Source organism: Balaenoptera ricei (genome assembly GCF_028023285.1).
Source record: "Balaenoptera ricei isolate mBalRic1 chromosome 4 unlocalized genomic scaffold, mBalRic1.hap2 SUPER_4_unloc_14, whole genome shotgun sequence".
NCBI lineage: Eukaryota > Metazoa > Chordata > Mammalia > Artiodactyla > Balaenopteridae > Balaenoptera > Balaenoptera ricei.
In genome coordinates, this window is record NW_026777426.1 from 138,793 (window position 1) to 646,774 (window position 507,982).

At 44.3% G+C, this 507,982-nt stretch overlaps 1 long non-coding RNA gene across 2 annotated transcripts; it reads left to right on the forward strand.

Annotated features, from left to right (window-relative positions):
• Nucleotides 1-30,382: 30,382 nt before the first annotated feature.
• LOC132358180 (uncharacterized) lies at nucleotides 30,383-487,347 on the forward strand. 2 transcript variants are annotated; one of them, XR_009500469.1, is made up of 3 exons: nucleotides 30,383-30,415; nucleotides 485,480-485,594; nucleotides 487,239-487,347. It is a non-coding gene; the product is annotated as an uncharacterized LOC132358180 (long non-coding RNA). The 2 variants fall into 2 exon arrangements; XR_009500470.1 differs by lacking the exon at nucleotides 30,383-30,415 and adding an exon at nucleotides 335,239-335,298.
• The last annotated feature ends 20,635 nt before the right edge of the window (nucleotides 487,348-507,982 follow it).

Here is a 507,982-nt window from a genome sequence, read left to right on the forward strand (position 1 = left end):
CACCAGGAGCTAGTCTCTCATTGGTTCCAAGTCTTCCCGTTCATCCTCAGGACAAATTGCAACCTGTACGGAACAGGAAGTTAAAGGTGCTGATGCTCCAAGTAGGGAGATTGCTAGTAAAGTGGGTGGAATGTCGACCCCGAGCACAAGGAGATGAGAAATGCGGTGCGTTTTAGAAACCTTTCCCCATCACACGGTGTACCATCTTCTGGGTTTCTCATGCATGTTTTCGATGTAGCAAGATGCCCTTGAACCTGGAGATTTGGAACCCATGCGATGGGTACCACGCAGTATTACTTTAATGGGTCTGCGTTTGCTCACCCAACCTCACCAAACCTCTCAGCCCCAAGAGTGTCCACCCTTATGTCTCATCCAGCTGTGGGTCTAGATATGGTCAATCCAGGTTGCATCACAGCCCGTGAACGCATTGTGTAAAATTTCGCTCTCTTTCACTGTCTTTGTTTCATGGGTTTTTCAAAGTAATTTATTTTTATAATGGGGTTTAGCTGCTTTTCAGTGCTGTGTTTATGCCGCTTTACACCCACTTGACACACTAACAGAGAGATATCAATACATAGGTTTTAAGATTATTACTAGTCAGATATATTCTTGTGCGGTGAATAGGGCGTGTTGAGTCCAGTTCTCTGAGCAAGGAGTAGGTCTTGTCTATTACATATTGGGTTTATGGAACGGTATCTGAGCTAATTTGAAACCCTTGTTTTATGTATCACCCCACCTCACCTTTCCCGTTAAGCAGCCATAGTGTGTTTTCTGCATGTGTGACTCCGTTCTGTTTTGTAATTCAGTTCAAGTGTAACGGTTTTTACATTCCCTGTATCAGTGATACCTTATGAGAAGTGTCCTTTTCTGTGTGACTTATTTCACTTAGAATCGTCGTACCTAAATCCACTCATCATGCTGCTACTAGCCTTATGCCATTGATTTCATGGCTGAGTGATATTCCATTGTACATAAGGACCACAACTTCTTTATCCATTTTTCTCTTTCCTGGGATGTTGAAGGTGGAATTAAGTGGAGGTCCTTCTCAAGAGAGCAGCCCTAAACTTTGGGGTGCTTGTGTCTTGCTGATTTTTCATTTTCCCAATTTATACCCCCATGAGTGGAAGTGCCCTATGCTCTCTAAGCTGTGTTTTTTAGATATTTCAGGACACACCGTAGTCTTCTCCACAGTGGCTGTTGGCAATTTACATCCCGCCCATCAGTGTAGCAAGGCTCCCATTTCTCCATGGCCTGTCCTGCATTTCTGGTTTTGAGACTTTTTTCAGCATGGCCCTTTTAACCGATGGGAAGCGAGTCTTCTTTGTAGCGCTGATTTGCCTTTCCAGGTTGCTTGGTTGGCCAAAAAGGGCGTATGCGTTTTTTCCTGAATATATTCAGGAAAAAACGCATACGCCCTTTTTGGCCAAGGGCATCATTGTCAACGTTTTGCCGCTTTTCATGTGCTTTAAAGGCGATTCGAATCTACCTCCTGAAATCTGTTTCCTGCAATTCTGCCTTGATTTCAAATCCTCTTCTTTGCCTTCCCTCAATATATTTGTGGACGAGAGTTATCATTTATAACTCTGCAGGTTTGTGAATTGCAGTGCCCTGAAGCTCCATTTTACAACTCGCTTTTTAGGGAGCTGGCCGCCAAAGCGCAGGATGGCTTCAGGCCCTGTTCTGGTTCCGGGGGGCAGGCTGAGCCTGTGGTTAATTCTTCTTCCTGATGGGAAAATAGAGTGACCTGTGCCTGTCCCTACACCAAGAGCTAGTCTCTCATTGGTTCCAAGTCTTCCCGTTCATCCTCAGGACAAATTGCAACCTGTACGGAACAGGAGGTTAAAGGTGCTGATGCTCCAAGTAGGGAGATTGCTAGTAAAGTGGCTGGAATGGCGAACCCGAGCACAAGGAGATGAGAAATGAGGTGCGTTTTAGAAACCTTTCCCCATCACACGGTGTACCATCTTCAGGGTTTCTCATGCATGTTTTTGATGTAGGAAGATGCCCTTGAACCTGGAGATTTGGGACCCATGCGATGGGTACCACGCAGTATTACTTTAAAGGGTCTGCGTTTGCTCACCCAACCTCACCAAACCTCTCAGCCCCAAGAGTGTCCACCCTTATGTCTCATCCAGCTGTGGGTCTAGATATGGTCAATCCAGGTTGCATCACAGCCCCTTAATGCATTGTGTAAGAATTTCGCTCTCTTTCACTGTCTTTGTTTCATGGGTTTTTCAAAGTAATTTATTTTTATACTGGGGTTTAGCTGCTTTTCACTGCTGTGTTTATGCCGCTTTACACCCAATTGACACACTAACAGAGAGATATCAATACATAGGTTTTAAGATTATTACTAGTCAGATATATTCTTGTGCGGTGAATAGGGCGTGTTGAGTCCAGTTCTCTGAGCAAGGAGTAGATATGTCTATTATATATTGGGTTTATGGAACGGTATCTGAGCTAATTTGAAACCCTTGTTTTATGTATCACCCCACCTCACCTTTCCCGTTAAGCAGCCATAGTGTGTTTTCTGCATGTGTGACTCCATTCTGTTTTGTAATTCAGTTCAAGTGTAACGGTTTTTACATTCCCTCTATCAGTGATACCTTATGAGAAGTGTCCTTTTCTGTGTGACTTATTTCACTTAGAATCTTCGTACCTAAATCCACTCATCATGCTGCTACTAGCCTTATGACATTGATTTCATGGCTGAGTGATATTCCATTCTATATAAGGACCACAACTTCTTTATCCATTTTTCTCTTTCCTGGGATATTGAAGGTGGAATGAAGTGGAGGTCCTTGTCAAGAGAGCAGCCCTAAACTTTGGGGTGCTTGTGTCTTGCTGATTTTTAATTTTCCCAATGTATACCCCCATGAGTGGAAGTGCCCTATGCTCTCTAAGCTTTGCTTTTTAGATGTTTCAGGACACACCGTACTCTTCTCCAGTGTGGCTGTTGGCAATTTACATCCCGCCCATCAGTGTAGCAAGGCTCCCATTTCTCCATGGCCTGTCCTGCATTTCTGGTTTTGACACTTTTTTCAGCATGGCCCTTTTGACCGATGGGAAGCGAGACTTCTTTGTAGCACTGATTTGCCTTTCCAGGTTGCTTGGTTGGCCAAAAAGGGCGTATGCGTTTTTTCCTGAATATATTCAGGAAAAAACGCATACGCCCTTTTTAGCCAAGGGCATCATTGTCAACGTTTTGCCGCTTTTCATGTGCTTTAAAGGCAATTCGAATCTACCTCCTGAAATCTGTTTCCTGCAATTCTGCCTTGATTTCAAATCCTCTTCTTTGCCTTCCCTCAATATATTTGTGGACGAGAGTTATCATTTATAACTCTGCAGGTTTGTGAATTGCAGTGCCCTGAACCTCCATTTTACAACTCGCCTTTTTGCGAGATGGCCGCAAAAGCGCAGGGTGGCTTCAGGCCCTGTTTTGGTTCCGGGGGGCAGGATGAGCCTGTGGTTAATTCTTCTTCCTGATGGGAAAATAGAGTGACCTCTGCATGTCCCAACACCAAGAGCTAGTCTCTCATTGGTTCCATGTCTTCCCGTTCATCCTCAGGACAAATTGCAACCTGTACGGAACAGGATGTTAAAGGTGCTGATGCTCCAAGTAGGGAGATTGCTAGTAAAGTGGGTGGAATGTCGACCCCGAGCACAAGGAGATGAGAAATGCGGTGCGTTTTAGAAACCTTTCCCCATCACATGGTGTACCATCTTCTGGGTTTCTCATGCATGTTTTCGATGTAGCAAGATGCCCTTGAACCTGGAGATTTGGGACCCATGCGATGGGTACCACGCAGTATTACTTTAATGGGTCTGCGTTTGCTCACCCAACCTCACCAAACCTCTCAGCCCCAAGAGTGTCCACCCTTATGTCTCATCCAGCTGTGGGTCTAGATATGGTCAATCCAGGTTGCATCACAGCCCCTGAACGCATTGTGTAAGAATTTCGCTCTCTTTCACTGTCTTTGTCTCATGGGTTTTTCAAAGTAATTTATTTTTATAATGGGGTTTAGCTGCTTTTCATTGCTGTGTTTATGCCGCTTAACACCCACTTGACACACTAACAGAGAGATATCAATACATAGGTTTTAAGATTATTACTAGTCAGATATATTCTTGTGCGGTGAATAGGGCGTGTTGAGTCCAGTTCTCTGAGCAAGGAGTAGGTCTTGTCTATTATATATTGGGTTTATGGAACGGTATCTGAGCTAATTTGAAACCCTTGTTTTATGTATCACCCCACCTCACCTTTCCCGTTAAGCAGCCATAGTGTGTTTTCTGCATGTGTGACTCCGTTCTGTTTTGTAATTCAGTTCAAGTGTAACGGTTTTTACATTCCCTCTATCAGTGATACATTATGAGAAGTGTCCTTTTCTGTGTGACTTATTTCACTTAGAATCGTCGTACCTAAATCCACTCATCATGCTGCTACTAGCCTTATGACATTGATTTCATGGCTGAGTGATATTCCATTGTACATAAGGACCACAACTTCTTTATCCATTTTTCTCTTTCCTGGGATATTGAAGGTGGAATGAAGTGGAGGTCCTTGTCAACAGAGCAGCCCTAATCTTTGGGGTGCTTGTGTCTTGCTGATTTTTCATTTTCCCAATTTATACCCCCATGAGTGGAAGTGCCCTATGCTCTCTAAGCTGTGTTTTTTAGATATTTCAGGACACACCGTAGTCTTCTCCAGAGTGGCTGTTGGCAATTTACATCCCGCCCATCAGTGTAGCAAGGCTCCCATTTCTCCATGGCCTGTCCTGCATTTCTGGTTTTGACACTTTTTTCAGCATGGCCCTTTTAACCGATGGGAAGCGAGTCTTCTTTGTATCGCTGATTTGCCTTTCCAGGTTGCTTGGTTGGCCAAAAAGGGCGTATGCGTTTTTTCCTGAATATATTCAGGAAAAAACGCATACGCCCTTTTTGGCCAAGGGCATCATTGTCAACGTTTTGCCGCTTTTCATGTGCTTTAAAGGCGATTCGAATCTACCTCCTGAAATCTGTTTCCTGCAATTCTGCCTTGATTTCAAATCCTCTTCTTTGCCTTCCCTCAATATATTTGTGGACGAGAGTTATCATTTATAACTCTGCAGGTTTGTGAATTGCAGTGCCCTGAAGCTCCATTTTACAACTCGCTTTTTAGGGAGCTGGCCGCCAAAGCGCAGGATGGCTTCAGGCCCTGTTCTGGTTCCGGGGGGCAGGCTGAGCCTGTGGTTAATTCTTCTTCCTGATGGGAAAATAGAGTGACCTGTGCCTGTCCCTACACCAAGAGCTAGTCTCTCATTGGTTCCAAGTCTTCCCGTTCATCCTCAGGACAAATTGCAACCTGTACGGAACAGGAGGTTAAAGGTGCTGATGCTCCAAGTAGGGAGATTGCTAGTAAAGTGGCTGGAATGGCGAACCCGAGCACAAGGAGATGAGAAATGAGGTGCGTTTTAGAAACCTTTCCCCATCACACGGTGTACCATCTTCAGGGTTTCTCATGCATGTTTTCGATGTAGGAAGATGCCCTTGAACCTGGAGATTTGGGACCCATGCGATGGGTACCACGCAGTATTACTTTAAAGGGTCTGCGTTTGCTCACCCAACCTCACCAAACCTCTCAGCCCCAAGAGTGTCCACCCTTATGTCTCATCCAGCTGTGGGTCTAGATATGGTCAATCCAGGTTGCATCACAGCCCCTGAATGCATTGTGTAAGAATTTCGCTCTCTTTCACTGTCTTTGTTTCATGGGTTTTTCAAAGTAATTTATTTTTATAGTGGGGTTTAGCTGCTTTTCACTGCTGTGTTTATGCCGCTTTACACCCAATTGACACACTAACAGAGAGATATCAATACATAGGTTTTAAGATTATTACTAGTCAGATATATTCTTGTGCGGTGAATAGGGCGTGTTGAGTCCAGTTCTCTGAGCAAGGAGTAGATCTTGTCTATTATATATTGGGTTTATGGAACGGTATCTGAGCTAATTTGAAACCCTTGTTTTATGTATCACCCCACCTCACCTTTCCCGTTAAGCAGCCATAGTGTGTTTTCTGCATGTGTGACTCCGTTCTGTTTTGTAATTCAGTTCAAGTGTAACGGTTTTTACATTCCCTCTATCAGTGATACCTTATGAGAAGTGTCCTTTTCTGTGTGACTTATTTCACTTAGAATCGTCATACCTAAATCCACTCATCATGCTGCTACTAGCCTTATGACATTGATTTCATGGCTGAGTGATATTCCATTGTATATAAGGACCACAACTCCTTTATCCATTTTTCTCTTTCCTGGGATATTGAAGGTGGAATGAAGTGGAGGTCCTTGTCAACAGGGCAGCCCTAAACTTTGGGGTGTTTGTGTCTTGCTGATTTTTAATTTTCCCAATTTATACCCCCATGAGTGGAAGTGCCCTATGCTCACTAAGCTGTGTTGTTTAGATGTTTCAGGACACACCGTAGTCTTCTCCAGAGTGGCTGTTGGCAATTTACATCCCGCCCATCAGTGTAGCAAGGCTCCCATTTCTCCATGGCCTGTCCTGCATTTCTGGTTTTGACACTTTTTTCAGCATGGCCCTTTTGACCGATGGGAAGCGAGTCTTCTTTGTAGCGCTGATTTGCCTTTCCAGGTTGCTTGGTTGGCCAAAAAGGGCGTATGCGTTTTTTCCTGAATATATTCAGGAAAAAACGCATACGCCCTTTTTGGCCAAGGGCATCATTGTCAACGTTTTGCCGCTTTTCATGTGCTTTAAAGGCGATTCGAATCTACCTCCTGAAATCTGTTTCCTGCAATTCTGCCTTGATTTCAAATCCTCTTCTTTGCCTTCCCTCAATATATTTGTGGACGAGAGTTATCATTTATAACTCTGCAGGTTTGTGAATTGCAGTGCCCTGAAGCTCCATTTTACAACTCGATTTTTAGGGAGCTGGCTGCCAAAGCGCAGGATGGCTTCAGGCCCTGTTCTGGTTCCGGGGGGCAGGCTGAGCCTGTGGTTAATTCTTCTTCCTGATGGGAAAATAGAGTGACCTGTGCCTGTCCCTACACCAAGAGCTAGTCTCTCATTGGTTCCAAGTCTTCCCGTTCATCCTCAGGACAAATTGCAATCTGTACGGAACAGGAGGTTAAAGGTGCTGATGCTCCAAGTAGGGAGATTGCTAGTAAAGTGGCTGGAATGGCGAACCCGAGCACAAGGAGATGAGAAATGAGGTGCGTTTTAGAAACCTTTCCCCATCACACGGTGTACCATCTTCTGGGTTTCTCATGCATGTTTTCGATGTAGCAAGATGCCCTTGAACCTGGAGATTTGGGACCCATGCGATGGGTACCACGCAGTATTACTTTAAAGGGTCTGCATTTGCTCACCCAACCTCACCAAACCTCTCAGCCACAAGAGTGTCCACCCTTATGTCTCATCCAGCTGTGGGTCTAGATATGGTCAATCCAGGTTGCATCACAGCCCCTGAACGCATTGTGTAAGAATTTCGCTCTCTTTCACTGTCTTTGTTTCATGGGTTTTTCGAAGTAATTTATTTTTATAATGGGGTTTAGCTGCTTTTCACTGCTGTGTTTATGCCACTTTACACCCACTTGACACACTAACAGAGAGATATCAATACATAGGTTTTAAGATTATTACTAGTCAGATATATTCTTGTGCGGTGAATAGGGCGTGTTGAGTCCAGTTCTCTGAGCAAGGAGTAGGTCTTGTCTATTACATATTGGTTTTATGGAACTGTATCTGAGCTAATTTGAAACCCTTGTTTTATGTATCACCCCACCTCACCTTTCCCGTTAAGCAGCCATAGTGTGTTTTCTGCATGTGTGACTCTGTTCTGTTTTGTAATTCAGTTCAAGTGTAACGGTTTTTACATTCCCTCTATAAGTGATACATTATGAGAAGTGTCCTTTTCTGTGTGACTTATTTCACTTAGAATCGTCATACCTAAATCCACTCATCATGCTGCTACTAGCCTTATGACATTGATTTCATGGCTGAGTGATATTCCATTGTATATAAGGACCACAACTTCTTTATCCATTTTTCTCTTTCCTGGGATATTGAAGGTGGAATGAAGTGGAGGTCCTTGTCAAGAGAGCAGCCCTAAACTTTGGGGTGCTTGTGTCTTGCTGATTTTTAATTTTCCCAATGTATACCCCCATGAGTGGAAGTGCCCTATGCTCTCTAAGCTTTGCTTTTTAGACGTTTCAGGACTCACCGTACACTTCTCCAGAGTGGCTGTTGGCAATTTACATCCCACCCATCAGTGTAGCACGGCTCCCATTTCTCCATGGCCTGTCCTGCATTTCTGGTTTTGACACTTTTTTCAGCATGGCCCTTTTAACCGATGGGAAGCGAGACTTCTTTGTAGCGCTGATTTGCCTTTCCAGGTTGCTTGGTTGGCCAAAAAGGGCGTATGCGTTTTTTCCTGAATATATTCAGGAAAAAACGCATACGCCCTTTTTGGCCAAGGGCATCATTGTCAACGTTTTGCCGCTTTTCATGTGCTTTAAAGGCGATTCGAATCTACCTCCTGAAATCTGTTTCCTGCAATTCTGCCTTGATTTCAAATCCTCTTCTTTGCCTTCCCTCAATATATTTGTGGACGAGAGTTATCATTTATAACTCTGCAGGTTTGTGAATTTCAGTGCCCTGAAGCTCCATTTTACAACTCGCTTTTTAGGGAGCTGGCCGCAAAAGCGCAGGATGGCTTCAGGCCCTGTTTTGGTTCCGGGGGGCAGGCTGAGCCTGTGGTTAATTCTTCTTCCTGATGGGAAAATAGAGTGACCTGTGCCTGTCCCTACACCAGGAGCTAGTCTCTCATTGGTTCCAAGTCTTCCCGTTCATCCTCAGGACAAATTGCAACCTGTACGGAACAGGAGGTTAAAGGTGCTGATGCTCCAAGTAGGGAGATTGCTAGTAAAGTGGCTGGAATGGCGAACCCGAGCACAAGGAGATGAGAAATGAGGTGCGTTTTAGAAACCTTTCCCCATCACACGGTGTACCATCTTCTGGGTTTCTCATGCATGTTTTCGATGTAGCAAGATGCCCTTGAACCTGGAGATTTGGGACCCATGCGATGGGTACCACGCAGTATTACTTTAAAGGGTCTGCGTTTGCTCACCCAACCTCACCAAACCTCTCAGCCCCAAGAGTGTCCACCCTTATGTCTCATCCAGCTGTGGGTCTAGATATGGTCAATCCAGGTTGCATCACAGCCCCTGAACGCATTGTGTAAGAATTTCGCTCTCTTTCACTGTCTTTGTTTCATGGGTTTTTCAAAGTAATTTATTTTTATAATGGGGTTTAGCTGCTTTTCATTGCTGTGTTTATGCCGCTTAACACCCACTTGGCACACTAACAGAGAGATATCAATACATAGGTTTTAAGATTATTACTAGTCAGATATATTCTTGTGCGGTGAATAGGGCGTGTTGAGTCCAGTTCTCTGAGCAAGGAGTAGGTCTTGTCTATTACATATTGGGTTTATGGAACGGTATCTGAGCTAATTTGAAACCCTTGTTTTATGTATCACCCCACCTCACCTTTCCCGTTAAGCAGCCATAGTGTGTTTTCTGCATGTGTGACTCCGTTCTGTTTTGTAATTCAGTTCAAGTGTAACGGTTTTTACATTCCCTCTATCAGTGATACCTTATGAGAAGTGTCCTTTTCTGTGTGACTTATTTCACTTAGAATCGTCGTACCTAAATCCACTCATCATGCTGCTACTAGCCTTATGACATTGATTTCATGGCTGAGTGATATTCCATTGTACATAAGGACCACAACTCCTTTATCCATTTTTCTCTTTCCTGGGATATTGAAGGTGGAATGAAGTGGAGGTCCTTGTCAACAGAGCAGCCCTAAACTTTGGGGTGCTTGTGTCTTGCTGATTTTTCATTTTCCCAATTTATACCCCCATGAGTGGAAGTGCCCTATGCTCTCTAAGCTGTGTTGTTTAGATATTTCAGGACACACCGTAGTCTTCTCCAGAGTGGCTGTTGGCAATTTACATCCCGCCCATCAGTGTAGCAAGGCTCCCATTTCTCCATGGCCTGTCCTGCATTTCTGGTTTTGACACTTTTTTCAGCATGGCCCTTTTAACCGATGGGAAGCGAGTCTTCTTTGTAGCGCTGATTTGCCTTTCCAGGTTGCTTGGTTGGCCAAAAAGGGCGTATGCGTTTTTTCCTGAATATATTCAGGAAAAAACGCATACGCCCTTTTTGGCCAAGGGCATCATTGTCAACGTTTTGCCGCTTTTCATGTGCTTTAAAGGCGATTCGAATCTACCTCCTGAAATCTGTTTCCTGCAATTCTGCCTTGATTTCATATCCTCTTCTTTGCCTTCCCTCAATATATTTGTGGACGAGAGTTATCATTTATAACTCTGCAGGTTTGTGAATTGCAGTGCCCTGAAGCTCCATTTTACAACTCGCTTTTTAGGGAGCTGGCCGCCAAAGCGCAGGATGGCTTCAGGCCCTGTTCTGGTTCCGGGGGGCAGGCTGAGCCTGTGGTTAATTCTTCTTCCTGATGGGAAAATAGAGTGACCTGTGCCTGTCCCTACACCAAGAGCTAGTCTCTCATTGGTTCCAAGTCTTCCCGTTCATCCTCAGGACAAATTGCAACCTGTACGGAACAGGAGGTTAAAGGTGCTGATGCTCCAAGTAGGGAGATTGCTAGTAAAGTGGCTGGAATGGCGAACCCGAGCACAAGGAGATGAGAAATGAGGTGCGTTTTAGAAACCTTTCCCCATCACACGGTGTACCATCTTCAGGGTTTCTCATGCATGTTTTCGATGTAGGAAGATGCCCTTGAACCTGGAGATTTGGGACCCATGCGATGGGTACCACGCAGTATTACTTTAAAGGGTCTGCGTTTGCTCACCCAACCTCACCAAACCTCTCAGCCCCAAGAGTGTCCACCCTTATGTCTCATCCAGCTGTGGGTCTAGATATGGTCAATCCAGGTTGCATCACAGCCCCTGAATGCATTGTGTAAGAATTTCGCTCTCTTTCACTGTCTTTGTTTCATGGGTTTTTCAAAGTAATTTATTTTTATACTGGGGTTTAGCTGCTTTTCACTGCTGTGTTTATGCCGCTTTACACCCAATTGACACACTAACAGAGAGATATCAATACATAGGTTTTAAAATTATTACTAGTCAGATATATTCTTGTGCGGTGAATAGGGCGTGTTGAGTCCAGTTCTCTGAGCAAGGAGTAGATCTTGTCTATTACATATTGGGTTTATGGAACGGTATCTGAGCTAATTTGAAACCCTTGTTTTATGTATCACCCCACCTCACCTTTCCCGTTAAGCAGCCATAGTGTGTTTTCTGCATGTGTGACTCCGTTCTGTTTTGTAATTCAGTTCAAGTGTAACGGTTTTTACATTCCCTCTATCAGTGATACCTTATGAGAAGTGTCCTTTTCTGTGTGACTTATTTCACTTAGAATCGTCGTACCTAAATCCACTCATCATGCTGCTACTAGCCTTATGACATTGATTTCATGGCTGAGTGATATTCCATTGTACATAAGGACCACAACTTCTTTATCCATTTTTCTCTTTCCTGGGATATTGAAGGTGGAATGAAGTGGAGGTCCTTGTCAGCAGAGCAGCCCTAATCTTTGGGGTGCTTGTGTCTTGCTGATTTTTCATTTTCCCAATTTATACCCCCATGAGTGGAAGTGCCCTATGCTCTCTAAGCTGTGTTTTTTAGATATTTCAGGACACACCGTAGTCTTCTCCAGAGTGGCTGTTGGCAATTTACATCCCGCCCATCAGTGTAGCAAGGCTCCCATTTCTCCATGGCCTGTCCTGCATTTCTGGTTTTGACACTTTTTTCAGCATGGCCCTTTTGACCGATGGGAAGCGAGTCTTCTTTGTAGCACTGATTTGCCTTTCCAGGTTGCTTGGTTGGCCAAAAAGGGCGTATGCGTTTTTTCCTGAATATATTCAGGAAAAAACGCATACGCCCTTTTTGGCCAAGGGCATCATTGTCAACGTTTTGCCGCTTTTCATGTGCTTTAAAGGCGATTCGAATCTACCTCCTGAAATCTGTTTCCTGCAATTCTGCCTTGATTTCAAATCGTCTTCTTTGCCTTCCCTCAATATATTTGTGGACGAGAGTTATCATTTATAACTCTGCAGGTTTGTGAATTGCAGTGCCCTGAAGCTCCATTTTACAACTCGCTTTTTTGGGAGCTGGCCGCAAAAGCGCAGGATGGCTTCAGGCCCTCTTCTGGTTCCGGGGGGCAGGCTGAGCCTGTGGTTAATTCTTCTTCCTGATGGGAAAATAGAGTGACCTGTGCCTGTCCCAACACCAAGAGCTAGTCTCTCATTGGTTCCACGTCTTCCCGTTCATCCTCAGGACAAATTGCAACCTGTACGGAACAGGAGGTTAAAGGTGCTGATGCTCCAAGTAGGGAGATTGCTAGTAAAGTGGCTGGAATGGCGAACCCGAGCACAAGGAGATGAGAAATGAGGTGCGTTTTAGAAACCTTTCCCCATCACACGGTGTACCATCTTCAGGGTTTCTCATGCATGTTTTCGATGTAGGAAGATGCCCTTGAACCTGGAGATTTGGGACCCATGCGATGGGTACCACGCAGTATTACTTTAAAGGGTCTGCGTTTGCTCACCCAACCTCACCAAACCTCTCAGCCCCAAGAGTGTCCACCCTTATGTCTCATCCAGCTGTGGGTCTAGATATGGTCAATCCAGGTTGCATCACAGCCCCTGAATGCATTGTGTAAGAATTTCGCTCTCTTTCACTGTCTTTGTTTCATGGGTTTTTCAAAGTAATTTATTTTTATACTGGGGTTTAGCTGCTTTTCACTGCTGTGTTTATGCCGCTTTACACCCAATTGACACACTAACAGAGAGATATCAATACATAGGTTTTAAAATTATTACTAGTCAGATATATTCTTGTGCGGTGAATAGGGCGTGTTGAGTCCAGTTCTCTGAGCAAGGAGTAGATCTTGTCTATTACATATTGGGTTTATGGAACGGTATCTGAGCTAATTTGAAACCCTTGTTTTATGTATCACCCCACCTCACCTTTCCCGTTAAGCAGCCATAGTGTGTTTTCTGCATGTGTGACTCCGTTCTGTTTTGTAATTCAGTTCAAGTGTAACGGTTTTTACATTCCCTCTATCAGTGATACCTTATGAGAAGTGTCCTTTTCTGTGTGACTTATTTCACTTAGAATCGTCGTACCTAAATCCACTCATCATGCTGCTACTAGCCTTATGACATTGATTTCATGGCTGAGTGATATTCCATTGTACATAAGGACCACAACTTCTTTATCCATTTTTCTCTTTCCTGGGATATTGAAGGTGGAATGAAGTGGAGGTCCTTGTCAGCAGAGCAGCCCTAATCTTTGGGGTGCTTGTGTCTTGCTGATTTTTCATTTTCCCAATTTATACCCCCATGAGTGGAAGTGCCCTATGCTCTCTAAGCTGTGTTTTTTAGATATTTCAGGACACACCGTAGTCTTCTCCAGAGTGGCTGTTGGCAATTTACATCCCGCCCATCAGTGTAGCAAGGCTCCCATTTCTCCATGGCCTGTCCTGCATTTCTGGTTTTGACACTTTTTTCAGCATGGCCCTTTTGACCGATGGGAAGCGAGTCTTCTTTGTAGCACTGATTTGCCTTTCCAGGTTGCTTGGTTGGCCAAAAAGGGCGTATGCGTTTTTTCCTGAATATATTCAGGAAAAAACGCATACGCCCTTTTTGGCCAAGGGCATCATTGTCAACGTTTTGCCGCTTTTCATGTGCTTTAAAGGCGATTCGAATCTACCTCCTGAAATCTGTTTCCTGCAATTCTGCCTTGATTTCAAATCGTCTTCTTTGCCTTCCCTCAATATATTTGTGGACGAGAGTTATCATTTATAACTCTGCAGGTTTGTGAATTGCAGTGCCCTGAAGCTCCATTTTACAACTCGCTTTTTTGGGAGCTGGCCGCAAAAGCGCAGGATGGCTTCAGGCCCTCTTCTGGTTCCGGGGGGCAGGCTGAGCCTGTGGTTAATTCTTCTTCCTGATGGGAAAATAGAGTGACCTGTGCCTGTCCCAACACCAAGAGCTAGTCTCTCATTGGTTCCACGTCTTCCCGTTCATCCTCAGGACAAATTGCAACCTGTACGGAACAGGAGGTTAAAGGTGCTGATGCTCCAAGTAGGGAGATTGCTAGTAAAGTGGCTGGAATGGCGAACCCGAGCACAAGGAGATGAGAAATGAGGTGCGTTTTAGAAACCTTTCCCGATCACACGGTGTACCACCTTCTGGGTTTCTCATGCATGTTTTCGAGGTAGGAAGATGCCCTTGAACCTGGAGATTTGGGACCCATGGGATGGGTAACAGGCAGTATTACTTTAAAGGCTCTGCGTTTGCTCCCCCAACCTCACCAAACCTCTCAGCCCCGAGAATGTCCACCCTTATGTCTCCTCCAGCTGTGGGTCTAGATATGGTCAATCCAGGTTGCATCACAGCCCCTGAACGCCTTGTGTAAGAATTTCGCTCTCTTTCACTGTCTTTGTTTCATGGGTTTTTCGAAGTAATTTATTTTTATAATGGGGTTTAGCTGCTTTTCATTGCTGTGTTTATGCCGCTTTACACCCACTTGACACACTAAGAGAGAGATATCAATACATAGGTTTTAAGATTATTACTAGTCAGATATATTCTTGTGCGGTGAATAGGGCGTGTTGAGTCCAGTTCTCTGAGCAAGGAGTAGGTCTTGTCTATTACATATTGGGTTTATGGAACGGTATCTGAGCTAATTTGAAACCCTTGTTTTATGTATCACCCCACCTCACCTTTCCCGTTAAGCAGCCATAGTGTGTTTTCTGCATGTGTGACTCTGTTCTGTTTTGTAATTCAGTTCAAGTGTAACGGTTTTTACATTCCCTCTATAAGTGATACATTATGAGAAGTGTCCTTTTCTGTGTGACTTATTTCACTTAGAATCGTCATACCTAAATCCACTCATCATGCTGCTACTAGCCTTATGACATTGATTTCATGGCTGAGTGATATTCCATTGTATATAAGGACCACAACTTCTTTATCCATTTTTCTCTTTCCTGGGATATTGAAGGTGGAATGAAGTGGAGGTCCTTGTCAAGAGAGCAGCCCTAAACTTTGGGGTGCTTGTGTCTTGCTGATTTTTAATTTTCCCAATGTATACCCCCATGAGTGGAAGTGCCCTATGCTCTCTAAGCTTTGCTTTTTAGACGTTTCAGGACTCACCGTACACTTCTCCAGAGTGGCTGTTGGCAATTTACATCCCACCCATCAGTGTAGCACGGCTCCCATTTCTCCATGGCCTTTCCTGTATTTCTGGTTTTGACACTTTTTTCAGCATGGCCCTTTTAACCGATGGGAAGCGAGACTTCTTTGTAGCGCTGATTTGCCTTTCCAGGTTGCTTGGTTGGCCAAAAAGGGCGTATGCGTTTTTTCCTGAATATATTCAGGAAAAAACGCATACGCCCTTTTTGGCCAAGGGCATCATTGTCAACGTTTTGCCGCTTTTCATGTGCTTTAAAGGCGATTCGAATCTACCTCCTGAAATCTGTTTCCTGCAATTCTGCCTTGATTTCAAATCCTCTTCTTTGCCTTCCCTCAATATATTTGTGGACGAGAGTTATCATTTATAACTCTGCAGGTTTGTGAATTTCAGTGCCCTGAAGCTCCATTTTACAACTCGCTTTTTAGGGAGCTGGCCGCAAAAGCGCAGGATGGCTTCAGGCCCTGTTTTGGTTCCGGGGGGCAGGCTGAGCCTGTGGTTAATTCTTCTTCCTGATGGGAAAATAGAGTGACCTGTGCCTGTCCCTACACCAGGAGCTAGTCTCTCATTGGTTCCAAGTCTTCCCGTTCATCCTCAGGACAAATTGCAACCTGTACGGAACAGGAGGTTAAAGGTGCTGATGCTCCAAGTAGGGAGATTGCTAGTAAAGTGGCTGGAATGGCGAACCCGAGCACAAGGAGATGAGAAATGAGGTGCGTTTTAGAAACCTTTCCCCATCACACGGTGTACCATCTTCTGGGTTTCTCATGCATGTTTTCGATGTAGCAAGATGCCCTAGAACCTGGAGATTTGGGACCCATGCGATGGGTACCACGCAGTATTACTTTAAAGGGTCTGCGTTTGCTCACCCAACCTCACCAAACCTCTCAGCCCCAAGAGTGTCCACCCTTATGTCTCATCCAGCTGTGGGTCTAGATATGGTCAATCCAGGTTGCATCACAGCCCCTGAACGCATTGTGTAAGAATTTCGCTCTCTTTCACTGTCTTTGTTTCATGGGTTTTTCAAAGTAATTTATTTTTATAATGGGGTTTAGCTGCTTTTCATTGCTGTGTTTATGCCGCTTAACACCCACTTGGCACACTAACAGAGAGATATCAATACATAGGTTTTAAGATTATTACTAGTCAGATATATTCTTGTGCGGTGAATAGGGCGTGTTGAGTCCAGTTCTCTGAGCAAGGAGTAGGTCTTGTCTATTACATATTGGGTTTATGGAACGGTATCTGAGCTAATTTGAAACCCTTGTTTTATGTATCACCCCACCTCACCTTTCCCGTTAAGCAGCCATAGTGTGTTTTCTGCATGTGTGACTCCGTTCTGTTTTGTAATTCAGTTCAAGTGTAACGGTTTTTACATTCCCTCTATCAGTGATACCTTATGAGAAGTGTCCTTTTCTGTGTGACTTATTTCACTTAGAATCGTCGTACCTAAATCCACTTATCATGCTGCTACTAGCCTTATGACATTGATTTCATGGCTGAGTGATATTCCATTGTACATAAGGACCACAACTCCTTTATCCATTTTTCTCTTTCCTGGGATATTGAAGGTGGAATGAAGTGGAGGTCCTTGTCAACAGAGCAGCCCTAAACTTTGGGGTGCTTGTGTCTTGCTGATTTTTCATTTTCCCAATTTATACCCCCATGAGTGGAAGTGCCCTATGCTCTCTAAGCTGTGTTGTTTAGATATTTCAGGACACACCGTAGTCTTCTCCAGAGTGGCTGTTGGCAATTTACATCCCGCCCATCAGTGTAGCAAGGCTCCCATTTCTCCATGGCCTGTCCTGCATTTCTGGTTTTGACACTTTTTTCAGCATGGCCCTTTTAACCGATGGGAAGCGAGTCTTCTTTGTAGCGCTGATTTGCCTTTCCAGGTTGCTTGGTTGGCCAAAAAGGGCGTATGCGTTTTTTCCTGAATATATTCAGGAAAAAACGCATACGCCCTTTTTGGCCAAGGGCATCATTGTCAACGTTTTGCCGCTTTTCATGTGCTTTAAAGGCGATTCGAATCTACCTCCTGAAATCTGTTTCCTGCAATTCTGCCTTGATTTCATATCCTCTTCTTTGCCTTCCCTCAATATATTTGTGGACGAGAGTTATCATTTATAACTCTGCAGGTTTGTGAATTGCAGTGCCCTGAAGCTCCATTTTACAACTCGCTTTTTAGGGAGCTGGCCGCCAAAGCGCAGGATGGCTTCAGGCCCTGTTCTGGTTCCGGGGGGCAGGCTGAGCCTGTGGTTAATTCTTCTTCCTGATGGGAAAATAGAGTGACCTGTGCCTGTCCCTACACCAAGAGCTAGTCTCTCATTGGTTCCAAGTCTTCCCGTTCATCCTCAGGACAAATTGCAACCTGTACGGAACAGGAGGTTAAAGGTGCTGATGCTCCAAGTAGGGAGATTGCTAGTAAAGTGGCTGGAATGGCGAACCCGAGCACAAGGAGATGAGAAATGAGGTGCGTTTTAGAAACCTTTCCCCATCACACGGTGTACCATCTTCAGGGTTTCTCATGCATGTTTTCGATGTAGGAAGATGCCCTTGAACCTGGAGATTTGGGACCCATGCGATGGGTACCACGCAGTATTACTTTAAAGGGTCTGCGTTTGCTCACCCAACCTCACCAAACCTCTCAGCCCCAAGAGTGTCCACCCTTATGTCTCATCCAGCTGTGGGTCTAGATATGGTCAATCCAGGTTGCATCACAGCCCCTGAATGCATTGTGTAAGAATTTCGCTCTCTTTCACTGTCTTTGTTTCATGGGTTTTTCAAAGTAATTTATTTTTATACTGGGGTTTAGCTGCTTTTCACTGCTGTGTTTATGCCGCTTTACACCCAATTGACACACTAACAGAGAGATATCAATACATAGGTTTTAAAATTATTACTAGTCAGATATATTCTTGTGCGGTGAATAGGGCGTGTTGAGTCCAGTTCTCTGAGCAAGGAGTAGATCTTGTCTATTACATATTGGGTTTATGGAACGGTATCTGAGCTAATTTGAAACCCTTGTTTTATGTATCACCCCACCTCACCTTTCCCGTTAAGCAGCCATAGTGTGTTTTCTGCATGTGTGACTCCGTTCTGTTTTGTAATTCAGTTCAAGTGTAACGGTTTTTACATTCCCTCTATCAGTGATACCTTATGAGAAGTGTCCTTTTCTGTGTGACTTATTTCACTTAGAATCGTCGTACCTAAATCCACTCATCATGCTGCTACTAGCCTTATGACATTGATTTCATGGCTGAGTGATATTCCATTGTACATAAGGACCACAACTTCTTTATCCATTTTTCTCTTTCCTGGGATATTGAAGGTGGAATGAAGTGGAGGTCCTTGTCAGCAGAGCAGCCCTAATCTTTGGGGTGCTTGTGTCTTGCTGATTTTTCATTTTCCCAATTTATACCCCCATGAGTGGAAGTGCCCTATGCTCTCTAAGCTGTGTTTTTTAGATATTTCAGGACACACCGTAGTCTTCTCCAGAGTGGCTGTTGGCAATTTACATCCCGCCCATCAGTGTAGCAAGGCTCCCATTTCTCCATGGCCTGTCCTGCATTTCTGGTTTTGACACTTTTTTCAGCATGGCCCTTTTGACCGATGGGAAGCGAGTCTTCTTTGTAGCACTGATTTGCCTTTCCAGGTTGCTTGGTTGGCCAAAAAGGGCGTATGCGTTTTTTCCTGAATATATTCAGGAAAAAACGCATACGCCCTTTTTGGCCAAGGGCATCATTGTCAACGTTTTGCCGCTTTTCATGTGCTTTAAAGGCGATTCGAATCTACCTCCTGAAATCTGTTTCCTGCAATTCTGCCTTGATTTCAAATCGTCTTCTTTGCCTTCCCTCAATATATTTGTGGACGAGAGTTATCATTTATAACTCTGCAGGTTTGTGAATTGCAGTGCCCTGAAGCTCCATTTTACAACTCGCTTTTTTGGGAGCTGGCCGCAAAAGCGCAGGATGGCTTCAGGCCCTCTTCTGGTTCCGGGGGGCAGGCTGAGCCTGTGGTTAATTCTTCTTCCTGATGGGAAAATAGAGTGACCTGTGCCTGTCCCAACACCAAGAGCTAGTCTCTCATTGGTTCCACGTCTTCCCGTTCATCCTCAGGACAAATTGCAACCTGTACGGAACAGGAGGTTAAAGGTGCTGATGCTCCAAGTAGGGAGATTGCTAGTAAAGTGGCTGGAATGGCGAACCCGAGCACAAGGAGATGAGAAATGAGGTGCGTTTTAGAAACCTTTCCCGATCACACGGTGTACCACCTTCTGGGTTTCTCATGCATGTTTTCGAGGTAGGAAGATGCCCTTGAACCTGGAGATTTGGGACCCATGGGATGGGTAACAGGCAGTATTACTTTAAAGGCTCTGCGTTTGCTCCCCCAACCTCACCAAACCTCTCAGCCCCGAGAATGTCCACCCTTATGTCTCCTCCAGCTGTGGGTCTAGATATGGTCAATCCAGGTTGCATCACAGCCCCTGAACGCCTTGTGTAAGAATTTCGCTCTCTTTCACTGTCTTTGTTTCATGGGTTTTTCGAAGTAATTTATTTTTATAATGGGGTTTAGCTGCTTTTCATTGCTGTGTTTATGCCGCTTTACACCCACTTGACACACTAAGAGAGAGATATCAATACATAGGTTTTAAGATTATTACTAGTCAGATATATTCTTGTGCGGTGAATAGGGCGTGTTGAGTCCAGTTCTCTGAGCAAGGAGTAGGTCTTGTCTATTACATATTGGGTTTATGGAACGGTATCTGAGCTAATTTGAAACCCTTGTTTTATGTATCACCCCACCTCACCTTTCCCGTTAAGCAGCCATAGTGTGTTTTCTGCATGTGTGACTCCGTTCTGTTTTGTAATTCAGTTCAAGTGTAACGGTTTTTACATTCCCTCTATCAGTGATACCTTATGAGAAGTGTCCTTTTCTGTGTGACTTATTTCACTTAGAATCGTCGTACCTAAATCCACTCATCATGCTGCTACTAGCCTTATGACATTGATTTCATGGCTGAGTGATATTCCATTGTACATAAGGACCACAACTCCTTTATCCATTTTTCTCTTTCCTGGGATATTGAAGGTGGAATGAAGTGGAGGTCCTTGTCAACAGAGCAGCCCTAAACTTTGGGGTGCTTGTGTCTTGCTGATTTTTCATTTTCCCAATTTATACCCCCATGAGTGGAAGTGCCCTATGCTCTCTAAGCTGTGTTGTTTAGATATTTCAGGACACACCGTAGTCTTCTCCAGAGTGGCTGTTGGCAATTTACATCCCGCCCATCAGTGTAGCAAGGCTCCCATTTCTCCATGGCCTGTCCTGCATTTCTGGTTTTGACACTTTTTTCAGCATGGCCCTTTTAACCGATGGGAAGCGAGTCTTCTTTGTAGCGCTGATTTGCCTTTCCAGGTTGCTTGGTTGGCCAAAAAGGGCGTATGCGTTTTTTCCTGAATATATTCAGGAAAAAACGCATACGCCCTTTTTGGCCAAGGGCATCATTGTCAACGTTTTGCCGCTTTTCATGTGCTTTAAAGGCGATTCGAATCTACCTCCTGAAATCTGTTTCCTGCAATTCTGCCTTGATTTCATATCCTCTTCTTTGCCTTCCCTCAATATATTTGTGGACGAGAGTTATCATTTATAACTCTGCAGGTTTGTGAATTTCAGTGCCCTGAAGCTCCATTTTACAACTCGCTTTTTAGGGAGCTGGCCGCCAAAGCGCAGGATGGCTTCAGGCCCTGTTCTGGTTCCGGGGGGCAGGCTGAGCCTGTGGTTAATTCTTCTTCCTGATGGGAAAATAGAGTGACCTGTGCCTGTCCCTACACCAAGAGCTAGTCTCTCATTGGTTCCAAGTCTTCCCGTTCATCCTCAGGACAAATTGCAACCTGTACGGAACAGGAGGTTAAAGGTGCTGATGCTCCAAGTAGGGAGATTGCTAGTAAAGTGGCTGGAATGGCGAACCCGAGCACAAGGAGATGAGAAATGAGGTGCGTTTTAGAAACCTTTCCCCATCACACGGTGTACCATCTTCAGGGTTTCTCATGCATGTTTTCGATGTAGGAAGATGCCCTTGAACCTGGAGATTTGGGACCCATGCGATGGGTACCACGCAGTATTACTTTAAAGGGTCTGCGTTTGCTCACCCAACCTCACCAAACCTCTCAGCCCCAAGAGTGTCCACCCTTATGTCTCATCCAGCTGTGGGTCTAGATATGGTCAATCCAGGTTGCATCACAGCCCCTGAATGCATTGTGTAAGAATTTCGCTCTCTTTCACTGTCTTTGTTTCATGGGTTTTTCAAAGTAATTTATTTTTATACTGGGGTTTAGCTGCTTTTCACTGCTGTGTTTATGCCGCTTTACACCCAATTGACACACTAACAGAGAGATATCAATACATAGGTTTTAAGATTATTACTAGTCACATATATTCTTGTGCGGTGAATAGGGCGTGTTGAGTCCAGTTCTCTGAGCAAGGAGTAGATCTTGTCTATTACATATTGGGTTTATGGAACGGTATCTGAGCTAATTTGAAACCCTTGTTTTATGTATCACCCCACCTCACCTTTCCCGTTAAGCAGCCATAGTGTGTTTTCTGCATGTGTGACTCCGTTCTGTTTTGTAATTCAGTTCAAGTGTAACGGTTTTTACATTCCCTCTATCAGTGATACCTTATGAGAAGTGTCCTTTTCTGTGTGACTTATTTCACTTAGAATCGTCGTACCTAAATCCACTTATCATGCTGCTACTAGCCTTATGACATTGATTTCATGGCTGAGTGATATTCCATTGTACATAAGGACCACAACTCCTTTATCCATTTTTCTCTTTCCTGGGATATTGAAGGTGGAATGAAGTGGAGGTCCTTGTCAACAGAGCAGCCCTAAACTTTCGGGTGCTTGTGTCTTGCTGATTTTTAATTTTCCCAATGTATACCCCCATGAGTGGAAGTGCCCTATGCTCTCTAAGCTGTGTTTTTTAGATGTTTCAGGACACACCGTACTCTTCTCCAGAGTGGCTGTTGGCAATTTACATCCCGCCCATCAGTGTAGCAAGGCTCCCATTTCTCCATGGCCTGTCCTGCATTTCTGGTTTTGACACTTTTTTCAGCATGGCCCTTTTAACCGATTGGAAGCGAGACTTCTTTGTAGCGCTGATTTGCCTTTCCAGGTTGCTTGGTTGGCCAAAAAGGGCGTATGCGTTTTTTCTTGAATATATTCAGGAAAAAACGCATACGCCCTTTTTGGCCAAGGGCATCATTGTCAACGTTTTGCCGCTTTTCATGTGCTTTAAAGGCGATTCGAATCTACCTCCTGAAATTTGTTTCCTGCAATTCTGCCTTGATTTCAAATCCTCTTCTTTGCCTTCCCTTAATATATTTGTGGACGAGAGTTATCATTTATAACTCTGCAGGTTTGTGAATTGCAGTGCCCTGAACCTCCATTTTACAACTCGCCTTTTTGGGAGATGGCCGCAAACCGCAGGGTGGCTTCAGGCCCTGTTCTGGTTCCGGGGGGCAGGATGAGCCTGTGGTTAATTCTTCTTCCTGATGGGAAAATAGAGTGACCTCTGCATGTCCCAACACCAAGAGCTAGTCTCTCATTGGTTCCAAGTCTTCCCGTTCATCCTCAGGACAAATTGCAACCTGTACGGAACAGGAGGTTAAAGGTGCTGATGCTCCAAGTAGGGAGATTGCTAGTAAAGTGGCTGGAATGGCGAACCTGAGCACAAGGAGATGAGAAATGAGGTGCGTTTTAGAAACCTTTCCCCATCACACGGTGTACCATCTTCTGGGTTTCTCATGCATGTTTTCGAGGTAGGAAGATGCCCTTGAACCTGGAGATTTGGGACCCATGGGATGGGTAACAGGCAGTATTACTTTAAAGGCTCTGCGTTTGCTCCCCCAACCTCACCAAACCTCTCAGCCCCGAGAATGTCCACCCTTATGTCTCCTCCAGCTGTGGGTCTAGATATGGTCAATCCAGGTTGCATCACAGCCCCTGAACGCCTTGTGTAAGAATTTCGCTCTCTTTCACTGTCTTTGTTTCATGGGTTTTTCGAAGTAATTTATTTTTATAATGGGGTTTAGCTGCTTTTCATTGCTGTGTTTATGCCGCTTTACACCCACTTGACACACTAAGAGAGAGATATCAATACATAGGTTTTAAGATTATTACTAGTCAGATATATTCTTGTGCGGTGAATAGGGCGTGTTGAGTCCAGTTCTCTGAGCAAGGAGTAGGTCTTGTCTATTACATATTGGGTTTATGGAACGGTATCTGAGCTAATTTGAAACCCTTGTTTTATGTATCACCCCACCTCACCTTTCCCGTTAAGCAGCCATAGTGTGTTTTCTGCATGTGTGACTCCGTTCTGTTTTGTAATTCAGTTCAAGTGTAACGGTTTTTACATTCCCTCTATCAGTGATACCTTATGAGAAGTGTCCTTTTCTGTGTGACTTATTTCACTTAGAATCGTCGTACCTAAATCCACTCATCATGCTGCTACTAGCCTTATGACATTGATTTCATGGCTGAGTGATATTCCATTGTACATAAGGACCACAACTCCTTTATCCATTTTTCTCTTTCCTGGGATATTGAAGGTGGAATGAAGTGGAGGTCCTTGTCAACAGAGCAGCCCTAAACTTTGGGGTGCTTGTGTCTTGCTGATTTTTCATTTTCCCAATTTATACCCCCATGAGTGGAAGTGCCCTATGCTCTCTAAGCTGTGTTGTTTAGATATTTCAGGACACACCGTAGTCTTCTCCAGAGTGGCTGTTGGCAATTTACATCCCGCCCATCAGTGTAGCAAGGCTCCCATTTCTCCATGGCCTGTCCTGCATTTCTGGTTTTGACACTTTTTTCAGCATGGCCCTTTTAACCGATGGGAAGCGAGTCTTCTTTGTAGCGCTGATTTGCCTTTCCAGGTTGCTTGGTTGGCCAAAAAGGGCGTATGCGTTTTTTCCTGAATATATTCAGGAAAAAACGCATACGCCCTTTTTGGCCAAGGGCATCATTGTCAACGTTTTGCCGCTTTTCATGTGCTTTAAAGGCGATTCGAATCTACCTCCTGAAATTTGTTTCCTGCAATTCTGCCTTGATTTCTTTTTTTTTTTTTTTTTTTTTTTTTTTTTTTTTTTTTTAAATTTTATTTATTTATTTTTAGCTGTGTTGGGTCTTCGCTTCTGTGGGAGGGCCTCCTCTAGTTGCAGAGAGCGGGGGCCACTCCTCATCGCGGTGCACGGGCCTCTCACTATCGCGGCCTCTCTTGTTGTGGAGCACAGGCTCCAGACGCGCAGGCTCAGTAGTTGTGGCTCACGGGCCCAGCTGCTCCGCGGCATGTGGGATCTTCCCAGACCAGGGCTCGAACCCGTGTCCCCGGCATTGGCAGGCAGATTCTCAACCACTGCGCCACCAGGGAAGCCCCTGCCTTGATTTCAAATCCTCTTCTTTGCCTTCCCTCAATATATTTGTGGACGAGAGTTATCATTTATAACTCTGCAGGTTTGTGAATTGCAGTGCCCTGAAGCTCCATTTTACAACTCGCTTTTTAGGGAGCTGGCCGCCAAAGCGCAGGATGGCTTCAGGCCCTGTTCTGGTTCCGGGGGGCAGGCTGAGCCTGTGGTTAATTCTTCTTCCTGATGGGAAAATAGAGTGACCTGTGCCTGTCCCTACACCAAGAGCTAGTCTCTCATTGGTTCCAAGTCTTCCCGTTCATCCTCAGGACAAATTGCAACCTGTACGGAACAGGAGGTTAAAGGTGCTGATGCTCCAAGTAGGGAGATTGCTAGTAAAGTGGCTGGAATGGCGAACCCGAGCACAAGGAGATGAGAAATGAGGTGCGTTTTAGAAACCTTTCCCCATCACACGGTGTACCATCTTCTGGGTTTCTCATGCATGTTTTCGATGTAGCAAGATGCCCTTGAACCTGGAGATTTGGGACCCATGCGATGGGTACCACGCAGTATTACTTTAAAGGGTCTGCGTTTGCTCACCCAACCTCACCAAACCTCTCAGCCCCAAGAGTGTCCACCCTTATGTCTCATCCAGCTGTGGGTCTAGATATGGTCAATCCAGGTTGCATCACAGCCCCTGAATGCATTGTGTAAGAATTTCGCTCTCTTTCACTGTCTTTGTTTCATGGGTTTTTCAAAGTAATTTATTTTTATACTGGGGTTTAGCTGCTTTTCACTGCTGTGTTTATGCCGCTTTACACCCAATTGACACACTAACAGAGAGATATCAATACATAGGTTTTAAGATTATTACTAGTCACATATATTCTTGTGCGGTGAATAGGGCGTGTTGAGTCCAGTTCTCTGAGCAAGGAGTAGATCTTGTCTATTACATATTGGGTTTATGGAACGGTATCTGAGCTAATTTGAAACCCTTGTTTTATGTATCACCCCACCTCACCTTTCCCGTTAAGCAGCCATAGTGTGTTTTCTGCATGTGTGACTCCGTTCTGTTTTGTAATTCAGTTCAAGTGTAACGGTTTTTACATTCCCTCTATCAGTGATACCTTATGAGAAGTGTCCTTTTCTGTGTGACTTATTTCACTTAGAATCGTCGTACCTAAATCCACGTATCATGCTGCTACTAGCCTTATGACATTGATTTCATGGCTGAGTGATATTCCATTGTACATAAGGACCACAACTCCTTTATCCATTTTTCTCTTTCCTGGGATATTGAAGGTGGAATGAAGTGGAGGTCCTTGTCAACAGAGCAGCCCTAAACTTTCGGGTGCTTGTGTCTTGCTGATTTTTAATTTTCCCAATGTATACCCCCATGAGTGGAAGTGCCCTATGCTCTCTAAGCTGTGTTTTTTAGATGTTTCAGGACACACCGTACTCTTCTCCAGAGTGGCTGTTGGCAATTTACATCCCGCCCATCAGTGTAGCAAGGCTCCCATTTCTCCATGGCCTGTCCTGCATTTCTGGTTTTGACACTTTTTTCAGCATGGCCCTTTTAACCGATTGGAAGCGAGACTTCTTTGTAGCGCTGATTTGCCTTTCCAGGTTGCTTGGTTGGCCAAAAAGGGCGTATGCGTTTTTTCCTGAATATATTCAGGAAAAAACGCATACGCCCTTTTTGGCCAAGGGCATCATTGTCAACGTTTTGCCGCTTTTCATGTGCTTTAAAGGCGATTCGAATCTACCTCCTGAAATTTGTTTCCTGCAATTCTGCCTTGATTTCAAATCCTCTTCTTTGCCTTCCCTCAATATATTTGTGGACGAGAGTTATCATTTATAACTCTGCAGGTTTGTGAATTGCAGTGCCCTGAACCTCCATTTTACAACTCGTCTTTTTGGGAGATGGCCGCAAACCGCAGGGTGGCTTCAGGCCCTGTTCTGGTTCCGGGGGGCAGGATGAGCCTGTGGTTAATTCTTCTTCCTGATGGGAAAATAGAGTGACCTCTGCATGTCCCAACACCAAGAGCTAGTCTCTCATTGGTTCCATGTCTTCCCGTTCATCCTCAGGACAAATTGCAACCTGTACGGAACAGGAGGTTAAAGGTGCTGATGCTCCAAGTAGGGAGATTGCTAGTAAAGTGGCTGGAATGGCGAACCCGAGCACAAGGAGATGAGAAATGAGGTGCGTTTTAGAAACCTTTCCCCATCACACGGTGTACCATCTTCAGGGTTTCTCATGCATGTTTTCGATGTAGGAAGATGCCCTTGAACCTGGAGATTTGGGACCCATGCGATGGGTACCACGCAGTATTACTTTAAAGGGTCTGCGTTTGCTCACCCAAACTCACCAAACCTCTCAGCCCCAAGAGTGTCCACCCTTATGTCTCATCCAGCTGTGGGTCTAGATATGGTCAATCCAGGTTGCATCACAGCCCCTGAATGCATTGTGTAAGAATTTCGCTCTCTTTCACTGTCTTTGTTTCATGGGTTTTTCAAAGTAATTTATTTTTATACTGGGGTTTAGCTGCTTTTCACTGCTGTGTTTATGCCGTTTTACACCCAATTGACACACTAACAGAGAGATATCAATACATAGGTTTTAAAATTATTACTAGTCAGATATATTCTTGTGCGGTGAATAGGGCGTGTTGAGTCCAGTTCTCTGAGCAAGGAGTAGATCTTGTCTATTACATATTGGGTTTATGGAACGGTATCTGAGCTAATTTGAAACCCTTGTTTTATGTATCACCCCACCTCACCTTTCCCGTTAAGCAGCCATAGTGTGTTTTCTGCATGTGTGACTCCGTTCTGTTTTGTAATTCAGTTCAAGTGTAACGGTTTTTACATTCCCTCTATCAGTGATACCTTATGAGAAGTGTCCTTTTCTGTGTGACTTATTTCACTTAGAATCGTCGTACCTAAATCCACTCATCATGCTGCTACTAGCCTTATGACATTGATTTCATGGCTGAGTGATATTCCATTGTACATAAGGACCACAACTTCTTTATCCATTTTTCTCTTTCCTGGGATATTGAAGGTGGAATGAAGTGGAGGTCCTTGTCAGCAGAGCAGCCCTAATCTTTGGGGTGCTTGTGTCTTGCTGATTTTTAATTTTCCCAATTTATACCCCCATGAGTGGAAGTGCCCTATGCTCTCTAAGCTGTGTTTTTTAGATATTTCAGGACACACCGTAGTCTTCTCCAGAGTGGCTGTTGGCAATTTACATCCCGCCCATCAGTGTAGCAAGGCTCCCATTTCTCCATGGCCTGTCCTGCATTTCTGGTTTTGACACTTTTTTCAGCATGGCCCTTTTAACCGATGGGAAGCGAGTCTTCTTTGTAGCGCTGATTTGCCTTTCCAGGTTGCTTGGTTGGCCAAAAAGGGCGTATGCGTTTTTTCCTGAATATATTCAGGAAAAAACGCATACGCCCTTTTTGGCCAAGGGCATCATTGTCAACGTTTTGCCGCTTTTCATGTGCTTTAAAGGCGATTCGAATCTACCTCCTGAAATCTGTTTCCTGCAATTCTGCCTTGATTTCAAATCCTCTTCTTTGCCTTCCCTCAATATATTTGTGGACGAGAGTTATCATTTATAACTCTGCAGGTTTGTGAATTGCAGTGCCCTGAAGCTCCATTTTACAACTCGCTTTTTAGGGAGCTGGCCGCCAAAGTGCAGGATGGCTTCAGGCCCTGTTCTGGTTCCGGGGGGCAGGCTGAGCCTGTGGTTAATTCTTCTTCCTGATGGGAAAATAGAGTGACCTGTGCCTGTCCCTACACCAAGAGCTAGTCTCTCATTGGTTCCAAGTCTTCCCGTTCATCCTCAGGACAAATTGCAACCTGTACGGAACAGGAGGTTAAAGGTGCTGATGCTCCAAGTAGGGAGATTGCTAGTAAAGTGGCTGGAATGGCGAACCCGAGCACAAGGAGATGAGAAATGAGGTGCGTTTTAGAAACCTTTCCCCATCACACGGTGTACCATCTTCTGGGTTTCTCATGCATGTTTTCGATGTAGCAAGATGCCCTTGAACCTGGAAATTTGGGACCTATGCGATGGGTACCACGCAGTATTACTTTAAAGGGTCTGCGTTTGCTCACCCAACCTCACCAAACCTCTCAGCCCCAAGAGTGTCCACCCTTATGTCTCATCCAGCTGTGGGTCTAGATATGGCCAATCCAGTTTGCATCACAGCCCCTGAACCCATTGTGTAAGGATTTCGCTCTCTTTCACTGTCTTTGTTTCATGGGTTTTTCGAAGTAATTTATTTTTATAATGGGGTTTAGCTGCTTTTCACTGCTGTGTTTATGCCACTTTACACCCACTTGACCCACTAACAGAGAGATATCAATACATAGGTTTTAAGATTATTACTAGTCAGATATATTCTTGTGCGGTGAATAGGGCGTGTTGAGTCCAGTTCTCTGAGCAAGGAGTAGGTCTTGTCTATTACATATTGGGTTTATGGAACGGTATCTGAGCTAATTTGAAACCCTTGTTTTATGTATCACCCCACCTCACCTTTCCCGTTAAGCAGCCATAGTGTGTTTTCTGCATGTGTGACTCTGTTCTGTTTTGTAATTCAGTTCAAGTGTAACGGTTTTTACATTCCCTCTATAAGTGATACATTATGAGAAGTGTCCTTTTCTGTGTGACTTATTTCACTTAGAATCGTCATACCTACATCCACTCATCATGCTGCTAGTAGCCTTATGACATTGATTTCATGGCTGAGTGATATTCCATTGTATATAAGGACCACAACTTCTTTATCCATTTTTCTCTTTCCTGGGATATTGAAGGTGGAATGAAGTGGAGGTCCTTGTCAAGAGAGCAGCCCTAAACTTTGGGGTGCTTGTGTCTTGCTGATTTTTAATTTTCCCAATGTATACCCCCATGAGTGGAAGTGCCCTATGCTCTCTAAGCTTTGCTTTTTAGACGTTTCAGGACTCACCGTACACTTCTCCAGAGTGGCTGTTGGCAATTTACATCACACCCATCAGTGTAGCACGGCTCCCATTTCTCCATGGCCTTTCCTGTATTTCTGGTTTTGACACTTTTTTCAGCATGGCCCTTTTAACCGATTGGAAGCGAGACTTCTTTGTAGCGCTGATTTGCCTTTCCAGGTTGCTTGGTTGGCCAAAAAGGGCGTATGCGTTTTTTCCTGAATATATTCAGGAAAAAACGCATACGCCCTTTTTGGCCAAGGGCATCATTGTCAACGTTTTGCCGCTTTTCATGTGCTTTAAAGGCGATTCGAATCTACCTCCTGAAATCTGTTTCCTGCAATTCTGCCTTGATTTCAAATCCTCTTCTTTGCCTTCCCTCAATATATTTGTGGACGAGAGTTATCATTTATAACTCTGCAGGTTTGTGAATTTCAGTGCCCTGAAGCTCCATTTTACAACTCGCTTTTTAGGGAGCTGGCCGCAAAAGCGCAGGATGGCTTCAGGCCCTGTTTTGGTTCCGGGGGGCAGGCTGAGCCTGTGGTTAATTCTTCTTCCTGATGGGAAAATAGAGTGACCTGTGCCTGTCCCTACACCAGGAGCTAGTCTCTCATTGGTTCCAAGTCTTCCCGTTCATCCTCAGGACAAATTGCAACCTGTACGGAACAGGAGGTTAAAGGTGCTGATGCTCCAAGTAGGGAGATTGCTAGTAAAGTGGCTGGAATAGCGAACCCGAGCACAAGGAGATGAGAAATGAGGTGCGTTTTAGAAACCTTTCCCCATCACACGGTGTACCATCTTCTGGGTTTCTCATGCATGTTTTCGATGTAGCAAGATGCCCTTGAACCTGGAGATTTGGGACCCATGCGATGGGTACCACGCAGTATTACTTTAATGGGTCTGCGTTTGCTCACCCAACCTCACCAAACCTCTCAGCCCCAAGAGTGTCCACCCTTATGTCTCATCCAGCTGTGGGTCTAGATATGGTCAATCCAGGTTGCATCACAGCCCCTGAACGCATTGTGTAAGAATTTCGCTCTCTTTCACTGTCTTTGTTTCATGGGTTTTTCGAAGTAATTTATTTTTATAATGGGGTTTAGCTGCTTTTCACTGCTGTGTTTATGCCACTTTACACCCACTTGACACACTAACAGAGAGATATCAATACATAGGTTTTAAGATTATTACTAGTCAGATATATTCTTGTGCAGTGAATAGGGCGTGTTGAGTCCAGTTCTCTGAGCAAGGAGTAGGTCTTGTCTATTACATATTGGGTTTATGGAACGGTATCTGAGCTAATTTGAAACCCTTGTTTTATGTATCACCCCACCTCACCTTTCCCGTTAAGCAGCCATAGTGTGTTTTCTGCATGTGTGACTCTGTTCTGTTTTGTAATTCAGTTCAAGTGTAACGGTTTTTACATTCCCTCTATAAGTGATACATTATGAGAAGTGTCCTTTTCTGTGTGACTTATTTCACTTAGAATCGTCGTACCTAAATCCACTCATCATGCTGCTACTAGCCTTATGACATTGATTTCATGGCTGAGTGATATTCCATTGTATATAAGGACCACAACTTCTTTATCCATTTTTCTCTTTCCTGGGATATTGAAGGTGGAATGAAGTGGAGGTCCTTGTCAAGAGAGCAGCCCTAAACTTTGGGGTGCTTGTGTCTTGCTGATTTTTAATTTTCCCAATGTATACCCCCATGAGTGGAAGTGCACTATGCTCTCTAAGCTGTGTTTTTTAGATATTTCAGGACACACCGTAGTCTTCTCCAGAGTGGCTGTTGGCAATTTACATCCCGCCCATCAGTGTAGCAAGGCTCCCATTTCTCCATGGCCTGTCCTGCATTTCTGGTTTTGACACTTTTTTCAGCATGGCCCTTTTAACCGATGGGAAGCGAGTCTTCTTTGTAGCGCTGATTTGCCTTTCCAGGTTGCTTGGTTGGCCAAAAAGGGCGTATGCGTTTTTTCCTGAATATATTCAGGAAAAAACGCATACGCCCTTTTTGGCCAAGGGCATCATTGTCAACGTTTTGCCGCTTTTCATGTGCTTTAAAGGCGATTCGAATCTACCTCCTGAAATCTGTTTCCTGCAATTCTGCCTTGATTTCAAATCCTCTTCTTTGCCTTCCCTCAATATATTTGTGGACGAGAGTTATCATTTATAACTCTGCAGGTTTGTGAATTGCAGTGCCCTGAAGCTCCATTTTACAACTCGCTTTTTAGGGAGCTGGCCGCCAAAGTGCAGGATGGCTTCAGGCCCTGTTCTGGTTCCGGGGGGCAGGCTGAGCCTGTGGTTAATTCTTCTTCCTGATGGGAAAATAGAGTGACCTGTGCCTGTCCCTACACCAAGAGCTAGTCTCTCATTGGTTCCAAGTCTTCCCGTTCATCCTCAGGACAAATTGCAACCTGTACGGAACAGGAGGTTAAAGGTGCTGATGCTCCAAGTAGGGAGATTGCTAGTAAAGTGGCTGGAATGGCGAACCCGAGCACAAGGAGATGAGAAATGAGGTGCGTTTTAGAAACCTTTCCCCATCACACGGTGTACCATCTTCAGGGTTTCTCATGCATGTTTTCGATGTAGGAAGATGCCCTTGAACCTGGAGATTTGGGACCCATGCGATGGGTACCACGCAGTATTACTTTAAAGGGTCTGCGTTTGCTCACCCAACATCACCAAACCTCTCAGCCCCAAGAGTGTCCACCCTTATGTCTCATCCAGCTGTGGGTCTAGATATGGTCAATCCAGGTTGCATCACAGCCCCTGAATGCATTGTGTAAGAATTTCGCTCTCTTTCACTGTCTTTGTTTCATGGGTTTTTCAAAGTAATTTATTTTTATAGTGGGGTTTAGCTGCTTTTCACTGCTGTGTTTATGCCGCTTTACACCCAATTGACACACTAACAGAGAGATATCAATACATAGGTTTTAAGATTATTACTAATCAGATATATTCTTGTGCGGTGAATAGGGCGTGTTGAGTCCAGTTCTCTGAGCAAGGAGTAGATCTTGTCTATTATATATTGGGTTTATGGAACGGTATCTGAGCTAATTTGAAACCCTTGTTTTATGTATCACCCCACCTCACCTTTCCCGTTAAGCAGCCATAGTGTGTTTTCTACATGTGTGACTCCGTTCTGTTTTGTAATTCAGTTCAAGTGTAACGGTTTTTACATTCCCTCTATCAGTGATACCTTATGAGAAGTGTCCTTTTCTGTGTGACTTATTTCACTTAGAATCGTCGTACCTAAATCCACTCATCATGCTGCTACTAGCCTTATGACATTGATTTCATGGCTGAGTGATATTCCATTGTATATAAGGACCACAACTCCTTTATCCATTTTTCTCTTTCCTGGGATATTGAAGGTGGAATGAAGTGGAGGTTCTTGTCAACAGAGCAGCCCTAAACTTTGGGGTGTTTGTGTCTTGCTGATTTTTAATTTTCCCAATTTATACCCCCATGAGTGGAAGTGCCCTATGCTCACTAAGCTGTGTTGTTTAGATGTTTCAGGACACACCGTACACTTCTCCAGAGTGGCTGTTGGCAATTTACATCCCGCCCATCAGTTTAGCAAGGCTCCCATTTCTCCATGGCCTGTCCTGCATTTCTGGTTTTGACACTTTTTTCAGCATGGCCCTTTTGACCGATGGGAAGCGAGTCTTCTTTGTAGCGCTGATTTGCCTTTCCAGGTTGCTTGGTTGGCCAAAAAGGGCGTATGCGTTTTTTCCTGAATATATTCAGGAAAAAACGCATACGCCCTTTTTGGCCAAGGGCATCATTGTCAACGTTTTGCCGCTTTTCATGTGCTTTAAAGGCGATTCGAATCTACCTCCTGAAATCTGTTTCCTGCAATTCTGCCTTGATTTCAAATCCTCTTCTTTGCCTTCCCTCAATATATTTGTGGACGAGAGTTATCATTTATAACTCTGCAGGTTTGTGAATTGCAGTGCCCTGAAGCTCCATTTTACAACTCGCTTTTTAGGGAGCTGGCCGCCAAAGCGCAGGATGGCTTCAGGCCCTGTTCTGGTTCCGGGGGGCAGGCTGAGCCTGTGGTTAATTCTTCTTCCTGATGGGAAAATAGAGTGACCTGTGCCTGTCCCTACACCAAGAGCTAGTCTCTCATTGGTTCCAAGTCTTCCCGTTCATCCTCAGGACAAATTGCAACCTGTACGGAACAGGAGGTTAAAGGTGCTGATGCTCCAAGTAGGGAGATTGCTAGTAAAGTGGCTGGAATGGCGAACCCGAGCACAAGGAGATGAGAAATGAGGTGCGTTTTAGAAACCTTTCCCCATCACACGGTGTACCATCTTCTGGGTTTCTCATGCATGTTTTCGATGTAGCAAGATGCCCTTGAACCTGGAAATTTGGGACCTATGCGATGGGTACCACGCAGTATTACTTTAAAGGGTCTGCGTTTGCTCACCCAACCTCACCAAACCTCTCAGCCCCAAGAGTGTCCACCCTTATGTCTCATCCAGCTGTGGGTCTAGATATGGCCAATCCAGTTTGCATCACAGCCCCTGAACCCATTGTGTAAGGATTTCGCTCTCTTTCACTGTCTTTGTTTCATGGGTTTTTCGAAGTAATTTATTTTTATAATGGGGTTTAGCTGCTTTTCACTGCTGTGTTTATGCCACTTTACACCCACTTGACCCACTAACAGAGAGATATCAATACATAGGTTTTAAGATTATTACTAGTCAGATATATTCTTGTGCGGTGAATAGGGCGTGTTGAGTCCAGTTCTCTGAGCAAGGAGTAGGTCTTGTCTATTACATATTGGGTTTATGGAACGGTATCTGAGCTAATTTGAAACCCTTGTTTTATGTATCACCCCACCTCACCTTTCCCGTTAAGCAGCCATAGTGTGTTTTCTGCATGTGTGACTCTGTTCTGTTTTGTAATTCAGTTCAAGTGTAACGGTTTTTACATTCCCTCTATAAGTGATACATTATGAGAAGTGTCCTTTTCTGTGTGACTTATTTCACTTAGAATCGTCATACCTACATCCACTCATCATGCTGCTAGTAGCCTTATGACATTGATTTCATGGCTGAGTGATATTCCATTGTATATAAGGACCACAACTTCTTTATCCATTTTTCTCTTTCCTGGGATATTGAAGGTGGAATGAAGTGGAGGTCCTTGTCAAGAGAGCAGCCCTAAACTTTGGGGTGCTTGTGTCTTGCTGATTTTTAATTTTCCCAATGTATACCCCCATGAGTGGAAGTGCCCTATGCTCTCTAAGCTTTGCTTTTTAGACGTTTCAGGACTCACCGTACACTTCTCCAGAGTGGCTGTTGGCAATTTACATCACACCCATCAGTGTAGCACGGCTCCCATTTCTCCATGGCCTTTCCTGTATTTCTGGTTTTGACACTTTTTTCAGCATGGCCCTTTTAACCGATTGGAAGCGAGACTTCTTTGTAGCGCTGATTTGCCTTTCCAGGTTGCTTGGTTGGCCAAAAAGGGCGTATGCGTTTTTTCCTGAATATATTCAGGAAAAAACGCATACGCCCTTTTTGGCCAAGGGCATCATTGTCAACGTTTTGCCGCTTTTCATGTGCTTTAAAGGCGATTCGAATCTACCTCCTGAAATCTGTTTCCTGCAATTCTGCCTTGATTTCAAATCCTCTTCTTTGCCTTCCCTCAATATATTTGTGGACGAGAGTTATCATTTATAACTCTGCAGGTTTGTGAATTTCAGTGCCCTGAAGCTCCATTTTACAACTCGCTTTTTAGGGAGCTGGCCGCAAAAGCGCAGGATGGCTTCAGGCCCTGTTTTGGTTCCGGGGGGCAGGCTGAGCCTGTGGTTAATTCTTCTTCCTGATGGGAAAATAGAGTGACCTGTGCCTGTCCCTACACCAGGAGCTAGTCTCTCATTGGTTCCAAGTCTTCCCGTTCATCCTCAGGACAAATTGCAACCTGTACGGAACAGGAGGTTAAAGGTGCTGATGCTCCAAGTAGGGAGATTGCTAGTAAAGTGGCTGGAATGGCGAACCCGAGCACAAGGAGATGAGAAATGAGGTGCGTTTTAGAAACCTTTCCCCATCACACGGTGTACCATCTTCAAGGTTTCTCATGCATGTTTTCGATGTAGGAAGATGCCCTTGAACCTGGAGATTTGGGACCCATGCGATGGGTACCACGCAGTATTACTTTAAAGGGTCTGCGTTTGCTCACCCAACCTCACCAAACCTCTCAGCCCCAAGAGTGTCCACCCTTATGTCTCATCCAGCTGTGGGTCTAGATATGGTCAATCCAGGTTGCATCACAGCCCCTGAACGCATTGTGTAATAATTTTGCTCTCTTTCACTGTCTTTGTTTCATGGGTTTTTCAAAGTAATTTATTTTTATAATGGGGTTTAGCTGCTTTTCACTGCTGTGTTTATGCTGCTTTACACCCACTTGACACACTAACAGAGAGATATCAATACATAGGTTTTAAGATTATTACTAGTCAGATATATTCTTGTGCGGTGAATAGGGCGTGTTGAGTCCAGTTCTCTGAGCAAGGAGTAGGTCTTGTCTATTACATATTGGGTTTATGGAACGGTATCTGAGCTAATTTGAAACCCTTGTTTTATGTATCACCCCACCTCACCTTTCCCGTTAAGCAGCCATAGTGTGTTTTCTGCATGTGTGACTCTGTTCTGTTTTGTAATTCAGTTCAAGTGTAACGGTTTTTACATTCCCTCTATCAGTGATACCTTATGAGAAGTGTCCTTTTCTGTGTGACTTATTTCACTTAGAATCGTCGTACCTAAATCCACTCATCATGCTGCTACTAGCCTTATGACATTGATTTCATGGCTGAGTGATATTCCATTGTAAATAAGGACCACAACTCCTTTATCCATTTTTCTCTTTCCTGGGATATTGAAGGTGGAATGAAGTGGAGGTCCTTGTCAACAGGGCAGCCCTAAACTTTGGGGTGCTTGTGTCTTGCTGATTTTTCATTTTCCCAATTTATACCCCCATGAGTGGAAGTGCCCTATGCTCACTAAGCTGTGTTGTTTAGATGTTTAAGGACACACCGTACACTTCTCCAGAGTGGCTGTTGGCAATTTACATCCCGCCCATCAGTGTAGCAAGGCTCCCATTTCTCCATGGCCTGTCCTGCATTTCTGGTTTTGACACTTTTTTCAGCATGGCCCTTTTGACCGATGGGAAGCGAGTCTTCTTTGTAGCGCTGATTTGCCTTTCCAGGTTGCTTGGTTGGCCAAAAAGGGCGTATGCGTTTTTTCCTGAATATATTCAGGAAAAAACGCATACGCCCTTTTTGGCCAAGGGCATCATTGTCAACGTTTTGCCGCTTTTCATGTGCTTTAAAGGCGATTCGAATCTACCTCCTGAAATCTGTTTCCTGCAATTCTGCCTTGATTTCAAATCCTCTTCTTTGCCTTCCCTCAATATATTTGTGGACGAGAGTTATCATTTATAACTCTGCAGGTTTGTGAATTGCAGTGCCCTGAAGCTCCATTTTACAACTCGCTTTTTAGGGAGCTGGCCGCCAAAGCGCAGGATGGCTTCAGGCCCTGTTCTGGTTCCGGGGGGCAGGCTGAGCCTGTGGTTAATTCTTCTTCCTGATGGGAAAATAGAGTGACCTGTGCCTGTCCCTACACCAAGAGCTAGTCTCTCATTGGTTCCAAGTCTTCCCGTTCATCCTCAGGACAAATTGCAACCTGTACGGAACAGGAGGTTAAAGGTGCTGATGCTCCAAGTAGGGAGATTGCTAGTAAAGTGGCTGGAATGGCGAACCCGAGCACAAGGAGATGAGAAATGAGGTGCGTTTTAGAAACCTTTCCCCATCACACGGTGTACCATCTTCTGTGTTTCTCATGCATGTTTTCGATGTAGCAAGATGACCTTGAACCTGGAAATTTGGGACCCATGCGATGGGTACCACGCAGTATTACTTTCAAGGGTCTGCGTTTGCTCACCCAACCTCACCAAACCTCTCAGCCCCAAGAGTGTCCACCCTTATGTCTCATCCAGCTGTGGGTCTAGATATGGTCAATCCAGGTTGCATCACAGCCCCTGAACGCATTGTGTAAGAATTTCGCTCTCTTTCACTGTCTTTGTTTCATGGGTTTTTCGAAGTAATTTATTTTTATAATGGGGTTTAGCTGCTTTTCACTGCTGTGTTTATGCCACTTTACACCCACTTGACACACTAACAGAGAGATATCAATACATAGGTTTTAAGATTATTACTAGTCAGATATATTCTTGTGCAGTGAATAGGGCGTGTTGAGTCCAGTTCTCTGAGCAAGGAGTAGGTCTTGTCTATTACATATTGGGTTTATGGAACGGTATCTGAGCTAATTTGAAACCCTTGTTTTATGTATCACCCCACCTCACCTTTCCCGTTAAGCAGCCATAGTGTGTTTTCTGCATGTGTGACTCTGTTCTGTTTTGTAATTCAGTTCAAGTGTAACGGTTTTTACATTCCCTCTATAAGTGATACATTATGAGAAGTGTCCTTTTCTGTGTGACTTATTTCACTTAGAATCGTCGTACCTAAATCCACTCATCATGCTGCTACTAGCCTTATGACATTGATTTCATGGCTGAGTGATATTCCATTGTATATAAGGACCACAACTTCTTTATCCATTTTTCTCTTTCCTGGGATATTGAAGGTGGAATGAAGTGGAGGTCCTTGTCAAGAGAGCAGCCCTAAACTTTGGGGTGCTTGTGTCTTGCTGATTTTTAATTTTCCCAATGTATACCCCCATGAGTGGAAGTGCACTATGCTCTCTAAGCTTTGCTTTTTAGACGTTTCAGGACTCACAGTACACTTCTCCAGAGTGGCTGTTGGCAATTTACATCCCACCCATCAGTGTAGCAGGGCTCCCATTTCTCCATGGCCTTTCCTGTATTTCTGGTTTTGACACTTTTTTCAGCATGGCCCTTTTGACCGATGGGAAGCGAGTCTTCTTTGTAGCGCTGATTTGCCTTTCCAGGTTGCTTGGTTGGCCAAAAAGGGCGTATGCGTTTTTTCCTGAATATATTCAGGAAAAAACGCATACGTCCTTTTTGGCCAAGGGCATCATTGTCAACGTTTTGCCGCTTTTCATGTGCTTTAAAGGCGATTCGAATCTACCTCCTGAAATCTGTTTCCTGCAATTCTGCCTTGATTTCAAATCCTCTTCTTTGCCTTCCCTCAATATATTTGTGGACGAGAGTTATCATTTATAACTCTGCAGGTTTGTGAATTGCAGTGCCCTGAACCTCCATTTTACAACTCGCCTTTTTGGGAGATGGCCGCAAACCGCAGGGTGGCTTCAGGCCCTGTTCTGGTTCCGGGGGGCAGGATGAGCCTGTGGTTAATTCTTCTTCCTGATGGGAAAATAGAGTGACCTCTGCATGTCCCAACACCAAGAGCTAGTCTCTCATTGGTTCCATGTCTTCCCGTTCATCCTCAGGACAAATTGCAACCTGTACGGAACAGGAGGTTAAAGGTGCTGATGCTCCAAGTAGGGAGATTGCTAGTAAAGTGGCTGGAATGGCGAACCCGAGCACAAGGAGATGAGAAATGAGGTGCGTTTTAGAAACCTTTCCCCATCACACGGTGTACCATCTTCTGTGTTTCTCATGCATGTTTTCGATGTAGCAAGATGACCTTGAACCTGGAAATTTGGGACCCATGCGATGGGTACCACGCAGTATTACTTTCAAGGGTCTGCGTTTGCTCACCCAACCTCACCAAACCTCTCAGCCCCAAGAGTGTCCACCCTTATGTCTCATCCAGCTGTGGGTCTAGATATGGTCAATCCAGGTTGCATCACAGCCCCTGAACGCATTGTGTAAGAATTTCGCTCTCTTTCACTGTCTTTGTTTCATGGGTTTTTCGAAGTAATTTATTTTTATAATGGGGTTTAGCTGCTTTTCACTGCTGTGTTTATGCCACTTTACACCCACTTGACACACTAACAGAGAGATATCAATACATAGGTTTTAAGATTATTACTAGTCAGATATATTCTTGTGCAGTGAATAGGGCGTGTTGAGTCCAGTTCTCTGAGCAAGGAGTAGGTCTTGTCTATTACATATTGGGTTTATGGAACGGTATCTGAGCTAATTTGAAACCCTTGTTTTATGTATCACCCCACCTCACCTTTCCCGTTAAGCAGCCATAGTGTGTTTTCTGCATGTGTGACTCTGTTCTGTTTTGTAATTCAGTTCAAGTGTAACGGTTTTTACATTCCCTCTATAAGTGATACATTATGAGAAGTGTCCTTTTCTGTGTGACTTATTTCACTTAGAATCGTCATACCTACATCCACTCATCATGCTGCTAGTAGCCTTATGACATTGATTTCATGGCTGAGTGATATTCCATTGTATATAAGGACCACAACTTCTTTATCCATTTTTCTCTTTCCTGGGATATTGAAGGTGGAATGAAGTGGAGGTCCTTGTCAAGAGAGCAGCCCTAAACTTTGGGGTGCTTGTGTCTTGCTGATTTTTAATTTTCCCAATGTATACCCCCATGAGTGGAAGTGCCCTATGCTCTCTAAGCTTTGCTTTTTAGACGTTTCAGGACTCACCGTACACTTCTCCAGAGTGGCTGTTGGCAATTTACATCACACCCATCAGTGTAGCACGGCTCCCATTTCTCCATGGCCTTTCCTGTATTTCTGGTTTTGACACTTTTTTCAGCATGGCCCTTTTAACCGATTGGAAGCGAGACTTCTTTGTAGCGCTGATTTGCCTTTCCAGGTTGCTTGGTTGGCCAAAAAGGGCGTATGCGTTTTTTCCTGAATATATTCAGGAAAAAACGCATACGCCCTTTTTGGCCAAGGGCATCATTGTCAACGTTTTGCCGCTTTTCATGTGCTTTAAAGGCGATTCGAATCTACCTCCTGAAATCTGTTTCCTGCAATTCTGCCTTGATTTCAAATCCTCTTCTTTGCCTTCCCTCAATATATTTGTGGACGAGAGTTATCATTTATAACTCTGCAGGTTTGTGAATTTCAGTGCCCTGAAGCTCCATTTTACAACTCGCTTTTTAGGGAGCTGGCCGCAAAAGCGCAGGATGGCTTCAGGCCCTGTTTTGGTTCCGGGGGGCAGGCTGAGCCTGTGGTTAATTCTTCTTCCTGATGGGAAAATAGAGTGACCTGTGCCTGTCCCTACACCAGGAGCTAGTCTCTCATTGGTTCCAAGTCTTCCCGTTCATCCTCAGGACAAATTGCAACCTGTACGGAACAGGAGGTTAAAGGTGCTGATGCTCCAAGTAGGGAGATTGCTAGTAAAGTGGCTGGAATGGCGAACCCGAGCACAAGGAGATGAGAAATGAGGTGCGTTTTAGAAACCTTTCCCCATCACACGGTGTACCATCTTCAAGGTTTCTCATGCATGTTTTCGATGTAGGAAGATGCCCTTGAACCTGGAGATTTGGGACCCATGCGATGGGTACCACGCAGTATTACTTTAAAGGGTCTGCGTTTGCTCACCCAACCTCACCAAACCTCTCAGCCCCAAGAGTGTCCACCCTTATGTCTCATCCAGCTGTGGGTCTAGATATGGTCAATCCAGGTTGCATCACAGCCCCTGAACGCATTGTGTAATAATTTTGCTCTCTTTCACTGTCTTTGTTTCATGGGTTTTTCAAAGTAATTTATTTTTATAATGGGGTTTAGCTGCTTTTCACTGCTGTGTTTATGCTGCTTTACACCCACTTGACACACTAACAGAGAGATATCAATACATAGGTTTTAAGATTATTACTAGTCAGATATATTCTTGTGCGGTGAATAGGGCGTGTTGAGTCCAGTTCTCTGAGCAAGGAGTAGGTCTTGTCTATTACATATTGGGTTTATGGAACGGTATCTGAGCTAATTTGAAACCCTTGTTTTATGTATCACCCCACCTCACCTTTCCCGTTAAGCAGCCATAGTGTGTTTTCTGCATGTGTGACTCTGTTCTGTTTTGTAATTCAGTTCAAGTGTAACGGTTTTTACATTCCCTCTATCAGTGATACCTTATGAGAAGTGTCCTTTTCTGTGTGACTTATTTCACTTAGAATCGTCGTACCTAAATCCACTCATCATGCTGCTACTAGCCTTATGACATTGATTTCATGGCTGAGTGATATTCCATTGTAAATAAGGACCACAACTCCTTTATCCATTTTTCTCTTTCCTGGGATATTGAAGGTGGAATGAAGTGGAGGTCCTTGTCAACAGGGCAGCCCTAAACTTTGGGGTGCTTGTGTCTTGCTGATTTTTAATTTTCCCAATTTATACCCCCATGAGTGGAAGTGCCCTATGCTCACTAAGCTGTGTTGTTTAGATGTTTAAGGACACACCGTACACTTCTCCAGAGTGGCTGTTGGCAATTTACATCCCGCCCATCAGTGTAGCAAGGCTCCCATTTCTCCATGGCCTGTCCTGCATTTCTGGTTTTGACACTTTTTTCAGCATGGCCCTTTTGACCGATGGGAAGCGAGTCTTCTTTGTAGCGCTGATTTGCCTTTCCAGGTTGCTTGGTTGGCCAAAAAGGGCGTATGCGTTTTTTCCTGAATATATTCAGGAAAAAACGCATACGCCCTTTTTGGCCAAGGGCATCATTGTCAACGTTTTGCCGCTTTTCATGTGCTTTAAAGGCGATTCGAATCTACCTCCTGAAATCTGTTTCCTGCAATTCTGCCTTGATTTCAAATCCTCTTCTTTGCCTTCCCTCAATATATTTGTGGACGAGAGTTATCATTTATAACTCTGCAGGTTTGTGAATTGCAGTGCCCTGAAGCTCCATTTTACAACTCGCTTTTTAGGGAGCTGGCCGCCAAAGCGCAGGATGGCTTCAGGCCCTGTTCTGGTTCCGGGGGGCAGGCTGAGCCTGTGGTTAATTCTTCTTCCTGATGGGAAAATAGAGTGACCTGTGCCTGTCCCTACACCAAGAGCTAGTCTCTCATTGGTTCCAAGTCTTCCCGTTCATCCTCAGGACAAATTGCAACCTGTACGGAACAGGAGGTTAAAGGTGCTGATGCTCCAAGTAGGGAGATTGCTAGTAAAGTGGCTGGAATGGCGAACCCGAGCACAAGGAGATGAGAAATGAGGTGCGTTTTAGAAACCTTTCCCCATCACACGGTGTACCATCTTCTGTGTTTCTCATGCATGTTTTCGATGTAGCAAGATGACCTTGAACCTGGAAATTTGGGACCCATGCGATGGGTACCACGCAGTATTACTTTCAAGGGTCTGCGTTTGCTCACCCAACCTCACCAAACCTCTCAGCCCCAAGAGTGTCCACCCTTATGTCTCATCCAGCTGTGGGTCTAGATATGGTCAATCCAGGTTGCATCACAGCCCCTGAACGCATTGTGTAAGAATTTCGCTCTCTTTCACTGTCTTTGTTTCATGGGTTTTTCGAAGTAATTTATTTTTATAATGGGGTTTAGCTGCTTTTCACTGCTGTGTTTATGCCACTTTACACCCACTTGACACACTAACAGAGAGATATCAATACATAGGTTTTAAGATTATTACTAGTCAGATATATTCTTGTGCAGTGAATAGGGCGTGTTGAGTCCAGTTCTCTGAGCAAGGAGTAGGTCTTGTCTATTACATATTGGGTTTATGGAACGGTATCTGAGCTAATTTGAAACCCTTGTTTTATGTATCACCCCACCTCACCTTTCCCGTTAAGCAGCCATAGTGTGTTTTCTGCATGTGTGACTCTGTTCTGTTTTGTAATTCAGTTCAAGTGTAACGGTTTTTACATTCCCTCTATAAGTGATACATTATGAGAAGTGTCCTTTTCTGTGTGACTTATTTCACTTAGAATCGTCGTACCTAAATCCACTCATCATGCTGCTACTAGCCTTATGACATTGATTTCATGGCTGAGTGATATTCCATTGTATATAAGGACCACAACTTCTTTATCCATTTTTCTCTTTCCTGGGATATTGAAGGTGGAATGAAGTGGAGGTCCTTGTCAAGAGAGCAGCCCTAAACTTTGGGGTGCTTGTGTCTTGCTGATTTTTAATTTTCCCAATGTATACCCCCATGAGTGGAAGTGCACTATGCTCTCTAAGCTTTGCTTTTTAGACGTTTCAGGACTCACAGTACACTTCTCCAGAGTGGCTGTTGGCAATTTACATCCCACCCATCAGTGTAGCAGGGCTCCCATTTCTCCATGGCCTTTCCTGTATTTCTGGTTTTGACACTTTTTTCAGCATGGCCCTTTTGACCGATGGGAAGCGAGTCTTCTTTGTAGCGCTGATTTGCCTTTCCAGGTTGCTTGGTTGGCCAAAAAGGGCGTATGCGTTTTTTCCTGAATATATTCAGGAAAAAACGCATACGTCCTTTTTGGCCAAGGGCATCATTGTCAACGTTTTGCCGCTTTTCATGTGCTTTAAAGGCGATTCGAATCTACCTCCTGAAATCTGTTTCCTGCAATTCTGCCTTGATTTCAAATCCTCTTCTTTGCCTTCCCTCAATATATTTGTGGACGAGAGTTATCATTTATAACTCTGCAGGTTTGTGAATTGCAGTGCCCTGAACCTCCATTTTACAACTCGCCTTTTTGGGAGATGGCCGCAAACCGCAGGGTGGCTTCAGGCCCTGTTCTGGTTCCGGGGGGCAGGATGAGCCTGTGGTTAATTCTTCTTCCTGATGGGAAAATAGAGTGACCTCTGCATGTCCCAACACCAAGAGCTAGTCTCTCATTGGTTCCATGTCTTCCCGTTCATCCTCAGGACAAATTGCAACCTGTACGGAACAGGAGGTTAAAGGTGCTGATGCTCCAAGTAGGGAGATTGCTAGTAAAGTGGCTGGAATGGCGAACCCGAGCACAAGGAGATGAGAAATGAGGTGCGTTTTAGAAACCTTTCCCCATCACACGGTGTACCATCTTCTGTGTTTCTCATGCATGTTTTCGATGTAGCAAGATGACCTTGAACCTGGAAATTTGGGACCCATGCGATGGGTACCACGCAGTATTACTTTCAAGGGTCTGCGTTTGCTCACCCAACCTCACCAAACCTCTCAGCCCCAAGAGTGTCCACCCTTATGTCTCATCCAGCTGTGGGTCTAGATATGGTCAATCCAGGTTGCATCACAGCCCCTGAACGCATTGTGTAAGAATTTCGCTCTCTTTCACTGTCTTTGTTTCATGGGTTTTTCGAAGTAATTTATTTTTATAATGGGGTTTAGCTGCTTTTCACTGCTGTGTTTATGCCACTTTACACCCACTTGACACACTAACAGAGAGATATCAATACATAGGTTTTAAGATTATTACTAGTCAGATATATTCTTGTGCAGTGAATAGGGCGTGTTGAGTCCAGTTCTCTGAGCAAGGAGTAGGTCTTGTCTATTACATATTGGGTTTATGGAACGGTATCTGAGCTAATTTGAAACCCTTGTTTTATGTATCACCCCACCTCACCTTTCCCGTTAAGCAGCCATAGTGTGTTTTCTGCATGTGTGACTCTGTTCTGTTTTGTAATTCAGTTCAAGTGTAACGGTTTTTACATTCCCTCTATAAGTGATACATTATGAGAAGTGTCCTTTTCTGTGTGACTTATTTCACTTAGAATCGTCGTACCTAAATCCACTCATCATGCTGCTACTAGCCTTATGACATTGATTTCATGGCTGAGTGATATTCCATTGTATATAAGGACCACAACTTCTTTATCCATTTTTCTCTTTCCTGGGATATTGAAGGTGGAATGAAGTGGAGGTCCTTGTCAAGAGAGCAGCCCTAAACTTTGGGGTGCTTGTGTCTTGCTGATTTTTAATTTTCCCAATGTATACCCCCATGAGTGGAAGTGCACTATGCTCTCTAAGCTTTGCTTTTTAGACGTTTCAGGACTCACAGTACACTTCTCCAGAGTGGCTGTTGGCAATTTACATCCCACCCATCAGTGTAGCAGGGCTCCCATTTCTCCATGGCCTTTCCTGTATTTCTGGTTTTGACACTTTTTTCAGCATGGCCCTTTTGACCGATGGGAAGCGAGTCTTCTTTGTAGCGCTGATTTGCCTTTCCAGGTTGCTTGGTTGGCCAAAAAGGGCGTATGCGTTTTTTCCTGAATATATTCAGGAAAAAACGCATACGTCCTTTTTGGCCAAGGGCATCATTGTCAACGTTTTGCCGCTTTTCATGTGCTTTAAAGGCGATTCGAATCTACCTCCTGAAATCTGTTTCCTGCAATTCTGCCTTGATTTCAAATCCTCTTCTTTGCCTTCCCTCAATATATTTGTGGACGAGAGTTATCATTTATAACTCTGCAGGTTTGTGAATTGCAGTGCCCTGAAGCTCCATTTTACAACTCGCTTTTTTGGGAGCTGGCCGCAAAAGCACTAGATGGCTTCAGGCCCTGTTCTGGTTCCGGGGGGCAGGATGAGCCTGTGGTTAATTCTTCTTCCTGATGGGAAAATAGAGTGACCTCTGCATGTCCCAACACCAAGAGCTAGTCTCTCATTGGTTCCATGTCTTCCCGTTCATCCTCAGGACAAATTGCAACCTGTACGGAACAGGAGGTTAAAGGTGCTGATGCTCCAAGTAGGGAGATTGCTAGTAAAGTGGCTGGAATGGCGAACCCGAGCACAAGGAGATGAGAAATGAGGTGCGTTTTAGAAACCTTTCCCCATCACACGGTGTACCATCTTCAAGGTTTCTCATGCATGTTTTCGATGTAGGAAGATGCCCTTGAACCTGGAGATTTGGGACCCATGCGATGGGTACCACGCAGTATTACTTTAAAGGGTCTGCGTTTGCTCACCCAACCTCACCAAACCTCTCAGCCCCAAGAGTGTCCACCCTTATGTCTCCTCCAGCTGTGGGTCTAGATATGGTCAATCCAGGTTGCATCACAGCCCCTGAACGCCTTGTGTAAGAATTTCGCTCTCTTTCACTGTCTTTGTTTCATGGGTTTTTCGAAGTAATTTATTTTTATAATGGGGTTTAGCTGCTTTTCATTGCTGTGTTTATGCCGCTTTACACCCACTTGACACACTAAGAGAGAGATATCAATACATAGGTTTTAAGATTATTACTAGTCAGATATATTCTTGTGCGGTGAATAGGGCGTGTTGAGTCCAGTTCTCTGAGCAAGGAGTAGGTCTTGTCTATTACATATTGGGTTTATGGAACGGTATCTGAGCTAATTTGAAACCCTTGTTTTATGTATCACCCCACCTCACCTTTCCCGTTAAGCAGCCATAGTGTGTTTTCTGCATGTGTGACTCCGTTCTGTTTTGTAATTCAGTTCAAGTGTAACGGTTTTTACATTCCCTCTATCAGTGATACCTTATGAGAAGTGTCCTTTTCTGTGTGACTTATTTCACTTAGAATCGTCGTACCTAAATCCACTCATCATGCTGCTACTAGCCTTATGACATTGATTTCATGGCTGAGTGATATTCCATTGTACATAAGGACCACAACTCCTTTATCCATTTTTCTCTTTCCTGGGATATTGAAGGTGGAATGAAGTTGAGGTCCTTGTCAACAGAGCAGCCCTAAACTTTGGGGTGCTTGTGTCTTGCTGATTTTTCATTTTCCCAATTTATACCCCCATGAGTGGAAGTGCCCTATGCTCTCTAAGCTGTGTTGTTTAGATATTTCAGGACACACCGTAGTCTTCTCCAGAGTGGCTGTTGGCAATTTACATCCCGCCCATCAGTGTAGCAAGGCTCCCATTTCTCCATGGCCTGTCCTGCATTTCTGGTTTTGACACTTTTTTCAGCATGGCCCTTTTAACCGATGGGAAGCGAGTCTTCTTTATAGCGCTGATTTGCCTTTCCAGGTTGCTTGGTTGGCCAAAAAGGGCGTATGCGTTTTTTCCTGAATATATTCAGGAAAAAACGCATACGCCCTTTTTGGCCAAGGGCATCATTGTCAACGTTTTGCAGCTTTTCATGTGCTTTAAAGGCGATTCGAATCTACCTCCTGAAATCTGTTTCCTGCAATTCTGCCTTGATTTCATATCCTCTTCTTTGCCTTCCCTCAATATATTTGTGGACGAGAGTTATCATTTATAACTCTGCAGGTTTGTGAATTGCAGTGCCCTGAAGCTCCATTTTACAACTCGCTTTTTAGGGAGCTGGCCGCCAAAGCGCAGGATGGCTTCAGGCCCTGTTCTGGTTCCGGGGGGCAGGCTGAGCCTGTGGTTAATTCTTCTTCCTGATGGGAAAATAGAGTGACCTGTGCCTGTCCCTACACCAAGAGCTAGTCTCTCATTGGTTCCAAGTCTTCCCGTTCATCCTCAGGACAAATTGCAACCTGTACGGAACAGGAGGTTAAAGGTGCTGATGCTCCAAGTAGGGAGATTGCTAGTAAAGTGGCTGGAATGGCGAACCCGAGCACAAGGAGATGAGAAATGAGGTGCGTTTTAGAAACCTTTCCCCATCACACGGTGTACCATCTTCAGGGTTTCTCATGCATGTTTTCGATGTAGGAAGATGCCCTTGAACCTGGAGATTTGGGACCCATGCGATGGGTACCACGCAGTATTACTTTAAAGGGTCTGCGTTTGCTCACCCAACCTCACCAAACCTCTCAGCCCCAAGAGTGTCCACCCTTATGTCTCATCCAGCTGTGGGTCTAGATATGGTCAATCCAGGTTGCATCACAGCCCCTGAATGCATTGTGTAAGAATTTCGCTCTCTTTCACTGTCTTTGTTTCATGGGTTTTTCAAAGTAATTTATTTTTATACTGGGGTTTAGCTGCTTTTCACTGCTGTGTTTATGCCGCTTTACACCCAATTGACACACTAACAGAGAGATATCAATACATAGGTTTTAAGATTATTACTAGTCACATATATTCTTGTGCGGTGAATAGGGCGTGTTGAGTCCAGTTCTCTGAGCAAGGAGTAGATCTTGTCTATTACATATTGGGTTTATGGAACGGTATCTGATCTAATTTGAAACCCTTGTTTTATGTATCACCCCACCTCACCTTTCCCGTTAAGCAGCCATAGTGTGTTTTCTGCATGTGTGACTCCGTTCTGTTTTGTAATTCAGTTCAAGTGTAACGGTTTTTACATTCCCTCTATCAGTGATACCTTATGAGAAGTGTCCTTTTCTGTGTGACTTATTTCACTTAGAATCGTCGTACCTAAATCCACTTATCATGCTGCTACTAGCCTTATGACATTGATTTCATGGCTGAGTGATATTCCATTGTACATAAGGACCACAACTCCTTTATCCATTTTTCTCTTTCCTGGGATATTGAAGGTGGAATGAAGTGGAGGTCCTTGTCAACAGAGCAGCCCTAAACTTTCGGGTGCTTGTGTCTTGCTGATTTTTAATTTTCCCAATGTATACCCCCATGAGTGGAAGTGCCCTATGCTCTCTAAGCTGTGTTTTTTAGATGTTTCAGGACACACCGTACTCTTCTCCAGAGTGGCTGTTGGCAATTTACATCCCGCCCATCAGTGTAGCAAGGCTCCCATTTCTCCATGGCCTGTCCTGCATTTCTGGTTTTGACACTTTTTTCAGCATGGCCCTTTTAACCGATTGGAAGCGAGACTTCTTTGTAGCGCTGATTTGCCTTTCCAGGTTGCTTGGTTGGCCAAAAAGGGCGTATGCGTTTTTTCTTGAAAATATTCAGGAAAAAAGGCATACGCCCTTTTTGGCCAAGGGCATCATTGTCAACGTTTTGCCGCTTTTCATGTGCTTTAAAGGCGATTCGAATCTACCTCCTGAAATTTGTTTCCTGCAATTCTGCCTTGATTTCAAATCCTCTTCTTTGCCTTCCCTTAATATATTTGTGGACGAGAGTTATCATTTATAACTCTGCAGGTTTGTGAATTGCAGTGCCCTGAACCTCCATTTTACAACTCGCCTTTTTGGGAGATGGCCGCAAACCGCAGGGTGGCTTCAGGCCCTGTTCTGGTTCCGGGGGGCAGGATGAGCCTGTGGTTAATTCTTCTTCCTGATGGGAAAATAGAGTGACCTCTGCATGTCCCAACACCAAGAGCTAGTCTCTCATTGGTTCCAAGTCTTCCCGTTCATCCTCAGGACAAATTGCAACCTGTACGGAACAGGAGGTTAAAGGTGCTGATGCTCCAAGTAGGGAGATTGCTAGTAAAGTGGCTGGAATGGCGAACCCGAGCACAAGGAGATGAGAAATGAGGTGCGTTTTAGAAACCTTTCCCCATCACACGGTGTACCATCTTCTGGGTTTCTCATGCATGTTTTCGATGTAGCAAGATGCCCTTGAACCTGGAGATTTGGGACCCATGCGATGGGTACCACGCAGTATTACTTTAATGGGTCTGCGTTTGCTCACCCAACCTCACCAAACCTCTCAGCCCCAAGAGTGTCCACCCATATGTCTCATCCAGCTGTGGGTCTAGATATGGTCAATCCAGGTTGCATCACAGCCCCTGAACGCATTGTGTAAGAATTTCGCTCTCTTTCACTGTCTTTGTTTCATGGGTTTTTCAAAGTAATTTATTTTTATAATGGGGTTTAGCTGCTTTTCATTGCTGTGTTTATGCCGCTTAACACCCACTTGACACACTAACAGAGAGATATCAATACATAGGTTTTAAGATTATTACTAGTCAGATATATTCTTGTGCGGTGAATAGGGCGTGTTGAGTCCAGTTCTCTGAGCAAGGAGTAGGTCTTGTCTATTACATATTGGGTTTATGGAACGGTATCTGAGCTAATTTGAAACCCTTGTTTTATGTATCACCCCACCTCACCTTTCCCGTTAAGCAGCCATAGTGTGTTTTCTGCATGTGTGACTCCGTTCTGTTTTGTAATTCAGTTCAAGTGTAACGGTTTTTACATTCCCTCTATCAGTGATACCTTATGAGAAGTGTCCTTTTCTGTGTGACTTATTTCACTTAGAATCGTCGTACCTAAATCCACTCATCATGCTGCTACTAGCCTTATGACATTGATTTCATGGCTGAGTGATATTCCATTGTACATAAGGACCACAACTCCTTTATCCATTTTTCTCTTTCCTGGGATATTGAAGGTGGAATGAAGTGGAGGTCCTTGTCAACAGAGCAGCCCTAAACTTTGGGGTGCTTGTGTCTTGCTGATTTTTCATTTTCCCAATTTATACCCCCATGAGTGGAAGTGCCCTATGCTCTCTAAGCTGTGTTGTTTAGATATTTCAGGACACACCGTAGTCTTCTCCAGAGTGGCTGTTGGCAATTTACATCCCGCCCATCAGTGTAGCAAGGCTCCCATTTCTCCATGGCCTGTCCTGCATTTCTGGTTTTGACACTTTTTTCAGCATGGCCCTTTTAACCGATGGGAAGCGAGTCTTCTTTGTAGCGCTGATTTGCCTTTCCAGGTTGCTTGGTTGGCCAAAAAGGGCGTATGCGTTTTTTCCTGAATATATTCAGGAAAAAACGCATACGCCCTTTTTGGCCAAGGGCATCATTGTCAACGTTTTGCCGCTTTTCATGTGCTTTAAAGGCGATTCGAATCTACCTCCTGAAATTTGTTTCCTGCAATTCTGCCTTGATTTCTTTTTTTTTTTTTTTTTTTTTTTTTTTTTTTTTTTTTTTTTAAATTTTATTTATTTATTTTTAGCTGTGTTGGGTCTTCGCTTCTGTGGGAGGGCCTCCTCTAGTTGCAGAGAGCGGGGGCCACTCCTCATCGCGGTGCACGGGCCTCTCACTATCGCGGCCTCTCTTGTTGTGGAGCACAGGCTCCAGACGCGCAGGCTCAGTAGTTGTGGCTCACGGGCCCAGCTGCTCCGCGGCATGTGGGATCTTCCCAGACCAGGGCTCGAACCCGTGTCCCCTGCATTGGCAGGCAGATTCTCAACCACTGCGCCACCAGGGAAGCCCCTGCCTTGATTTCAAATCCTCTTCTTTGCCTTCCCTCAATATATTTGTGGACGAGAGTTATCATTTATAACTCTGCAGGTTTGTGAATTGCAGTGCCCTGAAGCTCCATTTTACAACTCGCTTTTTAGGGAGCTGGCCGCCAAAGCGCAGGATGGCTTCAGGCCCTGTTCTGGTTCCGGGGGGCAGGCTGAGCCTGTGGTTAATTCTTCTTCCTGATGGGAAAATAGAGTGACCTGTGCCTGTCCCTACACCAAGAGCTAGTCTCTCATTGGTTCCAAGTCTTCCCGTTCATCCTCAGGACAAATTGCAACCTGTACGGAACAGGAGGTTAAAGGTGCTGATGCTCCAAGTAGGGAGATTGCTAGTAAAGTGGCTGGAATGGCGAACCCGAGCACAAGGAGATGAGAAATGAGGTGCGTTTTAGAAACCTTTCCCCATCACACGGTGTACCATCTTCAGGGTTTCTCATGCATGTTTTCGATGTAGGAAGATGCCCTTGAACCTGGAGATTTGGGACCCATGCGATGGGTACCACGCAGTATTACTTTAAAGGGTCTGCGTTTGCTCACCCAACCTCACCAAACCTCTCAGCCCCAAGAGTGTCCACCCTTATGTCTCATCCAGCTGTGGGTCTAGATATGGTCAATCCAGGTTGCATCACAGCCCCTGAATGCATTGTGTAAGAATTTCGCTCTCTTTCACTGTCTTTGTTTCATGGGTTTTTCAAAGTAATTTATTTTTATACTGGGGTTTAGCTGCTTTTCACTGCTGTGTTTATGCCGCTTTACACCCAATTGACACACTAACAGAGAGATATCAATACATAGGTTTTAAGATTATTACTAGTCACATATATTCTTGTGCGGTGAATAGGGCGTGTTGAGTCCAGTTCTCTGAGCAAGGAGTAGGTCTTGTCTATTACATATTGGGTTTATGGAACGGTATCTGAGCTAATTTGAAACCCTTGTTTTATGTATCACCCCACCTCACCTTTCCCGTTAAGCAGCCATAGTGTGTTTTCTGCATGTGTGACTCCGTTCTGTTTTGTAATTCAGTTCAAGTGTAACGGTTTTTACATTCCCTCTATCAGTGATACCTTATGAGAAGTGTCCTTTTCTGTGTGACTTATTTCACTTAGAATCGTCGTACCTAAATCCACTTATCATGCTGCTACTAGCCTTATGACATTGATTTCATGGCTGAGTGATATTCCATTGTACATAAGGACCACAACTCCTTTATCCATTTTTCTCTTTCCTGGGATATTGAAGGTGGAATGAAGTGGAGGTCCTTGTCAACAGAGCAGCCCTAAACTTTCGGGTGCTTGTGTCTTGCTGATTTTTAATTTTCCCAATGTATACCCCCATGAGTGGAAGTGCCCTATGCTCTCTAAGCTGTGTTTTTTAGATGTTTCAGGACACACCGTACTCTTCTCCAGAGTGGCTGTTGGCAATTTACATCCCGCCCATCAGTGTAGCAAGGCTCCCATTTCTCCATGGCCTGTCCTGCATTTCTGGTTTTGACACTTTTTTCAGCATGGCCCTTTTAACCGATTGGAAGCGAGACTTCTTTGTAGCGCTGATTTGCCTTTCCAGGTTGCTTGGTTGGCCAAAAAGGGCGTATGCGTTTTTTCCTGAATATATTCAGGAAAAAACGCATACGCCCTTTTTGGCCAAGGGCATCATTGTCAACGTTTTGCCGCTTTTCATGTGCTTTAAAGGCGATTCGAATCTACCTCCTGAAATTTGTTTCCTGCAATTCTGCCTTGATTTCAAATCCTCTTCTTTGCCTTCCCTCAATATATTTGTGGACGAGAGTTATCATTTATAACTCTGCAGGTTTGTGAATTGCAGTGCCCTGAACCTCCATTTTACAACTCGTCTTTTTGGGAGATGGCCGCAAACCGCAGGGTGGCTTCAGGCCCTGTTCTGGTTCCGGGGGGCAGGATGAGCCTGTGGTTAATTCTTCTTCCTGATGGGAAAATAGAGTGACCTCTGCATGTCCCAACACCAAGAGCTAGTCTCTCATTGGTTCCATGTCTTCCCGTTCATCCTCAGGACAAATTGCAACCTGTACGGAACAGGAGGTTAAAGGTGCTGATGCTCCAAGTAGGGAGATTGCTAGTAAAGTGGCTGGAATGGCGAACCCGAGCACAAGGAGATGAGAAATGAGGTGCGTTTTAGAAACCTTTCCCCATCACACGGTGTACCATCTTCAGGGTTTCTCATGCATGTTTTCGATGTAGGAAGATGCCCTTGAACCTGGAGATTTGGGACCCATGCGATGGGTACCACGCAGTATTACTTTAAAGGGTCTGCGTTTGCTCACCCAAACTCACCAAACCTCTCAGCCCCAAGAGTGTCCACCCTTATGTCTCATCCAGCTGTGGGTCTAGATATGGTCAATCCAGGTTGCATCACAGCCCCTGAATGCATTGTGTAAGAATTTCGCTCTCTTTCACTGTCTTTGTTTCATGGGTTTTTCAAAGTAATTTATTTTTATACTGGGGTTTAGCTGCTTTTCACTGCTGTGTTTATGCCGTTTTACACCCAATTGACACACTAACAGAGAGATATCAATACATAGGTTTTAAAATTATTACTAGTCAGATATATTCTTGTGCGGTGAATAGGGCGTGTTGAGTCCAGTTCTCTGAGCAAGGAGTAGATCTTGTCTATTACATATTGGGTTTATGGAACGGTATCTGAGCTAATTTGAAACCCTTGTTTTATGTATCACCCCACCTCACCTTTCCCGTTAAGCAGCCATAGTGTGTTTTCTGCATGTGTGACTCCGTTCTGTTTTGTAATTCAGTTCAAGTGTAACGGTTTTTACATTCCCTCTATCAGTGATACCTTATGAGAAGTGTCCTTTTCTGTGTGACTTATTTCACTTAGAATCGTCGTACCTAAATCCACTCATCATGCTGCTACTAGCCTTATGACATTGATTTCATGGCTGAGTGATATTCCATTGTACATAAGGACCACAACTTCTTTATCCATTTTTCTCTTTCCTGGGATATTGAAGGTGGAATGAAGTGGAGGTCCTTGTCAGCAGAGCAGCCCTAATCTTTGGGGTGCTTGTGTCTTGCTGATTTTTCATTTTCCCAATTTATACCCCCATGAGTGGAAGTGCCCTATGCTCTGTAAGCTGTGTTTTTTAGATATTTCAGGACACACCGTAGTCTTCTCCAGAGTGGCTGTTGGCAATTTACATCCCGCCCATCAGTGTAGCAAGGCTCCCATTTCTCCATGGCCTGTCCTGCATTTCTGGTTTTGACACTTTTTTCAGCATGGCCCTTTTAACCGATGGGAAGCGAGTCTTCTTTGTAGCGCTGATTTGCCTTTCCAGGTTGCTTGGTTGGCCAAAAAGGGCGTATGCGTTTTTTCCTGAATATATTCAGGAAAAAACGCATACGCCCTTTTTGGCCAAGGGCATCATTGTCAACGTTTTGCCGCTTTTCATGTGCTTTAAAGGCGATTCGAATCTACCTCCTGAAATCTGTTTCCTGCAATTCTGCCTTGATTTCAAATCCTCTTCTTTGCCTTCCCTCAATATATTTGTGGACGAGAGTTATCATTTATAACTCTGCAGGTTTGTGAATTGCAGTGCCCTGAAGCTCCATTTTACAACTCGCTTTTTAGGGAGCTGGCCGCCAAAGTGCAGGATGGCTTCAGGCCCTGTTCTGGTTCCGGGGGGCAGGCTGAGCCTGTGGTTAATTCTTCTTCCTGATGGGAAAATAGAGTGACCTGTGCCTGTCCCTACACCAAGAGCTAGTCTCTCATTGGTTCCAAGTCTTCCCGTTCATCCTCAGGACAAATTGCAACCTGTACGGAACAGGAGGTTAAAGGTGCTGATGCTCCAAGTAGGGAGATTGCTAGTAAAGTGGCTGGAATGGCGAACCCGAGCACAAGGAGATGAGAAATGAGGTGCGTTTTAGAAACCTTTCCCCATCACACGGTGTACCATCTTCAGGGTTTCTCATGCATGTTTTCGATGTAGGAAGATGCCCTTGAACCTGGAGATTTGGGACCCATGCGATGGGTACCACGCAGTATTACTTTAAAGGGTCTGCGTTTGCTCACCCAACATCACCAAACCTCTCAGCCCCAAGAGTGTCCACCCTTATGTCTCATCCAGCTGTGGGTCTAGATATGGTCAATCCAGGTTGCATCACAGCCCCTGAATGCATTGTGTAAGAATTTCGCTCTCTTTCACTGTCTTTGTTTCATGGGTTTTTCAAAGTAATTTATTTTTATAGTGGGGTTTAGCTGCTTTTCACTGCTGTGTTTATGCCGCTTTACACCCAATTGACACACTAACAGAGAGATATCAATACATAGGTTTTAAGATTATTACTAATCAGATATATTCTTGTGCGGTGAATAGGGCGTGTTGAGTCCAGTTCTCTGAGCAAGGAGTAGATCTTGTCTATTATAAATTGGGTTTATGGAACGGTATCTGAGCTAATTTGAAACCCTTGTTTTATGTATCACCCCACCTCACCTTTCCCGTTAAGCAGCCATAGTGTGTTTTCTGCATGTGTGACTCCGTTCTGTTTTGTAATTCAGTTCAAGTGTAACGGTTTTTACATTCCCTCTATCAGTGATACCTTATGAGAAGTGTCCTTTTCTGTGTGACTTATTTCACTTAGAATCGTCGTACCTAAATCCACTCATCATGCTGCTACTAGCCTTATGACATTGATTTCATGGCTGAGTGATATTCCATTGTATATAAGGACCACAACTCCTTTATCCATTTTTCTCTTTCCTGGGATATTGAAGGTGGAATGAAGTGGAGGTTCTTGTCAACAGAGCAGCCCTAAACTTTGGGGTGTTTGTGTCTTGCTGATTTTTAATTTTCCCAATTTATACCCCCATGAGTGGAAGTGCCCTATGCTCACTAAGCTGTGTTGTTTAGATGTTTCAGGACACACCGTACACTTCTCCAGAGTGGCTGTTGGCAATTTACATCCCGCCCATCAGTTTAGCAAGGCTCCCATTTCTCCATGGCCTGTCCTGCATTTCTGGTTTTGACACTTTTTTCAGCATGGCCCTTTTGACCGATGGGAAGCGAGTCTTCTTTGTAGCGCTGATTTGCCTTTCCAGGTTGCTTGGTTGGCCAAAAAGGGCGTATGCGTTTTTTCCTGAATATATTCAGGAAAAAACGCATACGCCCTTTTTGGCCAAGGGCATCATTGTCAACGTTTTGCCGCTTTTCATGTGCTTTAAAGGCGATTCGAATCTACCTCCTGAAATCTGTTTCCTGCAATTCTGCCTTGATTTCAAATCCTCTTCTTTGCCTTCCCTCAATATATTTGTGGACGAGAGTTATCATTTATAACTCTGCAGGTTTGTGAATTGCAGTGCCCTGAAGCTCCATTTTACAACTCGCTTTTTAGGGAGCTGGCCGCCAAAGCGCAGGATGGCTTCAGGCCCTGTTCTGGTTCCGGGGGGCAGGCTGAGCCTGTGGTTAATTCTTCTTCCTGATGGGAAAATAGAGTGACCTGTGCCTGTCCCTACACAAAGAGCTAGTCTCTCATTGGTTCCAAGTCTTCCCGTTCATCCTCAGGACAAATTGCAACCTGTACGGAACAGGAGGTTAAAGGTGCTGATGCTCCAAGTAGGGAGATTGCTAGTAAAGTGGCTGGAATGGCGAACCCGAGCACAAGGAGATGAGAAATGAGGTGCGTTTTAGAAACCTTTCCCCATCACACGGTGTACCATCTTCTGGGTTTCTCATGCATGTTTTCGATGTAGCAAGATGCCCTTGAACCTGGAAATTTGGGACCTATGCGATGGGTACCACGCACTATTACTTTAAAGGGTCTGCGTTTGCTCACCCAACCTCACCAAACCTCTCAGCCCCAAGAGTGTCCACCCTTATGTCTCATCCAGCTGTGGGTCTAGATATGGTCAATCCAGTTTGCATCACAGCCCCTGAACCCATTGTGTAAGGATTTCGCTCTCTTTCACTGTCTTTGTTTCATGGGTTTTTCGAAGTAATTTATTTTTATAATGGGGTTTAGCTGCTTTTCACTGCTGTGTTTATGCCACTTTACACCCACTTGACCCACTAACAGAGAGATATCAATACATAGGTTTTAAGATTATTACTAGTCAGATATATTCTTGTGCGGTGAATAGGGCGTGTTGAGTCCAGTTCTCTGAGCAAGGAGTAGGTCTTGTCTATTACATATTGGGTTTATGGAACGGTATCTGAGCTAATTTGAAACCCTTGTTTTATGTATCACCCCACCTCACCTTTCCCGTTAAGCAGCCATAGTGTGTTTTCTGCATGTGTGACTCTGTTCTGTTTTGTAATTCAGTTCAAGTGTAACGGTTTTTACATTCCCTCTATAAGTGATACATTATGAGAAGTGTCCTTTTCTGTGTGACTTATTTCACTTAGAATCGTCATACCTACATCCACTCATCATGCTGCTAGTAGCCTTATGACATTGATTTCATGGCTGAGTGATATTCCATTGTATATAAGGACCACAACTTCTTTATCCATTTTTCTCTTTCCTGGGATATTGAAGGTGGAATGAAGTGGAGGTCCTTGTCAAGAGAGCAGCCCTAAACTTTGGGGTGCTTGTGTCTTGCTGATTTTTAATTTTCCCAATGTATACCCCCATGAGTGGAAGTGCCCTATGCTCTCTAAGCTTTGCTTTTTAGACGTTTCAGGACTCACCGTACACTTCTCCAGAGTGGCTGTTGGCAATTTACATCACACCCATCAGTGTAGCACGGCTCCCATTTCTCCATGGCCTTTCCTGTATTTCTGGTTTTGACACTTTTTTCAGCATGGCCCTTTTAACCGATTGGAAGCGAGACTTCTTTGTAGCGCTGATTTGCCTTTCCAGGTTGCTTGGTTGGCTAAAAAGGGCGTATGCGTTTTTTCCTGAATATATTCAGGAAAAAACGCATACGCCCTTTTTGGCCAAGGGCATCATTGTCAACGTTTTGCCGCTTTTCATGTGCTTTAAAGGCGATTCGAATCTACCTCCTGAAATCTGTTTCCTGCAATTCTGCCTTGATTTCAAATCCTCTTCTTTGCCTTCCCTCCATATATTTGTGGACGAGAGTTATCATTTATAACTCTGCAGGTTTGTGAATTTCAGTGCCCTGAAGCTCCATTTTACAACTCGCTTTTTAGGGAGCTGGCCGCAAAAGCGCAGGATGGCTTCAGGCCCTGTTTTGGTTCCGGGGGGCAGGCTGAGCCTGTGGTTAATTCTTCTTCCTGATGGGAAAATAGAGTGACCTGTGCCTGTCCCTACACCAGGAGCTAGTCTCTCATTGGTTCCAAGTCTTCCCGTTCATCCTCAGGACAAATTGCAACCTGTACGGAACAGGAGGTTAAAGGTGCTGATGCTCCAAGTAGGGAGATTGCTAGTAAAGTGGCTGGAATGGCGAACCCGAGCACAAGGAGATGAGAAATGAGGTGCGTTTTAGAAACCTTTCCCCATCACACGGTGTACCATCTTCTGGGTTTCTCATGCATGTTTTCGATGTAGCAAGATGCCCTTGAACCTGGAGATTTGGGACCCATGCGATGGGTACCACGCAGTATTACTTTAATGGGTCTGCGTTTGCTCACCCAACCTCACCAAACCTCTCAGCCCCAAGAGTGTCCACCCTTATGTCTCATCCAGCTGTGGGTCTAGATATGGTCAATCCAGGTTGCATCACAGCCCCTGAACGCATTGTGTAAGAATTTCGCTCTCTTTCACTGTCTTTGTTTCATGGGTTTTTCAAAGTAATTTATTTTTATAATGGGGTTTAGCTGCTTTTCATTGCTGTGTTTATGCCGCTTAACACCCACTTGACACACTAACAGAGAGATATCAATACATAGGTTTTAAGATTATTACTAGTCAGATATATTCTTGTGCGGTGAATAGGGCGTGTTGAGTCCAGTTCTCTGAGCAAGGAGTAGGTCTTGTCTATTACATATTGGGTTTATGGAACGGTATCTGAGCTAATTTGAAACCCTTGTTTTATGTATCACCCCACCTCACCTTTCCCGTTAAGCAGCCATAGTGTGTTTTCTGCATGTGTGACTCCGTTCTGTTTTGTAATTCAGTTCAAGTGTAACGGTTTTTACATTCCCTCTATCAGTGATACCTTATGAGAAGTGTCCTTTTCTGTGTGACTTATTTCACTTAGAATCGTCGTACCTAAATCCACTCATCATGCTCCTACTAGCCTTATGCCATTGATTTCATGGCTGAGTGATATTCCATTGTACATAAGGACCACAACTCCTTTATCCATTTTTCTCTTTCCTGGGATATTGAAGGTGGAATGAAGTGGAGGTCCTTGTCAACAGAGCAGCCCTAAACTTTGGGGTGCTTGTGTCTTGCTGATTTTTCATTTTCCCAATTTATACCCCCATGAGTGGAAGTGCCCTATGCTCTCTAAGCTGTGTTGTTTAGATATTTCAGGACACACCGTAGTCTTCTCCAGAGTGGCTGTTGGCAATTTACATCCCGCCCATCAGTGTAGCAAGGCTCCCATTTCTCCATGGCCTGTCCTGCATTTCTGGTTTTGACACTTTTTTCAGCATGGCCCTTTTAACCGATTGGAAGCGAGACTTCTTTGTAGCGCTGATTTGCCTTTCCAGGTTGCTTGGTTGGCCAAAAAGGGCGTATGCGTTTTTTCTTGAATATATTCAGGAAAAAACGCATACGCCCTTTTTGGCCAAGGGCATCATTGTCAACGTTTTGCCGCTTTTCATGTGCTTTAAAGGCGATTCGAATCTACCTCCTGAAATTTGTTTCCTGCAATTCTGCCTTGATTTCAAATCCTCTTCTTTGCCTTCCCTCAATATATTTGTGGACGAGAGTTATCATTTATAACTCTGCAGGTTTGTGAATTGCAGTGCCCTGAACCTCCATTTTACAACTCGCCTTTTTGGGAGATGGCCGCAAACCGCAGGATGGCTTCAGGCCCTGTTCTGGTTCCGGGGGGCAGGATGAGCCTGTGGTTAATTCTTCTTACTGATGGGAAAATAGAGTGACCTCTGCATGTCCCAACACCAAGAGCTAGTCTCTCATTGGTTCCATGTCTTCCCGTTCATCCTCAGGACAAATTGCAACCTGTACGGAACAGGAGGTTAAAGGTGCTGATGCTCCAAGTAGGGAGATTGCTAGTAAAGTGGCTGGAATGGCGAACCCGAGCACAAGGAGATGAGAAATGAGGTGCGTTTTAGAAACCTTTCCCCATCACACGGTGTACCATCTTCAAGGTTTCTCATGCATGTTTTCGATGTAGGAAGATGCCCTTGAACCTGGAGATTTGGGACCCATGCGATGGGTACCACGCAGTATTACTTTAAAGGGTCTGCGTTTGCTCACCCAACCTCACCAAACCTCTCAGCCCCAAGAGTGTCCACCCTTATGTCTCATCCAGCTGTGGGTCTAGATATGGTCAATCCAGGTTGCATCACAGCCCCTGAACGCATTGTGTAATAATTTCGCTCTCTTTCACTGTCTTTGTTTCATGGGTTTTTCAAAGTAATTTATTTTTATAATGGGGTTTAGCTGCTTTTCACTGCTGTGTTTATGCTGCTTTACACCCACTTGACACACTAACAGAGAGATATCAATACATAGGTTTTAAGATTATTACTAGTCAGATATATTCTTGTGCGGTGAATAGGGCGTGTTGAGTCCAGTTCTCTGAGCAAGGAGTAGGTCTTGTCTATTACATATTGGGTTTATGGAACGGTATCTGAGCTAATTTGAAACCCTTGTTTTATGTATCACCCCACCTCACCTTTCCCGTTAAGCAGCCATAGTGTGTTTTCTGCATGTGTGACTCCGTTCTGTTTTGTAATTCAGTTCAAGTGTAACGGTTTTTACATTCCCTCTATCAGTGATACCTTATGAGAAGTGTCCTTTTCTGTGTGACTTATTTCACTTAGAATCGTCGTACCTAAATCCACTCATCATGCTGCTACTAGCCTTATGACATTGATTTCATGGCTGAGTGATATTCCATTGTAAATAAGGACCACAACTCCTTTATCCATTTTTCTCTTTCCTGGGATATTGAAGGTGGAATGAAGTGGAGGTCCTTGTCAACAGGGCAGCCCTAAACTTTGGGGTGCTTGTGTCTTGCTGATTTTTAATTTTCCCAATTTATACCCCCATGAGTGGAAGTGCCCTATGCTCACTAAGCTGTGTTGTTTAGATGTTTAAGGACACACCGTACACTTCTCCAGAGTGGCTGTTGGCAATTTACATCCCGCCCATCAGTGTAGCAAGGCTCCCATTTCTCCATGGCCTGTCCTGCATTTCTGGTTTTGACACTTTTTTCAGCATGGCCCTTTTGACCGATGGGAAGCGAGTCTTCTTTGTAGCGCTGATTTGCCTTTCCAGGTTGCTTGGTTGGCCAAAAAGGGCGTATGCGTTTTTTCCTGAATATATTCAGGAAAAAACGCATACGCCCTTTTTGGCCAAGGGCATCATTGTCAACGTTTTGCCGCTTTTCATGTGCTTTAAAGGCGATTCGAATCTACCTCCTGAAATCTGTTTCCTGCAATTCTGCCTTGATTTCAAATCCTCTTCTTTGCCTTCCCTCAATATATTTGTGGACGAGAGTTATCATTTATAACTCTGCAGGTTTGTGAATTGCAGTGCCCTGAAGCTCCATTTTACAACTCGCTTTTTAGGGAGCTGGCCGCCAAAGCGCAGGATGGCTTCAGGCCCTGTTCTGGTTCCGGGGGGCAGGCTGAGCCTGTGGTTAATTCTTCTTCCTGATGGGAAAATAGAGTGACCTGTGCCTGTCCCTACACCAAGAGCTAGTCTCTCATTGGTTCCAAGTCTTCCCGTTCATCCTCAGGACAAATTGCAACCTGTACGGAACAGGAGGTTAAAGGTGCTGATGCTCCAAGTAGGGAGATTGCTAGTAAAGTGGCTGGAATGGCGAACCCGAGCACAAGGAGATGAGAAATGAGGTGCGTTTTAGAAACCTTTCCCCATCACACGGTGTACCATCTTCTGTGTTTCTCATGCATGTTTTCGATGTAGCAAGATGACCTTGAACCTGGAAATTTGGGACCCATGCGATGGGTACCACGCAGTATTACTTTCAAGGGTCTGCGTTTGCTCACCCAACCTCACCAAACCTCTCAGCCCCAAGAGTGTCCACCCTTATGTCTCATCCAGCTGTGGGTCTAGATATGGTCAATCCAGGTTGCATCACAGCCCCTGAACGCATTGTGTAAGAATTTCGCTCTCTTTCACTGTCTTTGTTTCATGGGTTTTTCGAAGTAATTTATTTTTATAATGGGGTTTAGCTGCTTTTCACTGCTGTGTTTATGCCACTTTACACCCACTTGACACACTAACAGAGAGATATCAATACATAGGTTTTAAGATTATTACTAGTCAGATATATTCTTGTGCAGTGAATAGGGCGTGTTGAGTCCAGTTCTCTGAGCAAGGAGTAGGTCTTGTCTATTACATATTGGGTTTATGGAACGGTATCTGAGCTAATTTGAAACCCTTGTTTTATGTATCACCCCACCTCACCTTTCCCGTTAAGCAGCCATAGTGTGTTTTCTGCATGTGTGACTCTGTTCTGTTTTGTAATTCAGTTCAAGTGTAACGGTTTTTACATTCCCTCTATAAGTGATACATTATGAGAAGTGTCCTTTTCTGTGTGACTTATTTCACTTAGAATCGTCGTACCTAAATCCACTCATCATGCTGCTACTAGCCTTATGACATTGATTTCATGGCTGAGTGATATTCCATTGTATATAAGGACCACAACTTCTTTATCCATTTTTCTCTTTCCTGGGATATTGAAGGTGGAATGAAGTGGAGGTCCTTGTCAAGAGAGCAGCCCTAAACTTTGGGGTGCTTGTGTCTTGCTGATTTTTAATTTTCCCAATGTATACCCCCATGAGTGGAAGTGCACTATGCTCTCTAAGCTTTGCTTTTTAGACGTTTCAGGACTCACAGTACACTTCTCCAGAGTGGCTGTTGGCAATTTACATCCCACCCATCAGTGTAGCAGGGCTCCCATTTCTCCATGGCCTTTCCTGTATTTCTGGTTTTGACACTTTTTTCAGCATGGCCCTTTTGACCGATGGGAAGCGAGTCTTCTTTGTAGCGCTGATTTGCCTTTCCAGGTTGCTTGGTTGGCCAAAAAGGGCGTATGCGTTTTTTCCTGAATATATTCAGGAAAAAACGCATACGCCCTTTTTGGCCAAGGGCATCATTGTCAACGTTTTGCCGCTTTTCATGTGCTTTAAAGGCGATTCGAATCTACCTCCTGAAATCTGTTTCCTGCAATTCTGCCTTGATTTCAAATCCTCTTCTTTGCCTTCCCTCAATATATTTGTGGACGAGAGTTATCATTTATAACTCTGCAGGTTTGTGAATTGCAGTGCCCTGAACCTCCATTTTACAACTCGCCTTTTTGGGAGATGGCCGCAAACCGCAGGGTGGCTTCAGGCCCTGTTCTGGTTCCGGGGGGCAGGATGAGCCTGTGGTTAATTCTTCTTCCTGATGGGAAAATAGAGTGACCTCTGCATGTCCCAACACCAAGAGCTAGTCTCTCATTGGTTCCATGTCTTCCCGTTCATCCTCAGGACAAATTGCAACCTGTACGGAACAGGAGGTTAAAGGTGCTGATGCTCCAAGTAGGGAGATTGCTAGTAAAGTGGCTGGAATGGCGAACCCGAGCACAAGGAGATGAGAAATGAGGTGCGTTTTAGAAACCTTTCCCCATCACACGGTGTACCATCTTCAAGGTTTCTCATGCATGTTTTCGATGTAGGAAGATGCCCTTGAACCTGGAGATTTGGGACCCATGCGATGGGTACCACGCAGTATTACTTTAAAGGGTCTGCGTTTGCTCACCCAACCTCACCAAACCTCTCAGCCCCAAGAGTGTCCACCCTTATGTCTCATCCAGCTGTGGGTCTAGATATGGTCAATCCAGGTTGCATCACAGCCCCTGAACGCATTGTGTAATAATTTCGCTCTCTTTCACTGTCTTTGTTTCATGGGTTTTTCAAAGTAATTTATTTTTATAATGGGGTTTAGCTGCTTTTCACTGCTGTGTTTATGCTGCTTTACACCCACTTGACACACTAACAGAGAGATATCAATACATAGGTTTTAAGATTATTACTAGTCAGATATATTCTTGTGCGGTGAATAGGGCGTGTTGAGTCCAGTTCTCTGAGCAAGGAGTAGGTCTTGTCTATTACATATTGGGTTTATGGAACGGTATCTGAGCTAATTTGAAACCCTTGTTTTATGTATCACCCCACCTCACCTTTCCCGTTAAGCAGCCATAGTGTGTTTTCTGCATGTGTGACTCCGTTCTGTTTTGTAATTCAGTTCAAGTGTAACGGTTTTTACATTCCCTCTATCAGTGATACCTTATGAGAAGTGTCCTTTTCTGTGTGACTTATTTCACTTAGAATCGTCGTACCTAAATCCACTCATCATGCTGCTACTAGCCTTATGACATTGATTTCATGGCTGAGTGATATTCCATTGTAAATAAGGACCACAACTCCTTTATCCATTTTTCTCTTTCCTGGGATATTGAAGGTGGAATGAAGTGGAGGTCCTTGTCAACAGGGCAGCCCTAAACTTTGGGGTGCTTGTGTCTTGCTGATTTTTAATTTTCCCAATTTATACCCCCATGAGTGGAAGTGCCCTATGCTCACTAAGCTGTGTTGTTTAGATGTTTAAGGACACACCGTACACTTCTCCAGAGTGGCTGTTGGCAATTTACATCCCGCCCATCAGTGTAGCAAGGCTCCCATTTCTCCATGGCCTGTCCTGCATTTCTGGTTTTGACACTTTTTTCAGCATGGCCCTTTTGACCGATGGGAAGCGAGTCTTCTTTGTAGCACTGATTTGCCTTTCCAGGTTGCTTGGTTGGCCAAAAAGGGCGTATGCGTTTTTTCCTGAATATATTCAGGAAAAAACGCATACGCCCTTTTTGGCCAAGGGCATCATTGTCAACGTTTTGCCGCTTTTCATGTGCTTTAAAGGCGATTCGAATCTACCTCCTGAAATCTGTTTCCTGCAATTCTGCCTTGATTTCAAATCCTCTTCTTTGCCTTCCCTCAATATATTTGTGGACGAGAGTTATCATTTATAACTCTGCAGGTTTGTGAATTGCAGTGCCCTGAAGCTCCATTTTACAACTCGCTTTTTAGGGAGCTAGCCGCCAAAGCGCAGGATGGCTTCAGGCCCTGTTCTGCTTCCGGGGGGCAGGCTGAGCCTGTGGTTAATTCTTCTTCCTGATGGGAAAATAGAGTGACCTGTGCCTGTCCCTACACCAAGAGCTAGTCTCTCATTGGTTCCAAGTCTTCCCGTTCATCCTCAGGACAAATTGCAACCTGTACGGAACAGGAGGTTAAAGGTGCTGATGCTCCAAGTAGGGAGATTGCTAGTAAAGTGGCTGGAATGGCGAACCCGAGCACAAGGAGATGAGAAATGAGGTGCGTTTTAGAAACCTTTCCCCATCACACGGTGTACCATCTTCTGTGTTTCTCATGCATGTTTTCGATGTAGCAAGATGACCTTGAACCTGGAAATTTGGGACCCATGCGATGGGTACCACGCAGTATTACTTTCAAGGGTCTGCGTTTGCTCACCCAACCTCACCAAACCTCTCAGCCCCAAGAGTGTCCACCCTTATGTCTCATCCAGCTGTGGGTCTAGATATGGTCAATCCAGGTTGCATCACAGCCCCTGAACGCATTGTGTAAGAATTTCGCTCTCTTTCACTGTCTTTGTTTCATGGGTTTTTCGAAGTAATTTATTTTTATAATGGGGTTTAGCTGCTTTTCACTGCTGTGTTTATGCCACTTTACACCCACTTGACACACTAACAGAGAGATATCAATACATAGGTTTTAAGATTATTACTAGTCAGATATATTCTTGTGCGGTGAATAGGGCGTGTTGAGTCCAGTTCTCTGAGCAAGGAGTAGGTCTTGTCTATTACATATTGGGTTTATGGAACGGTATCTGAGCTAATTTGAAACCCTTGTTTTATGTATCACCCCACCTCACCTTTCCCGTTAAGCAGCCATAGTGTGTTTTCTGCATGTGTGACTCCGTTCTGTTTTGTAATTCAGTTCAAGTGTAACGGTTTTTACATTCCCTCTATCAGTGATACCTTATGAGAAGTGTCCTTTTCTGTGTGACTTATTTCACTTAGAATCGTCGTACCTAAATCCACTCATCATGCTCCTACTAGCCTTATGACATTGATTTCATGGCTGAGTGATATTCCATTGTACATAAGGACCACAACTCCTTTATCCATTTTTCTCTTTCCTGGGATATTGAAGGTGGAATGAAGTGGAGGTCCTTGTCAACAGAGCAGCCCTAAACTTTGGGGTGCTTGTGTCTTGCTGATTTTTCATTTTCCCAATTTATACCCCCATGAGTGGAAGTGCCCTATGCTCTCTAAGCTGTGTTGTTTAGATATTTCAGGACACACCGTAGTCTTCTCCAGAGTGGCTGTTGGCAATTTACATCCCGCCCATCAGTGTAGCAAGGCTCCCATTTCTCCATGGCCTGTCCTGCATTTCTGGTTTTGACACTTTTTTCAGCATGGCCCTTTTAACCGATTGGAAGCGAGACTTCTTTGTAGCGCTGATTTGCCTTTCCAGGTTGCTTGGTTGGCCAAAAAGGGCGTATGCGTTTTTTCTTGAATATATTCAGGAAAAAACGCATACGCCCTTTTTGGCCAAGGGCATCATTGTCAACGTTTTGCCGCTTTTCATGTGCTTTAAAGGCGATTCGAATCTACCTCCTGAAATTTGTTTCCTGCAATTCTGCCTTGATTTCAAATCCTCTTCTTTGCCTTCCCTCAATATATTTGTGGACGAGAGTTATCATTTATAACTCTGCAGGTTTGTGAATTGCAGTGCCCTGAACCTCCATTTTACAACTCGCCTTTTTGGGAGATGGCCGCAAACCGCAGGGTGGCTTCAGGCCCTGTTCTGGTTCCGGGGGGCAGGATGAGCCTGTGGTTAATTCTTCTTCCTGATGGGAAAATAGAGTGACCTCTGCATGTCCCAACACCAAGAGCTAGTCTCTCATTGGTTCCATGTCTTCCCGTTCATCCTCAGGACAAATTGCAACCTGTACGGAACAGGAGGTTAAAGGTGCTGATGCTCCAAGTAGGGAGATTGCTAGTAAAGTGGCTGGAATGGCGAACCCGAGCACAAGGAGATGAGAAATGAGGTGCGTTTTAGAAACCTTTCCCCATCACACGGTGTACCATCTTCAAGGTTTCTCATGCATGTTTTCGATGTAGGAAGATGCCCTTGAACCTGGAGATTTGGGACCCATGCGATGGGTACCACGCAGTATTACTTTAAAGGGTCTGCGTTTGCTCACCCAACCTCACCAAACCTCTCAGCCACAAGAGTGTCCACCCTTATGTCTCATCCAGCTGTGGGTCTAGATATGGTCAATCCAGGTTGCCTCACAGCCCCTGAACGCATTGTGTAAGAATTTCGCTCTCTTTCACTGTCTTTGTTTCATGGGTTTTTCGAAGTAATTTATTTTTATAATGGGGTTTAGCTGCTTTTCACTGCTGTGTTTATGCCACTTTACACCCACTTGACACACTAACAGAGAGATATCAATACATAGGTTTTAAGATTATTACTAGTCAGATATATTCTTGTGCAGTGAATAGGGCGTGTTGAGTCCAGTTCTCTGAGCAAGGAGTAGGTCTTGTCTATTACATATTGGGTTTATGGAACGGTATCTGAGCTAATTTGAAACCCTTGTTTTATGTATCACCCCACCTCACCTTTCCCGTTAAGCAGCCATAGTGTGTTTTCTGCATGTGTGACTCTGTTCTGTTTTGTAATTCAGTTCAAGTGTAACGGTTTTTACATTCCCTCTATAAGTGATACATTATGAGAAGTGTCCTTTTCTGTGTGACTTATTTCACTTAGAATCGTCGTACCTAAATCCACTCATCATGCTGCTACTAGCCTTATGACATTGATTTCATGGCTGAGTGATATTCCATTGTATATAAGGACCACAACTTCTTTATCCATTTTTCTCTTTCCTGGGATATTGAAGGTGGAATGAAGTGGAGGTCCTTGTCAAGAGAGCAGCCCTAAACTTTGGGGTGCTTGTGTCTTGCTGATTTTTAATTTTCCCAATGTATACCCCCATGAGTGGAAGTGCACTATGCTCTCTAAGCTTTGCTTTTTAGACGTTTCAGGACTCACAGTACACTTCTCCAGAGTGGCTGTTGGCAATTTACATCCCACCCATCAGTGTAGCAGGGCTCCCATTTCTCCATGGCCTTTCCTGTATTTCTGGTTTTGACACTTTTTTCAGCATGGCCCTTTTGACCGATGGGAAGCGAGTCTTCTTTGTAGCGCTGATTTGCCTTTCCAGGTTGCTTGGTTGGCCAAAAAGGGCGTATGCGTTTTTTCCTGAATATATTCAGGAAAAAACGCATACGCCCTTTTTGGCCAAGGGCATCATTGTCAACGTTTTGCCGCTTTTCATGTGCTTTAAAGGCGATTCGAATCTACCTCCTGAAATCTGTTTCCTGCAATTCTGCCTTGATTTCAAATCCTCTTCTTTGCCTTCCCTCAATATATTTGTGGACGAGAGTTATCATTTATAACTCTGCAGGTTTGTGAATTTCAGTGCCCTGAAGCTCCATTTTACAACTCGCTTTTTAGGGAGCTGGCCGCAAAAGCGCAGGATGGCTTCAGGCCCTGTTTTGGTTCCGGGGGGCAGGCTGAGCCTGTGGTTAATTCTTCTTCCTGATGGGAAAATAGAGTGACCTGTGCCTGTCCCTACACCAGGAGCTAGTCTCTCATTGGTTCCAAATCTTCCCGTTCATCCTCAGGACAAATTGCAACCTGTACGGAACAGGAGGTTAAAGGTGCTGATGCTCCAAGTAGGGAGATTGCTAGTAAAGTGGCTGGAATGGCGAACGCGAGCACAAGAAGATGAGAAATGAGGTGCGTTTTAGAAACCTTTCCCCATCACACGGTGTACCATCTTCTGGGTTTCTCATGCATGTTTTCGATGTAGCAAGATGCCCTTGAACCTGGAGATTTGGGACCCATGCGATGGGTACCACGCAGTATTACTTTAATGGGTCTGCGTTTGCTCACCCAACCTCACCAAACCTCTCAGCCCCAAGAGTGTCCACCCTTATGTCTCATCCAGCTGTGGGTCTAGATATGGTCAATCCAGGTTGCATCACAGCCCCTGAACGCATTGTGTAAGAATTTCGCTCTCTTTCACTGTCTTTGTTTCATGGGTTTTTCAAAGTAATTTATTTTTATAATGGGGTTTAGCTGCTTTTCACTGCTGTGTTTATGCCGCTTTACACCCACTTGACACACTAACAGAGAGATATCAATACATAGGTTTTAAGATTATTACTAGTCAGATATATTCTTGTGCGGTGAATAGGGCGTGTTGAGTCCAGTTCTCTGAGCAAGGAGTAGGTCTTGTCTATTACATATTGGGTTTATGGAACGGTATCTGAGCTAATTTGAAACCCTTGTTTTATGTATCACCCCACCTCACCTTTCCCGTTAAGCAGCCATAGTGTGTTTTCTGCATGTGTGACTCCGTTCTGTTTTGTAATTCAGTTCAAGTGTAACGGTTTTTACATTCCCTCTATCAGTGATACCTTATGAGAAGTGTCCTTTTCTGTGTGACTTATTTCACTTAGAATCGTCGTACCTAAATCCACTCATCATGCTCCTACTAGCTTTATGACATTGATTTCATGGCTGAGTGATATTCCATTGTACATAAGGACCACAACTCCTTTATCCATTTTTCTCTTTCCTGGGATATTGAAGGTGGAATGAAGTGGAGGTCCTTGTCAACAGAGCAGCCCTAAACTTTGGGGTGCTTGTGTCTTGCTGATTTTTCATTTTCCCAATTTATACCCCCATGAGTGGAAGTGCCCTATGCTCTCTAAGCTGTGTTGTTTAGATATTTCAGGACACACCGTAGTCTTCTCCAGAGTGGCTGTTGGCAATTTACATCCCGCCCATCAGTGTAGCAAGGCTCCCATTTCTCCATGGCCTGTCCTGCATTTCTGGTTTTGACACTTTTTTCAGCATGGCCCTTTTAACCGATTGGAAGCGAGACTTCTTTGTAGCGCTGATTTGCCTTTCCAGGTTGCTTGGTTGGCCAAAAAGGGCGTATGCGTTTTTTCTTGAATATATTCAGGAAAAAACGCATACGCCCTTTTTGGCCAAGGGCATCATTGTCAACGTTTTGCCGCTTTTCATGTGCTTTAAAGGCGATTCGAATCTACCTCCTGAAATTTGTTTCCTGCAATTCTGCCTTGATTTCAAATCCTCTTCTTTGCCTTCCCTCAATATAGTTGTGGACGAGAGTTATCATTTATAACTCTGCAGGTTTGTGAATTGCAGTGCCCTGAACCTCCATTTTACAACTCGCCTTTTTGGGAGATGGCCGCAAACCGCAGGGTGGCTTCAGGCCCTGTTCTGGTTCCGGGGGGCAGGATGAGCCTGTGGTTAATTCTTCTTCCTGATGGGAAAATAGAGTGACCTCTGCATGTCCCAACACCAAGAGCTAGTCTCTCATTGGTTCCATGTCTTCCCGTTCATCCTCAGGACAAATTGCAACCTGTACGGAACAGGAGGTTAAAGGTGCTGATGCTCCAAGTAGGGAGATTGCTAGTAAAGTGGCTGGAATGGCGAACCCGAGCACAAGGAGATGAGAAATGAGGTGCGTTTTAGAAACCTTTCCCCATCACACGGTGTACCATCTTCAAGGTTTCTCATGCATGTTTTCGATGTAGGAAGATGCCCTTGAACCTGGAGATTTGGGACCCATGCGATGGGTACCACGCAGTATTACTTTAAAGGGTCTGCGTTTGCTCACCCAACCTCACCAAACCTCTCAGCCCCAAGAGTGTCCACCCTTATGTCTCATCCAGCTGTGGGTCTAGATATGGTCAATCCAGGTTGCATCACAGCCCCTGAACGCATTGTGTAAGAATTTCGCTCTCTTTCACTGTCTTTGTTTCATGGGTTTTTCAAAGTAATTTATTTTTATAATGGGGTTTAGCTGCTTTTCACTGCTGTGTTTATGCCACTTTACACCCACTTGACACACTAACAGAGAGATATCAATACATAGGTTTTAAGATTATTACTAGTCAGATATATTCTTGTGCGGTGAATAGGGCGTGTTGAGTCCAGTTCTCTGAGCAAGGAGTAGATCTTGTCTATTACATATTGGGTTTATGGAACGGTATCTGAGCTAATTTGAAACCCTTGTTTTATGTATCACCCCACCTCACCTTTCCCGTTAAGCAGCCATAGTGTGTTTTCTGCATGTGTGACTCCGTTCTGTTTTGTAATTCAGTTCAAGTGTAACGGTTTTTACATTCCCTCTATCAGTGATACCTTATGAGAAGTGTCCTTTTCTGTGTGACTTATTTCACTTAGAATCGTCGTACCTAAATCCACTCATCATGCTCCTACTAGCCTTATGACATTGATTTCATGGCTGAGTGATATTCCATTGTACATAAGGACCACAACTCCTTTATCCATTTTTCTCTTTCCTGGGATATTGAAGGTGGAATGAAGTGGAGGTCCTTGTCAACAGAGCAGCCCTAAACTTTGGGGTGCTTGTGTCTTGCTGATTTTTCATTTTCCCAATTTATACCCCCATGAGTGGAAGTGCCCTATGCTCTCTAAGCTGTGTTGTTTAGATATTTCAGGACACACCGTAGTCTTCTCCAGAGTGGCTGTTGGCAATTTACATCCCGCCCATCAGTGTAGCAAGGCTCCCATTTCTCCATGGCCTGTCCTGCATTTTTGGTTTTGACACTTTTTTCAGCATGGCTCTTTTAACCGATTGGAAGCGAGACTTCTTTGTAGCGCTGATTTGCCTTTCCAGGTTGCTTGGTTGGCCAAAAAGGGCGTATGCGTTTTTTCTTGAATATATTCAGGAAAAAACGCATACGCCCTTTTTGGCCAAGGGCATCATTGTCAACGTTTTGCCGCTTTTCATGTGCTTTAAAGGCGATTCGAATCTACCTCCTGAAATTTGTTTCCTGCAATTCTGCCTTGATTTCAAATCCTCTTCTTTGCCTTCCCTCAATATATTTGTGGACGAGAGTTATCATTTATAACTCTGCAGGTTTGTGAATTGCAGTGCCCTGAACCTCCATTTTACAACTCGCCTTTTTGGGAGATGGCCGCAAACCGCAGGGTGGCTTCAGGCCCTGTTCTGGTTCCGGGGGGCAGGATGAGCCTGTGGTTAATTCTTCTTCCTGATGGGAAAATAGAGTGACCTCTGCATGTCCCAACACCAAGAGCTAGTCTCTCATTGGTTCCATGTCTTCCCGTTCATCCTCAGGACAAATTGCAACCTGTACGGAACAGGAGGTTAAAGGTGCTGATGCTCCAAGTAGGGAGATTGCTAGTAAAGTGGCTGGAATGGCGAACCCGAGCACAAGGAGATGAGAAATGAGGTGCGTTTTAGAAACCTTTCCCCATCACACGGTGTACCATCTTCAAGGTTTCTCATGCATGTTTTCGATGTAGGAAGATGCCCTTGAACCTGGAGATTTGGGACCCATGCGATGGGTACCACGCAGTATTACTTTAAAGGGTCTGCGTTTGCTCACCCAACCTCACCAAACCTCTCAGCCCCAAGAGTGTCCACCCTTATGTCTCATCCAGCTGTGGGTCTAGATATGGTCAATCCAGGTTGCATCACAGCCCCTGAACGCATTGTGTAATAATTTCGCTCTCTTTCACTGTCTTTGTTTCATGGGTTTTTCAAAGTAATTTATTTTTATAATGGGGTTTAGCTGCTTTTCACTGCTGTGTTTATGCTGCTTTACACCCACTTGACACAGTAACAGAGAGATATCAATACATAGGTTTTAAGATTATTACTAGTCAGATATATTCTTGTGCGGTGAATAGGGCGTGTTGAGTCCAGTTCTCTGAGCAAGGAGTAGGTCTTGTCTATTACATATTGGGTTTATGGAACGGTATCTGAGCTAATTTGAAACCCTTGTTTTATGTATCACCCCACCTCACCTTTCCCGTTAAGCAGCCATAGTGTGTTTTCTGCATGTGTGACTCCGTTCTGTTTTGTAATTCAGTTCAAGTGTAACGGTTTTTACATTCCCTCTATCAGTGATACCTTATGAGAAGTGTCCTTTTCTGTGTGACTTATTTCACTTAGAATCGTCGTACCTAAATCCACTCATCATGCTGCTACTAGCCTTATGACATTGATTTCATGGCTGAGTGATATTCCATTGTAAATAAGGACCACAACTCCTTTATCCATTTTTCTCTTTCCTGGGATATTGAAGGTGGAATGAAGTGGAGGTCCTTGTCAACAGGGCAGCCCTAAACTTTGGGGTGCTTGTGTCTTGCTGATTTTTAATTTTCCCAATTTATACCCCCATGAGTGGAAGTGCCCTATGCTCACTAAGCTGTGTTGTTTAGATGTTTAAGGACACACCGTACACTTCTCCAGAGTGGCTGTTGGCAATTTACATCCCGCCCATCAGTGTAGCAAGGCTCCCATTTCTCCTTGGCCTGTCCTGCATTTCTGGTTTTGACACTTTTTTCAGCATGGCCCTTTTGACCGATGGGAAGCGAGTCTTCTTTGTAGCGCTGATTTGCCTTTCCAGGTTGCTTGGTTGGCCAAAAAGGGCGTATGCGTTTTTTCCTGAATATATTCAGGAAAAAACGCATACGCCCTTTTTGGCCAAGGGCATCATTGTCAACGTTTTGCCGCTTTTCATGTGCTTTAAAGGCGATTCGAATCTACCTCCTGAAATCTGTTTCCTGCAATTCTGCCTTGATTTCAAATCCTCTTCTTTGCCTTCCCTCAATATATTTGTGGACGAGAGTTATCATTTATAACTCTGCAGGTTTGTGAATTGCAGTGCCCTGAAGCTCCATTTTACAACTCGCTTTTTAGGGAGCTAGCCGCCAAAGCGCAGGATGGCTTCAGGCCCTGTTCTGGTTCCGGGGGGCAGGCTGAGCCTGTGGTTAATTCTTCTTCCTGATGGGAAAATAGAGTGACCTGTGCCTGTCCCTACACCAAGAGCTAGTCTCTCATTGGTTCCAAGTCTTCCCGTTCATCCTCAGGACAAATTGCAACCTGTACGGAACAGGAGGTTAAAGGTGCTGATGCTCCAAGTAGGGAGATTGCTAGTAAAGTGGCTGGAATGGCGAATCCGAGCACAAGGAGATGAGAAATGAGGTGCGTTTTAGAAACCTTTCCCCATCACACGGTGTACCATCTTCTGTGTTTCTCATGCATGTTTTCGATGTAGCAAGATGACCTTGAACCTGGAAATTTGGGACCCATGCGATGGGTACCACGCAGTATTACTTTCAAGGGTCTGCGTTTGCTCACCCAACCTCACCAAACCTCTCAGCCACAAGAGTGTCCACCCTTATGTCTCATCCAGCTGTGGGTCTAGATATGGTCAATCCAGGTTGCCTCACAGCCCCTGAACGCATTGTGTAAGAATTTCGCTCTCTTTCACTGTCTTTGTTTCATGGGTTTTTCGAAGTAATTTATTTTTATAATGGGGTTTAGCTGCTTTTCACTGCTGTGTTTATGCCACTTTACACCCACTTGACACACTAACAGAGAGATATCAATACATAGGTTTTAAGATTATTACTAGTCAGATATATTCTTGTGCAGTGAATAGGGCGTGTTGAGTCCAGTTCTCTGAGCAAGGAGTAGGTCTTGTCTATTACATATTGGGTTTATGGAACGGTATCTGAGCTAATTTGAAACCCTTGTTTTATGTATCACCCCACCTCACCTTTCCCGTTAAGCAGCCATAGTGTGTTTTCTGCATGTGTGACTCTGTTCTGTTTTGTAATTCAGTTCAAGTGTAACGGTTTTTACATTCCCTCTATAAGTGATACATTATGAGAAGTGTCCTTTTCTGTGTGACTTATTTCACTTAGAATCGTCGTACCTAAATCCACTCATCATGCTGCTACTAGCCTTATGACATTGATTTCATGGCTGAGTGATATTCCATTGTATATAAGGACCACAACTTCTTTATCCATTTTTCTCTTTCCTGGGATATTGAAGGTGGAATGAAGTGGACGTCCTTGTCAAGAGAGCAGCCCTAAACTTTGGGGTGCTTGTGTCTTGCTGATTTTTAATTTTCCCAATGTATACCCCCATGAGTGGAAGTGCACTATGCTCTCTAAGCTTTGCTTTTTAGACGTTTCAGGACTCACAGTACACTTCTCCAGAGTGGCTGTTGGCAATTTACATCCCACCCATCAGTGTAGCAGGGCTCCCATTTCTCCATGGCCTTTCCTGTATTTCTGGTTTTGACACTTTTTTCAGCATGGCCCTTTTGACCGATGGGAAGCGAGTCTTCTTTGTAGCGCTGATTTGCCTTTCCAGGTTGCTTGGTTGGCCAAAAAGGGCGTATGCGTTTTTTCCTGAATATATTCAGGAAAAAACGCATACGCCCTTTTTGGCCAAGGGCATCATTGTCAACGTTTTGCCGCTTTTCATGTGCTTTAAAGGCGATTCGAATCTACCTCCTGAAATCTGTTTCCTGCAATTCTGCCTTGATTTCAAATCCTCTTCTTTGCCTTCCCTCAATATATTTGTGGACGAGAGTTATCATTTATAACTCTGCAGGTTTGTGAATTTCAGTGCCCTGAAGCTCCATTTTACAACTCGCTTTTTAGGGAGCTGGCCGCAAAAGCGCAGGATGGCTTCAGGCCCTGTTTTGGTTCCGGGGGGCAGGCTGAGCCTGTGGTTAATTCTTCTTCCTGATGGGAAAATAGAGTGACCTGTGCCTGTCCCTACACCAGGAGCTAGTCTCTCATTGGTTCCAAATCTTCCCGTTCATCCTCAGGACAAATTGCAACCTGTACGGAACAGGAGGTTAAAGGTGCTGATGCTCCAAGTAGGGAGATTGCTAGTAAAGTGGCTGGAATGGCGAACGCGAGCACAAGAAGATGAGAAATGAGGTGCGTTTTAGAAACCTTTCCCCATCACACGGTGTACCATCTTCTGGGTTTCTCATGCATGTTTTCGATGTAGCAAGATGCCCTTGAACCTGGAGATTTGGGACCCATGCGATGGGTACCACGCAGTATTACTTTAATGGGTCTGCGTTTGCTCACCCAACCTCACCAAACCTCTCAGCCCCAAGAGTGTCCACCCTTATGTCTCATCCAGCTGTGGGTCTAGATATGGTCAATCCAGGTTGCATCACAGCCCCTGAACGCATTGTGTAAGAATTTCGCTCTCTTTCACTGTCTTTGTTTCATGGGTTTTTCAAAGTAATTTATTTTTATAATGGGGTTTAGCTGCTTTTCACTGCTGTGTTTATGCCGCTTTACACCCAGTTGACACACATACAGAGAGATATCAATACATAGGTTTTAAGATTATTACTAGTCAGATATATTCTTGTGCGGTGAATAGGGTGTGTTGAGTCCAGTTCTCTGAGCAAGGAGTAGGTCTTGTCTATTACATATTGGGTTTATGGAACGGTATCTGAGCTAATTTGAAACCCTTGTTTTATGTATCACCCCACCTCACCTTTCCCGTTAAGCAGCCATAGTGTGTTTTCTGCATGTGTGACTCTGTTCTGTTTTGTAATTCAGTTCAAGTGTAACGGTTTTTACATTCCCTCTATCAGTGATACCTTATGAGAAGTGTCCTTTTCTGTGTGACTTATTTCACTTAGAATCGTCGTACCTAAATCCACTCATCATGCTCCTACTACCCTTATGACATTGATTTCATGGCTGAGTGATATTCCATTGTACATAAGGACCACAACTCCTTTATCCATTTTTCTCTTTCCTGGGATATTGAAGGTGGAATGAAGTGGAGGTCCTTGTCAACAGAGCAGCCCTAAACTTTGGGGTGCTTGTGTCTTGCTGATTTTTCATTTTCCCAATTTATACCCCCATGAGTGGAAGTGCCCTATGCTCTCTAAGCTGTGTTGTTTAGATATTTCAGGACACACCGTAGTCTTCTCCAGAGTGGCTGTTGGCAATTTACATCCCGCCCATCAGTGTAGCAAGGCTCCCATTTCTCCATGGCCTGTCCTGCATTTCTGGTTTTGACACTTTTTTCAGCATGGCCCTTTTAACCGATTGGAAGCGAGACTTCTTTGTAGCGCTGATTTGCCTTTCCAGGTTGCTTGGTTGGCCAAAAAGGGCGTATGCGTTTTTTCTTGAATATATTCAGGAAAAAACGCATACGCCCTTTTTGGCCAAGGGCATCATTGTCAACGTTTTGCCGCTTTTCATGTGCTTTAAAGGCGATTCGAATCTACCTCCTGAAATTTGTTTCCTGCAATTCTGCCTTGATTTCAAATCCTCTTCTTTGCCTTCCCTCAATATATTTGTGGACGAGAGTTATCATTTATAACTCTGCAGGTTTGTGAATTGCAGTGCCCTGAACCTCCATTTTACAACTCGCCTTTTTGGGAGATGGCCGCAAACCGCAGGGTGGCTTCAGGCCCTGTTCTGGTTCCGGGGGGCAGGCTGAGCCTGTGGTTAATTCTTCTTCCTGATGGGAAAATAGAGTGACCTGTGCCTGTCCCTACACCAAGAGCTAGTCTCTCATTGGTTCCAAGTCTTCCCGTTCATCCTCAGGACAAATTGCAACCTGTACGGAACAGGAGGTTAAAGGTGCTGATGCTCCAAGTAGGGAGATTGCTAGTAAAGTGGCTGGAATGGCGAACCCGAGCACAAGGAGATGAGAAATGAGGTGCGTTTTAGAAACCTTTCCCCATCACACGGTGTACCATCTTCTGTGTTTCTCAAGCATGTTTTCGATGTAGCAAGATGACCTTGAACCTGGAAATTTGGGACCCATGCGATGGGTACCACGCAGTATTACTTTCAAGGGTCTGCGTTTGCTCACCCAACCTCACCAAACCTCTCAGCCCCAAGAGTGTCCACCCTTATGTCTCATCCAGCTGTGGGTCTAGATATGGTCAATCCAGGTTGCATCACAGCCCCTGAACGCATTGTGTAAGAATTTCGCTCTCTTTCACTGTCTTTGTTTCATGGGTTTTTCAAAGTAATTTATTTTTATAATGGGGTTTAGCTGCTTTTCACTGCTGTGTTTATGCCGCTTTACACCCACTTGACACACTAACAGAGAGATATCAATACATAGGTTTTAAGATTATTACTAGTCAGATATATTCTTGTGCGGTGAATAGGGCGTGTTGAGTCCAGTTCTCTGAGCAAGGAGTAGGTCTTGTCTATTACATATTGGGTTTATGGAACGGTATCTGAGCTAATTTGAAACCCTTGTTTTATGTATCACCCCACCTCACCTTTCCCGTTAAGCAGCCATAGTGTGTTTTCTGCATGTGTGACTCCGTTCTGTTTTGTAATTCAGTTCAAGTGTAACGGTTTTTACATTCCCTCTATCAGTGATACCTTATGAGAAGTGTCCTTTTCTGTGTGACTTATTTCACTTAGAATCGTCGTACCTAAATCCACTCATCATACTGCTACTAGCCTTATGACATTGATTTCATGGCTGAGTGATATTCCATTGTATATAAGGACCACAACTCCTTTATCCATTTTTCTCTTTCCTGGGATATTGAAGGTGGAATGAAGTGGAGGTCCTTGTCAACAGGGCAGCCCTAAACTTTGGGGTGCTTGTGTCTTGCTGATTTTTAATTTTCCCAATTTATACCCCCATGAGTGGAAGTGCCCTATGCTCACTAAGCTGTGTTGTTTAGATGTTTAAGGACACACTGTACACTTCTCCAGAGTGGCTGTTGGCAATTTACATCCCGCCCATCAGTGTAGCAAGGCTCCCATTTCTCCATGGCCTGTCCTGCATTTCTGGTTTTGACACTTTTTTCAGCATGGCCCTTTTGACCGATGGGAAGTGAAACTTCTTTTTAGCGCTGATTTGCCTTTCCAGGTTGCTTGGTTGGCCAAAAAGGGCGTATGCGTTTTTTCCTGAATATATTCAGGAAAAAACGCATACGCCCTTTTTGGCCAAGGGCATCATTGTCAACGTTTTGCCGCTTTTCATGTGCTTTAAAGGCGATTCGAATCTACCTCCTGAAATCTGTTTCCTGCAATTCTGCCTTGATTTCAAATCCTCTTCTTTGCCTTCCCTCAATATATTTGTGGACGAGAGTTATCATTTATAACTCTGCAGGTTTGTGAATTGCAGTGCCCTGAAGCTCCATTTTACAACTCGCTTTTTAGGGAGCTGGCCGCCAAAGCGCATGTTGGCTTCAGGCCCTGTTCTGGTTCCGGGGGGCAGGCTGAGCCTGTGGTTAATTCTTCTTCCTGATGGGAAAATAGAGTGACCTGTGCCTGTCCCTACACCAAGATCTAGTCTCTAATTGGTTCCACGTCTTCCCGTTCACCCTCAGGAGAAATTGCAACCTGTACGGAACAGGAGGTTAAAGGTGCTGATGCTCCAAGTAGGGAGATTGCTAGTAAAGTGGCTGGAATAGCGAACCCGGGCACAAGGAGATGAGAAATGAGGTGCGTTTAAGAAACCTTTCCCCATCACACGGTGTACCATCTTCTGGGTTTCTCATGCATGTTTTCGATGTAGGAAGATGCCCTTGAACCTGGAGATTTGGGGCCCATTGGATGGCCACCACTCACTATTATTTTAAAGGGTCTGCGTTTGCTCACCCAACCTCACCAAACCTCTCAGCCACAAGAGTGTCCACCCTTATGTCTCATCCAGCTGTGGGTTTAGATATGGTCAATCCAGGTTGCATCACAGCCCCTGAACGCATTGTGTAAGAATTTCGCTCTCTTTCACTGTCTTTGTTTCATGGGTTTTTCAAAGTAATTTATTTTTATAATGGGGTTTAGCTGCTTTTCACTGCTGTGTTTATGCCGCTTTACACCCACTTGACACACTAACAGAGAGATATCAATACATAGGTTTTAAGATTATTACTAGTCAGATATATTCTTGTGCGGTGAATAGGGCGTGTTGAGTCCAGTTCTCTGAGCAAGGAGTAGGTCTTGTCTATTACATATTGGGTTTATGGAACGGTATCTGAGCTAATTTGAAACCCTTGTTTTATGTATCACCCCACCTCACCTTTCCCGTTAAGCAGCCATAGTGTGTTTTCTGCATGTGTGACTCTGTTCTGTTTTGTAATTCAGTTCAAGTGTAACGGTTTTTACATTCCCTCTATAAGTGATACATTATGAGAAGTGTCCTTTTCTGTGTGACTTATTTCACTTAGAATCGTCGTACCTAAATCCACTCATCATGCTGCTACTAGCCTTATGACATTGATTTCATGGCTGAGTGATATTCCATTGTATATAAGGACCACAAATTCTTTATCCATTTTTCTCTTTCCTGGGATATTGAAGGTGGAATGAAGTGGAGGTCCTTGTAAAGAGAGCAGCCCTAAACTTTGCGGTGCTTGTGTCTTGCTGATTTTTAATTTTCCCAATGTATACCCCCATGAGTGGAAGTGCCCTATGCTCACTAAGCTTTGCTTTTTAGACGTTTCAGGACTCTCCGTACACTTCTCCAGAGTGGCTGTTGGCAATTTACATCCCGCCCATCAGTGTAGCACGGCTCCCATTTCTCCATGGCCTTTCCTGCATTTCTGGTTTTGAGACTTTTTTCAGCATGGCCATTTTGACCAATGGGTAGCGAGATTTCTTTTTAGCGGTGATTTGCCTTTCCAGGTTGCTTGGTTGGCCAAAAAGGGCGTATGCGTTTTTTCCTGAATATATTCAGGAAAAAACGCATACGCCCTTTTTGGCCAATGGCATCATTGTCAACGTTTTGCCGCTTTTCATGTGCTTTAAAGGCGATTCGAATCTACCTCCTGAAATCTGTTTCCTGCAATTCTGCCTTGATTTCAAATCCTCTTCTTTGCCTTCCCTCAATATATTTGTGGACGAGAGTTATCATTTATAACTCTGCAGGTTTGTGAATTGCAGTGCCCTGAACCTCCATTTTACAACTCGCCTTTTTGGGAGATGGCCGCCAAAGCGCAGGGTGGCTTCAGGCCCTGTTCTGGTTCCGGGGGGCAGGATGAGCCTGTGGTTAATTCTTCTTCCTGATGGGAAAATAGAGTGACCTCTGCATGTCCCAACACCGAGAGCTAGTCTCTCATTGGTTCCATGTCTTCCCATTCATCCTCAGGACAAATTGCAACCTGTACGGAACAGGAGGTTAAAGGTGCTGATGCTCCAATTAGGGAGATTGCTAGTAAAGTGGCTGGAATGGCGAACCCGAGCACAAGGAGATGAGAAATGAGGTGCGTTTTAGAAACCTTTCCCCATCACACGGTGTACCATCTTCTGGGTTTCTCATGCATGTTTTCGATGTAGCAAGATGCCCTTGAACCTGGAGATTTGGGACCCATGCGATGGGTACCACGCAGTATTACTTTAAAGGGTCTGCGTTTGCTCACCCAACCTCACCAAACCTCTCAGCCCCAAGAGTGTCCACCCTTATGTCTCATCCAGCTGTGGGTCTAGATATGGTCAATCCAGGTTGCATCACAGCCCCTGAACGCATTGTGTAAGAATTTCGCTCTCTTTCACGGTCTTTGTTTCATGGGTTTGTAAAAGTAATTTATTTTTATAATGGGGTTTAGCTGCTTTTCACTGCTGTGTTTATGCCGCTTTACACCCACTTGACACACTGACAGAGAGATATCAATACATAGGTTTTAAGATTATTACTAGTCAGATATATTCTTGTGCGGTGAATAGGGCGTGTTGAGTCCAGTTCTCTGAGCAAGGAGTAGGTCTTGTCTATTACATATTGGGTTTATGGAACGGTATCTGAGCTAATTTGAAACCCTTGTTTTATGTATCACCCCACCTCACCTTTCCCGTTAAGCAGCCATAGTGTGTTTTCTGCATGTGTGACTCCGTTCTGTTTTGTAATTCAGTTCAAGTGTAACGGTTTTTACATTCCCTCTATCAGTGATACCTTATGAGAAGTGTCCTTTTCTGTGTGACTTATTTCACTTAGAATCGTCGTACCTAAATCCACTCATCATGCTGCTACTAGCCTTATGACATTGATTTCATGGCTGAGTGATATTCCATTGTACATAAGGACCACAACTCCTTTATCCATTTTTCTCTTTCCTGGGATATTGAAGGTGGAATGAAGTGGAGGTCCTTGTCAACAGGGCAGCCCTAAACTTTGGGGTGCTTGTGTCTTGCTGATTTTTAATTTTCCCAATTTATACCCCCATGAGTGGAAGTGCCCTATGCTCACTAAGCTGTGTTGTTTAGATGTTTAAGGACACACCGTACACTTCTCCAGAGTGGCTGTTGGCAATTTACATCCCGCCCATCAGTGTAGCAAGGCTCCCATTTCTCCATGGCCTGTCCTGCATTTCTGGTTTTGACACTTTTTTCAGCATGGCCCTTTTGACCGATGGGAAGCGAGTCTTCTTTGTAGCGCTGATTTGCCTTTCCAGGTTGCTTGGTTGGCCAAAAAGGGCGTATGCGTTTTTTCCTGAATATATTCAGGAAAAAACGCATACGCCCTTTTTGGCCAAGGGCATCATTGTCAACGTTTTGCCGCTTTTCATGTGCTTTAAAGGCGATTCGAATCTACCTCCTGAAATCTGTTTCCTGCAATTCTGCCTTGATTTCAAATCCTCTTCTTTGCCTTCCCTCAATATATTTGTGGACGAGAGTTATCATTTATAACTCTGCAGGTTTTTGAATTGCAGTGCCCTGAAGCTCCATTTTACAACTCGCTTTTTAGGGAGCTGGCCGCCAAAGCGCAGGATGGCTTCAGGCCCTTTTCTGGTTCCGGGGGGCAGGCTGAGCCTGTGGTTAATTCTTCTTCCTGATGGGAAAATAGAGTGACCTGTGCCTGTCCCTACACCAAGATCTAGTCTCTCATTGGTTCCACGTCTTCCCGTTCACCCTCAGGACAAATTGCAACCTGTACGGAACAGGAGGTTAAAGGTGCTGATGCTCCAAGTAGGGAGATTGCTAGTAAAGCGGCTGGAATAGTGAACCCGGGCACAAGGAGATGAGAAATGAGGTGCGTTTTAGAAACCTTTCCCCATCACACGGTGTACCATTTCTGGGTTTCTCATGCATGTTTTCGATGTAGGAAGATGCCCTTGAACCTGGAGATTTGGGGCCCATTGGATGGCCACCACTCACTATTATTTTAAAGGGTCTGCGTTTGCTCACCCAACCTCACCAAACCTCTCAGCCCCAAGAGTGTCCACCCTTATGTCTCATCCAGCTGTGGGTCTAGATATGGTCAATCCAGGTTGCATCACAGCCCCTGAACGCATTGTGTAAGAATTTCGCTCTCTTTCACTGTCTTTGTTTCATGGGTTTTTCAAAGTAATTTATTTTTATAGTGGGGTTTAGCTGCTTTTCACTGCTGTGTTTATGCCGCTTTACACCCACTTGACACACTAACAGAGAGATATCAACACATAGGTTTTAAGATTATTACTAGTCAGATATATTCTTGTGCGGTGAATAGGGCGTGTTGAGTCCAGTTCTCTGAGCAAGGAGTAGGTCTTGTCTATTACATATTGGGTTTATGGAACGGTATCTGAGCTAATTTGAAACCCTTGTTTTATGTATCACCCCACCTCACCTTTCCCGTTAAGCAGCCATAGTGTGTTTTCTGCATGTGTGACTCTGTTCTGTTTTGTAATTCAGTTCAAGTGTAACGGTTTTTACATTCCCTCTATAAGTGATACATTATGAGAAGTGTCCTTTTCTGTGTGACTTATTTCACTTAGAATCGTCGTACCTAAATCCACTCATCATGCTGCTACTAGCCTTATGACATTGATTTCATGGCTGAGTGATATTCCATTGTATATAAGGACCACAACTTCTTTATCCATTTTTCTCTATCCTGGGATATTGAAGGTGGAATGAAGTGGAGGTCCTTGTCAAGAGAGCAGCACTAATCTTTGCGGTGCTTGTGTCTTGCTGATTTTTCATTTTCCCAATTTATACCCCCATGAGTGGAAGTGCCCTATGCTCTCTAAGCTGTGTTTTTTAGATGTTTCAGGACACACTGTACACTTCTCCAGAGTGGCTGTTGGCAATTTACATCCCGCCCATCAGTGTAGAAAGGCTCCCATTTCTCCATGGCCTGTCCTGCATTTCTGGTTTTGAGACTTTTTTCAGCATGGCCCTTTTGACCGATGGGTAGCGAGTCTTCTTTGTAGCGCTGATTTGCCTTTCCAGGTTGCTTGGTTGGCCAAAAAGGGCGTATGCGTTTTTTCCTGAATATATTCAGGAAAAAACGCATACGCCCTTTTTGGCCAAGGGCATCATTGTCAACGTTTTGCCGCTTTTCATGTGCTTTAAAGGCGATTCTAATCTACCTCCTGAAATCTGTTTCCTGCAATTCTGCCTTGATTTCAAATCCTCTTCTTTGCCTTCCCTCAATATATTTGTGGACGAGAGTTATCATTTATAACTCTGCAGGTTTGTGAATTGCAGTGCCCTGAACCTCCATTTTACAACTCGCCTTTTTGGGAGATGGCCGCAAAAGCGCAGGGTGGCTTCAGGCCCTGTTCTGGTTCCGGGTGGCAGGATGAGCCTGTGGTTAATTCTTCTTCCTGATGGGAAAATAGAGTGACCTCTGCATGTCCCAACACCAAGAGCTAGTCTCTCATTGGTTCCATGTCTTCCCGTTCATCCTCAGGACAAATTGCAACCTGTACGGAACAGGAGGTTAAAGGTGCTGATGCTCCAAGTAGGGAGATTGCTAGTAAAGTGGCTGGAATGGCGAACCCGAGCACAAGGAGATGAGAAATGAGGTGCGTTTTAGAAACCTTTCCCCATCACACGGTGTACCATCTTCAGGGTTTCTCATGCATGTTTTCGATGTAGGAAGATGCCCTTGAACCTGGAGATTTGGGACCCATGCGATGGGTACCACGCAGTATTACTTTAAAGTGTCTGCGTTTGCTCACCCAACCTCACCAAACCTCTCAGCCCCAAGAGTGTCCACCCTTATGTCTCATCCAGCTGTGGGTCTAGATATGGTCAATCCAGGTTGCATCACAGCCCCTGAACGCATTGTATAAGAATTTCTCTCTCTTTCATTGTCTTTGTTTCATGGGTTTGTAAAAGTAATTTATTTTTATAAAGGGGTTTAGCTGCTTTTCACTGCTGTGTTTATGCCGCTTTACACCCACTTGACACACTAACAGAGAGATATCAATACATAGGTTTTAAGATTATTACTAGTCAGATATATTCTTGTGCGGTGAATAGGGCGTGTTGAGTCCAGTTCTCTGAGCAAGGAGTAGGTCTTGTCTATTACATATTGGGTTTATGGAACGGTATCTGAGCTAATTTGAAACCCTTGTTTTATGTATCACCCCACCTCACCTTTCCCGTTAAGCAGCCATAGTGTGTTTTCTGCATGTGTGACTCTGTTCTGTTTTGTAATTCAGTTCAAGTGTAACGGTTTTTACATTCCCTCTATAAGTGATACCTTATGAGAAGTGTCCTTTTCTGTGTGACTTATTTCACTTAGAATCGTCGTACCTAAATCCACTCATCATGCTGCTACTAGCCTTATGCCATTGATTTCATGGCTGAGTGATATTCCATTGTACATAAGGACCACAACTTCTTTATCCATTTTTCTCTTTCCTGGGATGTTGAAGGTGGAATTAAGTGGAGGTCCTTCTCAAGAGAGCAGCCCTAAACTTTGGGGTGCTTGTGTCTTGCTGATTTTTAATTTTCCCAATGTATACCCCCATGAGTGGAAGTGCCCTATGCTCTCTAAGCTTTGCTTTTTAGACGTTTCAGGACTCACCGTACACTTCTCCAGAGTGGCTGTTGGCAATTTACATCCCGCCCATCAGTGTAGCACGGCTCCCATTTCTCCATGGCCTTTCCTGCATTTCTGGTTTTGAGACTTTTTTCAGCATGGCCATTTTGACCAATGGGTAGCGAGACTTCTTTGTAGCGCTGATTTGCCTTTCCAGGTTGCTTGGTTGGCCAAAAAGGGCGTATGCGTTTTTTCCTGAATATATTCAGGAAAAAACGCATACGCCCTTTTTGGCCAATGGCATCATTGTCAACGTTTTGCCGCATTTCATGTGCTTTAAAGGCGATTCGAATCTACCTCCTGAAATCTGTTTCCTGCAATTCTGCCTTGATTTCAAATCCTCTTCTTTGCCTTCCCTCAATATATTTGTGGACGAGAGTTATCATTTATAACTCTGCAGGTTTGTGAATTGCAGTGCCCTGAAGCTCCATTTTACAACTCGCTTTTTAGGGAGCTGGCCGCCAAAGCGCAGGATGGCTTCAGGCCCTGTTCTGGTTCCGGGGGGCAGGCTGGGCCTGTTGTTAATTCTTCTTCCTGATGGGAAAATAGAGTGACCTGTGCCTGTCCCTACACCAAGAGCTAGTCTCTCATTGGTTCCACGTCTTCCCGTTCATCCTCAGGACAAATTGCAACCTGTACGGAACAGGAGGTTAAACGTGCTGATGCTCCAAGGAGGGAGATTGCTAGTAAAGCGGCTGGAATGGCGAACCCGGGCACAAGGAGATGAGAAATGAGGTGCGTTTTAGAAATCTTTCCCCATCACACGGTGTACCATCTTCTGTGTTTCTCATGCATGTTTTCGATGTAGGAAGATGACATTGAACCTGGAGATTTGGGACCCATGCGATGGGTACCACGCAGTATTACTTTAAACGGTCTGCGTTTGCTCACCCAACCTCACCAAACCTCTCAGCCCCAAGAGTGTCCACCCTTATGTCTCATCCAGCTGTGGGTCTAGATATGGTCAATCCAGGTTGCATCACAGCCCCTGAACGCATTGTGTAAGAATTTCTCTCTCTTTCACTGTCTTTGTTTCATGGGTTTTTCAAAGTAATTTATTTTTATAATGGGGTTTAGCTGCTTTTCACTGCTGTGTTTATGCCGCTTTACACCCACTTGACACACTAACAGAGAGATATCAATACATAGGTTTTAAGATTATTACTAGTCAGATATATTCTTGTGCGGTGAATAGGGCGTGTTGAGTCCAGTTCTCTGAGCAAGGAGTAGGTCTTGTCTATTACATATTGGGTTTATGGAACGGTATCTGAGCTAATTTGAAACCCTTGTTTTATGTATCACCCCACCTCACCTTTCCCGTTAAGCAGCCATAGTGTGTTTTCTGCATGTGTGACTCTGTTCTGTTTTGTAATTCAGTTCAAGTGTAACGGTTTTTACATTCCCTCTATCAGTGATACCTTATGAGAAGTGTCCTTTTCTGTGTGACTTATTTCACTTAGAATCGTCGTACCTAAATCCACTCATCATGCTGCTACTAGCCTTATGACATTGATTTCATGGCTGAGTGATATTCCATTGTACATAAGGACCACAACTTCTTTATCCATTTTTCTCTTTCCTGGGATATTGAAGATGGAATGAAGTGGAGGTCCTTGTCAACAGAGCAGCCCTAAACTTTGGGGTGCTTGTGTCTTGCAGATTTTTCATTTTGCCAATTTATACCCCCATGAGTGGAAGTGCCCTATGCTCTCTAAGCTGTGTTTTTTAGATGTTTCAGGACACACCGTACACTTCTCCAGAGTGGCTGTTGGCAATTTACATCCCGCCCATCAGTGTAGCACGGCTCCCATTTCTCCATGGCCTGTCCTGCATTTCTGGTTTTGAGACTTTTTTCAGCATGGCCCTTTTGACCGATGGGTAGCGAGTCTTCTTCGTAGCGCTGATTTGCCTTTCCAGGTTGCTTGGTTGGCCAAATAGGGCGTATGCGTTTTTTCCTGAATATATTCAGGAAAAAACGCATACGCCCTTTTTGGCCAAGGGCATCATTGTCAACGTTTTGCCGCTTTTCATGTGCTTTAAAGGCGATTCGAATCTACCTCCTGAAATCTGTTTCCTGCAATTCTGCCTTGATTTCAAATCCTCTTCTTTGCCTTCCCTCAATATATTTGTGGACGAGAGTTATCATTTATAACTCTGCAGGTTTGTGAATTGCAGTGCCCTGAAGCTCCATTTTATAACTCGCTTTTTTGGGAGCTGGCCGCAAAAGCGCAGGATGGCTTCAGGCCCTGTTCTGGTTCCGGGGGGGAGGATGAGCCTGTGGTTAATTCTTCTTCCTGATCGGAAAATAGAGTGACCTGTGCCTGTCCCAACACCAAGAGCTAGTCCCTCACTGGTTCCCCGTCTGCCCGTTCATCCTCAGGACAAATTGCAACCTGTACAGAACAGGAGGTTAAAGGTGCTGATGCTCCAAGTAGGGAGATTGTTAGTAAAGCGGCTGGAATGGCGAATCCGGGCACAAGGAGATGAGAAATGAGGTGCGTTTTAGAAACCTTTCCCCATCACATGGTGTACCATCGTTTTGTTTTCTCATGCATGTTTTCGATGTAGGAAGATGCCCTTAAACCTGGAGATTTGGGACCCATGCGATGGGTACCACGCAGTATTACTTTAAAGGGTCTGCGTTTGCTCACCCAACCTCACCAAACCTCTCAGCCCCAAGAGTGTCCACCCTTATGTCTCATCCAGCTGTGGGTCTAGATATGGTCAATCCAGGTTGCATCACAGCCCCTGAACGCATTGTGTAAGAATTTCTCTCTCTTCCACTGTCTATGTTTCATGGGTTTGTAAAAGTAATTTATTTTTATAATGGGGTTTAGCTGCTTTTCACTGCTGTGTTTATGCCGCTTTACACCCACTTGACACACTAACAGAGAGATATCAATACATAGGTTTTAAGATTATTACTAGTCAGATATATTCTTGTGCGGTGAATAGGGCGTGTTGAGTCCAGTTCTCTGAGCAAGGAGTAGGTCGTGTCTATTACATATTGGGTTTATGGAACGGTATCTGAGCTAATTTGAAACCCTTGTTTTATGTATCACCCCACCTCACCTTTCCCGTTAAGCAGCCATAGTGTGTTTTCTGCATGTGTGACTCTGTTCTGTTTTGTAATTCAGTTCAAGTGTAACGGTTTTTACATTCCCTCTATCAGTGATACCTTATGAGAAGTGTCCTTTTCTGTGTGACTTATTTCACTTAGAATCGTCGTACCTAAATCCACTCATCATGCTGCTACTAGCCTTATGACATTGATTTCATGGCTGAGTGATATTCCATTGTACATAAGGACCACAACTTCTTTATCCATTTTTCTCTTTCCTGGGATATTGAAGGTGGAATGAAGTGGAGGTCCTTGTCAACAGAGCAGCTCTAAACTTTGGGGTGCTTGTGTCTTGCTGATTTTTCATTTTCCCAATTTATACCCCCATGAGTGGAAGTGCCCTATGCTCTCTAAGCTGTGTTTTTTAGATGTTTCAGGACACACCGTACACTTCTCCAGAGTGGCTGTTGGCAATTTACATCCCGCCCATCAGTGTAGCCAGGCTCCCATTTCTCCATGGCCTGTCCTGCATTTCTGGTTTTGAGACTTTTTTCAGCATGGCCCTTTTGACCGATGGGTAGCGAGTCTTCTTTGTAGCCCTGATTTGCCTTTCCAGGTTGCTTGGTTGGCCAAAAAGGGCGTATGCGTTTTTTCCTGAATATATTCAGGAAAAAACGCATACGCCCTTTTTGGCCAAGGGCATCATTGTCAACGTTTTGCCGCTTTTCATGTGCTTTAAAGGCGATTCGAATCTACCTCCTGAAATCTGTTTCCTGCAATTCTGCCTTGATTTCAAATCCTCTTCTTTGCCTTCCCTCAATATATTTGTGGACGAGAGTTATCATTTATGAATCTGCAGGTTTGTGAATTGCAGTGCCCTGAAGCTCCATTTTACAACTCGCTTTTTTGGGAGCTGGCCGCAAAAGCACTAGATGGCTTCAGGCCCTGATCTGGTTCCGGGGGGGAGGATGAGCCTGTGGATAATTCTTCTTCCTGATGGGAAAATAGAGTGACCTGTGCCTGTCCCAACACCAAGAGCTAGTCTCTCACTGGTTCCCCGTCTTCCCGTTCATCCTCAGGACAAATTGCCACCTGTACGGAACAGGAGGTTAAAGGTGCTGATGCTCCAAGTAGGGAGATTGTTAGTAAAGCGGCTGGAATGGCGAACCCGGGCACAAGGAGAAGAGAAATGAGGTGCGTTTTAGAAACCTTTCCCCATCACATGGTGTACCATCTTTTTGTTTGCTCATGCATGTTTTCGATGTAGGAATATGCCCTTGAACCTGGAGATTTGGGACCCATGCAATGGGTACCACGCAGTATTACTTTAAAGGGTCTGCGTTTGCTCACCCAACCTCACCAAACCTCTCAGCCCCAAGAGTGTCCACCCTTATGTCTCATCCAGCTGTGGGTCTAGATATGGTCAATCCAGGTTGCATCACAGTCCCTGAACGCATTGTGTAAGAATTTCTCTCTCTTCCACTGTCTTTGTTTCATGGGTTTGTAAAAGTAATTTATTTTTATAATGGGGTTTAGCTGCTTTTCACTGCTTTGTTTATGCCGCTTTACACCCACTTGACACACTAACAGAGAGATATCAATACATAGGTTTTAAGATTATTACTAGTCAGATATATTCTTGTGCGGTGAATAGGGCGTGTTGAGTCCAGTTCTCTGAGCAAGGAGTAGGTCTTGTCTATTACATATTGGGTTTATGGAACGGTATCTGAGCTAATTTGAAACCCTTGTTTTATGTATCACCCCACCTCACCTTTCCCGTTAAGCAGCCATAGTGTGTTTTCTGCATGTGTGACTCTGTTCTGTTTTGTAATTCAGTTCAAGTGTAACGGTTTTTACATTCCCTCTATCAGTGATACCTTATGAGAAGTGTCCTTTTCTGTGTGACTTATTTCACTTAGAATCGTCGTACCTAAATCCACTCATCATGCTGCTACTAGCCTTATGACATTGATTTCATGGCTGAGTGATATTCCATTGTACATAAGGACCACAACTTCTTTATCCATTTTTCTCTTTCCTGGGATATTGAAGGTGGAATGAAGTGGAGGTCCTTGTCAACAGAGCAGCCCTAAACTTTGGGGTGCTTGTGTCTTGCAGATTTTTCATTTTGCCAATTTATACCCCCATGAGTGGAAGTGCCCTATGCTCTCTAAGCTGTGTTTTTTAGATGTTTCAGGACACACCGTACACTTCTCCAGAGTGGCTGTTGGCAATTTACATCCCGCCCATCAGTGTAGCACGGCTCCCATTTCTCCATGGCCTGTCCTGCATTTCTGGTTTTGAGACTTTTTTCAGCATGGCCCTTTTGACCGATGGGTAGCGAGTCTTCTTCGTAGCGCTGATTTGCCTTTCCAGGTTGCTTGGTTGGCCAAATAGGGCGTATGCGTTTTTTCCTGAATATATTCAGGAAAAAACGCATACGCCCTTTTTGGCCAAGGGCATCATTGTCAACGTTTTGCCGCTTTTCATGTGCTTTAAAGGCGATTCGAATCTACCTCCTGAAATCTGTTTCCTGCAATTCTGCCTTGATTTCAAATCCTCTTCTTTGCCTTCCCTCAATATATTTGTGGACGAGAGTTATCATTTATAACTCTGCAGGTTTGTGAATGGCAGTGCCCTGAAGCTCCATTTTATAACTCGCTTTTTTGGGAGCTGGCCGCAAAAGCGCAGGATGGCTTCAGGCCCTGTTCTGGTTCCGGGGGGGAGGATGAGCCTGTGGTTAATTCTTCTTCCTGATCGGAAAATAGAGTGACCTGTGCCTGTCCCAACACCAAGAGCTAGTCCCTCACTGGTTCCCCGTCTGCCCGTTCATCCTCAGGACAAATTGCAACCTGTACAGAACAGGAGGTTAAAGGTGCTGATGCTCCAAGTAGGGAGATTGTTAGTAAAGCGGCTGGAATGGCGAATCCGGGCACAAGGAGATGAGAAATGAGGTGCGTTTTAGAAACCTTTCCCCATCACATGGTGTACCATCGTTTTGTTTTCTCATGCATGTTTTCGATGTAGGAAGATGCCCTTAAACCTGGAGATTTGGGACCCATGCGATGGGTACCACGCAGTATTACTTTAAAGGGTCTGCGTTTGCTCACCCAACCTCACCAAACCTCTCAGCCCCAAGAGTGTCCACCCTTATGTCTCATCCAGCTGTGGGTCTAGATATGGTCAATCCAGGTTGCATCACAGCCCCTGAACGCATTGTGTAAGAATTTCTCTCTCTTCCACTGTCTATGTTTCATGGGTTTGTAAAAGTAATTTATTTTTATAATGGGGTTTAGCTGCTTTTCACTGCTGTGTTTATGCCGCTTTACACCCACTTGACACACTAACAGAGAGATATCAATACATAGGTTTTAAGATTATTACTAGTCAGATATATTCTTGTGCGGTGAATAGGGCGTGTTGAGTCCAGTTCTCTGAGCAAGGAGTAGGTCGTGTCTATTACATATTGGGTTTATGGAACGGTATCTGAGCTAATTTGAAACCCTTGTTTTATGTATCACCCCACCTCACCTTTCCCGTTAAGCAGCCATAGTGTGTTTTCTGCATGTGTGACTCTGTTCTGTTTTGTAATTCAGTTCAAGTGTAACGGTTTTTACATTCCCTCTATCAGTGATACCTTATGAGAAGTGTCCTTTTCTGTGTGACTTATTTCACTTAGAATCGTCGTACCTAAATCCACTCATCATGCTGCTACTAGCCTTATGACATTGATTTCATGGCTGAGTGATATTCCATTGTACATAAGGACCACAACTTCTTTATCCATTTTTCTCTTTCCTGGGATATTGAAGGTGGAATGAAGTGGAGGTCCTTGTCAACAGAGCAGCTCTAAACTTTGGGGTGCTTGTGTCTTGCTGATTTTTCATTTTCCCAATTTATACCCCCATGAGTGGAAGTGCCCTATGCTCTCTAAGCTGTGTTTTTTAGATGTTTCAGGACACACCGTACACTTCTCCAGAGTGGCTGTTGGCAATTTACATCCCGCCCATCAGTGTAGCCAGGCTCCCATTTCTCCATGGCCTGTCCTGCATTTCTGGTTTTGAGACTTTTTTCAGCATGGCCCTTTTGACCGATGGGTAGCGAGTCTTCTTTGTAGCCCTGATTTGCCTTTCCAGGTTGCTTGGTTGGCCAAAAAGGGCGTATGCGTTTTTTCCTGAATATATTCAGGAAAAAACGCATACGCCCTTTTTGGCCAAGGGCATCATTGTCAACGTTTTGCCGCTTTTCATGTGCTTTAAAGGCGATTCGAATCTACCTCCTGAAATCTGTTTCCTGCAATTCTGCCTTGATTTCAAATCCTCTTCTTTGCCTTCCCTCAATATATTTGTGGACGAGAGTTATCATTTATGAATCTGCAGGTTTGTGAATTGCAGTGCCCTGAAGCTCCATTTTACAACTCGCTTTTTTGGGAGCTGGCCGCAAAAGCACTAGATGGCTTCAGGCCCTGATCTGGTTCCGGGGGGGAGGATGAGCCTGTGGATAATTCTTCTTCCTGATGGGAAAATAGAGTGACCTGTGCCTGTCCCAACACCAAGAGCTAGTCTCTCACTGGTTCCCCGTCTTCCCGTTCATCCTCAGGACAAATTGCCACCTGTACGGAACAGGAGGTTAAAGGTGCTGATGCTCCAAGTAGGGAGATTGTTAGTAAAGCGGCTGGAATGGCGAACCCGGGCACAAGGAGAAGAGAAATGAGGTGCGTTTTAGAAACCTTTCCCCATCACATGGTGTACCATCTTTTTGTTTGCTCATGCATGTTTTCGATGTAGGAATATGCCCTTGAACCTGGAGATTTGGGACCCATGCAATGGGTACCACGCAGTATTACTTTAAAGGGTCTGCGTTTGCTCACCCAACCTCACCAAACCTCTCAGCCCCAAGAGTGTCCACCCTTATGTCTCATCCAGCTGTGGGTCTAGATATGGTCAATCCAGGTTGCATCACAGTCCCTGAACGCATTGTGTAAGAATTTCTCTCTCTTCCACTGTCTTTGTTTCATGGGTTTGTAAAAGTAATTTATTTTTATAATGGGGTTTAGCTGCTTTTCACTGCTTTGTTTATGCCGCTTTACACCCACTTGACACACTAACAGAGAGATATCAATACATAGGTTTTAAGATTATTACTAGTCAGATATATTCTTGTGCGGTGAATAGGGCGTGTTGAGTCCAGTTCTCTGAGCAAGGAGTAGGTCTTGTCTATTACATATTGGGTTTATGGAACGGTATCTGAGCTAATTTGAAACCCTTGTTTTATGTATCACCCCACCTCACCTTTCCCGTTAAGCAGCCATAGTGTGTTTTCTGCATGTGTGACTCTGTTCTGTTTTGTAATTCAGTTCAAGTGTAACGGTTTTTACATTCCCTCTATCAGTGATACCTTATGAGAAGTGTCCTTTTCTGTGTGACTTATTTCACTTAGAATCGTCGTACCTAAATCCACTCATCATGCTGCTACTAGCCTTATGACATTGATTTCATGGCTGAGTGATATTCCATTGTACATAAGGACCACAACTTCTTTATCCATTTTTCTCTTTCCTGGGATATTGAAGGTGGAATGAAGTGGAGGTCCTTGTCAACAGAGCAGCCCTAAACTTTGGGGTGCTTGTGTCTTGCAGATTTTTCATTTTGCCAATTTATACCCCCATGAGTGGAAGTGCCCTATGCTCTCTAAGCTGTGTTTTTTAGATGTTTCAGGACACACCGTACACTTCTCCAGAGTGGCTGTTGGCAATTTACATCCCGCCCATCAGTGTAGCACGGCTCCCATTTCTCCATGGCCTGTCCTGCATTTCTGGTTTTGAGACTTTTTTCAGCATGGCCCTTTTGACCGATGGGTAGCGAGTCTTCTTCGTAGCGCTGATTTGCCTTTCCAGGTTGCTTGGTTGGCCAAATAGGGCGTATGCGTTTTTTCCTGAATATATTCAGGAAAAAACGCATACGCCCTTTTTGGCCAAGGGCATCATTGTCAACGTTTTGCCGCTTTTCATGTGCTTTAAAGGCGATTCGAATCTACCTCCTGAAATCTGTTTCCTGCAATTCTGCCTTGATTTCAAATCCTCTTCTTTGCCTTCCCTCAATATATTTGTGGACGAGAGTTATCATTTATAACTCTGCAGGTTTGTGAATTGCAGTGCCCTGAAGCTCCATTTTATAACTCGCTTTTTTGGGAGCTGGCCGCAAAAGCGCAGGATGGCTTCAGGCCCTGTTCTGGTTCCGGGGGGGAGGATGAGCCTGTGGTTAATTCTTCTTCCTGATCGGAAAATAGAGTGACCTGTGCCTGTCCCAACACCAAGAGCTAGTCCCTCACTGGTTCCCCGTCTGCCCGTTCATCCTCAGGACAAATTGCAACCTGTACAGAACAGGAGGTTAAAGGTGCTGATGCTCCAAGTAGGGAGATTGTTAGTAAAGCGGCTGGAATGGCGAATCCGGGCACAAGGAGATGAGAAATGAGGTGCGTTTTAGAAACCTTTCCCCATCACATGGTGTACCATCGTTTTGTTTTCTCATGCATGTTTTCGATGTAGGAAGATGCCCTTAAACCTGGAGATTTGGGACCCATGCGATGGGTACCACGCAGTATTACTTTAAAGGGTCTGCGTTTGCTCACCCAACCTCACCAAACCTCTCAGCCCCAAGAGTGTCCACCCTTATGTCTCATCCAGCTGTGGGTCTAGATATGGTCAATCCAGGTTGCATCACAGCCCCTGAACGCATTGTGTAAGAATTTCTCTCTCTTCCACTGTCTATGTTTCATGGGTTTGTAAAAGTAATTTATTTTTATAATGGGGTTTAGCTGCTTTTCACTGCTGTGTTTATGCCGCTTTACACCCACTTGACACACTAACAGAGAGATATCAATACATAGGTTTTAAGATTATTACTAGTCAGATATATTCTTGTGCGGTGAATAGGGCGTGTTGAGTCCAGTTCTCTGAGCAAGGAGTAGGTCGTGTCTATTACATATTGGGTTTATGGAACGGTATCTGAGCTAATTTGAAACCCTTGTTTTATGTATCACCCCACCTCACCTTTCCCGTTAAGCAGCCATAGTGTGTTTTCTGCATGTGTGACTCTGTTCTGTTTTGTAATTCAGTTCAAGTGTAACGGTTTTTACATTCCCTCTATCAGTGATACCTTATGAGAAGTGTCCTTTTCTGTGTGACTTATTTCACTTAGAATCGTCGTACCTAAATCCACTCATCATGCTGCTACTAGCCTTATGACATTGATTTCATGGCTGAGTGATATTCCATTGTACATAAGGACCACAACTTCTTTATCCATTTTTCTCTTTCCTGGGATATTGAAGGTGGAATGAAGTGGAGGTCCTTGTCAACAGAGCAGCTCTAAACTTTGGGGTGCTTGTGTCTTGCTGATTTTTCATTTTCCCAATTTATACCCCCATGAGTGGAAGTGCCCTATGCTCTCTAAGCTGTGTTTTTTAGATGTTTCAGGACACACCGTACACTTCTCCAGAGTGGCTGTTGGCAATTTACATCCCGCCCATCAGTGTAGCCAGGCTCCCATTTCTCCATGGCCTGTCCTGCATTTCTGGTTTTGAGACTTTTTTCAGCATGGCCCTTTTGACCGATGGGTAGCGAGTCTTCTTTGTAGCCCTGATTTGCCTTTCCAGGTTGCTTGGTTGGCCAAAAAGGGCGTATGCGTTTTTTCCTGAATATATTCAGGAAAAAACGCATACGCCCTTTTTGGCCAAGGGCATCATTGTCAACGTTTTGCCGCTTTTCATGTGCTTTAAAGGCGATTCGAATCTACCTCCTGAAATCTGTTTCCTGCAATTCTGCCTTGATTTCAAATCCTCTTCTTTGCCTTCCCTCAATATATTTGTGGACGAGAGTTATCATTTATGAATCTGCAGGTTTGTGAATTGCAGTGCCCTGAAGCTCCATTTTACAACTCGCTTTTTTGGGAGCTGGCCGCAAAAGCACTAGATGGCTTCAGGCCCTGATCTGGTTCCGGGGGGGAGGATGAGCCTGTGGATAATTCTTCTTCCTGATGGGAAAATAGAGTGACCTGTGCCTGTCCCAACACCAAGAGCTAGTCTCTCACTGGTTCCCCGTCTTCCCGTTCATCCTCAGGACAAATTGCCACCTGTACGGAACAGGAGGTTAAAGGTGCTGATGCTCCAAGTAGGGAGATTGTTAGTAAAGCGGCTGGAATGGCGAACCCGGGCACAAGGAGAAGAGAAATGAGGTGCGTTTTAGAAACCTTTCCCCATCACATGGTGTACCATCTTTTTGTTTGCTCATGCATGTTTTCGATGTAGGAATATGCCCTTGAACCTGGAGATTTGGGACCCATGCAATGGGTACCATGCAGTATTACTTTAAAGGGTCTGCGTTTGCTCACCCAACCTCACCAAACCTCTCAGCCCCAAGAGTGTCCACCCTTATGTCTCATCCAGCTGTGGGTCTAGATATGGTCAATCCAGGTTGCATCACAGCCCCTGAACGCATTGTGTAAGAATTTCTCTCTCTTCCACTGTCTTTGTTTCATGGGTTTGTAAAAGTAATTTATTTTTATAATGGGGTTTAGCTGCTTTTCACTGCTTTGTTTATGCCGCTTTACACCCACTTGACACACTAACAGAGAGATATCAATACATAGGTTTTAAGATTATTACTAGTCAGATATATTCTTGTGCGGTGAATAGGGCGTGTTGAGTCCAGTTCTCTGAGCAAGGAGTAGGTCTTGTCTATTACATATTGGGTTTATGGAACGGTATCTGAGCTAATTTGAAACCCTTGTTTTATGTATCACCCCACCTCACCTTTCCCGTTAAGCAGCCATAGTGTGTTTTCTGCATGTGTGACTCTGTTCTGTTTTGTAATTCAGTTCAAGTGTAACGGTTTTTACATTCCCTCTATCAGTGATACCTTATGAGAAGTGTCCTTTTCTGTGTGACTTATTTCACTTAGAATCGTCGTACCTAAATCCACTCATCATGCTGCTACTAGCCTTATGACATTGATTTCATGGCTGAGTGATATTCCATTGTACATAAGGACCACAACTTCTTTATCCATTTTTCTCTTTCCTGGGATATTGAAGGTGGAATGAAGTGGAGGTCCTTGTCAACAGAGCAGCCCTAAACTTTGGGGTGCTTGTGTCTTGCAGATTTTTCATTTTGCCAATTTATACCCCCATGAGTGGAAGTGCCCTATGCTCTCTAAGCTGTGTTTTTTAGATGTTTCAGGACACACCGTACACTTCTCCAGAGTGGCTGTTGGCAATTTACATCCCGCCCATCAGTGTAGCACGGCTCCCATTTCTCCATGGCCTGTCCTGCATTTCTGGTTTTGAGACTTTTTTCAGCATGGCCCTTTTGACCGATGGGTAGCGAGTCTTCTTCGTAGCGCTGATTTGCCTTTCCAGGTTGCTTGGTTGGCCAAATAGGGCGTATGCGTTTTTTCCTGAATATATTCAGGAAAAAACGCATACGCCCTTTTTGGCCAAGGGCATCATTGTGAACGTTTTGCCGCTTTTCATGTGCTTTAAAGGCGATTCGAATCTACCTCCTGAAATCTGTTTCCTGCAATTCTGCCTTGATTTCAAATCCTCTTCTTTGCCTTCCCTCAATATATTTGTGGACGAGAGTTATCATTTATAACTCTGCAGGTTTGTGAATTGCAGTGCCCTGAAGCTCCATTTTATAACTCGCTTTTTTGGGAGCTGGCCGCAAAAGCGCAGGATGGCTTCAGGCCCTGTTCTGGTTCCGGGGGGGAGGATGAGCCTGTGGTTAATTCTTCTTCCTGATCGGAAAATAGAGTGACCTGTGCCTGTCCCAACACCAAGAGCTAGTCCCTCACTGGTTCCCCGTCTGCCCGTTCATCCTCAGGACAAATTGCAACCTGTACAGAACAGGAGGTTAAAGGTGCTGATGCTCCAAGTAGGGAGATTGTTAGTAAAGCGGCTGGAATGGCGAATCCGGGCACAAGGAGATGAGAAATGAGGTGCGTTTTAGAAACCTTTCCCCATCACATGGTGTACCATCGTTTTGTTTTCTCATGCATGTTTTCGATGTAGGAAGATGCCCTTAAACCTGGAGATTTGGGACCCATGCGATGGGTACCACGCAGTATTACTTTAAAGGGTCTGCGTTTGCTCACCCAACCTCACCAAACCTCTCAGCCCCAAGAGTGTCCACCCTTATGTCTCATCCAGCTGTGGGTCTAGATATGGTCAATCCAGGTTGCATCACAGCCCCTGAACGCATTGTGTAAGAATTTCTCTCTCTTCCACTGTCTATGTTTCATGGGTTTGTAAAAGTAATTTATTTTTATAATGGGGTTTAGCTGCTTTTCACTGCTGTGTTTATGCCGCTTTACACCCACTTGACACACTAACAGAGAGATATCAATACATAGGTTTTAAGATTATTACTAGTCAGATATATTCTTGTGCGGTGAATAGGGCGTGTTGAGTCCAGTTCTCTGAGCAAGGAGTAGGTCGTGTCTATTACATATTGGGTTTATGGAACGGTATCTGAGCTAATTTGAAACCCTTGTTTTATGTATCACCCCACCTCACCTTTCCCGTTAAGCAGCCATAGTGTGTTTTCTGCATGTGTGACTCTGTTCTGTTTTGTAATTCAGTTCAAGTGTAACGGTTTTTACATTCCCTCTATCAGTGATACCTTATGAGAAGTGTCCTTTTCTGTGTGACTTATTTCACTTAGAATCGTCGTACCTAAATCCACTCATCATGCTGCTACTAGCCTTATGACATTGATTTCATGGCTGAGTGATATTCCATTGTACATAAGGACCACAACTTCTTTATCCATTTTTCTCTTTCCTGGGATATTGAAGGTGGAATGAAGTGGAGGTCCTTGTCAACAGAGCAGCTCTAAACTTTGGGGTGCTTGTGTCTTGCTGATTTTTCATTTTCCCAATTTATACCCCCATGAGTGGAAGTGCCCTATGCTCTCTAAGCTGTGTTTTTTAGATGTTTCAGGACACACCGTACACTTCTCCAGAGTGGCTGTTGGCAATTTACATCCCGCCCATCAGTGTAGCCAGGCTCCCATTTCTCCATGGCCTGTCCTGCATTTCTGGTTTTGAGACTTTTTTCAGCATGGCCCTTTTGACCGATGGGTAGCGAGTCTTCTTTGTAGCCCTGATTTGCCTTTCCAGGTTGCTTGGTTGGCCAAAAAGGGCGTATGCGTTTTTTCCTGAATATATTCAGGAAAAAACGCATACGCCCTTTTTGGCCAAGGGCATCATTGTCAACGTTTTGCCGCTTTTCATGTGCTTTAAAGGCGATTCGAATCTACCTCCTGAAATCTGTTTCCTGCAATTCTGCCTTGATTTCAAATCCTCTTCTTTGCCTTCCCTCAATATATTTGTGGACGAGAGTTATCATTTATGAATCTGCAGGTTTGTGAATTGCAGTGCCCTGAAGCTCCATTTTACAAATCGCTTTTTTGGGAGCTGGCCGCAAAAGCACTAGATGGCTTCAGGCCCTGATCTGGTTCCGGGGGGGAGGATGAGCCTGTGGATAATTCTTCTTCCTGATGGGAAAATAGAGTGACCTGTGCCTGTCCCAACACCAAGAGCTAGTCTCTCACTGGTTCCCCGTCTTCCCGTTCATCCTCAGGACAAATTGCAACCTGTACGGAACAGGAGGTTAAACGTGCTGATGCTCCAAGGAGGGAGATTGCTAGTAAAGCGGCTGGAATGGCGAACCCGGGCACAAGGAGATGAGAAATGAGGTGCGTTTTAGAAATCTTTCCCCATCACACGGTGTACCATCTTCTGTGTTTCTCATGCATGTTTTCGATGTAGGAAGATGACATTGAACCTGGCGATTTGGGACCCATGCGATGGGTACCACGCAGTATTACTTTAAACGGTCTGCGTTTGCTCACCCAACCTCACCAAACCTCTCAGCCCCAAGAGTGTCCACCCTTATGTCTCATCCAGCTGTGGGTCTAGATATGGTCAATCCAGGTTGCATCACAGCCCCTGAACGCATTGTGTAAGAATTTCTCTCTCTTTCACTGTCTTTGTTTTATGGGTTTTTCAAAGTAATTTATTTTTATAATGGGGTTTAGCTGCTTTTCACTGCTGTGTTTATGCCGCTTTACACCCACTTGACACACTAACAGAGAGATATCAATACATAGGTTTTAAGATTATTACTAGTCAGATATATTCTTGTGCGGTGAATAGGGCGTGTTGAGTCCAGTTCTCTGAGCAAGGAGTAGGTCTTGTCTATTACATATTGGGTTTATGGAACGGTATCTGAGCTAATTTGAAACCCTTGTTTTATGTATCACCCCACCTCACCTTTCCCGTTAAGCAGCCATAGTGTGTTTTCTGCATGTGTGACTCTGTTCTGTTTTGTAATTCAGTTCAAGTGTAACGGTTTTTACATTCCCTCTATAAATGATACCTTATGAGAAGTGTCCTTTTCTGTGTGACTTATTTCACTTAGAATCGTCGTACCTAAATCCACTCATCATGCTGCTACTAGCCTTATGACATTGATTTCATGGCTGAGTGATATTCCATTGTACATAAGGACCACAACTCCTTTATCCATTTTTCTCTTTCCTGGGATATTGAAGGTGGAATGAAGTGGAGGTCCTTGTCAACAGAGCAGCCCTAAACTTTGGGGTGCTTGTGTCTTGCTGATTTTTAATTTTCCCCATGTATACCCCCATGAGTGGAAGTGCCGTATGCTCTCTAAGCTGTGTTTTTTAGATGTTTCAGGACACACCGTACTCTTCTCCAGAGTGGCTGTTGGCAATTTACATCCCGCCCATCAGTGTAGCAAGGCTCCCATTTCTCCATGGCCTGTCCTGCATTTCTGGTTTTGACACTTTTTTCAGCATGGCCCTTTTGACCGATGGGTAGCGAGTCTTCTTTGTAGCGCTGATTTGCCTTTCCAGGTTGCTTGGTTGGCCAAAAAGGGCGTATGCGTTTTTTCCTGAATATATTCAGGAAAAAACGCATACGCCCTTTTTGGCCAAGGGCATCATTGTCAACGTTTTGCCGCTTTTCATGTGCTTTAAAGGCGATTCGAATCTACCTCCTGAAATCTGTTTCCTGCAATTCTGCCTTGATTTCAAATCCTCTTCTTTGCCTTCCCTCAATATATTTGTGGACGAGAGTTATCATTTATAACTCTGCAGGTTTGTGAATTGCAGTGCCCTGAACCTCCATTTTACAACTCGCCTTTTTGGGAGATGGCCGCAAAAGCGCAGGGTGGCTTCAGGCCCTGTTCTGGTTCCGGGGGGCAGGATGAGCCTGTGGTTAATTCTTCTTCCTGATGGGAAAATAGAGTGACCTCTGCATGTCCCAACACCAAGAGATAGTCTCTCATTGGTTCCATGTCTTCCCGTTCATCCTCAGGACAAATTGCAACCTGTACGGAACAGGAGGTTAAAGGTGCTGATGCTCCAAGTAGGGAGATTGCTAGTAAAGTGGCTGGAATGGCGAACCCGAGCACAAGGAGAAGAGAAATGAGGTGCGTTTTAGAAACCTTTCCCCATCACACGGTGTACCATCTTCTGGGTTTCTCATGCATGTTTTCGATGTAGCAAGATGCCCTTGAACCTGGAGATTTGGGGCCCATTGGATGGCCACCACTCACTATTATTTTAAAGGGTCTGCGTTTGCTCACCCAACCTCACCAAACCTCTCAGCCACAAGAGTGTCCACCCTTATGTCTCATCCAGCTGTGGGTTTAGATATGGTCAATCCAGGTTGCATCACAGCCCCTGAACGCATTGTGTAAGAATTTCGCTCTCTTTCACTGTCTTTGTTTCATGGGTTTTTCAAAGTAATTTAATTTTATAATGGGGTTTAGCTGCTTTTCACTGCTGTGTTTATGCCGCTTTACACCCACTTGACACACTAACAGAGAGATATCAATACATAGGTTTTAAGATTATTACTAGTCAGATATATTCTTGTGCGGTGAATAGGGCGTGTTGAGTCCAGTTCTCTGAGCAAGGAGTAGGTCTTGTCTATTACATATTGGGTTTATGGAACGGTATCTGAGCTAATTTGAAACCCTTGTTTTATGTATCACCCCACCTCACCTTTCCCGTTAAGCAGCCATAGTGTGTTTTCTGCATGTGTGACTCTGTTCTGTTTTGTAATTCAGTTCAAGTGTAACGGTTTTTACATTCCCTCTATAAGTGATACATTATGAGAAGTGTCCTTTTCTGTGTGACTTATTTCACTTAGAATCGTCGTACCTAAATCCACTCATCATGCTGCTACTAGCCTTATGACATTGATTTCATGGCTGAGTGATATTCCATTGTATATAAGGACCACAAATTCTTTATACATTTTTCTCTTTCCTGGGATATTGAAGGTGGAATGAAGTGGAGGTCCTTGTAAAGAGAGCAGCCCTAAACTTTGCGGTGCTTGTGTCTTGCTGATTTTTAATTTTCCCAATGTATACCCCCATGAGTGGAAGTGCCCTATGCTCTCTAAGCTTTGCTTTTTAGACGTTTCAGGACTCTCCGTACACTTCTCCAGAGTGGCTGTTGGCAATTTACATCCCGCCCATCAGTGTAGCACGGCTCCCATTTCTCCATGGCCTTTCCTGCATTTCTGGTTTTGAGACTTTTTTCAGCATGGCCATTTTGACCAATGGGTAGCGAGATTTCTTTTTAGCGGTGATTTGCCTTTCCAGGTTGCTTGGTTGGCCAAAAAGGGCGTATGCGTTTTTTCCTGAATATATTCAGGAAAAAACGCATACGCCCTTTTTGGCCAATGGCATCATTGTCAACGTTTTGCCGCTTTTCATGTGCTTTAAAGGCGATTCGAATCTACCTCCTGAAATCTGTTTCCTGCAATTCTGCCTTGATTTCAAATCCTCTTCTTTGCCTTCCCTCAATATATTTGTGGACGAGAGTTATCATTTAAAACTCTGCAGGTTTGTGAATTGCAGTGCCCTGAAGCTCCATTTTACAACTCGCTTTTTAGGGAGCTGGCCGCAAAAGCGCAGGATGGCTTCAGGCCCTGTTCTGGTTCCGGGGGGCAGGCTGAGCCTGTTGTTAATTCTTCTTCCTGATGGGAAAATAGGGTGACCTGTGCCTGTCCCCACACCAAGAGCTAGTCTCTCATTGGTTCCACGTCTTCCCGTTCATCCTCAGGACAAATTGCAACCTGTACGGAACAGGAGGTTAAACGTGCTGATGCTCTAAGGAGGGAGATTGCTAGTAAAGCGGCTGGAATGGCGAACCCGGGCACAAGGAGATGAGAAATGAGGTGCGTTTTAGAAACCTTTCCCCATCACACGGTGTACCATCTTCTGTGTTTCTCATGCATGTTTTCGATGTAGCAAGATGACCTTGAACCTGGAGATTTGGGACCCATGCGATGGGTACCACGCAGTATTACTTTAAAGGGTCTGCGTTTGCTCACCCAACCTCACCAAACCTCTCAGCCCCAAGAGTGTCCAACCTTTTGTCTCATCCAGCTGTGGGTCTAGATATGGTCAATCCAGGTTGCATCACAGCCCCTGAACGCATTGTGTAAGAATTTCGCTCTCTTTCACTGTCTTTGTTTCATGGGTTTTTCAAAGTAATTTATTTTTATAATGGGGTTTAGCTGCTTTTCACTGCTGTGTTTATGCCGCTTTACACCCACTTGACACACTAACAGAGAGATATCAATACATAGGTTTTAAGATTATTACTAGTCAGATATATTCTTGTGCGGTGAATAGGGCGTGTTGAGTCCAGTTCTCTGAGCAAGGAGTAGGTCTTGTCTATTACATATTGGGTTTATGGAACGGTATCTGAGCTAATTTGAAACCCTTGTTTTATGTATCACCCCACCTCACCTTTCCCGTTAAGCAGCCATAGTGTGTTTTCTGCATGTGTGACTCCGTTCTGTTTTGTAATTCAGTTCAAGTGTAACGGTTTTTACATTCCCTCTATCAGTGATACCTTATGAGAAGTGTCCTTTTCTGTGTGACTTATTTCACTTAGAATCGTCGTACCTAAATCCACTCATCATGCTGCTACTAGCCTTATGACATTGATTTCATGGCTGAGTGATATTCCATTGTACATAAGGACCACAACTCCTTTATCCATTTTTCTCTTTCCTGGGATATTGAAGGTGGAATGAAGTGGAGGTCCTTGTCAACAGAGCAGCCCTAAACTTTGGGGTGCTTGTGTCTTGCTGATTTTTAATTTTCCCAATGTATACCCCCATGAGTGGAAGTGCCGTATGCTCTCTAAGCTGTGTTTTTTAGATGTTTCAGGACACACCGTACTCTTCTCCAGAGTGGCTGTTGGCAATTTACATCCCGCCCATCAGTGTAGCAAGGCTCCCATTTCTCCATGGCCTGTCCTGCATTTCTGGTTTTGACACTTTTTTCAGCATGGCCCTTTTGACCGATGGGAAGCGAGACTTCTTTGTAGCACTGATTTGCCTTTCCAGGTTGCTTGGTTGGCCAAAAAGGGCGTATGCGTTTTTTCCTGAATATATTCAGGAAAAAACGCATACGCCCTTTTTGGCCAAGGGCATCATTGTCAACGTTTTGCCGCTTTTCATGTGCTTTAAAGGCGATTCGAATCTACCTCCTGAAATCTGTTTCCTGCAATTCTGCCTTGATTTCAAATCCTCTTCTTTGCCTTCCCTCAATATATTTGTGGACGAGAGTTATCATTTATAACTCTGCAGGTTTGTGAATTGCAGTGCCCTGAACCTCCATTTTACAACTCGCCTTTTTGGGAGATGGCCGCCAAAGCGCAGGGTGGCTTCAGGCCCTGTTCTGGTTCCGGGGGGCAGGATGAGCCTGTGGTTAATTCTTCTTCCTGATGGGAAAATAGAGTGACCTCTGCATGTCCCAACACCAAGAGCTAGTCTCTCATTGGTTCCATGTCTTCCCATTCATCCTCAGGACAAATTGCAACCTGTACGGAACAGGAGGTTAAAGGTGCTGATGCTCCAATTAGGGAGATTGCTAGTAAAGTGGCTGGAATGGCGAACCCGAGCACAAGGAGATGAGAAATGAGGTGCGTTTTAGAAACCTTTCCCCATCACACGGTGTACCATCTTCTGGGTTTCTCATGCATGTTTTCGATGTAGCAAGATGCCCTTGAACCTGGAGATTTGGGACCCATGCGATGGGTACCACGCAGTATTACTTTAAAGGGTCTGCGTTTGCTCACCCAACCTCACCAAACCTCTCAGCCCCAAGAGTGTCCACCCTTATGTCTCATCCAGCTGTGGGTCTAGATATGGTCAATCCAGGTTGCATCACAGCCCCTGAACGCATTGTGTAAGAATTTCGCTCTCTTTCACGGTCTTTGTTTCATGGGTTTGTAAAAGTAATTTATTTTTATAATGGGGTTTAGCTGCTTTTCACTGCTGTGTTTATGCCGCTTTACACCCACTTGACACACTAACAGAGATATATCAATACATAGGTTTTAAGATTATTACTAGTCAGATATATTCTTGTGCGGTGAATAGGGCGTGTTGAGTCCAGTTCTCTGAGCAAGGAGTAGGTCTTGTCTATTACATATTGGGTTTATGGAACGGTATCTGAGCTAATTTGAAACCCTTGTTTTATGTATCACCCCACCTCACCTTTCCCGTTAAGCAGCCATAGTGTGTTTTCTGCATGTGTGACTCCGTTCTGTTTTGTAATTCAGTTCAAGTGTAACGGTTTTTACATTCCCTCTATCAGTGATACCTTATGAGAAGTGTCCTTTTCTGTGTGACTTATTTCACTTAGAATCGTCGTACCTAAATCCACTCATCATGCTGCTACTAGCCTTATGACATTGATTTCATGGCTGAGTGATATTCCATTGTACATAAGGACCACAACTCCTTTATCCATTTTTCTCTATCCTGGGATATTGAAGGTGGAATGAAGTGGAGGTCCTTGTCAAGAGAGCAGCACTAATCTTTGCGGTGCTTGTGTCTTGCTGATTTTTCATTTTCCCAATTTATACCCCCATGAGTGGAAGTGCCCTATGCTCTCTAAGCTGTGTTTTTTAGATGTTTCAGGACACACTGTACACTTCTCCAGAGTGGCTGTTGGCAATTTACATCCCGCCCATCAGTGTAGCAAGGCTCCCATTTCTCCATGGCCTGTCCTGCATTTCTGGTTTTGAGACTTTTTTCAGCATGGCCCTTTTGACCGATGGGTAGCGAGTCTTCTTTGTAGCGCTGATTTGCCTTTCCAGGTTGCTTGGTTGGCCAAAAAGGGCGTATGTGTTTTTTCCTGAATATATTCAGGAAAAAACGCGTACGCCCTTTTTGGCCAAGGGCATCATTGTCAACGTTTTGCCGCTTTTCATGTGCTTTAAAGGCGATTCTAATCTACCTCCTGAAATCTGTTTCCTGCAATTCTGCCTTGATTTCAAATCCTCTTCTTTGCCTTCCCTCAATATATTTGTGGACGAGAGTTATCATTTATAACTCTGCAGGTTTGTGAATTGCAGTGCCCTGAACCTCCATTTTACAACTCGCCTTTTTGGGAGATGGCCGCCAAAGCGCAGGGTGGCTTCAGGCCCTGTTCTGGTTCCGGGTGGCAGGATGAGCCTGTGGTTAATTCTTCTTCCTGATGGGAAAATAGAGTGACCTCTGCATGTCCCAACACCAAGAGCTAGTCTCTCATTGGTTCCATGTCTTCCCGTTCATCCTCAGGACAAATTGCAACCTGTACGGAACAGGAGGTTAAAGGTGCTGATGCTCCAAGTAGGGAGATTGCTAGTAAAGTGGCTGGAATGGCGAACCCGAGCACAAGGAGATGAGAAATGAGGTGCGTTTTAGAAACCTTTCCCCATCACACGGTGTACCATCTTCAGGGTTTCTCATGCATGTTTTCGATGTAGGAAGATGCCCTTGAACCTGGAGATTTGGGACCCATGCGATGGGTACCACGCAGTATTACTTTAAAGTGTCTGCGTTTGCTCACCCAACCTCACCAAACCTCTCAGCCCCAAGAGTGTCCACCCTTATGTCTCATCCAGCTGTGGGTCTAGATATGGTCAATCCAGGTTGCATCACAGCCCCTGAACGCATTGTGTAAGAATTTCTCTCTCTTTCATTGTCTTTGTTTCATGGGTTTTTCAAAGTAATTTATTTTTATAGTGGGGTTTAGCTGCTTTTCACTGCTGTGTTTATGCCGCTTTACACCCACTTGACACACTAACAGAGAGATATCAATACATAGGTTTTAAGATTATTACTAGTCAGATATATTCTTGTGCGGTGAATAGGGCGTGTTGAGTCCAGTTCTCTGAGCAAGGAGTAGGTCTTGTCTATTACATATTGGGTTTATGGAACGGTATCTGAGCTAATTTGAAACCCTTGTTTTATGTATCACCCCACCTCACCTTTCCCGTTAAGCAGACATAGTGTGTTTTCTGCATGTGTGACTCTGTTCTGTTTTGTAATTCAGTTCAAGTGTAACGGTTTTTACATTCCCTCTATAAGTGATACCTTATGAGAAGTGTCCTTTTCTGTGTGACTTATTTCACTTAGAATCGTCGTACCTAAATCCACTCATCATGCTGCTACTAGCCTTATGCCATTGATTTCATGGCTGATTGATATTCCATTGTACATAAGGACCACAACTTCTTTATCCATTTTTCTCTTTCCTGGGATGTTGAAGGTGGAATTAAGTGGAGGTCCTTCTCAAGAGAGCAGCCCTAAACTTTGGGGTGCTTGTGTCTTGCTGATTTTTAATTTTCCCAATGTATACCCCCATGAGTGGAAGTGCCCTATGCTCTCTAAGCTTTGCTTTTTAGACGTTTCAGGACTCACCGTACACTTCTCCAGAGTGGCTGTTGGCAATTTACATCCCGCCCATCAGTGTAGCACTGCTCCCATTTCTCCATGGCCTTTCCTGCATTTTTGGTTTTGAGACTTTTTTCAGCATGGCCATTTTGACCAATGGGTAGCGAGACTTCTTTGTAGCGCTGATTTGCCTTTCCAGGTTGCTTGGTTGGCCAAAAAGGGCGTATGCGTTTTTTCCTGAATATATTCAGGAAAAAACGCATACGCCCTTTTTGGCCAATGGCATCATTGTCAACGTTTTGCCGCTTTTCATGTGCTTTAAAGGCGATTCGAATCTACCTCCTGAAATCTGTTTCCTGCAATTCTGCCTTGATTTCAAATCCTCTTCTTTGCCTTCCCTCAATATATTTGTGGACGAGAGTTATCATTTATAACTCTGCAGGTTTGTGAATTGCAGTGCCCTGAAGCTCCATTTTACAACTCGCTTTTTAGGGAGCTGGCCGCCAAAGCGCAGGATGGCTTCAGGCCCTGTTCTGGTTCCGGGGGGCAGGCTGGGCCTGTTGTTAATTCTTCTTCCTGATGGGAAAATAGAGTGACCTGTGCCTGTCCCTACACCAAGAGCTAGTCTCTCATTGGTTCCACGTCTTCCCGTTCATCCTCAGGACAAATTGCAACCTGTACGGAACAGGAGGTTAAACGTGCTGATGCTCCAAGGAGGGAGATTGCTAGTAAAGCGGCTGGAATGGCGAACCCGGGCACAAGGAGATGAGAAATGAGGTGCGTTTTAGAAATCTTTCCCCATCACACGGTGTACCATCTTCTGTGTTTCTCATGCATGTTTTCGATGTAGGAAGATGACATTGAACCTGGAGATTTGGGACCCATGCGATGGGTACCACGCAGTATTACTTTAAACGGTCTGCGTTTGCTCACCCAACCTCACCAAACCTCTCAGCCCCAAGAGTGTCCACCCTTATGTCTCATCCAGCTGTGGGTCTAGATATGGTCAATCCAGGTTGCATCACAGCCCCTGAACGCATTGTGTAAGAATTTCTCTCTCTTTCACTGTCTTTGTTTCATGGGTTTTTCAAAGTAATTTATTTTTATAATGGGGTTTAGCTGCTTTTCACTGCTGTGTTTATGCCGCTTTACACCCACTTGACACACTAACAGAGAGATATCAATACATAGGTTTTAAGATTATTACTAGTCAGATATATTCTTGTGCGGTGAATAGGGCGTGTTGAGTCCAGTTCTCTGAGCAAGGAGTAGGTCTTGTCTATTACATATTGGGTTTATGGAACGGTATCTGAGCTAATTTGAAACCCTTGTTTTATGTATCACCCCACCTCACCTTTCCCGTTAAGCAGCCATAGTGTGTTTTCTGCATGTGTGACTCTGTTCTGTTTTGTAATTCAGTTCAAGTGTAACGGTTTTTACATTCCCTCTATCAGTGATACCTTATGAGAAGTGTCCTTTTCTGTGTGACTTATTTCACTTAGAATCGTCGTACCTAAATCCACTCATCATGCTGCTACTAGCCTTATGACATTGATTTCATGGCTGAGTGATATTCCATTGTACATAAGGACCACAACTTCTTTATCCATTTTTCTCTTTCCTGGGATATTGAAGGTGGAATGAAGTGGAGGTCCTTGTCAACAGAGCAGCCCTAAACTTTGGGGTGCTTGTGTCTTGCAGATTTTTCATTTTGCCAATTTATACCCCCATGAGTGGAAGTGCCCTATGCTCTCTAAGCTGTGTTTTTTAGATGTTTCAGGACACACCGTACACTTCTCCAGAGTGGCTGTTGGCAATTTACATCCCGCCCATCAGTGTAGCACGGCTCCCATTTCTCCATGGCCTGTCCTGCATTTCTGGTTTTGAGACTTTTTTCAGCATGGCCCTTTTGACCGATGGGTAGCGAGTCTTCTTCGTAGCGCTGATTTGCCTTTCCAGGTTGCTTGGTTGGCCAAATAGGGCGTATGCGTTTTTTCCTGAATATATTCAGGAAAAAACGCATACGCCCTTTTTGGCCAAGGGCATCATTGTCAACGTTTTGCCGCTTTTCATGTGCTTTAAAGGCGATTCGAATCTACCTCCTGAAATCTGTTTCCTGCAATTCTGCCTTGATTTCAAATCCTCTTCTTTGCCTTCCCTCAATATATTTGTGGACGAGAGTTATCATTTATAACTCTGCAGGTTTGTGAATTGCAGTGCCCTGAAGCTCCATTTTATAACTCGCTTTTTTGGGAGCTGGCCGCAAAAGCGCAGGATGGCTTCAGGCCCTGTTCTGGTTCCGGGGGGGAGGATGAGCCTGTGGTTAATTCTTCTTCCTGATCGGAAAATAGAGTGACCTGTGCCTGTCCCAACACCAAGAGCTAGTCCCTCACTGGTTCCCCGTCTGCCCGTTCATCCTCAGGACAAATTGCAACCTGTACAGAACAGGAGGTTAAAGGTGCTGATGCTCCAAGTAGGGAGATTGTTAGTAAAGCGGCTGGAATGGCGAATCCGGGCACAAGGAGATGAGAAATGAGGTGCGTTTTAGAAACCTTTCCCCATCACATGGTGTACCATCGTTTTGTTTTCTCATGCATGTTTTCGATGTAGGAAGATGCCCTTAAACCTGGAGATTTGGGACCCATGCGATGGGTACCACGCAGTATTACTTTAAAGGGTCTGCGTTTGCTCACCCAACCTCACCAAACCTCTCAGCCCCAAGAGTGTCCACCCTTATGTCTCATCCAGCTGTGGGTCTAGATATGGTCAATCCAGGTTGCATCACAGCCCCTGAACGCATTGTGTAAGAATTTCTCTCTCTTCCACTGTCTATGTTTCATGGGTTTGTAAAAGTAATTTATTTTTATAATGGGGTTTAGCTGCTTTTCACTGCTGTGTTTATGCCGCTTTACACCCACTTGACACACTAACAGAGAGATATCAATACATAGGTTTTAAGATTATTACTAGTCAGATATATTCTTGTGCGGTGAATAGGGCGTGTTGAGTCCAGTTCTCTGAGCAAGGAGTAGGTCGTGTCTATTACATATTGGGTTTATGGAACGGTATCTGAGCTAATTTGAAACCCTTGTTTTATGTATCACCCCACCTCACCTTTCCCGTTAAGCAGCCATAGTGTGTTTTCTGCATGTGTGACTCTGTTCTGTTTTGTAATTCAGTTCAAGTGTAACGGTTTTTACATTCCCTCTATCAGTGATACCTTATGAGAAGTGTCCTTTTCTGTGTGACTTATTTCACTTAGAATCGTCGTACCTAAATCCACTCATCATGCTGCTACTAGCCTTATGACATTGATTTCATGGCTGAGTGATATTCCATTGTACATAAGGACCACAACTTCTTTATCCATTTTTCTCTTTCCTGGGATATTGAAGGTGGAATGAAGTGGAGGTCCTTGTCAACAGAGCAGCTCTAAACTTTGGGGTGCTTGTGTCTTGCTGATTTTTCATTTTCCCAATTTATACCCCCATGAGTGGAAGTGCCCTATGCTCTCTAAGCTGTGTTTTTTAGATGTTTCAGGACACACCGTACACTTCTCCAGAGTGGCTGTTGGCAATTTACATCCCGCCCATCAGTGTAGCCAGGCTCCCATTTCTCCATGGCCTGTCCTGCATTTCTGGTTTTGAGACTTTTTTCAGCATGGCCCTTTTGACCGATGGGTAGCGAGTCTTCTTTGTAGCCCTGATTTGCCTTTCCAGGTTGCTTGGTTGGCCAAAAAGGGCGTATGCGTTTTTTCCTGAATATATTCAGGAAAAAACGCATACGCCCTTTTTGGCCAAGGGCATCATTGTCAACGTTTTGCCGCTTTTCATGTGCTTTAAAGGCGATTCGAATCTACCTCCTGAAATCTGTTTCCTGCAATTCTGCCTTGATTTCAAATCCTCTTCTTTGCCTTCCCTCAATATATTTGTGGACGAGAGTTATCATTTATGAATCTGCAGGTTTGTGAATTGCAGTGCCCTGAAGCTCCATTTTACAACTCGCTTTTTTGGGAGCTGGCCGCAAAAGCACTAGATGGCTTCAGGCCCTGATCTGGTTCCGGGGGGGAGGATGAGCCTGTGGATAATTCTTCTTCCTGATGGGAAAATAGAGTGACCTGTGCCTGTCCCAACACCAAGAGCTAGTCTCTCACTGGTTCCCCGTCTTCCCGTTCATCCTCAGGACAAATTGCCACCTGTACGGAACAGGAGGTTAAAGGTGCTGATGCTCCAAGTAGGGAGATTGTTAGTAAAGCGGCTGGAATGGCGAACCCGGGCACAAGGAGAAGAGAAATGAGGTGCGTTTTAGAAACCTTTCCCCATCACATGGTGTACCATCTTTTTGTTTGCTCATGCATGTTTTCGATGTAGGAATATGCCCTTGAACCTGGAGATTTGGGACCCATGCAATGGGTACCACGCAGTATTACTTTAAAGGGTCTGCGTTTGCTCACCCAACCTCACCAAACCTCTCAGCCCCAAGAGTGTCCACCCTTATGTCTCATCCAGCTGTGGGTCTAGATATGGTCAATCCAGGTTGCATCACAGCCCCTGAACGCATTGTGTAAGAATTTCTCTCTCTTCCACTGTCTTTGTTTCATGGGTTTGTAAAAGTAATTTATTTTTATAATGGGGTTTAGCTGCTTTTCACTGCTTTGTTTATGCCGCTTTACACCCACTTGACACACTAACAGAGAGATATCAATACATAGGTTTTAAGATTATTACTAGTCAGATATATTCTTGTGCGGTGAATAGGGCGTGTTGAGTCCAGTTCTCTGAGCAAGGAGTAGGTCTTGTCTATTACATATTGGGTTTATGGAACGGTATCTGAGCTAATTTGAAACCCTTGTTTTATGTATCACCCCACCTCACCTTTCCCGTTAAGCAGCCATAGTGTGTTTTCTGCATGTGTGACTCTGTTCTGTTTTGTAATTCAGTTCAAGTGTAACGGTTTTTACATTCCCTCTATCAGTGATACCTTATGAGAAGTGTCCTTTTCTGTGTGACTTATTTCACTTAGAATCGTCGTACCTAAATCCACTCATCATGCTGCTACTAGCCTTATGACATTGATTTCATGGCTGAGTGATATTCCATTGTACATAAGGACCACAACTTCTTTATCCATTTTTCTCTTTCCTGGGATATTGAAGGTGGAATGAAGTGGAGGTCCTTGTCAACAGAGCAGCCCTAAACTTTGGGGTGCTTGTGTCTTGCAGATTTTTCATTTTGCCAATTTATACCCCCATGAGTGGAAGTGCCCTATGCTCTCTAAGCTGTGTTTTTTAGATGTTTCAGGACACACCGTACACTTCTCCAGAGTGGCTGTTGGCAATTTACATCCCGCCCATCAGTGTAGCACGGCTCCCATTTCTCCATGGCCTGTCCTGCATTTCTGGTTTTGAGACTTTTTTCAGCATGGCCCTTTTGACCGATGGGTAGCGAGTCTTCTTCGTAGCGCTGATTTGCCTTTCCAGGTTGCTTGGTTGGCCAAATAGGGCGTATGCGTTTTTTCCTGAATATATTCAGGAAAAAACGCATACGCCCTTTTTGGCCAAGGGCATCATTGTCAACGTTTTGCCGCTTTTCATGTGCTTTAAAGGCGATTCGAATCTACCTCCTGAAATCTGTTTCCTGCAATTCTGCCTTGATTTCAAATCCTCTTCTTTGCCTTCCCTCAATATATTTGTGGACGAGAGTTATCATTTATAACTCTGCAGGTTTGTGAATTGCAGTGCCCTGAAGCTCCATTTTATAACTCGCTTTTTTGGGAGCTGGCCGCAAAAGCGCAGGATGGCTTCAGGCCCTGTTCTGGTTCCGGGGGGGAGGATGAGCCTGTGGTTAATTCTTCTTCCTGATCGGAAAATAGAGTGACCTGTGCCTGTCCCAACACCAAGAGCTAGTCCCTCACTGGTTCCCCGTCTGCCCGTTCATCCTCAGGACAAATTGCAACCTGTACAGAACAGGAGGTTAAAGGTGCTGATGCTCCAAGTAGGGAGATTGTTAGTAAAGCGGCTGGAATGGCGAATCCGGGCACAAGGAGATGAGAAATGAGGTGCGTTTTAGAAACCTTTCCCCATCACATGGTGTACCATCGTTTTGTTTTCTCATGCATGTTTTCGATGTAGGAAGATGCCCTTAAACCTGGAGATTTGGGACCCATGCGATGGGTACCACGCAGTATTACTTTAAAGGGTCTGCGTTTGCTCACCCAACCTCACCAAACCTCTCAGCCCCAAGAGTGTCCACCCTTATGTCTCATCCAGCTGTGGGTCTAGATATGGTCAATCCAGGTTGCATCACAGCCCCTGAACGCATTGTGTAAGAATTTCTCTCTCTTCCACTGTCTATGTTTCATGGGTTTGTAAAAGTAATTTATTTTTATAATGGGGTTTAGCTGCTTTTCACTGCTGTGTTTATGCCGCTTTACACCCACTTGACACACTAACAGAGAGATATCAATACATAGGTTTTAAGATTATTACTAGTCAGATATATTCTTGTGCGGTGAATAGGGCGTGTTGAGTCCAGTTCTCTGAGCAAGGAGTAGGTCGTGTCTATTACATATTGGGTTTATGGAACGGTATCTGAGCTAATTTGAAACCCTTGTTTTATGTATCACCCCACCTCACCTTTCCCGTTAAGCAGCCATAGTGTGTTTTCTGCATGTGTGACTCTGTTCTGTTTTGTAATTCAGTTCAAGTGTAACGGTTTTTACATTCCCTCTATCAGTGATACCTTATGAGAAGTGTCCTTTTCTGTGTGACTTATTTCACTTAGAATCGTCGTACCTAAATCCACTCATCATGCTGCTACTAGCCTTATGACATTGATTTCATGGCTGAGTGATATTCCATTGTACATAAGGACCACAACTTCTTTATCCATTTTTCTCTTTCCTGGGATATTGAAGGTGGAATGAAGTGGAGGTCCTTGTCAACAGAGCAGCTCTAAACTTTGGGGTGCTTGTGTCTTGCTGATTTTTCATTTTCCCAATTTATACCCCCATGAGTGGAAGTGCCCTATGCTCTCTAAGCTGTGTTTTTTAGATGTTTCAGGACACACCGTACACTTCTCCAGAGTGGCTGTTGGCAATTTACATCCCGCCCATCAGTGTAGCCAGGCTCCCATTTCTCCATGGCCTGTCCTGCATTTCTGGTTTTGAGACTTTTTTCAGCATGGCCCTTTTGACCGATGGGTAGCGAGTCTTCTTTGTAGCCCTGATTTGCCTTTCCAGGTTGCTTGGTTGGCCAAAAAGGGCGTATGCGTTTTTTCCTGAATATATTCAGGAGAAAACGCATACGCCCTTTTTGGCCAAGGGCATCATTGTCAACGTTTTGCCGCTTTTCATGTGCTTTAAAGGCGATTCGAATCTACCTCCTGAAATCTGTTTCCTGCAATTCTGCCTTGATTTCAAATCCTCTTCTTTGCCTTCCCTCAATATATTTGTGGACGAGAGTTATCATTTATGAATCTGCAGGTTTGTGAATTGCAGTGCCCTGAAGCTCCATTTTACAACTCGCTTTTTTGGGAGCTGGCCGCAAAAGCACTAGATGGCTTCAGGCCCTGATCTGGTTCCGGGGGGGAGGATGAGCCTGTGGATAATTCTTCTTCCTGATGGGAAAATAGAGTGACCTGTGCCTGTCCCAACACCAAGAGCTAGTCTCTCACTGGTTCCCCGTCTTCCCGTTCATCCTCAGGACAAATTGCCACCTGTACGGAACAGGAGGTTAAAGGTGCTGATGCTCCAAGTAGGGAGATTGTTAGTAAAGCGGCTGGAATGGCGAACCCGGGCACAAGGAGAAGAGAAATGAGGTGCGTTTTAGAAACCTTTCCCCATCACATGGTGTACCATCTTTTTGTTTGCTCATGCATGTTTTCGATGTAGGAATATGCCCTTGAACCTGGAGATTTGGGACCCATGCAATGGGTACCACGCAGTATTACTTTAAAGGGTCTGCGTTTGCTCACCCAACCTCACCAAACCTCTCAGCCCCAAGAGTGTCCACCCTTATGTCTCATCCAGCTGTGGGTCTAGATATGGTCAATCCAGGTTGCATCACAGCCCCTGAACGCATTGTGTAAGAATTTCTCTCTCTTTCACTGTCTTTGTTTCATGGGTTTTTCAAAGTAATTTATTTTTATAATGGGGTTTAGCTGCTTTTCACTGCTGTGTTTATGCCGCTTTACACCCACTTGACACACTAACAGAGAGATATCAATACATAGGTTTTAAGATTATTACTAGTCAGATATATTCTTGTGCGGTGAATAGGGCGTGTTGAGTCCAGTTCTCTGAGCAAGGAGTAGGTCTTGTCTATTACATATTGGGTTTATGGAACGGTATCTGAGCTAATTTGAAACCCTTGTTTTATGTATCACCCCACCTCACCTTTCCCGTTAAGCAGCCATAGTGTGTTTTCTGCATGTGTGACTCTGTTCTGTTTTGTAATTCAGTTCAAGTGTAACGGTTTTTACATTCCCTCTATAAATGATACCTTATGAGAAGTGTCCTTTTCTGTGTGACTTATTTCACTTAGAATCGTCGTACCTAAATCCACTCATCATGCTGCTACTAGCCTTATGACATTGATTTCATGGCTGAGTGATATTCCATTGTACATAAGGACCACAACTTCTTTATCCATTTTTCTCTTTCCTGGGATATTGAAGGTGGAATGAAGTGGAGGTCCTTGTCAACAGAGCAGCCCTAAACTTTGGGGTGCTTGTGTCTTGCAGATTTTTCATTTTGCCAATTTATACCCCCATGAGTGGAAGTGCCCTATGCTCTCTAAGCTGTGTTTTTTAGATGTTTCAGGACACACCGTACACTTCTCCAGAGTGGCTGTTGGCAATTTACATCCCGCCCATCAGTGTAGCACGGCTCCCATTTCTCCATGGCCTGTCCTGCATTTCTGGTTTTGAGACTTTTTTCAGCATGGCCCTTTTGACCGATGGGTAGCGAGTCTTCTTCGTAGCGCTGATTTGCCTTTCCAGGTTGCTTGGTTGGCCAAATAGGGCGTATGCGTTTTTTCCTGAATATATTCAGGAAAAAACGCATACGCCCTTTTTGGCCAAGGGCATCATTGTCAACGTTTTGCCGCTTTTCATGTGCTTTAAAGGCGATTCGAATCTACCTCCTGAAATCTGTTTCCTGCAATTCTGCCTTGATTTCAAATCCTCTTCTTTGCCTTCCCTCAATATATTTGTGGACGAGAGTTATCATTTATAACTCTGCAGGTTTGTGAATTGCAGTGCCCTGAAGCTCCATTTTATAACTCGCTTTTTTGGGAGCTGGCCGCAAAAGCGCAGGATGGCTTCAGGCCCTGTTCTGGTTCCGGGGGGGAGGATGAGCCTGTGGTTAATTCTTCTTCCTGATCGGAAAATAGAGTGACCTGTGCCTGTCCCAACACCAAGAGCTAGTCCCTCACTGGTTCCCCGTCTGCCCGTTCATCCTCAGGACAAATTGCAACCTGTACAGAACAGGAGGTTAAAGGTGCTGATGCTCCAAGTAGGGAGATTGTTAGTAAAGCGGCTGGAATGGCGAATCCGGGCACAAGGAGATGAGAAATGAGGTGCGTTTTAGAAACCTTTCCCCATCACATGGTGTACCATCGTTTTGTTTTCTCATGCATGTTTTCGATGTAGGAAGATGCCCTTAAACCTGGAGATTTGGGACCCATGCGATGGGTACCACGCAGTATTACTTTAAAGGGTCTGCGTTTGCTCACCCAACCTCACCAAACCTCTCAGCCCCAAGAGTGTCCACCCTTATGTCTCATCCAGCTGTGGGTCTAGATATGGTCAATCCAGGTTGCATCACATCCCCTGAACGCATTGTGTAAGAATTTCTCTCTCTTCCACTGTCTATGTTTCATGGGTTTGTAAAAGTAATTTATTTTTATAATGGGGTTTAGCTGCTTTTCACTGCTGTGTTTATGCCGCTTTACACCCACTTGACACACTAACAGAGAGATATCAATACATAGGTTTTAAGATTATTACTAGTCAGATATATTCTTGTGCGGTGAATAGGGCGTGTTGAGTCCAGTTCTCTGAGCAAGGAGTAGGTCGTGTCTATTACATATTGGGTTTATGGAACGGTATCTGAGCTAATTTGAAACCCTTGTTTTATGTATCACCCCACCTCACCTTTCCCGTTAAGCAGCCATAGTGTGTTTTCTGCATGTGTGACTCTGTTCTGTTTTGTAATTCAGTTCAAGTGTAACGGTTTTTACATTCCCTCTATCAGTGATACCTTATGAGAAGTGTCCTTTTCTGTGTGACTTATTTCACTTAGAATCGTCGTACCTAAATCCACTCATCATGCTGCTACTAGCCTTATGACATTGATTTCATGGCTGAGTGATATTCCATTGTACATAAGGACCACAACTTCTTTATCCATTTTTCTCTTTCCTGGGATATTGAAGGTGGAATGAAGTGGAGGTCCTTGTCAACAGAGCAGCTCTAAACTTTGGGGTGCTTGTGTCTTGCTGATTTTTCATTTTCCCAATTTATACCCCCATGAGTGGAAGTGCCCTATGCTCTCTAAGCTGTGTTTTTTAGATGTTTCAGGACACACCGTACACTTCTCCAGAGTGGCTGTTGGCAATTTACATCCCGCCCATCAGTGTAGCCAGGCTCCCATTTCTCCATGGCCTGTCCTGCATTTCTGGTTTTGAGACTTTTTTCAGCATGGCCCTTTTGACCGATGGGTAGCGAGTCTTCTTTGTAGCCCTGATTTGCCTTTCCAGGTTGCTTGGTTGGCCAAAAAGGGCGTATGCGTTTTTTCCTGAATATATTCAGGAAAAAACGCATACGCCCTCTTTGGCCAAGGGCATCATTGTCAACGTTTTGCCGCTTTTCATGTGCTTTAAAGGCGATTCGAATCTACCTCCTGAAATCTGTTTCCTGCAATTCTGCCTTGATTTCAAATCCTCTTCTTTGCCTTCCCTCAATATATTTGTGGACGAGAGTTATCATTTATGAATCTGCAGGTTTGTGAATTGCAGTGCCCTGAAGCTCCATTTTACAACTCGCTTTTTTGGGAGCTGGCCGCAAAAGCACTAGATGGCTTCAGGCCCTGATCTGGTTCCGGGGGGGAGGATGAGCCTGTGGATAATTCTTCTTCCTGATGGGAAAATAGAGTGACCTGTGCCTGTCCCAACACCAAGAGCTAGTCTCTCACTGGTTCCCCGTCTTCCCGTTCATCCTCAGGACAAATTGCCACCTGTACGGAACAGGAGGTTAAAGGTGCTGATGCTCCAAGTAGGGAGATTGTTAGTAAAGCGGCTGGAATGGCGAACCCGGGCACAAGGAGAAGAGAAATGAGGTGCGTTTTAGAAACCTTTCCCCATCACATGGTGTACCATCTTTTTGTTTGCTCATGCATGTTTTCGATGTAGGAATATGCCCTTGAACCTGGAGATTTGGGACCCATGCAATGGGTACCACGCAGTATTACTTTAAAGGGTCTGCGTTTGCTCACCCAACCTCACCAAACCTCTCAGCCCCAAGAGTGTCCACCCTTATGTCTCATCCAGCTGTGGGTCTAGATATGGTCAATCCAGGTTGCATCACAGCCCCTGAACGCATTGTGTAAGAATTTCTCTCTCTTCCACTGTCTTTGTTTCATGGGTTTGTAAAAGTAATTTATTTTTATAATGGGGTTTAGCTGCTTTTCACTGCTTTGTTTATGCCGCTTTACACCCACTTGACACACTAACAGAGAGATATCAATACATAGGTTTTAAGATTATTACTAGTCAGATATATTCTTGTGCGGTGAATAGGGCGTGTTGAGTCCAGTTCTCTGAGCAAGGAGTAGGTCTTGTCTATTACATATTGGGTTTATGGAACGGTATCTGAGCTAATTTGAAACCCTTGTTTTATGTATCACCCCACCTCACCTTTCCCGTTAAGCAGCCATAGTGTGTTTTCTGCATGTGTGACTCTGTTCTGTTTTGTAATTCAGTTCAAGTGTAACGGTTTTTACATTCCCTCTATCAGTGATACCTTATGAGAAGTGTCCTTTTCTGTGTGACTTATTTCACTTAGAATCGTCGTACCTAAATCCACTCATCATGCTGCTACTAGCCTTATGACATTGATTTCATGGCTGAGTGATATTCCATTGTACATAAGGACCACAACTTCTTTATCCATTTTTCTCTTTCCTGGGATATTGAAGGTGGAATGAAGTGGAGGTCCTTGTCAACAGAGCAGCCCTAAACTTTGGGGTGCTTGTGTCTTGCAGATTTTTCATTTTGCCAATTTATACCCCCATGAGTGGAAGTGCCCTATGCTCTCTAAGCTGTGTTTTTTAGATGTTTCAGGACACACCGTACACTTCTCCAGAGTGGCTGTTGGCAATTTACATCCCGCCCATCAGTGTAGCACGGCTCCCATTTCTCCATGGCCTGTCCTGCATTTCTGGTTTTGAGACTTTTTTCAGCATGGCCCTTTTGACCGATGGGTAGCGAGTCTTCTTCGTAGCGCTGATTTGCCTTTCCAGGTTGCTTGGTTGGCCAAATAGGGCGTATGCGTTTTTTCCTGAATATATTCAGGAAAAAACGCATACGCCCTTTTTGGCCAAGGGCATCATTGTCAACGTTTTGCCGCTTTTCATGTGCTTTAAAGGCGATTCGAATCTACCTCCTGAAATCTGTTTCCTGCAATTCTGCCTTGATTTCAAATCCTCTTCTTTGCCTTCCCTCAATATATTTGTGGACGAGAGTTATCATTTATAACTCTGCAGGTTTGTGAATTGCAGTGCCCTGAAGCTCCATTTTATAACTCGCTTTTTTGGGAGCTGGCCGCAAAAGCACAGGATGGCTTCAGGCCCTGTTCTGGTTCCGGGGGGGAGGATGAGCCTGTGGTTAATTCTTCTTCCTGATCGGAAAATAGAGTGACCTGTGCCTGTCCCAACACCAAGAGCTAGTCCCTCACTGGTTCCCCGTCTGCCCGTTCATCCTCAGGACAAATTGCAACCTGTACAGAACAGGAGGTTAAAGGTGCTGATGCTCCAAGTAGGGAGATTGTTAGTAAAGCGGCTGGAATGGCGAACCCGAGCACAAGGAGATGAGAAATGAGGTGCGTTTTAGAAACCTTTCCCCATCACATGGTGTACCATCGTTTTGTTTTCTCATGCATGTTTTCGATGTAGGAAGATGCCCTTAAACCTGGAGATTTGGGACCCATGCGATGGGTACCACGCAGTATTACTTTAAAGGGTCTGCGTTTGCTCACCCAACCTCACCAAACCTCTCAGCCCCAAGAGTGTCCACCCTTATGTCTCATCCAGCTGTGGGTCTAGATATGGTCAATCCAGGTTGCATCACAGCCCCTGAACGCATTGTGTAAGAATTTCTCTCTCTTCCACTGTCTATGTTTCATGGGTTTGTAAAAGTAATTTATTTTTATAATGGGGTTTAGCTGCTTTTCACTGCTGTGTTTATGCCGCTTTACACCCACTTGACACACTAACAGAGAGATATCAATACATAGGTTTTAAGATTATTACTAGTCAGATATATTCTTGTGCAGTGAATAGGGCGTGTTGAGTCCAGTTCTCTGAGCAAGGAGTAGGTCGTGTCTATTACATATTGGGTTTATGGAACGGTATCTGAGCTAATTTGAAACCCTTGTTTTATGTATCACCCCACCTCACCTTTCCCGTTAAGCAGCCATAGTGTGTTTTCTGCATGTGTGACTCTGTTCTGTTTTGTAATTCAGTTCAAGTGTAACGGTTTTTACATTCCCTCTATCAGTGATACCTTATGAGAAGTGTCCTTTTCTGTGTGACTTATTTCACTTAGAATCGTCGTACCTAAATCCACTCATCATGCTGCTACTAGCCTTATGACATTGATTTCATGGCTGAGTGATATTCCATTGTACATAAGGACCACAACTTCTTTATCCATTTTTCTCTTTCCTGGGATATTGAAGGTGGAATGAAGTGGAGGTCCTTGTCAACAGAGCAGCTCTAAACTTTGGGGTGCTTGTGTCTTGCTGATTTTTCATTTTCCCAATTTATACCCCCATGAGTGGAAGTGCCCTATGCTCTCTAAGCTGTGTTTTTTAGATGTTTCAGGACACACCGTACACTTCTCCAGAGTGGCTGTTGGCAATTTACATCCCGCCCATCAGTGTAGCCAGGCTCCCATTTCTCCATGGCCTGTCCTGCATTTCTGGTTTTGAGACTTTTTTCAGCATGGCCCTTTTGACCGATGGGTAGCGAGTCTTCTTTGTAGCCCTGATTTGCCTTTCCAGGTTGCTTGGTTGGCCAAAAAGGGCGTATGCGTTTTTTCCTGAATATATTCAGGAGAAAACGCATACGCCCTTTTTGGCCAAGGGCATCATTGTCAACGTTTTGCCGCTTTTCATGTGCTTTAAAGGCGATTCGAATCTACCTCCTGAAATCTGTTTCCTGCAATTCTGCCTTGATTTCAAATCCTCTTCTTTGCCTTCCCTCAATATATTTGTGGACGAGAGTTATCATTTATGAATCTGCAGGTTTGTGAATTGCAGTGCCCTGAAGCTCCATTTTACAACTCGCTTTTTTGGGAGCTGGCCGCAAAAGCACTAGATGGCTTCAGGCCCTGATCTGGTTCCGGGGGGGAGGATGAGCCTGTGGATAATTCTTCTTCCTGATGGGAAAATAGAGTGACCTGTGCCTGTCCCAACACCAAGAGCTAGTCTCTCACTGGTTCCCCGTCTTCCCGTTCATCCTCAGGACAAATTGCCACCTGTACGGAACAGGAGGTTAAAGGTGCTGATGCTCCAAGTAGGGAGATTGTTAGTAAAGCGGCTGGAATGGCGAACCCGGGCACAAGGAGAAGAGAAATGAGGTGCGTTTTAGAAACCTTTCCCCATCACATGGTGTACCATCTTTTTGTTTGCTCATGCATGTTTTCGATGTAGGAATATGCCCTTGAACCTGGAGATTTGGGACCCATGCGATGGGTACCACGCAGTATTACTTTAAAGGGTCTGCGTTTGCTCACCCAACCTCACCAAACCTCTCAGCCCCAAGAGTGTCCACCCTTATGTCTCATCCAGCTGTGGGTCTAGATATGGTCAATCCAGGTTGCATCACAGCCCCTGAACGCATTGTGTAAGAATTTCTCTCTCTTCCACTGTCTTTGTTTCATGGGTTTGTAAAAGTAATTTATTTTTATAATGGGGTTTAGCTGCTTTTCACTGCTTTGTTTATGCCGCTTTACACCCACTTGACACACTAACAGAGAGATATCAATACATAGGTTTTAAGATTATTACTAGTCAGATATATTCTTGTGCGGTGAATAGGGCGTGTTGAGTCCAGTTCTCTGAGCAAGGAGTAGGTCTTGTCTATTACATATTGGGTTTATGGAACGGTATCTGAGCTAATTTGAAACCCTTGTTTTATGTATCACCCCACCTCACCTTTCCCGTTAAGCAGCCATAGTGTGTTTTCTGCATGTGTGACTCTGTTCTGTTTTGTAATTCAGTTCAAGTGTAACGGTTTTTACATTCCCTCTATCAGTGATACCTTATGAGAAGTGTCCTTTTCTGTGTGACTTATTTCACTTAGAATCGTCGTACCTAAATCCACTCATCATGCTGCTACTAGCCTTATGACATTGATTTCATGGCTGAGTGATATTCCGTTGTACATAAGGACCACAACTTCTTTATCCATTTTTCTCTTTCCTGGGATATTGAAGGTGGAATGAAGTGGAGGTCCTTGTCAACAGAGCAGCTCTAAACTTTGGGGTGCTTGTGTCTTGCTGATTTTTCATTTTCCCAATTTATACCCCCATGAGTGGAAGTGCCCTATGCTCTCTAAGCTGTGTTTTTTAGATGTTTCAGGACACACCGTACACTTCTCCAGAGTGGCTGTTGGCAATTTACATCCCGCCCATCAGTGTAGCAAGGCTCCCATTTCTCCATGGCCTGTCCTGCATTTCTGGTTTTGAGACTTTTTTCAGCATGGCCCTTTTGACCGATGGGTAGCGAGTCTTCTTTGTAGCGCTGATTTGCCTTTCCAGGTTGCTTGGTTGGCCAAAAAGGGAATCATTGTCAACGTTTTGCCGCTTTTCATGTGCTTTAAAGGCGATTCGAATCTACCTCCTGAAATCTGTTTCCTGGAATTCTGCCTTGATTTCAAATCCTCTTCTTTGCCTTCCCTCAATATATTTGTGGACGAGAGTTATCATTTATAACTCTGCAGGTTTGTGAATTGCAGTGCCCTGAAGCTCCATTTTACAACTCGCTTTTTTGGGAGCTTGCCGCAAAAGCGCAGGATGGCTTCAGGCCCTGTTCTGGTTCCGGAGGGGAGGATGAGCCTGTGGTTAATTCTTCTTCCTGATGGGAAAATAGAGTGATCTGTGCCTGTCCCAACACCAATAGCTAGTCTCTCACTGGTTCCCCGTCTACCCGTTCATCCTCAGGACAAATTGCAACCTGTACAGAACAGGAGGTTAAAGGTGCTGATGCTCCAAGTAGGGAGATTGCTAGTAAAGTGGCTGGAATGGCGAACCCGAGCACAAGGAGATGAGAAATGAGGTGCGTTTTAGAAACCTTTCCCCATCACATGGTGTACCATCTTTTTGTTTGCTCATGTATGTTTTCGATGTAGGAAGATGCCCTTGAACCTGGAGATTTGCGACCCATGCGATGGGTACCACGCAGTATTCCTTTAAAGGGTCTGCTTTTGCTCACCCAACCTCACCAAACCTCTCAGCCCCAAGAGTGTCCACCCTTATGTCTCATCCAGCTGTGGGTCTAGATATGGTCAATCCAGGTTGCATCACAGCCCCTGAACGCATTGTGTAAGAATTTCTGTCTCTTCCACTGTCTTTGTTTCATGGGTTTGTAAAAGTAATTTATTTTTATAATGGGGTTTAGCTGCTTTTCACTGCTGTGTTTATGCCGCTTTACACCCACTTGACACACTAAGAGAGAGATATCAATACATAGGTTTTAAGATTATTACTAGTCAGATATATTCTTGTGCGGTGAATAGGGCGTGTTGAGTCCAGTTCTCTGAGCAAGGAGTAGGTCGTGTCTATTACATATTGGGTTTATGGAACGGTATCTGAGCTAATTTGAAACCCTTGTTTTATGTATCACCCCACCTCACCTTTCCCGTTAAGCAGCCATAGTGTGTTTTCTGCATGTGTGACTCTGTTCTGTTTTGTAATTCAGTTCAAGTGTAACGGTTTTTACATTCCCTCTATCAGTGATACCTTATGAGAAGTGTCCTTTTCTGTGTGACTTATTTCACTTAGAATCGTCGTACCTAAATCCACTCATCATGCTGCTACTAGCCTTATGACATTGATTTCATGGCTGAGTGATATTCCATTGTACATAAGGACCACAACTTCTTTATCCATTTTTCTCTTTCCTGGGATATTGAAGGTGGAATGAAGTGGAGGTCCTTGTCAACAGAGCAGCTCTAAACTTTGGGGTGCTTGTGTCTTGCTGATTTTTCATTTTCCCAATTTATACCCCCATGAGTGGAAGTGCCCTATGCTCTCTAAGCTGTGTTTTTTAGATGTTTCAGGACACACCGTACACTTCTCCAGAGTGGCTGTTGGCAATTTACATCCCGCCCATCAGTGTAGCCAGGCTCCCATTTCTCCATGGCCTGTCCTGCATTTCTGGTTTTGAGACTTTTTTCAGCATGGCCCTTTTGACCGATGGGTAGCGAGTCTTCTTTGTAGCCCTGATTTGCCTTTCCAGGTTGCTTGGTTGGCCAAAAAGGGCGTATGCGTTTTTTCCTGAATATATTCAGGAAAAAACGCATACGCCCTTTTTGGCCAAGGGCATCATTGTCAACGTTTTGCCGCTTTTCATGTGCTTTAAAGGCGATTCGAATCTACCTCCTGAAATCTGTTTCCTGCAATTCTGCCTTGATTTCAAATCCTCTTCTTTGCCTTCCCTCAATATATTTGTGGACGAGAGTTATCATTTATGAATCTGCAGGTTTGTGAATTGCAGTGCCCTGAAGCTCCATTTTACAACTCGCTTTTTTGGGAGCTGGCCGCAAAAGCACTAGATGGCTTCAGGCCCTGATCTGGTTCCGGGGGGGAGGATGAGCCTGTGGATAATTCTTCTTCCTGATGGGAAAATAGAGTGACCTGTGCCTGTCCCAACACCAAGAGCTAGTCTCTCACTGGTTCCCCGTCTTCCCGTTCATCCTCAGGACAAATTGCCACCTGTACGGAACAGGAGGTTAAAGGTGCTGATGCTCCAAGTAGGGAGATTGTTAGTAAAGCGGCTGGAATGGCGAACCCGGGCACAAGGAGAAGAGAAATGAGGTGCGTTTTAGAAACCTTTCCCCATCACATGGTGTACCATCGTTTTGTTTGCTCATGCATGTTTTCGATGTAGGAATATGCCCTTGAACCTGGAGATTTGGGACCCATGCAATGGGTACCACGCAGTATTACTTTAAAGGGTCTGCGTTTGCTCACCCAACCTCACCAAACCTCTCAGCCCCAAGAGTGTCCACCCTTATGTCTCATCCAGCTGTGGGTCTAGATATGGTCAATCCAGGTTGCATCACAGCCCCTGAACGCATTGTGTAAGAATTTCTCTCTCTTCCACTGTCTTTGTTTCATGGGTTTGTAAAAGTAATTTATTTTTATAATGGGGTTTAGCTGCTTTTCACTGCTTTGTTTATGCCGCTTTACACCCACTTGACACACTAACAGAGAGATATCAATACATAGGTTTTAAGATTATTACTAGTCAGATATATTCTTGTGCGGTGAATAGGGCGTGTTGAGTCCAGTTCTCTGAGCAAGGAGTAGGTCTTGTCTATTACATATTGGGTTTATGGAACGGTATCTGAGCTAATTTGAAACCCTTGTTTTATGTATCACCCCACCTCACCTTTCCCGTTAAGCAGCCATAGTGTGTTTTCTGCATGTGTGACTCTGTTCTGTTTTGTAATTCAGTTCAAGTGTAACGGTTTTTACATTCCCTCTATCAGTGATACCTTATGAGAAGTGTCCTTTTCTGTGTGACTTATTTCACTTAGAATCGTCGTACCTAAATCCACTCATCATGCTGCTACTAGCCTTATGACATTGATTTCATGGCTGAGTGATATTCCATTGTACATAAGGACCACAACTTCTTTATCCATTTTTCTCTTTCCTGGGATATTGAAGGTGGAATGAAGTGGAGGTCCTTGTCAACAGAGCAGCCCTAAACTTTGGGGTGCTTGTGTCTTGCAGATTTTTCATTTTGCCAATTTATACCCCCATGAGTGGAAGTGCCCTATGCTCTCTAAGCTGTGTTTTTTAGATGTTTCAGGACACACCGTACACTTCTCCAGAGTGGCTGTTGGCAATTTACATCCCGCCCATCAGTGTAGCACGGCTCCCATTTCTCCATGGCCTGTCCTGCATTTCTGGTTTTGAGACTTTTTTCAGCATGGCCCTTTTGACCGATGGGTAGCGAGTCTTCTTCGTAGCGCTGATTTGCCTTTCCAGGTTGCTTGGTTGGCCAAATAGGGCGTATGCGTTTTTTCCTGAATATATTCAGGAAAAAACGCATACGCCCTTTTTGGCCAAGGGCATCATTGTCAACGTTTTGCCGCTTTTCATGTGCTTTAAAGGCGATTCGAATCTACCTCCTGAAATCTGTTTCCTGCAATTCTGCCTTGATTTCAAATCCTCTTCTTTGCCTTCCCTCAATATATTTGTGGACGAGAGTTATCATTTATAACTCTGCAGGTTTGTGAATGGCAGTGCCCTGAAGCTCCATTTTATAACTCGCTTTTTTGGGAGCTGGCCGCAAAAGCGCAGGATGGCTTCAGGCCCTGTTCTGGTTCCGGGGGGGAGGATGAGCCTGTGGTTAATTCTTCTTCCTGATCGGAAAATAGAGTGACCTGTGCCTGTCCCAACACCAAGAGCTAGTCCCTCACTGGTTCCCCGTCTGCCCGTTCATCCTCAGGACAAATTGCAACCTGTACAGAACAGGAGGTTAAAGGTGCTGATGCTCCAAGTAGGGAGATTGTTAGTAAAGCGGCTGGAATGGCGAATCCGGGCACAAGGAGATGAGAAATGAGGTGCGTTTTAGAAACCTTTCCCCATCACATGGTGTACCATCGTTTTGTTTTCTCATGCATGTTTTCGATGTAGGAAGATGCCCTTAAACCTGGAGATTTGGGACCCATGCGATGGGTACCACGCAGTATTACTTTAAAGGGTCTGCGTTTGCTCACCCAACCTCACCAAACCTCTCAGCCCCAAGAGTGTCCACCCTTATGTCTCATCCAGCTGTGGGTCTAGATATGGTCAATCCAGGTTGCATCACAGCCCCTGAACGCATTGTGTAAGAATTTCTCTCTCTTCCACTGTCTATGTTTCATGGGTTTGTAAAAGTAATTTATTTTTATAATGGGGTTTAGCTGCTTTTCACTGCTGTGTTTATGCCGCTTTACACCCACTTGACACACTAACAGAGAGATATCAATACATAGGTTTTAAGATTATTACTAGTCAGATATATTCTTGTGCGGTGAATAGGGCGTGTTGAGTCCAGTTCTCTGAGCAAGGAGTAGGTCGTGTCTATTACATATTGGGTTTATGGAACGGTATCTGAGCTAATTTGAAACCCTTGTTTTATGTATCACCCCACCTCACCTTTCCCGTTAAGCAGCCATAGTGTGTTTTCTGCATGTGTGACTCTGTTCTGTTTTGTAATTCAGTTCAAGTGTAACGGTTTTTACATTCCCTCTATCAGTGATACCTTATGAGAAGTGTCCTTTTCTGTGTGACTTATTTCACTTAGAATCGTCGTACCTAAATCCACTCATCATGCTGCTACTAGCCTTATGACATTGATTTCATGGCTGAGTGATATTCCATTGTACATAAGGACCACAACTTCTTTATCCATTTTTCTCTTTCCTGGGATATTGAAGGTGGAATGAAGTGGAGGTCCTTGTCAACAGAGCAGCTCTAAACTTTGGGGTGCTTGTGTCTTGCTGATTTTTCATTTTCCCAATTTATACCCCCATGAGTGGAAGTGCCCTATGCTCTCTAAGCTGTGTTTTTTAGATGTTTCAGGACACACCGTACACTTCTCCAGAGTGGCTGTTGGCAATTTACATCCCGCCCATCAGTGTAGCCAGGCTCCCATTTCTCCATGGCCTGTCCTGCATTTCTGGTTTTGAGACTTTTTTCAGCATGGCCCTTTTGACCGATGGGTAGCGAGTCTTCTTTGTAGCCCTGATTTGCCTTTCCAGGTTGCTTGGTTGGCCAAAAAGGGCGTATGCGTTTTTTCCTGAATATATTCAGGAAAAAACGCATACGCCCTTTTTGGCCAAGGGCATCATTGTCAACGTTTTGCCGCTTTTCATGTGCTTTAAAGGCGATTCGAATCTACCTCCTGAAATCTGTTTCCTGCAATTCTGCCTTGATTTCAAATCCTCTTCTTTGCCTTCCCTCAATATATTTGTGGACGAGAGTTATTATTTATGAATCTGCAGGTTTGTGAATTGCAGTGCCCTGAAGCTCCATTTTACAACTCGCTTTTTTGGGAGCTGGCCGCAAAAGCACTAGATGGCTTCAGGCCCTGATCTGGTTCCGGGGGGGAGGATGAGCCTGTGGATAATTCTTCTTCCTGATGGGAAAATAGAGTGACCTGTGCCTGTCCCAACACCAAGAGCTAGTCTCTCACTGGTTCCCCGTCTTCCCGTTCATCCTCAGGACAAATTGCCACCTGTACGGAACAGGAGGTTAAAGGTGCTGATGCTCCAAGTAGGGAGATTGTTAGTAAAGCGGCTGGAATGGCGAACCCGGGCACAAGGAGAAGAGAAATGAGGTGCGTTTTAGAAACCTTTCCCCATCACATGGTGTACCATCGTTTTGTTTGCTCATGCATGTTTTCGATGTAGGAATATGCCCTTGAACCTGGAGATTTGGGACCCATGCAATGGGTACCACGCAGTATTACTTTAAAGGGTCTGCGTTTGCTCACCCAACCTCACCAAACCTCTCAGCCCCAAGAGTGTCCACCCTTATGTCTCATCCAGCTGTGGGTCTAGATATGGTCAATCCAGGTTGCATCACAGTCCCTGAACGCATTGTGTAAGAATTTCTCTCTCTTCCACTGTCTTTGTTTCATGGGTTTGTAAAAGTAATTTATTTTTATAATGGGGTTTAGCTGCTTTTCACTGCTTTGTTTATGCCGCTTTACACCCACTTGACACACTAACAGAGAGATATCAATACATAGGTTTTAAGATTATTACTAGTCAGATATATTCTTGTGCGGTGAATAGGGCGTGTTGAGTCCAGTTCTCTGAGCAAGGAGTAGGTCTTGTCTATTACATATTGGGTTTATGGAACGGTATCTGAGCTAATTTGAAACCCTTGTTTTATGTATCACCCCACCTCACCTTTCCCGTTAAGCAGCCATAGTGTGTTTTCTGCATGTGTGACTCTGTTCTGTTTTGTAATTCAGTTCAAGTGTAACGGTTTTTACATTCCCTCTATCAGTGATACCTTATGAGAAGTGTCCTTTTCTGTGTGACTTATTTCACTTAGAATCGTCGTACCTAAATCCACTCATCATGCTGCTACTAGCCTTATGACATTGATTTCATGGCTGAGTGATATTCCATTGTACATAAGGACCACAACTTCTTTATCCATTTTTCTCTTTCCTGGGATATTGAAGGTGGAATGAAGTGGAGGTCCTTGTCAACAGAGCAGCCCTAAACTTTGGGGTGCTTGTGTCTTGCAGATTTTTCATTTTGCCAATTTATACCCCCATGAGTGGAAGTGCCCTATGCTCTCTAAGCTGTGTTTTTTAGATGTTTCAGGACACACCGTACACTTCTCCAGAGTGGCTGTTGGCAATTTACATCCCGCCCATCAGTGTAGCACGGCTCCCATTTCTCCATGGCCTGTCCTGCATTTCTGGTTTTGAGACTTTTTTCAGCATGGCCCTTTTGACCGATGGGTAGCGAGTCTTCTTCGTAGCGCTGATTTGCCTTTCCAGGTTGCTTGGTTGGCCAAATAGGGCGTATGCGTTTTTTCCTGAATATATTCAGGAAAAAACGCATACGCCCTTTTTGGCCAAGGGCATCATTGTCAACGTTTTGCCGCTTTTCATGTGCTTTAAAGGCGATTCGAATCTACCTCCTGAAATCTGTTTCCTGCAATTCTGCCTTGATTTCAAATCCTCTTCTTTGCCTTCCCTCAATATATTTGTGGACGAGAGTTATCATTTATAACTCTGCAGGTTTGTGAATTGCAGTGCCCTGAAGCTCCATTTTATAACTCGCTTTTTTGGGAGCTGGCCGCAAAAGCGCAGGATGGCTTCAGGCCCTGTTCTGGTTCCGGGGGGGAGGATGAGCCTGTGGTTAATTCTTCTTCCTGATCGGAAAATAGAGTGACCTGTGCCTGTCCCAACACCAAGAGCTAGTCCCTCACTGGTTCCCCGTCTGCCCGTTCATCCTCAGGACAAATTGCAACCTGTACAGAACAGGAGGTTAAAGGTGCTGATGCTCCAAGTAGGGAGATTGTTAGTAAAGCGGCTGGAATGGCGAATCCGGGCACAAGGAGATGAGAAATGAGGTGCGTTTTAGAAACCTTTCCCCATCACATGGTGTACCATCGTTTTGTTTTCTCATGCATGTTTTCGATGTAGGAAGATGCCCTTAAACCTGGAGATTTGGGACCCATGCGATGGGTACCACGCAGTATTACTTTAAAGGGTCTGCGTTTGCTCACCCAACCTCACCAAACCTCTCAGCCCCAAGAGTGTCCACCCTTATGTCTCATCCAGCTGTGGGTCTAGATATGGTCAATCCAGGTTGCATCACAGCCCCTGAACGCATTGTGTAAGAATTTCTCTCTCTTCCACTGTCTATGTTTCATGGGTTTGTAAAAGTAATTTATTTTTATAATGGGGTTTAGCTGCTTTTCACTGCTGTGTTTATGCCGCTTTACACCCACTTGACACACTAACAGAGAGATATCAATACATAGGTTTTAAGATTATTACTAGTCAGATATATTCTTGTGCGGTGAATAGGGCGTGTTGAGTCCAGTTCTCTGAGCAAGGAGTAGGTCGTGTCTATTACATATTGGGTTTATGGAACGGTATCTGAGCTAATTTGAAACCCTTGTTTTATGTATCACCCCACCTCACCTTTCCCGTTAAGCAGCCATAGTGTGTTTTCTGCATGTGTGACTCTGTTCTGTTTTGTAATTCAGTTCAAGTGTAACGGTTTTTACATTCCCTCTATCAGTGATACCTTATGAGAAGTGTCCTTTTCTGTGTGACTTATTTCACTTAGAATCGTCGTACCTAAATCCACTCATCATGCTGCTACTAGCCTTATGACATTGATTTCATGGCTGAGTGATATTCCATTGTACATAAGGACCACAACTTCTTTATCCATTTTTCTCTTTCCTGGGATATTGAAGGTGGAATGAAGTGGAGGTCCTTGTCAACAGAGCAGATCTAAACTTTGGGGTGCTTGTGTCTTGCTGATTTTTCATTTTCCCAATTTATACCCCCATGAGTGGAAGTGCCCTATGCTCTCTAAGCTGTGTTTTTTAGATGTTTCAGGACACACCGTACACTTCTCCAGAGTGGCTGTTGGCAATTTACATCCCGCCCATCAGTGTAGCCAGGCTCCCATTTCTCCATGGCCTGTCCTGCATTTCTGGTTTTGAGACTTTTTTCAGCATGGCCCTTTTGACCGATGGGTAGCGAGTCTTCTTTGTAGCCCTGATTTGCCTTTCCAGGTTGCTTGGTTGGCCAAAAAGGGCGTATGCGTTTTTTCCTGAATATATTCAGGAAAAAACGCATACGCCCTTTTTGGCCAAGGGCATCATTGTCAACGTTTTGCCGCTTTTCATGTGCTTTAAAGGCGATTCGAATCTACCTCCTGAAATCTGTTTCCTGCAATTCTGCCTTGATTTCAAATCCTCTTCTTTGCCTTCCCTCAATATATTTGTGGACGAGAGTTATCATTTATGAATCTGCAGGTTTGTGAATTGCAGTGCCCTGAAGCTCCATTTTACAACTCGCTTTTTTGGGAGCTGGCCGCAAAAGCACTAGATGGCTTCAGGCCCTGATCTGGTTCCGGGGGGGAGGATGAGCCTGTGGATAATTCTTCTTCCTGATGGGAAAATAGAGTGACCTGTGCCTGTCCCAACACCAAGAGCTAGTCTCTCACTGGTTCCCCGTCTTCCCGTTCATCCTCAGGACAAATTGCCACCTGTACGGAACAGGAGGTTAAAGGTGCTGATGCTCCAAGTAGGGAGATTGTTAGTAAAGCGGCTGGAATGGCGAACCCGGGCACAAGGAGAAGAGAAATGAGGTGCGTTTTAGAAACCTTTCCCCATCACATGGTGTACCATCTTTTTGTTTGCTCATGCATGTTTTCGATGTAGGAATATGCCCTTGAACCTGGAGATTTGGGACCCATGCAATGGGTACCATGCAGTATTACTTTAAAGGGTCTGCGTTTGCTCACCCAACCTCACCAAACCTCTCAGCCCCAAGAGTGTCCACCCTTATGTCTCATCCAGCTGTGGGTCTAGATATGGTCAATCCAGGTTGCATCACAGCCCCTGAACGCATTGTGTAAGAATTTCTCTCTCTTCCACTGTCTTTGTTTCATGGGTTTGTAAAAGTAATTTATTTTTATAATGGGGTTTAGCTGCTTTTCACTGCTTTGTTTATGCCGCTTTACACCCACTTGACACACTAACAGAGAGATATCAATACATAGGTTTTAAGATTATTACTAGTCAGATATATTCTTGTGCGGTGAATAGGGCGTGTTGAGTCCAGTTCTCTGAGCAAGGAGTAGGTCGTGTCTATTACATATTGGGTTTATGGAACGGTATCTGAGCTAATTTGAAACCCTTGTTTTATGTATCACCCCACCTCACCTTTCCCGTTAAGCAGCCATAGTGTGTTTTCTGCATGTGTGACTCTGTTCTGTTTTGTAATTCAGTTCAAGTGTAACGGTTTTTACATTCCCTCTATCAGTGATACCTTATGAGAAGTGTCCTTTTCTGTGTGACTTATTTCACTTAGAATCGTCGTACCTAAATCCACTCATCATGCTGCTACTAGCCTTATGACATTGATTTCATGGCTGAGTGATATTCCATTGTACATAAGGACCACAACTTCTTTATCCATTTTTCTCTTTCCTGGGATATTGAAGGTGGAATGAAGTGGAGGTCCTTGTCAACAGAGCAGCTCTAAACTTTGGGGTGCTTGTGTCTTGCTGATTTTTCATTTTCCCAATTTATACCCCCATGAGTGGAAGTGCCCTATGCTCTCTAAGCTGTGTTTTTTAGATGTTTCAGGACACACCGTACACTTCTCCAGAGTGGCTGTTGGCAATTTACATCCCGCCCATCAGTGTAGCCAGGCTCCCATTTCTCCATGGCCTGTCCTGCATTTCTGGTTTTGAGACTTTTTTCAGCATGGCCCTTTTGACCGATGGGTAGCGAGTCTTCTTTGTAGCCCTGATTTGCCTTTCCAGGTTGCTTGGTTGGCCAAAAAGGGCGTATGCGTTTTTTCCTGAATATATTCAGGAAAAAACGCATACGCCCTTTTTGGCCAAGGGCATCATTGTCAACGTTTTGCCGCTTTTCATGTGCTTTAAAGGCGATTCGAATCTACCTCCTGAAATCTGTTTCCTGCAATTCTGCCTTGATTTCAAATCCTCTTCTTTGCCTTCCCTCAATATATTTGTGGACGAGAGTTATCATTTATGAATCTGCAGGTTTGTGAATTGCAGTGCCCTGAAGCTCCATTTTACAACTCGCTTTTTTGGGAGCTGGCCGCAAAAGCACTAGATGGCTTCAGGCCCTGATCTGGTTCCGGGGGGGAGGATGAGCCTGTGGATAATTCTTCTTCCTGATGGGAAAATAGAGTGACCTGTGCCTGTCCCAACACCAAGAGCTAGTCTCTCACTGGTTCCCCGTCTTCCCGTTCATCCTCAGGACAAATTGCCACCTGTACGGAACAGGAGGTTAAAGGTGCTGATGCTCCAAGTAGGGAGATTGTTAGTAAAGCGGCTGGAATGGCGAACCCGGGCACAAGGAGAAGAGAAATGAGGTGCGTTTTAGAAACCTTTCCCCATCACATGGTGTACCATCTTTTTGTTTGCTCATGCATGTTTTCGATGTAGGAATATGCCCTTGAACCTGGAGATTTGGGACCCATGCAATGGGTACCACGCAGTATTACTTTAAAGGGTCTGCGTTTGCTCACCCAACCTCACCAAACCTCTCAGCCCCAAGAGTGTCCACCCTTATGTCTCATCCAGCTGTGGGTCTAGATATGGTCAATCCAGGTTGCATCACAGCCCCTGAACGCATTGTGTAAGAATTTCTCTCTCTTCCACTGTCTTTGTTTCATGGGTTTGTAAAAGTAATTTATTTTTATAATGGGGTTTAGCTGCTTTTCACTGCTTTGTTTATGCCGCTTTACACCCACTTGACACACTAACAGAGAGATATCAATACATAGGTTTTAAGATTATTACTAGTCAGATATATTCTTGTGCGGTGAATAGGGCGTGTTGAGTCCAGTTCTCTGAGCAAGGAGTAGGTCTTGTCTATTACATATTGGGTTTATGGAACGGTATCTGAGCTAATTTGAAACCCTTGTTTTATGTATCACCCCACCTCACCTTTCCCGTTAAGCAGCCATAGTGTGTTTTCTGCATGTGTGACTCTGTTCTGTTTTGTAATTCAGTTCAAGTGTAACGGTTTTTACATTCCCTCTATCAGTGATACCTTATGAGAAGTGTCCTTTTCTGTGTGACTTATTTCACTTAGAATCGTCGTACCTAAATCCACTCATCATGCTGCTACTAGCCTTATGACATTGATTTCATGGCTGAGTGATATTCCATTGTACATAAGGACCACAACTTCTTTATCCATTTTTGTCTTTCCTGGGATATTGAAGGTGGAATGAAGTGGAGGTCCTTGTCAACAGAGCAGCTCTAAACTTTGGGGTGCTTGTGTGTTGCTGATTTTTCATTTTCCCAATTTATACCCCCATGAGTGGAAGTGCCCTATGCTCTCTAAGCTGTGTTTTTTAGATGTTTCAGGACACACCGTACACTTCTCCAGAGTGGCTGTTGGCAATTTACATCCCGCCCATCAGTGTAGCAAGGCTCCCATTTCTCCATGGCCTGTCCTGCATTTCTGGTTTTGAGACTTTTTTCAGCATGGCCCTTTTGACCGATGGGTAGCGAGTCTTCTTTGTAGCGCTGATTTGCCTTTCCAGGTTGCTTGGTTGGCCAAAAAGGGAATCATTGTCAACGTTTTGCCGCTTTTCATGTGCTTTAAAGGCGATTCGAATCTACCTCCTGAAATCTGTTTCCTGGAATTCTGCCTTGATTTCAAATCCTCTTCTTTGCCTTCCCTCAATATATTTGTGGACGAGAGTTATCATTTATAACTCTGCAGGTTTGTGAATTGCAGTGCCCTGAAGCTCCATTTTACAACTCGCTTTTTTGGGAGCTGGCCGCAAAAGCGCAGGATGGCTTCAGGCCCTGTTCTGGTTCCGGAGGGGAGGATGAGCCTGTGGTTAATTCTTCTTCCTGATGGGAAAATAGAGTGACCTCTGCATGTCCCAACACCAAGAGCTAGTCTCTCATTGGTTCCATGTCTTCCCGTTCATCCTCAGGACAAATTGCAACCTGTACGGAACAGGAGGTTAAAGGTGCTGATGCTCCAAGTAAGGAGATTGCTAGTAAAGTGGCTGGAATGGCGAACCCGAGCACAAGGAGATGAGAAATGAGGTGCGTTTTAGAAACCTTTCCCCATCACACGGTGTACCATCTTCAGGGTTTCTCATGCATGTTTTCGATGTAGGAAGATGCCCTTGAACCTGGAGATTTGGGACCCATGCGATGGGTACCACGCAGTATTACTTTAAAGGGTCTGCGTTTGCTCACCCAACCTCACCAAACCTCTCAGCCCCAAGAGTGTCCACCCTTATGTCTCATCCAGCTGTGGGTCTAGATATGGTCAATCCAGGTTGCATCACAGCCCATGAACGCATTGTATAAGAATTTCTCTCTCTTTCATTGTCTTTGTTTCATGGGTTTGTAAAAGTAATTTATTTTTATAAAGGGGTTTAGCTGCTTTTCACTGCTGTGTTTATGCCGCTTTACACCCACTTGACACACTAACAGAGAGATATCAATACATAGGTTTTAAGATTATTACTAGTCAGATATATTCTTGTGCGGTGAATAGGGCGTGTTGAGTCCAGTTCTCTGAGCAAGGAGTAGGTCTTGTCTATTACATATTGGGTTTATGGAACGGTATCTGTTCTAATTTGAAACCCTTGTTTTATGTATCACCCCACCTCACCTTTCCCGTTAAGCAGCCATAGTGTGTTTTCTGCATGTGTGACTCTGTTCTGTTTTGTAATTCAGTTCAAGTGTAACGGTTTTTACATTCCCTCTATAAGTGATACCTTATGAGAAGTGTCCTTTTCTGTGTGACTTATTTCACTTAGAATCGCCGTACCTAAATCCACTCATCATGCTGCTACTAGCCTTATGACATTGATTTCATGGCTGAGTGATATTCCGTTGTACATAAGGACCACAACTTCTTTATCCATTTTTCTCTTTCCTGGGATATTGAAGGTGGAATGAAGTGGAGGTCCTTGTCAACAGAGCAGCTCTAAACTTTGGGGTGCTTGTGTCTTGCTGATTTTTCATTTTCCCAATTTATACCCCCATGAGTGGAAGTGCCCTATGCTCTCTAAGCTGTGTTTTTTAGATGTTTCAGGACACACCGTACACTTCTCCAGAGTGGCTGTTGGCAATTTACATCCCGCCCATCAGTGTAGCAAGGCTCCCATTTCTCCATGGCCTGTCCTGCATTTCTGGTTTTGAGACTTTTTTCAGCATGGCCCTTTTGACCGATGGGTAGCGAGTCTTCTTTGTAGCGCTGATTTGCCTTTCCAGGTTGCTTGGTTGGCCAAAAAGGGAATCATTGTCAACGTTTTGCCGCTTTTCATGTGCTTTAAAGGCGATTCGAATCTACCTCCTGAAATCTGTTTCCTGGAATTCTGCCTTGATTTCAAATCCTCTTCTTTGCCTTCCCTCAATATATTTGTGGACGAGAGTTATCATTTATAACTCTGCAGGTTTGTGAATTGCAGTGCCCTGAAGCTCCATTTTACAACTCGCTTTTTTGGGAGCTTGCCGCAAAAGCGCAGGATGGCTTCAGGCCCTGTTCTGGTTCCGGAGGGGAGGATGAGCCTGTGGTTAATTCTTCTTCCTGATGGGAAAATAGAGTGATCTGTGCCTGTCCCAACACCAATAGCTAGTCTCTCACTGGTTCCCCGTCTACCCGTTCATCCTCAGGACAAATTGCAACCTGTACAGAACAGGAGGTTAAAGGTGCTGATGCTCCAAGTAGGGAGATTGCTAGTAAAGTGGCTGGAATGGCGAACCCGAGCACAAGGAGATGAGAAATGAGGTGCGTTTTAGAAACCTTTCCCCATCACATGGTGTACCATCTTTTTGTTTGCTCATGTATGTTTTCGATGTAGGAAGATGCCCTTGAACCTGGAGATTTGCGACCCATGCGATGGGTACCACGCAGTATTCCTTTAAAGGGTCTGCTTTTGCTCACCCAACCTCACCAAACCTCTCAGCCCCAAGAGTGTCCACCCTTATGTCTCATCCAGCTGTGGGTCTAGATATGGTCAATCCAGGTTGCATCACAGCCCCTGAACGCATTGTGTAAGAATTTCTGTCTCTTCCACTGTCTTTGTTTCATGGGTTTGTAAAAGTAATTTATTTTTATAATGGGGTTTAGCTGCTTTTCACTGCTGTGTTTATGCCGCTTTACACCCACTTGACACACTAAGAGAGAGATATCAATACATAGGTTTTAAGATTATTACTAGTCAGATATATTCTTGTGCGGTGAATAGGGCGTGTTGAGTCCAGTTCTCTGAGCAAGGAGTAGGTCGTGTCTATTACATATTGGGTTTATGGAACGGTATCTGAGCTAATTTGAAACCCTTGTTTTATGTATCACCCCACCTCACCTTTCCCGTTAAGCAGCCATAGTGTGTTTTCTGCATGTGTGACTCTGTTCTGTTTTGTAATTCAGTTCAAGTGTAACGGTTTTTACATTCCCTCTATCAGTGATACCTTATGAGAAGTGTCCTTTTCTGTGTGACTTATTTCACTTAGAATCGTCGTACCTAAATCCACTCATCATGCTGCTACTAGCCTTATGACATTGATTTCATGGCTGAGTGATATTCCATTGTACATAAGGACCACAACTTCTTTATCCATTTTTCTCTTTCCTGGGATATTGAAGGTGGAATGAAGTGGAGGTCCTTGTCAACAGAGCAGCTCTAAACTTTGGGGTGCTTGTGTCTTGCTGATTTTTCATTTTCCCAATTTATACCCCCATGAGTGGAAGTGCCCTATGCTCTCTAAGCTGTGTTTTTTAGATGTTTCAGGACACACCGTACACTTCTCCAGAGTGGCTGTTGGCAATTTACATCCCGCCCATCAGTGTAGCCAGGCTCCCATTTCTCCATGGCCTGTCCTGCATTTCTGGTTTTGAGACTTTTTTCAGCATGGCCCTTTTGACCGATGGGTAGCGAGTCTTCTTTGTAGCCCTGATTTGCCTTTCCAGGTTGCTTGGTTGGCCAAAAAGGGCGTATGCGTTTTTTCCTGAATATATTCAGGAAAAAACGCATACGCCCTTTTTGGCCAAGGGCATCATTGTCAACGTTTTGCCGCTTTTCATGTGCTTTAAAGGCGATTCGAATCTACCTCCTGAAATCTGTTTCCTGCAATTCTGCCTTGATTTCAAATCCTCTTCTTTGCCTTCCCTCAATATATTTGTGGACGAGAGTTATCATTTATGAATCTGCAGGTTTGTGAATTGCAGTGCCCTGAAGCTCCATTTTACAACTCGCTTTTTTGGGAGCTGGCCGCAAAAGCACTAGATGGCTTCAGGCCCTGATCTGGTTCCGGGGGGGAGGATGAGCCTGTGGATAATTCTTCTTCCTGATGGGAAAATAGAGTGACCTGTGCCTGTCCCAACACCAAGAGCTAGTCTCTCACTGGTTCCCCGTCTTCCCGTTCATCCTCAGGACAAATTGCCACCTGTACGGAACAGGAGGTTAAAGGTGCTGATGCTCCAAGTAGGGAGATTGTTAGTAAAGCGGCTGGAATGGCGAACCCGGGCACAAGGAGAAGAGAAATGAGGTGCGTTTTAGAAACCTTTCCCCATCACATGGTGTACCATCGTTTTGTTTGCTCATGCATGTTTTCGATGTAGGAATATGCCCTTGAACCTGGAGATTTGGGACCCATGCAATGGGTACCACGCAGTATTACTTTAAAGGGTCTGCGTTTGCTCACCCAACCTCACCAAACCTCTCAGCCCCAAGAGTGTCCACCCTTATGTCTCATCCAGCTGTGGGTCTAGATATGGTCAATCCAGGTTGCATCACAGCCCCTGAACGCATTGTGTAAGAATTTCTCTCTCTTCCACTGTCTTTGTTTCATGGGTTTGTAAAAGTAATTTATTTTTATAATGGGGTTTAGCTGCTTTTCACTGCTTTGTTTATGCCGCTTTACACCCACTTGACACACTAACAGAGAGATATCAATACATAGGTTTTAAGATTATTACTAGTCAGATATATTCTTGTGCGGTGAATAGGGCGTGTTGAGTCCAGTTCTCTGAGCAAGGAGTAGGTCTTGTCTATTACATATTGGGTTTATGGAACGGTATCTGAGCTAATTTGAAACCCTTGTTTTATGTATCACCCCACCTCACCTTTCCCGTTAAGCAGCCATAGTGTGTTTTCTGCATGTGTGACTCTGTTCTGTTTTGTAATTCAGTTCAAGTGTAACGGTTTTTACATTCCCTCTATCAGTGATACCTTATGAGAAGTGTCCTTTTCTGTGTGACTTATTTCACTTAGAATCGTCGTACCTAAATCCACTCATCATGCTGCTACTAGCCTTATGACATTGATTTCATGGCTGAGTGATATTCCATTGTACATAAGGACCACAACTTCTTTATCCATTTTTCTCTTTCCTGGGATATTGAAGGTGGAATGAAGTGGAGGTCCTTGTCAACAGAGCAGCCCTAAACTTTGGGGTGCTTGTGTCTTGCAGATTTTTCATTTTGCCAATTTATACCCCCATGAGTGGAAGTGCCCTATGCTCTCTAAGCTGTGTTTTTTAGATGTTTCAGGACACACCGTACACTTCTCCAGAGTGGCTGTTGGCAATTTACATCCCGCCCATCAGTGTAGCACGGCTCCCATTTCTCCATGGCCTGTCCTGCATTTCTGGTTTTGAGACTTTTTTCAGCATGGCCCTTTTGACCGATGGGTAGCGAGTCTTCTTCGTAGCGCTGATTTGCCTTTCCAGGTTGCTTGGTTGGCCAAATAGGGCGTATGCGTTTTTTCCTGAATATATTCAGGAAAAAACGCATAAGCCCTTTTTGGCCAAGGGCATCATTGTCAACGTTTTGCCGCTTTTCATGTGCTTTAAAGGCGATTCGAATCTACCTCCTGAAATCTGTTTCCTGCAATTCTGCCTTGATTTCAAATCCTCTTCTTTGCCTTCCCTCAATATATTTGTGGACGAGAGTTATCATTTATAACTCTGCAGGTTTGTGAATTGCAGTGCCCTGAAGCTCCATTTTATAACTCGCTTTTTTGGGAGCTGGCCGCAAAAGCGCAGGATGGCTTCAGGCCCTGTTCTGGTTCCGGGGGGGAGGATGAGCCTGTGGTTAATTCTTCTTCCTGATCGGAAAATTGAGTGACCTGTGCCTGTCCCAACACCAAGAGCTAGTCCCTCACTGGTTCCCCGTCTGCCCGTTCATCCTCAGGACAAATTGCAACCTGTACAGAACAGGAGGTTAAAGGTGCTGATGCTCCAAGTAGGGAGATTGTTAGTAAAGCGGCTGGAATGGCGAATCCGGGCACAAGGAGATGAGAAATGAGGTGCGTTTTAGAAACCTTTCCCCATCACATGGTGTACCATCGTTTTGTTTTCTCATGCATGTTTTCGATGTAGGAAGATGCCCTTAAACCTGGAGATTTGGGACCCATGCGATGGGTACCACGCAGTATTACTTTAAAGGGTCTGCGTTTGCTCACCCAACCTCACCAAACCTCTCAGCCCCAAGAGTGTCCACCCTTATGTCTCATCCAGCTGTGGGTCTAGATATGGTCAATCCAGGTTGCATCACAGCCCCTGAACGCATTGTGTAAGAATTTCTCTCTCTTCCACTGTCTATGTTTCATGGGTTTGTAAAAGTAATTTATTTTTATAATGGGGTTTAGCTGCTTTTCACTGCTGTGTTTATGCCGCTTTACACCCACTTGACACACTAACAGAGAGATATCAATACATAGGTTTTAAGATTATTACTAGTCAGATATATTCTTGTGCGGTGAATAGGGCGTGTTGAGTCCAGTTCTCTGAGCAAGGAGTAGGTCGTGTCTATTACATATTGGGTTTATGGAACGGTATCTGAGCTAATTTGAAACCCTTGTTTTATGTATCACCCCACCTCACCTTTCCCGTTAAGCAGCCATAGTGTGTTTTCTGCATGTGTGACTCTGTTCTGTTTTGTAATTCAGTTCAAGTGTAACGGTTTTTACATTCCCTCTATCAGTGATACCTTATGAGAAGTGTCCTTTTCTGTGTGACTTATTTCACTTAGAATCGTCGTACCTAAATCCACTCATCATGCTGCTACTAGCCTTATGACATTGATTTCATGGCTGAGTGATATTCCATTGTACATAAGGACCACAACTTCTTTATCCATTTTTCTCTTTCCTGGGATATTGAAGGTGGAATGAAGTGGAGGTCCTTGTCAACAGAGCAGCTCTAAACTTTGGGGTGCTTGTGTCTTGCTGATTTTTCATTTTCCCAATTTATACCCCCATGAGTGGAAGTGCCCTATGCTCTCTAAGCTGTGTTTTTTAGATGTTTCAGGACACACCGTACACTTCTCCAGAGTGGCTGTTGGCAATTTACATCCCGCCCATCAGTGTAGCCAGGCTCCCATTTCTCCATGGCCTGTCCTGCATTTCTGGTTTTGAGACTTTTTTCAGCATGGCCCTTTTGACCGATGGGTAGCGAGTCTTCTTTGTAGCCCTGATTTGCCTTTCCAGGTTGCTTGGTTGGCCAAAAAGGGCGTATGCGTTTTTTTCCTGAATATATTCAGGAAAAAACGCATACGCCCTTTTTGGCCAAGGGCATCATTGTCAACGTTTTGCCGCTTTTCATGTGCTTTAAAGGCGATTCGAATCTACCTCCTGAAATCTGTTTCCTGCAATTCTGCCTTGATTTCAAATCCTCTTCTTTGCCTTCCCTCAATATATTTGTGGACGAGAGTTATCATTTATGAATCTGCAGGTTTGTGAATTGCAGTGCCCTGAAGCTCCATTTTACAACTCGCTTTTTTGGGAGCTGGCCGCAAAAGCACTAGATGGCTTCAGGCCCTGATCTGGTTCCGGGGGGGAGGATGAGCCTGTGGATAATTCTTCTTCCTGATGGGAAAATAGAGTGACCTGTGCCTGTCCCAACACCAAGAGCTAGTCTCTCACTGGTTCCCCGTCTTCCCGTTCATCCTCAGGACAAATTCCCACCTGTACGGAACAGGAGGTTAAAGGTGCTGATGCTCCAAGTAGGGAGATTGTTAGTAAAGCGGCTGGAATGGCGAACCCGGGCACAAGGAGAAGAGAAATGAGGTGCGTTTTAGAAACCTTTCCCCATCACATGGTGTACCATCTTTTTGTTTGCTCATGCATGTTTTCGATGTAGGAATATGCCCTTGAACCTGGAGATTTGGGACCCATGCAATGGGTACCACGCAGTATTACTTTAAAGGGTCTGCGTTTGCTCACCCAACCTCACCAAACCTCTCAGCCCCAAGAGTGTCCACCCTTATGTCTCATCCAGCTGTGGGTCTAGATATGGTCAATCCAGGTTGCATCACAGCCCCTGAACGCATTGTGTAAGAATTTCTCTCTCTTCCACTGTCTTTGTTTCATGGGTTTGTAAAAGTAATTTATTTTTATAATGGGGTTTAGCTGCTTTTCACTGCTTTGTTTATGCCGCTTTACACCCACTTGACACACTAACAGAGAGATATCAATACATAGGTTTTAAGATTATTACTAGTCAGATATATTCTTGTGCGGTGAATAGGGCGTGTTGAGTCCAGTTCTCTGAGCAAGGAGTAGGTCTTGTCTATTACATATTGGGTTTATGGAACGGTATCTGAGCTAATTTGAAACCCTTGTTTTATGTATCACCCCACCTCACCTTTCCCGTTAAGCAGCCATAGTGTGTTTTCTGCATGTGTGACTCTGTTCTGTTTTGTAATTCAGTTCAAGTGTAACGGTTTTTACATTCCCTCTATCAGTGATACCTTATGAGAAGTGTCCTTTTCTGTGTGACTTATTTCACTTAGAATCGTCGTACCTAAATCCACTCATCATGCTGCTACTAGCCTTATGACATTGATTTCATGGCTGAGTGATATTCCATTGTACATAAGGACCACAACTTCTTTATCCATTTTTCTCTTTCCTGGGATATTGAAGGTGGAATGAAGTGGAGGTCCTTGTCAACAGAGCAGCCCTAAACTTTGGGGTGCTTGTGTCTTGCAGATTTTTCATTTTGCCAATTTATACCCCCATGAGTGGAAGTGCCCTATGCTCTCTAAGCTGTGTTTTTTAGATGTTTCAGGACACACCGTACACTTCTCCAGAGTGGCTGTTGGCAATTTACATCCCGCCCATCAGTGTAGCACGGCTCCCATTTCTCCATGGCCTGTCCTGCATTTCTGGTTTTGAGACTTTTTTCAGCATGGCCCTTTTGACCGATGGGTAGCGAGTCTTCTTCGTAGCGCTGATTTGCCTTTCCAGGTTGCTTGGTTGGCCAAATAGGGCGTATGCGTTTTTTCCTGAATATATTCAGGAAAAAACGCATAAGCCCTTTTTGGCCAAGGGCATCATTGTCAACGTTTTGCCGCTTTTCATGTGCTTTAAAGGCGATTCGAATCTACCTCCTGAAATCTGTTTCCTGCAATTCTGCCTTGATTTCAAATCCTCTTCTTTGCCTTCCCTCAATATATTTGTGGACGAGAGTTATCATTTATAACTCTGCAGGTTTGTGAATTGCAGTGCCCTGAAGCTCCATTTTATAACTCGCTTTTTTGGGAGCTGGCCGCAAAAGCGCAGGATGGCTTCAGGCCCTGTTCTGGTTCCGGGGGGGAGGATGAGCCTGTGGTTAATTCTTCTTCCTGATCGGAAAATAGAGTGACCTGTGCCTGTCCCAACACCAAGAGCTAGTCCCTCACTGGTTCCCCGTCTGCCCGTTCATCCTCAGGACAAATTGCAACCTGTACAGAACAGGAGGTTAAAGGTGCTGATGCTCCAAGTAGGGAGATTGTTAGTAAAGCGGCTGGAATGGCGAATCCGGGCACAAGGAGATGAGAAATGAGGTGCGTTTTAGAAACCTTTCCCCATCACATGGTGTACCATCGTTTTGTTTTCTCATGCATGTTTTCGATGTAGGAAGATGCCCTTAAACCTGGAGATTTGGGACCCATGCGATGGGTACCACGCAGTATTACTTTAAAGGGTCTGCGTTTGCTCACCCAACCTCACCAAACCTCTCAGCCCCAAGAGTGTCCACCCTTATGTCTCATCCAGCTGTGGGTCTAGATATGGTCAATCCAGGTTGCATCACAGCCCCTGAACGCATTGTGTAAGAATTTCTCTCTCTTCCACTGTCTATGTTTCATGGGTTTGTAAAAGTAATTTATTTTTATAATGGGGTTTAGCTGCTTTTCACTGCTGTGTTTATGCCGCTTTACACCCACTTGACACACTAACAGAGAGATATCAATACATAGGTTTTAAGATTATTACTAGTCAGATATATTCTTGTGCGGTGAATAGGGCGTGTTGAGTCCAGTTCTCTGAGCAAGGAGTAGGTCGTGTCTATTACATATTGGGTTTATGGAACGGTATCTGAGCTAATTTGAAACCCTTGTTTTATGTATCACCCCACCTCACCTTTCCCGTTAAGCAGCCATAGTGTGTTTTCTGCATGTGTGACTCTGTTCTGTTTTGTAATTCAGTTCAAGTGTAACGGTTTTTACATTCCCTCTATCAGTGATACCTTATGAGAAGTGTCCTTTTCTGTGTGACTTATTTCACTTAGAATCGTCGTACCTAAATCCACTCATCATGCTGCTACTAGCCTTATGACATTGATTTCATGGCTGAGTGATATTCCATTGTACATAAGGACCACAACTTCTTTATCCATTTTTCTCTTTCCTGGGATATTGAAGGTGGAATGAAGTGGAGGTCCTTGTAAACAGAGCAGCTCTAAACTTTGGGGTGCTTGTGTCTTGCTGATTTTGCATTTTCCCAATTTATACCCCCATGAGTGGAAGTGCCCTATGCTCTCTAAGCTGTGTTTTTTAGATGTTTCAGGACACACCGTACACTTCTCCAGAGTGGCTGTTGGCAATTTACATCCCGCCCATCAGTGTAGCCAGGCTCCCATTTCTCCATGGCCTGTCCTGCATTTCTGGTTTTGAGACTTTTTTCAGCATGGCCCTTTTGACCGATGGGTAGCGAGTCTTCTTTGTAGCCCTGATTTGCCTTTCCAGGTTGCTTGGTTGGCCAAAAAGGGCGTATGCGTTTTTTCCTGAATATATTCAGGAAAAAACGCATACGCCCTTTTTGGCCAAGGGCATCATTGTCAACGTTTTGCCGCTTTTCATGTGCTTTAAAGGCGATTCGAATCTACCTCCTGAAATCTGTTTCCTGCAATTCTGCCTTGATTTCAAATCCTCTTCTTTGCCTTCCCTCAATATATTTGTGGACGAGAGTTATCATTTATGAATCTGCAGGTTTGTGAATTGCAGTGCCCTGAAGCTCCATTTTACAACTCGCTTTTTTGGGAGCTGGCCGCAAAAGCACTAGATGGCTTCAGGCCCTGATCTGGTTCCGGGGGGGAGGATGAGCCTGTGGATAATTCTTCTTCCTGATGGGAAAATAGAGTGACCTGTGCCTGTCCCAACACCAAGAGCTAGTCTCTCACTGGTTCCCCGTCTTCCCGTTCATCCTCAGGACAAATTGCCACCTGTACGGAACAGGAGGTTAAAGGTGCTGATGCTCCAAGTAGGGAGATTGTTAGTAAAGCGGCTGGAATGGCGAACCCGGGCACAAGGAGAAGAGAAATGAGGTGCGTTTTAGAAACCTTTCCCCATCACATGGTGTACCATCTTTTTGTTTGCTCATGCATGTTTTCGATGTAGGAATATGCCCTTGAACCTGGAGATTTGGGACCCATGCAATGGGTACCACGCAGTATTACTTTAAAGGGTCTGCGTTTGCTCACCCAACCTCACCAAACCTCTCAGCCCCAAGAGTGTCCACCCTTATGTCTCATCCAGCTGTGGGTCTAGATATGGTGAATCCAGGTTGCATCACAGCCCCTGAACGCATTGTGTAAGAATTTCTCTCTCTTCCACTGTCTTTGTTTCATGGGTTTGTAAAAGTAATTTATTTTTATAATGGGGTTTAGCTGCTTTTCACTGCTTTGTTTATGCCGCTTTACACCCACTTGACACACTAACAGAGAGATATCAATACATAGGTTTTAAGATTATTACTAGTCAGATATATTCTTGTGCGGTGAATAGGGCGTGTTGAGTCCAGTTCTCTGAGCAAGGAGTAGGTCTTGTCTATTACATATTGGGTTTATGGAACGGTATCTGAGCTAATTTGAAACCCTTGTTTTATGTATCACCCCACCTCACCTTTCCCGTTAAGCAGCCATAGTGTGTTTTCTGCATGTGTGACTCTGTTCTGTTTTGTAATTCAGTTCAAGTGTAACGGTTTTTACATTCCCTCTATCAGTGATACCTTATGAGAAGTGTCCTTTTCTGTGTGACTTATTTCACTTAGAATCGTCGTACCTAAATCCACTCATCATGCTGCTACTAGCCTTATGACATTGATTTCATGGCTGAGTGATATTCCATTGTACATAAGGACCACAACTTCTTTATCCATTTTTGTCTTTCCTGGGATATTGAAGGTGGAATGAAGTGGAGGTCCTTGTCAACAGAGCAGCTCTAAACTTTGGGGTGCTTGTGTGTTGCTGATTTTTCATTTTCCCAATTTATACCCCCATGAGTGGAAGTGCCCTATGCTCTCTAAGCTGTGTTTTTTAGATGTTTCAGGACACACCGTACACTTCTCCAGAGTGGCTGTTGGCAATTTACATCCCGCCCATCAGTGTAGCAAGGCTCCCATTTCTCCATGGCCTGTTCTGCATTTCTGGTTTTGAGACTTTTTTCAGCATGGCCCTTTTGACCGATGGGTAGCGAGTCTTCTTTGTAGCGCTGATTTGCCTTTCCAGGTTGCTTGGTTGGCCAAAAAGGGAATCATTGTCAACGTTTTGCCGCTTTTCATGTGCTTTAAAGGCGATTCGAATCTACCTCCTGAAATCTGTTTCCTGGAATTCTGCCTTGATTTCAAATCCTCTTCTTTGCCTTCCCTCAATATATTTGTGGACGAGAGTTATCATTTATAACTCTGCAGGTTTGTGAATTGCAGTGCCCTGAAGCTCCATTTTACAACTCGCTTTTTTGGGAGCTGGCCGCAAAAGCGCAGGATGGCTTCAGGCCCTGTTCTGGTTCCGGAGGGGAGGATGAGCCTGTGGTTAATTCTTCTTCCTGATGGGAAAATAGAGTGACCTCTGCATGTCCCAACACCAAGAGCTAGTCTCTCATTGGTTCCATGTCTTCCCGTTCATCCTCAGGACAAATTGCAACCTGTACGGAACAGGAGGTTAAAGGTGCTGATGCTCCAAGTAAGGAGATTGCTAGTAAAGTGGCTGGAATGGCGAACCCGAGCACAAGGAGATGAGAAATGAGGTGCGTTTTAGAAACCTTTCCCCATCACACGGTGTACCATCTTCAGGGTTTCTCATGCATGTTTTCGATGTAGGAAGATGCCCTTGAACCTGGAGATTTGGGACCCATGCGATGGGTACCACGCAGTATTACTTTAAAGGGTCTGCGTTTGCTCACCCAACCTCACCAAACCTCTCAGCCCCAAGAGTGTCCACCCTTATGTCTCATCCAGCTGTGGGTCTAGATATGGTCAATCCAGGTTGCATCACAGCCCATGAACGCATTGTATAAGAATTTCTCTCTCTTTCATTGTCTTTGTTTCATGGGTTTGTAAAAGTAATTTATTTTTATAAAGGGGTTTAGCTGCTTTTCACTGCTGTGTTTATGCCGCTTTACACCCACTTGACACACTAACAGAGAGATATCAATACATAGGTTTTAAGATTATTACTAGTCAGATATATTCTTGTGCGGTGAATAGGGCGTGTTGAGTCCAGTTCTCTGAGCAAGGAGTAGGTCTTGTCTATTACATATTGGGTTTATGGAACGGTATCTGAGCTAATTTGAAACCCTTGTTTTATGTATCACCCCACCTCACCTTTCCCGTTAAGCAGCCATAGTGTGTTTTCTGCATGTGTGACTCTGTTCTGTTTTGTAATTCAGTTCAAGTGTAACGGTTTTTACATTCCCTCTATAAGTGATACCTTATGAGAAGTGTCCTTTTCTGTGTGACTTATTTCACTTAGAATCGTCGTACCTAAATCCACTCATCATGCTGCTACTAGCCTTATGACATTGATTTCATGGCTGAGTGATATTCCATTGTATATAAGGACCACAACTTCTTTATCCATTTTTCTCTTTCCTGGGATATTGAAGGTGGAATGAAGTGGAGGTCCTTGTCAAGAGAGCAGCCCTAAACTTTGGGGTGCTTGTGTCTTGCTGATTTTTCATTTTCCCAATGTATACCCCCATGAGTGGAAGTGCCCTATGCTCTCTAAGCTTTGATTTTTAGACGTTTCAGGACTCACCGTACACTTCTCCAGAGTGGCTGTTGGCAATTTACATCCCGGCCATCAGTGTAGCACGGCTCCCATTTCTCCATGGCCTTTCCTGCATTTCTGGTTTTGAGACTTTTTTCAGCATGGCCATTTTGACCAATGGGTAGCGAGACTTCTTTTTAGCGCTGATTTGCCTTTCCAGGTTGCTTGGTTGGCCAAAAAGGGCGTATGCGTTTTTTCCTGAATATATTCAGGAAAAAACGCATACGCCCTTTTTGGCCAATGGCATCATTGTCAACGTTTTGCCGCATTTCATGTGCTTTAAAGGCGATTCGAATCTACCTCCTGAAATCTGTTTCCTGCAATTCTGCCTTGATTTCAAATCCTCTTCTTTGCCTTCCCTCAATATATTTGTGGACGAGAGTTATCATTTATAACTCTGCAGGTTTGTGAATTGCAGTGCCCTGAAGCTCCATTTTACAACTCGCTTTTTAGGGAGCTTGCCGCCAAAGCGCAGGATGGCTTCAGGCCCTCTTCTGGTTCCGGGGGTAGGCTGGGCCTGTTGTTAATTCTTCTTCCTGATGGGAAAATAGAGTGACCTGTGCCTGTCCCTACACCAAGAGCTAGTCTCTCATTGGTTCCACGTCTTCCCGTTCATCCTCAGGACAAATTGCAACCTGTACGGAACAGGAGGTTAAAGGTGCTGATGCTCCAAGGAGGGAGATTGCTAGTAAAGCGGCTGGAATGGCGAACCCGGGCACAAGGAGATGAGAAATGAGGTGCGTTTTAGAAACCTTTCCCCATCACACGGTGTACCATCTTCTGTGTTTCTCATGCATGTTTTCGATGTAGGAAGATGACATTGAACCTGGAGATTTGGGACCCATGCGATGGGTACCACGCAGTATTACTTTAAAGGGTCTGCGTTTGCTCACCCAACCTCACCAAACCTCTCAGCCCCAAGAGTGTCCACCCTTATGTCTCATCCAGCTGTGGGTCTAGATATGGTCAATCCAGGTTGCATCACAGCCCCTGAACGCATTGTGTAAGAATTTCTCTCTCTTTCACTGTCTTTGTTTCATGGGTTTTTCAAAGTAATTTATTTTTATAATGGGGTTTAGCTGCTTTTCACTGCTGTGTTTATGCCGCTTTACACCCACTTGACACACTAACAGAGAGATATCAATACATAGGTTTTAAGATTATTACTAGTCAGATATATTCTTGTGCGGTGCATAGGGCGTGTTGAGTCCAGTTCTCTGAGCAAGGAGTAGGTCTTGTCTATTACATATTGGGTTTATGGAACGGTATCTGAGCTAATTTGAAACCCTTGTTTTATGTATCACCCCACCTCACCTTTCCCGTTAAGCAGCCATAGTGTGTTTTCTGCATGTGTGACTCTGTTCTGTTTTGTAATTCAGTTCAAGTGTAACGGTTTTGACATTCCCTCTATAAGTGATACCTTATGAGAAGTGTCCTTTTCTGTGTGACTTATTTCACTTAGAATCGTCGTACCTAAATCCACTCATCATGCTGCTACTAGCCTTATGACATTGATTTCATGGCTGAGTGATATTCCATTGTACATAAGGACCACAACTTCTTTATCCATTTTTCTCTTTCCTGGGATATTGAAGGTGGAATGAAGTGGAGGTCCTTGTCAACAGAGCAGCCCTAAACTTTGGGGTGCTTGTGTCTTGCTGATTTTTCATTTTCCCAATTTATACCCCCATGAGTGGAAGTGCCCTATGCTCTCTAAGCTGTGTTTTTTAGATGTTTCAGGACACACCGTACACTTCTCCAGAGTGGCTGTTGGCAATTTACATCCCGCCCATCAGTGTAGCAAGGCTCCCATTTCTCCATGGCCTGTCCTGCATTTCTGGTTTTGAGACTTTTTTCAGCATGGCCCTTTTGACCGATGGGTAGCGAGTCTTCTTTGTAGCGCTGATTTGCATTTCCAGGTTGCTTGGTTGGCCAAAAAGGGCGTATGCGTTTTTTCCTGAATATATTCAGGAAAAAACGCATACGCCCTTTTTGGCCAAGGGCATCATTGTCAACGTTTTGCCACTTTTCATGTGCTTTAAAGGCGATTCGAATCTACCTCCTGAAATCTGTTTCCTGCAATTCTGCCTTGATTTCAAATCCTCTTCTTTGCCTTCCCTCAATATATTTGTGGACGAGAGTTATCATTTATAACTCTGCAGGTTTGTGAATTGCAGTGCCCTGAACCTCCATTTTACAACTCGCCTTTTTGGGAGATGGCCGCAAAAGCGCAGGGTGGCTTCAGGCCCTGTTCTGGTTCCGGGGGGCAGGATGAGCCTGTGGTTAATTCTTCTTCCTGATGGGAAAATAGAGTGACCTCTGCATGTCCCAACACCAAGAGCTAGTCTCTCATTGGTTCCATGTCTTCCCGTTCATCCTCAGGACAAATTGCAACCTGTACGGAACAGGAGGTTAAAGGTGCTGATGCTCCAAGCAGGGAGATTGCTAGTAAAGTGGCTGGAATGGCGAATCCGAGCACAAGGAGATGAGAAATGAGGTGCGTTTTAGAAACCTTTCCCCATCACATGGTGTACCATCTTCAGGGTTTCTCATGCATGTTTTCGATGTAGGAAGATGCCCTTGAACCTGGAGATTTGGGACCCATGCGATGGGTACCACGCAGTATTACTTTAAAGGGTCTGCGTTTGCTCACCCAACCTCACCAAACCTCTCAGCCCCAAGAGTGTCCACCCTTATGTCTCATCCAGCTGTGGGTCTAGATATGGTCAATCCAGGTTGCATCACAGCCCCTGAACGCATTGTATAAGAATTTCTCTCTCTTTCATTGTCTTTGTTTCATGGGTTTGTAAAAGTTATTTATTTTTATAATGGGGTTTAGCTGCTTTTCACTGCTGTGTTTATGCCGCTTTACACCCACTTGACACACTAACAGAGAGATATCAATACATAGGTTTTAAGATTATTACTAGTCAGATATATTCTTGTGCGGTGAATAGGGCGTGTTGAGTCCAGTTCTCTGAGCAAGGAGTAGGTCTTGTCTATTACATATTGGGTTTATGGAATGGTATCTGAGCTAATTTGAAACCCTTGTTTTATGTATCACCCCACCTCACCTTTCCCGTTAAGCAGCCATAGTGTGTTTTCTGCATGTGTGACTCTGTTCTGTTTTGTAATTCAGTTCAAGTGTAACGGTTTTTACATTCCCTCTATAAGTGATACCTTATGAGAAGTGTCCTTTTCTGTGTGACTTATTTCACTTAGAATCGTCGTACCTAAATCCACTCATCATGCTGCTACTAGCCTTATGACATTGATTTCATGACTGAGTGATATTCCATTGTATATAAGGACCACAACTTCTTTATCCATTTTTCTCTTTCCTGGGATATTGAAGGTGGAATGAAGTGGAGGTCCTTGTCAAGAGAGCAGCCCTAAACTTTGGGGTGCTTGTGTCTTGCTGATTTTTAATTTTCCCAATGTATACCCCCATGAGTGGAAGTGCCATATGCTCTCTAAGCTTTGCTTTTTAGACGTTTCAGGACTCACCGTACACATCTCCAGAGTGGCTGTTGGCAATTTACATCCCGCCCATCAGTGTAGCCAGGCTCCCATTTCTCCATGGCCTGTCCTGAATTTCTGGTTTTGAGACTTTTTTCAGCATGGCCCTTTTGACCGATGGGTAGCGAGTCTTCTTTGTAGCACTGATTTGCCTTTCCAGGTTGCTTGGTTGACCAAAAAGGGAATCATTGTCAACGTTTTGCCGCTTTTCATGTGCTTTAAAGGCGATTCGAATCTACCTCCTGAAATCTGTTTCCTGCAATTCTGCCTTGATTTCAAATCCTCTTCTTTGCCTTCCCTCAATATATTTGTGGACGAGAGTTATCATTTATAACTCTGCAGGATTGTGAATTGCAGTGCCCTGAAGCTCGATTTTACAACTCGCTTTTTTGGGAGCTGGCCGCAAAAGCACTGGATGGCTTCAGGCCCTGTTCTGGTTCCGGGGGGGAGGATGAGCCTGTGGTAAATTCTTCTTCCTGATGGGAAAATAGAGTGACCTGTGCCTGTTCCAACAACAAGAGCTAGTCTCTCACTGGTTCCCCGTCTTCCCGTTCATCCTCAGGACAAATTGCAACCTGTACGGAACAGGAGGTTAAAGGTGCTGTTGCTCCAGGTAGGGAGATTGCTAGGAAAGCAGCTGGAATGGCGACCCCGGGCACAAAGAGAAGAGAAATGAGGTGCGTTTTAGAAACCTTTCCCCATCACATGGTGTACCATCGTTTTGTTTTCTCATGCATGTTTTCGATGTAGGAAGATGCCGTTAAACCTGGAGATTTGGGACCCATGCGATGGGTTCCACGCAGTATTACTTTAAAGGGTCTGCGTTTGCTCACCCAACCTCACCACACCTCTCAGCCCCAAGAGTGTCCACCCTTATGTCTCCTCCAGCTGTGGGTCTAGATATGGTCAATCCAGGTTGCATCACAGCCCCTGAACGCATTGTGTAAGAATTTCGCTCTCTTTCACTGTCTTTGTTTCATGGGTTTTTCAAAGTAATTTATTTTTATAATGGGGTTTAGCTGCTTTTCACTGCTGTGTTTATGCCGCTTTACACCCACTTGACACACTAACAGAGAGATATCAATACATAGGTTTTAAGATTATTACTAGTCAGATATATTCTTGGCAGTGAATAGTGCGTGTCGAGACCAGTTCTCTGAGCAAGGAGTAGGTCTTGTCTATTACATATTGGGTTTATGGAACGGTATCTGAGCTAATTTGAAACCCTTCTTTTATGTATCACCCCACCTCACCTTTCCCGTTAAGCAGCCATAGTGTGATTTCTGCATGTGTGACTCTGTTCTGTTTTGTAATTCAGTTCAAGTGTAACGGTTTTTACATTCCCTCTGTAAGTGATACCTAATGAGAAGTGTCCTTTTCTCTGTGACTTATTTCACTTAGAATCGTTGTACCTAAATCCACTCAACATGCTGCTACTAGCCTTATGACATTGATTTCATGGCTGAGTGATATTCCATTGTACATAAGGACCACAACTTCTTTATCCATTTTTCTCTTTCCTGGGATATTGAAGGTGGAATGAAGTGGAGGTCCTTGTCAACAGAGCAGCCCTAAACTTTGGGGTGCTTGTGTCTTGCTGATTTTTCATTGTGCCAATTTATACCCCCATGAGTGGAAGTGCCCTATGCTCTCTAAGCTGTGTTTTTTAGATGTTTCAGGACACACCGTACACTTCTCCAGAGTGGCTGTTGGCAATTTACATCCCGCCCATCAGTGTAGCAAGGCTCCCATTTCTCCATGGCCTGTCCTGCATTTCTGGTTTTGAGACTTTTTTCAGCATGGCCCTTTTGACCGATGGGTAGCGAGTCTTCTTTGTATCCCTGATTTGCCTTTCCAGGTTGCTTGGTTGGCCAAAAACGGCGTATGCGTTTTTTCCTGAATATATTCAGGAAAAAACGCATACGCCCTTTTTGGCCAAGGGCCTCATTGTCAACGTTTTGCCGCTTTTCATGTGCTTTAAAGGCGATTCGAATCTACCTCCTGAAATCTGTTTCCTGCAATTCTGCCTTGATTTCAAATCCTCTTCTTTGCCTTCCCTCAATATATTTGTGGACGAGAGTTATCATTTATAAATCTGCAGGTTTGTGAATTGCAGTGCCCTGAAGCTCCATTTTACAACTCGCTTTTTTGGGAGCTGGCCGCAAAAGCACTAGATGGCTTCAGGCCCTGATCTTGTTCCGGGGGGGAGGATGAGCATGTGGATAATTCTTCTTCCTGATGGGAAAATAGAGTGACCTGTGCCTGTCCCAACACCAAGAGCTAGTCTCTCACTGGTTCCCCGTCTTCCCGTTCATCCTCAGGACAAATTGCAACCTGTACGGAACAGGAGGTTAAAGGTGCTGATGCTCCAAGTAGGGAGATTGTTAGTAAAGCGGCTGGAATGGCGAACCCGGGCACAAGGAGAAGAGAAATGAGGTGCGTTTTAGAAACCTTTCCCCATCACATGGTGTACCATCTTTTTGTTTGCTCATGCATGTTTTCGATGTAGGAAGATGCCCTTGAACCTGGAGATTTGCGACCCATGCAATGGGTACCACGCAGTATTACTTTAAAGGGTCTGCGTTTGCTCACCCAACCTCACCAAACCTCTCAGCCCCAAGAGTGTCCACCCTTATGTCTCATCCAGCTGTGGGTCTAGATATGGTCAATCCAGGTTGCATCACAGCCCCTGAACGCATTGTGTAAGAATTTCTCTCTCTTCCACTGTCTTTGTTTCATGGGTTTGTAAAAGTAATTTATTTTTATAATGGGGTTTAGCTGCTTTTCACTGCTGTGTTTATGCCGCTTTACACCCACTTGACACACTAACAGAGAGATATCAATACATAGGTTTTAAGATTATTACTAGTCAGATATATTCTTGTGCGGTGAATAGGGCGTGTTGAGTCCAGTTCTCTGAGCAAGGAGTAGGTCTTGTCTATTACATATTGGGTTTATGGAACGGTATCTGAGCTAATTTGAAACCCTTGTTTTATGTATCACCCCACCTCACCTTTCCCGTTAAGCAGCCATAGTGTGTTTTCTGCATGTGTGACTCTGTTCTGTTTTGTAATTCAGTTCAACTGTAACGGTTTTTACATTCCCTCTATCAGTGATACCTTATGAGAAGTGTCCTTTTCTGTGTGACTTATTTCACTTAGAATCGTCGTACCTAAATCCACTCATCATGCTGCTACTAGCCTTATGACATTGATTTCATGGCTGAGTGATATTCCATTGTACATAAGGACCACAACTTCTTTATCCATTTTTCTCTTTCCTGGGATATTGAAGGTGGAATGAAGTGGAGGTCCTTGTCAACAGAGCAGCTCTAAACTTTGGGGTGCTTGTGTCTTGCTGATTTTTCATTTTCCCAATTTATACCCCCATGAGTGGAAGTGCCCTATGCTCTCTAAGCTGTGTTTTTTAGATGTTTCAGGACACACCGTACACTTCTCCAGAGTGGCTGTTGGCAATTTACATCCCGCCCATCAGTGTAGCAAGGCTCCCATTTCTCCATAGCCTGTCCTGCATTTCTCGTTTTGAGACTTTTTTCAGCATGGCCCTTTTGACCGATGGGTAGCGAGTCTTCTTTGTAGCACTGATTTGCCTTTCCAGGTTGCTTGGTTGGCCAAAAAGGGAATCATTGTCAACGTTTTGCCGCTTTTCATGTGCTTTAAAGGTGATTCGAATCTACCTCCTGAAATCTGTTTCCTGCAATTCTGCCTTGATTTCAAATCCTCTTCTTTGCCTTCCCTCAATATATTTGTGGACGAGAGTTATCATTTATAACTCTGCAGGTTTGTGAATTGCAGTGCCCTGAAGCTCCATTTTACAACTCGCTTTTTTGGGAGCTGGCCACAAAAGCACTGGATGGCTTCAGGCCCTGTTCTGGTTCCGGGGGGGAGGATGAGCCTGTGGTTAATTCTTCTTCCTGATGGGAAAATAGAGTGACCTGCGCCTGTTCCAACAACAAGAGCTAGTCTCTCACTGGTTCCCCGTCTTCCCGTTCATCCTCAGGACAAATTGCAACCTGTACGGAACAGGAGGTTAAAGGTGCTGTTGCTCCAAGTAGGGAGATTGCTAGGAAAGCACCTGGAATGGCGACCCCGGGCACAAAGAGAAGAGAAATGAGGTGCGTTTTAGAAACCTTTCCCCATCACATGGTGTACCATCTTTTTGTTTGCTCATGCATGTTTTCGATGTAGGAATATGCCCTTGAACCTGGAGATTTGGGACCCATGCGATGGGTACCACGCAGTATTCCTTTAAAGGGTCTGCGTTTGCTCACCCAACCTCACCACACCTCTCAGCCCCAAGAGTGTCCACCCTTATGTCTCATCCAGCTGTGGGTCTAGATATGGTCAATCCAGGTTGCATCACAGCCCCTGAACGCATTGTGTAAGAATTTCGCTCTCTTTCACTGTCTTTGTTTCATGGGTTTGTAAAAGTAATTTATTTTTATAAAGGGGTTTAGCTGCTTTTCACTGCTGTGTTTATGCCGCTTTACACCCACTTGACACACTAACAGAGAGATATCAATACATAGGTTTTAAGATTATTACTAGTCAGATATATTCTTGTGCGGTGAATAGGGCGTGTTGAGTCCAGTTCTCTGAGCAAGGAGTAGGTCTTGTCTATTACATATTGGGTTTATGGAACGGTATCTGAGCTAATTTGAAACCCTTGTTTTATGTATCACCCCACCTCACCTTTCCCGTTAAGCAGCCATAGTGTGTTTTCTGCATGTGTGACTCTGTTCTGTTTTGTAATTCAGTTCAAGTGTAACGGTTTTTACATTCCCTCTATAAGTGATACCTTATGAGAAGTGTCCTTTTCTGTGTGACTTATTTCACTTAGAATTGTCGTACCTAAATCCACTCATCATGCTGCTACTAGCCTTATGACATTGATTTCATGGCTGAGTGATATTCCATTGTACATAAGGACCACAACTTCTTTATCCATTTTTCTCTTTCCTGGGATATTGAAGGTGGAATGAAGTGGAGGTCCTTGTCAACAGAGCAGCCCTAAACTTTGGGGTGCTTGTGTCTTGTTGATTTTTCATTTTCCCAATTTATACCCCCATGAGTGGAAGTGCCCTATGCTCTCTAAGCTGTGTTTTTTAGATGTTTCAGGACACACCGTACACTTCTCCAGAGTGGCTGTTGGCAATTTACATCCCGCCCATCAGTGTAGCAAGGCTCCCATTTCTCCATGGCCTGTCCTGCATTTCTGGTTTTGAGACTTTTTTCAGCATGGCCCTTTTGACCGATGGGTAGCGAGTCTTCTTTGTAGCACTGATTTGACTTTCCAGGTTGCTTGGTTGGCCAAAAAGGGAATCATTGTCAACGTTTTGCCGCTTTTCATGTGCTTTAAAGGCGATTCGAATCTACCTCCTGAAATCTGTTTCCTGCAATTCTGCCTTGATTTCAAATCCTCTTCTTTGCCTTCCCTCAATATATTTGTGGACGAGAGTTATCATTTATAACTCTGCAGGTTTGTGAATTGCAGTGCCCTGAACCTCCATTTTACAACTCGCCTTTTTGGGAGATGGCCGCAAAAGCGCAGGGTGGCTTCAGGCCCTGTTCTGGTTCCGGGGGGCAGGATGAGCCTGTGGTTAATTCTTCTTCCTGATGGGAAAATAGAGTGACCTCTGCATGTCCCAACACCAAGAGCTAGTCTCTCATTGGTTCCATGTCTTCCCGTTCATCCTCAGGACAAATTGCAACCTGTACGGAACAGGAGGTTAAAGGTGCTGATGCTCCAAGTAAGGAGATTGCTAGTAAAGTGGCTGGAATGGCGAACCCGAGCACAAGGAGATGAGAAATGAGGTGCGTTTTAGAAACCTTTCCCCATCACACGGTGTACCATCTTCAGGGTTTCTCATGCATGTTTTCGATGTAGGAAGATGCCCTTGAACCTGGAGATTTGGGACCCATGCGATGGGTACCACGCAGTATTACTTTAAAGGGTCTGCGTTTGCTCACCCAACCTCACCAAACCTCTCAGCCCCAAGAGTGTCCACCCTTATGTCTCATCCAGCTGTGGGTCTAGATATGGTCAATCCAGGTTGCATCACAGCCCATGAACGCATTGTATAAGAATTTCTCTCTCTTTCATTGTATTTGTTTCATGGGTTTGTAAAAGTAATTTATTTTTATAAAGGGGTTTAGCTGCTTTTCACTGCTGTGTTTATGCCGCTTTACACCCACTTGACACACTAACAGAGAGATATCAATACATAGGTTTTAAGATTATTACTAGTCAGATATATTCTTGTGCGGTGAATAGGGCGTGTTGAGTCCAGTTCTCTGAGCAAGGAGTAGGTCTTGTCTATTACATATTGGGTTTATGGAACGGTATCTGAGCTAATTTGAAACCCTTGTTTTATGTATCACCCCACCTCACCTTTCCCGTTAAGCAGCCATAGTGTGTTTTCTGCATGTGTGACTCTGTTCTGTTTTGTAATTCAGTTCAAGTGTAACGGTTTTTACATTCCCTCTATAAGTGATACCTTATGAGAAGTGTCCTTTTCTGTGTGACTTATTTCAGTTAGAATCGTCGTACCTAAATCCACTCATCATGCTGCTACTAGCCTTATGACATTGATTTCATGGCTGAGTGATATTCCATTGTACATAAGGACCACAACTTCTTTATCCATTTTTCTCTTTCCTGGGATATTGAAGGTGGAATGAAGTGGAGGTCCTTGTCAACAGAGCAGCCCTAAACTTTGGGGTGCTTGTGTCTTGCTGATTTTTCATTTTCCCAATTTATACCCCCATGAGTGGAAGTGCCCTATGCTCTCTAAGCTGTGTTTTTTAGATGTTTCAGGACACACCGTACACTTCTCCAGAGTGGCTGTTGGCAATTTACATCCCGCCCATCAGTGTAGCAAGGCTCCCATTTCTCCATGGCCTGTCCTGCATTTCTGGTTTTGAGACTTTTTTCAGCATGGCCCTTTTGACCGATGGGTAGCGAGTCTTCTTTGTAGCACTGATTTGACTTTCCAGGTTGCTTGGTTGGCCAAAAAGGGAATCATTGTCAACGTTTTGCCGCTTTTCATGTGCTTTAAAGGCGATTCGAATCTACCTCCTGAAATCTGTTTCCTGCAATTCTGCCTTGATTTCAAATCCTCTTCTTTGCCTTCCCTCAATATATTTGTGGACGAGAGTTATCATTTATAACTCTGCAGGTTTGTGAATTGCAGTGCCCTGAACCTCCATTTTACAACTCGCCTTTTTGGGAGATGGCCGCAAAAGCGCAGGGTGGCTTCAGGCCCTGTTCTGGTTCCGGGGGGCAGGATGAGCCTGTGGTTAATTCTTCTTCCTGATGGGAAAATAGAGTGACCTCTGCATGTCCCAACACCAAGAGCTAGTCTCTCATTGGTTCCATGTCTTCCCGTTCATCCTCAGGACAAATTGCAACCTGTACGGAACAGGAGGTTAAAGGTGCTGATGCTCCAAGTAAGGAGATTGCTAGTAAAGTGGCTGGAATGGCGAACCCGAGCACAAGGAGATGAGAAATGAGGTGCGTTTTAGAAACCTTTCCCCATCACACGGTGTACCATCTTCAGGGTTTCTCATGCATGTTTTCGATGTAGGAAGATGCCCTTGAACCTGGAGATTTGGGACCCATGCGATGGGTACCACGCAGTATTACTTTAAAGGGTCTGCGTTTGCTCACCCAACCTCACCAAACCTCTCAGCCCCAAGAGTGTCCACCCTTATGTCTCATCCAGCTGTGGGTCTAGATATGGTCAATCCAGGTTGCATCACAGCCCATGAACGCATTGTATAAGAATTTCTCTCTCTTTCATTGTCTTTGTTTCATGGGTTTGTAAAAGTAATTTATTTTTATAAAGGGGTTTAGCTGCTTTTCACTGCTGTGTTTATGCCGCTTTACACCCACTTGACACACTAACAGAGAGATATCAATACATAGGTTTTAAGATTATTACTAGTCAGATATATTCTTGTGCGGTGAATAGGGCGTGTTGAGTCCAGTTCTCTGAGCAAGGAGTAGGTCTTGTCTATTACATATTGGGTTTATGGAACGGTATCTGAGCTAATTTGAAACCCTTGTTTTATGTATCACCCCACCTCACCTTTCCCGTTAAGCAGCCATAGTGTGTTTTCTGCATGTGTGACTCTGTTCTGTTTTGTAATTCAGTTCAAGTGTAACGGTTTTGACATTCCCTCTATAAGTGATACCTTATGAGAAGTGTCCTTTTCTGTGTGACTTATTTCACTTAGAATCGTCGTACCTAAATCCACTCATCATGCTGCTACTAGCCTTATGACATTGATTTCATGGCTGAGTGATATTCCATTGTACATAAGGACCACAACTTCTTTATCCATTTTTCTCTTTCCTGGGATATTGAAGGTGGAATGAAGTGGAGGTCCTTGTCAACAGAGCAGCCCTAAACTTTGGGGTGCTTGTGTCTTGCAGATTTTTCATTTTGCCAATTTATACCCCCATGAGTGGAAGTGCCCTATGCTCTCTAAGCTGTGTTTTTTAGATGTTTCAGGACACACCGTACACTTCTCCAGAGTGGCTGTTGGCAATTTACATCCCGCCCATCAGTGTAGCAAGGCTCCCATTTCTCCATGGCCTGTCCTGCATTTCTGGTTTTGAGACTTTTTTCAGCATGGCCCTTTTGACCGATGGGTAGTGAGTCTTCTTTGTAGCGCTGATTTGCATTTCCAGGTTGCTTGGTTGGCCAAAAAGGGCGTATGCGTTTTTTCCTGAATATATTCAGGAAAAAACGCATACGCCCTTTTTGGCCAAGGGCATCATTGTCAACGTTTTGCCACTTTTCATGTGCTTTAAAGGCGATTCGAATCTACCTCCTGAAATCTGTTTCCTGCAATTCTGCCTTGATTTCAAATCCTCTTCTTTGCCTTCCCTCAATATATTTGTGGACGAGAGTTATCATTTATAACTCTGCAGGTTTGTGAATTGCAGTGCCCTGAACCTCCATTTTACAACTCGCCTTTTTGGGAGATGGCCGCAAAAGCGCAGGGTGGCTTCAGGCCCTGTTCTGGTTCCGGGGGGCAGGATGAGCCTGTGGTTAATTCTTCTTCCTGATGGGAAAATAGAGTGACCTCTGCATGTCCCAACACCAAGAGCTAGTCTCTCATTGGTTCCATGTCTTCCCGTTCATCCTCAGGACAAATTGCAACCTGTACGGAACAGGAGGTTAAAGGTGCTGATGCTCCAAGCAGGGAGATTGCTAGTAAAGTGGCTGGAATGGCGAACCCGAGCACAAGGAGATGAGAAATGAGGTGCGTTTTAGAAACCTTTCCCCATCACATGGTGTACCATCTTCAGGGTTTCTCATGCATGTTTTCGATGTAGGAAGATGCCCTTGAACCTGGAGATTTGGGACCCATGCGATGGGTACCACGCAGTATTACTTTAAAGGGTCTGCGTTTGCTCACCCAACCTCACCAAACCTCTCAGCCCCAAGAGTGTCCACCCTTATGTCTCATCCAGCTGTGGGTCTAGATATGGTCAATCCAGGTTGCATCACAGCCCCTGAACGCATTGTATAAGAATTTCTCTCTCTTTCATTGTCTTTGTTTCATGGGTTTGTAAAAGTAATTTATTTTTATAAAGGGGTTTAGCTGCTTTTCACTGCTGTGTTTATGCCGCTTTACACCCACTTGACACACTAACAGAGAGATATCAATACATAGGTTTTAAGATTATTACTAGTCAGATATATTCTTGTGCGGTGAATAGGGCGTGTTGAGTCCAGTTCTCTGAGCAAGGAGTAGGTCTTGTCTATTACATATTGGGTTTATGGAACGGTATCTGAGCTAATTTGAAACCCTTGTTTTATGTATCACCCCACCTCACCTTTCCCGTTAAGCAGCCATAGTGTGTTTTCTGCATGTGTGACTCTGTTCTGTTTTGTAATTCAGTTCAAGTGTAACGGTTTTGACATTCCCTCTATAAGTGATACCTTATGAGAAGTGTCCTTTTCTGTGTGACTTATTTCACTTAGAATCGTCGTACCTAAATCCACTCATCATGCTGCTACTAGCCTTATGACATTGATTTCATGGCTGAGTGATATTCCATTGTACATAAGGACCACAACTTCTTTATCCATTTTTCTCTTTCCTGGGATATTGAAGGTGGAATGAAGTGGAGGTCCTTGTCAACAGAGCAGCCCTAAACTTTGGGGTGCTTGTGTCTTGCTGATTTTTCATTTTCCCAATTTATACCCCCATGAGTGGAAGTGCCCTATGCTCTCTAAGCTGTGTTTTTTAGATGTTTCAGGACACACCGTACACTTCTCCAGAGTGGCTGTTGGCAATTTACATCCCGCCCATCAGTGTAGCAAGGCTCCCATTTCTCCATGGCCTGTCCTGCATTTCTGGTTTTGAGACTTTTTTCAGCATGGCCCTTTTGACCGATGGGTAGTGAGTCTTCTTTGTAGCGCTGATTTGCATTTCCAGGTTGCTTGGTTGGCCAAAAAGGGCGTATGCGTTTTTTCCTGAATATATTCAGGAAAAAACGCATACGCCCTTTTTGGCCAAGGGCATCATTGTCAACGTTTTGCCACTTTTCATGTGCTTTAAAGGCGATTCGAATCTACCTCCTGAAATCTGTTTCCTGCAATTCTGCCTTGATTTCAAATCCTCTTCTTTGCCTTCCCTCAATATATTTGTGGACGAGAGTTATCATTTATAACTCTGCAGGTTTGTGAATTGCAGTGCCCTGAACCTCCATTTTACAACTCGCCTTTTTGGGAGATGGCCGCAAAAGCGCAGGGTGGCTTCAGGCCCTGTTCTGGTTCCGGGGGGCAGGATGAGCCTGTGGTTAATTCTTCTTCCTGATGGGAAAATAGAGTGACCTCTGCATGTCCCAACACCAAGAGCTAGTCTCTCATTGGTTCCATGTCTTCCCGTTCATCCTCAGGACAAATTGCAACCTGTACGGAACAGGAGGTTAAAGGTGCTGATGCTCCAAGCAGGGAGATTGCTAGTAAAGTGGCTGGAATGGCGAACCCGAGCACAAGGAGATGAGAAATGAGGTGCGTTTTAGAAACCTTTCCCCATCACATGGTGTACCATCTTCAGGGTTTCTCATGCATGTTTTCGATGTAGGAAGATGCCCTTGAACCTGGAGATTTGGGACCCATGCGATGGGTACCACGCAGTATTACTTTAAAGGGTCTGCGTTTGCTCACCCAACCTCACCAAACCTCTCAGCCCCAAGAGTGTCCACCCTTATGTCTCATCCAGCTGTGGGTCTAGATATGGTCAATCCAGGTTGCATCACAGCCCCTGAACGCATTGTATAAGAATTTCTCTCTCTTTCATTGTCTTTGTTTCATGGGTTTGTAAAAGTTATTTATTTTTATAATGGGGTTTAGCTGCTTTTCACTGCTGTGTTTATGCCGCTTTACACCCACTTGACACACTAACAGAGAGATATCAATACATAGGTTTTAAGATTATTACTAGTCAGATATATTCTTGTGCGGTGAATAGGGCGTGTTGAGTCCAGTTCTCTGAGCAAGGAGTAGGTCTTGTCTATTACATATTGGGTTTATGGAATGGTATCTGAGCTAATTTGAAACCCTTGTTTTATGTATCACCCCACCTCACCTTTCCCGTTAAGCAGCCATAGTGTGTTTTCTGCATGTGTGACTCTGTTCTGTTTTGTAATTCAGTTCAAGTGTAACGGTTTTTACATTCCCTCTATAAGTGATACCTTATGAGAAGTGTCCTTTTCTGTGTGACTTATTTCACTTAGAATCGTCGTACCTAAATCCACTCATCATGCTGCTACTAGCCTTATGACATTGATTTCATGACTGAGTGATATTCCATTGTATATAAGGACCACAACTTCTTTATCCATTTTTCTCTTTCCTGGGATATTGAAGGTGGAATGAAGTGGAGGTCCTTGTCAAGAGAGCAGCCCTAAACTTTGGGGTGCTTGTGTCTTGCTGATTTTTAATTTTCCCAATGTATACCCCCATGAGTGGAAGTGCCATATGCTCTCTAAGCTTTGCTTTTTAGACGTTTCAGGACTCACCGTACACATCTCCAGAGTGGCTGTTGGCAATTTACATCCCGCCCATCAGTGTAGCCAGGCTCCCATTTCTCCATGGCCTGTCCTGCATTTCTGGTTTTGAGACTTTTTTCAGCATGGCCCTTTTGACCGATGGGTAGCGAGTCTTCTTTGTAGCACTGATTTGCCTTTCCAGGTTGCTTGGTTGACCAAAAAGGGAATCATTGTCAACGTTTTGCCGCTTTTCATGTGCTTTAAAGGCGATTCGAATCTACCTCCTGAAATCTGTTTCCTGCAATTCTGCCTTGATTTCAAATCCTCTTCTTTGCCTTCCCTCAATATATTTGTGGACGAGAGTTATCATTTATAACTCTGCAGGATTGTGAATTGCAGTGCCCTGAAGCTCGATTTTACAACTCGCTTTTTTGGGAGCTGGCCGCAAAAGCACTGGATGGCTTCAGGCCCTGTTCTGGTTCCGGGGGGGAGGATGAGCCTGTGGTAAATTCTTCTTCCTGATGGGAAAATAGAGTGACCTGTGCCTGTTCCAACAACAAGAGCTAGTCTCTCACTGGTTCCCCGTCTTCCCGTTCATCCTCAGGACAAATTGCAACCTGTACGGAACAGGAGGTTAAAGGTGCTGTTGCTCCAGGTAGGGAGATTGCTAGGAAAGCAGCTGGAATGGCGACCCCGGGCACAAAGAGAAGAGAAATGAGGTGCGTTTTAGAAACCTTTCCCCATCACATGGTGTACCATCGTTTTGTTTTCTCATGCATGTTTTCGATGTAGGAAGATGCCGTTAAACCTGGAGATTTGGGACCCATGCGATGGGTTCCACGCAGTATTACTTTAAAGGGTCTGCGTTTGCTCACCCAACCTCACCACACCTCTCAGCCCCAAGAGTGTCCACCCTTATGTCTCATCCAGCTGTGGGTCTAGATATGGTCAATCCAGGTTGCATCACAGCCCCTGAACGCATTGTGTAAGAATTTCGCTCTCTTTCACTGTCTTTGTTTCATGGGTTTTTCAAAGTAATTTATTTTTATAATGGGGTTTAGCTGCTTTTCACTGCTGTGTTTATGCCGCTTTACACCCACTTGACACACTAACAGAGAGATATCAATACATAGGTTTTAAGATTATTACTAGTCAGATATATTCTTGGCAGTGAATAGTGCGTGTCGAGACCAGTTCTCTGAGCAAGGAGTAGGTCTTGTCTATTACATATTGGGTTTATGGAACGGTATCTGAGCTAATTTGAAACCCTTCTTTTATGTATCACCCCACCTCACCTTTCCCGTTAAGCAGCCATAGTGTGATTTCTGCATGTGTGACTCTGTTCTGTTTTGTAATTCAGTTCAAGTGTAACGGTTTTTACATTCCCTCTGTAAGTGATACCTAATGAGAAGTGTCCTTTTCTCTGTGACTTATTTCACTTAGAATCGTTGTACCTAAATCCATTCATCATGCTGCTACTAGCCTTATGACATTGATTTCATGGCTGAGTGATATTCCATTGTACATAAGGACCACAACTTCTTTATCCATTTTTCTCTTTCCTGGGATATTGAAGGTGGAATGAAGTGGAGGTCCTTGTCAACAGAGCAGCCCTAAACTTTGGGGTGCTTGTGTCTTGCTGATTTTTCATTGTGCCAATTTATACCCCCATGAGTGGAAGTGCCCTATGCTCTCTAAGCTGTGTTTTTTAGATGTTTCAGGACACACCGTACACTTCTCCAGAGTGGCTGTTGGCAATTTACATCCCGCCCATCAGTGTAGCAAGGCTCCCATTTCTCCATGGCCTGTCCTGCATTTCTGGTTTTGAGACTTTTTTCAGCATGGCCCTTTTGACCGATGGGTAGCGAGTCTTCTTTGTATCCCTGATTTGCCTTTCCAGGTTGCTTGGTTGGCCAAAAACGGCGTATGCGTTTTTTCCTGAATATATTCAGGAAAAAACACATACGCCCTTTTTGGCCAAGGGCCTCATTGTCAACGTTTTGCCGCTTTTCATGTGCTTTAAAGGCGATTCGAATCTACCTCCTGAAATCTGTTTCCTGCAATTCTGCCTTGATTTCAAATCCTCTTCTTTGCCTTCCCTCAATATATTTGTGGACGAGAGTTATCATTTATAAATCTGCAGGTTTGTGAATTGCAGTGCCCTGAAGCTCCATTTTACAACTCGCTTTTTTGGGAGCTGGCCGCAAAAGCACTAGATGGCTTCAGGCCCTGATCTTGTTCCGGGGGGGAGGATGAGCATGTGGATAATTCTTCTTCCTGATGGGAAAATAGAGTGACCTGTGCCTGTCCCAACACCAAGAGCTAGTCTCTCACTGGTTCCCCGTCTTCCCGTTCATCCTCAGGACAAATTGCAACCTGTACGGAACAGGAGGTTAAAGGTGCTGATGCTCCAAGTAGGGAGATTGTTAGTAAAGCGGCTGGAATGGCGAACCCGGGCACAAGGAGAAGAGAAATGAGGTGCGTTTTAGAAACCTTTCCCCATCACATGGTGTACCATCTTTTTGTTTGCTCATGCATGTTTTCGATGTAGGAATATGCCCTTGAACCTGGAGATTTGGGACCCATGCAATGGGTACCACGCAGTATTACTTTAAAGGGTCTGCGTTTGCTCACCCAACCTCACCAAACCTCTCAGCCCCAAGAGTGTCCACCCTTATGTCTCATCCAGCTGTGGGTCTAGATATGGTCAATCCAGGTTGCATCACAGCCCCTGAACGCATTGTGTAAGAATTTCTCTCTCTTCCACTGTCTTTGTTTCATGGGTTTGTAAAAGTAATTTATTTTTATAATGGGGTTTAGCTGCTTTTCACTGCTGTGTTTATGCCGCTTTACACCCACTTGACACACTAACAGATAGATATCAATACATAGGTTTTAAGATTATTACTAGTCAGATATATTCTTGTGCGGTGAATAGGGCGTGTTGAGTCCAGTTCTCTGAGCAAGGAGTAGGTCTTGTCTATTACATATTGGGTTTATGGAACGGTATCTGAGCTAATTTGAAACCCTTGTTTTATGTATCACCCCACCTCACCTTTCCCATTAAGCAGCCATAGTGTGTTTTCTGCATGTGTGACTCTGTTCTGTTTTGTAATTCAGTTCAACTGTAACGGTTTTTACATTCCCTCTATCAGTGATACCTTATGAGAAGTGTCCTTTTCTGTGTGACTTATTTCACTTAGAATCGTCGTACCTAAATCCACTCATCATGCTGCTACTAGCCTTATGACATTGATTTCATGGCTGAGTGATATTCCATTGTACATAAGGACCACAACTTCTTTATCCATTTTTCTCTTTCCTGGGATATTGAAGGTGGAATGAAGTGGAGGTCCTTGTCAACAGAGCAGCTCTAAACTTTGGGGTGCTTGTGTCTTGCTGATTTTTCATTTTCCCAATTTATACCCCCATGAGTGGAAGTGCCCTATGCTCTCTAAGCTGTGTTTTTTAGATGTTTCAGGACACACCGTACACTTCTCCAGAGTGGCTGTTGGCAATTTACATCCCGCCCATCAGTGTAGCAAGGCTCCCATTTCTCCATGGCCTGTCCTGCATTTCTCGTTTTGAGACTTTTTTCAGCATGGCCCTTTTGACCGATGGGTAGCGAGTCTTCTTTGTAGCACTGATTTGCCTTTCCAGGTTGCTTGGTTGGCCAAAAAGGGAATCATTGTCAACGTTTTGCCGCTTTTCATGTGCTTTAAAGGTGATTCGAATCTACCTCCTGAAATCTGTTTCCTGCAATTCTGCCTTGATTTCAAATCCTCTTCTTTGCCTTCCCTCAATATATTTGTGGACGAGAGTTATCATTTATAACTCTGCAGGTTTGTGAATTGCAGTGCCCTGAAGCTCCATTTTACAACTCGCTTTTTTGGGAGCTGGCCACAAAAGCACTGGATGGCTTCAGGCCCTGTTCTGGTTCCGGGGGGGAGGATGAGCCTGTGGTTAATTCTTCTTCCTGATGGGAAAATAGAGTGACCTGCGCCTGTTCCAACAACAAGAGCTAGTCTCTCACTGGTTCCCCGTCTTCCCGTTCATCCTCAGGACAAATTGCAACCTGTACGGAACAGGAGGTTAAAGGTGCTGTTGCTCCAAGTAGGGAGATTGCTAGGAAAGCACCTGGAATGGCGACCCCGGGCACAAAGAGAAGAGAAATGAGGTGCGTTTTAGAAACCTTTCCCCATCACATGGTGTACCATCTTTTTGTTTGCTCATGCATGTTTTCGATGTAGGAATATGCCCTTGAACCTGGAGATTTGGGACCCATGCGATGGGTACCACGCAGTATTCCTTTAAAGGGTCTGCGTTTGCTCACCCAACCTCACCACACCTCTCAGCCCCAAGAGTGTCCACCCTTATGTCTCATCCAGCTGTGGGTCTAGATATGGTCAATCCAGGTTGCATCACAGCCCCTGAACGCATTGTGTAAGAATTTCGCTCTCTTTCACTGTCTTTGTTTCATGGGTTTTTCAAAGTAATTTATTTTTATAATGGGGTTTAGCTGCTTTTCACTGCTGTGTTTATGCCGCTTTACACCCACTTGACACACTGACAGAGAGATATCAATACATAGGTTTTAAGATTATTACTAGTCAGATATATTCTTGGCGGTGAATAGGGCGTGTCGAGACCAGTTCTCTGAGCAAGGAGTAGGTCTTGTCTATTACATATTGGGTTTATGGAACGGTATCTGAGCTAATTTGAAACCCTTGTTTTATGTATCACCCCACCTCACCTTTCCCGTTAAGCAGCCATAGTGTGTTTTCTGCATGTGTGACTCTGTTCTGTTTTGTAATTCAGTTCAAGTGTAACGGTTTTTACATTCCCTCTATAAGTGATACCTTATGAGAAGTGTCCTTTTCTGTGTGACTTATTTCACTTAGAATCGTTGTACCTAAATCCACTCATCATGCTGCTACTAGCCTTATGACATTGATTTCATGGCTGAGTGATATTCCATTGTACATAAGGACCACAACTTCTTTATCCATTTTTCTCTTTCCTGGGATATTGAAGGTGGAATGAAGTGGAGGTCCTTGTCAACAGAGCAGCCCTAAACTTTGGGGTGCTTGTGTCTTGCTGATTTTTCATTTTCCCAATTTATACCCCCATGAGTGGAAGTGCCCTATGCTCTCTAAGCTGTGTTTTTTAGATGTTTCAGGACACACCGTACACTTCTCCAGAGTGGCTGTTGGCAATTTACATCCCGCCCATCAGTGTAGCAAGGCTCCCATTTCTCCATGGCCTGTCCTGCATTTCTGGTTTTGAGACTTTTTTCAGCATGGCCCTTTTGACCGATGGGTAGCGAGTCTTCTTTGTAGCCCTGATTTGCCTTTCCAGGTTGCTTGGTTGGCCAAAAAGGGCGTATGCGTTTTTTCCTGAATATATTCAGGAAAAAACGCATACGCCCTTTTTGGCCAAGGGCATCATTGTCAACGTTTTGCCGCTTTTCATGTGCTTTAAAGGCGATTCGAATCTACCTCCTGAAATCTGTTTCCTGCAATTCTGCCTTGATTTCAAATCCTCTTCTTTGCCTTCCCTCAATATATTTGTGGATGAGAGTTATCATTTATAAATCTGCAGGTTTGTGAATTGCAGTGCCCTGAAGCTCCATTTTACAACTCGCTTTTTTGGGAGCTGGCCGCAAAAGCACTAGATGGCTTCAGGCCCTGATCTGGTTCCGGGGGGGAGGATGGGCCTGTGGATAATTCTTCTTTCTGATGGGAAAATAGAGTGACCTGTGCCTGTCCCAACACCAAGAGCTAGTCTCTCACTGGTTCCCCGTCTTCCCGTTCATCCTCAGGACAAATTGCAACCTGTACGGAACAGGAGGTTAAAGGTGCTGATGCTCCAAGTAGGGAGATTGTTAGTAAAGCGGCTGGAATGGCGAACCCGGGCACAAGGAGAAGAGAAATGAGGTGCGTTTTAGAAACCTTTCCCCATCACATGGTGTACAATCTTTTTGTTTGCTCATGCATGTTTTCGATGTAGGAAGATGCCCTTGAACCTGGAGATTTGCGACCCATGCGATGGGTACCACGCAGTATTCCTTTAAAGGGTCTGTGTTTGCTCACCCAACCTCACCAAACCTCTCAGCCCCAAGAGTGTCCACCCTTATGTCTCATCCAGCTGTGGGTCTAGATATGGACAATCCAGGTTGCATCACAGCCCCTGAACGCATTGTGTAAGAATTTCGCTCTCTTTCACTGTCTTTGTTTCATGGGTTTTTCAAAGTAATTTATTTTTATAATGGGGTTTAGCTGCTTTTCACTGCTGTGTTTATGCCGCTTTACACCCACTTGACACACTAAGAGAGAGATATCAATACATAGGTTTTAAGATTATTACTAGTCAGATATATTCTTGTGCGGTGAATAGGGCGTGTTGAGTCCAGTTCTCTGAGCAAGGAGTAGGTCTTGTCTATTACATATTGGGTTTATGGAACGGTATCTGAGCTAATTTGAAACCCTTGTTTTATGTATCACCCCACCTCACCTTTCCCGTTAAGCAGCCATAGTGTGTTTTCTGCATGTGTGACTCTGTTCTGTTTTGTAATTCAGTTCAAGTGTAACGGTTTTTACATTCCCTCTATCAGTGATACCTTATGAGAAGTGTCCTTTTCTGTGTGACTTATTTCACTTAGAATCGTCGTACCTAAATCCACTCATCATGCTGCTACTAGCCTTATGACATTGATTTCATGGCTGAGTGATATTCCATTGTACATAAGGACCACAACTTCTTTATCCATTTTTCTCTTTCCTGGGATATTGAAGGTGGAATGAAGTGGAGGTCCTTGTCAACAGAGCAGCTCTAAACTTTGGGCTGCTTGTGTCTTGCTGATTTTTCATTTTCCCAATTTATACCCCCATGAGTGGAAGTGCCCTATGCTCTCTAAGCTGTGTTTTTTAGATGTTTCAGGACACACCGTACACTTCTCCAGAGTGGCTGTTGGCAATTTACATCCCGCCCATCAGTGTAGCAAGGCTCCCATTTCTCCATGGCCTGTCCTGCATTTCTGGTTTTGAGACTTTTTTCAGCATGGCCCTTTTGACCGATGGGTAGCGAGTCTTCTTTGTAGCATTGATTTGCCATTCCAGGTTGCTTGGTTGGCCAAAAAGGGAATCATTGTCAACGTTTTGCCGCTTTTCATGTGCTTTAAAGGCGATTCGAATCTACCTCCTGAAATCTGTTTCCTGCAATTCTGCCTTGATTTCAAATCCTCTTCTTTGCCTTCCCTCAATATATTTGTGGACGAGAGTTATCATTTATAACTCTGCAGGTTTGTGAATTGCAGTGCCCTGAAGCTCCATTTTACAACTCGCTTTTTTGGGAGCTGGCCGCAAAAGCACTGGATGGCTTCAGGCCCTGTTCTGGTTCCGGGGGGGAGGATGAGCCTGTGGTTAATTCTTCTTCCTGATGGGAAAATAGAGTGACCTGTGCCTGTTCCAACAACAAGAGCTAGTCTCTCACTGGTTCCCCGTCTTCCCGTTCATCCTCAGGACAAATTGCAACCTGTACGGAACAGGAGGTTAAAGGTGCTGTTGCTCAAAGTAGGGAGATTGCTAGGAAAGCAGCTGGAATGGCGACCCCGGGCACAAAGAGAAGAGAAATGAGGTGCGTTTTAGAAACCTTTCCCCATCACATGGTGTACCATCTTTTAGTTTTCTCATGCATGTTTTCGATGTAGGAATATGCCCTTGAACCTGGAGATTTGGGACCCATGCGATGGGTACCACGCAGTATTCCTTTAAAGGGTCTGCGTTTGCTCACCCAACCTCACCACACCTCTCAGCCCCAAGAGTGTCCACCCTTATGTCTCATCCAGCTGTGGGTCTAGATATGGTCAATCCAGGTTGCATCACAGCCCCTGAACGCATTGTGTAAGAATTTCGCTCTCTTTCACTGTCTTTGTTTCATGGGTTTTTCAAAGTAATTTATTTTTATAATGGGGTTTAGCTGCTTTTCACTGCTGTGTTTATGCCGCTTTACACCCACTTGACACACTGACAGAGAGATATCAATACATAGGTTTTAAGATTATTACTAGTCAGATATATTCTTGGCGGTGAATAGGGCGTGTCGAGACCAGTTCTCTGAGCAAGGAGTAGGTCTTGTCTATTACATATTGGGTTTATGGAACGGTATCTGAGCTAATTTGAAACCCTTGTTTTATGTATCACCCCACCTCACCTTTCCCGTTAAGCAGCCATAGTGTGTTTTCTGCATGTGTGACTCTGTTCTGTTTTGTAATTCAGTTCAAGTGTAACGGTTTTTACATTCCCTCTATAAGTGATACCTTATGAGAAGTGTCCTTTTCTGTGTGACTTATTTCACTTAGAATCGTTGTACCTAAATCCACTCATCATGCTGCTACTAGCCTTATGACATTGATTTCATGGCTGAGTGATATTCCATTGTACATAAGGACCACAACTTCTTTATCCATTTTTCTCTTTCCTGGGATATTGAAGGTGGAATGAAGTGGAGGTCCTTGTCAACAGAGCAGCCCTAAACTTTGGGGTGCTTGTGTCTTGCTGATTTTTCATTTTCCCAATTTATACCCCCATGAGTGGAAGTGCCCTATGCTCTCTAAGCTGTGTTTTTTAGATGTTTCAGGACACACCGTACACTTCTCCAGAGTGGCTGTTGGCAATTTACATCCTGCCCATCAGTGTAGCAAGGCTCCCATTTCTCCATGGCCTGTCCTGCATTTCTGGTTTTGAGACTTTTTTCAGCATGGCCCTTTTGACCGATGGGTAGAGAGTCTTCTTTGTAGCCCTGATTTGCCTTTCCAGGTTGCTTGGTTGGCCAAAAAGGGCGTATGCGTTTTTTCCTGAATATATTCAGGAAAAAACGCATACTCCCTTTTTGGCCAAGGGCATCATTGTCAACGTTTTGCCGCTTTTCATGTGCTTTAAAGGCGATTCGAATCTACCTCCTGAAATCTGTTTCCTGCAATTCTGCCTTGATTTCAAATCCTCTTCTTTGCCTTCCCTCAATATATTTGTGGACGAGAGTTATCATTTATAAATCTGCAGGTTTGTGAATTGCAGTGCCCTGAAGCTCCATTTTACAACTCGCTTTTTTGGGAGCTGGCCGCAAAAGCACTAGATGGCTTCAGGCCCTGATCTGGTTCCGGGGGGGAGGATGAGCCTGTGGATAATTCTTCTTCCTGATGGGAAAATAGAGTGACCTGTGCCTGTCCCAACACCAAGAGCTAGTCTCTCACTGGTTCCCCGTCTTCCCGTTCATCCTCAGGACAAATTGCAACCTGTACGGAACAGGAGGTTAAAGGTGCTGATGCTCCAAGTAGGGAGATTATTAGTAAAGCAGCTGGAATGGCGAATCCGGGCACAAGGAGAAGAGAAATGAGGTGCGTTTTAGAAACCTTTCCCCATCACATGGTGTACCATCTTTTTGTTTGCTCATGCATGTTTTCGATGTAGGAAGATGCCCTTGAACCTGGAGATTTGCGACCCATGCGATGGGTACCACGCAGTATTCCTTTAAAGGGTCTGCGTTTGCTCACCCAACCTCACCAAACCTCTCAGCCACAAGAGTGTCCACCCTTATGTCTCATCCAGCTGTTGGTCTAGATATGGTCAATCCAGGTTGCATCACAGCCCCTGAACGCATTGTGTAAGAATTTCTCTCTCTTCCACTGTCTTTGTTTCATGGGTTTGTAAAAGTAATTTATTTTTATAATGGGGTTTAGCTGCTTTTCACTGCTGTGTTTATGCCGCTTTTCACCCACTTGACACACTAAGAGAGAGATATCAATACATAGGTTTTAAGATTATTACTAGTCAGATATATTCTTGTGCGGTGAATAGGGCGTGTTGAGTCCAGTTCTCTGAGCAAGGAGTAGGTCTTGTCTATTACATATTGGGTTTATGGAACGGTATCTGAGCTAATTTGAAACCCTTGTTTTATGTATCACCCCACCTCACCTTTCCCGTTAAGCAGCCATAGTGTGTTTTCTGCATGTGTGACTCTGTTCTGTTTTGTAATTCAGTTCAAGTGTAACGGTTTTTACATTCCCTCTATCAGTGATACATTATGAGAAGTGTCCTTTTCTGTGTGACTTATTTCACTTAGAATCGTCGTACCTAAATCCACTCATCATGCTGCTACTAGCCTTATGACATTGATTTCATGGCTGAGTGATATTCCATTGTATATAAGGACCACAACTTCTTTATCCATTTTTCTCTTTCCTGGGATATTGAAGGTGGAATGAAGTGGAGGTCCTTGTCAAGAGAGCAGCCCTAAACTTTGGGGTGCTTGTGTCTTGCTGATTTTTAATTTTCCCAATGTATACCCCCATGAGTGGAAGTGCCCTATGCTCTCTAAGCTTTGCTTTTTAGACGTTTCAGGACTCACCGTACACTTCTCCAGAGTGGCTGTTGGCAATTTACATCCCGCCCATCAGTGTAGCACGGCTCCCATTTCTCCATGGCCTTTCCTGTATTTCTGGTTTTGACACTTTTTTCAGCATGGCCCTTTTGACCGATGGGAAGCGAGCCTTCTTTGTAGCGCTGATTTGCCTTTCCAGGTTGCTTGGTTGGCCAAAAAGGGCGTATGCGTTTTTTCCTGAATATATTCAGGAAAAAACGCATACGCCCTTTTTGGCCAAGGGCCTCATTGTCAACGTTTTGCCGCTTTTCATGTGCTTTAAAGGCGATTCGAATCTACCTCCTGAAATCTGTTTCCTGCAATTCTGCCTTGATTTCAAATCCTCTTCTTTGCCTTCCCTCAATATATTTGTGGACGAGAGTTATCATTTATAAATCTGCAGGTTTGTGAATTGCAGTGCCCTGAAGCTCCATTTTACAACTCGCTTTTTTGGGAGCTGGCCGCAAAAGCACTAGATGGCTTCAGGCCCTGATCTTGTTCCGGGGGGGAGGATGAGCATGTGGATAATTCTTCTTCCTGATGGGAAAATAGAGTGACCTGTGCCTGTCCCAACACCAAGAGCTAGTCTCTCACTGGTTCCCCGTCTTCCCGTTCATCCTCAGGACAAATTGCAACCTGTACGGAACAGGAGGTTAAAGGTGCTGATGCTCCAAGTAGGGAGATTGTTAGTAAAGCGGCTGGAATGGCGAACCCGGGCACAAGGAGAAGAGAAATGAGGTGCGTTTTAGAAACCTTTCCCCATCACATGGTGTACCATCTTTTTGTTTGCTCATGCATGTTTTCGATGTAGGAATATGCCCTTGAACCTGGAGATTTGGGACCCGTGCAATGGGTACCACGCAGTATTACTTTAAAGGGTCTGCGTTTGCTCACCCAACCTCACCAAACCTCTCAGCCCCAAGAGTGTCCACCCTTATGTCTCATCCAGCTGTGGGTCTAGATATGGTCAATCCAGGTTGCATCACAGCCCCTGAACGCATTGTGTAAGAATTTCTCTCTCTTCCACTGTCTTTGTTTCATGGGTTTGTAAAAGTAATTTATTTTTATAATGGGGTTTAGCTGCTTTTCACTGCTGTGTTTATGCCGCTTTACACCCACTTGACACACTAACAGAGAGATATCAATACATAGGTTTTAAGATTATTACTAGTCAGATATATTCTTGTGCGGTGAATAGGGCGTGTTGAGTCCAGTTCTCTGAGCAAGGAGTAGGTCTTGTCTATTACATATTGGGTTTATGGAACGGTATCTGAGCTAATTTGAAACCCTTGTTTTATGTATCACCCCACCTCACCTTTCCCGTTAAGCAGCCATAGTGTGTTTTCTGCATGTGTGACTCTGTTCTGTTTTGTAATTCAGTTCAAGTGTAACGGTTTTTACATTCCCTCTATCAGTGATACCTTATGAGAAGTGTCCTTTTCTGTGTGACTTATTTCACTTAGAATCGTCGTACCTAAATCCACTCATCATGCTGCTACTAGCCTTATGACATTGATTTCATGGCTGAGTGATATTCCATTGTACATAAGGACCACAACTTCTTTATCCATTTTTCTCTTTCCTGGGATATTGAAGGTGGAATGAAGTGGAGGTCCTTGTCCACAGAGCAGCTCTAAACTTTGGGCTGCTTGTGTCTTGCTGATTTTTCATTTTCCCAATTTATACCCCCATGAGTGGAAGTGCCCTATGCTCTCTAAGCTGTGTTTTTTAGATGTTTCAGGACACACCGTACACTTCTCCAGAGTGGCTGTTGGCAATTTACATCCCGCCCATCAGTGTAGCAAGGCTCCCATTTCTCCATGGCCTGTCCTGCATTTCTGGTTTTGAGACTTTTTTCAGCATGGCCCTTTTGACCGATGGGTAGCGAGTCTTCTTTGTAGCACTGATTTGCCTTTCCAGGTTGCTTGGTTGGCCAAAAAGGGAATCATTGTCAACGTTTTGCCGCTTTTCATGTGCTTTAAAGGTGATTCGAATCTACCTCCTGAAATCTGTTTCCTGCAATTCTGCCTTGATTTCAAATCCTCTTCTTTGCCTTCCCTCAATATATTTGTGGACGAGAGTTATCATTTATAACTCTGCAGGTTTGTGAATTGCAGTGCCCTGAAGCTCCATTTTACAACTCGCTTTTTTGGGAGCTGGCCACAAAAGCACTGGATGGCTTCAGGCCCTGTTCTGGTTCCGGGGGGGAGGATGAGCCTGTGGTTAATTCTTCTTCCTGATGGGAAAATAGAGTGACCTGCGCCTGTTCCAACAACAAGAGCTAGTCTCTCACTGGTTCCCCGTCTTCCCGTTCATCCTCAGGACAAATTGCAACCTGTACGGAACAGGAGGTTAAAGGTGCTGTTGCTCCAAGTAGGGAGATTGCTAGGAAAGCACCTGGAATGGCGACCCCGGGCACAAAGAGAAGAGAAATGAGGTGCGTTTTAGAAACCTTTCCCCATCACATGGTGTACCATCTTTTTGTTTGCTCATGCATGTTTTCGATGTAGGAATATGCCCTTGAACCTGGAGATTTGGGACCCATGCGATGGGTACCACGCAGTATTCCTTTAAAGGGTCTGCGTTTGCTCACCCAACCTCACCACACCTCTCAGCCCCAAGAGTGTCCACCCTTATGTCTCATCCAGCTGTGGGTCTAGATATGGTCAATCCAGGTTGCATCACAGCCCCTGAACGCATTGTGTAAGAATTTCGCTCTCTTTCACTGTCTTTGTTTCATGGGTTTTTCAAAGTAATTTATTTTTATAATGGGGTTTAGCTGCTTTTCACTGCTGTGTTTATGCCGCTTTACACCCACTTGACACACTGACAGAGAGATATCAATACATAGGTTTTAAGATTATTACTAGTCAGATATATTCTTGGCGGTGAATAGGGCGTGTCGAGACCAGTTCTCTGAGCAAGGAGTAGGTCTTGTCTATTACATATTGGGTTTATGGAACGGTATCTGAGCTAATTTGAAACCCTTGTTTTATGTATCACCCCACCTCACCTTTCCCGTTAAGCAGCCATAGTGTGTTTTCTGCATGTGTGACTCTGTTCTGTTTTGTAATTCAGTTCAAGTGTAACGGTTTTTACATTCCCTCTATAAGTGATACCTTATGAGAAGTGTCCTTTTCTGTGTGACTTATTTCACTTAGAATCGTTGTACCTAAATCCACTCATCATGCTGCTACTAGCCTTATGACATTGATTTCATGGCTGAGTGATATTCCATTGTACATAAGGACCACAACTTCTTTATCCATTTTTCTCTTTCCTGGGATATTGAAGGTGGAATGAAGTGGAGGTCCTTGTCAACAGAGCAGCCCTAAACTTTGGGGTGCTTGTGTCTTGCTGATTTTTCATTTTCCCAATTTATACCCCCATGAGTGGAAGTGCCCTATGCTCTCTAAGCTGTGTTTTTTAGATGTTTCAGGACACACCGTACACTTCTCCAGAGTGGCTGTTGGCAATTTACATCCCGCCCATCAGTGTAGCAAGGCTCCCATTTCTCCATGGCCTGTCCTGCATTTCTGGTTTTGAGACTTTTTTCAGCATGGCCCTTTTGACCGATGGGTAGCGAGTCTTCTTTGTAGCCCTGATTTGCCTTTCCAGGTTGCTTGGTTGACCAAAAAGGGCGTATGCGTTTTTTCCTGAATATATTCAGGAAAAAACGCATACGCCCTTTTTGGCCAAGGGCATCATTGTCAACGTTTTGCCGCTTTTCATGTGCTTTAAAGGCGATTCGAATCTACCTCCTGAAATCTGTTTCCTGCAATTCTGCCTTGATTTCAAATCCTCTTCTTTGCCTTCCCTCAATATATTTGTGGATGAGAGTTATCATTTATAAATCTGCAGGTTTGTGAATTGCAGTGCCCTGAAGCTCCATTTTACAACTCGCTTTTTTGGGAGCTGGCCGCAAAAGCACTAGATGGCTTCAGGCCCTGATCTGGTTCCGGGGGGGAGAATGGGCCTGTGGATAATTCTTCTTTCTGATGGGAAAATAGAGTGACCTGTGCCTGTCCCAACACCAAGAGCTAGTCTCTCACTGGTTCCCCGTCTTCCCGTTCATCCTCAGGACAAATTGCAACCTGTACGGAACAGGAGGTTAAAGGTGCTGATGCTCCAAGTAGGGAGATTATTAGTAAAGCGGCTGGAATGGCGAATCCGGGCACAAGGAGAAGAGAAATGAGGTGCGTTTTAGAAACCTTTCCCCATCACATGGTGTACAATCTTTTTGTTTGCTCATGCATGTTTTCGATGTAGGAAGATGCCCTTGAACCTGGAGATTTGCGACCCATGCGATGGGTACCACGCAGTATTCCTTTAAAGGGTCTGTGTTTGCTCACCCAACCTCACCAAACCTCTCAGCCCCAAGAGTGTCCACCCTTATGTCTCATCCAGCTGTGGGTCTAGATATGGACAATCCAGGTTGCATCACAGCCCCTGAACGCATTGTGTAAGAATTTCGCTCTCTTTCACTGTCTTTGTTTCATGGGTTTTTCAAAGTAATTTATTTTTATAATGGGGTTTAGCTGCTTTTCACTGCTGTGTTTATGCCGCTTTACACCCACTTGACACACTAAGAGAGAGATATCAATACATAGGTTTTAAGATTATTACTAGTCAGATATATTCTTGTGCGGTGAATAGGGCGTGTTGAGTCCAGTTCTCTGAGCAAGGAGTAGGTCTTGTCTATTACATATTGGGTTTATGGAACGGTATCTGAGCTAATTTGAAACCCTTGTTTTATGTATCACCCCACCTCACCTTTCCCGTTAAGCAGCCATAGTGTGTTTTCTGCATGTGTGACTCTGTTCTGTTTTGTAATTCAGTTCAAGTGTAACGGTTTTTACATTCCCTCTATCAGTGATACCTTATGAGAAGTGTCCTTTTCTGTGTGACTTATTTCACTTAGAATCGTCGTACCTAAATCCACTCATCATGCTGCTACTAGCCTTATGACATTGATTTCATGGCTGAGTGATATTCCATTGTACATAAGGACCACAACTTCTTTATCCATTTTTCTCTTTCCTGGGATATTGAAGGTGGAATGAAGTGGAGGTCCTTGTCAACAGAGCAGCTCTAAACTTTGGGCTGCTTGTGTCTTGCTGATTTTTCATTTTCCCAATTTATACCCCCATGAGTGGAAGTGCCCTATGCTCTCTAAGCTGTGTTTTTTAGATGTTTCAGGACACACCGTACACTTCTCCAGAGTGGCTGTTGGCAATTTACATCCCGCCCATCAGTGTAGCAAGGCTCCCATTTCTCCATGGCCTGTCCTGCATTTCTGGTTTTGAGACTTTTTTCAGCATGGCCCTTTTGACCGATGGGTAGCGAGTCTTCTTTGTAGCATTGATTTGCCATTCCAGGTTGCTTGGTTGGCCAAAAAGGGAATCATTGTCAACGTTTTGCCGCTTTTCATGTGCTTTAAAGGCGATTCAAATCTACCTCCTGAAATCTGTTTCCTGCAATTCTGCCTTGATTTCAAATCCTCTTCTTTGCCTTCCCTCAATATATTTGTGGACGAGAGTTATCATTTATAACTCTGCAGGTTTGTGAATTGCAGCGCCCTGAAGCTCCATTTTACAACTCGCTTTTTTGGGAGCTGGCCGCAAAAGCACTGGATGGCTTCAGGCCCTGTTCTGGTTCCGGGGGGGAGGATGAGCCTGTGGTTAATTCTTCTTCCTGATGGGAAAATAGAGTGACCTGTGCCTGTTCCAACAACAAGAGCTAGTCTCTCACTGGTTCCCCGTCTTCCCGTTCATCCTCAGGACAAATTGCAACCTGTACGGAACAGGAGGTTAAAGGTGCTGTTGCTCAAAGTAGGGAGATTGCTAGGAAAGCAGCTGGAATGGCGACCCCGGGCACAAAGAGAAGAGAAATGAGGTGCGTTTTAGAAACCTTTCCCCATCACATGGTGTACCATCTTTTTGTTTTCTCATGCATGTTTTCGATGTAGGAATATGCCCTTGAACCTGGAGATTTGGGACCCATGCGATGGGTACCACGCAGTATTCCTTTAAAGGGTCTGCGTTTGCTCACCCAACCTCACCACACCTCTCAGCCCCAAGAGTGTCCACCCTTATGTCTCATCCAGCTGTGGGTCTAGATATGGTCAATCCAGGTTGCATCACAGCCCCTGAACGCATTGTGTAAGAATTTCGCTCTCTTTCACTGTCTTTGTTTCATGGGTTTTTCAAAGTAATTTATTTTTATAATGGGGTTTAGCTGCTTTTCACTGCTGTGTTTATGCCGCTTTACACCCACTTGACACACTGACAGAGAGATATCAATACATAGGTTTTAAGATTATTACTAGTCAGATATATTCTTGGCGGTGAATAGGGCGTGTCGAGACCAGTTCTCTGAGCAAGGAGTAGGCCTTGTCTATTACATATTGGGTTTATGGAACGGTATCTGAGCTAATTTGAAACCCTTGTTTTATGTATCACCCCACCTCACCTTTCCCGTTAAGCAGCCATAGTGTGTTTTCTGCATGTGTGACTCTGTTCTGTTTTGTAATTCAGTTCAAGTGTAACGGTTTTTACATTCCCTCTATAAGTGATACCTTATGAGAAGTGTCCTTTTCTGTGTGACTTATTTCACTTAGAATCGTTGTACCTAAATCCACTCATCATGCTGCTACTAGCCTTATGACATTGATTTCATGGCTGAGTGATATTCCATTGTACATAAGGACCACAACTTCTTTATCCATTTTTCTCTTTCCTGGGATATTGAAGGTGGAATGAAGTGGAGGTCCTTGTCAACAGAGCAGCCCTAAACTTTTGGGTGCTTGTGTCTTGCTGATTTTTCATTTTCCCAATTTATACCCCCATGAGTGGAAGTGCCCTATGCTCTCTAAGCTGTGTTTTTTAGATGTTTCAGGACACACCGTACACTTCTCCAGAGTGGCTGTTGGCAATTTACATCCTGCCCATCAGTGTAGCAAGGCTCCCATTTCTCCATGGCCTGTCCTGCATTTCTGGTTTTGAGAATTTTTTCAGCATGGCCCTTTTGACCGATGGGTAGCGAGTCTTCTTCGTAGAGCTGATTTGCCTTTCCAGGTTGCTTGGTTGGCCAAAAAGGGCGTATGCGTTTTTTCCTGAATATATTCAGGAAAAAACGCATACTCCCTTTTTGGCCAAGGGCATCATTGTCAACGTTTTGCCGCTTTTCATGTGCTTTAAAGGCGATTCGAATCTACCTCCTGAAATCTGTTTCCTGCAATTCTGCCTTGATTTCAAATCCTCTTCTTTGCCTTCCCTCAATATATTTGTGGACGAGAGTTATCATTTATAAATCTGCAGGTTTGTGAATTGCAGTGCCCTGAAGCTCCATTTTACAACTCGCTTTTTTGGGAGCTGGCCGCAAAAGCACTAGATGGCTTCAGGCCCTGATCTGGTTCCGGGGGGGAGGATGAGCCTGTGGATAATTCTTCTTCCTGATGGGAAAATAGAGTGACCTGTGCCTGTCCCAACACCAAGAGCTAGTCTCTCACTGGTTCCCCGTCTTCCCGTTCATCCTCAGGACAAATTGCAACCTGTACGGAACAGGAGGTTAAAGGTGCTGATGCTCCAAGTAGGGAGATTATTAGTAAAGCGGCTGGAATGGCGAATCCGGGCACAAGGAGAAGAGAAATGAGGTGCGTTTTAGAAACCTTTCCCCATCACATGGTGTACCATCTTTTTGTTTGCTCATGCATGTTTTCGATGTAGGAAGATGCCCTTGAACCTGGAGATTTGCGACCCATGCGATGGGTACCACGCAGTATTCCTTTAAAGGGTCTGCGTTTGCTCACCCAACCTCACCAAACCTCTCAGCCACAAGAGTGTCCACCCTTATGTCTCATCCAGCTGTTGGTCTAGATATGGTCAATCCAGGTTGCATCACAGCCCCTGAACGCATTGTGTAAGAATTTCTCTCTCTTCCACTGTCTTTGTTTCATGGGTTTGTAAAAGTAATTTATTTTTATAATGGGGTTTAGCTGCTTTTCACTGCTGTGTTTATGCCGCTTTACACCCACTTGACACACTAACAGAGAGATATCAATACATAGGTTTTAAGATTATTACTAGTCAGATATATTCTTGTGCGGTGAATAGGGCGTGTTGAGTCCAGTTCTCTGAGCAAGGAGTAGGTCTTGTCTATTACATATTGGGTTTATGGAACGGTATCTGAGCTAATTTGAAACCCTTGTTTTATGTATCACCCCACCTCACCTTTCCCGTTAAGCAGCCATAGTGTGTTTTCTGCATGTGTGACTCTGTTCTGTTTTGTAATTCAGTTCAAGTGTAACGGTTTTTACATTCCCTCTATCAGTGATACATTATGAGAAGTGTCCTTTTCTGTGTGACTTATTTCACTTAGAATCGTCGTACCTAAATCCACTCATCATGCTGCTACTAGCCTTATGACATTGATTTCATGGCTGAGTGATATTCCATTGTATATAAGGACCACAACTTCTTTATCCATTTTTCTCTTTCCTGGGATATTGAAGGTGGAATGAAGTGGAGGTCCTTGTCAAGAGAGCAGCCCTAAACTTTGGGGTGCTTGTGTCTTGCTGATTTTTAATTTTCCCAATGTATACCCCCATGAGTGGAAGTGCCCTATGCTCTCTAAGCTTTGCTTTTTAGACGTTTCAGGACTCACCGTACACTTCTCCAGAGTGGCTGTTGGCAATTTACATCCCGCCCATCAGTGTAGCACGGCTCCCATTTCTCCATGGCCTTTCCTGTATTTCTGGTTTTGACACTTTTTTCAGCATGGCCCTTTTAACCGATGGGAAGCGAGCCTTCTTTGTAGCGCTGATTTGCCTTTCCAGGTTGCTTGGTTGGCCAAAAAGGGCGTATGCGTTTTTTCCTGAATATATTCAGGAAAAAACGCATACGCCCTTTTTGGCCAAGGGCATCATTGTCAACGTTTTGCCGCTTTTCATGTGCTTTAAAGGCGATTCGAATCTACCTCCTGAAATCTGTTTCCTGCAATTCTGCCTTGATTTCAAATCCTCTTCTTTGCCTTCCCTCAATATATTTGTGGATGAGAGTTATCATTTATAACTCTGCAGGTTTGTGAATTTCAGTGCCCTGAAGCTCCATTTTACAACTCGCTTTTTAGGGAGCTGGCCGCAAAAGCGCAGGATGGCTTCAGGCCCTGTTTTGGTTCCGGGGGGCAGCCTGAGCCTGTGGTTAATTCTTCTTCCTGATGGGAAAATAGAGTGACCTGTGCCTGTCCCTACACCAGGAGCTAGTCTCTCATTGGTTCCAAGTCTTCCCGTTCATCCTCAGGACAAATTGCAACCTGTACGGAACAGGAGGTTAAAGGTGCTGATGCTCCAAGTAGGGAGATTGCTAGTAAAGTGGCTGGAATGGAAACCCGAGCACAAGGAGATGAGAAATGAGGTGCGTTTTAGAAACCTTTCCCCATCACACGGTGTACCATCTTCTGGGTTTCTCATGCATGTTTTCGATGTAGCAAGATGCCCTTGAACCTGGAGATTTGGGACCCATGCGATGGGTTCCACGCAGTATTACTTTAATGGGTCTGCGTTTGCTCACCCAACCTCACCAAACCTCTCAGCCCCAAGAGTGTCCACCCTTATGTCTCATCCAGCTGTGGGTCTAGATATGGTCAATCCAGGTTGCATCACAGCCCCTGAACGCCTTGTGTAAGAATTTCTTTCTCTTTCACTGTCTTTGTTTCATGGGTTTTTCAAAGTAATTTATTTTTATAATGGGGTTTAGCTGCTTTTCATTGCTGTGTTTATGCCGCTTTACACCCACTTGACACACTAACAGAGAGATATCAATACATAGGTTTTAAGATTATTACTAGTCAGATATATTCTTGTGCGGTGAATAGGGCGTGTTGAGTCCAGTTCTCTGAGCAAGGAGTAGGTCTTGTCTATTACATATTGGGTTTATGGAACGGTATCTGAGCTAATTTGAAACCCTTGTTTTATGTATCACCCCACCTCACCTTTCCCGTTAAGCAGCCATAGTGTGTTTTCTGCATGTGTGACTCCGTTCTGTTTTGTAATTCAGTTCAAGTGTAACGGTTTTTACATTCCCTCTATCAGTGATACCTTATGAGAAGTGTCCTTTTCTGTGTGACTTATTTCACTTAGAATCGTCGTACCTAAATCCACTCATCATGCTGCTACTAGCCTTATGACATTGATTTCATGGCTGAGTGATATTCCATTGTACATAAGGACCACAACTCCTTTATCCGTTTTTCTCTTTCCTGGGATATTGAAGGTGGAATGAAGTGGAGGTCCTTGTCAACAGAGCAGCCCTAAACTTTGGGGTGCTTGTGTCTTGCTGATTTTTCACTTTCCCAATTTATACCCCCATGAGTGGAAGTGCCCTATGCTCTCTAAGCTGTGTTTTTTAGATATTTCAGGACACACCGTAGTCTTCTCCAGAGTGGCTGTTGGCAATTTACATCCCGCCCATCAGTGTAGCAAGGCTCCCATTTCTCCATGGCCTGTCCTGCATTTCTGGTTTTGACACTTTTTTCAGCATGGCCCTTTTAACCGATGGGAAGCGAGTCTTCTTTGTAGCGCTGATTTGCCTTTCCAGGTTGCTTGGTTGGCCAAAAAGGGCGTATGCGTTTTTTCCTGAATATATTCAGGAAAAAACGCATACGCCCTTTTTGGCCAAGGGCATCATTGTCAACGTTTTGCCGCTTTTCATGTGCTTTAAAGGCGATTCGAATCTACCTCCTGAAATCTGTTTCCTGCAATTCTGCCTTGATTTCAAATCCTCTTCTTTGCCTTCCCTCAATATATTTGTGGACGAGAGTTATCATTTATAACTCTGCAGGTTTGTGAATTGCAGTGCCCTGAAGCTCCATTTTGCAACTCGCTTTTTAGGGAGCTGGCCGCAAATGCGCAGGATGGCTTCAGGCCCTGTTCTGGTTCCGGGGGGCAGGCTGAGCCTGTGGTTAATTCTTCTTCCTGATGGGAAAATAGAGTGACCTGTGCCTGTCCCTACACCAAGAGCTAGTCTCTCATTGGTTCCAAGTCTTCCCGTTCATCCTCAGGACAAATTGCAACCTGTACGGAACAGGAGGTTAAAGGTGCTGATGCTCCAAGTAGGGAGATTGCTAGTAAAGTGGCTGGAATGGCGAACCCGAGCACAAGGAGATGAGAAATGAGGTGCGTTTTAGAAACCTTTCCCCATCACACGGTGTACCATCTTCTGGGTTTCTCATGCATGTTTTCGATGTAGCAAGATGCCCTTGAACCTGGAGATTTGGGACCCATGCGATGGGTACCAGGCAGTATTACTTTAAAGGGTCTGTGTTTGCTCACCCAACCTCACCAAACCTCTCAGCCCCAAGAGTGTCCACCCTTATGTCTCATCCAGCTGTGGGTCTAGATATGGTCAATCCAGGTTGCATCACAGCCCCTGAACGCATTGTGTAAGAATTTCGCTCTCTTTCACTGTCTTTGTTTCATGGGTTTTTCAAAGTAATTTATTTTTATAATGGGGTTTAGCTGCTTTTCACTGCTGTGTTTATGCCGCTTTACACCCACTTGACACACTAACAGAGAGATATCAATACATAGGTTTTAAGATTATTACTAGTCAGATATATTCTTGTGCGGTGAATAGGGCGTGTTGAGTCCAGTTCTCTGAGCAAGGAGTAGATCTTCTCTATTACATATTGGGTTTATGGAACGGTATCTGAGCTAATTTGAAACCCTTGTTTTATGTATCACCCCACCTCACCTTTCCCGTTAAGCAGCCATAGTGTGTTTTCTGCATGTGTGACTCCGTTCTGTTTTGTAATTCAGTTCAAGTGTAACGGTTTTTACATTCCCTCTATCAGTGATACCTTATGAGAAGTGTCCTTTTCTGTGTGACTTATTTCACTTAGAATCGTCGTACCTAAATCCACTCATCATGCTGCTACTAGCCTTATGACATTGATTTCATGGCTGAGTGATATTCCATTGTATATAAGGACCACAACTTCTTTATCCATTTTTCTCTTTCCTGGGATATTGAAGGTGGAATGAAGTGGAGGTCCTTGTCAAGAGAGCAGCCCTAAACTTTGGGGTGCTTGTGTCTTGCTGATTTTTAATTTTCCCAATGTATACCCCCATGAGTATAAGTGCCCTATGCTCTCTAAGCTGTGTTTTTTAGATGTTTCAGGACACAAGGTACTCTTCTCCAGAGTGGCTGTTGGCAATTTACATCCCGCCCATCAGTGTAGCAAGGCTCCCATTTCTCCATGGCCTGTCCTGCATTTCTGGTTTTGACACTTTTTTCAGCATGGCCCTTTTAACCGATGGGAAGCGAGACTTCTTTGTAGCGCTGATTTGCCTTTCCAGGTTGCTTGGTTGGCCAAAAAGGGCGTATGCGTTTTTTCTTGAATATATTCAGGAAAAAACGCATACGCCCTTTTTGGCCAAGGGCATCATTGTCAACGTTTTGCCGCTTTTCATGTGCTTTAAAGGCGATTCGAATCTACCTCCTGAAATTTGTTTCTTGCAATTCTGCCTTGATTTCAAATCCTCTTCTTTGCCTTCCCTCAATATATTTGTGGACGAGAGTTATCATTTATAACTCTGCAGGTTTGTGAATTGCAGTGCCCTGAACCTCCATTTTACAACTCGCCTTTTTGGGAGATGGCCGCAAAAGCGCAGGGTGGCTTCAGGCCCTGTTCCGGTTCCGGGGGGCAGGATGAGCCTGTGGTTAATTCTTCTTCCTGATGGGAAAATAGAGTGACCTGTGCATGTCCCAACACCAAGAGCTAGTCTCTCATTGGTTCCATGTCTTCCCGTTCATCCTTAGGACAAATTGCAACCTGTACGGAACAGGAGGTTAAAGGTGCTGATGCTCCAAGTAGGGAGATTGCTAGTAAAGTGGCTGGAATGGCGAACCCGAGCACAAGGAGATGAGAAATGAGGTGCGTTTTAGAAACCTTTCCCCATCACACGGTGTACCATCTTCTGGGTTTCTCATGCATGTTTTCGATGTAGGAAGATGCCCTTGAACCTGGAGATTTGGGACCCATGCGATGGGTACCACGCAGTTTTACTTTAAAGGGTCTGCGTTTGCTCACCCAACCTCACCAAACCTCTCAGCCCCAAGAGTGTCCACCCTTATGTCTCATCCAGCTTTGGGTCTAGATATGGTCAATCCAGGTTGCATCACAGCCCCTGAACGCATTGTGTAAGAATTTCGCTCTCTTTCACTGTCTTTGTTTCATGGGTTTGTAAAAGTAATTTATTTTTATAATGGGGTTTAGCTGCTTTTCACTGCTGTGTTTATGCCGCTTTACACCCACTTGACACACTAAGAGAGAGATATCAATACATAGGTTTTAAGATTATTACTAGTCAGATATATTCTTGTGCGGTGAATAGGGCGTGTTGAGTCCAGTTCTCTGAGCAAGGAGTAGGTCTTGTCTATTACATATTGGGTTTATGGAACGGTATCTGAGCTAATTTGAAACCCTTGTTTTATGTATCACCCCACCTCACCTTTCCCGTTAAGCAGCCATAGTGTGTTTTCTGCATGTGTGACTCTGTTCTGTTTTGTAATTCAGTTCAAGTGTAACGGTTTTTACATTCCCTCTATAAGTGGTACCTTATGAGAAGTGTCCTTTTCTGTGTGACTTATTTCACTTAGAATCGTCGTACCTAAATCCACTCATCATGCTGCTACTAGCCTTATGACATTGATTTCATGGCTGAGTGATATTCCATTGTATATAAGGACCACAACTTCTTTATCCATTTTTCTCTTTCCTGGGATATTGAAGGTGGAATGAAGTGGAGGTCCTTGTCAAGAGAGCAGCCCTAAACTTTGGGGTGCTTGTGTCTTGCTGATTTTTAATTTTCCCAATGTATACCCCCATGAGTGGAAGTGCCCTATGCTCTCTAAGCTTTGCTTTTTAGACGTTTCAGGACTCACCGTACACTTCTCCAGAGTCGCTGTTGGCAATTTACATCCCGGCCATCAGTGTAGCACGGCTCCCATTTCTCCATGGCCTTTCCTGCATTTCTGGTTTTGAGACTTTTTTCAGCATGGCCATTTTGACCAATGGGTAGCGAGACTTCTTTTTAGCGCTGATTTGCCTTTCCAGGTTGCTTGGTTGGCCAAAAAGGGCGTATGCGTTTTTTCCTGAATATATTCAGGAAAAAACGCATACGCCCTTTTTGGCCAATGGCATCATTGTCAACGTTTTGCCGCATTTCATGTGCTTTAAAGGCGATTCGAATCTACCTCCTGAAATCTGTTTCCTGCAATTCTGCCTTGATTTCAAATCCTCTTCTTTGCCTTCCCTCAATATATTTGTGGACGAGAGTTATCATTTATAACTCTGCAGGTTTGTGAATTGCAGTGCCCTGAAGCTCCATTTTACAACTCGCTTTTTAGGGAGCTGGCCGCCAAAGCGCAGGATGGCTTCAGGCCCTGTTCTGGTTCCGGGGGGCAGGCTGGGCCTGTTGTTAATTCTTCTTCCTGATGGGAAAATAGAGTGACCTGTGCCTGTCCCTACACCAAGAGCTAGTCTCTCATTGGTTCCACGTCTTCCCGTTCATCCTCAGGACAAATTGCAACCTGTACGGAACAGGAGGTTAAACGTGCTGATGCTCCAAGGAGGGAGATTCCTAGTAAAGCGGCTGGAATGGTGAACCCGGGCACAAGGAGATGAGAAATGAGGTGCGTTTTAGAAACCTTTCCCCATCACACGGTGTACCATCTTCTGTGTTTCTCATGCATGTTTTCGATGTAGGAAGATGACATTGAACCTGGAGATTTGGGACCCATGCGATGGGTACCACGCAGTATTACTTTAAAGGGTCTGCGTTTGCTCACCCAACCTCACCAAACCTCTCAGCCGCAAGAGTGTCCAACCTTATGTCTCATCCAGCTGTTGGTCTAGATATGGTCAATCCAGGTTGCATCACAGCCCCTGAACGCATTGTGTAAGAATTTCGCTCTCTTTCACTGTCTTTGTTTCATGGGTTTTTCAAAGTAATTTATTTTTATAATGGGGTTTAGCTGCTTTTCATTGCTGTGTTTATGCCGCTTTACACCCACTTGACACACTAACAGAGAGATATCAATACATAGGTTTTAAGATTATTACTAGTCAGATATATTCTTGTGCGGTGAATAGGGCGTGTTGAGTCCAGTTCTCTGAGCAAGGAGTAGGTCTTGTCTATTACATATTGGGTTTATGGAACGGTATCTGAGCTAATTTGAAACCCTTGTTTTATGTATCACCCCACCTCACCTTTCCCGTTAAGCAGCCATAGTGTGTTTTCTGCATGTGTGACTCTGTTCTGTTTTGTAATTCAGTTCAAGTGTAACGGTTTTTACATTCCCTCTATCAGTGATACCTTATGAGAAGTGTCCTTTTCTGTGTGACTTATTTCACTTAGAATCGTCGTACCTAAATCCACTCATCATGCTGCTACTAGCCTTATGACATTGATTTCATGGCTGAGTGATATTCCATTGTACATAAGGACCACAACTTCTTTATCCATTTTTCTCTTTCCTGGGATATTGAAGGTGGAATGAAGTGGAGGTCCTTGTCAACAGAGCAGCCCTAAAGTTTGGGGTGCTTGTGTCTTGCTGATTTTTCATTTTCCCAATTTATACCCCCATGAGTGGAAGTGCCCTATGCTCTCTAAGCTGTGCTTTTTAGATGTTTCAGGACACACCGTACTCTTCTCCAGAGTGGCTGTTGGCAATTTACATCCCGCCCATCAGTGTAGCAAGGCTCCCATTTCTCCATGGCCTGTCCTGCATTTCTGGTTTTGACACTTTTTTCAGCATGGCCCTTTTAACCGATGGGAAGCGAGACTTCTTTGTAGTGCTGATTTGCCTTTCCAGGTTGCTTGGTTGGCCAAAAAGGGCGTATGCGTTTTTTCTTGAATATATTCAGGAAAAAACGCATACGCCCTTTTTGGCCAAGGGCATCATTGTCAACGTTTTGCCGCTTTTCATGTGCTTTAAAGGCGATTCGAATCTACCTCCTGAAATTTTTTCCTGCAATTCTGCCTTGATTTCAAGTCCTCTTCTTTGCCTTCCCTCAATATATTTGTGGACGAGAGTTATCATTTATAACTCTGCAGGTTTGTGAATTGCAGTGCCCTGAACCTCCATTTTACAACTCGCCTTTTTGGGAGATGGCCGCAAAAGCGCAGGGTGGCTTCAGGCCCTGTTCTGGTTCCGGGGGGCAGGATGAGCCTGTGGTTAATTCTTCTTCCTGATGGGAAAATAGAGTGACCTCTGCATGTCCCAACACCAAGAGCTAGTCTCTCATTGGTTCCATGTCTTCCCGTTCATCCTTAGGACAAATTGCAACCTGTACGGAACAGGAGGTTAAAGGTGCTGATGTTCCAAGTAGGGAGATTGCTAGTAAAGTGGCTGGAATGGCGAACCCGAGCACAAGGAGATGAGAAATGAGGTGCGTTTTAGAAACCTTTCCCCATCACACGGTGTACCATCTTCTGGGTTTCTCATGCATGTTTTCGATGTAGGAATATGCCCTTGAACCTGGAGATTTGGGACCCATGCAATGGGTACCACGCAGTATTACTTTAAAGGGTCTGCGTTTGCTCACCCAACCTCACCAAACCTCTCAGCCCCAAGAGTGTCCACCCTTATGTCTCATCCAGCTTTGGGTCTAGATATGGTCAATCCAGGTTGCATCACAGCCCCTGAACGCATTGTGTAAGAATTTCGCTCTCTTTCACTGTCTTTGTTTCATGGGTTTGTAAAAGTAATTTATTTTTATAATGGGGTTTAGCTGCTTTTCACTGCTGTGTTTATGCCGCTTTACACCCACTTGACACACTAACAGAGAGATATCAATACATAGGTTTTAAGATTATTACTAGTCAGATATATTCTTGTGCGGTGAATAGGGCGTGTTGAGTCCAGTTCTCTGAGCAAGGAGTAGGTCTTGTCTATTACATATTGGGTTTATGGAACGGTATCTGAGCTAATTTGAAACCCTTGTTTTATGTATCACCCCACCTCACCTTTCCCGTTAAGCAGCCATAGTGTGTTTTCTGCATGTGTGACTCTGTTCTGTTTTGTAATTCAGTTCAAGTGTAACGGTTTTTACATTCCCTCTATAAGTGATACCTTATGAGAAGTGTCCTTTTCTGTGTGACTTATTTCACTTAGAATCGTTGTACCTAAATCCACTCATCATGCTGCTACTAGCCTTATGACATTGATTTCATGGCTGAGTGATATTCCATTGTATATAAGGACCACAACTTCTTTATCCATTTTTCTCTTTCCTGGGATATTGAAGGTGGAATGAAGTGGAGGTCCTTGTCAAGAGAGCAGCCCTAAACTTTGGGGTGCTTGTGTCTTGCTGATTTTTAATTTTCCCAATTTATACCCCCATGAGTGGAAGTGCCCTATGCTCACTAAGCTGTGTTGTTTAGATGTTTAAGGACACACCGTACACTTCTCCAGAGTGGCTGTTGGCAATTTACATCCCGCCCATCAGTGTAGCAAGGCTCCCATTTCTCCATGGCCTGTCCTGCATTTCTGGTTTTGACACTTTTTTCAGCATGGCCCTTTTGACCGATGGGAAGCGAGTCTTCTTTTTAGCGCTGATTTGCCTTTCCAGGTTGCTTGGTTGGCCAAAAAGGGCGTATGCGTTTTTTCCTGAATATATTCAGGAAAAAACGCATACGCCCTTTTTGGCCAAGGGCATCATTGTCAACGTTTTGCCGCTTTTCATGTGCTTTAAAGGCGATTCGAATCTACCTCCTGAAATCTGTTTCCTGCAATTCTGCCTTGATTTCAAATCCTCTTCTTTGCCTTCCCTCAATATATTTGTGGATGAGAGTTATCATTTATAACTCTGCAGGTTTGTGAATTTCAGTGCCCTGAAGCTCCATTTTACAACTCGCTTTTTAGGGAGCTGGCCGCAAAAGCGCAGGATGGCTTCAGGCCCTGTTTTGGTTCCGGGGGGCAGGCTGAGCCTGTGGTTAATTCTTCTTCCTGATGGGAAAATAGAGTGACCTGTGCCTGTCCCTACAGCAGGAGCTAGTCTCTCATTGGTTCCAAGTCTTCCCGTTCATCCTCAGGACAAATTGCAACCTGTACGGAACAGGAGGTTAAAGGTGCTGATGCTCCAAGTAGGGAGATTGCTAGTAAAGTGGCTGGAATGGAAACCCGAGCACAAGGAGATGAGAAATGAGGTGCGTTTTAGAAACCTTTCCCCATCACACGGTGTACCATCTTCTGGGTTTCTCATGCATGTTTTCGATGTAGCAAGATGCCCTTGAACCTGGAGATTTGGGACCCATGCGATGGGTTCCACGCAGTATTACTTTAATGGGTCTGCGTTTGCTCACCCAACCTCACCAAACCTCTCAGCCCCAAGAGTGTCCACCCTTATGTCTCATCCAGCTGTGGGTCTAGATATGGTCAATCCAGGTTGCATCACAGCCCCTGAACGCGTTGTGTAAGAATTTCTCTCTCTTTCACTGTCTTTCTTTCATGGGTTTTTCAAAGTAATTTATTTTTATAATGGGGTTTAGCTGCTTTTCATTGCTGTGTTTATGCCGCTTTACACCCACTTGACACACTAACAGAGAGATATCAATACATAGGTTTTAAGATTATTACTAGTCAGATATATTCTTGTGCGGTGAATAGGGCGTGTTGAGTCCAGTTCTCTGAGCAAGGAGTAGGTCTTGTCTATTACATATTGGGTTTATGGAACGGTATCTGAGCTAATTTGAAACCCTTGTTTTATGTATCACCCCACCTCACCTTTCCCGTTAAGCAGCCATAGTGTGTTTTCTGCATGTGTGACTCCGTTCTGTTTTGTAATTCAGTTCAAGTGTAACGGTTTTTACATTCCCTCTATCAGTGATACCTTATGAGAAGTGTCCTTTTCTGTGTGACTTATTTCACTTAGAATCGTCGTACCTAAATCCACTCATCATGCTGCTACTAGCCTTATGACATTGATTTCATGGCTGAGTGATATTCCATTGTACATAAGGACCACAACTCCTTTATCCATTTTTCTCTTTCCTGGGATATTGAAGGTGGAATGAAGTGGAGGTCCTTGTCAACAGAGCAGCCCTAAACTTTGGGGTGCTTGTGTCTTGCTGATTTTTCACTTTCCCAATTTATACCCCCATGAGTGGAAGTGCCCTATGCTCTCTAAGCTGTGTTTTTTAGATATTTCAGGACACACCGTAGTCTTCTCCAGAGTGGCTGTTGGCAATTTACATCCCGCCCATCAGTGTAGCAAGGCTCCCATTTCTCCATGGCCTGTCCTGCATTTCTGGTTTTGACACTTTTTTCAGCATGGCCCTTTTAACCGATGGGAAGCGAGTCTTCTTTGTAGCACTGATTTGCCTTTCCAGGTTGCTTGGTTGGCCAAAAAGGGCGTATGCGTTTTTTCCTGAATATATTCAGGAAAAAACGCATACGCCCTTTTTGGCCAAGGGCATCATTGTCAACGTTTTGCCGCTTTTCATGTGCTTTAAAGGCGATTCGAATCTACCTCCTGAAATCTGTTTCCTGCAATTCTGCCTTGATTTCAAATCCTCTTCTTTGCCTTCCCTCAATATATTTGTGGACGAGAGTTATCATTTATAACTCTGCAGGTTTGTGAATTGCAGTGCCCTGAAGCTCCATTTTGCAACTCGCTTTTTAGGGAGCTGGCCGCAAATGCGCAGGATGGCTTCAGGCCCTGTTCTGGTTCCGGGGGGCAGGCTGAGCCTGTGGTTAATTCTTCTTCCTGATGGGAAAATAGAGTGACCTGTGCCTGTCCCTACACCAAGAGCTAGTCTCTCATTGGTTCCAAGTCTTCCCGTTCATCCTCAGGACAAATTGCAACCTGTACGGAACAGGAGGTTAAAGGTGCTGATGCTCCAAGTAGGGAGATTGCTAGTAAAGTGGCTGGAATGGCGAACCCGAGCACAAGGAGATGAGAAATGAGGTGCGTTTTAGAAACCTTTCCCCATCACACGGTGTACCATCTTCTGGGTTTCTCATGCATGTTTTCGATGTAGCAAGATGCCCTTGAACCTGGAGATTTGGGACCCATGCGATGGGTACCACGCAGTATTACTTTAAAGGGTCTGCGTTTGCTCACCCAACCTCACCAAACCTCTCAGCCCCAAGAGTGTCCACCCTTATGTCTCATCCAGCTGTGGGTCTAGATATGGTCAATCCAGGTTGCATCACAGCCCCTGAATGCATTGTGTAAGAATTTCGCTCTCTTTCACTGTCTTTGTTTCATGGGTTTTTCAAAGTAATTTATTTTTATAATGGGGTTTAGCTGCTTTTCACTGCTGTGTTTATGCCGCTTTACACCCACTTGACACACTAACAGAGAGATATCAATACATAGGTTTTAAGATTATTACTAGTCAGATATATTCTTGTGCGGTGAATAGGGCGTGTTGAGTCCAGTTCTCTGAGCAAGGAGTAGATCTTCTCTATTACATATTGGGTTTATGGAACGGTATCTGAGCTAATTTGAAACCCTTGTTTTATGTATCACCCCACCTCACATTTCCCGTTAAGCAGCCATAGTGTGTTTTCTGCATGTGTGACTCCGTTCTGTTTTGTAATTCAGTTCAAGTGTAACGGTTTTTACATTCCCTCTATCAGTGATACCTTATGAGAAGTGTCCTTTTCTGTGTGACTTATTTCACTTAGAATCGTCGTACCTAAATCCACTCATCATGCTGCTACTAGCCTTATGACATTGATTTCATGGCTGAGTGATATTCCATTGTACATAAGGACCACAACTCCTTTATCCATTTTTCTCTTTCCTGGGATATTGAAGGTGGAATGAAGTGGAGGTCCTTGTCAAGAGAGCAGCCCTAAACTTTGGGGTGCTTGTGTCTTGCTGATTTTTAATTTTCCCAGTGTATACCCCCATGAGTGGAAGTGCCCTATGCTCTCTAAGCTTTGCTTTTTAGACGTTTCAGGACTCACCGTACACTTCTCCAGAGTCGCTGTTGGCAATTTACATCCCGGCCATCAGTGTAGCACGGCTCCCATTTCTCCATGGCCTTTCCTGCATTTCTGGTTTTGAGACTTTTTTCAGCATGGCCATTTTGACCAATGGGTAGCGAGACTTCTTTTTAGCGCTGATTTGCCTTTCCAGGTTGCTTGGTTGGCCAAAAAGGGCGTATGCGTTTTTTCCTGAATATATTCAGGAAAAAACGCATACGCCCTTTTTAGCCAAGGGCATCATTTTCAACGTTTTGCCGCTTTTCATGTGCTTTAAAGGTGATTCGAATCTACCTCCTGAAATCTGTTTCCTGCAATTCTGCCTTGATTTCAAATCCTCTCCTTTGCCTTCCCTCAATATATTTGTGGACGAGAGTTATCATTTATAACTCTGCAGGTTTGTGAATTGCAGTGCCCTGAAGCTCCATTTTACAACTCGCTTTTTAGGGAGCTGGCCGCCAAAGCGCAGGATGGCTTCAGGCCCTGTTCTGGTTCCGGGGGGCAGGCTGGGCCTGTTGTTAATTCTTCTTCCTGATGGGAAAATAGAGTGACCTGTGCCTGTCCCTACACCAAGAGCTAGTCTCTCATTGGTTCCACGTCTTCCCGTTCATCCTCAGGACAAATTGCAACCTGTACGGAACAGGAGGTTAAACGTGCTGATGCTCCAAGGAGGGAGATTGCTAGTAAAGCGGCTGGAATGGTGAACCCGGGCACAAGGAGATGAGAAATGAGGTGCGTTTTAGAAACCTTTCCCCATCACACGGTGTACCATCTTCTGTGTTTCTCATGCATGTTTTCGATGTAGGAAGATGACATTGAACCTGGAGATTTGGGACCCATGCGATGGGTACCACGCAGTATTACTTTAAAGGGTCTGCGTTTGCTCACCCAACCTCACCAAACCTCTCAGCCGCAAGAGTGTCCAACCTTATGTCTCATCCAGCTGTTGGTCTAGATATGGTCAATCCAGGTTGCATCACAGCCCCTGAACGCATTGTGTAAGAATTTCGCTCTCTTTCACTGTCTTTGTTTCATGGGTTTTTCAAAGTAATTTATTTTTATAATGGGGTTTAGCTGCTTTTCATTGCTGTGTTTATGCCGCTTTACACCCACTTGACACACTAACAGAGAGATATCAATACATAGGTTTTAAGATTATTACTAGTCAGATATATTCTTGTGCGGTGAATAGGGCGTGTTGAGTCCAGTTCTCTGAGCAAGGAGTAGGTCTTGTCTATTACATATTGGGTTTATGGAACGGTATCTGAGCTAATTTGAAACCCTTGTTTTATGTATCACCCCACCTCACCTTTCCCGTTAAGCAGCCATAGTGTGTTTTCTGCATGTGTGACTCTGTTCTGTTTTGTAATTCAGTTCAAGTGTAACGGTTTTGACATTCCCTCTATAAGTGATACCTTATGAGAAGTGTCCTTTTCTGTGTGACTTATTTCACTTAGAATCGTCGTACCTAAATCCACTCATCATGCTGCTACTAGCCTTATGACATTGATTTCATGGCTGAGTGATATTCCATTGTACATAAGGACCACAACTTCTTTATCCATTTTTCTCTTTCCTGGGATATTGAAGGTGGAATGAAGTGGAGGTCCTTGTCAACAGAGCAGCCCTAAACTTTGGGGTGCTTGTGTCTTGCAGATTTTTCATTTTGCCAATTTATACCCCCATGAGTGGAAGTGCCCTATGCTCTCTAAGCTGTGTTTTTTAGATGTTTCAGGACACACCGTACACTTCTCCAGAGTGGCTGTTGGCAATTTACATCCCGCCCATGAGTGTAGCACGGCTCCCATTTCTCCATGGCCTGTCCTGCATTTCTGGTTTTGAGACTTTTTTCAGCATGGCCCTTTTGACCGATGGGTAGCGAGTCTTCTTCGTAGCGCTGATTTGCCTTTCCAGGTTGCTTGGTTGGCCAAAAAGGGCGTATGCGTTTTTTCCTGAATATATTCAGGAAAAAACGCATACGCCCTTTTTGGCCAAGGGCATCATTTTCAACGTTTTGCCGCTTTTCATGTGCTTTAAAGGTGATTCGAATCTACCTCCTGAAATCTGTTTCCTGCAATTCTGCCTTGATTTCAAATCCTCTCCTTTGCCTTCCCTCAATATATTTGTGGACGAGAGTTATCATTTATAACTCTGCAGGTTTGTGAATTGCAGTGCCCTGAAGCTCCATTTTACAACTCGCTTTTTAGGGAGCTGGCCGCCAAAGCGCAGGATGGCTTCAGGCCCTGTTCTGGTTCCGGGGGGCAGGCTGAGGCTGTGGTTAATTCTTCTTCCTGATGGGAAAATAGAGTGACCTGTGCCTGTCCCTACACCAAGAGCTAGTCTCTCATTGGTTCAAAGTCTTCCCGTTCATCCTCAGAACAAATTGCAACCTGTACGGAACAGGAGGTTTAAGGTGCTGTTGCTCCAAGTAGGGAGATTGCTAGTAAAGTGGCTGGAATGGCGAACCCGAGCACAAGGAGATGAGAAATGAGGTGCGTTTTAGAAACCTTTCCCCATCACACGGTGTACCATCTTCTGGGTTTCTCATGCATGTTTTCGATGTAGCAAGATGCCCTTGAATCTGGAGATTTGGGACCCATGCGATGGGTACCACGCAGTATTACTTTAAAGGGTCTGCGTTTGCTCACCCAACCTCACCAAACCTCTCAGCCACAAGAGTGTCCACCCTTATGTCTCATCCAGCTGTGGGTCTAGATATGGTCAATCCAGGTTGCATCACAGCCCCTGAACGCATTGTGTAAGAATTTCGCTCTCTTTCACTGTCTTTGTTTCATGGGTTTTTCGAAGTAATTTATTTTTATAATGGGGTTTAGCTGCTTTTCACTGCTGTGTTTATGCCACTTTACACCCACTTGACACACTGACAGAGAGATATCAATACATAGGTTTTAAGATTATTACTAGTCAGATATATTCTTGTGCGGTGAATAGGGCGTGTTGAGTCCAGTTCTCTGAGCAAGGAGTAGGTCTTGTCTATTACATATTGGGTTTATGGAACGGTATCTGAGCTAATTTGAAACCCTTGTTTTATGTATCACCCCACCTCACCTTTCCCGTTAAGCAGCCATAGTGTGTTTTCTGCATGTGTGACTCTGTTCTGTTTTGTAATTCAGTTCAAGTGTAACGGTTTTTACATTCCCTCTATAAGTGATACCTTATGAGAAGTGTCCTTTTCTGTGTGACTTATTTCACTTAGAATCGTCGTACCTAAATCCACTCATCATGCTGCTACTAGCCTTATGACATTGATTTCATGGCTGAGTGATATTCCATTGTATATAAGGACCACAACTTCTTTATCCATTTTTCTCTTTCCTGGGATATTGAAGGTGGAATGAAGTGGAGGTCCTTGTCAAGAGAGCAGCCCTAAACTTTGGGGTGCTTGTGTCTTGCTGATTTTTAATTTTCCCAATGTATACCCCCATGAGTGGAAGTGCCCTATGCTCTCTAAGCTTTGCTTTTTAGACGTTTCAGGACTCACCGTACACTTCTCCAGAGTGGCTGTTGGCAATTTACATCCCGGCCATCAGTGTAGCACGGCTCCCATTTCTCCATGGCCTTTCCTGTATTTCTGGTTTTGACACTTTTTTCAGCATGGCCCTTTTAACCGATGGGAAGCGAGACTTCTTTGTAGCGCTGATTTGCCTTTCCAGGTTGCTTGGTTGGCCAAAAAGGGCGTATGCGTTTTTTCCTGAATATATTCAGGAAAAAACGCATACGCCCTTTTTGGCCAAGGGCATCATTGTCAACGTTTTGCCGCTTTTCATGTGCTTTAAAGGGGATTCGAATCTACCTCCTGAAATTTGTTTCCTGCAATTCTGCCTTGATTTCAAATCCTCTTCTTTGCCTTCCCTCAATATATTTGTGGACGAGAGTTATCATTTATAACTCTGCAGGTTTGTGAATTGCAGTGCCCTGAACCTCCATTTTACAACTCGCCTTTTTGGGAGATGGCCGCAAAAGCGCAGGGTGGCTTCAGGCCCTGTTCTGGTTCCGGGGGGCAGGATGAGCCTGTGGTTAATTCTTCTTCCTGGTGGGAAAATAGAGTGACCTCTGCATGTCCCAACACCAAGAGCTAGTCTCTCATTGGTTCCATGTCTTCCCGTTCATTCTTAGGACAAATTGCAACCTGTACGGAACAGGAGGTTAAAGGTGCTGATGCTCCAAGTAGGGAGATTGCTAGTAAAGTGGCTGGAATGGCGAACCCGAGCACAAGGAGATGAGAAATGAGGTGCGTTTTAGAAACCTTTCCCCATCACACGGTGTACCATCTTCTGGGTTTCTCATGCATGTTTTCGATGTAGGAAGATGCCCTTGAACCTGGAGATTTGGGACCCATGCGATGGGTACCACGCAGTATTACTTTAAAGGGTCTGCGTTTGCTCACCCAACCTCACCAAACCTCTCAGCCCCAAGAGTGTCCACCCTTATGTCTCATCCAGCTTTGGGTCTAGATATGGTCAATCCAGGTTGCATCACAGCCCCTGAACGCATTGTGTAAGAATTTCGCTCTCTTTCACTGTCTTTGTTTCATGGGTTTGTAAAAGTAATTTATTTTTATAATGGGGTTTAGCTGCTTTTCACTGCTGTGTTTATGCCGCTTTACACCCACTTGACACACTAAGAGAGAGATATCAATACATAGGTTTTAAGATTATTACTAGTCAGATATATTCTTGTGCGGTGAATAGGGCGTGTTGAGTCCAGTTCTCTGAGCAAGGAGTAGGTCTTGTCTATTACATATTGGGTTTATGGAACGGTATCTGAGCTAATTTGAAACCCTTGTTTTATGTATCACCCCACCTCACCTTTCCCGTTAAGCAGCCATAGTGTGTTTTCTGCATGTGTGACTCTGTTCTGTTTTGTAATTCAGTTCAAGTGTAACGGTTTTTACATTCCCTCTATAAGTGATACCTTATGAGAAATGTCCTTTTCTGTGTGACTTATTTCACTTAGAATCGTCGTACCTAAATCCACTCATCATGCTGCTACTAGCCTTATGACATTGATTTCATGGCTGAGTGATATTCCATTGTATATAAGGACCACAACTTCTTTATCCATTTTTCTCTTTCCTGGGATATTGAAGGTGGAATGAAGTGGAGGTCCTTGTCAAGAGAGCAGCCCTAAACTTTGGGGTGCTTGTGTCTTGCTGATTTTTAATTTTCCCAATTTATACCCCCATGAGTGGAAGTGCCCTATGCTCACTAAGCTGTGTTGTTTAGATGTTTAAGGACACACCGTACACTTCTCCAGAGTGGCTGTTGGCAATTTACATCCAGCCCATCAGTGTAGCAAGGCTCCCATTTCTCCATGGCCTGTCCTGCATTTCTGGTTTTGACACTTTTTTCAGCATGGCCCTTTTGACCGATGGGAAGCGAGTCTTCTTTGTAGCGCTGATTTGCCTTTACAGGTTGCTTGGTTGGCCAAAAAGGGCGTATGCGTTTTTTCCTGAATATATTCAGGAGAAAACGCATACGCCCTTTTTGGCCAAGGGCATCATTTTCAACGTTTTGCCGCTTTTCATGTGCTTTAAAGGCGATTCGAATCTACCTCCTGAAATCTGTTTCCTGCAATTCTGCCTTGATTTCAAATCCTCTTCTTTGCCTTCCCTCAATATATTTGTGGACGAGAGTTATCATTTATAACTCTGCAGGTTTGTGAATTGCAGTGCCCTGAAGCTCCATTTTACAACTCGCTTTTTAGGGAGCTGGCCGCCAAAGCGCAGGATGGCTTCAGGCCCTGTTCTGGTTCCGGGGGGCAGGCTGAGCCTGTGGTTAATTCTTCTTCCTGATGGGAAAATAGAGTGACCTGTGCCTGTCCCTACACCAAGAGCTAGTCTCTCATTGGTTCCAAGTCTTCCCGTTCATCCTCAGGACAAATTGCAACCTGTACGGAACAGGAGGTTAAAGGTGCTGATGCTCCAAGTAGGGAGATTGCTAGTAAAGTGGCTGGAATGGCGAACCCGAGCACAAGGAGATGAGAAATGAGGTGCGTTTTAGAAACCTTTCCCCATCACACGGTGTACCATCTTCTGGGTTTCTCATGCATGTTTTCGATGTAGCAAGATGCCCTTGAACCTGGAGATTTGGGACCCATGCGATGGGTACCACGCAGTATTACTTTAAAGGGTCTGCGTTTGCTCACCCAACCTCACCAAACCTCTCAGCCACAAGAGAGTCCACCCTTATGTCTCATCCAGCTGTGGGTCTAGATATGGTCAATCCAGGTTGCATCACAGCCCCTGAACGCATTGTGTAAGAATTTCGCTCTCTTTCACTGTCTTTGTTTCATGGGTTTTTCGAAGTAATTTATTTTTATAATGGGGTTTAGCTGCTTTTCACTGCTGTGTTTATGCCACTTTACACCCACTTGACACACTGACAGAGAGATATCAATACATAGGTTTTAAGATTATTACTAGTCAGATATATTCTTGTGTGGTGAATAGGGCGTGTTGAGTCCAGTTCTCTGAGCAAGGAGTAGGTCTTGTCTATTACATATTGGGTTTATGGAACGGTATCTGAGCTAATTTGAAACCCTTGTTTTATGTATCACCCCACCTCACCTTTCCCGTTAAGCAGCCATAGTGTGTTTTCTGCATGTGTGACTCTGTTCTGTTTTGTAATTCAGTTCAAGTGTAACGGTTTTTACATTCCCTCTATAAGTGATACATTATGAGAAGTGTCCTTTTCTGTGTGACTTATTTCACTTAGAATCGTCGTACCTAAATCCACTCATCATGCTGCTACTAGCCTTATGACATTGATTTCATGGCTGAGTGATATTCCATTGTATATAAGGACCACAACTTCTTTATCCATTTTTCTCTTTCCTGGGATATTGAAGGTGGAATGAAGTGGAGGTCCTTGTCAAGAGAGCAGCCCTAAACTTTGGGGTGCTTGTGTCTTGCTGATTTTTAATTTTCCCAGTGTATACCCCCATGAGTGGAAGTGCCCTATGCTCTCTAAGCTTTGCTTTTTAGACGTTTCAGGACTCACCGTACACTTCTCCAGAGTGGCTGTTGGCAATTTACATCCCGCCCATCAGTGTAGCACGGCTCCCATTTCTCCATGGCCTTTCCTGTATTTCTGGTTTTGACACTTTTTTCAGCATGGCCCTTTTAACCGATGGGAAGCGAGACTTCTTTGTAGCGCTGATTTGCCTTTCCAGGTTGCTTGCTTGGCCAAAAAGGGCGTATGCGTTTTTTCCTGAATATATTCAGGAAAAAACGCATACGCCCTTTTTGGCCAAGGGCATCATTGTCAACGTTTTGCCGCTTTTCATGTGCTTTAAAGGCGATTCGAATCTACCTCCTGAAATCTGTTTCCGGGAATTCTGCCTTGATTTCAAATCCTCTTCTTTGCCTTCCCTCAATATATTTGTGGACGAGAGTTATCATTTATAACTCTGCAGGTTTGTGAATTGCAGTGCCCTGAAGCTCCATTTTACAACTCGCTTTTTAGGGAGCTGGCCGCAAAAGCGCAGGATGGCTTCAGGCCCTGTTCTGGTTCCGGGGGGAAGGCTAAGCCTGTGGTTAATTCTTCTTCCTGATGGGAAAATAGAGTGACCTGTGCCTGTCCCTACACCAAGAGCTAGTCTCTCATTGGTTCCAAGTCTTCCCGTTCATCCTCAGGACAAATTGCAACCTGTACGGAACAGGAGGTTAAAGGTGCTGATGCTCCAAGTAGGGAGATTGCTAGTAAAGTGGCTGGAATGGCGAACCCGAGCACAAGGAGATGAGAAATGAGGTGCGTTTTAGAAACCTTTCCCCATCACACGGTGTACCATCTTCTGGGTTTCTCATGCATGTTTTCGATGTAGCAAGATGCCCTTGAACCTGGAGATTTGGGACCCATGCGATGGGTACCACGCAGTATTACTTTAAAGGGTCTGCGTTTGCTCACCCAACCTCACCAAACCTCTCAGCCGCAAGAGTGTCCATCCTTATGTCTCATCCAGCTGTGGGTCTAGATATGGTCAATCCAGGTTGCATCACAGCCCCTGAACGCATTGTGTAAGAATTTCGCTCTCTTTCACTGTCTTTGTTTCATGGGTTTTTCAAAGTAATTTATTTTTATAATGGGGTTTAGCTGCTTTTCATTGCTGTGTTTATGCCGCTTTACACCCACTTGACACACTAACAGAGAGATATCAATACATAGGTTTTAAGATTATTACTAGTCAGATATATTCTTGTGCGGTGAATAGGGCGTGTTGAGTCCAGTTCTCTGAGCAAGGAGTAGATCTTCTCTATTACATATTGGGTTTATGGAACGGTATCTGAGCTAATTTGAAACCCTTGTTTTATGTATCACCCCACCTCACCTTTCCCGTTAAGCAGCCATAGTGTGTTTTCTGCATGTGTGACTCCGTTCTGTTTTGTAATTCAGTTCAAGTGTAACGGTTTTTACATTCCCTCTATCAGTGATACCTTATGAGAAGTGTCCTTTTCTGTGTGACTTATTTCACTTAGAATCGTCGTACCTAACTCCACTCATCATGCTGCTACTAGCCTTATGACATTGATTTCATGGCTGAGTGATATTCCATTGTACATAAGGACCACAACTCCTTTATCCATTTTTCTCTTTCCTGGGATATTGAAGGTGGAATGAAGTGGAGGTCCTTGTCAAGAGAGCAGCCCTAAACTTTGGGGTGCTTGTGTCTTGCTGATTTTTAATTTTCCCAATGTATACCCCCATGAGTGGAAGTGCCCTATGCTCTCTAAGCTTTGCTTTTTAGACGTTTCAGGACTCACCGTACACTTCTCCAGAGTCGCTGTTGGCAATTTACATCCCGGCCATCAGTGTAGCACGGCTCCCATTTCTCCATGGCCTTTCCTGCATTTCTGGTTTTGAGACTTTTTTCAGCATGGACATTTTGACCAGTGGGTAGCGAGACTTCTTTTTAGCGCTGATTTGCCTTTCCAGGTTGCTTGGTTGGCCAAAAAGAGCGTATGCGTTTTTTCCTGAATATATTCAGGAAAAAACGCATACGCCCTTTTTGGCCAATGGCATCATTGTCAACGTTTTGCCGCATTTCATGTGCTTTAAAGGCGATTCGAATCTACCTCCTGAAATCTGTTTCCTGCAATTCTGCCTTGATTTCAAATCCTCTTCTTTGCCTTCCCTCAATATATTTGTGGACGAGAGTTATCATTTATAACTCTGCAGGTTTGTGAATTGCAGTGCCCTGAAGCTCCATTTTACAACTCGCTTTTTAGGGAGCTGGCCGCCAAAGCGCAGGATGGCTTCAGGCCCTGTTCTGGTTCCGGGGGGCAGGCTGGGCCTGTTGTTAATTCTTCTTCCTGATGGGAAAATAGAGTGACCTGTGCCTGTCCCTACACCAAGAGCTAGTCTCTCATTGGTTCCACGTCTTCCCGTTCATCCTCAGGACAAATTGCAACCTGTACGGAACAGGAGGTTAAACGTGCTGATGCTCCAAGGAGGGAGATTGCTAGTAAAGCGGCTGGAATGGTGAACCCGGGCACAAGGAGATGAGAAATGAGGTGCGTTTTAGAAACCTTTCCCCATCACACGGTGTACCATCTTCTGTGTTTCTCATGCATGTTTTCGATGTAGGAAGATGACATTGAACCTGGAGATTTGGGACCCATGCGATGGGTACCACGCAGTATTACTTTAAAGGGTCTGCGTTTGCTCACCCAACCTCACCAAACCTCTCAGCCGCAAGAGTGTCCAACCTTATGTCTCATCCAGCTGTTAGTCTAGATATGATCAATCCAGGTTGCATCACAGCCCCTGAACGCATTGTGTAAGAATTTCGCTCTCTTTCACTGTCTTTGTTTCATGGGTTTTTCAAAGTAATTTATTTTTATAATGGGGTTTAGCTGCTTTTCATTGCTGTGTTTATGCCGCTTTACACCCACTTGACACACTAACAGAGAGATATCAATACATAGGTTTTAAGATTATTACTAGTCAGATATATTCTTGTGCGGTGAATAGGGCGTGTTGAGTCCAGTTCTCTGAGCAAGGAGTAGGTCTTGTCTATTACATATTGGGTTTATGGAACGGTATCTGAGCTAATTTGAAACCCTTGTTTTATGTATCACCCCACCTCACCTTTCCCGTTAAGCAGCCATAGTGTGTTTTCTGCATGTGTGACTCTGTTCTGTTTTGTAATTCAGTTCAAGTGTAACGGTTTTTACATTCCCTCTATCAGTGATACCTTATGAGAAGTGTCCTTTTCTGTGTGACTTATTTCACTTAGAATCGTCGTACCTAAATCCACTCATCATGCTGCTACTAGCCTTATGACATTGATTTCATGGCTGAGTGATATTCCATTGTACATAAGGACCACAACTTCTTTATCCATTTTTCTCTTTCCTGGGATATTGAAGGTGGAATGAAGTGGAGGTCCTTGTCAACAGAGCAGCCCTAAACTTTGGGGTGCTTGTGTCTTGCTGATTTTTCATTTTCCCAATTTATACCCCCATGAGTGGAAGTGCCCTATGCTCTCTAAGCTGTGTTTTTTAGATGTTTCAGGACACACCGTACTCTTCTCCAGAGTGGCTGTTGGCAATTTACATCCCGCCCATCAGTGTAGCAAGGCTCCCATTTCTCCATGGCCTGTCCTGCATTTCTGGTTTTGACACTTTTTTCAGCATGGCCCTTTTAACCGATGGGAAGCGAGACTTCTTTGTAGCGCTGATTTGCCTTTCCAGGTTGCTTGGTTGGCCAAAAAGGGCGTATGCGTTTTTTCTTGAATATATTCAGGAAAAAACGCATACGCCCTTTTTGGCCAAGGGCATCATTGTCAACGTTTTGCCGCTTTTCATGTGCTTTAAAGGCGATTCGAATCTACCTCCTGAAATTTGTTTCCTGCAATTCTGCCTTGATTTCAAATCCTCTTCTTTGCCTTCCCTCAATATATTTGTGGACGAGAGTTATCATTTATAACTCTGCAGGTTTGTGAATTGCAGTGCCCTGAACCTCCATTTTACAACTCGCCTTTTTGGGAGATGGCCGCAAAAGCGCAGGGTGGCTTCAGGCCCTGTTCTGGTTCCGGGGGGCAGGATGAGCCTGTGGTTAATTCTTCTTCCTGATGGGAAAATAGAGTGACCTCTGCATGTCCCAACACCAAGAGCTAGTCTCTCATTGGTTCCATGTCTTCCCGTTCATCCTTAGGACAAATTGCAACCTGTACGGAACAGGAGGTTAAAGGTGCTGATTCTCCAAGTAGGGAGATTGCTAGTAAAGTGGCTGGAATGGCGAACCCGAGCACAAGGAGATGAGAAATGAGGTGCGTTTTAGAAACCTTTCCCCATCACACGGTGTACCATCTTCTGGGTTTCTCATGCATGTTTTCGATGTAGGAAGATGCCCTTGAACCTGGAGATTTGGGACCCATGTGATGGGTACCACGCAGTATTACTTTAAAGGGTCTGCGTTTGCTCACCCAACCTCACCAAACCTCTCAGCCCCAAGAGTGTCCACCCTTATGTCTCATCCAGCTTTGGGTCTAGATATGGTCAATCCAGGTTGCATCACAGCCCCTGAACGCATTGTGTAAGAATTTCGCTCTCTTTCACTGTCTTTGTTTCATGGGTTTGTAAAAGTAATTTATTTTTATAATGGGGTTTAGCTGCTTTTCACTGCTGTGTTTATGCCGCTTTACACCCACTTGACACACTAAGAGAGAGATATCAATACATAGGTTTTAAGATTATTACTAGTCAGATATATTCTTGTGCGGTGAATAGGGCGTGTTGAGTCCAGTTCTCTGAGCAAGGAGTAGGTCTTGTCTATTACATATTGGGTTTATGGAACGGTATCTGAGCTAATTTGAAACCCTTGTTTTATGTATCACCCCACCTCACCTTTCCCGTTAAGCAGCCATAGTGTGTTTTCTGCATGTGTGACTCTGTTCTGTTTTGTAATTCAGTTCAAGTGTAACGGTTTTTACATTCCCTCTATAAGTGATACCTTATGAGAAATGTCCTTTTCTGTGTGACTTATTTCACTTAGAATCGTCGTACCTAAATCCACTCATCATGCTGCTACTAGCCTTATGACATTGATTTCATGGCTGAGTGATATTCCATTGTATATAAGGACCACAACTTCTTTATCCATTTTTCTCTTTCCTGGGATATTGAAGGTGGAATGAAGTGGAGGTCCTTGTCAAGAGAGCAGCCCTAAACTTTGGGGTGCTTGTGTCTTGCTGATTTTTAATTTTCCCAATTTATACCCCCATGAGTGGAAGTGCCCTATGCTCACTAAGCTGTGTTGTTTAGATGTTTAAGGACACACCGTACACTTCTCCAGAGTGGCTGTTGGCAATTTACATCCAGCCCATCAGTGTAGCAAGGCTCCCATTTCTCCATGGCCTGTCCTGCATTTCTGGTTTTGACACTTTTTTCAGCATGGCCCTTTTGACCGATGGGAAGCGAGTCTTCTTTGTAGCGCTGATTTGCCTTTACAGGTTGCTTGGTTGGCCAAAAAGGGCGTATGCGTTTTTTCCTGAATATATTCAGGAGAAAACGCATACGCCCTTTTTGGCCAAGGGCATCATTTTCAACGTTTTGCCGCTTTTCATGTGCTTTAAAGGCGATTCGAATCTACCTCCTGAAATCTGTTTCCTGCAATTCTGCCTTGATTTCAAATCCTCTTCTTTGCCTTCCCTCAATATATTTGTGGACGAGAGTTATCATTTATAACTCTGCAGGTTTGTGAATTGCAGTGCCCTGAAGCTCCATTTTACAACTCGCTTTTTAGGGAGCTGGCCGCCAAAGCGCAGGATGGCTTCAGGCCCTGTTCTGGTTCCGGGGGGCAGGCTGAGCCTGTGGTTAATTCTTCTTCCTGATGGGAAAATAGAGTGACCTGTGCCTGTCCCTACACCAAGAGCTAGTCTCTCATTGGTTCCAAGTCTTCCCGTTCATCCTCAGGACAAATTGCAACCTGTACGGAACAGGAGGTTAAAGGTGCTGATGCTCCAAGTAGGGAGATTGCTAGTAAAGTGGCTGGAATGGCGAACCCGAGCACAAGGAGATGAGAAATGAGGTGCGTTTTAGAAACCTTTCCCCATCACACGGTGTACCATCTTCTGGGTTTCTCATGCATGTTTTCGATGTAGCAAGATGCCCTTGAACCTGGAGATTTGGGACCCATGCGATGGGTACCACGCAGTATTACTTTAAAGGGTCTGCGTTTGCTCACCCAACCTCACCAAACCTCTCAGCCACAAGAGTGTCCACCCTTATGTCTCATCCAGCTGTGGGTCTAGATATGGTCAATCCAGGTTGCATCACAGCCCCTGAACGCATTGTGTAAGAATTTCGCTCTCTTTCACTGTCTTTGTTTCATGGGTTTTTCGAAGTAATTTATTTTTATAATGGGGTTTAGCTGCTTTTCACTGCTGTGTTTATGCCACTTTACACCCACTTGACACACTGACAGAGAGATATCAATACATAGGTTTTAAGATTATTACTAGTCAGATATATTCTTGTGTGGTGAATAGGGCGTGTTGAGTCCAGTTCTCTGAGCAAGGAGTAGGTCTTGTCTATTACATATTGGGTTTATGGAACGGTATCTGAGCTAATTTGAAACCCTTGTTTTATGTATCACCCCACCTCACCTTTCCCGTTAAGCAGCCATAGTGTGTTTTCTGCATGTGTGACTCTGTTCTGTTTTGTAATTCAGTTCAAGTGTAACGGTTTTTACATTCCCTCTATAAGTGATACATTATGAGAAGTGTCCTTTTCTGTGTGACTTATTTCACTTAGAATGGTCGTACCTAAATCCACTCATCATGCTGCTACTAGCCTTATGACATTGATTTCATGGCTGAGTGATATTCCATTGTATATAAGGACCACAACTTCTTTATCCATTTTTCTCTTTCCTGGGATATTGAAGGTGGAATGAAGTGGAGGTCCTTGTCAAGAGAGCAGCCCTAAACTTTGGGGTGCTTGTGTCTTGCTGATTTTTAATTTTCCCAGTGTATACCCCCATGAGTGGAAGTGCCCTATGCTCTCTAAGCTTTGCTTTTTAGACGTTTCAGGACTCACCGTACACTTCTCCAGAGTGGCTGTTGGCAATTTACATCCCGCCCATCAGTGTAGCACGGCTCCCATTTCTCCATGGCCTTTCCTGTATTTCTGGTTTTGACACTTTTTTCAGCATGGCCCTTTTAACCGATGGGAAGCGAGACTTCTTTGTAGCGCTGATTTGCCTTTCCAGGTTGCTTGCTTGGCCAAAAAGGGCGTATGCGTTTTTTCCTGAATATATTCAGGAAAAAACGCATACGCCCTTTTTGGCCAAGGGCATCATTGTCAACGTTTTGCCGCTTTTCATGTGCTTTAAAGGCGATTCGAATCTACCTCCTGAAATCTGTTTCCGGGAATTCTGCCTTGATTTCAAATCCTCTTCTTTGCCTTCCCTCAATATATTTGTGGACGAGAGTTATCATTTATAACTCTGCAGGTTTGTGAATTGCAGTGCCCTGAAGCTCCATTTTACAACTCGCTTTTTAGGGAGCTGGCCGCAAAAGCGCAGGATGGCTTCAGGCCCTGTTCTGGTTCCGGGGGGAAGGCTAAGCCTGTGGTTAATTCTTCTTCCTGATGGGAAAATAGAGTGACCTGTGCCTGTCCCTACACCAAGAGCTAGTCTCTCATTGGTTCCAAGTCTTCCCGTTCATCCTCAGGACAAATTGCAACCTGTACGGAACAGGAGGTTAAAGGTGCTGATGCTCCAAGTAGGGAGATTGCTAGTAAAGTGGCTGGAATGGCGAACCCGAGCACAAGGAGATGAGAAATGAGGTGCGTTTTAGAAACCTTTCCCCATCACACGGTGTACCATCTTCTGGGTTTCTCATGCATGTTTTCGATGTAGCAAGATGCCCTTGAACCTGGAGATTTGGGACCCATGCGATGGGTACCACGCAGTATTACTTTAAAGGGTCTGCGTTTGCTCACCCAACCTCACCAAACCTCTCAGCCGCAAGAGTGTCCATCCTTATGTCTCATCCAGCTGTGGGTCTAGATATGGTCAATCCAGGTTGCATCACAGCCCCTGAACGCATTGTGTAAGAATTTCGCTCTCTTTCACTGTCTTTGTTTCATGGGTTTTTCAAAGTAATTTATTTTTATAATGGGGTTTAGCTGCTTTTCATTGCTGTGTTTATGCCGCTTTACACCCACTTGACACACTAACAGAGAGATATCAATACATAGGTTTTAAGATTATTACTAGTCAGATATATTCTTGTGCGGTGAATAGGGCGTGTTGAGTCCAGTTCTCTGAGCAAGGAGTAGATCTTCTCTATTACATATTGGGTTTATGGAACGGTATCTGAGCTAATTTGAAACCCTTGTTTTATGTATCACCCCACCTCACCTTTCCCGTTAAGCAGCCATAGTGTGTTTTCTGCATGTGTGACTCCGTTCTGTTTTGTAATTCAGTTCAAGTGTAACGGTTTTTACATTCCCTCTATCAGTGATACCTTATGAGAAGTGTCCTTTTCTGTGTGACTTATTTCACTTAGAATCGTCGTACCTAACTCCACTCATCATGCTGCTACTAGCCTTATGACATTGATTTCATGGCTGAGTGATATTCCATTGTACATAAGGACCACAACTCCTTTATCCATTTTTCTCTTTCCTGGGATATTGAAGGTGGAATGAAGTGGAGGTCCTTGTCAAGAGAGCAGCCCTAAACTTTGGGGTGCTTGTGTCTTGCTGATTTTTAATTTTCCCAATGTATACCCCCATGAGTGGAAGTGCCCTATGCTCTCTAAGCTTTGCTTTTTAGACGTTTCAGGACTCACCGTACACTTCTCCAGAGTCGCTGTTGGCAATTTACATCCCGGCCATCAGTGTAGCACGGCTCCCATTTCTCCATGGCCTTTCCTGCATTTCTGGTTTTGAGACTTTTTTCAGCATGGCCATTTTGACCAATGGGTAGCGAGACTTCTTTTTAGCGCTGATTTGCCTTTCCAGGTTGCTTGGTTGGCCAAAAAGAGCGTATGCGTTTTTTCCTGAATATATTCAGGAAAAAACGCATACGCCCTTTTTGGCCAATGGCATCATTGTCAACGTTTTGCCGCATTTCATGTGCTTTAAAGGCGATTCGAATCTACCTCCTGAAATCTGTTTCCTGCAATTCTGCCTTGATTTCAAATCCTCTTCTTTGCCTTCCCTCAATATATTTGTGGACGAGAGTTATCATTTATAACTCTGCAGGTTTGTGAATTGCAGTGCCCTGAAGCTCCATTTTACAACTCGCTTTTTAGGGAGCTGGCCGCCAAAGCGCAGGATGGCTTCAGGCCCTGTTCTGGTTCCGGGGGGCAGGCTGGGCCTGTTGTTAATTCTTCTTCCTGATGGGAAAATAGAGTGACCTGTGCCTGTCCCTACACCAAGAGCTAGTCTCTCATTGGTTCCACGTCTTCCCGTTCATCCTCAGGACAAATTGCAACCTGTACGGAACAGGAGGTTAAACGTGCTGATGCTCCAAGGAGGGAGATTGCTAGTAAAGCGGCTGGAATGGTGAACCCGGGCACAAGGAGATGAGAAATGAGGTGCGTTTTAGAAACCTTTCCCCATCACACGGTGTACCATCTTCTGTGTTTCTCATGCATGTTTTCGATGTAGGAAGATGACATTGAACCTGGAGATTTGGGACCCATGCGATGGGTACCACGCAGTATTACTTTAAAGGGTCTGCGTTTGCTCACCCAACCTCACCAAACCTCTCAGCCGCAAGAGTGTCCAACCTTATGTCTCATCCAGCTGTTAGTCTAGATATGATCAATCCAGGTTGCATCACAGCCCCTGAACGCATTGTGTAAGAATTTCGCTCTCTTTCACTGTCTTTGTTTCATGGGTTTTTCAAAGTAATTTATTTTTATAATGGGGTTTAGCTGCTTTTCATTGCTGTGTTTATGCCGCTTTACACCCACTTGACACACTAACAGAGAGATATCAATACATAGGTTTTAAGATTATTACTAGTCAGATATATTCTTGTGCGGTGAATAGGGCGTGTTGAGTCCAGTTCTCTGAGCAAGGAGTAGGTCTTGTCTATTACATATTGGGTTTATGGAACGGTATCTGAGCTAATTTGAAACCCTTGTTTTATGTATCACCCCACCTCACCTTTCCCGTTAAGCAGCCATAGTGTGTTTTCTGCATGTGTGACTCTGTTCTGTTTTGTAATTCAGTTCAAGTGTAACGGTTTTTACATTCCCTCTATCAGTGATACCTTATGAGAAGTGTCCTTTTCTGTGTGACTTATTTCACTTAGAATCGTCGTACCTAAATCCACTCATCATGCTGCTACTAGCCTTATGACATTGATTTCATGGCTGAGTGATATTCCATTGTACATAAGGACCACAACTTCTTTATCCATTTTTCTCTTTCCTGGGATATTGAAGGTGGAATGAAGTGGAGGTCCTTGTCAACAGAGCAGCCCTAAACTTTGGGGTGCTTGTGTCTTGCTGATTTTTCATTTTCCCAATTTATACCCCCATGAGTGGAAGTGCCCTATGCTCTCTAAGCTGTGTTTTTTAGATGTTTCAGGACACACCGTACTCTTCTCCAGAGTGGCTGTTGGCAATTTACATCCCGCCCATCAGTGTAGCAAGGCTCCCATTTCTCCATGGCCTGTCCTGCATTTCTGGTTTTGACACTTTTTTCAGCATGGCCCTTTTAACCGATGGGAAGCGAGACTTCTTTGTAGCGCTGATTTGCCTTTCCAGGTTGCTTGGTTGGCCAAAAAGGGCGTATGCGTTTTTTCTTGAATATATTCAGGAAAAAACGCATACGCCCTTTTTGGCCAAGGGCATCATTGTCAACGTTTTGCCGCTTTTCATGTGCTTTAAAGGCGATTCGAATCTACCTCCTGAAATTTGTTTCCTGCAATTCTGCCTTGATTTCAAATCCTCTTCTTTGCCTTCCCTCAATATATTTGTGGACGAGAGTTATCATTTATAACTCTGCAGGTTTGTGAATTGCAGTGCCCTGAACCTCCATTTTACAACTCGCCTTTTTGGGAGATGGCCGCAAAAGCGCAGGGTGGCTTCAGGCCCTGTTCTGGTTCCGGGGGGCAGGATGAGCCTGTGGTTAATTCTTCTTCCTGATGGGAAAATAGAGTGACCTCTGCATGTCCCAACACCAAGAGCTAGTCTCTCATTGGTTCCATGTCTTCCCGTTCATCCTTAGGACAAATTGCAACCTGTACGGAACAGGAGGTTAAAGGTGCTGATTCTCCAAGTAGGGAGATTGCTAGTAAAGTGGCTGGAATGGCGAACCCGAGCACAAGGAGATGAGAAATGAGGTGCGTTTTAGAAACCTTTCCCCATCACACGGTGTACCATCTTCTGGGTTTCTCATGCATGTTTTCGATGTAGGAAGATGCCCTTGAACCTGGAGATTTGGGACCCATGTGATGGGTACCACGCAGTATTACTTTAAAGGGTCTGCGTTTGCTCACCCAACCTCACCAAACCTCTCAGCCCCAAGAGTGTCCACCCTTATGTCTCATCCAGCTGTGGGTCTAGATATGGTCAATCCAGGTTGCATCACAGCCCCTGAACGCATTGTGTAAGAATTTCGCTCTCTTTCACTGTCTTTGTTTCATGGGTTTGTAAAAGTAATTTATTTTTATAATGGGGTTTAGCTGCTTTTCACTGCTGTGTTTATGCCGCTTTACACCCACTTGACACACTAAGAGAGAGATATCAATACATAGGTTTTAAGATTATTACTAGTCAGATATATTCTTGTGCGGTGAATAGGGCGTGTTGAGTCCAGTTCTCTGAGCAAGGAGTAGGTCTTGTCTATTACATATTGGGTTTATGGAACGGTATCTGAGCTAATTTGAAACCCTTGTTTTATGTATCACCCCACCTCACCTTTCCCGTTAAGCAGCCATAGTGTGTTTTCTGCATGTGTGACTCTGTTCTGTTTTGTAATTCAGTTCAAGTGTAACGGTTTTTACATTCCCTCTATAAGTGATACCTTATGAGAAATGTCCTTTTCTGTGTGACTTATTTCACTTAGAATCGTCGTACCTAAATCCACTCATCATGCTGCTACTAGCCTTATGACATTGATTTCATGGCTGAGTGATATTCCATTGTATATAAGGACCACAACTCCTTTATCCATTTTTCTCTTTCCTGGGATATTGAAGGTGGAATGAAGTGGAGGTCCTTGTCAAGAGAGCAGCCCTAAACTTTGGGGTGCTTGTGTCTTGCTGATTTTTAATTTTCCCAATTTATACCCCCATGAGTGGAAGTGCCCTATGCTCACTAAGCTGTGTTGTTTAGATGTTTAAGGACACACCGTACACTTCTCCAGAGTGGCTGTTGGCAATTTACATCCCGCCCATCAGTGTAGCAAGGCTCCCATTTCTCCATGGCCTGTCCTGCATTTCTGGTTTTGACACTTTTTTCAGCATGGCCCTTTTGACCGATGGGAAGCGAGTCTTCTTTGTAGCGCTGATTTGCCTTTCCAGGTTGCTTGGTTGGCCAAAAAGGGCGTATGCGTTTTTTCCTGAATATATTCAGGAAAAAACGCATACGCCCTTTTTGGCCAAGGGCATCATTTTCAACGTTTTGCCGCTTTTCATGTGCTTTAAAGGCGATTCGAATCTACCTCCTGAAATCTGTTTCCTGCAATTCTGCCTTGATTTCAAATCCTCTTCTTTGCCTTCCCTCAATATATTTGTGGACGAGAGTTATCATTTATAACTCTGCAGGTTTGTGAATTGCAGTGCCCTGAAGCTCCATTTTACAACTCGCTTTTTAGGGAGCTGGCCGCCAAAGCGCAGGATGGCTTCAGGCCCTGTTCTGGTTCCGGGGGGCAGGCTGAGCCTGTGGTTAATTCTTCTTCCTGATGGGAAAATAGAGTGACCTGTGCCTGTCCCTACACCAAGAGCTAGTCTCTCATTGGTTCCAAGTCTTCCCGTTCATCCTCAGGACAAATTGCAACCTGTACGGAACAGGAGGTTAAAGGTGCTGATGCTCCAAGTAGGGAGATTGCTAGTAAAGTGGCTGGAATGGCGAACCCGAGCACAAGGAGCTGAGAAATGAGGTGCGTTTTAGAAACCTTTCCCCATCACACGGTGTACCATCTTCTGGGTTTCTCATGCATGTTTTCGATGTAGCAAGATGCCCTTGAACCTGGAGATTTGGGACCCATGCGATGGGTACCACGCAGTATTACTTTAAAGGGTCTGCGTTTGCTCACCCAACCTCACCAAACCTCTCAGCCCCAAGAGTGTCCACCCTTATGTCTCATCCAGCTGTGGGTCTAGATATGGACAAACCAGGTTGCATCACAGCCCCTGAACGCATTGTGTAAGAATTTCGCTCTCTTTCACTGTCTTTGTTTCATGGGTTTTTCAAAGTAATTTATTTTTATAATGGGGTTTAGCTGCTTTTCACTGCTGTGTTTATGCCGCTTTCCACCCACTTGACACACTAACAGAGAGATATCAATACATAGGTTTTAAGATTATTACTAGCCAGATATATTCTTGTGCGGTGAATAGGGCGTGTTGAGTCCAGTTCTCTGAGCAAGGAGTACATCTTGTCTATTACATATTGGGTTTATGGAACGGTATCTGAGCTAATTTGAAACCCTTGTTTTATGTATCACCCCACCTCACCTTTCCCGTTAAGCAGCCATAGTGTGTTTTCTGCATGTGTGACTCCGTTCTGTTTTGTAATTCAGTTCAAGTGTAACGGTTTTTACATTCCCTCTATCAGTGATACCTTATGAGAAGTGTCCTTTTCTGTGTGACTTATTTCACTTAGAATCGTCGTACCTAAATCCACTCATCATGCTGCTACTAGCCTTATGACATTGATTTCATGGCTGAGTGATATTCCATTGTACATAAGGACCACAACTTCTTTATCCATTTTTCTCTTTCCTGGGATATTGAAGGTGGAATGAAGTGGAGGTCCCTGTCAAGAGAGCAGCCCTAAACTTTGGGGTGCTTGTGTCTTGCTGATTTTTAATTTTCCCAATGTATACCCCCATGAGTATAAGTGCCCTATGCTCTCTAAGCTGTGTTTTTTAGATGTTTCAGGACACACCGTACTCTTCTCCAGAGTGGCTGTTGGCAATTTACATCCCGCCCATCAGTGTAGCAAGGCTCCCATTTCTCCATGGCCTGTCCTGCATTTCTGGTTTTGACACTTTTTTCAGCATGGCCCTTTTAACCGATGGGAAGCGAGACTTCTTTGTAGCGCTGATTTGCCTTTCCAGGTTGCTTGGTTGGCCAAAAAGGGCGTATGCGTTTTTTCTTGAATATATTCAGGAAAAAACGCATACGCCCTTTTTGGCCAAGGGCATCATTGTCAACGTTTTGCCGCTTTTCATGTGCTTTAAAGGCGATTCGAATCTTCCTCCTGAAATTTTTTCCTGCAATTCTGCCTTGATTTCAAATCCTCTTCTTTGCCTTCCCTCAATATATTTGTGGACGAGAGTTATCATTTATAACTCTGCAGGTTTGTGAATTGCAGTGCCCTGAACCTCCATTTTACAACTCGCCTTTTTGGGAGATGGCCGCAAAAGCGCAGGGTGGCTTCAGGCCCTGTTCTGGTTCCGGGGGGCAGGATGAGCCTGTGGTTAATTCTTCTTCCTGATGGGAAAATAGAGTGACCTCTGCATGTCCCAACACCAAGAGCTAGTCTCTCATTGGTTCCATGTCTTCCCGTTCATCCTTAGGACAAATTGCAACCTGTACGGAACAGGAGGTTAAAGGTGCTGATGTTCCAAGTAGGGAGATTGCTAGTAAAGTGGCTGGAATGGCGAACCCGAGCACAAGGAGATGAGAAATGAGGTGCGTTTTAGAAACCTTTCCCCATCACACGGTGTACCATCTTCTGGGTTTCTCATGCATGTTTTCGATGTAGGAAGATGCCCTTGAACCTGGAGATTTGGGACCCATGCGATGGGTACCACGCAGTATTACTTTAAAGGGTCTGCGTTTGCTCACCCAACCTCACCAAACCTCTCAGCCCCAAGAGTGTCCACCCTTATGTCTCATCCAGCTTTGGGTCTAGATATGGTCAATCCAGGTTGCATCACAGCCCCTGAACGCATTGTGTAAGAATTTCGCTCTCTTTCACTGTCTTTGTTTCATGGGTTTGTAAAAGTAATTTATTTTTATAATGGGGTTTAGCTGCTTTTCACTGCTGTGTTTATGCCGCTTTACACCCACTTGACACACTAAGAGAGAGATATCAATACATAGGTTTTAAGATTATTACTAGTCAGATATATTCTTGTGCGGTGAATAGGGCATGTTGAGTCCAGTTCTCTGAGCAAGGAGTAGGTCTTGTCTATTACATATTGGGTTTATGGAACGGTATCTGAGCTAATTTGAAACCCTTGTTTTATGTATCACCCCACCTCACCTTTCCCGTTAAGCAGCCATAGTGTGTTTTCTGCATGTGTGACTCTGTTCTGTTTTGTAATTCAGTTCAAGTGTAATGGTTTTTACATTCCCTCTATAAGTGATACCTTATGAGAAGTGTCCTTTTCTGTGTGACTTATTTCACTTAGAATCGTCGTACCTAAATCCACTCATCATGCTGCTACTAGCCTTATGACATTGATTTCATGGCTGAGTGATATTCCATTGTATATAAGGACCACAACTTCTTTATCCATTTTTCTCTTTCCTGGGATATTGAAGGTGGAATGAAGTGGAGGTCCTTGTCAAGAGAGCAGCCCTAAACTTTGGGGTGCTTGTGTCTTGCTGATTTTTAATTTTCCCAATTTATACCCCCATGAGTGGAAGTGCCCTATGCTCACTAAGCTGTGTTGTTTAGATGTTTAAGGACACACCGTACACTTCTCCAGAGTGGCTGTTGGCAATTTACATCCCGCCCATCAGTGTAGCAAGGCTCCCATTTCTCCATGGCCTGTCCTGCATTTCTGGTTTTGACACTTTTTTCAGCATGGCCCTTTTGACCGATGGGAAGCGAGTCTTCTTTGTAGCGCTGATTTGCCTTTCCAGGTTGCTTGGTTGGCCAAGAAGGGCGTATGCGTTTTTTCCTGAATATATTCAGGAAAAAACGCATACGCCCTTTTTGGCCAAGGGCATCATTTTCAACGTTTTGCCGCTTTTCATGTGCTTTAAAGGCGATTCGAATCTACCTCCTGAAATCTGTTTCCTGCAATTCTGCCTTGATTTCAAATCCTCTTCTTTGCCTTCCCTCAATATATTTGTGGACGAGAGTTATCATTTATAACTCTGCAGGTTTGTGAATTGCAGTGCCCTGAAGCTCCATTTTACAACTCGCTTTTTAGGGAGCTGGCCGCCAAAGCGCAGGATGGCTTCAGGCCCTGTTCTGGTTCCGGGGGGTAGGCTGGGCCTGTTGTTAATTCTTCTTCCTGATGGGAAAATAGAGTGACCTGTGCCTGTCCCTACACCAAGAGCTAGTCTCTCATTGGTTCCACGTCTTCCCGTTCATCCTCAGGACAAATTGCAACCTGTACGGAACAGGAGGTTAAACGTGCTCATGCTCCAAGGAGGGAGATTGCTAGTAAAGCGGCTGGAATGGCGAACCCGGGCACAAGGAGATGAGAAATGAGGTGCGTTTTAGAAACCTTTCCCCATCACACGGTGTACCATCTTCTGTGTTTCTCATGCATGTTTTCGATGTAGGAAGATGACATTGAACCTGGAGATTTGGGACCCATGCGATGGGTACCACGCAGTATTACTTTAAAGTGTCTGCGTTTGCTCACCCAACCTCACCAAACCTCTCAGCCGCAAGAGTGTCCAACCTTATGTCTCATCCAGCTGTGGGTCTAGATATGGTCAATCCAGGTTGCATCACAGCCCCTGAACGCATTGTGTAAGAATTTCGCTCTCTTTCACTGTCTTTGTTTCATGGGTTTTTCAAAGTAATTTATTTTTATAATGGGGTTTAGCTGCTTTTCATTGCTGTGTTTATGCCGCTTTACACCCACTTGACACACTAACAGAGATATCAATACATAGGTTTTAAGATTATTACTAGTCAGATATATTCTTGTGCGGTGAATAGGGCGTGTTGAGTCCAGTTCTCTGAGCAAGGAGTAGGTCTTGTCTATTACATATTGGGTTTATGGAACGGTATCTGAGCTAATTTGAAACCCTTGTTTTATGTATCACCCCACCTCACCTTTCCCGTTAAGCAGCCATAGTGTGTTTTCTGCATGTGTGACTCTGTTCTGTTTTGTAATTCAGTTCAAGTGTAACGGTTTTTACATTCCCTCTATCAGTGATACCTTATGAGAAGTGTCCTTTTCTGTGTGACTTATTTCACTTAGAATCGTCGTACCTAAATCCACTCATCATGCTGCTACTAGCCTTATGACATTGATTTCATGGCTGAGTGATATTCCATTGTACATAAGGACCACAACTTCTTTATCCATTTTTCTCTTTCCTGGGATATTGAAGGTGGAATGAAGTGGAGGTCCTTGTCAACAGAGCAGCCCTAAACTTTGGGGTGCTTGTGTCTTGCTGATTTTTCATTTTCCCAATTTATACCCCCATGAGTGGAAGTGCCCTATGCTCTCTAAGCTGTGTTTTTTAGATGTTTCAGGACACACCGTACTCTTCTCCAGAGTGGCTGTTGGCAATTTACATCCCGCCCATCAGTGTAGCAAGGCTCCCATTTCTCCATGGCCTGTCCTGCATTTCTGGTTTTGACACTTTTTTCAGCATGGCCCTTTTAACCGATGGGAAGCGAGACTTCTTTGTAGCGCTGATTTGCCTTTCCAGGTTGCTTGGTTGGCCAAAAAGGGCGTATGCGTTTTTTCTTGAATATATTCAGGAAAAAACGCATACGCCCTTTTTGGCCAAGGGCATCATTGTCAACGTTTTGCCGCTCTTCATGTGCTTTAAAGGCGATTCGAATCTACCTCCTGAAATTTGTTTCCTGCAATTCTCCCTTGATTTCAAATCCTCTTCTTTGCCTACCCTCAATATATTTGTGGATGAGAGTTATCATTTATAACTCTGCAGGTTTGTGAATTGCAGTGCCCTGAACCTCCATTTTACAACTCACCTTTTTGGGAGATGGCCGCAAAAGCGCAGGGTGGCTTCAGGCCCTGTTCTGGTTCCGGGGGGCAGGATGAGCCTGTGGTTAATTCTTCTTCCTGATGGGAAAATAGAGTGACCTCTGCATGTCCCAACACCAAGAGCTAGTCTCTCATTGGTTCCATGTCTTCCCGTTCATCCTTAGGACAAATTGCAACCTGTACGGAACAGGAGGTTAAAGGTGCTGATGCTCCAAGTAGGGAGATTGCTAGTAAAGTGGCTGGAATGGCGAACCCGAGCACAAGGAGATGAGAAATGAGGTGCATTTTAGAAACCTTTCCCCATCACACGGTGTACCATCTTCTGGGTTTCTCATGCATGTTTTCGATGTAGGAAGATGCCCTTGAACCTGGAGATTTGGGACCCATGCGATGGGTACCACGCAGTATTACTTTAAAGGGTCTGCGTTTGCTCACCCAACCTCACCAAACCTCTCAGCCCCAAGAGTGTCCACCCTTATGTCTCATCCAGCTTTGGGTCTAGATATGGTCAATCCAGGTTGCATCACAGCCCCTGAACGCATTGTGTAAGAATTTCGCTCTCTTTCACTGTCTTTGTTTCATGGGTTTGTAAAAGTAATTTATTTTTATAATGGGGTTTAGCTGCTTTTCACTGCTGTGTTTATGCCGCTTTACACCCACTTGACACACTAAGAGAGAGATATCAATACATAGGTTTTAAGATTATTACTAGTCAGATATATTCTTGTGCGGTGAATAGGGCGTGTTGAGTCCAGTTCTCTGAGCAAGGAGTAGGTCTTGTCTATTACATATTGGGTTTATGGAACGGTATCTGAGCTAATTTGAAACCCTTGTTTTATGTATCACCCCACCTCACCTTTCCCGTTAAGCAGCCATAGTGTGTTTTCTGCATGTGTGACTCTGTTCTGTTTTGTAATTCAGTTCAAGTGTAACGGTTTTTACATTCCCTCTATAAGTGATACCTTATGAGAAATGTCCTTTTCTGTGTGACTTATTTCACTTAGAATCGTCGTACCTAAATCCACTCATCATGCTGCTACTAGCCTTATGACATTGATTTCATGGCTGAGTGATATTCCATTGTATATAAGGACCACAACTTCTTTATCCATTTTTCTCTTTCCTGGGATATTGAAGGTGGAATGAAGTGGAGGTCCTTGTCAAGAGAGCAGCCCTAAACTTTGGAGTGCTTGTGTCTTGCTGATTTTTAATTTTCCCAATTTATACCCCCATGAGTAGAAGTGCCCTATGCTCACTAAGCTGTGTTGTTTAGATGATTAAGGACACACCGTACACTTCTCCAGAGTGGCTGTTGGCAATTTACATCCCGCCCATCAGTGTAGCAAGGCTCCCATTTCTCCATGGCCTGTCCTGCATTTCTGGTTTTGACACTTTTTTCAGCATGGCCCTTTTGACCGATGGGAAGCGAGTCTTCTTTGTAGCGCTGATTGCCTTTCCAGGTTGCTTGGTTGGCCAAAAAGGGCGTATGCGTTTTTTCCTGAATATATTCAGGAAAAAACGCATACGCCCTTTTTGGCCAAGGGCATCATTTTCAACGTTTTGCCGCTTTTCATGTGCTTTAAAGGTGATTCGAATCTACCTCCTGAAATCTGTTTCCTGCAATTCTGCCTTGATTTCAAATCCTCTTCTTTGCCTTCCCTCAATATATTTGTGGACGAGAGTTATCATTTATAACTCTGCAGGTTTGTGAATTGCAGTGCCCTGAAGCTCCATTTTACAACTCGCTTTTTAGGGAGCTGGCCGCCAAAGCGCAGGATGGCTTCAGGCCCTGTTCTGGTTCCGGGGGGCAGGCTGGGCCTGTTGTTAATTCTTCTTCCTGATGGGAAAATAGAGTGACCTGTGCCTGTCCCTACACCAAGAGCTAGTCTCTCATTGGTTCAACGTCTTCCCGTTCATCCTCAGGACAAATTGCAACCTGTACGGAACAGGAGGTTAAACGTGCTGATGCTCCAAGGAGGGAGATTGCTAGTAAAGCGGCTGGAATGGTGAACCCGGGCACAAGGAGATGAGAAATGAGGTGCGTTTTAGAAACCTTTCCCCATCACACGGTGTACCACCTTCTGGGTTTCTCATGCATGTTTTCGATGTAGCAAGATGCCCTTGAACCTGGAGATTTGGGACCCATGCGATGGGTACCACGCAGTATTACTTTAAAGGGTCTGCGTTTGCTCACCCAACCTCACCAAACCTCTCAGCCGCAAGAGTGTCCATCCTTATGTCTCATCCAGCTGTGGGTCTAGATATGGTCAATCCAGGTTGCATCACAGCCCCTGAACGCATTGTGTAAGAATTTCGCTCTCTTTCACTGTCTTTGTTTCATGGGTTTTTCAAAGTAATTTATTTTTATAATGGGGTTTAGCTGCTTTTCATTGCTGTGTTTATGCCGCTTTCCACCCACTTGACACACTAACAGAGAGATATCAATACATAGGTTTTAAGATTATTACTAGTCAGATATATTCTTGTGCGGTGAATAGGGCGTGTTGAGTCCAGTTCTCTGAGCAAGGAGTAGGTCTTGTCTATTACATATTGGGTTTATGGAACGGTATCTGAGCTAATTTGAAACCCTTGTTTTATGTATCACCCCACCTCACCTTTCCCGTTAAGCAGCCATAGTGTGTTTTCTGCATGTGTGACTCTGTTCTGTTTTGTAATTCAGTTCAAGTGTAACGGTTTTCACATTCCCTCTATAAGTGATACCTTATGAGAAGTGTCCTTTTCTGTGTGACTTATTTCACTTAGAATCGTCGTACCTAAATCCACTCATCATGCTGCTACTAGCCTTATGACATTGATTTCATGGCTGAGTGATATTCCATTGTACATAAGGACCACAACTTCTTTATCCATTTTTCTCTTTCCTGGGATATTGAAGGTGGAATGAAGTGGAGGTCCTTGTCAACAGAGCAGCCCTAAACTTTGGGGTGCTTGTGTCTTGCTGATTTTTCATTTTCCCAATTTATACCCCCATGAGTGGAAGTGCCCTATGCTCTCTAAGCTGTGTTTTTTAGATGTTTCAGGACACACCGTACTCTTCTCCAGAGTGGCTGTTGGCAATTTACATCCCGCCCATCAGTGTAGCAAGGCTCCCATTTCTCCATGGCCTGTCCTGCATTTCTGGTTTTGACACTTTTTTCAGCATGGCCCTTTTAACCGATGGGAAGCGAGACTTCTTTGTAGCGCTGATTTGCCTTTCCAGGTTGCTTGGTTGGCCAAAAAGGGCGTATGCGTTTTTTCTTGAATATATTCAGGAAAAAACGCATACGCCCTTTTTGGCCAAGGGCATCATTGTCAACGTTTTGCCGCTTTTCATGTGCTTTAAAGGCGATTCGAATCTACCTCCTGAAATTTGTTTCCTGCAATTCTGCCTTGATTTCAAATCCTCTTCTTTGCCTTCCCTCAATATATTTGTGGACGAGAGTTATCATTTATAACTCTGCAGGTTTGTGAATTGCAGTGCCCTGAACCTCCATTTTACAACTCGCCTTTTTGGGAGATGGCCGCAAAAGCGCAGGGTGGCTTCAGGCCCTGTTCTGGTTCCGGGGGGCAGGATGAGCCTGTGGTTAATTCTTCTTCCTGATGGGAAAATAGAGTGACCTCTGCATGTCCCAACACCAAGAGCTAGTCTCTCATTGGTTCCATGTCTTCCCGTTCATCCTTAGGACAAATTGCAACCTGTACGGAACAGGAGGTTAAAGGTGCTGATGCTCCAAGTAGGGAGATTGCTAGTAAAGTGGCTGGAATGGCGAACCCGAGCACAAGGAGATGAGAAATGAGGTGCGTTTTAGAAACCTTTCCCCATCACACGGTGTACCATCTTCTGGGTTTCTCATGCATGTTTTCGATGTAGGAAGATGCCCTTGAACCTGGAGATTTGGGACCCATGCGATGGGTACCACGCAGTATTACTTTAAAGGGTCTGCGTTTGCTCACCCAACCTCACCATACCTCTCAGCCCCAAGAGTGTCCACCCTTATGTCTCATCCAGCTTTGGGTCTAGATATGGTCAATCCAGGTTGCATCACAGCCCCTGAACGCATTGTGTAAGAATTTCGCTCTCTTCCACTGTCTTTGTTTCATGGGTTTGTAAAAGTAATTTATTTTTATAATGGGGTTTAGCTGCTTTTCACTGCTGTGTTTATGCCGCTTTACACCCACTTGACACACTAAGAGAGAGATATCAATACATAGGTTTTAAGATTATTACTAGTCAGATATATTCTTGTGCGGTGAATAGGGCGTGTTGAGTCCAGTTCTCTGAGCAAGGAGTAGGTCTTGTCTATTACATATTGGGTTTATGGAACGGTATCTGAGCTAATTTGAAACCCTTGTTTTATGTATCACCCCACCTCACCTTTCCCGTTAAGCAGCCATAGTGTGTTTTCTGCATGTGTGACTCTGTTCTGTTTTGTAATTCAGTTCAAGTGTAACGGTTTTTACATTCCCTCTATAAGTGATACATTATGAGAAGTGTCCTTTTCTGTGTGACTTATTTCACTTAGAATCGTCGTACCTAAATCCACTCATCATGCTGCTACTAGCCTTATGACATTGATTTCATGGCTGAGTGATATTCCATTGTATATAAGGACCACAACTTCTTTATCCATTTTTCTCTTTCCTGGGATATTGAAGGTGGAATGAAGTGGAGGTCCTTGTCAAGAGAGCAGCCCTAAACTTTGGGGTGCTTGTGTCTTGCTGATTTTTAATTTTCCCAATGTATACCCCCATGAGTGGAAGTGCCCTATGCTCTCTAAGCTTTGCTTTTTAGACGTTTCAGGACTCACCGTACACTTCTCCAGAGTGGCTGTTGGCAATTTACATCCCGCCCATCAGTGTAGCACGGCTCGCATTTCTCCATGGCCTTTCCTGTATTTCTGGTTTTGACACTTTTTTCAGCATGGCCCTTTTAACCGATGGGAAGCGAGACTTCTTTGTAGCGCTGATTTGCCTTTCCAGGTTGCTTGGTTGGCCAAAAAGGGCGTATGCGTTTTTTCCTGAATATATTCAGGAAAAAACGCATACGCCCTTTTTGGCCAAGGGCATCATTGTCAACGTTTTGCCGCTTTTCATGTGCTTTAAAGGCGATTCGAATCTACCTCCTGAAATCTGTTTCCTGCAATTCTGCCTTGATTTCAAATCCTCTTCTTTGCCTTCCCTCAATATATTTGTGGACGAGAGTTATCATTTATAACTCTGCAGGTTTGTGAATTTCAGTGCCCTGAAGCTCCATTTTACAACTCGCTTTTTAGGGAGCTGGCCGCAAAAGCGCAGGATGGCTTCAGGCCCTGTTTTGGTTCCGGGGGGCAGGCTGAGCCTGTGGTTAATTCTTCTTCCTGATGGGAAAATAGAGTGACCTGTGCCTGTCCCTACACCAGGCGCTAGTCTCTCATTGGTTCCAAGTCTTCCCGTTCATCCTCAGGACAAATTGCAACCTGTACGGAACAGGAGGTTAAAGGTGCTGATGCTCCAAGTAGGGAGATTGCTAGTAAAGTGGCTGGAATGGCGAACCCGAGCACAAGGAGATGAGAAATGAGGTGCGTTTTAGAAACCTTTCCCCATCACACGGTGTACCATCTTCTGGGTTTCTCATGCATGTTTTCGATGTAGCAAGATGCCCTTGAACCTGGAGATTTGGGACCCATGCGATGGGTTCCATGCAGTATTACTTTAATGGGTCTGCGTTTGCTCACCCAACCTCACCAAACCTCTCAGCCCCAAGAGTGTCCACCCTTATGTCTCATCCAGCTGTGGGTCTAGATATGGTCAATCCAGGTTGCATCACAGCCCCTGAACACCTTGTGTAAGAATTTCTCTCTCTTTCACTGTCTTTGTTTCATGGGTTTTTCAAAGTAATTTATTTTTATAATGGGGTTTAGCTGCTTTTCATTGCTGTGTTTATGCCGCTTTACACCCACTTGACACACTAAGAGAGAGATATCAATACATAGGTTTTAAGATTATTACTAGTCAGATATATTCTTGTGCGGTGAATAGGGCGTGTTGAGTCCAGTTCTCTGAGCAAGGAGTAGGTCTTGTCTATTACATATTGGGTTTATGGAACGGTATCTGAGCTAATTTGAAACCCTTGTTTTATGTATCACCCCACCTCACCTTTCCCGTTAAGCAGCCATAGTGTGTTTTCTGCATGTGTGACTCCGTTCTGTTTTGTAATTCAGTTCAAGTGTAACGGTTTTTACATTCCCTCTATCAGTGATACCTTATGAGAAGTGTCCTTTTCTGTGTGACATATTTCACTTAGAATCGTCGTACCTAAATCCACTCATCATGCTGCTACTAGCCTTATGACATTGATTTCATGGCTGAGTGATATTCCATTGTACATAAGGACCACAACTCCTTTATCCATTTTTCTCTTTCCTGGGATATTGAAGGTGGAATAAAGTGGAGGTCCTTGTCAAGAGAGCAGCCCTAAACTTTGGGGTACTTGTGTCTTGCTGATTTTTCATTTTCCCAATTTATACCCCCATGAGTGGAAGTGCCCTATGCTCTCTAAGCTGTGTTTTTTAGATATTTCAGGACACACCGTAGTCTTCTCCAGAGTGGCTGTTGGCAATTTACATCCCGCCCATCAGTGTAGCAAGGCTCCCATTTCTCCATGGCCTGTCCTGCATTTCTGGTTTTGACACTTTTTTCAGCATGGCCCTTTTAACCGATGGGAAGCGAGTCTTCTTTGTAGCGCTGATTTGCCTTTCCAGGTTGCTTGGTTGGCCAAAAAGGGCGTATGCGTTTTTTCCTGAATATATTCAGGAAAAAACGCATACGCCCTTTTTGGCCAAGGGCATCATTGTCAACGTTTTGCCGCTTTTCATGTGCTTTAAAGGCGATTCGAATCTACCTCCTGAAATCTGTTTCCTGCAATTCTGCCTTGATTTCAAATCCTCTTCTTTGCCTTCCCTCAATATATTTGTGGACGAGAGTTATCATTTATAACTCTGCAGGTTTGTGAATTGCAGTGCCCTGAAGCTCCATTTTACAACTCGCTTTTTAGGGAGCTGGCCGCCAAAGCGCAGGATGGCTTCAGGCCCTGTTCTGGTTCCGGGGGGCAGGCTGAGCCTGTGGTTAATTCTTCTTCCTGATGGGAAAATAGAGTGACCTGTGCCTGTCCCTACACCAAGAGCTAGTCTCTCATTGGTTCCAAGTCTTCCCGTTCATCCTCAGGACAAATTGCAACCTGTACGGAACAGGAGATTAAAGGTGCTGATGCTCCAAGTAGGGAGATTGCTAGTAAAGTGGCTGGAATGGCGAACCCGAGCACAAGGAGATGAGAAATGAGGTGCGTTTTAGAAACCTTTCCCCATCACACGGTGTACCATCTTCTGGGTTTCTCATGCATGTTTTCGATGTAGCAAGATGCCCTTGAACCTGGAGATTTGGGACCCATGCGATGGGTACCACGCAGTATTACTTTAAAGGGTCTGCGTTTGCTCACCCAACCTCACCAAACCTCTCAGCCCCAAGAGTGTCCACCCTTATGTCTCATCCAGCTGTGGGTCTAGATATGGTCAATCCAGGTTGCATCACAGCCCCTGAACGCCTTGTGTAAGAATTTCTCTCTCTTCCACTGTCTATGTTTCATGGGTTTGTAAAAGTAATTTATTTTTATAATGGGGTTTAGCTGCTTTTCACTGCTGTGTTTATGCCACTTTACACCCACTTGACACACTGACAGAGAGATATCAATACATAGGTTTTAAGATTATTACTAGTCAGATATATTCTTGTGCGGTGAATAGGGCGTGTTGAGTCCAGTTCTCTGAGCAAGGAGTAGGTCTTGTCTATTACATATTGGGTTTATGGAACGGTATCTGAGCTAATTTGAAACCCTTGTTTTATGTATCACCCCACCTCACCTTTCCCGTTAAGCAGCCATAGTGTGTTTTCTGCATGTGTGACTCTGTTCTGTTTTGTAATTCAGTTCAAGTGTAACGGTTTTTACATTCCCTCTATAAGTGATACATTATGAGAAGTGTCCTTTTCTGTGTGACTTATTTCACTTAGAATCGTCGTACCTAAATCCACTCATCATGCTGCTACTAGCCTTATGACATTGATTTCATGGCTGAGTGATATTCCATTGTATATAAGGACCACAACTTCTTTATCCATTTTTCTCTTTCCTGGGATATTGAAGGTGGAATGAAGTGGAGGTCCTTGTCAAGAGAGCAGCCCTAAACTTTGGGGTGCTTGTGTCTTGCTGATTTTTAATTTTCCCAATGTATACGCCCATGAGTGGAAGTGCCCTATGCTCTCTAAGCTTTGCTTTTTAGACGTTTCAGGACTCACCGTACACTTCTCCAGAGTGGCTGTTGGCAATTTACATCCCGCCCATCAGTGTAGCACGGCTCGCATTTCTCCATGGCCTTTCCTGTATTTCTGGTTTTGACACTTTTTTCAGCATGGCCCTTTTAACCGATGGGAAGCGAGACTTCTTTGTAGCGCTGATTTGCCTTTCCAGGTTGCTTGGTTGGCCAAAAAGGGCGTATGCGTTTTTTCCTGAATATATTCAGGAAAAAACGCATACGCCCTTTTTGGCCAAGGGCATCATTGTCAACGTTTTGCCGCTTTTCATGTGCTTTAAAGGCGATTCGAATCTACCTCCTGAAATCTGTTTCCTGCAATTCTGCCTTGATTTCAAATCCTCTTCTTTGCCTTCCCTCAATATATTTGTGGACGAGAGTTATCATTTATAACTCTGCAGGTTTGTGAATTGCAGTGCCCTGAAGCTCCATTTTACAACTCGCTTTTTAGGGAGCTGGCCGCCAAAGCGCAGGATGGCTTCAGGCCCTGTTCTGGTTCCGGGGGGCAGGCTGAGCCTGTGGTTAATTCTTCTTCCTGATGGGAAAATAGAGTGACCTGTGCCTGTCCCAACACCAAGAGCTAGTCTCTCTTTGGTTCCCCATCTTCCCGTTCATCCGCAGGACAAATTGCAACCTGTACGGAACAGGAGGTTAAAGGTGCTGATGCTCCAAGTAGGGAGATTGCTAGTAAAGTGGCTGGAATGGCGAACCCGAGCACAAGGAGATGAGAAATGAGGTGCGTTTTAGAAACCTTTCCCCATCACACGGTGTACCATCTTCTGGGTTTCTCATGCATGTTTTCGATGTAGCAAGATGCCCTTGAACCTGGAGATTTGGGACCCATGCGATGGGTTCCATGCAGTATTACTTTAATGGGTCTGCGTTTGCTCACCCAACCTCACCAAACCTCTCAGCCCCAAGAGTGTCCACCCTTATGTCTCATCCAGCTGTGGGTCTAGATATGGTCAATCCAGGTTGCATCACAGCCCCTGAACGCCTTGTGTAAGAATTTCTCTCTCTTTCACTGTCTTTGTTTCATGGGTTTTTCAAAGTAATTTATTTTTATAATGGGGTTTAGCTGCTTTTCATTGCTGTGTTTATGCCGCTTTACACCCACTTGACACACTAAGAGAGAGATATCAATACATAGGTTTTAAGATTATTACTAGTCAGATATATTCTTGTGCGGTGAATAGGGCGTGTTGAGTCCAGTTCTCTGAGCAAGGAGTAGGTCTTGTCTATTACATATTGGGTTTATGGAACGGTATCTGAGCTAATTTGAAACCCTTGTTTTATGTATCACCCCACCTCACCTTTCCCGTTAAGCAGCCATAGTGTGTTTTCTGCATGTGTGACTCCGTTCTGTTTTGTAATTCAGTTCAAGTGTAACGGTTTTTACATTCCCTCTATCAGTGATACCTTATGAGAAGTGTCCTTTTCTGTGTGACTTATTTCACTTAGAATCGTCGTACCTAAATCCACTCATCATGCTGCTACTAGCCTTATGACATTGATTTCATGGCTGAGTGATATTCCATTGTACATAAGGACCACAACTCCTTTATCCATTTTTCTCTTTCCTGGGATATTGAAGGTGGAATAAAGTGGAGGTCCTTGTCAACAGAGCAGCCCTAAACTTTGGGGTACTTGTGTCTTGCTGATTTTTCATTTTCCCAATTTATACCCCCATGAGTGGAAGTGCCCTATGCTCTCTAAGCTGTGTTTTTTAGATATTTCAGGACACACCGTAGTCTTCTCCAGAGTGGCTGTTGGCAATTTACATCCCGCCCATCAGTGTAGCAAGGCTCCCATTTCTCCATGGCCTGTCCTGCATTTCTGGTTTTGACACTTTTTTCAGCATGGCCCTTTTAACCGATGGGAAGCGAGTCTTCTTTGTAGCGCTGATTTGCCTTTCCAGGTTGCTTGGTTGGCCAAAAAGGGCGTATGCGTTTTTTCCTGAATATATTCAGGAAAAAACGCATACGCCCTTTTTGGCCAAGGGCATCATTGTCAACGTTTTGCCGCTTTTCATGTGCTTTAAAGGCGATTCGAATCTACCTCCTGAAATCTGTTTCCTGCAATTCTGCCTTGATTTCAAATCCTCTTCTTTGCCTTCCCTCAATATATTTGTGGACGAGAGTTATCATTTATAACTCTGCAGGTTTGTGAATTGCAGTGCCCTGAAGCTCCATTTTACAACTCGCTTTTTAGGGAGCTGGCCGCCAAAGCGCAGGATGGCTTCAGGCCCTGTTCTGGTTCCGGGGGGCAGGCTGAGCCTGTGGTTAATTCTTCTTCCTGATGGGAAAATAGAGTGACCTGTGCCTGTCCCAACACCAAGAGCTAGTCTCTCTTTGGTTCCCCATCTTCCCGTTCATCCGCAGGACAAATTGCAACCTGTACGGAACAGGAGGTTAAAGGTGCTGATGCTCCAAGTAGGGAGATTGCTAGTAAAGTGGCTGGAATGGCGAACCCGAGCACAAGGAGATGAGAAATGAGGTGCGTTTTAGAAACCTTTCCCCATCACACGGTGTACCATCTTCTGGGTTTCTCATGCATGTTTTCGATGTAGCAAGATGCCCTTGAACCTGGAGATTTGGGACCCATGCGATGGGTTCCATGCAGTATTACTTTAATGGGTCTGCGTTTGCTCACCCAACCTCACCAAACCTCTCAGCCCCAAGAGTGTCCACCCTTATGTCTCATCCAGCTGTGGGTCTAGATATGGTCAATCCAGGTTGCATCACAGCCCCTGAACGCCTTGTGTAAGAATTTCTCTCTCTTTCACTGTCTTTGTTTCATGGGTTTTTCAAAGTAATTTATTTTTATAATGGGGTTTAGCTGCTTTTCACTGCTGTGTTTATGCCACTTTACACCCACTTGACACACTGACAGAGAGATATCAATACATAGGTTTTAAGATTATTACTAGTCAGATATATTCTTGTGCGGTGAATAGGGCGTGTTGAGTCCAGTTCTCTGAGCAAGGAGTAGGTCTTGTCTATTACATATTGGGTTTATGGAACGGTATCTGAGCTAATTTGAAACCCTTGTTTTATGTATCACCCCACCTCACCTTTCCCGTTAAGCAGCCATAGTGTGTTTTCTGCATGTGTGACTCTGTTCTGTTTTGTAATTCAGTTCAAGTGTAACGGTTTTTACATTCCCTCTATAAGTGATACATTATGAGAAGTGTCCTTTTCTGTGTGACTTATTTCACTTAGAATCGTCGTACCTAAATCCACTCATCATGCTGCTACTAGCCTTATGACATTGATTTCATGGCTGAGTGATATTCCATTGTATATAAGGACCACAACTTCTTTATCCATTTTTCTCTTTCCTGGGATATTGAAGGTGGAATGAAGTGGAGGTCCTTGTCAAGAGAGCAGCCCTAAACTTTGGGGTGCTTGTGTCTTGCTGATTTTTAATTTTCCCAGTGTATACCCCCATGAGTGGAAGTGCCCTATGCTCTCTAAGCTTTGCTTTTTAGACGTTTCAGGACTCACCGTACACTTCTCCAGAGTGGCTGTTGGCAATTTACATCCCGCCCATCAGTGTAGCACGGCTCGCATTTCTCCATGGCCTTTCCTGTATTTCTGGTTTTGACACTTTTTTCAGCATGGCCCTTTTAACCGATGGGAAGCGAGACTTCTTTGTAGCGCTGATTTGCCTTTCCAGGTTGCTTGGTTGGCCAAAAAGGGCGTATGCGTTTTTTCCTGAATATATTCAGGAAAAAACGCATACGCCCTTTTTGGCCAAGGGCATCATTGTCAACGTTTTGCCGCTTTTCATGTGCTTTAAAGGCGATTCGAATCTACCTCCTGAAATCTGTTTCCTGCAATTCTGCCTTGATTTCAAATCCTCTTCTTTGCCTTCCCTCAATATATTTGTGGACGAGAGTTATCATTTATAACTCTGCAGGTTTGTGAATTGCAGTGCCCTGAAGCTCCATTTTACAACTCGCTTTTTAGGGAGCTGGCCGCAAAAGCGCAGGATGGCTTCAGGCCCTGTTCTGGTTCCGGGGGGCAGGCTGAGCCTGTGGTTAATTCTTCTTCCTGATGGGAAAATAGAGTGACCTGTGCCTGTCCCTACACCAAGAGCTAGTCTCTCATTGGTTCCAAGTCTTCCCGTTCATCCTCAGGACAAATTGCAACCTGTACGGAACAGGAGGTTAAAGGTGCTGATGCTCCAAGTAGGGAGATTGCTAGTAAAGTGGCTGGAATGGCGAACCCGAGCACAAGGAGATGAGAAATGAGGTGCGTTTTAGAAACCTTTCCCCATCACACGGTGTACCATCTTCTGGGTTTCTCATGCATGTTTTCGATGTAGCAAGATGCCCTTGAACCTGGAGATTTGGGACCCATGCGATGGGTACCACGCAGTATTACTTTAAAGGGTCTGCGTTTGCTCACCCAACCTCACCAAACCTCTCAGCCACAAGAGTGTCCACCCTTATGTCTCATCCAGCTGTGGGTCTAGATATGGTCAATCCAGGTTGCATCACAGCCCCTGAACGCATTGTGTAAGAATTTCGCTCTCTTTCACTGTCTTTGTTTCATGGGTTTTTCGAAGTAATTTATTTTTATAATGGGGTTTAGCTGCTTTTCACTGCTGTGTTTATGCCACTTTACACCCACTTGACACACTGACAGAGAGATATCAATACATAGGTTTTAAGATTATTACTAGTCAGATATATTCTTGTGTGGTGAATAGGGCGTGTTGAGTCCAGTTCTCTGAGCAAGGAGTAGGTCTTGTCTATTACATATTGGGTTTATGGAACGGTATCTGAGCTAATTTGAAACCCTTGTATTATGTATCACCCCACCTCACCTTTCCCGTTAAGCAGCCATAGTGTGTTTTCTGCATGTGTGACTCCGTTCTGTTTTGTAATTCAGTTCAAGTGTAACGGTTTTTACATTGCCTCTATCAGTGATACCTTATGAGAAGTGTCCTTTTCTGTGTGACTTATTTCACTTAGAATCGTCGTACCTAAATCCACTCATCATGCTGCTACTAGCCTTATGACATTGATTTCATGGCTGAGTGATATTCCATTGTACATAAGGACCACAACTCCTTTATCCATTTTTCTCTTTCCTGGGATATTGAAGGTGGAATGAAGTGGAGGTCCTTGTCAACAGAGCAGCCCTAAACTTTGGGGTACTTGTGTCTTGCTGATTTTTCATTTTCCCAATTTATACCCCCATGAGTGGAAGTGCCCTATGCTCACTAAGCTGTGTTTTTTAGATATTTCAGGACACACCGTAGTCTTCTCCAGAGTGGCTGTTGGCAATTTACATCCCGCCCATCAGTGTAGCAAGGCTCCCATTTCTCCATGGCCTGTCCTGCATTTCTGGTTTTGACACTTTTTTCAGCATGGCCCTTTTAACCGATGGGAAGCGAGTCTTCTTTGTAGCGCTGATTTGCCTTTCCAGGTTGCTTGGTTGGCCAAAAAGGGCGTATGCGTTTTTTCCTGAATATATTCAGGATAAAACGCATACGCCCTTTTTGGCCAAGGGCATCATTGTCAACGTTTTGCCGCTTTTCATGTGCTTTAAAGGCGATTCGAATCTACCTCCTGAAATCTGTTTCCTGCAATTCTGCCTTGATTTCAAATCCTCTTCTTTGCCTTCCCTCAATATATTTGTGGACGAGAGTTATCATTTATAACTCTGCAGGTTTGTGAATTGCAGTGCCCTGAAGCTCCATTTTACAACTCGCTTTTTAGGGAGCTGGCCGCCAAAGCGCAGGATGGCTTCAGGCCCTGTTCTGGTTCCGGGGGGCAGGCTGAGCCTGTGGTTAATTCTTCTTCCTGATGGGAAAATAGAGTGACCTGTGCCTGTCCCTACACCAAGAGCTAGTCTCTCATTGGTTCCAAGTCTTCCCGTTCATCCTCAGGACAAATTGCAACCTGTACGGAACAGGAGCTTAAAGGTGCTGATGCTCCATGTAGGGAGATTGCTAGTAAAGTGGCTGGAATGGCGAACCCGAGCACAAGGAGATGAGAAATGAGGTGCGTTTTAGAAACCTTTCCCCATCACACGGTGTACCATCTTCTGGGTTTCTCATGCATGTTTTCGATGTAGCAAGATGCCCTTGAACCTGGAGATTTGGGACCCATGCGATGGGTACCACGCAGTATTACTTTAAAGGGTCTGCGTTTGCTCACCCAACCTCACCAAACCTCTCAGCCACAAGAGTGTCCACCCTTATGTCTCATCCAGCTGTGGGTCTAGATATGGTCAATCCAGGTTGCATCACAGCCCCTGAACGCATTGTGTAAGAATTTCGCTCTCTTTCACTGTCTTTGTTTCATGGGTTTTTCGAAGTAATTTATTTTTATAATGGGGTTTAGCTGCTTTTCACTGCTGTGTTTATGCCACTTTACACCCACTTGACACACTGACAGAGAGATATCAATACATAGGTTTTAAGATTATTACTAGTCAGATATATTCTTGTGCGGTGAATAGGGCGTGTTGAGTCCAGTTCTCTGAGCAAGGAGTAGGTCTTGTCTATTACATATTGGGTTTATGGAACGGTATCTGAGCTAATTTGAAACCCTTGTTTTATGTATCACCCCACCTCACCTTTCCCGTTAAGCAGCCATAGTGTGTTTTCTGCATGTGTGACTCTGTTCTGTTTTGTAATTCAGTTCAAGTGTAACGGTTTTTACATTCCCTCTATAAGTGATACATTATGAGAAGTGTCCTTTTCTGTGTGACTTATTTCACTTAGAATCGTCGTACCTAAATCCACTCATCATGCTGCTACTAGCCTTATGACATTGATTTCATGGCTGAGTGATATTCCATTGTATATAAGGACCACAACTTCTTTATCCATTTTTCTCTTTCCTGGGATATTGAAGGTGGAATGAAGTGGAGGTCCTTGTCAAGAGAGCAGCCCTAAACTTTGGGGTGCTTGTGTCTTGCTGATTTTTAATTTTCCCAATGTATACCCCCATGAGTGGAAGTGCCCTATGCTCTCTAAGCTTTGCTTTTTAGACGTTTCAGGACTCACCGTACACTTCTCCAGAGTGGCTGTTGGCAATTTACATCCCGCCCATCAGTGTAGCACGGCTCGCATTTCTCCATGGCCTTTCCTGTATTTCTGGTTTTGACACTTTTTTCAGCATGGCCCTTTTAACCGATGGGAAGCGAGTCTTCTTTGTAGCGCTGATTTGCCTTTCCAGGTTGCTTGGTTGGCCAAAAAGGGCGTATGCGTTTTTTCCTGAATATATTCAGGAAAAAACGCATACGCCCTTTTTGGCCAAGGGCATCATTGTCAACGTTTTGCCGCTTTTCATGTGCTTTAAAGGCGATTCGAATCTACCTCCTGAAATCTGTTTCCTGCAATTCTGCCTTGATTTCAAATCCTCTTCTTTGCCTTCCCTCAATATATTTGTGGACGAGAGTTATCATTTATAACTCTGCAGGTTTGTGAATTGCAGTGCCCTGAAGCTCCATTTTACAACTCGCTTTTTAGGGAGCTGGCCGCAAAAGCGCAGGATGGCTTCAGGCCCTGTTTTGGTTCCGGGGGGCAGGCTGAGCCTGTGGTTAATTCTTCTTCCTGATGGGAAAATAGAGTGACCTGTGCCTGTCCCTACACCAGGCGCTAGTCTCTCATTGGTTCCAAGTCTTCCCGTTCATCCTCAGGACAAATTGCAACCTGTACGGAACAGGAGGTTAAAGGTGCTGATGCTCCAAGTAGGGAGATTGCTAGTAAAGTGGCTGGAATGGCGAACCCGAGCACAAGGAGATGAGAAATGAGGTGCGTTTTAGAAACCTTTCCCCATCACACGGTGTACCATCTTCTGGGTTTCTCATGCATGTTTTCGATGTAGCAAGATGCCCTTGAACCTGGAGATTTGGGACCCATGCGATGGGTTCCACGCAGTATTACTTTAATGGGTCTGCGTTTGCTCACCCAACCTCACCAAACCTCTCAGCCCCAAGAGTGTCCACCCTTATGTCTCATCCAGCTGTGGGTCTAGATATGGTCAATCCAGGTTGCATCACAGCCCCTGAACGCCTTGTGTAAGAATTTCTCTCTCTTTCACTGTCTTTGTTTCATGGGTTTTTCAAAGTAATTTATTTTTATAATGGGGTTTAGCTGCTTTTCACTGTTGTGTTTATGCCGCTTTACACCCACTTGACACACTAACAGAGAGATATCAATACATAGGTTTTAAGATTATTACTAGTCAGATATATTCTTGTGCGGTGAATAGGGCGTGTTGAGTCCAGTTCTCTGAGCAAGGAGTAGGTCTTGTCTATTACATATTGGGTTTATGGAACGGTATCTGAGCTAATTTGAAACCCTTGTTTTATGTATCACCCCACCTCACCTTTCCCGTTAAGCAGCCATAGTGTGTTTTCTGCATGTGTGACTCCGTTCTGTTTTGTAATTCAGTTCAAGTGTAACGGTTTTTACATTCCCTCTATCAGTGATACCTTATGAGAAGTGTCCTTTTCTGTGTGACTTATTTCACTTAGAATCGTCGTACCTAAATCCACTCATCATGCTGCTACTAGCCTTATGACATTGATTTCATGGCTGAGTGATATTACATTGTACATAAGGACCACAACTCCTTTATCCATTTTTCTCTTTCCTGGGATATTGAAGGTGGAATGAAGTGGAGGTCCTTGTCAAGAGAGCAGCCCTAAACTTTGGGGTGCTTGTGTCTTGCTGATTTTTAATTTTCCCAATGTATACCCCCATGAGTGGAAGTGCCCTATGCTCTCTAAGCTTTGCTTTTTAGACGTTTCAGGACTCACCGTACACTTCTCCAGAGTGGCTGTTGGCAATTTACATCCCGCCCATCAGTGTAGCACGGCTCGCATTTCTCCATGGCCTTTCCTGTATTTCTGGTTTTGACACTTTTTTCAGCATGGCCCTTTTAACCGATGGGAAGCGAGACTTCTTTGTAGCGCTGATTTGCCTTTCCAGGTTGCTTGGTTGGCCAAAAAGGGCGTATGCGTTTTTTCCTGAATATATTCAGGAAAAAACGCATACGCCCTTTTTGGCCAAGGGCATCATTGTCAACGTTTTGCCGCTTTTCATGTGCTTTAAAGGCGATTCGAATCTACCTCCTGAAATCTGTTTCCTGCAATTCTGCCTTGATTTCAAATCCTCTTCTTTGCCTTCCCTCAATATATTTGTGGACGAGAGTTATCATTTATAACTCTGCAGGTTTGTGAATTGCAGTGCCCTGAAGCTCCATTTTACAACTCGCTTTTTAGGGAGGTGGCCGCCAAAGCGCAGGATGGCTTCAGGCCCTGTTCTGGTTCCGGGGGGCAGGCTGAGCCTGTGGTTAATTCTTCTTCCTGATGGGAAAATAGAGTGACCTGTGCCTGTCCCTACACCAAGAGCTAGTCTCTCATTGGTTCCAAGTCTTCCCGTTCATCCTCAGGACAAATTGCAACCTGTACGGAACAGGAGATTAAAGGTGCTGATGCTCCATGTAGGGAGATTGCTAGTAAAGTGGCTGGAATGGCGAACCCGAGCACAAGGAGATGAGAAATGAGGTGCGTTTTAGAAACCTTTCCCCATCACACGGTGTACCATCTTCTGGGTTTCTCATGCATGTTTTCGATGTAGCAAGATGCCCTTGAACCTGGAGATTTGGGACCCATGCGATGGGTACCACGCAGTATTACTTTAAAGGGTCTGCGTTTGCTCACCCAACCTCACCAAACCTCTCAGCCACAAGAGTGTCCACCCTTATGTCTCATCCAGCTGTGGGTCTAGATATGGTCAATCCAGGTTGCATCACAGCCCCTGAACGCATTGTGTAAGAATTTCGCTCTCTTTCACTGTCTTTGTTTCATGGGTTTTTCGAAGTAATTTATTTTTATAATGGGGTTTAGCTGCTTTTCACTGCTGTGTTTATGCCACTTTACACCCACTTGACACACTGACAGAGAGATATCAATACATAGGTTTTAAGATTATTACTAGTCAGATATATTCTTGTGCGGTGAATAGGGCGTGTTGAGTCCAGTTCTCTGAGCAACGAGTAGGTCTTGTCTATTACATATTGGGTTTATGGAACGGTATCTGAGCTAATTTGAAACCCTTGTTTTATGTATCACCCCACCTCACCTTTCCCGTTAAGCAGCCATAGTGTGTTTTCTGCATGTGTGACTCTGTTCTGTTTTGTAATTCAGTTCAAGTGTAACGGTTTTTACATTCCCTCTATAAGTGATACATTATGAGAAGTGTCCTTTTCTGTGTGACTTATTTCACTTAGAATCGTCGTACCTAAATCCACTCATCATGCTGCTACTAGCCTTATGACATTGATTTCATGGCTGAGTGATATTCCATTGTATATAAGGACCACAACTTCTTTATCCATTTTTCTCTTTCCTGGGATATTGAAGGTGGAATGAAGTGGAGGTCCTTGTCAAGAGAGCAGCCCTAAACTTTGGGGTGCTTGTGTCTTGCTGATTTTTAATTTTCCCAATGTATACCCAAATGAGTGGAAGTGCCCTATGCTCTCTAAGCTTTGCTTTTTAGACGTTTCAGGACTCACCGTACACTTCTCCAGAGTGGCTGTTGGCAATTTACATCCCGCCCATCAGTGTAGCACGGCTCGCATTTCTCCATGGCCTTTCCTGTATTTCTGGTTTTGACACTTTTTTCAGCATGGCCCTTTTAACCGATGGGAAGCGAGACTTCTTTGTAGCGCTGATTTGCCTTTCCAGGTTGCTTGGTTGGCCAAAAAGGGCGTATGCGTTTTTTCCTGAATATATTCAGGAAAAAACGCATACGCCCTTTTTGGCCAAGGGCATCATTGTCAACGTTTTGCCGCTTTTCATGTGCTTTAAAGGCGATTCGAATCTACCTCCTGAAATCTGTTTCCTGCAATTCTGCCTTGATTTCAAATCCTCTTCTTTGCCTTCCCTCAATATATTTGTGGACGAGAGTTATCATTTATAACTCTGCAGGTTTGTGAATTTCAGTGCCCTGAAGCTCCATTTTACAACTCGCTTTTTAGGGAGCTGGCCGCAAAAGCGCAGGATGGCTTCAGGCCCTGTTTTGGTTCTGGGGGGCAGGCTGAGCCTGTGGTTAATTCTTCTTCCTGATGGGAAAATAGAGTGACCTGTGCCTGTCCCTACACCAGGAGCTAGTCTCTCATTGGTTCCAAGTCTTCCCGTTCATCCTCAGGACAAATTGCAACCTGTACGGAACAGGAGGTTAAAGGTGCTGATGCTCCAAGTAGGGAGATTGCTAGTAAAGTGGCTGGAATGGCGAACCCGAGCACAAGGAGATGAGAAATGAGGTGCGTTTTAGAAACCTTTCCCCATCACACGGTGTACCATCTTCTGGGTTTCTCATGCATGTTTTCGATGTAGCAAGATGCCCTTGAACCTGGAGATTTGGGACCCATGCGATGGGTACCACGCAGTATTACTTTAAAGGGTCTGCGTTTGCTCACCCAACCTCACCAAACCTCTCAGCCACAAGAGTGTCCACCCTTATGTCTCATCCAGCTGTGGGTCTAGATATGGTCAATCCAGGTTGCATCACAGCCCCTGAACGCATTGTGTAAGAATTTCGCTCTCTTTCACTGTCTTTGTTTCATGGGTTTTTCGAAGTAATTTATTTTTATAATGGGGTTTAGCTGCTTTTCACTGCTGTGTTTATGCCGCTTTACACCCACTTGACACACTAACAGAGAGATATCAATACATAGGTTTTAAGATTATTACTAGTCAGATATATTCTTGTGCGGTGAATAGGGCGTGTTGAGTCCAGTTCTCTGAGCAAGGAGTAGGTCTTGTCTATTACATATTGGGTTTATGGAACGGTATCTGAGCTAATTTGAAACCCTTGTTTTATGTATCACCCCACCTCACCTTTCCCGTTAAGCAGCCATAGTGTGTTTTCTGCATGTGTGACTCTGTTCTGTTTTGTAATTCAGTTCAAGTGTAACGGTTTTTACATTCCCTCTATAAGTGATACGTTATGAGAAGTGTCCTTTTCTGTGTGACTTATTTCACTTAGAATCGTCGTACCTAAATCCACTCATCATGCTGCTACTAGCCTTATGACATTGATTTCATGGCTGAGTGATATTCCATTGTATATAAGGACCACAACTTCTTTATCCATTTTTCTCTTTCCTGGGATATTGAAGGTGGAATGAAGTGGAGGTCCTTGTCAAGAGAGCAGCCCTAAACTTTGGGGTGCTTGTGTCTTGCTGATTTTTAATTTTCCCAAGTATACCCCCATGAGTGGAAGTGCCCTATGCTCTCTAAGCTTTGCTTTTTAGACGTTTCAGGACTCACCGTACACTTCTCCAGAGTGGCTGTTGGCAATTTACATCCCGCCCATCAGTGTAGCATGGCTCCCATTTCTCCATGGCCTTTCCTGTATTTCTGGTTTTGACACTTTTTTCAGCATGGCCCTTTTAACCGATGGGAAGCGAGACTTCTTTGTAGCGCTGATTTGCCTTTCCAGGTTGCTTGGTTGGCCAAAAAGGGCGTATGCGTTTTTTCCTGAATATATTCAGGAAAAAACGCATACGCCCTTTTTGGCCAAGGGCATCATTGTCAACGTTTTGCCGCTTTTCATGTGCTTTAAAGGCGATTCGAATCTACCTCCTGAAATCTGTTTCCTGCAATTCTGCCTTGATTTCAAATCCTCTTCTTTGCCTTCCCTCAATATATTTGTGGACGAGAGTTATCATTTATAACTCTGCAGGTTTGTGAATTGCAGTGCCCTGAAGCTCCATTTTACAACTCGCTTTTTAGGGAGCTGGCCGCAAAAGCGCAGGATGGCTTCAGGCCCTGTTTTGGTTCCGGGGGGCAGGCTGAGCCTGTGGTTAATTCTTCTTCCTGATGGGAAAATAGAGTGACCTGTGCCTGTCCCTACACCAGGAGCTAGTCTCTCATTGGTTCCAAGTCTTCCCGTTCATCCTCAGGACAAATTGCAACCTGTACGGAACAGGAGGTTAAAGGTGGTGATGCTCCAAGTAGGGAGATTGCTAGTAAAGTGGCTGGAATGGCGAACCCGAGCACAAGGAGATGAGAAATGAGGTGCGTTTTAGAAACCTTTCCCCATCACACGATGTACCATCTTCTGGGTTTCTCATGCATGTTTTCGATGTAGCAAGATGCCCTTGAACCTGGAGATTTGGGACCCATGCGATGGGTTCCATGCAGTATTACTTTAATGGGTCTGCGTTTGCTCACCCAACCTCACCAAACCTCTCAGCCCCAAGAGTGTCCACCCTTATGTCTCATCCAGCTGTGGGTCTAGATATGGTCAATCCAGGTTGCATCACAGCCCCTGAACGCCTTGTGTAAGAATTTCTCTCTCTTTCACTGTCTTTGTTTCATGGGTTTTTCAAAGTAATTTATTTTTATAATGGGGTTTAGCTGCTTTTCATTGCTGTGTTTATGCCGCTTTACACCCACTTGACACACTAAGAGAGAGATATCAATACATAGGTTTTAAGATTATTACTAGTCAGATATATTCTTGTGCGGTGAATAGGGCGTGTTGAGTCCAGTTCTCTGAGCAAGGAGTAGGTCTTGTCTATTACATATTGGGTTTATGGAACGGTATCTGAGCTAATTTGAAACCCTTGTTTTATGTATCACCCCACCTCACCTTTCCCGTTAAGCAGCCATAGTGTGTTTTCTGCATGTGTGACTCCGTTCTGTTTTGTAATTCAGTTCAAGTGTAACGGTTTTTACATTCCCTCTATCAGTGATACCTTATGAGAAGTGTCCTTTTCTGTGTGACTTATTTCACTTAGAATCGTCGTACCTAAATCCACTCATCATGCTGCTACTAGCCTTATGACATTGATTTCATGGCTGAGTGATATTCCATTGTACATAAGGACCACAACTCCTTTATCCATTTTTCTCTTTCCTGGGATATTGAAGGTGGAATGAAGTGGAGGTCCTTGTCAACAGAGCAGCCCTAAACTTTGGGGTACTTGTGTCTTGCTGATTTTTCATTTTCCCAATTTATACCCCCATGAGTGGAAGTGCCCTATGCTCTCTAAGCTGTGTTTTTTAGATATTTCAGGACACACCGTAGTCTTCTCCAGAGTGGCTGTTGGCAATTTACATCCCGCCCATCAGTGTAGCAAGGCTCCCATTTCTCCATGGCCTGTCCTGCATTTCTGGTTTTGACACTTTTTTCAGCATGGCCCTTTTAACCGATGGGAAGCGAGTCTTCTTTGTAGCGCTGATTTGCCTTTCCAGGTTGCTTGGTTGGCCAAAAAGGGCGTATGCGTTTTTTCCTGAATATATTCAGGAAAAAACGCATACGCCCTTTTTGGCCAAGGGCATCATTGTCAACGTTTTGCCGCTTTTCATGTGCTTTAAAGGCGATTCGAATCTACCTCCTGAAATCTGTTTCCTGCAATTCTGCCTTGATTTCAAATCCTCTTCTTTGCCTTCCCTCAATATATTTGTGGACGAGAGTTATCATTTATAACTCTGCAGGTTTGTGAATTGCAGTGCCCTGAAGCTCCATTTTACAACTCGCTTTTTAGGGAGCTGGCCGCCAAAGCGCAGGATGGCTTCAGGCCCTGTTCTGGTTCCGGGGGGCAGGCTGAGCCTGTGGTTAATTCTTCTTCCTGATGGGAAAATAGAGTGACCTGTGCCTGTCCCTACACCAGGAGCTAGTCTCTCATTGGTTCCAAGTCTTCCCGTTCATCCTCAGGACAAATTGCAACCTGTACGGAACAGGAGGTTAAAGGTGCTGATGCTCCAAGTAGGGAGATTGCTAGTAAAGTGGCTGGAATGGCGAACCCGAGCACAAGGAGATGAGAAATGAGGTGCGTTTTAGAAACCTTTCCCCATCACACGGTGTACCATCTTCTGGGTTTCTCATGCATGTTTTCGATGTAGCAAGATGCCCTTGAACCTGGAGATTTGGGACCCATGCGATGGGTACCACGCAGTATTACTTTAAAGGGTCTGCGTTTGCTCACCCAACCTCACCAAACCTCTCAGCCACAAGAGTGTCCACCCTTATGTCTCATCCAGCTGTGGGTCTAGATATGGTCAATCCAGGTTGCATCACAGCCCCTGAACGCATTGTGTAAGAATTTCGCTCTCTTTCACTGTCTTTGTTTCATGGGTTTTTCAAAGTAATTTATTTTTATAATGGGGTTTAGCTGCTTTTCACGGCTGTGTTTATGCCACTTTACACCCACTTGACACACTGACAGAGAGATATCAATACATAGGTTTTAAGATTATTACTAGTCAGATATATTCTTGTGCGGTCAATAGGGCGTGTTGAGTCCAGTTCTCTGAGCAAGGAGTAGGTCTTGTCTATTACATATTGGGTTTATGGAACGGTATCTGAGCTAATTTGAAACCCTTGTTTTATGTATCACCCCACCTCACCTTTCCCGTTAAGCAGCCATAGTGTGTTTTCTGCATGTGTGACTCTGTTCTGTTTTGTAATTCAGTTCAAGTGTAACGGTTTTTACATTCCCTCTATAAGTGATACCTTATGAGAAGTGTCCTTTTCTGTGTGACTTATTTCACTTAGAATCGTCGTACCTAAATCCACTCATCATACTGCTACTAGCCTTATGACATTGATTTCATGGCTGAGTGATATTCCATTGTATATAAGGACCACAACTTCTTTATCCATTTTTCTCTTTCCTGGGATATTGAAGGTGGAATGAAGTGGAGGTCCTTGTCAAGAGAGCAGCCCTAAACTTTGGGGTGCTTGTGTCTTGCTGATTTTTAATTTTCCCAATGTATACCCCCATGAGTGGAAGTGCCCTATGCTCTCTAAGCTTTGCTTTTTAGACGTTTCAGGACTCACCGTACACTTCTCCAGAGTGGCTGTTGGCAATTTACATCCCGCCCATCAGTGTAGCACGGCTCCCATTTCTCCATGGCCTTTCCTGTATTTCTGGTTTTGACACTTTTTTCAGCATGGCCCTTTTAACCGATGGGAAGCGAGACTTCTTTGTAGCGCTGATTTGCCTTTCCAGGTTGCTTGGTTGGCCAAAAAGGGCGTATGCGTTTTTTCCTGAATATATTCAGGAAAAAACGCATACGCCCTTTTTGGCCAAGGGCATCATTGTCAACGTTTTGCCGCTTTTCATGTGCTTTAAAGGCGATTCGAATCTACCTCCTGAAATCTGTTTCCTGCAATTCTGCCTTGATTTCAAATCCTCTTCTTTGCCTTCCCTCAATATATTTGTGGACGAGAGTTATCATTTATAACTCTGCAGGTTTGTGAATTTCAGTGCCCTGAAGCTCCATTTTACAACTCGCTTTTTAGGGAGCTGGCCGCAAAAGCGCAAGATGGCTTCAGGCCCTGTTTTGGTTCCGGGGGGCAGGCTGAGCCTGTGGTTAATTCTTCTTCCTGATGGGAAAATAGAGTGACCTGTGCCTGTCCCTACACCAGGCGCTAGTCTCTCATTGGTTCCAAGTCTTCCCGTTCATCCTCAGGACAAATTGCAACCTGTACGGAACAGGAGGTTAAAGGTGCTGATGCTCCAAGTAGGGAGATTGCTAGTAAAGTGGCTGGAATGGCGAACCCGAGCACAAGGAGATGAGAAATGAGGTGCGTTTTAGAAACCTTTCCCCATCACACGGTGTACCATCTTCTGGGTTTCTCATGCATGTTTTCGATGTAGCAAGATGCCCTTGAACATGGAGATTTGGGACCCATGCGATGGGTTCCATGCAGTATTACTTTAATGGGTCTGCGTTTGCTCACCCAACCTCACCAAACCTCTCAGCCCCAAGAGTGTCCACCCTTATGTCTCATCCAGCTGTGGGTCTAGATATGGTCAATCCAGGTTGCATCACAGCCCCTGAACGCCTTGTGTAAGAATTTCTCTCTCTTTCACTGTCTTTGTTTCATGGGTTTTTCAAAGTAATTTATTTTTATAATGGGGTTTAGCTGCTTTTCATTGCTGTGTTTATGCCGCTTTACACCCACTTGACACACTAACAGAGAGATATCAATACATAGGTTTTAAGATTATTACTAGTCAGATATATTCTTGTGCGGTGAATAGGGCGTGTTGAGTCCAGTTCTCTGAGCAAGGAGTAGGTCTTGTCTATTACATATTGGGTTTATGGAACGGTATCTGAGCTAATTTGAAACCCTTGTTTTATGTATCACCCCACCTCACCTTTCCCGTTAAGCAGCCATAGTGTGTTTTCTGCATGTGTGACTCCGTTCTGTTTTGTAATTCAGTTCAAGTGTAACGGTTTTTACATTCCCTCTATCAGTGATACCTTATGAGAAGTGTCCTTTTCTGTGTGACTTATTTCACTTAGAATCGTCGTACCTAAATCCACTCATCATGCTGCTACTAGCCTTATGACATTGATTTCATGGCTGAGTGATATTCCATTGTACATAAGGACCACAACTCCTTTATCCATTTTTCTCTTTCCTGGGATATTGAAGGTGGAATGAAGTGGAGGTCCTTGTCAACAGAGCAGCCCTAAACTTTGGGGTACTTGTGTCTTGCTGATTTTTCATTTTCCCAATTTATACCCCCATGAGTGGAAGTGCCCTATGCTCTCTAAGCTGTGTTTTTTAGATATTTCAGGACACACCGTAGTCTTCTCCAGAGTGGCTGTTGGCAATTTACATCCCGCCCATCAGTGTAGCAAGGCTCCCATTTCTCCATGGCCTGTCCTGCATTTCTGGTTTTGACACTTTTTTCAGCATGGCCCTTTTAACCGATGGGAAGCGAGTCTTCTTTGTAGCGCTGATTTGCCTTTCCAGGTTGCTTGGTTGGCCAAAAAGGGCGTATGCGTTTTTTCCTGAATATATTCAGGAAAAAACGCATACGCCCTTTTTGGCCAAGGGCATCATTGTCAACGTTTTGCCGCTTTTCATGTGCTTTAAAGGCGATTCGAATCTACCTCCTGAAATCTGTTTCCTGCAATTCTGCCTTGATTTCAAATCCTCTTCTTTGCCTTCCCTCAATATATTTGTGGACGAGAGTTATCATTTATAACTCTGCAGGTTTGTGAATTGCAGTGCCCTGAAGCTCCATTTTACAACTCGCTTTTTAGGGAGCTGGCCGCCAAAGCGCAGGATGGCTTCAGGCCCTGTTCTGGTTCCGGGGGGCAGGCTGAGCCTGTGGTTAATTCTTCTTCCTGATGGGAAAATAGAGTGACCTGTGCCTGTCCCTACACCAAGAGCTAGTCTCTCATTGGTTCCAAGTCTTCCCGTTCATCCTCAGGACAAATTGCAACCTGTACGGAACAGGAGGTTAAAGGTGCTGATGCTCCAAGTAGGGAGATTGCTAGTAAAGTGGCTGGAATGGCGAACCCGAGCACAAGGAGATGAGAAATGAGGTGCGTTTTAGAAACCTTTCCCCATCACACGGTGTACCATCTTCTGGGTTTCTCATGCATGTTTTCGATGTAGCAAGATGCCCTTGAACCTGGAGATTTGGGACCCATGCGATGGGTACCACGCAGTATTACTTTAAAGGGTCTGCGTTTGCTCACCCAACCTCACCAAACCTCTCAGCCACAAGAGTGTCCACCCTTATGTCTCATCCAGCTGTGGGTCTAGATATGGTCAATCCAGGTTTCATCACAGCCCCTGAACGCATTGTGTAAGAATTTCGCTCTCTTTCACTGTCTTTGTTTCATGGGTTTTTCGAAGTAATTTATTTTTATAATGGGGTTTAGCTGCTTTTCACTGCTGTGTTTATGCCACTTTACACCCACTTGACACACTGACAGAGAGATATCAATACATAGGTTTTAAGATTATTACTAGTCAGATATATTCTTGTGCGGTGAATAGGGCGTGTTGAGTCCAGTTCTCTGAGCAAGGAGTAGGTCTTGTCTATTACATATTGGGTTTATGGAACGGTATCTGAGCTAATTTGAAACCCTTGTTTTATGTATCACCCCACCTCACCTTTCCCGTTAAGCAGCCATAGTGTGTTTTCTGCATGTGTGACTCTGTTCTGTTTTGTAATTCAGTTCAAGTGTAACGGTTTTTACATTCCCTCTATAAGTGATACATTATGAGAAGTGTCCTTTTCTGTGTGACTTATTTCACTTAGAATCGTCGTACCTAAATCCACTCATCATGCTGCTACTAGCCTTATGACATTGATTTCATGGCTGAGTGATATTCCATTGTATATAAGGACCACAACTTCTTTATCCATTTTTCTCTTTCCTGGGATATTGAAGGTGGAATGAAGTGGAGGTCCTTGTCAAGAGAGCAGCCCTAAACTTTGGGGTGCTTGTGTCTTGCTGATTTTTAATTTTCCCAATGTATACCCCCATGAGTGGAAGTGCCCTATGCTCTCTAAGCTTTGCTTTTTAGACGTTTCAGGACTCACCGTATACTTCTCCAGAGTGGCTGTTGGCAATTTACATCCCGCCCATCAGTGTAGCACGGCTCCCATTTCTCCATGGCCTTTCCTGTATTTCTGGTTTTGACACTTTTTTCAGCATGGCCCTTTTAACCGATGGGAAGCGAGACTTCTTTGTAGCGCTGATTTGCCTTTCCAGGTTGCTTGGTTGGCCAAAAAGTGCGTATGCGTTTTTTCCTGAATATATTCAGGAAAAAACGCATACGCCCTTTTTGGCCAAGGGCATCATTGTCAACGTTTTGCCGCTTTTCATGTGCTTTAAAGGCGATTCGAATCTACCTCCTGAAATCTGTTTCCTGCAATTCTGCCTTGATTTCAAATCCTCTTCTTTGCCTTCCCTCAATATATTTGTGGACGAGAGTTATCATTTATAACTCTGCAGGTTTGTGAATTTCAGTGCCCTGAAGCTCCATCTTACAACTCGCTTTTTAGGGAGCTGGCCGCAAAAGCGCAGGATGGCTTCAGGCCCTGTTTTGGTTCCGGGGGGCAGGCTGAGCCTGTGGTTAATTCTTCTTCCTGATGGGAAAATAGAGTGACCTGTGCCTCTCCCTACACCAGGAGCTAGTCTCTCATTGGTTCCAAGTCTTCCCGTTCATCCTCAGGACAAATTGCAACCTGTACGGAACAGGAGGTTAAAGGTGCTGATGCTCCAAGTAGGGAGATTGCTAGTAAAGTGGCTGGAATGGCGAACCCGAGCACAAGGAGATGAGAAATGAGGTGCGTTTTAGAAACCTTTCCCCATCACACGGTGTACCATCTTCTGGGTTTCTCATGCATGTTTTCGATGTAGCAAGATGCCCTTGAACCTGGAGATTTGGGACCCATGCGATGGGTTCCACGCAGTATTACTTTAAAGGGTCTGCGTTTGCTCACCCAACCTCACCAAACCTCTCAGCCCCAAGAGTGTCCACCCTTATGTCTCATCCAGCTGTGGGTCTAGATATGGTCAATCCAGGTTGCATCACAGCCCCTGAACGCCTTGTGTAAGAATTTCTCTCTCTTTCACTGTCTTTGTTTCATGGGTTTTTCAAAGTAATTTATTTTTATAATGGGGTTTAGCTGCTTTTCATTGCTGTGTTTATGCCGCTTTACACCCACTTGACACACTAACAGAGAGATATCAATACATAGGTTTTAAGATTATTACTAGTCAGATATATTCTTGTGCGGTGAATAGGGCGTGTTGAGTCCAGTTCTCTGAGCAAGGAGTAGGTCTTGTCTATTACATATTGGGTTTATGGAACGGTATCTGAGCTAATTTGAAACCCTTGTTTTATGTATCACCCCACCTCACCTTTCCCGTTAAGCAGCCATAGTGTGTTTTCTGCATGTGTGACTCCGTTCTGTTTTGTAATTCAGTTCAAGTGTAACGGTTTTTACATTCCCTCTATCAGTGATACCTTATGAGAAGTGTCCTTTTCTGTGTGACTTATTTCACTTAGAATCGTCGTACCTAAATCCACTCATCATGCTGCTACTAGCCTTATGACATTGATTTCATGGCTGAGTGATATTCCATTGTACATAAGGACCACAACTCCTTTATCCATTTTTCTCTTTCCTGGGATATTGAAGGTGGAATGAAGTGGAGGTCCTTGTCAACAGAGCAGCCCTAAACTTTGGGGTACTTGTGTCTTGCTGATTTTTCATTTTCCCAATTATACCCCCATGAGTGGAAGTGCCCTATGCTCTCTAAGCTGTGTTTTTTAGATATTTCAGGACACACCGTAGTCTTCTCCAGAGTGGCTGTTGGCAATTTACATCCCGCCCATCAGTGTAGCAAGGCTCCCATTTCTCCATGGCCTGTCCTGCATTTCTGGTTTTGACACTTTTTTCAGCATGGCCCTTTTGACCGATGGGAAGCGAGTCTTCTTTGTAGCGCTGATTTGCCTTTCCAGGTTGCTTGGTTGGCCAAAAAGGGCGTATGCGTTTTTTCCTGAATATATTCAGGAAAAAACGCATACGCCCTTTTTGGCCAAGGGCATCATTGTCAACGTTTTGCCGCTTTTCATGTGCTTTAAAGGCGATTCGAATCTACCTCCTGAAATCTGTTTCCTGCAATTCTGCCTTGATTTCAAATCCTCTTCTTTGCCTTCCCTCAATATATTTGTGGACGAGAGTTATCATTTATAACTCTGCAGGTTTGTGAATTGCAGTGCCCTGAAGCTCCATTTTACAACTCGCTTTTTAGGGAGCTGGCCGCCAAAGCGCAGGATGGCTTCAGGCCCTGTTCTGGTTCCGGGGGGCAGGCTGAGCCTGTGGTTAATTCTTCTTCCTGATGGGAAAATAGAGTGACCTGTGCCTGTCCCTACACCAAGAGCTAGTCTCTCATTGGTTCCAAGTCTTCCCGTTCATCCTCAGGACAAATTGCAACCTGTACGGAACAGGAGGTTAAAGGTGCTGATGCTCCATGTAGGGAGATTGCTAGTAAAGTGGCTGGAATGGCGAACCCGAGCACAAGGAGATGAGAAATGAGGTGCGTTTTAGAAACCTTTCCCCATCACACGGTGTACCATCTTCTGGGTTTCTCATGCATGTTTTCGATGTAGCAAGATGCCCTTGAACCTGGAGATTTGGGACCCATGCGATGGGTACCACGCAGTATTACTTTAAAGGGTCTGCGTTTGCTCACCCAACCTCACCAAACCTCTCAGCCACAAGAGTGTCCACCCTTATGTCTCATCCAGCTGTGGGTCTAGATATGGTCAATCCAGGTTGCATCACAGCCCCTGAACGCATTGTGTAAGAATTTCGCTCTCTTTCACTGTCTTTGTTTCATGGGTTTTTCGAAGTAATTTATTTTTATAATGGGGTTTAGCTGCTTTTCACTGCTGTGTTTATGCCACTTTACACCCACTTGACACACTGACAGAGAGATATCAATACATAGGTTTTAAGATTATTACTAGTCAGATATATTCTTGTGCGGTGAATAGGGCGTGTTGAGTCCAGTTCTCTGAGCAAGGAGTAGGTCTTGTCTATTACATATTGGGTTTATGGAACGGTATCTGAGCTAATTTGAAACCCTTGTTTTATGTATCACCCCACCTCACCTTTCCCGTTAAGCAGCCATAGTGTGTTTTCTGCATGTGTGACTCTGTTCTGTTTTGTAATTCAGTTCAAGTGTAACGGTTTTTACATTCCCTCTATAAGTGATACATTATGAGAAGTGTCCTTTTCTGTGTGACTTATTTCACTTAGAATCGTCGTACCTAAATCCACTCATCATGCTGCTACTAGCCTTATGACATTGATTTCATGGCTGAGTGATATTCCATTGTATATAAGGACCACAACTTCTTTATCCATTTTTCTCTTTCCTGGGATATTGAAGGTGGAATGAAGTGGAGGTCCTTGTCAAGAGAGCAGCCCTAAACTTTGGGGTGCTTGTGTCTTGCTGATTTTTAATTTTCCCAATGTATACCCCCATGAGTGGAAGTGCCCTATGCTCTCTAAGCTTTGCTTTTTAGACGTTTCAGGACTCACCGTACACTTCTCCAGAGTGGCTGTTGGCAATTTACATCCCGCCCATCAGTGTAGCACGGCTCCCATTTCTCCATGGCCTTTCCTGTATTTCTGGTTTTGACACTTTTTTCAGCATGGCCCTTTTAACCGATGGGAAGCGAGTCTTCTTTGTAGCGCTGATTTGCCTTTCCAGGTTGCTTGGTTGGCCAAAAAGGGCGTATGCGTTTTTTCCTGAATATATTCAGGAAAAAACGCATACGCCCTTTTTGGCCAAGGGCATCATTGTCAACGTTTTGCCGCTTTTCATGTGCTTTAAAGGCGATTCGAATCTACCTCCTGAAATCTGTTTCCTGCAATTCTGCCTTGATTTCAAATCCTCTTCTTTGCCTTCCCTCAATATATTTGTGGACGAGAGTTATCATTTATAACTCTGCAGGTTTGTGAATAGCAGTGCCCTGAAGCTCCATTTTACAACTCGCTTTTTAGGGAGCTGGCCGCCAAAGCGCAGGATGGCTTCAGGCCCTGGTCTGGTTCCGGGGGGCAGGCTGAGCCTGTGGTTAATTCTTCTTCCTGATGGGAAAATAGAGTGACCTGTGCCTGTCCCTACACCAAGAGCTAGTCTCTCATTGGTTCCAAGTCTTCCCGTTCATCCTCAGGACAAATTGCAACCTGTACGGAACAGGAGGTTAAAGGTGCTGATGCTCCATGTAGGGAGATTGCTAGTAAAGTGGCTGGAATGGCGAACCCGAGCACAAGGAGATGAGAAATGAGGTGCGTTTTAGAAACCTTTCCCCATCACACGGTGTACCATCTTCTGGGTTTCTCATGCATGTTTTCGATGTAGCAAGATGCCCTTGAACCTGGAGATTTGGGACCCATGCGATGGGTACCACGCAGTATTACTTTAAAGGGTCTGCGTTTGCTCACCCAACCTCACCAAACCTCTCAGCCACAAGAGTGTCCACCCTTATGTCTCATCCAGCTGTGGGTCTAGATATGGTCAATCCAGGTTGCATCACAGCCCCTGAACGCATTGTGTAAGAATTTCGCTCTCTTTCACTGTCTTTGTTTCATGGGTTTTTCGAAGTAATTTATTTTTATAATGGGGTTTAGCTGCTTTTCACTGCTGTGTTTATGCCACTTTACACCTACTTGACACACTGACAGAGAGATATCAATACATAGGTTTTAAGATTATTACTAGTCAGATATATTCTTGTGCGGTGAATAGGGCGTGTTGAGTCCAGTTCTCTGAGCAAGGAGTAGGTCTTGTCTATTACATATTGGGTTTATGGAATGGTATCTGAGCTAATTTGAAACCCTTGTTTTATGTATCACCCCACCTCACCTTTCCCGTTAAGCAGCCATAGTGTGTTTTCTGCATGTGTGACTCTGTTCTGTTTTGTAATTCAGTTCAAGTGTAACGGTTTTTACATTCCCTCTATAAGTGATACATTATGAGAAGTGTCCTTTTCTGTGTGACTTATTTCACTTAGAATCGTTGTACCTAAATCCACTCATCATGCTGCTACTAGCCTTATGACATTGATTTCATGGCTGAGTGATATTCCATTGTATATAAGGACCACAACTTCTTTATCCATTTTTCTCTTTCCTGGGATATTGAAGGTGGAATGAAGTGGAGGTCCTTGTCAAGAGAGCAGCCCTAAACTTTGGGGTGCTTGTGTCTTGCTGATTTTTAATTTTCCCAATGTATACCCCCATGAGTGGAAGTGCCCTATGCTCTCTAAGCTTTGCTTTTTAGACGTTTCAGGACTCACCGTACACTTCTCCAGAGTGGCTGTTGGCAATTTACATCCCGCCCATCAGTGTAGCACGGCTCCCATTTCTCCATGGCCTTTCCTGTATTTCTGGTTTTGACACTTTTTTCAGCATGGCCCTTTTAACCGATGGGAAGCGAGTCTTCTTTGTAGCACTGATTTGCCTTTCCAGGTTGCTTGGTTGGCCAAAAAGGGCGTATGCGTTTTTTCCTGAATATATTCAGGAAAAAACGCATACGCCCTTTTTGGCCAAGGGCATCATTGTCAACGTTTTGCCGCTTTTCATGTGCTTTAAAGGCGATTCGAATCTACCTCCTGAAATCTGTTTCCTGCAATTCTGCCTTGATTTCAAATCCTCTTCTTTGCCTTCCCTCAATATATTTGTGGACGAGAGTTATCATTTATAACTCTGCAGGTTTGTGAATTGCAGTGCCCTGAAGCTCCATTTTACAACTCGCTTTTTAGGGAGCTGGCCGCCAAAGCGCAGGATGGCTTCAGGCCCTGTTCTGGTTCCGGGGGGCAGGCTGAGCCTGTGGTTAATTCTTCTTCCTGATGGGAAAATAGAGTGACCTGTGCCTGTCCCTACACCAAGAGCTAGTCTCTCATTGGTTCCAAGTCTTCCCGTTCATCCTCAGGACAAATTGCAACCTGTACGGAACAGGAGGTTAAAGGTGCTGATGCTCCATGTAGGGAGATTGCTAGTAAAGTGGCTGGAATGGCGAACCCGAGCACAAGGAGATGAGAAATGAGGTGCGTTTTAGAAACCTTTCCCCATCACACGGTGTACCATCTTCTGGGTTTCTCATGCATGTTTTCGATGTAGCAAGATGCCCTTGAACCTGGAGATTTGGGACCCATGCGATGGGTACCACGCAGTATTACTTTAAAGGGTCTGCGTTTGCTCACCCAACCTCACCAAACCTCTCAGCCACAAGAGTGTCCACCCTTATGTCTCATCCAGCTGTGGGTCTAGATATGGTCAATCCAGGTTGCATCACAGCCCCTGAACGCATTGTGTAAGAATTTCGCTCTCTTTCACTGTCTTTGTTTCATGGGTTTTTCGAAGTAATTTATTTTTATAATGGGGTTTAGCTGCTTTTCACTGCTGTGTTTATGCCACTTTACACCCACTTGACACACTGACAGAGAGATATCAATACATAGGTTTTAAGATTATTACTAGTCAGATATATTCTTGTGCGGTGAATAGGGCGTGTTGAGTCCAGTTCTCTGAGCAAGGAGTAGGTCTTGTCTATTACATATTGGGTTTATGGAACGGTATCTGAGCTAATTTGAAACCCTTGTTTTATGTATCACCCCACCTCACCTTTCCCGTTAAGCAGCCATAGTGTGTTTTCTGCATGTGTGACTCTGTTCTGTTTTGTAATTCAGTTCAAGTGTAACGGTTTTTACATTCCCTCTATAAGTGATACATTATGAGAAGTGTCCTTTTCTGTGTGACTTATTTCACTTAGAATCGTCGTACCTAAATCCACTCATCATGCTGCTACTAGCCTTATGACATTGATTTCATGGCTGAGTGATATTCCATTGTATATAAGGACCACAACTTCTTTATCCATTTTTCTCTTTCCTGGGATATTGAAGGTGGAATGAAGTGGAGGTCCTTGTCAAGAGAGCAGCCCTAAACTTTGGGGTGCTTGTGTCTTGCTGATTTTTAATTTTCCCAATGTATACCCCCATGAGTGGAAGTGCCCTATGCTCTCTAAGCTTTGCTTTTTAGACGTTTCAGGACTCACCGTACACTTCTCCAGAGTGGCTGTTGGCAATTTACATCCCGCCCATCAGTGTAGCACGGCTCCCATTTCTCCATGGCCTTTCCTGTATTTCTGGTTTTGACACTTTTTTCAGCATGGCCCTTTTAACCGATGGGAAGCGAGTCTTCTTTGTAGCGCTGATTTGCCTTTCCAGGTTGCTTGGTTGGCCAAAAAGGGCGTATGCGTTTTTTCCTGAATATATTCAGGAAAAAACGCATACGCCCTTTTTGGCCAAGGGCATCATTGTCAACGTTTTGCCGCTTTTCATGTGCTTTAAAGGCGATTCGAATCTACCTCCTGAAATCTGTTTCCTGCAATTCTGCCTTGATTTCAAATCCTCTTCTTTGCCTTCCCTCAATATATTTGTGGACGAGAGTTATCATTTATAACTCTGCAGGTTTGTGAATTGCAGTGCCCTGAAGCTCCATTTTACAACTCGCTTTTTAGGGAGCTGGCCGCCAAAGCGCAGGATGGCTTCAGGCCCTGTTCTGGTTCCGGGGGGCAGGCTGAGCCTGTGGTTAATTCTTCTTCCTGATGGGAAAATAGAGTGACCTGTGCCTGTCCCTACACCAAGAGCTAGTCTCTCATTGGTTCCAAGTCTTCCCGTTCATCCTCAGGACAAATTGCAACCTGTACGGAACAGGAGGTTAAAGGTGCTGATGCTCCATGTAGGGAGATTGCTAGTAAAGTGGCTGGAATGGCGAACCCGAGCACAAGGAGATGAGAAATGAGGTGCGTTTTAGAAACCTTTCCCCATCACACGGTGTACCATCTTCTGGGTTTCTCATGCATGTTTTCGATGTAGCAAGATGCCCTTGAACCTGGAGATTTGGGACCCATGCGATGGGTACCACGCAGTATTACTTTAAAGGGTCTGCGTTTGCTCACCCAACCTCACCAAACCTCTCAGCCACAAGAGTGTCCACCCTTATGTCTCATCCAGCTGTGGGTCTAGATATGGTCAATCCAGGTTGCATCACAGCCCCTGAACGCATTGTGTAAGAATTTCGCTCTCTTTCACTGTCTTTGTTTCATGGGTTTTTCGAAGTAATTTATTTTTATAATGGGGTTTAGCTGCTTTTCACTGCTGTGTTTATGCCACTTTACACCCACTTGACACACTGACAGAGAGATATCAATACATAGGTTTTAAGATTATTACTAGTCAGATATATTCTTGTGCGGTGAATAGGGCGTGTTGAGTCCAGTTCTCTGAGCAAGGAGTAGGTCTTGTCTATTACATATTGGGTTTATGGAACGGTATCTGAGCTAATTTGAAACCCTTGTTTTATGTATCACCCCACCTCACCTTTCCCGTTAAGCAGCCATAGTGTGTTTTCTGCATGTGTGACTCTGTTCTGTTTTGTAATTCAGTTCAAGTGTAACGGTTTTTACATTCCCTCTATAAGTGATACATTATGAGAAGTGTCCTTTTCTGTGTGACTTATTTCACTTAGAATCGTCGTACCTAAATCCACTCATCATGCTGCTACTAGCCTTATGACATTGATTTCATGGCTGAGTGATATTCCATTGTATATAAGGACCACAACTTCTTTATCCATTTTTCTCTTTCCTGGGATATTGAAGGTGGAATGAAGTGGAGGTCCTTGTCAAGAGAGCAGCCCTAAACTTTGGGGTGCTTGTGTCTTGCTGATTTTTAATTTTCCCAATGTATACCCCCATGAGTGGAAGTGCCCTATGCTCTCTAAGCTTTGCTTTTTAGACGTTTCAGGACTCACCGTACACTTCTCCAGAGTGGCTGTTGGCAATTTACATCCCGCCCATCAGTGTAGCACGGCTCCCATTTCTCCATGGCCTTTCCTGTATTTCTGGTTTTGACACTTTTTTCAGCATGGCCCTTTTAACCGATGGGAAGCGAGTCTTCTTTGTAGCGCTGATTTGCCTTTCCAGGTTGCTTGGTTGGCCAAAAAGGGCGTATGCGTTTTTTCCTGAATATATTCAGGAAAAAACGCATACGCCCTTTTTGGCCAAGGGCATCATTGTCAACGTTTTGCCGCTTTTCATGTGCTTTAAAGGCGATTCGAATCTACCTCCTGAAATCTGTTTCCTGCAATTCTGCCTTGATTTCAAATCCTCTTCTTTGCCTTCCCTCAATATATTTGTGGACGAGAGTTATCATTTATAACTCTGCAGGTTTGTGAATTTCAGTGCCCTGAAGCTCCATTTTACAACTCGCTTTTTAGGGAGCTGGCCGCAAAAGCGCAGGATGGCTTCAGGCCCTGTTCTGGTTCCGGGGGGCAGGCTGAGCCTGTGGTTAATTCTTCTTCCTGATGGGAAAATAGAGTGACCTGTGCCTGTCCCTACACCAAGAGCTAGTCTCTCATTGGTTCCAAGTCTTCCCGTTCATCCTCAGGACAAATTGCAACCTGTACGGAACAGGAGGTTAAAGGTGCTGATGCTCCATGTAGGGAGATTGCTAGTAAAGTGGCTGGAATGGCGAACCCGAGCACAAGGAGATGAGAAATGAGGTGCGTTTTAGAAACCTTTCCCCATCACACGGTGTACCATCTTCTGGGTTTCTCATGCATGTTTTCGATGTAGCAAGATGCCCTTGAACCTGGAGATTTGGGACCCATGCGATGGGTACCACGCAGTATTACTTTAAAGGGTCTGCGTTTGCTCACCCAACCTCACCAAACCTCTCAGCCACAAGAGTGTCCACCCTTATGTCTCATCCAGCTGTGGGTCTAGATATGGTCAATCCAGGTTGCATCACAGCCCCTGAACGCATTGTGTAAAAATTTCGCTCTCTTTCACTGTCTTTGTTTCATGGGTTTTTCGAAGTAATTTATTTTTATAATGGGGTTTAGCTGCTTTTCACTGCTGTGTTTATGCCACTTTACACCCACTTGACACACTGACAGAGAGATATCAATACATAGGTTTTAAGATTATTACTAGTCAGATATATTCTTGTGCGGTGAATAGGGCGTGTTGAGTCCAGTTCTCTGAGCAAGGAGTAGGTCTTGTCTATTACATATTGGGTTTATGGAACGGTATCTGAGCTAATTTGAAACCCTTGTTTTATGTATCACCCCACCTCACCTTTCCCGTTAAGCAGCCATAGTGTGTTTTCTGCATGTGTGACTCTGTTCTGTTTTGTAATTCAGTTCAAGTGTAACGGTTTTTACATTCCCTCTATAAGTGATACATTATGAGAAGTGTCCTTTTCTGTGTGACTTATTTCACTTAGAATCGTCGTACCTAAATCCACTCATCATGCTGCTACTAGCCTTATGACATTGATTTCATGGCTGAGTGATATTCCATTGTATATAAGGACCACAACTTCTTTATCCATTTTTCTCTTTCCTGGGATATTGAAGGTGGAATGAAGTGGAGGTCCTTGTCAAGAGAGCAGCCCTAAACTTTGGGGTGCTTGTGTCTTGCTGATTTTTAATTTTCCCAATGTATACCCCCATGAGTGGAAGTGCCCTATGCTCTCTAAGCTTTGCTTTTTAGACGTTTCAGGACTCACCGTACACTTCTCCAGAGTGGCTGTTGGCAATTTACATCCCGCCCATCAGTGTAGCACGGCTCCCATTTCTCCATGGCCTTTCCTGTATTTCTGGTTTTGACACTTTTTTCAGCATGGCCCTTTTAACCGATGGGAAGCGAGTCTTCTTTGTAGCGCTGATTTGCCTTTCCAGGTTGCTTGGTTGGCCAAAAAGGGCGTATGCGTTTTTTCCTGAATATATTCAGGAAAAAACGCATACGCCCTTTTTGGCCAAGGGCATCATTGTCAACGTTTTGCCGCTTTTCATGTGCTTTAAAGGCGATTCGAATCTACCTCCTGAAATCTGTTTCCTGCAATTCTGCCTTGATTTCAAATCCTCTTCTTTGCCTTCCCTCAATATATTTGTGGACGAGAGTTATCATTTATAACTCTGCAGGTTTGTGAATTGCAGTGCCCTGAAGCTCCATTTTACAACTCGCTTTTTAGGGAGCTGGCCGCCAAAGCGCAGGATGGCTTCAGGCCCTGTTCTGGTTCCGGGGGGCAGGCTGAGCCTGTGGTTAATTCTTCTTCCTGATGGGAAAATAGAGTGACCTGTGCCTGTCCCTACACCAAGAGCTAGTCTCTCATTGGTTCCAAGTCTTCCCGTTCATCCTCAGGACAAATTGCAACCTGTACGGAACAGGAGGTTAAAGGTGCTGATGCTCCATGTAGGGAGATTGCTAGTAAAGTGGCTGGAATGGCGAACCCGAGCACAAGGAGATGAGAAATGAGGTGCGTTTTAGAAACCTTTCCCCATCACACGGTGTACCATCTTCTGGGTTTCTCATGCATGTTTTCGATGTAGCAAGATGCCCTTGAACCTGGAGATTTGGGACCCATGCGATGGGTACCACGCAGTATTACTTTAAAGGGTCTGCGTTTGCTCACCCAACCTCACCAAACCTCTCAGCCACAAGAGTGTCCACCCTTATGTCTCATCCAGCTGTGGGTCTAGATATGGTCAATCCAGGTTGCATCACAGCCCCTGAACGCATTGTGTAAGAATTTCGCTCTCTTTCACTGTCTTTGTTTCATGGGTTTTTCGAAGTAATTTATTTTTATAATGGGGTTTAGCTGCTTTTCACTGCTGTGTTTATGCCACTTTACACCCACTTGACACACTGACAGAGAGATATCAATACATAGGTTTTAAGATTATTACTAGTCAGATATATTCTTGTGCGGTGAATAGGGCGTGTTGAGTCCAGTTCTCTGAGCAAGGAGTAGGTCTTGTCTATTACATATTGGGTTTATGGAACGGTATCTGAGCTAATTTGAAACCCTTGTTTTATGGATCACCCCACCTCACCTTTCCCGTTAAGCAGCCATAGTGTGTTTTCTGCATGTGTGACTCTGTTCTGTTTTGTAATTCAGTTCAAGTGTAACGGTTTTTACATTCCCTCTATAAGTGATACATTATGAGAAGTGTCCTTTTCTGTGTGACTTATTTCACTTAGAATCGTCGTACCTAAATCCACTCATCATGCTGCTACTAGCCTTATGACATTGATTTCATGGCTGAGTGATATTCCATTGTATATAAGGACCACAACTTCTTTATCCATTTTTCTCTTTCCTGGGATATTGAAGGTGGAATGAAGTGGAGGTCCTTGTCAAGAGAGCAGCCCTAAACTTTGGGGTGCTTGTGTCTTGCTGATTTTTAATTTTCCCAATGTATACCCCCATGAGTGGAAGTGCCCTATGCTCTCTAAGCTTTGCTTTTTAGACGTTTCAGGACTCACCGTACACTTCTCCAGAGTGGCTGTTGGCAATTTACATCCCGCCCATCAGTGTAGCACGGCTCCCATTTCTCCATGGCCTTTCCTGTATTTCTGGTTTTGACACTTTTTTCAGCATGGCCCTTTTAACCGATGGGAAGCGAGACTTCTTTGTAGCGCTGATTTGCCTTTCCAGGTTGCTTGGTTGGCCAAAAAGGGCGTATGCGTTTTTTCCTGAATATATTCAGGAAAAAACGCATACGCCCTTTTTGGCCAAGGGCATCATTGTCAACGTTTTGCCGCTTTTCATGTGCTTTAAAGGCGATTCGAATCTACCTCCTGAAATCTGTTTCCTGCAATTCTGCCTTGATTTCAAATCCTCTTCTTTGCCTTCCCTCAATATATTTGTGGACGAGAGTTATCATTTATAACTCTGCAGGTTTGTGAATTTCAGTGCCCTGAAGCTCCATTTTACAACTCGCTTTTTAGGGAGCTGGCCGCCAAAGCGCAGGATGGCTTCAGGCCCTGTTCTGGTTCCGGGGGGCAGGCTGAGCCTGTGGTTAATTCTTCTTCCTGATGGGAAAATAGAGTGACCTGTGCCTGTCCCTACACCAAGAGCTAGTCTCTCATTGGTTCCAAGTCTTCCCGTTCATCCTCAGGACAAATTGCAACCTGTACGGAACAGGAGGTTAAAGGTGCTGATGCTCCAAGTAGGGAGATTGCTAGTAAAGTGGCTGGAATGGCGAACCCGAGCACAAGGAGATGAGAAATGAGGTGCGTTTTAGAAACCTTTCCCCATCACACGGTGTACCATCTTCTGGGTTTCTCATGCATGTTTTCGATGTAGCAAGATGCCCTTGAACCTGGAGATTTGGGACCCATGCGATGGGTACCACGCAGTATTACTTTAAAGGGTCTGTGTTTGCTCACCCAACCTCACCAAACCTCTCAGCCACAAGAGTGTCCACCCTTATGTCTCATCCAGCTGTGGGTCTAGATATGGTCAATCCAGGTTGCATCACAGCCCCTGAACGCATTGTGTAAGAATTTCGCTCTCTTTCACTGTCTTTGTTTCATGGGTTTTTCGAAGTAATTTATTTTTATAATGGGGTTTAGCTGCTTTTCACTGCTGTGTTTATGCCACTTTACACCCACTTGACACACTGACAGAGAGATATCAATACATAGGTTTTAAGATTATTACTAGTCAGATATATTCTTGTGCGGTGAATAGGGCGTGTTGAGTCCAGTTCTCTGAGCAAGGAGTAGGTCTTGTCTATTACATATTGGGTTTATGGAACGGTATCTGAGCTAATTTGAAACCCTTGTTTTATGTATCACCCCACCTCACCTTTCCCGTTAAGCAGCCATAGTGTGTTTTCTGCATGTGTGACTCCGTTCTGTTTTGTAATTCAGTTCAAGTGTAACGGTTTTTACATTCCCTCTATAAGTGATACATTATGAGAAGTGTCCTTTTCTGTGTGACTTATTTCACTTAGAATCGTCGTACCTAAATCCACTCATCATGCTGCTACTAGCCTTATGACATTGATTTCATGGCTGAGTGATATTCCATTGTATATAAGGACCACAACTTCTTTATCCATTTTTCTCTTTCCTGGGATATTGAAGGTGGAATGAAGTGGAGGTCCTTGTCAAGAGAGCAGCCCTAAACTTTGGGGTGCTTGTGTCTTGCTGATTTTTAATTTTCCCAATGTATACCCCCATGAGTGGAGGTGCCCTATGCTCTCTAAGCTTTGCTTTTTAGACGTTTCAGGACTCACCGTATACTTCTCCAGAGTGGCTGTTGGCAATTTACATCCCGCCCATCAGTGTAGCACGGCTCCCATTTCTCCATGGCCTTTCCTGTATTTCTGGTTTTGACACTTTTTTCAGCATGGCCCTTTTAACCGATGGGAAGCGAGACTTCTTTGTAGCGCTGATTTGCCTTTCCAGGTTGCTTGGTTGGCCAAAAAGTGCGTATGCATTTTTTCCTGAATATATTCAGGAAAAAACGCATACGCCCTTTTTGGCCAAGGGCATCATTGTCAACGTTTTGCCGCTTTTCATGTGCTTTAAAGGCGATTCGAATCTACCTCCTGAAATCTGTTTCCTGCAATTCTGCCTTGATTTCAAATCCTCTTCTTTGCCTTCCCTCAATATATTTGTGGACGAGAGTTATCATTTATAACTCTGCAGGTTTGTGAATTGCAGTGCCCTGAAGCTCCATTTTACAACTCGCTTTTTAGGGAGCTGGCCGCCAAAGCGCAGGATGGCTTCAGGCCCTGTTCTGGTTCCGGGGGGCAGGCTGAGCCTGTGGTTAATTCTTCTTCCTGATGGGAAAATAGAGTGACCTGTGCCTGTCCCTACACCAAGAGCTAGTCTCTCATTGGTTCCAAGTCTTCCCGTTCATCCTCAGGACAAATTGCAACCTGTACGGAACAGGAGGTTAAAGGTGCTGATGCTCCAAGTAGGGAGATTGCTAGTAAAGTGGCTGGAATGGCGAACCCGAGCACAAGGAGATGAGAAATGAGGTGCGTTTTAGAAACCTTTCCCCATCACACGGTGTACCATCTTCTGGGTTTCTCATGCATGTTTTCGATGTAGCAAGATGCCCTTGAACCTGGAGATTTGGGACCCATGCGATGGGTACCACGCAGTATTACTTTAAAGGGTCTGCGTTTGCTCACCCAACCTCACCAAACCTCTCAGCCACAAGAGTGTCCACCCTTATGTCTCATCCAGCTGTGGGTCTAGATATGGTCAATCCAGGTTGCATCACAGCCCCTGAACGCATTGTGTAAGAATTTCGCTCTCTTTCACTGTCTTTGTTTCATGGGTTTTTCGAAGTAATTTATTTTTATAATGGGGTTTAGCTGCTTTTCACTGCTGTGTTTATGCCACTTTACACCCACTTGACACACTGACAGAGAGATATCAATACATAGGTTTTAAGATTATTACTAGTCAGATATATTCTTGTGCGGTGAATAGGGCGTGTTGAGTCCAGTTCTCTGAGCAAGGAGTAGGTCTTGTCTATTACATATTGGGTTTATGGAACGGTATCTGAGCTAATTTGAAACCCTTGTTTTATGTATCACCCCACCTCACCTTTCCCGTTAAGCAGCCATAGTGTGTTTTCTGCATGTGTGACTCTGTTCTGTTTTGTAATTCAGTTCAAGTGTAACGGTTTTTACATTCCCTCTATAAGTGATACATTATGAGAAGTGTCCTTTTCTGTGTGACTTATTTCACTTAGAATCGTCGTACCTAAATCCACTCATCATGCTGCTACTAGCCTTATGACATTGATTTCATGGCTGAGTGATATTCCATTGTATATAAGGACCACAACTTCTTTATCCATTTTTCTCTTTCCTGGGATATTGAAGGTGGAATGAAGTGGAGGTCCTTGTCAAGAGAGCAGCCCTAAACTTTGGGGTGCTTGTGTCTTGCTGATTTTTAATTTTCCCAATGTATACCCCCATGAGTGGAAGTGCCCTATGCTCTCTAAGCTTTGCTTTTTAGACGTTTCAGGACTCACCGTACACTTCTCCAGAGTGGCTGTTGGCAATTTACATCCCGCCCATCAGTGTAGCACGGCTCCCATTTCTCCATGGCCTTTCCTGTATTTCTGGTTTTGACACTTTTTTCAGCATGGCCCTTTTAACCGATGGGAAGCGAGTCTTCTTTGTAGCGCTGATTTGCCTTTCCAGGTTGCTTGGTTGGCCAAAAAGGGCGTACGCGTTTTTTCCTGAATATATTCAGGAAAAAACGCGTACGCCCTTTTTGGCCAAGGGCATCATTGTCAACGTTTTGCCGCTTTTCATGTGCTTTAAAGGCGATTCGAATCTACCTCCTGAAATCTGTTTCCTGCAATTCTGCCTTGATTTCAAATCCTCTTCTTTGCCTTCCCTCAATATATTTGTGGACGAGAGTTATCATTTATAACTCTGCAGGTTTGTGAATTGCAGTGCCCTGAAGCTCCATTTTACAACTCGCTTTTTAGGGAGCTGGCCGCCAAAGCGCAGGATGGCTTCAGGCCCTGTTCTGGTTCCGGGGGGCAGGCTGAGCCTGTGGTTAATTCTTCTTCCTGATGGGAAAATAGAGTGACCTGTGCCTGTCCCTACACCAAGAGCTAGTCTCTCATTGGTTCCAAGTCTTCCCGTTCATCCTCAGGACAAATTGCAACCTGTACGGAACAGGAGGTTAAAGGTGCTGATGCTCCATGTAGGGAGATTGCTAGTAAAGTGGCTGGAATGGCGAACCCGAGCACAAGGAGATGAGAAATGAGGTGCGTTTTAGAAACCGTTCCCCATCACACGGTGTACCATCTTCTGGGTTTCTCATGCATGTTTTCGATGTAGCAAGATGCCCTTGAACCTGGAGATTTGGGACCCATGCGATGGGTACCACGCAGTATTACTTTAAAGGGTCTGCGTTTGCTCACCCAACCTCACCAAACCTCTCAGCCACAAGAGTGTCCACCCTTATGTCTCATCCAGCTGTGGGTCTAGATATGGTCAATCCAGGTTGCATCACAGCCCCTGAACGCATTGTGTAAGAATTTCGCTCTCTTTCACTGTCTTTGTTTCATGGGTTTTTCGAAGTAATTTATTTTTATAATGGGGTTTAGCTGCTTTTCACTGCTGTGTTTATGCCACTTTACACCCACTTGACACACTGACAGAGAGATATCAATACATAGGTTTTAAGATTATTACTAGTCAGATATATTCTTGTGCGGTGAATAGGGCGTGTTGAGTCCAGTTCTCTGAGCAAGGAGTAGGTCTTGTCTATTACATATTGGGTTTATGGAACGGTATCTGAGCTAATTTGAAACCCTTGTTTTATGTATCACCCCACCTCACCTTTCCCGTTAAGCAGCCATAGTGTGTTTTCTGCATGTGTGACTCTGTTCTGTTTTGTAATTCAGTTCAAGTGTAACGGTTTTTACATTCCCTCTATAAGTGATACATTATGAGAAGTGTCCTTTTCTGTGTGACTTATTTCACTTAGAATCGTCGTACCTAAATCCACTCATCATGCTGCTACTAGCCTTATGACATTGATTTCATGGCTGAGTGATATTCCATTGTATATAAGGACCACAACTTCTTTATCCATTTTTCTCTTTCCTGGGATATTGAAGGTGGAATGAAGTGGAGGTCCTTGTCAAGAGAGCAGCCCTAAACTTTGGGGTGCTTGTGTCTTGCTGATTTTTAATTTTCCCAATGTATACCCCCATGAGTGGAAGTGCCCTATGCTCTCTAAGCTTTGCTTTTTAGACGTTTCAGGACTCACCGTACACTTCTCCAGAGTGGCTGTTGGCAATTTACATCCCGCCCATCAGTGTAGCACGGCTCCCATTTCTCCATGGCCTTTCCTGTATTTCTGGTTTTGACACTTTTTTCAGCATGGCCCTTTTAACCGATGGGAAGCGAGACTTCTTTGTAGCGCTGATTTGCCTTTCCAGGTTGCTTGGTTGGCCAAAAAGGGCGTATGCGTTCTTTCCTGAATATATTCAGGAAAAAACGCATACGCCCTTTTTGGCCAAGGGCATCATTGTCAACGTTTTGCCGCTTTTCATGTGCTTTAAAGGCGATTCGAATCTACCTCCTGAAATCTGTTTCCTGCAATTCTGCCTTGATTTCAAATCCTCTTCTTTGCCTTCCCTCAATATATTTGTGGACGAGAGTTATCATTTATAACTCTGCAGGTTTGTGAATTTCAGTGCCCTGAAGCTCCATCTTACAACTCGCTTTTTAGGGAGCTGGCCGCAAAAGCGCAGGATGGCTTCAGGCCCTGTTCTGGTTCCGGGGGGCAGGCTGAGCATGTGGTTAATTCTTCTTCCTGATGGGAAAATAGAGTGACCTGTGCCTGTCCCTACACCAGGAGCTAGTCTCTCATTGGTTCCAAGTCTTCCCGTTCATCCTCAGGACAAATTGCAACCTGTACGGAACAGGAGGTTAAAGGTGCTGATGCTCCAAGTAGGGAGATTGCTAGTAAAGTGGCTGGAATGGCGAACCCGAGCACAAGGAGATGAGAAATGAGGTGCGTTTTAGAAACCTTTCCCCATCACACGGTGTACCATCTTCTGGGTTTCTCATGCATGTTTTCGATGTAGCAAGATGCCCTTGAACCTGGAGATTTGGGACCCATGCGATGGGTTCCACGCAGTATTACTTTAATGGGTCTGCGTTTGCTCACCCAACCTCACCAAACCTCTCAGCCCCAAGAGTGTCCACCCTTATGTCTCATCCAGGTGTGGGTCTAGATATGGTCAATCCAGGTTGCATCACAGCCCCTGAACGCCTTGTGTAAGAATTTCTCTCTCTTTCACTGTCTTTGTTTCATGGGTTTTTCAAAGTAATTTATTTTTATAATGGGGTTTAGCTGCTTTTCACTGTTGTGTTTATGCCGCTTTACACCCACTTGACACACTAAGAGAGAGATATCAATACATAGGTTTTAAGATTATTACTAGTCAGATATATTCTTGTGCGGTGAATAGGGCGTGTTGAGTCCAGTTCTCTGAGCAAGGAGTAGGTCTTGTCTATTACATATTGGGTTTATGGAACGGTATCTGAGCTAATTTGAAACCCTTGTTTTATGTATCACCCCACCTCACCTTTCCCGTTAAGCAGCCATAGTGTGTTTTCTGCATGTGTGACTCCGTTCTGTTTTGTAATTCAGTTCAAGTGTAACGGTTTTTACATTCCCTCTATCAGTGATACCTTATGAGAAGTGTCCTTTTCTGTGTGACTTATTTCACTTAGAATCGTCGTACCTAAATCCACTCATCATGCTGCTACTAGCCTTAGGACATTGATTTCATGGCTGAGTGATATTCGATTGTACATAAGGACCACAACTCCTTTATCCATTTTTCTCTTTCCTGGGATATTGAAGGTGGAATGAAGTGGAGGTCCTTGTCAACAGAGCAGCCCTAAACTTTGGGGTACTTGTGTCTTGCTGATTTTTCATTTTCCCAATTTATACCCCCATGAGTGGAAGTGCCCTATGCTCTCTAAGCTGTGTTTTTTAGATATTTCAGGACACACCGTAGTCTTCTCCAGAGTGGCTGTTGGCAATTTACATCCCGCCCATCAGTGTAGCAAGGCTCCCATTTCTCCATGGCCTGTCCTGCATTTCTGGTTTTGACACTTTTTTCAGCATGGCCCTTTTAACCGATGGGAAGCGAGTCTTCTTTGTAGCGCTGATTTGCCTTTCCAGGTTGCTTGGTTGGCCAAAAAGGGCGTATGCGTTTTTTCCTGAATATATTCAGGAAAAAACGCATACGCCCTTTTTGGCCAAGGGCATCATTGTCAACGTTTTGCCGCTTTTCATGTGCTTTAAAGGCGATTCGAATCTACCTCCTGAAATCTGTTTCCTGCAATTCTGCCTTGATTTCAAATCCTCTTCTTTGCCTTCCCTCAATATATTTGTGGACGAGAGTTATCATTTATAACTCTGCAGGTTTGTGAATTGCAGTGCCCTGAAGCTCCATTTTACAACTCGCTTTTTAGGGAGCTGGCCGCCAAAGCGCAGGATGGCTTCAGGCCCTGTTCTGGTTCCGGGGGGCAGGCTGAGCCTGTGGTTAATTCTTCTTCCTGATGGGAAAATAGAGTGACCTGTGCCTGTCCCTACACCAAGAGCTAGTCTCTCATTGGTTCCAAGTCTTCCCGTTCATCCTCAGGACAAATTGCAACCTGTACGGAACAGGAGGTTAAAGGTGCTGATGCTCCATGTAGGGAGATTGCTAGTAAAGTGGCTGGAATGGCGAACCCGAGCACAAGGAGATGAGAAATGAGGTGCGTTTTAGAAACCTTTCCCCATCACACGGTGTACCATCTTCTGGGTTTCTCATGCATGTTTTCGATGTAGCAAGATGCCCTTGAACCTGGAGATTTGGGACCCATGCGATGGGTACCACGCAGTATTACTTTAAAGGGTCTGCGTTTGCTCACCCAACCTCACCAAACCTCTCAGCCACAAGAGTGTCCACCCTTATGTCTCATCCAGCTGTGGGTCTAGATATGGACAATCCAGGTTGCATCACAGCCCCTGAACGCATTGTGTAAGAATTTCGCTCTCTTTCACTGTCTTTGTTTCATGGGTTTTTTGAAGTAATTTATTTTTATAATGGGGTTTAGCTGCTTTTCACTGCTGTGTTTATGCCACTTTACACCCACTTGACACACTGACAGAGAGATATCAATACATAGGTTTTAAGATTATTAGTAGTCAGATATATTCTTGTGCGGTGAATAGGGCGTGTTGAGTCCAGTTCTCTGATCAAGGAGTAGGTCTTGTCTATTACATATTGGGTTTATGGAATGGTATCTGAGCTAATTTGAAACCCTTGTTTTATGTATCACCCCACCTCACCTTTCCCGTTAAGCAGCCATAGTGTGTTTTCTGCATGTGTGACTCTGTTCTGTTTTGTAATTCAGTTCAAGTGTAATGGTTTTTACATTCCCTCTATAAGTGATACATTATGAGAAGTGTCCTTTTCTGTGTGACTTATTTCACTTAGAATCGTCGTACCTAAATCCACTCATCATGCTGCTACTAGCCTTATGACATTGATTTCATGGCTGAGTGATATTCCATTGTATATAAGGACCACAACTTCTTTATCCATTTTTCTCTTTCCTGGGATATTGAAGGTGGAATGAAGTGGAGGTCCTTGTCAAGAGAGCAGCCCTAAACTTTGGGGTGCTTGTGTCTTGCTGATTTTTAATTTTCCCAATGTATACCCCCATGAGTGGAAGTGCCCTATGCTCTCTAAGCTTTGCTTTTTAGACGTTTCAGGACTCACCGTACACTTCTCCAGAGTGGCTGTTGGCAATTTACATCCCGCCCATCAGTGTAGCACGGCTCCCATTTCTCCATGGCCTTTCCTGTATTTCTGGTTTTGACACTTTTTTCAGCATGGCCCTTTTAACCGATGGGAAGCGAGACTTCTTTGTAGCGCTGATTTGCCTTTCCAGGTTGCTTGGTTGGCCAAAAAGGGCGTATGCGTTTTTTCCTGAATATATTCAGGAAAAAACGCATACGCCCTTTTTGGCCAAGGGCATCATTGTCAACGTTTTGCCGCTTTTCATGTGCTTTAAAGGCGATTCGAATCTACCTCCTGAAATCTGTTTCCTGCAATTCTGCCTTGATTTCAAATCCTCTTCTTTGCCTTCCCTCAATATATTTGTGGACGAGAGTTATCATTTATAACTCTGCAGGTTTGTGAATTGCAGTGCCCTGAAGCTCCATTTTACAACTCGCTTTTTAGGGAGCTGGCCGCCAAAGCGCAGGATGGCTTCAGGCCCTGTTCTGGTTCCGGGGGGCAGGCTGAGCCTGTGGTTAATTCTTCTTCCTGATGGGAAAATAGAGTGACCTGTGCCTGTCCCTACACCAAGAGCTAGTCTCTCATTGGTTCCAAGTCTTCCCGTTCATCCTCAGGACAAATTGCAACCTGTACGGAACAGGAGGTTAAAGGTGCTGATGCTCCATGTAGGGAGATTGCTAGTAAAGTGGCTGGAATGGCGAACCCGAGCACAAGGAGATGAGAAATGAGGTGCGTTTTAGAAACCTTTCCCCATCACACGGTGTACCATCTTCTGGGTTTCTCATGCATGTTTTCGATGTAGCAAGATGCCCTTGAACCTGGAGATTTGGGACCCATGCGATGGGTACCACGCAGTATTAATTTAAAGGGTTTGCGTTTGCTCACCCAACCTCACCAAACCTCTCAGCCACAAGAGTGTCCACCCTTATGTCTCATCCAGCTGTGGGTCTAGATATGGTCAATCCAGGTTGCATCACAGCCCCTGAACGCATTGTGTAAGAATTTCGCTCTCTTTCACTGTCTTTGTTTCATGGGTTTTTCGAAGTAATTTATTTTTATAATGGGGTTTAGCTGCTTTTCACTGCTGTGTTTATGCCACTTTACACCCACTTGACACACTGACAGAGAGATATCAATACATAGGTTTTAAGATTATTACTAGTCAGATATATTCTTGTGCGGTGAATAGGGCGTGTTGAGTCCAGTTCTCTGAGCAAGGAGTAGGTCTTGTCTATTACATATTGGGTTTATGGAATGGTATCTGAGCTAATTTGAAACCCTTGTTTTATGTATCACCCCACCTCACCTTTCCCGTTAAGCAGCCATAGTGTGTTTTCTGCATGTGTGACTCTGTTCTGTTTTGTAATTCAGTTCAAGTGTAACGGTTTTTACATTCCCTCTATAAGTGATACATTATGAGAAGTGTCCTTTTCTGTGTGACTTATTTCACTTAGAATCGTCGTACCTAAATCCACTCATCATGCTGCTACTAGCCTTATGACATTGATTTCATGGCTGAGTGATATTCCATTGTATATAAGGACCACAACTTCTTTATCCATTTTTCTCTTTCCTGGGATATTGAAGGTGGAATGAAGTGGAGGTCCTTGTCAAGAGAGCAGCCCTAAACTTTGGGGTGCTTGTGTCTTGCTGATTTTTAATTTTCCCAATGTATACCCCCATGAGTGGAAGTGCCCTATGCTCTCTAAGCTTTGCTTTGTAGACGTTTCTGGACTCACCGTACACTTCTCCAGAGTGGCTGTTGGCAATTTACATCCCGCCCATCAGTGTAGCACGGCTCCCATTTCTCCATGGCCTTTCCTGTATTTCTGGTTTTGACACTTTTTTCAGCATGGCCCTTTTAACCGATGGGAAGCGAGACTTCTTTGTAGCGCTGATTTGCCTTTCCAGGTTGCTTGGTTGGCCAAAAAGTGCGTATGCATTTTTTCCTGAATATATTCAGGAAAAAACGCATACGCCCTTTTTGGCCAAGGGCATCATTGTCAACGTTTTGCCGCTTTTCATGTGCTTTAAAGGCGATTCGAATCTACCTCCTGAAATCTGTTTCCTGCAATTCTGCCTTGATTTCAAATCCTCTTCTTTGCCTTCCCTCAATATATTTGTGGACGAGAGTTATCATTTATAACTCTGCAGGTTTGTGAATTTCAGTGCCCTGAAGCTCCATCTTACAACTCGCTTTTTAGGGAGCTGGCCACAAAAGCACAGGATGGCTTCAGGCCCTGTTTTGGTTCCGGGGGGCAGGCTGAGCCTGTGGTTAATTCTTCTTCCTGATGGGAAAATAGAGTGACCTGTGCCTGTCCCTACACCAGGAGCTAGTCTCTCATTGGTTCCAAGTCTTCCCGTTCATCCTCAGGACAAATTGCAACCTGTACGGAACAGGAGGTTAAAGGTGCTGATGCTCCAAGTAGGGAGATTGCTAGTAAAGTGGCTGGAATGGCGAACCCGAGCACAAGGAGATGAGAAATGAGGTGCGTTTTAGAAACCTTTCCCCATCACACGGTGTACCATCTTCTGGGTTTCTCATGCATGTTTTCGATGTAGCAAGATGCCCTTGAACCTGGAGATTTGGGACCCATGCGATGGGTTCCACGCAGTATTACTTTAATGGGTCTGCGTTTGCTCACCCAACCTCACCAAACCTCTCAGCCCCAAGAGTGTCCACCCTTATGTCTCATCCAGCTGTGGGTCTAGATATGGTCAATCCAGGTTGCATCACAGCCCCTGAACGCCTTGTGTAAGAATTTCTCTCTCTTTCACTGTCTTTGTTTCATGGGTTTTTCAAAGTAATTTATTTTTATAATGGGGTTTAGCTGCTTTTCACTGTTGTGTTTATGCCGCTTTACACCCACTTGACACACTAAGAGAGAGATATCAATACATAGGTTTTAAGATTATTACTAGTCAGATATATTCTTGTGCGGTGAATAGGGCGTGTTGAGTCCAGTTCTCTGAGCAAGGAGTAGGTCTTGTCTATTACATATTGGGTTTATGGAACGGTATCTGAGCTAATTTGAAACCCTTGTTTTATGTATCACCCCACCTCACCTTTCCCGTTAAGCAGCCATAGTGTGTTTTCTGCATGTGTGACTCCGTTCTGTTTTGTAATTCAGTTCAAGTGTAACGGTTTTTACATTCCCTCTATCAGTGATACCTTATGAGAAGTGTCCTTTTCTGTGTGACTTATTTCACTTAGAATCGTCGTACCTAAATCCACTCATCATGCTGCTACTAGCCTTATGACATTGATTTCATGGCTGAGTGATATTCCATTGTACATAAGGACCACAACTCCTTTATCCATTTTTCTCTTTCCTGGGATATTGAAGGTGGAATGAAGTGGAGGTCCTTGTCAACAGAGCAGCCCTAAACTTTGGGGTGCTTGTGTCTTGCTGATTTTTCATTTTCCCAATTTATACCCACATGAGTGGAAGTGCCCTATGCTCTCTAAGCTGTGTTTTTTAGATATTTCAGGACACACCGTAGTCTTCTCCAGAGTGGCTGTTGGCAATTTACATCCCGCCCATCAGTGTAGCAAGGCTCCCATTTCTCCATGGCCTGTCCTGCATTTCTGGTTTTGACACTTTTTTCAGCATGGCCCTTTTAACCGATGGGAAGCGAGTCTTCTTTGTAGCGCTGATTTGCCTTTCCAGGTTGCTTGGTTGGCCAAAAAGGGCGTATGCGTTTTTTCCTGAATATATTCAGGAAAAAACGCATACGCCCTTTTTGGCCAATGGCATCATTGTCAACGTTTTGCCGCATTTCATGTGCTTTAAAGGCGATTCGAATCTACCTCCTGAAATCTGTTTCCTGCAATTCTGCCTTGATTTCAAATCCTCTTATTTGCCTTCCCTCAATATATTTGTGGACGAGAGTTATCATTTATAACTCTGGAGGTTTGTGAATTGCAGTGCCCTGAAGCTCCATTTTACAACTCGCTTTTTAGGGAGCTGGCCGCCAAAGCGCAGGATGCCTTCAGGCCCTGTTCTGGTTCCGGAGGGCAGGCTGGGCCTGTTGTTAATTCTTCTTCCTGATGGGAAAATAGAGTGACCTGTGCCTGTCCCTACACCAAGAGCTAGTCTCTCATTGGTTCCACGTCTTCCCGTTCATCCTCAGGACAAATTGCAACCTGTACGGAACAGGAGGTTAAACGTGCTGATGCTCCAAGTAGGGAGATTGCTAGGAAAGCGGCTGGAATGGCGACCCCGGGCACAAGGAGAAGAGAAATGAAGTGCGTTTTAGAAACCTTTCCCCATCACATGGCGTACCATCTTTTTGTTTTCTCATGCATCTTTTCGATGTAGGAAGATGCCCTTGAACCTGGAGATTTGGGACCCATGCGATGGGTACCACGCAGTATTACTTTAAAGGGTCTGCATTTGCTCACCCAACCTCACCAAACCTCTCAGCCCCAAGAGTGTCCACCCTTATGTCTCATCCAGCTGTGGGTCTAGATATGGTCAATCCAGGTTGCATCACAGCCCCTGAACGCATTGTGTAAGAATTTCGCTCTCTTTCACTGTCTTTGTTTCATGGGTTTTTCGAAGTAATTTATTTTTATAATGGGGTTTAGCTGCTTTTCACTGCTGTGTTTATGCCGCTTTACACCCACTTGACACACTAACAGAGAGATATCAATACATAGGTTTTAAGATTCTTACTAGTCAGATATATTCTTGTGCGGTGAATAGGGCGTGTTGAGTCCAGTTCTCTGAGCAAGGAGTATGTCTTGTCTATTACATATTGGGTTTATGGAACGGTATCTGAGCTAATTTGAAACCCTTGTTTTATGTATCACCCCACCTCACCTTTCCCGTTAAGCAGCCATAGTGTGTTTTCTGCATGTGTGACTCTGTTCTGTTTTGTAATTCAGTTCAAGTGTAACGGTTTTGACATTCCCTCTATAAGTGATACCTTATGAGAAGTGTCCTTTTCTGTGTGACTTATTTCACTTAGAATCGTCGTACCTAAATCCACTCATCATGCTGCTACTAGCCTTATGACATTGATTTCATGGCTGAGTGATATTCCATTGTACATAAGGACCACAACTTCTTTATCCATTTTTCTCTTTCCTGGGATATTGAAGGTGGAATGAAGTGGAGGTCCTTGTCAACAGAGCAGCCCTAAACTTTGGGGTGCTTGTGTCTTGCTGATTTTTCATTTTCCCAATTTATACCCCCATGAGTGGAAGTGCCCTATGCTCTCTAAGCTGTGTTTTTTAGATGTTTCAGGACACACCGTACACTTCTCCAGAGTGGCTGTTGGCAATTTACATCCCGCCCATCAGTGTAGCAAGGCTCCCATTTCTCCATGGCCTGTCCTGCATTTCTGGTTTTGACACTTTTTTCAGCATGGCCCTTTTGACCGATGGGAAGCGAGTCTTCTTTGTAGCTCTGATTTGCCTTTCCAGGTTGCTTGGTTGGCCTGAAAGGGCGTATGCGTTTTTTCCTGAATATATTCAGGAAAAAACGCATACGCCCTTTTTGGCCAAGGGCATCATTGTCAACGTTTTGCCGCTTTTCATGTGCTTTAAAGGCGATTCAAATCTACCTCCTGAAATCTGTTTCCTGCAATTCTGCCTTGATTTCAAATCCTCTTCTTTGCCTTCCCTCAATATATTTGTGGACGAGAGTTATCATTTATAACTCTGCAGGTTTGTGAATTGCAGTGCCCTGAAGCTCCATTTTACAACTCGCTTTTTTTGGAGCTGGCCGCCAAAGCGCAGGATGGCTTCAGGCCCTGTTCTGGTTCCGGGGGGCAGGCTGAGCCTGTGGTTAATTCTTCTTCCTGATGGGAAAATAGAGTGACCTGTGCCTGTCCCTACACCAAGAACTAGTCTCTCATTGGTTCCACGTCTTCCCGTTCATCCTCAGGACAAATTGCAACCTGTACGGAACAGGAGGTTAAAGGTGCTGATGCTCCAAGTAGGGAGATTTCTAGTAAAGTGGCTGGAATGGCGAACCCGAGCACAAGGAGATGAGAAATGAGGTGCGTTTTAGAAACCTTTCCCCATCACACGGTGTACCATCTTCTGGGTTTCTCATGCATGTTTTCGATGTAGGAAGATGCCCTTGAACCTGGAGATTTGGCACCCATGCGATGGGTACCACGCAGGATTACTTTAAAGGGTCTGCGTTTGCTCACCCAACCTCACCAAACCTCTCAGCCCCAAGAGTGTCCACCCTTATGTCTCATCCAGCTGTGGGTCTAGATATGGTCAATCCAGGTTGCATCACAGCCCCTGAACGCATTGTGTAAGAATTTCTCTCTCTTCCACTGTCTTTGTTTCATGCGTTTGTAAAAGTAATTTCTTTTTATAATGGGGTTTAGCTGCTTTTCACTGCTGTGTTTATGCTGCTTTACACCCACTTGACACACTAACAGAGAGATATCAATACATAGGTTTTAAGATTATTACTAGTCAGATATATTCTTGTGCGGTGAATAGGGCGTGTTGAGTCCAGTTCTCTGAGCAAGGAGTAGGTCTTGTCTATTACATATTGGGTTTATGGAACGGTATCTGAGCTAATTTGAAACCCTTGTTTTATGTATCACCCCACCTCACCTTTCCCGTTAAGCAGCCATAGTGTGTATTCTGCATGTGTGACTCTGTTCTGTTTTGTAATTCAGTTCAAGTGTAACGGTTTTGACATTCCCTCTATAAGTGATACCTTATGAGAAGTGTCCTTTTCTGTGTGACTTATTTCACTTAGAATCGTCGTACCTAAATCCACTCATCATGCTGCTACTAGCCTTATGACATTGATTTCATGGCTGAGTGATATTCCATTGTACATAAGGACCACAACTTCTTTATCCATTTTTCTCTTTCCTGGGATATTGAAGGTGGAATGAAGTGGAGGTCCTTGTCAACAGAGCAGCCCTAAACTTTGGGGTGCTTGTGTCTTGCTGATTTTTCATTTTCCCAATTTATACCCCCATGAGTGGAAGTGCCCTATGCTCTCTAAGCTGTGTTTTTTAGATGTTTCAGGACACACCGTACACTTCTCCAGAGTGGCTGTTGGCAATTTACATCCCGCCCATCAGTGTAGCAAGGCTCCCATTTCTCCATGGCCTGTCCTGCATTTCTGGTTTTGAGACTTTTTTCAGCATGGCCCTTTTGACCGATGGGTAGCGAGTCTTCTTTGTAGCACTGATTTGCCTTTCCAGGTTGCTTGGTTGGCCAAAAAGGGAATCATTGTCAACGTTTTGCTGCTTTTCATGTGCTTTAAAGGCGATTCGAATCTACCTCCTGAAATCTGTGTCCTGCAATTCTGCCTTGATTTCAAATCCTCTTCTTTGCCTTCCCTCAATATATTTGTGGACGAGAGTTATCATTTATAACTCTGCAGGTTTGTGAATTGCAGTGCCCTGAAGCTCCATTTTACAACTCGCTTTTTTGGGAGCTGGCCACAAAAGCACTGGATGGCTTCAGGCCCTGTTCTGGTTCCGGGGGGGAGGATGAGCCTGTGGTTAATTCTTCTTCCTGATGGGAAAATAGAGTGACCTGTGCCTGTTCCAACAACAAGAGCTAGTCTCTCATTGGTTCCCCGTCTTCCCGTTCATCCTCAGGACAAATTGCACCCTGTACGGAACAGGAGGTTAAAGGTGCTGTTGCTCCCAGTAGGGAGATTGCTAGGAAAGCAGCTGGAATGGCGACCCCGGGCACAAAGAGAAGAGAAATGAGGTGCGTTTTAGAAACCTTTCCCCATCACATGGTGTACCATCTTTTTGTTTTCTCATGCATGTTTTCGATGTAGGAATATGCTCTTGAACCTGGAGATTTGGGACCCATGCGATGGGTACCACGCAGTATTACTTTAAAGGGTCTGCGTTTGCTCACCCAACCTCACCACACCTCTCAGCCCCAAGAGTGTCCACCCTTATGTCTCATCCAGCTGTGGGTCTAGATATGGTCAATCCAGGTTGCATCACAGCCCCTGAACGCATTGTGTAAGAATTTCGCTCTCTTTCACTGTCTTTGTTTCATGGGTTTGTAAAAGTAATTTATTTTTATAATGGGGTTTAGCTGCTTTTCACTGCTGTGTTTATGCCGCTTTACACCCACTTGACACACTAACAGAGAGATATCAATACATAGGTTTTAAGATTATTACTAGTCAGATATATTCTTGTGCGGTGAATAGGGCGTGTTGAGTCCAGTTCTCTGAGCAAGGAGTAGGTCTTTTCTATTACATATTGGGTTTATGGAACGGTATCTGAGCTAATTTGAAACCCTTGTTTTATGTATCACCCCACCTCACCTTTCCCGTTAAGCAGCCATAGTGTGTTTTCTGCATGTGTGACTCTGTTCTGTTTTGTAATTCAGTTCAAGTGTAACGGTTTTTACATTCCCTCTATAAGTGATACCTTATGAGAAGTGTCCTTTTCTGTGTGACTTATTTCACTTAGAATCGTCGTACCTAAATCCACTCATCATGCTGCTACTAGCCTTATGACATTGATTTCATGGCTGAGTGATATTCCATTGTATATAAGGACCACAACTTCTTTATCCATTTTTCTCTTTCCTGGGATATTGAAGGTGGAATGAAGTGGAGGTCCTTGTCAAGAGAGCAGCCCTAAACTTTGGGGTGCTTGTGTCTTGCTGATTTTTAATTTTCCCAATGTATACCCCCATGAGTGGAAGTGCCCTATGCTCTCTAAGCTTTGCTTTTTAGACGTTTCAGGACTCACCGTACACTTCTCCAGAGTGGCTGTTGGCAATTTACATCCCGCCCATCAGTGTAGCACGGCTCCCATTTCTCCATGGAATTTCCTGCATTTCTGGTTTTGAGACTTTTTTCAGCATGGCCATTTTGACCAATGGGTAGCGAGACTTCTTTGTAGCGCTGATTTGCCTTTCCAGGTTGCTTGGTTGGCCAAAAAGGGCGTATGCGTTTTTTCCTGAATATATTCAGGAAAAAACGCATACGCCCTTTTTGGCCAATGGCATCATTGTCAACGTTTTGCCGCATTTCATGTGCTTTAAAGGCGATTCGAATCTACCTCCTGAAATCTGTTTCCTGCAATTCTGCCTTGATTTCAAATCCTCTTATTTGCCTTCCCTCAATATATTTGTGGACGAGAGTTATCATTTATAACTCTGCAGGTTTGTGAATTGCAGTGCCCTGAAGCTCCATTTTACAACTCGCTTTTTAGGGAGCTGGCCGCCAAAGGGCAGGATGCCTTCAGGCCCTGTTCTGGTTCCGGGGGGCAGGCTGGGCCTGTTGTTAATTCTTCTTCCTGATGGGAAAATAGAGTGACCTCTGCCTGTCCCTACACCAAGAGCTAGTCTCTCATTGGTTCCACGTCTTCCCGTTCATCCTCAGGACAAATTGCAACCTGTACGGAACAGGAGGTTAAACGTGCTGATGCTCCAAGTAGGGAGATTGCTAGGAAAGCGGCTGGAATGGCGACCCCGGGCACAAGGAGAAGAGAAATGAAGTGCGTTTTAGAAACATTTCCCCATCACATGGCGTACCATCTTTTTGTTTTCTCATGCATCTTTTCGATGTAGGAAGATGCCCTTGAACCTGGAGATTTGGGACCCATGCGATGGGTACCACGCAGTATTACTTTAAAGGGTCTGCATTTGCTCACCCAACCTCACCAAACCTTTCAGCCCCAAGAGTGTCCACCCTTATGTCTCATCCAGCTGTGGGTCTAGATATGGTCAATCCAGGTTGCATCACAGCCCCTGAACGCATTGTGTAAGAATTTCTCTCTCTTTCACTGTCTTTGTTTCATGGGTTTTTCGAAGTAATTTATTTTTATAATGGGGTTTAGCTGCTTTTCACTGCTGTGTTTATGCCGCTTTACACCCACTTGACACACTAACAGAGAGATATCAATACATAGGTTTTAAGATTCTTACTAGTCAGATATATTCTTGTGCGGTGAATAGGGCGTGTTGAGTCCAGTTCTCTGAGAAAGGAGTAGGTCTTGTCTATTACATATTGGGTTTATGGAACGGTATCTGAGCTAATTTGAAACCCTTGTTTTATGTATCACCCCACCTCACCTTTCCCGTTAAGCAGCCATAGTGTGTTTTCTGCATGTGTGACTCTGTTCTGTTTTGTAATTCAGTTCAAGTGTAACGGTTTTTACATTCCCTCTATAAGTGATACCTTATGAGAAGTGTCCTTTTCTGTGTGACTTATTTCACTTAGAATCGTCGTACCTAAATCCACTCATCATGCTGCTACTAGCCTTATGACATTGATTTCATGGCTGAGGGATATTCCATTGTACATAAGGACCACAACTTCTTTATCCATTTTTCTCTTTCCTGGGATATTGAAGGTGGAATGAAGTGGAGGTCCTTGTCAACAAAGCAGCCCTAAACTTTGGGGTGCTTGTGTCTTGCTGATTTTTCATTTTCCCAATTTATACCCCCATGAGTGGAAGTGCCCTATGCTCTCTAAGCTGTGTTTTTTAGATGTTTCAGGACACACCGTACACTTCTCCAGAGTGGCTGTTGGCAATTTACATCCCGCCCATCAGTGTAGCAAGGCTCCCATTTCTCCATGGGTGTCCTGCATTTCTGGTTTTGAGACTTTTTTCAGCATGGCCCTTTTAACCGATGGGTAGCGAGTCTTCTTTGTAGCACTGATTTGCCTTTCCAGGTTACTTGGTTGGCCAAAAAGGGAATCATTGTCAACGTTTTGCTGCTTTTCATGTGCTTTAAAGGCGATTCGAATCTACCTCCTGAAATCTGTTTCCTGCAATTCTGCCTTGATTTCAAATCCTCTTCTTTGCCTTCCCTCAATATATTTGTGGACGAGAGTTATCATTTATAACTCTGCAGGTTTGTGAATTGCAGTGCCCTGAAGCTCCATTTTACAATTCGCTTTTTTGGGAGCTGGCCGCAAAAGCACTGGATGGCTTCAGGCCCTGTTCTGGTTCCGGGGGGGAGGATGAGCCTGTGGTTAATTCTTCTTCCTGATGGGAAAATAGAGTGACCTGTGCCTGTTCCAACAACAAGAGCTAGTCTCTCACTGGTTCCCCGTCTTCCCGTTCATCCTCAGGACAAATTGCACCCTGTACGGAACAGGAGGTTAAAGGTGCTGTTGCTCCCAGTAGGGAGATTGCTAGGAAAGCAGCTGGAATGGCGACCCCGGGCACAAAGAGAAGAGAAATGAGGTGCGTTTTAGAAACCTTTCCCCATCACATGGTGTACCACCTTTTTGTTTTCTCATGCATGTTTTCGATGTAGGAATATGCTCTTGAACCTGGAGATTTGGGACCCATGCGATTGGTACCACGCAGTATTACTTTAAAGGGTCTGCGTTTGCTCACCCAACCTCACCAAACCTCTCAGCCCCAAGAGTGTCCACCCTTATGTCTCATCCAGCTGTGGGTCTAGATATGGTCAATCCAGGTTGCATCACAGCCCCTGAACGCATTGTGTAAGAATTTCTCTCTCTTTCACTGTCTTTGTTTCATGGGTTTTTCGAAGTAATTTATTTTTATAATGGGGTTTAGCTGCTTTTCACTGCTGTGTTTATGCCGCTTTACACCCACTTGACACACTAACAGAGAGATATCAATACATAGGTTTTAAGATTCTTACTAGTCAGATATATTCTTGTGCGGTGAATAGGGCGTGTTGAGTCCAGTTCTCTGAGAAAGGAGTAGGTCTTGTCTATTACATATTGGGTTTATGGAACGGTATCTGAGCTAATTTGAAACCCTTGTTTTATGTATCACCCCACCTCACCTTTCCCGTTAAGCAGCCATAGTGTGTTTTCTGCATGTGTGACTCTGTTCTGTTTTGTAATTCAGTTCAAGTGTAACGGTTTTTACATTCCCTCTATAAGTGATACCTTATGAGAAGTGTCCTTTTCTGTGTGACTTATTTCACTTAGAATCGTCGTACCTAAATCCACTCATCATGCTGCTACTAGCCTTATGACATTGATTTCATGGCTGAGGGATATTCCATTGTACATAAGGACCACAACTTCTTTATCCATTTTTCTCTTTCCTGGGATATTGAAGGTGGAATGAAGTGGAGGTCCTTGTCAACAAAGCAGCCCTAAACTTTGGGGTGCTTGTGTCTTGCTGATTTTTCATTTTCCCAATTTATACCCCCATGAGTGGAAGTGCCCTATGCTCTCTAAGCTGTGTTTTTTAGATGTTTCAGGACACACCGTACACTTCTCCAGAGTGGCTGTTGGCAATTTACATCCCGCCCATCAGTGTAGCAAGGCTCCCATTTCTCCATGGCCTGTCCTGCATTTCTGGTTTTGAGACTTTTTTCAGCATGGCCCTTTTGACCGATGGGTAGCGAGTCTTCTTTGTAGCTCTGATTTGCCTTTCCAGGTTGCTTGGTTGGCCTAAAAGGGCGTATGCGTTTTTTCCTGAATATATTCAGGAAAAAACGCATACGCCCTTTTTGGCCAAGGGCATCATTGTCAACGTTTTGCCGCTTTTCATGTGCTTTAAAGGCGATTCAAATCTACCTCCTGAAATCTGTTTCCTGCAATTCTGCCTTGATTTCAAATCCTCTTCTTTGCCTTCCCTCAATATATTTGTGGACGAGAGTTATCATTTATAACTCTGCAGGTTTGTGAATTGCAGTGCCCTGAAGCTCCATTTTACAACTCGCTTTTTTTGGAGCTGGCCGCCAAAGCGCAGGATGGCTTCAGGCCCTGTTCTGGTTCCGGGGGGCAGGCTGAGCCTGTGGTTAATTCTTCTTCCTGATGGGAAAATAGAGTGACCTGTGCCTGTCCCTACACCAAGAACTAGTCTCTCATTGGTTCCACGTCTTCCCGTTCATCCTCAGGACAAATTGCAACCTGTACGGAACAGGAGGTTAAAGGTGCTGATGCTCCAAGTAGGGAGATTTCTAGTAAAGTGGCTGGAATGGCGAACCCGAGCACAAGGAGATGAGAAATGAGGTGCGTTTTAGAAACCTTTCCCCATCACACGGTGTACCATCTTCTGGGTTTCTCATGCATGTTTTCGATGTAGGAAGATGCCCTTGAACCTGGAGATTTGGCACCCATGCGATGGGTACCACGCAGGATTACTTTAAAGGGTATGCGTTTGCTCACCCAACCTCACCAAACCTCTCAGCCCCAAGAGTGTCCACCCTTATGTCTCATCCAGCTGTGGGTCTAGATATGGTCAATCCAGGTTGCATCACAGCCCCTGAACGCATTGTGTAAGAATTTCTCTCTCTTCCACTGTCTTTGTTTCATGGGTTTGTAAAAGTAATTTCTTTTTATAATGGGGTTTAGCTGCTTTTCACTGCTGTGTTTATGCTGCTTTACACCCACTTGACACACTAACAGAGAGATATCAATACATAGGTTTTAAGATTATTACTAGTCAGATATATTCTTGTGCGGTGAATAGGGCGTGTTGAGTCCAGTTCTCTGAGCAAGGAGTAGGTCTTGTCTATTACATATTGGGTTTATGGAACGGTATCTGAGCTAATTTGAAACCCTTGTTTTATGTATCACCCCACCTCACCTTTCCCGTTAAGCAGCCATAGTGTGTATTCTGCATGTGTGACTCTGTTCTGTTTTGTAATTCAGTTCAAGTGTAACGGTTTTTACATTCCCTCTATAAGTGATACCTTATGAGAAGTGTCCTTTTCTGTGTGACTTATTTCACTTAGAATCGTCGTACCTAAATCCACTCATCATGCTGCTACTAGCCTTATGACATTGATTTCATGGCTGAGTGATATTCCATTGTACATAAGGACCACAACTTCTTTATCCATTTTTCTCTTTCCTGGGATATTGAAGGTGGAATGAAGTGGAGGTCCTTGTCAACAGAGCAGCCCTAAACTTTGGGGTGCTTGTGTCTTGCTGATTTTTCATTTTCCCAATTTATACCCCCATGAGTGGAAGTGCCCTATGCTCTCTAAGCTGTGTTTTTTAGATGTTTCAGGACACACCGTACACTTCTCCAGAGTGGCTGTTGGCAATTTACATCCCGCCCATCAGTGTAGCAAGGCTCCCATTTCTCCATGGCCTGTCCTGCATTTCTGGTTTTGAGACTTTTTTCAGCATGGCCCTTTTGACCGATGGGTAGCGAGTCTTCTTTGTAGCACTGATTTGCCTTTCCAGGTTGCTTGGTTGGCCAAAAAGGGAATCATTGTCAACGTTTTGCTGCTTTTCATGTGCTTTAAAGGCGATTCGAATCTACCTCCTGAAATCTGTGTCCTGCAATTCTGCCTTGATTTCAAATCCTCTTCTTTGCCTTCCCTCAATATATTTGTGGACGAGAGTTATCATTTATAACTCTGCAGGTTTGTGAATTGCAGTGCCCTGAAGCTCCATTTTACAACTCGCTTTTTTGTGAGCTGGCCGCAAAAGCACTCGATGGCTTCAGGCCCTGTTCTGGTTCCGGGGGGGAGGATGAGCCTGTGGTTAATTCTTCTTCCTGATGGGAAAATAGAGTGACCTGTGCCTGTTCCAACAACAAGAGCTAGTCTCTCATTGGTTCCCCGTCTTCCCGTTCATCCTCAGGACAAATTGCACCCTGTACGGAACAGGAGGTTAAAGGTGCTGTTGCTCCCAGTAGGGAGATTGCTAGGAAAGCAGCTGGAATGGCGACCCCGGGCACAAAGAGAAGAGAAATGAGGTGCGTTTTAGAAACCTTTCCCCATCACATGGTGTACCATCTTTTTGTTTTCTCATGCATGTTTTCGATGTAGGAATATGCTCTTGAACCTGGAGATTTGGGACCCATGCGATGGGTACCACGCAGTATTACTTTAAAGGGTCTGCGTTTGCTCACCCAACCTCACCACACCTCTCAGCCCCAAGAGTGTCCACCCTTATGTCTCATCCAGCTGTGGGTCTAGATATGGTCAATCCAGGTTGCATCACAGCCCCTGAACGCATTGTGTAAGAATTTCGCTCTCTTTCACTGTCTTTGTTTCATGGGTTTGTAAAAGTAATTTATTTTTATAATGGGGTTTAGCTGCTTTTCACTGCTGTGTTTATGCCGCTTTACACCCACTTGACACACTAACAGAGAGATATCAATACATAGGTTTTAAGATTATTACTAGTCAGATATATTCTTGTGCGGTGAATAGGGCGTGTTGAGTCCAGTTCTCTGAGCAAGGAGTAGGTCTTTTCTATTACATATTGGGTTTATGGAACGGTATCTGAGCTAATTTGAAACCCTTGTTTTATGTATCACCCCACCTCACCTTTCCCGTTAAGCAGCCATAGTGTGTTTTCTGCATGTGTGACTCTGTTCTGTTTTGTAATTCAGTTCAAGTGTAACGGTTTTTACATTCCCTCTATAAGTGATACCTTATGAGAAGTGTCCTTTTCTGTGTGACTTATTTCACTTAGAATCGTCGTACCTAAATCCACTCATCATGCTGCTACTAGCCTTATGACATTGATTTCATGGCTGAGTGATATTCCATTGTATATAAGGACCACAACTTCTTTATCCATTTTTCTCTTTCCTGGGATATTGAAGGTGGAATGAAGTGGAGGTCCTTGTCAAGAGAGCAGCCCTAAACTTTGGGGTGCTTGTGTCTTGCTGATTTTTAATTTTCCCAATGTATACCCCCATGAGTGGAAGTGCCCTATGCTCTCTAAGCTTTGCTTTTTAGACGTTTCAGGACTCACCGTACACTTCTCCAGAGTGGCTGTTGGCAATTTACATCCCGCCCATCAGTGTAGCACGGCTCCCATTTCTCCATGGAATTTCCTGCATTTCTGGTTTTGAGACTTTTTTCAGCATGGCCATTTTGACCAATGGGTAGCGAGACTTCTTTGTAGCGCTGATTTGCCTTTGCAGGTTGCTTGGTTGGCCAAAAAGGGCGTATGCGTTTTTTCCTGAATATATTCAGGAAAAAACGCATACGCCCTTTTTGGCCAATGGCATCATTGTCAACGTTTTGCCGCATTTCATGTGCTTTAAAGGCGATTCGAATCTACCTCCTGAAATCTGTTTCCTGCAATTCTGCCTTGATTTCAAATCCTCTTATTTGCCTTCCCTCAATATATTTGTGGACGAGAGTTATCATTTATAACTCTGCAGGTTTGTGAATTGCAGTGCCCTGAAGCTCCATTTTACAACTCGCTTTTTAGGGAGCTTGCCGCCAAAGCGCAGGATGGCTTCAGGCCCTCTTCTGGTTCCGGGGGTAGGCTGGGCCTGTTGTTAATTCTTCTTCCTGATGGGAAAATAGAGTGACCTGTGCCTGTCCCTACACCAAGAGCTAGTCTCTCATTGGTTCCACGTCTTCCCGTTCATCCTCAGGACAAATTGCAACCTGTACGGAACAGGAGGTTAAACGTGCTGATGCTCCAAGTAGGGAGATTGCTAGGAAAGCGGCTGGAATGGCGACCCCGGGCACAAGGAGAAGAGAAATGAAGTGCGTTTTAGAAACCTTTCCCCATCACATGGCGTACCATCTTTTTGTTTTCTCATGCATCTTTTCGATGTAGGAAGATGCCCTTGAACCTGGAGATTTGGGACCCATGCGATGGGTACCACGCAGTATTACTTTAAAGGGTCTGCATTTGCTCACCCAACCTCACCAAACCTCTCAGCCCCAAGAGTGTCCACCCTTATGTCTCATCCAGCTGTGGGTCTAGATATGGTCAATCCAGGTTGCATCACAGCCCCTGAACGCATTGTGTAAGAATTTCTCTCTCTTTCACTGTCTTTGTTTCATGGGTTTTTCGAAGTAATTTATTTATATAATGGGGTTTAGCTGCTTTTCACTGCTGTGTTTATGCCGCTTTACACCCACTTGACACACTAACAGAGAGATATCAATACATAGGTTTTAAGATTCTTACTAGTCAGATATATTCTTGTGCGGTGAATAGGGCGTGTTGAGTCCAGTTCTCTGAGAAAGGAGTAGGTCTTGTCTATTACATATTGGGTTTATGGAACGGTATCTGAGCTAATTTGAAACCCTTGTTTTATGTATCACCCCACCTCACCTTTCCCGTTAAGCAGCCATAGTGTGTTTTCTGCATGTGTGACTCTGTTCTGTTTTGTAATTCAGTTCAAGTGTAACGGTTTTTACATTCCCTCTATAAGTGATACCTTATGAGAAGTGTCCTTTTCTGTGTGACTTATTTCACTTAGAATCGTCGTACCTAAATCCACTCATCATGCTGCTACTAGCCTTATGACATTGATTTCATGGCTGAGGGATATTCCATTGTACATAAGGACCACAACTTCTTTATCCATTTTTCTCTTTCCTGGGATATTGAAGGTGGAATGAAGTGGAGGTCCTTGTCAACAAAGCAGCCCTAAACTTTGGGGTGCTTGTGTCTTGCTGATTTTTCATTTTCCCAATTTATACCCCCATGAGTGGAAGTGCCCTATGCTCTCTAAGCTGTGTTTTTTAGATGTTTCAGGACACACCGTACACTTCTCCAGAGTGGCTGTTGGCAATTTACATCCCGCCCATCAGTGTAGCAAGGCTCCCATTTCTCCATGGGTGTCCTGCATTTCTGGTTTTGAGACTTTTTTCAGCATGGCCCTTTTGACCGATGGGTAGCGAGTCTTCTTTGTAGCACTGATTTGCCTTTCCAGGTTACTTGGTTGGCCAAAAAGGGAATCATTGTCAACGTTTTGCTGCTTTTCATGTGCTTTAAAGGCGATTCGAATCTACCTCCTGAAATCTGTTTCCTGCAATTCTGCCTTGATTTCAAATCCTCTTCTTTGCCTTCCCTCAATATATTTGTGGACGAGAGTTATCATTTATAACTCTGCAGGTTTGTGAATTGCAGTGCCCTGAAGCTCCATTTTACAATTCGCTTTTTTGGGAGCTGGCCGCAAAAGCACTGGATGGCTTCAGGCCCTGTTCTGGTTCCGGGGGGGAGGATGAGCCTGTGGTTAATTCTTCTTCCTGATGGGAAAATAGAGTGACCTGTGCCTGTTCCAACAACAAGAGCTAGTCTCTCACTGGTTCCCCGTCTTCCCGTTCATCCTCAGGACAAATTGCACCCTGTACGGAACAGGAGGTTAAAGGTGCTGTTGCTCCCAGTAGGGAGATTGCTAGGAAAGCAGCTGGAATGGCGACCCCGGGCACAAAGAGAAGAGAAATGAGGTGCGTTTTAGAAACCTTTCCCCATCACATGGTGTACCACCTTTTTGTTTTCTCATGCATGTTTTCGATGTAGGAATATGCTCTTGAACCTGGAGATTTGGGACCCATGCGATGGGTACCACGCAGTATTACTTTAAAGGGTCTGCGTTTGCTCACCCAACCTCACCACACCTCTCAGCCCCAAGAGTGTCCACCCTTATGTCTCATCCAGCTGTGGGTCTAGATATGGTCAATCCAGGTTGCATCACAGCCCCTGAACGCATTGTGTAAGAATTTCTCTCTCTTTCACTGTCTTTGTTTCATGGGTTTTTCGAAGTAATTTATTTTTATAATGGGGTTTAGCTGCTTTTCACTGCTGTGTTTATGCCGCTTTACACCCACTTGACACACTAACAGAGAGATATCAATACATAGGTTTTAAGATTATTACTAGTCAGATATATTCTTGGCGGTGAATAGGGCGTGTCGAGACCAGTTCTCTGAGCAAGGAGTAGGTCTTGTCTATTACATATTGGGTTTATGGAACGGTATCTGAGCTAATTTGAAACCCTTGTTTTATGTATCACCCCACCTCACCTTTCCCGTTAAGCAGCCATAGTGTGTTTTCTGCATGTGTGACTCTGTTCTGTTTTGTAATTCAGTTCAAGTGTAACGGTTTTGACATTCCCTCTATCAGTGATACCTTATGAGAAGTGTCCTTTTTTGTGTGACTTATTTCACTTAGAATCGTCGTACCTAAATCCACTCATCATGCTGCTACTAGCCTTATGACATTGATTTCATGGCTGAGTGATATTCCATTGTACATAAGGACTACAACTTCTTTATCCATTTTTCTCTTTCCTGGGATATTGAAGGTGGAGTGAAGTGGAGGTCCTTGTCAACAGAGCAGCCCTAAACTTTGGGGTGCTTGTGTCTTGCTGATTTTTCATTTTCCCAATTTATACCCCCATGAGTGGAAGTGCCCTATGCTCTCTAAGCTGTGTTTTTTAGATGTTTCAGGACACACCGTACACTTCTCCAGAGTGGCTGTTGGCAATTTACATCCCGCCCATCAGTGTAGCAAGGCTCCCATTTCTCCATGGCCTGTCCTGCATTTCTGGTTTTGAGACTTTTTTCAGCATGGCCCTTTTGACCGATGGGTAGCGAGTCTTCTTTGTAGCCCTGATTTGCCTTTCCAGGTTGCTTGGTTGGCCAAAAAGGGCGTATGCGTTTTTTCCTGAATATATTCAGGAAAAAACGCATACGCCCTTTTTGGCCAAGGGCATCATTGTCAACGTTTTGCCGCTTTTCATGTGCTTTAAAGGCGATTCGAATCTACCTCCTGAAATCTGTTTCCTGCAATTCTGCCTTGATTTCAAATCCTCTTCTTTGCCTTCCCTCAATATATTTGTGGACGAGAGTTATCATTTATAACTCTGCAGGTTTGTGAATTGCAGTGCCCTGAACCTCCATTTTACAACTCGCTTTTTTGGGAGCTGGCCGCAAAAGTGCAGGTTGGCTTCAGGCCCTGTTCTGGTTCCGGGGGGTAGGATGAGCCTGTGGTTAATTCTTCTTCCTGATGGGAAAATAGAGTGACCTGTGCCTGTCCCAACACCAAGAGCTAGTCTCTCATTGGTTCCCTGTCTTCCCGTTCATCCTCAGGACAAATTGCAACCTGTACGGAAGAGGAGGTTAAAGGTGCTGATGCTCCAAGGAGGGAGATTGCTAGTAAAGAGGCTGGAATGGCGAACCCGGGCACAAGGAGATGAGAAATGAGGTGCGTTTTAGAAACCTTTCCCCATCACACGGTGTACCATCTTCGGGGATTCTCATGCATGTTTTCGATGTAGGAAGATGCCCTTGAACCTGGAGATTTGGGACCCATGCGATGGGTACCACGCAGTATTACTTTAAAGGGTCTGCGTTTGCTCACCCAACCTAAGCAAACCTCTCAGACCCAAGAGTGTCCACCCTTATGTCTCATCCAGCTGTGGGTCTAGATATGGTCAATCCAGGTTGCATCACAGCCCCTGAAAGCATTGTGTAAGAATTTCTCTCTCTTCCACTGTCTTTGTTTCATGGGTTTGTAAAAGTAATTTATTTTTATAATGGGGTTTAGCTGCTTTTCACTGCTGTGTTTATGCCGCTTTACACCCACTTGACACACTAAGAGAGAGATATCAATACATAGGTTTTAAGATTATTACTAGTCAGATATATTCTTGTGCGGTGAATAGGGCGTGTTGAGTCCAGTTCTCTGAGCAAGGAGTAGGTCTTGTCTATTACATATTGGGTTTATGGAACGGTATCTGAGCTAATTTGAAACCCTTGTTTTATGTATCACCCCATCTCACCTTTCCCATTAAGCAGCCATAGTGTGTTTTCTGCATGTGTGACTCTGTTCTGTTTTGTAATTCAGTTCAAGTGTAACGGTTTTGACATTCCCTCTATAAGTGATACCTTATGAGAAGTGTCCTTTTCTGTGTGACTTATTTCACTTAGAATCGTCGTACCTAAATCCACTCATCATGCTGCTACTAGCCTTATGACATTGATTTCATGGCTGAGTGATATTCCATTGTACATAAGGACCACAACTTCTTTATCCATTTTTCTCTTTCCTGGGATATTGAAGGTGGAATGAAGTGGAGGTCCTTGTCAACAGAGCAGCCCTAAACTTTGGGGTGCTTGTGTCTTGCAGATTTTTCATTTTGCCAATTTATACCCCCATGAGTGGAAGTGCCCTATGCTCTCTAAGCTGTGTTTTTTAGATGTTTCAGGACACACCGTACACTTCTCCAAAGTGGCTGTTGGCAATTTACATCCCGCCCATCAGTGTAGCAAGGCTCCCATTTCTCCATGGGTGTCCTGCATTTCTGGTTTTGAGACTTTTTTCAGCATGGCCCTTTTGACCGATGTGTAGCGAGTCTTCTTTGTAGCGCTGATTTGCCTTTCCAGGTTGCTTGGTTGGCCAAAAAGGGAATCATTGTCAACGTTTTGCCGCTTTTCATGTGCTTTAAAGGCGATTCGAATCTACCTCCTGAAATCTGTTTCCTGCAATTCTGCCTTGATTTCAAATCCTCTTCTTTGCCTTCCCTCAATATATTTGTGGACGAGAGTTATCATTTATAACTCTGCAGGTTTGTGAATTGCAGTGCCCTGAAGCTCCATTTTACAACTCGCTTTTTTGGGAGCTGGCCGCAAAAGCACTAGATGGCTTCAGGCCCTGATCTGGTTCCGGGGGGGAGGATGAGCCTGTGGATAATTCTTCTTCCTGATGGGAAAATAGAGTGACCTGTGCCTGTCCCAACACCAAGAGCTAGTCTCTCACTGGTTCCCCGTCTTCCCGTTCATCCTCAGGACAAATTGCAACCTGTACGGAACAGGAGGTTAAAGGTGCTGATGCTCCAAGTAGGGAGATTGTTAGTAAAGCGGCTGGAATGGCGAACCCGGGCACAAGGAGAAGAGAAATGAGGTGCGGTTTAGAAACCTTTCCCCATCACATGGTGTACCATCTTTTTGTTTGCTCATGCATGTTTTCGATGTAGGAATATGCCCTTGAACCTGGAGATTTCGGACCCATGCAATGGGTACCACGCAGTATTACTTTAAAGGGTCTGCGTTTGCTCACCCAACCTCACCAAACCTCTCAGCCCCAAGAGTGTCCACCCTTATGTCTCATCCAGCTGTGGGTCTAGATATGGTCAATCCAGGTTGCATCACAGCCCCTGAACGCATTGTGTAAGAATTTCGCTCTCTTTCTCTGTCTTTGTTTCATCGGTTTTTCAAAGTAATTTATTTTTATAATGGGGTTTAGCAGCTTTTCACTGCTGTGTTTATGCCGCTTTACACCCACTTGACACACTAACAGAGAGATATCAATACATAGGTTTTAAGATTATTACTAGTCAGATATATTCTTGTGCGGTGAATAGGGCGTGTTGAGTCCAGTTCTCTGAGCAAGGAGTAGGTCTTGTCTATTACATATTGGTTTTATGGAACGGTATCTGAGCTAATTTGAAACCCTTGTTTTATGTAACACCCCACCTCACCTTTCCCGTTAAGCAGCCATAGTGTGTTTTCTGCATGTGTGACTCTGTTCTGTTTTGTAATTCAGTTCAAGTGTAACGGTTTTTAAATTCCCTCTATAAGTGATACATTATGAGAAGTGTCCTTTTCTGTGTGACTTATTTCACTTAGAATCGTCTTACCTAAATCCACTCATCATGGTGCTACTAGCCTTATGACATTGATTTCATGGCTGAGTGATATTCCATTGTATATAAGGACCACAACTCCTTTATCCATTTTTCTCTTTCCTGGGATATTGAAGGTGGAAAGAAGTGGAGGTCCTTGTCAAGAGAGCAGCCCTAAACTTTGGGGAGCTTGTGTCTTGCTGATTTTTCATTTTCCCAATGTATACCCTCATGAGTAGAAGTGCCCTATGCTCTCTAAGCTTTGCTTTTTAGACGTTTCAGGACTCACCGTACACTTCTCCAGAGTGGCTGTTGGCAATTTACATCCTGCCCATCAGTGTAGCACGGCTCCCATTTCTCCATGGCCTTTCCTGCATTTCTGGTTTTGACACTTTTTTCAGCATGGCCATTTTGACCAATGGGTAGCGAGACTTCTTTTTAGCGCTGATTTGCCTTTCCAGGTTGCTTGGTTGGCCAAAAAGGGCGTATGCGTTTTTTCCTGAATATATTCAGGAAAAAACGCATACGCCCTTTTTGGCCAAGGGCATCATTGTCAACGTTTTGCCGCTTTTCATGTGCTTTAAAGGCGATTCGAATCTACCTCCTGAAATCTGTTTCCTGCAATTCTGCCTTGATTTCAAATCCTCTTCTTTGCCTTCCCTCAATATATTTGTGGACGAGAGTTATCATTTATAACTCTGCAGGTTTGTGAATTGCAGTGCCCTGAAGCTCCATTTTACAACTCGCTTTTTTGGGAGCTGGCCGCAAAAGTGCAGGTTGGCTTCAGGCCCTGTTCTGGTTCCGGGGGGTAGGATGAGCCTGTGGTTAATTCTTCTTCCTGATGGGAAAATAGAGTGACCTGTGCCTGTCCCAACACCAAGAGCTAGTCTCTCATTGGTTCCCTGTCTTCCCGTTCATCCTCAGGACAAATTGCAACCTGTACGGAAGAGGAGGTTAAAGGTGCTGATGCTCCAAGGAGGGAGATTGCTAGTAAAGAGGCTGGAATGGCGAACCCGGGCACAAGGAGATGAGAAATGAGGTGCGTTTTAGAAAACTTTCCCCATCACACGGTGTACCATCTTCTGTGTTTCTCATGCATGTTTTCGATGTAGGAAGATGCCCTTGAACCTGGAGATTTGGGACCCATGCGATGGGTACCACGCAGTATTACTTTAAAGGGTCTGCGTTTGCTCACCCAACCTCACCAAACCTCTCAGCCCCAAGAGTGTCCAACCTTATGTCTCATCCAGCTGTGGGTCTAGATATGGTCAATCCAGTTTGCATCACAGCCCCTGAACGCATTGTGTAAGAATTTCTCTCTCTTTCACTGTCTTTGTTTCATGGGTTTTTCAAAGTAATTTATTTTTATAATGAGGTTTAGCTGCTTTTCATTGCTGTGTTTATGCCGCTTTACACCCACTTGACACACTAACAGAGAGATATCAATACATAGGTTTTAAGACTATTACTAGTCAGATATATTCTTGTGCAGTGAATAGGGCGTGTTGAGTCCAGTTCTCTGAGCAAGGAGTAGGTCTTGTCTATTACATATTGGGTTTATGGAACGGTATCTGAGCTAATTTGAAACCCTTGTTTTATGTATCACCCCACCTCACCTTTCCCGTTAAGCAGCCATAGTGTGTTTTCTGCATGTGTGACTCTGTTCTGTTTTGTAATTCAGTTCAAGTGTAACGCTTTTTACATTCCCTCTATAAGTGATACCTTATGAGAAGTGTCCTTTTCTGTGTGACTTATTTCACTTAGAATCGTCGTACCTAAATCCACTCTTCATGCTGCTACTAGCCTTATGACATTGATTTCATGGCTGAGTGATATTCCATTGTACATAAGGACCACAACTTCTTTATCTATTTTTCTCTTTCCTGGGATATTGAAGGTGGAATGAAGTGGAGGTCCTTGTCAACAAAGCAGCCCTAAACTTTGGGGTGCTTGTGTCTTGCTGATTTTTCATTTTCCCAATTTATACCCCCATGAGTGGAAGTGCCTTATGCTCTCTAAGCTGTGTTTTTTAGATGTTTCAGGACACACCGTACACTTCTCCAGAGTGGCTGTTGGCAATTTACATCCCGCCCATCAGTGTAGCAAGGCTCCCATTTCTCCATGGCCTGTCCTGCATTTCTGGTTTTGAGACTTTTTTCAGCATGGCCCTTTTGACCGATGGGTAGCGAGTCTTCTTTGTAGCGCTGATTTGCCTTTCCAGGTTGCTTGGTTGGCCAAAAAGGGCGTATGCGTTTTTTCCTGAATATATTCAGGAAAAAACGCATACGCCCTTTTTGGCCAAGGGCATCATTGTCAACGTTTTGCCGCTTTTCATGTGCTTTAAAGGCGATTCGAATCTACCTCCTGAAATCTGTTTCCTGCAATTCTGCCTTGATTTCAAATCCTCTTCTTTGCCTTCCCTCAATATATTTGTGGACGAGAGTTATCATTTAAAACTCTGCAGGTTTGTGAATTGCAGTGCCCTGAAGCTCCATTTTACAACTCGCTTTTTTGGGAGCTGGCCGCAAAAGCGCAGGATGGCTTCAGGCCCTGTTCTGGTTCCGGGGGGCAGGCTGAGCCTGTGGTTAATTCTTCTTCCTGATGGGAAAATAGAGTGACCTGTGCCTGTCCCAACACCAAGAGCTAGTCATTCATTGGTTCCACGTCTTCCCGTTCATCCTAAGGACAAATTGCAACCTGTACGGAACAGGAGGTTAAAGGTGCTGATGCTCCAAGTAGGGAGATTGCTAGTAAAGCGGATGGAATGGCGAACCCGGGCACAACGAGATGAGAAATGAGGTGCGTTTTAGAAACCTTTCCCCATCACATGGTGTACCATCGTTTTGTTTTCTCATGCATGTTTTCGATGTAGGAAGATGCCCTTAAACCTGGAGATTTGGGACCCATGCGATGGGTACCACGCAGTATTACTTTAAAGGGTCTGCGTTTGCTCACCCAACCTCACCACACCTCTCAGCCCCAAGAGTGTCCACCCTTATGTCTCATCCAGCTGTGGGTCTAGATATGGTCAATCCAGGTTGCATCACAGCCCCTGAACGCATTGTGTAAGAATTTCGCTCTCTTTCACTGTCTTTGTTTCATGGGTTTTTCAAAGTAATTTATTTTTATAATGGGGTTTAGCTGCTTTTTACTGCTGTGTTTATGCCGCTTTACACCCACTTGACACACTAACAGAGAGATATCAATACATAGGTTTTAAGATTATTACTAGTCAGATATATTCTTGGCGGTGAATAGGGCGTGTCGAGACCAGTTCTCTGAGCAAGGAGTAGGTCTTGTCTATTACATATTGGGTTTATGGAACGGTATCTGAGCTAATTTGAAACCCTTGTTTTATGTATCACCCCACCTCACCTTTCCCGTTAAGCAGCCATAGTGTGTTTTCTGCATGTGTGACTCTGTTCTGTTTTGTAATTCAGTTCAAGTGTAACGGTTTTTACATTCCCTCTATAAGTGATACCTTATGAGAAGTGTCCTTTTCTGTGTGACTTATTTCACTTAGAATCGTCGTACCTAAATCCACTCATCATGCTGCTACTAGCCTTATGACATTGATTTCATGGCTGAGTGATATTCCATTGTACATAAGGACCACAACTTCTTTATCCATTTTTCTCTTTCCTGGGATATTGAAGGTGGAATGAAGTGGAGGTCCTTGTCAACAGAGCAGCCCTAAACTTTGGGGTGCTTCTGTCTTGCAGATTTTTCATTTTGCCAATTTATACCCCCATGAGTGGAAGTGCCCTATGCTCTCTAAGCTGTGTTTTTTAGATATTTCAGGACACACCGTACACTTCTACAGAGTGGCTGTTGGCAATTTACATCCCGCCCATCAGTGTAGCAAGGCTCCCATTTCTCCATGGCCTGTCCTGCATTTCTGGTTTTGACACTTTTTTCAGCATGGCCCTTTTGACCGATGGGTAGCGAGTCTCCTTTGTAGCGCTGATTTGCCTTTCCAGGTTGCTTGGTTGGCCTAAAAGGGCGTATGCGTTTTTTCCTGAATATATTCAGGAAAAAACGCATACGCCCTTTTTGGCCAAGGGCATCATTGTCAACGTTTTGCCGCTTTTCATGTGCTTTAAAGGCGATTCGAATCTACCTCCTGAAATCTGTTTCCTGCAATTCTGCCTTGATTTCAAATCCTCTTCTTTGCCTTCCCTCAATATATTTGTGGACGAGGGTTATCATTTATAAGTCTGCAGGTTTGTGAATTGCAGTGCCCTGAAGCTCCATTTTACAACTCGCTTTTTTGGGAGCTGGCCGCAAAAGCGCAGGATGGCTTCAGGCCCTGTTCTGGTTCCGGGGGGGAGGATGAGCCTGTGGTTAATTCTTCTTCCTGATGGGAAATAGAGTGACCTGTGCCTGTCCCAACACCAAGAGCTAGTCTCTCACTGGTTCCCCGTCTACCCGTTCATACTCAGGACAAATTGCAACCTGTACGGAACAGGAGGTTAAAGGTGCTGATGCCCCAAGTAGGGAGATTATTAGTAAAGCGGCTGGAATGACGAACCCGGGCACAAGGAGAAGAGAAATGAGGTGCGTTTTAGAAACCTTTCCCCATCACATGGTGTACCATCTTTTTGTTTGCTCATGTATGTTTTCGATGTAGGAAGATGCCCTTGAACCTGGAGATTTGGGACCCATGCGATGGGTACCACGCAGTATTACTTTAAAGGGTCTGCGTTTGCTCACCCAACCTCACCAAACCTCTCAGCCCCAAGAGTGTCCACCCTTATGTCTCATCCAGCTGTGGGTCTAGATATGGTCAATCCAGGTTGCATCACAGCCCCTGAACGCATTGTGTAAGAATTTCTCTCTCTTCCACTGTCTTTGTTTCATGGGTTTGTAAAAGTAATTTATTTTTATAATGGGGTTTAGCTGCTTTTCACTGCTGTGTTTATGCCGCTTTACACCCACTTGACACACTAAGAGAGAGATATCAATACATAGGTTTTAAGATTATTACTAGTCAGATATATTCTTGTGCGTTGAATAGGGCGTGTTGAGTCCAGTTCTCTGAGCAAGGAGTAGGTCTTGTCTATTACATATTGGGTTTATGGAACGGTATCTGAGCTAATTTGAAACCCTTGTTTTATGTATCACCCCACCTCACCTTTCCCGTTAAGCAGCCATAGTGTGTTTTCTGCATGTGTGACTCTGTTCTGTTTTGTAATTCAGTTCAAGTGTAACGGTTTTGACATTCCCTCTATAAGTGATACCTTATGAGAAGTGTCCTTTTCTGTGTGACTTATTTCACTTAGAATCGTCATACCTAAATCCACTCATCATGCTGCTACTAGCCTTATGACATTGATTTCATGGCTGAGGGATATTCCATTGTACATAAGGACCACAACTTCTTTATCCATTTTTCTCTTTCCTGGGATATTGAAGGTGGAATGAAGTGGAGGTCCTTGTCAACAGAGCAGCCCTAAACTTTGGGGTGCTTGTGTCTTGCTGATTTTTCATTTTCCCAATTTATACCCCCATGAGTGGAAGTGCCCTATGCTCTCTAAGCTGTGTTTTTTAGATGTTTCAGGACACACCGTACACTTCTCCAGAGTGGCTGTTGGCAATTTACATCCCGCCCATCAGTGTAGCAAGGCTCCCATTTCTCCATGGCCTGTCCTGCATTTCTGGTTTTGAGACTTTTTTCAGCATGGCCCTTTTGACCGATGGGTAGCGAGTCTTCTTTGTAGCACTGATTTGCCTTTCCAGGTTGCTTGGTTGGCCAAAAACGGAATCATTGTCAACGTTTTGCTGCTTTTCATGTGCTTTAAAGGCGATTCCAATCTACCTCCTGAAATCTGTTTCCTGCAATTCTGCCTTGATTTCAAATCCTCTTCTTTGCCTTCCCTCAATATATTTGTGGATGAGAGTTATCATTTATAACTCTGCAGGTTTGTGAATTGCAGTGCCCTGAAGCTCCATTTTACAACTCGCTTTTTTGTGAGCTGGCCGCAAAAGCACTCGATGGCTTCAGGCCCTGTTCTGGTTCCGGGGGGGAGGATGAGCCTGTGGTTAATTCTTCTTCCTGATGGGAAAATAGAGTGACCTGTGCCTGTTCCAACAACAAGAGCTAGTCTCTCACTGGTTCCCCGTCTTCCCGTTCATCCTCAGGACAAATTGCACCCTGTACGGAACAGGAGGTTAAAGGTGCTGTTGCTCCCAGTAGGGAGATTGCTAGGAAAGCAGCTGGAATGGCGACCCCGGGCACAAAGAGAAGAGAAATGAGGTGCGTTTTAGAAACCTTTCCCCATCACATGGTGTACCACCTTTTTGTTTTCTCATGCATGTTTTCGATGTAGGAATATGCTCTTGAACCTGGAGATTTGGGACCCATGCGATGGGTACCACGCAGTATTACTTTAAAGGGTCTGCGTTTGCTCACCCAACCTCACCACACCTCTCAGCCCCAAGAGTGTCCACCCTTATGTCTCATCCAGCTGTGGGTCTAGATATGGTCAATCCAGGTTGCATCACAGCCCCTGAACGCATTGTGTAAGAATTTCGCTCTCTTTCACTGTCTTTGTTTCATGGGTTTTTCAAAGTAATTTATTTTTATAATGGGGTTTAGCTGCTTTTCACTGCTGTGTTTATGCCGCTTTACACCCACTTGACACACTAACAGAGAGATATCAATACATAGGTTTTAAGATTATTACTAGTCAGATATATTCTTGGCGGTGAATAGGGCGTGTCGAGACCAGTTCTCTGAGCAAGGAGTAGGTCTTGTCTATTACATATTGGGTTTATGGAACGGTATCTGAGCTAATTTGAAACCCTTGTTTTATGTATCACCCCACCTCACCTTTCCCGTTAAGCAGCCATAGTGTGTTTTCTGCATGTGTGACTCTGTTCTGTTTTGTAATTCAGTTCAAGTGTAACGGTTTTGACATTCCCTCTATCAGTGATACCTTATGAGAAGTGTCCTTTTCTGTGTGACTTATTTCACTTAGAATCGTCGTACCTAAATCCACTCATCATGCTGCTACTAGCCTTATGACATTGATTTCATGGCTGAGTGATATTCCATTGTACATAAGGACTACAACTTCTTTATCCATTTTTCTCTTTCCTGGGATATTGAAGGTGGAGTGAAGTGGAGGTCCTTGTCAACAGAGCAGCCCTAAACTTTGGGGTGCTTGTGTCTTGCTGATTTTTCATTTTCCCAATTTATACCCCCATGAGTGGAAGTGCCCTATGCTCTCTAAGCTGTGTTTTTTAGATGTTTCAGGACACACCGTACACTTCTCCAGAGTGGCTGTTGGCAATTTACATCCCGCCCATCAGTGTAGCAAGGCTCCCATTTCTCCATGGCCTGTCCTGCATTTCTGGTTTTGAGACTTTTTTCAGCATGGCCCTTTTGACCGATGGGTAGCGAGTCTTCTTTGTAGCCCTGATTTGCCTTTCCAGGTTGCTTGGTTGGCCAAAAAGGGCGTATGCGTTTTTTCCTGAATATATTCAGGAAAAAACGCATACGCCCTTTTTGGCCAAGGGCATCATTGTCAACGTTTTGCCGCTTTTCATGTGCTTTAAAGGCGATTCGAATCTACCTCCTGAAATCTGTTTCCTGCAATTCTGCCTTGATTTCAAATCCTCTTCTTTGCCTTCCCTCAATATATTTGTGGACGAGAGTTATCATTTATAACTCTGCAGGTTTGTGAATTGCAGTGCCCTGAACCTCCATTTTACAACTCGCTTTTTTGGGAGCTGGCCGCAAAAGTGCAGGTTGGCTTCAGGCCCTGTTCTGGTTCCGGGGGGTAGGATGAGCCTGTGGTTAATTCTTCTTCCTGATGGGAAAATAGAGTGACCTGTGCCTGTCCCAACACCAAGAGCTAGTCTCTCATTGGTTCCCCGTCTTCCCGTTCATCCTCAGGACAAATTGCAACCTGTACGGAAGAGGAGGTTAAAGGTGCTGATGCTGCAAGGAGGGAGATTGCTAGTAAAGCGGCTGGAATGGTGAACACGGGCACAAGGAGATGAGAAATGAGGTGCGTTTTAGAAACCTTTCCCCATCACACGGTGTACCATCTTCGGGGATTCTCATGCATGTTTTCGATGTAGGAAGATGCCCTTGAACCTGGAGATTTGGGACCCATGCGATGGGTACCACGCAGTATTACTTTAAAGGGTCTGCGTTTGCTCACCCAACCTAAGCAAACCTCTCAGACCCAAGAGTGTCCACCCTTATGTCTCATCCAGCTGTGGGTCTAGATATGGTCAATCCAGGTTGCATCACAGCCCCTGAAAGCATTGTGTAAGAATTTCTCTCTCTTCCACTGTCTTTGTTTCATGGGTTTGTAAAAGTAATTTATTTTTATAATGGGGTTTAGCTGCTTTTCACTGCTGTGTTTATGCCGCTTTACACCCACTTGACACACTAAGAGAGAGATATCAATACATAGGTTTTAAGATTATTACTAGTCAGATATATTCTTGTGCGGTGAATAGGGCGTGTTGAGTCCAGTTCTCTGAGCAAGGAGTAGGTCTTGTCTATTACATATTGGGTTTATGGAACGGTATCTGAGCTAATTTGAAACCCTTGTTTTATGTATCACCCCATCTCACCTTTCCCATTAAGCAGCCATAGTGTGTTTTCTGCATGTGTGACTCTGTTCTGTTTTGTAATTCAGTTCAAGTGTAACGGTTTTGACATTCCCTCTATAAGTGATACCTTATGAGAAGTGTCCTTTTCTGTGTGACTTATTTCACTTAGAATCGTCGTACCTAAATCCACTCATCATGCTGCTACTAGCCTTATGACATTGATTTCATGGCTGAGTGATATTCCATTGTACATAAGGACCACAACTTCTTTATCCATTTTTCTCTTTCCTGGGATATTGAAGGTGGAATGAAGTGGAGGTCCTTGTCAACAGAGCAGCCCTAAACTTTGGGGTGCTTGTGTCTTGCAGATTTTTCATTTTGCCAATTTATACCCCCATGAGTGGAAGTGCCCTATGCTCTCTAAGCTGTGTTTTTTAGATGTTTCAGGACACACCGTACACTTCTCCAAAGTGGCTGTTGGCAATTTACATCCCGCCCATCAGTGTAGCAAGGCTCCCATTTCTCCATGGGTGTCCTGCATTTCTGGTTTTGAGACTTTTTTCAGCATGGCCCTTTTGACCGATGTGTAGCGAGTCTTCTTTGTAGCGCTGATTTGCCTTTCCAGGTTGCTTGGTTGGCCAAAAAGGGAATCATTGTCAACGTTTTGCCGCTTTTCATGTGCTTTAAAGGCGATTCGAATCTACCTCCTGAAATCTGTTTCCTGCAATTCTGCCTTGATTTCAAATCCTCTTCTTTGCCTTCCCTCAATATATTTGTGGACGAGAGTTATCATTTATAACTCTGCAGGTTTGTGAATTGCAGTGCCCTGAAGCTCCATTTTACAACTCGCTTTTTTGGGAGCTGGCCGCAAAAGCACTAGATGGCTTCAGGCCCTGATCTGGTTCCGGGGGGGAGGATGAGCCTGTGGATAATTCTTCTTCCTGATGGGAAAATAGAGTGACCTGTGCCTGTCCCAACACCAAGAGCTAGTCTCTCACTGGTTCCCCGTCTTCCCGTTCATCCTCAGGACAAATTGCAACCTGTACGGAACAGGAGGTTAAAGGTGCTGATGCTCCAAGTAGGGAGATTGTTAGTAAAGCGGCTGGAATGGCGAACCCGGGCACAAGGAGAAGAGAAATGAGGTGCGGTTTAGAAACCTTTCCCCATCACATGGTGTACCATCTTTTTGTTTGCTCATGCATGTTTTCGATGTAGGAATATGCCCTTGAACCTGGAGATTTTGGACCCATGCAATGGGTACCACGCAGTATTACTTTAAAGGGTCTGCGTTTGCTCACCCAACCTCACCAAACCTCTCAGCCCCAAGAGTGTCCACCCTTATGTCTCATCCAGCTGTGGGTCTAGATATGGTCAATCCAGGTTGCATCACAGCCCCTGAACGCATTGTGTAAGAATTTCGCTCTCTTTCTCTGTCTTTGTTTCATGGGTTTTTCAAAGTAATTTATTTTTATAATGGGGTTTAGCAGCTTTTCACTGCTGTGTTTATGCCGCTTTACACCCACTTGACACACTAACAGAGAGATATCAATACATAGGTTTTAAGATTATTACTAGTCAGATATATTCTTGTGCGGTGAATAGGGCGTGTTGAGTCCAGTTCTCTGAGCAAGGAGTAGGTCTTGTCTATTACATATTGGTTTTATGGAACGGTATCTGAGCTAATTTGAAACCCTTGTTTTATGTAACACCCCACCTCACCTTTCCCGTTAAGCAGCCATAGTGTGTTTTCTGCATGTGTGACTCTGTTCTGTTTTGTAATTCAGTTCAAGTGTAACGGTTTTTAAATTCCCTCTATAAGTGATACATTATGAGAAGTGTCCTTTTCTGTGTGACTTATTTCACTTAGAATCGTCTTACCTAAATCCACTCATCATGGTGCTACTAGCCTTATGACATTGATTTCATGGCTGAGTGATATTCCATTGTATATAAGGACCACAACTCCTTTATCCATTTTTCTCTTTCCTGGGATATTGAAGGTGGAAAGAAGTGGAGGTCCTTGTCAAGAGAGCAGCCCTAAACTTTGGGGAGCTTGTGTCTTGCTGATTTTTCATTTTCCCAATGTATACCCTCATGAGTAGAAGTGCCCTATGCTCTCTAAGCTTTGCTTTTTAGACGTTTCAGGACTCACCGTACACTTCTCCAGAGTGGCTGTTGGCAATTTACATCCTGCCCATCAGTGTAGCATGGCTCCCATTTCTCCATGGCCTTTCCTGCATTTCTGGTTTTGACACTTTTTTCAGCATGGCCATTTTGACCAATGGGTAGCGAGACTTCTTTTTAGCGCTGATTTGCCTTTCCAGGTTGCTTGGTTGGCCAAAAAGGGCGTATGCGTTTTTTCCTGAATATATTCAGGAAAAAACGCATACGCCCTTTTTGGCCAAGGGCATCATTGTCAACGTTTTGCCGCTTTTCATGTGCTTTAAAGGTGATTCGAATCTACCTCCTGAAATCTGTTTCCTGCAATTCTGCCTTGATTTCAAATCCTCTTCTTTGCCTTCCCTCAATATATTTGTGGACGAGAGTTATCATTTATAACTCTGCAGGTTTGTGAATTGCAGTGCCCTGAAGCTCCATTTTACAACTCGCTTTTTTGGGAGCTGGCCGCAAAAGTGCAGGTTGGCTTCAGGCCCTGTTCTGGTTCCGGGGGGTAGGATGAGCCTGTGGTTAATTCTTCTTCCTGATGGGAAAATAGAGTGACCTGTGCCTGTCCCAACACCAAGAGCTAGTCTCTCATTGGTTCCCTGTCTTCCCGTTCATCCTCAGGACAAATTGCAACCTGTACGGAAGAGGAGGTTAAAGGTGCTGATGCTCCAAGGAGGGAGATTGCTAGTAAAGAGGCTGGAATGGCGAACCCGGGCACAAGGAGATGAGAAATGAGGTGCGTTTTAGAAAACTTTCCCCATCACACGGTGTACCATCTTCTGTGTTTCTCATGCATGTTTTCGATGTAGGAAGATGACCTTGAACCTGGAGATTTGGGACCCATGCGATGGGTACCACGCAGTATTACTTTAAAGGGTCTGCGTTTGCTCACCCAACCTCACCAAACCTCTCAGCCCCAAGAGTGTCCAACCTTATGTCTCATCCAGCTGTGGGTCTAGATATGGTCAATCCAGTTTGCATCACAGCCCCTGAACGCATTGTGTAAGAATTTCTCTCTCTTTCACTGTCTTTGTTTCATGGGTTTTTCAAAGTAATTTATTTTTATAATGAGGTTTAGGTGCTTTTCATTGCTGTGTTTATGCCGCTTTACACCCACTTGACACACTAACAGAGAGATATCAATACATAGGTTTTAAGACTATTACTAGTCAGATATATTCTTGTGCAGTGAATAGGGCGTGTTGAGTCCAGTTCTCTGAGCAAGGAGTAGGTCTTGTCTATTACATATTGGGTTTATGGAACGGTATCTGAGCTAATTTGAAACCCTTGTTTTATGTATCACCCCACCTCACCTTTCCCGTTAAGCAGCCATAGTGTGTTTTCTGCATGTGTGACTCTGTTCTGTTTTGTAATTCAATTCAAGTGTAACGCTTTTTACATTCCCTCTATAAGTGATACCTTATGAGAAGTGTCCTTTTCTGTGTGACTTATTTCACTTAGAATCGTCGTACCTAAATCCACTCTTCATGCTGCTACTAGCCTTATGACATTGATTTCATGGCTGAGTGATATTCCATTGTACATAAGGACCACAACTTCTTTATCCATTTTTCTCTTTCCTGGGATATTGAAGGTGGAATGAAGTGGAGGTCCTTGTCAACAAAGCAGCCCTAAACTTTGGGGTGCTTGTGTCTTGCTGATTTTTCATTTTCCCAATTTATACCCCCATGAGTGGAAGTGCCCTATGCTCTCTAAGCTGTGTTTTTTAGATGTTTCAGGACACACCGTACACTTCTCCAGAGTGGCTGTTGGCAATTTACATCCCGCCCATCAGTGTAGCAAGGCTCCCATTTCTCCATGGCCTGTCCTGCATTTCTGGTTTTGAGACTTTTTTCAGCATGGCCCTTTTGACCGATGGGTAGCGAGTCTTCTTTGTAGCGCTGATTTGCCTTTCCAGGTTGCTTGGTTGGCCAAAAAGGGCGTATGCGTTTTTTCCTGAATATATTCAGGAAAAAACGCATACGCCCTTTTTGGCCAAGGGCATCATTGTCAACGTTTTGCCGCTTTTCATGTGCTTTAAAGGCGATTCGAATCTACCTCCTGAAATCTGTTTCCTGCAATTCTGCCTTGATTTCAAATCCTCTTCTTTGCCTTCCCTCAATATATTTGTGGACGAGAGTTATCATTTAAAACTCTGCAGGTTTGTGAATTGCAGTGCCGTGAAGCTCCATTTTACAACTCGCTTTTTTGGGAGCTGGCCGCAAAAGCGCAGGATGGCTTCAGGCCCTGTTCTGGTTCCGGGGGGCAGGCTGAGCCTGTGGTTAATTCTTCTTCCTGATGGGAAAATAGAGTGACCTGTGCCTGTCCCAACACCAAGAGCTAGTCATTCATTGGTTCCACGTCTTCCCGTTCATCCTAAGGACAAATTGCAACCTGTACGGAACAGGAGGTTAAAGGTGCTGATGCTCCAAGTAGGGAGATTGCTAGTAAAGCGGATGGAATGGCGAACCCGGGCACAACGAGATGAGAAATGAGGTGCGTTTTAGAAACCTTTCCCCATCACATGGTGTACCATCGTTTTGTTTTCTCATGCATGTTTTCGATGTAGGAAGATGCCCTTAAACCTGGAGATTTGGGACCCATGCGATGGGTACCACGCAGTATTACTTTAAAGGGTCTGCGTTTGCTCACCCAACCTCACCAAACCTCTCAGCCCCAAGAGTGTCCACCCTTATGTCTCATCCAGCTGTGGGTCTAGATATGGTCAATCCAGGTTGCATCACAGCCCCTGAACGCATTGTGTAAGAATTTCTCTCTCTTTTACTGTCTTTGTTTCATGGGTTTGTAAAAGTAATTTATTTTTATAATGGGGTTTAGCTGCTTTTCACTGCTGTGTTTATGCCGCTTTACACCCACTTGACACACTAACAGAGAGATATCAATACATAGGTTTTAAGATTATTACTAGTCAGATATATTCTTGTGCGGTGAATAGGGCGTGTTGAGTCCAGTTCTCTGAGCAAGGAGTAGGTCTTGTCTATTACATATTGGGTTTATGGAACGGTATCTGAGCTAATTTGAAACCCTTGTTTTATGTATCACCCCACCTCACCTTTCCCGTTAAGCAGCCATAGTGTGTTTTCTGCATGTGTGACTCTGTTCTGTTTTGTAATTCAGTTCAAGTGTAACGGTTTTGACATTCCCTCTATAAGTGATACCTTATGAGAAGTGTCCTTTTCTGTGTGACTTATTTCACTTAGAATCGTCATACCTAAATCCACTCATCATGCTGCTACTAGCCTTATGACATTGATTTCATGGCTGAGTGATATTCCATTGTACATAAGGACCACAACTTCTTTATCCATTTTTCTCTTTCCTGGGATATTGAAGGTGGAATGAAGTGGAGGTCCTTGTCAACAGAGCAGCCCTAAACTTTGGGGTGCTTGTGTCTTGCTGATTTTTCATTTTCCCAATTTATACCCCCATGAGTGGAAGTGCCCTATGCTCTCTAAGCTGTGTTTTTTAGATGTTTCAGGACACACCGTACACTTCTCCAGAGTGGCTGTTGGCAATTTACATCCCGCCCATCAGTGTAGCAAGGCTCCCATTTCTCCATGGCCTGTCCTGCATTTCTGGTTTTGAGACTTTTTTCAGCATGGCCCTTTTGACCGATGGGTAGCGAGTCTTCTTTGTAGCCCTGATTTGCCTTTCCAGGTTGCTTGGTTGGCCAAAAAGGGCGTATGCGTTTTTTCCTGAATATATTCAGGAAAAAACGCATACGCCCTTTTTGGCCAAGGGCATCATTGTCAAAGTTTTGCCGCTTTTCATGTGCTTTAAAGGCGATTCGAATATACCTCCTGAAATCTGTTTCCTGCAATTCTGCCTTGATTTCAAATCCTCTTCTTTGCCTTCCCTCAATATATTTGTGGACGAGAGTTATCATTTATAACTCTGCAGGTTTGTGAATTGCAGTGCCCTGAAGCTCCATTTTACAACTCGCTTTTTTGGGAGCTGGCCGCAAAAGCACTGGATGGCTTCAGGCCCTGTTCTGGTTCCGGGGGGGAGGATGAGCCTGTGGTTAATTCTTCTTCCTGATGGGAAAATAGAGTGACCTGTGCCTGTTCCAACAACAAGAGCTAGTCTCTCACTGGTTCCCCGTCTTCCCGTTCATCCGCAGGACAAATTGCAACCTGTACGGAAGAGGAGGTTAAAGGTGCTGATGCTCCAAGGAGGGAGATTGCTAGTAAAGCGGCTGGAATGGTGAACACGGGCACAAGGAGATGAGAAATGAGGTGTGTTTTAGAAACCTTTCCCCATCACACGGTGTACCATCTTCTGGGTTTCTCATGCATGTTTTCGATGTAGCAAGATGCCCTTGAACCTGGAGATTTGGGACCCATGCGATGGGTACCACGCAGTATTACTTTAAAGGGTCTGCGTTTGCTCACCCAACCTCACCACACCTCTCAGCCCCAAGAGTGTCCACCCTTATGTCTCATCCAGCTGTGGGTCTGGATATGGTCAATCCAGGTTGCATCACAGCCCCTGAACGCATTGTGTAAGAATTTCGCTCTCTTTCACTGTCTTTGTTTCATGGGTTTTTCAAAGTAATTTATTTTTATAATGGGGTTTAGCTGCTTTTCACTGCTGTGTTTATGCCGCTTTACACCCACTTGACACACTAACAGAGAGATATCAATACATAGGTTTTAAGATTATTACTAGTCAGATATATTCTTGGCGGTGAATAGGGCGTGTCGAGACCAGTTCTCTGAGCAAGGAGTAGGTCTTGTCTATTACATATTGGGTTTATGGAACGGTATCTGAGCTAATTTGAAACCCTTGTTTTATGTATCACCCCACCTCACCTTTCCCGTTAAGCAGCCATAGTGTGTTTTCTGCATGTGTGACTCTGTTCTGTTTTGTAATTCAGTTCAAGTGTAACGGTTTTGACATTCCCTCTATAAGTGATACCTTATGAGAAGTGTCCTTTTCTGTGTGACTTATTTCACTTAGAATCGTCGTACCTAAATCCACTCATCATGCTGCTACTAGCCTTATGACATTGATTTCATGGCTGAGTGATATTCCATTGTACATAAGGACCACAACTTCTTTATCCATTTTTCTCTTTCCTGGGATATTGAAGGTGGAATGAAGTGGAGGTCCTTGTCAACAGAGCAGCCCTAAACTTTGGGGTGCTTCTGTCTTGCAGATTTTTCATTTTGCCAATTTATACCCCCATGAGTGGAAGTGCCCTATGCTCTCTAAGCTGTGTTTTTTAGATATTTCAGGACACACCGTACACTTCTACAGAGTGGCTGTTGGCAATTTACATCCCGCCCATCAGTGTAGCAAGGCTCCCATTTCTCCATGGCCTGTCCTGCATTTCTGGTTTTGACACTTTTTTCAGCATGGCCCTTTTGACCGATGGGTAGCGAGTCTCCTTTGTAGCGCTGATTTGCCTTTCCAGGTTGCTTGGTTGGCCTAAAAGGGCGTATGCGTTTTTTCCTGAATATATTCAGGAAAAAACGCATACGCCCTTTTTGGCCAAGGGCATCATTGTCAACGTTTTGCCGCTTTTCATGTGCTTTAAAGGCGATTCGAATCTACCTCCTGAAATCTGTTTCCTGCAATTCTGCCTTGATTTCAAATCCTCTTCTTTGCCTTCCCTCAATATATTTGTGGACGAGGGTTATCATTTATAAGTCTGCAGGTTTGTGAATTGCAGTGCCCTGAAGCTCCATTTTACAACTCGCTTTTTTGGGAGCTGGCCGCAAAAGCGCAGGATGGCTTCAGGCCCTGTTCTGGTTCCGGGGGGGAGGATGAGCCTGTGGTTAATTCTTCTTCCTGATGGGAAATAGAGTGACCTGTGCCTGTCCCAACACCAAGAGCTAGTCTCTCACTGGTTCCCCGTCTACCCGTTCATACTCAGGACAAATTGCAACCTGTACGGAACAGGAGGTTAAAGGTGCTGATGCCCCAAGTAGGGAGATTATTAGTAAAGCGGCTGGAATGACGAACCCGGGCACAAGGAGAAGAGAAATGAGGTGCGTTTTAGAAACCTTTCCCCATCACATGGTGTACCATCTTTTTGTTTGCTCATGTATGTTTTCGATGTAGGAAGATGCCCTTGAACCTGGAGATTTGGGACCCATGCGATGGGTACCACGCAGTATTACTTTAAAGGGTCTGCGTTTGCTCACCCAACCTCACCAAACCTCTCAGCCCCAAGAGTGTCCACCCTTATGTCTCATCCAGCTGTGGGTCTAGATATGGTCAATCCAGGTTGCATCACAGCCCCTGAACGCATTGTGTAAGAATTTCTCTCTCTTCCACTGTCTTTGTTTCATGGGTTTGTAAAAGTAATTTATTTTTATAATGGGGTTTAGCTGCTTTTCACTGCTGTGTTTATGCCGCTTTACACCCACTTGACACACTAAGAGAGAGATATCAATACATAGGTTTTAAGATTATTACTAGTCAGATATATTCTTGTGCGGTGAATAGGGCGTGTTGAGTCCAGTTCTCTGAGCAAGGAGTAGGTCTTGTCTATTACATATTGGGTTTATGGAACGGTATCTGAGCTAATTTGAAACCCTTGTTTTATGTATCACCCCACCTCACCTTTCCCGTTAAGCAGCCATAGTGTGTTTTCTGCATGTGTGACTCTGTTCTGTTTTGTAATTCAGTTCAAGTGTAACGGTTTTGACATTCCCTCTATAAGTGATACCTTATGAGAAGTGTCCTTTTCTGTGTGACTTATTTCACTTAGAATCGTCATACCTAAATCCACTCATCATGCTGCTACTAGCCTTATGACATTGATTTCATGGCTGAGGGATATTCCATTGTACATAAGGACCACAACTTCTTTATCCATTTTTCTCTTTCCTGGGATATTGAAGGTGGAATGAAGTGGAGGTCCTTGTCAACAGAGCAGCCCTAAACTTTGGGGTGCTTGTGTCTTGCTGATTTTTCATTTTCCCAATTTATACCCCCATGAGTGGAAGTGCCCTATGCTCTCTAAGCTGTGTTTTTTAGATGTTTCAGGACACACCGTACACTTCTCCAGAGTGGCTGTTGGCAATTTACATCCCGCCCATCAGTGTAGCAAGGCTCCCATTTCTCCATGGCCTGTCCTGCATTTCTGGTTTTGAGACTTTTTTCAGCATGGCCCTTTTGACCGATGGGTAGCGAGTCTTCTTTGTAGCACTGATTTGCCTTTCCAGGTTGCTTGGTTGGCCAAAAACGGAATCATTGTCAACGTTTTGCTGCTTTTCATGTGCTTTAAAGGCGATTCCAATCTACCTCCTGAAATCTGTTTCCTGCAATTCTGCCTTGATTTCAAATCCTCTTCTTTGCCTTCCCTCAATATATTTGTGGATGAGAGTTATCATTTATAACTCTGCAGGTTTGTGAATTGCAGTGCCCTGAAGCTCCATTTTACAACTCGCTTTTTTGTGAGCTGGCCGCAAAAGCACTCGATGGCTTCAGGCCCTGTTCTGGTTCCGGGGGGGAGGATGAGCCTGTGGTTAATTCTTCTTCCTGATGGGAAAATAGAGTGACCTGTGCCTGTTCCAACAACAAGAGCTAGTCTCTCACTGGTTCCCCGTCTTCCCGTTCATCCTCAGGACAAATTGCACCCTGTACGGAACAGGAGGTTAAAGGTGCTGTTGCTCCCAGTAGGGAGATTGCTAGGAAAGCAGCTGGAATGGCGACCCCGGGCACAAAGAGAAGAGAAATGAGGTGCGTTTTAGAAACCTTTCCCCATCACATGGTGTACCACCTTTTTGTTTTCTCATGCATGTTTTCGATGTAGGAATATGCTCTTGAACCTGGAGATTTGGGACCCATGCGATGGGTACCACGCAGTATTACTTTAAAGGGTCTGCGTTTGCTCACCCAACCTCACCACACCTCTCAGCCCCAAGAGTGTCCACCCTTATGTCTCATCCAGCTGTGGGTCTAGATATGGTCAATCCAGGTTGCATCACAGCCCCTGAACGCATTGTGTAAGAATTTCGCTCTCTTTCACTGTCTTTGTTTCATGGGTTTTTCAAAGTAATTTATTTTTATAATGGGGTTTAGCTGCTTTTCACTGCTGTGTTTATGCCGCTTTACACCCACTTGACACACTAACAGAGAGATATCAATACATAGGTTTTAAGATTATTACTAGTCAGATATATTCTTGGCGGTGAATAGGGCGTGTCGAGACCAGTTCTCTGAGCAAGGAGTAGGTCTTGTCTATTACATATTGGGTTTATGGAACGGTATCTGAGCTAATTTGAAACCCTTGTTTTATGTATCACCCCACCTCACCTTTCCCGTTAAGCAGCCATAGTGTGTTTTCTGCATGTGTGACTCTGTTCTGTTTTGTAATTCAGTTCAAGTGTAACGGTTTTGACATTCCCTCTATCAGTGATACCTTATGAGAAGTGTCCTTTTCTGTGTGACTTATTTCACTTAGAATCGTCGTACCTAAATCCACTCATCATGCTGCTACTAGCCTTATGACATTGATTTCATGGCTGAGTGATATTCCATTGTACATAAGGACTACAACTTCTTTATCCATTTTTCTCTTTCCTGGGATATTGAAGGTGGAGTGAAGTGGAGGTCCTTGTCAACAGAGCAGCCCTAAACTTTGGGGTGCTTGTGTCTTGCTGATTTTTCATTTTCCCAATTTATACCCCCATGAGTGGAAGTGCCCTATGCTCTCTAAGCTGTGTTTTTTAGATGTTTCAGGACACACCGTACACTTCTCCAGAGTGGCTGTTGGCAATTTACATCCCGCCCATCAGTGTAGCAAGGCTCCCATTTCTCCATGGCCTGTCCTGCATTTCTGGTTTTGAGACTTTTTTCAGCATGGCCCTTTTGACCGATGGGTAGCGAGTCTTCTTTGTAGCCCTGATTTGCCTTTCCAGGTTGCTTGGTTGGCCAAAAAGGGCGTATGCGTTTTTTCCTGAATATATTCAGGAAAAAACGCATACGCCCTTTTTGGCCAAGGGCATCATTGTCAACGTTTTGCCGCTTTTCATGTGCTTTAAAGGCGATTCGAATCTACCTCCTGAAATCTGTTTCCTGCAATTCTGCCTTGATTTCAAATCCTCTTCTTTGCCTTCCCTCAATATATTTGTGGACGAGAGTTATCATTTATAACTCTGCAGGTTTGTGAATTGCAGTGCCCTGAACCTCCATTTTACAACTCGCTTTTTTGGGAGCTGGCCGCAAAAGTGCAGGTTGGCTTCAGGCCCTGTTCTGGTTCCGGGGGGTAGGATGAGCCTGTGGTTAATTCTTCTTCCTGATGGGAAAATAGAGTGACCTGTGCCTGTCCCAACACCAAGAGCTAGTCTCTCATTGGTTCCCCGTCTTCCCGTTCATCCTCAGGACAAATTGCAACCTGTACGGAAGAGGAGGTTAAAGGTGCTGATGCTGCAAGGAGGGAGATTGCTAGTAAAGCGGCTGGAATGGTGAACACGGGCACAAGGAGATGAGAAATGAGGTGCGTTTTAGAAACCTTTCCCCATCACACGGTGTACCATCTTCGGGGATTCTCATGCATGTTTTCGATGTAGGAAGATGCCCTTGAACCTGGAGATTTGGGACCCATGCGATGGGTACCACGCAGTATTACTTTAAAGGGTCTGCGTTTGCTCACCCAACCTAAGCAAACCTCTCAGACCCAAGAGTGTCCACCCTTATGTCTCATCCAGCTGTGGGTCTAGATATGGTCAATCCAGGTTGCATCACAGCCCCTGAAAGCATTGTGTAAGAATTTCTCTCTCTTCCACTGTCTTTGTTTCATGGGTTTGTAAAAGTAATTTATTTTTATAATGGGGTTTAGCTGCTTTTCACTGCTGTGTTTATGCCGCTTTACACCCACTTGACACACTAAGAGAGAGATATCAATACATAGGTTTTAAGATTATTACTAGTCAGATATATTCTTGTGCGGTGAATAGGGCGTGTTGAGTCCAGTTCTCTGAGCAAGGAGTAGGTCTTGTCTATTACATATTGGGTTTATGGAACGGTATCTGAGCTAATTTGAAACCCTTGTTTTATGTATCACCCCATCTCACCTTTCCCATTAAGCAGCCATAGTGTGTTTTCTGCATGTGTGACTCTGTTCTGTTTTGTAATTCAGTTCAAGTGTAACGGTTTTGACATTCCCTCTATAAGTGATACCTTATGAGAAGTGTCCTTTTCTGTGTGACTTATTTCACTTAGAATCGTCGTACCTAAATCCACTCATCATGCTGCTACTAGCCTTATGACATTGATTTCATGGCTGAGTGATATTCCATTGTACATAAGGACCACAACTTCTTTATCCATTTTTCTCTTTCCTGGGATATTGAAGGTGGAATGAAGTGGAGGTCCTTGTCAACAGAGCAGCCCTAAACTTTGGGGTGCTTGTGTCTTGCAGATTTTTCATTTTGCCAATTTATACCCCCATGAGTGGAAGTGCCCTATGCTCTCTAAGCTGTGTTTTTTAGATGTTTCAGGACACACCGTACACTTCTCCAAAGTGGCTGTTGGCAATTTACATCCCGCCCATCAGTGTAGCAAGGCTCCCATTTCTCCATGGGTGTCCTGCATTTCTGGTTTTGAGACTTTTTTCAGCATGGCCCTTTTGACCGATGTGTAGCGAGTCTTCTTTGTAGCGCTGATTTGCCTTTCCAGGTTGCTTGGTTGGCCAAAAAGGGAATCATTGTCAACGTTTTGCCGCTTTTCATGTGCTTTAAAGGCGATTCGAATCTACCTCCTGAAATCTGTTTCCTGCAATTCTGCCTTGATTTCAAATCCTCTTCTTTGCCTTCCCTCAATATATTTGTGGACGAGAGTTATCATTTATAACTCTGCAGGTTTGTGAATTGCAGTGCCCTGAAGCTCCATTTTACAACTCGCTTTTTTGGGAGCTGGCCGCAAAAGCACTAGATGGCTTCAGGCCCTGATCTGGTTCCGGGGGGGAGGATGAGCCTGTGGATAATTCTTCTTCCTGATGGGAAAATAGAGTGACCTGTGCCTGTCCCAACACCAAGAGCTAGTCTCTCACTGGTTCCCCGTCTTCCCGTTCATCCTCAGGACAAATTGCAACCTGTACGGAACAGGAGGTTAAAGGTGCTGATGCTCCAAGTAGGGAGATTGTTAGTAAAGCGGCTGGAATGGCGAACCCGGGCACAAGGAGAAGAGAAATGAGGTGCGGTTTAGAAACCTTTCCCCATCACATGGTGTACCATCTTTTTGTTTGCTCATGCATGTTTTCGATGTAGGAATATGCCCTTGAACCTGGAGATTTTGGACCCATGCAATGGGTACCACGCAGTATTACTTTAAAGGGTCTGCGTTTGCTCACCCAACCTCACCAAACCTCTCAGCCCCAAGAGTGTCCACCCTTATGTCTCATCCAGCTGTGGGTCTAGATATGGTCAATCCAGGTTGCATCACAGCCCCTGAACGCATTGTGTAAGAATTTCGCTCTCTTTCTCTGTCTTTGTTTCATGGGTTTTTCAAAGTAATTTATTTTTATAATGGGGTTTAGCAGCTTTTCACTGCTGTGTTTATGCCGCTTTACACCCACTTGACACACTAACAGAGAGATATCAATACATAGGTTTTAAGATTATTACTAGTCAGATATATTCTTGTGCGGTGAATAGGGCGTGTTGAGTCCAGTTCTCTGAGCAAGGAGTAGGTCTTGTCTATTACATATTGGTTTTATGGAACGGTATCTGAGCTAATTTGAAACCCTTGTTTTATGTAACACCCCACCTCACCTTTCCCGTTAAGCAGCCATAGTGTGTTTTCTGCATGTGTGACTCTGTTCTGTTTTGTAATTCAGTTCAAGTGTAACGGTTTTTAAATTCCCTCTATAAGTGATACATTATGAGAAGTGTCCTTTTCTGTGTGACTTATTTCACTTAGAATCGTCTTACCTAAATCCACTCATCATGGTGCTACTAGCCTTATGACATTGATTTCATGGCTGAGTGATATTCCATTGTATATAAGGACCACAACTCCTTTATCCATTTTTCTCTTTCCTGGGATATTGAAGGTGGAAAGAAGTGGAGGTCCTTGTCAAGAGAGCAGCCCTAAACTTTGGGGAGCTTGTGTCTTGCTGATTTTTCATTTTCCCAATGTATACCCTCATGAGTAGAAGTGCCCTATGCTCTCTAAGCTTTGCTTTTTAGACGTTTCAGGACTCACCGTACACTTCTCCAGAGTGGCTGTTGGCAATTTACATCCTGCCCATCAGTGTAGCACGGCTCCCATTTCTCCATGGCCTTTCCTGCATTTCTGGTTTTGACACTTTTTTCAGCATGGCCATTTTGACCAATGGGTAGCGAGACTTCTTTTTAGCGCTGATTTGCCTTTCCAGGTTGCTTGGTTGGCCAAAAAGGGCGTATGCGTTTTTTCCTGAATATATTCAGGAAAAAACGCATACGCCCTTTTTGGCCAAGGGCATCATTGTCAACGTTTTGCCGCTTTTCATGTGCTTTAAAGGCGATTCGAATCTACCTCCTGAAATCAGTTTCCTGCAATTCTGCCTTGATTTCAAATCCTCTTCTTTGCCTTCCCTCAATATATTTGTGGACGAGAGTTATCATTTATAACTCTGCAGGTTTGTGAATTGCAGTGCCCTGAAGCTCCATTTTACAACTCGCTTTTTTGGGAGCTGGCCGCAAAAGCGCAGGATGGCTTCAGGCCCTGTTCTGGTTCCGGGGGGGAGGATGAGCCTGTGGTTAATTCTTCTTCCTGATGGGAAATAGAGTGACCTGTGCCTGTCCCAACACCAAGAGCTAGTCTCTCACTGGTTCCCCGTCTACCCGTTCATACTCAGGACAAATTGCAACCTGTACGGAACAGGAGGTTAAAGGTGCTGATGCCCCAAGTAGGGAGATTATTAGTAAAGCGGCTGGAATGGCGAACCCGGGCACAAGGAGAAGAGAAATGAGGTGCGTTTTAGAAACCTTTCCCCATCACATGGTGTACCATCTTTTTGTTTGCTCATGTATGTTTTCGATGTAGGAAGATGCCCTTGAACCTGGAGATTTGGGACCCATGCGATGGGTACCACGCAGTATTACTTTAAAGGGTCTGCGTTTGCTCACCCAACCTCACCAAACCTCTCAGCCCCAAGAGTGTCCACCCTTATGTCTCATCCAGCTGTGGGTCTAGATATGGTCAATCCAGGTTGCATCACAGCCCCTGAACGCATTGTGTAAGAATTTCTCTCTCTTCCACTGTCTTTGTTTCATGGGTTTGTAAAAGTAATTTATTTTTATAATGGGATTTAGCTGCTTTTCACTGCTGTGTTTATGCCGCTTTACACCCACTTGACACACTAAGAGAGAGATATCAATACATAGGTTTTAAGATTATTACTAGTCAGATATATTCTTGTGCGGTGAATAGGGCGTGTTGAGTCCAGTTCTCTGAGCAAGGAGTAGGTCTTGTCTATTACATATTGGGTTTATGGAACGGTATCTGAGCTAATTTGAAACCCTTGTTTTATGTATCACCCCACCTCACCTTTCCCGTTAAGCAGCCATAGTGTGTTTTCTGCATGTGTGACTCTGTTCTGTTTTGTAATTCAGTTCAAGTGTAACGGTTTTGACATTCCCTCTATAAGTGATACCTTATGAGAAGTGTCCTTTTCTGTGTGACTTATTTCACTTAGAATCGTCATACCTAAATCCACTCATCATGCTGCTACTAGCCTTATGACATTGATTTCATGGCTGAGGGATATTCCATTGTACATAAGGACCACAACTTCTTTATCCATTTTTCTCTTTCCTGGGATATTGAAGGTGGAATGAAGTGGAGGTCCTTGTCAACAGAGCAGCCCTAAACTTTGGGGTGCTTGTGTCTTGCTGATTTTTCATTTTCCCAATTTATACCCCCATGAGTGGAAGTGCCCTATGCTCTCTAAGCTGTGTTTTTTAGATGTTTCAGGACACACCGTACACTTCTCCAGAGTGGCTGTTGGCAATTTACATCCCGCCCATCAGTGTAGCAAGGCTCCCATTTCTCCATGGCCTGTCCTGCATTTCTGGTTTTGAGACTTTTTTCAGCATGGCCCTTTTGACCGATGGGTAGCGAGTCTTCTTTGTAGCACTGATTTGCCTTTCCAGGTTGCTTGGTTGGCCAAAAAGGGAATCATTGTCAACGTTTTGCTGCTTTTCATGTGCTTTAAAGGCGATTCCAATCTACCTCCTGAAATCTGTTTCCTGCAATTCTGCCTTGATTTCAAATCCTCTTCTTTGCCTTCCCTCAATATATTTGTGGATGAGAGTTATCATTTATAACTCTGCAGGTTTGTGAATTGCAGTGCCCTGAAGCTCCATTTTACAACTCGCTTTTTTGTGAGCTGGCCGCAAAAGCACTCGATGGCTTCAGGCCCTGTTCTGGTTCCGGGGGGGAGGATGAGCCTGTGGTTAATTCTTCTTCCTGATGGGAAAATAGAGTGACCTGTGCCTGTTCCAACAACAAGAGCTAGTCTCTCACTGGTTCCCCGTCTTCCCGTTCATCCTCAGGACAAATTGCACCCTGTACGGAACAGGAGGTTAAAGGTGCTGTTGCTCCCAGTAGGGAGATTGCTAGGAAAGCAGCTGGAATGGCGACCCCGGGCACAAAGAGAAGAGAAATGAGGTGCGTTTTAGAAACCTTTCCCCATCACATGGTGTACCACCTTTTTGTTTTCTCATGCATGTTTTCGATGTAGGAATATGCTCTTGAACCTGGAGATTTGGGACCCATGCGATGGGTACCACGCAGTATTACTTTAAAGGGTCTGCGTTTGCTCACCCAACCTCACCACACCTCTCAGCCCCAAGAGTGTCCACCCTTATGTCTCATCCAGCTGTGGGTCTAGATATGGTCAATCCAGGTTGCATCACAGCCCCTGAACGCATTGTGTAAGAATTTCGCTCTCTTTCACTGTCTTTGTTTCATGGGTTTTTCAAAGTAATTTATTTTTATAATGGGGTTTAGCTGCTTTTCACTGCTGTGTTTATGCCGCTTTACACCCACTTGACACACTAACAGAGAGATATCAATACATAGGTTTTAAGATTATTACTAGTCAGATATATTCTTGGCGGTGAATAGGGCGTGTCGAGACCAGTTCTCTGAGCAAGGAGTAGGTCTTGTCTATTACATATTGGGTTTATGGAACGGTATCTGAGCTAATTTGAAACCCTTGTTTTATGTATCACCCCACCTCACCTTTCCCGTTAAGCAGCCATAGTGTGTTTTCTGCATGTGTGACTCTGTTCTGTTTTGTAATTCAGTTCAAGTGTAACGGTTTTGACATTCCCTCTATCAGTGATACCTTATGAGAAGTGTCCTTTTCTGTGTGACTTATTTCACTTAGAATCGTCGTACCTAAATCCACTCATCATGCTGCTACTAGCCTTATGACATTGATTTCATGGCTGAGTGATATTCCATTGTACATAAGGACTACAACTTCTTTATCCATTTTTCTCTTTCCTGGGATATTGAAGGTGGAGTGAAGTGGAGGTCCTTGTCAACAGAGCAGCCCTAAACTTTGGGGTGCTTGTGTCTTGCTGATTTTTCATTTTCCCAATTTATACCCCCATGAGTGGAAGTGCCCTATGCTCTCTAAGCTGTGTTTTTTAGATGTTTCAGGACACACCGTACACTTCTCCAGAGTGGCTGTTGGCAATTTACATCCCGCCCATCAGTGTAGCAAGGCTCCCATTTCTCCATGGCCTGTCCTGCATTTCTGGTTTTGAGACTTTTTTCAGCATGGCCCTTTTGACCGATGGGTAGCGAGTCTTCTTTGTAGCCCTGATTTGCCTTTCCAGGTTGCTTGGTTGGCCAAAAAGGGCGTATGCGTTTTTTCCTGAATATATTCAGGAAAAAACGCATACGCCCTTTTTGGCCAAGGGCATCATTGTCAACGTTTTGCCGCTTTTCATGTGCTTTAAAGGCGATTCGAATCTACCTCCTGAAATCTGTTTCCTGCAATTCTGCCTTGATTTCAAATCCTCTTCTTTGCCTTCCCTCAATATATTTGTGGACGAGAGTTATCATTTATAACTCTGCAGGTTTGTGAATTGCAGTGCCCTGAACCTCCATTTTACAACTCGCTTTTTTGGGAGCTGGCCGCAAAAGTGCAGGTTGGCTTCAGGCCCTGTTCTGGTTCCGGGGGGTAGGATGAGCCTGTGGTTAATTCTTCTTCCTGATGGGAAAATAGAGTGACCTGTGCCTGTCCCAACACCAAGAGCTAGTCTCTCATTGGTTCCCCGTCTTCCCGTTCATCCTCAGGACAAATTGCAACCTGTACGGAAGAGGAGGTTAAAGGTGCTGATGCTGCAAGGAGGGAGATTGCTAGTAAAGCGGCTGGAATGGTGAACACGGGCACAAGGAGATGAGAAATGAGGTGCGTTTTAGAAACCTTTCCCCATCACACGGTGTACCATCTTCGGGGATTCTCATGCATGTTTTCGATGTAGGAAGATGCCCTTGAACCTGGAGATTTGGGACCCATGCGATGGGTACCACGCAGTATTACTTTAAAGGGTCTGCGTTTGCTCACCCAACCTAAGCAAACCTCTCAGACCCAAGAGTGTCCACCCTTATGTCTCATCCAGCTGTGGGTCTAGATATGGTCAATCCAGGTTGCATCACAGCCCCTGAAAGCATTGTGTAAGAATTTCTCTCTCTTCCACTGTCTTTGTTTCATGGGTTTGTAAAAGTAATTTATTTTTATAATGGGGTTTAGCTGCTTTTCACTGCTGTGTTTATGCCGCTTTACACCCACTTGACACACTAAGAGAGAGATATCAATACATAGGTTTTAAGATTATTACTAGTCAGATATATTCTTGTGCGGTGAATAGGGCGTGTTGAGTCCAGTTCTCTGAGCAAGGAGTAGGTCTTGTCTATTACATATTGGGTTTATGGAACGGTATCTGAGCTAATTTGAAACCCTTGTTTTATGTATCACCCCATCTCACCTTTCCCATTAAGCAGCCATAGTGTGTTTTCTGCATGTGTGACTCTGTTCTGTTTTGTAATTCAGTTCAAGTGTAACGGTTTTGACATTCCCTCTATAAGTGATACCTTATGAGAAGTGTCCTTTTCTGTGTGACTTATTTCACTTAGAATCGTCGTACCTAAATCCACTCATCATGCTGCTACTAGCCTTATGACATTGATTTCATGGCTGAGTGATATTCCATTGTACATAAGGACCACAACTTCTTTATCCATTTTTCTCTTTCCTGGGATATTGAAGGTGGAATGAAGTGGAGGTCCTTGTCAACAGAGCAGCCCTAAACTTTGGGGTGCTTGTGTCTTGCAGATTTTTCATTTTGCCAATTTATACCCCCATGAGTGGAAGTGCCCTATGCTCTCTAAGCTGTGTTTTTTAGATGTTTCAGGACACACCGTACACTTCTCCAAAGTGGCTGTTGGCAATTTACATCCCGCCCATCAGTGTAGCAAGGCTCCCATTTCTCCATGGGTGTCCTGCATTTCTGGTTTTGAGACTTTTTTCAGCATGGCCCTTTTGACCGATGTGTAGCGAGTCTTCTTTGTAGCGCTGATTTGCCTTTCCAGGTTGCTTGGTTGGCCAAAAAGGGAATCATTGTCAACGTTTTGCCGCTTTTCATGTGCTTTAAAGGCGATTCGAATCTACCTCCTGAAATCTGTTTCCTGCAATTCTGCCTTGATTTCAAATCCTCTTCTTTGCCTTCCCTCAATATATTTGTGGACGAGAGTTATCATTTATAACTCTGCAGGTTTGTGAATTGCAGTGCCCTGAAGCTCCATTTTACAACTCGCTTTTTTGGGAGCTGGCCGCAAAAGCACTAGATGGCTTCAGGCCCTGATCTGGTTCCGGGGGGGAGGATGAGCCTGTGGATAATTCTTCTTCCTGATGGGAAAATAGAGTGACCTGTGCCTGTCCCAACACCAAGAGCTAGTCTCTCACTGGTTCCCCGTCTTCCCGTTCATCCTCAGGACAAATTGCAACCTGTACGGAACAGGAGGTTAAAGGTGCTGATGCTCCAAGTAGGGAGATTGTTAGTAAAGCGGCTGGAATGGCGAACCCGGGCACAAGGAGAAGAGAAATGAGGTGCGGTTTAGAAACCTTTCCCCATCACATGGTGTACCATCTTTTTGTTTGCTCATGCATGTTTTCGATGTAGGAATATGCCCTTGAACCTGGAGATTTTGGACCCATGCAATGGGTACCACGCAGTATTACTTTAAAGGGTCTGCGTTTGCTCACCCAACCTCACCAAACCTCTCAGCCCCAAGAGTGTCCACCCTTATGTCTCATCCAGCTGTGGGTCTAGATATGGTCAATCCAGGTTGCATCACAGCCCCTGAACGCATTGTGTAAGAATTTCGCTCTCTTTCTCTGTCTTTGTTTCATGGGTTTTTCAAAGTAATTTATTTTTATAATGGGGTTTAGCAGCTTTTCACTGCTGTGTTTATGCCGCTTTACACCCACTTGACACACTAACAGAGAGATATCAATACATAGGTTTTAAGATTATTACTAGTCAGATATATTCTTGTGCGGTGAATAGGGCGTGTTGAGTCCAGTTCTCTGAGCAAGGAGTAGGTCTTGTCTATTACATATTGGTTTTATGGAACGGTATCTGAGCTAATTTGAAACCCTTGTTTTATGTAACACCCCACCTCACCTTTCCCGTTAAGCAGCCATAGTGTGTTTTCTGCATGTGTGACTCTGTTCTGTTTTGTAATTCAGTTCAAGTGTAACGGTTTTTAAATTCCCTCTATAAGTGATACATTATGAGAAGTGTCCTTTTCTGTGTGACTTATTTCACTTAGAATCGTCTTACCTAAATCCACTCATCATGGTGCTACTAGCCTTATGACATTGATTTCATGGCTGAGTGATATTCCATTGTATATAAGGACCACAACTCCTTTATCCATTTTTCTCTTTCCTGGGATATTGAAGGTGGAAAGAAGTGGAGGTCCTTGTCAAGAGAGCAGCCCTAAACTTTGAGGAGCTTGTGTCTTGCTGATTTTTCATTTTCCCAATGTATACCCTCATGAGTAGAAGTGCCCTATGCTCTCTAAGCTTTGCTTTTTAGACGTTTCAGGACTCACCGTACACTTCTCCAGAGTGGCTGTTGGCAATTTACATCCTGCCCATCAGTGTAGCACGGCTCCCATTTCTCCATGGCCTTTCCTGCATTTCTGGTTTTGACACTTTTTTCAGCATGGCCATTTTGACCAATGGGTAGCGAGACTTCTTTTTAGCGCTGATTTGCCTTTCCAGGTTGCTTGGTTGGCCAAAAAGGGCGTATGCGTTTTTTCCTGAATATATTCAGGAAAAAACGCATACGCCCTTTTTGGCCAAGGGCATCATTGTCAACGTTTTGCCGCTTTTCATGTGCTTTAAAGGCGATTCGAATCTACCTCCTGAAATCAGTTTCCTGCAATTCTGCCTTGATTTCAAATCCTCTTCCTTGCCTTCCCTCAATATATTTGTGGACGAGAGTTATCATTTATAACTCTGCAGGTTTGTGAATTGCAGTGCCCTGAAGCTCCATTTTACAACTCGCTTTTTTGGGAGCTGGCCGCAAAAGCGCAGGATGGCTTCAGGCCCTGTTCTGGTTCCGGGGGGGAGGATGAGCCTGTGGTTAATTCTTCTTCCTGATGGGAAATAGAGTGACCTGTGCCTGTCCCAACACCAAGAGCTAGTCTCTCACTGGTTCCCCGTCTACCCGTTCATACTCAGGACAAATTGCAACCTGTACGGAACAGGAGGTTAAAGGTGCTGATGCCCCAAGTAGGGAGATTATTAGTAAAGCGGCTGGAATGGCGAACCCGGGCACAAGGAGAAGAGAAATGAGGTGCGTTTTAGAAACCTTTCCCCATCACATGGTGTACCATCTTTTTGTTTGCTCATGTATGTTTTCGATGTAGGAAGATGCCCTTGAACCTGGAGATTTGGGACCCATGCGATGGGTACCACGCAGTATTACTTTAAAGGGTCTGCGTTTGCTCACCCAACCTCACCAAACCTCTCAGCCCCAAGAGTGTCCACCCTTATGTCTCATCCAGCTGTGGGTCTAGATATGGTCAATCCAGGTTGCATCACAGCCCCTGAACGCATTGTGTAAGAATTTCTCTCTCTTCCACTGTCTTTGTTTCATGGGTTTGTAAAAGTAATTTATTTTTATAATGGGGTTTAGCTGCTTTTCACTGCTGTGTTTATGCCGCTTTACACCCACTTGACACATTAAGAGAGAGATATCAATACATAGGTTTTAAGATTATTACTAGTCAGATATATTCTTGTGCGGTGAATAGGGCGTGTTGAGTCCAGTTCTCTGAGCAAGGAGTAGGTCTTGTCTATTACATATTGGGTTTATGGAACGGTATCTGAGCTAATTTGAAACCCTTGTTTTATGTATCACCCCACCTCACCTTTCCCGTTAAGCAGCCATAGTGTGTTTTCTGCATGTGTGACTCTGTTCTGTTTTGTAATTCAGTTCAAGTGTAACGGTTTTGACATTCCCTCTATAAGTGATACCTTATGAGAAGTGTCCTTTTCTGTGTGACTTATTTCACTTAGAATCGTCATACCTAAATCCACTCATCATGCTGCTACTAGCCTTATGACATTGATTTCATGGCTGAGGGATATTCCATTGTACATAAGGACCACAACTTCTTTATCCATTTTTCTCTTTCCTGGGATATTGAAGGTGGAATGAAGTGGAGGTCCTTGTCAACAGAGCAGCCCTAAACTTTGGGGTGCTTGTGTCTTGCTGATTTTTCATTTTCCCAATTTATACCCCCATGAGTGGAAGTGCCCTATGCTCTCTAAGCTGTGTTTTTTAGATGTTTCAGGACACACCGTACACTTCTCCAGAGTGGCTGTTGGCAATTTACATCCCGCCCATCAGTGTAGCAAGGCTCCCATTTCTCCATGGCCTGTCCTGCATTTCTGGTTTTGAGACTTTTTTCAGCATGGCCCTTTTGACCGATGGGTAGCGAGTCTTCTTTGTAGCACTGATTTGCCTTTCCAGGTTGCTTGGTTGGCCAAAAAGGGAATCATTGTCAACGTTTTGCTGCTTTTCATGTGCTTTAAAGGCGATTCCAATCTACCTCCTGAAATCTGTTTCCTGCAATTCTGCCTTGATTTCAAATCCTCTTCTTTGCCTTCCCTCAATATATTTGTGGATGAGAGTTATCATTTATAACTCTGCAGGTTTGTGAATTGCAGTGCCCTGAAGCTCCATTTTACAACTCGCTTTTTTGGGAGCTGGCCGCAAAAGCGCAGGATGGCTTCAGGCCCTGTTCTGGTTCCGGGGGGGAGGATGAGCCTGTGGTTAATTCTTCTTCCTGATGGGAAATAGAGTGACCTGTGCCTGTCCCAACACCAAGAGCTAGTCTCTCACTGGTTCCCCGTCTACCCGTTCATACTCAGGACAAATTGCAACCTGTACGGAACAGGAGGTTAAAGGTGCTGATGCCCCAAGTAGGGAGATTATTAGTAAAGCGGCTGGAATGGCGAACCCGGGCACAAGGAGAAGAGAAATGAGGTGCGTTTTAGAAACCTTTCCCCATCACATGGTGTACCATCTTTTTGTTTGCTCATGTATGTTTTCGATGTAGGAAGATGCCCTTGAACCTGGAGATTTGGGACCCATGCGATGGGTACCACGCAGTATTACTTTAAAGGGTCTGCGTTTGCTCACCCAACCTCACCAAACCTCTCAGCCCCAAGAGTGTCCACCCTTATGTCTCATCCAGCTGTGGGTCTAGATATGGTCAATCCAGGTTGCATCACAGCCCCTGAACGCATTGTGTAAGAATTTCTCTCTCTTCCACTGTCTTTGTTTCATGGGTTTGTAAAAGTAATTTATTTTTATAATGGGATTTAGCTGCTTTTCACTGCTGTGTTTATGCCGCTTTACACCCACTTGACACACTAAGAGAGAGATATCAATACATAGGTTTTAAGATTATTACTAGTCAGATATATTCTTGTGCGGTGAATAGGGCGTGTTGAGTCCAGTTCTCTGAGCAAGGAGTAGGTCTTGTCTATTACATATTGGGTTTATGGAACGGTATCTGAGCTAATTTGAAACCCTTGTTTTATGTATCACCCCACCTCACCTTTCCCGTTAAGCAGCCATAGTGTGTTTTCTGCATGTGTGACTCTGTTCTGTTTTGTAATTCAGTTCAAGTGTAACGGTTTTGACATTCCCTCTATAAGTGATACCTTATGAGAAGTGTCCTTTTCTGTGTGACTTATTTCACTTAGAATCGTCATACCTAAATCCACTCATCATGCTGCTACTAGCCTTATGACATTGATTTCATGGCTGAGGGATATTCCATTGTACATAAGGACCACAACTTCTTTATCCATTTTTCTCTTTCCTGGGATATTGAAGGTGGAATGAAGTGGAGGTCCTTGTCAACAGAGCAGCCCTAAACTTTGGGGTGCTTGTGTCTTGCTGATTTTTCATTTTCCCAATTTATACCCCCATGAGTGGAAGTGCCCTATGCTCTCTAAGCTGTGTTTTTTAGATGTTTCAGGACACACCGTACACTTCTCCAGAGTGGCTGTTGGCAATTTACATCCCGCCCATCAGTGTAGCAAGGCTCCCATTTCTCCATGGCCTGTCCTGCATTTCTGGTTTTGAGACTTTTTTCAGCATGGCCCTTTTGACCGATGGGTAGCGAGTCTTCTTTGTAGCACTGATTTGCCTTTCCAGGTTGCTTGGTTGGCCAAAAAGGGAATCATTGTCAACGTTTTGCTGCTTTTCATGTGCTTTAAAGGCGATTCCAATCTACCTCCTGAAATCTGTTTCCTGCAATTCTGCCTTGATTTCAAATCCTCTTCTTTGCCTTCCCTCAATATATTTGTGGATGAGAGTTATCATTTATAACTCTGCAGGTTTGTGAATTGCAGTGCCCTGAAGCTCCATTTTACAACTCGCTTTTTTGTGAGCTGGCCGCAAAAGCACTCGATGGCTTCAGGCCCTGTTCTGGTTCCGGGGGGGAGGATGAGCCTGTGGTTAATTCTTCTTCCTGATGGGAAAATAGAGTGACCTGTGCCTGTTCCAACAACAAGAGCTAGTCTCTCACTGGTTCCCCGTCTTCCCGTTCATCCTCAGGACAAATTGCACCCTGTACGGAACAGGAGGTTAAAGGTGCTGTTGCTCCCAGTAGGGAGATTGCTAGGAAAGCAGCTGGAATGGCGACCCCGGGCACAAAGAGAAGAGAAATGAGGTGCGTTTTAGAAACCTTTCCCCATCACATGGTGTACCACCTTTTTGTTTTCTCATGCATGTTTTCGATGTAGGAATATGCTCTTGAACCTGGAGATTTGGGACCCATGCGATGGGTACCACGCAGTATTACTTTAAAGGGTCTGCGTTTGCTCACCCAACCTCACCACACCTCTCAGCCCCAAGAGTGTCCACCCTTATGTCTCATCCAGCTGTGGGTCTAGATATGGTCAATCCAGGTTGCATCACAGCCCCTGAACGCATTGTGTAAGAATTTCGCTCTCTTTCACTGTCTTTGTTTCATGGGTTTTTCAAAGTAATTTATTTTTATAATGGGGTTTAGCTGCTTTTCACTGCTGTGTTTATGCCGCTTTACACCCACTTGACACACTAACAGAGAGATATCAATACATAGGTTTTAAGATTATTACTAGTCAGATATATTCTTGGCGGTGAATAGGGCGTGTCGAGACCAGTTCTCTGAGCAAGGAGTAGGTCTTGTCTATTACATATTGGGTTTATGGAACGGTATCTGAGCTAATTTGAAACCCTTGTTTTATGTATCACCCCACCTCACCTTTCCCGTTAAGCAGCCATAGTGTGTTTTCTGCATGTGTGACTCTGTTCTGTTTTGTAATTCAGTTCAAGTGTAACGGTTTTGACATTCCCTCTATCAGTGATACCTTATGAGAAGTGTCCTTTTCTGTGTGACTTATTTCACTTAGAATCGTCGTACCTAAATCCACTCATCATGCTGCTACTAGCCTTATGACATTGATTTCATGGCTGAGTGATATTCCATTGTACATAAGGACTACAACTTCTTTATCCATTTTTCTCTTTCCTGGGATATTGAAGGTGGAGTGAAGTGGAGGTCCTTGTCAACAGAGCAGCCCTAAACTTTGGGGTGCTTGTGTCTTGCTGATTTTTCATTTTCCCAATTTATACCCCCATGAGTGGAAGTGCCCTATGCTCTCTAAGCTGTGTTTTTTAGATGTTTCAGGACACACCGTACACTTCTCCAGAGTGGCTGTTGGCAATTTACATCCCGCCCATCAGTGTAGCAAGGCTCCCATTTCTCCATGGCCTGTCCTGCATTTCTGGTTTTGAGACTTTTTTCAGCATGGCCCTTTTGACCGATGGGTAGCGAGTCTTCTTTGTAGCCCTGATTTGCCTTTCCAGGTTGCTTGGTTGGCCAAAAAGGGCGTATGCGTTTTTTCCTGAATATATTCAGGAAAAAACGCATACGCCCTTTTTGGCCAAGGGCATCATTGTCAACGTTTTGCCGCTTTTCATGTGCTTTAAAGGCGATTCGAATCTACCTCCTGAAATCTGTTTCCTGCAATTCTGCCTTGATTTCAAATCCTCTTCTTTGCCTTCCCTCAATATATTTGTGGACGAGAGTTATCATTTATAACTCTGCAGGTTTGTGAATTGCAGTGCCCTGAACCTCCATTTTACAACTCGCTTTTTTGGGAGCTGGCCGCAAAAGTGCAGGTTGGCTTCAGGCCCTGTTCTGGTTCCGGGGGGTAGGATGAGCCTGTGGTTAATTCTTCTTCCTGATGGGAAAATAGAGTGACCTGTGCCTGTCCCAACACCAAGAGCTAGTCTCTCATTGGTTCCCCGTCTTCCCGTTCATCCTCAGGACAAATTGCAACCTGTACGGAAGAGGAGGTTAAAGGTGCTGATGCTGCAAGGAGGGAGATTGCTAGTAAAGCGGCTGGAATGGTGAACACGGGCACAAGGAGATGAGAAATGAGGTGCGTTTTAGAAACCTTTCCCCATCACACGGTGTACCATCTTCGGGGATTCTCATGCATGTTTTCGATGTAGGAAGATGCCCTTGAACCTGGAGATTTGGGACCCATGCGATGGGTACCACGCAGTATTACTTTAAAGGGTCTGCGTTTGCTCACCCAACCTAAGCAAACCTCTCAGACCCAAGAGTGTCCACCCTTATGTCTCATCCAGCTGTGGGTCTAGATATGGTCAATCCAGGTTGCATCACAGCCCCTGAAAGCATTGTGTAAGAATTTCTCTCTCTTCCACTGTCTTTGTTTCATGGGTTTGTAAAAGTAATTTATTTTTATAATGGGGTTTAGCTGCTTTTCACTGCTGTGTTTATGCCGCTTTACACCCACTTGACACACTAAGAGAGAGATATCAATACATAGGTTTTAAGATTATTACTAGTCAGATATATTCTTGTGCGGTGAATAGGGCGTGTTGAGTCCAGTTCTCTGAGCAAGGAGTAGGTCTTGTCTATTACATATTGGGTTTATGGAACGGTATCTGAGCTAATTTGAAACCCTTGTTTTATGTATCACCCCATCTCACCTTTCCCATTAAGCAGCCATAGTGTGTTTTCTGCATGTGTGACTCTGTTCTGTTTTGTAATTCAGTTCAAGTGTAACGGTTTTGACATTCCCTCTATAAGTGATACCTTATGAGAAGTGTCCTTTTCTGTGTGACTTATTTCACTTAGAATCGTCGTACCTAAATCCACTCATCATGCTGCTACTAGCCTTATGACATTGATTTCATGGCTGAGTGATATTCCATTGTACATAAGGACCACAACTTCTTTATCCATTTTTCTCTTTCCTGGGATATTGAAGGTGGAATGAAGTGGAGGTCCTTGTCAACAGAGCAGCCCTAAACTTTGGGGTGCTTGTGTCTTGCAGATTTTTCATTTTGCCAATTTATACCCCCATGAGTGGAAGTGCCCTATGCTCTCTAAGCTGTGTTTTTTAGATGTTTCAGGACACACCGTACACTTCTCCAAAGTGGCTGTTGGCAATTTACATCCCGCCCATCAGTGTAGCAAGGCTCCCATTTCTCCATGGGTGTCCTGCATTTCTGGTTTTGAGACTTTTTTCAGCATGGCCCTTTTGACCGATGTGTAGCGAGTCTTCTTTGTAGCGCTGATTTGCCTTTCCAGGTTGCTTGGTTGGCCAAAAAGGGAATCATTGTCAACGTTTTGCCGCTTTTCATGTGCTTTAAAGGCGATTCGAATCTACCTCCTGAAATCTGTTTCCTGCAATTCTGCCTTGATTTCAAATCCTCTTCTTTGCCTTCCCTCAATATATTTGTGGACGAGAGTTATCATTTATAACTCTGCAGGTTTGTGAATTGCAGTGCCCTGAAGCTCCATTTTACAACTCGCTTTTTTGGGAGCTGGCCGCAAAAGCACTAGATGGCTTCAGGCCCTGATCTGGTTCCGGGGGGGAGGATGAGCCTGTGGATAATTCTTCTTCCTGATGGGAAAATAGAGTGACCTGTGCCTGTCCCAACACCAAGAGCTAGTCTCTCACTGGTTCCCCGTCTTCCCGTTCATCCTCAGGACAAATTGCAACCTGTACGGAACAGGAGGTTAAAGGTGCTGATGCTCCAAGTAGGGAGATTGTTAGTAAAGCGGCTGGAATGGCGAACCCGGGCACAAGGAGAAGAGAAATGAGGTGCGGTTTAGAAACCTTTCCCCATCACATGGTGTACCATCTTTTTGTTTGCTCATGCATGTTTTCGATGTAGGAATATGCCCTTGAACCTGGAGATTTTGGACCCATGCAATGGGTACCACGCAGTATTACTTTAAAGGGTCTGCGTTTGCTCACCCAACCTCACCAAACCTCTCAGCCCCAAGAGTGTCCACCCTTATGTCTCATCCAGCTGTGGGTCTAGATATGGTCAATCCAGGTTGCATCACAGCCCCTGAACGCATTGTGTAAGAATTTCGCTCTCTTTCTCTGTCTTTGTTTCATGGGTTTTTCAAAGTAATTTATTTTTATAATGGGGTTTAGCAGCTTTTCACTGCTGTGTTTATGCCGCTTTACACCCACTTGACACACTAACAGAGAGATATCAATACATAGGTTTTAAGATTATTACTAGTCAGATATATTCTTGTGCGGTGAATAGGGCGTGTTGAGTCCAGTTCTCTGAGCAAGGAGTAGGTCTTGTCTATTACATATTGGTTTTATGGAACGGTATCTGAGCTAATTTGAAACCCTTGTTTTATGTAACACCCCACCTCACCTTTCCCGTTAAGCAGCCATAGTGTGTTTTCTGCATGTGTGACTCTGTTCTGTTTTGTAATTCAGTTCAAGTGTAACGGTTTTTAAATTCCCTCTATAAGTGATACATTATGAGAAGTGTCCTTTTCTGTGTGACTTATTTCACTTAGAATCGTCTTACCTAAATCCACTCATCATGGTGCTACTAGCCTTATGACATTGATTTCATGGCTGAGTGATATTCCATTGTATATAAGGACCACAACTCCTTTATCCATTTTTCTCTTTCCTGGGATATTGAAGGTGGAAAGAAGTGGAGGTCCTTGTCAAGAGAGCAGCCCTAAACTTTGGGGAGCTTGTGTCTTGCTGATTTTTCATTTTCCCAATGTATACCCTCATGAGTAGAAGTGCCCTATGCTCTCTAAGCTTTGCTTTTTAGACGTTTCAGGACTCACCGTACACTTCTCCAGAGTGGCTGTTGGCAATTTACATCCTGCCCATCAGTGTAGCACGGCTCCCATTTCTCCATGGCCTTTCCTGCATTTCTGGTTTTGACACTTTTTTCAGCATGGCCATTTTGACCAATGGGTAGCGAGACTTCTTTTTAGCGCTGATTTGCCTTTCCAGGTTGCTTGGTTGGCCAAAAAGGGCGTATGCGTTTTTTCCTGAATATATTCAGGAAAAAACGCATACGCCCTTTTTGGCCAAGGGCATCATTGTCAACGTTTTGCCGCTTTTCATGTGCTTTAAAGGTGATTCGAATCTACCTCCTGAAATCTGTTTCCTGCAATTCTGCCTTGATTTCAAATCCTCTTCTTTGCCTTCCCTCAATATATTTGTGGACGAGAGTTATCATTTATAACTCTGCAGGTTTGTGAATTGCAGTGCCCTGAAGCTCCATTTTACAACTCGCTTTTTTGGGAGCTGGCCGCAAAAGTGCAGGTTGGCTTCAGGCCCTGTTCTGGTTCCGGGGGGTAGGATGAGCCTGTGGTTAATTCTTCTTCCTGATGGGAAAATAGAGTGACCTGTGCCTGTCCCAACACCAAGAGCTAGTCTCTCATTGGTTCCCTGTCTTCCCGTTCTCCTCAGGACAAATTGCAACCTGTACGGAAGAGGAGGTTAAAGGTGCTGATGCTCCAAGGAGGGAGATTGCTAGTAAAGAGGCTGGAATGGCGAACCCGGGCACAAGGAGATGAGAAATGAGGTGCGTTTTAGAAAACTTTCCCCATCACACGGTGTACCATCTTCTGTGTTTCTCATGCATGTTTTCGATGTAGGAAGATGACCTTGAACCTGGAGATTTGGGACCCATGCGATGGGTACCACGCAGTATTACTTTAAAGGGTCTGCGTTTGCTCACCCAACCTCACCAAACCTCTCAGCCCCAAGAGTGTCCAACCTTATGTCTCATCCAGCTGTGGGTCTAGATATGGTCAATCCAGTTTGCATCACAGCCCCTGAACGCATTGTGTAAGAATTTCTCTCTCTTTCACTGTCTTTGTTTCATGGGTTTTTCAAAGTAATTTATTTTTATAATGAGGTTTAGGTGCTTTTCATTGCTGTGTTTATGCCGCTTTACACCCACTTGACACACTAACAGAGAGATATCAATACATAGGTTTTAAGACTATTACTAGTCAGATATATTCTTGTGCAGTGAATAGGGCGTGTTGAGTCCAGTTCTCTGAGCAAGGAGTAGGTCTTGTCTATTACATATTGGGTTTATGGAACGGTATCTGAGCTAATTTGAAACCCTTGTTTTATGTATCACCCCACCTCACCTTTCCCGTTAAGCAGCCATAGTGTGTTTTCTGCATGTGTGACTCTGTTCTGTTTTGTAATTCAATTCAAGTGTAACGCTTTTTACATTCCCTCTATAAGTGATACCTTATGAGAAGTGTCCTTTTCTGTGTGACTTATTTCACTTAGAATCGTCGTACCTAAATCCACTCTTCATGCTGCTACTAGCCTTATGACATTGATTTCATGGCTGAGTGATATTCCATTGTACATAAGGACCACAACTTCTTTATCCATTTTTCTCTTTCCTGGGATATTGAAGGTGGAATGAAGTGGAGGTCCTTGTCAACAAAGCAGCCCTAAACTTTGGGGTGCTTGTGTCTTGCTGATTTTTCATTTTCCCAATTTATACCCCCATGAGTGGAAGTGCCCTATGCTCTCTAAGCTGTGTTTTTTAGATGTTTCAGGACACACCGTACACTTCTCCAGAGTGGCTGTTGGCAATTTACATCCCGCCCATCAGTGTAGCAAGGCTCCCATTTCTCCATGGCCTGTCCTGCATTTCTGGTTTTGAGACTTTTTTCAGCATGGCCCTTTTGACCGATGGGTAGCGAGTCTTCTTTGTAGCGCTGATTTGCCTTTCCAGGTTGCTTGGTTGGCCAAAAAGGGCGTATGCGTTTTTTCCTGAATATATTCAGGAAAAAACGCATACGCCCTTTTTGGCCAAGGGCATCATTGTCAACGTTTTGCCGCTTTTCATGTGCTTTAAAGGCGATTCGAATCTACCTCCTGAAATCTGTTTCCTGCAATTCTGCCTTGATTTCAAATCCTCTTCTTTGCCTTCCCTCAATATATTTGTGGACGAGAGTTATCATTTAAAACTCTGCAGGTTTGTGAATTGCAGTGCCGTGAAGCTCCATTTTACAACTCGCTTTTTTGGGAGCTGGCCGCAAAAGCGCAGGATGGCTTCAGGCCCTGTTCTGGTTCCGGGGGGCAGGCTGAGCCTGTGGTTAATTCTTCTTCCTGATGGGAAAATAGAGTGACCTGTGCCTGTCCCAACACCAAGAGCTAGTCATTCATTGGTTCCACGTCTTCCCGTTCATCCTAAGGACAAATTGCAACCTGTACGGAACAGGAGGTTAAAGGTGCTGATGCTCCAAGTAGGGAGATTGCTAGTAAAGCGGATGGAATGGCGAACCCGGGCACAACGAGATGAGAAATGAGGTGCGTTTTAGAAACCTTTCCCCATCACATGGTGTACCATCGTTTTGTTTTCTCATGCATGTTTTCGATGTAGGAAGATGCCCTTAAACCTGGAGATTTGGGACCCATGCGATGGGTACCACGCAGTATTACTTTAAAGGGTCTGCGTTTGCTCACCCAACCTCACCAAACCTCTCAGCCCCAAGAGTGTCCACCCTTATGTCTCATCCAGCTGTGGGTCTAGATATGGTCAATCCAGGTTGCATCACAGCCCCTGAACGCATTGTGTAAGAATTTCTCTCTCTTTTACTGTCTTTGTTTCATGGGTTTGTAAAAGTAATTTATTTTTATAATGGGGTTTAGCTGCTTTTCACTGCTGTGTTTATGCCGCTTTACACCCACTTGACACACTAACAGAGAGATATCAATACATAGGTTTTAAGATTATTACTAGTCAGATATATTCTTGTGCGGTGAATAGGGCGTGTTGAGTCCAGTTCTCTGAGCAAGGAGTAGGTCTTGTCTATTACATATTGGGTTTATGGAACGGTATCTGAGCTAATTTGAAACCCTTGTTTTATGTATCACCCCACCTCACCTTTCCCGTTAAGCAGCCATAGTGTGTTTTCTGCATGTGTGACTCTGTTCTGTTTTGTAATTCAGTTCAAGTGTAACGGTTTTGACATTCCCTCTATAAGTGATACCTTATGAGAAGTGTCCTTTTCTGTGTGACTTATTTCACTTAGAATCGTCATACCTAAATCCACTCATCATGCTGCTACTAGCCTTATGACATTGATTTCATGGCTGAGTGATATTCCATTGTACATAAGGACCACAACTTCTTTATCCATTTTTCTCTTTCCTGGGATATTGAAGGTGGAATGAAGTGGAGGTCCTTGTCAAGAGAGCAGCCCTAAACTTTGGGGTGCTTGTGTCTTGCTGATTTTTCATTTTCCCAATTTATACCCCCATGAGTGGAAGTGCCCTATGCTCTCTAAGCTGTGTTTTTTAGATGTTTCAGGACACACCGTACACTTCTCCAGAGTGGCTGTTGGCAATTTACATCCCGCCCATCAGTGTAGCAAGGCTCCCATTTCTCCATGGCCTGTCCTGCATTTCTGGTTTTGAGACTTTTTTCAGCATGGCCCTTTTGACCGATGGGTAGCGAGTCTTCTTTGTAGCCCTGATTTGCCTTTCCAGGTTGCTTGGTTGGCCAAAAAGGGCGTATGCGTTTTTTCCTGAATATATTCAGGAAAAAACGCATACGCCCTTTTTGGCCAAGGGCATCATTGTCAAAGTTTTGCCGCTTTTCATGTGCTTTAAAGGCGATTCGAATATACCTCCTGAAATCTGTTTCCTGCAATTCTGCCTTGATTTCAAATCCTCTTCTTTGCCTTCCCTCAATATATTTGTGGACGAGAGTTATCATTTATAACTCTGCAGGTTTGTGAATTGCAGTGCCCTGAAGCTCCATTTTACAACTCGCTTTTTTGGGAGCTGGCCGCAAAAGCACTGGATGGCTTCAGGCCCTGTTCTGGTTCCGGGGGGGAGGATGAGCCTGTGGTTAATTCTTCTTCCTGATGGGAAAATAGAGTGACCTGTGCCTGTTCCAACAACAAGAGCTAGTCTCTCACTGGTTCCCCGTCTTCCCGTTCATCCGCAGGACAAATTGCAACCTGTACGGAAGAGGAGGTTAAAGGTGCTGATGCTCCAAGGAGGGAGATTGCTAGTAAAGCGGCTGGAATGGTGAACACGGGCACAAGGAGATGAGAAATGAGGTGTGTTTTAGAAACCTTTCCCCATCACACGGTGTACCATCTTCTGGGTTTCTCATGCATGTTTTCGATGTAGCAAGATGCCCTTGAACCTGGAGATTTGGGACCCATGCGATGGGTACCACGCAGTATTACTTTAAAGGGTCTGCGTTTGCTCACCCAACCTCACCACACCTCTCAGCCCCAAGAGTGTCCACCCTTATGTCTCATCCAGCTGTGGGTCTGGATATGGTCAATCCAGGTTGCATCACAGCCCCTGAACGCATTGTGTAAGAATTTCGCTCTCTTTCACTGTCTTTGTTTCATGGGTTTTTCAAAGTAATTTATTTTTATAATGGGGTTTAGCTGCTTTTCACTGCTGTGTTTATGCCGCTTTACACCCACTTGACACACTAACAGAGAGATATCAATACATAGGTTTTAAGATTATTACTAGTCAGATATATTCTTGGCGGTGAATAGGGCGTGTCGAGACCAGTTCTCTGAGCAAGGAGTAGGTCTTGTCTATTACATATTGGGTTTATGGAACGGTATCTGAGCTAATTTGAAACCCTTGTTTTATGTATCACCCCACCTCACCTTTCCCGTTAAGCAGCCATAGTGTGTTTTCTGCATGTGTGACTCTGTTCTGTTTTGTAATTCAGTTCAAGTGTAACGGTTTTGACATTCCCTCTATAAGTGATACCTTATGAGAAGTGTCCTTTTCTGTGTGACTTATTTCACTTAGAATCGTCGTACATAAATCCACTCATCATGCTGCTACTAGCCTTAGGACATTGATTTCATGGCTGAGTGATATTCCATTGTACATAAGGACCACAACTTCTTTATCCATTTTTCTCTTTCCTGGGATATTGAAGGTGGAATGAAGTGGAGGTCCTTGTCAACAGAGCAGCCCTAAACTTTGGGGTGCTTCTGTCTTGCAGATTTTTCATTTTGCCAATTTATACCCCCATGAGTGGAAGTGCCCTATGCTCTCTAAGCTGTGTTTTTTAGATATTTCAGGACACACCGTACACTTCTACAGAGTGGCTGTTGGCAATTTACATCCCGCCCATCAGTGTAGCAAGGCTCCCATTTCTCCATGGCCTGTCCTGCATTTCTGGTTTTGACACTTTTTTCAGCATGGCCCTTTTGACCGATGGGTAGCGAGTCTCCTTTGTAGCGCTGATTTGCCTTTCCAGGTTGCTTGGTTGGCCTAAAAGGGCGTATGCGTTTTTTCCTGAATATATTCAGGAAAAAACGCATACGCCCTTTTTGGCCAAGGGCATCATTGTCAACGTTTTGCCGCTTTTCATGTGCTTTAAAGGCGATTCGAATCTACCTCCTGAAATCTGTTTCCTGCAATTCTGCCTTGATTTCAAATCCTCTTCTTTGCCTTCCCTCAATATATTTGTGGACGAGGGTTATCATTTATAACTCTGCAGGTTTGTGAATTGCAGTGCCCTGAAGCTCCATTTTACAACTCGCTTTTTTGGGAGCTGGCCGCAAAAGCGCAGGATGGCGTCAGGCCCTGTTCTGGTTCCGGGGGGGAGGATGAGCCTGTGGTTAATTCTTCTTCCTGATGGGAAATAGAGTGACCTGTGCCTGTCCCAACACCAAGAGCTAGTCTCTCACTGGTTCCCCGTCTACCCGTTCATACTCAGGACAAATTGCAACCTGTACGGAACAGGAGGTTAAAGGTGCTGATGCCCCAAGTAGGGAGATTATTAGTAAAGCGGCTGGAATGGCGAACCCGGGCACAAGGAGAAGAGAAATGAGGTGCGTTTTAGAAACCTTTCCCCATCACATGGTGTACCATCTTTTGTTTGCTCATGTATGTTTTCGATGTAGGAAGATGCCCTTGAACCTGGAGATTTGGGACCCATGCGATGGGTACCACGCAGTATTCCTTTAAAGGGTCTGCGTTTGCTCACCCAACCTCACCAAACCTCTCAGCCCCAAGAGTGTCCACCCTTATGTCTCATCCAGCTGTGGGTCTAGATATGGTCAATCCAGGTTGCATCACAGCCCCTGAACGCATTGTGTAAGAATTTCTCTCTCTTCCACTGTCTTTGTTTCATGGGTTTGTAAAAGTAATTTATTTTTATAATGGGGTTTAGCTGCTTTTCACTGCTGTGTTTATGCCGCTTTACACCCACTTGACACACTAAGAGAGAGATATCAATACATAGGTTTTAAGATTATTACTAGTCAGATATATTCTTGTGCGGTGAATAGGGCGTGTTGAGTCCAGTTCTCTGAGCAAGGAGTAGGTCTTGTCTATTACATATTGGGTTTATGGAACGGTATCTGAGCTAATTTGAAACCCTTGTTTTATGTATCACCCCACCTCACCTTTCCCGTTAAGCAGCCATAGTGTGTTTTCTGCATGTGTGACTCTGTTCTGTTTTGTAATTCAGTTCAAGTGTAACGGTTTTGACATTCCCTCTATAAGTGATACCTTATGAGAAGTGTCCTTTTCTGTGTGACTTATTTCACTTAGAATCGTCATACCTAAATCCACTCATCATGCTGCTACTAGCCTTATGACATTGATTTCATGGCTGAGGGATATTCCATTGTACATAAGGACCACAACTTCTTTATCCATTTTTCTCTTTCCTGGGATATTGAAGGTGGAATGAAGTGGAGGTCCTTGTCAACAGAGCAGCCCTAAACTTTGGGGTGCTTGTGTCTTGCTGATTTTTCATTTTCCCAATTTATACCCCCATGAGTGGAAGTGCCCTATGCTCTCTAAGCTGTGTTTTTTAGATGTTTCAGGACACACCGTACACTTCTCCAGAGTGGCTGTTGGCAATTTACATCCCGCCCATCAGTGTAGCAAGGCTCCCATTTCTCCATGGCCTGTCCTGCATTTCTGGTTTTGAGACTTTTTTCAGCATGGCCCTTTTGACCGATGGGTAGCGAGTCTTCTTTGTAGCACTGATTTGCCTTTCCAGGTTGCTTGGTTGGCCAAAAAGGGAATCATTGTCAACGTTTTGCTGCTTTTCATGTGCTTTAAAGGCGATTCCAATCTACCTCCTGAAATCTGTTTCCTGCAATTCTGCCTTGATTTCAAATCCTCTTCTTTGCCTTCCCTCAATATATTTGTGGATGAGAGTTATCATTTATAACTCTGCAGGTTTGTGAATTGCAGTGCCCTGAAGCTCCATTTTACAACTCGCTTTTTTGTGAGCTGGCCGCAAAAGCACTGGATGGCTTCAGGCCCTGTTCTGGTTCCGGGGGGGAGGATGAGCCTGTGGTTAATTCTTCTTCCTGATGGGGAAATAGAGTGACCTGTGCCTGTTCCAACAACAAGAGCTAGTCTCTCACTGGTTCCCCGTCTTCCCGTTCATCCTCAGGACAAATTGCACCCTGTACGGAACAGGAGGTTAAAGGTGCTGTTGCTCCAAGTAGGGAGATTGCTAGGAAAGCAGCTGGAATGGCGACCCCGGGCCCAAAGAGAAGAGAAATGAGGTGCGTTTTAGAAACCTTTCCCCATAACATGGTGTACCATCTTTTTGTTTTCTCATGCATGTTTTCGATGTAGGAATATGCTCTTGAACCTGGAGATTTGGGACCCATGCGATGGGTACCACGCAGTATTACTTTAAAGGGTCTGCGTTTGCTCACCCAACCTCACCACACCTCTCAGCCCCAAGAGTGTCCACCCTTATGTCTCATCCAGCTGTGGGTCTAGATATGGTCAATCCAGGTTGCATCACAGCCCCTGAACGCATTGTGTAAGAATTTCGCTCTCTTTCACTGTCTTTGTTTCATGGGTTTTTCAAAGTAATTTATTTTTATAATGGGGTTTAGCTGCTTTTCACTGCTGTGTTTATGCCGCTTTACACCCACTTGACACACTAACAGAGAGATATCAATACATAGTTTTTAAGATTATTACTAGTCAGATATATTCTTGGCGGTGAATAGGGCGTGTCGAGACCAGTTGTCTGAGCAAGGAGTAGGTCTTTTCTATTACATATTGGGTTTATGGAACGGTATCTGAGCTAATTTGAAACCCTTGTTTTATGTATCACCCCACCTCACCTTTCCCGTTAAGCAGCCATAGTGTGTTTTCTGCATGTGTGACTCTGTTCTGTTTTGTAATTCAGTTCAAGTGTAACGGTTTTTACATTCCCTCTATAAGTGATACCTTATGAGAAGTGTCCTTTTCTGTGTGACTTATTTCACTTAGAATCGTCGTACCTAAATCCACTCATCATGCTGCTACTAGCCTTATGACATTGATTTCATGGCTGAGTGATATTCCATTGTACATAAGGACCACAACTTCTTTATCCATTTTTCTCTTTCCTGGGATATTGAAGGTGGAATGAAGTGGAGGTCCTTGTCAACAGAGCAGCCCTAAACTTTGGGGTGCTTGTGTCTTGCTGATTTTTCATTTTGCCAATTTATACCCCCATGAGTGGAAGTGCCCTATGCTCTCTAAGCTGTGTTTTTTAGATGTTTCAGGACACACCGTACACTTCTCCAGAGTGGCTGTTGGCAATTTACATCCCGCCCATCAGTGTAGCAAGGCTCCCATTTCTCCATGGCCTGTCCTGCATTTCTGGTTTTGAGACTTTTTTCAGCATGGCCCTTTTGACCGATGGGTAGCGAGTCTTCTTTGTAGCGCTGATTTGCCTTTCCAGGTTGCTTGGTTGGCCAAAAAGGGCGTATGCGTTTTTTCCTGAATATATTCAGGAAAAAACGCATACGCCCTTTTTGGCCAAGGGCATCATTGTCAACGTTTTGCCACTTTTCATGTGCTTTAACGCGATTCGAATATACCTCCTGAAATTTGTTTCCTGCAATTCTGCCTTGATTTCAAATCCTCTTCTTTGCCTTCCCTCAATATATTTGTGGACGAGAGTTATCATTTATAACTCTGCAGGTTTGTGAATTGCAGTGCCCTGAAGCTCCATTTTACAACTCGCTTTTTTGGGAGCTTCCCGCCAAAGCGCAGGATGGCTTCAGGCCCTTTTCTGGTTCCGGGGGGCAGGCTGAGTCTGTGGTAAATTCTTCTTCCTGATGGGACAATAGAGTGACCTGTGCCTGTCCCAACACCAAGAGCTAGTCTCTCATTGGTTCCCCATCCACCCGTTCATCCTCAGGACAAATTGCAACCTGTACGGAACAGGAGGTTAAAGGTGCTGATGCTCCAAGTAGGGAGATTGCTAGTAAAGCGGCTGGAATGGCGAACCCGGGCACAAGGAGATGAGAAATGAGGTGCGTTTTAGAAACCTTTCCCCATCACACGGTGTACCATCTTCTGGGTTTCTCATGCATGTTTTCGATGTAGGAAGATGCCCTTGAACCTGGAGATTTGGGACCCATGCGATGGGTACCACGCAATATTACTTTAAAGGGTCTGCGTTTGCTCACCCAACCTCACCAAACCTCTCAGCCCCAAGAGTGTCCACCCTTATGTCTCATCCAGCTGTGGGTCTAGATATGGTCAATCCAGGTTGCATCACAGCCCCTGAACGCATTGTGTAAGAATTTCTCTCTCTTTCACTGTCTTTGTTTCATGGGTTTGTAAAAGTAATTTATTTTTATAATGGGGTTTAGCTGCTTTTCACTGCTGTGTTTATGCCGCTTTACACCCACTTGACACGCTAACAGAGAGATATCAATACATAGGTTTTAAGATTATTACTAGTCAGATATATTCTTGTGCGGTGAATAGGGCGTGTTGAGTCCAGTTCTCTGAGCAAGGAGTTGGTCTTGTCTATTACATATTGGGTTTATCGAACAGTATCTGAGCTAATTTGAAACCCTTGTTTTATGTATCACCCCACCTCACCTTTCCCGTTAAGCAGCCATAGTGTGTTTTCTGCATGTGTGACTCTGTTCTGTTTTGTAATTCAGTTCAAGCGTAACGGTTTTTACATTCCCTCTATCAGTGATACCTTATGAGAAGTGTCCTTTTCTGTGTGACTTATTTCACTTAGAATCGTCGTACCTAAATCCACTCATCATGCTGCTACTAGCCTTATGACATTGATTTCATGGCTGAGTGATATTCCATTGTACATAAGGGCCACAACTTCTTTATCCATTTTTCTTTCCTGGGATATTGAAGGTGGAATGAAGTGGAGGTCCTTGTCAACAGAGCAGCCCTAAACTTTGGGGTGCTTGTGTCTTGCTGATTTTTCATTTTCCCAATGTATACCCCCATGAGTGGAAGTGCCCTATGCTCTCTAAGCTGTGTTTTTTAGATGTTTCAGGACACACCGTACACTTCTCCAGAGTGGCTGTTGGCAATTTACATACCGCCCATCAGTGTAGCAAGGCTCCCATTTCTCCATGGCCTGTCCTGCATTTCTGGTTTTGAGACTTTTTTCAGCATGGCCCTTTTGACCGATGGGTAGCGAGTCTTCTTTGTAGCCCTGATTTGCCTTTCCAGGTTGCTTGGTTGGCCAAAAAGGGCGTATGCGTTTTTTCCTGAATATATTCAGGAAAAAACGCATACGCCCTTTTTGGCCAAGGGCATCATTGTCAACGTTTTGCCGCTTTTCATGTGCTTTAAAGGCGATTCGAATCTACCTCCTGAAATCTGTTTCCTGCAATTCTGCCTTGATTTCAAATCCTCTTCTTTGCCTTCCCTCAATATATTTGTGGACGAGAGTTATCATTTATAACTCTGCAGGTTTGTGAATTGCAGTGCCCTGAAGCTCCATTTTACAACTCGCTTTTTTGGGAGCTGGCCGCAAAAGCGCAGGACGGCTTCAGGCCCTGTTCTGGTTCCGGGGGGGAGGATGAGCCTGTGGTTAATTCTTCTTCCTGATGGGAAAATAGAGTGACCTGTGCCTGTCCCAACACCAAGAGCTAGTCTCTCACTGGTTCCCCGTCTACCCGTTCATCCTCAGGACAAATTGCAACCTGTACAGAACAGGAGGTTAAAGGTGCTGATGCTCCAAGTAGGGAGATTGTTAGTAAAGCGGCTGGAATGGCGAACCCGGGCACAAGGAGATGAGAAATGAGGTGCGTTTTAGAAACCTTTCCCCATCACATGGTGTACCATCGTTTTGTTTTCTCATGCATGTTTTCGATGTAGGAAGATGCCCTTAAACCTGGAGATTTGGGACCCATGCGATGGGTACCACGCAGTATTACTTTAAAGGGTCTGCGTTTGCTCACCCAACCTCACCAAACCTCTCAGCCCCAAGAGTGTCCACCCTTATGTCTCATCCAGCTGTGGGTCTAGATATGGTCAATCCAGGTTGCATCACAGCCCCTGAACGCATTGTGTAAGAATTTCTCTCTCTTTTACTGTCTTTGTTTCATGGGTTTGTAAAAGTAATTTATTTTTATAATGGGGTTTAGCTGCTTTTCACTGCTGTGTTTATGCCGCTTTACACCCACTTGACACACTAACAGAGAGATATCAATACATAGGTTTTAAGATTATTACTAGTCAGATATATTCTTGTGCAGTGAATAGGGCGTGTTGAGTCCAGTTCTCTGAGCAAGGAGTAGGTCTTGTCTATTACATATTGGGTTTATGGAACGGTATCTGAGCTAATTTGAAACCCTTGTTTTATGTATCACCCCACCTCACCTTTCCCGTTAAGCAGCCATAGTGTGTTTTCTGCATGTGTGACACTGTTCTGTTTTGTAATTCAGTTCAAGTGTAACGGTTTTGACATTCCCTCTATAAGTGATACCTTATGAGAAGTGTCCTTTTCTGTGTGACTTATTTCACTTAGAATCGTCGTACCTAAATCCACTCATCATGCTGCTACTAGCCTTATGACATTGATTTCATGGCTGAGTGATATTCCATTGTACATAAGGACCACAACTTCTTTATCCATTTTTCTCTTTCCTGGGATATTGAAGGTGGAATGAAGTGGAGGTCCTTGTCAACAGAGCAGCCCTAAACTTTGGGGTGCTTGTGTCTTGCTGATTTTTCATTTTCCCAATTTATACCCCCATGAGTGGAAGTGCCCTATGCTCTCTAAGCTGTGTTTTTTAGATGTTTCAGGACACACCGTACACTTCTCCAGAGTGGCTGTTGGCAATTTACATCCCGCCCATCAGTGTAGCAAGGCTCCCATTTCTCCATGGCCTGTCCTGCATTTCTGGTTTTGAGACTTTTTTCAGCATGGCCCTTTTGACCGATGGGTAGCGAGTCTTCTTTGTAGCCCTGATTTGCCTTTCCAGGTTGCTTGGTTGGCCAAAAAGGGCGTATGCGTTTTTTCCTGAATATATTCAGGAAAAAACGCATACGCCCTTTTTGGCCAAGGGCATCATTGTCAAAGTTTTGCCGCTTTTCATGTGCTTTAAAGGCGATTCGAATCTACCTCCTGAAATCTGTTTCCTGCAATTCTGCCTTGATTTCAAATCCTCTTCTTTGCCTTCCCTCAATATATTTGTGGACGAGAGTTATCATTTATAACTCTGCAGGTTTGTGAATTGCAGTGCCCTGAAGCTCCATTTTACAACTCGCTTTTTTGGGAGCTGGCCGCAAAAGCACTGGATGGCTTCAGGCCCTGTTCTGGTTCCGGGGGGGAGGATGAGCCTGTGGTTAATTCTTCTTCCTGATGGGAAAATAGAGTGACCTGTGCCTGTTCCAACAACAAGAGCTAGTCTCTCACTGGTTCCCCGTCTTCCCGTTCATCCGCAGGACAAATTGCAACCTGTACGGAAGAGGAGGTTAAAGGTGCTGATGCTCCAAGGAGGGAGATTGCTAGTAAAGCGGCTGGAATGGTGAACACGGGCACAAGGAGATGAGAAATGAGGTGTGTTTTAGAAACCTTTCCCCATCACACGGTGTACCATCTTCTGGGTTTCTCATGCATGTTTTCGATGTAGCAAGATGCCCTTGAACCTGGAGATTTGGGAACCATGCGATGGGTACCACGCAGTATTACTTTAAAGGGTCTGCGTTTGCTCACCCAACCTCACCACACCTCTCAGCCCCAAGAGTGTCCACCCTTATGTCTCATCCAGCTGTGGGTCTAGATATGGTCAATCCAGGTTGCATCACAGCCCCTGAACGCATTGTGTAAGAATTTCGCTCTCTTTCACTGTCTTTGTTTCATGGGTTTTTCAAAGTAATTTATTTTTATAATGGGGTTTAGCTGCTTTTCACTGCTGTGTTTATGCCGCTTTACACCCACTTGACACACTAACAGAGAGATATCAATACATAGGTTTTAAGATTATTACTAGTCAGATATATTCTTGGCGGTGAATAGGGCGTGTCGAGACCAGTTCTCTGAGCAAGGAGTAGGTCTTGTCTATTACATATTGGGTTTATGGAACGGTATCTGAGCTAATTTGAAACCCTTGTTTTATGTATCACCCCACCTCACCTTTCCCGTTAAGCAGCCATAGTGTGTTTTCTGCATGTGTGACTCTGTTCTGTTTTGTAATTCAGTTCAAGTGTAACGGTTTTTACATTCCCTCTATAAGTGATACCTTATGAGAAGTGTCCTTTTCTGTGTGACTTATTTCACTTAGAATCGTCGTACCTAAATCCACTCATCATGCTGCTACTAGCCTTATGACATTGATTTCATGGCTGAGTGATATTCCATTGTACATAAGGACCACAACTTCTTTATCCATTTTTCTCTTTCCTGGGATATTGAAGGTGGAATGAAGTGGAGGTCCTTGTCAACAGAGCAGCCCTAAACTTTGGGGTGCTTCTGTCTTGCAGATTTTTCATTTTGCCAATTTATACCCCCATGAGTGGAAGTGCCCTATGCTCTCTAAGCTGTGTTTTTTAGATATTTCAGGACACACCGTACACTTCTACAGAGTGGCTGTTGGCAATTTACATCCCGCCCATCAGTGTAGCAAGGCTCCCATTTCTCCATGGCCTGTCCTGCATTTCTGGTTTTGACACTTTTTTCAGCATGGCCCTTTTGACCGATGGGTAGCGAGTCTCCTTTGTAGCGCTGATTTGCCTTTCCAGGTTGCTTGGTTGGCCTAAAAGGGCGTATGCGTTTTTTCCTGAATATATTCAGGAAAAAACGCATACGCCCTTTTTGGCCAAGGGCATCATTGTCAACGTTTTGCCGCTTTTCATGTGCTTTAAAGGCGATTCGAATCTACCTCCTGAAATCTGTTTCCTGCAATTCTGCCTTGATTTCAAATCCTCTTCTTTGCCTTCCCTCAATATATTTGTGGACGAGGGTTATCATTTATAACTCTGCAGGTTTGTGAATTGCAGTGCCCTGAAGCTCCATTTTACAACTCGCTTTTTTGGGAGCTGGCCGCAAAAGCGCAGGATGGCTTCAGGCCCTGTTCTGGTTCCGGGGGGGAGGATGAGCCTGTGGTTAATTCTTCTTCCTGATGGGAAATAGAGTGACCTGTGCCTGTCCCAACACCAAGAGCTAGTCTCTCACTGGTTCCCCGTCTACCCGTTCATACTCAGGACAAATTACAACCTGTACGGAACAGGAGGTTAAAGGTGCTGATGCCCCAAGTAGGGAGATTATTAGTAAAGCGGCTGGAATGGCGAACCCGGGCACAAGGAGAAGAGAAATGAGGTGCGTTTTAGAAACCTTTCCCCATCACATGGTGTACCATCTTTTTGTTTGCTCATGTATGTTTTCGATGTAGGAAGATGCCCTTGAACCTGGAGATTTGGGACCCATGCGATGGGTACCACGCAGTATTCCTTTAAAGGGTCTGCGTTTGCTCACCCAACCTCACCAAACCTCTCAGCCCCAAGAGTGTCCAACCTTATGTCTCATCCAGCTGTGGGTCTAGATATGGTCAATCCAGGTTGCATCACAGCCCCTGAACGCATTGTGTAAGAATTTCGCTCTCTTCCACTGTCTTTGTTTCATGGGTTTGTAAAAGTAATTTATTTTTATAATGGGGTTTAGCTGCTTTTCACTGCTGTGTTTATGCCGCTTTACACCCACTTGACACACTAAGAGAGAGATATCAATACATAGGTTTTAAGATTATTACTAGTCAGATATATTCTTGTGCGGTGAATAGGGCGTGTTGAGTCCAGTTCTCTGAGCAAGGAGTAGGTCTTGTCTATTACATATTGGGTTTATGGAACGGTATCTGAGCTAATTTGAAACCCTTGTTTTATGTATCACCCCACCTCACCTTTCCCGTTAAGCAGCCATAGTGTGTTTTCTGCATGTGTGACTCTGTTCTGTTTTGTAATTCAGTTCAAGTGTAACGGTTTTGACATTCCCTCTATAAGTGATACCTTATGAGAAGTGTCCTTTTCTGTGTGACTTATTTCACTTAGAATCGTCATACCTAAATCCACTCATCATGCTGCTACTAGCCTTATGACATTGATTTCATGGCTGAGGGATATTCCATTGTACATAAGGACCACAACTTCTTTATCCATTTTTCTCTTTCCTGGGATATTGAAGGTGGAATGAAGTGGAGGTCCTTGTCAACAGAGCAGCCCTAAACTTTGGGGTGCTTGTGTCTTGCTGATTTTTCATTTTCCCAATTTATACCCCCATGAGTGGAAGTGCCCTATGCTCTCTAAGCTGTGTTTTTTAGATGTTTCAGGACACACCGTACACTTCTCCAGAGTGGCTGTTGGCAATTTACATCCCGCCCATCAGTGTAGCAAGGCTCCCATTTCTCCATGGCCTGTCCTGCATTTCTGGTTTTGAGACTTTTTTCAGCATGGCCCTTTTGACCGATGGGTAGCGAGTCTTCTTTGTAGCACTGATTTGCCTTTCCAGGTTGCTTGGTTGGCCAAAAAGGGAATCATTGTCAACGTTTTGCTGCTTTTCATGTGCTTTAAAGGCGATTCGAATCTACCTCCTGAAATCTGTTTCCTGCAATTCTGCCTTGATTTCAAATCCTCTTCTTTGCCTTCCCTCAATATATTTGTGGACGAGAGTTATCATTTATAACTCTGCAGGTTTGTGAATTGCAGTGCCCTGAAGCTCCATTTTACAACTCGCTTTTTTGTGAGCTGGCCGCAAAAGCACTGGATGGCTTCAGGCCCTGTTCTGGTTCCGGGGGGGAGGATGAGCCTGTGGTTAATTCTTCTTCCTGATGGGGAAATAGAGTGACCTGTGCCTGTTCCAACAACAAGAGCTAGTCTCTCACTGGTTCCCCGTCTTCCCGTTCATCCTCAGGACAAATTGCACCCTGTACGGAACAGGAGGTTAAAGGTGCTGTTGCTCCAAGTAGGGAGATTGCTAGGAAAGCAGCTGGAATGGCGACCCCGGGCCCAAAGAGAAGAGAAATGAGGTGCGTTTTAGAAACCTTTCCCCATAACATGGTGTACCATCTTTTTGTTTTCTCATGCATGTTTTCGATGTAGGAATATGCTCTTGAACCTGGAGATTTGGGACCCATGCGATGGGTACCACGCAGTATTACTTTAAAGGGTCTGCGTTTGCTCACCCAACCTCACCACACCTCTCAGCCCCAAGAGTGTCCACCCTTATGTCTCATCCAGCTGTGGGTCTAGATATGGTCAATCCAGGTTGCATCACAGCCCCTGAACGCATTGTGTAAGAATTTCGCTCTCTTTCACTGTCTTTGTTTCATGGGTTTTTCAAAGTAATTTATTTTTATAATGGGGTTTAGCTGCTTTTCACTGCTGTGTTTATGCCGCTTTACACCCACTTGACACACTAACAGAGAGATATCAATACATAGGTTTTAAGATTATTACTAGTCAGATATATTCTTGGCGGTGAATAGGGCGTGTCGAGACCAGTTGTCTGAGCAAGGAGTAGGTCTTGTCTATTACATATTGGGTTTATGGAACGGTATCTGAGCTAATTTGAAACCCTTGTTTTATGTATCACCCCACCTCACCTTTCCCGTTAAGCAGCCATAGTGTGTTTTCTGCATGTGTGACTCTGTTCTGTTTTGTAATTCAGTTCAAGTGTAACGGTTTTTACATTCCCTCTATAAGTGATACCTTATGAGAAGTGTCCTTTTCTGTGTGACTTATTTCACTTAGAATCGTCGTACCTAAATCCACTCATCATGCTGCTACTAGCCTTATGACATTGATTTCATGGCTGAGTGATATTCCATTGTACATAAGGACCACCACTTCTTTATCCATTTTTCTCTTTCCTGGGATATTTAAGGTGTCACGAAGTGGAGGTTCTTGTCAACAGAGCAGCCCCAAACTTTGGGGTGCCTGTGTCTTGCTGATTTTTAGTTTTCCCAATTTATACGCCCATGAGTGGAAGTGCCCTATGCGCTCTAAGCTGTGTTTTTTCGATGTTTCAGGACACACCGTACACTTCTCCAGAGTGGCTGTTGGCAATTTACATCCCGCCCATCAGTGTAGCAAGGCTCCCATTTCTCCATGGCCTGTCCTGCATTTCTGGTTTTGAGACTTTTTTCAGCATGGCCCTTTTGACCGATGGGTAGCGAGTCTTCTTTGTAGCGCTGATTTGCCTTTCCAGGTTGCTTGGTTGGCCAAAAAGGGCGTATGCGTTTTTTCCTGAATATATTCAGGAAAAAACGCATACGCCCTTTTTGGCCAAGGGCATCATTGTCAACGTTTTGCCACTTTTCATGTGCTTTAAAGCGATTCGAATATACCTCCTGAAATTTGTTTCCTGCAATTCTGCCTTGATTTCAAATCCTCTTCTTTGCCTTCCCTCAATATATTTGTGGACGAGAGTTATCATTTATAACTCTGCAGGTTTGTGAATTGCAGTGCCCTGAAGCTCCATTTTACAACTCGCTTTTTTGGGAGCTTCCCGCAAAAGCGCAGGATGGCTTCAGGCCCTTTTCTGGTTCCGGGGGGCAGGCTGAGTCTGTGGTAAATTCTTCTTCCTGATGGGACAATAGAGTGACCTGTGCCTGTCCCAACACCAAGAGCTAGTCTCTCATTGGTTCCCCATCCACCCGTTCATCCTCAGGACAAATTGCAACCTGTACGGAACAGGAGGTTAAAGGTGCTGATGCTCCAAGTAGGGAGATTGCTAGTAAAGCGGCTGGAATGGCGAACCCGGGCACAAGGAGATGAGAAATGAGGTGCGTTTTAGAAACCTTTCCCCATCACACGGTGTACCATCTTCTGGGTTTCTCATGCATGTTTTCGATGTAGGAAGATGCCCTTGAACCTGGAGATTTGGGACCCATGCGATGGGTACCACGCAGTATTACTTTAAAGGGTCTGCGTTTGCTCACCCAACCTCACCAAACCTCTCAGCCCCAAGAGTGTCCACCCTTATGTCTCATCCAGCTGTGGGTCTAGATATGGTCAATCCAGGTTGCATCACAGCCCCTGAACGCATTGTGTAAGAATTTCTCTCTCTTTCACTGTCTTTGTTTCATGGGTTTGTAAAAGTAATTTATTTTTATAATGGGGTTTAGCTGCTTTTCACTGCTGTGTTTATGCCGCTTTACACCCACTTGACACGCTAACAGAGAGATATCAATACATAGGTTTTAAGATTATTACTAGTCAGATATATTCTTGTGCGGTGAATAGGGCGTGTTGAGTCCAGTTCTCTGAGCAAGGAGTTGGTCTTGTCTATTACATATTGGGTTTATCGAACAGTATCTGAGCTAATTTGAAACCCTTGTTTTATGTATCACCCCACCTCACCTTTCCCGTTAAGCAGCCATAGTGTGTTTTCTGCATGTGTGACTCTGTTCTGTTTTGTAATTCAGTTCAAGCGTAACGGTTTTTACATTCCCTCTATCAGTGATACCTTATGAGAAGTGTCCTTTTCTGTGTGACTTATTTCACTTAGAATCGTCGTACCTAAATCCACTCATCATGCTGCTACTAGCCTTATGACATTGATTTCATGGCTGAGTGATATTCCATTGTACATAAGGGCCACAACTTCTTTATCCATTTTTCTTTCCTGGGATATTGAAGGTGGAATGAAGTGGAGGTCCTTGTCAACAGAGCAGCCCTAAACTTTGGGGTGCTTGTGTCTTGCTGATTTTTCATTTTCCCAATGTATACCCCCATGAGTGGAAGTGCCCTATGCTCTCTAAGCTGTGTTTTTTAGATGTTTCAGGACACACCGTACACTTCTCCAGAGTGGCTGTTGGCAATTTACATACCGCCCATCAGTGTAGCAAGGCTCCCATTTCTCCATGGCCTGTCCTGCATTTCTGGTTTTGAGACTTTTTTCAGCATGGCCCTTTTGACCGATGGGTAGCGAGTCTTCTTTGTAGCCCTGATTTGCCTTTCCAGGTTGCTTGGTTGGCCAAAAAGGGCGTATGCGTTTTTTCCTGAATATATTCAGGAAAAAACGCATACGCCCTTTTTGGCCAAGGGCATCATTGTCAACGTTTTGCCGCTTTTCATGTGCTTTAATGGCGATTCGAATCTACCTCCTGAAATCTGTTTCCTGCAATTCTGCCTTGATTTCAAATCCTCTTCTTTGCCTTCCCTCAATATATTTGTGGACAAGAGTTATCATTTATAACTCTGCAGGTTTGTGAATTGCAGTGCCCTGAAGCTCCATTTTACAACTCGCTTTTTTGGGAGCTGGCCGCAAAAGAACTGGATGGCTTCAGGCCCTGTTCTGGTTCCGGGGGGGAGGATGAGCCTGTGGTTAATTCTTCTTCCTGATGGGAAAATAGAGTGACCTGTGCCTGTCCCAACAACAAGAGCTAGTCTCTCACTGGTTCCCCGTCTTCCCGTTCATCCTCAGGACAAATTGCAACCTGTACGGAACAGGAGGTTAAAGGTGCTGATGCTCCAAGGAGGGAGATTGCTAGGAAAGCGGCTGGAATGGCGACCCCGGGCACAAGGAGAAGAGAAATGAAGTGCGTTTTAGAAACCTTTCCCCATCACATGGCGTACCATCTTTTTGTTTTCTCATGCATCTTTTCGATGTAGGAAGATGCCCTTGAACCTGGAGATTTGGGACCCATGCGATGGGAACCACGCAGTATTACTTTAAAGGGTCTGCATTTGCTCACCCAACCTCACCAAACCTCTCAGCCCCAAGAGTGTCCACCCTTATGTCTCATCCAGCTGTGGGTCTAGATATGGTCAATCCAGGTTGCATCACAGTCCCTGAACGCATTGTGTAAGAATTTCTCTCTCTTCCACTGTCTTTGTTTCATGGGTTTGTAAAAGTAATTTATTTTTATAATGGGGTTTAGCTGCTTTTCACTGCTGTGTTTATGCTGCTTTACACCCACTTGACACACTAAGAGAGAGATATCAATACATAGGTTTTAAGATTCTTACTAGTCAGATATATTCTTGTGCGGTGAATAGGGCGTGTTGAGTCCAGTTCTCTGAGCAAGGAGTAGGTCTTGTCTATTACATATTGGTTTTATGGAACGGTATCTGAGCTAATTTGAAACCCTTGTTTTATGTATCACCCCACCTCACCTTTCCCGTTAAGCAGCCATAGTGTGTTTTCTGCATGTGTGACTCTGTTCTGTTTTGTAATTCAGTTCAAGTGTAACGGTTTTGACATTCCCTCTATAAGTGATACCTTATGAGAAGTGTCCTTTTCTGTGTGACTTATTTCACTTAGAATCGTCGTACCTAAATCCACTCATCATGCTGCTACTAGCCTTATGACATTGATTTCATGGCTGAGTGATATTCCATTGTACATAAGGACCACAACTTCTTTATCCATTTTTCTCTTTCCTGGGATATTGAAGGTGGAATGAAGTGGAGGTCCTTGTCAACAGAGCAGCTCTAAACTTTGGGGTGCTTGTGTCTTGCTGATTTTTCATTTTCCCAATTTATACCCCCATGAGTGGAAGTGCCCTATGCTCTCTAAGCTTTGTTTTTTAGATGTTTCAGGACACACCGTACACTTCTCCAGAGTCGCTGTTGGCAATTTACATCCCGCCCATCAGTGTAGCAAGGCTCCCATTTCTCCATGGCCTGTCCTGCATTTCTGGTTTTGAGACTTTTTTCAGCATGGCCCTTTTGATCGATGGGTAGCGAGTCTTCTTTGTAGCACTGATTTGCCTTTCCAGGTTGCTTGGTTGGCCAAAAAGGGCGTATGCGTTTTTTCCTGAATATATTCAGGAAAAAATGGATACGCCCTTTTTGGCCAAGGGCATCATTGTCAACTTTTTGCCGCTTTTCATGTGCTTTAAAGGCGATTCGAATCTACCTCCTGAAATCTGTTTCCTGCAATTCTGCCTTGATTTCAAATCCTCTTCTTTGCCTTCCCTCAATATATTTGTGGACGAGAGTTATCATTTATAACTCTGCAGGTTTGTGAATTGCAGTGCCCTGAAGCTCCATTTTACAACTCGCTTTTTTGGGAGCTGGCCGCAAAAGCACTGGATGGCTTCAGGCCCTGTTCTGGTTCCGGGGGGGAGGATGAGCCTGTGGTTAATTCTTCTTCCTGATGGGAAAATAGAGTGACCTGTGCCTGTTCCAACAACAAGAGCTAGTCTCTCACTGGTTCCCCGTCTTCCCGTTCATCCTCAGGACAAATTGCAGCCTGTACGGAACAGGAGGTTAAAGGTGCTGTTGCTCCAAGTAGGGAGATTGCTAGGAAAGCAGCTGGAATGGCAACCCCGGGCACAAAGAGAAGAGAAATGAGGTGCGTTTTAGAAACTTTTCCCCATCACATGGTGTACCATCTTTTTGTTTTCTCATGCATGTTTTCGATGTAGGAATATGCCCCTGAACCTGGAGATTTGGGACCCATGCGATGGATACCACGCAGTATTACTTTAAAGGGTCTGCGTTTGCTCACCCAACCTCACCAAACCTCTCAGCCCCAAGAGTGTCCACCCTTATGTCTCATCCAGCTGTGGGTCTAGATATGGTCAATCCAGGTTGCATCACAGCCCCTGAACGCATTGTGTAAGAATTTCGCTCTCTTTCACTGTCTTTGTTTCATGGGTTTTTCAAAGTAATTTATTTTTATAATGGGGTTTAGCTGCTTTTCACTGCTGTGTTTATGCCGCTTTACACCCACTTGACACACTAACAGAGAGATATCAATACATAGGTTTTAAGATTATTACTAGTCAGATATATTCTTGTGCGGTGAATAGGGCGTGTTGAGTCCAGTTCTCTGAGCAAGGAGTAGGTCTTGTCTATTACATATTGGGTTTATGGAACGGTATCTGACCTAATTTGAAACCCTTGTTTTATGTATCACCCCACCTCACCTTTCCCGTTAAGCAGCCATAGTGTGTTTTCTGCCTGTGTGACTCTGTTCTGTTTTGTAATTCAGTTCAAGTGTAACGGTTTTTACATTCCCTCTATAAGTGATACCTTATGAGAAGTGTCCTTTTCTGTGTGACTTATTTCACTTAGAATCGTCGTACCTAAATCCACTCATCATGCTGCTACTAGCCTTATGACATTGATTTCATGGCTGAGTGATATTCCATTGTACATAAGGACCACAACTTCTTTATCCATTTTTCTCTTTCCTGGGATATTGAAGGTGGAATGAAGTGGAGGTCCTTGTCAACAGAGCAGCCCTAAACTTTGGGGTGCTTGTGTCTTGCTGATTTTTCATTTTCCCAATTTATACCCCCATGAGTGGAAATGCCCTATGCTCTCTAAGCTGTGTTTTTTAGATGTTTCAGGACACACCGTACACTTCTCCAGAGTGGCTGTTGGCAATTTACATCCCGCCCATCAGTGTAGCAAGGCTCCCATTTCTCCATGGCCTGTCCTGCATTTCTGGTTTTGAGACTTTTTTCAGCATGGCCCTTTTGACCGATGGGTAGCGAGTCTTCTTTGTAGCCCTGATTTGCCTTTCCAGGTTGCTTGGTTGGCCAAAAAGGGCGTATGCGTTTTTTCCTGAATATATTCAGGAAAAAACGCATACGCCCTTTTTGGCCAAGGGCATCATTGTCAACGTTTTGCCGCTTTTCATGTGCTTTAAAGGCGATTCGAATCTACCTCCTGAAATCTGTTTCCTGCAATTCTGCCTTGATTTCAAATCCTCTTCTTTGCCTTCCCTCAATATATTTGTGGACGAGAGTTATCATTTATAACTCTGCAGGTTTGTGAATTGCAGTGCCCTGAAGCTCCATTTTACAACTCGCTTTTTTGGGAGCTGGCCGCAAAAGCACTGGATGGCTTCAGGCCCTGTTCTGGTTCCGGGGGGGATGATGAGACTGTGGTTAATTCTTCTTCCTGATGGGAGAATAGAGTGACCTGTGCCTGTCCCAACACCAAGAGCTAGTCTCTCACTGGTTCCCCGTCTTCCCGTTCATCCTCAGGACAAATTGAAACCTGTACGGAACAGGAGGTTAAAGGTGCTGATGCTCCAAGTAGGGAGTTTATTAGTAAAGCGGCTGGAATGGCGAACCCGGGCACAAGGAGAAGAGAAATGAGGTGCGTTTTAGAAACCTTTCCCCATCACATGGTGTACCATCTTTTTGTTTGCTCATGCATGTTTTCGATGTAGGAAGATGCCCTTGAACCTGGAGATTTGCGACCCATGCGATGGGTACCACGCAGTATTCCTTTAAAGGGTCTGCGTTTGCTCACCCAACCTCACCAAACCTCTCAGCCCCAAGAGTGTCCACCCTTATGTCTCATCCAGCTGTGGGTCTAGATATGGTCAATCCAGGTTGCATCACAGCCCCTGAACGCATTGTGTAAGAATTTCTCTGTCTTCCACTGTCTTTGTTTCATGGGTTTGTAAAAGTAATTTATTTTTATAATGGGGTTTAGCTGCTTTTCACTGCTGTGTTTATGCCGCTTTACACCCACATGACACACTAACAGAGAGATATCAATACATAGGTTTTAAGATTATTACTAGTCAGATATTTTCTTGTGCGGTGAATAGGGTGTGTTGAGTCCAGTTCTCTGAGCAAGGAGTAGGTCTTGTCTATTACATATTGGGTTTATGGAACGGTATCTGAGCTAATTTGAAACCCTTGTTTTATGTATCACCCCACCTCACCTTTCCCGTTAAGCAGCCATAGTGTGTTTTCTGCATGTGTGACTCTGTTCTGTTTTGTAATTCAGTTCAAGTGTAACGGTTTTTACATTCCCTCTATAAGTGATACCTTATGAGAAGTGTCCTTTTCTGTGTGACTTATTTCACTTAGAATCGTCGTACCTAAATCCACTCATCATGCTGCTACTAGCCTTATGACATTGATTTCATGGCTGAGGGATATTCCATTGTACATAAGGACCACAACTTCTTTATCCATTTTTCTCTTTCCTGGGATATTGAAGGTGGAATGAAGTGGAGGTCCTTGTCAACAGAGCAGCCCTAAACTTTGGGGTGCTTGTGTCTTGCTGATTTTTCATTTTCCCAATTTATACCCCCATGAGTGGAAGTGCCCTATGCTCTCTAAGCTGTGTTTTTTAGATGTTTCAGGACACACCGTACACTTCTCCAGAGTGGCTGTTGGCAATTTACATCCCGCCCATCAGTGTAGCAAGGCTCCCATTTCTCCATGGCCTGTCCTGCATTTCTGGTTTTGAGACTTTTTTCAGCATGGCCCTTTTGACCGATGGGTAGCGAGTCTTCTTTGTAGCCCTGATTTGCCTTTCCAGGTTGCTTGGTTGGCCAAAAAGGGCGTATGCGTTTTTTCCTGAATATATTCAGGAAAAAACGCATACGCCCTTTTTGGCCAAGGGCATCATTGTCAAAGTTTTGCCGCTTTTCATGTGCTTTAAAGGCGATTCGAATCTACCTCCTGAAATCTGTTTCCTGCAATTCTGCCTTGATTTCAAATCCTCTTCTTTGCCTTCCCTCAATATATTTGTGGACGAGAGTTATCATTTATAACTCTGCAGGTTTGTGAATTGCAGTGCCCTGAAGCTCCATTTTACAACTCGCTTTTTTGGGAGCTGGCCGCAAAAGCACTGGATGGCTTCAGGCCCTGTTCTGGTTCCGGGGGGGAGGATGAGCCTGTGGTTAATTCTTCTTCCTGATGGGAAAATAGAGTGACCTGTGCCTGTTCCAACAACAAGAGCTAGTCTCTCACTGGTTCCCCGTCTTCCCGTTCATCCGCAGGACAAATTGCAACCTGTACGGAAGAGGAGGTTAAAGGTGCTGATGCTCCAAGGAGGGAGATTGCTAGTAAAGCGGCTGGAATGGTGAACACGGGCACAAGGAGATGAGAAATGAGGTGTGTTTTAGAAACCTTTCCCCATCACACGGTGTACCATCTTCTGGGTTTCTCATGCATGTTTTCGATGTAGCAAGATGCCCTTGAACCTGGAGATTTGGGAACCATGCGATGGGTACCACGCAGTATTACTTTAAAGGGTCTGCGTTTGCTCACCCAACCTCACCACACCTCTCAGCCCCAAGAGTGTCCACCCTTATGTCTCATCCAGCTGTGGGTCTAGATATGGTCAATCCAGGTTGCATCACAGCCCCTGAACGCATTGTGTAAGAATTTCGCTCTCTTTCACTGTCTTTGTTTCATGGGTTTTTCAAAGTAATTTATTTTTATAATGGGGTTTAGCTGCTTTTCACTGCTGTGTTTATGCCGCTTTACACCCACTTGACACACTAACAGAGAGATATCAATACATAGGTTTTAAGATTATTACTAGTCAGATATATTCTTGGCGGTGAATAGGGCGTGTCGAGACCAGTTCTCTGAGCAAGGAGTAGGTCTTGTCTATTACATATTGGGTTTATGGAACGGTATCTGAGCTAATTTGAAACCCTTGTTTAATGTATCACCCCACCTCACCTTTCCCGTTAAGCAGCCATAGTGTGTTTTCTGCATGTGTGACTCTGTTCTGTTTTGTAATTCAGTTCAAGTGTAACGGTTTTTACATTCCCTCTATAAGTGATACCTTATGAGAAGTGTCCTTTTCTGTGTGACTTATTTCACTTAGAATCGTCGTACCTAAATCCACTCATCATGCTGCTACTAGCCTTATGACATTGATTTCATGGCTGAGTGATATTCCATTGTACATAAGGACCACAACTTCTTTATCCATTTTTCTCTTTCCTGGGATATTGAAGGTGGAATGAAGTGGAGGTCCTTGTCAACAGAGCAGCCCTAAACTTTGGGGTGCTTCTGTCTTGCAGATTTTTCATTTTGCCAATTTATACCCCCATGAGTGGAAGTGCCCTATGCTCTCTAAGCTGTGTTTTTTAGATATTTCAGGACACACCGTACACTTCTACAGAGTGGCTGTTGGCAATTTACATCCCGCCCATCAGTGTAGCAAGGCTCCCATTTCTCCATGGCCTGTCCTGCATTTCTGGTTTTGACACTTTTTTCAGCATGGCCCTTTTGACCGATGGGTAGCGAGTCTCCTTTGTAGCGCTGATTTGCCTTTCCAGGTTGCTTGGTTGGCCTAAAAGGGCGTATGCGTTTTTTCCTGAATATATTCAGGAAAAAACGCATACGCCCTTTTTGGCCAAGGGCATCATTGTCAACGTTTTGCCGCTTTTCATGTGCTTTAAAGGCGATTCGAATCTACCTCCTGAAATCTGTTTCCTGCAATTCTGCCTTGATTTCAAATCCTCTTCTTTGCCTTCCCTCAATATATTTGTGGACGAGGGTTATCATTTATAACTCTGCAGGTTTGTGAATTGCAGTGCCCTGAAGCTCCATTTTACAACTCGCTTTTTTGGGAGCTGGCCGCAAAAGCGCAGGATGGCTTCAGGCCCTGTTCTGGTTCCGGGGGGGAGGATGAGCCTGTGGTTAATTCTTCTTCCTGATGGGAAATAGAGTGACCTGTGCCTGTCCCAACACCAAGAGCTAGTCTCTCACTGGTTCCCCGTCTACCCGTTCATACTCAGGACAAATTACAACCTGTACGGAACAGGAGGTTAAAGGTGCTGATGCCCCAAGTAGGGAGATTATTAGTAAAGCGGCTGGAATGGCGAACCCGGGCACAAGGAGAAGAGAAATGAGGTGCGTTTTAGAAACCTTTCCCCATCACATGGTGTACCATCTTTTTGTTTGCTCATGTATGTTTTCGATGTAGGAAGATGCCCTTGAACCTGGAGATTTGGGACCCATGCGATGGGTACCACGCAGTATTCCTTTAAAGGGTCTGCGTTTGCTCACCCAACCTCACCAAACCTCTCAGCCCCAAGAGTGTCCAACCTTATGTCTCATCCAGCTGTGGGTCTAGATATGGTCAATCCAGGTTGCATCACAGCCCCTGAACGCATTGTGTAAGAATTTCGCTCTCTTCCACTGTCTTTGTTTCATGGGTTTGTAAAAGTAATTTATTTTTATAATGGGGTTTAGCTGCTTTTCACTGCTGTGTTTATGCCGCTTTACACCCACTTGACACACTAAGAGAGAGATATCAATACATAGGTTTTAAGATTATTACTAGTCAGATATATTCTTGTGCGGTGAATAGGGCGTGTTGAGTCCAGTTCTCTGAGCAAGGAGTAGGTCTTGTCTATTACATATTGGGTTTATGGAACGGTATCTGAGCTAATTTGAAACCCTTGTTTTATGTATCACCCCACCTCACCTTTCCCGTTAAGCAGCCATAGTGTGTTTTCTGCATGTGTGACTCTGTTCTGTTTTGTAATTCAGTTCAAGTGTAACGGTTTTGACATTCCCTCTATAAGTGATACCTTATGAGAAGTGTCCTTTTCTGTGTGACTTATTTCACTTAGAATCGTCATACCTAAATCCACTCATCATGCTGCTACTAGCCTTATGACATTGATTTCATGGCTGAGGGATATTCCATTGTACATAAGGACCACAACTTCTTTATCCATTTTTCTCTTTCCTGGGATATTGAAGGTGGAATGAAGTGGAGGTCCTTGTCAACAGAGCAGCCCTAAACTTTGGGGTGCTTGTGTCTTGCTGATTTTTCATTTTCCCAATGTATACCCCCATGAGTGGAAGTGCCCTATGCTCTCTAAGCTGTGTTTTTTAGATGTTTCAGGACACACCGTACACTTCTCCAGAGTGGCTGTTGGCAATTTACATCCCGCCCATCAGTGTAGCAAGGCTCCCATTTCTCCATGGCCTGTCCTGCATTTCTGGTTTTGAGACTTTTTTCAGCATGGCCCTTTTGACCGATGGGTAGCGAGTCTTCTTTGTAGCACTGATTTGCCTTTCCAGGTTGCTTGGTTGGCCAAAAAGGGAATCATTGTCAACGTTTTGCTGCTTTTCATGTGCTTTAAAGGCGATTCGAATCTACCTCCTGAAATCTGTTTCCTGCAATTCTGCCTTGATTTCAAATCCTCTTCTTTGCCTTCCCTCAATATATTTGTGGACGAGAGTTATCATTTATAACTCTGCAGGTTTGTGAATTGCAGTGCCCTGAAGCTCCATTTTACAACTCGCTTTTTTGTGAGCTGGCCGCAAAAGCACTGGATGGCTTCAGGCCCTGTTCTGGTTCCGGGGGGGAGGATGAGCCTGTGGTTAATTCTTCTTCCTGATGGGGAAATAGAGTGACCTGTGCCTGTTCCAACAACAAGAGCTAGTCTCTCACTGGTTCCCCGTCTTCCCGTTCATCCTCAGGACAAATTGCACCCTGTACGGAACAGGAGGTTAAAGGTGCTGTTGCTCCAAGTAGGGAGATTGCTAGGAAAGCAGCTGGAATGGCGACCCCGGGCCCAAAGAGAAGAGAAATGAGGTGCGTTTTAGAAACCTTTCCCCATAACATGGTGTACCATCTTTTTGTTTTCTCATGCATGTTTTCGATGTAGGAATATGCTCTTGAACCTGGAGATTTGGGACCCATGCGATGGGTACCACGCAGTATTACTTTAAAGGGTCTGCGTTTGCTCACCCAACCTCACCACACCTCTCAGCCCCAAGAGTGTCCACCCTTATGTCTCATCCAGCTGTGGGTCTAGATATGGTCAATCCAGGTTGCATCACAGCCCCTGAACGCATTGTGTAAGAATTTCGCTCTCTTTCACTGTCTTTGTTTCATGGGTTTTTCAAAGTAATTTATTTTTATAATGGGGTTTAGCTGCTTTTCACTGCTGTGTTTATGCCGCTTTACACCCACTTGACACACTAACAGAGAGATATCAATACATAGGTTTTAAGATTATTACTAGTCAGATATATTCTTGGCGGTGAATAGGGCGTGTCGAGACCAGTTGTCTGAGCAAGGAGTAGGTCTTGTCTATTACATATTGGGTTTATGGAACGGTATCTGAGCTAATTTGAAACCCTTGTTTTATGTATCACCCCACCTCACCTTTCCCGTTAAGCAGCCATAGTGTGTTTTCTGCATGTGTGACTCTGTTCTGTTTTGTAATTCAGTTCAAGTGTAACGGTTTTTACATTCCCTCTATAAGTGATACCTTATGAGAAGTGTCCTTTTCTGTGTGACTTATTTCACTTAGAATCGTCGTACCTAAATCCACTCATCATGCTGCTACTAGCCTTATGACATTGATTTCATGGCTGAGTGATATTCCATTGTACATAAGGACCACCACTTCTTTATCCATTTTTCTCTTTCCTGGGATATTTAAGGTGTCACGAAGTGGAGGTTCTTGTCAACAGAGCAGCCCCAAACTTTGGGGTGCCTGTGTCTTGCTGATTTTTAGTTTTCCCAATTTATACGCCCATGAGTGGAAGTGCCCTATGCGCTCTAAGCTGTGTTTTTTCGATGTTTCAGGACACACCGTACACTTCTCCAGAGTGGCTGTTGGCAATTTACATCCCGCCCATCAGTGTAGCAAGGCTCCCATTTCTCCATGGCCTGTCCTGCATTTCTGGTTTTGAGACTTTTTTCAGCATGGCCCTTTTGACCGATGGGTAGCGAGTCTTCTTTGTAGCGCTGATTTGCCTTTCCAGGTTGCTTGGTTGGCCAAAAAGGGCGTATGCGTTTTTTCCTGAATATATTCAGGAAAAAACGCATACGCCCTTTTTGGCCAAGGGCATCATTGTCAACGTTTTGCCACTTTTCATGTGCTTTAAAGCGATTCGAATATACCTCCTGAAATTTGTTTCCTGCAATTCTGCCTTGATTTCAAATCCTCTTCTTTGCCTTCCCTCAATATATTTGTGGACGAGAGTTATCATTTATAACTCTGCAGGTTTGTGAATTGCAGTGCCCTGAAGCTCCATTTTACAACTCGCTTTTTTGGGAGCTTCCCGCAAAAGCGCAGGATGGCTTCAGGCCCTTTTCTGGTTCCGGGGGGCAGGCTGAGTCTGTGGTAAATTCTTCTTCCTGATGGGACAATAGAGTGACCTGTGCCTGTCCCAACACCAAGAGCTAGTCTCTCATTGGTTCCCCATCCACCCGTTCATCCTCAGGACAAATTGCAACCTGTACGGAACAGGAGGTTAAAGGTGCTGATGCTCCAAGTAGGGAGATTGCTAGTAAAGCGGCTGGAATGGCGAACCCGGGCACAAGGAGATGAGAAATGAGGTGCGTTTTAGAAACCTTTCCCCATCACACGGTGTACCATCTTCTGGGTTTCTCATGCATGTTTTCGATGTAGGAAGATGCCCTTGAACCTGGAGATTTGGGACCCATGCGATGGGTACCACGCAGTATTACTTTAAAGGGTCTGCGTTTGCTCACCCAACCTCACCAAACCTCTCAGCCCCAAGAGTGTCCACCCTTATGTCTCATCCAGCTGTGGGTCTAGATATGGTCAATCCAGGTTGCATCACAGCCCCTGAACGCATTGTGTAAGAATTTCTCTCTCTTTCACTGTCTTTGTTTCATGGGTTTGTAAAAGTAATTTATTTTTATAATGGGGTTTAGCTGCTTTTCACTGCTGTGTTTATGCCGCTTTACACCCACTTGACACGCTAACAGAGAGATATCAATACATAGGTTTTAAGATTATTACTAGTCAGATATATTCTTGTGCGGTGAATAGGGCGTGTTGAGTCCAGTTCTCTGAGCAAGGAGTTGGTCTTGTCTATTACATATTGGGTTTATCGAACAGTATCTGAGCTAATTTGAAACCCTTGTTTTATGTATCACCCCACCTCACCTTTCCCGTTAAGCAGCCATAGTGTGTTTTCTGCATGTGTGACTCTGTTCTGTTTTGTAATTCAGTTCAAGCGTAACGGTTTTTACATTCCCTCTATCAGTGATACCTTATGAGAAGTGTCCTTTTCTGTGTGACTTATTTCACTTAGAATCGTCGTACCTAAATCCACTCATCATGCTGCTACTAGCCTTATGACATTGATTTCATGGCTGAGTGATATTCCATTGTACATAAGGGCCACAACTTCTTTATCCATTTTTCTTTCCTGGGATATTGAAGGTGGAATGAAGTGGAGGTCCTTGTCAACAGAGCAGCCCTAAACTTTGGGGTGCTTGTGTCTTGCTGATTTTTCATTTTCCCAATGTATACCCCCATGAGTGGAAGTGCCCTATGCTCTCTAAGCTGTGTTTTTTAGATGTTTCAGGACACACCGTACACTTCTCCAGAGTGGCTGTTGGCAATTTACATACCGCCCATCAGTGTAGCAAGGCTCCCATTTCTCCATGGCCTGTCCTGCATTTCTGGTTTTGAGACTTTTTTCAGCATGGCCCTTTTGACCGATGGGTAGCGAGTCTTCTTTGTAGCCCTGATTTGCCTTTCCAGGTTGCTTGGTTGGCCAAAAAGGGCGTATGCGTTTTTTCCTGAATATATTCAGGAAAAAACGCATACGCCCTTTTTGGCCAAGGGCATCATTGTCAACGTTTTGCCGCTTTTCATGTGCTTTAATGGCGATTCGAATCTACCTCCTGAAATCTGTTTCCTGCAATTCTGCCTTGATTTCAAATCCTCTTCTTTGCCTTCCCTCAATATATTTGTGGACAAGAGTTATCATTTATAACTCTGCAGGTTTGTGAATTGCAGTGCCCTGAAGCTCCATTTTACAACTCGCTTTTTTGGGAGCTGGCCGCAAAAGAACTGGATGGCTTCAGGCCCTGTTCTGGTTCCGGGGGGGAGGATGAGCCTGTGGTTAATTCTTCTTCCTGATGGGAAAATAGAGTGACCTGTGCCTGTCCCAACAACAAGAGCTAGTCTCTCACTGGTTCCCCGTCTTCCCGTTCATCCTCAGGACAAATTGCAACCTGTACGGAACAGGAGGTTAAAGGTGCTGATGCTCCAAGGAGGGAGATTGCTAGGAAAGCGGCTGGAATGGCGACCCCGGGCACAAGGAGAAGAGAAATGAAGTGCGTTTTAGAAACCTTTCCCCATCACACGGTGTACCATCTTCGGGGATTCTCATGCATGTTTTCGATGTAGGAAGATGCCCTTGAACCTGGAGATTTGGGACCCATGCGATGGGTACCACGCAGTATTACTTTAAAGGGTCTGCATTTGCTCACCCAACCTCACCAAACCTCTCAGCCCCAAGAGTGTCCACCCTTATGTCTCATCCAGCTGTGGGTCTAGATATGGTCAATCCAGGTTGCATCACAGCCCCTGAACGCATTGTGTAAGAATTTCTCTCTCTTCCACTGTCTTTGTTTCATGGGTTTGTAAAAGTAATTTATTTTTATAATGGGGTTTAGCTGCTTTTCACTGCTGTGTTTATGCTGCTTTACACCCACTTGACACACTAAGAGAGAGATATCAATACATAGGTTTTAAGATTCTTACTAGTCAGATATATTCTTGTGCGGTGAATAGGGCGTGTTGAGTCCAGTTCTCTGAGCAAGGAGTAGGTCTTGTCTATTACATATTGGTTTTATGGAACGGTATCTGAGCTAATTTGAAACCCTTGTTTTATGTATCACCCCACCTCACCTTTCCCGTTAAGCAGCCATAGTGTGTTTTCTGCATGTGTGACTCTGTTCTGTTTTGTAATTCAGTTCAAGTGTAACGGTTTTGACATTCCCTCTATAAGTGATACCTTATGAGAAGTGTCCTTTTCTGTGTGACTTATTTCACTTAGAATCGTCGTACCTAAATCCACTCATCATGCTGCTACTAGCCTTATGACATTGATTTCATGGCTGAGTGATATTCCATTGTACATAAGGACCACAACTTCTTTATCCATTTTTCTCTTTCCTGGGATATTGAAGGTGGAATGAAGTGGAGGTCCTTGTCAACAGAGCAGCTCTAAACTTTGGGGTGCTTGTGTCTTGCTGATTTTTCATTTTCCCAATTTATACCCCCATGAGTGGAAGTGCCCTATGCTCTCTAAGCTTTGTTTTTTAGATGTTTCAGGACACACCGTACACTTCTCCAGAGTCGCTGTTGGCAATTTACATCCCGCCCATCAGTGTAGCAAGGCTCCCATTTCTCCATGGCCTGTCCTGCATTTCTGGTTTTGAGACTTTTTTCAGCATGGCCCTTTTGATCGATGGGTAGCGAGTCTTCTTTGTAGCACTGATTTGCCTTTCCAGGTTGCTTGGTTGGCCAAAAAGGGCGTATGCGTTTTTTCCTGAATATATTCAGGAAAAAATGGATACGCCCTTTTTGGCCAAGGGCATCATTGTCAACGTTTTGCCGCTTTTCATGTGCTTTAAAGGCGATTCGAATCTACCTCCTGAAATCTGTTTCCTGCAATTCTGCCTTGATTTCAAATCCTCTTCTTTGCCTTCCCTCAATATATTTGTGGACGAGAGTTATCATTTATAACTCTGCAGGTTTGTGAATTGCAGTGCCCTGAAGCTCCATTTTACAACTCGCTTTTTTGGGAGCTGGCCGCAAAAGCACTGGATGGCTTCAGGCCCTGTTCTGGTTCCGGGGGGGAGGATGAGCCTGTGGTTAATTCTTCTTCCTGATGGGAAAATAGAGTGACCTGTGCCTGTTCCAACAACAAGAGCTAGTCTCTCACTGGTTCCCCGTCTTCCCGTTCATCCTCAGGACAAATTGCAGCCTGTACGGAACAGGAGGTTAAAGGTGCTGTTGCTCCAAGTAGGGAGATTGCTAGGAAAGCAGCTGGAATGGCAACCCCGGGCACAAAGAGAAGAGAAATGAGGTGCGTTTTAGAAACTTTTCCCCATCACATGGTGTACCATCTTTTTGTTTTCTCATGCATGTTTTCGATGTAGGAATATGCCCCTGAACCTGGAGATTTGGGACCCATGCGATGGATACCACGCAGTATTACTTTAAAGGGTCTGCGTTTGCTCACCCAACCTCACCAAACCTCTCAGCCCCAAGAGTGTCCACCCTTATGTCTCATCCAGCTGTGGGTCTAGATATGGTCAATCCAGGTTGCATCACAGCCCCTGAACGCATTGTGTAAGAATTTCGCTCTCTTTCACTGTCTTTGTTTCATGGGTTTTTCAAAGTAATTTATTTTTATAATGGGGTTTAGCTGCTTTTCACTGCTGTGTTTATGCCGCTTTACACCCACTTGACACACTAACAGAGAGATATCAATACATAGGTTTTAAGATTATTACTAGTCAGATATATTCTTGTGCGGTGAATAGGGCGTGTTGAGTCCAGTTCTCTGAGCAAGGAGTAGGTCTTGTCTATTACATATTGGGTTTATGGAACGGTATCTGAGCTAATTTGAAACCCTTGTTTTATGTATCACCCCACCTCACCTTTCCCGTTAAGCAGCCATAGTGTGTTTTCTGCCTGTGTGACTCTGTTCTGTTTTGTAATTCAGTTCAAGTGTAACGGTTTTTACATTCCCTCTATAAGTGATACCTTATGAGAAGTGTCCTTTTCTGTGTGACTTATTTCACTTAGAATCGTCGTACCTAAATCCACTCATCATGCTGCTACTAGCCTTATGACATTGATTTCATGGCTGAGTGATATTCCATTGTACATAAGGACCACAACTTCTTTATCCATTTTTCTCTTTCCTGGGATATTGAAGGTGGAATGAAGTGGAGGTCCTTGTCAACAGAGCAGCCCTAAACTTTGGGGTGCTTGTGTCTTGCTGATTTTTCATTTTCCCAATTTATACCCCCATGAGTGGAAATGCCCTATGCTCTCTAAGCTGTGTTTTTTAGATGTTTCAGGACACACCGTACACTTCTCCAGAGTGGCTGTTGGCAATTTACATCCCGCCCATCAGTGTAGCAAGGCTCCCATTTCTCCATGGCCTGTCCTGCATTTCTGGTTTTGAGACTTTTTTCAGCATGGCCCTTTTGACCGATGGGTAGCGAGTCTTCTTTGTAGCCCTGATTTGCCTTTCCAGGTTGCTTGGTTGGCCAAAAAGGGCGTATGCGTTTTTTCCTGAATATATTCAGGAAAAAACGCATACGCCCTTTTTGGCCAAGGGCATCATTGTCAACGTTTTGCCGCTTTTCATGTGCTTTAAAGGCGATTCGAATCTACCTCCTGAAATCTGTTTCCTGCAATTCTGCCTTGATTTCAAATCCTCTTCTTTGCCTTCCCTCAATATATTTGTGGACGAGAGTTATCATTTATAACTCTGCAGGTTTGTGAATTGCAGTGCCCTGAAGCTCCATTTTACAACTCGCTTTTTTGGGAGCTGGCCGCAAAAGCACTGGATGGCTTCAGGCCCTGTTCTGGTTCCGGGGGGGATGATGAGACTGTGGTTAATTCTTCTTCCTGATGGGAGAATAGAGTGACCTGTGCCTGTCCCAACACCAAGAGCTAGTCTCTCACTGGTTCCCCGTCTTCCCGTTCATCCTCAGGACAAATTGAAACCTGTACGGAACAGGAGGTTAAAGGTGCTGATGCTCCAAGTAGGGAGTTTATTAGTAAAGCGGCTGGAATGGCGAACCCGGGCACAAGGAGAAGAGAAATGAGGTGCGTTTTAGAAACCTTTCCCCATCACATGGTGTACCATCTTTTTGTTTGCTCATGCATGTTTTCGATGTAGGAAGATGCCCTTGAACCTGGAGATTTGCGACCCATGCGATGGGTACCACGCAGTATTCCTTTAAAGGGTCTGCGTTTGCTCACCCAACCTCACCAAACCTCTCAGCCCCAAGAGTGTCCACCCTTATGTCTCATCCAGCTGTGGGTCTAGATATGGTCAATCCAGGTTGCATCACAGCCCCTGAACGCATTGTGTAAGAATTTCTCTGTCTTCCACTGTCTTTGTTTCATGGGTTTGTAAAAGTAATTTATTTTTATAATGGGGTTTAGCTGCTTTTCACTGCTGTGTTTATGCCGCTTTACACCCACATGACACACTAACAGAGAGATATCAATACATAGGTTTTAAGATTATTACTAGTCAGATATTTTCTTGTGCGGTGAATAGGGTGTGTTGAGTCCAGTTCTCTGAGCAAGGAGTAGGTCTTGTCTATTACATATTGGGTTTATGGAACGGTATCTGAGCTAATTTGAAACCCTTGTTTTATGTATCACCCCACCTCACCTTTCCCGTTAAGCAGCCATAGTGTGTTTTCTGCATGTGTGACTCTGTTCTGTTTTGTAATTCAGTTCAAGTGTAACGGTTTTGACATTCCCTCTATAAGTGATACCTTATGAGAAGTGTCCTTTTCTGTGTGACTTATTTCACTTAGAATCGTCGTACCTAAATCCACTCATCATGCTGCTACTAGCCTTATGACATTGATTTCATGGCTGAGTGATATTCCATTGTACATAAGGACCACAACTTCTTTATCCATTTTTCTCTTTCCTGGGATATTGAAGGTGGAATGAAGTGGAGGTCCTTGTCAACAGAGCAGCCCTAAACTTTGGGGTGCTTGTGTCTTGCTGATTTTTCATTTTGCCAATTTATACCCCCATGAGTGGAAGTGCCCTATGCTCTCTAAGCTGTGTTTTTTAGATGTTTCAGGACACACCGTACACTTCTCCAGAGTGGCTGTTGGCAATTTACATCCCGCCCATCAGTGTAGCAAGGCTCCCATTTCTCCATGGCCTGTCCTGCATTTCTGGTTTTGAGACTTTTTTCAGCATGGCCCTTTTGACCGATGGGTAGCGAGTCTTCTTTGTAGCGCTGATTTGCCTTTCCAGGTTGCTTGGTTGGCCAAAAAGGGCGTATGCGTTTTTTCCTGAATATATTCAGGAAAAAACGCATACGCCCTTTTTGGCCAAGGGCATCATTGTCAACGTTTTGCCGCTTTTCATGTGCTTTAAAGGCGATTCGAATCTACCTCCTGAAATCTGTTTCCTGCAATTCTGCCTTGATTTCAAATCCTCTTCTTTGCCTTCCCTCAATATATTTGTGGACGAGAGTTATCATTTATAACTCTGCAGGTTTGTGAATTGCAGTGCCCTGAAGCTCCATTTTACAACTCGGTTTTTTGGGAGCCGGCCGCAAAAGCGCAGGATGGCTTCAGGCCCTGTTCTGGTTCCAGGGGTGAGGATGAGCCTGTGGTTAATTCTTCTTCCTGATGTGAAAATAGAGTGACCTGTGCCTGTCCCAACAACAAGAGCTAGTCTCTCACTGGTTCCCCGTCTTCCCGTTCATCCTCAGGACAAATTGCAACCTGTACGGAACAGGAGGTTAAAGGTGCTGATGCTCCAAGTAGGGAGATTGCTAGGAAAGCGGCTGGAATTGCGACCCCGGGCACAAGGAGAAGAGAAATGAGGTGCGTTTTAGAAACCTTTCCCCATCACATGGTGTACCATCTTTCTGTTTTGTCATGCATGTTTTCGATGTAGGAATTTGCCCTTGAACCTGGAGATTTGGGACCCATGCGATGGGTACCACGCAGTATTACTTTAAAGGGTCTGCGTTTGCTCACCCAACCTCACCACACCTCTCAGCCCCAAGAGTGTCCACCCTTATGTCTCATCCAGCTGTGGGTCTAGATATGGTCAATCCAGGTTGCATCACAGCCCCTGAACGCATTGTGTAAGAATTTCGCTCTCTTTCACTGTCTTTGTTTCATGGGTTTTTCGAAGTAATTTATTTTTATAATGGGGTTTAGCTGCTTTTCACTGCTGTGTTTATGCCGCTTTACACCCACTTGACACACTAACAGAGAGATATCAATACATAGGTTTTAAGATTATTACTAGTCAGATATATTCTTGGCGGTGAATAGGGCGTGTCGAGACCAGTTCTCTGAGCAAGGAGTAGGTCTTGTCTATTACATATTGGTTTTATGGAACGGTATCTGAGCTAATTTGAAACCCTTGTTTTATGTATCACCCCACCTCACCTTTCCCGTTAAGCAGCCATAGTGTGTTTTCTGCATGTGTGACTCTGTTCTGTTTTGTAATTCAGTTCAAGTGTAACGGTTTTTACATTCCCTCTATAAGTGATACCTTATGAGAAGTGTCCTTTTCTGTGTGACTTATTTCACTTAGAATCGTCATACCTAAATCCACTCATCATGCTGCTACTAGCCTTATGACATTGATTTCATGGCTGAGTGATATTCCATTGTACATAAGGACCACAACTTCTTTATCCATTTTTCTCTTTCCTGGGATATTGAAGGTGGAATGAAGTGGAGGTCCTTGTCAACAGAGCAGCCCTAAACTTTGGGGTGCTTGTGTCTTGCTGATTTTTCATTTTCCCAATTTATACCCCCATGAGTGGAAGTGCCCTATGCTCTCTAAGCTGTGTTTTTTAGATGTTTCAGGACACACCGTACACTTCTCCAGAGTGGCTGTTGGCAATTTACTTCCCGCCCATCAGTGTAGCAAGGCTCCCATTTCTCCATGGCCTGTCCTGCATTTCTGGTTTTGAGACATTTTTCAGCATGGCCCTTTTGACCGATGGGTAGCGAGTCTTCTTTGTAGCGCTGATTTGCCTTTCCAGGTTGCTTGGTTGGCCAAAAAGGGCGTATGCGTTTTTTCCTGAATATATTCAGGAAAAAACGCATACGCCCTTTTTGGCCAAGGGCATCATTGTCAACGTTTTGCCGCTTTTCATGTGCTTTAAAGGCGATTCGAATCTACCTCCTGAAATCTGTTTCCTGCAATTCTGCCTTGATTTCAAATCCTCTTCTTTGCCTTCCCTCAATATATTTGTGGACGAGAGTTATCATTTATAACTCTGCAGGTTTGTGAATTGCAGTGCCCTGAAGCTCCATTTTACAACTCGCTTTTTTGGGAGCTGGCCGCAAAAGCACTGGATGGCTTCAGGCCCTGTTCTGGTTCTGGGGGGGAGGATGAGCCTGTGGTTAATTCTTCTTCCTGATGGGAAAATAGAGTGACCTGTGCCTGTTCCAACAACAAGAGCTAGTCTCTCACTGGTTCCCCGTCTTCCCGTTCATCCTCAGGACAAATTGCAGCCTGTACGGAACAGGAGGTTAAAGGTGCTGTTGCTCCAAGTAGGGAGATTGCTAGGAAAGCAGCTGGAATGGCGACCCCGGGCACAAAGAGAAGAGAAATGAGGTGCGTTTTAGAAACTTTTCCCCATCACATGGTGTACCATCTTTTTGTTTTCTCATGCATGTTTTCGATGTAGGAATATGCCCCTGAACCTGGAGATTTGGGACCCATGCGATGGATACCACGCAGTATTACTTTAAAGGGTCTGCGTTTGCTCACCCAACCTCACCACACCTCTCAGCCCCAAGAGTGTCCACCCTTATGTCTCATCCAGCTGTGGGTCTAGATATGGTCAATCCAGGTTGCATCACAGCCCCTGAACGCATTGTGTAAGAATTTCGCTCTCTTTCACTGTCTTTGTTTCATGGGTTTTTCAAAGTAATTTATTTTTATAATGGGTTTTAGCTGCTTTTCACTGCTGTGTTTATGCCGCTTTACACCCACTTGACACACTAACAGAGAGATATCAATACATAGGTTTTAAGATTATTACTAGTCAGATATATTCTTGGCGGTGAATAGGGCGTGTCGAGACCAGTTCTCTGAGCAAGGAGTAGGTCTTGTCTATTACATATTGGGTTTATGGAACGGTATCTGAGCTAATTTGAAACCCTTGTTTTATGTATCACCCCACCTCACCTTTCCCGTTAAGCAGCCATAGTGTGTTTTCTGCATGTGTGACTCTGTTCTGTTTTGTAATTCAGTTCAAGTGTAACGGTTTTGACATTCCCTCTATCAGTGATACCTTATGAGAAGTGTCCTTTTCTGTGTGACTTATTTCACTTAGAATCGTAGTACCTAAATCCACTCATCATGCTGCTACTAGCCTTAGGACATTGATTTCATGGCTGAGTGATATTCCATTGTACATAAGGACCACAACTTCTTTATCCATTTTTCTCTTTCCTGGGATATTGAAGGTGGAATGAAGTGGAGGTCCTTGTCAAGAGAGCAGCCCTAAACTTTGGGGTGCTTGTGTCTTGCTGATTTTTAATTTTCCCAATTTATACCCCCATGAGTGGAAGTGCCCTATGCTCTCTAAGCTGTGTTTTTTAGATATTTCAGGACACGCCGTACACTTCTCGAGAGTGGCTGTTGGCAATTTACATCCCGCTCATCAGTGTAGCAAGGCTCCCATTTCTCCATGGCCTGTCCTGCATTTCTGGTTTTGACACTTTTTTCAACATGGCCATTTTGACCGATGGGTAGCGAGTCTTCTTTGTAGCACTGATTTGCATTTCCAGGTTGCTTGGTTGGCCAAAAAGGGCGTATGCGTTTTTTCCTGAATATATTCAGGAAAAAACGCATACGCCCTTTTTGGCCAAGGGCATCATTGTCAACGTTTTGCCGCTTTTCATGTGCTTTAAAGCGATTCGAATATACCTCCTGAAATTTGTTTCCTGCAATTCTGCCTTGATTTCAAATCCTCTTCTTTGCCTTCCCTCAATATATTTGTGGACGAGAGTTAACATTTATAACTCTGCAGGTTTGTGAATTGCAGTGCCCTGTAGCTCCATTTTACAACTCGCTTTTTTGGGAGCTTCCCGCAAAAGCGCAGGATGGCTTCAGGCCCTTTTCTGGTTCCGGGGGGCAGGCTGAGTCTGTGGTAAATTCTTCTTCCTGATGGGACAATAGAGTGACCTGTGCCTGTCCCAACACCAAGAGCTAGTCTCTCATTGGTTCCCCATCTACCCGTTCATCCTCAGGACAAATTGCAACCTGTATGGAACAGGAGGTTAAAGGTGCTGATGCTCCAAGTAGGGAGATTGCTAGTAAAGCGGCTGGAATGGCGAACCCGGGCACAAGGAGATGAGAAATGAGGTGCGTTTTAGAAACCTTTCCCCATCACACGGTGTACCATCTTCTGGGTTTCTCATGCATGTTTTCGATGTAGGAAGATGCCCTTGAACCTGGAGATTTGGGACCCATGCGATGGGTACCACGCAGTATTACTTTAAAGGGTCTGCGTTTGCTCACCCAACCTCACCAAACCTCTCAGCCCCAAGAGTGTCCACCCTTATGTCTCATCCAGCTGTGGGTCTAGATATGGTCAATCCAGGTTTCATCACAGCCCCTGAACGCATTGTGTAAGAATTTCTCTCTCTTTCACTGTCTTTGTTTCATGGGTTTGTAAAAGTAATTTATTTTTATAATGGGGTTTAGCTGCTTTTCACTGCTGTGTTTATGCCGCTTTACACCCACTTGACACACTAACAGAGAGATATCAATACATAGGTTTTAAGATTATTAGTAGTCAGATATATTCTTGTGCGGTGAATAGGGCGTGTTGAGTCCAGTTCTCTGAGCAAGGAGTTGGTCTTGTCTATTACATATTGGGTTTATCGAACAGTATCTGAGCTAATTTGAAACCCTTGTTTTATGTATCACCCCACCTCACCTTTCCCGTTAAGCAGCCATAGTGTGTTTTCTGCATGTGTGACTCTGTTCTGTTTTGTAATTCAGTTCAAGCGTAACGGTTTTTACATTCCCTCTATCAGTGATACCTTATGAGAAGTGTCCTTTTCTGTGTGACTTATTTCACTTAGAATCGTCGTACCTAAATCCACTCATCATGCTGCTACTAGCCTTATGACATTGATTTCATGGCTGAGTGATATTCCATTGTACATAAGGGCCACAACTTCTTTATCCATTTTTCTTTCCTGGGATATTGAAGGTGGAATGAAGTGGAGGTCCTTGTCAACAGAGCAGCCCTAAACTTTGGGGTGCTTGTGTCTTGCTGATTTTTCATTTTCCCAATGTATACCCCCATGAGTGGAAGTGCCCTATGCTCTCTAAGCTGTGTTTTTTAGATGTTTCAGGACACACCGTACACTTCTCCAGAGTGGCTGTTGGCAATTTACATACCGCCCATCAGTGTAGCAAGGCTCCCATTTCTCCATGGCCTGTCCTGCATTTCTGGTTTTGAGACTTTTTTCAGCATGGCCCTTTTGACCGATGGGTAGCGAGTCTTCTTTGTAGCCCTGATTTGCCTTTCCAGGTTGCTTGGTGGCCAAAAAGGGCGTATGCGTTTTTTCCTGAATATATTCAGGAAAAAACGCATACGCCCTTTTTGGCCAAGGGCATCATTGTCAACGTTTTGCCGCTTTTCATGTGCTTTAATGGCGATTCGAATCTACCTCCTGAAATCTGTTTCCTGCAATTCTGCCTTGATTTCAAATCCTCTTCTTTGCCTTCCCTCAATATATTTGTGGACGAGAGTTATCATTTATAAATCTGCAGGTTTGTGAATTGCAGTGCCCTGAAGCTTCATTTTACAACTCGCTTTTTTGGGAGCTGGCCGCAAAAGCACTAGATGGCTTCAGGCCCTGATCTGGTTCCAGGGGGGAGGATGAGCCTGTGGATAATTCTTCTTCCTGATGGGAAAATAGAGTGACCTGTGCCTGTTCCAACACCAAGAGCTAGTCTCTCACTGGTTCCCCGTCTTCCCGTTCATCCTCAGGACAAATTGCAACCTGTACGGAACAGGAGGTTAAAGGTGCTGATGCTCCAAGTAGGGAGATTGTTAGTAAAGCGGCTGGAATGGCGAACCCGGTCACAAGGAGAAGAGAAATGAGGTGCGTTTTAGAAACCTTTCCCCATCACATGGTGTACCATCTTTTTGTTTGCTCATGCATGTTTTCGATGTAGGAATATGCCCTTGAACCTGGAGATTTGGGACCCATGCAATGGGTACCACGCAGTATTACTTTAAAGGGTCTGCGTTTGCTCACCCAACCTCACCAAACCTCTCAGCCCCAAGAGTGTCCACCCTTATGTCTCATCCAGCTGTGGGTCTAGATATGGTCAATCCAGGTTGCATCACAGCCCCTGAACGCATTGTGTAAGAATTTCTCTCTCTTTCACTGTCTTTGTTTCATGGGTTTGTAAAAGTTATTTATTTTTATAATGGGGTTTAGCTGCTTTTCACTGTTGTGTTTATGCCGCTTTACATCCACTTGACACACTAACAGAGAGATATCAATACATAGGTTTTAAGATTATTACTAGTCAGATATAATGTTGTGCGGTGAATAGGGCGTGTTGAGTCCAGTTGTCTGAGCAAGGAGTAGGTCTTGTCTATTACATATTGGGTTTATGCAACGGTATCTGAGCTAATTTGAAACCCTTGTTTTATGTATCACCCCACCTCACCTTTCCCGTTAAGCAGCCATAGTGTGTTTTCTGCATGTGTGACTCTGTTCTGTTTTGTAATTCAGTTCAAGTGTAACGGTTTTTACATTCCCTCTATCAGTGAGACCTTATGAGAAGTGTCCTTTTCTGTGTGACTTATTTCACTTAGAATCGTCGTACCTAAATCCACTCATCATGCTGCTACTAGCCTTAGGACATTGATTTCATGGCTGAGTGATATTCCATTGTACATAAGGACCACAACTTCTTTATCCATTTTTCTCTTTCCTGGGATATTGAAGGTGGAATGAAGTGGAGGTCCTTGTCAACAGAGCAGCCCTAAACTTTGGGGTGCTTGTGTCTTGCTGATTTTTCATTTTCCCAATTTATACCCCCATGAGTGGAAGTGCCCTATGCTCTCTAAGCTGTGTTTTTTAGATGTTTCAGGACACACCATACACTTCTCCAGAGTGGCTGTTGGCAATTTACATCCCGCCCATCAGTGTAGCAAGGCTCCCTTTCCTCCCTGGCCTCTCCTGCTTTTCTTGTTTTACACTTTTTTAGGAAGGCCATTTTGACCGATGGGAAGTCAGACTTCTTTGTAGTGCTGAATTGCATTTCCGGCTTGCTTGGTTGGCCAAAAAGATCCTATTGGTTTTTTCCTGAATTCATTCAGAAAAAAACGCATATGTTCTTTTTGTCCAAGTGCATCATTTTCGACGTTTTGCCGCTTTTCATGTGCTTTAGGGGTGATTCGAATCTACCTCCTGAAATCTGTTTCCTGCAATTCTGCCTTGATTTCAAATCCTCTTCGTTGCCTTCCCTGAATATATTTGTGGACGAGAGTTATCATTTATAACTCTGCAGGTTTGTGAATTGCAGTGCCCCTGAGCTCCATTTTTCAACTCGCTTTTTTGGGAGCTTTCCGCAGAACCGCTCTTTTGCTTCTGGCCCTACTCTGGTTCCTGGTGGCAGGGTAAGCCTTTGCTTAATTCTTCTTCCTGACTGGAAAGTAGAGTGACATGTGCCTCTCCGAACATCTAGGGCTTGGCTCTCCTTGTTTCTCCTCCTTCCCCTTCTTCCTTTGGACAAATTCCGATTTCTGTGCAACTGGATGTTGAAGGTGCTGACATCCTCTAGTGGGGAGATTTTAGGGAAAAAGCCTGGTGGGGTGAACCCAACAACCAGGAAATTAGGCGTTTTGGTGCCTTTTCCAAAATCTTCCTGATCCAACCGTGTTCCATCTTCTGGGTGTCACAGGCATGTTTTAGCTGTAGGAAAGGTCCCGTGTATGTAAGGAGAACACAAGGGATTTTTCCAAATCAGTGTCTCCCCGAACTCCAATCTGGGGAATTTTTAAGCTACTGGTACATGTGTGTTCATTAAGGGACTTGGGCCGTAGGCAGAGTCCGAACTTTAGATGATTGAAGTCTTCAGGTTCAGAAACGCTCACCATCGGCCTCCTTTAGTTTCCATTTTATCTGTAGTTGATAGATGATGTTGATATAGATATCTATTGTTTTTCAGATTATTTCCCCTCAGGGGTCATTACAAAATATTGAGTATAGTTCCCTGTGCTATACAGTAGTTCCTTGTTGATGATATATTTTATACATAGCAGTGTGTATATGTTAATCTGAAACTGTTAATTTATCCCTCCTCCCACCTTTCCCCTTTGCTAATAAAAAATATAAGATTTTATACTTCTCAGAAATCTAGGAGCTGAAAGAGAGGTATCATTTTCAATGGAAAATCATTCAAAACAAGGTTGAAACTTCAACCAAGATTATTAGATGTACATCCTTGGAAAGAAATCACTGCATTTCTCTACTCTTGACCTGACAAATAAGACAATCCCCTCCACTGAACTTGCTTATAATAAAGTGATGGAAATATCAAATGGAAGTGTTAGAAACATCTTATTTTACACGAGCCTTATACACTGCTCTATGTTAATTACAGTTTGGCTCACACATCTGTTCATTGAAGTTACAATGTTCTCAAATTCTGTTACTGATCCTGCAGAGTGGGCCCCAACAAGGGTCTCCCTGCCCAGTGTCATTGGAGCCAACAGATCGAGACTGACTTTGGTTCAGAAACAAAGGAAAACTTTATATTTTGATCAGAGAATGGAGAGGTGAGAGTGTGTGCTCCCCTGCGGGTTGTGGGCCGGGCTGCTGTGTAGGGATCCTGTCAGCATCAGCGGGAGGGAGGGGGCGGAGCTCTCGAGGGCCAGGTTGGCTGCAGCTCAGGCTCTATGTCGCAGAGTCTGCATGGAGCCCCACGAGCTGAGGTGTCGGCCCAGCCATTTTGCACTAGGAAATCGGGTCTGAAGTGTCGGGTGTGGGACCTCTGCATGTGGAAACCTAGGAGCAAGTGAAATTAGACAAAGCACAAAGGAAAAAATGGTTAGACTTTATTTTATTGCCCAGATTCTATTTTTATCTCCCAGGAATTTTTAATGGGCTTTGCCAGTGACAAAGCCCTCCTCTGCCTTTTGTCCCATTCCTCATTCTTGGGGTGCTGAGGGTGCAGACACGTCTTCTGTAAATGCTTCATGCTGAGTTGGGTGTCCTCATACCCGGGGGGAGGGGCAGGACTTCTCCCCAGCAGCCTCCAGGTGAGGTTGATTGTCCGCAGGCCTCCTCCCTCACTGCTCGTCTGCCTGAGCACCAGCATTGGAAGTTTTATAGATTCTAATGACCTTTAAGGGTCCAGGAAAGAGATGTGCAGAGACGCTGGGGGGGTGGGCGGTTTTACCCTGCTCCACATTGGTTCGGCCCCCTTAGGCTGACGGTTTCTGCCAGCCTAGATGCTCTGACCAGTAGTCTGTGCTTTCTTCAGTTAGGCCACTGAATTAACGTACAAACAGCACCAGGTGTCAGAGCCCTGCTTGCTCAACTCCCAGACAGTCCAGGGCCGGTGGTGATCCAGGACCATGACGGCCACTCAGTCAACGGCCTTTTGAAGTAGCCAGGAGTACAGCCGGTCTCATTGGCCGCCGTCACTGCGGTGTCTGTAGGCTTTTCTATGGTGGCAGCGTTATTTACGGTTCCCCTGCCAAGTTTATTAGCTCCGCTCTGGGTGCAGTAAGTCCTGTAAGCAATAGTCTGCTCTTTTGGGGCACACTCTTGTTGTTTTCTGAGAGAAGCTCCAGGTCAAGTGATGGTCACACGAGTCGTCATGGGGGCCCATTGCCCCAGGTTGTCTCTCTGGAGGTTGGTGTTGGAGGGCCTCCTCACTCGAGGTCATTGTGCCCACGGAGCAATCCCTGCAACTTCAGGGCATGGTGGGTGGTTAGGATCACCAAGTGGCGTCCTTTTCCCTTAGGAGGGAGCTGGCCTTGTGGGCTGCTGATTTCCAGGTTTTTAGATACCCCCAGTATCCTGGTCGGATGGGGTGGCTGGCCAATGCCTGGAGGGCATTCTTGCATTGTTCCTTTTCAAGTGGTCCCAGTTTTTGCACTAATACTCCAAGGGCGATTCGCCTTGGACCAGGAATGTAAAGGTCAAAGGGTTTAGCTAACTTAGGGAGGTCCAGGGCCAGGGTCTGAATTGACTGCTCTTTCCATTCTTGAAAGGCCGCTTCTGGATTCTATTCAAAAGGATCATCATCTTTTCCTTTCAGTGTTTCATATAGAGGCCCAGCTATTAGACTGTAGTTAGGGATCCAGATGCAGCAAACCCCGGTCTCCCCAGGAACCCCTAAGCTGTCTTCTAGTTTCAGGAAAGGTGAGGCTGCAAATGGCTTCTTCCCTTTCCTGGGGTGGGCTTCTCCGACCTTCTGTGCGAATGAAGCCCAGGAAGGCCACCTTAGTTTGTGATATTTGAGCCTTTTCCTTGGACACCTTCTATCTTTTATTGGCTAGGTAGTTCAGAGGCCTCCTTAGTCGGGCTGGTGATCAGAATGTCATCTGCATATTGAAGGAGGGTTCCCTTCTCCAGAGGTAGATCTTTTAGGTCTTTAGCTAACGTTTCCCCAAAGATGGTGTGGGAATTTTTGAACCCCTGGGGCAGGACGGCCCAGCAGTATTGTTTTTGTTGTAGGTTGAGTCCTGCCACTCACAGCCAAAATTTCTTGTGACTCTGGGACTAATGGAATACAGAAGAAGGCATCATTGAAGTCTAATACAGAATGCCATGTCCTGGTGGATGGTAGAATGACCAGCAGGGTGTAGGAATTAGGAACTACTAGATGTATATCCTCTGTGGCTTCACTGACTGTCCTGGCGTCCTCTACCAGGTCCCCAGCAGCCCACGGGGCTCTTGTGGTCAGGCCCCTCCCAGGATATGGAGCTCACCTGGGCAGGTACGCAGCAGCCCACGGGGCTCTCGTGGGCAGGCCCCTCCCTGGATATGGAGCTCCCGTGGACAGGTACCCCGGCAGGGCTGGGCACACAGGAACCGTGCACATAGCCCTCATTGCAGAGCACCCCCAGCACCCCTGTCACTCAGAGCTGACACAGAGCACCTCAGAGCAGAGCTTGAACTAACAAACAGCAGCTCCAACAGGTCTGTGACCCTAGGCTTCACTCTGTGCGGCCTCCCTCTGCCTGGTCTTCCAGGGGCTTCCACTGCAGCCGGGGCACCAGGCCTCTGTCTCCACCCACCACCCCTCCTCTCCCTGACTCCTGGGTTCCTCTCATTAGCAGAGGGTCTTCTTGAAGTTGTCTCCCACTCATGGACCAGATAAAATGATTCGAAAACAAGCCAGGGCTGCCGCCCCTTATCTATCCTGACTCTCGGGACCCTACACCTGTTCCTTGGATCTGGCCGGTGCAGCAAGGCCCATTTTCTGCAACTCTGAGCCCCTGAGGGGCGAGGATTGGCTGACCTGGGCAGCCTGACCCGGCCGGCCAGCCCTTCCCAGGTGTGCCTGGGTTGAGGTCAATATAAACACCCCTCCAGGCAGCAAAAGCCTCTGCAGCTGTGCCTGACGCCATATTCTCTGCCCCGTCAGCAGTCTCGGGGTTGGGCTGGTGGGAGGGAGTAGGGCCCACGGCTCTATGAGTGGCCCAGTGTGACTGGGGCTCTGCTGGACTTTCTGCAGGAGTTGCCGGGCTGCCACCTGCTAAAGAAGAGGATGTGTCACCCATACTTGCTGCTGGAATTTCTCCCCGGGCAGAGGTGAGGAAGGAAAAAAGCAGTGGGGGCCGGGACAGGAGGGGTACCTCAGGCAGGGAAATGGAAAGCTTCCAGACGAGCGCCCGGGGCCAGGACCATCCTGGCTGGCCTGCAGGCACCAAGTCGGCCTGCGTGCTGTCGCTGGTGTGACTCCAAGCCCCTTCCTCTAGTTTTTAAAGTCTTTGCACACATTCAGGTGTTTTACCTGGGAAGGGTGGGAAAAGTTCAGCAGCAGCTGGCCTGGGGCTCAGCTCACGTTTACTCAGAGACGCCTCCTCACGGTCCCCCAGCTTTGCAATGAGGACGCTCCTCGTGTGGGGGCTGCTGGCTGCATGGGAGATGATTCCCCACCTGTGACCAACTTCAGAATTGTTTACCCCTGGAGCAAGTGCCCTGATAGGGTTTTCCTCTGTATGACCAGTGGGTTCTGTTTTTTTTTTTTTTCTTTTTTGGTTCAAGGTAAGTTTTATTCCTCTTTTTGTATTTACGGATATAAGCATGGAAATAATTCATTCATATAAATACGTCTATGGGAAGGACAGAACTTTTTTTTCTGTTTTATTTTTTTAAGTATTATTTATTTTTTAATTTTTGAATTTATTTTATTCATTTTTTTATACAGCAGGCTCTTATTGGTAACCTATTTTATACATATAAGTGTATATATGTCAATCCCAGGCTCGCAATTCATCCCACCACCACCACCCTGCCACTTTCCCCCCTTGGTGTCCATACATTTGTTCTCTACATCTGTGTCTCTATTTCTGCCTTGCAAACCGGTTCATCTTTACCATTTTTCTAGGTTCCACATGTATGCGTTAATATACGATATTTGTTTTTCTCTTTCTGACTTACTTCACTCTGTATGACAGTCTCTAGATCTATCCACGTCTCTACAAATGACCCAATTTCATTCCTTTTTATGGCTGAGTAATATTCCATTTTATATATGTAGCACATCTTTTCTGTTCGTCTGTCTATGGGCATTTAGGTTGCTTCCATGACCTGGCTATTGTAAACAGGGCTGCAATGAATATTGTGGTGAATATGTCTTTTTGAATTATGGTTTTCTCTGGGTATATGGCCAGTAGTGGGATTGCTGGGTCATATGGTAATTCTATTTTTAGTCTTTTAAGGAACCTCCATACTGTTCTCCATAGTGACTGTATCAATTTACATTCCCACAAATAGTGTAAGAGGGTTCCCTTTTCTCCACACCCTCTCCAGCATTTGTTGCTTGTAGATTTTCTGATGATGCCCATTCTAACTCGTGTGAGGCGATACCTCATTGTAGTTTTGGTTTATATTTCTCTAATAATTAGTGATGTTGAGCAGCTTTTCATGTGCTTCTTGGTCATCTGTATGTCTTCTTGGGACAAATGTCTATTTACGTCATCTGCCCATTTTTGGATTGGGTTGTTTGTTTTTTTACTGTTGAGCTGCATGAGCTGTTTATATACATTGGAGATTAATCCTTTGTCCATTGATTCGTTTGCAAATATTTTCTCCCATTGTGAGGGTTGTCTTTTCGTCTTGTTTGTAGTTTCCTTTGCTTTGCAAAAGCTTTTAGGTTTCATTTGCTCCCATATGTTTATTTTTTTTATTCCATTACTCTAGGAGGTGGATCAAAAAAGATCTTGCTGTGATTTATGTCAAAGAGTATTCTTCCTGTGTTTTCCTCTAAGACTTTTATAGTGTCCGGTCTTACATTTCGGTCTCTAATCCATTTTGAGTTTATTTTTTGTGTATGGTGTTAGGGAGTGTTCTAATTTCATTCTTTTACATGTAGCTGTCCATTTTTCCCAGCACCATTTATTGAAGAGACTGTCTTTTCTCCTTTGTATACCCTTGCCTCCTTTGTCATAGATTAGTGGGCCATAGGTGTGTAGGTTTATCTCTGGGCTTTTTTTTTTCTTTTACATCTTTATTGGAGTATAATTGCTTTACAATTGTGTGTTAGTTTCTGCTGTATAAAAAAGTGAATCAGCTGTGCGTATACATATAACACCATATCCCCTCCCTCTTGCACCTCCCTCTCACTCCCTTATCCCACCCTTTTAGGTGGTCACAAAGCACAGAGCTGATCTCCCTGTGCTATGTGGCTGCTTCCCAGTAGCTATCAATTTTACATTTGGTAGTGTATATATGTCCATACCACTCTCTCACTTTGTCCCAGCTTACCCTTCCCTCTCCCCATGTCCTCAAGTCCTTTCTCTACGTCTGTGTCCTTAATCCTTTCCTGCCCCTAGGTTCTTCATAAACTTTTTTTTTTAAGATTCCATATATATGTGTTAGCATACGGTATTTGTTTTTCTCTTTCTGACTTACTTCACTCTGTAGGACAGACTCTAGATCCATCCACCTCACTAAAAATAACTCAATTTCGTTTCTTTTTATGGCTGAATAATGTTCCATTGTATATATGTGCCACATCTTCTTTATCCATTTATCTGTTGATGGACACTTAGGTTGCTTCCATGTCCTGGCTATTGTAAATAGAGCTACAGTGAACATTGTGGTACATGACTCTTTTTGAATTATGGTTTTCTCAGGGTAAATGTCCAGGAGTGGGTTTGCTGGGTTGTATGGTAGTTCTATTTTTAGTGTTTAAGGAACCCCCATACCGTTCTCCCTAGTGGCTATATCAATTTACATTCCCACCAACAGTGCAAGAGGGTTCCCTTTGCTCCAATAAATGCCTCTCCAGCATTTATTGTTGGTAGATTTTTTGATGATGGCCATTCTGACTGGTGTGAGGTGATACCTCACTGTAGTTTTGATTTGCATTTCTCTAATGATTAGTGATGTTCAGCATCCTTTCATGTGTTTGTTGGCAACCTGTATATCTTCTTTGGAGAAATGTCTATTTAGGTCTTCTGCCCATTTTTGGATTGGGTTGTTTGGTTTTGTGATATTGAGCTACATGAGCTGCTTTTTGGAGATTAATCCTTTGCCATTTGCTTCATTTGAAAATATTTTCTCCCATTCTGATGGTTGTCTTTTCATCTTGCTTATGTTTTCCTTTGCTGTGCAAAAGAATTTATGTTTCATTCGGTCCCATTTTTTTATTTTTGTTTTTATTTCCATTTCTCTAGGAGGTGGGTCAAAAAGGATCTTGCTGTGATTTATGTCATAGACTGTTCTGCTTATGTTTTCCTCTAAGAGTTTTATAGTGGCTGGTCTTATATTTAGGTCTCTAATCCATTTTGAGTTTATTTTTGTGTATGGTGTTAGGGAGTGTACTAATTTCATTCTTTTACATGTAACTGTCCAGTTTTCCCAGCACCACTTGCTGAAGACACTGTCTTTTCTCCATTGTATACCCTTGCCTCCTTTGTCATAGATTAGTGAACCATAGGTACGTGGGTTTATCTCTGTGCTTTCTATCCTGTTCTATTGACCTATATTTCTGTTTTTGTGTCAGTACCATATTATCTTGATTACTGTAGCTTTGCAATATAGTCTGAAGTCTGGAAGTCTGATTCCTCCAGCTCTTTTTTTCCCCCCTCAAGACTGCTTTGGCTATCCAGGGTCTTTTGTGTCTCCCTACAAATTTTAAGATTTTTTTTTCTTGTTCTGTAGAAAATGCCAAAGGTATTTTGATCGGGATTGCATTGAATCTGTAGATTGCTTTGGGTAGTATAGTCATTTTCACAATATTGATTCTTCTAATCCGAGAACATGGTATATGTCTCCATCTGTTTATATCATCTTTGATTTCTTTCATCAGTGTCTTATAGTTTTCTGAGTACAGGTCTTTTACTTCCTTAGGTAGGTTTATTCCTAGGTATTTTATTCTTTTTGTTGCAGTGGTAATGGGATTGTTTCCTTAATTTCTCTTTCTGATCTTTCATTGTTAGTGTATAGGAATGCAAGCAATTTCTGTGCATTAATTTTGTATCCTGCAACTTTACCAAATTCATTGATTAGCTCCAGTGGTTTTCTGGTGGCATCTTCAGGATTCTCTTTCTATGATATTATGTCATCTGCAAACAGTGACAATTTTACTTCTTCTTTTCCTTTTTGTATTCCTTTTATTTCTTTTTCTTCTCTGATTGCCATGGCTAGGACTTCCAAAACTATGTTGAATAGCAGTGGTGAGAGTGGACATCCTTGTCTTGTTCCTGATCTTAGAGGAAACGCTTTCAGTTTTTCACCATTGAGAATGCTGTTTGCTGTGGGTTTGTCATATATGGCCTTTATTATGTTGAGGTAGTTTCCCTCTAGGCCCACACTCTGCAGAGTTTTTATCGTAAATGAGTGTTGAATTTTCTCAAAATCTTTTCCTTCATCTATTGAGATGATCATATGGTTTTATTCTACAATTTGTTAATATGGTGTATCACATTGATTTGTGTATATTGAAGAATCCTTGCATCCCTGGGATAAACCCCACTTGATCATGGTGTATGATCCTTTTAATGTGTTGTTCGATTCTGTTTGCTAGTATTTTGTTGAGGATTTTTACATCTATATTCATCAGTGATATTGGTCTATAATTTTCTTTCCTTGTAGTATCTCTGTCTGATTTTGGTATCAGGGTGATGGTGGTCTCATAGAATGAGTTTGGGAGTGTTCCTTCCCCTGCAATTGTTTTGAAGAATTTGAGAAGGTTGGGTGTTAGCTCTTCTCTAAATGTTTGATAGAATTCACCTGTGATGCCATCTGGTTCTGGACTTTTGTTTGTTGGAAGATTTTTAATCACAGTTTCAATTTCATTGCTTGTGATAGGTTTGTTCATATTTTCTATTTCTTCCTGGTTCAGTCTTAGAAGGTTATCCCTTTCTAAGAATTTGTCCATTTCTTCCAGATTGTCCATTTTATTGGCCTAGAGTTGCTTGTAGTAGTCTCTTAGGATGCTTTGTATTCCTGTGGTGTCTGTTGTAACTTCTGCTTTTTCACTTCTAATTTTGTTGATTTGCGTCCTCTCCCTCTTTTTCTGGAGTCTGGCTAAAGGTTGATCATTTTTGCTTATCTTCTCAAAGAACCAGCTTTTAGTTTTATTGATCTTTGCTTTCGTTTTCTTTGTTTCTATTTCATTTATTTCTGCTCTGATCTTTATGATTTCTTTCCTTCTACTAACTTTGGGTTTTGTTCTTCTTTCTCTAGTTCCTCTAGGTGTAAGGTTAGATTGTTTATTTGAGATTTTTTCTTGTTTCTTGAGGTAGGCTTGTATTGCTATAAACTTCCCTCTTAGAACTCCTTTTGCTGCATCCCATAGGTTTTGGATCATCGTGTTTTTGTTGTCATTTGTCTCTAGGTAGTTTTTGATTTCCTCTTTGATTTCTTCAGTGATCTCTTGGTTATTTAGTAACGTATTGTTTAGCCTCCATGTGTTTGTGTTTTTTACGGTTTTTTCCGTGTAATTGATTTCTAATCTCATAGCATTGTGGTCGGAACAGCTGCTTGATATGATTTCAGTTTTCTTAAATTTACTGAGGCTTTATCTGTGACCCAAGATGTGATCTATCCTGGAGAATGTTCCGTGTGCAGTTGAGAAGAACGTGTAATCTGCTGTTTTTGGATGGAATGTCCTATAAATATCAATTAACTCTATCTGGTCTATTGTGTCATTTAAAGCTTGTGTTTCCTTATTAATTATCTGTCTGGCTGATCTCCACTGGTGTAAGTGAGCTGTTAAAGTCCCCCGCTATTATTGTGTTACTGTCGATTTCCTCTTTTATAGCTGTTAGCAGTTGCCTTATACATTGAGCTGCTCCTATTTTGGGTACATATATATTTATAATTGTTATATCTTCTTCTTGGATTGATCCCCTGACCATTATGTAGTGCCTTTCCTCGTCTCTTGTAACATTCTTTATTTTAAAGTCTATTTTATCTGATATGAGTATTGCTACTCCAGCTTTCTTTTGATTTTCATTTGCATAGAATATATTTTTCCATCGCCTCACTTTGAGTCTGTATGTGTCCCTAGGTCTGAAATGGATCTCTTGTAGACAGCATATATATGGGTCTTGTTTTTGTATCCATTCAGCGAGCCTGTGTCTTTTGGTTGGAACATGTAGTGCATTCACGTTTAAGGTAATTATCGATATGTATGTTCCTACTACTATTTTCTTAATTGTTATGGGTTTGTCTTGGTGGGTCCTTTTCTTCTCTTGTGTTTCCCACTTAGAGAAGTTCCTTTAGCATTTGGTGTAGAGCTGGTTTCATGGTGCTGAATTCTCTTAGCTTTTGCTTGTCTGTAAGGCTTTTGATTTCTCCATCAAATCTGAATGAGCTCTTTGCAGGGTGGAGTACTCTTGGTTGTAGGTTCTTCCCTTTCATCACTTTAAATTTATCATGCCACTTCCTTCTGGCTTGTAGATTTTCTGCTGAGAAATCAGTTGTTATCCTTATGGGAGTTCCCTTGTATGTTATTTGTCATTTTTCCCTTGCTGCTTTCAATCATTTTTCTTTGTCGTTAATTTTTGTCAATTTGATTACTATGTGTCTTGTCATTTTTCTCCTTTGGTTTATCCTGCCTGGGACACTCTGTGCTTCTGGACTTGGGTGGCTATTTCTTTTCCCATGCTAGGGAAGTTTTTGACCATAATCTCTTCAAATATATTCTCGGGTCCTTTCTCTCTCTCTTCTCCTTCTGGGACCCCTATAATGCGAATGTTGTTGCGTTTAAAGTTGTCCCAGAGGACTCTTGGGGTATCTTCGTTTATTTTCATTCTTTTTCTTTATTCTGTTCCATGGCAGTGATTTCCACCTTTCTGTCTTCCAGGTCACTTATCCGTTCTTCTGCCACAGTTATTCTGCTACTGATTCCTTCTAGTGTATTTTTCATTTCAGTTATTCCATTGTTCACCTCTGTTTGTTTGTTCTTTAATTCTTCTAGGTGTTTGTTCCTTAATTCTTCTAGGTCTTTGTTAAACATTTCTTGCATCTTCTCGATCTTTGCCTCCTTTCTTTTTCCAAGGTCTTGGCTCAACTTCACTATCATTATTCTGAATTCTTTTTCTGGAAGGTTCCCTATCTCCACCTCATTTCATTTTTTTTCTGGGGTTTTATCTTGTTCCTTGATCTGGTATAAAGTCCTCTGCCTTTTCATTTTGTCTATCTTTCTGTGAATGTGGTTTTCCTTCCACAGGCTGCAGAATTGTAGTTCTTCTTGCTTCTGCTGTCTGCTCTCCGGTGGATGAGTCTATCTTAGAGGCTTGTGCAAGCTTCCTGATGGGAGGGACTGGTGGTGGGTAGAGCTGGGTGTTGCTTTGGTGGGCAGAGCTTTAATCCGCTTGTCTACGGATTAAATAAAACTTTAATAAAAAGTTTAATCCGCTTGTCTGCTGATGCATGGGGCTGGGTTCCCTCCCTGTTGGTTGTTTGGCCTGAGGCGACCCAGCCCTGGAGCCTACCTTGCTCTTGGTGGGGCTAATGGCGGACTCTGGGAGGGCTCACACCAAGGAGTATTTCCCAGAACTTCTGCTGCCAGTGTCGTTGTCCTCACGGTGAGCCACAGCCACAGCCACCACCTGCCTCTGCAGGAGACCCTCTAAAAGTAGCAGGTAGTTCTGGTCATTCTCCTACAGGGTCACTGCTCCTTCCCCTGGGTCCTGATGTGCACACTACTTTGTGTGTGCCCTCCAAGAGTGGAGTATCTGAGTGGAGTTGAGACTCTGAGACTCTGTGTGGAGTTGCACAGACTCTGGGTCCTGTGAAGCTTCGATGTTTTGTGATTCTAGAAATCCTATAGGAGACGGTCCACAGCAGGTGACGCTAATGTTGTCAGTAGAGGTGTTGAAGCCAAAGATCTGCAGTTCCAACTAGAGGTGCCGATGTACATACAGGACAAAATCATCTCGTGTGAATGTAGTTCAGGCATGTTTAAGATGAATGCAGTCATGTTAATGCCTACCATATTCTATCTTGAGCCTCTCCTCAGGGACCCCCTCCTCAGTTCCTGAGGCTCCTGTAAGTCATGTACAGGGGACTGGAGAGTGGGCTCTGTCCAGTCTGAGCCCTGAGTTACCCTGTGTGTATCTTAGGATACTTTGTATTTCTGTGGTGTCTGTTGTAACATCATCTCTTTCATTCAGATTTATTTGGGCCCTCTCTTTTTAAAAAAACATACTACTGTTGTCTTTTATTCTTTACAGAAGTTTAATAAGTGTTTGATCTACTATCCTTACCCTATGTATACTTTTTGCAGTGAGATTTTTACTTTTCTTTGTTTCCTTGTTACTATCAATAATTAGTGAGACTTCTTTTAAGCTACCTTCAACATTGCTTATAAAGCTGCTTTATTAGTGATGACAGAGCCTTAATGGAAGTCATGTTCTGGTTGTAAATTAGAATGCAATGTGCCAGCAAATAGCCCCTTAAGTTTATGTCTCATTACTTCTTGTTCTTTTTTTAATTTAATTTTTATTTTTTGTCAGAGCAAATTTAATTAAAATGTTTTGTTTCTTCTAGGTGTGAAAGATGTGGTTCTTTTAAACATATACATATATCTATTCTTCTTTGGATCATTTTCCCATGTAGGTTATGACACGATGTTGAGTAGTCTTGTCTTGGTATTACGTAGGTCTTTGGTGATTACATATTTCACATGTGTTTCTATATCTATCTTAACCCCAATATCCTAATGTATCCAATCCTCACACCTTTCCATTTGGTGAACCATAAGTTTGTTTAATGAATCTGTGATTGCATTTCTCTGTGGAAATATTTTCATTGGTATCAATTTTTAGCTAAGACCTATAAGTGATATTATAGGATATGTGTCTTTTGCTTTCTGACTTAGTACAATTTGCCTGATTACCTCAAGAATCATACATGGTGCTGCAAATGGCATTGTTTCATTTTTTTCCCTGGCTAATATTCCATCTGTATGTGTACCAGTTCTTCTTTGGCCACGCACCTCTTGATGGACTTTCTGGTTGCCTCCATGTCTTGGCTATTGTAATACTGCTGCAATGCACATTTGCTTGCCTGTGTCTTTCCAGTTATATCTTCTTATGTTATAGGCCAAGCAGTGGGCTTGCTGTATCATATGGTAGCTCAGTGTGTATGTTTTAAAGGCACCACCATTCAGTTCTCATTAGTGGCTCTTTCCAGGTTACGTCCCACTTAAAATTGAGGGTATGCATTTCTCCAAAACACCTTCAATATTTATTGTTTGTAGTTTTCTTGCTGATGGTTATTCTAACGGGTGCGAGCTGATGCCTATCTGTGGTTGAATTTGCATGTGTCCCATAATCTGTTGAAATTGAGCTTTAAAGCATGCCCTTTTTATTTATCAAACTGTGATTACAGCTCAGTTCTTCAAAGTGTTTTCTTAAAGTAAGTGTCACATTTTGAAAATTTTTGGCCATTACCTCCCTCAAGACATTTTGAGGGCACGTTTCATTTACAGCCCTGAAGTACTTGTTCATATGAAGTGACCATTAGCACACGTTTTAAAGCTGCTTTTGCAGGTAACGGCCAGAGGGTGGCAGCCTTTCTACGTTCCTAATCTGGTAAAGAGGGAAAGAGACCTTCAGCCCCAAGAGTGTCCAGCTTTATTTCTCATCCAGCTGTGGGTCTAGATATGGTCACACCAGGTTGCATCACAGCCCCGGAACGAATTATGTAAAAATTTTCCCTCTATCACTGTCTTTGTTTTTTGGGATTTTTAAGTAATTTATTTTTATAATGGGGTTTACCTGATTTTCACTGCTGTGTTTATACCCCTTTACACCCACTTGATTCACTTACAGAGGGACATCAATACATAGGATTTAAGATTTTTACTAGTCAGATATATTCTTGTTCGTTGAATAGGGGGTGTTGCATCCACTTCACTGAGCAAGGAATAGGTCTTGTCTATTACATATTGGGTATATGGATCGGTATTTGAGCTAATATGAAACCCTTGTTTTATGCATCACCCCACTTCACCTTTCCCGTTAAGCAGCCATAGTGTGTTTTCTAAATGTGTGACTCTGTTCTATTTTGTAATTCACTTCAAGTGTAATGGTTTTTACATTCCCTCTATAAGTGATACCTTATGAGAAATGTCCTTTTCTGTGTGACTTATTTCACTTAGAATCGTCGTACCTAAATCCACTCATCATGCTGCTACTAGCCTTATGACATTGATTTCATGGCTGAGTGATATTCCATTGTACATAAGGACCACAACTTCTTTATCCATTTTTCTCTTTCCTGGGATATTGAAGGTGGAATGAAGTGGAGGTCCTTGTCAACAGAGCAGCCCTAAACTTTGGGGTGCTTGTGTCTTGCTGATTTTTCATTTTCCCAATTTATACCCCCATGAGTGGAAGTGCCCTATGCTCTCTAAGCTGTGTTTTTTAGATGTTTCAGGACACACCGTACACTTCTCCAGAGTGGCTGTTGGCAATTTACATCCCGCCCATCAGTGTAGCATGGCTCCCATTTCTCCATGGCCTGTCCTGCATTTCTGGTTTTGACACTTTTTTCAGCATGGCCCTTTTGACCAATGGGAAGCGAGTCTTCTTTGTATCGCTGATTTGCTTTTCCAGGTTGCATGGTTGGCCAAAAAGGGCGTATGCGTTTTTTCCTGAATATATTCAGGAAAAAACGCATACGCCCTTTTTGGCCAAGGTCATCATTGTCAACGTTTTGCCGCTTTTCATAGGCTTTAAAGGCGATTCGAATCTTCCTCCTGAAATCTGTTTCCTCCAATTCTGCCTTGATTTCAAATCCTCTTCTTTGCCTTCCCTCAATATATTTGTGGACCAGAGTTATCATTTATAACTCTGCAGGTTTGTGAATTGCAGTGCCCTGAACATCCATTTTACAACTCGCTTTTTAGGGAGCTGGCCGCAAAAGCGCAGGATGGCTTCAGGCCCTGTTCTGGTTCCGGGGGGCAGGCTGAGCCTGTGGTTAATTCTTCTTCCTGATGGGAAAATAGAGTGACCTGTGCCTGTCCCAACACCAAGAGCTAGTCTCTCACTGGTTCCCCGTCTACCCGTTCATCCTCAGGACAAATTGCAACCTGTACGGAACAGGAGGTTAAAGGTGCTGATGCTCCAAGGAGGGAGATTGCTAGTAAAGCGGCTGGAATGGTGAACACGGGCACAAGGAGATGAGAAATTAGTTGCGTTTTAGATACCTTTCCCCATCACACGGTGTACCATCTTCGGGGATTCTCATGCATGTTTTCGATGTAGGAAGATGCCCTTGAACCTGGAGATTGGGGACCCATGGGATGGGTACCACGCAGTATTACTTTAAAGGGTCTGCGTTTGCTCACCCAACCTCACCAAACCTCTCAGCCCCAAGAGTGTCCACCCTTATGTCTCATCCAGCTGTGGGTCTAGATATGGTCAATCCAGGTTGCATCACAGCCCCTGAACGCATTGTGTAAGAATTTCTCCCTCTTTCACTGTCTTTGTTTCATTGGTTTTTCAAAGTAATTTATTTTTATAATGGGGTTTAGCTGCTTTTCATTGCTGTGTTTATGCCGCTTTACACCCACTTGACACACTAACAGAGAGATATCAATACATAGGTTTTAAGATTATTACTAGTCAGATATATTCTTGTGCGGTGAATAGGGCGTGTTGAGTCCAGTTCTCTGAGCAAGGAGTAGGTCTTGTCTATTACATATTGGGTTTATGGAACGGTATCTGAGCTAATTTGAAACCCTTGTTTTATGTATCACCCCACCTCACCTTTCCCGTTAAGCAGCCATAGTGTGTTTTCTGCATGTGTGACTCTGTTCTGTTTTGTAATTCAGTTCAAGTGTAACGGTTTTTACATTCCCTCTATAAGTGATACCTTATGAGAAGTGTCCTTTTCTGTGTGACTTATTTCACTTAGAATCGTCGTACCTAAATCCACTCATCATGCTGCTACTAGCCTTAGGACATTGATTTCATGGCTGAGTGATATTCCATTGTACATAAGGACCACAACTTCTTTATCCATTTTTCTCTTTCCTGGGATATTGAAGGTGGAATGAAGTGGAGGTCCTTGTCAACAGAGCAGCCCTAAACTTTGGGGTGCTTGTGTCTTGCTGATTTTTCATTTTCCCAATTTATACCCCCATGAGTGGAAGTGCCCTATGCTCTCTAAGCTGTGTTTTTTAGATGTTTCAGGACACACCGTACACTTCTCCAGAGTGGCTGTTGGCAATTTACATCCTGCCCATCAGTGTAGTAAGGCTCCCATTTCTCCATGGCCTGTCCTCCATTTCTGGTTTTGACACTTTTTTCAGCATGGCCCTTTTGACCGATGGGAAGCGAGTCTTCTTTGTAGCGCTGATTTGCCTTTCCAGGTTGCTTGGTTGGCCAAAAAGGGCGTATGCGTTTTTTCCTGAATATATTCAGGAAAAAACACATACGCCCTTTTTGGCCAAGGGCATCATTGTCAACGTTTTGCCGCTTTTCATATGCTTTAAAGGCGATTCGAATCTTCCTCCTGAAATCTGTTTCCTGCAATTCTGCCTTGATTTCAAATCCTCTTCTTTGCCTTCCCTTAATATATTTGTGGACCAGAGTTATCATTTATAACTCTGCAGGTTTGTGAATTTCAGTGCCCTGAAGCTCCATTTTACAACCTGCTTTTTTGGGAGCTGGCCGCAAAAGCGCAGGATGGCTTCAGGCCCTGTTCTGCTTCCGGGAGGCAGGCTGAGCCTGTGGTTAATTCTTCTTCCTGATGGGAAAATAGAGTGACCTGTGCCTGTCCCAACACCAAGAGCTAGTCTCTCATTGGTTCCCCGTCTTCCCGTTCATCCTCAGGACAAATTGCAACCTGTACGGAAGAGGAGGTTAAAGGTGCTGATGCTCCAAGGAGGGAGATTGCTAGTAAAGCGGCTGGAATGGTGAACACGGGCACAAGGAGATGAGAAATTAGGTGCGTTTTAGAAACCTTTCCCCATCACACGGTGTACCATCTTCGGGGATTCTCATGCATGTTTTCGATGTAGGAAGATGCCCTTGAACCTGGAGATTTGGGACCCATGCGATGGGTACCACGCAGTATTACTTTAAAGGGTCTGCGTTTGCTCACCCAACCTCACCAAACCTCTCAGCCCCAAGAGTGTCCACCCTTATGTCTCATCCAGCTGTGGGTCTAGATATGGTCAATCCAGGTTGCATCACAGCCCCTGAACGCATTGTGTAAGAATTTCTCTCTCTTTCACTGTCTTTGTTTCATTGGTTTTTCAAAGTAATTTATTTTTATAATGGGGTTTAGCTGCTTTTCATTGCTGTGTTTATGCCGCTTTACACCCACTTGACACACTAACAGAGAGATATCAATACATAGGTTTTAAGATTATTACTAGTCAGATATATTCTTGTGCGGTGAATAGGGCGTGTTGAGTCTAGTTCTCTGAGCCAAGGAGTAGGTCTTGTCTATTACATATTGGGTTTATGGAACGGTATCTGAGCTAATTTGAAACCCTTGTTTTATGTATCACCCCACCTCACCTTTCCCGTTAAGCAGCCATAGTGTGTTTTCTGCATGTGTGACTCTGTTCTGTTTTGTAATTCAGTTCAAGTGTAACGGTTTTGACATTCCCTCTATCAGTGATACCTTATGAGAAGTGTCCTTTTCTGTGTGACTTATTTCACTTAGAATCGTCGTACCTAAATCCACTCATCATGCTGCTACTAGCCTTATGACATTGATTTCATGGCTGAGTGATATTCCATTGTACATAAGGACCACAACTTCTTTATCCATTTTTCTCTTTCCTGGGATATTGAAGGTGGAATGAAGTGGAGGTCCTTGTCAACAGAGCAGCCCTAAACTTTGGGGTGCTTGTGTCTTGCTGATTTTTCATTTTCCCAATTTATACCCCCATGAGTGGAAGTGCCCTATGCTCTCTAAGCTGTGTTTTTTAGATGTTTCAGGACACACTGTACACTTCTCCAGAGTGGCTGTTGGCAATTTACATCCCGCTCATCAGTGTAGCAAGGCTCCCATTTCTGCATGGCCTGTAGTGCATTTCTGGTTTTGACACTTTTTTCAGCATGGCCCTTTTGACCGATGGGAAGCGAGACTTCTTTGTAGCGCTGATTTGCATTTCTAGGTTGCTTGGTTGGCCAAAAAGGGCGTATGCGTTTTTTCCTGAATATATTCAGGAAAAAACGCATACGCCCTTTTTGGCCAAGGGCATCATTGTCAACGTTTTGCCGCTTTTCATGTGTTTTAAAGGCGATTCGAATCTACCTCCTGAAATCTGTTTCCTGCAATTCTGCCTTGATTTCAAATCCTCTTCTTTGCCTTCCCTCAATATATTTGTGGACGAGAGTTATCATTTATAACTCTGCAGGTTTGTGAATTGCAGTGCCCTGAACCTCCATTTTACACCTCGCTTTTTAGGGAGCTGGCCGAAAAAGCGCAGGATGCCTTCAGGCCCTGTTCTGGTTTCGGGTGGCAGGCTGAGCCTGTGGTTAATTCTTCTTCCTGATGGGAAAATAGAGTGACCTGTGCCTGTCCCAACACCAAGAGCTAGTCTCTCATTGGTTCCCCGTCTTCCCGTTCATCCGCAGGACAAATTGCAACCTGTACGGAAGAGGAGGTTAAAGGTGCTGATGCTCCAAGGAGGGAGATTGCTAGTAAAGCAGCTGGAATGGTGAACACGGGCACAAGGAGATGAGAAATTAGGTGCGTTTTAGAAACCTTTCCCCATCACACGGTGTACCATTTTCGGGGATTCTCATGCATGTTTTCGATGTAGGAAGATGCCCTTGAACCTGGAGATTTGGCACCCATGCGATGGGTACGACGCAGTATTACTTTAAAGGGTCTGCGTTTGCTCACCCAACCTCACCAAACCTCTCAGCCCCAAGAGTGTCCACCCTTATGTCTCATCCAGCTGTGGGTCTAGATATGGTCAATCCAGGTTGCATCACAGCCCCTGAACGCATTGTGTAAGAATTTCTCTCTCTTTCACTGTCTTTGTTTCATTGGTTTTTCAAAGTAATTTATTTTTATAATGGGGTTTAGCTGCTTTTCATTGCTGTGTTTATGCCGCTTTACACCCACTTGACACACTAACAGAGAGATATCAATACATAGGTTTTAAGATTATTACTAGTCAGATATATTCTTGTGCGGTGAATAGGGCGTGTTGAGTCCAGTTCTCTGAGCAAGGAGTAGGTCTTGTCTATTACATATTGGGTTTATGGAATGGTATCTGAGCTAATTTGAAACCCTTGTTTTATGTATCACCCCACCTCACCTTTCCCGTTAAGCAGCCATAGTGTGTTTTCTGCATGTGTGACTCTGTTCTGTTTTGTAATTCAGTTCAAGTGTAACGGTTTTTTCATTCCCTCTATAAGTGATACCTTATGAGAAGTGTCCTTTTCTGTGTGACTTATTTCACTTAGAATCGTCGTACCTAAATCCACTCATCATGCTGCTACTAGCCTTATGACATTGATTTCATGGCTGAGTGATATTCCATTGTACATAAGGACCACAACTTCTTTATCCATTTTTCTCTTTCCTGGGATATTGAAGGTGGAATGAAGTGGAGGTCCTTGTCAACAGAGCAGCCCTAAACTTTGGGGTGCTTGTGTCTTGCTGATTTTTCATTTTCCCAATTTATACCCCCATGAGTGGAAGTGCCCTATGCTCTCTAAGCTGTGTTTTATAGATGTTTCAGGACACACCGTACACTTCTCCAGAGTGGCTGTTGGCAATTTACATCCTGCCCATCAGTGTAGTAAGGCTCCCATTTCTCCATGACCTGTCCTCCATTTCTGGTTTTGACACTTTTTTCAGCATGGCCCTTTTGACCGATGGGAAGCGAGTCTTCTTTGTAGCGCTGATTTGCCTTTCCAGGTTGCTTGGTTGGCCAAAAAGGGCGTATGCGTTTTTTCCTGAATATATTCAGGAAAAAACGCATACGCCCTTTTTGGCCAAGGGCATCATTGTCAACGTTTTGCCGCTTTTCATATGCTTTAAAGGCGATTCGAATCTTCCTCCTGAAATCTGTTTCCTCCAATTCTGCCTTGATTTCAAATCCTCTTCTTTGCCTTCCCTTAATATATTTGTGGACCAGAGTTATCATTTATAACTCTGCAGGTTTGTGAATAGCAGTGCCCTGAAGCTCCATTTTACAACCTGCTTTTTTGGGAGCTGGCTGCAAAAGCGCAGGATGGCTTCAGGCCCTGTTCTGGTTCCGGGGGGCAGGCTGAGCCTGTGGTTATTTCTTCTTCCTGATGGGAAAATAGAGTGACCTGTGCCTGTCCCAACACCAAGAGCTAGTCTCTCTTTGGTTCCCCGTCTTCCCGTTCATCCGCAGGACAAATTGCAACCTGTACGGAAGAGGAGGTTAAAGGTGCTGATGCTCCAAGGAGGGAGATTGCTAGTAAAGCGGCTGGAATGGTGAACACGGGCACAAGGAGATGAGAAATTAGTTGCGTTTTAGAAACCTTTCCCCACCACACGGTGTACCATCTTCGGGGATTCTCATGCATGTTTTCGATGTAGGAAGATGCCCTTGAACCTGGAGATTTGGGACCCATGCGATGGGTACCACGCAGTATTACTTTAAAGGGTCTGCGTTTGCTCACCCAACCTCACCAAACCTCTCAGCCTCAAGAGTGTCCACCCTTATGTCTCATCCAGCTGTGGGTCTAGATATGGTCAATCCAGGTTGCATCACAGCCCCTGAGCGCATTGTGTAAGAATTTCTCTCTCTTTCACTGTCTTTGTTTCATTGGTTTTTCAAAGTAATTTATTTTTATAATGGGGTTTAGCTGCTTTTCATTGCTGTGTTTATGCCGCTTTACACCCACTTGACACACTAACAGAGAGATATCAATACATAGGTTTTAAGATTATTACTAGTCAGATATATTCTTGTGCGGTGAATAGGGCGTGTTGAGTCTACTTCTCTGAGCCAAGGAGTAGGTCTTGTCTATTACATATTGGGTTTATGGAACGGTATCTGAGCTAATTTGAAACCCTTGTTTTATGTATCACCCCACCTCACCTTTCCCGTTAAGCAGCCATAGTGTGTTTTCTGCATGTGTGACTCTGTTCTGTTTTGTAATTCAGTTCAAGTGTAACGGTTTTTACATTCCCTCTATAAGTGATACCTTATGAGAAGTGTCCTTTTCTGTGTGACTTATTTCACTTAGAATCGTCGTACCTAAATCCACTCATCATGCTGCTACTAGCCTTATGACATTGATTTCATGGCTGAGTGATATTCCATTGTACATAAGGACCACAACTTCTTTATCCATTTTTCTCTTTCCTGGGATATTGAAGGTGGAATGAAGTGGAGGTCCTTGTCAACAGAGCAGCCCTAAACTTTGGGGTGCTTGTGTCTTGCTGATTTTTCATTTTCCCAATTTATACCCCCATGAGTGGAAGTGCCCTATGCTCTCTAAGCTGTGTTTTTTAGATGTTTCAGGACACACCGTACACTTCTCCAGAGTGGCTGTTGGCAATTTACATCCCGCCCATCAGTGTAGCAAGGCTCCTATTTCTCCATGGCCTGTCCTGCATTTCTGGTTTTGACACTTCTTTCAGCATGGCCCTTTTGACCGATGGGAAGCGAGACTTCTTTGTAGCGCTGATTTGCCTTTCCAGGTTGCTTGGTTGATCAAAAAGGGCGTATGCGTTTTTTCCTGAATATATTCAGGAAAAAACGCATACGCCCTTTTTGGCCAAGGGCATCATTGTCAACGTTTTGCCGCTTTTCATGTGCTTTAAAGGCGATTCGAATCTACCTCCTGAAATCTGTTTCCTGCAATTCTGCCTTGATTTCAAATCCTCTTCTTTGCCTTCCCTCAATATATTTGTGGACGAGAGTTATCATTTATAACTCTGCAGGTTTGTGAATTGCAGTGCCCTGAAGCTCCATTTTACAACTCGCTTTTTTGGGAGCTGGCCGCAAAAGCGCAGGATGGCTTCAGGCCCTGTTCTGGTTCCGGGTGGCAGGCTGAGCCTGTGGTAAATTCTTCTTCCTGATGGGAAAATAGAGTGACCTGTGCCTGTCCCAACACCAAGAGCTAGTCTCTCTTTGGTTCCCCGTCTTCCCGTTCATCCGCAGGACAAATTGCAACCTGTACGGAAGAGGAGGTTAAAGGTGCTGATGCTCCAAGGAGGGAGATTGCTAGTAAAGCGGCTGGAATGGTGAACACGGGCACAAGGAGATGAGAAATTAGGTGCGTTTTAGAAACCTTTCCCCACCACACGGTGTACCATCTTCGGGGATTCTCATGCATGTTTTCGATGTAGGAAGATGCCCTTGAACCTGGAGATTTGGGACCCATGCGATGGGTACCACGCAGTATTACTTTAAAGGGTCTGCGTTTGCTCACCCAACCTCACCAAACCTCTCAGCCCCAAGAGTGTCCACCCTTATGTCTCATCCAGCTGTGGGTCTAGATATGGTCAATCCAGGTTGCATCACAGCCCCTGAATGCGTTGTGTAAGAATTTCTCTCTCTTTCACTGTCTTTCTTTCATGGGTTTTTCAAAGTAATTTATTTTTATAATGGGGTTTAGCTGCTTTTCACTGCTGTGTTTATGCCGCTTTACACCCACTTGACACACTAACAGAGAGATATCAATACATAGGTTTTAAGATTATTACTAGTCAGATATATTCTTGTGCGGTGAATAGGGCGTGTTGAGTCCAGTTCTCTGAGCAAGGAGTAGGTCTTGTCTATTACATATTGGGTTTATGGAACGGTATCTGAGCTAATTTGAAACCCTTGTTTTATGTATCACCCCACCTCACCTTTCCCGTTAAGCAGCCATAGTGTGTTTTCTGCATGTGTGACTCTGTTCTGTTTTGTAATTCAGTTCAAGTGTAACGGTTTTTACATTCCCTCTATAAGTGATACCTTATGAGAAGTGTCCTTTTCTGTGTGACTTATTTCACTTAGAATCGTCGTACCTAAATCCACTCATCATGCTGCTACTAGCCTTATGACATTGATTTCATGGCTGAGTGATATTCCATTGTACATAAGGACCACAACTTCTTTATCCATTTTTCTCTTTCCTGGGATATTGAAGGTGGAATGAAGTGGAGGTCCTTGTCAACAGAGCAGCCCTAAACTTTGGGGTGCTTGTGTCTTGCTGATTTTTCATTTTCCCAATTTATACCCCCATGAGTGGAAGTGCCCTATGCTCTCTAAACTGTGTTTTTTAGATGTTTCAGGACACACCGTACACTTCTCCAGAGTGGCTGTTGGCAATTTACATCCCGCCCATCAGTGTAGCAAGGCTCCCATTTCTCCATGGCCTGTCCTGCATTTCTGGTTTTGACACTTCTTTCAGCATGGCCCTTTTGACCGATGGGAAGCGAGACTTCTTTGTAGCGCTGATTTGCCTTTCCAGGTTGCTTGGTTGATCAAAAAGGGCGTATGCGTTTTTTCCTGAATATATTCAGGAAAAAACGCATACGCCCTTTTTGGCCAAGGGCATCATTGTCAACGTTTTGCCGCTTTTCATGTGCTTTAAAGGCGATTCGAATCTACCTCCTGAAATCTGTTTCCTGCAATTCTGCCTTGATTTCAAATCCTCTTCTTTGCCTTCCCTCAATATATTTGTGGACGAGAGTTATCATTTATAACTCTGCAGGTTTGTGAATTGCAGTGCCCTGAAGCTCCATTTTACAACTCGCTTTTTTGGGAGCTGGCCGCAAAAGCGCAGGATGGCTTCAGGCCCTGTTCTGGTTCCGGGTGGCAGGCTGAGCCTGTGGTAAATTCTTCTTCCTGATGGGAAAATAGAGTGACCTGTGCCTGTCCCAACACCAAGAGCTAGTCTCTCTTTGGTTCCCCGTCTTCCCGTTCATCCGCAGGACAAATTGCAACCTGTACGGAAGAGGAGGTTAAAGGTGCTGATGCTCCAAGGAGGGAGATTGCTAGTAAAGCGGCTGGAATGGTGAACACGGGCACAAGGAGATGAGAAATTAGGTGCGTTTTAGAAACCTTTCCCCACCACACGGTGTACCATCTTCGGGGATTCTCATGCATGTTTTCGATGTAGGAAGATGCCCTTGAACCTGGAGATTTGGGACCCATGCGATGGGTACCACGCAGTATTACTTTAAAGGGTCTGCGTTTGCTCACCCAACCTCACCAAACCTCTCAGCCCCAAGAGTGTCCACCCTTATGTCTCATCCAGCTGTGGGTCTAGATATGGTCAATCCAGGTTGCATCACAGCCCCTGAACGCGTTGTGTAAGAATTTCTCTCTCTTTCACTGTCTTTCTTTCATGGGTTTTTCAAAGTAATTTATTTTTATAATGGGGTTTAGCTGCTTTTCACTGCTGTGTTTATGCCGCTTTACACCCACTTGACACACTAACAGAGAGATATCAATACATAGGTTTTAAGATTATTACTAGTCAGATATATTCTTGTGCGGTGAATAGGGCGTGTTGAGTCCAGTTCTCTGAGCAAGGAGTAGGTGTTGTCTATTACATATTGGGTTTATGGAATGGTATCTGAGCTAATTTGAAACCCTTGTTTTATGTATCACCCCACCTCACCTTTCCCGTTAAGCAGCCATAGTGTGTTTTCTGCATGTGTGACTCTGTTCTGTTTTGTAATTCAGTTCAAGTGTAACGGTTTTTACATTCCCTCTATAAGTGATACCTTATGAGAAGTGTCCTTTTCTGTGTGACTTATTTCACTTAGAATCGTCGTACCTAAATCCACTCATCATGCTGCTACTAGCCTTATGACATTGATTTCATGGCTGAGTGATATTCCATTGTACATAAGGACCACAACTTCTTTATCCATTTTTCTCTTTCCTGGGATATTGAAGGTGGAATGAAGTGGAGGTCCTTGTCAACAGAGCAGCCCTAAACTTTGGGGTGCTTGTGTCTTGCTGATTTTTCATTTTCCCAATTTATACCCCCATGAGTGGAAGTGCCCTATGCTCTCTAAACTGTGTTTTTTAGATGTTTCAGGACACACCGTACACTTCTCCAGAGTGGCTGTTGGCAATTTACATCCCGCCCATCAGTGTAGCAAGGCTCCCATTTCTCCATGGCCTGTCCTGCATTTCTGGTTTTGACACTTCTTTCAGCATGGCCCTTTTGACCGATGGGAAGCGAGACTTCTTTGTAGCGCTGATTTGCCTTTCCAGGTTGCTTGGTTGATCAAAAAGGGCGTATGCGTTTTTTCCTGAATATATTCAGGAAAAAACGCATACGCCCTTTTTGGCCAAGGGCATCATTGTCAACGTTTTGCCGCTTTTCATGTGCTTTAAAGGCGATTCGAATCTACCTCCTGAAATCTGTTTCCTGCAATTCTGCCTTGATTTCAAATCCTCTTCTTTGCCTTCCCTCAATATATTTGTGGACGAGAGTTATCATTTATAACTCTGCAGGTTTGTGAATTGCAGTGCCCTGAAGCTCCATTTTACAACTCGCTTTTTTGGGAGCTGGCCGCAAAAGCGCAGGATGGCTTCAGGCCCTGTTCTGGTTCCGGGTGGCAGGCTGAGCCTGTGGTAAATTCTTCTTCCTGATGGGAAAATAGAGTGACCTGTGCCTGTCCCAACACCAAGAGCTAGTCTCTCTTTGGTTCCCCGTCTTCCCGTTCATCCGCAGGACAAATTGCAACCTGTACGGAAGAGGAGGTTAAAGGTGCTGATGCTCCAAGGAGGGAGATTGCTAGTAAAGCGGCTGGAATGGTGAACACGGGCACAAGGAGATGAGAAATTAGGTGCGTTTTAGAAACCTTTCCCCACCACACGGTGTACCATCTTCGGGGATTCTCATGCATGTTTTCGATGTAGGAAGATGCCCTTGAACCTGGAGATTTGGGACCCATGCGATGGGTACCACGCAGTATTACTTTAAAGGGTCTGCGTTTGCTCACCCAACCTCACCAAACCTCTCAGCCCCAAGAGTGTCCACCCTTATGTCTCATCCAGCTGTGGGTCTAGATATGGTCAATCCAGGTTGCATCACAGCCCCTGAACGCGTTGTGTAAGAATTTCTCTCTCTTTCACTGTCTTTCTTTCATGGGTTTTTCAAAGTAATTTATTTTTATAATGGGGTTTAGCTGCTTTTCACTGCTGTGTTTATGCTGCTTTACACCCACTTGACACACTAACAGAGAGATATCAATACATAGGTTTTAAGATTATTACTAGTCAGATATATTCTTGTGCGGTGAATAGGGCGTGTTGAGTCCAGTTCTCTGAGCAAGGAGTAGGTCTTGTCTATTACATATTGGGTTTATGGAACGGTATCTGAGCTAATTTGAAACCCTTGTTTTATGTATCACCCCACCTCACCTTTCCCGTTAAGCAGCCATAGTGTGTTTTCTGCATGTGTGACTCTGTTCTGTTTTGTAATTCAGTTCAAGTGTAATGGTTTTTACATTCCCTCTATAAGTGATACCTTATGAGAAGTGTCCTTTTCTGTGTGACTTATTTCACTTAGAATCGTCGTACCTAAATCCACTCATCATGCTGCTACTAGCCTTATGACATTGATTTCATGGCTGAGTGATATTCCATTGTACATAAGGACCACAACTTCTTTATCCATTTTTCTCTTTCCTGGGATATTGAAGGTGGAATGAAGTGGAGGTCCTTGTCAACAGAGCAGCCCTAAACTTTGGGGTGCTTGTGTCTTGCTGATTTTTCATTTTCCCAATTTATACCCCCATGAGTGGAAGTGCCCTATGCTCTCTAAGCTGTGTTTTTTAGATGTTTCAGGACACACCGTACACTTCTCCAGAGTGGATGTTGGCAATTTACATCCCACCCATCAGTGTAGCAAGGCTCCCATTTCTCCATGGCCTGTCCTGCATTTCTGGTTTTGACACTTCTTTCAGCATGGCCCTTTTGACCGATGGGAGGTGAGACTTCTTTGTAGCGCTGATTTGCCTTTCCAGATTGCTTGGTTGATCAAAAAGGGCGTATGCGTTTTTTCCTGAATATATTCAGGAAAAAACGCATACGCCCTTTTTGGCCAAGGGCATCATTGTCAACGTTTTGCTGCTTTTCATGTGCTTTAAAGGCGATTCGAATCTACCTCCTGAAATCTGTTTCCTGCAATTCTGCCTTGATTTCAAATCCTCTTCTTTACCTTCCCTCAATATATTTGTGGACGAGAGTTATCATTTATAACTCTGCAGGTTTGTGAATTGCAGTGCCCTGAAGCTCCATTTTACAACTCGCTTTTTTGGGAGCTGGCCGCAAAAGCGCAGGATGGCTTCAGGCCCTGTTCTGGTTCCGGGTGGCAGGATGAGCCTTTGGTAAATTCTTCTTCCTGATGGGAAAATAGAGTGACCTGTGCCTGTCCCAACACCAAGAGCTAGTCTCTCTTTGGTTCCCCATCTTCCCGTTCATCCGCAGGACAAATTGCAACCTGTACGGAAGAGGAGGTTAAAGGTGCTGATGCTCCAAGGAGGGAGATTGCTAGTAAAGTGGCTGGAATGGTGAACACGGGCACAAGGAGATGAGAAATTAGGTGCGTTTTAGAAACCTTTCCCCACCACATGGTGTACCATCTTCGGGGATTCTCATGCATGTTTTCGATGTAGGAATATGCCCTTGAACCTGGAGATTTGGGACCCATGCGATGGGTACCACGCAGTATTACTTTAAAGGGTCTGCGTTTGCTCACCCAACCTCACCAAACCTCTCAGCCCCAAGAGTGTCCACCCTTATGTCTCATCCAGCTGTGGGTCTAGATATGGTCAATCCAGGTTGCATCACAGCCCCTGAACGCGTTGTGTAAGAATTTCTCTCTCTTTCACTGTCTTTCTTTCATGGGTTTTTCAAAGTAATTTATTTTTATAATGGGGTTTAGCTGCTTTTCACTGCTGTGTTTATGCCGCTTTACACCTACTTGACACACTAACAGAGAGATATCAATACATAGGTTTTAAGATTATTACTAGTTAGATATATTCTTGTGCGGTGAATAGGGCGTGTTGAGTCCAGTTCTCTGAGCAAGGAGTAGGTCTTGTCTATTACATATTGGTTTTATGGAACGGTATCTGAGCTAATTTGAAACCCTTGTTTTATGTATCACCCCACCTCACCTTTCCCGTTAAGCAGCCATAGTGTGTTTTCTGCCTGTGTGACTCTGTTCTGTTTTGTAATTCAGTTCAAGTGTAACGGTTTTTACATTCCCTCTATAAGTGATACCTTATGAGAAGTGTCCTTTTCTGTGTGACTTATTTCACTTAGAATCGTCGTACCTAAATCCACTCATCATGCTGCTACTAGCCTTATGACATTGATTTCATGGCTGAGTGATATTCCATTGTACATAAGGACCACAACTTCTTTATCCATTTTTCTCTTTCCTGGGATATTGAAGGTGGAATGAAGTGGAGGTCCTTGTCAACAGAGCAGCCCTAAACTTTGGGGTGCTTGTGTCTTGCTGATTTTTCATTTTCCCAATTTATACCCCCATGAGTGGAAGTGCCCTATGCTCTCTAAGCTGTGTTTTTTAGATGTTTCAGGACACACCGTACACTTCTCCAGAGTGGCTGTTGGCAATTTACATCCCGCCCATCAGTGTAGCAAGGCTCCCATTTCTCCATGGCCTGTCCTGCATTTCTGGTTTTGACACTTCTTTCAGCATGGCCCTTTTGACCGATGGGAAGCGAGACTTCTTTGTAGCGCTGATTTGCCTTTCCAGGTTGCTTGGTTGATCAAAAAGGGCGTATGCGTTTTTTCCTGAATATATTCAGGAAAAAACGCATACGCCCTTTTTGGCCAAGGGCATCATTGTCAACGTTTTGCCGCTTTTCATGTGCTTTAAAGGTGATTCGAATCTACCTCCTGAAATCTGTTTCCTGCAATTCTGCCTTGATTTCAAATCCTCTTCTTTGCCTTCCCTCAATATATTTGTGGACGAGAGTTATCATTTATAACTCTGCAGGTTTGTGAATTGCAGTGCCCTGAAGCTCCATTTTACAACTCGCTTTTTTGGGAGCTGGCCGCAAAAGCGCAGGATGGCTTCAGGCCCTGTTCTGGTTCCGGGTGGCAGGCTGAGCCTGTGGTAAATTCTTCTTCCTGATGGGAAAATAGAGTGACCTGTGCCTGTCCCAACACCAAGAGCTAGTCTCTCTTTGGTTCCCCGTCTTCCCGTTCATCCGCAGGACAAATTGCAACCTGTACGGAAGAGGAGGTTAAAGGTGCTGATGCTCCAAGGAGGGAGATTGCTAGTAAAGCGGCTGGAATGGTGAACACGGGCACAAGGAGATGAGAAATTAGGTGCGTTTTAGAAACCTTTCCCCACCACATGGTGTACCATCTTCGGGGATTCTCATGCATGTTTTCGATGTAGGAAGATGCCCTTGAACCTGGAGATTTGGGACCCATGCGATGGGTACCACGCAGTATTACTTTAAAGGGTCTGCGTTTGCTCACCCAATCTCACCAAACCTCTCAGCCCCAAGAGTGTCCACCCTTATGTCTCATCCAGCTGTGGGTCTAGATATGGTCAATCCAGGTTGCATCACAGCCCCTGAACGCGTTGTGTAAGAATTTCTCTCTCTTTCACTGTCTTTCTTTCATGGGTTTTTCAAAGTAATTTATTTTTATAATGGGGTTTAGCTGCTTTTCACTGCTGTGTTTATGCCGCTTTACACCCACTTGACACACTAACAGAGAGATATCAATACATAGGTTTTAAGATTATTACTAGTCAGATATATTCTTGTGCGGTGAATAGGGCGTGTTGAGTCCAGTTCTCTGAGCAAGGAGTAGGTCTTGTCTATTACATATTGGGTTTATGGAACGGTATCTGAGCTAATTTGAAACCCTTGTTTTATGTATCACCCCACCTCACCTTTCCCGTTAAGCAGCCATAGTGTGTTTTCTGCATGTGTGACTCTGTTCTGTTTTGTAATTCAGTTCAAGTGTAATGGTTTTTACATTCCCTCTATAAGTGATACCTTATGAGAAGTGTCCTTTTCTGTGTGACTTATTTCACTTAGAATCGCCGTACCTAAATCCACTCATCATGCTGCTACTAGCCTTATGACATTGATTTCATGGCTGAGTGATATTTCATTGTACATAAGGACCACAACTTCTTTATCCATTTTTCTCTTTCCTGGGATATTGAAGGTGGAATGAAGTGGAGGTCCTTGTCAAGAGAGCAGCCCTAAACTTTGGGGTGCTTGTGTCTTGCTGATTTTTCATTTTCCCAATTTATACCCCCATGAGTGGAAGTGCCCTATGCTCTCTAAGCTGTGTTTTTTAGATGTTTCAGGACACACCGTACACTTCTCCAGAGTGGCTGTTGGCAATTTACATCCCGCCCATCAGTGTAGCAAGGCTCCCATTTCTCCATGGCCTGTCCTGCATTTCTGGTTTTGACACTTCTTTCAGCATGGCCCTTTTGACCGATGGGAAGCGAGACTTCTTTGTAGCGCTGATTTGCCTTTCCAGGTTGCTTGGTTGATCAAAAAGGGCGTATGCGTTTTTTCCTGAATATATTCAGGAAAAAACGCATACGCCCTTTTTGGCCAAGGGCATCATTGTCAACGTTTTGCCGCTTTTCATGTGCTTTAAAGGCGATTCGAATCTACCTCCTGAAATCTGTTTCCTGCAATTCTGCCTTGATTTCAAATCCTCTTCTTTGCCTTCCCTCAATATATTTGTGGACGAGAGTTATCATTTATAACTCTGCAGGTTTGTGAATTGCAGTGCCCTGAAGCTCCATTTTACAACTCGCTTTTTTGGGAGCTGGCCGCAAAAGCGCAGGATGGCTTCAGGCCCTGTTCTGGTTCCGGGTGGCAGGCTGAGCCTGTGGTAAATTCTTCTTCCTGATGGGAAAATAGAGTGACCTGTGCCTGTCCCAACACCAAGAGCTAGTCTCTCATTGGTTCCCCGTCTTCCCGTTCATCCGCAGGACAAATTGCAACTTGTACGGAAGAGGAGGTTAAAGGTGCTGATGCTCCAAGGAGGGAGATTGCTAGTAAAGCGGCTGGAATGGTGAACACGGGCACAAGGAGATGAGAAATTAGGTGCGTTTTAGAAACCTTTCCCCACCACACGGTGTACCATCTTCGGGGATTCTCATGCATGTTTTCGATGTAGGAAGATGCCCTTGAACCTGGAGATTTGGGACCCATGCGATGGGTACCACGCAGTATTACTTTAAAGGGTCTGCGTTTGCTCACCCAACCTCACCAAACCTCTCAGCCCCAAGAGTGTCCACCCTTATGTCTCATCCAGCTGTGGGTCTAGATATGGTCAATCCAGGTTGCATCACAGCCCCTGAACGCGTTGTGTAAGAATTTCTCTCTCTTTCACTGTCTTTCTTTCATGGGTTTTTCAAAGTAATTTATTTTTATAATGGGGTTTAGCTGCTTTTCACTGCTGTGTTTATGCCGCTTTACACCCACTTGACACACTAACAGAGAGATATCAATACATAGGTTTTAAGATTATTACTAGTCAGATATATTCTTGTGCGGTGAATAGGGCGTGTTGAGTCCAGTTCTCTGAGCAAGGAGTAGGTCTTGTCTATTACATATTGGGTTTATGGAACGGTATCTGAGCTAATTTGAAACCCTTGTTTTATGTATCACCCCACCTCACCTTTCCCGTTAAGCAGCCATAGTGTGTTTTCTGCATGTGTGACTCTGTTCTGTTTTGTAATTCAGTTCAAGTGTAACGGTTTTTACATTCCCTCTATAAGTGATACCTTATGAGAAGTGTCCTTTTCTGTGTGACTTATTTCACTTAGAATCGTCGTACCTAAATCCACTCATCATGCTGCTACTAGCCTTATGACATTGATTTCATGGCTGAGTGATATTCCATTGTACATAAGGACCACAACTTCTTTATCCATTTTTCTCTTTCCTGGGATATTGAAGGTGGAATGAAGTGGAGGTCCTTGTCAACAGAGCAGCCCTAAACTTTGGGGTGCTTGTGTCTTGCTGATTTTTCATTTTCCCAATTTATACCCCCATGAGTGGAAGTGCCCTATGCTCTCTAAGCTGTGTTTTTTAGATGTTTCAGGACACACCGTACACTTCTCCAGAGTGGCTGTTGGCAATTTACATCCCGCCCATCAGTGTAGCAAGGCTCCCATTTCTCCATGGCCTGTCCTGCATTTCTGGTTTTGACACTTCTTTCAGCATGGCCCTTTTGACCGATGGGAAGCGAGACTTCTTTGTAGCGCTGATTTGCCTTTCCAGGTTGCTTGGTTGATCAAAAAGGGCGTATGCGTTTTTTCCTGAATATATTCAGGAAAAAACGCATACGCCCTTTTTGGCCAAGGGCATCATTGTCAACGTTTTGCCGCTTTTCATGTGCTTTAAAGGCGATTCGAATCTACCTCCTGAAATCTGTTTCCTGCAATTCTGCCTTGATTTCAAATCCTCTTCTTTGCCTTCCCTCAATATATTTGTGGACGAGAGTTATCATTTATAACTCTGCAGGTTTGTGAATTGCAGTGCCCTGAAGCTCCATTTTACAACTCGCTTTTTTGGGAGCTGGCCGCAAAAGCGCAGGATGGCTTCAGGCCCTGTTCTGGTTCCGGGTGGCAGGCTGAGCCTGTGGTAAATTCTTCTTCCTGATGGGAAAATAGAGTGACCTGTGCCTGTCCCAACACCAAGAGCTAGTCTCTCTTTGGTTCCCCGTCTTCCCGTTCATCCGCAGGACAAATTGCAACCTGTACGGAAGAGGAGGTTAAAGGTGCTGATGCTCCAAGGAGGGAGATTGCTAGTAAAGCGGCTGGAATGGTGAACACGGGCACAAGGAGATGAGAAATTAGGTGCGTTTTAGAAACCTTTCCCCACCACACGGTGTACCATCTTCGGGGATTCTCATGCATGTTTTCGATGTAGGAAGATGCCCTTGAACCTGGAGATTTGGGACCCATGCGATGGGTACCACGCAGTATTACTTTAAAGGGTCTGCGTTTGCTCACCCAACCTCACCAAACCTCTCAGCCCCAAGAGTGTCCACCCTTATGTCTCATCCAGCTGTGGGTCTAGATATGGTCAATCCAGGTTGCATCACAGCCCCTGAACGCGTTGTGTAAGAATTTCTCTCTCTTTCACTGTCTTTCTTTCATGGGTTTTTCAAAGTAATTTATTTTTATAATGGGGTTTAGCTGCTTTTCACTGCTGAGTTTATGCCGCTTTACACCCACTTGACACACTAACAGAGAGATATCAATACATAGGTTTTAAGATTATTACTAGTCAGATATATTCTTGTGCGGTGAATAGGGCGTGTTGAGTCCAGTTCTCTGAGCAAGGAGTAGGTCTTGTCTATTACATATTGGGTTTATGGAACGGTATCTGAGCTAATTTGAAACCCTTGTTTTATGTATCACCCCACCTCACCTTTCCCGTTAAGCAGCCATAGTGTGTTTTCTGCCTGTGTGACTCTGTTCTGTTTTGTAATTCAGTTCAAGTGTAACGGTTTTTACATTCCCTCTATAAGTGATACCTTATGAGAAGTGTCCTTTTCTGTGTGACTTATTTCACTTAGAATCGTCGTACCTAAATCCACTCATCATGCTGCTACTAGCCTTATGACATTGATTTCATGGCTGAGTGATATTCCATTGTACATAAGGACCACAACTTCTTTATCCATTTTTCTCTTTCCTGGGATATTGAAGGTGGAATGAAGTGGAGGTCCTTGTCAACAGAGCAGCCCTAAACTTTGGGGTGCTTGTGTCTTGCTGATTTTTCATTTTCCCAATTTATACCCCCATGAGTGGAAGTGCCCTATGCTCTCTAAGCTGTGTTTTTTAGATGTTTCAGGACACACCGTACACTTCTCCAGAGTGGCTGTTGGCAATTTACATCCCGCCCATCAGTGTAGCAAGGCTCCCATTTCTCCATGGCCTGTCCTGCATTTCTGGTTTTGACACTTCTTTCAGCATGGCCCTTTTGACCGATGGGAAGCGAGACTTCTTTGTAGCGCTGATTTGCCTTTCCAGGTTGCTTGGTTGATCAAAAAGGGCCTATGCGTTTTTTCCTGAATATATTCAGGAAAAAACGCATACGCCCTTTTTGGCCAAGGGCATCATTGTCAACGTTTTGCCGCTTTTCATGTGCTTTAAAGGCGATTCGAATCTACCTCCTGAAATCTGTTTCCTGCAATTCTGCCTTGATTTCAAATCCTCTTCTTTGCCTTCCCTCAATATATTTGTGGACGAGAGTTATCATTTATAACTCTGCAGGTTTGTGAATTGCAGTGCCCTGAAGCTCCATTTTACAACTCGCTTTTTTGGGAGCTGGCCGCAAAAGCGCAGGATGGCTTCAGGCCCTGTTCTGGTTCCGGGTGGCAGGCTGAGCCTGTGGTAAATTCTTCTTCCTGATGGGAAAATAGAGTGACCTGTGCCTGTCCCAACACCAAGAGCTAGTCTCTCTTTGGTTCCCCGTCTTCCCGTTCATCCGCAGGACAAATTGCAACCTGTACGGAAGAGGAGGTTAAAGGTGCTGATGCTCCAAGGAGGGAGATTGCTAGTAAAGCGGCTGGAATGGTGAACACGGGCACAAGGAGATGAGAAATTAGGTGCGTTTTAGAAACCTTTCCCCACCACATGGTGTACCATCTTCGGGGATTCTCATGCATGTTTTCGATGTAGGAAGATGCCCTTGAACCTGGAGATTTGGGACCCATGCGATGGGTACCACGCAGTATTACTTTAAAGGGTCTGCGTTTGCTCACCCAATCTCACCAAACCTCTCAGCCCCAAGAGTGTCCACCCTTATGTCTCATCCAGCTGTGGGTCTAGATATGGTCAATCCAGGTTGCATCACAGCCCCTGAACGCGTTGTGTAAGAATTTCTCTCTCTTTCACTGTCTTTCTTTCATGGGTTTTTCAAAGTAATTTATTTTTATAATGGGGTTTAGCTGCTTTTCACTGCTGTGTTTATGCCGCTTTACACCCACTTGACACACTAACAGAGAGATATCAATACATAGGTTTTAAGATTATTACTAGTCAGATATATTCTTGTGCGGTGAATAGGGCGTGTTGAGTCCAGTTCTCTGAGCAAGGAGTAGGTCTTGTCTATTACATATTGGGTTTATGGAACGGTATCTGAGCTAATTTGAAACCCTTGTTTTATGTATCACCCCACCTCACCTTTCCCGTTAAGCAGCCATAGTGTGTTTTCTGCATGTGTGACTCTGTTCTGTTTTGTAATTCAGTTCAAGTGTAATGGTTTTTACATTCCCTCTATAAGTGATACCTTATGAGAAGTGTCCTTTTCTGTGTGACTTATTTCACTTAGAATCGCCGTACCTAAATCCACTCATCATGCTGCTACTAGCCTTATGACATTGATTTCATGGCTGAGTGATATTTCATTGTACATAAGGACCACAACTTCTTTATCCATTTTTCTCTTTCCTGGGATATTGAAGGTGGAATGAAGTGGAGGTCCTTGTCAAGAGAGCAGCCCTAAACTTTGGGGTGCTTGTGTCTTGCTGATTTTTCATTTTCCCAATTTATACCCCCATGAGTGGAAGTGCCCTATGCTCTCTAAGCTGTGTTTTTTAGATGTTTCAGGACACACCGTACACTTCTCCAGAGTGGCTGTTGGCAATTTACATCCCGCCCATCAGTGTAGCAAGGCTCCCATTTCTCCATGGCCTGTCCTGCATTTCTGGTTTTGACACTTCTTTCAGCATGGCCCTTTTGACCGATGGGAAGCGAGACTTCTTTGTAGCGCTGATTTGCCTTTCCAGGTTGCTTGGTTGATCAAAAAGGGCGTATGCGTTTTTTCCTGAATATATTCAGGAAAAAACGCATACGCCCTTTTTGGCCAAGGGCATCATTGTCAACGTTTTGCCGCTTTTCATGTGCTTTAAAGGCGATTCGAATCTACCTCCTGAAATCTGTTTCCTGCAATTCTGCCTTGATTTCAAATCCTCTTCTTTGCCTTCCCTCAATATATTTGTGGACGAGAGTTATCATTTATAACTCTGCAGGTTTGTGAATTGCAGTGCCCTGAAGCTCCATTTTACAACTCGCTTTTTTGGGAGCTGGCCGCAAAAGCGCAGGATGGCTTCAGGCCCTGTTCTGGTTCCGGGTGGCAGGCTGAGCCTGTGGTAAATTCTTCTTCCTGATGGGAAAATAGAGTGACCTGTGCCTGTCCCAACACCAAGAGCTAGTCTCTCATTGGTTCCCCGTCTTCCCGTTCATCCGCAGGACAAATTGCAACTTGTACGGAAGAGGAGGTTAAAGGTGCTGATGCTCCAAGGAGGGAGATTGCTAGTAAAGCGGCTGGAATGGTGAACACGGGCACAAGGAGATGAGAAATTAGGTGCGTTTTAGAAACCTTTCCCCACCACACGGTGTACCATCTTCGGGGATTCTCATGCATGTTTTCGATGTAGGAAGATGCCCTTGAACCTGGAGATTTGGGACCCATGCGATGGGTACCACGCAGTATTACTTTAAAGGGTCTGCGTTTGCTCACCCAACCTCACCAAACCTCTCAGCCCCAAGAGTGTCCACCCTTATGTCTCATCCAGCTGTGGGTCTAGATATGGTCAATCCAGGTTGCATCACAGCCCCTGAACGCGTTGTGTAAGAATTTCTCTCTCTTTCACTGTCTTTCTTTCATGGGTTTTTCAAAGTAATTTATTTTTATAATGGGGTTTAGCTGCTTTTCACTGCTGAGTTTATGCCGCTTTACACCCACTTGACACACTAACAGAGAGATATCAATACATAGGTTTTAAGATTATTACTAGTCAGATATATTCTTGTGCGGTGAATAGGGCGTGTTGAGTCCAGTTCTCTGAGCAAGGAGTAGGTCTTGTCTATTACATATTGGGTTTATGGAACGGTATCTGAGCTAATTTGAAACCCTTGTTTTATGTATCACCCCACCTCACCTTTCCCGTTAAGCAGCCATAGTGTGTTTTCTGCATGTGTGACTCTGTTCTGTTTTGTAATTCAGTTCAAGTGTAACGGTTTTTACATTCCCTCTATAAGTGATACCTTATGAGAAGTGTCCTTTTCTGTGTGACTTATTTCACTTAGAATCGTCGTACCTAAATCCACTCATCATGCTGCTACTAGCCTTATGACATTGATTTCATGGCTGAGTGATATTCCATTGTACATAAGGACCACAACTTCTTTATCCATTTTTCTCTTTCCTGGGATATTGAAGGTGGAATGAAGTGGAGGTCCTTGTCAAGAGAGCAGCCCTAAACTTTGGGGTGCTTGTGTCTTGCTGATTTTTCATTTTCCCAATTTATACCCCCATGAGTGGAAGTGCCCTATGCTCTCTAAGCTGTGTTTTTTAGATGTTTCAGGACACACCGTACACTTCTCCAGAGTGGCTGTTGGCAATTTACATCCCGCCCATCAGTGTAGCAAGGCTCCCATTTCTCCATGGCCTGTCCTGCATTTCTGGTTTTGACACTTCTTTCAGCATGGCCCTTTTGACCGATGGGAAGCGAGACTTCTTTGTAGCGCTGATTTGCCTTTCCAGGTTGCTTGGTTGATCAAAAAGGGCGTATGCGTTTTTTCCTGAATATATTCAGGAAAAAACGCATACGCCCTTTTTGGCCAAGGGCATCATTGTCAACGTTTTGCCGCTTTTCATGTGCTTTAAAGGCGATTCGAATCTACCTCCTGAAATCTGTTTCCTGCAATTCTGCCTTGATTTCAAATCCTCTTCTTTGCCTTCCCTCAATATATTTGTGGACGAGAGTTATCATTTATAACTCTGCAGGTTTGTGAATTGCAGTGCCCTGAAGCTCCATTTTACAACTCGCTTTTTTGGGAGCTGGCCGCAAAAGCGCAGGATGGCTTCAGGCCCTGTTCTGGTTCCGGGTGGCAGGCTGAGCCTGTGGTAAATTCTTATTCCTGATGGGAAAATAGAGTGACCTGTGCCTGTCCCAACACCAAGAGCTAGTCTCTCTTTGGTTCCCCGTCTTCCCGTTCATCCGCAGGACAAATTGCAACCTGTACGGAAGAGGAGGTTAAAGGTGCTGATGCTCCAAGGAGGGAGATTGCTAGTAAAGCGGCTGGAATGGTGAACACGGGCACAAGGAGATGAGAAATTAGGTGCGTTTTAGAAACCTTTCCCCACCACACGGTGTACCATCTTCGGGGATTCTCATGCATGTTTTCGATGTAGGAAGATGCCCTTGAACCTGGAGATTTGGGACCCATGCGATGGGTACCACGCAGTATTACTTTAAAGGGTCTGCGTTTGCTCACCCAACCTCACCAAACCTCTCAGCCCCAAGAGTGTCCACCCTTATGTCTCATCCAGCTGTGGGTCTAGATATGGTCAATCCAGGTTGCATCACAGCCCCTGAACGCGTTGTGTAAGAATTTCTCTCTCTTTCACTGTCTTTCTTTCATGGGTTTTTCAAAGTAATTTATTTTTATAATGGGGTTTAGCTGCTTTTCACTGCTGTGTTTATGCCGCTTTACACCCACTTGACACACTAACAGAGAGATATCAATACATAGGTTTTAAGATTATTACTAGTCAGATATATTCTTGTGCGGTGAATAGGGCGTGTTGAGTCCAGTTCTCTGAGCAAGGAGTAGGTCTTGTCTATTACATATTGGGTTTATGGAACGGTATCTGAGCTAATTTGAAACCCTTGTTTTATGTATCACCCCACCTCACCTTTCCCGTTAAGCAGCCATAGTGTGTTTTCTGCATTTGTGACTCTGTTCTGTTTTGTAATTCAGTTCAAGTGTAATGGTTTTTACATTCCCTCTATAAGTGATACCTTATGAGAAGTGTCCTTTTCTGTGTGACTTATTTCACTTAGAATCGTCGTACCTAAATCCACTCATCATGCTGCTACTAGCCTTATGACATTGATTTCATGGCTGAGTGATATTCCATTGTACATAAGGACCACAACTTCTTTATCCATTTTTCTCTTTCCTGGGATATTGAAGGTGGAATGAAGTGGAGGTCCTTGTCAACAGAGCAGCCCTAAACTTTGGGGTGCTTGTGTCTTGCTGATTTTTCATTTTCCCAATTTATACCCCCATGAGTGGAAGTGCCCTATGCTCTCTAAGCTGTGTTTTTTAGATGTTTCAGGACACACCGTACACTTCTCCAGAGTGGCTGTTGGCAATTTACATCCCGCCCATCAGTGTAGCAAGGCTCCCATTTCTCCATGGCCTGTCCTGCATTTCTGGTTTTGACACTTCTTTCAGCATGGCCCTTTTGACCGATGGGAAGCGAGACTTCTTTGTAGCACTGATTTGCCTTTCCAGGTTGCTTGGTTGATCAAAAAGGGCGTATGCGTTTTTTCCTGAATATATTCAGGAAAAACCGCATACGCCCTTTTTGGCCAAGGGCATCATTGTCAACGTTTTGCCGCTTTTCATGTGCTTTAAAGGCGATTCGAATCTACCTCCTGAAATCTGTTTCCTGCAATTCTGCCTTGATTTCAAATCCTCTTCTTTGCCTTCCCTCAATATATTTGTGGACGAGAGTTATCATTTATAACTCTGCAGGTTTGTGAATTGCAGTGCCCTGAAGCTCCATTTTACAACTCGCTTTTTTGGGAGCTGGCCGCAAAAGCGCAGGATGGCTTCAGGCCCTGTTCTGGTTCCGGGTGGCAGGCTGAGCCTGTGGTAAATTCTTCTTCCTGATGGGAAAATAGAGTGACCTGTGCCTGTCCCAACACCAAGAGCTAGTCTCTCTTTGGTTCCCCGTCTTCCCGTTCATCCGCAGGACAAATTGCAACCTGTACGGAAGAGGAGGTTAAAGGTGCTGATGCTCCAAGGAGGGAGATTGCTAGTAAAGCGGCTGGAATGGTGAACACGGGCACAAGGAGATGAGAAATTAGGTGCGTTTTAGAAACCTTTCCCCACCACATGGTGTACCATCTTCGGGGATTCTCATGCATGTTTTCGATGTAGGAAGATGCCCTTGAACCTGGAGATTTGGGACCCATGCGATGGGTACCACGCAGTATTACTTTAAAGGGTCTGCGTTTGCTCACCCAATCTCACCAAACCTCTCAGCCCCAAGAGTGTCCACCCTTATGTCTCATCCAGCTGTGGGTCTAGATATGGTCAATCCAGGTTGCATCACAGCCCCTGAACGCGTTGTGTAAGAATTTCTCTCTCTTTCACTGTCTTTCTTTCATGGGTTTTTCAAAGTAATTTATTTTTATAATGGGGTTTAGCTGCTTTTCACTGCTGTGTTTATGCCGCTTTACACCCACTTGACACACTAACAGAGAGATATCAATACATAGGTTTTAAGATTATTACTAGTCAGATATATTCTTGTGCGGTGAATAGGGCGTGTTGAGTCCAGTTCTCTGAGCAAGGAGTAGGTCTTGTCTATTACATATTGGGTTTATGGAACGGTATCTGAGCTAATTTGAAACCCTTGTTTTATGTATCACCCCACCTCACCTTTCCCGTTAAGCAGCCATAGTGTGTTTTCTGCATGTGTGACTCTGTCCTGTTTTGTAATTCAGTTCAAGTGTAACGGTTTTTACATTCCCTCTATAAGTGATACCTTATGAGAAGTGTCCTTTTCTGTGTGACTTATTTCACTTAGAATCGCCGTACCTAAATCCACTCATCATGCTGCTACTAGCCTTATGACATTGATTTCATGGCTGAGTGATATTCCATTGTACATAAGGACCACAACTTCTTTATCCATTTTTCTCTTTCCTGGGATATTGAAGGTGGAATGAAGTGGAGGTCCTTGTCAAGAGAGCAGCCCTAAACTTTGGGGTGCTTGTGTCTTGCTGATTTTTCATTTTCCCAATTTATACCCCCATGAGTGGAAGTGCCCTATGCTCTCTAAGCTGTGTTTTTTAGATGTTTCAGGACACACCGTACACTTCTCCAGAGTGGCTGTTGGCAATTTACATCCCGCCCATCAGTGTAGCAAGGCTCCCATTTCTCCATGGCCTGTCCTGCATTTCTGGTTTTGACACTTCTTTCAGCATGGCCCTTTTGACCGATGGGAAGCGAGACTTCTTTGTAGTGCTGATTTGCCTTTCCAGGTTGCTTGGTTGATCAAAAAGGGCGTATGCGTTTTTTCCTGAATATATTCAGGAAAAAACGCATACGCCCTTTTTGGCCAAGGGCATCATTGTCAACGTTTTGCCGCTTTTCATGTGCTTTAAAGGCGATTCGAATCTACCTCCTGAAATCTGTTTCCTGCAATTCTGCCTTGATTTCAAATCCTCTTCTTTGCCTTCCCTCAATATATTTGTGGACGAGAGTTATCATTTATAACTCTGCAGGTTTGTGAATTGCAGTGCCCTGAAGCTCCATTTTACAACTCGCTTTTTTGGGAGCTGGCCGCAAAAGCGCAGGATGGCTTCAGGCCCTGTTCTGGTTCCGGGTGGCAGGCTGAGCCTGTGGTAAATTCTTCTTCCTGATGGGAAAATAGAGTGACCTGTGCCTGTCCCAACACCAAGAGCTAGTCTCTCTTTGGTTCCCCGTCTTCCCGTTCATCCGCAGGACAAATTGCAACCTGTACGGAAGAGGAGGTTAAAGGTGCTGATGCTCCAAGGAGGGAGATTGCTAGTAAAGCGGCTGGAATGGTGAACACGGGCACAAGGAGATGAGAAATTAGGTGCGTTTTAGAAACCTTTCCCCACCACATGGTGTACCATCTTCGGGGATTCTCATGCATGTTTTCGATGTAGGAAGATGCCCTTGAACCTGGAGATTTGGGACCCATGCGATGGGTACCACGCAGTATTACTTTAAAGGGTCTGCGTTTGCTCACCCAATCTCACCAAACCTCTCAGCCCCAAGAGTGTCCACCCTTATGTCTCATCCAGCTGTGGGTCTAGATATGGTCAATCCAGGTTGCATCACAGCCCCTGAACGCGTTGTGTAAGAATTTCTCTCTCTTTCACTGTCTTTCTTTCATGGGTTTTTCAAAGTAATTTATTTTTATAATGGGGTTTAGCTGCTTTTCACTGCTGTGTTTATGCCGCTTTACACCCACTTGACACACTAACAGAGAGATATCAATACATAGGTTTTAAGATTATTACTAGTCAGATATATTCTTGTGCGGTGAATAGGGCGTGTTGAGTCCAGTTCTCTGAGCAAGGAGTAGGTCTTGTCTATTACATATTGGGTTTATGGAACGGTATCTGAGCTAATTTGAAACCCTTGTTTTATGTATCACCCCACCTCACCTTTCCCGTTAAGCAGCCATAGTGTGTTTTCTGCATGTGTGACTCTGTCCTGTTTTGTAATTCAGTTCAAGTGTAACGGTTTTTACATTCCCTCTATAAGTGATACCTTATGAGAAGTGTCCTTTTCTGTGTGACTTATTTCACTTAGAATCGCCGTACCTAAATCCACTCATCATGCTGCTACTAGCCTTATGACATTGATTTCATGGCTGAGTGATATTCCATTGTACATAAGGACCACAACTTCTTTATCCATTTTTCTCTTTCCTGGGATATTGAAGGTGGAATGAAGTGGAGGTCCTTGTCAAGAGAGCAGCCCTAAACTTTGGGGTGCTTGTGTCTTGCTGATTTTTCATTTTCCCAATTTATACCCCCATGAGTGGAAGTGCCCTATGCTCTCTAAGCTGTGTTTTTTAGATGTTTCAGGACACACCGTACACTTCTCCAGAGTGGCTGTTGGCAATTTACATCCCGCCCATCAGTGTAGCAAGGCTCCCATTTCTCCATGGCCTGTCCTGCATTTCTGGTTTTGACACTTCTTTCAGCATGGCCCTTTTGACCGATGGGAAGCGAGACTTCTTTGTAGCGCTGATTTGCCTTTCCAGGTTGCTTGGTTGATCAAAAAGGGCGTATGCGTTTTTTCCTGAATATATTCAGGAAAAAACGCATACGCCCTTTTTGGCCAAGGGCATCATTGTCAACGTTTTGCCGCTTTTCATGTGCTTTAAAGGCGATTCGAATCTACCTCCTGAAATCTGTTTCCTGCAATTCTGCCTTGATTTCAAATCCTCTTCTTTGCCTTCCCTCAATATATTTGTGGACGAGAGTTATCATTTATAACTCTGCAGGTTTGTGAATTGCAGTGCCCTGAAGCTCCATTTTACAACTCGCTTTTTTGGGAGCTGGCCGCAAAAGCGCAGGATGGCTTCAGGCCCTGTTCTGGTTCCGGGTGGCAGGCTGAGCCTGTGGTAAATTCTTCTTCCTGATGGGAAAATAGAGTGACCTGTGCCTGTCCCAACACCAAGAGCTAGTCTCTCATTGGTTCCCCTCTTCCCGTTCATCCGCAGGACAAATTGCAACTTGTACGGAAGAGGAGGTTAAAGGTGCTGATGCTCCAAGGAGGGAGATTGCTAGTAAAGCGGCTGGAATGGTGAACACGGGCACAAGGAGATGAGAAATTAGGTGCGTTTTAGAAACCTTTCCCCACCACACGGTGTACCATCTTCGGGGATTCTCATGCATGTTTTCGATGTAGGAAGATGCCCTTGAACCTGGAGATTTGGGACCCATGTGATGGGTACCACGCAGTATTACTTTAAAGGGTCTGCGTTTGCTCACCCAACCTCACCAAACCTCTCAGCCCCAAGAGTGTCCACCCTTATGTCTCATCCAGCTGTGGGTCTAGATATGGTCAATCCAGGTTGCATCACAGCCCCTGAACGCGTTGTGTAAGAATTTCTCTCTCTTTCACTGTCTTTCTTTCATGGGTTTTTCAAAGTAATTTATTTTTATAATGGGGTTTAGCTGCTTTTCACTGCTGTGTTTATGCCGCTTTACACCCACTTGACACACTAACAGAGAGATATCAATACATAGGTTTTAAGATTATTACTAGTCAGATATATTCTTGTGCGGTGAATAGGGCGTGTTGAGTCCAGTTCTCTGAGCAAGGAGTAGGTCTTGTCTATTACATATTGGGTTTATGGAACGGTATCTGAGCTAATTTGAAACCCTTGTTTTATGTATCACCCCACCTCACCTTTCCCGTTAAGCAGCCATAGTGTGTTTTCTGCATGTGTGACTCTGTTCTGTTTTGTAATTCAGTTCAAGTGTAACGGTTTTGACATTCCCTCTATAAGTGATACCTTATGAGAAGTGTCCTTTTCTGTGTGACTTATTTCACTTAGAATCGTCGTACCTAAATCCACTCATCATGCTGCTACTAGCCTTATGACATTGATTTCATGGCTGAGTGATATTCCATTGTACATAAGGACCACAACTTCTTTATCCATTTTTCTCTTTCCTGGGATATTGAAGGTGGAATGAAGTGGAGGTCCTTGTCAACAGAGCAGCCCTAAACTTTGGGGTGCTTGTGTCTTGCTGATTTTTCATTTTCCCAATTTATACCCCCATGAGTGGAAGTGCCCTATGCTCTCTAAACTGTGTTTTTTAGATGTTTCAGGACACACCGTACACTTCTCCAGAGTGGCTGTTGGCAATTTACATCCCGCCCATCAGTGTAGCAAGGCTCCCATTTCTCCATGGCCTGTCCTGCATTTCTGGTTTTGACACTTCTTTCAGCATGGCCCTTTTGACCGATGGGAAGCGAGACTTCTTTGTAGCGCTGATTTGCCTTTCCAGGTTGCTTGGTTGATCAAAAAGGGCGTATGCGTTTTTTCCTGAATATATTCAGGAAAAAACGCATACGCCCTTTTTGGCCAAGGGCATCATTGTCAACGTTTTGCCGCTTTTCATGTGCTTTAAAGGCGATTCGAATCTACCTCCTGAAATCTGTTTCCTGCAATTCTGCCTTGATTTCAAATCCTCTTCTTTGCCTTCCCTCAATATATTTGTGGACGAGAGTTATCATTTATAACTCTGCAGGTTTGTGAATTGCAGTGCCCTGAAGCTCCATTTTACAACTCGCTTTTTTGGGAGCTGGCCGCAAAAGCGCAGGATGGCTTCAGGCCCTGTTCTGGTTCCGGGTGGCAGGCTGAGCCTGTGGTAAATTCTTCTTCCTGATGGGAAAATAGAGTGACCTGTGCCTGTCCCAACACCAAGAGCTAGTCTCTCTTTGGTTCCCCGTCTTCCCGTTCATCCGCAGGACAAATTGCAACCTGTACGGAAGAGGAGGTTAAAGGTGCTGATGCTCCAAGGAGGGAGATTGCTAGTAAAGCGGCTGGAATGGTGAACACGGGCACAAGGAGATGAGAAATTAGGTGCGTTTTAGAAACCTTTCCCCACCACACGGTGTACCATCTTCGGGGATTCTCATGCATGTTTTCGATGTAGGAATATGCCCTTAAACCTGGAGATTTGGGACCCATGCGATGGGTACCACGCAGTATTACTTTAAAGGGTCTGCGTTTGCTCACCCAACCTCACCAAACCTCTCAGCCCCAAGAGTGTCCACCCTTATGTCTCATCCAGCTGTGGGTCTAGATATGGTCAATCCAGGTTGCATCACAGCCCCTGAACGCGTTGTGTAAGAATTTCTCTCTCTTTCACTGTCTTTCTTTCATGGGTTTTTCAAAGTAATTTATTTTTATAATGGGGTTTAGCTGCTTTTCACTGCTGTGTTTATGCCGCTTTACACCCACTTGACACACTAACAGAGAGATATCAATACATAGGTTTTAAGATTATTACTAGTCAGATATATTCTTGTGCGGTGAATAGGGCGTGTTGAGTCCAGTTCTCTGAGCAAGGAGTAGGTCTTGTCTATTACATATTGGGTTTATGGAACGGTATCTGAGCTAATTTGAAACCCTTGTTTTATGTATCACCCCACCTCACCTTTCCCGTTAAGCAGCCATAGTGTGTTTTCTGCATTTGTGACTCTGTTCTGTTTTGTAATTCAGTTCAAGTGTAATGGTTTTTACATTCCCTCTATAAGTGATACCTTATGAGAAGTGTCCTTTTCTGTGTGACTTATTTCACTTAGAATCGTCGTACCTAAATCCACTCATCATGCTGCTACTAGCCTTATGACATTGATTTCATGGCTGAGTGATATTCCATTGTACATAAGGACCACAACTTCTTTATCCATTTTTCTCTTTCCTGGGATATTGAAGGTGGAATGAAGTGGAGGTCCTTGTCAACAGAGCAGCCCTAAACTTTGGGGTGCTTGTGTCTTGCTGATTTTTCATTTTCCCAATTTATACCCCCATGAGTGGAAGTGCCCTATGCTCTCTAAGCTGTGTTTTTTAGATGTTTCAGGACACACCGTACACTTCTCCAGAGTGGCTGTTGGCAATTTACATCCCGCCCATCAGTGTAGCAAGGCTCCCATTTCTCCATGGCCTGTCCTGCATTTCTGGTTTTGACACTTCTTTCAGCATGGCCCTTTTGACCGATGGGAAGCGAGACTTCTTTGTAGCGCTGATTTGCCTTTCCAGGTTGCTTGGTTGATCAAAAAGGGCGTATGCGTTTTTTCCTGAATATATTCAGGAAAAAACGCATACGCCCTTTTTGGCCAAGGGCATCATTGTCAACGTTTTGCCGCTTTTCATGTGCTTTAAAGGTGATTCGAATCTACCTCCTGAAATCTGTTTCCTGCAATTCTGCCTTGATTTCAAATCCTCTTCTTTGCCTTCCCTCAATATATTTGTGGACGAGAGTTATCATTTATAACTCTGCAGGTTTGTGAATTGCTGTGCCCTGAAGCTCCATTTTACAACTCGCTTTTTTGGGAGCTGGCCGCAAAAGCGCAGGATGGCTTCAGGCCCTGTTCTGGTTCCGGGTGGCAGGCTGAGCCTGTGGTAAATTCTTCTTCCTGATGGGAAAATAGAGTGACCTGTGCCTGTCCCAACACCAAGAGCTAGTCTCTCTTTGGTTCCCCGTCTTCCCGTTCATCCGCAGGACAAATTGCAACCTGTACGGAAGAGGAGGTTAAAGGTGCTGATGCTCCAAGGAGGGAGATTGCTAGTAAAGCGGCTGGAATGGTGAACACGGGCACAAGGAGATGAGAAATTAGGTGCGTTCTAGAAACCTTTCCCCACCACACGGTGTACCATCTTCGGGGATTCTCATGCATGTTTTCGATGTAGGAAGATGCCCTTGAACCTGGAGATTTGGGACCCATGTGATGGGTACCACGCAGTATTACTTTAAAGGGTCTGCGTTTGCTCACCCAACCTCACCAAACCTCTCAGCCCCAAGAGTGTCCACCCTTATGTCTCATCCAGCTGTGGGTCTAGATATGGTCAATCCAGGTTGCATCACAGCCCCTGAACGCGTTGTGTAAGAATTTCTCTCTCTTTCACTGTCTTTCTTTCATGGGTTTTTCAAAGTAATTTATTTTTATAATGGGGTTTAGCTGCTTTTCACTGCTGTGTTTATGCCGCTTTACACCCACTTGACACACTAACAGAGAGATATCAATACATAGGTTTTACGATTATTACTAGTCAGATATATTCTTGTGCGGTGAATAGGGCGTGTTGAGTCCAGTTCTCTGAGCAAGGAGTAGGTCTTGTCTATTACATATTGGTTTTATGGAACGGTATCTGAGCTAATTTGAAACCCTTGTTTTATGTATCACCCCACCTCACCTTTCCCGTTAAGCAGCCATAGTGTGTTTTCTGCATGTGTGACTCTGTTTTGTTTTGTAATTCAGTTCAAGTGTAACGGTTTTTACATTCCCTCTATAAGTGATACCTTATGAGAAGTGTCCTTTTCTGTGTGACTTATTTCACTTAGAATCGTCGTACCTAAATCCACTCATCATGCTGCTACTAGCCTTATGACATTGATTTCATGGCTGAGTGATATTCCATTGTACATAAGGACCACAACTTCTTTATCCATTTTTCTCTTTCCTGGGATATTGAAGGTGGAATGAAGTGGAGGTCCTTGTCAACAGAGCAGCCCTAAACTTTGGGGTGCTTGTGTCTTGCTGATTTTTCATTTTCCCAATTTATACCCCCATGAGTGGAAGTGCCCTATGCTCTCTAAGCTGTGTTTTTTAGATGTTTCAGGACACACCGTACACTTCTCCAGAGTGGCTGTTGGCAATTTACATCCCGCCCATCAGTGTAGCAAGGCTCCCATTTCTCCATGGCCTGTCCTGCATTTCTGGTTTTGACACTTCTTTCAGCATGGCCCTTTTGACCGATGGGAAGCGAGACTTCTTTGTAGCGCTGATTTGCCTTTCCAGGTTGCTTGGTTGATCAAAAAGGGCGTATGCGTTTTTTCCTGAATATATTCAGGAAAAAACGCATACGCCCTTTTTGGCCAAGGGCATCATTGTCAACGTTTTGCCGCTTTTCATGTGCTTTAAAGGCGATTCGAATCTACCTCCTGAAATCTGTTTCCTGCAATTCTGCCTTGATTTCAAATCCTCTTCTTTGCCTTCCCTCAATATATTTGTGGACGAGAGTTATCATTTATAACTCTGCAGGTTTGTGAATTGCAGTGCCCTGAAGCTCCATTTTACAACTCGCTTTTTTGGGAGCTGGCCGCAAAAGCGCAGGATGGCTTCAGGCCCTGTTCTGGTTCCGGGTGGCAGGCTGAGCCTGTGGTAAATTCTTCTTCCTGATGGGAAAATAGAGTGACCTGTGCCTGTCCCAACACCAAGAGCTAGTCTCTCTTTGGTTCCCCGTCTTCCCGTTCATCCGCAGGACAAATTGCAACCTGTACGGAAGAGGAGGTTAAAGGTGCTGATGCTCCAAGGAGGGAGATTGCTAGTAAAGCGGCTGGAATGGTGAACACGGGCACAAGGAGATGAGAAATTAGGTGCGTTTTAGAAACCTTTCCCCACCACACGGTGTACCATCTTCGGGGATTCTCATGCATGTTTTCGATGTAGGAAGATGCCCTTGAACCTGGAGATTTGGGACCCATGCGATGGGTACCACGCAGTATTACTTTAAAGGGTCTGCGTTTGCTCACCCAACCTCACCAAACCTCTCAGCCCCAAGAGTGTCCACCCTTATGTCTCATCCAGCTGTGGGTCTAGATATGGTCAATCCAGGTTGCATCACAGCCCCTGAACGCGTTGTGTAAGAATTTCTCTCTCTTTCACTGTCTTTCTTTCATGGGTTTTTCAAAGTAATTTATTTTTATAATGGGGTTTAGCTGCTTTTCACTGCTGTGTTTATGCCGCGTTACACCCACTTGACACACTAACAGAGAGATATCAATACATAGGTTTTAAGATTATTACTAGTCAGATATATTCTTGTGCGGTGAATAGGGCGTGTTGAGTCCAGTTCTCTGAGCAAGGAGTAGGTCTTGTCTATTACATATTGGGTTTATGGAACGGTATCTGAGCTAATTTGAAACCCTTGTTTTATGTATCACCCCACCTCACCTTTCCCGTTAAGCAGCCATAGTGTGTTTTCTGCATGTGTGACTCTGTTCTGTTTTGTAATTCAGTTCAAGTGTAACGGTTTTTACATTCCCTCTATAAGTGATACCTTATGAGAAGTGTCCTTTTCTGTGTGACTTATTTCACTTAGAATCGTCGTACCTAAATCCACTCATCATGCTGCTACTAGCCTTATGACATTGATTTCATGGCTGAGTGATATTCCATTGTACATAAGGACCACAACTTCTTTATCCATTTTTCTCTTTCCTGGGATATTGAAGGTGGAATGAAGTGGAGGTCCTTGTCAACAGAGCAGCCCTAAACTTTGGGGTGCTTGTGTCTTGCTGATTTTTCATTTTCCCAATTTATACCCCCATGAGTGGAAGTGCCCTATGCTCTCTAAACTGTGTTTTTTAGATGTTTCAGGACACACCGTACACTTCTCCAGAGTGGCTGTTGGCAATTTACATCCCGCCCATCAGTGTAGCAAGGCTCCCATTTCTCCATGGCCTGTCCTGCATTTCTGGTTTTGACACTTCTTTCAGCATGGCCCTTTTGACCGATGGGAAGCGAGACTTCTTTGTAGCGCTGATTTGCCTTTCCAGGTTGCTTGGTTGATCAAAAAGGGCGTATGCGTTTTTTCCTGAATATATTCAGGAAAAAACGCATACGCCCTTTTTGGCCAAGGGCATCATTGTCAACGTTTTGCCGCTTTTCATGTGCTTTAAAGGCGATTCGAATCTACCTCCTGAAATCTGTTTCCTGCAATTCTGCCTTGATTTCAAATCCTCTTCTTTGCCTTCCCTCAATATATTTGTGGACGAGAGTTATCATTTATAACTCTGCAGGTTTGTGAATTGCAGTGCCCTGAAGCTCCATTTTACAACTCGCTTTTTTGGGAGCTGGCCGCAAAAGCGCAGGATGGCTTCAGGCCCTGTTCTGGTTCCGGGTGGCAGGCTGAGCCTGTGGTAAATTCTTCTTCCTGATGGGAAAATAGAGTGACCTGTGCCTGTCCCAACACCAAGAGCTAGTCTCTCTTTGGTTCCCCGTCTTCCCGTTCATCCGCAGGACAAATTGCAACCTGTACGGAAGAGGAGGTTAAAGGTGCTGATGCTCCAAGGAGGGAGATTGCTAGTAAAGCGGCTGGAATGGTGAACACGGGCACAAGGAGATGAGAAATTAGGTGCGTTTTAGAAACCTTTCCCCACCACACGGTGTACCATCTTCGGGGATTCTCATGCATGTTTTCGATGTAGGAAGATGCCCTTGAACCTGGAGATTTGGGACCCATGCGATGGGTACCACGCAGTATTACTTTAAAGGGTCTGCGTTTGCTCACCCAACCTCACCAAACCTCTCAGCCCCAAGAGTGTCCACCCTTATGTCTCATCCAGCTGTGGGTCTAGATATGGTCAATCCAGGTTGCATCACAGCCCCTGAACGCGTTGTGTAAGAATTTCTCTCTCTTTCACTGTCTTTCTTTCATGGGTTTTTCAAAGTAATTTATTTTTATAATGGGGTTTAGCTGCTTTTCACTGCTGTGTTTATGCCGCGTTACACCCACTTGACACACTAACAGAGAGATATCAATACATAGGTTTTAAGATTATTACTAGTCAGATATATTCTTGTGCGGTGAATAGGGCGTGTTGAGTCCAGTTCTCTGAGCAAGGAGTAGGTCTTGTCTATTACATATTGGGTTTATGGAACGGTATCTGAGCTAATTTGAAACCCTTGTTTTATGTATCACCCCACCTCACCTTTCCCGTTAAGCAGCCATAGTGTGTTTTCTGCATGTGTGACTCTGTTCTGTTTTGTAATTCAGTTCAAGTGTAACGGTTTTTACATTCCCTCTATAAGTGATACCTTATGAGAAGTGTCCTTTTCTGTGTGACTTATTTCACTTAGAATCGTCGTACCTAAATCCACTCATCATGCTGCTACTAGCCTTATGACATTGATTTCATGGCTGAGTGATATTCCATTGTACATAAGGACCACAACTTCTTTATCCATTTTTCTCTTTCCTGGGATATTGAAGGTGGAATGAAGTGGAGGTCCTTGTCAACAGAGCAGCCCTAAACTTTGGGGTGCTTGTGTCTTGCTGATTTTTCATTTTCCCAATTTATACCCCCATGAGTGGAAGTGCCCTATGCTCTCTAAACTGTGTTTTTTAGATGTTTCAGGACACACCGTACACTTCTCCAGAGTGGCTGTTGGCAATTTACATCCCGCCCATCAGTGTAGCAAGGCTCCCATTTCTCCATGGCCTGTCCTGCATTTCTGGTTTTGACACTTCTTTCAGCATGGCCCTTTTGACCGATGGGAAGCGAGACTTCTTTGTAGCGCTGATTTGCCTTTCCAGGTTGCTTGGTTGATCAAAAAGGGCGTATGCGTTTTTTCCTGAATATATTCAGGAAAAAACGCATACGCCCTTTTTGGCCAAGGGCATCATTGTCAACGTTTTGCCGCTTTTCATGTGCTTTAAAGGCGATTCGAATCTACCTCCTGAAATCTGTTTCCTGCAATTCTGCCTTGATTTCAAATCCTCTTCTTTGCCTTCCCTCAATATATTTGTGGACGAGAGTTATCATTTATAACTCTGCAGGTTTGTGAATTGCAGTGCCCTGAAGCTCCATTTTACAACTCGCTTTTTTGGGAGCTGGCCGCAAAAGCGCAGGATGGCTTCAGGCCCTGTTCTGGTTCCGGGTGGCAGGCTGAGCCTGTGGTAAATTCTTCTTCCTGATGGGAAAATAGAGTGACCTGTGCCTGTCCCAACACCAAGAGCTAGTCTCTCTTTGGTTCCCCGTCTTCCCGTTCATCCGCAGGACAAATTGCAACCTGTACGGAAGAGGAGGTTAAAGGTGCTGATGCTCCAAGGAGGGAGATTGCTAGTAAAGCGGCTGGAATGGTGAACACGGGCACAAGGAGATGAGAAATTAGGTGCGTTTTAGAAACCTTTCCCCACCACATGGTGTACCATCTTCGGGGATTCTCATGCATGTTTTCGATGTAGGAAGATGCCCTTGAACCTGGAGCTTTGGGACCCATGCGATGGGTACCACGCAGTATTACTTTAAAGGGTCTGCGTTTGCTCACACAACCTCACCAAACCTCTCAGCCCCAAGAGTGTCCACCCTTATGTCTCATCCAGCTGTGGGTCTAGATATGGTCAATCCAGGTTGCATCACAGCCCCTGAACGCGTTGTGTAAGAATTTCTCTCTCTTTCACTGTCTTTCTTTCATGGGTTTTTCAAAGTAATTTATTTTTATAATGGGGTTTAGCTGCTTTTCACTGCTGTGTTTATGCCGCTTTACACCCACTTGACACACTAACAGAGAGATATCAATACATAGTTTTTAAGATTATTACTAGTCAGATATATTCTTGTGCGGTGAATAGGGCGTGTTGAGTCCAGTTCTCTGAGCAAGGAGTAGGTCTTGTCTATTACATATTGGGTTTATGGAACGGTATCTGAGCTAATTTGAAACCCTTGTTTTATGTATCACCCCACCTCACCTTTCCCGTTAAGCAGCCATAGTGTGTTTTCTGCATGTGTGACTCTGTTCTGTTTTGTAATTCAGTTCAAGTGTAACGGTTTTTACATTCCCTCTATAAGTGATACATTATGAGAAGTGTCCTTTTCTGTGTGACTTATTTCACTTAGAATCGCCGTACCTAAATCCACTCATCATGCTGCTACTAGCCTTATGACATTGATTTCATGGCTGAGTGATATTCCATTGTACATAAGGACCACAACTTCTTTATCCATTTTTCTCTTTCCTGGGATATTGAAGGTGGAATGAAGTGGAGGTCCTTGTCAAGAGAGCAGCCCTAAACTTTGGGGTGCTTGTGTCTTGCTGATTTTTCATTTTCCCAATTTATACCCCCATGAGTGGAAGTGCCCTATGCTCTCTAAGCTGTGTTTTTTAGATGTTTCAGGACACACCGTACACTTCTCCAGAGTGGCTGTTGGCAATTTACATCCCGCCCATCAGTGTAGCAAGGCTCCCATTTCTCCATGGCCTGTCCTGCATTTCTGGTTTTGACACTTCTTTCAGCATGGCCCTTTTGACCGATGGGAAGCGAGACTTCTTTGTAGCGCTGATTTGCCTTTCCAGGTTGCTTGGTTGATCAAAAAGGGCGTATGCGTTTTTTCCTGAATATATTCAGGAAAAAACGCATACGCCCTTTTTGGCCAAGGGCATCATTGTCAACGTTTTGCCGCTTTTCATGTGCTTTAAAGGCGATTCGAATCTACCTCCTGAAATCTGTTTCCTGCAATTCTGCCTTGATTTCAAATCCTCTTCTTTGCCTTCCCTCAATATATTTGTGGACGAGAGTTATCATTTATAACTCTGCAGGTTTGTGAATTGCAGTGCCCTGAAGCTCCATTTTACAACTCGCTTTTTTGGGAGCTGGCCGCAAAAGCGCAGGATGGCTTCAGGCCCTGTTCTGGTTCCGGGTGGCAGGCTGAGCCTGTGGTAAATTCTTCTTCCTGATGGGAAAATAGAGTGACCTGTGCCTGTCCCAACACCAAGAGCTAGTCTCCATTGGTTCCCCTCTTCCCGTTCATCCGCAGGACAAATTGCAACTTGTACGGAAGAGGAGGTTAAAGGTGCTGATGCTCCAAGGAGGGAGATTGCTAGTAAAGCGGCTGGAATGGTGAACACGGGCACAAGGAGATGAGAAATTAGGTGCGTTTTAGAAACCTTTCCCCACCACACGGTGTACCATCTTCGGGGATTCTCATGCATGTTTTCGATGTAGGAAGATGCCCTTGAACCTGGAGATTTGGGACCCATGTGATGGGTACCACGCAGTATTACTTTAAAGGGTCTGCGTTTGCTCACCCAACCTCACCAAACCTCTCAGCCCCAAGAGTGTCCACCCTTATGTCTCATCCAGCTGTGGGTCTAGATATGGTCAATCCAGGTTGCATCACAGCCCCTGAACGCGTTGTGTAAGAATTTCTCTCTCTTTCACTGTCTTTCTTTCATGGGTTTTTCAAAGTAATTTATTTTTATAATGGGGTTTAGCTGCTTTTCACTGCTGTGTTTATGCCGCGTTACACCCACTTGACACACTAACAGAGAGATATCAATACATAGGTTTTAAGATTATTACTAGTCAGATATATTCTTGTGCGGTGAATAGGGCGTGTTGAGTCCAGTTCTCTGAGCAAGGAGTAGGTCTTGTCTATTACATATTGGGTTTATGGAACGGTATCTGAGCTAATTTGAAACCCTTGTTTTATGTATCACCCCACCTCACCTTTCCCGTTAAGCAGCCATAGTGTGTTTTCTGCATGTGTGACTCTGTTCTGTTTTGTAATTCAGTTCAAGTGTAACGGTTTTTACATTCCCTCTATCAGTGATACCTTATGAGAAGTGTCCTTTTCTGTGTGACTTATTTCACTTAGAATCGTCGTACCTAAATCCACTCATCATGCTGCTACTAGCCTTATGACATTGATTTCATGGCTGAGTGATATTCCATTGTACATAAGGACCACAACTTCTTTATCCATTTTTCTCTTTCCTGGGATATTGAAGGTGGAATGAAGTGGAGGTCCTTGTCAACAGAGCAGCCCTAAACTTTGGGGTGCTTGTGTCTTGCTGATTTTTCATTTTCCCAATTTATACCCCCATGAGTGGAAGTGCCCTATGCTCTCTAAACTGTGTTTTTTAGATGTTTCAGGACACACCGTACACTTCTCCAGAGTGGCTGTTGGCAATTTACATCCCGCCCATCAGTGTAGCAAGGCTCCCATTTCTCCATGGCCTGTCCTGCATTTCTGGTTTTGACACTTCTTTCAGCATGGCCCTTTTGACCGATGGGAAGCGAGACTTCTTTGTAGCGCTGATTTGCCTTTCCAGGTTGCTTGGTTGATCAAAAAGGGCGTATGCGTTTTTTCCTGAATATATTCAGGAAAAAACGCATACGCCCTTTTTGGCCAAGGGCATCATTGTCAACGTTTTGCCACTTTTCATGTGCTTTAAAGGCGATTCGAATCTACCTCCTGAAATCTGTTTCCTGCAATTCTGCCTTGATTTCAAATCCTCTTCTTTGCCTTCCCTCAATATATTTGTGGACGAGAGTTATCATTTATAACTCTGCAGGTTTGTGAATTGCAGTGCCCTGAAGCTCCATTTTACAACTCGCTTTTTTGGGAGCTGGCCGCAAAAGCGCAGGATGGCTTCAGGCCCTGTTCTGGTTCCGGGTGGCAGGCTGAGCCTGTGGTAAATTCTTCTTCCTGATGGGAAAATAGAGTGACCTGTGCCTGTCCCAACACCAAGAGCTAGTCTCTCTTTGGTTCCCCGTCTTCCCGTTCATCCGCAGGACAAATTGCAACCTGTACGGAAGAGGAGGTTAAAGGTGCTGATGCTCCAAGGAGGGAGATTGCTAGTAAAGCGGCTGGAATGGTGAACACGGGCACAAGGAGATGAGAAATTAGGTGCGTTTTAGAAACCTTTCCCCACCACACGGTGTACCATCTTCGGGGATTCTCATGCATGTTTTCGATGTAGGAAGATGCCCTTGAACCTGGAGATTTGGGACCCATGCGATGGGTACCACGCAGTATTACTTTAAAGGGTCTGCGTTTGCTCACCCAACCTCACCAAACCTCTCAGCCCCAAGAGTGTCCACCCTTATGTCTCATCCAGCTGTGGGTCTAGATATGGTCAATCCAGGTTGCATCACAGCCCCTGAACGCGTTGTGTAAGAATTTCTCTCTCTTTCACTGTCTTTCTTTCATGGGTTTTTCAAAGTAATTTATTTTTATAATGGGGTTTAGCTGCTTTTCACTGCTGTGTTTATGCCGCTTTACACCCACTTGACACACTAACAGAGAGATATCAATACATAGGTTTTAAGATTATTACTAGTCAGATATATTCTTGTGCGGTGAATAGGGCGTGTTGAGTCCAGTTCTCTGAGCAAGGAGTAGGTCTTGTCTATTACATATTGGGTTTATGGAACGGTATCTGAGCTAATTTGAAACCCTTGTTTTATGTATCACCCCACCTCACCTTTCCCGTTAAGCAGCCATAGTGTGTTTTCTGCATGTGTGACTCTGTTCTGTTTTGTAATTCAGTTCAAGTGTAACGGTTTTTACATTCCCTCTATCAGTGATACCTTATGAGAAGTGTCCTTTTCTGTGTGACTTATTTCACTTAGAATCGTCGTACCTAAATCCACTCATCATGCTGCTACTAGCCTTATGACATTGATTTCATGGCTGAGTGATATTCCATTGTACATAAGGACCACAACTTCTTTATCCATTTTTCTCTTTCCTGGGATATTGAAGGTGGAATGAAGTGGAGGTCCTTGTCAACAGAGCAGCCCTAAACTTTGGGGTGCTTGTGTCTTGCTGATTTTTCATTTTCCCAATTTATACCCCCATGAGTGGAAGTGCCCTATGCTCTCTAAGCTGTGTTTTTTAGATGTTTCAGGACACACCGTACACTTCTCCAGAGTGGCTGTTGGCAATTTACATCCCGCCCATCAGTGTAGCAAGGCTCCCATTTCTCCATGGCCTGTCCTGCATTTCTGGTTTTGACACTTCTTTCAGCATGGCCCTTTTGACCGATGGGAAGCGAGACTTCTTTGTAGCGCTGATTTGCCTTTCCAGGTTGCTTGGTTGATCAAAAAGGGCGTATGCGTTTTTTCCTGAATATATTCAGGAAAAAACGCATACGCCCTTTTTGGCCAAGGGCATCATTGTCAACGTTTTGCCACTTTTCATGTGCTTTAAAGGCGATTCGAATCTACCTCCTGAAATCTGTTTCCTGCAATTCTGCCTTGATTTCAAATCCTCTTCTTTGCCTTCCCTCAATATATTTGTGGACGAGAGTTATCATTTATAACTCTGCAGGTTTGTGAATTGCAGTGCCCTGAAGCTCCATTTTACAACTCGCTTTTTTGGGAGCTGGCCGCAAAAGCGCAGGATGGCTTCAGGCCCTGTTCTGGTTCCGGGTGGCAGGCTGAGCCTGTGGTAAATTCTTCTTCCTGATGGGAAAATAGAGTGACCTGTGCCTGTCCCAACACCAAGAGCTAGTCTCTCTTTGGTTCCCCGTCTTCCCGTTCATCCGCAGGACAAATTGCAACCTGTACGGAAGAGGAGGTTAAAGGTGCTGATGCTCCAAGGAGGGAGATTGCTAGTAAAGCGGCTGGAATGGTGAACACGGGCACAAGGAGATGAGAAATTAGGTGCGTTTTAGAAACCTTTCCCCACCACACGGTGTACCATCTTCGGGGATTCTCATGCATGTTTTCGATGTAGGAAGATGCCCTTGAACCTGGAGATTTGGGACCCATGCGATGGGTACCACGCAGTATTACTTTAAAGGGTCTGCGTTTGCTCACCCAACCTCACCAAACCTCTCAGCCCCAAGAGTGTCCACCCTTATGTCTCATCCAGCTGTGGGTCTAGATATGGTCAATCCAGGTTGCATCACAGCCCCTGAACACGTTGTGTAAGAATTTCTCTCTCTTTCACTGTCTTTCTTTCATGGGTTTTTCAAAGTAATTTATTTTTATAATGGGGTTTAGCTGCTTTTCACTGCTGTGTTTATGCCGCTTTACACCCACTTGACACACTAACAGAGAGATATCAATACATAGGTTTTAAGATTATTACTAGTCAGATATATTCTTGTGCGGTGAATAGGGCGTGTTGAGTCCAGTTCTCTGAGCAAGGAGTAGGTCTTGTCTATTACATATTGGGTTTATGGAACGGTATCTGAGCTAATTTGAAACCCTTGTTTTATGTATCACCCCACCTCACCTTTCCCGTTAAGCAGCCATAGTGTGTTTTCTGCATGTGTGACTCTGTTCTGTTTTGTAATTCAGTTCAAGTGTAACGGTTTTTACATTCCCTCTATCAGTGATACCTTATGAGAAGTGTCCTTTTCTGTGTGACTTATTTCACTTAGAATCGTCGTACCTAAATCCACTCATCATGCTGCTACTAGCCTTATGACATTGATTTCATGGCTGAGTGATATTCCATTGTACATAAGGACCACAACTTCTTTATCCATTTTTCTCTTTCCTGGGATATTGAAGGTGGAATGAAGTGGAGGTCCTTGTCAACAGAGCAGCCCTAAACTTTGGGGTGCTTGTGTCTTGCTGATTTTTCATTTTCCCAATTTATACCCCCATGAGTGGAAGTGCCCTATGCTCTCTAAACTGTGTTTTTTAGATGTTTCAGGACACACCGTACACTTCTCCAGAGTGGCTGTTGGCAATTTACATCCCGCCCATCAGTGTAGCAAGGCTCCCATTTCTCCATGGCCTGTCCTGCATTTCTGGTTTTGACACTTCTTTCAGCATGGCCCTTTTGACCGATGGGAAGCGAGACTTCTTTGTAGCGCTGATTTGCCTTTCCAGGTTGCTTGGTTGATCAAAAAGGGCGTATGCGTTTTTTCCTGAATATATTCAGGAAAAAACGCATACGCCCTTTTTGGCCAAGGGCATCATTGTCAACGTTTTGCCGCTTTTCATGTGCTTTAAAGGCGATTCGAATCTACCTCCTGAAATCTGTTTCCTGCAATTCTGCCTTGATTTCAAATCCTCTTCTTTGCCTTCCCTCAATATATTTGTGGACGAGAGTTATCATTTATAACTCTGCAGGTTTGTGAATTGCAGTGCCCTGAAGCTCCATTTTACAACTCGCTTTTTTGGGAGCTGGCCGCAAAAGCGCAGGATGGCTTCAGGCCCTGTTCTGGTTCCGGGTGGCAGGCTGAGCCTGTGGTAAATTCTTCTTCCTGATGGGAAAATAGAGTGACCTGTGCCTGTCCCAACACCAAGAGCTAGTCTCTCTTTGGTTCCCCGTCTTCCCGTTCATCCGCAGGACAAATTGCAACCTGTACGGAAGAGGAGGTTAAAGGTGCTGATGCTCCAAGGAGGGAGATTGCTAGTAAAGCGGCTGGAATGGTGAACACGGGCACAAGGAGATGAGAAATTAGGTGCGTTTTAGAAACCTTTCCCCACCACACGGTGTACCATCTTCGGGGATTCTCATGCATGTTTTCGATGTAGGAAGATGCCCTTGAACCTGGAGATTTGGGACCCATGCGATGGGTACCACGCAGTATTACTTTAAAGGGTCTGCGTTTGCTCACCCAACCTCACCAAACCTCTCAGCCCCAAGAGTGTCCACCCTTATGTCTCATCCAGCTGTGGGTCTAGATATGGTCAATCCAGGTTGCATCACAGCCCCTGAACACGTTGTGTAAGAATTTCTCTCTCTTTCACTGTCTTTCTTTCATGGGTTTTTCAAAGTAATTTATTTTTATAATGGGGTTTAGCTGCTTTTCACTGCTGTGTTTATGCCGCTTTACACCCACTTGACACACTAACAGAGAGATATCAATACATAGGTTTTAAGATTATTACTAGTCAGATATATTCTTGTGCGGTGAATAGGGCGTGTTGAGTCCAGTTCTCTGAGCAAGGAGTAGGTCTTGTCTATTACATATTGGGTTTATGGAACGGTATCTGAGCTAATTTGAAACCCTTGTTTTATGTATCACCCCACCTCACCTTTCCCGTTAAGCAGCCATAGTGTGTTTTCTGCATGTGTGACTCTGTTCTGTTTTGTAATTCAGTTCAAGTGTAACGGTTTTTACATTCCCTCTATCAGTGATACCTTATGAGAAGTGTCCTTTTCTGTGTGACTTATTTCACTTAGAATCGTCGTACCTAAATCCACTCATCATGCTGCTACTAGCCTTATGACATTGATTTCATGGCTGAGTGATATTCCATTGTACATAAGGACCACAACTTCTTTATCCATTTTTCTCTTTCCTGGGATATTGAAGGTGGAATGAAGTGGAGGTCCTTGTCAACAGAGCAGCCCTAAACTTTGGGGTGCTTGTGTCTTGCTGATTTTTCATTTTCCCAATTTATACCCCCATGAGTGGAAGTGCCCTATGCTCTCTAAACTGTGTTTTTTAGATGTTTCAGGACACACCGTACACTTCTCCAGAGTGGCTGTTGGCAATTTACATCCCGCCCATCAGTGTAGCAAGGCTCCCATTTCTCCATGGCCTGTCCTGCATTTCTGGTTTTGACACTTCTTTCAGCATGGCCCTTTTGACCGATGGGAAGCGAGACTTCTTTGTAGCGCTGATTTGCCTTTCCAGGTTGCTTGGTTGATCAAAAAGGGCGTATGCGTTTTTTCCTGAATATATTCAGGAAAAAACGCATACGCCCTTTTTGGCCAAGGGCATCATTGTCAACGTTTTGCCGCTTTTCATGTGCTTTAAAGGCGATTCGAATCTACCTCCTGAAATCTGTTTCCTGCAATTCTGCCTTGATTTCAAATCCTCTTCTTTGCCTTCCCTCAATATATTTGTGGACGAGAGTTATCATTTATAACTCTGCAGGTTTGTGAATTGCAGTGCCCTGAAGCTCCATTTTACAACTCGCTTTTTTGGGAGCTGGCCGCAAAAGCGCAGGATGGCTTCAGGCCCTGTTCTGGTTCCGGGTGGCAGGCTGAGCCTGTGGTAAATTCTTCTTCCTGATGGGAAAATAGAGTGACCTGTGCCTGTCCCAACACCAAGAGCTAGTCTCTCTTTGGTTCCCCGTCTTCCCGTTCATCCGCAGGACAAATTGCAACCTGTACGGAAGAGGAGGTTAAAGGTGCTGATGCTCCAAGGAGGGAGATTGCTAGTAAAGCGGCTGGAATGGTGAACACGGGCACAAGGAGATGAGAAATTAGGTGCGTTTTAGAAACCTTTCCCCACCACACGGTGTACCATCTCCGGGGATTCTCATGCATGTTTTCGATGTAGGAATATGCCCTTGAACCTGGAGATTTGGGACCCATGCGATGGGTACCACGCAGTATTACTTTAAAGGGTCTGCGTTTGCTCACCCAACCTCACCAAACCTCTCAGCCCCAAGAGTGTCCACCCTTATGTCTCATCCAGCTGTGGGTCTAGATATGGTCAATCCAGGTTGCATCACAGCCCCTGAACGCGTTGTGTAAGAATTTCTCTCTCTTTCACTGTCTTTCTTTCATGGGTTTTTCAAAGTAATTTATTTTTATAATGGGGTTTAGCTGCTTTTCACTGCTGTGTTTATGCCGCTTTACACCCACTTGACACACTAACAGAGAGATATCAATACATAGGTTTTAAGATTATTACTAGTCAGATATATTCTTGTGCGGTGAATAGGGCGTGTTGAGTCCAGTTCTCTGAGCAAGGAGTAGGTCTTGTCTATTACATATTGGGTTTATGGAACGGTATCTGAGCTAATTTGAAACCCTTGTTTTATGTATCACCCCACCTCACCTTTCCCGTTAAGCAGCCATAGTGTGTTTTCTGCATTTGTGACTCTGTTCTGTTTTGTAATTCAGTTCAAGTGTAATGGTTTTTACATTCCCTCTATAAGTGATACCTTATGAGAAGTGTCCTTTTCTGTGTGACTTATTTCACTTAGAATCGTCGTACCTAAATCCACTCATCATGCTGCTACTAGCCTTATGACATTGATTTCATGGCTGAGTGATATTCCATTGTACATAAGGACCACAACTTCTTTATCCATTTTTCTCTTTCCTGGGATATTGAAGGTGGAATGAAGTGGAGGTCCTTGTCAACAGAGCAGCCCTAAACTTTGGGGTGCTTGTGTCTTGCTGATTTTTCATTTTCCCAATTTATACCCCCATGAGTGGAAGTGCCCTATGCTCTCTAAGCTGTGTTTTTTAGATGTTTCAGGACACACCGTACACTTCTCCAGAGTGGCTGTTGGCAATTTACATCCCGCCCATCAGTGTAGCAAGGCTCCCATTTCTCCATGGCCTGTCCTGCATTTCTGGTTTTGACACTTCTTTCAGCATGGCCCTTTTGACCGATGGGAAGCGAGACTTCTTTGTAGCGCTGATTTGCCTTTCCAGGTTGCTTGGTTGATCAAAAAGGGCGTATGCGTTTTTTCCTGAATATATTCAGGAAAAAACGCATACGCCCTTTTTGGCCAAGGGCATCATTGTCAACGTTTTGCCGCTTTTCATGTGCTTTAAAGGTGATTCGAATCTACCTCCTGAAATCTGTTTCCTGCAATTCTGCCTTGATTTCAAATCCTCTTCTTTGCCTTCCCTCAATATATTTGTGGACGAGAGTTATCATTTATAACTCTGCAGGTTTGTGAATTGCAGTGCCCTGAAGCTCCATTTTACAACTCGCTTTTTTGGGAGCTGGCCGCAAAAGCGCAGGATGGCTTCAGGCCCTGTTCTGGTTCCGGGTGGCAGGCTGAGCCTGTGGTAAATTCTTCTTCCTGATGGGAAAATAGAGTGACCTGTGCCTGTCCCAACACCAAGAGCTAGTCTCTCTTTGGTTCCCCGTCTTCCCGTTCATCCGCAGGACAAATTGCAACCTGTACGGAAGAGGAGGTTAAAGGTGCTGATGCTCCAAGGAGGGAGATTGCTAGTAAAGCGGCTGGAATGGTGAACACGGGCACAAGGAGATGAGAAATTAGGTGCGTTTTAGAAACCTTTCCCCACCACACGGTGTACCATCTTCGGGGATTCTCATGCATGTTTTCGATGTAGGAATATGCCCTTGAACCTGGAGATTTGGGACCCATGCGATGGGTACCACGCAGTATTACTTTAAAGGGTCTGCGTTTGCTCACCCAACCTCACCAAACCTCTCAGCCCCAAGAGTGTCCACCCTTATGTCTCATCCAGCTGTGGGTCTAGATATGGTCAATCCAGGTTGCATCACAGCCCCTGAAGGCGTTGTGTAAGAATTTCTCTCTCTTTCACTGTCTTTCTTTCATGGGTTTTTCAAAGTAATTTATTTTTATAATGGGGTTTAGCTGCTTTTCACTGCTGTGTTTATGCCGCTTTACACCCACTTGACACACTAACAGAGAGATATCAATACATAGGTTTTAAGATTATTACTAGTCAGATATATTCTTGTGCGGTGAATAGGGCGTGTTGAGTCCAGTTCTCTGAGCAAGGAGTAGGTCTTGTCTATTACATATTGGGTTTATGGAACAGTATCTGAGCTAATTTGAAACCCTTGTTTTATGTATCACCCCACCTCACCTTTCCCGTTAAGCAGCCATAGTGTGTTTTCTGCATTTGTGACTCTGTTCTGTTTTGTAATTCAGTTCAAGTGTAATGGTTTTTACATTCCCTCTATAAGTGATACCTTATGAGAAGTGTCCTTTTCTGTGTGACTTATTTCACTTAGAATCGTCGTACCTAAATCCACTCATCATGCTGCTACTAGCCTTATGACATTGATTTCATGGCTGAGTGATATTCCATTGTACATAAGGACCACAACTTCTTTATCCATTTTTCTCTTTCCTGGGATATTGAAGGTGGAATGAAGTGGAGGTCCTTGTCAACAGAGCAGCCCTAAACTTTGGGGTGCTTGTGTCTTGCTGATTTTTCATTTTCCCAATTTATACCCCCATGAGTGGAAGTGCCCTATGCTCTCTAAGCTGTGTTTTTTAGATGTTTCAGGACTCACCGTACACTTCTCCAGAGTGGCTGTTGGCAATTTACATCCCGCCCATCAGTGTAGCAAGGCTCCCATTTCTCCATGGCCTGTCCTGCATTTCTGGTTTTGACACTTCTTTCAGCATGGCCCTTTTGACCGATGGGAAGCGAGACTTCTTTGTAGCGCTGATTTGCCTTTCCAGGTTGCTTGGTTGATCAAAAAGGGCGTATGCGTTTTTTCCTGAATATATTCAGGAAAAAACGCATACGCCCTTTTTGGCCAAGGGCATCATTGTCAACGTTTTGCCACTTTTCATGTGCTTTAAAGGCGATTCGAATCTACCTCCTGAAATCTGTTTCCTGCAATTCTGCCTTGATTTCAAATCCTCTTCTTTGCCTTCCCTCAATATATTTGTGGACGAGAGTTATCATTTATAACTCTGCAGGTTTGTGAATTGCAGTGCCCTGAAGCTCCATTTTACAACTCGCTTTTTTGGGAGCTGGCCGCAAAAGCGCAGGATGGCTTCAGGCCCTGTTCTGGTTCCGGGTGGCAGGCTGAGCCTGTGGTAAATTCTTCTTCCTGATGGGAAAATAGAGTGACCTGTGCCTGTCCCAACACCAAGAGCTAGTCTCTCTTTGGTTCCCCGTCTTCCCGTTCATCCGCAGGACAAATTGCAACCTGTACGGAAGAGGAGGTTAAAGGTGCTGATGCTCCAAGGAGGGAGATTGCTAGTAAAGCGGCTGGAATGGTGAACACGGGCACAAGGAGATGAGAAATTAGGTGCGTTTTAGAAACCTTTCCCCACCACACGGTGTACCATCTTCGGGGATTCTCATGCATGTTTTCGATGTAGGAAGATGCCCTTGAACCTGGAGATTTGGGACCCATGCGATGGGTACCACGCAGTATTACTTTAAAGGGTCTGCGTTTGCTCACCCAACCTCACCAAACCTCTCAGCCCCAAGAGTGTCCACCCTTATGTCTCATCCAGCTGTGGGTCTAGATATGGTCAATCCAGGTTGCATCACAGCCCCTGAACGCGTTGTGTAAGAATTTCTCTCTCTTTCACTGTCTTTCTTTCATGGGTTTTTCAAAGTAATTTATTTTTATAATGGGGTTTAGCTGCTTTTCACTGCTGTGTTTATGCCGCTTTACACCCACTTGACACACTAACAGAGAGATATCAATACATAGGTTTTAAGATTATTACTAGTCAGATATATTCTTGTGCGGTGAATAGGGCGTGTTGAGTCCAGTTCTCTGAGCAAGGAGTAGGTCTTGTCTATTACATATTGGGTTTATGGAACGGTATCTGAGCTAATTTGAAACCCTTGTTTTATGTATCACCCCACCTCACCTTTCCCGTTAAGCAGCCATAGTGTGTTTTCTGCATGTGTGACTCTGTTCTGTTTTGTAATTCAGTTCAAGTGTAACGGTTTTTACATTCCCTCTATCAGTGATACCTTATGAGAAGTGTCCTTTTCTGTGTGACTTATTTCACTTAGAATCGTCGTACCTAAATCCACTCATCATGCTGCTACTAGCCTTATGACATTGATTTCATGGCTGAGTGATATTCCATTGTACATAAGGACCACAACTTCTTTATCCATTTTTCTCTTTCCTGGGATATTGAAGGTGGAATGAAGTGGAGGTCCTTGTCAACAGAGCAGCCCTAAACTTTGGGGTGCTTGTGTCTTGCTGATTTTTCATTTTCCCAATTTATACCCCCATGAGTGGAAGTGCCCTATGCTCTCTAAGCTGTGTTTTTTAGATGTTTCAGGACACACCGTACACTTCTCCAGAGTGGCTGTTGGCAATTTACATCCCGCCCATCAGTGTAGCAAGGCTCCCATTTCTCCATGGCCTGTCCTGCATTTCTGGTTTTGACACTTCTTTCAGCATGGCCCTTTTGACCGATGGGAAGCGAGACTTCTTTGTAGCGCTGATTTGCCTTTCCAGGTTGCTTGGTTGATCAAAAAGGGCGTATGCGTTTTTTCCTGAATATATTCAGGAAAAAACGCATACGCCCTTTTTGGCCAAGGGCATCATTGTCAACGTTTTGCCACTTTTCATGTGCTTTAAAGGCGATTCGAATCTACCTCCTGAAATCTGTTTCCTGCAATTCTGCCTTGATTTCAAATCCTCTTCTTTGCCTTCCCTCAATATATTTGTGGACGAGAGTTATCATTTATAACTCTGCAGGTTTGTGAATTGCAGTGCCCTGAAGCTCCATTTTACAACTCGCTTTTTTGGGAGCTGGCCGCAAAAGCGCAGGATGGCTTCAGGCCCTGTTCTGGTTCCGGGTGGCAGGCTGAGCCTGTGGTAAATTCTTCTTCCTGATGGGAAAATAGAGTGACCTGTGCCTGTCCCAACACCAAGAGCTAGTCTCTCTTTGGTTCCCCGTCTTCCCGTTCATCCGCAGGACAAATTGCAACCTGTACGGAAGAGGAGGTTAAAGGTGCTGATGCTCCAAGGAGGGAGATTGCTAGTAAAGCGGCTGGAATGGTGAACACGGGCACAAGGAGATGAGAAATTAGGTGCGTTTTAGAAACCTTTCCCCACCACACGGTGTACCATCTTCGGGGATTCTCATGCATGTTTTCGATGTAGGAAGATGCCCTTGAACCTGGAGCTTTGGGACCCATGCGATGGGTACCACGCAGTATTACTTTAAAGGGTCTGCGTTTGCTCACCCAACCTCACCAAACCTCTCAGCCCCAAGAGTGTCCACCCTTATGTCTCATCCAGCTGTGGGTCTAGATATGGTCAATCCAGGTTGCATCACAGCCCCTGAACGCGTTGTGTAAGAATTTCTCTCTCTTTCACTGTCTTTCTTTCATGGGTTTTTCAAAGTAATTTATTTTTATAATGGGGTTTAGCTGCTTTTCACTGCTGTGTTTATGCCGCTTTACACCCACTTGACACACTAACAGAGAGATATCAATACATAGGTTTTAAGATTATTACTAGTCAGATATATTCTTGTGCGGTGAATAGGGCGTGTTGAGTCCAGTTCTCTGAGCAAGGAGTAGGTCTTGTCTATTACATATTGGGTTTATGGAACGGTATCTGAGCTAATTTGAAACCCTTGTTTTATGTATCACCCCACCTCACCTTTCCCGTTAAGCAGCCATAGTGTGTTTTCTGCATGTGTGACTCTGTTCTGTTTTGTAATTCAGTTCAAGTGTAACGGTTTTTACATTCCCTCTATCAGTGATACCTTATGAGAAGTGTCCTTTTCTGTGTGACTTATTTCACTTAGAATCGTCGTACCTAAATCCACTCATCATGCTGCTACTAGCCTTATGACATTGATTTCATGGCTGAGTGATATTCCATTGTACATAAGGACCACAACTTCTTTATCCATTTTTCTCTTTCCTGGGATATTGAAGGTGGAATGAAGTGGAGGTCCTTGTCAACAGAGCAGCCCTAAACTTTGGGGTGCTTGTGTCTTGCTGATTTTTCATTTTCCCAATTTATACCCCCATGAGTGGAAGTGCCCTATGCTCTCTAAACTGTGTTTTTTAGATGTTTCAGGACACACCGTACACTTCTCCAGAGTGGCTGTTGGCAATTTACATCCCGCCCATCAGTGTAGCAAGGCTCCCATTTCTCCATGGCCTGTCCTGCATTTCTGGTTTTGACACTTCTTTCAGCATGGCCCTTTTGACCGATGGGAAGCGAGACTTCTTTGTAGCGCTGATTTGCCTTTCCAGGTTGCTTGGTTGATCAAAAAGGGCGTATGCGTTTTTTCCTGAATATATTCAGGAAAAAACGCATACGCCCTTTTTGGCCAAGGGCATCATTGTCAACGTTTTGCCGCTTTTCATGTGCTTTAAAGGCGATTCGAATCTACCTCCTGAAATCTGTTTCCTGCAATTCTGCCTTGATTTCAAATCCTCTTCTTTGCCTTCCCTCAATATATTTGTGGACGAGAGTTATCATTTATAACTCTGCAGGTTTGTGAATTGCAGTGCCCTGAAGCTCCATTTTACAACTCGCTTTTTTGGGAGCTGGCCGCAAAAGCGCAGGATGGCTTCAGGCCCTGTTCTGGTTCCGGGTGGCAGGCTGAGCCTGTGGTAAATTCTTCTTCCTGATGGGAAAATAGAGTGACCTGTGCCTGTCCCAACACCAAGAGCTAGTCTCTCTTTGGTTCCCCGTCTTCCCGTTCATCCGCAGGACAAATTGCAACCTGTACGGAAGAGGAGGTTAAAGGTGCTGATGCTCCAAGGAGGGAGATTGCTAGTAAAGCGGCTGGAATGGTGAACACGGGCACAAGGAGATGAGAAATTAGGTGCGTTTTAGAAACCTTTCCCCACCACACGGTGTACCATCTCCGGGGATTCTCATGCATGTTTTCGATGTAGGAATATGCCCTTGAACCTGGAGATTTGGGACCCATGCGATGGGTACCACGCAGTATTACTTTAAAGGGTCTGCGTTTGCTCACCCAACCTCACCAAACCTCTCAGCCCCAAGAGTGTCCACCCTTATGTCTCATCCAGCTGTGGGTCTAGATATGGTCAATCCAGGTTGCATCACAGCCCCTGAACGCGTTGTGTAAGAATTTCTCTCTCTTTCACTGTCTTTCTTTCATGGGTTTTTCAAAGTAATTTATTTTTATAATGGGGTTTAGCTGCTTTTCACTGCTGTGTTTATGCCGCTTTACACCCACTTGACACACTAACAGAGAGATATCAATACATAGGTTTTAAGATTATTACTAGTCAGATATATTCTTGTGCGGTGAATAGGGCGTGTTGAGTCCAGTTCTCTGAGCAAGGAGTAGGTCTTGTCTATTACATATTGGGTTTATGGAACGGTATCTGAGCTAATTTGAAACCCTTGTTTTATGTATCACCCCACCTCACCTTTCCCGTTAAGCAGCCATAGTGTGTTTTCTGCATTTGTGACTCTGTTCTGTTTTGTAATTCAGTTCAAGTGTAACGGTTTTTACATTCCCTCTATAAGTGATACCTTATGAGAAGTGTCCTTTTCTGTGTGACTTATTTCACTTAGAATCGTCGTACCTAAATCCACTCATCATGCTGCTACTAGCCTTATGACATTGATTTCATGGCTGAGTGATATTCCATTGTACATAAGGACCACAACTTCTTTATCCATTTTTCTCTTTCCTGGGATATTGAAGGTGGAATGAAGTGGAGGTCCTTGTCAACAGAGCAGCCCTAAACTTTGGGGTGCTTGTGTCTTGCTGATTTTTCATTTTCCCAATTTATACCCCCATGAGTGGAAGTGCCCTATGCTCTCTAAACTGTGTTTTTTAGATGTTTCAGGACACACCGTACACTTCTCCAGAGTGGCTGTTGGCAATTTACATCCCGCCCATCAGTGTAGCAAGGCTCCCATTTCTCCATGGCCTGTCCTGCATTTCTGGTTTTGACACTTCTTTCAGCATGGCCCTTTTGACCGATGGGAAGCGAGACTTCTTTGTAGCGCTGATTTGCCTTTCCAGGTTGCTTGGTTGATCAAAAAGGGCGTATGCGTTTTTTCCTGAATATATTCAGGAAAAAACGCATACGCCCTTTTTGGCCAAGGGCATCATTGTCAACGTTTTGCCGCTTTTCATGTGCTTTAAAGGCGATTCGAATCTACCTCCTGAAATCTGTTTCCTGCAATTCTGCCTTGATTTCAAATCCTCTTCTTTGCCTTCCCTCAATATATTTGTGGACGAGAGTTATCATTTATAACTCTGCAGGTTTGTGAATTGCAGTGCCCTGAAGCTCCATTTTACAACTCGCTTTTTTGGGAGCTGGCCGCAAAAGCGCAGGATGGCTTCAGGCCCTGTTCTGGTTCCGGGTGGCAGGCTGAGCCTGTGGTAAATTCTTCTTCCTGATGGGAAAATAGAGTGACCTGTGCCTGTCCCAACACCAAGAGCTAGTCTCTCTTTGGTTCCCCGTCTTCCCGTTCATCCGCAGGACAAATTGCAACCTGTACGGAAGAGGAGGTTAAAGGTGCTGATGCTCCAAGGAGGGAGATTGCTAGTAAAGCGGCTGGAATGGTGAACACGGGCACAAGGAGATGAGAAATTAGGTGCGTTTTAGAAACCTTTCCCCACCACACGGTGTACCATCTCCGGGGATTCTCATGCATGTTTTCGATGTAGGAATATGCCCTTGAACCTGGAGATTTGGGACCCATGCGATGGGTACCACGCAGTATTACTTTAAAGGGTCTGCGTTTGCTCACCCAACCTCACCAAACCTCTCAGCCCCAAGAGTGTCCACCCTTATGTCTCATCCAGCTGTGGGTCTAGATATGGTCAATCCAGGTTGCATCACAGCCCCTGAACGCGTTGTGTAAGAATTTCTCTCTCTTTCACTGTCTTTCTTTCATGGGTTTTTCAAAGTAATTTATTTTTATAATGGGGTTTAGCTGCTTTTCACTGCTGTGTTTATGCCGCTTTACACCCACTTGACACACTAACAGAGAGATATCAATACATAGGTTTTAAGATTATTACTAGTCAGATATATTCTTGTGCGGTGAATAGGGCGTGTTGAGTCCAGTTCTCTGAGCAAGGAGTAGGTCTTGTCTATTACATATTGGGTTTATGGAACGGTATCTGAGCTAATTTGAAACCCTTGTTTTATGTATCACCCCACCTCACCTTTCCCGTTAAGCAGCCATAGTGTGTTTTCTGCATTTGTGACTCTGTTCTGTTTTGTAATTCAGTTCAAGTGTAATGGTTTTTACATTCCCTCTATAAGTGATACCTTATGAGAAGTGTCCTTTTCTGTGTGACTTATTTCACTTAGAATCGTCGTACCTAAATCCACTCATCATGCTGCTACTAGCCTTATGACATTGATTTCATGGCTGAGTGATATTCCATTGTACATAAGGACCACAACTTCTTTATCCATTTTTCTCTTTCCTGGGATATTGAAGGTGGAATGAAGTGGAGGTCCTTGTCAACAGAGCAGCCCTAAACTTTGGGGTGCTTGTGTCTTGCTGATTTTTCATTTTCCCAATTTATACCCCCATGAGTGGAAGTGCCCTATGCTCTCTAAGCTGTGTTTTTTAGATGTTTCAGGACACACCGTACACTTCTCCAGAGTGGCTGTTGGCAATTTACATCCCGCCCATCAGTGTAGCAAGGCTCCCATTTCTCCATGGCCTGTCCTGCATTTCTGGTTTTGACACTTCTTTCAGCATGGCCCTTTTGACCGATGGGAAGCGAGACTTCTTTGTAGCGCTGATTTGCCTTTCCAGGTTGCTTGGTTGATCAAAAAGGGCGTATGCGTTTTTTCCTGAATATATTCAGGAAAAAACGCATACGCCCTTTTTGGCCAAGGGCATCATTGTCAACGTTTTGCCGCTTTTCATGTGCTTTAAAGGTGATTCGAATCTACCTCCTGAAATCTGTTTCCTGCAATTCTGCCTTGATTTCAAATCCTCTTCTTTGCCTTCCCTCAATATATTTGTGGACGAGAGTTATCATTTATAACTCTGCAGGTTTGTGAATTGCAGTGCCCTGAAGCTCCATTTTACAACTCGCTTTTTTGGGAGCTGGCCGCAAAAGCGCAGGATGGCTTCAGGCCCTGTTCTGGTTCCGGGTGGCAGGCTGAGCCTGTGGTAAATTCTTCTTCCTGATGGGAAAATAGAGTGACCTGTGCCTGTCCCAACACCAAGAGCTAGTCTCTCTTTGGTTCCCCGTCTTCCCGTTCATCCGCAGGACAAATTGCAACCTGTACGGAAGAGGAGGTTAAAGGTGCTGATGCTCCAAGGAGGGAGATTGCTAGTAAAGCGGCTGGAATGGTGAACACGGGCACAAGGAGATGAGAAATTAGGTGCGTTTTAGAAACCTTTCCCCACCACACGGTGTACCATCTTCGGGGATTCTCATGCATGTTTTCGATGTAGGAAGATGCCCTTGAACCTGGAGATTTGGGACCCATGCGATGGGTACCACGCAGTATTACTTTAAAGGGTCTGCGTTTGCTCACCCAACCTCACCAAACCTCTCAGCCCCAAGAGTGTCCACCCTTATGTCTCATCCAGCTGTGGGTCTAGATATGGTCAATCCAGGTTGCATCACAGCCCCTGAAGGCGTTGTGTAAGAATTTCTCTCTCTTTCACTGTCTTTCTTTCATGGGTTTTTCAAAGTAATTTATTTTTATAATGGGGTTTAGCTGCTTTTCACTGCTGTGTTTATGCCGCTTTACACCCACTTGACACACTAACAGAGAGATATCAATACATAGGTTTTAAGATTATTACTAGTCAGATATATTCTTGTGCGGTGAATAGGGCGTGTTGAGTCCAGTTCTCTGAGCAAGGAGTAGGTCTTGTCTATTACATATTGGGTTTATGGAACAGTATCTGAGCTAATTTGAAACCCTTGTTTTATGTATCACCCCACCTCACCTTTCCCGTTAAGCAGCCATAGTGTGTTTTCTGCATTTGTGACTCTGTTCTGTTTTGTAATTCAGTTCAAGTGTAATGGTTTTTACATTCCCTCTATAAGTGATACCTTATGAGAAGTGTCCTTTTCTGTGTGACTTATTTCACTTAGAATCGTCGTACCTAAATCCACTCATCATGCTGCTACTAGCCTTATGACATTGATTTCATGGCTGAGTGATATTCCATTGTACATAAGGACCACAACTTCTTTATCCATTTTTCTCTTTCCTGGGATATTGAAGGTGGAATGAAGTGGAGGTCCTTGTCAACAGAGCAGCCCTAAACTTTGGGGTGCTTGTGTCTTGCTGATTTTTCATTTTCCCAATTTATACCCCCATGAGTGGAAGTGCCCTATGCTCTCTAAGCTGTGTTTTTTAGATGTTTCAGGACTCACCGTACACTTCTCCAGAGTGGCTGTTGGCAATTTACATCCCGCCCATCAGTGTAGCAAGGCTCCCATTTCTCCATGGCCTGTCCTGCATTTCTGGTTTTGACACTTCTTTCAGCATGGCCCTTTTGACCGATGGGAAGCGAGACTTCTTTGTAGCGCTGATTTGCCTTTCCAGGTTGCTTGGTTGATCAAAAAGGGCGTATGCGTTTTTTCCTGAATATATTCAGGAAAAAACGCATACGCCCTTTTTGGCCAAGGGCATCATTGTCAACGTTTTGCCACTTTTCATGTGCTTTAAAGGCGATTCGAATCTACCTCCTGAAATCTGTTTCCTGCAATTCTGCCTTGATTTCAAATCCTCTTCTTTGCCTTCCCTCAATATATTTGTGGACGAGAGTTATCATTTATAACTCTGCAGGTTTGTGAATTGCAGTGCCCTGAAGCTCCATTTTACAACTCGCTTTTTTGGGAGCTGGCCGCAAAAGCGCAGGATGGCTTCAGGCCCTGTTCTGGTTCCGGGTGGCAGGCTGAGCCTGTGGTAAATTCTTCTTCCTGATGGGAAAATAGAGTGACCTGTGCCTGTCCCAACACCAAGAGCTAGTCTCTCTTTGGTTCCCCGTCTTCCCGTTCATCCGCAGGACAAATTGCAACCTGTACGGAAGAGGAGGTTAAAGGTGCTGATGCTCCAAGGAGGGAGATTGCTAGTAAAGCGGCTGGAATGGTGAACACGGGCACAAGGAGATGAGAAATTAGGTGCGTTTTAGAAACCTTTCCCCACCACACGGTGTACCATCTTCGGGGATTCTCATGCATGTTTTCGATGTAGGAAGATGCCCTTGAACCTGGAGCTTTGGGACCCATGCGATGGGTACCACGCAGTATTACTTTAAAGGGTCTGCGTTTGCTCACCCAACCTCACCAAACCTCTCAGCCCCAAGAGTGTCCACCCTTATGTCTCATCCAGCTGTGGGTCTAGATATGGTCAATCCAGGTTGCATCACAGCCCCTGAACGCGTTGTGTAAGAATTTCTCTCTCTTTCACTGTCTTTCTTTCATGGGTTTTTCAAAGTAATTTATTTTTATAATGGGGTTTAGCTGCTTTTCACTGCTGTGTTTATGCCGCTTTACACCCACTTGACACACTAACAGAGAGATATCAATACATAGGTTTTAAGATTATTACTAGTCAGATATATTCTTGTGCGGTGAATAGGGCGTGTTGAGTCCAGTTCTCTGAGCAAGGAGTAGGTCTTGTCTATTACATATTGGGTTTATGGAACGGTATCTGAGCTAATTTGAAACCCTTGTTTTATGTATCACCCCACCTCACCTTTCCCGTTAAGCAGCCATAGTGTGTTTTCTGCATGTGTGACTCTGTTCTGTTTTGTAATTCAGTTCAAGTGTAACGGTTTTTACATTCCCTCTATCAGTGATACCTTATGAGAAGTGTCCTTTTCTGTGTGACTTATTTCACTTAGAATCGTCGTACCTAAATCCACTCATCATGCTGCTACTAGCCTTATGACATTGATTTCATGGCTGAGTGATATTCCATTGTACATAAGGACCACAACTTCTTTATCCATTTTTCTCTTTCCTGGGATATTGAAGGTGGAATGAAGTGGAGGTCCTTGTCAACAGAGCAGCCCTAAACTTTGGGGTGCTTGTGTCTTGCTGATTTTTCATTTTCCCAATTTATACCCCCATGAGTGGAAGTGCCCTATGCTCTCTAAGCTGTGTTTTTTAGATGTTTCTGGACACACTGTACACTTCTCCAGAGTGGCTGTTGGCAATTTACATCCCGCTCATCAGTGTAGCAAGGCTCCCATTTCTGCATGGCCTGTCCTGCATTTCTGGTTTTGACACTTCTTTCAGCATGGCCCTTTTGACCGATGGGAAGCGAGACTTCTTTGTAGCGCTGATTTGCCTTTCCAGGTTGCTTGGTTGATCAAAAAGGGCGTATGCGTTTTTTCCTGAATATATTCAGGAAAAAACGCATACGCCCTTTTTGGCCAAGGGCATCATTGTCAACGTTTTGCCGCTTTTCATGTGCTTTAAAGGCGATTCGAATCTACCTCCTGAAATCTGTTTCCTGCAATTCTGCCTTGATTTCAAATCCTCTTCTTTGCCTTCCCTCAATATATTTGTGGACGAGAGTTATCATTTATAACTCTGCAGGTTTGTGAATTGCAGTGCCCTGAAGCTCCATTTTACAACTCGCTTTTTTGGGAGCTGGCCGCAAAAGCGCAGGATGGCTTCAGGCCCTGTTCTGGTTCCGGGTGGCAGGCTGAGCCTGTGGTAAATTCTTCTTCCTGATGGGAAAATAGAGTGACCTGTGCCTGTCCCAACACCAAGAGCTAGTCTCTCTTTGGTTCCCCGTCTTCCCGTTCATCCGCAGGACAAATTGCAACCTGTACGGAAGAGGAGGTTAAAGGTGCTGATGCTCCAAGGAGGGAGATTGCTAGTAAAGCGGCTGGAATGGTGAACACGGGCACAAGGAGATGAGAAATTAGGTGCGTTTTAGAAACCTTTCCCCACCACACGGTGTACCATCTTCGGGGATTCTCATGCATGTTTTCGATGTAGGAATATGCCCTTGAACCTGGAGATTTGGGACCCATGCGATGGGTACCACGCAGTATTACTTTAAAGGGTCTGCGTTTGCTCACCCAACCTCACCAAACCTCTCAGCCCCAAGAGTGTCCACCCTTATGTCTCATCCAGCTGTGGGTCTAGATATGGTCAATCCAGGTTGCATCACAGCCCCTGAACGCGTTGTGTAAGAATTTCTCTCTCTTTCACTGTCTTTCTTTCATGGGTTTTTCAAAGTAATTTATTTTTATAATGGGGTTTAGCTGCTTTTCACTGCTGTGTTTATGCCGCGTTACACCCACTTGACACACTAACAGAGAGATATCAATACATAGGTTTTAAGATTATTACTAGTCAGATATATTCTTGTGCGGTGAATAGGGCGTGTTGAGTCCAGTTCTCTGAGCAAGGAGTAGGTCTTGTCTATTACATATTGGGTTTATGGAACGGTATCTGAGCTAATTTGAAACCCTTGTTTTATGTATCACCCCACCTCACCTTTCCCGTTAAGCAGCCATAGTGTGTTTTCTGCATGTGTGACTCTGTTCTGTTTTGTAATTCAGTTCAAGTGTAACGGTTTTTACATTCCCTCTATAAGTGATACCTTATGAGAAGTGTCCTTTTCTGTGTGACTTATTTCACTTAGAATCGTCGTACCTAAATCCACTCATCATGCTGCTACTAGCCTTATGACATTGATTTCATGGCTGAGTGATATTCCATTGTACATAAGGACCACAACTTCTTTATCCATTTTTCTCTTTCCTGGGATATTGAAGGTGGAATGAAGTGGAGGTCCTTGTCAACAGAGCAGCCCTAAACTTTGGGGTGCTTGTGTCTTGCTGATTTTTCATTTTCCCAATTTATACCCCCATGAGTGGAAGTGCCCTATGCTCTCTAAGCTGTGTTTTTTAGATGTTTCAGGACACACCGTACACTTCTCCAGAGTGGCTGTTGGCAATTTACATCCCGCCCATCAGTGTAGCAAGGCTCCCATTTCTCCATGGCCTGTCCTGCATTTCTGGTTTTGACACTTCTTTCAGCATGGCCCTTTTGACCGATGGGAAGCGAGACTTCTTTGTAGCGCTGATTTGCCTTTCCAGGTTGCTTGGTTGATCAAAAAGGGCGTATGCGTTTTTTCCTGAATATATTCAGGAAAAAACGCATACGCCCTTTTTGGCCAAGGGCATCATTGTCAACGTTTTGCCGCTTTTCATGTGCTTTAAAGGCGATTCGAATCTACCTCCTGAAATCTGTTTCCTGCAATTCTGCCTTGATTTCAAATCCTCTTCTTTGCCTTCCCTCAATATATTTGTGGACGAGAGTTATCATTTATAACTCTGCAGGTTTGTGAATTGCAGTGCCCTGAAGCTCCATTTTACAACTCGCTTTTTTGGGAGCTGGCCGCAAAAGCGCAGGATGGCTTCAGGCCCTGTTCTGGTTCCGGGTGGCAGGCTGAGCCTGTGGTAAATTCTTCTTCCTGATGGGAAAATAGAGTGACCTGTGCCTGTCCCAACACCAAGAGCTAGTCTCTCTTTGGTTCCCCATCTTCCCGTTCATCCGCAGGACAAATTGCAACCTGTACGGAAGAGGAGGTTAAAGGTGCTGATGCTCCAAGGAGGGAGATTGCTAGTAAAGCGGCTGGAATGGTGAACACGGGCACAAGGAGATGAGAAATTAGGTGCGTTTTAGAAACCTTTCCCCACCACATGGTGTACCATCTTCGGGGATTCTCATGCATGTTTTCGATGTAGGAAGATGCCCTTGAACCTGGAGCTTTGGGACCCATGCGATGGGTACCACGCAGTATTACTTTAAAGGGTCTGCGTTTGCTCACACAACCTCACCAAACCTCTCAGCCCCAAGAGTGTCCACCCTTATGTCTCATCCAGCTGTGGGTCTAGATATGGTCAATCCAGGTTGCATCACAGCCCCTGAACGCGTTGTGTAAGAATTTCTCTCTCTTTCACTGTCTTTCTTTCATGGGTTTTTCAAAGTAATTTATTTTTATAATGGGGTTTAGCTGCTTTTCACTGCTGTGTTTATGCCGCTTTACACCCACTTGACACACTAACAGAGAGATATCAATACATAGGTTTTAAGATTATTACTAGTCAGATATATTCTTGTGCGGTGAATAGGGCGTGTTGAGTCCAGTTCTCTGAGCAAGGAGTAGGTCTTGTCTATTACATATTGGGTTTATGGAACGGTATCTGAGCTAATTTGAAACCCTTGTTTTATGTATCACCCCACCTCACCTTTCCCGTTAAGCAGCCATAGTGTGTTTTCTGCATTTGTGACTCTGTTCTGTTTTGTAATTCAGTTCAAGTGTAATGGTTTTTACATTCCCTCTATAAGTGATACCTTATGAGAAGTGTCCTTTTCTGTGTGACTTATTTCACTTAGAATCGTCGTACCTAAATCCACTCATCATGCTGCTACTAGCCTTATGACATTGATTTCATGGCTGAGTGATATTCCATTGTACATAAGGACCACAACTTCTTTATCCATTTTTCTCTTTCCTGGGATATTGAAGGTGGAATGAAGTGGAGGTCCTTGTCAACAGAGCAGCCCTAAACTTTGGGGTGCTTGTGTCTTGCTGATTTTTCATTTTCCCAATTTATACCCCCATGAGTGGAAGTGCCCTATGCTCTCTAAGCTGTGTTTTTTAGATGTTTCAGGACACACCGTACACTTCTCCAGAGTGGCTGTTGGCAATTTACATCCCGCCCATCAGTGTAGCAAGGCTCCCATTTCTCCATGGCCTGTCCTGCATTTCTGGTTTTGACACTTCTTTCAGCATGGCCCTTTTGACCGATGGGAAGCGAGACTTCTTTGTAGCGCTGATTTGCCTTTCCAGGTTGCTTGGTTGATCAAAAAGGGCGTATGCGTTTTTTCCTGAATATATTCAGGAAAAAACGCATACGCCCTTTTTGGCCAAGGGCATCATTGTCAACGTTTTGCCGCTTTTCATGTGCTTTAAAGGTGATTCGAATCTACCTCCTGAAATCTGTTTCCTGCAATTCTGCCTTGATTTCAAATCCTCTTCTTTGCCTTCCCTCAATATATTTGTGGACGAGAGTTATCATTTATAACTCTGCAGGTTTGTGAATTGCTGTGCCCTGAAGCTCCATTTTACAACTCGCTTTTTTGGGAGCTGGCCGCAAAAGCGCAGGATGGCTTCAGGCCCTGTTCTGGTTCCGGGTGGCAGGCTGAGCCTGTGGTAAATTCTTCTTCCTGATGGGAAAATAGAGTGACCTGTGCCTGTCCCAACACCAAGAGCTAGTCTCTCTTTGGTTCCCCGTCTTCCCGTTCATCCGCAGGACAAATTGCAACCTGTACGGAAGAGGAGGTTAAAGGTGCTGATGCTCCAAGGAGGGAGATTGCTAGTAAAGCGGCTGGAATGGTGAACACGGGCACAAGGAGATGAGAAATTAGGTGCGTTCTAGAAACCTTTCCCCACCACACGGTGTACCATCTTCGGGGATTCTCATGCATGTTTTCGATGTAGGAAGATGCCCTTGAACCTGGAGATTTGGGACCCATGTGATGGGTACCACGCAGTATTACTTTAAAGGGTCTGCGTTTGCTCACCCAACCTCACCAAACCTCTCAGCCCCAAGAGTGTCCACCCTTATGTCTCATCCAGCTGTGGGTCTAGATATGGTCAATCCAGGTTGCATCACAGCCCCTGAACGCGTTGTGTAAGAATTTCTCTCTCTTTCACTGTCTTTCTTTCATGGGTTTTTCAAAGTAATTTATTTTTATAATGGGGTTTAGCTGCTTTTCACTGCTGTGTTTATGCCGCTTTACACCCACTTGACACACTAACAGAGAGATATCAATACATAGGTTTTACGATTATTACTAGTCAGATATATTCTTGTGCGGTGAATAGGGCGTGTTGAGTCCAGTTCTCTGAGCAAGGAGTAGGTCTTGTCTATTACATATTGGTTTTATGGAACGGTATCTGAGCTAATTTGAAACCCTTGTTTTATGTATCACCCCACCTCACCTTTCCCGTTAAGCAGCCATAGTGTGTTTTCTGCATGTGTGACTCTGTTTTGTTTTGTAATTCAGTTCAAGTGTAACGGTTTTTACATTCCCTCTATAAGTGATACCTTATGAGAAGTGTCCTTTTCTGTGTGACTTATTTCACTTAGAATCGTCGTACCTAAATCCACTCATCATGCTGCTACTAGCCTTATGACATTGATTTCATGGCTGAGTGATATTCCATTGTACATAAGGACCACAACTTCTTTATCCATTTTTCTCTTTCCTGGGATATTGAAGGTGGAATGAAGTGGAGGTCCTTGTCAACAGAGCAGCCCTAAACTTTGGGGTGCTTGTGTCTTGCTGATTTTTCATTTTCCCAATTTATACCCCCATGAGTGGAAGTGCCCTATGCTCTCTAAGCTGTGTTTTTTAGATGTTTCAGGACACACCGTACACTTCTCCAGAGTGGCTGTTGGCAATTTACATCCCGCCCATCAGTGTAGCAAGGCTCCCATTTCTCCATGGCCTGTCCTGCATTTCTGGTTTTGACACTTCTTTCAGCATGGCCCTTTTGACCGATGGGAAGCGAGACTTCTTTGTAGCGCTGATTTGCCTTTCCAGGTTGCTTGGTTGATCAAAAAGGGCGTATGCGTTTTTTCCTGAATATATTCAGGAAAAAACGCATACGCCCTTTTTGGCCAAGGGCATCATTGTCAACGTTTTGCCGCTTTTCATGTGCTTTAAAGGCGATTCGAATCTACCTCCTGAAATCTGTTTCCTGCAATTCTGCCTTGATTTCAAATCCTCTTCTTTGCCTTCCCTCAATATATTTGTGGACGAGAGTTATCATTTATAACTCTGCAGGTTTGTGAATTGCAGTGCCCTGAAGCTCCATTTTACAACTCGCTTTTTTGGGAGCTGGCCGCAAAAGCGCAGGATGGCTTCAGGCCCTGTTCTGGTTCCGGGTGGCAGGCTGAGCCTGTGGTAAATTCTTCTTCCTGATGGGAAAATAGAGTGACCTGTGCCTGTCCCAACACCAAGAGCTAGTCTCTCTTTGGTTCCCCGTCTTCCCGTTCATCCGCAGGACAAATTGCAACCTGTACGGAAGAGGAGGTTAAAGGTGCTGATGCTCCAAGGAGGGAGATTGCTAGTAAAGCGGCTGGAATGGTGAACACGGGCACAAGGAGATGAGAAATTAGGTGCGTTTTAGAAACCTTTCCCCACCACACGGTGTACCATCTTCGGGGATTCTCATGCATGTTTTCGATGTAGGAATATGCCCTTGAACCTGGAGATTTGGGACCCATGCGATGGGTACCACGCAGTATTACTTTAAAGGGTCTGCGTTTGCTCACCCAACCTCACCAAACCTCTCAGCCCCAAGAGTGTCCACCCTTATGTCTCATCCAGCTGTGGGTCTAGATATGGTCAATCCAGGTTGCATCACAGCCCCTGAACGCGTTGTGTAAGAATTTCTCTCTCTTTCACTGTCTTTCTTTCATGGGTTTTTCAAAGTAATTTATTTTTATAATGGGGTTTAGCTGCTTTTCACTGCTGTGTTTATGCCGCGTTACACCCACTTGACACACTAACAGAGAGATATCAATACATAGGTTTTAAGATTATTACTAGTCAGATATATTCTTGTGCGGTGAATAGGGCGTGTTGAGTCCAGTTCTCTGAGCAAGGAGTAGGTCTTGTCTATTACATATTGGGTTTATGGAACGGTATCTGAGCTAATTTGAAACCCTTGTTTTATGTATCACCCCACCTCACCTTTCCCGTTAAGCAGCCATAGTGTGTTTTCTGCATGTGTGACTCTGTTCTGTTTTGTAATTCAGTTCAAGTGTAACGGTTTTTACATTCCCTCTATAAGTGATACCTTATGAGAAGTGTCCTTTTCTGTGTGACTTATTTCACTTAGAATCGTCGTACCTAAATCCACTCATCATGCTGCTACTAGCCTTATGACATTGATTTCATGGCTGAGTGATATTCCATTGTACATAAGGACCACAACTTCTTTATCCATTTTTCTCTTTCCTGGGATATTGAAGGTGGAATGAAGTGGAGGTCCTTGTCAACAGAGCAGCCCTAAACTTTGGGGTGCTTGTGTCTTGCTGATTTTTCATTTTCCCAATTTATACCCCCATGAGTGGAAGTGCCCTATGCTCTCTAAGCTGTGTTTTTTAGATGTTTCAGGACACACCGTACACTTCTCCAGAGTGGCTGTTGGCAATTTACATCCCGCCCATCAGTGTAGCAAGGCTCCCATTTCTCCATGGCCTGTCCTGCATTTCTGGTTTTGACACTTCTTTCAGCATGGCCCTTTTGACCGATGGGAAGCGAGACTTCTTTGTAGCGCTGATTTGCCTTTCCAGGTTGCTTGGTTGATCAAAAAGGGCGTATGCGTTTTTTCCTGAATATATTCAGGAAAAAACGCATACGCCCTTTTTGGCCAAGGGCATCATTGTCAACGTTTTGCCGCTTTTCATGTGCTTTAAAGGCGATTCGAATCTACCTCCTGAAATCTGTTTCCTGCAATTCTGCCTTGATTTCAAATCCTCTTCTTTGCCTTCCCTCAATATATTTGTGGACGAGAGTTATCATTTATAACTCTGCAGGTTTGTGAATTGCAGTGCCCTGAAGCTCCATTTTACAACTCGCTTTTTTGGGAGCTGGCCGCAAAAGCGCAGGATGGCTTCAGGCCCTGTTCTGGTTCCGGGTGGCAGGCTGAGCCTGTGGTAAATTCTTCTTCCTGATGGGAAAATAGAGTGACCTGTGCCTGTCCCAACACCAAGAGCTAGTCTCTCTTTGGTTCCCCATCTTCCCGTTCATCCGCAGGACAAATTGCAACCTGTACGGAAGAGGAGGTTAAAGGTGCTGATGCTCCAAGGAGGGAGATTGCTAGTAAAGCGGCTGGAATGGTGAACACGGGCACAAGGAGATGAGAAATTAGGTGCGTTTTAGAAACCTTTCCCCACCACACGGTGTACTATCTTCGGGGATTCTCACGCATGTTTTCGATGTAGGAATATGCCCTTGAACCTGGAGATTTGGGACCCATGCGATGGGTACCACGCAGTATTACTTTAAAGGGTCTGTGTTTGCTCACCCAACCTCACCAAACCTCTCAGCCCCAAGAGTGTCCACCCTTATGTCTCATCCAGCTGTGGGTCTAGATATGGTCAATCCAGGTTGCATCACAGCCCCTGAACGCGTTGTGTAAGAATTTCTCTCTCTTTCACTGTCTTTCTTTCATGGGTTTTTCAAAGTAATTTATTTTTATAATGGGGTTTAGCTGCTTTTCACTGCTGTGTTTATGCCGCTTTACACCTACTTGACACACTAACAGAGAGATATCAATACATAGGTTTTAAGATTATTACTAGTCAGATATATTCTTGTGCGGTGAATAGGGCGTGTTGAGTCCAGTTCTCTGAGCAAGGAGTAGGTCTTGTCTATTACATATTGGGTTTATGGAACGGTATCTGAGCTAATTTGAAACCCTTGTTTTATGTATCACCCCACCTCACCTTTCCCGTTAAGCAGCCATAGTGTGTTTTCTGCATGTGTGACTCTGTTCTGTTTTGTAATTCAGTTCAAGTGTAACGGTTTTTACATTCCCTCTATAAGTGATACCTTATGAGAAGTGTCCTTTTCTGTGTGACTTATTTCACTTAGAATCGTCGTACCTAAATCCACTCATCATGCTGCTACTAGCCTTATGACATTGATTTCATGGCTGAGTGATATTCCATTGTACATAAGGACCACAACTTCTTTATCCATTTTTCTCTTTCCTGGGATATTGAAGGTGGAATGAAGTGGAGGTCCTTGTCAACAGAGCAGCCCTAAACTTTGGGGTGCTTGTGTCTTGCTGATTTTTCATTTTCCCAATTTATACCCCCATGAGTGGAAGTGCCCTATGCTCTCTAAGCTGTGTTTTTTAGATGTTTCAGGACACACCGTACACTTCTCCAGAGTGGCTGTTGGCAATTTACATCCCGCACATCAGTGTAGCAAGGCTCCCATTTCTCCATGGCCTGTCCTGCATTTCTGGTTTTGACACTTCTTTCAGCATGGCCCTTTTGACCGATGGGAAGCGAGACTTCTTTGTAGCGCTGATTTGCCTTTCCAGGTTGCTTGGTTGATCAAAAAGGGCGTATGCGTTTTTTCCTGAATATATTCAGGAAAAAACGCATACGCCCTTTTTGGCCAAGGGCATCATTGTCAACGTTTTGCCGCTTTTCATGTGCTTTAAAGGTGATTCGAATCTACCTCCTGAAATCTGTTTCCTGCAATTCTGCCTTGATTTCAAATCCTCTTCTTTGCCTTCCCTCAATATATTTGTGGACGAGAGTTATCATTTATAACTCTGCAGGTTTGTGAATTGCAGTGCCCTGAAGCTCCATTTTACAACTCGCTTTTTTGGGAGCTGGCCGCAAAAGCGCAGGATGGCTTCAGGCCCTGTTCTGGTTCCGGGTGGCAGGCTGAGCCTGTGGTAAATTCTTCTTCCTGATGGGAAAATAGAGTGACCTGTGCCTGTCCCAACACCAAGAGCTAGTCTCTCTTTGGTTCCCCGTCTTCCCGTTCATCCGCAGGACAAATTGCAACCTGTACGGAAGAGGAGGTTAAAGGTGCTGATGCTCCAAGGAGGGAGATTGCTAGTAAAGCGGCTGGAATGGTGAACACGGGCACAAGGAGATGAGAAATTAGGTGCGTTTTAGAAACCTTTCCCCACCACATGGTGTACCATCTTCGGGGATTCTCATGCATGTTTTCGATGTAGGAAGATGCCCTTGAACCTGGAGCTTTGGGACCCATGCGATGGGTACCACGCAGTATTACTTTAAAGGGTCTGCGTTTGCTCACACAACCTCACCAAACCTCTCAGCCCCAAGAGTGTCCACCCTTATGTCTCATCCAGCTGTGGGTCTAGATATGGTCAATCCAGGTTGCATCACAGCCCCTGAACGCGTTGTGTAAGAATTTCTCTCTCTTTCACTGTCTTTCTTTCATGGGTTTTTCAAAGTAATTTATTTTTATAATGGGGTTTAGCTGCTTTTCACTGCTGTGTTTATGCCGCTTTACACCCACTTGACACACTAACAGAGAGATATCAATACATAGGTTTTAAGATTATTACTAGTCAGATATATTCTTGTGCGGTGAATAGGGCGTGTTGAGTCCAGTTCTCTGAGCAAGGAGTAGGTCTTGTCTATTACATATTGGGTTTATGGAACGGTATCTGAGCTAATTTGAAACCCTTGTTTTATGTATCACCCCACCTCACCTTTCCCGTTAAGCAGCCATAGTGTGTTTTCTGCATGTGTGACTCTGTCCTGTTTTGTAATTCAGTTCAAGTGTAACGGTTTTTACATTCCCTCTATAAGTGATACCTTATGAGAAGTGTCCTTTTCTGTGTGACTTATTTCACTTAGAATCGCCGTACCTAAATCCACTCATCATGCTGCTACTAGCCTTATGACATTGATTTCATGGCTGAGTGATATTCCATTGTACATAAGGACCACAACTTCTTTATCCATTTTTCTCTTTCCTGGGATATTGAAGGTGGAATGAAGTGGAGGTCCTTGTCAAGAGAGCAGCCCTAAACTTTGGGGTGCTTGTGTCTTGCTGATTTTTCATTTTCCCAATTTATACCCCCATGAGTGGAAGTGCCCTATGCTCTCTAAGCTGTGTTTTTTAGATGTTTCAGGACACACCGTACACTTCTCCAGAGTGGCTGTTGGCAATTTACATCCCGCCCATCAGTGTAGCAAGGCTCCCATTTCTCCATGGCCTGTCCTGCATTTCTGGTTTTGACACTTCTTTCAGCATGGCCCTTTTGACCGATGGGAAGCGAGACTTCTTTGTAGCGCTGATTTGCCTTTCCAGGTTGCTTGGTTGATCAAAAAGGGCGTATGCGTTTTTTCCTGAATATATTCAGGAAAAAACGCATACGCCCTTTTTGGCCAAGGGCATCATTGTCAACGTTTTGCCGCTTTTCATGTGCTTTAAAGGCGATTCGAATCTACCTCCTGAAATCTGTTTCCTGCAATTCTGCCTTGATTTCAAATCCTCTTCTTTGCCTTCCCTCAATATATTTGTGGACGAGAGTTATCATTTATAACTCTGCAGGTTTGTGAATTGCAGTGCCCTGAAGCTCCATTTTACAACTCGCTTTTTTGGGAGCTGGCCGCAAAAGCGCAGGATGGCTTCAGGCCCTGTTCTGGTTCCGGGTGGCAGGCTGAGCCTGTGGTAAATTCTTCTTCCTGATGGGAAAATAGAGTGACCTGTGCCTGTCCCAACACCAAGAGCTAGTCTCTCATTGGTTCCCCGTCTTCCCGTTCATCCGCAGGACAAATTGCAACCTGTACGGAAGAGGAGGTTAAAGGTGCTGATGCTCCAAGGAGGGAGATTGCTAGTAAAGCGGCTGGAATGGTGAACACGGGCACAAGGAGATGAGAAATTAGGTGCGTTTTAGAAACCTTTCCCCACCACACGGTGTACCATCTTCGGGGATTCTCATGCATGTTTTCGATGTAGGAATATGCCCTTGAACCTGGAGATTTGGGACCCATGCGATGGGTACCACGCAGTATTACTTTAAAGGGTCTGCGTTTGCTCACCCAACCTCACCAAACCTCTCAGCCCCAAGAGTGTCCACCCTTATGTCTCATCCAGCTGTGGGTCTAGATATGGTCAATCCAGGTTGCATCACAGCCCCTGAACGCGTTGTGTAAGAATTTCTCTCTCTTTCACTGTCTTTCTTTCATGGGTTTTTCAAAGTAATTTATTTTTATAATGGGGTTTAGCTGCTTTTCACTGCTGTGTTTATGCCGCTTTACACCCACTTGACACACTAACAGAGAGATATCAATACATAGGTTTTAAGATTATTACTAGTCAGATATATTCTTGTGCGGTGAATAGGGCGTGTTGAGTCCAGTTCTCTGAGCAAGGAGTAGGTCTTGTCTATTACATATTGGGTTTATGGAACGGTATCTGAGCTAATTTGAAACCCTTGTTTTATGTATCACCCCACCTCACCTTTCCCGTTAAGCAGCCATAGTGTGTTTTCTGCATTTGTGACTCTGTTCTGTTTTGTAATTCAGTTCAAGTGTAACGGTTTTTACATTCCCTCTATAAGTGATACCTTATGAGAAGTGTCCTTTTCTGTGTGACTTATTTCACTTAGAATCGTCGTACCTAAATCCACTCATCATGCTGCTACTAGCCTTATGACATTGATTTCATGGCTGAGTGATATTCCATTGTACATAAGGACCACAACTTCTTTATCCATTTTTCTCTTTCCTGGGATATTGAAGGTGGAATGAAGTGGAGGTCCTTGTCAACAGAGCAGCCCTAAACTTTGGGGTGCTTGTGTCTTGCTGATTTTTCATTTTCCCAATTTATACCCCCATGAGTGGAAGTGCCCTATGCTCTCTAAGCTGTGTTTTTTAGATGTTTCAGGACACACCGTACACTTCTCCAGAGTGGCTGTTGGCAATTTACATCCCACCCATCAGTGTAGCAAGGCTCCCATTTCTCCATGGCCTGTCCTGCATTTCTGGTTTTGAAACTTCTTTCAGCATGGCCCTTTTGACCGATGGGAAGCGAGACTTCTTTGTAGCACTGATTTGCCTTTCCAGGTTGCTTGGTTGATCAAAAAGGGCGTATGCGTTTTTTCCTGAATATATTCAGGAAAAAACGCATACGCCCTTTTTGGCCAAGGGCATCATTGTCAACGTTTTGCCGCTTTTCATGTGCTTTAAAGGCGATTCGAATCTACCTCCTGAAATCTGTTTCCTGCAATTCTGCCTTGATTTCAAATCCTCTTCTTTGCCTTCCCTCAATATATTTGTGGACGAGAGTTATCATTTATAACTCTGCAGGTTTGTGAATTGCAGTGCCCTGAAGCTCCATTTTACAACTCGCTTTTTTGGGAGCTGGCCGCAAAAGCGCAGGATGGCTTCAGGCCCTGTTCTGGTTCCGGGTGGCAGGATGAGCCTGTGGTAAATTCTTCTTCCTGATGGGAAAATAGAGTGACCTGTGCCTGTCCCAACACCAAGAGCTAGTCTCTCTTTGGTTCCCCGTCTTCCCGTTCATCCGCAGGACAAATTGCAACCTGTACGGAAGAGGAGGTTAAAGGTGCTGATGCTCCAAGGAGGGAGATTGCTAGTAAAGCGGCTGGAATGGTGAACACGGGCACAAGGAGATGAGAAATTAGGTGCGTTTTAGAAACCTTTCCCCACCACACGGTGTACCATCTTCGGGGATTCTCATGCATGTTTTCGATGTAGGAAGATGCCCTTGAACCTGGAGCTTTGGGACCCATGCGATGGGTACCACGCAGTATTACTTTAAAGGGTCTGCGTTTGCTCACCCAACCTCACCAAACCTCTCAGCCCCAAGAGTGTCCACCCTTATGTCTCATCCAGCTGTGGGTCTAGATATGGTCAATCCAGGTTGCATCACAGCCCCTGAACGCGTTGTGTAAGAATTTCTCTCTCTTTCACTGTCTTTCTTTCATGGGTTTTTCAAAGTAATTTATTTTTATAATGGGGTTTAGCTGCTTTTCACTGCTGTGTTTATGCCGCTTTACACCCACTTGACACACTAACAGAGAGATATCAATACATAGGTTTTAAGATTATTACTAGTCAGATATATTCTTGTGCGGTGAATAGGGTGTGTTGAGTCCAGTTCTCTGAGCAAGGAGTAGGTCTTGTCTATTACATATTGGTTTTATGGAACGGTATCTGAGCTAATTTGAAACCCTTGTTTTATGTATCACCCCACCTCACCTTTCCCGTTAAGCAGCCATAGTGTGTTTTCTGCATGTGTGACTCTGTTCTGTTTTGTAATTCAGTTCAAGTGTAACGGTTTTTACATTCCCTCTATAAGTGATACCTTATGAGAAGTGTCCTTTTCTGTGTGACTTATTTCACTTAGAATCGTCGTACCTAAATCCACTCATCATGCTGCTACTAGCCTTATGACATTGATTTCATGGCTGAGTGATATTCCATTGTACATAAGGACCACAACTTCTTTATCCATTTTTCTCTTTCCTGGGATATTGAAGGTGGAATGAAGTGGAGGTCCTTGTCAACAGAGCAGCCCTAAACTTTGGGGTGCTTGTGTCTTGCTGATTTTTCATTTTCCCAATTTATACCCCCATGAGTGGAAGTGCCCTATGCTCTCTAAGCTGTGTTTTTTAGATGTTTCAGGACACACCGTACACTTCTCCAGAGTGGCTGTTGGCAATTTACATCCCGCCCATCAGTGTAGCAAGGCTCCCATTTCTCCATGGCCTGTCCTGCATTTCTGGTTTTGACACTTCTTTCAGCATGGCCCTTTTGACCGATGGGAAGCGAGACTTCTTTGTAGCGCTGATTTGCCTTTCCAGGTTGCTTGGTTGATCAAAAAGGGCGTATGCGTTTTTTCCTGAATATATTCAGGAAAAAACGCATACGCCCTTTTTGGCCAAGGGCATCATTGTCAACGTTTTGCCGCTTTTCATGTGCTTTAAAGGCGATTCGAATCTACCTCCTGAAATCTGTTTCCTGCAATTCTGCCTTGATTTCAAATCCTCTTCTTTGCCTTCCCTCAATATATTTGTGGACGAGAGTTATCATTTATAACTCTGCAGGTTTGTGAATTGCAGTGCCCTGAAGCTCCATTTTACAACTCGCTTTTTTGGGAGCTGGCCGCAAAAGCGCAGGATGGCTTCAGGCCCTGTTCTGGTTCCGGGTGGCAGGCTGAGCCTGTGGTAAATTCTTCTTCCTGATGGGAAAATAGAGTGACCTGTGCCTGTCCCAACACCAAGAGCTAGTCTCTCTTTGGTTCCCCATCTTCCCGTTCATCCGCAGGACAAATTGCAACCTGTACGGAAGAGGAGGTTAAAGGTGCTGATGCTCCAAGGAGGGAGATTGCTAGTAAAGCGGCTGGAATGGTGAACACGGGCACAAGGAGATGAGAAATTAGGTGCGTTTTAGAAACCTTTCCCCACCACACGGTGTACTATCTTCGGGGATTCTCATGCATGTTTTCGATGTAGGAATATGCCCTTGAACCTGGAGATTTGGGACCCATGCGATGGGAACCACGCAGTATTACTTTAAAGGGTCTGTGTTTGCTCACCCAACCTCACCAAACCTCTCAGCCCCAAGAGTGTCCACCCTTATGTCTCATCCAGCTGTGGGTCTAGATATGGTCAATCCAGGTTGCATCACAGCCCCTGAACGCGTTGTGTAAGAATTTCTCTCTCTTTCACTGTCTTTCTTTCATGGGTTTTTCAAAGTAATTTATTTTTATAATGGGGTTTAGCTGCTTTTCACTGCTGTGTTTATGCCGCTTTACACCTACTTGACACACTAACAGAGAGATATCAATACATAGGTTTTAAGATTATTACTAGTCAGATATATTCTTGTGCGGTGAATAGGGCGTGTTGAGTCCAGTTCTCTGAGCAAGGAGTAGGTCTTGTCTATTACATATTGGGTTTATGGAACGGTATCTGAGCTAATTTGAAACCCTTGTTTTATGTATCACCCCACCTCACCTTTCCCGTTAAGCAGCCATAGTGTGTTTTCTGCATGTGTGACTCTGTTCTGTTTTGTAATTCAGTTCAAGTGTAACGGTTTTTACATTCCCTCTATAAGTGATACCTTATGAGAAGTGTCCTTTTCTGTGTGACTTATTTCACTTAGAATCGCCGTACCTAAATCCACTCATCATGCTGCTACTAGCCTTATGACATTGATTTCATGGCTGAGTGATATTCCATTGTACATAAGGACCACAACTTCTTTATCCATTTTTCTCTTTCCTGGGATATTGAAGGTGGAATGAAGTGGAGGTCCTTGTCAACAGAGCAGCCCTAAACTTTGGGGTGCTTGTGTCTTGCTGATTTTTCATTTTCCCAATTTATACCCCCATGAGTGGAAGTGCCCTATGCTCTCTAAGCTGTGTTTTTTAGATGTTTCAGGACACACCGTACACTTCTCCAGAGTGGCTGTTGGCAATTTACATCCCGCCCATCAGTGTAGCAAGGCTCCCATTTCTCCATGGCCTGTCCTGCATTTCTGGTTTTGACACTTCTTTCAGCATGGCCCTTTTGACCGATGGGAAGCGAGACTTCTTTGTAGCGCTGATTTGCCTTTCCAGGTTGCTTGGTTGATCAAAAAGGGCGTATGCGTTTTTTCCTGAATATATTCAGGAAAAAACGCATACGCCCTTTTTGGCCAAGGGCATCATTGTCAACGTTTTGCCGCTTTTCATGTGCTTTAAAGGTGATTCGAATCTACCTCCTGAAATCTGTTTCCTGCAATTCTGCCTTGATTTCAAATCCTCTTCTTTGCCTTCCCTCAATATATTTGTGGACGAGAGTTATCATTTATAACTCTGCAGGTTTGTGAATTGCAGTACCCTGAAGCTCCATTTTACAACTCGCTTTTTTGGGAGCTGGCCGCAAAAGCGCAGGATGGCTTCAGGCCCTGTTCTGGTTCCGGGTGGCAGGCTGAGCCTGTGGTAAATTCTTCTTCCTGATGGGAAAATAGAGTGACCTGTGCCTGTCCCAACACCAAGAGCTAGTCTCTCTTTGGTTCCCCGTCTTCCCGTTCATCCGCAGGACAATTTGCAACCTGTACGGAAGAGGAGGTTAAAGGTGCTGATGCTCCAAGGAGGGAGATTGCTAGTAAAGCGGCTGGAATGGTGAACACGGGCACAAGGAGATGAGAAATTAGGTGCGTTTTAGAAACCTTTCCCCACCACACGGTGTACCATCTTCGGGGATTCTCATGCATGTTTTCGATGTAGGAAGATGCCCTTGAACCTGGAGCTTTGGGACCCATGCGATGGGTACCACGCAGTATTACTTTAAAGGGTCTGCGTTTGCTCACCCAACCTCACCAAACCTCTCAGCCCCAAGAGTGTCCACCCTTATGTCTCATCCAGCTGTGGGTCTAGATATGGTCAATCCAGGTTGCATCACAGCCCCTGAACGCGTTGTGTAAGAATTTCTCTCTCTTTCACTGTCTTTCTTTCATGGGTTTTTCAAAGTAATTTATTTTTATAATGGGGTTTAGCTGCTTTTCACTGCTGTGTTTATGCCGCTTTACACCCACTTGACACACTAACAGAGAGATATCAATACATAGGTTTTAAGATTATTACTAGTCAGATATATTCTTGTGCGGTGAATAGGGCGTGTTGAGTCCAGTTCTCTGAGCAAGGAGTAGGTCTTGTCTATTACATATTGGGTTTATGGAACGGTATCTGAGCTAATTTGAAACCCTTGTTTTATGTATCACCCCACCTCACCTTTCCCGTTAAGCAGCCATAGTGTGTTTTCTGCATGTGTGACTCTGTCCTGTTTTGTAATTCAGTTCAAGTGTAACGGTTTTTACATTCCCTCTATAAGTGATACCTTATGAGAAGTGTCCTTTTCTGTGTGACTTATTTCACTTAGAATCGCCGTACCTAAATCCACTCATCATGCTGCTACTAGCCTTATGACATTGATTTCATGGCTGAGTGATATTCCATTGTACATAAGGACCACAACTTCTTTATCCATTTTTCTCTTTCCTGGGATATTGAAGGTGGAATGAAGTGGAGGTCCTTGTCAAGAGAGCAGCCCTAAACTTTGGGGTGCTTGTGTCTTGCTGATTTTTCATTTTCCCAATTTATACCCCCATGAGTGGAAGTGCCCTATGCTCTCTAAGCTGTGTTTTTTAGATGTTTCAGGACACACCGTACACTTCTCCAGAGTGGCTGTTGGCAATTTACATCCCGCCCATCAGTGTAGCAAGGCTCCCATTTCTCCATGGCCTGTCCTGCATTTCTGGTTTTGACACTTCTTTCAGCATGGCCCTTTTGACCGATGGGAAGCGAGACTTCTTTGTAGCGCTGATTTGCCTTTCCAGGTTGCTTGGTTGATCAAAAAGGGCGTATGCGTTTTTTCCTGAATATATTCAGGAAAAAACGCATACGCCCTTTTTGGCCAAGGGCATCATTGTCAACGTTTTGCCGCTTTTCATGTGCTTTAAAGGCGATTCGAATCTACCTCCTGAAATCTGTTTCCTGCAATTCTGCCTTGATTTCAAATCCTCTTCTTTGCCTTCCCTCAATATATTTGTGGACGAGAGTTATCATTTATAACTCTGCAGGTTTGTGAATTGCAGTGCCCTGAAGCTCCATTTTACAACTCGCTTTTTTGGGAGCTGGCCGCAAAAGCACAGGATGGCTTCAGGCCCTGTTCTGGTTCCGGGTGGCAGGCTGAGCCTGTGGTAAATTCTTCTTCCTGATGGGAAAATAGAGTGACCTGTGCCTGTCCCAACACCAAGAGCTAGTCTCTCTTTGGTTCCCCGTCTTCCCGTTCATCCGCAGGACAAATTGTAACCTGTACGGAAGAGGAGGTTAAAGGTGCTGATGCTCCAAGGAGGGAGATTGCTAGTAAAGCGGCTGGAATGGTGAACACGGGCACAAGGAGATGAGAAATTAGGTGCGTTTTAGAAACCTTTCCCCACCACACAGTGTACCATCTTCGGGGATTCTCATGCATGTTTTCGATGTAGGAAGATGCCCTTGAACCTGGAGATTTGGGACCCATGCGATGGGTACCACGCAGTATTACTTTAAAGGGTCTGCGTTTGCTCACCCAACCTCACCAAACCTCTCAGCCCCAAGAGTGTCCACCCTTATGTCTCATCCAGCTGTGGGTCTAGATATGGTCAATCCAGGTTGCATCACAGCCCCTGAACGCGTTGTGTAAGAATTTCTCTCTCTTTCACTGTCTTTCTTTCATGGGTTTTTCAAAGTAATTTATTTTTATAATGGGGTTTAGCTGCTTTTCACTGCTGTGTTTATGCCGCTTTACACCCACTTGACACACTAACAGAGAGATATCAATACATAGGTTTTAAGATTATTACTAGTCAGATATATTCTTGTGCGGTGAATAGGGCGTGTTGAGTCCAGTTCTCTGAGCAAGGAGTAGGTCTTGTCTATTACATATTGGGTTTATGGAACGGTATCTGAGCTAATTTGAAACCCTTGTTTTATGTATCACCCCACCTCACCTTTCCCGTTAAGCAGCCATAGTGTGTTTTCTGCATGTGTGACTCTGTTCTGTTTTGTAATTCAGTTCAAGTGTAACGGTTTTTACATTCCCTCTATAAGTGATACCTTATGAGAAGTGTCCTTTTCTGTGTGACTTATTTCACTTAGAATCGTCGTACCTAAATCCACTCATCATGCTGCTACTAGCCTTATGACATTGATTTCATGGCTGAGTGATATTCCATTGTACATAAGGACCACAACTTCTTTATCCATTTTTCTCTTTCCTGGGATATTGAAGGTGGAATGAAGTGGAGGTCCTTGTCAAGAGAGCAGCCCTAAACTTTGGGGTGCTTGTGTCTTGCTGATTTTTCATTTTCCCAATTTATACCCCCATGAGTGGAAGTGCCCTATGCTCTCTAAGCTGTGTTTTTTAGATGTTTCAGGACACACCGTACACTTCTCCAGAGTGGCTGTTGGCAATTTACATCCCGCCCATCAGTGTAGCAAGGCTCCCATTTCTCCATGGCCTGTCCTGCATTTCTGGTTTTGACACTTCTTTCAGCATGGCCCTTTTGACCGATGGGAAGCGAGACTTCTTTGTAGCGCTGATTTGCCTTTCCAGGTTGCTTGGTTGATCAAAAAGGGCGTATGCGTTTTTTCCTGAATATATTCAGGAAAAAACGCATACGCCCTTTTTGGCCAAGGGCATCATTGTCAACGTTTTGCCGCTTTTCATGTGCTTTAAAGGCGATTCGAATCTACCTCCTGAAATCTGTTTCCTGCAATTCTGCCTTGATTTCAAATCCTCTTCTTTGCCTTCCCTCAATATATTTGTGGACGAGAGTTATCATTTATAACTCTGCAGGTTTGTGAATTGCAGTGCCCTGAAGCTCCATTTTACAACTCGCTTTTTTGGGAGCTGGCCGCAAAAGCACAGGATGGCTTCAGGCCCTGTTCTGGTTCCGGGTGGCAGGCTGAGCCTGTGGTAAATTCTTCTTCCTGATGGGAAAATAGAGTGACCTGTGCCTGTCCCAACACCAAGAGCTAGTCTCTCTTTGGTTCCCCGTCTTCCCGTTCATCCGCAGGACAAATTGCAACCTGTACGGAAGAGGAGGTTAAAGGTGCTGATGCTCCAAGGAGGGAGATTGCTAGTAAAGCGGCTGGAATGGTGAACACGGGCACAAGGAGATGAGAAATTAGGTGCGTTTTAGAAACCTTTCCCCACCACACGGTGTACCATCTTCGGGGATTCTCATGCATGTTTTCGATGTAGGAAGATGCCCTTGAACCTGGAGATTTGGGACCCATGCGATGGGTACCACGCAGTATTACTTTAAAGGGTCTGCGTTTGCTCACCCGACCTCACCAAACCTCTCAGACCCAAGAGTGTCCACCCTTATGTCTCATCCAGCTGTGGGTCTAGATATGGTCAATCCAGGTTGCATCACAGCCCCTGAACGCGTTGTGTAAGAATTTCTCTCTCTTTCACTGTCTTTCTTTCATGGGTTTTTCAAAGTAATTTATTTTTATAATGGGGTTTAGCTGCTTTTCACTGCTGTGTTTATGCCGCTTTACACCCACTTGACACACTAACAGAGAGATATCAATACATAGGTTTTAAGATTATTACTAGTCAGATATATTCTTGTGCGGTGAATAGGGCGTGTTGAGTCCAGTTCTCTGAGCAAGGAGTAGGTCTTGTCTATTACATATTGGGTTTATGGAACGGTATCTGAGCTAATTTGAAACCCTTGTTTTATGTATCACCCCACCTCACCTTTCCCGTTAAGCAGCCATAGTGTGTTTTCTGCATGTGTGACTCTGTTCTGTTTTGTAATTCAGTTCAAGTGTAACGGTTTTTACATTCCCTCTATAAGTGATACCTTATGAGAAGTGTCCTTTTCTGTGTGACTTATTTCACTTAGAATCGTCGTACCTAAATCCACTCATCATGCTGCTACTAGCCTTATGACATTGATTTCATGGCTGAGTGATATTCCATTGTACATAAGGACCACAACTTCTTTATCCATTTTTCTCTTTCCTGGGATATTGAAGGTGGAATGAAGTGGAGGTCCTTGTCAACAGAGCAGCCCTAAACTTTGGGGTGCTTGTGTCTTGCTGATTTTTCATTTTCCCAATTTATACCCCCATGAGTGGAAGTGCCCTATGCTCTCTAAGCTGTGTTTTTTAGATGTTTCAGGACACACCGTACACTTCTCCAGAGTGGCTGTTGGCAATTTACATCCCGCCCATCAGTGTAGCAAGGCTCCCATTTCTCCATGGCCTGTCCTGCATTTCTGGTTTTGACACTTCTTTCAGCATGGCCCTTTTGACCGATGGGAAGCGAGACTTTGTAGCGCTGATTTGCCTTTCCAGGTTGCTTGGTTGATCAAAAAGGGCGTATGCGTTTTTTCCTGAATATATTCAGGAAAAAACGCATACGCCCTTTTTGGCCAAGGGCATCATTGTCAACGTTTTGCCGCTTTTCATGTGCTTTAAAGGCGATTCGAATCTACCTCCTGAAATCTGTTTCCTGCAATTCTGCCTTGATTTCAAATCCTCTTCTTTGCCTTCCCTCAATATATTTGTGGACGAGAGTTATCATTTATAACTCTGCAGGTTTGTGAATTGCAGTGCCCTGAAGCTCCATTTTACAACTCGCTTTTTTGGGAGCTGGCCGCAAAAGCGCAGGATGGCTTCAGGCCCTGTTCTGGTTCCGGGTGGCAGGCTGAGCCTGTGGTAAATTCTTCTTCCTGATGGGAAAATAGAGTGACCTGTGCCTGTCCCAACACCAAGAGCTAGTCTCTCATTGGTTCCCCGTCTTCCCGTTCATCCGCAGGACAAATTGCAACCTGTACGGAAGAGGAGGTTAAAGGTGCTGATGCTCCAAGGAGGGAGATTGCTAGTAAAGCGGCTGGAATGGTGAACACGGGCACAAGGAGATGAGAAATTAGGTGCGTTTTAGAAACCTTTCCCCACCACACGGTGTACCATCTTCGGGGATTCTCATGCATGTTTTCGATGTAGGAAGATGCCCTTGAACCTGGAGATTTGGGACCCATGGGATGGGTACCACGCAGTATTACTTTAAAGGGTCTGCGTTTGCTCACCCAACCTCACCAAACCTCTCAGCCCCAAGAGTGTCCACCCTTATGTCTCATCCAGCTGTGGGTCTAGATATGGTCAATCCAGGTTGCATCACAGCCCCTGAACGCATTGTGTAAGAATTTCTCTCTCTTTCACTGTCTTTGTTTCATCGGTTTTTCAAAGTAATTTATGTTTATAATGGGGTTTAGCTGCTTTTCATTGCTGTGTTTATGCCGCTTTACACCCACTTGACACACTAACAGAGAGATATCAATACATAGGTTTTAAGATTATTACTAGTCAGATATATTCTTGTGCGGTGAATAGGGCGTGTTGAGTCCAGTTCTCTGAGCAAGGAGTAGGTCTTGTCTATTACATATTGGGTTTATGGAACGGTATCTGAGCTAATTTGAAACCCTTGTTTTATGTATCACCCCACCTCACCTTTCCCGTTAAGCAGCCATAGTGTGTTTTCTGCATGTGTGACTCTGTTCTGTTTTGTAATTCAGTTCAAGTGTAACGGTTTTTTCATTCCCTCTATAAGTGATACCTTATGAGAAGTGTCCTTTTCTGTGTGACTTATTTCACTTAGAATCGTCGTACCTAAATCCACTCATCATGCTGCTACTAGCCTTATGACATTGATTTCATGGCTGAGTGATATTCCATTGTACATAAGGACCACAACTTCTTTATCCATTTTTCTCTTTCCTGGGATATTGAAGGTGGAATGAAGTGGAGGTCCTTGTCAAGAGAGCAGCCCTAAACTTTGGGGTGCTTGTGTCTTGCTGATTTTTCATTTTCCCAATTTATACCCCCATGAGTGGAAGTGCCCTATGCTCTCTAAGCTGTGTTTTTTAGATGTTTCAGGACACACCGTACACTTCTCCAGAGTGGCTGTTGGCAATTTACATCCCGCCCATCAGTGTAGCAAGGCTCCCATTTCTCCATGGCCTGTCCTGCATTTCTGGTTTTGACACTTCTTTCAGCATGGCCCTTTTGACCGATGGGAAGCGAGACTTCTTTGTAGCGCTGATTTGCCTTTCCAGGTTGCTTGGTTGATCAAAAAGGGCGTATGCGTTTTTTCCTGAATATATTCAGGAAAAAACGCATACGCCCTTTTTGGCCAAGGGCATCATTGTCAACGTTTTGCCGCTTTTCATGTGCTTTAAAGGCGATTCGAATCTACCTCCTGAAATCTGTTTCCTGCAATTCTGCCTTGATTTCAAATCCTCTTCTTTGCCTTCCCTCAATATATTTGTGGACGAGAGTTATCATTTATAACTCTGCAGGTTTGTGAATTGCAGTGCCCTGAAGCTCCATTTTACAACTCGCTTTTTTGGGAGCTGGCCGCAAAAGCGCAGGATGGCTTCAGGCCCTGTTCTGGTTCCGGTGGGCAGGCTGAGCCTGTGGTAAATTCTTCTTCCTGATGGGAAAATAGAGTGACCTGTGCCTGTCCCAACACCAAGAGCTAGTCTCTCATTGGTTCCCCGTCTTCCCGTTCATCCGCAGGAAAAATTGCAACCTGTACGGAAGAGGAGGTTAAAGGTGCTGATGCTCCAAGGAGGGAGATTGCTAGTAAAGCGGCTGGAATGGTGAACACGGGCACAAGGAGATGAGAAATTAGGTGCGTTTTAGAAACCTTTCCCCACCACACGGTGTACCATCTTCGGGGATTCTCATGCATGTTTTCGATGTAGGAAGATGCCCTTGAACCTGGAGATTTGGGACCCATGCGATGGGTACCACGCAGTATTACTTTAAAGGGTCTGCGTTTGCTCACCCAACCTCACCAAACCTCTCAGCCCCAAGAGTGTCCACCCTTATGTCTCATCCAGCTGTGGGTCTAGATATGGTCAATCCAGGTTGCATCACAGCCCCTGAATGCGTTGTGTAAGAATTTCTCTCTCTTTCACTGTCTTTCTTTCATGGGTTTTTCAAAGTAATTTATTTTTATAATGGGGTTTAGCTGCTTTTCACTGCTGTGTTTATGCCGCTTTACACCCACTTGACACACTAACAGAGAGATATCAATACATAGGTTTTAAGATTATTACTAGTCAGATATATTCTTGTGCGGTGAATAGGGCGTGTTGAGTCCAGTTCTCTGAGCAAGGAGTAGGTCTTGTCTATTACATATTGGGTTTATGGAACGGTATCTGAGCTAATTTGAAACCCTTGTTTTATGTATCACCCCACCTCACCTTTCCCGTTAAGCAGCCATAGTGTGTTTTCTGCATGTGTGACTCTGTTCTGTTTTGTAATTCAGTTCAAGTGTAACGGTTTTTACATTCCCTCTATTAGTGATACCTTATGAGAAGTGTCCTTTTCTGTGTGACTTATTTCACTTAGAATCGTCATACCTAAATCCACTCATCATGCTGCTACTAGCCTTAGGACATTGATTTCATGGCTGAGTGATATTCCATTGTACATAAGGACCACAACTTCTTTATCCATTTTTCTCTTTCCTGGGATATTGAAGGTGGAATGAAGTGGAGGTCCTTGTCAAGAGAGCAGCCCTAAACTTTGGGGTGCTTGTGTCTTGCTGATTTTTCATTTTCCCAATTTATACCCCCATGAGTGGAAGTGCCCTATGCTCTCTAAGCTGTGTTTTTTAGATGTTTCAGGACACACCGTACACTTCTCCAGAGTGGCTGTTGGCAATTTACATCCCGCCCATCAGTGTAGCAAGGCTCCCATTTCTCCATGGCCTGTCCTGCATTTCTGGTTTTGACACTTCTTTCAGCATGGCCCTTTTGACCGATGGGAAGCGAGACTTCTTTGTAGCGCTGATTTGCCTTTCCAGGTTGCTTGGTTGATCAAAAAGGGCGTATGCGTTTTTTCCTGAATATATTCAGGAAAAAACGCATACGCCCTTTTTGGCCAAGGGCATCATTGTCAACGTTTTGCCGCTTTTCATGTGCTTTAAAGGCGATTCGAATCTACCTCCTGAAATCTGTTTCCTGCAATTCTGCCTTGATTTCAAATCCTCTTCTTTGCCTTCCCTCAATATATTTGTGGACGAGAGTTATCATTTATAACTCTGCAGGTTTGTGAATTGCAGTGCCCTGAACCTCCATTTTACAACTCGCTTTTTAGGGAGCTGGCCGCAAAAGCGCAGGATGGCTTCAGGCCCTGCTCTGCTTCTGGGGGGCAGGCTGAGCCTGTGGTTAATTCTTCTTCCTGATGGGAAAATAGAGTGACCTGTGCCTGTCTCGACACCAAGAGCTAGTCTCTCATTGGTTCCACGTCTTCCCGTTCATCCTCAGGAAAAATTGCAACCTGTACGGAACAGGAGGTTAAAGGTGCTGATGCTCCAAGGAGGGAGATTGCTAGTAAAGCGGCTGGAATGGCGAACCCGAGCACAAGGAGATGAGAAATGAGGTGCGTTTCAGAAACCTTTCCCCATCACACGGTGTACCATCTTCTGGGTTTCTTATGCATGTTTTCGATGTAGTAAGATGCCCTTGAACCTGGAGTTTTCCGACCCATGCGATGGATACCACGCAGTATTACTTTAAAGGGTCTGCGTTTGCTCACCCAACCTCACCAAACCTCTCAGCCCCAAGAGTGTCCACCCTTATGTCTCATCCAGCTGTGGGTCTAGATATGGTCAATCCAGGTTGCATCACAGCCCCTGAACGCGTTGTGTAAGAATTTCTCTCTCTTTCACTGTCTTTCTTTCATGGGTTTTTCAAAGTAATTTATTTTTATAATGGGGTTTAGCTGCTTTTCACTGCTGTGTTTATGCCGCTTTACACCCACTTGACACACTAACAGAGAGATATCAATACATAGGTTTTAAGATTATTACTAGTCAGATATATTCTTGTGCGGTGAATAGGGCGTGTTGAGTCCAGTTCTCTGAGCAAGGAGTAGGTCTTGTCTATTACATATTGGGTTTATGGAACGGTATCTGAGCTAATTTGAAACCCTTGTTTTATGTATCACCCCACCTCACCTTTCCCGTTAAGCAGCCATAGTGTGTTTTCTGCATGTGTGACTCTGTTCTGTTTTGTAATTCAGTTCAAGTGTAACGGTTTTTACATTCCCTCTATAAGTGATACCTTATGAGAAGTGTCCTTTTCTGTGTGACTTATTTCACTTAGAATCCTCGTACCTAAATCCACTCATCATGCTGCTACTAGCCTTAGGACATTGATTTCATGGCTGAGTGATATTCCATTGTACATAAGGACCACAACTTCTTTATCCATTTTTCTCTTTCCTGGGATATTGAAGGTGGAATGAAGTGGAGGTCCTTGTCAACAGAGCAGCCCTAAACTTTGGGGTGCTTGTGTCTTGCTGATTTTTCATTTTCCCAATTTATACCCCCATGAGTGGAAGTGCCCTATGCTCTCTAAGCTGTGTTTTTTAGATGTTTCAGGACACACCGTACACTTCTCCAGAGTGGCTGTTGGCAATTTACATCCTGCCCATCAGTGTAGTAAGGCTCCCATTTCTCCATGGCCTGTCCTCCATTTCTGGTTTTGACACTTTTTTCAGCATGGCCCTTTTGACCGATGGGAAGCGAGTCTTCTTTTTAGCGCTGATTTGCCTTTCCAGGTTGCTTGGTTGGCCAAAAAGGGCGTATGCGTTTTTTCCTGAATATATTCAGGAAAAAACGCATACGCCCTTTTTGGCCAAGGGCATCATTGTCAACGTTTTGCCGCTTTTCACATGCTTTAAAGGCGATTCGAATCTTCCTCCTGAAATCTGTTTCCTCCAACTCTGCCTTGATTTCAAATCCTCTTCTTTGCCTTCCCTTAATATATTTGTGGACCAGAGTTATCATTTATAACTCTGCAGGTTTGTGAATTGCAGTGCCCTGAAGCTCCATTTTACAACCTGCTTTTTTGGGAGCTGGCCGAAAAACGCAGGATGGCTTCAGGCCCTATTCTGGTTCCGGGGGGCAGGCTGAGCCTGTGGTAAATTCTTCTTCCTGATGGGAAAATAGAGTGACCTGTGCCTGTCCCAACACCAAGAGCTAGTCTCTCATTGGTTCCCCGTCTTCCCGTTCACCCGCAGGACAAATTGCAACCTGTACGGAAGAGGAGGTTAAAGGTGCTGATGCTCCAAGGAGGGAGATTGCTAGTAAAGCAGCTGGAATGGTGAACACGGGCACAAGGAGATGAGAAATTAGGTGCGTTTTAGAAACCTTTCCCCACCACACGGTGTACCATCTTCGGGGATTCTCATGCATGTTTTTGATGTAGGAAGATGCCCTTGAACCTGGAGATTTGGCACCCATGCGATGGGTACCACGCAGTATTACTTTAAAGGGTCTGCGTTTGCTCACCCGACCTCACCAAACCTCTCAGACCCAAGAGTGTCCACCCTTATGTCTCATCCAGCTGTGGGTCTAGATATGGTCAATCCAGGTTGCATCACAGCCCCTGAACGCATTGTGTAAGAATTTCTCTCTCTTTCACTGTCTTTGTTTCATTGGTTTTTCAAAGTAATTTATTTTTATAATGGGGTTTAGCTGCTTTTCATTGCTGTGTTTATGCCGCTTTACACCCACTTGACACACTAACAGAGAGATATCAATACATAGGTTTTAAGATTATTACTAGTCAGATATATTCTTGTGCGGTGAATAGGGCGTGTTGAGTCCAGTTCTCTGAGCAAGGAGTAGGTCTTGTCTATTACATATTGGGTTTATGGAACGGTATCTGAGCTAATTTGAAACCCTTGTTTTATGTATCACCCCACCTCACCTTTCCCGTTAAGCAGCCATAGTGTGTTTTCTGCATGTGTGACTCTGTTCTGTTTTGTAATTCAGTTCAAGTGTAACGGTTTTTTCATTCCCTCTATAAGTGATACCTTATGAAAAGTGTCCTTTTCTGTGTGACTTATTTCACTTAGAATCGTCGTACCTAAATCCACTCATCATGCTGCTACTAGCCTTATGACATTGATTTCATGGCTGAGTGATATTCCATTGTACATAAGGACCACAACTTCTTTATCCATTTTTCTCTTTCCTGGGATATTGAAGGTGGAATGAAGTGGAGGTCCTTGTCAACAGAGCAGCCCTAAACTTTGGGGTGCTTGTGTCTTGCTGATTTTTCATTTTCCCAATTTATACCCCCATGAGTGGAAGTGCCCTATGCTCTCTAAGCTGTGTTTTTTAGATGTTTCTGGACACACTGTACACTTCTCCAGATTGGCTGTTGGCAATTTACATCCCGCTCATCAGTGTAGCAAGGCTCCCATTTCTGCATGGCCTGTAGTGCATTTCTGGTTTTGACACTTTTTTCAGCATGGCCCTTTTGACCGATGGGAAGCGAGACTTCTTTGTAGCGCTGATTTGCCTTTCTAGGTTGCTTGGTTGGCCAAAAAGGGCGTATGCGTTTTTTCCTGAATATATTCAGGAAAAAACGCATACGCCCTTTTTGGCCAAGGGCATCATTGTCAACGTTTTGCCGCTTTTCATGTGCTTTAAAGGCGATTCGAATCTACCTCCTGAAATCTGTTTCCTGCAATTCTGCCTTGATTTCAAATCCTCTTCTTTGCCTTCCCTCAATATATTTGTGGACGAGAGTTATCATTTATAACTCTGCAGGTTTGTGAATTGCAGTGCCCTGAACCTCCATTTTACAACTCGCTTTTTAGGGAGCTGGCCGCAAAAGCGCAGGATGGCTTCAGGCCCTGCTCTGCTTCTGGGGGGCAGGCTGAGCCTGTGGTTAATTCTTCTTCCTGATGGGAAAATAGAGTGACCTGTGCCTGTCTCGACACCAAGAGCTAGTCTCTCATTGGTTCCACGTCTTCCCGTTCATCCTCAGGAAAAATTGCAACCTGTACGGAACAGGAGGTTAAAGGTGCTGATGCTCCAAGGAGGGAGATTGCTAGTAAAGCGGCTGGAATGGCGAACCCGAGCACAAGGAGATGAGAAATGAGGTGCGTTTCAGAAACCTTTCCCCATCACACGGTGTACCATCTTCTGGGTTTCTTATGCATGTTTTCGATGTAGTAAGATGCCCTTGAACCTGGAGTTTTCCGACCCATGCGATGGATACCACGCAGTATTACTTTAAAGGGTCTGCGTTTGCTCACCCAACCTCACCAAACCTCTCAGCCCCAAGAGTGTCCACCCTTATGTCTCATCCAGCTGTGGGTCTAGATATGGTCAATCCAGATTGCATCACAGCCCCTGAACGCGTTGTGTAAGAATTTCTCTCTCTTTCACTGTCTTTCTTTCATGGGTTTTTCAAAGTAATTTATTTTTATAATGGGGTTTAGCTGCTTTTCACTGCTGTGTTTATGCCGCTTTACACCCACTTGACACACTAACAGAGAGATATCAATACATAGGTTTTAAGATTATTACTAGTCAGATATATTCTTGTGCGGTGAATAGGGCGTGTTGAGTCCAGTTCTCTGAGCAAGGAGTAGGTCTTGTCTATTACATATTGGGTTTATGGAACGGTATCTGAGCTAATTTGAAACCCTTGTTTTATGTATCACCCCACCTCACCTTTCCCGTTAAGCAGCCATAGTGTGTTTTCTGCATGTGTGACTCTGTTCTGTTTTGTAATTCAGTTCAAGTGTAACGGTTTTTACATTCCCTCTATAAGTGATACCTTATGAGAAGTGTCCTTTTCTGTGTGACTTATTTCACTTAGAATCCTCGTACCTAAATCCACTCATCATGCTGCTACTAGCCTTAGGACATTGATTTCATGGCTGAGTGATATTCCATTGTACATAAGGACCACAACTTCTTTATCCATTTTTCTCTTTCCTGGGATATTGAAGGTGGAATGAAGTGGAGGTCCTTGTCAACAGAGCAGCCCTAAACTTTGGGGTGCTTGTGTCTTGCTGATTTTTCATTTTCCCAATTTATACCCCCATGAGTGGAAGTGCCCTATGCTCTCTAAGCTGTGTTTTTTAGATGTTTCAGGACACACCGTACACTTCTCCAGAGTGGCTGTTGGCAATTTACATCCTGCCCATCAGTGTAGTAAGGCTCCCATTTCTCCATGGCCTGTCCTCCATTTCTGGTTTTGACACTTTTTTCAGCATGGCCCTTTTGACCGATGGGAAGCGAGTCTTCTTTTTAGCGCTGATTTGCCTTTCCAGGTTGCTTGGTTGGCCAAAAAGGGCGTATGCGTTTTTTCCTGAATATATTCAGGAAAAAACGCATACGCCCTTTTTGGCCAAGGGCATCATTGTCAACGTTTTGCCGCTTTTCACATGCTTTAAAGGCGATTCGAATCTTCCTCCTGAAATCTGTTTCCTCCAACTCTGCCTTGATTTCAAATCCTCTTCTTTGCCTTCCCTTAATATATTTGTGGACCAGAGTTATCATTTATAACTCTGCAGGTTTGTGAATTGCAGTGCCCTGAAGCTCCATTTTACAACCTGCTTTTTTGGGAGCTGGCCGAAAAACGCAGGATGGCTTCAGGCCCTGTTCTGGTTCCGGGGGGCAGGCTGAGCCTGTGGTAAATTCTTCTTCCTGATGGGAAAATAGAGTGACCTGTGCCTGTCCCAACACCAAGAGCTAGTCTCTCATTGGTTCCCCGTCTTCCCGTTCACCCGCAGGACAAATTGCAACCTGTACGGAAGAGGAGGTTAAAGGTGCTGATGCTCCAAGGAGGGAGATTGCTAGTAAAGCAGCTGGAATGGTGAACACGGGCACAAGGAGATGAGAAATTAGGTGCGTTTTAGAAACCTTTCCCCACCACACGGTGTACCATCTTCGGGGATTCTCATGCATGTTTTTGATGTAGGAAGATGCCCTTGAACCTGGAGATTTGGCACCCATGCGATGGGTACCACGCAGTATTACTTTAAAGGGTCTGCGTTTGCTCACCCAACCTCACCAAACCTCTCAGACCCAAGAGTGTCCACCCTTATGTCTCATCCAGCTGTGGGTCTAGATATGGTCAATCCAGGTTGCATCACAGCCCCTGAACGCATTGTGTAAGAATTTCTCTCTCTTTCACTGTCTTTGTTTCATTGGTTTTTCAAAGTAATTTATTTTTATAATGGGGTTTACCTGCTTTTCATTGCTGTGTTTATGCCGCTTTACACCCACTTGACACACTAACAGAGAGATATCAATACATAGGTTTTAAGATTATTACTAGTCAGATATATTCTTGTGCGGTGAATAGGGCGTGTTGAGTCCAGTTCTCTGAGCAAGGAGTAGGTCTTGTCTATTACATATTGGGTTTATGGAACGGTATCTGAGCTAATTTGAAACCCTTGTTTTATGTATCACCCCACCTCACCTTTCCCGTTAAGCAGCCATAGTGTGTTTTCTGCATGTGTGACTCTGTTCTGTTTTGTAATTCAGTTCAAGTGTAACGGTTTTTTCATTCCCTCTATAAGTGATACCTTATGAAAAGTGTCCTTTTCTGTGTGACTTATTTCACTTAGAATCGTCGTACCTAAATCCACTCATCATGCTGCTACTAGCCTTATGACATTGATTTCATGGCTGAGTGATATTCCATTGTACATAAGGACCACAACTTCTTTATCCATTTTTCTCTTTCCTGGGATATTGAAGGTGGAATGAAGTGGAGGTCCTTGTCAACAGAGCAGCCCTAAACTTTGGGGTGCTTGTGTCTTGCTGATTTTTCATTTTCCCAATTTATACCCCCATGAGTGGAAGTGCCCTATGCTCTCTAAGCTGTGTTTTTTAGATGTTTCTGGACACACTGTACACTTCTCCAGAGTGGCTGTTGGCAATTTACATCCCGCTCATCAGTGTAGCAAGGCTCCCATTTCTGCATGGCCTGTAGTGCATTTCTGGTTTTGACACTTTTTTCAGCATGGCCCTTTTGACCGATGGGAAGCGAGACTTCTTTGTAGCGCTGATTTGCCTTTCTAGGTTGCTTGGTTGGCCAAAAAGGGCGTATGCGTTTTTTCCTGAATATATTCAGGAAAAAACGCATACGCCCTTTTTGGCCAAGGGCATCATTGTCAACGTTTTGCCGCTTTTCATGTGCTTTAAAGGCGATTCGAATCTACCTCCTGAAATCTGTTTCCTGCAATTCTGCCTTGATTTCAAATCCTCTTCTTTGCCTTCCCTCAATATATTTGTGGACGAGAGTTATCATTTATAACTCTGCAGGTTTGTGAATTGCAGTGCCCTGAACCTCCATTTTACAACTCGCTTTTTAGGGAGCTGGCCGCAAAAGCGCAGGATGGCTTCAGGCCCTGCTCTGCTTCTGGGGGGCAGGCTGAGCCTGTGGTTAATTCTTCTTCCTGATGGGAAAATAGAGTGACCTGTGCTTGTCTCGACACCAAGAGCTAGTCTCTCATTGGTTCCACGTCTTCCCGTTCATCCTCAGGAAAAATTGCAACCTGTATGGAACAGGAGGTTAAAGGTGCTGATGCTCCAAGGAGGGAGATTGCTAGTAAAGTGGCTGGAATGGCGAACCCGAGCACAAGGAGATGAGAAATGAGGTGCGTTTCAGAAACCTTTCCCCATCACATGGTGTACCATCTTCTGGGTTTCTCATGCATGTTTTCGATGTAGTAAGATGCCCTTGAACCTGGAGTTTTGTGACCCATGCGATGGATACCACGCAGTATTACTTTAAAGGCTCTGCGTTTGCTCCCCCAACCTCACCAAACCTCTCAGCCCCAAGAGTGTCCACCCTTATGTCTCATCCAGCTGTGGGTCTAGATATGGTCAATCCAGGTTGCATCACAGCCCCTGAACGCGTTGTGTAAGAATTTCTCTCTCTTTCACTGTCTTTCTTTCATGGGTTTTTCAAAGTAATTTATTTTTATAATGGGGTTTAGCTGCTTTTCACTGCTGTGTTTATGCCGCTTTACACCCACTTGACACACTAACAGAGAGATATCAATACATAGGTTTTAAGATTATTACTAGTCAGATATATTCTTGTGCGGTGAATAGGGCGTGTTGAGTCCAGTTCTCTGAGCAAGGAGTAGGTCTTGTCTATTACATATTGGGTTTATGGAACGGTATCTGAGCTAATTTGAAACCCTTGTTTTATGTATCACCCCACCTCACCTTTCCCGTTAAGCAGCCATAGTGTGTTTTCTGCATGTGTGACTCTGTTCTGTTTTGTAATTCAGTTCAAGTGTAACGGTTTTTACATTCCCTCTATAAGTGATACCTTATGAGAAGTGTCCTTTTCTGTGTGACTTATTTCACTTAGAATCCTCGTACCTAAATCCACTCATCATGCTGCTACTAGCCTTAGGACATTGATTTCATGGCTGAGTGATATTCCATTGTACATAAGGACCACAACTTCTTTATCCATTTTTCTCTTTCCTGGGATATTGAAGGTGGAATGAAGTGGAGGTCCTTGTCAACAGAGCAGCCCTAAACTTTGGGGTGCTTGTGTCTTGCTGATTTTTCATTTTCCCAATTTATACCCCCATGAGTGGAAGTGCCCTATGCTCTCTAAGCTGTGTTTTTTAGATGTTTCAGGACACACCGTACACTTCTCCAGAGTGGCTGTTGGCAATTTACATCCCGCCCATCAGTGTAGCAAGGCTCCCATTTCTCCATGGCCTGTCCTGCATTTCTGGTTTTGACACTTCTTTCAGCATGGCCCTTTAGACCGATGGGAAGCGAGACTTCTTTGTAGCGCTGATTTGCCTTTCCAGGTTGCTTGGTTGATCAAAAAGGGCGTATGCGTTTTTTCCTGAATATATTCAGGAAAAAACGCATACGCCCTTTTTGGCCAAGGGCATCATTGTCAACGTTTTGCCGCTTTTCATGTGCTTTAAAGGCGATTCGAATCTACCTCCTGAAATCTGTTTCCTGCAATTCTGCCTTGATTTCAAATCCTCTTCTTTGCCTTCCCTCAATATATTTGTGGACGAGAGTTATCATTTATAACTCTGCAGGTTTGTGAATTGCAGTGCCCTGAAGCTCCATTTTTCAACTCGCTTTTTTGGGAGCTGGCCACAAAAGCGCAGGATCGCCTCAGGCCCTATTCTGGTTCCGGGCGGCAGGCTGAGCCTGTGGTTAATTCTTCTTCCTGATGGGAAAATAGAGTGACCTGTGCCTGTCCCAACACCTAGAGCTAGTCTCTCATTGGCTCCCCCTCTTCCCGTTCATCCTCAGGACAAATTGCAAGCTGTACGGAACGGGAGGTTAAAGGTGCTGATTCTCCAAGGAGGGAGATTGCTAGTAAAGCGGCTGGAATGGCGAACCCGAGCACAAGGAGATGAGAAATGAGGTGCGTTTTAGAAACCTTTCCCGATCACACGGTGTACCACCTTCTGGGTTTCTCATGCATGTTTTCGAGGTAGGAAGATGCCCTTGAACCTGGAGATTTGGGACCCATGGGATGGGTAACAGGCAGTATTACTTTAAAGGATCTGCGTTTGCTCCCCCAACCTCACCAAACCTCTCAGCCCCGAGAGTGTCCACCCTTATGTCTCCTCCAGCTGTGGGTCTAGATATGGTCAATCCAGGTTGCATCACAGCCCCTGAACGAATTTTGTAAGAATTTCTCTCTCTTTCACTGTCTTTGTTTCACGGGTTTTTAAAAGGAATTTATTTTTATAATGGGGTTTAGCTGCTTTTCACGGCTGTGTTTCTGCCGCTTTACAGCCACTTGACTCACTTCCAGAGAGATATCAATACATAGGTTTTAAGATTCTTACTAGTCAGATATATTCTTGTGCGGTGAATAGGGGGTGTTGAGTCCAGTTCACTGAGCAAGGAGTAGGTCTTTCTATTACATATTGGGTTTATGGAACGGTATCTGAGCTCATTTGAAACCCTTGTTTTATGCATCACCCCACCCCACCTTTCCCGTTAAGCAGCCATAGTGTGTTTTGTAAACGTGTGACTCTGTTCTGTCTTGTAATTCAGTTCAAGTGTAGCGGTTTTTACATTCCCTCTATAAGTGATAGCTTATGATAAGTGTCTTTTTCTGTGTGACTTATTTCACTTAGAATCGTCGTAGCTAAAGCCACTCATCATGCTGCTACTAGCCTTATGACATTGATTTCATGGCTGAGTGATATTCCATTGTACATAAGGACCACCACTTCTTTATCCATTTTTCTCTTTCCTGGGATATTTAAGGTGTCATGAAGTGGAGGTTCTTGTCAACAGAGCAGCCCTAAACTTTCGGGTGCCTGTGTCTTGCTGATTTTTAGTTTTCCCAATTTATACGCCCATGAGTGGAAGTGCCCTATGCGCTCTAAGCTGTGTTTTTTTGATGTTTCAGGACACACCGTACACTTCTCCAGAGTGGCTGTTGGCAATTTACATCCCGCCCATCAGCGTAGCAAGGCTCCCATTTCTCCATGGCCTGTTCTGCATTTCTGGTTTTGACAGTTTTTTCCGCATGGCCCTTTTGACCGATGGGAAGCGAGACTTCTTTGTAGCGCTGACTTGCCTTTCCAGGTTGCTTGGTTGGCCGAAAAGGGCGTATGCGTTTTTTCCTGAATATATTCAGGAAAAAACGCATACGCCCTTTTTGGCCAAGGGCATCATTGTCGACGTTTTGCCGCTTTTCATGTGCTTTAAAGGCGATTCGAATCGACCTCCTGAAATCTGTTTCCTGCAATTCTGCCTTGCTTTCAGATCCTCTTCGTTGCCTTCCCTCAATATATTTGTGGACGAGAGTTATCATTTATAACTCTGCAGGTTTGTGAATTGCAGTGCCCCTGAGCTCCATTTTTCAACTCGCTTTTTTGGGAGCTGGCCGCAAAAGCGCAGGATCGCCTCAGGCCCTATTCTGGTTCCGGGCGGCAGGCTGAGCCTGTGGTTAATTCTTCTTCCTGATGGGAAAATAGAGTGACCTGTGCCTGTCCCAACACCTAGAGCTAGTCTCTCATTGGCTCCCCCTCTTCCCGTTCATCCTCAGGACAAATTGCAAGCTGTACGGAACGGGAGGTTAAAGGTGCTGATTCTCCAAGGAGGGAGATTGCTAGTAAAGCGGCTGGAATGGCGAACCCGAGCACAAGGAGATGAGAAATGAGGTGCGTTTTAGAAACCTTTCCCGATCACACTGTGTACCACCTTCTGGGTTTCTCATGCATGTTTTCGAGGTAGGAAAATGCCCTTGAACCTGGAGATTTGGGACCCATGGGATGGGTAACAGGCAGTATTACTTTAAAGGCTCTGCGTTTGCTCCCCCAACCTCACCAAACCTCTCAGCCCCGAGAGTGTCCACCCTTATGTCTCCTCCAGCTGTGGGTCTAGATATGGTCAATCCAGGTTGCATCACAGCCCCTGAACGCGTTGTGTAAGAATTTCTCTCTCTTTCACTGTCTTTCTTTCATGGGTTTTTCAAAGTAATTTATTTTTATAATGGGGTTTAGCTGCTTTTCACTGCTGTGTTTATGCCGCTTTACACCCACTTGACACACTAACAGAGAGATATCAATACATAGGTTTTAAGATTATTACTAGTCAGATATATTCTTGTGCGGTGAATAGGGCGTGTTGAGTCCAGTTCTCTGAGCAAGGAGTAGGTCTTGTCTATTACATATTGGGTTTATGGAACGGTATCTGAGCTAATTTGAAACCCTTGTTTTATGTATCACCCCACCTCACCTTTCCCGTTAAGCAGCCATAGTGTGTTTTCTGCATGTGTGACTCTGTTCTGTTTTGTAATTCAGTTCAAGTGTAACGGTTTTTACATTCCCTCTATAAGTGATACCTTATGAGAAGTGTCCTTTTCTGTGTGACTTATTTCACTTAGAATCGTCGTACCTAAATCCACTCATCATGCTGCTACTAGCCTTAGGACATTGATTTCATGGCTGAGTGATATTCCATTGTACATAAGGACCACAACTTCTTTATCCATTTTTCTCTTTCCTGGGATATTGAAGGTGGAATGAAGTGGAGGTCCTTGTCAACAGAGCAGCCCTAAACTTTGGGGTGCTTGTGTCTTGCTGATTTTTCATTTTCCCAATTTATACCCCCATGAGTGGAAGTGCCCTATGCTCTCTAAGCTGTGTTTTTTAGATGTTTCAGGACACACCGTACACTTCTCCAGAGTGGCTGTTGGCAATTTACATCCCGCCCATCAGTGTAGCAAGGCTCCCATTTCTCCATGGCCTGTCCTGCATTTCTGGTTTTGACACTTCTTTCAGCATGGCCCTTTTGACCGATGGGAAGCGAGACTTCTTTGTAGCGCTGATTTGCCTTTCCAGGTTGCTTGGTTGATCAAAAAGGGCGTATGCGTTTTTTCCTGAATATATTCAGGAAAAAACGCATACGCCCTTTTTGGCCAAGGGCATCATTGTCAAGGTTTTGCTGCTTTTCATGTGCTTTAAAGGCAATTCGAATCTACCTCCTGAAATCTGTTTCCTGCAATTCTGCCTTGATTTCAAATCCTCTTCTTTGCCTTCCCTCAATATATTTGTGGACGAGAGTTATCATTTATAACTCTGCAGGTTTGTGAATTGCAGTGCCCTGAACCTCCATTTTACAACTCGCTTTTTAGGGAGCTGGCCGCAAAAGCGCAGGATGGCTTCAGGCCCTGCTCTGCTTCTGGGGGGCAGGCTGAGCCTGTGGTTAATTCTTCTTCCTGATGGGAAAATAGAGTGACCTGTGCCTGTCTCGACACCAAGAGCTAGTCTCTCATTGGTTCCACGTCTTCCCGTTCATCCTCAGGAAAAATTGCAACCTGTACGGAACAGGAGGTTAAAGGTGCTGATGCTCCAAGGAGGGAGATTGCTAGTAAAGTGGCTGGAATGGCGAACCCGAGCACAAGGAGATGAGAAATGAGGTGCGTTTCAGAAACCTTTCCCCATCACATGGTGTACCATCTTCTGGGTTTCTCATGCATGTTTTCGATGTAGTAAGATGCCCTTGAACCTGGAGTTTTGTGACCCATGCGATGGATACCACGCAGTATTACTTTAAAGGCTCTGCGTTTGCTCCCCCAACCTCACCAAACCTCTCAGCCCCAAGAGTGTCCACCCTTATGTCTCATCCAGCTGTGGGTCTAGATATGGTCAATCCAGGTTGCATCACAGCCCCTGAACGCGTTGTGTAAGAATTTCTCTCTCTTTCACTGTCTTTCTTTCATGGGTTTTTCAAAGTAATTTATTTTTATAATGGGGTTTAGCTGCTTTTCACTGCTGTGTTTATGCCGCTTTACACCCACTTGACACACTAACAGAGAGATATCAATACATAGGTTTTAAGATTATTACTAGTCAGATATATTCTTGTGCGGTGAATAGGGCGTGTTGAGTCCAGTTCTCTGAGCAAGGAGTAGGTCTTGTCTATTACATATTGGTTTTATGGAACGGTATCTGAGCTAATTTGAAACCCTTGTTTTATGTATCACCCCACCTCACCTTTCCCGTTAAGCAGCCATAGTGTGTTTTCTGCATGTGTGACTCTGTTCTGTTTTGTAATTCAGTTCAAGTGTAACGGTTTTTACATTCCCTCTATAAGTGATACCTTATGAGAAGTGTCCTTTTCTGTGTGACTTATTTCACTTAGAATCGTCGTACCTAAATCCACTCATCATGCTGCTACTAGCCTTATGACATTGATTTCATGGCTGAGTGATATTCCATTGTACATAAGGACCACAACTTCTTTATCCATTTTTCTCTTTCCTGGGATATTGAAGGTGGAATGAAGTGGAGGTCCTTGTCAACAGAGCAGCCCTAAACTTTGGGGTGCTTGTGTCTTGCTGATTTTTCATTTTCCCAATTTATACCCCCATGAGTGGAAGTGCCCTATGCTCTCTAAGCTGTGTTTTTTAGATGTTTCAGGACACACCGTACACTTCTCCAGAGTGGCTGTTGGCAATTTACATCCCGCCCATCAGTGTAGCAAGGCTCCCATTTCTCCATGGCCTGTCCTGCATTTCTGGTTTTGACACTTCTTTCAGCATGGCCCTTTTGACCGATGGGAAGCGAGACTTCTTTGTAGCGCTGATTTGCCTTTCCAGGTTGCTTGGTTGATCAAAAAGGGCGTATGCGTTTTTTCCTGAATATATTCAGGAAAAAACGCATACGCCCTTTTTGGCCAAGGGCATCATTGTCAACGTTTTGCCGCTTTTCATGTGCTTTAAAGGCGATTCGAATCTACCTCCTGAAATCTGTTTCCTGCAATTCTGCCTTGATTTCAAATCCTCTTCTTTGCCTTCCCTCAATATATTTGTGGACGAGAGTTATCATTTATAACTCTGCAGGTTTGTGAATTGCAGTGCCCTGAAGCTCCATTTTACAACTCGCTTTTTTGGGAGCTGGCCGCAAAAGCGCAGGATGGCTTCAGGCCCTGTTCTGGTTCCGGGTGGCAGGCTGAGCCTGTGGTAAATTCTTCTTCCTGATGGGAAAATAGAGTGACCTGTGCCTGTCCCAACACCAAGAGCTAGTCTCTCTTTGGTTCCCCGTCTTCCCGTTCATCCGCAGGACAAATTGCAACCTGTACGGAAGAGGAGGTTAAAGGTGCTGATGCTCCAAGGAGGGAGATTGCTAGTAAAGCGGCTGGAATGGTGAACACGGGCACAAGGAGATGAGAAATTAGGTGCGTTTTAGAAACCTTTCCCCACCACACGGTGTACCATCTTCGGGGATTCTCATGCATGTTTTCGATGTAGGAAGATGCCCTTGAACCTGGAGATTTGGGACCCATGCGATGGGTACCACGCAGTATTACTTTAAAGGGTCTGCGTTTGCTCACCCAACCTCACCAAACCTCTCAGCCCCAAGAGTGTCCACCCTTATGTCTCATCCAGCTGTGGGTCTAGATATGGTCAATCCAGGTTGCATCACAGCCCCTGAACGCGTTGTGTAAGAATTTCTCTCTCTTTCACTGTCTTTCTTTCATGGGTTTTTCAAAGTAATTTATTTTTATAATGGGGTTTAGCTGCTTTTCACTGCTGTGTTTATGCCGCTTTACACCCACTTGACACACTAACAGAGAGATATCAATACATAGGTTTTAAGATTATTACTAGTCAGATATATTCTTGTGCGGTGAATAGGGCGTGTTGAGTCCAGTTCTCTGAGCAAGGAGTAGGTCTTGTCTATTACATATTGGGTTTATGGAACGGTATCTGAGCTAATTTGAAACCCTTGTTTTATGTATCACCCCACCTCACCTTTCCCGTTAAGCAGCCATAGTGTGTTTTCTGCATGTGTGACTCTGTTCTGTTTTGTAATTCAGTTCAAGTGTAACGGTTTTTACATTCCCTCTATAAGTGATACCTTATGAGAAGTGTCCTTTTCTGTGTGACTTATTTCACTTAGAATCGTCGTACCTAAATCCACTCATCATGCTGCTACTAGCCTTATGACATTGATTTCATGGCTGAGTGATATTCCATTGTACATAAGGACCACAACTTCTTTATCCATTTTTCTCTTTCCTGGGATATTGAAGGTGGAATGAAGTGGAGGTCCTTGTCAACAGAGCAGCCCTAAACTTTGGGGTGCTTGTGTCTTGCTGATTTTTCATTTTCCCAATTTATACCCCCATGAGTGGAAGTGCCCTATGCTCTCTAAGCTGTGTTTTTTAGATGTTTCAGGACACACCGTACACTTCTCCAGAGTGGCTGTTGGCAATTTACATCCCGCCCATCAGTGTAGCAAGGCTCCCATTTCTCCATGGCCTGTCCTGCATTTCTGGTTTTGACACTTCTTTCAGCATGGCCCTTTTGACCGATGGGAAGCGAGACTTCTTTGTAGCGCTGATTTGCCTTTCCAGGTTGCTTGGTTGATCAAAAAGGGCGTATGCGTTTTTTCCTGAATATATTCAGGAAAAAACGCATACGCCCTTTTTGGCCAAGGGCATCATTGTCAAGGTTTTGCTGCTTTTCATGTGCTTTAAAGGCAATTCGAATCTACCTCCTGAAATCTGTTTCCTGCAATTCTGCCTTGATTTCAAATCCTCTTCTTTGCCTTCCCTCAATATATTTGTGGACGAGAGTTATCATTTATAACTCTGCAGGTTTGTGAATTGCAGTGCCCTGAACCTCCATTTTACAACTCGCTTTTTAGGGAGCTGGCCGCAAAAGCGCAGGATGGCTTCAGGCCCTGCTCTGCTTCTGGGGGGCAGGCTGAGCCTGTGGTTAATTCTTCTTCCTGATGGGAAAATAGAGTGACCTGTGCCTGTCTCGACACCAAGAGCTAGTCTCTCATTGGTTCCACGTCTTCCCGTTCATCCTCAGGAAAAATTGCAACCTGTACGGAACAGGAGGTTAAAGGTGCTGATGCTCCAAGGAGGGAGATTGCTAGTAAAGTGGCTGGAATGGCGAACCCGAGCACAAGGAGATGAGAAATGAGGTGCGTTTCAGAAACCTTTCCCCATCACATGGAGTACCATCTTCTGGGTTTCTCATGCATGTTTTCGATGTAGTAAGATGCCCTTGAACCTGGAGTTTTGTGACCCATGCGATGGATACCACGCAGTATTACTTTAAAGGCTCTGCGTTTGCTCCCCCAACCTCACCAAACCTCTCAGCCCCAAGAGTGTCCACCCTTATGTCTCATCCAGCTGTGGGTCTAGATATGGTCAATCCAGGTTGCATCACAGCCCCTGAACGCGTTGTGTAAGAATTTCTCTCTCTTTCACTGTCTTTCTTTCATGGGTTTTTCAAAGTAATTTATTTTTATAATGGGGTTTAGCTGCTTTTCACTGCTGTGTTTATGCCGCTTTACACCCACTTGACACACTAACAGAGAGATATCAATACATAGGTTTTAAGATTATTACTAGTCAGATATATTCTTGTGCGGTGAATAGGGCGTGTTGAGTCCAGTTCTCTGAGCAAGGAGTAGGTCTTGTCTATTACATATTGGGTTTATGGAACGGTATCTGAGCTAATTTGAAACCCTTGTTTTATGTATCACCCCACCTCACCTTTCCCGTTAAGCAGCCATAGTGTGTTTTCTGCATGTGTGACTCTGTTCTGTTTTGTAATTCAGTTCAAGTGTAACGGTTTTTACATTCCCTCTATAAGTGATACCTTATGAGAAGTGTCCTTTTCTGTGTGACTTATTTCACTTAGAATCGTCGTACCTAAATCCACTCATCATGCTGCTACTAGCCTTATGACATTGATTTCATGGCTGAGTGATATTCCATTGTACATAAGGACCACAACTTCTTTATCCATTTTTCTCTTTCCTGGGATATTGAAGGTGGAATGAAGTGGAGGTCCTTGTCAACAGAGCAGCCCTAAACTTTGGGGTGCTTGTGTCTTGCTGATTTTTCATTTTCCCAATTTATACCCCCATGAGTGGAAGTGCCCTATGCTCTCTAAGCTGTGTTTTTTAGATGTTTCAGGACACACCGTACACTTCTCCAGAGTGGCTGTTGGCAATTTACATCCCGCCCATCAGTGTAGCAAGGCTCCCATTTCTCCATGGCCTGTCCTGCATTTCTGGTTTTGACACTTCTTTCAGCATGGCCCTTTTGACCGATGGGAAGCGAGACTTCTTTGTAGCGCTGATTTGCCTTTCCAGGTTGCTTGGTTGATCAAAAAGGGCGTATGCGTTTTTTCCTGAATATATTCAGGAAAAAACGCATACGCCCTTTTTGGCCAAGGGCATCATTGTCAAGGTTTTGCTGCTTTTCATGTGCTTTAAAGGCGATTCGAATCTACCTCCTGAAATCTGTTTCCTGCAATTCTGCCTTGATTTCAAATCCTCTTCTTTGCCTTCCCTCAATATATTTGTGGACGAGAGTTATCATTTATAACTCTGCAGGTTTGTGAATTGCAGTGCCCTGAAGCTCCATTTTACAACTCGCTTTTTTGGGAGCTGGCCGCAAAAGCGCAGGATGGCTTCAGGCCCTGTTCTGGTTCCGGGTGGCAGGCTGAGCCTGTGGTAAATTCTTCTTCCTGATGGGAAAATAGAGTGACCTGTGCCTGTCCCAACACCAAGAGCTAGTCTCTCATTGGTTTCCCGTCTTCCCGTTCATCCGCAGGACAAATTGCAACCTGTACGGAAGAGGAGGTTAAAGGTGCTGATGCTCCAAGGAGGGAGATTGCTAGTAAAGCGGCTGGAATGGTGAACACGGGCACAAGGAGATGAGAAATTAGGTGCGTTTTAGAAACCTTTCCCCACCACACGGTGTACCATCTTCGGGGATTCTCATGCATGTTTTCGATGTAGGAAGATGCCCTTGAACCTGGAGATTTGGGACCCATGCGATGGGTACCACGCAGTATTACTTTAAAGGGTCTGCGTTTGCTCACCCAACCTCACCAAACCTCTCAGCCCCAAGAGTGTCCACCCTTATGTCTCATCCAGCTGTGGGTCTAGATATGGTCAATCCAGGTTGCATCACAGCCCCTGAATGCGTTGTGTAAGAATTTCTCTCTCTTTCACTGTCTTTCTTTCATGGGTTTTTCAAAGTAATTTATTTTTATAATGGGGTTTAGCTGCTTTTCACTGCTGTGTTTATGCCGCTTTACACCCACTTGACACACTAACAGAGAGATATCAATACATAGGTTTTAAGATTATTACTAGTCAGATATATTCTTGTGCGGTGAATAGGGCGTGTTGAGTCCAGTTCTCTGAGCAAGGAGTAGGTCTTGTCTATTACATATTGGGTTTATGGAACGGTATCTGAGCTAATTTGAAACCCTTGTTTTATGTATCACCCCACCTCACCTTTCCCGTTAAGCAGCCATAGTGTGTTTTCTGCATGTGTGACTCTGTTCTGTTTTGTAATTCAGTTCAAGTGTAACGGTTTTTACATTCCCTCTATAAGTGATACCTTATGAGAAGTGTCCTTTTCTGTGTGACTTATTTCACTTAGAATCGTCGTACCTAAATCCACTCATCATGCTGCTACTAGCCTTAGGACATTGATTTCATGGCTGAGTGATATTCCATTGTACATAAGGACCACAACTTCTTTATCCATTTTTCTCTTTCCTGGGATATTGAAGGTGGAATGAAGTGGAGGTCCTTGTCAACAGAGCAGCCCTAAACTTTGGGGTGCTTGTGTCTTGCTGATTTTTCATTTTCCCAATTTATACCCCCATGAGTGGAAGTGCCCTATGCTCTCTAAGCTGTGTTTTTTAGATGTTTCAGGACACACCGTACACTTCTCCAGAGTGGCTGTTGGCAATTTACATCCCGCCCATCAGTGTAGCAAGGCTCCCATTTCTCCATGGCCTGTCCTGCATTTCTGGTTTTGACACTTCTTTCAGCATGGCCCTTTTGACCGATGGGAAGCGAGACTTCTTTGTAGCGCTGATTTGCCTTTCCAGGTTGCTTGGTTGATCAAAAAGGGCGTATGCGTTTTTTCCTGAATATATTCAGGAAAAAACGCATACGCCCTTTTTGGCCAAGGGCATCATTGTCAAGGTTTTGCTGCTTTTCATGTGCTTTAAAGGCGATTCGAATCTACCTCCTGAAATCTGTTTCCTGCAATTCTGCCTTGATTTCAAATCCTCTTCTTTGCCTTCCCTCAATATATTTGTGGACGAGAGTTATCATTTATAACTCTGCAGGTTTGTGAATTGCAGTGCCCTGAAGCTCCATTTTACAACTCGCTTTTTTGGGAGCTGGCCGCAAAAGCGCAGGATGGCTTCAGGCCCTGTTCTGGTTCCGGGTGGCAGGATGAGCCTGTGGTAAATTCTTCTTCCTGATGGGAAAATAGAGTGACCTGTGCCTGTCCCAACACCAAGAGCTAGTCTCTCATTGGTTCCCCGTCTTCCCGTTCATCCGCAGGACAAATTGCAACCTGTACGGAAGAGGAGGTTAAAGGTGCTGATGCTCCAAGGAGGGAGATTGCTAGTAAAGCGGCTGGAATGGTGAACACGGGCACAAGGAGATGAGAAATTAGGTGCGTTTTAGAAACCTTTCCCCACCACACGGTGTACCATCTTCGGGGATTCTCATGCATGTTTTCGATGTAGGAAGATGCCCTTGAACCTGGAGATTTGGGACCCATGCGATGGGTACCACGCAGTATTACTTTAAAGGGTCTGCGTTTGCTCACCCAACCTCACCAAACCTCTCAGCCCCAAGAGTGTCCACCCTTATGTCTCATCCAGCTGTGGGTCTAGATATGGTCAATCCAGGTTGCATCACAGCCCCTGAATGTGTTGTGTAAGAATTTCTCTCTCTTTCACTGTCTTTCTTTCATGGGTTTTTCAAAGTAATTTATTTTTATAATGGGGTTTAGCTGCTTTTCACTGCTGTGTTTATGCCGCTTTACACCCACTTGACACACTAACAGAGAGATATCAATACATAGGTTTTAAGATTATTACTAGTCAGATATATTCTTGTGCGGTGAATAGGGCGTGTTGAGTCCAGTTCTCTGAGCAAGGAGTAGGTCTTGTCTATTACATATTGGGTTTATGGAACGGTATCTGAGCTAATTTGAAACCCTTGTTTTATGTATCACCCCACCTCACCTTTCCCGTTAAGCAGCCATAGTGTGTTTTCTGCATGTGTGACTCTGTTCTGTTTTGTAATTCAGTTCAAGTGTAACGGTTTTTACATTCCCTCTATAAGTGATACCTTATGAGAAGTGTCCTTTTCTGTGTGACTTATTTCACTTAGAATCGTCGTACCTAAATCCACTCATCATGCTGCTACTAGCCTTATGACATTGATTTCATGGCTGAGTGATATTCCATTGTACATAAGGACCACAACTTCTTTATCCATTTTTCTCTTTCCTGGGATATTGAAGGTGGAATGAAGTGGAGGTCCTTGTCAACAGAGCAGCCCTAAACTTTGGGGTGCTTGTGTCTTGCTGATTTTTCATTTTCCCAATTTATACCCCCATGAGTGGAAGTGCCCTATGCTCTCTAAGCTGTGTTTTTTAGATGTTTCAGGACACACCGTACACTTCTCCAGAGTGGCTGTTGGCAATTTACATCCCGCCCATCAGTGTAGCAAGGCTCCCATTTCTCCATGGCCTGTCCTGCATTTCTGGTTTTGACACTTCTTTCAGCATGGCCCTTTTGACCGATGGGAAGCGAGACTTCTTTGTAGCGCTGATTTGCCTTTCCAGGTTGCTTGGTTGATCAAAAAGGGCGTATGCGTTTTTTCCTGAATATATTCAGGAAAAAACGCATACGCCCTTTTTGGCCAAGGGCATCATTGTCAAGGTTTTGCTGCTTTTCATGTGCTTTAAAGGCGATTCGAATCTACCTCCTGAAATCTGTTTCCTGCAATTCTGCCTTGATTTCAAATCCTCTTCTTTGCCTTCCCTCAATATATTTGTGGACGAGAGTTATCATTTATAACTCTGCAGGTTTGTGAATTGCAGTGCCCTGAAGCTCCATTTTACAACTCGCTTTTTTGGGAGCTGGCCACAAAAGCGCAGGATGGCTTCAGGCCCTGTTCTGGTTCCGGGTGGCAGGCTGAGCCTGTGGTAAATTCTTCTTCCTAATGGGAAAATAGAGTGACCTGTGCCTGTCCCAAAACCAAGAGCTAGTCTCTCATTGGTTCCCCGTCTTCCCGTTCATCCGCAGGACAAATTGCAACCTGTACGGAAGAGGAGGTTAAAGGTGCTGATGCTCCAAGGAGGGAGATTGCTAGTAAAGCGGCTGGAATGGTGAACACGGGCACAAGGAGATGAGAAATTAGGTGCGTTTTAGAAACCTTTCCCCACCACACGGTGTACCATCTTCGGGGATTCTCATGCATGTTTTCGATGTAGGAAGATGCCCTTGAACCTGGAGATTTGGGACCCATGCGATGGGTACCACGCAGTATTACTTTAAAGGGTCTGCGTTTGCTCACCCAACCTCACCAAACCTCTCAGCCCCAAGAGTGTCCACCCTTATGTCTCATCCAGCTGTGGGTCTAGATATGGTCAATCCAGGTTGCATCACAGCCCCTGAATGCGTTGTGTAAGAATTTCTCTCTCTTTCACTGTCTTTCTTTCATGGGTTTTTCAAAGTAATTTATTTTTATAATGGGGTTTAGCTGCTTTTCACTGCTGTGTTTATGCCGCTTTACACCCACTTGACACACTAACAGAGAGATATCAATACATAGGTTTTAAGATTATTACTAGTCAGATATATTCTTGTGCGGTGAATAGGGCGTGTTGAGTCCAGTTCTCTGAGCAAGGAGTAGGTCTTGTCTATTACATATTGGGTTTATGGAACGGTATCTGAGCTAATTTGAAACCCTTGTTTTATGTATCACCCCACCTCACCTTTCCCGTTAAGCAGCCATAGTGTGTTTTCTGCATGTGTGACTCTGTTCTGTTTTGTAATTCAGTTCAAGTGTAACGGTTTTTACATTCCCTCTATAAGTGATACCTTATGAGAAGTGTCCTTTTCTGTGTGACTTATTTCACTTAGAATCGTCATACCTAAATCCACTCATCATGCTGCTACTAGCCTTATGACATTGATTTCATGGCTGAGTGATATTCCATTGTACATAAGGACCACAACTTCTTTATCCATTTTTCTCTTTCCTGGGATATTGAAGGTGGAATGAAGTGGAGGTCCTTGTCAACAGAGCAGCCCTAAACTTTGGGGTGCTTGTGTCTTGCTGATTTTTCATTTTCCCAATTTATACCCCCATGAGTGGAAGTGCCCTATGCTCTCTAAGCTGTGTTTTTTAGATGTTTCAGGACACACCGTACACTTCTCCAGAGTGGCTGTTGGCAATTTACATCCCGCCCATCAGTGTAGCAAGGCTCCCATTTCTCCATGGCCTGTCCTGCATTTCTGGTTTTGACACTTCTTTCAGCATGGCCCTTTTGACCGATGGGAAGCGAGACTTCTTTGTAGCGCTGATTTGCCTTTCCAGGTTGCTTGGTTGATCAAAAAGGGCGTATGCGTTTTTTCCTGAATATATTCAGGAAAAAACGCATACGCCCTTTTTGGCCAAGGGCATCATTGTCAACGTTTTGCCGCTTTTCATGTGCTTTAAAGGCGATTCGAATCTACCTCCTGAAATCTGTTTCCTGCAATTCTGCCTTGATTTCAAATCCTCTTCTTTGCCTTCCCTCAATATATTTGTGGACGAGAGTTATCATTTATAACTCTGCAGGTTTGTGAATTGCAGTGCCCTGAACCTCCATTTTACAACTCGCTTTTTAGGGAGCTGGCCACAAAAGCGCAGGATGTCTTCAGGCCCTGCTCTGCTTCTGGGGGGCAGGCTGAGCCTGTGGTTAATTCTTCTTCCTGATGGGAAAATAGAGTGACCTGTGCCTGTCTCGACACCAAGAGCTAGTCTCTCATTGGTTCCACGTCTTCCCGTTCATCCTCAGGAAAAATTGCAACCTGTACGGAACAGGAGGTTAAAGGTGCTGATGCTCCAAGGAGGGAGATTGCTAGTAAAGCGGCTGGAATGGCGAACCCGAGCACAAGGAGATGAGAAATGAGGTGCGTTTCAGAAACCTTTCCCCATCACACGGTGTACCATCTTCTGGGTTTCTTATGCATCTTTTCGATGTAGTAAGATGCCCTTGAACCTGGAGTTTTCCGAACCATGCGATGGATACCACGCAGTATTACTTTAAAGGGTCTGCGTTTGCTCACCCAACCTCACCAAACCTCTCAGCCCCAAGAGTGTCCACCCTTATGTCTCATCCAGCTGTGGGTCTAGATATGGTCAATCCAGGTTGCATCACAGCCCCTGAACGCGTTGTGTAAGAATTTCTCTCTCTTTCACTGTCTTTCTTTCATGGGTTTTTCAAAGTAATTTATTTTTATAATGGGGTTTAGCTGCTTTTCACTGCTGTGTTTATGCTGCTTTACACCCACTTGACACACTAACAGAGAGATATCAATACATAGGTTTTAAGATTATTACTAGTCAGATATATTCTTGTGCGGTGAATAGGGCGTGTTGAGTCCAGTTCTCTGAGCAAGGAGTAGGTCTTGTCTATTACATATTGGGTTTATGGAACGGTATCTGAGCTAATTTGAAACCCTTGTTTTATGTATCACCCCACCTCACCTTTCCCGTTAAGCAGCCATAGTGTGTTTTCTGCATGTGTGACTCTGTTCTGTTTTGTAATTCAGTTCAAGTGTAACGGTTTTTACATTCCCTCTATAAGTGATACCTTATGAGAAGTGTCCTTTTCTGTGTGACTTATTTCACTTAGAATCGTCGTACCTAAATCCACTCATCATGCTGCTACTAGCCTTAGGACATTGATTTCATGGCTGAGTGATATTCCATTGTACATAAGGACCACAACTTCTTTATCCATTTTTCTCTTTCCTGGGATATTGAAGGTGGAATGAAGTGGAGGTCCTTGTCAACAGAGCAGCCCTAAACTTTGGGGTGCTTGTGTCTTGCTGATTTTTCATTTTCCCAATTTATACCCCCATGAGTGGAAGTGCCCTATGCTCTCTAAGCTGTGTTTTTTAGATGTTTCAGGACACACCGTACACTTCTCCAGAGTGGCTGTTGGCAATTTACATCCTGCCCATCAGTGTAGTAAGGCTCCCATTTCTCCATGGCCTGTCCTCCATTTCTGGTTTTGACACTTTTTTCAGCATGGCCCTTTTGACCGATGGGAAGCGAGTCTTCTTTTTAGCGCTGATTTGCCTTTCCAGGTTGCTTGGTTGGCCAAAAAGGGCGTATGCGTTTTTTCCTGAATATATTCAGGAAAAAAAGCATACGCCCTTTTTGGCCAAGGGCATCATTGTCAACGTTTTGCCGCTTTTCACATGCTTTAAAGGCGATTCGAATCTTCCTCCTGAAATCTGTTTCCTCCAATTCTGCCTTGATTTCAAATCCTCTTCTTTGCCTTCCCTTAATATATTTGTGGACCAGAGTTATCATTTATAACTCTGCAGGTTTGTGAATTGCAGTGCCCTGAAGCTCCATTTTACAACCTGCTGTTTTGGGAGCTGGCCGAAAAACGCAGGATGGCTTCAGGCCCTGTTCTGGTTCCGGGGGGCAGGCTGAGCCTGTGGTAAATTCTTCTTCCTGATGGGAAAATAGAGTGACCTGTGCCTGTCCCAACACCAAGAGCTAGTCTCTCTTTGGTTCCCCGTCTTCCCGTTCATCCGCAGGACAAATTGCAACCTGTACGGAAGAGGAGGTTAAAGGTGCTGATGCTCCAAGGAGGGAGATTGCTAGTAAAGCGGCTGGAATGGTGAACACGGGCACAAGGAGATGAGAAATTAGGTGCGTTTTAGAAACCTTTCCCCACCACACGGTGTACCATCTTCGGGGATTCTCATGCATGTTTTCGATGTAGGAAGATGCCCTTGAACCTGGAGATTTGGCACCCATGCGATGGGTACCACGCAGTATTACTTTAAAGGGTCTGCGTTTGCTCACCCAACCTCACCAAACCTCTCAGCCCCAAGAGTGTCCACCCTTATGTCTCATCCAGCTGTGGGTCTAGATATGGTCAATCCAGGTTGCATCACAGCCCCTGAACGCATTGTGTAAGAATTTCTCTCTCTTTCACTGTCTTTGTTTCATTGGTTTTTCAAAGTAATTTATTTTTATAATGGGGTTTAGCTGCTTTTCATTGCTGTGTTTATGCCGCTTTACACCCACTTGACACACTAACAGAGAGATATCAATACATAGGTTTTAAGATTATTACTAGTCAGATATATTCTTGTGCGGTGAATAGGGCGTGTTGAGTCCAGTTCTCTGAGCAAGGAGTAGGTCTTGTCTATTACATATTGGGTTTATGGAACGGTATCTGAGCTAATTTGAAACCCTTGTTTTATGTATCACCCCACCTCACCTTTCCCGTTAAGCAGCCATAGTGTGTTTTCTGCATGTGTGACTCTGTTCTGTTTTGTAATTCAGTTCAAGTGTAACGGTTTTTTCATTCCCTCTATAAGTGATACCTTATGAAAAGTGTCCTTTTCTGTGTGACTTATTTCACTTAGAATCGTCGTACCTAAATCCACTCATCATGCTGCTACTAGCCTTATGACATTGATTTCATGGCTGAGTGATATTCCATTGTACATAAGGACCACAACTTCTTTATCCATTTTTCTCTTTCCTGGGATATTGAAGGTAGAATGAAGTGGAGGTCCTTGTCAACAGAGCAGCCCTAAACTTTGGGGTGCTTGTGTCTTGCTGATTTTTCATTTTCCCAATTTATACCCCCATGAGTGGAAGTGCCCTATGCTCTCTAAGCTGTGTTTTTTAGATGTTTCTGGACACACTGTACACTTCTCCAGAGTGGCTGTTGGCAATTTACATCCCGCTCATCAGTGTAGCAAGGCTCCCATTTCTGCATGGCCTGTAGTGCATTTCTGGTTTTGACACTTTTTTCAGCATGGCCCTTTTGACCGATGGGAAGCGAGACTTCTTTGTAGCGCTGATTTGCCTTTCTAGGTTGCTTGTTTGGCCAAAAAGGGCGTATGCGTTTTTTCCTGAATATATTCAGGAAAAAACGCATACGCCCTTTTTGGCCAAGGGCATCATTGTCAACGTTTTGCCGCTTTTCATGTGCTTTAAAGGCGATTCGAATCTACCTCCTGAAATCTGTTTCCTGCAATTCTGCCTTGATTTCAAATCCTCTTCTTTGCCTTCCCTCAATATATTTGTGGACGAGAGTTATCATTTATAACTCTGCAGGTTTGTGAATTGCAGTGCCCTGAACCTCCATTTTACAACTCGCTTTTTAGGGAGCTGGCCGCAAAAGCGCAGGATGGCTTCAGGCCCTGCTCTGCTTCTGGGGGGCAGGCTGAGCCTGTGGTTAATTCTTCTTCCTGATGGGAAAATAGAGTGACCTGTGCCTGTCTCGACACCAAGAGCTAGTCTCTCATTGGTTCCACGTCTTCCCGTTCATCCTCAGGAAAAATTGCAACCTGTACGGAACAGGAGGTTAAAGGTGCTGATGCTCCAAGGAGGGAGATTGCTAGTAAAGCGGCTGGAATGGCGAACCCGAGCACAAGGAGATGAGAAATGAGGTGCGTTTCAGAAACCTTTCCCCATCACACGGTGTACCATCTTCTGGGTTTCTTATGCATGTTTTCGATGTAGTAAGATGCCCTTGAACCTGGAGTTTTCCGACCCATGCGATGGATACCACGCAGTATTACTTTAAAGGGTCTGCGTTTGCTCACCCAACCTCACCAAACCTCTCAGCCCCAAGAGTGTCCACCCTTATGTCTCATCCAGCTGTGGGTCTAGATATGGTCAATCCAGGTTGCATCACAGCCCCTGAACGCGTTGTGTAAGAATTTCTCTCTCTTTCACTGTCTTTCTTTCATGGGTTTTTCAAAGTAATTTATTTTTATAATGGGGTTTAGCTGCTTTTCACTGCTGTGTTTATGCTGCTTTACACCCACTTGACACACTAACAGAGAGATATCAATACATAGGTTTTAAGATTATTACTAGTCAGATATATTCTTGTGCGGTGAATAGGGCGTGTTGAGTCCAGTTCTCTGAGCAAGGAGTAGGTCTTGTCTATTACATATTGGGTTTATGGAACGGTATCTGAGCTAATTTGAAACCCTTGTTTTATGTATCACCCCACCTCACCTTTCCCGTTAAGCAGCCATAGTGTGTTTTCTGCATGTGTGACTCTGTTCTGTTTTGTAATTCAGTTCAAGTGTAACGGTTTTTACATTCCCTCTATAAGTGATACCTTATGAGAAGTGTCCTTTTCTGTGTGACTTATTTCACTTAGAATCGTCGTACCTAAATCCACTCATCATGCTGCTACTAGCCTTAGGACATTGATTTCATGGCTGAGTGATATTCCATTGTACATAAGGACCACAACTTCTTTATCCATTTTTCTCTTTCCTGGGATATTGAAGGTGGAATGAAGTGGAGGTCCTTGTCAACAGAGCAGCCCTAAACTTTGGGGTGCTTGTGTCTTGCTGATTTTTCATTTTCCCAATTTATACCCCCATGAGTGGAAGTGCCCTATGCTCTCTAAGCTGTGTTTTTTAGATGTTTCAGGACACACCGTACACTTCTCCAGAGTGGCTGTTGGCAATTTACATCCTGCCCATCAGTGTAGTAAGGCTCCCATTTCTCCATGGCCTGTCCTCCATTTCTGGTTTTGACACTTTTTTCAGCATGGCCCTTTTGACCGATGGGAAGCGAGTCTTCTTTTTAGCGCTGATTTGCCTTTCCAGGTTGCTTGGTTGGCCAAAAAGGGCGTATGCGTTTTTTCCTGAATATATTCAGGAAAAAAAGCATACGCCCTTTTTGGCCAAGGGCATCATTGTCAACGTTTTGCCGCTTTTCACATGCTTTAAAGGCGATTCGAATCTTCCTCCTGAAATCTGTTTCCTCCAATTCTGCCTTGATTTCAAATCCTCTTCTTTGCCTTCCCTTAATATATTTGTGGACCAGAGTTATCATTTATAACTCTGCAGGTTTGTGAATTGCAGTGCCCTGAAGCTCCATTTTACAACCTGCTGTTTTGGGAGCTGGCCGAAAAACGCAGGATGGCTTCAGGCCCTGTTCTGGTTCCGGGGGGCAGGCTGAGCCTGTGGTAAATTCTTCTTCCTGATGGGAAAATAGAGTGACCTGTGCCTGTCCCAACACCAAGAGCTAGTCTCTCTTTGGTTCCCCGTCTTCCCGTTCATCCGCAGGACAAATTGCAACCTGTACGGAAGAGGAGGTTAAAGGTGCTGATGCTCCAAGGAGGGAGATTGCTAGTAAAGCGGCTGGAATGGTGAACACGGGCACAAGGAGATGAGAAATTAGGTGCGTTTTAGAAACCTTTCCCCACCACACGGTGTACCATCTTCGGGGATTCTCATGCATGTTTTCGATGTAGGAAGATGCCCTTGAACCTGGAGATTTGGCACCCATGCGATGGGTACCACGCAGTATTACTTTAAAGGGTCTGCGTTTGCTCACCCAACCTCACCAAACCTCTCAGCCCCAAGAGTGTCCACCCTTATGTCTCATCCAGCTGTGGGTCTAGATATGGTCAATCCAGGTTGCATCACAGCCCCTGAACGCATTGTGTAAGAATTTCTCTCTCTTTCACTGTCTTTGTTTCATTGGTTTTTCAAAGTAATTTATTTTTATAATGGGGTTTAGCTGCTTTTCATTGCTGTGTTTATGCCGCTTTACACCCACTTGACACACTAACAGAGAGATATCAATACATAGGTTTTAAGATTATTACTAGTCAGATATATTCTTGTGCGGTGAATAGGGCGTGTTGAGTCCAGTTCTCTGAGCAAGGAGTAGGTCTTGTCTATTACATATTGGGTTTATGGAACGGTATCTGAGCTAATTTGAAACCCTTGTTTTATGTATCACCCCACCTCACCTTTCCCGTTAAGCAGCCATAGTGTGTTTTCTGCATGTGTGACTCTGTTCTGTTTTGTAATTCAGTTCAAGTGTAACGGTTTTTTCATTCCCTCTATAAGTGATACCTTATGAAAAGTGTCCTTTTCTGTGTGACTTATTTCACTTAGAATCGTCGTACCTAAATCCACTCATCATGCTGCTACTAGCCTTATGACATTGATTTCATGGCTGAGTGATATTCCATTGTACATAAGGACCACAACTTCTTTATCCATTTTTCTCTTTCCTGGGATATTGAAGGTGGAATGAAGTGGAGGTCCTTGTCAACAGAGCAGCCCTAAACTTTGGGGTGCTTGTGTCTTGCTGATTTTTCATTTTCCCAATTTATACCCCCATGAGTGGAAGTGCCCTATGCTCTCTAAGCTGTGTTTTTTAGATGTTTCTGGACACACTGTACACTTCTCCAGAGTGGCTGTTGGCAATTTACATCCCGCTCATCAGTGTAGCAAGGCTCCCATTTCTGCATGGCCTGTAGTGCATTTCTGGTTTTGACACTTTTTTCAGCATGGCCCTTTTGACCGATGGGAAGCGAGACTTCTTTGTAGCGCTGATTTGCCTTTCTAGGTTGCTTGTTTGGCCAAAAAGGGCGTATGCGTTTTTTCCTGAATATATTCAGGAAAAAACGCATACGCCCTTTTTGGCCAAGGGCATCATTGTCAACGTTTTGCCGCTTTTCATGTGCTTTAAAGGCGATTCGAATCTACCTCCTGAAATCTGTTTCCTGCAATTCTGCCTTGATTTCAAATCCTTTTCTTTGCCTTCCCTCAATATATTTGTGGACGAGAGTTATCATTTATAACTCTGCAGGTTTGTGAATTGCAGTGCCCTGAACCTCCATTTTACAACTCGCTTTTTAGGGAGCTGGCCGCAAAAGCGCAGGATGGCTTCAGGCCCTGCTCTGCTTCTGGGGTGCAGGCTGAGCCTGTGGTTAATTCTTCTTCCTGATGGGAAAATAGAGTGACCTGTGCCTGTCTCGACACCAAGAGCTAGTCTCTCATTGGTTCCACGTCTTCCCGTTCATCCTCAGGAAAAATTGCAAACTGTACGGAACAGGAGGTTAAAGGTGCTGATGCTCCAAGGAGGGAGATTGCTAGTAAAGCGGCTGGAATGGCGAACCCGAGCACAAGGAGATGAGAAATGAGGTGCGTTTCAGAAACCTTTCCCCATCACACGGTGTACCATCTTCTGGGTTTCTTATGCATGTTTTCGATGTAGTAAGATGCCCTTGAACCTGGAGTTTTCCGACCCATGCGATGGATACCACGCAGTATTACTTTAAAGGGTCTGCGTTTGCTCACCCAACCTCACCAAACCTCTCAGCCCCAAGAGTGTCCACCCTTATGTCTCATCCAGCTGTGGGTCTAGATATGGTCAATCCAGGTTGCATCACAGCCCCTGAACGCGTTGTGTAAGAATTTCTCTCTCTTTCACTGTCTTTCTTTCATGGGTTTTTCAAAGTAATTTATTTTTATAATGGGGTTTAGCTGCTTTTCACTGCTGTGTTTATGCCGCTTTACACCCACTTGACACACTAACAGAGAGATATCAATACATAGGTTTTAAGATTATTACTAGTCAGATATATTCTTGTGCGGTGAATAGGGCGTGTTGAGTCCAGTTCTCTGAGCAAGGAGTAGGTCTTGTCTATTACATATTGGGTTTATGGAACGGTATCTGAGCTAATTTGAAACCCTTGTTTTATGTATCACCCCACCTCACCTTTCCCGTTAAGCAGCCATAGTGTGTTTTCTGCATGTGTGACTCTGTTCTGTTTTGTAATTCAGTTCAAGTGTAACGGTTTTTACATTCCCTCTATAAGTGATACCTTATGAGAAGTGTCCTTTTCTGTGTGACTTATTTCACTTAGAATCGTCGTACCTAAATCCACTCATCATGCTGCTACTAGCCTTAGGACATTGATTTCATGGCTGAGTGATATTCCATTGTACATAAGGACCACAACTTCTTTATCCATTTTTCTCTTTCCTGGGATATTGAAGGTGGAATGAAGTGGAGGTCCTTGTCAACAGAGCAGCCCTAAACTTTGGGGTGCTTGTGTCTTGCTGATTTTTCATTTTCCCAATTTATACCCCCATGAGTGGAAGTGCCCTATGCTCTCTAAGCTGTGTTTTTTAGATGTTTCAGGACACACCGTACACTTCTCCAGAGTGGCTGTTGGCAATTTACATCCTGCCCATCAGTGTAGTAAGGCTCCCATTTCTCCATGGCCTGTCCTCCATTTCTGGTTTTGACACTTTTTTCAGCATGGCCCTTTTGACCGATGGGAAGCGAGTCTTCTTTTTAGCGCTGATTTGCCTTTCCAGGTTGCTTGGTTGGCCAAAAAGGACATATGCGTTTTTTCCTGAATATATTCAGGAAAAAACGCATACGCCCTTTTTGGCCAAGGGCATCA